Source organism: Chamaea fasciata, unplaced genomic scaffold (genome assembly GCF_029207755.1).
Source record: "Chamaea fasciata isolate MVZ Bird 193981 ecotype frontalis unplaced genomic scaffold, bChaFas1.0.hap1 SCAF_14, whole genome shotgun sequence".
Taxonomy (NCBI): domain Eukaryota; kingdom Metazoa; phylum Chordata; class Aves; order Passeriformes; family Sylviidae; genus Chamaea; species Chamaea fasciata.
The window spans coordinates 5881037-6412114 of NW_027094099.1; the positions used below are offsets into that span (position 1 = coordinate 5881037).

Below are 531078 nucleotides of genomic sequence, written 5' to 3' on the forward strand. Positions count from 1 at the left end.
ATGAATGAGAAGGATTTATTGTCCCATTTGGACAACTAGTAAATGTGTAAATTGTGCCAGTTCCACTAGATCAAGAAAAGCTAAAGTAGCACCACAGTAGCCCTAAAGCCTTTATCTGAATGTATGTGTGAGAACCTGTATCTTCATAAGGGTCCTGTCCCAAAACTAACAGACTTACCTTTATTTTGGAAAGAGAGTAAGATTGGATATTGGAAGTGCAAAAAAAAAAAATGCAAAGCCAGTCCTGAAATTCTGAGACTGGTTCCACAGATTTTTAAAATTCTGTTTATTAGTTTTCTTTTTCCCTGCAATAGAAAGTTTCAGGGACAGTGTGTTGCATTTTTCCCTCTTACAGGATGTGAAAATCACTATATAATATTTATACCAGGTAAACCTATTTATTTCCCCCCCCCCCCCCTTTCGAAAATCGTTCATGTGATTGCTGTCAGAATTTGAAGAAAAATTTGTTCTATTTGCTTACTCTGTGCCTCAGGGAACCTTCAGAGAATTCTTTGGGATTTTGCGGTTGTGGTTGAGGTTTTTTGTTTGGTTGGTTTGGTTTGATTTGGTTGGTTTCTTTTAATGAGGTGAAAAAAAGAAAGAAAGGTGTGAAAGAAGAAAAGTGGAGTGTAAAGGAATCCATTTGTAAGAAGTTAGAAATGTTTTTCTCTTAACTCTCAAAGTATTCTTTTAGTTTTTTTCTTTAAAAGCATAAATACGTGTGCACGGACACTGTTTAGTAATGTATAGTAATGTCTTTTCCATGTTCTTCCATAATAGTTCTGCTATCTTATAAAACTTGAGATATTTTACAGGGTGGGGGGAGTAAGAAACAGAATACAAAGGATGCTGGATGCTGGTTGGGTTTTTTCTATTCCACTTGGAACGTTTTGTCCAACATCAGGCACGTCTGTGTGATTTCACTATCTGCTGCCTGGGCAATGGCAGGTACTCTGAGAATCTTGGTTCTGTTCAGGAGGAAGCTGTCCAAGAGCACTGGGAGGGAGCAGCACTAAAGGCAGCCTGTGAGCACAGCACGTAGGACCAAAACATCAGAAAGCTTTTGGAACTCTCCCCTGGAAGGGCTTGCATACTCCAAATGCTAGACTTGGGGATGAAATATGACTCAGAGCACTGATCTCAGTAAGAATCAAGGAAATGGAAAATAAATTATGTGGGAGACTAATAAGTAATTAAAATTTTAGTGATAATTTCTTTTCTTTTTTCAATAAAACATTGGTCTCAGAGCCAAGCAATAGTTCAGGTAACTACTAAAGATTTGCAGAGCATTTTTCTTGGCACTGGGTAGTAGGTTATTATTGGTATTCTCAAGCATAGTGACAGTTGTTCACAACAGCAACAGTCCTTTTGCAGCTACTTCTATTGTTGCTTAGACAGGATCAGACTGGACAAACCTTAGAGAAGAAATGGAGAGAGACAAAAAGAATTATTTAATTCCGTCTGACATTCCCCTCAAAGTGATCCACAAGAAGGTAAAGAATTTTTTCTTCCATTTCAAGTATCCTAGAGATTAAGAGCCAAATCCATAATGGTGAAACTTGTTCTTTAAATATCTATTATATTCTTGATAGTCTCCCAGCAGTTTTAAAGGAGTAACTGCGAAGTGAACATGTGGACACAGTAAGGCAGGAGTAAACTCTTATGAACATACCAACATTCTTGACTGTTACAGGTACTGGTATGAGGCATTCCAGAAATGACATATTTGGGGCTTGGCTGGGCTTTGAACAAGTGTTGTACCAGGGGAAGTCCTGCGACCTGTTATTTTCTGTTGTTAATAGGATCAGAATTAGATTTCCAGTTGTGTTGTCCTGTCTTACAGTTCCTCTCATTAGTCCTCTTCAACAAAAAATTACTTTCAAAACTTCCAAGTCTTTAAGCAATTCTAAGTTTGGGGTTTTTTTTGTCTTGAAATAAACAATCTTTTTGTCTGTGTATCCCTGAAATAACACTTACTCATCCATCAGTAATGGATTTTGAAACTATGGGAGTTTTGGGACACAGCAGCACATTAATTTCAGGTGCAAACTACAACCTTATCTTCACATGACATTGCCTGATTCTGCTAAAACTACCCCCACATCAGCACTGTGAACCTAAGAAGCAAGGCTTTTATTTCAGTAGCTGTTTTCCAACCTGTTCAACATCTGCTAGAACAAGTGAGATGGAATTAATAATTACTGTAGTTGTAGAATCATTGTCCACAGTGGTGATTTCACTTTTGCTTACAGAATCACAACACAAGTCTTGAAAGTGTAGGGGTTTTCTTGGAAAATTTCTGTGGCTGAGGATGTGAACATGGATTGCCTTTTACACCCAAGTGCGTTTTCAGATGTTTTGCACACTCATAGGCCTTTGACTTCTAATCCAAAGGAATTTTTGTATGATTTGAGAATTAAGATGACCATAGCATATTGCATTAATAAAAGAAAAGGAGAAATGTGAATTTAAAATATATTCCATGCTCATGTATGGTGTTATCAACACCATCAACAGAAATGCACAGATTTAAACCATTGAGAAATTTGGCTTTCTATTTCATTGACTTCTTTTCAAGCCTTTCAACAGTGGGAGGCAAAATGAGTTCAAGTCAAAAATATTCCCATGGGTTCTGTGGCAAAGTGGCTTTTCCTAGTATTATGAATGACACAAGTTTAATATCTGGCAAGAAAATAATACATGTTTATACTAGGAAAATTATCTCTTGCTGATATTAAATGTCAGCAGTATTGCAGCAGTATCTCAGATGAATGTGGGTTTGCTGCCAGCATATACAAGGACAAAATGTTCAGAACCATTTTGGGAACTGGCATCAATCTGGCACAGCCTGCACTAAGCTTGCAGTCGCATCCATCCGAACCAGCAATATGTAATTTCTCTGATGTAAACAAGGATAAAGAGAAGAAAATGACCTGAAGTTATAGAAGTAAAGCAGGAGAGCTATTGATGCAGGGTCCAGTTGCTTAATAACAAAGCAGTGAAGCAGCTGCCAAGAGGGAGTGATGGCCCTCACAGAGCTTTTTGGGAGTCTGCAGACACCTTTACACATTCTGAAGTGCTGTGAATCAAAGATCCCTGTGTGTAGTTTTCTGAGCTGTTAAAATGGGTCTTATGGAATATGTGACTTTGGCTTGTTTCAACACTGGACAGTGTTTGAGAACAGTTTTTCTCCCTGTTTGCTGTACATATTCATAGCTACAGAGAGAGCATGTCATTGTCAGGAAGTTGTCATCTGTTGGGTTGAATTACAAACAGTCAGGCTAATGATTCTTTGTTGTTTAGGTTCTTGAAAGGCTTGAAATCATTAACATTCTTAGAATGACATGTATCATAAATCATGACATAGGAAAATTAGAGGGATTCACTCATGTACATGTAATTTTAACTGCAGGGTGTACAAATACATTGTTGTACTTAGGCTCTCCCCAAACAGTTCATTTTTGTGCTCTGATGGCCAGCACAAAGTTCTCTGATATCCATGATTTCTCTGTCCTGATCCTTATACTGACCAGAATGAAAAACGGTAGGAGCTAAATTGAAGGAGATATAATTGCAGCTCACAGGTGTTCCAGCTGCTCCTCGAAACCCTGGAGTGCTGTCATACAATCTGCTTTTCTGATTGTGCCGAAACACCAGTACACAAGTAACCCCAATTAAGAACAAACCAGAAGATATTCACTTCTGAGCTGCATAGAAGGAAAAGGGCCAGTGATTCACTTCTGAAATTCTGGCGTGGTCAAGATGAATGATGTCATTTGTACTTGGTCACTACACAGTGCCTGCTGTAGAAAACAGCTGTGTCAAATACACTAGGAAAGAAAGCAGTATTTTGGAGCTCCTAGAAGGTCTAAATATGTTCCTTTCATCTTCCAGTAGTGACAGTGCTCTTTCAAAAAGCTAAATTCTCTGACTGAGAGGACAAAATTCCCTTCCTTAATAGCTAGAAAACTACTGCAAAGTAGAAAGAGCAATGTGCGTGGTTTCAAGTTTTGATATGAAAATAAAGAGCTTGAATGCTTAGTTAGGGCTAATGTGCTATTGCTTTGGAAGTGTGTAATATCTCTGTCACTTAGGCTTTTAAGTACAACTCTAACAGCAACTGCCAGGTAGATATGATCCTGCTGTGGGACAGAAGAGAAGTCCCTAGAGTCCCTGGCATGAGCATTTTCCATGGTTCTGCGATTACAGGATTCATAGCCTCTGTGGGTTTGGTTATTCTTTGAAACAGAATTATTGGGCAACTTAATAACATAGACAGAAACGAAGACATTAGAGACACAAGTAGTCGTACAAATCAAAATATTAAGAAAATTATAGGTATTTTGATGAAATATAAGAAATACAGTGAGATTGAAAGGACAGTATAGAAATAGTTTAGTCTGCATTTAGGTGCCAGAATGTCTGCACACATGCTTTTAGGAATTACTCCTTTTTGCTGTCCATAGCTGATGCTTACTAACTCCAGCTGTGACAAAATTCTCTCCTTAGATTAATGACATCTAGGCCAGTTCCAGGAAAGGGGATAATTTGGAAGTGAATTTAATATCTGTTGAAGACAAGGAAAAAGAGTTACTCAGCCTAAAATGTAGAGTAGTTTTACTGGCAAAATTACACTGTTGCTCCTGTTCCTTGAGACTTAAAAGCTAAAATGTACTAGCAATATGTAGTATAGGAACAATTCAGGTGGAAGGAGGAATGGCCCATCTCCATCAGTGTTTTCTGTCAGTGGTTTCTACTTTATCTCTGAGTAGGGCACAATGCTGCACAATTTACAATGGTACTGAGGGGCTGACTTGATGACTTAAGCTGCTCTAGAGTATTTTTCTTTAGGGATACTGCAAAATATGTATAAAAATTTTCAAGTCATATTTCAGACTGTAGTTTATTAAAAAAATCTTCAACTGATATTTAGCATTTTTTTTTTTACTACAGGGCTTGAGAAATAACTTCTGGCTTGAACATAAAGTCCATGCTAATTTTTGGTCAGCTTTATCTTCACACATCATAACTTTGATAGCAACACAGAGTACAGGAGAAAAGGGTCAGATGCTTACTTGGAGTGCTGAGCAGAGGTTTGGTTTTGAAAGCCTTATTAGAATGGTGTGACCTGACAACAAGCTCCACATCTCTGGCCTGGCAGTTGGGAGGGGATAAGTGATGCTATTTCCCCCTTGATTGCTGAACATTTCTGTGACCCTTCCTTAGGGGTGAACGAGCACGTTATTGACTCCTAAAGCAATGTACTGGCATCAAGCCATGTGTGGGAGTTAGAGACAAACCTGCTGAAATGTGTGGACTGACAAAAGAAGTGGTTTGGTTTTCTGGTGTGTTTTTTTTTTTTTTTTTTTTTTTTTTTTTTTTTTTTTTTGGGTTTTTTCCTTGTTCTTTTTTTGGGGGTTTTTTTTTTTTGGTTTTGGTTTTGGTTTTGGTTTTTTTGTTGTTTTTTTTTTTTTAAAAAAAACCCAAATATCAACAACAATGCTGTAAAAGAACAAAAATTAAAGCCTCAAACATTTACGTGTTCATGATCCTGTGACAGTGAGTGTCCACAGTCCTGGAAGAACAGGGAGAATGAAGGAATGACTGTTGGAATAAATAATGAGGAGGAATCGTGAGCAAACTAGAGGTGACACTCATATCCACTCTGGGCCAGTACTGGCCATGTGCCATAGTAGGTGAAACTGTTAGAACAACTTATCATATAAACAACAAATCAGGCCAAATTTATCTAATCAGCTTTTCGTGATTAAAATATGTCTGGGCTCCTTTTTTCCAAAACTACAAGGGTTGCAGCAACATCAAGATTAGGGATAGGCTCTGGGTCTGTGTACATATGTGTGTATGTACATGTCTATTTTATTTTTCTTTGAGTGTTTGCCCTTACGTGAGAGAGTAGGTTGAGAAAAAGGAAAAAGCAGTAAATAATGGGGACTACTAAACAACAGTTGGCAGATGATGTTGGTACCCTGGAAAGATTTCAACTAGGACCTTCTATTTTTTTTGTTTTCTATTTCAAGCAGAGTAATGCTTGTTCAAGCTGAGCTGGCAGAAGCTTTTAGACAGCATCAGACCTTGGGTGAAAAGCTGTCCTTGGGAAATGACATAGCTTCTAAGTAATACACATTCCAAATCCTGTCTGATAAAGTACAGGCCAGTAAATTTGTCAAGACTGTGTATTTTGTAAAGCTGTTCTAGGTTACATGGAGAACATATATGCTGCTGCAGGGTCTGTTAGAGCAGGTTGAGTTCCGTGTTGTATTTTTTTTCTAGTCAGCTAAGCAATATCTCAGGAGGATTTCTGCACTTGACCATTAATCTTGCTCTGCCCTGTGCAAGGCTCCACAGATGATCTTTGCTGGGTTGTCCTGTATCTTCATAGTGAAACAAGTGAGGAGGCTGTAGTTTTCTTGGCAAATGAAGAACACTGAACTCCTTCGTATGGTGTACATCACTCTACTGTGACTATCAAGCAGAAATGTTTCTGAATCATGTGTATTTAGGTTTTGTTCAGGTTTGTTTTTTTCTTTCTTTTTCTTTTTTCCCTGAGAGATTTCTATCTGATGTCAGCAAAGTTCAAAAGGCTTCATTATTTTTTGGGTTATCAAAAGTTTATGATAAGTTTTCTTCTGCCTGCTGCTGAAGGAGTTCTTGTAGAGCTTGGTTTTACCTTGTGCCAACAGTAATCTTGGAATTCTAAAAACTCTGATTATTTGCATCTCATTACTTTGATGAATTGTACTTTACAGTTTGAGTCTTGATACTTCTCTGGGTTACATTTGGGTTATGTTAGCAATTAGAAAAAGGCTGGCTTTACACTTACTTATTTTCTTAATAATCACTATCTTCTATTAAATGGATTGTATTAAATGTATGAAAACTAGTGAAGGAGAGGATCACTTTCATTCTCTCTTCCTTCCCCACCCTCCTTTCTCCCCAACTCCTTTCTTTTTAGAGGAAATAGTAGGACAAAAGTGAGAAAACCAGGAAAGTATAGGAAAAAAAAAACAAACAGGAAACTTATAATTTTTCATCGTAACTTTAACTTCTTTGGAAAATCCATTATCTCAAGCCTATCAACTTTGCCCTAGGGATTAAAACCCCCAGCATTTCTGTCCAGCTCCAGTCAGAGATTGTAAGGAAATAAAATTTGTCTTCCTACTGAATGGGCCCAGCAGTGTATCTCTGGCCAACTAATTATTTCATAATCTGTCAGGAAATTCTCAACATCTCCAAGTATGCAGAGGATTGTCTCATCCAAACCCAAATGCCCTGGCTGAACAGCTTCATATTCTTCATTGCACATACTGGGGAATTGTGAGTTTGTGCAGGTAGAGAAACAACCATTGTAGTTGACTCAGAGTTCCTTCTGCAGATCATCTCGAGAGTGTGTCAGAGCCCTCAGCTGTGCAGGGCCAGGCTGCTCTGCCTTCACTGCCTCTCCAGCCAACAACATCCATTGTAACCTGGAATCCCCAAACACACAGTGCCCTGGGAGCATGGGAAGCAGAGCTTTGTGCTGGTTAAGATTTAAAATCTGTCTCAGCCTCTGACAGATTTCTGGACATTGTAATGCATTTTCTATTTCTTTCATCTAGTCCACACCTTCAAGTGGAGGTTATGATTTGGCTCTCAGTACTTGGACTGACAAACTGTGCTTAGGCTCTGACTGGCTGTACAGACAGTGTATAACATAGAGAAAGGTGGTTTATTTCTAGTTTCCTCGGAGTTGAAGTTGCATCCCTAATTCCAAGAGAAAATTAAACTAAACTTTCAATAGGAAAGTCACTGAAGAAAAAATAAATGGAATTATATATTTTTTAAAAGATGTATATTGAATCTAGGGCAAACAAGACACAAGGTAGGCAAGATGTCCAAATGCTCCAGTGTGCAAGATGGAATATAGGGAGTTGTCTCTGGATCTGAGCTGCAAAATGCTGCAAAAGATGCAGTGATTGCTAAAGAAATACTGGAAGTAAGCTACATAAAAATATGGAAAGTAATGACCAAGTGACCTGTAACAATTTTGATAACCCATAGGAAAAGATCTGTTTTGCTTCAACCTGCCTGGTAGTCTGTAAGCAGCAAAACCACTGTGTGTTATCTGACATACTGGACTGGAGAACAGTTGCTTTGTAGAAACAGAGATTGTTAGCTCAGGCATTAAGCAGAGACAACACTGGTTGTTGTGTCATTTTAGAATATGGTTGTATCCTGGTGCATCCAGGGAATTGCAGCACTTTATCACAGAATGATTTAACAAAAATAATCTTCAAAATGCATGACATGAAAAATCTATTTTGACGTCAGGTAAAAGTATCAATAATCTCTTATGCAAAGAGCTACTTTTATGTGACTGTAGTTTTTTCTGTTCCTTTACACACTGCCTGCCTTTTAAGCTGCACAGCTGATGTGCCCACCAATGCTATTTCAATAAAGGAGTTTTACTCTCTTCTGTGTTAACCACAGCACAGCGATGTTCCACGGATGCAGAACTCTTGCCACCCATGGATGCAGCTCAGACTTGACAGGTGAGACCAGAACAGGCAGCATTCATTACAGCTCTTTGCATTGGTCTCTTAAATGCATGTGTGTGGAGAACTGGGCAGATTGGTTTTTTTCAGACAAAAGTACATGTGCCTTCCCCGTTGGTATGATTCTCTGAACCCAGTGGTGACATTGGCTTAAAACATTATCTCACAGCTCTCAGGGTCCTGAGGCAAGGCTGTTGGTGTGACTAAAGAAATTTCATTCAGAGCTTATCTGAGAACAGTAAAATTCCAGATCCTGTCAGAAGGAGAAACACTTAGTTACCAAAATGAATGACTTGACAGGTGGAGATACCAGAACTAGGAAACGAACTGTGCTCTTTTGAGCCCTGGGGAATAGGAGCTCTTATACAATCATGACTGTATAAGAGCTCCTATTATCTTTACATACAGTTTTACAAACAATTACTTTTATGTACAATTATCTTTCTGCATAAAATAACTACTTGAGAGTTGAATATAAGCTATTTCTTGCTTGCAGCGTAAGGCTCTGGCCCAGCTGCCTGAAATCCACATGGTGTTTCATCATTGATTTAATTCCAGCTTAGATCATCTCATCCATTGAAAGGTCCTATACACACATAGAGGGTAAATGTTATCCAGATCGATTAATTTGATTATATTGGTTGCTCTCACATCAATATGTGACTGTTACATATGACTTTAAAGGACTATTTCCTCATTCCCATAAAATCTCAGAGTAGAAGTTTCTAGGATGTTATCTGTTTACGGTTTAAGGCCGGAAGGTGTTTTGGGCTTTTACCTTAATAAAAGGCCATGTAAATTCTCACTTTTTCCTTTCATTTGTGAAACATGTGCTGAAACCATGTATGTGTGCATGGATACATACACACAAAATTCAGGAAAAGGACCAGCTACTCAAGCTGGAATGTGAGTAGTGATTGCCCTGGTTGAAGTGCAGGCTTTCCCCAGATGTTTGATTGTACACATGGGGCAGGCTTCATTAGAGATGAATAGACAGTACATAAAATACACACATGCCCTCCCCCATTGCTCTTGTTTATCTGATTTTGTAGAAGGATTTTAATTAACCCCACAGAACTGCAATAAACTACAGGAATTATAAAGTGAATATCCAGAAACACTGCAGATAGAAAAATTGCTACAGAGCTATAAGGTTATGTTTTTGTTCTTTTGTGCCTGTAAACACATCTGCCTAACACTTCTTCTCTGTGCAGCTGAAAGGCATAAGGGAATATTTTTCATGTGAAAAAATCAGCAGTGCCCACTTCAAACAATTTGGCAATTAGAGATATTTAGATAGTGAGGAGCATTGGATTCACTCTTTAAATGTGTCTGTGTTGCTTTTCCAACATGAGAAAAGGGCTTTCCATGACAGTACTTCTATTTACATCTTTATAGAGTGTGATAAACTACCCAGTCTGAGACTCTGTGTGTGTGTATCTATAATACACCATTACATGTCTAATTGTCCTGCTGGTCAGATGCTGATATTATGTAGATTTTGGTTTATAGGAAGGTACACCAGTGAAGCAGAGTTTGGGTTTGCTATGCAGTACGTATGTGCATTAGAGTAAATCAATACTGGGATGTTTCAAAAACCCTGGTCCTCTTCATCCTTTTGTGCTTGCCTGTGCTTGTCCCTTATTTTAAGTGCTTGGAGTCTGTGGACCATCTGTTTGAAGTGAACTGAGCTCTGCTTACATCAGGCACAAAGGCAACATATGAAGTCTAGTTTACTATATTATCCTCATGCTAATCTTTAAATTATCTTCCCTCTTCTCTCTACCCACTTTGTTCCTCCCTTTATTTCACTGTAACAAATAAGTTAAATTTGATTCAAGTTTTAGAATGAACAGCTTTTTTGAGAGGCCGTAGTGTGTTACTTCCAAGGGCAGGCAGAGAAGGGGCAGCTGAGGAGCTGCAGCACAAGGGCTTGGTGGGAGGGATCATCATCGAGGCTCAGCTTTTGGCTGTGGGGATTCCAGCTCTGCCTGGGCCAGGTTTCCTGCTGCCAGCTCGTCCTTGTGCTCAGCCTGGCCAGGGAGCAACCTGGAGAGAGCTGGCTCTGCACTGCCTGGGGAGAGGAACACAGCAAGGCTGGATGGGCTGGGGCACCTAGGACTCTTAATGCAGCTCTATAATGCTCAATGCTAGCTCATCCCAGGGAAAAAGACTCTTCCTGCTATGAAATACCTGTTATTTGTGTCAGGTGTTCGGAGGAAGGCAGGAAGAAGACTATACTGACAATCTATTTTATAACTGTAAGTAGGGATTTAAATAAAGAGGGGAAAAAAGGACAGGATTTTAAAAAATCACTGCATCTTAATGCTTTTTTAGAGCCCAAACTGAAATAAAAGAAAGAGTGTGTTTTTTACAGTAAGTCTTTGACAACTGTGGTTAATCAGACCAAATTAAACTGTTGAACAATAGACAGTTAGAAATTGTGCATCTTGTAGTTGTTAGACTATATATTGCTGAATTTATGGTGTGAATATCTAGCATAAGAAATTATATTCAATATTCTGTTAGGATTTTTTCTAGTTACTCTGCTGGTAAACTTTTCAAGAACAAACCTTAGGCTAGGCTTATTAGATGAGGGAATTGTTCCTGAGTTATATAGAATATGTCTTGGTTTCTTGCCCCAGAATGACTCCTTGTTTTCTACAGAACACAGGGTGAAATCTTGCTCACATTGTGCTCATAGGGATTTGGCTGTAAAGATGACTTTTCATGGTGTGGAAAGTGTGTTACAAAGCAGCTGGGTAGTCTTGGCCATGACCATTTATGTAAAAGGCTAACTTGTACATACCCCTCCTGAAATGCCGCCTGTATATGCCTCATCCAAAAGAACCCTTCTTTTCAGAAAGGAAATTGAACACACCCATTTTCCCCAGTCCTGTCTTTTTCTCTCTTTAATAACCTAATAATTCAGTCAGTATATGATGTTCAATTGCACTTTTATTGTTAGTGCAGAATGGAAATCTTTAGTCTATGAGGGCTCACACCCTCCAGTGAGAGTAAAAGATGATGCAGATCTATTAATTTTCAGGGGGTACAGGAGAGGGGGCCACCACAATGCGTTTTTTTCATGCTGTTCCTCATGCATTGGGAATGTTTTCAGTATAGACCAATGTTTTGACACAAGATTTGCCTCCAGATCAGCACACAGGTTGCCCGTGGTCCAACTCTTTCTATGAATCAGGGGAAAAGCATCTAGGCTTGTTCACTGTACAAAAAGGCAAACCTCATAGCTCAGTACTTAGATAATCCATAGGCCTTTTATTTATTTTTGGTAAACAACTCTCTTCTGCTTCAAATTAATCTCCTGATTGAGTTGCTGATATAAATGTTAAGCTATTAACATTGAGCTGCCAGCAGACAGCATGACAAGAAGCTGATATGAGTGTTCCTGCCGATGATTTGCTTTCAAGTGTCTGATCAGAGCCATAGCACAGAGTCTGGATCTCTGGATGTTGTTCTTCAGGTTACACTTTCAGCAAGTACTTGAGTAAAGATTTTCTCAGGGGCAATGGTTTTCAGGTAATTTTAAGTTCAGCCAAAAATCAGTAAATCAGGAAAGAAGGTAATGTTAAAGAGGAAAGTGTCTGGAAACAAACTCTGTTCCAATCTAGATGTGTGTGTTCAGTCTGTGCATGTGTGTCTGATCCAGGGGCAGTGGTGCATACTGGAGTAAATGGTCAAAAAAATAATGAGTAAAACCCAGATATTAATACTTGACTTGCATTCCTGGAAATATGGGTAGAGTCTACCAAGTGCTACCTGCCACTGCCACTGCCACTAGAGAGGATATTGAAGTGCCTTAAATCATATTTAAGCTCCTGTCTTCTCAGATGTAGTTACAGTCTACCCTCATTATTTTCTTGGTTCTTCTCCCAACCTGTTCTGTTGAGAATAAAAGACATAAACTTGGGCCTAATTCAGGCTAACGCATAGGAACATTTAACACTGAAGAGCTTTTCTAGTGGAAGAAATGTCTGATTTTGTCTCCAAAACAAGGAAATAATCACTTCCTCCATGTACTTATCTTCGATGTAGCATCCTGAAACTTTTGTACTGGATCAGGGTTTTCCTGTGCATGACACTGGGAGAAATGTGGGCTGGTGCTCATTTGGTGACAGTTGTGACTGCCAACTGGTATAGCAGCGTACTGAAGCAATTGCAATCATGCTACAGAGTGAAAAATAACAGTACTCTCCTAAAGTATATTAGACCTACTTCTAATGTTCTGCATAGGAATGATTTCATGGAAATAAATGGTGCTGGTTTAATTTTCATACTGCTGCACATGAGGAAAGGAAGAGGCTAGTTGTAGCTGAGATTTCTTGAAGAAAAAAGATTCATGGCTAAATTTGCATTGCTCTTATGGAAGGGGAAGGAAAACTGATTAGTCTAAAATTAAAAAAACCCTTTCAAACAGTATTTCAACCCACAGTCAGTAGTGTTCTAACATGTGTTGGCAGGAATAGCACTGAGGTGACAAAGAATCCAGAGTAAATCAAACAAGCAGCATGAATTCCAACTATCAATCAAAATCCAGATTTTTTTCATTTCATGACCAAGCAATTGCATCACTTTTCAAAGGGCTTATTCTTGTGTCATGAATGTTGCCTTAAGTAAATTAGCTCTGGGCACCCACTTGGGAGGAAAAAGGAAAAAAATAAAAGAAATCAACCAGAATATTGTTAGAAGGTTTATCCAAAGTCAATATTTATGAAGTCATAACAGCCCAGGAGGAATCCATGCTGTTTCGGTACCACAAGCAGTGCCATTGCTTCCACAGTGTTTTTTAGAGTTTCACACCTCTGAATCAGCAAATAACTTCACAAAGGCAGCTAATGTGCCAGGGACTTGTCCAGCCCATGTGGTTCATATTCACTGGCCGGAAGGGTCAAAGCTCATGCTCAAGGACAATTTCCTCAGTATCATCCTGTTATTATCACACTGCTTAGAAGGCTCATTTGCAGAGCTCCAGCATGGGGAGAAATGCACAGATTTGTGATGAGAGAGGAAGTGTGGAGCAAGGAGGGCCAGAGTGCGGGTTCTTCCCCCCATCTTTGTGGTGCTGAATGGAGGTGGTTGTCCTGGCTTAGAGCTTCTTACTGGAAGCTTCTGGCCCCATCTGCCCATGGCAGCAGGCAGCACTATGTGTTTGCACTGCAAGAACTGGTACTGATGCTTTTCTGTCAATAAATCCCCGATGTAGGAGCATCTTGGGGGAAATGGGTGTTTGTAGCTACTCTTCAGCATGTTTCATGCACCATGTTTCAGCATGCTTCAGCATGTTTCACTCAGTCAGCTAGGATGTTCTCAGTCTTAATCATAGGTCTTTGTTTTCATCCCTTTGCATCCAGAGGAAATAAAGATCTCTTAGGCAAAGTTTGTTGGTGACTGAGCATCTGCGTTTCTAACGCCTGAAAAATGCTGAAATCCATGCTTATTTCTAAGTTCCAAGAATTAGGTTTCTACCTCTTTTCCATGGCAGGATTAAGGCTTGCTGCCTAGCACAGTGCCTTGCTTTCTGCTTGTTTCTGAACACCTTGGGCACCCTTTGCTCCCACTTATCATGCCATACCTAGCTGTTCCCTAAGAGGATTCTAACCAATGTTTTGGTCTAATTCTCCAGTTGTTTAACAGTTTTCAATAGACCTACAGCTGTGCATGGCTATTTTCAGAGGAAGTTAGGTTTTAAATAAACAGTTCAGATCTCCCAGCTCTTGCAGAGGGCAGGTCCATTTGAAGAATGCCTCTCTTATGGCAGACAGACTGCACCCAACGTTGTGCCAAGTCACTCTCCATTTGTAAATATTAGAATGTGTTGTAGTTACAGATATAGTAAAAGAAAGAAGGTTTAAATTATACAGCTGAGAAACACCAAAGGAAAATAAATGTAAAACAGCACATGATGTGTGTGCTGTAGGTCTCCAGTCTTGCTATTAGATAGCAAAGATAAGAAACAAGCTAAAAAGGTCACTCAGTTGAATGACCCTCATGTTTTCCTAAACATCTATTTTTGCTTTACCTAAATCTGTGTAATTTGCTTCTCTTTCACTCATATTTTCTGCTGTGAATGTGTTTTAAAAGGAAGGCTTAAGCGGGAAAGATGTGTAGACAGGTTACTTGACATATGTTTCATAATACTAGCTCTAAAGGACTAAAGATGGTGATTAGCAAAAGGCAATGGAAGAAAGTAAAAAGTATGTCCACATGAAGACAACTGCTGAGCAAAGGATGTGTCCGTGTAGTTGTATATGTCCTGTCTGGTGCTTATCCAGAACATGGAGGAGTCCTTCAGTGTGACCAAAGAGAAATACTTGGTATGGAGGAGGGAGGGCATGTCCTTCTTTTGTTTGGCTAGAAAGTCAACTTGTCCTGCTGTGCTGTTGTGAAGTTTGCCTTAAGGAGGAGGCAGTGCTATCAGAGATCAGAGCAGCTGCAGGTCCCAGGGAACTGCCATTCCTGGAACTTGCCCCCACATGCAAAGTACAGTAAGTTTAAAACAGGCATGTTCTCCCATTTCTGTAATGTGACTTATTAATTCAAGAACTTTCATGCATCTCTGCTGTTCTCAGGCAAGGATCTGATAGGAACTGTTGATCTAGCACTGGGGAAGGGCATGGATGAGGACATAAACCCGGCTTCTCTGAACACAGTTTGAACATAAACTACAGAACACTGCTGCTGCTCAGGATACCTAAGCTGCAACTGAGCTACTATTATTTTCCTTTGGTGATATGTACTCTTTCTACTAAGTACTCCTGCTTAAAGAGTAACAGATCAAAAGGTGAAGAGAAAACTTGTAAATCAACCATCTTTCTTCTTTTCCGCTTGTTTTTGGGTTTTGCAATGGTGATATTTTTTCCCAAAGATCTTTAATGCTTGTATAAAAGGCAGTTTCCAAGGCTTAACCGTGCCACTGACCTATGCTGGACATGTTGCAAATTGGACATTGTCTTCTGTATACTAGGCTGCAGATTTCTAACTCTTTGCAGTGTTGACGCCTGCTCTCACAAAGAGAAGGAAATGAAGCAGAAAGATCCCACTGCGACAATTAGTGGCTCACAGAGAACTATTGAAACAAATAATAAGTGGCTGAAACAATTCAAGGGAGGGAAACTCTACCTTCCTACTCTACCACAATCTAATCTTCTTTCTCAGATTCTCTCTTTCCTTATCCCAATGGGGATTTTCACACTCTTTCATTCCCACTGTTAGTGTGAAATGATTCTTTGTGACCAGCAAGCAGTAGTTTAGTCCTACAGCACGCTTCTACCCTCTTGTCTGTTGCCAGTCTTATCATTTTATGCTGTACCCTTGTCTGAATTTTTGAAGTAGCACTAATGTCTTGTTCCCAAGCTGCTGTAACACAAAGAATTTTAATGAAACTAATTGAAATAGATTCCTCCTCTTTCACTGAGGCAGCTGGCCAAAGAACTGGCTCATGGGCAGGGAAGTCTTTCAGTTTTGGAAGTAAAAATACCCCAGTACCCCTTGCATCTTGAAGGGGAATCTTTGCAACTTGTTGGGCGAGTGCTGCTCGTGGCTATCCCTGCCCTGACTCGAGGGGACGAGGTGTGACAGAATCACCACGTGCTGAAGAGATGATCAAGTGGGTTAATTCACGTGGTTACATGTAGACGTGGCACTCTGATGAATGGTTCAGTGGTGGGCTTGGCAGTGGTGGGTTTACAGCTGGGAGTCAATGATCTTAGAGGATCCTGGAAAATTTCCCAACATTAATGATTCTATAATTCCTCTCCTACACTCAGATTTTTCTTTGCTTGATGAGTTCATACCTCCCTCTAAAGCATTTATTTTGTGTAGCATCTTTTGCTGGCAAACTAAAGCTTTAAACAAGCATTTCCTTTGTGAATTACTGTAATTACATTTAATCTAGTGAATGCTGCTTTCTTTCAAGCATTTTTGTTTTGCTCTCTATTTAAAAGAGTGATGCCATTTCACATTCCCCTTGATGTCCATTTTTTAGAAAAAAGCAGCCAATAGCCTGAGTATATTGGATGGCTTTCATCAGATAGCCATGTTTGTTAACTGAGACCATGAAAGACCTTAGATAACGCTGCAGTACAATGAGGGGACTCTGCAGTTGTTCAGAACAAATTGAGTGTCAGCTGCTCTGCTGCACAGATAAGGTTTGGGAAGGATTGCTCCTCACCCCCTGAGCAGCAGGACAACTTCCTCCTGCGCTGCTGGGAAAACATGATGCACGCTGTTCTGAGCAGTGCAGCAGCAGCAAGGGGAGGAGGAGATGCAGGGATGACAGACAGGACTCTGCATTAGCTCTTGGGAGGGAGCAGTCACTCCAAAACTCAAATAGCAAGCAAGAGGGAAGTTAGGGAAATTTAAGTAAAGGCAGCAAAAGAGACAGGGAGGGAAAACAGTGACAAGTGTTTGTTCCTTGGCTTTTCAAAAGGCCTCCTCGTGGTCTCTGCTTTAACGTATTCTTCTGATGCTGGCTGTGCCCAGCTGAACAGCCTTTGGCACCTCCAGAGTGGAGGCTAATGCTGTTCAGCTGCCCTTAATTTAGAACAAGTCTTCCTCCCCCGAGGGCTGATAAAATTTGGTAGCTAATTTTCAGACTGCCACAGGTTAAGTAATCTTTCTCCAACATCAGGAGTTAGGAACTGTCGCAAGCAGACCGTTCACATCATGTAAACTAAGTACAGTAATTAATTAATTAATACCTTAGTACTTAGGTCTTTGCTTTTGAAAAGAACTCCTGCCTCTAGTCCATCTGGCTGCAGTCGTGTCTCTCCCTGAAGCAAACAGTAGTCACGCAACTGGCAGAGTAGGTGAAGTAGAATGTGTACTCTGAGCAGAGATTAGAACTAAAATACTGTAACATGCCACAGCTAGTCTTGCTCACATGCTACCTGGCTTAGCAATTAGTCACTTATTTATGTACTTCATTAGATCATAGTCAGAGCAGCACAGCATTTGCTTCCTGAAAGATTGTCTACTACTGCCAAGCAGGCTGCAGTCTAGGTTCTGAAGCACAGGTAAACCTGATAACAAACCACCTCATAACTCAGGAGGGTCTGGCAGAATTCTTTCTAGATTAAATCTAAATGGGTTGTTTCCAAACCCATTTTCTTCCTACAAAGGAGACCTCTTGGAGGTAGGATAGCTACCCTTCTCCTAGTGGTATAATGCAGCTTTTCTTTGCATGTGAGAAATCATCACCATACAGCTGTGTGCAGCTGTCTTTTAGCAAGCAAGATCTGCCATGGTGCCTACAAGGCATCTGAAACTGCCTGGTGAACACACGGGAAAATGCAGGTTTTCTGCAGCAGATCTTTTGCTTTGAGCTTATATCTATACGTGAACTTCAGAATGGAGAAGGTTGTTCTTGTGCAATGAATAGCACAGTCAACACATCATCTTTTACTCTTTTTGTCTGGGTTCAAGGGTAATGAAGCCCAAAATGTTGGCAAGAAAAAACAACCTGTTTCGCTGTGCTTTAAAATAAATACATTCACCTGGCTGGGCCAGTTCCAGCATAATAATAATTTTGTGAGGTTTTTAAAGCATAAAACTAAATGTTGCAATGAACTGTCGCCAATGACTATCTGGTTCTAAAGTTTAGAGTTCATGCTGGACGCTTTATTGCTCTTTCCAGTGAAAATGCCCTTAGGGATCTTAGGTCCAGTACAGTTAATATAAAGCAGGAACAGACACACAATTCCAGACTTTTTCCTCAGATGCTAACTCAAAAGTTACCAAGAGAAGATTCTCCTCATAGTTGCTTATCGGTGGTGTGCTTTTCACGGTGCCAGTGTATCACTGTTACTGGCTCGGTTTCAGATCTCAGACGTTTAAGCAAACACTGCCAGGAACACATACTCTTTTCTAGATGTCAGTATTTTTTTCTGGAAGCAGATGGTCCTTCACTAAGAGTGAGTAGGAGATGACAGTTGTCTCCCGCGTTTTCGTGTAGTGTCCGACGGCAGCGGCATGGGGTGCCTTAGCGGCCTCGTCTCAAAGAGCGAAGGGCCGGAAGAACTGCAAAGGGCTGGAGCACAACGCGCCCGTTGCCCCGCAGAACGGCTGCGCCGGCGGAGCCGCGGCACCTGCCCGGCCGCTCCTGCAGAGCAGAGCGCTCCGCTCCCTGGCAGCTCCGGACGCCGCTCCCGCCGCGCGGGGCCGGCCGCGGGCGGGCACCTGCGCTCCGGCTCAGCGGGAGATCCGCGGGGCAGCCCCGCCGGCGGGTCCCTCGCGGCCGCCGCCGTCCGCCGCCTTGCCCCCGCACGTCCGCGCCACGGCGGCGCGGGCCGGTGCGGTGTCCCTGCGCCTCCGCCCCGCAGCCTTCCCGGGGGACGCGGGCGGCGGAGCGGCGGCCGGCCGGGGGCAGGAGCGAGGGCGGGAGCGGGCCGGCCGCGCGGGGCGGCCGGCAGGTGGCAGCAGGCGGCGCGCGGCTCCTGCGCGGGCGGCGGGCGGGAGCGAGGGGAGAGGGGAGAGGCTGCGGCTGAGCCCCGGAGCCGCCGGGAACCTGCTCGGGTCCTGCGGGGCTCCGGCACTCCCGGCCGAGGGCGCGCCGCCTCCCATGCGCCGGGGGCCGCGCGGCTCTCAGCCCTCTCGCCCCCGAGAGCGCCTCGTCGCGGGGCGCCCGGACGGGACGCCGGCGCGGAGCGGTGAGGCCGGGCCCGGGAGGGTGGGCGCGCCAGGTGGGCGGTGGGCGCCGCGGCGGGGCCGCGGGCAGCGCCCGGGGCGGCGGCGCTCGGCCGTGGCGGGGCCGAGGCCGCGCTGAGGGGCTGCCCCGCGCCGGGCTGCGCCCGGAGCCGCGGCCCGCGGGCTCTCGCTCTGCCCCGGCTGCGGGAGCGCGTTGGGCTCCGCTCCGCTCCGCTCCGCGGGATTCTTGCGCCGCGTGTTTTGGCTGTGTAAGTAGCCATTTCAAAGCTGCTCCCCTCGCACGCTCGGTTTCCAGGAGCTGCATCCAGAGGCAGTGTAAGGAGCTGCCTCGTTTTGCTTCGGTGTCCCACCAGAAGCCGTAGCTGCACGTAGCCTGAGCCGAATCCAGCAGTTTGTACGGGAGAGGGAAAGAAGTGGATAACTCGCCTCAGGAAGAATGCGTGTTGCAATTGTTCTTGCTTTGGGCCGGATCTTTTGGTCTAACTATGCTCAGTGTGCAAAGCGTGAACCGTGTTTGGCGTTCGGTGTTTCTCTTCACGCTTTCCTGCCTCTGGCTTTGTTACCATCCCTCCTTTAATTCTACCAACGCTTGAGCTGTTTGTGCTCACTTGTCAGGCTAGAGGGTATGTGCTGTAGCAGAGGAGAATCTTGAAATACCTTTTCTTCTTCAGCTGTGGCTTTACATTTTTGCAACTGTCAATGTGTCCACATCTGTGTTATATAGCTCTTGACACACTTGACATTAATTCATCCAAATTATTTTTTTCCCAGATTCTAGGTACATGAACACTTTAGAAAGGCTGACAACAGTGAGTTCCACAGGTTACTATGTTGTGTGGAAAAACTACTTCGTTTTGCTTACTTTAATTTTTGTGTCTGATACTTGTGTGGACTTCATAAAATGAGTTATGCTTTGGTTTTGCTCATTATCTCTGTGCTATTTCAGAGCTGTATTCTTTCATTGTATGTCTACCTCAGCTATTCTTTATTTCAGGTTAAAGACCTTTCTTCTGTATCTCTTGCCAGTGTAATTTCTCTTTCCTGTATTTTTTATTCATAATTTTTGTAATCAAGGAATCAGCAGAACTGAGCTATATGCAAGATTTCAGTACAACAGAGTTATATAAGGGCATGATGATGTCTGCTAGCAGAGATGACAGATAATTTGGTGCATCAGTATTATGAATAGCCATCAAAAGTAATAGAAGTATTTGTAGCTCGATGTATCACCTGTTGATAAACCAGTTGATTTAATCAGAAACCACTGTCTAAGGCACTAGTGGTTAGTAGCTCAATACAATGGTATAAAGTTATGGATTAAATAGTTGCCTGATGAGCTCTTAATATTCTGTCAGTCTGCTGTGCTTGTTTTTCCTGTCTTCTGTGGCAAGAACAGGAACTGAAAATAGCCCAAATCTGTCTGTTTATTGCTGTTTGTGGAACTGCCACAAAGTTCCACAAAGATCAACTTAGAAAGTTGATCTCCCAAGCTGTAGCTTGCCAACTTGGACTTCTTTCTGGTGCAAACTTAGTAGTAATCTATTGGTTGATGTGATTTTCACCTATTCAGTATCATCAGGGATTTAAAATGAAACTGGATATTGCTGAAATTCGTTAGACATCTGTAATTCTTGGTGCTTTCTTTTCCATCACCAGGGAACTCTAATCTAGTGGGAGAATGGAGTTAAGTAGACTAGGAGGAGAGACTGCCTTTCAACAAGAGAAGTGCTGGAAAGTGAGCATTTTTAGCCAAGTTAGAATATGAGACCAGCTGGTGTGGACTGTCATAGGAAGTCCTTCAAAGTGAATATAGGTAGGAAATATGGATTATCTATCATAATTGTGCCCTGAACATAATTTACCAGGTTTTATCGAGGAGCAGGGCTAACCCTAGGTCTTGCTGCTGCTGATTTTAATCTGAAAAGGCTCCATTGTAATTGAAGGAACAGTTTGATTCCTGACTCTCAGAAACACTTGGAGGTGGTGTGTGGTGCAAGATTTCTGTCTTTCTGCATTTCATACAGCAGGTTCCTTCAGAGCCCCAGCAGATTTAATTGTAGAAGATTAGTTAGGTTGCTCCCAGGCAGTGGTGGGTTTTATGATCTCAGTACAAAATCTTTGGTTTTGCTGTAGAACAAACTGAGTAACTGTGTTAGAAATGTGCATTAAATGAAGGCTGAAAACAAAGCAAGAAAGCAGAATCTTCCTGAAGACTCATATTGGCCTCAGTGTGTGGTTCCGTGCAGTCAGTGACAACAGAAAAGCTGGGTTTCCACACTGCAGTCTCAGTTCTCTGTGATGTGACATCAGATGTGTGATATCCAGACTGTTCACAGTGGCAGTTGTAGTAAAAACAGAGGTGAAGTGCTGGTCAGACACTTAGTGGGACTTGGGATTTTCTTTTTTACTTTGAAAATCAGGTATATCATTTACAGCAAAGTGCAGTCATTGCAGACACTTCTGTGGGCTTTAAATTCTGCATGAGAGAAGTAAGGCTTGGTGGTTAAGCACTTAAAAAACCCAAGGAGCTCCAAAGTCAACCATGCATAAACAATTTTAGCTGTGTCCCCTGTAGTGTTGTGTTATCATAACAAGCTTCAGGTTTAGAAGGTTGTTATTTTTTGCAAGTAGGAAAAAAAGTAAAAGAAATCTTACGGTATCAAACCAGCTTCTTAAAGAGTTTGGACCTTGATAGTAGCCCCTTTGCCACAAAGTTGATAGGGAAAGCATTTTGTAGCTTTCTAATTGTGAAATGCTTCCCGTGGTAACAGTGCTGGCCGAAAAACAGATTCTGTGACAAGCCTTGTTCCCTTGAGCAGGTACATACACAGTTCAGTTATTAGTTCTTGTGTTTTCAGACAGCAGCTCTACCTGATCTAAATGCAGTTTGGACCATGACTTGGGCAGTTGTAAAGCTAATTAAGTTATGAATATATGTGGTTCAATATGTGACCAGTGAACATGGTTGTATTGTTGGCAGGGTAAGTAATAGTGTTTTGCATTGCGATAGCTTCATTTTTATTCAGGATAGTTAGTGCTTTTCAATAGATAATTCCGTTCATGTATATTAGATTTTTAGAAAGAATGCATGGTTTAGTACTTCATTTAGAAGATTAATTAGAGAGATGTTAAGCATATATATATATATATATATATATATATATATATATATATATAAAATTGATTAACAGAATGATCTGATGGACCTGATTTTGCTTCATACCTTACTCTGTATAAAGGAAGCAGAGCTGAGACCATGTGCTTTAGTGTTGCCTGATTACTTTTTGTTAATTTTTGTTCTTTGTGTCAATGACAATAACAGATTCAAATTCTGTAATTTAAACCAACTCCATTTTCTCCTCCTGGAATGTTCTGTCCCACCCATTTGTCTCTTGGGGACTCGAGTGTCATGTCACACATCGAATTTGTGTAACCCCTGCAGGGTTATGGCATTCCCAGAGATGGGTCAGCGTTCATAATTTTGGTTGCTGTTAAACAGTCGGCACTTGTCAACACCATGTACAGACATCTGTTACATGTTTTTTAAATGGTGGTACCAAGTGTTAAATGTGGGGCTTCTCCACAGGAGCTGTTCTTGCTCTGGAAATGCAGATAGGATCTCAGTCCAGTCCTTGTGAGGGCAAGGAGCCCTGTGGGCTGCTGAGGTGAAGGACCTGTGAGTTCCTGGAATGTGGGCTTCTGGTTTCAACACTCCCATTGGCTGTGCTGCTCATCTTGCTTTATCTCTGAACTAGGTATGATAATTACAGGATGTTGGTCAACTGTTAAATTTCCTGAAGATAGTTTGCATGCAAAGATGCAAAAAAAAAAAAAAAAAAAAAAGTAATTTGAGTAGAAATACTTATTCTACATCAATGAACCCAAATTATGTAGTATGTGCTTCATAGGTTTATTACTGTGTTTCTCCAAATCACAGCTTAAAGTCTTCCTTGTTGGTTATTTCACATCAGTCCTGTGCTGCTGCTACTACTTGGCATCCCACTTCAGTATTTATTTTGGTCCTGGTTTTGGAATTTCCCTTCACAGGAAGATTCCAGGCTCCTTATATGGAAAAATTTATTTTAAAAAATTTACTTTTTCCATCACTTCTGTATATTTTTTTTCTCAGTAAGTGCAAGAGCCACTATCTCTTTTATTTAAAGCTCTGGTCTAAGAGCCAGTAAAGTCAAGGAAAAGGTTATCAGCAACTTCAGTGTCTTTCAGATCAGGCCACTCCCATGCGATGTGCTCTTGTCACTGGAAAGCAAGACCACTGGTTTCAGCTATGAGTTTGCAGTGTTTTCTTTGACAGTACAAGGGTTAGTAACTTGTTCTTTAGCTTAACAAGTTATATTTGTTGTATAGTTGGTTCCAGGAACTGGAGCCTTAGGAAGACTCTCTGGGTACCAAAAGCATATTTAACTTGCAGGACTTGATAGATGAAATTCATCCTTTTGCAGAGGAGCCACTTGTTCATAACTGTGATCCTTTATTCCTCTTCCTGTAAGACTGCTGTAAACTCATGAGTCATATATAGCCATAAGTGATTAAGTGCAGAGAGAACTACAGAAAACTACTTTTTTGAATGTTGTTTTTGTTGATTTAACTTCACTTACTTGTGCTTTTTTTCCTAAACCAAAGATTCTTAAAATACTAACATTAATAAAAGAATAGTCCCTTTTAGTAAATCCAAGAGATAACTGCCGTGACAACAGAAGTTCCAACTTCTGAACTTTCAACTTCTGAACTTTCTTTATCTTTTACTGGGTTGTATTGACCTCTTCTTATATCAAAATGAAGTTTAGCAGAGAAACCTGGTAGTGAGCAGACTCCCCCAGTTTCTCTCTTGATGAATGGGCAGGGCTAATGAGATGCCTTGGACCTGGCTTGCCCAAGAGGTGAGACAAGGTCTGTCCTTTGGGACTGCATGGCTTGGTGAGATAAGAGGACAGGAGGAGAAGGCTTCCCTAGGTGGTTTTTTGGGAGCCTGAGGATACTGTCTGTAACACTGATAGAAGTACTGTTTTTTCCTGCTTGTTCCCTTCTATGAGTCATGATAGCCGAGTTGGAATGTGTTTTCTTTGCTCTGGTTTTGGGAAAAGGATGGATAAAGAAGCCCTTTTAAAAAGCCCTTCTTCATGAAACCTGCTTCTTGGTGAAAAACATCTGTTGTGCTTGGCCTTGCTGGATCAGCACTTGGATATATGTGAGCATGGATACTACTCCCCCAGGAGAAAAACATCACTTGGATACTTGAAGATTGTATGACTCAAATCTGTAATCCTGAATCAGGCGGATTCCCCTGATGCTCCCTTTGGGTCAGCTGCAGAGAAGTGCATGGAAGGACAAACCTATCTGTAAATGGCAAAATCAGCAGAACTATTGACACTAATCTGAGAGTAAATGTTGACTTGGAAAGTATTCAGATATCCTGGATTTTTTTTCCACAGTAAAGGTGATTGCTGTAGTCCTGACTTGGTAACATCAAACCATTAGTTGGTTGTGCATTATACTTGTATTTTTGTTTGGTTATTTTTATCTAAAACATGTAGTTTCTACGAAAGTAAAGAAAAAAAAATTTTGCTTATCAGATGGGCAAAGAGAAGCAAGAGCCTATCCAATCCCACCCTGCATAATTACAATAAAATGTCATCCCATGACACAAGCTGCCCAGAAGAGTGATAAATTGTACGGAATGGATGCAATTACTTAATTTGGCAGAAATGAGAGCTCTGTCTCATTTTCATGTAGTTCTGTGGAGCTGCATTCACTAGGGAAGTGAGTGGGGAATAGTGGGCAAACCTCCTTGCAGATTTTCAGGGGCTCTACGTGGAATTGAAGCACTTTAAACCAGCATATGAATAAGGATTTAAAAGAATAGAGTGGGTTAACCATTAACTGTTAGTATTGTTCAGTTTTGTTGGCCCAGGAAATGCTGTTCATGTGTTGAAACGCAGGGGATAAGGCAGGATGTCAATTTTGATTTTTTTTTGTAGTGATAAGCAGCCCATAAAAATGTAATTTCTTATACCCCTCTTCTTCAGGCATTGCTTGTACTCATTAATACATATTGCACACCAAAAAGATTGTCTCTTTCCTTCTTTCTTTCTTTCTGCTTACAGATTAATGCAATTGGAATACTTTGTTTCTTCCCATAGGAACGTTTACAGTGCAGGATCAGGTTCAGATTTATTACTTAGGCACTCACAATGCTGCTGTAATTAATCAGTTGTCATAAAGCTTTGCCTTCTGCCTGAATTTGTTGCTGGCCAAATTCATCTTACCATGGCAAAGTGAGAGTTGTGAGCACGTTCAAAATTTAAATAATAATAACTAAGAATTATTTTAAGCAAGAAAAAATCCTTATGCAGTTTTGAATCATGAGCACATGAAAGGGCTAAAATATCTTTGCTGCTTTCATACTGTTAAAATTGGACAGAAACTGTCATTTTCTGATTTCTTTTGAAGCACAATGCTTGTGATTTAGTTGTGATTGTTTCTACTGCTTTGAAATGGGAAGGAGGGAGAAACTGTTTCCAAATGTATCTTCCTGGGGTTTGCTTCTGCCTGTTGTTTTGCTGTTTTCTTAAAGTTAAGTTAGAAGGGCGTTTCAAATCTCGGGGCTTTGCAAAATGCCTGTTTCCTCAGACCAAACAGATACTATGTTAAAACAGAGAGCACAGTGTGAAGCAGTGCCCAGAGTGATTCCATTCGAGTTGCATTCCTTTCAGCAAGTCTTCACCTATCTCCAACAGTGAGTACTCAAGTAGAAGATTAGAAGTCACCGTATAAGACTGACTGACTCTAAGCAGTTTGTACAACAGCAGTAGACTCTGATTAAAAAAAACCCCAATACCCAAAAGGTAGCATATGCAATTTGGTCACCCTTTTTTAAAAGATCACTCTATCTCCTCTGGCATACAGATTATATAAAGCAGCAAATGAAGTCCACAGTGTTGGAGGAGTTACTTGGTGTCCTTTGCCAGTGTTTTGTAATAGGCTGTTCTTGTTGTCATGCAGATTCAAGAGGTCTCACATTCACATTTTAAGTCCCTGTTTTTCAGTTTGCAGACACATGGGAAGCACTAAGTGACGTCAGGTGAGGGTCAGTGTGCTGTAAGAACCTGCCCTCAAGCACAAATAAATTCAGGCTCTACTGCCAAGAGATGACCTTTGATTTCTTTTTACCTGATGCAATGAGGGCCCTATTCACTTTGCTTAGGCCAAGTCCCAGCCACTTGAATAGATTTTCTTGAGCAGGAATGGTTATGAAAGTCCCAAAACTTGGTATAATGGTGGCAGAGATTTCTGGATTGTAGATGACTTTCATACACTGAATTAGATTTGGCTCTTATTGTGGTCAGAAGAGAGAATTGACTTCATTGTGACTTGCACAGCTGCCAACTCTGAAACTACCACTATGAAGTACAGTTTCTAAGCTGCATCTGATTAACAGAGATAGTGAGCAAAGATGCTTATGTGTTAAAACTTCTGTTTTATACAGACAGAAAACAATACCTTAATCGGAAATGTCAGTGACTATAGATCAAGCCAAAAGGCTGGCTATGCTGTCAGTGAGTGGACCTGTATCATGGTAGTCACACTTCCCCCTCTTGGGATCCTCCTAATCTGGGTCTCACTAAAGTAAGTATAATAATTTTGCTCAAACTGCTGTGTTGCGAGTGTGTTAGGGCTGCCTTATTCTGAATAAAATAGTGTATGGCTAAATGGGGAGGCAGGATAGAGTCACGTCTTTACCGTGTGGTGACTAACTGTACTGATGGTTTCCACTGCTTTGTTAAAAAGGGGTTTTCTTTAATCTATCTTTCTCTGCAAGCCCATGGAGGAATTATAGGGAAGTATGGTATTTCTTACTGTTTTTTCTCTTCAACCCTTCTGGCTTTTGCAGATATAAGAGTGGGTACTTGTGTGCATTAGCTCTGGTGAATGACTTTTCAAGTAGCAAAGTTGATTCGGTTCTTTCAAAGTCAGACTACAATCATGTCTTACTCCTACTCTCTAAGCAAACCTCTATTGGAAGCAGTATTGAATTCACTTATAGGCTGAGAAAAACTCAAGACTAGAACCTGATCTGGAAAGGATGACTGGAAGTCAAAAAGGCATCTTCCTGACTTGTTTAGGTTTTTTGAATAATGCTACTAGCAAAGGTGACAAGGGTTGTTGGTGCTTCTGCAAGATTAGATCTTTTACCTGTCAACCATAAACTCATTCTTTAGAGGCCACTGGATGGCATCTTCCGAAATTTCCTTCCAAGTAAATTTCCTTCCAAATAAATTTCCTAATAGGGAGATTTTAATCTGCAGCTGGTGAAAGGTTTCAACTTCCCTGCTCAGTGAATGATAGCTCAAGATTCCTTGAATGTATGATTATCTTTGTGGTTTTGTGTCAAGAAGTGGTATCTCCTGTAGGAGTATAACAGTTCATGCAGTTTACATTAAATGGACTGAAATACTAACTGTCATCTAGACCACCAGAGCACATGAGGCATAGCAGCAAGACAAGATTTGTAGGATGTCTAAAATCCCTTTCAAGCTGACAGGATAAGAATAAACAGCTCTGTCTCCCAACACTTAAAGGATCTTGCAGTTCAGCTTTAAAACGCAGGAGGCTGAAGGGTTCACCATATGGAGGTATGATTGATACAAGCATTAGGATATTTCTGCAACCTGAACCAAATAAGAACTTCAGGAAAATTGTATTCAGTGGCATCAGTCTTGGGGGTAGAATTGAAACTGTAAATTGTTTCTAAACATAGGGATTTTAAATATCTGCAGGGACTAATCATGCTGAATCTTAATTTCTCTTTCTTGAAAAGACACAATGATAGCATTGTTTGCCATCTTTACTAATTAAAGCTTAGTAACTTAGTGTTTTCCCTTTTTTCTCCATTAACATCTCCTTCCTATAGAAAAGAGATGCATCTCTGCAAATGTACCCCTTTAAGTGGTAAAGGCTTGGCAGCACAATTGGCATCTGATGCCACTCTCTTTGTTGCCAGTCCAGTTTTGGAACTGAACTATTTGTAAGATTCTATATATATCAAGCCCAGCAGATAAACATATTGAATGTCTGTGTTGTTGTGCTGGAGATCTCATCTAAATTTTACTGTGGATGAAAGCTAAATAGACCTCTGTGAAACAGTTCTTCAGTGTGTTCTCTGAGTTATCCCTATATTTACTGGCATGCAGAATTTAATATTTGCAAAAGATGTACAAGATAACTTACTGCCATCCTTCCAGCTGGCTTTCAGAGATCCATTGATAGTTTATTGTTTCATGTTGGGTTGAAGTTCCCTGGTATTCTATTTCAAAATTACGAAAAAACCACTTAATTTCACGGTGCTCTTGCAAGATCTCTCATTAGAACTATTATTCATCATTATGTAGAAACATAAAAGAAAACAATAAATCTTCACATTCCATTGTTGCATTTCTGTACCAGTATGTGGGGAGCCTCACATCAGAGAGAATTTAATCAGAAATAAATTAGAATCTCATCATTCTTATAGTATTATTTAATAATAAAGTAATTTAGGCAATCTTGCACAACTCATTCATTTCATGATGTTTCAGGAGCCTAGACTCTGAAAAGCACACTAAAGATGTGTGAGCTACACAGTGAACTCTTTCTGTCCATGATCTAGCAGTTTTCTGTATTTCCTCTTAAAAAACAAAACATCTAAGCCTTGCTATTAGGTATATAACATTTCCTTGATATGAACAGTTGATTTTTTATGCTTTATTGAGCAAAGGCATGTTCAGCAGTCACCAGGATGCCATAGTAAGCTCAGCACTGTTTATTTTGGACATGTGTCACTTTTCAGTGATCCCTAAAATATATTCCCACAGGGGTACCTGAGATGTTCCACATCCTTGTGTCTGGCCTCTGGTCAGTTGAAGCTTTGTGTTGCTCTCATGTACTGAAACTATTTAGCAAGGGTTTAGTGCCCAACTTATCCCAAATGCTAGAGGACAAAGTGTTGTTTGAATGTTCAGTGCATCTCTGCCCCTCCATGCCCCAGTAGAGCACAGCACCTTCAAGCTGGTGCTCAGCTTTTTCGTGACAGCTGAGTTGCAACACTGCTGTCACCTGAGCAGTACAGGTCACTGATTGAAGTGACGCCCAAGTCATGTAGGAATTGCATGACAGAAAAGAAAATCTCCCTTTTTTACCAAAATAAAGCAGTTTGCTGACTGCAGAAGAGGACTGAAGTGAGGAGGACTTTCATCATGTGTAGAGTCGATTACGAAAGCCTTGGTCACTTTCTCTTGGACATTTGTCAGTACAAAATGTGCGTCAGGGGGGAACCTGTGGTGTTTTTCCTTTCAGTTTTGGCGGCATTGAAATGTGTGTTAAAACGCTTGTCCTTGAAAACTTGTGCAGAAAAGGATTGGGTGAGTTATTTTGGGATGTGTGCCCACATTAATCTCTAACAGAGAAAGTACAGGAGGCAGAGGTCTGCAGTGCAGCCCTGCACTGAAACACTGGGGATAGTCCTTGGTCTACCAAGACAATGTTACTTTGCTGCCAAACTGCAAGGGAGAGAGACTTCTTGGGTTGTGGCCTGGCATATCCATTTATAAATTTTATAATAAAATATTTTATTATTAAAATATCCATTTATCCATTTACTTCTGAGTACATGGACTAATGAACTGACACAGAATTGCCTCGCTTTTACCTGTACTAACAAATAGTTTTGGGTTGGGTTTGTTTGGGATTTTTTCCCCTAATTGTTCTTCTGTGTCAAAGACCCATTCAGTCTTAAAGGAATGCCAGCCTTTCTTTAGAGTGCCTAACCCAAGGCAGAGAGCATAACAGGCAGGAAAATCTCTGAAGTTCCCCAGAAGCTGTTTTTATCCCATTTATAGTTTAGTACATCAAGAATAATGCTACAGAAACCCTTGAAGTCACTGTAGCTGAAGTTTGAAACTGAATCCCAGGGATATTACTGCTAATTTCAATAGGATGCCTGTGTTGTATTTATAGGTACATGTTCCATTTAGTAACTGTTCCTCTGCGTAGAGTTTAACTTTAGGAAGTTAAACATCTCTGATGATAGTGGCTATGAATAGCTACCCAGAAGAAAAATGCCTAGTCATTCTTGGCAAGTCTGTGTTCTCTCTGGTAACTGGAAGATGCAAAGTGATCTCTTCCAAGGACTAAGAAGGCTTAGCTTAGCCATTAGAGGTTGGCTGACAAGTTTTAAACTGGTTTGGTTTGACTTTCCCAGTGTCCCTGTACTGAAACGCTTCTATCCTTGTCTGCTGTGGATAATGTAGGGATATTCCCAGAAAGCATCGTTATTTGGAGGTATTGCTTATGCAGAGAGATTGTTTCCACTGATACTCCACAGAAAATATTTTATTTCTGAGTAAGCAGGTAAAGATTACAAGTCCACATCTCATACTGTCCTGCAGGTCAGAAATGTTTCTGTGAGTTTACAGAGGAATTGCTGACTCCTTTTACAATCCTGTTAATGTGAATCAGCTCTAATTTATGCAAAGGGTAGTTTACATCAGTGTTTCTATTTCTGTTGGAGCAATGCAGAGAGTTAATTGTGGTGGGCTAATGACACAGTCTTCTATTTACCAGTAAACGAAATATTTCTCTCAGAGGGTACATTAGCAACAGGAACACTTGTTCTTCACCTATAAATGATGTTGAATGTTGCCTAGAACTTTAAAAAATATTCTCTGAGGCATAGCTTCCTATATTTTTTCCTTTCTTTTACTACATGGAGGATATTGATGCTTAGCCATGTATTTACAATGTTTCTTGAACACCATTCTCAAGGGAAGAAGTTTAAAAAAATGAAAAAAAAAAAGACTTGTGTCTGCCAGACAAGCATTCTTATTAAACAGATGGGTGAAAATCATGTTTCCTTTTTGCAAAAGGAAGGTATCTTCTAACTTCACAATAATTATGTAATATAAATGATTTTTACATAATGAGAGGGGAGACACCCAGCTGCATTACTAAGAAATAGCTGACTATACTCCTGAAATATGTTGTGTTTTACTTTCCTTGTACATGTGCCTTCAATTAGCTTTGCTGAAATATTTGTTTTCTATGACCTTTTTAAAAAGGGTGTGTTACAACTCTCTGAGTGAGGCTGGTGGGTCCTTGGTTTTCATGCAAAACACAGTAGGTCCACAGAACCACCAGTTAAATGCTGTTGGGAGCCTGTGTTTTCAAGACAGACTAGGAAAAGCTTCTAACTTTCAACCTTTCTTCAATTCTGAAAATGGCCTTCATTAACCAAGTCCTGAAAAGAGCATAAGAAAAGTTAATTTTCTTTGACATATTTACAGGTAAAGAAATTAGTATGGCTAACAGAAGCTGTAAGAAATTTCTCTTATTCCTAGTTGTTCTGAAATGCAGTTGTATGCCTTGCAATATCAGTATCATTAAGACTCCTACTAAATAAATAGATCTGCAGACTAACATTTCATTTATAATCCTTTTCTCAGTTATTTCCATCCAGGGCATTCTAACTACCTGTCACAGCAGACAGTTTTTTTTTACCTGAGTTTCCACAAAACTGAGTGGGTCTCAAAGCAGTACATGAACCAAATCCAAAGCACCACTCCACCTACCTACACTTGGTAGAAAAGTATTTAGAACAGGATCTTGTTGAAAACAAATTTGTGCTGTTACTGCTCATTTCATAGGCAAAACTGTCAATGTTCAATCGTAGCAGTGTTCACACAGATTTGTTTCTCTTGCTCGTCATAACGATGAGGGATTCACCTATTCTGCATCAATGCTTATAGAGATTTCAGGTATTTCTACCTGACTTTGTAGGCTGGTCAATGTTATTTTTTTCCATATCTTTCTACATCAGTAATCAGACCACTGTTGATCAGGATTATGGAAGGTTAAGAGAGATTGTTTAATGAAAAGGATTTTTAACATGTAATCTCTCCCGTCCTCTTACGTGTTCAGCCCCTTCTACATCCTTGGTTTAGAAGATTCAGATTGTAGCAAAAAAAGTTCTTTAAAAAGAAAGGAAAATCTATTAAAATACATGGAATATGTTCTGTTAGAAAAGGTAATGATTTCTTATAGTAGAGCTGTGATAAGTAGCACCTTTCATGGTTCTCAAATGCTGAAACTGCTAGCACCTTTCAGTTCTCTGGAGTGGTTAAGTGTGGAACAGAGAGCTCTTAATGGCTGTGTGTGCAGTGAGTGTCAGTGGATCTGTGGGCAAAGGGAATATTCAGCCACATTTACACAGCACAAGTGGAATAGGCCAGCTGACCATTGAGGCAGGCCTTTCATATGGGAACAGATCTGCTCAGTCTCTGCACACTTGTCTTATATAAGGTCTTTCCAGTTTGTTCTTCACTAGTTATCCGGAACAGCTACGACAAGAGTTGAAATTCCTTAAACCAGTGAATGGTGACAAGCTGGTATCAAGATTCCTACAGTGCCTCTTTAGACAGAGAAGGGAAGGTAAAAAGCCAACCACCATGTGAGTGCTAAGCACAGTTTTAAAACTAATTCCAGGGATTTGGCCAAAATTGCACAGCCTACCACTTTGAAATCTTGAAATGAACTTAAGATAGGTTTGCAATTGTTTCCGCACAGTTGCATCCCAAAAATCTCTTTGTCAATTTGGAGAGTGATATGATCTCAAATTTGTGATTCATGTTATGTTTTACATAATTGTTCTTTGCTTGGAAACTGCACGAGAACTTTACATGCAGTAAGCTTTTGTGTGAATTGTCCAATAGTTTCTAAAGGTAAAAAAGGGGATACAATCATACTTACAATGGCAATTTTGGTGCAGCCTGCATCTTGAGAAGGTATCATTCATCTGGGTTATTATTTCAAAGACGCAAAAAACCCAACTGATTCAGTTTTTCTGGACTCTTTAAAGTTTGGTATGTCTGAACTCCACATAAACTACCTTTACAGAGTCTGGTGATTGCAAATAATGTCAGAATTACTAATCAATTTAACACTGCCATTCCAGTGTGTTTTCTTTGCAATTCAACTGGGTGTCAGTTAGCTAACTAAATGTCATATTTTATACCACAACAGTATACTTTAATTGCTTATCAGGCCTATGGTCTTAAATCCATATTTAAGCCAATTATTGAATTTAAGAAGTCTTTAGTAAATTTTAGACCAGGGTCATTATTGCAATCATTCCACCTTTTATCATATTTTTATTACTAGCACGTATTCAGCAAATACATAATCAATGATGTGAACAAAGATTAAGAAAAATTAAACAAATCCTACTACTCAAATTTAACTGCAGCTCATGACCTATAAGCAAACACTTTCCTGCTTCTCCCCTTTACTTAAAAGATTAATGTCACAACCCTTGTATGATCTTAAATTATATATTCTTCAAGAAAGATGGAAACAAATAGTTTGAGTATGGCACCCTCCAGCATAACTATATTTTTAAAAGCCAAAATTTGCATTTTGTGAATGGATATTTTGGGAAATTGTGTGTATGGTCACTGTTGGATTCCACCACCTTTGCCTCCTAGATTTTCAGAGAACAATTAAATGTTACAGGGTCGGATGCCAAATAATGGGGTTACGCAGTTCTTCCACTGAAATGTAGACAAATGAGCTGAACTTGTTCGCTGAGAAGTGAAAGATTTGCAGAATTAAAGCTCTAGAAACGGGACCGAAATTGCTGAGTCCCCCAGAGCGGGTGTTTCCTTGCGGGTTTGCGGTGCCCGGTGCACCAGCGCAGGCTCCGGAGCGGGCGAGGCCCCGGGACGGCACAAAACCCGGGAATGCCCAAAGGCCCGGGACGGCACAAAACCCGGGAGTGCCCAAAGCCCCGGGACGGCACAAAACCCGGGAATGCCCAAAGCCCCGGGACGGCACAAAAGCCGGGAGTGCCCAAAGCCCCGGGACGGCACAAAAGCCGGGAATGCCCAAAGCCCCGGGACGGCACAAAAGCCGGGAATGCCCAAAGCCCCGGGACGGCACAAAGCTCCGGGAGTGCCGCGATCCCCGCCTGGCCCGCCCCAAAGCCCCGGGAGTGCCCCGACCGGCGCCTGGCCCGGCCCGCGCTGAGTCACCCAGCCCCGGCCACAGCCACAGGCAGAGCGAGCCACAGCCACACCGAGCCACAGCCAGAGCGAGCCACAGCCAGAGCGAGTCACAGCGGGCTCAGGCCCAGCCACAGCCAGAGCGAGCCACAGCCACACCGAGCCCCAGCCAGAGCGAGCCCCAGCGGGCTCAGCCCCAGCCACAGCCAGAGCGAGCCACGGCCGGCTCAGCCCCAGCCCCAGCCCCAGCGAGCCCCAGCGGGCTCAGCCCCAGCCCCAGCGAGCCCCAGCGGGCTCAGCCCCAGCCCCAGCCCCAGCGGGCTCAGCCCCAGCCACAGCGAGCCCCAGCGGGCTCAGCCCCAGCCCCAGCGAGCCCCAGCGGGCTCAGCCCCAGCCCCAGCCCCAGCGGGCTCAGCCCCAGCCCCAGCCCCAGCGGGCTCAGCCCCAGCCACAGCGAGCCCCAGCGGGCTCAGCCCCAGCCCCAGCCCCAGCGAACCCCAGCGGGCTCAGCCCCAGCCCCAGCCCCAGCGAACCCCAGCGGGCTCAGCCCCAGCCCCAGCCCCAGCGAACCCCAGCGGGCTCAGCCCCAGCCCCAGCCCCAGCGAACCCCAGCGGGCTCAGCCCCAGCCACAGCGAGCCCCAGCGGGCTCAGCCCCAGCCACAGCGAGCCCCAGCGGGCTCAGCCCCAGCCCCAGCCCCAGCGAACCCCAGCGGGCTCAGCCCCAGCCACAGCGAGCCCCAGCGGGCTCCAGCACCGCAAACGGGCACGGCCGTGAACAACAGCCTTGGGCACGGCGCGGGGTGTGCTGGTGTTGGTGGAGCACACGGACTGCACTCCCTGCGGGTGAGATTTTAGGCAAAGAAATGCAAACTGGATCTTGATCAAGCTTACATTGGAGACAGGCACTGAGCCTTCTTGGACTGCAGTAGCTCTGGGCACACCCAGAAGGAGAACCTGAAAGTTCTCAAAGCATTTCAAAGGTACCTGCAGGGTTAGGTGGAGTAACTTGCCTTTTTTGTTTTAATAAAATGCTTGCTCCATGTAAGTATCAGAACTTTTCATCAGATCTAATGCTAGATTTCTCTTTTATGCAGCTTTCAGAGACAAGTGTATGTTTTAATGTAGTTAATGAATATTTGAAGAGATTAAAACTCTGGTGGTAGGTGTCAACAGCTGCAGTTCAAGCTGTTGGATGTATGCACAAATTATGTAGCTAGATAAACCTGGCAAACTGTGAGTGCTTTATCAAAGTCTTGTGAATGTAGTAGATTTTGGATGCAATCCAAAGGACTTGCACTGAACATGATTTAATAGATTTGAACAACTAAACCAATAGATACAATATACTTTACCAATGTGCAAGGCAACAGATTCAAAGGCAGTCTTAAAGGGTGTAATATTCTCTTTAAAGTGTTTCTAGATACTCTTTATTTATGATTCCCTCCCACTACCCCCCAAAACAAACAAACAAACAAAAACCAAAATTGCAACTTTTCCTATCAGTGGAAACATGACTTTGGAACAATGCTCAACTTTCATAGCAGCCTCACGTTGCCATTGTCAATAGCCTTACAAGACACATAATCTGACCAAAAAGATAAATACTGAAGGAAATTGAAGTTGGCTTCATATATATGTAAGTCACAAGGTAGAAGAGGCTAAAAGCTCAGAGCACTTATGAACTTGGTTGAGTTAGCATATGTTTCTATATGATGAGTCTCACATTCCTGTTGTGAGTTAAAATAGAGGGTCTTGGATTGTTTAAATAGGTACTGTACACACGCACATGTTCAGGAATTTCTGCTAGAGTTAATACAGAGATGCAGATGGATGTATGTGTGTTGACAGGATTTACAAGAAGTATAGAGTGATGCTAAAATGACATAGCAATTCATGGCAGTGAAATACCGTCCACTCACAATACACAAAGGGTACAGTCACATGAAAAGCCACATGTGAGTGGTCCCATGATAATTAAGAGGTTAGGATAAGGTTGGCTCTCTGTGAAATTTCAAACCTCTTAGTAGGAAGAAGTTTCTTGAAGTTAATTAGCCAAAGGGTAACTCTTACTTTTGACTTCCCAGAACTTCCTTCTTCTTTTCTTTCTGCACAGTAACTGTGGTGTCTGCCCAGATAATTCTGTGTACTGTGTCATTTAACTCTTTGAGAAATCTTTTTTCTCCTTATCAGCAGATTTCTGTGATTGCCTATGAGCCTATTGGATTATTTTTTTTTCTGTCATAATCCATCCCCATTCCTTTTTGAAATCTCCATTACAAATTAGTATTTTTATTTTCTAATGTTGTGAGAAAGGGTGTGGGTAAATGTCAGTAAATACCAAATTAAGGGATGGTTATGACTGGCTCATTGCTTGGTAGGGTAACTGCTGAGACTGGCAGCAGCTCTTGGAAGGTGTTAAAACCACTCATATGCAGTGTGAAAGGAGAGGAGACTTTAAGCAGGCTCCTTAAATCATTTCTGTGACCCAATGCACATTTGGTTACATGCAACGAAACACTTCTCCCTTTGATTGCCATCCGTGGTTCTAGAGAGGTTTGTATTCTATCCCATCCTGTGAGGTGGATTGATTGGTGTGATTGATTGGTTTTCTGGGAGGGCTGTGTTTTTGCTGGTTTTTTTTTGTTTGTTTGTTTGGTTGGTTTTTTTTCTTCCACCCAGTTTCACAGACTGATTTTGTTTTCATCCAGCTTGGAAGTGAAATAGGGAAGACTGCTGAAATGTCAAATATTTTAATGCAGTGGAGAAAGTCTTGCTGACTCTGTGAAGTAGAAGAGTGTGGGTTGTTCCAGTTGAAAAATTAATATCTATTCTGCTGTATGCAGGGTTACTAGAGAGTTTTTTGCTAGAAAGGTCTATGGTGCTTTTAAGGCCCTTCTGGGAAGGCAATTTGACTTTTACAATGCAAGACTGACCGAGCACAAGTACACCTCATCAGGCTTTCGAAAGTTTCCCTGCCAAATTCATGTTATTCAATCCCAGTGTTAACTGTGTAGCCATTTCAGTTATTCATTTTGCCCTGGATCTTCGGGAGGGAAAATGATTGTCACGTTTTCACATTTTCATATCAAACACACCACTGCCAAAATGACAAGCCTTTCAGTAGGCTGTAAGCACCTAAGCTCTTAAATAATCTGCAAATCAAGCTCTTAAAGTCACTTAAATATTTAGCAGTTTTTACACTATGTGCTACAAATGATACTTCCAAAGAAATGCATCTATGAGTTGCAGTAAGAGGTGTTTTGAAAAAGGCATTGAAATGAGTTGAAAGCAGAATTAATAATGCAACCTGCCATTGACAATGAAGATACAAATGAACTGAAAAAAATTGAAAACATATGCATGGACTTTAGGCACTCTTTTTAAGAACAGTCTCCAGAAACACTCAGGGTTCTTCTCTTGTTTCTTTGCAAAACTAGATCTATCTTATCATCTTTCCCTTGTCTCAAACGAGGTGCAGCTTATAAAAGGGATTAGTGGAGTGTACATTGCTTTTTTGGTGCTTTTGTATCCCGTAGCAGTGTTCTTTTGAGACTGTGTCACTTCATGCAAGGTTGTTGGATGAAAAGATTATTGTGGAGTGAAAAATCTGAAAGAGATTTTTCATCTGGAAAAAAGATGAAAAAAGATTTTTCATCTGGTTTTTTCATCTGGAAAAAACCCCAAGATGATAAGAACTTGAAACCATGTCAGTTACAATCCATGTTACAGGCAGATCCTCCATCTTCAATAAGTGATATAAACAACTATTGCCTCAGTGTGGCCGGTAATTAAGAGTCAGGTTGTAGGCAGTGAGACATTTGTTTCCGTGTCAGTTCAGAATTACTAAGTCCTGTGTTAGGGGATCTCTCTAAATGCCTGGTGGTGGTGCTGGCATGTGTGCTGGATGTGTGCCTGATGTTTAAAGGGATGCAGCTTTCACTGAACGCGCTAAAATCTCAAACGGTGTGAAGTGTTGCAGATCTAGACTAAAAATCTGTTTTCAGAAGTGCTTCCCATCTTAAGACAAGCCAATTTTACAGTGTAAAGTAGTGAAAACGGTGAATAAGTTTGAGAAAACCTCTTAGATCTACTGGCAACTGTGAAACTGCAGGAGAGGATGCAGTTCAGCTCAGCCTTAGTGCTTTCTTCCTCAGGACTAACTCAAAACGGTAACATACAGCGCTTTTGTCGTGATACTTCCCCAAGTACTCAACTTTTAATGCCTTCCATTTAAGAAACTAAACAATCAAATCATTAATCAATTGTGGAATTCTCTTTTGAAGATATTACAAGAATTTTGGGATTTCCTAAACCAAATTTGTTGCTGTTTGATTTTTAGGAGAGGGTGGGGAATATTTAACCTGTCCTGTTACCTGCAAACAATCTGCATTTTCCTAGCAGCAGGATCTGTACTTTATCTAACTGCACATTTCTTACATTCTTGTCAGCCCTGTCCCGTTCTAGGCAGTTTTCAATTATCTGGCTGTCTGACAGAAATTGAGAGCTTTTTATCTGTGAACAGCAATGTTCTCTTGTTTCTCTTCACTCCACTGCATTTCAACACGTAACCTCTTGTAAAGGGAAAGATACAGACAGTGGTTGACCAAGTTTTGAAATGTATAGATTTAGGTTCAGTTTTATTAGTGTTCCTCTTTTCCCCCCTCCTCGCCACTCTCCCACCAGCCCTTCTGATTTATGCTGTGTTTCCTTGCTGCAAGGATCTCTTTCCCGCCTGAAAATTCTGGTGTATTTTAGATGCCCAATAAATGATTACAAATTTACTAAAATAAGAACTTCCCAGGTGTCTGAACAGTTGAGATTATTTACAAACAAATGAAAGTGTGCTTGGGTAATCCTCCCAAGGGCTGGTAGGGCTTCTGTGTGTTCACAGTAGTGGTGATGCACTGATAGTACTTAGAAGTAAGGATCAGTTAAATTTATATTTAGAATGCTGTTTAATTCCAGATTTCCTCCTTGACTGTGGGCAAGGCATTTAACTTCATTGGGAGTAGGTTTTCCATCAGTTTTAGAGGAAACAACTCCGCTCTTCAGGATTTTTCTGCAAACTATAAGCATTCACAGAGTCATCCTTGCATTGCTCACAAAATGCAGAGTGTATTAATAATATTACTGAACATTAGAAGTTGGTAACCCAGCTTCAGTTCTTTGAATTTTATTAACACACGACTTTAAATGAGGTTGTTTGCTTTATTGTTCTACAAGCGACACACCAGGAATACAAGTTAAAAAGGCAAGTAAGTTTAACATCAGATTTGCCTTCTTGGGAATCAAACCAAGATTTTGCATCCCACAGTGTTTCTGCAGAGCACTTTGGTAGTATTGAAATCCTGTTGCAAAAAATGGTGTGCCTATAGTTTATTCCTGTAACATACACTGGATATTCACTTTGAATTGCTGTAAAGTCCCAAGAATTGAAGTAGAGATGACTAATGTAGGTGTGTATCCTGGAAAATACTGAATAAGCAGTGTTAATTGTTTTTCTCCTTTCTTTTTGTAGGATCTGTGTGTGGTTGTCATTGTGCTGTACCACAGTGAAGAGGTATTTTTCACTTCAAGATACCTTGCATTAAAAGATCATGGTAGACAGTTTAATAGTTTCTTTGAGGTAAGTGATGCAATAAAACATTTAAAATCTTACTTAACATGCTCTTAATACACTGCAGTAAATTTCCATTTGGTGGTCTCTTGCTCTGCTGTTAAAAGTGTCTGTATCGTAGGAGGGTAAATAGAAATCTTGTCCCAAGACCAAATACTCAAGTATATGCATACCAGACATAGCATTCTTTGGTGATAGTGAAAAAAGAAAGTTCTCAGTGTTTGTTCATGCTCAGAGCATCTGTCAGTGTGTGCCAATGGGATGGTCTGTATTACTTGAAAGTTCCTGTGTTTTTTGATGAGGCTGTACAATTACAGTCACTGGGCTCAAATTGCTGATTTACATGTTTTAGTACCTGTGCTGCAATTCATTCACGGATTTGTCTTACACATTCCTGAAACAGTTTGCCAGTGGGCAAACATAGGAAAGACCTTTCAAAGAGCTTTCCTAACAAAGGAAACATTCAGCTGTTTCTAAGCTGGTCTGTCTGGTTCTGTCCTGTCCTTGGGCGAGCAGATTCAGCCCTGATGCCACACAAACAAACACAGGCTGACCTCCTGCAAAGAATGACAGCTGAGTGCTCTGTCTTTGGGATGGAGTTACTGTAACCCCTCTGCTCCAACCTTGCTTCTCCTGAGTTTGAGACATCAATATTTCAATTGCAATTTCGGCACCTTCCTAATATGCCAGGGCAAATTTTCCAGTGAAATGGATCTGTCACACATTAATGACACTACCAGTGTTATCTTTCCAGTTGAAAGATGACCTGCATAGCTCCTCCCAAGCTGTCCCAGACTTGGGCTGTTCAGCAGAATTGGGAGGAAGTTGGGAATTTGAGACAAGAGCCATCCTGCACTAGTCAATACTGATCACCTGTATCTGGACAATCCACACTTGGTCATAATATTCCTCCATAAAATGTAGCTACTAAGGGACAGCAACATGTGAGAGATCTGCTTTGGTACCCGCTAGCTGTATTCATCAGAGCTAACACTCACTGCCCTGACTAGGAAGAACTCTGAGAGGTGTTCCAAAATGAGCTGTTAAATTGCAAATTCTTCATGCTACTCCCACAATAGACCTAATATTGCTTTGCTTTATGCTTGTGCCTTCCCCTCTTCCCCAATTGTTTATATTTATTCTTATATTTATGTTTATAATTTATGTTTTTCATATTACTGGCAATTGGTGTTGCCAGTAAAAGAAAGTGAGACAGTTTAAAGTCTGACTGTGCTTCAAACTGGGTGCTTGGCTCCAAAAAGTGCCCCAGCTGTGGGAGCAGGGGCCGTACCAGCAAGGTTCTCGGAGGCCTGAGTTATACAGCCACCAATCAGCTGCAATTGGTACCTCACCTGTTCAGGTATACTTGACAAGTTTTGCCTTATTTTGAGAAGCACTTGTTCTTTTTGGTTTTCCTGCACCACTGTGAGAATACCTGAACCAAACCCACTGAAACTGGAGAAGCCTATTTTTGTAGCTTGGGAGGCTTAAAGTTAGTCACGCATGACAAATAAAAAAGCCGAGTCCAGAGAAGTTAGCCAAAGCAAGCTGCTGAGGGAAATAACATTAAAAAAATTAAATTGCCACACACTGATTTGAAGCTAGGGGCTTACCTCAGGATAGCTTAAATATTCCTGGCAAATTTCCTGTGTGCTTGAAATAGTAGCTTGATAGCATTGTTTCTGACAGATCCAATTGCAGATACAGAAGCAAATTTAAAATCTATCTTTATTGTCCTTGAGCCACATACATACAGATGGTGATTGCAGTGCAACCTCCTTAAGGAATGGTCAGGAAAAGTCTGGCATAATCACACACATACTAAAAGTTTGCATTTTAGAACTGAAAACTTTAATCTGGTAAGTAATTTGCTTTGAAGATTACAGTTCTCATTCAGCTCAGAACTCACAACCTTGTGCATGATTTCAGAAGAATTTACACATGGAAATCTGTAGACTGTCAGACTGATCAGAAAAATCCTGTTCTGTTGAGGATGAAAGCATTCATTTCCTTATGGAAAGTCTGAACTTTCTTTCACATGCTCTGAGGGATTATAGGGAGCAGAAGCCATAAGGGAGCAGAGGTGGATAGGAAGATTCTGAGGAGGAAGTTAAATATAATTTGCAGAGGATGTAGGCTGGGCCTCTCAGACACTGCACTCCACTTACTTAGATGCTTGTCATTTTTCATTGAGAAGAGTTGGGAGATCAATTAAACACTTAGAAAAGAGATAGGCAGGTGAGCTGAAAACAAACTTGATGCTGTAATTTTGCAGTTTGGAGGTCTGAGTTCTATTTTTGCCTTTGATTTCAGGTGTGATTTGCAAATCAGTTTATTCATTTGTGCCTTTGGCTTCCGTGTATCACGGTGTGATTGGGCCCTGCTCTGAACTGCATGTTTTGTCTCCTGCTGTGATTTCTTTATAGCATCTTACACAGGCTCTGATTTCAGCCACCTCTGTATTTTATCACAAATAATAGCTTTGTGAAATACCAGACTTCCTTCTAACACACTTTATAAAGGGCTTCTTTTTTTTTTTTCCCCTAAATTGACGTGGCAGTAAAGAAGTGATGACTTTTTCCAGCCTTTAACAGGTTTATTGCTTTGATAGAGAAGGGCAAAGATGGTGAGGTGATGATAGGCCAGGTGCAATCAGTACTTACCTAATGGTAATTAGCAAGGACAAACACAGAAAACACAAGATAAACATTTTCCCTAGGAGAAGAATATTTGTATTGGTGGTAATTAAATGCTTAGTATTTAAAAAAACCCCTTTCTCTTTAGGAGGTCTGTCTCAGAAAATACCTGAAACCATAAGAAATGTTTAAAGGGTTGCTGGGTAGGGAGTAAAGGAAGGAGCTGGGAATAGGAAATGCAGCTGGATTTTGTCTAGTCCATTAGTTTGCAGGTGTATTTTGTATCCAAATCCATCAGGTTTACTTCTGCATTGAAATTCGGCAAATCATTAGCAGCTTTCCCCCTTACAGAGGGTCTGAAACATACTCTTTGCAGACTGAAAAGTCAAACTCCTGGCACAAATCAAGATACCTTGGTCCTATTTGCCATACTTGTCCATGTTTTCCGGTGAAGGGGCTTGTTTTGTTAGAAGGAGACAAACCAATCTCTGTTGCAAATTATAGCAAACAAAAGACTGAGCTAACTGTGCCTAAGTTGTCACAGGCTCCGAGGAGTCACTGCAGTGGTGAGGCTTGACAGAACGGTTTGTTAGGGCTTGGTTCCCATTCTGACTCCTTTCAGACTGAAGATGTGGGGACTGGGGTGATGCTTGGCTGCTTATCCTGAGTCTCCGGTGCGTTGTGTTCACTACTTTCCATTTCTGTGCCCATTAGGTTATTCAATTTTCACAAGTGTTAGGCAGCTGGGGAAGAACCTATTTTCTGTTTCCTGTGTGCTGGAGGTGGAGTGTTCATCTGCAAAATGAGGAGCCAGAGCTAGAAGCAGATGTGGTCCACAGATGGGTGAATTGTTACTTGGCACTTTAGGAAACTTGCAAAGCGTATGTCAGTTTGACACCGAATGCTGAGGTGTTAAAATAGGCACTGCCAGGAATTTTAAAATTTAAACATGAAGTTATGTGAAATACTATCAATGGATTCTATTTGGTTCACTTTTGCTTTATAGCTGGACAAATCTGTGTACGAACCTGGTACATACATTCAGGTATGAGCTGTGAACAGAATCCGATAAGAACATTTAATACACTTTAGTGAGTCTGCTTTGGTTAGCAAGGGTATTCAAGTGTTTAAATCTTTTCTTGCAGTGTGAAGCCCTTTAAGATGTTGTAGATGTGTGGTTTGTATTAGTGGTAATTATCTGTTCTGTTTCACTGTTTGCCTTTTCAGACTTCTCAGTTCCCTAGCAGTGCTGGGATTTCAGCTTGTCATCCCACAGCCTTCAATTGAACACAGAAAGGTAAGTATTAGAAACGTTCAGACTTTGTGTAGTGAAAGGTAAATATGAAAACATTATAGTAAGATCTGTAAAGCAATGCAACCAGAATAAAGTTCTGGGAATAAATGGCTACTGTTTGTGCATATGGGGCTTTTTGGTTTCTTTTTTTTTTGTTTGTTTGGGTTTTTTTTGTTTAATAAATATACACGTGGTTGAAAGAGGCTCATCATGGTTAATTAGCTGAGTATTTGTATAGAGTATTATAGGTCGCAAATAGCTACTAAAGCTTTGGAGCCTTTTCATCCTGCAAGGCATGGAAAGAGTGAGAGCAGACACGGACTGAGTAGAGAACCACCTAGTTGCTCATAGGCAGCTCTTTCTCTTGCAGAGATAGAAATGTCTGAAAAAGAAGCTGTACCCAAACCACTCAGTTGCTATTCAAATTGCTAGAGATTGGAGCTGACAACTGCTGGAATTTCCTGTTGTGCTCCTGTGGATGGTTCACTCATCCTAGACGTTGGCATCTCTAAGAAGGCTTGCAGCCTGCACGCTTTCCACCCTGCTCAGCATTAGTGAGATCTTGGCTGGAGTCCTTGGGTTTTTGCACTGCTTTTCAGGAAAGCAGTGGATAATCTGGAGAGAAACAGACAGCAGCAGGGATTATCTTTAAGAGATTTTAAAATCTTACCTCTGAGGGAAGTTTGAACAAATTCATATTGTTTATTCTAAAGATTGCAAGACTGGTGCTGGAGGCAGATACAATCTTCAAATACTTTTGAGTACTAAAAAGAAGACTGGTTTTTTCTGTTTGGTGGAGCAGATGAGAAGAAACAGATTTAAACTGAGGCAAAGGAAACATAGGTTTGACATTAGAAAAAACTTGTAACGGTAAGGATATAAAGAAGATTATACTGACAATAGTATTTGGAATTTCTATGATGTAGGTCTCTGTGAATATGTTGGACAAATGTTTATCAGGAACAATGTGCAGGTGTTGCTGATTCTGCCACAGACCTGAGGCGAAACTCCTTGAATGCTGTTCTGTCTCTTCACACTCATCACATTCGCTTCATATCAACGTTGTTATCATATCTTGATATCTATTGTTATCTCATATCTACTGGTATTCAAACACAACCAATTAATTATTGAAGGTATCAAATAACCTGTTTAAAAACAAGTTTGCTTTTAACTATAGATTTTTAAATAATAATCCAAGATGTGTATTTTTTTGAAAACTATACTGTTAAAAGGAGATAAAAGGCAAGTTTGCAGGGTTTGCTCTTTTGTTTTAATGTGCATGTGGCACTGTCTTTAGGGTAAAAAATTGTTTGGACAATAGCCTCATAGGTATGGACTAGACACCTGAAGCTGTCTGATTGTCAGGGCTCCAGAAGCACACACAGAAGTCGTGTTAACTCCTTGTGCAGCCTATTTGTAAGACAAGTTAAATGAGGTCAGTAATGATGCAGTCTGAAACTGGCACAGTCCAGCCTGCAGCAAGCTATCCAAGCTGTCCTATTCTAAACTGCAGGACAATTTAATATTTTTGCCTATCTTACATCTCTTCTCTTTTGTTGTGCAGTTGAGATGGTGGTGGCTGCTGCTCTGGTTTCAGTACTCTGTCTGATTAGACATTCTTTTGTAACACTGACAGTGGAGAGATGCTTCAGTCCAACTTCCAAATGGCCTTAGGGGGAATGAATCTACTAACTAAAATAGAGTAACTCAGAGAAACAATTGCTTCATTCTGGGAAGCCCCGGAATTAATTTAGATAAAATCAGATTCTTTGTTTCCAATTGAATGAGAAATGCCACGGGTCTGGAGTGTGTTCTGTACTAGTTAAAGGGACTTCAGGGCATGGTAACCACCTTAGAGACTCCCTTTTACTGAGAACAAGGCACAAGTTCCCTAGTGACAATCTCACAGCCCCAAGGCTGGCTGTCATTCTCAGCTCTTACCCTGCGGGACAGGATTCTATTCATGCCAAACTGTGTTTAGACTGGAACTCTGTATTTATTGCACTTTTCACAAACCTTCTGCCCCACCTATAAGCTCCAGACAAGAGGGGCTGTTAGTAACTGAAGGCCAAGTCAGACATGTTTCTGAGTCTGAGTTCTCAGCTTTGTAGCTCTGGAAGTTCTTTCTATTCTTTTCCTGCAGTAACCCCAACATATATTTGCTGACATCTCCTGTGTATTTCTGGGTGGACGTCTCTGCTGTTTGGCAGGGTTCTTTCCATATGAGAGGAGGACAGTTGTGCAGAAAGAAAGAAAGAAAGGGAGAGGAGGAGGAGGGATTTGATGAACAATTTTAACAAAATAGTGAATAATGAATGTGGTGTTTGCTAACTTTCATATACACACTCAATGGGTACAGTACAGGGAATCAACTAGAGCTGAAGGCTAATGAAACATTAGCTCATAGCCCAATTCTTACTGTGTGTTTATTTTGCATTAAGCTAAGCATGACTGATGCTTGAACCTGCAGTATTGGAGAGTGTATGGAATCCCTGTTGAGCACCCAGCATAGGGGCGTTTTGCCTCTATAGACAGGGAAATAAACCACAGAACTGGATTTGGGTATTTGGCTGAGTAATTAATTTAAATATTTCCAAACAGTCTAGATTTTTTCTTACACTAAAGGTTTTGGAAAAATTAAGTAAAACCCAGGACAATCCCCAGACGAGTTGATGGAAATCCAGTTGTAAGTCTAGGCATCTACAGCTCAGCTGAGATGTTCTTTTAAGACTTGAGTACACTTAGAAACATCCCAAGATACTATTTTAAGGGTTTGGTTTGGGTTTTGTGGTGGTTTTGTTTTTGTTTTTGTTTAATATTGGCAATTTTTAATCTTTTAATTCTTCTATTTTTAAAAAATCCATGTTTAAAATCATGATGCAGTCAAGCTCTCTGCTGTCCCTCCCTGTGCTTATTTTATTGAAATTTAACCTTATCTGATAGTTGTCATACTGTGGTGAACTGAAGGTTAAGCTAGAAACAGTCCTTCTCCTAGACAGCCATTGCAGTCTGTATTTTCAGAAGTCACTCCTGGGTGGATTTTTCACTAATCATATGTTTCTGTGTTCAGAAAGTACGCTGTAGTTATATTTATGCCTTATTCATTTTAGCAAAACTGGTAATGTAAATAGTAGCAAAGTCTGTCCAAATCAAATTTCTGACATGAGTATTGTTTTGTTTTAACATCTTGCTTCTGTTATGGCACTAAATAGGAGAGTTGAAGCAACAGAATTGCTTTGAATTTATGAATGTCTTTTTGTCACTCAGTTGTAGATGAGTATTGAGTTCAATCAAGGTGCAGTGTCTTAACAAACTGATTTTTATTGTATGGAAGCAGTGTCAGGATTTATTTTTACAAGTTTTTCATTGGGGCAGTACAATACTGTTAAAAGATTTTGAGCCTCTTTGGGCTCAGTGTAATTTCTTTCTGCTGGCTCAAAATTAAAGAAGAAATAAACTTGATGTTATCTCTGTCAGACACACAATGTTTCTATGCAAAGCAACTATTTACCAAGTGAATGTGACTATACTCATAGAATTTGAAGATTAATGTGCTTTGGGATGTGTGTTGGGATTTGTTGGCTTGGGTTTTTTTGGCTGTTTTTTCCCCTCTCTCGTGTTGGATTCAAATACCCTTGTGGAGGGGTCATCACTGCTAAGTCAAGAGAAATAAGGAACAGCATCCAGGATCAGAAACAAGAGCTGAGGGAAAAGAGTGGAACAGGGGGAAGGAAAAGGTGGCCAAGATCTCCCGTTTGGTCATGGTGAGCAGTTGGAGGAGTTCAGCTACTTGAACACTCTCCCCGAGAGTACAGTGTGAAGCATGAAGCAAGTCTGCTATATCCTTGAAACACTGGAGGAAACTGGAGTAAGACAAAGTAGTTGATATCCAAGCTTGGCTTTTGGCCAGGCACCAGGACCAAAGCCTAACAAGTTGTAAGGAGCACCCTGGGACCTCCACCACAGCTGGTCACCACCTTGCTTTTAAAAAAGCTCCAGAGCAGAGGCTTGGAAGGGAGGGCTGTGTTCTTCCTTGCAGTCCAGGCAAGGGGAAGCTCCGCCCCATGGTCAGACTCAAGTGTGTAACTTGTCAGGATTTGCTGAGCTGGAACTCAGCTCTTGCTGACAGAGCCACTGCAAAGGCACCGGGGTCTGCCTGGCTGGGCTGTGTAACCGAACTGGATTGCACAGGAGAGGCCAAGTCACCGCACTGCATCGGCTGCTGTTCCTTTGCAACAAATGGTTCCAGGTGTCACCCCTTCTTTTCTGGGAATGGTTTTGTTTACAGAATAACTGCTGTCCATTATGGTTGTATTTTCATACACATCACCTGTATAAAACACCTCCAACTGCGAGGGAGTCCATATTTACCTTGCAGTTTTTCGCTGGTCAGTGTATCTGCTTGCCTTCCGCACAGATGGTTGGCTTTAACTGTACAGATATTCATCTGCCCCTTTCATAACCTTTGATCAATAGAGTCTTTCTAGCTGATGATGTTACTATTCTCAATGCAGTATTCCTTAGGAAACAGGAGACGTGATTTAGACCACGACAAGACTTTTCCTTTAAAATTAGTACAACAGAATATTTAGAACAACAGCTGAGAGAGTTTTCTTACTATCTCTGTAGTGTTACTAATTTCCTGTCCTTGATGTTGTGGATTAAAGTGGTTAGGAAATAAAATTCGTCTTTCTTTGGGGAAAAGAGACATTATTTTATGTGAATATACTCTTTGAAAAATCAAGGCCAATGTTTTTGTTGTATTTAACCTGCTTTATCATGGACCTCTCAACTTTTATTTTTATCTTTAAATTAAAAAATACTGACTTCTTTAAGCTCACAGCAGGAGTTCTGTGTTTTTCTGGAAGAAAAGATGAAAATATCAGTTACAGTTGGATTCCAGTGCAGGTGAGCTTAAAGGGTCATAGATGAGTTTCTCATCTTCCTTCAGAGCAGTTCTGCATGCTAGTTCTGTCCAAGCTTTGGATGGGAGTGATGATAAAGATGAGAAGCTTTTTGGATTCACTGATGAGTTCTTCTGTTAGGGAATGTTGCTTTCTATTTTATGACAGTTTGTCCTCTCTGCTTCTGGAGTGATGGGTGGATGACTCACCAAGAGATCTGGAGAGGTGTTATGGCAATTACAGAATAAATAAAATGTGGATCCCAAAGAATTTTTCAAAAGTGTAGAAATAAATAGAATGGCAACAACTTTGTCACAGCTGCAGATGGCTGACCTGCAGGAGGCCAAGGGTAGTATAAGCTTAGTGACCTAGGCCACAAATGACAGTGAATGGTGAGGGAATACTTTTAAAAATAAAGCAGCCTAAGTTGTGATATAGTGAGGGCCTGATTGGTATCATCTTTACCTTACTGTAAATGAGAAGCAATCCTACTGTGGATAAGGAATGGTTGTATTGAAGTGGTAGAAGTGAGGTCAGGAGTGAGCTGTCAGTTACTTGAAAGCACTTAATGGTTTCACAGAAGAGTGGAAAGAAACCTCTTCCTTAAAACACTAATCTCCCAGAGTGCAATGGAGGTGGTCTTGGTGTGAAAAAATTAGCCAAACTTGGGGGAAGCTTCAAGCTTTGTTGGCACAAAAACTGTTCTGAACCTTTTTTCAGAGCTGTTTACTTTCTAGACTATTCAAATAATGTTAAGGTTTCTTCAGATGTGGTCTGAGTTGGTTGAAGGGGCAGTTTAGCTGTCCAAGCACTGTAACTCCCTTCAGTGATTTGTGAATACAAAGGTCTACTATTTCCAGGCTTTTTAGCCCTTTAATCTTCACAGGCACAGATGTTCAGACAGAGATTTTATACAAAGAACGGAAACTCAAATCGTTTAAGCTGGTAATATTTACACTTACCATGTACTGTAAAATTCAAATGGTTTACTACTTCTCTGATTAAAGGCTTCCAAAATGCACTGAAGGATTAAAATAGCTGAGCACACCAACAAGGCAGACGTACACATTGTGTCATGATGTTTTGTTTGGCCTCTGGTCCATTTTTCTGCTAGCCTTGAGAGAGAAGTTATCTGCAAGTTTAGAGGGTGGGGTTTGGTAGATTGTTTTTTATCAAACCACCAATGTCCCACATGTTTCTTATAAGAGGGATAAAAATATTGTTTTTTTAACTATTGTTGTTTCAAATGAACATATATAAAATGGACTGTAAAGCCTTGCTGCTGGGAAACTGTCATAGCTATATAGATATGGACTTCATTGGAAATCAGCTGAGCTAATGCTGGAAGAATATTCCTTTAAGATGCTTAGATTGGTGCAAGAATTAAAGGAGGTCCATAGTTGTGTTTACAACACTGGCAAAAACATAAAATAATGTTACACTTGAACAAGTGCTAAAACTAAACTGTCATTTCCTCAGCCCATTCAAAATTTGGCATGCTCTGCTCTGCGCAGCAGTTCAGGTCTCATTTCTGGAGTCTGACTGGTTTTGTTTTTACACTCTTGAAATTTTAAGAAGGTGAAGTCCAGCTCTTACTCTGTGGCTCGATCATTGATCAATTATATTCACGAAAGGCAGATGTTAATGAAGAATGCTGTCCCAAGTATGACACGTGCATTTTGAAGACTATCAACATGCTATTTTACTGCTGTTTTGAATCCTCAGTCAGTCTGAGCCTGGCTCTGGTAAAAGCTGCATGCACATCCTTTGTGACAGCCCGTGCTCTAGTGGAATCTTTACTTAGTCAGAGCTGTAAGATGAACAAAGTGCAACCCTGGAGTAATGGAATAAATAAGGAGTCATGTTTTCCAAGGGCCTTGATACTCCTTTAGTAACCATGGGGACAGTTTGGTGTCGTAGCCTGGGTTATCATGTGTGGGGTAGTGAGAAGAAGGACCATGGAAGAGACAATGAACAAACACCTAAGGCCTGAAGGGTTTTGGGGAATATTAACAGAATTTACAGGGGCCCTCTGCTCTGGAAAGAACAGGACAAACAGGGTACTAGCTGCTGAAAGTAAGACATGCTGGCTTCTGTTAATTCCATTTTGCATCCAGTACATGAATATGGGTTAACTCAGTGATACCACTGGTAGCATTTTTCTGAGTAGGTGATAAAATGTTCTTCTGGATACAGTTTCTTTGCCTTTGGGTGAAAGTAATACCATAAAGCTTTGAGAAACATTCATGCCTGTTATATCCCTTTCAGACGTATATTTAGGAATATGATGTAGTTAATTTGTTCATGAGTCCATTTCCACTCTGGGCATTTACCCAGAAAAAAGAATTACTGGATAAAAAATTAAATTTATGAAATTTAATAACGTTATTGTATCTAAACTGAAATGGTAAGAAATACCAGAAATGTCTGAGTTAGTTTAGATATCTCCAGGTTTAAAGCTTGCCATTGTCTTGTATCAGTTTGGAATTTGGATTCCTATAGCATGCTTAATATCTACAGAATACTTAGTAACATTGGCTGAGGCTATAACAGCTTAATTATGTAGCTGGCTAGAAGGTATGTACTGTCACCAAGCATTATAATCATTATTACTGTGAATTTCCATCATTAATTCATATTTGGAGCACGGTATGCAGCACTGCACACCCGTGTAAGGATGCAGGAGTGAAAAAGGTGCTGAGAATGAGGAATTCCTTACAAAAAAAACCTGAACAGATTAGGACTGCTGAATTTCAGAAAGAGATCCTGGAACTGGATTGTGTTAGCAATTGCAAATCAGACATCATAGTATGGTGAAGAATACAGAATGATCAATCTTCATTTATCACAAAGAAAAATTTGGGAGATATATTGAAATGGTCAGGCTGCATGGATGACCAAAGCAAAGAGAAGCACTTTTTCAATGTAAAACGTACAATCTTTAGGAAGCCAGGATTAAAAGTATGCTAAACAATTTATTAATTTTATTAATGTAGATTAAGTCTAGTAGTGGGTATGAAAAACAATTGCAATAAAGGTGTTTAGCTGAAGGAGGCCCTTAAATTACTGAGTAGCTGTAAGCAGAAGGTCCCCGGATATCTCTGAATATGTCCTGGTTCTCACAGTTTCCTAAAGCTCTGCTTCTTCCACTCAGTCAGAAACAAAATACCGAGTTAAATGGGCCTCTGCTCTAAGCATTTCCCCCCTACTTTTCTGAGCAGTTAATTTGCATTTAAGTTCTAGTTTAACAGGATGAAGTGTCCTACAGTATTTAAAATTAGAGTTTGTCAGATCAGCACAGCGTTGTCTGCCATTGTTTTCCTGCACAAGTTACATTTTAAATAGTTGTGGCTTTCTGTTCAAGTGACGTTTCCTCTTCAGGGACATTCTTGCATAGTACAGTTTCAACAACTGCTGCTGAAATCCTAAGATGTGGATCTTATTTCTAAATTCTGACAGAGGCAGTACTAGAAACTGGCTTTGAATTTCTGTACCTTGTGTACTCCTACTTTTTGCTGAATTTTTGACTCAGGATCAGAGTGATCGGTGAATTACATGAATTAAACGATTTTTCTGTTTAAAATGTCATCTATGTCAGCCTGCTGGTAGTATGTTTAATTCCCTATGATTTTAGGAAAAAAAAAAAAAAACAACCTCAACAAACTCCTTTAGAACAAAATCCGTATGTAGTGCAGCTCCTGTGTACAAAAGTGACAAAATACAAGAAATCTGGGGGAAAAGAACAGAAGTGGATGCAGGGCACTGGTGAGTAAAGGAAGGGGTGACCCTGAAACTACCCTTCTGAAAATCCAGCCTCAATTCCATTTGCCACTCACTGGTAGAAAGGTTGGAAGATATTTGGTACCTAACAGTCATTATGAAGAAAATTTCTCATTTAAGGAATCTTTGATAGCAGATTAATAGGAGTTGGTACAGTTGTAGAAATTGCAAGCACTCGCACACCTGAAAGCTTGTCTTACTTTTCTTTCCATTGTTTATTGTACAGCTGCATGGAGTGAATGGAATTGTGTCCACTCCCAAGCCTTGGCTTGCAAAATAACTGAAATGTGTAGGAAAGAAAGAAAGGGGAAAATTAAAGGAGAAAAGAAACTGAGTTTGTAGAGCAAAATATTTGGTTGTGATTAACTTGCAGTAGATAAAAATCTCTTTGGGGGTGCATTTATAGTTAGAATGAGTCTAGGTCACCTAGAGAAGGAATCAGCCATGAACTGTGGGAAAGTAGATGAAATGGGTTGGTTGATCTCTCTCTTTTTACGGGCTATGTGATTCTGTTAAAGAAATTACTCTCATCATTTAATTTGGCAAGAGAAGTTCAGTTTGCATTTCACTTATTCCCCAGAGCAGGCTCAGACTCTTCCTTTCAGAAAGTGTGCTTTTAATGGGTAGTTCTCAAAGCAAGAGAAGGAGGGACCCAATGTCAGGGTTCTCTGAGTGTGTGGTGTGTCTGTTCTGAAATGCTTCAGCTGAATCCTCTAGCTACCTGTAATTTCTAGGCCGTATCACAGAGCTGTGGCAGAATTTCTTCTTGGCTACTAAGTTACCTGGAAATCAGAGGATCAAAGGAGGGAAATTGCCTGTGAGTGCTGTAATTCAGCTCCTCTGCCCTGGGGAAGGGTCAGTGACACCTCGTTTTGCTGGTAGAGCTTTAGGATTGGTATCAGTGCTGCCGGGATCTCCTCAGGCAATTTGTTCCCAGGCTTTGTTTGCCTTCTCTCTAAGTAGTTTTCCTCCTTTAATTTGGATCACTTTTGATTAACTTTAAATCCAAATGGTTATTCGTGTGTTGGCTATAAACAAGAACAGTTTGCTGCAAAGAGAAAAGTAACAGTTCTTTGTATTTATTTATTTAAACTGTTTGGAAGTGTCATTATTGTCCCCTCTGCTTTTCATTCCTTAAACTAAGCAGCTTCAATTTATTCCATTTATTCTTTCATAGTTGAATTCACTGAGTAGATTATGCCATCAGTCACATCATCTCCTCTAAATATTCATCTGTAGCTCATATCTTATGCTAAGCAAGAAAACAGTAAGAAAAGTAAGAAAATAAAATTTCATATCCTGATTTGCTACCATCGCAAAATTTTTTTATCTTACAACCAAGCAGTATTGATGAATTTGTCTATCAGTGTAAGACATTATAATGCTACTTTTAAAAAAGTTTTATTTTTATGTTCTTCCTTAACTAGCTGGATTAAACCTTCTTGTGCTGTGTCTACAACTCTTTCACTATGAAGATTAGGGGCTGTGAAATTACTTTACATTGCCTTCAGTCATATGAAGTATCATTTTACCTGAACCAATTCTTGCTGCAATGAAGTTTGGCAGGTTCTCTCTGTAGCAGGTTGACACTTTTCAGTATTCAGTCTCTATTTCTGCAAAATGGTGCATTTCTGATCTTAGTGAGAACTTGAATTGCTTGTAGGTTATAGTTTTTATTTGTTGCCTGCATGAGTGTCTTTGGCATTTTAAAAAAACAGGTGTACTGAACCATTGTAGAAATGACTAAGAAGTAGTCCAAACAAGTGAAACCTTGTCTGATAACAAAGGGCTATTAATTTTACAGCAGGTAAATTTTACTGCAGACTGAGTTCAGACCAGAAGAGTTTCTCTGTGTGTAGTCATGACCATTTTACAACTGAGGCAGAGCACATTAATGCATAGTGTAAGTATGGGCAGTGAATATTCACTGGAAAAATCACAAACTGAAGAATAGCTTGTTTAGTTGGTCAAAGTGTGAGCCAGTGGTGTTCTGTTATTGGATCTGAAAGCAAATGTAGCAGCCAGAAAGACCTTGCTGCGTGTTCTAAGTTTGACATTATGTGGTATTAGGTTGTACAGGCTATTGGATTTTAAAGGCTGATGCCAAATGGGGTAGGCACAGGAAAAAAGACATTAAATACAGAGACATCTGCTCCTGTTTTCAAATAGCATGGGAGAAATGGGTAACATATCACACTAATGCAGATGCTTTTTATTAATCAAAAGTTATAATTAAATGCAGTTTTTTCTGTGATTGGTGATGAAAGTGTGAGAGCAACCTCAGAGGGGGGAAATGTTTCAGATTATGTAGACGACAACCAACTATTACACAGCAGCACCACAAACCCTGTTCTGGCTTGGCTTGTTGTATTGTAACGCTGTATTCAACCCATGTTTGCAAACCACGTTCCAGCCCAGCCTGCCATGGCTGCAGCCAGCTGGGGGGGAATGTGTGCCCTGGCAGACCGGGGCACAGCTCAGTTACCGCAGCACGTGGTGGCTGTGATGAGAGGATAAGTGCGGAGATGGTAATCTTTTGCTGTTATACAATAATGTTTGAGGCAAAATTATTAATGGAAGTTACGGGTTTAGGTTCTCATGCTGTGAAGGGGGAGAAGTGACAGACAAGGCTGGCGTTCCAAAGCTCATTTGGAGGGAGCTGCACTAGAATAGGGCTGGAGAGGTTTGGCAAACACGTTTGTGGACAGTGCCTTTTCTTGTCTCCCAGCTGAACTGATGCACATGTGTGCTTGTTGGTACAAAGCTTGTTCAGAGTATTAATAAACTACTTAAATGGTGCTCTTTTAAAAGAATGTTCTGCGTATTAACAATGGTGAGAATCAGATATTGGGAACCTGCTTTAGAAACTTGTGATTCAACTAGTTGGTCAAGAGAAGCAAGAGAAAAACTGCAAGTTTGAATACTTTGCTCAGCGCAGAACACTGAGAAATCCTGACTTCATCCAACTGCAAGAATGGGTAAACCTTGGGGAGGCCACAGGGAGATGGGGATGAGTGATTGTAACTTCCTGGCTGTGCTGATACCTTTCCAATCACAGGGTCAGGATGTTTAAAGTATTTGGCTTGAGGGGTTAACTCTCCTTGTGAAGGGACCCTGCCCTTCCTAATCCTTCCTAGCTTCCTTCATGAGGATTGTCTCCCTTTGGGGTTCCTTCACTTTCCTTGTGCTGCTGAATGCTGGGTATGGACTAAGTGGCACTGAACACCAGAGACCAACAATTTGTCCCATCTTTTATTGAGTTTGATGGGAATTTCTGGGCATGTAGGATTGAGTGGGTCATCCTGAAGTGGTCATGTGGGGTCTGGGGCAAGAGTGGTAATATAAGAGTTAACTATAGCAGCATTTCAGTTGGTTGGAAATCAACCTGTCCTCTTATATTATTACCTTCGTAAAAAGTTCCACATTAGATGGGCGTTCCTGAAATATTATTGCAACAACCAGCACTCTCCATTGTTGAAGAGTCAGAGTGCAGCAGAGCAGTGAGTGTCTGTTAACCCAATTTCATGACCAAAAATGACTTTATTTCCTGCTTTTGGTAATATTGTAACACATTTCCAAGCTTTGCATCATGCAATTTTTCCATTGCTGAGAACAAAGAAAATCTATTTCTATCCAGGTGGTCCAAATGAACAACCAAAAAAATAGCCCAACCCCAAAAACCAACCAAACAAAAAAACAACAAAAAAAACCCCCCACCACAAAACCCCCCAAACGCAGAACAGCCAACCCCAAACTTTTTGTCTGAATGACTGCTGGCTGTAGGAGGCCTGCTCACGGACTGGCAGATTTTGACAGGCAGAGAATAAGACAAGTGACTTCCTATGTCGTTCCCTTTCACTTGTGACTGCCGAGTGAACGGCAGAACCCCGAGGCGTTCGTGCCGCCCTCTCTCTGCCTGCCGTGTGACTCCCGATTGCTAAGCGTGTGTGTTGTGTCTGCAGGTTCCGCAGAGGATAGAGGAGCAAGGCGATGCCCCCGAGGACAGCGGTGCCGGCGCGCCGGGCCTGTGGGGCAGCTGGGGCCCGTGGTCCGCCTGCTCGCGGAGCTGCAGCGGCGGGGTGATGGAGCAGACGCGGCCCTGCCTCCCCGCCTTTTACCGGGAGCGCGGCTACCGCCGGCCGGGCCGCCACTTCCCGGCCTCCGACCGGGCTCTGCCCCGCCACGAGGACTCGCCGTCTGCCTACCCCGGCCACGTCGTCTCCGCCATCCGCACCTCCGTGCCGCTGCACAGGAGCGAGGAGCAGCCGTGGGCCGCGCCGCGGGCGCGGAACAGCAGCGGGCAGGCCGGGCGGGCGGCGCTGAGGGGCAGCCGGCACTCGCAGGGCCCGCGGCACGGCGCCACGGCGGACAGGAGGTACGGGCTGCGCCTCGGCACCGCCCCGGGCACCGCCCCGGGCACCGCCCCGGGCACCGCCCCGCGCCCCGCCCGGGGGATTCCGCGCCCCGCCCGGGGGGCTCCGCGCCCCGCCCGGGGGATCCCGCGCCCCGCCCGGGGGACCCCGCGCCCCGCCCGGGGGATTCCGCGCCCCGCCCGGGGGATCCCGCGCCCCGCCCGGGGGATTCCGCGCCCCGCCCGGGGGATCCCGCGCCCCGCCCGGGGGATCCCGCGCCCCGCCCGGTGGGCTCCGCGCCCCGCCCGGGGGATCCCGCGCCCCGCCCGGGGGATCCCGCGCCCCGCCCGGGGGATCCCGCGCCCCGCCCGGGGGACCCCGCGCCCCGCCCGGGGGATTCCGCGCCCCGCCCGGGGGATCCCGCGCCCCGCCCGGGGGATTCCGCGCCCCGCCCGGGGGATCCCGCGCCCCGCCCGGGGGGCTCCGCGCCCCGCCCGGGGGACTCCGCGCCCCGCCCGGGGGATCCCGCGCCCCGCCCGGGGGACTCCGCGCCCCGCCCGGGGGATCCCGCGCCCCGCCCGGGGGATTCCGCGCCCCGCCCGGGGGGCTCCGCGCCCCGCCCGGGGGGCTCCGCGCCCCGCTGGCTCCCCACGCACCGCGGCTGGCTTCTGCAGTGGGCGCCTTCTGGGGAAGGCTGCCCTCCCTTCACTGCTTACAGGGCGTCCAAGGGCAGATGTAACTACTCTACGATGGTTTTAAGCAGATTCTCTCACTTCCCTTTAAGATTTGGGTTACGGTTTATTGAGAGATTTTTCCTTTTCTGCTGCATTCTCATTTGACATTTCCTTATTCTTATCTGGCATTTAATATCAGAACAAATAACTGTTCTGTAATTGTATTCTTAACTTCAGCAGCCAGTCTGATACTATTTGATTGAAAAAAAAAATTTTTTTCATAAAGGAGGGTCAGCCGTCTGTTAACTGTATTTCTACTCAAGACTCTTGTTTTGTTCTTCTACTTACTGCCTTTTTGTTTCCTCTTTTTTTTTTTTCTTCCTACCACCTTTTAGCTGTTTGAAGAAAAAAAAAGTGGTTGTTTAATATATAGAATATTTTAAACACTATGTGTTTTTATTAATTTCATAGTAACAGTGTTTAAGGCTGGGTGGAGCTGTGCTCTTACAAGTAATTCCAATTAATTTTCCCACTTCTGGAGAAACACTTCTTTATTCACTTAGAAATCAATCTATCAGATTTTTTTTTTATATATATGTGTGAAAGGAGAATAGATGTGTTTCCAGTTTGGGGACTGAGCAGAACAGGTATGGAGGTCCCCTGGGGTGGAGCACTCTGTAAATGTCTGTTCTCTTCATCTTCCCTCTGAATATATACTCCAGCAGCTCTCTGGTTCTTTCCCTCTCAGCTCTCTCCTGGGAGATGCATGAAGAGAGGTTTTTTGGGGTAACTGACAAAAAAACCCAACCCAAACAAAACATAAAACACCCCAGTCCTCCTCCCCAAACACAAACAAAACCCCTTCCTTTATATCATCTGCATCTTGAAGATTGCTTGTGAAGCAGTCATTTTGCTGTCCTTAACAACGTAGGAAAGAATCTTACCTTGAGGCAGTATTCCAGCCTGACTGGAATAAGACAGTATTCCAGCCTGACTGGAATAAGACAGTAGAACTCTGTTGCTGCTGATAAAGACATTCTCAACCCCTGTAAGAAACTCCACATAAAAGAATACTTGAAAATAGAATTAACCTGTTAAGCTCCTGCCTGTCTCAGGGAAGCATGAGTCTCAAAAATTGGGACCAGCTGTTCAGATCTTCTCAGGTGTTGCCAATTTCCTTTGTCACTGCTTTGTCTTTCTGTCAAACAGGTGCAAATGATGGCCTAGACCTGTTGAGTATAAATTCAGGGTGGCACTGATGGTCTTACAGAAGCTGAGGGAGTGCCAGAGACAGGATTAGTAGTGTTAACGTGAGTGCATCAAGGCAAAAGTCATATTTTCTTTTTTCTGTTTTCCTACTTAATAATTTGCTTTGCTGCACTTCTGTTCTGGGCTGTGCAGTGTGAGAGCCCCGGGCTGTGGTGCATGGCTGGGTTATTGCTGCCACTGGGAGCCTGGCCTTGAACCATCAGCACGAAGTCATCCAAAGGCTCTTTGCTGTAGCCCTTGGCACCTCTGTGTTCAAGGGAATCCCAGCTGGCCTGGCTCTGCAGCAGCTCTGCTGGGCTCCCGTCCCCACGGGCTGTCCCTTGCTGCTCTGGTGGCCTCTGCAGGCCAGCACACACTGCCGTGGTTTGGAACAATCGCTGCAGGATTGGCTGCAACATGAGACCGTGGTGAGCAGAAAATGATACTGAGCGTGCAGAACTGAAGCCCTGTTATTTCCTAGGAAGTGCCGTGCCATGGGAAATATTAAAATGCTCACTTTCCTGTGCGATGGAGGCATTTGCTTTTGAAAATTCTTGTGCTTTCCTAAGCACAGTACAAGCGTCTGTACCACAGTTGATTTTCCACCCCCACACACTCTGCCCCTTGGCTAAAGACTGTGGATTCAAGGTCAGTGTTTTAATCTTACTTGCATAATAAGTTATTTCCATCTTGTGTTAGGAGGTCCCTGGTGGCTTTAAAGCCTGTTGTATTGCATAACTTTCAGATTCCTTGGTGATGACTGTAAAAACAGAATGAGAACAAAAAATGTTATTTGAAAATGGGATTATTTGAGTGACAAACCTAATAGTTTTCCTTGATTTACAAAACCGAGAGTAAAAACTTTCTTTACAAAGATTACTGTTCCTGTCAGGTATATTGAAAATGGATTTCAAAATGTGAGTTACTCTACACATGATTGTTATACTGTAGAACTGTGTTTAGTGTTCACTAAAAGGATGATATTGGAAATTCATGTCAGGCTGTTAAATAACACTTGTGTTTTCACAGTTTGTACAGTCAGTGGAAACTTTTTGGGGTGTTTTTATTTACTGTACTGAACTTTATATAAAAGCTGTAATTTTAGCAGACTTCCATAAAACAATTAGAGAGGAGGACATCTGTGACTGAGATAAGCTCACATCGATAACATGGTAGAATGAAATTGGATGGCTTCCAAGGCAAAGAGTTTCAACAGCAATAGCAGTCCTATACAGCAGCCCGGTGTGTTTGTATCATTTACCAGCAAGTGGAAGAGTTCTCTGCCTGCTTCCAAGCAGCTGACAAAGAACTGATTGGGGTTTTTTTTAGCGAAATTCAAGACAGAATTTGAATATCATAAAATTTGCTGTGTCTTGTCTTTGAAGAGGGTATTCACATTTTCAGCTTTTGAAACCTAGCTTAGTTAGGCATTAGGAACCAGAACTGCATGAGAAGTTTGGGGAGAGTGAGGTTTGAGGTACCTACAATTAGAAGCCTGGTTTCAAAAATTTCAGTGCTCCCCTGTTTAACTCAGTGCAGTAAGAAGAGTTCTTGCACGATTGAAATGCGTTAATTACAGTCAGTCACCGGAGTGAGTATAAAAGAAAGCTGAAGGTTCTCTGGGCTGTCCACTGGCAGAGACAGGGAGCTCTCCCCAGCTTTGAAGAGCTGAGTTCCCTGTAGCACGGACTTGGTTTGTTATTTTTCACCTAGCTGGAGTGCATGGAGCACATCACAAACCAAGAAGGCAGAGACAGTGAAAAAATACTAAAGCATTTAGACATCTTCATAGAGAGGCACACATGGAAAAGTAATAAGGGCATGCAGAAAGATAACATGCTTTAAGAGAGAAAACACGTCTTGAAAGGAAATGTTATTTGTGGACTGGGTTTTAGTGCTTCTTAAATGTTGCATTTCCAATTCTCGGTTTTGATGATGGAGAAGACAGAACCACAATTTCTCACTGATGTGCTGAATGTAGCATGCTTACAGCTGCCACCTTCACTTCCTCCTCATGTAGGCTTTAGTGGTGGAGCAGCAAACCTCAGTGTCCACTTGTGTGATCATGATCAGTACTTTGTGTCTGGGGTCATAGGAGCAAAAAGAAAAAAAATTAGGATTATCACCAGAATGATGAAATAACTAAAGCATTCTTGCATAAATAGTGGAAATTAAAGAAGTATGTTAATAAGGAAAGGGCTTCCCTAAAGCATTTCTTGTGTATTTGGAAGAGGAGTGAGAGGAAAAATTTGCACTGAGGAAATAATCCAAAAGTCATTGACTTCTCACATGGCTGTAGCTCTGGGTCTTTATTCTGCTGCCAGCAGCTGACGTGCAGGTCTGCTGTGCTGCTCTGTACCCTCTGCAAGGTCAGTCTGCATTTCTGGGCCTTTGAGCAATGGAAAGGAAGAGTGCATCATTTAATGTCAAACCAGAATTTCCTTTCTGAAAGTATTTCTCTTGCCCCTCTCACAGATGCTTTGACCAGGCAAATGTAGGTCACTCTGTTGGCAGGTCTACAGTTAACTTTTAAAAGGACAATTCTGTCGTTATTTCCTTAACCAGTAGCCACGTGTTGGGATACAATTTCTGTGACCTGTTCTTGTCAGTTCCGGTTCCTAGAGGTGGAAAAATGTGTGATTGCTGGAGCTTCAGGTTCAAGAAGGTATTATTTTCTCAAGTTGTGAGGCTTTATATTTGTTGGCATGAGTGTTTGCTTTTCTTAGTATCTGGAATGAAACCCAGCTCGAGTACTTAGCCACCCCTCCTTTCATTGTTTCTCTCACAGAATGAAAATGTGATGGATTTTACCCCAAGCCCACCATGGTTATAAAAGCTTATTGTGGGTTGGTGTGTGTACAGAAGGAAGACAGAGAGAGAAGGGTTGGATCCCTTTCTAAGGATAAATTTTCCAGACAGATCTAAGAGCAGCAATGGTAATCAAAGGATTCATTTTGGTAGCAATGGGGGGGGTTAAAGCCATGTGAGAAAGATGTTTATTTTCCTCCCTAATAAAATTCTGGACAGGATCTTGTAGCAATAGTGATCAAATGAGGTATTTCTTCACAAAATGAGTAGCTAGCTGGGATGGCTGAGGCCTCAGGTTGACTTTTTGCTGTCACACCTCTCATCTGGGTATTGATCCCCACGACATGCTCTAGGCCTCACTTATTGTTATCAAATTAATACCAATTTTTATTATGCTACTGCAAGCATGCTTTGAGTGGGATTACCAGAAGTAACCACCTAACACAAAACTATAACTGCAAACCACCTGAGCTTTCTTAGTCTTACTACTGAACATTTCAACCCTTCCTGAGCTGGGCTCACTGAAGGAGGGCAAGTGAGAACACTGCTGCTCTTTGGTCACTAAATTATTGCCCCGTCAGTGAGGGCTAGAAACAGCCAAACCTCCCACATCATTTGTAAGGCACCTCAGCAGAGTTATGAGGTTACTTGCATTGATTTTCTGCTGGTTTCACTGCCAACTGCATGGTTGTATTATTCAATCAAATCTTAAAGAAGAAGCTAAGAATTGTCTGGGATCAGAGGTGTTGTTGAAAAAGAGGATTGAAGTATTTGGGTTTGAATTTTGGAATCCTATCTCAGTGTTGAAAGTCCATAAATGAGGTTATACAGCACTTGCTGAGAGATCAGTAAAAGCAAATATACTAAGTTACTCAGCTGTGCTGAATTGTGGTATCAGTGGTGATCTCTGAGGATGGAAAATTTCATTTAAGATAGTCCACATCCCATTAATTAAACCTACGAGACAGTTTATTTAATGATCTTATTCATTAATTCCATTGTATCAGGAAAATCTAAATATCTTTCCCCCCTAATATGATATAGAAATATGATAATATAATATGATATAGAGTGCGTGGGGTGTAATGTGGTATAATCCATTTTTCTTCAGAAGAAACGCTTTTTCGACATTGTTGGTTACTCTGTGAATTCTAGCAGTTGAATTTTTTAGGACAAACATGCTCACAGTAATATTAATACTCTTATGTATGTGTGATACATGGGAAGCAGTGCATATCCACAAATCGTGGTGTGGTTACCAAAGTCACCATGAATGTAAAAAAGGCAGTTAGTTCCCTTGCTTTAGTTAATGAAAATGCCAATCAGTGAGATACAGTGACAGCCTGCCCTGATGAACTGCCCTGCAGTGTGCTGTGAACGGAGCAGTGGTGCTGGAGTGTGCAGAAGTTGGTGCTGTGAAGGAGCAGTGTGCTGGGGTGTGGCAGAAGTTGGTGCTGAGAAGGGAACAGCGTGCTGGGGTGTGCAGAAGTTGGTGCTGTGAAGGAGCAGTGTTCTGGAGTGTGGCAGAAGTTGGTGCTGTGAATGGAGCAGCGTGCTGGGGTGTGGCAGAAGTTGGTGCTGTGAATGGAGCAGCATGCTGGGGTGTGGCAGAAGTTGGTGCTCTTGGCCTCGCTTTGCAGTATGTGATGCTCTCTCAGAAGGGCTGCCTGAGCTGCTGTGACCAAACATTTCACAGAGGTATCTGCTCACTGCTGTAAGGCCAGTTTCTAGATCAGTGAGCAGACAGGCATGCATTTTGTAATATAAAACAGTCAAAGGGCTCCTTTCTTTCATTCATGTTTAAGTGGTTTCCTCCAGACTGATTCAGAGCTGGTGAAAAGTGAGTACGTGGAATGCGGAGCAGCACAGGCTGTGGTGCAGTGGGAGAGGCAATGCATGGTGGCTTTTGATGGGAATCAACCTGACTGGTGGGAGCTCTCCTTTAGTAGATGGAAACTTGTTCCCAGATCCAGTATATCAGTTATTTTTGTTAAAAATTATTCCTGTCAGAGAATCTGCTAAAATACTGTGAGGCGTAAACTCACTAACAGTTATGAATAGTGTAAGACAGTTTATTTTGTGACTTAAGGGGGAAAAAATTTATGGTGGAATCTTTTTAAAGTACACCTTGTTAACTGTGTGCCTAATAATATATAAAGCATGAAAGAAAATTAAAAGCAGTAGGAGGGCTGGAAAGTAAATGATTGACTTGGACAATTGTAGGCCAGTCACAGTTTTGAATTATGGAGGAAATGCCACGGATTAAAAATGCATGTCTGAAATTATTTTAAGAATATTATCTAGGAGTAATAAAAAAGTACATTAAAAATATATGCCCATAGCAATCCTATTAACAAAACTTATGGAATTAGGACCAGGTTTTTTCCGATTTGACATTTTGTGTTTCCAAGGACTTTTCCATCTCCTCCTCCCCCCCCCCCCGCCCTTTTTTTTTCTTAATTGCATTTTAAATATTGGAGTAACATTTCAATAGTTATTGCTGATAGGAATAGCTAAAAGTCACTTTCAGTTGTTCAGAAAAAGAACCAAGGCAACTCTGTACTAAACACTTGAACTGAGTAGATGGGTCGTGTCCTTTAAAACCTGTCAATTAATTACAGCAGTGTAGTGCTGCAAAAGAGATAATTTGCTATGACCTCAAGTATTAGCTTAAATATTGGTATACTTATCCACAGAAATAGATTTAATAAGTTAGAATGTATGTAATTGTTTCAGTTATAGAGGATTTTGCCTACTAAAAAGCAGTACTGTTAAAACCATGATGAGTAGAAGGGCTTAAAGATAAGCCAAAGAGCTTTGATAGGGATCTAAGGGGACTCAGCTCCTTTAGGACTAATTTTCTAGCTGAAGTCAAAGAACTGCAGTTTTGGAGCATTGTTTGAAATGGAAATGAGTAACAGCAATGCTAAAGCACAAATCAGTATGATTTAAAAGATTTTGCAGTGGTAAATAATATGAAATAATTTTTGGGAAATAAGGCTATTAATCAAATGTGTAACCTGTCTTCTGTCTTTTCTTCCACTTTCATCTTGCACATAAACCCTCTGTTTCTGCTGATACATCAGTGCTAAGTTCAGCTTGAGTAGGTGCTAACTCTGGGTTGGTTGCTGTGCTGATAGGACACAGCCACAGCCAGCAGCACTTGGGAGAACAGATTGTGGGCAGCTGCTGAATTCCAAAGGGAGGAGAACCAGCAAGAACCTGGAGAGTACCTGGACCTGGGCGCCCAGGAGTGCAGCAGGACCAGGCTCACTGTGGACAGGGGTTTCCTTAGCGTGTTAGAGACTTGAATGTTCATTCCAGGGCAGGACCCCTGGTAAAGGAAGCCTTTGAAAATTTTGAAAGAAAGCTTCAAACTTGACCGAACTCTACACAAAATGAAAAGACAAGTCTAGGTGTTGTTTTCACTCTATCTGAGGATCCGTGGTGAGATTCTGTTGTCTTTTATAAGTGTGGTTGTTGTGACTGGGAATACAGGGAAGAAAGCCATCTCCCTCTGCTTGTGGAATTATTTCTGCCAATAGACAAGAGAAAATCTTGGGGGGAAAAAAACCCCTGTAATTCCTATGCAGTTTTTTTTCTCCTTCTCCCTGGTGAAACTGGTGGCTGAAGGTTACCTTTCCAAACCATTACATTATTTCTTCAGAAACTGTGAAAGGTTGTGATTGAAAAGGTGGGAAATCAGAAGTTTCTCTGGGTTCATTCTAAGGAAACTTTCCAGCAGTTGTACAACAAGTCTTCCTTGTTGTCATACATGAGTGGTTTTGCTAATGTTCACCCTTGCAGTTTTTCATTTACAAGAGAAATTCTTTGATACTAGGAGATAAGATAAATGAAATGCTGAAAAGCTCATGGAAAGACATTCGTTATTCTGCCTGACATCAGAAGAGAAAGAAAACGAGTTATGCTTCAGCTGGAAGTAAGCCAGGGAACTTCCATTTAGAGGCAGTGGGAGAAATGTAAGGAGAGAGGAAGAGATGGAAAAAGGGAAAAAATGAAAACGGTATGAGAGAGGCTGTGTAAAGAGCACTTATGGGAAGAGGTGGAGGCCCAGGAAATTTCTAATCTTACCTGTGTGTTTTAAAGACACTGTATATCCTCAGTTCAAAGAGGGTTTCTATTCAATATAAATAACCAGCCCACCAGCTCTGAAAGTGCTTCAGTCTTGAAGACCACTTGAGGTTCAAAGCATTGCTCTTAGCATCAAGTCTCTGAGGCAGCGATAGTGCATTGATTTGCCAAGGCACACGTTTGCTTATGGCTAAAATTAGAAAAGGCTACGACAGCCACATTCCTTTTAGACACTGCAAATGTGCTAAAGGGGGCCAGTTCCTACTATTCACAGCTGACATATTCTCAGCATGAGAGAAATTGTTAAAAGTTACAACACTAAGAAGGCTACATCATCATCATCATCGCCATCATCGTGTTTGCTACAACCCTTACGTTCATAGAGCAAAACCTGATTTTCTTACTTGTCTGGGCAAATGTGTTTCTTGAAATAAAGAATATATTTAGGTTGGCTTAAGTTTAAAGGGGCCCATCGTTTTTGTTATCAAAATGCTAAAGAGCTTTGAGCAATCAGAAAGGTGTGTGTGTTTATGATAAGAATTGTGCCCAAAGAAAGGAGATTGTCTGATCTGCATTGCACAGCTGTTATGCCTCTGCTTGAGGTGAACACAGTAGATCAGAGATGTCTGCTGGCTGTGGTCTGACATGAATTATGTAATGCTTTTCTACATATGTTTTTCTGTTAGGCAGTAATTTACCTTTAGATGGTAACTCCATTCTTGGTAGCATTTTTTCCCTTTTTTTTTCTCCCAGCTGACTGCAAATACTGTTGAATACTTCCTTTCCTCTAATACTCTTTTGCTCTTCTTCAGCCTAGGGAGCAACAGAAAAACTAATGCTGTGTAATCTCACTCTGGTTTAGGTTGGGCTAAGTAGGCACAAGGCTTAGGGGTTCTCTTTGCAGTCCTGCATAGTTATGGAAGCTTTTCTTTCCCTCCCTTAATTCCAGAAACCATTATACTACTCTCTCTGCTGTAACTACCAAAAGCTTGCCTCAACAATGAGTGTCATGGTCCCAGAGCAGATTAACAGTTCAAGAGTGCTGGTCGCTTATCTGCCAGGGCAAATCAGCACTCTCGTTCACACATCTTGAGCCAGGAAGATTGATTAAAAGCCCCACGTGGCCATAAGGCTGGAATGGGAGGTAAATGACTTTCAGGGTTCCCAGCTAGCAAGAGTCCTGGGAGAATGTAAGACTTGGGAAGAAAACAAACCCAAATATAAACAAACTCAAAGAAAGATCCCTTTGATCTGGTGGCTGTCTGACATCTGTAACACTTCTGTTTCTAGAAAATAAGTATGTCAATTTATAATCTCTGGTTTTCACTGGCGTTCAAGTCTGTTTTGCATCTGTATTGAAAACATAAATGTATTTTATGTACAGAAAGAAAATTATTTTTCTTTAATGGTGTCTCCCTTTCTGAGCTGCAAATGTCACCCAGAAGAACTGTATTCACTCATTGCTCTGAACTGGAAAGAATGTTTTTTGCCAATTGACTTGTCAGACTGCAGTGTTAGGATCAAGGCTTCTGAGATTCCTGATACATCAGGCTAGACTGCATCTTGTTCATATTTATTACAAGTCATGTAAATACCTAACTGCTCCTTTGCTTATGGCTTCAGTAACTGTTTTCTCTCTCTTGCTCTGTTTTCAGAAGCAGAAACAGAAATCCTATTGGTCCAGGAAAGTATGGATATGGAAAAGTGCCATACATTTTACCCTTACAGACTGATACTGGTCAGCAGCCTCAGAAGCTGCGGAGGCAGCGCCAGTCGTCAAGGAACCACCTATTCCACCAGAGTCCCAGCCTCATGAACTCCTACAGCCAGGCAGCTGCTCCTTCTCTGCAGCACGGGAATCTTTACCAAGAGCCAGGTGGGCCTCAGGTGGGCCAGCAGGTCCTGGGGCCCTCAGTGTATCAATCACCTTCGTTCCCTGTGTCTCAGAGTCTGTTCCACGGCAGTGACTCCAGCCCCCAGGCCCTGCAGGGGCAGCCCCAGCCCCAGAGGGCTGCAGCCATCGTGTGCATTGGAGCCTACAAGCAATATAAACTCTGCAACACAAATGTGAGTCTGCTTTTCCTGTGTTTCATGTGTTCATTGCTTTTCCCTAGGATGCAAAATGTTCACCTAATCACCAAGTTAAGTTGAATTTTTTAAAATTAATGTAATGATTGTTTTTGTGGACTTACTTTAGGGTGTCGTGGGAATACTGAAAGTAGATCCATAGTATTACAGTTACCCAATACCTACCTTCAAGGGTTTTAAGCAGTCACTTCATTTACCAATATGTACAGTTCCAATTTGATGAAACCTGGGAACGTGAAAGAATTTGAGGTAAGGGTAGTAATTGAGGGAGGTAGTGGGACAGGCAGAGGCTCCCATGCTGGAGCAGGCTCCTGCCAGGGGCTGCAGACCCGTGGAGAGAGAGCAGCCCACGGTGGAGCAGGTCTGATGACAGGACTTGTGACCCTGTGGGGACCACACTGGGGAAGTTAATGAAGAACTGTAGCTCATGGGAAGCAGTCACCTTGGAGAAGTTTGTGGAGAACTGTGTCTCATGGGAGGGGCCCTGTGCTGCAGCAGGGGAAGGACTCTTGTCCCTGAGCAGCAGCAGAAACAACCTGTGATGAACTGACCATAACCCCCATTTTGTCTCCCTGAGCCACTGAGGGAAAGTGGTAGAGCTGGAAAGAAGGGGGAGGTAGGGGGAAGGTGTTTTTAAGATTCGTTTTACTTTGCAGTGTCATGCTCTGATTTTGGTTGGTAATAAATTCAGTCAATTTCCCCAAGTCAGGTTTGTTCTGCCCGTGGCAGTAATGGGTGAGCGCTCTCTGCTGATCCTTATCTCAACCCGTTAACCCTTTGTTATATTTCCTATTTCCTGTTCAGTTGTGGAGGGGAGTGATAGAGTGGCTCTCGTGGGTACCTGGTTTTCACGCAGCCAGGGTGAAACCACCACAGTCACTGACAAGCTTAATGTTTTTCCACGAAAGAAACGGAAAAATGGAGTTGGATAGGCCATGTTATGAAAGCTGTCTACTTCTCAGTCCCATGAGATGAGGTTGTCCCTTTGTGAGGGCTAGTCATGTTCTAACCAGCGTTTAGAGACAGCCCCCAGTAGCCTGGATCGTTCCAGTGTCTTTCCATGGTGCTCTCTGCATTCTGTGACAGATGCTACTTTTACCAGCATTCGGTTCTACGTGCTTTGATTTTAACTTCCTAATTTATTGGAGTAAAAATCTGTTCTGTGTTAATTTTTAAATAAAACTTAATCTGCTATTATTTGGTTCAAAAATGTTTGGCTGGGTGTACCATGCTCCGGGCAGTCTCCCATTGTATGTGGGAGGCAAGCGAGGTTTTTGTTCTTTGTCCCCATTAGTGGTTTTCATCCTGCTAAAACTTCCAGATTCTGCCTGTGCCCTTTTAGTATTTCCCAAAGTATGTCTTCCTAATATGTTTTTCTTATTTGTCCTGCTAATCTAACTTAATGTTACAAACATTAAGAAGCCTGTATTTGAATATTAGAAGCAGAATGTCCAGGAGAAGTCTGTATAAGTTGACATGACAGGCCATGATTTTTGGATGGGTGAACATCTGATTCTTCTGCCTCCTAGAAATCCTGTTTCGTTTAGTGGAACCTACGTAGTGGAAATGTAACAATGGAACACAGGATAACAAAACCACAACCTAAACAAATCAGATGAGTTCCTTTTTGCTTCTTAGTTATTACTCTCACTTTATTTATGAATAAAATCCATTGATTGAGACTGGAGCAGTTGATTGAAAAGAACTAATGTCAAGAAACCTTTAGTGTATTTGTCTGGAATGGAAAACATGAAGGGCCAATTTGAGCCTCTGAGAATAGGCTCTGGGACAAATTGCTCTTTTGAAAAACACTTTCTGTTTTTTGAAGGAAATGGGAAATGACCTTAGTGCACGGGCATTAATTTGGAAAGTTTTCTGAGCTAAATTTGCTCACTGTGTCCAAGCGACACACAAACGTCCCAGTCTTTATTTCATCCCTCACACATCAGGGCACAAAGTTGGACAGTATTCTGCCTGACTTAATGTGACAAAATTGTTTCCAGGAAAAGAGGTCTTTTCAGAGGGCAAGGGGTAAGAGATGAGGAAGTTAGAAGTGAGGTGGAAGAAAGAAGCAATCCAAGATTGCCAGGGTATGGAGAAGGAGAGTTTGTAGAGGATGTTTGTTGTGAATGACAAGTGAGCTTGAGAGTAGAGGGCAGTGAGCTTGTGAATTGGACATGGAGGTCAGCATGCTGACTGGTTTGGCCATTGGCAGATTTCTTTTGATGGAGGGGAACAGGAATGAAAATATTTTCGTATTTTTTCATATTTCAATATTTTCAGTTTTAGGATCTGTTGTTTAAACAGAATTCAACAGACGAAGAGAAAACATGGATAGGCACACTGCTGCTGTCTCTTTGCCATTGTTGCTTGTATAAATGCAGTTATAATGAAATCTGTAGTACAGAAGACTTAATAGCAAAGAGAAATTGTAGCTGAAGTCTCTTCTGCTAGGCATGGAGCTCTACGTAGTGATATTCTTTATTTCGTAATGTTTCTGTTACCCTTGGAGAGGCTGTAATTGCTATTCAGGGTTATTTTTCTCCCTAAAATGTGGTAATTAATGTAATTATAAAAAAAAGGTTGCTAAGAACAGTTTTCGTATAGGGTCTGGATGAGAGCAAAACAAGGCTAATAGTGTTTCACTTTGTTTGCTTGTTCTTCCTGATTAAATGCTTCTGCACATGGGCTTTAATTTAATTTATCAGCAGCGACATGTACCATTGGTCTTGCCAGCAAGCAGAGAACAATATCTTTTTATTTCTTTTTTTCCTTCACTTCTTCCTGGAGCATACCAAAACTGAAAATCTCATTTATTGGAAGTATTCTGTTAACCCTTATCCCTGCTGTTTGGCCACTCCCTCTGCAGTTTCTCCTAAGGGCAACTAATTAATAACAAATTAAGTTAATCTGCCTTGGTCCATTAGGTCATTTCCTCATTATTGTACATTTATTGTTTTTTCATTGATAGCTGGACTCATTTCCCATGACTGACAGATTGATTCATAAAGGTAAACTTGTGAGGTTTGGTTAGGGAGAACCTCGGAAGTGCTTGTATTTGTTCAAGTGTTCCTGCAGGTCGTTAAACCTATTTTCTTCTTATAGAAGTGGCTTCCCCTGTTCAGCACCGTGCATACAAGCTCACCTCAGAGCACACAGCTGCCTGTCAGCCTCTTTGGCAGGAAACAGGCAGCAAACATCTCTCCTTTCTGCGCAAACAGCTCTGGCTGATCTAACTGAAACCATAACCTACCTGCCACACAATAGGATTCTTCCAATGCACTCTCAATTCCTTCAGAAACAGGGAAGTAGGGAGTAAATCTCCCTTATTTCTCCCTGCACTAAAGGAGAAAGAAGTATATGCATGTGTGGTTGAAGTAGAATTTGAGATCAACCTTCTTTGCGTGGTTTGTCACCAGAACAAAGGAAGCAACTCAAATGGAACATTTGTTTACCGAGCACTTTCTGTAATTAATTGTCTCCAGCACTGCCAAGTCACTGGCTCTTCATGAGTGCCTGAATGTGTGAGAATATATTTGTAAACCAACTCCAGGCTGCAGGTCACTTGGGCAGTGTACACAAGGAAGCTTTCAGGATTCTGGACATTCCAGACTACTTAAGGTAGTTTCAGCATGAAGAGTGATGCTAAATGGGTGTAAAATCTGAATTTAGCAATGGCTTGAGGTGTGAAATCTTTGACCAAATTCATGTAGGACTTTGGAAAAGTCAAGGTAAAATGTATGAAAATGTAACTCCTGAGGGCTCAGTGAAATATTTATGGATAAAATTTTGCTGAGCTTGTCCAGTTCCATTCCTGGCTGCTAGTTTGCCCACTGGTTCATGTGGATTACTGTCATGTCTCCAGTTACACTGCGTTGTTTTTCTCAGTATTTTATGTGACTGGTGTTTTAGCAAGAGGTCAGTTGTGTCGTGGAGAAGGATCTCGATAGGATCAGAAGACAATGATGACTTTTATTTTCTTGGCCTGCCTTTGCAGCCATGCCTGCTAGTAGTGTGGTAGCACAGCTATGGAAAATCTGGCTTTTGGTTCTGAGTAAGAGTCCTCTGCTTGGATCTGTGCTCCTGTGTGCAGAGCTTTTGAGAACAGCACCTGAGCAGGGAATGGGAAATATCTGAAGAGAGTTTTGGAAATGGAGAGAGGTTTTACACGTGAAGAGATGAGGTGAGATAAAAAAACTCAGGATCAATCCTCAGCTCTATCATGATGGGACAAATTAAAATACTTGATTTTCCAAACAGTCTTATTGATACTGATGCTGAGTTACAACTGTGCCATTGAAAGGCTTTTTTTGGACGCAGAACCTTAATTAAATAGAATTACAATGTTCTGTAGGAATGTGTTGAGTCCATTAAACAGTGATGTGCTTTTCTGTCACCTAAGCACATAGGTAGGCATTGGCAGGGTCCCCTGGCAGCTGGGGTCTTGGGCCATCCACAAGCTCACGGGTGTTCTGCCCAAGCAGTTTTGAAAATTTTCCACTCTATAGAAACTGAAGCATTTCTAGTGTTTCAAGTTTTAGCTAAGATAGAAATGGAAATGTTTAATTTTGTACGGAACAGAAAATTTAATTCCCAGACACTCTTTAATGTAATTGGGGTGCTCACACATTGAGGTGAAGACTAACAAAAGCCTATGTATTTTTAGGTGATTTTTTTTTTTTTAGACTGAAAAGCCTCTTCTTATTCCTAAGGAGTTGCCGTAGGGTTTATTTATTCTCATTTTGAGATTTGTATAGAGTAGGTGTTTGACATAAGTGGCAAAGTGGGGTTAAGATGACATACCTTTTCCTGAGGAAATTTAAACTTGACTTTATGTGAGGAATTTTCCATGCAAACACTGTGGGATTGTGTGTAGGTTTGGTAGTTTGACATTCTGTGGGTGTGTAGGAAACCTACTAAAAGCTTGCATTACTTTGGGCTGTACTGTCTTCCTTTTTGAATGTTCTGCTATTTGCAGCAGAGGTGTGTAAATATTAATTCAGAATGATTTGTCACCAGTACAGGCTGAACTTACCAGAGGCTGGCACAGAGCTATTGCCCTTAAAGGGTCTTGTGTAGTTTGGTCAGTTGTCACTTGAGCACAGAAGAGTCCCAGAGACATCTTTGATGAAACTCTTGGACCACAACTGTTTCCTCTCCATCTCTGCACTGTGGTTACATGACATCCCCTTCAACATCCAGGACCCCTGTATTAGAAAGTATTTTGCATTATGACATTCTTATTAGAGCTTAAATAATAATGAGAAACTGTCTGCTGTAAATCATCAGGAGGAGTATGTTGGAGTAACTTTAAAAGCTCTCTCCAAGGGTTTTATTATGCAAGTGTGCTCTGTACTTGTGGCAGTAACACAGTTAGCTGTTTTACACAAATTTATTATTACTAGGTTAATTACTTACTAACATAGTAAAGTGTTCCTAAAAAGTCCAAAACCACACAATTCTGAAAACCTTGATGTCTAGAGGCTTGTTGGTTTTAATTGAAAATTGAGTTACTTAGTTTGATCAATAAATCTAAGCCACTTCAAACTAATTCAACATCTAGGACTCCAGGAATCATGCCCTGTTGTGGTAAGAAGTTGAACACTCTGGGAGGTGAATCTTCCAGGGACTCTGTCAACTTCTCAATATATATTTTCTTGACTTCTAATGTACACGAGTACTTCAAAATGTATGGTTAACAGCAGTACTTTAGTATTTTATGGTACTGCAGGGAGCATTGAGCTGCCTTTTTCTTCTGTGAGGTTTATTTTGAAATTCTGAGCCTGTTGCATGTGTTGCGTGATGTAGCTGGAGAAGTGTGCCTCAAGTGGAGTGCATTTGTGTCTGAATAGCTGAAGATTCAGACCCTCATTTTTGTGTAATAACAGTGTGACATAAAAATGTTAGTAATTCACCTAAGTGCCTGAAAATGAAAATCGGTTGCCTAAAGCTTTTCTTTCCTAACTTCTTGGTGAACTTTGAATGGGAGGTTTCATGTAGCAGTTGGAATTGTCCGAGACGTTACCTTGCTAATTCTTGGTGTAAATGAATACATGTGTCTTGGAGAAGAGGAAAGAGGAAAAAGATCCACAGTTACTCCATCACTTCATCAGTTATGAGTAGCAGCATTAGCACTTAAAATCCTGTGGAGTGATTTGGAAACTTCATTGGGATTCTTGTTGAAATGGAGCAGGGGTTTGTGTTCTGCAGTAGAAAAGGACTCAGGGTGATTTAGGTTGCTTGATTATCATTCAGATGTGACTTCTTTGCCAAGATTTGAAGGGGAAGCTCATCAAGAAAATGGAGACTTCAGAGTTGCAAGCAGATGGTTGCATTCATGATACATTTGTAGTTGTTTTTAATAGTGTGTTGTAAATTTGAGTAGTGTCATTTATCAATATGTGTTTATCAAGTGTTGTGGGAGAGAGCTGAAGGCATTCCAGCTTGTCTTTGTTTCTTCTTGTCAATTCATATTGACAAAAGTGTTTGTCTGAAATTCCGGTGTGGAATTTTTCAACACTCGCATAATTTGAACAAGAAATGTGCGTTATTGATATGTTAGTTTAATTGTATCCAGGTTTTCAAACCAGAGGAGGCTGCAGATGTCACGGTTAATTCACAAATAGCTTTTTAATGCTGTTTTTATGAATATTTGTTAACTATTCCCATTAATTACAGGTATAAAAACCACCATTTGTCAGATGCCAGTGTCTGCTTCGGCACATGAAAGGAGTAGCTTTTTCCTGGTATTTTTAGAAGATTAGTTCAGTTATTGCTGATATCAGTGCATAAATTTAAGACATTTTCAAGCCAGATAGCAGGAAAAGAACATACATTACATGAATTCAGGGACTTGCAGTGAAACTGCCATCAGTACAATCGCAGTCCTCTCTTGTACTGACCGGGCTGAGTAGAGGAAGAGGGAAATGCAGGAGAAGTTGCCACAGTTAAGCCATGGATACTGAAAAAGTTGTCTGTTAGCACTGCTGCCGAGTTTTTAGTTTTGTGGGTTTTGGGGGAAGGGGGGATGTTGTCTTTGTTGTTGATTTTTTTTTTTTTAAATTTTAGATTTTTTAAGCTGGGCTTGGAAACAGAAAATTGTGTAGAAAGTTAGGAAACATAAATGTCAAATTATGTCTAGCAAGCATGTGTTCCTTTGCCTAACCACAGACTAGGGATGGAAGCCAAAAACCCTCTCCCCCAGACGTGGTGTGAAAGAAACGTGGCACTGCAAGCCCTGCAGCGCCTGGAGCAGGTAAACAAACCTTTTGCATATAGTACATTAAGAGCTAACTGCCTACAGAACAATGCAAACCCCAGAAATAATTGAAATTGTGGTGAGATTAAAAAATAACAACAGAACCCAAACCAGTCTGGTGCGCTCTGTCTCATCTTTTCTTGCACTTGATCTATTTCATCGGTTGTGCTGTCCAGAAGTAACACCTCTGCAGGCAGCATATTGCACAAGAGTAATTAAACAGAGCTTCTGTCTAGTGATGAGTTGCTAAGGCTGTTTATCTTCAAACTCTTGACTTACGTTTGTGGAATAACCAGTCCTGTGTTGTTTATATCTGTCAAGCGGTGTCACAGAGGCACTGGCTGCTCTGCAGGGGGAAGAGGCCAGGGAAACATCCCCTGCCTCGTTCTGCAAACCGGCTTTGGCTTTCGGCTGCAGCATTCAGTGAGGTGCCACAGCCAACCCACGTGCTGCTTTTCCTGAATCTCTGTTTGCATCTTCATTTTGTTAAAGACAGCAATGGATACTGATGGCCTTGCTGGCTTTTTTGAGACCTCACCTTGGGTCACTTTCTGAGGACAGCTTTTTTGGATGATGTGAGGTTTTAGTTTGAGCAGCAAAATGCCATTAAGAAGGACAAAGTCAAACCTGCAAGAGGTTTAGAGCTTTCAAAACTGGAGTTTTGTGAGCAATCCTCTGCTAACTCTCGTGTTAAGAAAACTATTTAATTAGCTGATAATATAGTCTTTTACCCCAGGGTCCCTGCATAGATCAAGTGCTTAGTTAAGAGTGATACACTAGTCGGTGTTATTCTCTTTTTAGTCAGCCTTTGGCTCCCTGCCTTAAAAATGCTCCCTGCAGAAGATGAGAAAAAAAGGCTTCTCTAAGGACTAGTTGTTGATGCTATTACTGCAGTGTTTGCTTTAAAATTCACAAACCTGCAGTGTGATAGCAAGACCTAATCTCTTGTAAGAAATGGAACTGGCAAACGGAAGAATGAGGTTTAATAGAAGTGTTCCATAATTAGTGCTGCTTGTCAAGTAGTTTGAATTGAATTTTTTTCCCCATGCTCAGTAACCTATTTATTACTTGACAATAGTCAAAGCAAAATTTGCATTGCCAAAACTGTAATTATGATTTGGCAGCTCATCTGCAAATCAGGTCCAGAGGTTTTCAGTCAGACCCCCAAACCAGAAAGTACATAGTTCACAAAGTGAAAAGGATTGGATTAAGTAATTGCACCGGAGGTGACATTTCCCCCCTCAAAACTGGTAGAGTAGCTATTCCAGAAACTGTAGACTGTCCTTCATGTTCCTTATTCTGTGTGTCCATTTATACCTACTAGATTTTACAGTGAATGAGACAGAGATTATGTAGACAACCCTTCCAGCTAAACGTTTCCCAGAGTCCATTCTGCACACTGAATGAGTCAGAGATCACATGGGGAAAGTGGTATGCAATCATGGAATTGAGAGTGGACCTCACAGGCAGAAAGAGCCAAGTGATAATCGTAACTGGATGGACAGTCTCTTGTAACTTGAGATTAAACATTCTTTTAAGGCCCTGTGGCTTACTTTCTAGTGTTTAAACCAACCAAAAAAAGCCTTCAAGAGCAGATTGCCATCATGTGAGATATCAGTATTCGCACAACTGGTCAGATCGTTCAGCTGAGCCACTGGCAGAGGGAGTTTGCCCTCTGTGAGCACCACAGGGCAGTGAAAGGGCTTTGCTGTGGTGTGCTTGTCTTTCTCATCACAGGTCTTTCTGCCCTTTCTCCACAGCCTGTCTCTGCTTCTTCCTCTGGCTGGAGCTGTCCCACTGTATTTTCTCCTCAGTCACACTTCTCACTTTCTTAGTACCTTGTCTCATATTTTTAATCTTTTCTCCCCATCTCTTCTGTCTCCAGTCTTTCTTTTTTTTTACATAGTTCCTGCTTCTTTCCAGTTTCATCCAGTTTCACTTTCTTCTTCTCAGTCCCCTCTTCAGCTGGCTTGCTCATCCAGCCTCGTCTCTTGAATGCCAGTCCCCAGATTTATGTTTTTCCAAAGTATTCCATGCATTTTAGGTACAGGCACAAGTGGTTATTAAAAGCAGAAGAGAGATTTCTTAATTTTCAGTCCTTGCCCTATTACAGACCTCAAGAGCACTTTCCAGTAACTCCTGGGAAGCTTCTCAGCCTCTTCGAGCCTCAGGTGTGGACCAACTTGAAAACAGGTTGTTCCTCTAGGTTAGATGCAGAACTTTAACAAGCTTTGATTGAAAGTGTACAAAGTATGTTATCAGCATTATTTTCAAAATTCTTGTGGCCTGACAATACTTGAGTGGATTTCTATAGAAAAAGCAGAGGGTGCATTCTTGAAAAAAAAATGCCCACTTTCCTGGCTGACATAATTTCACTCATTAAAATAGAATAGGCACTGATGTTTGGAAAAAAAAAATCAGAATATTGGCAGCATGGGAAAAAAATAAAACACTTTTTCCTTTCGTTTTCCTTTGGGCTCATTCTGGGATGTAATGCTTCAGTCAGAAAAATAAAAAGAGATTAAAACAGATAACAGGAGCGGAAGGTTTTACTCGGAGAGGTTAAAGTTGGACAAACTCATCAGTAAATGGACAGTGCTACCAGCTGCAGCTATATTAAACCATTCTAAAATAAGACAAATGTGTCTGCCAGTTGCTTTGAGGTGCCTTTTTTTCTTTTTCTTTGAAGTATATGACCTAGGAGGAAAGAATATACCACAGAAACAGTTTAAGTGTGTGTTGTATCAAAACCTCATTTTTGATGGAAACAAGAGCTCTAAAATCTGAACAGTGCTGCAATTTCTGTTACACTGGTTCCTGCAAACTCAAAGTTGTTTTTAAGTTGCAATTAAATTGCTCTAAAGATGTTAATTTTTTTGTGGAAAGCAAATTGTTCCACATCGCGATTTTTTTTTTTTTTAACAAAAACGACAAAATAAATTGTCCTAACAGACTTATTTCAAACTCCCCCTGGTTGCAGTAACAGCTGTACATTTGCCTGTATGTTTCTCTCCCATGTAACATCACATTGACATTTCTGTTGCCTGGTTGTTTCTTAGACGAGAGCTCCTTCTCTAGAAATATAGTGATTATTGCTGCAGTATGAATTTTTAATTAAAAAGTAGATTATCGTGGTAATGCCAATCAGAAACTTCATTAAACTTTTAGTCCTCCCGCTGGAACCATTCAGGTAGTGCCTCCTCCCACACAAAGATCAGTCATTTAAATGGAATGCATTCAAATGAGTTTCCATTGAAGTTGATTGGGCTGTCACAGGGACAACTGCTGGAGGATTGCTCCTGCCCACTGCAGAAGCTGGTAGAATGTGAGTCACATAAAAACTGAAAGAACAGGCAGCTCCAAGAACAATACTTCAAAAAAAATTAATAAAATACTGCCGGAAACCCCAGAGTAGATGTTTTATCACAGTGACATAATTTTCCAGAAACTAGGGCTAGATACTAGGACTAGATACATCAAGTTTGCCTAAAGTCTGTGGACTTTACTGAAGATGGATCAAGCAGGAGTTTGTCTCAGGATCTTCCATAGCTGATATTGGTGGTGCCTTTCAGAGGAGGGTTTTGGAGTGGCTGCTATTTCTAGTATAAAGAAGGCTACTGCTGGTATATGGAAGCAACTGTTCTTAGTACATAAACCTCCCATTTTCTGAGAAGGACTAATAAAACATGTTCCATTTTGCAGGTGTATTTGAATAATGTAGACAGATGAGACAGTGGAAGATGATGAAGCTGAAAGCTTCCCCTTTAAGGCATTCTTCAGACTTTGAACCGTATTGTGTGAAATGGCAATAGCTTTCCATTGATTTCCTGTTAAATAGGGCAGTAGCATGCAGTTTAGGCACCTTGAGCACTGTGTAATATTTCTATAAACAGGTATTTGTTTGGAGGGATTCTTGTATCTGTGGGACTTTTTAGTGCAGCATATTTATATAGAAAAGTGATAGCCCTGCTGAGACGGGAACAGCAGCGGTACAAAGCAGTTATGATTTCTCCTGGTGGCAAGCTTTTGATGCTTGCTTGGGAGCGTGGAAAGAATATTCCGTGTAAACTCCAATCTCGATACTGAAGTAGCTCTTTGCTCAGGAGCCTGGGTCCTAAAAAAATTGGGACAGTAAAATAGTAACTGCATTTTAAAACCCGCCACCTTTAAGAAGACTAGTCATCTGGTCTTTTGCTGGACATACTTGTGTATCACTTTACACCAGACAATACTCTGTTCCAGCACGCTCTGTTTCCAGTATTTGTCTTCCATTTTCTAATTGCTCAACTTCCATCTTCTAGAAACCAATTATTGTTTCTCCGATTTTTGGTTGGTTGGTTGCTTGGGGTTTTTTTGCAGTAGTATTTGTAAAATTTTAGCGTTAAACAGAGCTGGAGTATTTTCTTGACACATTTTTGGTATTGCTGAGGAAATGTACTGTTAGTTTTCCTAATATAGCTCCTTGATTAGCCCCTCCTAAGGTAGTAGTTCCAAACGTTTCCAGTAATGCACGTTAGATCATTGGAGATGCTTTGTGTGGGATGGATGAGTGACTAACATTTTATTTAAAACCAAAGCTGGACTTGAATCTTTTACAAGTTGCTGTGAATCTGAAATAAAGTAAGTTATTTCAGTTTAATCAGATGGATCTGTCAGAATTTAAAAAGAAAAAAGCCACAAACCTGTGAAGTTAAGCAGAAATACTTATTTTTCCATCTGTTTGGTTGAGCTTTCTTCCCCATTATTAGACAGACTGCATTTTCAGATGTAAAGTGCTACAGAGTGGAAAAACATAAAGCAGTAATAAATGCACTTGCCACATTATGCATTGATGCCTTATGTGTCTGATAGACTGCAGTTAATAAAGATCAGGTTCGGGTGACACTTCAAAGGCTTTTCTAGTTAAATTCGGGGGACCTTCTTGTTGCAGAGCTGAAATCATTAATGGAAAGAAGGGTTCTCGAGTTGCGGGCTGGGGGCAGCAGTTCCCTGGCCCGGAAAGCAGGCACCCCGTGGCTCTGCCGGGGCCCATCTTCCTTGGTCCAAACACAAGCTCATTGCCACCTGGCTGGGATTTGGGTAGAAATGCAATGATTCTGGACTGTGCACACATCTCAGGTCTTTACCATCTGGGACAGGCAGGTCCAAACACAAGCTCATTGCCACCTGGCTGGGATTTGGGTAGAAATGCAATGATTCTGGACTGTGCACACATCTCAGGTCTTTACCATCTGGGACAGGCAGCCCTTGGAAGGAGTGTGGGGAAGAGCAGGGCTGCAGCCGGCTCTTGCTGCCATAGACTGCATGGCCTGGAGTGTGTGGTTAGGAAAGCACATGGAGTTCACAGGGACTGTCATTGCTGTGCCTGTCTCCACTGCAGCAGACACGGAGGTGTAAATTCATGGCTTGAGGCAGCGCAGAGTCTGCCAGTACAGGTGCTCCTTCCTCATAAACTTGTGCAGATACCACTGCATTTCCAGATGGAAATTCTCATTGCATGTCAGGCCAGACATTTACAGTGCACTGTCTGTGGCTGTGCACTGTAACCAGAGCTGGCTAGCACTATTTTTACTGCAGAGCTGTTCTTCACGTGCATTTTAAAGTTTCTTGCACATTTTGGTTTTTCAGGAGCATCGGTACCATTTGAGTTGTGTCTGGTATTTTGTGCCGCGGATATCTAGACTTCTTTAATATGCCATATATTTTTTAAAATTTTTTTTTAGTTGGCAGATAGTTGTCTTTATGTTCTCTTACCACTTTATAAAATTAGAACTGTTGGGAAAATAAGAGAGTCTCCAGGATTTTGAATGGGTCGTTGCTCTCCCTCAGCGTGTTGTCAGCTGGACAAAGCCAGGTTGCCTTGATTTGCGGTAGTACCTATGGGGCAGGCATGGTCCTTGGCTGGTCCTTGGTGGAATGGACTCCACATTCCACATTCCACTTTCTTACATGGACTTGGAACTTCTGTAGGTTTCAGGAGAAACAAGACACCAGCAGTTCAGAGCAGAAGTTCAAAGTACACTGCAGATGTGGTGGCTTGTTGTGTAAAGAACTGGAATTTATAGATTATGGATATTGAAGGACACTATACGTTTAAGAGTAAGGAAAGGAAAGAACATTTTCAGATTACTGTTTCAGAAACAAGTATTTCAATTATTTTTCTTTGGAGATGTGTTTATCCTTTGGGATGCCAAAGGATTAATATGATTATATAGAACCACTACAGAAATGAAAACAAGAGTACAACTAGATTATCTGGACTTAATTGAACATGTAGTATTGCACACGGAGAAAATATTAATTATGAATTATGTCTGAGCCTGGAGAATCAAGAAGGGATATGGGGCCTCGGGAAAAGCATTTGCCAGTTACTGTAGGTCATACGAATGAAACATAGCCAGAAATCTTAGTCGGTGTTTTAATTGCCTGTGGAGGTGGTTTCAGGACCAAATCGGCCCCTTTACACATTTCCAGAAGTGTTATCTCAGCACAGCTTTGACACAGCTTTGCTGATGGCAGATGTGAGCCCACATCTGCTGGACGACTGATAATTTTCTGGTGTTTTGCCAGCACTTCTTTAATTAAACCAAGTGTCAAGGATTTGTTAAAAAGGGTCCTTTTCAAATGTTAACCAAAAGCTAAAAAGCTGGCAGGGTGGTTTCTTTGTTTAACAGTCTTAACTGTACTAGCAGCTCATTTTAAGAAAACTAATGGCAGATGACAAAGAGAATACTGTGTGTTGCTGTCCCTCAGACTACTTTCATACCTGCGTATTTCAGAAGAGACTGAGGCATAAATAAACCTGCTCTTTCCAAAGGACAACGTTTCTCTCAACAGCAGGCACAGTGCATTTCACGTGCTGCCTCCCTCATCACCCAGTGCCGTGCTGCTGCTGGTAATTCACTCACGTCCTGAAAGCACGGGAAGAAAAGTTGGCTGAGGTGTCCTCCTTGAAACAGCCACGTGGAGATGCAGCAGGGGCAGCTCTGGAACTCCTCACCCTGAGTGAAAATATCAGTATCCAGCACTTCGAAGGCACTTTGCTGAATGCGGCCCCACATGCTAAATTCACATCATTGCATTGTCCTAGCAGCATATTTTAAGTAGGAAAAACATCTAAAAACATAGAAAATTATGCATTCTAGATGCTGTATCTAATTTTACAGTGCACAAGTGAAAGAACAATAATTAAAAACCCTCCCCCAGCAGAGAGTATATATTTCTAGACAATTTGTATCTGCCTCTACACAAAAGAATCTGAGATTTATCTTAGTAGATGCAAAGTATATTTTTTGCTGCTTTGGCCTCCCTAGATCTGGTTTAAAAAGGAGGTTTTATTTCTTTTTTTACAAACATCCAAAGAGGCTATCCTGTTTGCTGTATCAAAACCCTTATGAAACACTTCAGATAAATCCCTCAGTAAGGCAAAGTTTTTGAGGGAAAAAAAAAAAAAAGAAATTCCAGATCTGTCATTGACAAAACCCTGAATCAAAGTCAGCATTTTGTTTACCAAAAAACCCTTTTCAAGTCTGTGGCAGGCGGCAGGATTTTAATGCCCTCACGTCACCGAGGGAGAATCACACAGTAAGTTAAATATTTTAGCAAAGTTCATTCCAAAAGTCTCTGGGAAGTTTTGGAAAAGGATCTGGGCTGTTTAAATCCTAGCAGTCTGGCTTAGGCAGAGGAACGTTCTGCACCTGCAGACATGCCAAGGTGGCCGCCTGTTGCAGCACAGTGCCCTTGGCGGGCGGGCGCGGCTGGGCTGGGGATGCTCCTCTGCCCCCTCCCAGTGCTGGGGGACAGGGCAAGTGGGGCTGAGCTCTGCAAGGGACAGCCGGGAGACATTGTACATAGGAGCTGTCTTTGGGCTTGCCATCTTCTCATCACAGATGCTTGTTGCTGTATTTTAGGAGTTTTAGTCAAGCTGTACATGACAGAAATAGTAATTGAATTGAGGTGTAAAAATAGCTTGTACTCTCGGGGAATAAATAAAAATGAGGATCTACAGGAACCCCTATACTGCAGCTTCACTTTTGATTGTACAGGGTCATGCTTTTTCATTTTAGTGGTTTTCTGCCTACAAAAGTGCTAAAAAGCCAGAAAGGCCAAGAGAAAGTGTCTGGCACGCTTAGGTGTTCTGAGAAAGGCTCAAGGATTTCGTTTTCGGGGAGGCTGAGCTGCAGGCAGCATAAAGCTGTCACTGCATTCAGCTGTGCACTGGCAATTTAGGTGGGGTTAGTAAATGGCACATAGATGTTAACTAGTATATTTGTAGAGTATAATACAACTCTTAAGCCTTGGTGATTCATGGACTGTAGTAATCTTGCCTTCTTGTACTTCATAGCTAAAGAACATTTTAGAGGACATTAAAAATAGAAATGAGTGTAATCTGTATAAAGAACAAAGCAAAGTGTTTTTGCAGACCAGGTTGCTCAATTTTTTTCCTCAAAATTTTATGTTGCAATTAAACCTTGATGAATGAAATGAAGGAAAGGCAACTGAGCTGGGGCTTCAAAAGTAGCAGGGATGTGCTGAGTTGGCCTGTTCTTCTGATTTTTGCTTGATCCACACCGAGTTTCGTATATTTGTCTGTCCTTTGTCCTGCTTTAAAGCACTGAGGTCTCTATCTTGTGGGCAACTGTCAGTAAGTTTAAAAACAGAAATTGTAGCTATAAGGAAAAGATCTTAGAAGGGGTGGGTGTCACTATTTGTTGGCAACAGCGATGAATATTTTGATATTTTTACTCATACATTGCCTGCAGTTGGTATGAGCAGGGTGTACAGGAAATGGTTTATGAGCCAGAAATACTGGTACACGAGAACATGAGCTCAGGGGTCAGAAAAGGAAAAACAAGAAGAACTAAACTTCACAATAGGCTGGTAGAAAATGCCTGCCAAAAAAAAAGGGGAAAGCATTCCAGAAAGAAACTCCTCAGGCTGACTTGGCTGGTGCAAACTGATGTTTGTTCTGCTGTAATTTAGTGCAGTGACCTTAATTAATGCCAGCTCAGGTTTTGTCCCTTCACCTTTAGGATATGTGCAATAATTGGTTTCCGTGAAAAGTACATTCCCCTGCCTTGGTTGGTGGTTGTGGTGAATAAATGTTCTGCGTTGCTGTGCCACGCATTGGAGGAGCTGTGCTTCAGTTGTGGGAATAGAGCTTTGCTTTCTGCGTTTGGCACTAGAAAGGCTTTTGGTCCCATGGTCCCACCCTTCCAATGTGGTGGTTCACGGTCCTATTTTCAGGGAAAGCTTTTTTTTTTTTTTAATTAGAGGGTTTGTTGAGGAAGGCAGTATTTGCGTGTACTTGGAGATCTCAGAAGGGTGGGCGAAGAAGCACAGATGGCTGCCTGGCCAGAAATAGTGTTTATTCTAGAAGATTTGTTACCATGATTTTAATAGAAGATAAAGTAGTCTGTGAACCTTCCCCTGGGCATGTCTTTGGTACAGTTTATAGCCCACTTGAAAACCCTTGACTTTCACATCTCTTTGATCCAGTTACAAGCATCTTCTTGGGGAGATGGTGGATACAAAGCAAGAACTCCCCTGGGACCTCTGCTGTGCCTGGCTTCCCAAGCAGACCACCGATCTTTCCTACTGTACAGACAGAAGAGAATTGACTTGCAGTTGCAACAAGAGTTGTTCTTCGTGATTCTCTTCTGTTCCCTTTGAAAACACAGTTATTTAGCTGTGCTGTTTTCATAAAACATTAGCTTTCCTTTGAAATATGTCACACAGAAAAAATATTCTGCTGTTCTAGTCTAGTACTTCATGTGATTTCTACTGGTTAATAGTATTTTTAGTGGTCGTTTTTATTATCTGAAGGCTATGCAAAAATATTGCATCTGTGCCCAAAGCTTACCTATTTTTTCCAGGCATAGAAATTGTTCTAATTAACCCCCTGCATTTGGTAGAAGTCGTTCTCCCCTTTGTATGTGCCCACACACAGAGTAATCTGCTGTAACTGCAGTAATGTGTGGATTCAGGCAGAGCAAAGTCATTAAGTATTTAACTTGTATTTGCTTTTGGAATCTACTTCACATGCAAACAAGGCTGGTCTGCCAAAGGTGTGCATTGCAGGTGACCTGAGGAAGGATTCTGCTTCCACCTGTAAAACCTGCCCTGCCTCGATACCTGTGTGTGCACATGTGCTTGTACAGAAGCAGCTCTTTAGTTGCAAGCTCCTATACCAACTCCTTAGTTGCAAGAGCTCAGGATCTGAAGGCATGAGATAAAATGCAGAGTCATGCAGGGACTGTGATAGCAGCATATAGAAATACAGAAGGAAAAGTGGAAATATGGTATGGGAGCATAGGATGAGAGTAAGAAGCTGCTGTGGTCAACTTTTAATAAGTTATGTAAGCGTGTACGTTGAGTGTTTCAACTCTGTTGAATCTGAGCCCAAAAAGTTAATGATGAAAAATGTGAAGCTGTTGTGAAAAGGAAGTAATTCTAATCTAATACTGAATTTATCATGAAGTGTTGTGCTGTTGCTGAGGAAAATGACAGCTCAATAAAAGCTTTACTTTTTTTTTTAATAGAACTGTTGCTCCATTAATGTCGCACATTAATTTTCTTCAACAGGCACTTTTGATACTGTTACTTAACAGCTTGGTACATGTTTTAACGAGGTCTCCTGAAGTTTATATCATTCGTCTGGATTAGAATTTTGCTATGCCTTCACTAACCTTCTAAAGTTCATTAATAGGAAGGCAAAAATAACTTTGCTGTTGATTATAATGCTACTTTTTTTTTTTTTTTTTAATCTAAACAGATGTGTCCTGAAAGCAGCAGGAATATTAGAGAGGTACAGTGTGCATCATACAATAACAAGCCATTTATGGGTCGATTTTATGAATGGGAACCTTTTGCAGAAGGTAAGGGAAAACAACTTGCTTTTGCATTATTACACAGATTGTGTTTTGGAAAGGCAGATGTGATTTTTACTTAGTGGGAGCCATCAGGCAGCTTTGTTCCACAGCTGATGTTACCTATTTTTACAGCTGAACATGAGTCAGTGCAGATGGAGGTGGGTTGTATCTGACACCCAGTTAGATCTGGTAATGTTTGTTTCTCATGTAGCCACGTCTCAGTCCTTGTCCTGTTTCTTGTGGGCGTAGTGAAGACTGGCAGAGCTGCCCCTCTGTCTCCAATTATGAACATTCAGTGTGTGCTGTGTTTCTAGTTTGGCTGTGTTTGGCTCTGTGAAGTTGCCCAGGAGGAATTTCAGAGCTGTGCAGCTCTGGCACTTTGTGCCATGCATTTAGGCAGAGCAAGGAGCCAGTGCCTCAGCCAGCACAGGGCTGAAGGCACCTTCTGCAGACAGCATCACTTCTACAAGGTGGCCCTGAAGACCTACAATGGATGTGTTAGCTTTGGTGCATCCCTTTCCAAAGCCCAGTTGGGAAGACCCAGCCAGTGCTGAGCCAGCTCAGCCCACCTCCCTCTCCTTGCTTCCTACACAGCAGCTTTGACTCACTCTGTCTTTTGCCAGGAAAGATGAATCAGGGGATCTAGAACATGCCATGATCATTTCTTTTTCCCTCCCCTGCATAGCACAGCTTGCTCCTAATGTTTATACTGGATCAATAAGGGCAGTTAAACTGTAATTCACAGCGCTGTCTTGCTGGTGACTTAAGTGTGATTATTGTTATTTTAAAAAAACACACATATTTTTATTTCTCCCTCGTTCAGATTGGTGCAGCTGCATTTCTCTAACCCATTTTATCTGCTGCTGCTCCAACATAAACTTTTGTCTTTATTAAAAAAGTCACATTAGAGGGACTGTAAACCCTATGAATTTAGAGTATTTAATGAAAAAACCTAGTTTGTGTGGGACAACCAATAGCTAATGATGACTTTAAGGGCAGGATTTGAGAAGAGGGATCCAGTTGTGGTAGAGGGAGAACATCACAGTGACATAATCATAAAACCTGTAAGGAAGTTTAACTCTACAGAAATAATGAATGTTTGAATCATACTGATGATTGAACTCTTTAATTTGAAATCCTAACTTCAGTTTACTTTCATTTTTAATTGTGATGGAAAATCCATAACCTTTTGATGGCTGGATAAAAGAATCTGTTGAAAGGAGAGAACCTAAAGGTTGATTGAAAAGGGTAACTCTGTGGGAATCTGGCCACAGGAGTCTCTCTTAGTGAAGAATGGCTGCATTTGTTGAAAGGAGGGAGATAGCTGCAGACTTTCTTGTCAGAAATTCTCTAAAAGGTTAAAGATGCGTTAAAGTCCCCTCCAGGAGAACCTGTGCCTGATATTTTGTCTTCAGGAGGATACCTGGATAGTCTTGTGCATCCAAAATCCATCATTAAATGCAGTATTTTCAAATCAATAACTGCAAAAAATCCTGGTCAGGTGCAGAGACTCTTGTTTTGACTTCTGTTTGAAAATGTCAGCCAGGTATGTGTAATAAACAGCCCTTTAAGCAGCAGCTCCCAGCCCTGGGTTTCTGTTCCAGCTGGCAGAGTTACACCTGTGCAGGCACAGGCACTGTGAGCTCTGCTCTCTGCAGGGTCCTGCAGGGACGTTGGGCTTTACTGGCCTGGTTGCTTTTCAGAATGGTCACCAGTCAGGACTTGCCCCCCAAGTGTGTAAAACTTGAAAGTGCTAAAAATGTATTCTTTGGGGACTTGGCTTTTTCTTCCTTCTAAGTGAAGGAAATTACAAGGAGAAAAATACTGCAAAGTTTGAGCACTTTCATTTTCTTAGAGGAAAAAAGGGGTTTTTGGCAGATCAGAGCTTGGTCCACTGAAAGTCAGACATGATTTACCCCTAACAGATATTGAGGCTCTTCCATCTTCCCTCAAAGTAAAGAAAATATTAAGTTCAAATGTAACTAGTTCTGTTATTTTTTGTTTTGTTATTTTACAGTGAATTTTTAATGGAAAGTTTTCTAAAATGCATACTTGACCAAGCATTCCCTCCAGTTGATGTTTTGGTTTGCTTTTTGTTGTAAATAAATCAGCTCTAGTTTCAGAGCTCCCCTTTCAGGTGACTGCACTTGTTTGCAGGGCAGGACATTTATTTCCCAGGAATGCTGGCTGTTCCCAGTGTGTGTGTGTGTGATTTTTCATGTGCAGCTGTGGCTTGTGTTAGGCCTGACTGGATGTTGGCTCCAGAGGCAATAGCAGGAGCAGGGACGTGGCTCAGGGATCATCACAGTGGTGTCTGTACACATGATTTAGTTCCACTTGGTAGAGTCAAGATGTTTTTGGCCTGAAGTGCTGGATGCAGGCAGGCGGGTTTCTAGGAACAGAGCCACGCTCTGACCTCGGGAGCTGTTTCAGGAGCTGCTCTGGCAGCCAGGGCTGGGGGCTGGAGCTCACGGAGAGGCCCTGCTCCGCTGCTGCTCCAGGGCTGTGCCTTCACCTGCTCTGGGCAGCTCCTCTGCAAGGCCTGGCAGCCTTTCTTCTGTCCCTGCTCACTGCCAGGCCTGCCTGGCTCCTGACACCTCTCTGTTCTTCTGTTTGATGCTGAGGGACAGGAGTTGCTACAGAGCCGGTAACACCACATTGCTGCTGGGAGCACAGGTGGAGTCAGGCTGAGTTTCAACTGGGATGAAAATTCCTGTGGCTGAAAGAAGGGTGTGTCAAACGGCACTGATGTCACTGCTGCATTCTCTGGGGGGGGGGAATGTGTCCCCAGTGTCCCCCAGTATCGTTGTTGTCAAACCTAACTACTGATGGGCACCACAAAGCGATTCAAAATCAGCTGGGGCAAAAGAGGCTGACGGGGCCAGGAATCAGCAGCCAGCCTTGTGACAGGCAAGGAGGCAGTTTCAGCTGGGTTTTTTTTTACTTGAAATATGTCAGAATCCAAGCATTGAATGAATGGAAGGATGTTTGGTCAGCGTGGTTTTTCATGCTGAATTTCAGTGGTACTCTTTTCTCTAAAATGACACTCATGGCAATACTCCATCCTGAAGCCTGTGTTGTGATCAGAGGAGAACTCACTGAGCAGGTAAATCTGAACATGCTGTAAAATCATTTATCAGTTTGCTTTTGTCTTAAAGTATCTTCTAGTAACCTGAACCTTCTGGTTAGAGATGTCTGCCTGCCACAGCTGGGATAAATAAAAGCTCTGAAGAAAATGGAATTTATAGCTTCCACGAGTGTCTAGTAAATACTTCAACTTCAATACTTTGTGTCAGACAAGAGGCATGTAAGATTTAGTCTGAATCAGTTTGGGTATTAAGGTGGAGACTGAAGAGTAATGCAAAGCTGCTGCATTTATTGATTTGTGTTTTATTTCTTGCTGGATTTGTTAACAACAGTTTTCACTCATTTTGAATGCCAAAAGGCTTCTTCTAACAGATCAAAATGTAGTGGCCCAAGTTAAGATGTTAAGTTGCTAAGAAACTTCTGGAGTCTGCTGGTAGTTGATGACCCTGAAGACACTGAATGAGGTCTGATTAATATGATTTCAGTAATTACAAAATGGAAGAAAAGCCTAAATCTTAAAAATCTTGGTCAGCTGCTGAGAGGGGCAAGTAGCTTCAAGCACTTGGAGTACTCAGGAGTCAGAGGGGGCTGGTTTCAGAGAGGAGGTACAGGGAGTGCAGTTTCCAGGACAATGCAGAAGCTGCTATGGATACTGGATGGTCAGCTGGAGGCACAGAGCAGTTGTGCTGATGCTTCAGGTGTGGGAGGTTGTGGCTCTGTTGCCTGGACTTTGTGAAGACGAAGGTATAAGGGCCTGAGAGGAGACCATTTATTCACTGCTAGAGTCTCATCGATAAGATGTTTTGTGGAGTATTTTCCATTCAGTGATGGAACAGCAGAAAGCTGTTCCAAGGGCAAGCCTGAATATATTATGCTTGTTTTCAGTGGTTCAGTGTGGGATTTTTTTCTTCTCTTAGAATTGTGAGATATGTTTATAAACAAATTATCGGTATATATTCTTTACATGCATGTTATTAGAGCAAGGATTCTTTTGGTGTCCATTGCTGGAGTTACTTACATCTTAGTATGACACCATTCTGGAAACATTGTGAAGGTTGATAGGTGTGAAGAAACCTAAAGTGTCGTCTGTTCAAGTTAACTGGAAGTGGAACTTCAGGTTAGATAGAGGACTCAAAGGATTGATTGTTGTGTGTGGTCAGGAAGGTGGGCCCTGGTGCGTTTCCTGAATGCCTGTGAGCCTTGGCAGTGCAGTCCTTGGCACCCAAAGGTAACCCAGTCCCAGTTTCTTGATGCTTGGCCTTCTCTGATTTGTGACTGCCAGTTCCTTGGGGCTCAGGAGAGGCTGTGCTGAACTGCATTCTCTCAGCTTTGTGTGCAATACTTGGACAACCTAATGTTTTCACCCAGAGGACAAGAAGTCATCTTACTGTTTTATTTATACTTTCTCAAGTAACTTACTTCTAGTTAGTGAACATACAGATATACATATATTCTGCAACTATATATGTATATATACATGTATACTGGGAATCTATACACAATATCTCCAGAAATAACCCAGCTGTGCTGCAGTTCACCCAGCTGCAAGGTATTATATTCAAGGAGGCAGCTGCTTGAAGTCTTCATTTCTCATTGCAGCAGACCATACTTCTCTGCTTCTCTTTTGCCTCCACCTGTTAGAAATCTTCTTGATTGCTTCTATTCCGTTCTGTGGTTAGTTGTTCTTTGCAGTGCATGTCCTTTTTTCTAAGACAATTTTTTTTGTTTCTCCTGTTTCATGTGAAATGCCGTGGGCAGACAGATTCATCAGTGAGGCATCAGACAGTTTTGGGAGACTTGAAATGTAACAAGTAGATGGTGTTTATATTTGTTGATTAGTTAAACTCAAACAGTGCCCGGTTCCATAAGGATAGATATAAGACATCCTGAAGCATATACCTGTAATTACTGACAAGAGTTTAGGCACTATAGGCATAAAATTCCTCTTGAATTCTGATGGAATATGATCTCTGATTTCCTTCAGGCTTAGTGGAAATCCTTTGTGAGGCAGTGAAGTATCCATTTTTCACACATTACTAAAAATTCTATTTCACTTTTAACTAAAATATTTGGGAAATATTGCTCACTTATGAGAGTAGAATTTATTTAAATGCAGAACAAGAAGTTCACTTATACTATGTCCCTGTTTCCCCCTTTATTTATTGCTGGTTTGTGAATGGATCACAAGAGAAAGCAGATGGAAGTTTGCAGTTTTAAAAGTGTGGTTGTGGTGAAGTATCTGAGGCATTTCTTTGACTTCATCTATAAATCTGCTTCCTGAACATCTGTTGTGTTGAGCTTGACCTGGAAATTGTAAATATCCTGTGTATTACTGAAATATGTAACTACTTCTATAGAAGGCTTTAATAAAAAAATGCTGCCATATTTATGTATGTGGAAACCTGGTGCTTCCACATGGCAACTTACCTTTTATAGTTATTCTTTCTGTATAATTTTATTATTAAATGTATTTTGATTTGCATTTGTAGGAAGCTCAGTGATATTAGAGCCTGGCTTTTACCTTTGATTCTGTGGTTTGTTACAATAATTAATAATGCGTATGTATTTTTAAGTGCAGTGTTTTAAGCAGGGCCCACCATACTCTGGTGACTAAAATGAGCCATTTTCCTGTAACAGATCACATGCCCCACATGTAAGGTTTCTGATTCATTGTGCACACTTTAATTTCCTCACTTTTCTACTTGGTGTTTGGAGGGGAAAGTGGGTTAAGAGTGGTGAGAGCAAGAAGTGGGTGTTTATAGATGGACACCTGGATGAGTCTCAAGAATTGGAGATGGTTGTTAGTGTCTTCAGGAAAATGGAAAGTTACATCCATCAAATGTTATCATTCAGCTGTAAATTCAAGACACTCTGAAGTGCAATGGAAGATAAACCATTTAAACAGGATATATTTATAAGACAGGAAGGTGAGAGAAAGGAGATGAGCAGACAGGCCATATCTGTTCTATTCTTACAGGCCTTAGATAAATGTAGCCTAGGTTTGCTGTAAGAGAGACACTGCCCTCTGTGTCCAGCTGACCAATATTTACAGGTGTATTTTAGAGCATCTGACCTGTCCAGTTGCATTAATTGTGAGTTGGGCAAACGTCCCAGGAAGAATTATGCCCTCATTTCAAAGCACACTTTTTAGTTCTTTTGCTTGGAGCAGAAAGTTAAGGACGGATGTTGTGGCTTTCAGGCTCAGATGTAGAAACAAAATTGTATCCAGATTGTGTGGTACTGAAGATTCTTAGGCTAGAACAGAATGTAGATGGAAGATTTGTTATTTGCAAAGCATGTGTGGTACTGAGTGGTACAGATATTTTGATAAAATTTGTCTGTTTTACCTATTAGTGTCACTGGAAACAAGATGCAGACATCCAGTATTCAGAAATTAATTTAAAAAACCCACCTCCACCCCATAAAATGGAATGCTTTGATCCACAAAACACAAGCTATTGGTGTTAAGTACTTAGTAGGTTTATCACAACTTTCTCAATGTCTGACTTGGCTGCCGGGTAAAGTCTGTAATAAGCAGGGCTACATGAGTCAACGATATCTGAGCTCATGTAATCAATCCGTACCAGTCCTTATCTGTCTGTGCTTCTTACATAACTTCATTGTGTCCAGTGGCTGTGCAGAGCAGCCTAAAACTTACTGCAAGTGGACAGCTGAGGATTTGGATCCCTTTGATTTGGAGAGCAGTCTGAGTTGTGTAAAGAATCTCTTGTGGCAAGAGAGTACCCTAGGACCAGAGGCCTACTAGGGATTGAGGGTGTGGTTATGGATGTGATTATCCAAGAGTGAAAATTAGCATATAGCAAGGTTGCTCTAAATTAACATACCCTAAGAATTTAACCTGCCCTGGCAATTCCAGGGGGTTGGTCTCCATCTTTTCTGAGTCCTCCACTTTGGATGAAGCACAGGTTTCTCAGCAGCAAAACCTCTGCCACGTATGAATAAGAAATAAAGATAATGCTGATCATCCTTTTCTGTCTGTTCTCCCAAAGGTTATGTGGTAACCTACAGTCCTATCCAGTGGGAGGATTAAAAAACCTTTGGAATCTCCATTTTGTTTTGTAGCACCCAGTCTTTTGTATGTTGGGTTTGCCAAGATAAGGGAGAGAACGGGGACAGATGAAGATCTTGACTGTGTTATTTCTTCCTCTCTGGAGTGGGTGGTTCCTGTGTCCAAGTAACTGTTGCTGTGTAAGGGACATTGAGCTTTGGGATGCTTTAGTCTTGTTTGCTGGTATTGTCTATTGACTCCTCCCGTCCATGGGAAAAGTCCTCCATAAGCTTCAGAGACAAAATTTCACTCAAAAAATTTGCCTTTGCTATTGAATCAACACTTTTACTTCCTTTGAATTCTTTATAGCAAAACACCAATGAAAGGAGGGCGTCCTGTCCTTATTCCTGCACGTCTTTGGGGATGCAAAGAATGAGTATTAGTCTGAATTCTCCTAATCTGTTCTGTTTGGTTATAGATTCCTTTTGTAGCAGAGCCATGCAGGATCAGATGCTCTGAGCAGATGTATTTTACAGCTTCACAAGGGAACAATTTCGTATGAGTTCCATGTTTGTAGTCCTCGGGGTCCTTGTCACGCAGATCTGCACAACCATTTCTTGTAGTATGATGACAAGAATGGGGGGAAACTTGGGGTTCACAGTGTTTTGCAGGTGTTCACTGCTTGCATGAACCCCAGTGATCCTGCCCTATCTCCCAAATTTATGAAACAGTCTGGAGAATAAAATGGAGCTGCAAGGTCAAGACTGTGTAATCATTTTAACATGTTATGCATTAACTTTGGGGAATATTGAATAAACAGTGCAGCAGTTAAGCAAAGGATTATCAATGCAGGTTCCATTTTTGTTGTTAAATGCATGAAATATTTATTTAATGCATTTCTTGTACAATTCAACGCATTTCTTTTACAACTTGCAGTTTTAAAAATCAAGTGAGTGCGCTATCTTTGCCTCAGTTAATGTGTGGAAATAGTTTTTGTTGATTCAGTTATGCATTTCAAAAGGTTTTAAATAGTTTCATAGTATTTTCCATCTGTTTGATTTCAGAAAAGCTTTCACGTTTGTCTGTTCCAGCCAAGAGCAATTGTCCTAATGTGGTGCTGTGTGTGTAGCAGGCTGCAGAGCTCCCAGTCAGGTTGCTGCTGAAGTTAAAGAAAAGCAATATAAATATAACTTTTTATAGGTCCTAATGGTATAAGAATTGTTCAGGTCAGCATGAGTTTTTCCCATTCACTTCAATGGCTCTTGGATGAGGTAATTTAGAAGAAAATTCCACATATAACTAAAAAAGTGAACAGAACTGAGGTCTGATCCTAAAAAACATTTTGCAGGTTGATAATACCCAGATTTCTTTGTTTTCAGAGAATTGGTATGTACATAATTCCATGGAGGCTCAGGAACTCAGTAGAAATTTTCACAGTTTTTTTGAAAAATTATGAGTTCAAAGAGTGCACCTGCAGCCTCTGCTCAAAGGTTCAGGGAGCTGTTGCTGAGTCTGGGATGGTTCTGTTGGGTGGGTGTATGAGCAGGGACCCAGAGAGCAGCAGCATAAACATGGGATGCAGACTCTACTTTCATTCTGTGAACAAATTACAAATACACAAAGGAGGGCTTTGGGATCATCTCAGAGACCAAAGTACTTTCCTTCTTTACCCCTCCCCAAAATGTCTCTGTATTTTGTTTTACTGTACGTGTTCCTGAGTAATTGAAATGGTGGCTAGAAGTGAAACATTCATTCTACTGAACGTTTGAAGTATTGACAGTTATCCTAAAAAGTGAAAATAGTACGTGTACTTCTAGTTCCAAAATGCTCCAAACACTGAAGTAATGGAGAAATGGAGAAATAAACTATAAAAGGGGTCCTAGTAAATAGAGACCTTTTCCCATCTGCTTTGGAAGATTGATTTCTTCTAAGTATGTAACATTATATTGAAAGAATTACATATTAAGATACTTTTCACTTTTAGTTTGTTCATTTTGAGCCGGTTCCAGTCTCAGCTAATATGAAAGAAAGCAATAACTTCGGAGAGAGTCAAATGTGAATCTAAACATTTATGTTCACAGTTTCCATTTGTGTACTCAAAAATTCGTTGTGCAAACTCTTAGTAGTAGAACTTGCACTTTCCAGATATAGCTGTAAAATCCTGTTTTCTTAATGTAATTTCGATGGCATAATATGGATTTTAGAAATCAACACCTACATATACTGAAAGGGTAATGTACAAGTTCTGGTTCCACTAAAATTTGTGGATTTTACCTGATTAGCGTTCTAAATACTTCTCAGTTTTGGGTCAGTCTAAAGTGGGGCCAAAACCTTTGGTCATGGTTGCCAACAGCAGTGTGCGGTGCAAGGTCACAAGTCAGAAGTTGTGGCTGGTTGAAAATTGTAGGGAGCCTGCTGAAGTCTAGAAGATGTTAGGTTTCAGATGTGGCAAGGCTGCTGCCGCTGTGTTTTCCTCCTTGGTGGCTTACTGGTATTTGACATTTAAACATGGTGTAGGGCACTTGGAGCACGAGCGATTTTTGCCCAAAGGGAGAGATCCGAGCCGCCTCAGGTGCGGCCCTAGTTGCAGGTGTGGCATTTCCAGGGATGCCGGGGGTGCTGCCGGAGGGGCTGGCCCAGCACCTGCTGGGGCAGGTTCAGCCGTGCCTCTGAGCTCGGCCTCACATAAACTTGGAAATGTGCTGACTGCTGGTGTCCCTGTGACAAATACAAGGGAAAAGTCTTTTGCTTTAGCCTCTCTTATTCTGATAAAACCACTGTCTGTGAGGGAGAAGACTCCATGTTCCGTGCTGTGGGAAAGCCAGGGTTAGTCCCTGTGGCTGCGGCTCAGGGCTGAGACTCACTGAGCTCAGGCTTAGTCTCAAGTCCTTGTGCAGGATTTTTGGAGTGCGGGAAGGGATGAGAGGTTGTAAAGATAAACTGCTACAGAGGGTTCAAACGGTTTAAGTATCGCAGTGTATTTTTTAATGTGACATTCCTTTAAGAGCCCTCAGATTGGCAGTTTCCAGCTTCATCTCGCAGGCTTTCAAAGGAGCAGAGTTCACAGCTCTCACTGATGTTACTGCTTGCTAGGAAAAGGAGGCTACTTATTAATATGAGTGTGGGTGCCTGTGCTGCACATTATTAATTAAATATTGGCATTTCTGTGTCTCTGGAGTGTTCTGTTAGTGTTTTGATGGAGTTACTTGGTTGTGCTGAGTGTTATGAAGGGAATGAAAAAGATTTTACCAATTTAGACAGTATGAGTAGTCGGGCTGGCATTTATATATGCCTGATATTCCTTCTTGTTATGATGAATTTCTATTTTCAAAGCAAGGAAACTCTTACCCACTATGAAGAAAAAACTTATAATATGGATGAACATCAGAAGAAAGAGATTCCCAGTGGTAGTATATAAAATGAAAAGCAGAACTGGCTTCTATTGTGCACTGTTTCCATTAGACATCTTGGAATTTTTATAAGCATGGTGCATAATAAATATCTAAGCCGCAGTTTGAGGTCTTTAACAAAGGACAGACAATAATTGTCAATATTTTTCTGGATCAGTCCTGGCTCTTACACTGAGATTGATACAAATCTCTGGCATTTGTCCACAGAGTCAACTTGTGAATTTGTTAATTTGCTTTCCATATTGCACTGTATAACTCTGAATTTAAAGCCAAACACCACAGATTTAAAATTGAATTTGAAAGAGCCAGAGAAACTGTGCATTAAATTTGCTCATATATGTACAAAGGGAGGAGATCTGCTTCTGAATAATTTTGGTCAGAGGCCTAAAAACACTGAGGTGCAACCCACTCTGGTTGGTTCTGCTGGAATAGTAGAGTGATTCCTCTGGAGAGAGATCACAGAGAGCTAACTGTTTGGACCCGTTTCACCACTGAGGTGAATATCAAGTACAAAAACAGAAACAGACCTCAAAAAGTTGAGCTTGATCTTTTTTCAGATGTACTAATATGAATCTGGTGACATCATCAGATCTGAAAAGTAATGTAGACTTTTACTGTATTTTCTTTTCATTGCTCCAGTATAAACGTAACCCAGTGTATGTGAAATGCATTATAGCAAATCCACAAGCAATTTCCTTCATTGTAACAAATACTGCATCTCATTAGAGCAGAGCAAGCCCCCAGTTATGGTGCAGAACATCTGCTTAATAATTTCAAGTTCCTCCAACTATGCTGCCAAAACATCTAAAAAGTTCAACATCTAGTCCATTACTTTGATCAGCTGAAGTAGTAAAATTATAAATAATGCACCAAATCAGATTTGGTGAAAGGCAGAGTAGTGCTGCTGGCCCTGAGCTGGGAGAACTGGGATTGAAGGGGGTATGGCATAAGGCACTGGGATCCTCAGGGGAGGCAGGGTGGGATGCAGAGCTGCATTTCAGGCTGGCACAACTCTCCTGTGTAGCAGTGAGAAAGTTAGTTAATCTTTCTGTGTCCAGATCCTGACTGCAAAACTCAGTTTCGAATGCCCTCTATGTCTCGTGGGTTTTCTGTAATGCGTATGAGGTGCTTTAACATTACTGACAAGAGCCAAAGCATCCTTAAAACAAACAGCAGGCCATTGTTTATGTAAAAAATTGGCATGAGTTGTAATGTAACTTACTGTTTGTCCACTCTGTGTGTCTTGGGGAGAGGGTCGCATTGTGTTGTTGTGGTGTTAACATTTTGACTACTTGTGTTCATTCCAGCTTTGAACAAAAACTGAAAATAGGAACATTTTCCAGGAATACAAAACATTTTGAAGTATCAAATTATTTGGGATCAGTATTGTCAAAACCTAAATATAAATATATATATAATTGTAATAGGATGTAAAATTATTTTAACTTTCAGTATAATAAGATGTTTCAGCATTGAAGTGAAACGTGAAAGTGAAAATTATTTTGACATCTCTCTCTTCATTTTCAGCAAAACAAACATATTGTGAGGAAAGATTTCAGTTTTCATTAGATAAAAAATTTTGAAAAAATGGGAAAAATATCAGTTGAATGACTCCACTGTATTTGTAACTAGATTGAAAAATATGCTGAAAATGCAATATATCAAAGAGATTCTTGCACATGGCCAAGTCATTTGAATGGAAGAAAAGCCTGATTCTGACCAGAAACTGTCATGGGAGAGTAGAAATACCAGGCAGTTTCCTGTTCCTCTGGTTTCATCCAGCAGGGTTCCATCTGTCTGCACACAGACTGGCAAATTGAGTTGTGGTGTGGATGGTGGAATTTGATCCAGGAGAGTGGCTGGCTGTACTGGGCCACCTACAGCCAGGATGGGCAGCGGCAGTGAGAGCAGGGCAGAGGAGGAGAATCCTTTTCACCCCGTTTCCCCCTCAGCCCAAGGCTAGCCTGCTTGAGAGGATGCTCTGCCCCTGAGCTGTTGCTGCAGGGCGGCTGTTTCTCACCTCAGGAGCAGCTGCTGCCATGGAGTTCCAAGAGCAAGAGGGAGAACACGATTCCCAGTGTGTGTCCATTCATCAAACTTGAGTCTCAGCAGCCAAACACAGAATAAAAATCCATTGATTTTATCTCACTGAACATACAGAACACTAGTAGGGAAAAGACATGCTGATTAGCCTAATTTGTCTATCCTTTGCTTCATTATGTATTTAGAACTTGGTTTTCTGAGTTTAAATGGTCTTAATTCTCCTTGAGAGGGTTTTCAATTATTTAACAATCTTGTTGTCAAGTGTTTGCTTTTTCTTTTAATTAGTTGGGTTCTGGGCCTGGTTTTGAGGGTTTTATTTTGATCTTAATCCAAAACCCATATCAGCTTTACTGAGCATTCTTAATCCTTTATTGGATAGTTACAGTATTTTCAGATGTTTATGCCTGACTGTTACTTATACCATATATGTTTCGCCTAAAAATAGTTGTAAGGAAAGTCTAGTTATTTCTTTCATCATTTATGAAAAGAATAACTGAGTCTGAGACTTAAAAAAACCCCTGGCTTTCTCTAGGGACTGTTCATAAGCTTTTTTTGGTAAGTGTTGGTTTTCTAGCACCGTGGTTAGATCTGATAGTGCAGAGCAATAAGGATTACTTTTTGCTTGGTGTATTGAATTTCTTCCCTTCTCTTCCCTTTGTCTCTGATTTATCCTTCTTTTAAGTGGACAATCCCTTAGTCCTCCCTGTTTCAAACCCAAAGGCACGTACTGGAGCTCATGTGCAGTGTGTTGCTCGTCCCCACCGGTGAAGTGGGCAGGCCCAGCTTCCTGCACATTTGTCCAGCCCAACCCAAGTGCATTTCACCTTTACCTGCTTTACAGTCACAGCAGAACAGAGCATTTCTTAGTGCATCCTGTAAGGAGAACAAACCCCAGCTGGATGAAGTATTAGTGGCTGGTGTTTAGGTTGAAAATCTTGTTCATGTGCTGCCTTCTGCAGAGCATGGGGAATTCATCAGTAAACATGCTTGGCATCAGCCCCGCGGGCTGAGACAGAGGAAATGGGATCCTGGTGCTGTACGTGAAACTACGCCTGCCCTCCCTGCATAGCCTGCAGCAAGAGCTAAATCTCCAGCTCACAGTTAGCATTACTCTTCAGGAAATTTTGGGGATAGGGATGTTCTTTTAATACAGGGTTGCTTTTGGCCCTTTTTCTGATACACAGTTCTGTGAAGTCAGCTCTGGCTTATCCAGTAGTAGCAACAATTCTTTATTTTTGCTGATACTGCCACATAAAATTACTTCAGTACTTGAGGACAACACATGTTGGTTTCCAAGTGAAATAATAGGAGAGGTGGGTTGACACTGAAGACCTGCAAAATTCAAATCATAACAAAAAATATGGCCAAGGCCTTAAAAAATATTTTGAAATTTCAAATGAGGCTATCTGACTTGTCGAGTTCTATGGGGGCTGCCTCATGCACGCACACAAAACTGTTTGCACGAATTAATTTTTACTTTTATTTTTACATGTTGATATTAATTCTGATGAAGTGTGTCTCTAATAAATCTTTTTATTTGAGATTCATTTTCATGACAGCAGTGTTTACAAAGAGACAAACAGTTACCAGTAGTCAGAACTGAAATATATTCTTTGGTTTGCTAAACTGTGCACAAAGGGATTTTAAAACCATGTGTCTAAACCTAAGCAGTTAGTCTTATTTATACACTGGTAAACCCCTCCCCACCATTTAATTACGTGTATGCAAGCTTGGGTAGTGTTTGTATATGAAGGAGGTGCTGCATGTTTGTATAGCAGATATAATGTATTCTAAATATTGGTCAGTTTATGATTTATGAAACTATACTGCAATACATATTCAGGTGTTTATTGCAGCATTTGAATTATTGAATTATTCACTAAATTATTGCAATTTGCAATAATTTAGCCTGACATTTCAATAAATACTTATTGCGTAATTGCTTATTGAAATATTTATTGCATTTACATGAAAGTGGTAGTGTTGCTGATCAGACCGCCTGTTTGTATTGGCTATTGGTCGCAGTTAGTGCTGGGTATTGAATTTGGAAGGCACAGTGAAAGCAGCATATGTTCTATATCTAGTTAGCACGGGCATCAGCTGCAGGGAAAATACAATGGCCTGAGGATTTGTGTATGTTGGCAACTGGTCCATGCACCTACACCACAGACAGCTTAAAATCTGTGTACATTTGTCTTCACAGCTGCTTCTAATCATATTAGCAAGATTGATATTCTTGTACATGCCAGAGGCGATCCCTCCACTCTCTGTTAAAGCAGAACCACGCGGGCCAGGGGCCTGAATTACAGATGCAGATTGGAGAGCAGGTGTTAAGTTTTCAAAGAAGAAAAGACTGTGTTGTTAAGAACAAATCCAAGTTTCAAAAGGATTTTTCTACTGCCTGGGACATTGGATCTCTTGAGATAAGACTCAAGTGGTTGTGAAAACACGGGTGTTATAGGCATGTCCTGCTATTATCAAAGGGATACCTTATTAATGTTCCTGTTTGGCTGTGAACTCATTCGTCTGTGTCTCTTTTTCTGTGAATTGCAATCAGGCCCGTTGCTTCTGAGGCTATTGCCTCTTGTCAGTTTTTGAGACAGAGCTGGCATGAGAACAAATAAGTGATATGTTGTTTCCTGAAAGACCTTTTTTCTAGGATTATTCATGGTAATCTTTTTCGTGGAAGTCTGCCTCCCAAGAGGCCCCTGCACTTATATCCCACATAGTGAGAGTCAGTAACAGCAGTAATTGCATCACTGTACCTTACTGGGCTCTGGCCACAGTTCACGTCACACAGTCTGCGTCTTTAATCAGCCCAGAACATAGGAAACTAAACTATTCCAGCCCAGGGCTGGTGCAAATCAGCAGGCACTGAAGGGGCAGGTCAGCAACATATTCTGGGACATAGGAAGTCATTAAAAAGTTAAAATGTTAATATTCTTTTAACTTCATAGATGGAGATTTCTGTGGCATAGAAAATACTTATTCTTAGGATGCAAAAGTTTTGGGTCTTTGACTTTTCACAGAATCACAGAATTAAGTAGGTTGGAAAAGAACTTTGAGGTCGTCAAGTCCATCCAATCATCCAAGTGATTATCTGTTGCATGAAATATCTGAGCAAAAGTTTTTCAACCATTATTTCATTTGACTTTCTTTTTTATTGAGCACTAGAAATCAGGCCTTTATATCTAACAAGAATGTGTCTTCTGTAAAATACAAATGTATATATTTTAAACTAATATTATTTAAATGTATGTAAAAATTTGAAAAGTTAAGTGGTGTTCAAAGATGGATTAGTTTTGAATTTTTTAAATTATAAATTCAAACTGTGATGGGAATTTCCTGTTTTCTTATGTCTGTTTTAAAAAGTCCAAGAAATATACTAAGGAGTTCAGTGTAGAGCTGTGTTCCTCATTTTAACAGTGTAATTACTTCATAAAGCAATACTGAAATGATGTTGGCTTTGTTTGCATGCACTGGGAACATGAATTTTCGTAGAGAAAACAGCCAATGTTGAGGACCCATACTTACAGTGTATGCATTTTGGGATATTGTTCTCTGGGTTACCTGTGGTCTGCTCCCCTGAGCTAATTGGAATTTATCAGAAGGAGAGTGTCTTCCAGATTAGTGTAATATGGCAGAAATCCCACTTGCATGCTTAGGGGTTGCTTGGCAGTATGAACTAACAGTGGTTGGTAGGGATCTTGTGGGGGGTTTTGTATCAAATGCAAATTCCTTGTCCAAACTAAAATTTTAACATAGATACTTTTTTGGTCTTTATTAGCATTTGAAAATGTTTGTGGAACATTTGAGAAATCCCAGTTTCACTGGTTCAGTCTAAAATTGGATTTCTGGAGAAAGTGGAGCTCGGTGGAAGTGTGACTGAGCTGCCAGGCCCCGGCTCCCGCTCTGACCAGTGTCCAGTGAAGATGCTGCTCCTCTGGGGCTGGGATGTGCTGTGGGAATGGCAATTCCCAGCAACATCTGCAGACAAGGCAGAGGAGCTGCTGGGAGCTCCTGCAGAGTGATGCCTTTGGTCACTGTGGGAGGGATCAGTGCTGAAACTCAAACATCTGCATACGCACACTTGTCCTTTTTGTGCTGCCTCCTCAACAGGGATAGGGAGTCAAGTGCAATTAAAAAAACTTAATAAAATGTGCTGGGCTGGTACAGGAAGCCTCTCTGCATGCTGGTGCAAGAGAAGCACAGAGCTAAGGTGGCCAGGCTTAGTCTGTAACTTCTCTGGTGAAATGGAAAAACAGTGATGCTGATATATTTCGGTTACTTAATGGAGTTTCATCTAGCTCAGAGAAAAGGAAAGCAAAAGATAGGTATTATAACGAATCTGATTCAAAAGGTTTGAATTTGGCATTTTCTTCAATTCTATAACAATGGATTTTCAAATCTATTTCTTTGAAGTGTAGGGAAATGTTGTGGGTTATGTGAAAGCCTGACTGCTTGTACTGCTGGCTCATGGTCTGTGCTCCTGGAAAGCTGAACAGAATGGGCAACTCTGTTTGTGAAACAACAGAGCTCTGTGTGGAGGAAAGGAGGACTCAGGGACGTGGGAATGGAAGGTGAGTTCACCAGTAGAGTTCCTGATTTTGTTGTTACAGATACAAGTCAGTTGCAACTCCTAAATCCAGTGGATTTACCTGCTGTAAAGAAAGTCCTCAGAACTGAGAAGATGCCTGATTTTATTACTGACAGATACACAAATGATGTATTTCTCCCTTTATGAAGGAAAGATCCTCTCTTCTATATGTCTCATATGGAGCCCATTCTGATCATTGCATCCTTCTTTGTCCTAAAGGTCAAAAGAGATAAATCAGGATTCTGAAACTGATTTCAGAGTTTAGTTTGGCCTGAAGTTATACAACGCACATTAAATTTTTCCCTCTAGAACTGTAAGTATTTGGAGAAGTGACATTGTTATCTCCTTAGAAATATAAATGGAAAATCAGGCTTTTTCTAAAAAGAAAAAACAGTTGAAGACAGACCATGAACTTTGCCTCTTGATAGAAGAAAACCGGAAGAGATATCAGACTTGCTGCCTGCAGGTCCTTGTGTGTTTCTGGGGATAAACAGACACTCCGCAATTCAAAAAATAACACACATAAAACAATTTTTAATTGACAAGCTGAGCCTATGAATTGAATACAATTAGCGAGAATCCATGAAAATAATCTTAGGTGAATTGCTGGGTAGAAAGTTTCAGGAACAGGCTGGAGATGTGTCTGTGTGAGCCCCTCTGGGGCAGATGCATGAAGGGAAGTTCAGCATCCTGAGCTGTGGGTGCTGTGCTCCTTATCCAGAGTGTATTAGGAATTAGAACTGTGTGGCTTTGCATGATCTCATGAGTTGGAGAGCTGCCTTCCTGCTGTCAGGGTGGGGAAGGCATGCAAAGTATTTAGGGTCTGTGTCCATGCACGTCCTGTAGATCCTGCTCTGTGTACCACAGCAAAGGAAAGGAGAGACTGTCTTGTCAGAACAAAAACTATGTTTCTTTCCTTTTTCCAGGAACAATTTTTTTTCCTCGGGCTTCTTTTACGCCACCATCGACCATGTAGTTAGTTGTCTTATACATAGTCAAACCAAAGCCTTGAGAAACATGGACACCACACTGAAACGGTGAAGTCTCAAAGACTGGATTTTGGGGAGGGATTTTTGTTCACATACTAAATTTTGCCCTTTATTGGATTAACTTTTAAAAACATTGTACACATGAAAATCAAGAAGTCTTTTAAAAGTGGACCTAGAGTTTGTCCTGTTTTTGTCTGTAGTTTAAAGAAAAATACCAAATATTATGATGTTTAAGATCAAGGACAAACAGTTGGGAAAGCAGTGCTGGCAGGTTTTGGTACAGGAAGGCACTGGTGTTAAAATTCATAGGAGTTTGAACATACATGATACCCAGCAGAGTTGTTTCTGACTTATTATCTGGAGGAAATGTGAATGCATTTCCATCAGTCAGTCTCGTGTGGTTTCAGAAATGTTAGAATTAGTTTTACTGCCTAATCTGAGACACCTAAACTAAAAATGGAAGTTGGACTGTTTTGTTGTTTAGTATTCTGTGGTACATTGCACGGAATGATCACAAATTACTGAGATCCTGTGGTATGAAGATGTAGTTAATTGTTATGTGTATTTATGCTGAAGTACAATATACATGAGGGGTTTTGGCGAGATCTCAGGGCAAGGTGGTGGTTTTTGGATACAAAGTGTAAGCTTCTCCTGCTCATGAGGGGAAATCCGAGAGAAAACAGGAGCTGAGGTTGTAAGTCACAGAACAGCTGACATCAGAAGGGACCTCTGGAGATTGTCTGGATCAACACCCCAGCTCATCTGGGATCACCTTCAGCAGATCTACCCGAGACCATGTCCAGTTGGGTTTCTGAAATAACAGATCCATGGAATAAAAGATCTGTTGCATACTCTAGAATCAAAAGCATAGCTTATTTTGAACGGGAGAGGTGGGTAAACTCTTAAGGCTGATACTTTGCATGTGAAGCTGATGTAGCTGTGTGCTTGAGAAGTGGCTCCTGTACTCTAACAATAAAATCACTTATTAGAAATATTTTCATTACAAACTTTATTAGTGGTGCATGCCTGAGTAGCAAATATGTATTACCTCTATACAGCTTAACGACTCCATTGGGCAAATACTATTTTAAAACTATTGCCCAGCCATTTAGAGGTCCTGTGGGGCTCCAAACTTCGCATTCAAAGCCTCAGTGCGTTTTTAAGAGAGAACTTTGAGATGTCAATTGATGTAATTGTGCAGTTCCCAGAGGCAGCATATGTGAAAGTTGGTGTTTCCAGTCTCAAGGACATCAGGAAAATTTTCCTTTAGATGTCCTGTACATTTGTGTGGCTTTTTAACACTCACAGTAATTTTAGATGGAATGGACATGGACGTTCAAAACCAAAAGCCAGAAGGTGAGCTTGTAATGCTTACTGGAATCAGTCAAATAGCTCCCTGTGTTTCTTACAGCACTGCTGGGTTAGGATGTCATTTGCAGGAAAATAATACTTCAGAAAAAAAGACTCTTGAGATTGTTTTTAGCATCCCCAGATTTCAGGTGTTACAACTTTTCAAAGTGAATATGGCGTTTTATAGAAAATTCATACCTTGTCACTGCAGTACTTAGTATTTTCCGTGTTGAGTTGATTATTTCATTAGCATTTTATAGACTGGAGTTTATAATTTTCTCCTGGTATTAAGGGTGAAAATCTGCTCTTCAGCTTGTGCATCCAAAATGCATTTGATACCAGCTGTTTAACAAAATTTGTGTATTAAGGAAAGCAATAGTGTGCCACATAATTTAAGTATTTCCATATATGTGAAGGCATAGGGAACTTATCATTAGAAGTTATAAAACTAGAATTTTTATTTATTGTTTTTAAATAAGCGGGTTAATTCCAAAGAGCATTGGTAACTGTTTGAAGCATTTGGAAGAAACTGCATTGTGTCAGCAAGTAAGACCTGGAGCTTTTGTTTCAAAAGGTTTATATGTTTCATTATTAGTGGTTTTAAATCAAAGTATTTAGCACTTCTGGTTTCTGAGACCTGTGGAGACTGTTGGCCCTTCTCCCTAACCCAGGAGGAGTTGACACCACGCCCAGAGTCTGAAGCAACCCCTCTTCTGCAGAGCTTAATTTATTACTTGGACATGAGACTTGGTCTGTGGTCTACTGAAGGAATCAAGAGGCTCCCTGGAGGTTCACTCCTCCTTAGGTAGGAATAATTTGGCTCCCTCCCAGTCATGTCTTGATAATTGATCCCTCTGCCTTTTTCCTTAGGAGGGCAGCATGTGCTGCTGCCCACAGATGGAGGCTTGTAGGGCTGTGCTTTCCTATATCAAACACTGGAATTCATGGGCAAAAGGGAATGAAATGTGTTCCTGGACCCTGCAGCTGCACGGTGGGGCTGGTAGGTCAGCTTCTGGTAAGGCCCTGCAGAAAAAAAGAGGGGACAAGGGAGCAGAGGAGGTTGCTAATTCTTTTCACAGACACCTTATATGCAGAACATGGATGTATCTGTAAGATCTGCTTTGCAAAAAGTTGCCTTGACTTTAGGAGGCTGCCTGGTGAAAGCAGAGGGAGGCACATGGTCAGCTCACCATGCCAGGGCTGCAGTACGGTTTAGGCAGACACCTGGATTGCACCTCGTGCCCTGTGGAAATAAAGCAGAGAGGTTTTAGGGAGAAGGAAATGTCCTGCCATCCCACTGAGGACCTGAGCTAGTCCTTGTGGGGGGGTGCTCGATGTGGGTTCTGTATGAACTGCATCGTGCTCTATATTTCGTGGTGGTTTATCCCTTACTCTGTCTTCAGGCTGGGAAGCCTTGGGAAATGGGAGCTCAGCGCACTGTAGTCAACCTTGCACCTGTGATTTCTCAAAGTAATTTTGTGAAGCACCACTAAAGATTTCCAACATACACAGAAATATTTCCTTTGTCTCTAGTTCTCAAGACAAGGAAAGTCTTGTCTGTTCTTTTGAATTCAAGAGAAATATGAGCTATCAGTGTCTTGAAGGATGGAGAGAGTGGTGTGTTTTGTTTCCCAAGAGTAACAAAAAGAAAAAGGTAATGCTGTATGCATATGCTGTCCTGTTGGATCGTTTTAACCCTTCACTTCATGTTGATGTGGTTACAATTATCAGGAATTCTGATAATATATAGATGGTTATACAAATTTAAGTTCTTGAGCATGTGGAATATCTGCTGAACATGATCTTGTTTTAGATCCAGAGAGTGGAGATTTTAATAGCTTGCCTTTAATACTTCTAATAAATCACTAGTTGAAATGACGAGTTTACCTCATAGAAAGATGTGAATTGCTCCTTGCTGCTTCTTCCAAGGGTTGCCTCACTTATTCTGAATTTGGAAACATTTCGAGTGGGCTGGAAGTGCTTTCTGAATTGCTCGATTACCCATGTATACAGGCCAGATCAGGATTCATTTATTTCTAAAACTGTTGTATATTTATGCTAAGTTGTCTGTCTACGAGGTTTGCTCTCTGCTAGCTGTAGTTTATTGTTGTGGTCCTGCACGTGTCCCCTTTTCCGTGTGCACCCATTTCCATGTGTACTCTTCTTTGGAGTAATCAGTTCATAAAGAGGAGTGGAAACTTCTGTGAAACCTGTGACCTATATACAAGGGATGATGGGCTCACAGTCTAAGAATGTGAGCTGTAACCATTTTGTGGGATGCTGATCTTGTCTCTGTGTGCTTGAAGTCTTTCAATGTAGATGTCTTTCCAAAGGCCAGATAAAATAGGTAAATTTTAAGCACAGTTTAGAGCCTCTGTTCTTTCTGGTGTAGAAGTTGGTTGCTAATCCCAGCTGAGTCTTCTGCAATCATAGAATCATTTAGGTGGAAAAAAGAGCCTTAAGATCATGAAGTCCTGATTAAACTAGTCACAAATATAGAAGCAAAATAAATTCAGTGCAGGAAAATGTTACATGTTTTTCATAAGAAATTGACTGGTAGAGAAAAGTGGTTCATTCACACAATTTCAAAGGCTGTTGCAAAGGGACAGCTCTTGAAGAAAAGAAACTAAATAAATACTAAAAAACGTGGTTTAATTATGCAGTAATTCTTCTTATTGAGAAATACAATAGAATAAAAAAAGGTCACTGAGTCACATATTGTTTGTAAGCTGTAGAAGAGCAATGGAGTGATGTAAAACAGAAGAATGGGGAGAAATTGAGCAAGATTTTGGGGAAGATTTAACTTTGCCACGTGATTCCGCATAAAGAACTGCAGGAGCAGGAAAGAATGAAGTTGGAGCTGTCATCCTTATTGGGCCATTTGCTTCTGGGTGATCTTGGACAATCAGCTTGTTCTCTTTGAGCTTCAGCAAATGGAAATAGCCAAAAAGCAAGCTCAAACACTTGTGGTCACTTCTCTGCAATTTCTACAGTAATCTACCAAAAAGAAAAGAGAAAAAAGCTGAGCCTTCCAGCATCCCAACAACGAAACCAGGTGTCACGCAAATGTTTCTTATTGCCCCTCTCTGTGCTTCCCTCTAGTCAGGTAAATATTCCAAATAAATGAGGGACTGTTAACGTTCTAGTAATATGTAATATGTATGCATAAATACAATTCCAGAATCAAAGTATAAAAATGAAGCAGCAAATAGGTCAGTGCTACTTACTTCAGGATTTTGTCCTGACTGCTCCCAGGATCTAGATGTGAGGTCTACAGGCTCCCATTAAAAACCAGAACTCCCAAACTGGGACTCACCCATGTTGTCAAATGTCTCAAAAAATATCCACAGGCTTGCTGGCTGACTGACTGACTGGAAATATTTTTTTGATCTGCAGACTTTCTGAACTTCAGCGAATGCAATAATAGGAGTCATGGGTTGCATAAAACCAGCACAGTTGATCCTACTACTGACTTCATGGTAGTCACTAGGATTTTTGTCATTCTGCATTTTTTCTTATGGGTCTCAGTTTGTTTTTTTTTTTATGATGCTCAGATTTGTTCATCTGAGAGAGAGAGAATTGTATGAGGCTGTGGTCCTGTACAGAATACAGGCTGGGAGAGCTGGTGGTTCATTTGTGTGGGTGTATGTGCTTAACTTTGTATAGTGTCTGCCAGCCAGCAGCAAAATCTCGCAGATCATTAACATAAATCCCAGAAAACAGGATTATGGAAGTGTTGATGATATTACCTAAGTGGCAGTACAGTGGACTCCAGCTCTGTTTAAAAAGCACGTTATTAGTGGGCATTGCCCAGTTAACTGGAAATGTGCACTCCTAGTACACATTTATATATAACCAAGGGGGCCAGTGGTATTTGACTTTTTACTTCTGTGAGGAAATACGGTTTAAACAGGCGTGCTGTATGAACAGATTTCTGTAGAGTTTGATTATGTGTAGCTTGTTCAAATGGTAATCTAGGAAAGCGATAAATTAAAAATTATAGTAAATGCACCTTATTTTGTGTCATCATCAGTTCATTTTATCTTCTGATATGTATTTAATCTATAGAGTTGATATGGACTGTAATCTAATTTACTTCTGTCTCTTGCTTTGAAATTGTGGAAACAGTTTCTTTGTTCAAACACTTCAGATCTTGAGATACTTGGATAACACAGGAAAAAATTTGATCTCATTGTGGTTTTCTCAATTTCCTGAAATTTCAAGTGGAATAAAAGCTTAGTTATTTCCAGAAGTAGTTTATTTGAGTAACTCGGACCAAATTCTCTGTGTTAATTTAGTTTGTTTCCAAGAATTGTTGTATTGATAATTGTGAAAACATACAATTCTAATATATAAGAGATTATTATGATAATTTGCTCTCCTGTATTTATGTCCACAAAAACAAGTGTGAGAATTGAGGTTAGTAGCTATACAGAAGCCAATACCCATTTCTTGATGAGAATAACAGGCAATGTTTACATTTTTCATTTGTTCCCAGGCAGACCTAATGCTCTGTGTCCATCCACATCTCTCATTTCCTGGTTCAAGCTCTGTGTGTGAGCTGGAACTGGCTGGGAAACCGGCCCTGTCTGTTCCTAATGACATCAAATGCTTCCTTGAAATTTTCCATTGGAACAAAAAATACAGTCACCTGCTGAACTGGGTTAGAACAGTGACATCCCAGCATCCCAAGGTTGAGGCTTTCTAGTTTTCTTTGCCAGCTGTGGATGTCCAGATGGTCGGCAATGATTCGGCAGCAGGACTGTGGTAATTGTGGCTGGAGTGCAGAAATCCTGCTGGAGAACTCTGACTGCCTTTGGTGTGAGGCTCCCTGGGAGTGGGCTGGTTGGAATTTCAAACAGTGGAATACCCTGCAGAGGACAGGTGCTGTGGGAGTGTTGCCCAGCTGCTCTGGTTGTGTGTTTGGCTGTAGCTCCCGTGCCAGCAGAGCGGCAGCACCAGGGACGGAGGTTTAGTGTCAGCTGATGTCAGCACGTCCCTCAGCTGATGCTGCTCCTTGGGCTGGAGTGGAGCACAGAGAGGTTCTTCAATACTTTCATCCTTGGGGTTTCAATTTCCTGTCAGTCACACAGAGGTCTGTGAAATGAGACTTCTTCAGTTCTAACGAGGTTCTGCTTTTCCATGCTTCAAAACTGCAATGGGGCGTGGTCTCCTTGGTGAAGCCCTGGGACCAGGCAGGTGTCGGAAGATGAGGATGAAGAGGCATTGAGAACAGTCTGGGATCTCTTGCAGATCCTGTGCCAAATCCGGCAATCTTACCTCAAATGATTTCAATCACTTGAAGTTCAGGTTATTCCCTTTGATTTGATAGGGGTTTCTCCCCTGAACAAGGACTGTGTGATTGATTTGCCAGATTTGATTTCCTCCAGTGCTAGTTTCTCAATTTAATCAGCTTGATGGTCACCTACCAGTTTTGGAGAGATTTGGAGAAGGAATGCTCTCATCCTTTCGTTGTTGTTGAATATAGTCACATGAAGAACCTAAATACAAACAGATGTCCGTTTTTAAAAACTCAGCATATTGCTGAAATTTAATATTTTTGTTAGCGTCGCTGACAGAGATTTTATTGCAGAACACTCAATCTCTGGTTTGTGTTCAAACAACATTAAGAGATTGTTGCTCCACTGAAATTTGGAGGGTTTTCAGTCAGATTATTCTGCTGCATTTATTTATTTATTTATTTAGTGTCCTGACTGGCAGAAACTGGAATTACAGAGTTCCTTTGGCTACTGCTCTCACCTTGGGGAATGGGGTGGGGTGAGTGGCCCGTGCTCTGTCTCTGCCTTTCCTGTTGCACAGAGGAAGAGGCAGCTGTGCTGAACCACAGCCTCCTTTGCATCCTGTAGAGGAAGCAAGGAAGTTTAGAGTGGGTCTCAGGAGCAGAACCAAGGGATTTCTTTGTGGAGGGTGACGGCTCAATGAAGTGTCTTGGCAGTGCAAGGGGATGTGCGTAGGGATGGGGTTCCCATTCCAGAGCAGGAGCACAGGGAAAGCATGAGCCAAAGGAACCATGAACAAATACCAGGTTCTTTCAGATATTGTACAGGGTCATTAGCTGCTATTCAGCAAAGCAATATTGAAATACTTCTAGTGTGGATGAATCTGAGTAGGTCCAAACCAGCACGTTTGTTTTCATGTATGCATTTTAGCTTGCTGAGGTGATTATCCACCACAATGACATTTGAGTAGCTCCTGTTAAAATCAGTGAGAGTTACTTAGAAAATTGTTTTCAGTGATTTCTCAGCATGTTTGCATCATGCTCATTTGGAAAAAAAAAAAAAAGATTAAACTTTTTCAAATGATAATAGCTAAGTTGGAGAGTTTAACTTAAAAATGCCAAAGGTCTTATTGTCTGGGGACAGCAGCTTTTGCTGCATAAATCTGCATTTGTCCAGATGGAAAGTTCTTATGGTTGGCTGGGCTGACACATTTAGCCCTTCTGTGCCTCAAGTTCTGTTTTCATTTGGGGTGGGAGCTGGGAACACAGAGAAGATGCAGCATATACAGGAAGAAGGTGAACTTTCTAAATTAAAAGCTTTGGCTTTCTTTACTAGATTAAAACATTATGTTGATGGAAACAACGTAAATTAGTCACTGGGAAATTAAAGAAGATATTTGAAGTATGTTGGATCTGTTCTATGAAAATCAGTTTAGAAGTCATCAGTGCATCAAGTCTCCTTGGGGTTATTGCAGGAACACTGGATAAAATCCAGTTTAAAATTAAGTCAGATTATACTTGCAGTAATGTCCAAACTCTGGGGTTAGCTTTTCTTGCCTGAAACAGCTGCAGATAGAATTGATGCTGCATGAAGATGGAGATTTTTTTGTAGTGCTCCTTGTTAGGAGCTCTTGCTTTTAAGAAGCAAGAAGACCCAGATGCCCGTTTTGTTGTGCTTTCTCAATCTGAAAGCTGTTTGAGCATAAATCTGCTTTAATCACAGTGATACCTTGTTGGATATGATGCTAATCCATGTGATGGAGCACGAGACTCCATCTGCCTGGGTACTCATGTGGCCCGTGTCACAGTACTTTGTGAGCATCGCAGAAATTATGGGACTACTTCTGGAAAAAAAGAAAGTTTTATCCTGATTTTATGGTTTGTAATTTATAGAACGTGTCTGGTTACCATTTTGTCCAATGCAATAAAGCAAGTCTTAGCTATGGCAGGATCTAATATGAAGCATTCTGCCTAAAATGCTGTTTATTCTATCCATCATCCCTGAAGCCATGAAAGGAGAAACTAAATGTCATGATTATTAAATTCTAACAACCATAAATGAGTTTTCAGTTGAAAAACTGATTAGAAAAACTTCTATCTTAGCAGTGCTGTAAGCATTTGGGGAATTTCTCTGAAACCAGTTCAACGGCTTTCAGTTTTCTGAAGTTTATATGGATATGCCTGTCTGTGGGTCCTTCCTGCATTTCTCTTATGTCTTTTAAAACCAGCCTGAGTGATCTTAGTTGTTATTGAGAGAAAGAATTGGAATCTAAACTGAAACTCCCTGTTTAGAGGATTGATCTGGTGTAAGAAATACCAGCTAGAGCACCAGGGCTGTGTATTTCTGGTTTTCCATCCCATGGAACAAGCTGTGCTACTTTACATTATTTACTTAGTGGCATAACTTAAAGCTTGGAAGGTGTTCCCGTCAGGAAAAAAGGAACAGAAACAGTTTTCTTGATGCATCTGTGTACCCCAAGGCAATGCAGATTTCTGGATCAGGCCCTCATGTGCTCTGGAGATGTTCTAATGTTAAACATCATGTGCAGCACTGTATCTGTGGCTGATATCTGTCTACAGTAATTCCCAGTTGTAACTAATACATCTTCCTATTTAATACAGTTCATAGGAAAATACCTCCATATGTTTTGAATTCTCTTGCATCTTCACCGGAGTTCTCAAGAGTATGCTGTTAATTTAGTATGATTTCGTTCCATATTTGTGACTTGTGTAAGCTGGTCAATATACAGGCAGTGAACTTGGAAAATCTGAAGGGTTAGCGTAGATAAGGTTTATTTAGTAAAATGCTTGATGGGGTCAGTGTCCTTGGCTGTATTGTAACAGAAGCTCAGTGGGCTATTAGAGAGCCACAAAGTTCAAAATATTTATTTCATCAGTAATCTCTTTCTCAGAATCTATCTGAATAGGTCATTTGCTTGGCAACCTCTCTTGTTCCATAATTATTAATTCCAGAAGAATAGCAGTTAATGCAGCTTGAGATCTCCTGAGCTTTCCTCTGACTCTCCTCTGTTGTCTTTTAAAGGCGCAGGGGTTGCACTATAGGTACAATGAGGCTGTTCCCGTGCAGGGACAGGGCAGTGCCAGTTCATGTCTGTGCTCCTGTTTCCCTGCCAAGCATCTTGGAGTTTAGGGAAATACCAAATAAAAGAGAGTATTGAGTGAGGATGGATATTTAATTGCTTTTACAAGTCTTGATATTGAATCACAGCGCAAAACCTTCTTGCGTTTCTTGTTAAAAGACGAAATGGATTTTTTCCCCCAAATCCATGATTATGCACGATGGATTGGGCATCCTATTGAGCAGTCTGCTTACAGGACTTAACCAGCTTATTTTCACCAGAGGAGCGGGCAGTATTTCAGAAAGGGGGAGGGTGAGCTGCTGAAAGCTTGTGTGTGCATATAGAGTTTTATAGTGTTTGAGCCAGTACAGAATGGTTTCAATGGAAAATGGATAATCGTTAACATCAGCTTTTGTACAGCTGCTTTTTGGCTAAAAGAGAGGTAATTTATATTTAAAGTCTGTGAGTGTGATCCATTATTTTTCACAACAGTGTTTTGCTGAAGTTTCCCCTCTTTGCCCCTCAGATTCTTTAGTTAATAAGGCTACCTCTGCTGTTCCAGCACAGTTTCTTCCTCCGAAAGGTCTGTACCAGGTGAACCCTAAATCACAAACTGTGCTTGCCCTCTGCTTTTGGATAATATTTGTGAATAGCTTACATATTTGGCTGCAGTCTTACTGCCAGACTTGAAAGGATTTCTGCATTACTGTGTTGCACTGAGTCCAACTTGAGATGGGGCAGGGAGAAGAGCTTTAGCAATTTTTAAGGGAGCTGTAGTGATGTGTCTCCCTCTTTCTGTGCTATGCCAGCAAGCATTAATTGATACAGACATTTAAAAATCACTTGCACAATTAAACATTCATTCCCTCTCCCCCCTAATTGCTTTGGGAAGAATGAATGTAACTAGGCTGGACATGGTTTATTAATTTAGTTTTCCTGAGGGTTTGGAAACTTTTTTGCTATGTCCCAGTCTCCACTAAAATTCTGTATTGTTTTTTGTGGAGTAGCCTGGCTGCACAGACACAAAGCTGTAGGCTAATCTGCCTCACACCATCATTGTAAGGTGATTATAAATTTAACACCTTAAAGTTAATTTTCAGAAAAGTGAGAACCTTTATTGTTTCTGGTCTTTGGAATGGTTCTGATACTTTCACGCAGAGGCAACTCTTGATTACTGTGGTATGGAAAGGAAAAAGTGAAGCATTAGACAAATGTGCTCTGTATTGCTCCCTTTTGATGGTAGCAAGTAGGTTACCATTCAAGAGCAGGAGTTTCTAGTTTTTAAGGCTCTACTTAATTACCACGTGATCTTCCTGATATTTTCATTACTAGACATTCATGGTTTGACCTCCAGCATCCTATTAAGACATTTATGGTGACATGGTTCAAGGGGCAAATCTTAAGTTGGTAGAAATGAAGGTGTTTCAGGATACGTGAGATAATTTGAAGCAGTTGCAGCATATGTCATTACAGAAACCTTTAAATCAACAGCCTGAAACCCAGATGTATGGGTTTGATGTTATCTAGGCATTTGAGGTAGTAGTTATGCTGTGTTGCTTTTGGTGTAATATGTAAGATAACAGGTGATAACATTTTTAGAAAGGTGTTTAAATGTTACATTACTTTTACTATGTTGGACTCACAGCTGTACATTGATCAGACTGTAGATACTTCCCATATATAATCTTGGGGGCAGAAAATTATGTACTTTTATTATGCTTTCTGCAGTCCAGAATGAGAGGTAGAATTTGCAAGACTGTGAAATTTCGCAATTTACTGCTTTCCAGAGACTAAAACTAACCTATTGGAAATATTTTTACAATTAAGACTTTATGTTCCTTGGTGCAATTCTCTGGGACAGAGTCCAGACAGGTGCAAGAAAATCTTCCTTATTTCTCTTTTTGAACTCTCAACATCTGTGTATCTAGGACTGCGCATGAACATTGCCCTTTCTTTGGGGAAAAGCTGCAGAGAGAGGTTTATTCACGCAGAAACTGTTTGTAGGAATGGTAACAGTTTCCTTGATGGGGAACAACAGTATCTGAACGGGTACTAGATGACATCAAATGTAATTTAAACGAAAGCAACTGCTGTGTCTATTATACCATGGCACTGTGCAAGGAGGAATAAGTCAATGAATAAACTTTCTTGACACAGGAAGGCTTGTGTGCCCTGCAAGAGCTGAGGTTAGGAAATGGAACCCTTTAGAAGAGCACAGTTTGTGCTTGTTCAGTTTGTCCAGTGCCAGTCTGCAGTGGTGGAGGTTCTGCAGCCTCTGTAAGCAAATGGTGCTTAGCTGTTCCTTCCAGTGGAAGTCTTTTGTGAAGTGAAATACAGATTTCCATGCTACAGCTCTGGGCCATTACCTCCTGTCTGGTTCACAGCACACATAGGAAGACCTCCGTTCCCTTTGTATTTTATCTCTACCTATAGTCTGCTTTTTCAAAGCACCATTTGAATCTTCCCTCTTCAGCTGTGTTGGTGCTGCTCGCTCACTTTCTCCTCTGGATGGCGTTCACATGCCCATCAGAAGTGGGTAGTGCTGCAGTGAATGTTGGTCTCTGCTGTGATTTGCACATGACCCTACAGTGTTTGCTTTTCTTTCGTTAAGTTCACACCTTCAGTGCCTCACGTTAAATGACACCCACTGTCAGTGCTCCAGATTCTTTGTATAATTACTGCTTCTCCATTAGTTTCTCAGTCTGTGTTTGTGCAGGTGGCTGTTCTGTCACAAATATAGGATATCATACCAATCCCTATTACATTTCATCCTGCCTTTTCAGACCCTTCCCCAAGGTGACAGCATATTTTTTGAGCTCTAATCCTTCCCTCCAGTATTGTTGCCTTTCCCAGCTTGGCATCACCTGTGAACCTGTTGCTATCGCATCATCTACCTCATGCATGAATATGTAACCTGGAGCTGTATTTGGGAAAGATCTTGCAGATTCTTACTCAGTAGGTATCAAAACCCAGCCAGTGAATTACTGAGTAGTAATTAGTGAGTAGTTTTCAAAACAACTTTACATATCCCTTATAGTAACTTCCAGATGTCTTTTTTCACTGAAGAAGTGTCAGACACCTTCAAAAAGCCAAGCTAAATCTCAGCCACTGCTTCTCTTGCATGCAGAGCCTGTTTGTGGAGGGAATTTAAAGGGGTTTGACAAGATTTTTGTCTTGACACATCCATACTGGTTTCCACTGCTGTGCTGGGAGGAGTGGGATGTAGGGTGATGCCACAGATGAGTACAGGAGAGACAGATCCTAGTTTCATGGGGCAGAACTCTCAATGTGAAGATAGTCTTTTACCAGACATCTGTTTTCCACTTGGCTGAGAGAGCTATGGGAGATGAGACACCTTAAGCTTTGTTGTTCTGCAATCCAGTTGTTAAGAGCATGGAGGCTCGAAGTGTTACGGTGGAGCCCAGCTGCCAGCATCAGGGAGCAATAGCTGCCCCCCAGTGCCTTCCAGTTAGATTTTCCCTGAGAAGAGATCACTGAGTTGGCACCTTTCAGTTTTCTGCAGGAATCTTAACATCTAACAATCAAGGCATACAAAATTTGAAAATCCAGAAGAAAAATTAGAAGCAAAGTTGCTGTGAAATCTGGAGTCTGGTCAATGATCATTATAGCTTTTTATATTAGAATAGTCTTAAAAATGAAGTGTGATGTGAAGCATTGAATGTTTAGGGGTTTATCTGATACCAGAAGGGAAGCAGCTTTCACGTCAGCTGACTGAGCTCCAGGTCACTGGCATCCTACTGAAAACATTGTTCTAATGAACATTCATGTTTTAAATTGATGTTTATGACAGCGAAGGAAATAAATATCTTTGAGTATGTAAATAAAAGCACAGAATGTTTTTAGTAATCCTTAAGAATTTATTGGCCTATTAAAGGACTGTGGGAAGATGCCATGGAAATACAGATAGGACATTTTAGACCAAATAATAGCTATATTAATATTTAAATGAGTACAAGTCTTTTTTATTATTTCAGAAACACTCCTCACCCCACAATAGTGTTTTTTCTTAGTCTTAAGGCAATCTGTAAGTGTATAAGGCTCAGTCAGAACATACTGATAAGTATTTCCTCAGGGACAGTGACAGTGAGTCTGGGGCTAACTCTTAGCTGCTGCTTGTTTCTCATTTCATTCTTCTGCTGTGGCTCCTCAGGTAGTAATTTCTTGGTGTTGTTCCAGAGCAAAGAATCTTCAGTTACAAACCTTTCAGAAAAGGAGTGTAGTCTCTTTTCTTGCTGTTCACGTTGATCCATGTGTATCCTGTGTATAAAACTTAGTTTAGTTTATACGAGCACAGGTAGTAGATTTTAAGCCTGTGTTCATCAAAGTGGCCGTGTTCATGTCAGCATAGAAGACTGTAAATGATGAGGTTGTCAATCAGAGGGATATGAACTGAGCCCAGGAACTGGATTTTGGGGGCTCTGGTGGGGAAATTCTGGGAGTTTTAGTGTTCACATGCAGAGTTCATGTTCTAATAGGAGAGACATTTCTAAGACATTTAACTTCAAATATGCTTCCTTAAGAGGTGACTGAGCGCTTTTGTGTGGAATGCTGCTGGGGGAATCACAAGCCTAAACTTGAATCTCCATTCTTCCCTTCTACCTTTGGCATTTATTATTCTGAAGCGTGACATGAAGTCCTCCAGTGGTAGAACCAATTTGAATAAAACTGACCAAGCTTGCTGTGGAAAGTCTGAAGGCAGGATTTGAAGGTGTATTTACTAAAGTTGCCAAAATCCTGATTTATATAATTTAACATTATTTGACATTCCAAGTTTTTGGGGCTACTAGTGTGCTGATGGAGATAGAATCACATCTCAGATTACAGATCTGGATGCTAGCTGAGATTCCAGAGGCCAGTAAGATTCTAACACAGACAAACAGAAATATTCAGTTCTTTCCAATTGTAAGGACAGACAGAAGGCAGTATCAAGCTCCTTCCAGAACATTCCAAGCTAAGAGCAATTGGGAATGATAGCTCTCAGTGTCCCTCAGGAAGTAGTCAGCACTTCAGGGGATGGAGCATGTTTTGGTATTTTTCCAGATGAGAGATTGCACTGCATGTAGCAGGTTTACTTCTCTGATTAGTGCCAGTATAAATCAATATATAGATCTGGCTGGAAAACAAGATTGTTTACACGGATTGTATCATTTTTCCTTTGTAGTTTTGTCTATAATAATATGGCAAATTTTATTTTAATAAATTCTGTATATCATTGCAAAAAAAAAGGTCATCTTTCATGAAATCCTAATAGTTTATCTTATGATATCATCATCTTATGAGGGTTTTATTGATACAGGTTTAGCTATCGCTGAAAAAAAGGAATAAAAAGTTTTGAGCTCAAGCAGTTGCTATTTGGTTTTCTTCTCCTTACCTAGCCCCTTCTTCATAACTGATCTAAACACTGGGGGCTGCTCTGAGAAACCTTACCAGAAGGGCAAGCCACGTGAAGCTGCCATCCCCTGCCTGTGCTGAGGGCCGGACAGGCCAACTCTGTGTGGCTGCTGTGCACTCTGGAAAGTGTAAGTGATGGCTTGTAAACCAGATAAAGGCCTTTGAAAAGAGCTTTCCACTAATGGAGAACTTTGATCTGTTTGCATAGGCCAGTGGAGACATCCAGTGGCCACTGGCTGACAAATGGTCGTCTCTGGATCGTGACTGCAAACATATGAAAGGCTGATGTGAAAGAAGGCATTTTTAGGAGTTGGGGGTTATTTTCCCTTTAAAGTCAGAAAAGAGTTCCAGATGCAACACAGTAAAAACTGAGCTCTGTGGAAGAAAGTACATTACCTGGTTATGTCATTTAAAGGGGTGCTGGCCTCGAGCCTCTGTTAGTCAGAACTTGTGGCAGCTGTACTGAAGCCAACAGTACTTACTGCTCAGGTGCCCATGTGAGCCAGGCAACTGAGAGCTTTGCTGCACTGAAATTCCATAGAAACACATCGAACTTAAATTTTTTGCTGATTTTCAGATGTCCAGCTGATCAAGAGAGACACATATACATGTGGCTTAATGAATTACTTGTTTCTAGTTGGGGTCTTTTAATTTCATTGAGTAATAATCGACTTTCCAGTTATTTTTAATGCATGATAGTAAATCTGTAAGATATTATTAAGAGTTTTTAATGACAGAGGGATTTGGGAGGAATGGAGATACCAGGGAAATTGAAGTAAATGACAATGATTGCAAATTTCTTATTGCCTTTAATTATGAGGACAACTTTATGGAACATTGTGACCTTTCAGAAATATTCTGTTCACTGAAGAGTAGAAAAATCTGTGGTATATTCAGGTAAAGGTGAGGAATTTGTTGGATTGGTATCTTGCTTTTGGGCTTCATGCTTGTTAAAATGTATAAGGAGGTTCATTATAAAAGTTTGATTTTTTTCACTTAATATCAAAACCCCAGTGCAGACAAAATTTCAAATACATATTAAATTGTTGAGACAAGGTGAAGTAATAAACATCTTTATTATATGAGAAAATGAAAAGTGGAAGTAGGAAAAAAAAAAAGGACAGTGTTCCTCCATCACTGGAATGAAGAATGGAAAATGTTTTTAGAAAAAAAAAATCTGAACCAGAGTAATAAAAGTTTATAAGAAGTTAACAAAACTGAAAGGGACAAAGAAAAAAAATAAACACGACCCTTTCTGGTTATTGTCAAGAGATGTTCCCAAGCCTAATAAGGACAAAGTATCAAAAGAGACTCAAATAAAACAGACCACATCACATTACTATTTCTTTTGGAGAGCCCAAATGTAGTTACATGATAATTATTTCCTGGAAAATGTTTGCATATTGTTGTTTAGAAATCTGGCATATGATAACTGCTGTAAAAAGCATTATTCCTCTGGCCACCTCAAAAACTTGTCACTGTCCACCAGTGGAAAACCAGCCTCATTTGGGATCAGTTTTCTCTCATGGACCTTACAGTCTCCTAAACTGCAAAGCCTGAGCTCATGCTCCAGTTCTGATCACTAAGCCCACATAGTCTATTAGCCTAAACAGGGAAACCTGAAATAAAGGAGCTCTGCTTTCTTGAAGGCTTTTGTAGAGGATGTGGTGTGCTACTTTTCATATGCGTTTTCCTTCTTTGTATAGGAGTCTGTGTAAACTGGGTTGCCTGTGTGTGGTAGTACACCAACACTTGCCATCCACCCCAAGCTCTGCAGGGGATCACGGCTGGATCAGAGTGGAATTGTCACTTTTAGCTGTTTCTGGCCCGGTGTAGACTCTAAGTCTATGATGGAGCTGCCAGCTTACAGCCACAGCAGTGTGTGAAAGGACCAGAGTTCTGCTTCAGCGTACTGGACCTGTCTTTGTTTCCCTGTATGTGCATGTGTCTTGAAGCGCTTCCTGTATGCAAAGAAAATCTTTAGGGGCACCTAAAGATCACGTAGTTCAAACCCCCTGCTGTGGGCAGGGTCACCTTGCACTAGACCAGATTGCTCAGAGCCCCATCCAACCTGACCTTTAACACTTCCAGGGATGGGGCATCCACATTTGTCTGGGCGCCCTGTGCCAGGGCCTCAGCACCCTCACAGGGAATGATGTTGGTCACCTGCAAGCCTATTGCTGAAACCCCACCCAGTCTCAGCACTGATGAGCTTTAACTAAGGGATATGTTACATGGATTGACATTAGCACATCCCTTAAAAGTTTTTCCAGTGTCTGCTATGCTTCATTACACTTCCTGTAAAGCAGATTCATTGCTTTTATCATGAGTAAATACTGAATTACAGCCCATGGCAAGCTGGGCCCTGAAAATAACTGAGTTATGCAGAGACAGCTTGTTCCTGGAACAATTGCTTCTGACACATCATGGATGAGTGTATCTTGGCTTGTTATGGAGAAGCACTGAAGTTGACTTTACAAGGCAGTTTGCACACAGAATGAAGCCTAATTTAAATTTGCTTAATCTCATAATGTAGTATTAACATGATTGTGATATTTGCCTGCCAAGAGTATGCATGCCACTTCTGTGTGGGCACCCTCAAGGCACGTTTCTCAAATTGCACAGTTTGTTATTAACTATTTTTAGATGTTTAGGCAAACTTACAAAAACTGACAAATGGTAAAAGCATTCTGTAATGTTCTGTGGAGAACTAGAACTGTTATGTAGATAACAACAGGGAGTCTGGATCTCACATTAAATTAAGATTTGGACAAAGGAACCATCAAGGAGGTTTTGTACATTCCAGTCCCTACCTCATGGCATGAGGAACGTGAAATTCCGTTGTTGTATCATTTATTCTGGTTGCACCTACCGCCAGTGTTATCTGTGGCAGGAGATTTAGTGTGCGTGCTGTGAGAGGCAGTACGTGCTCCAAGCAGCTTGAAGTCTCCGGAGCTGAGACAGAAAGGAAGAACGTGGTACATTCTTAAGGACAGTCAGTATACAGTGTCATTGAGCTTACTGATAGTTCCGTTCTTATTTGATTTGGGTATTATTTCCTGGGGTTTTTTTGGTCTGTGGCTATTTTTAATTTCCCTTTGAACAACTGAATACATTATTTATCAAAGGTATTGTGGTTGGAATGCTTTTTCTTCTGGCATTTTTTCCTAAGAATATCATTAGATTGCAATTCCGTGCACTGGCAAGCTGCCTGCCGAGCTCTCTCTGTATCTCTTCAAGCTCACTGCAGAGCGGCTCAGTCCCAGCCTGGCCTCCTTATCCACCATGGCCGCGTGCCTCCCCACAGCCTTTCCCTGGGCAGGGGCTTGGTGAGGATGGCAGAACGCGTTGGACGAGGAAGCTGAAGGAGGGGAAGAGCTGACATGAAGTCCAAATGCCCTTCCACACGCTCTGTGGTGTGCAGGTGGAGGGTCGGGAGGCGGATGGCCTGCGTGGAGAGTGGGACACGGGGGCTGTGAAATGCTGAGGGGTTCTGGTTGTGTGGAGGTGGAACGTGTGTGGCCATACGGGGTGACCGGCCCTGGTGACCGGCCCTGGTGACCGGCCCTGGTGACCGGCCCTGGTGACCGCCTGTGGGCTGTGTCAGCCCTGTGCAGCCCAGGGAAGGTGACTGGAACTGGGGGCCTGTGTGTCCCACCGTGCTGCTCCAGGGGCCCTTACCATGGCACTAGGACTGGTCAGCACAGCACTAACATTTAGAAATGCTCTTCCTCAGTGAAATGCAAACAGATCTATTCACAAACTCCTTCAAGTAAGAACGTTTCTGAAGGAGTGACTTTCTGCCTTGTTCTACCATACGTGGTTTCTAGATTTGGGTGGGATGTTTTGTGAGGGCTTCAATTTCTTCCACCTCCGTGTAACGAAAGGGTGCGGGATGAGGGTGAGGTTTGGCAGAGAGGTGGGCGCACAGGCAGCGGCTGCGGGAGGGCACAACCGCCATCGCTGCTGGCACTGCCTGGCCCTCGCCGGGTCCATCAGCGCCATCGGCTCCCTCAGGGCTGAACCTGCTGGGAGCCAGGGTAGATAGGGCCGCGCTCCCGGGGCGTGGCTGACCCCGAGGCGAGAACGAGAGAAGAATGAGCGTGTTCGGTTGCGGGCAGTTTGCCCTTGTTTTATTCTGTCCCGGGAGTTTTCTCCCTCGGGCCTCGCCGTGTTTGGGCCGTGCCCGGTTCTCCTCTCGCCCTGAGGTGCCCGGGTCGGGCCGGCCTCGCCTCATGGCGGCGACACTGGCCTGGGCTGGGAGCGTGCCGTGGGCTCGGATACGCCAGTGCTTTCCCTGTCGTGGGATTAAAAGATCAGGATTGTTCTTTGTTCGCCTGTGAATCCCGGTGGAGGACCTTGTTCACTCGTGCTTCCCAGCGGGCTTGTGCCTGCCGTCCCCTCTGCGGGGCCTGAGGAGAGGCGTCAGCCGGAAACGCTGCTGGAGACAGTTTGAACTCCAGCCACTGGTTGTGATGTGATAACACATAAATCGCACTTTTCCCCTTTAAAAAGTGTGTGGATATGTTTGGCAGTGGATTTTTTTTCTCCTTCAACCTCTACTGCACTGAAATCTGCATTGAAATGTGTTGATATTTGTGATTGAAGTTTGATCAGTAAAATCAATTTTAGGAGAATGGTGGAAAGTTTTCACTGCAGTTGTGCTGTGTGATGCAGAGCAGGTGCAGGTTGTAAGATAATGTGCGGTCTTGGTGTTCTTTTTGGGGATGTGGAAGGTAGTAGAACTGTACTGTGGTGCTGCTTTAGCATGCCTGACTCTTATTCCTCATAGGGAAAGGTGGAAGGTAAGTCTCAACAGAGGACTTGGAAAAAAAAAAACAACTCCCAGGTCTTGCAGTTTGGAGAAGACCAGGATGTCCCTGAGGTACTTAAGGCTAGTTTGGTAAGGTTGTTTTAAGGAAAGTATTGATTTTTTGATTTAGACACTTTTTCAGTCTGTAAAATGAAGACCAAACATTACATGTTACCAGCATTGTTCACTAAAGGCACCTCCTTCAGTTAAATCAATAATGAATATGTCAGGCAGAACCCCTGTGGTAACATTAAATTTCACCCAAGTTCACTATTAAATAAGGTGGGATAAGGTGAGACTTTGCACAAAGACTTGGTTATGGTAAGGTGAGCACGTGAATAAAAAACAAATACACTAGGAGGACATGTTAAACGGTACCTGTACAATGAACTGTCCTGTGTCACATTTCAAAGGAGCCAGGGTTTTTGTTGTGGAAATGTGTCTTGCTGCCAGCTAGTAGGGAAGACCTTCACCTAGAAGCCTTACTGGATCGCTGGGGATCAGGTAGATCCTTTTGTGAAGTCTGGGATCAGCTGACATGGGGCTCAGAAATGTGGCCTGTGTGGAATCAATCACCTCACAGCTCCTTTTTTAATTGACATTTTATGTCCAATTGCCCAGCCAGTAGTGCATCTCGACCTACCACCTAAACTGTAAAACCTCAAGAGCTGTGGCAGAACACAGGGTGAAGGAGTTTTTTTTTTACTAGTGTGGTGTCTTGTTCTACATGGGAATTGTAAAATGTGTTTGTTTTGCTGTAATTTCTGCATCTCACACAATGATACATAATGCTTACATAAAATCCTTATGGGAAATGCCTGTCATTCAGCAGGGGCAATTCAGTTAACAGATTTTGCTCTTTGTAGACAGGTTTTTTTCAGATCTTTCACGTTTGGGAATGTTGTCTTTAGTTGGTGTGGTTGGTATATGCCTAATCAAGGCAGTACCTTACAGGTACTCATGAAAAGAATCTGAATATTGAAGGCCAGAGGGTTTTTAGGGTATGTTTGTTGTTAAAGCCTGATTTGTTTGTTTGTGGTCAGTGACTGTTCTAATACTTCTTTTTGTGTGAGCGGGAACAGTTCCTGATAAGAAAGAATGAAACACAGCAATAATGAAATGGGAATTATATTTTGACACAGCAAGTGATCTCAGTCTGCTTGGTGTTATTACTGTGCTGCGTTAGCCATGCAGTGGGCTGACCTATCACAGCAGAAGTGAAGGAAGAGAGAGATCCAGGAAAAAATACCATGCTCCAGCAGGTAATTTTTTCACCTCCGAGTAGCACAAAACTTTTACTGGGATCTAGAAGGCCAGCTGATAATTTAAAGAATAAATATTTTAAAATATCAAAACTATGGGGGAGAATCAGTAGAGGAAGAATATGGGAATGTGATGCTGCAGGATACTGAACTTAAGGGAACCAACACATGAGATAAGAACATTTCAGAAACCCTAAATGGCTTGTTTGACTTGATTTTAGGGAATGGAAAGATAAGAAAATGTACTCTCCAGAGGTGCTGCTTGATTGCTAGCTTTGTATGTTATAAAAATAGGACACTTGCAGACACAGAAAAGGACAAGTTGACTTAAATTGTAATGAATCACTGAAACTGGGTTATATTTATTTGGGAATTCTGAATATAGTTATGTGTGAAGTGATGAAGCTGCTAAGAATAAAGCTCAGTTTATCATTAGGCCTGACTGTTACATTTGGAGATTGAACTGCAGGAAATACCTCAGTTTGGGGCTTTGATTGGTTTTTGGGGTTTTTTTAATAACTAAGTGAAGTCCTTGGAATGATAAGCTAGTGAATAATAAAAAAAAAAAAAAGTAGCCAATGGAAGAATGACCTAGTTGAACATGGCATGCATGACTTCTACAAAAAAACCCAAACTAGGTAGTCAGATCTTTGACCTTCCTTAAAATTAGTAAATGTTTGTGTGGATTTTATCAGAAGATTGTGGGACACAATGCATGATGTATGTGAGTGGCAGTTAAATGAGTTCAGCTGTGTGAGGCAAAATCTAAAAACCAGAATTGATCTCCATTAATCCTGTGTCTGCACAGGGGGCAGCTGAAGTTGAGCTGAAAATCTGGTACTTCTACAGAAAGCAGTTGTTTAATATACATTTGAAGTGATTGCTTTTATTTATTTTGGGATTTTTGTTATGTCTTAGCTGAAGACTGAGAAATACACTGAAGTCAAGTAGAAAATCTTGTGAATGCAATGTTTTAGCATTAAACGAGGGCATATGGCATCTCCTTTGACATCTCCGAGATTAAATAGTTGGTTTCAGTTTCAGTATAGGGGCTGAGCTGAAGCTTTATGAAGTGAGAAGAATTTTGGTTCATTCTTGTGGCAGCAATGAAAGTATTGTCATAAGTAAAAGGGATTTCTCTTTGGACCTGGCCACTGTGTATCAGTGCTGCTCTAGGTTGGGAAGAAACTGAAGATACAGTTAGCAAATGGGGGTAATAAGCTGAGAGCAGCTCTGACATGACAGATGATTTGCAACAGAAAGGCTGCGCAAATGTGTTAACAAACCTGATAGCATAAGCTGTGGGGAGTGTTAAACTGTATCTGCTCAAGGAACAGATTTTCACAGGAGAAGATAACATGTCCCGCTTCTTGTCTTGTGTTCCTCTCACCCAGAGTTCAGTGGACTGAGATCCTATTGATTCAGCAGAAATCACGGGGTTTTGAATAATAATGCATTTTATACATTTTTGAAAACGTAATTTAGTGGAATAGAATGAAAGAGCTGAGATTTTTTAGTGGAATAGCCACTAAAGTGTAACTTGTAAATATGAAGAGGAAGAAAATAGAATTTTTAAAAATGTGCATCTATCTTGTTTAAAGTGTTTCTCAGTGCTGGATGTTTGTTTGCCTAACAGACCTGAACAGATGGGAGACTGTAAGTGAGCCTGATTTGACACACATCCTTCTGATTATGGTGTAATTTTTCGGACACTCAGGAGATATGAAATGCCAAAACACGTTTCTATGCTTTAAGAAGACTAACTGGGCAATGTTTTTATGAACTAAAAGTACTCTTGGTCATTTAGGGAAGTGTCAGTTGTTAACAACTGAGGTATTGTTTACATTGTCATAAGGTGCGTTGGAATGTTTACCTTGGAGTTGGTTTCTTCCTCACCGTTCATTTGATGTGGTCACTTACATTGCATTGTTTGCATATTTGTTTCTTCCCCTCAGACCTTACTGCTCATTTAAGGAGCTTTTCCATTTCCAGCTGTGTGCTCTTAGTAACGGGCCCTTGTGTTGTGTCCACAGTGAAGGGGAGTCAGAAGTGTGAGCTGAACTGCCGCGCCATCGGCTACCGCTTCTACGTGCGCCAGGCGGAGACGGTGATCGACGGCACGCCCTGCGAGCCCAACGGCACGGCCATCTGTGTGGCAGGCCAGTGCAAGGTAAGGGCTGCCCAGCCTGCTCCGCCTGCCCAAACCTGGGCACTGCTGCCTTAAACTTACTGCTTTTTAAATTTATTTTTATTGAAGTAGATGTGAAGAACATTAACTTTTGTTATTACAGGTTGGGTGATTTCTTAAGTAACGTTTGTATTTACTGAGAACAAACTAAGGAGTGTTGAAGGGATGGATTCAGGAGGTGTTTTAGCCACAATTAAGATGACTGCCAATGAGCTTTTTGCACGTTTTACTTTCTACAGAAGAGGTTCTTTGAAAGAATCAGAACAGAAAGATTGAAAGCTTAAATAAGAAAGAAATACAATATCTTTCTTTGATTCAGTTTTAGAGTGGAGATATTTTTCAAAGTCTGCAGCAGAATGGTTTCTTTTGATTGCTTTATAGCTGCTTGTAGTCTAACTTTTCTGATTGGGCCATGTTTGCCTCAGGTCTTACTGGCCCTCCTTTTACCCAGCCCTGGTATTCTCTTAGAAAACATTTGAGTGGTTACTTTGCATGGGTTCAGAAGGAGTTGCTCTGTTGACTTTTTGCAGTCTGCTGTGCAGTATCCATTTGCAATGAATAAATACACTTTTTGTAAGATGGTGGCAATTTTAAACAAAATGTTACAGTGTTTAGAAAAAAATTTTGTAATCTTTAAAGTAAGGTTAGTGAAAGAAATAAATTCCTAGCAAAGGGCATTTGACGCTTGGCTGATTCCTATATATGTTGGCAAAAGATGCAGAAGTGGCTCAGATGTGACTCATGAACTCAAATAGTGAAAGGTCAAGTTCAGTTTAAATAGTTGGTTTGCCAGGGGAAATCACTGATGAATACCCCCTTGTCCTCTGCATGTCCCTCTTACTTGTGCACATCTGGACAATGCCATGTTTGTTTCTGTTCTGTGTTTCTGAGTGCAAGCGAAGCCATAGCTTTGAATTTCCATTGTACAGGGTAGATCTGGGTGAAGTTGATTGTGCTTTAAAGCTTTCCTTGATCTCAAACTAATTCAGAAAGGGCCAAAAACTTGTTTTAATTGCAGTTCTGATCTGGTTCAGAAAACTGATAATCGAGTTGTGTCTAATGAATGTATGGTCTCTATCACCCTCTGTTGGACATTTTTTTACATTACCAGAACAATAATATCCTTATGTTACAAACCATTATCTATTCTGTTCCCAGGACCATTGTTTTTGGTTAGTATTTTCAGCTTACCTTATCCTTAAGAGGAAAAAAAAGGTGGAAAATGCTGCTGTAATAAAAATAATTCAGAAATATGGTAAAGAATATGATATATGAGATGAAATAGTCCTTTAAAAAAACTTGAAGTGAAAAAGCCCAACACATTAGGGTATTTCATCATAAGGAGATATTGTCTGTGACACTGTCCTAACTGGCACATATAATAATGCAGGTACTACAGGAAAAAGGTCACTTGTCTTTGAAATGATTGTGTATTTCTTGGTCTAGACTAGACTTCATCCTAATGAAAATAAAACTTCTTTAATTAATTAAATACTTGAAAACTAGGCAAAGTAGGAAGAATGGGGTGATATTCTACCTACACAGAAGAATGAAGTACAACAATGATCTTGACGATCAGTTGCATTATTTCTGTGTAAGTTTGGTTTTCTGCACACTTGAACAATACTGTTTCTGCCGGATTTTTTTAAGCAAACAAATGTTTTCGTTGACAGTCCTATTGAGTTCCACTTTTGTTTTTTAATAGATTTCATTTGGTGCCACAGCTGGTTATTCCTAATACAAATGATTGGAATATGTTTCAGTATTACCGAGTAGATGTTGTTTTTTTTAATTCATTTGCTACTTCTCTTCTAACTCTACATTTTGACAGTGATGTTAAATTAAAGAGTGACTGCCAATGGGATTTCCTTCAACTTGCCATTTAGTCAGAAGTGTTTGTTTTCTTCCTTGAAGATTTTTTTTTCTTTTGTGTGAAATGAGTGTATCCTTATATTTCTTCTGGAGACAGTGGGTTGGTCTTAACAACTTTTAAACTTAGAAGAAAAATGCAGAGAGAATACTGAGGAGATTTCGATAAACAAACTGTGAGAAAAGAATGTTCTCAATAATGTTTACCTTGCCCACAGATTGTAAAATATGCCTCTAGGGCAGAATGTTGCGTGTGTTTTCGCATGTGTCTGGGACACTCGCAATAGGAGGAGTCATCCCAGTACCTGGGCAGGTGTGAGCACCGACTCAAGGTAGTTTTAGAGACAGAAAAGTTATTTGGGGAGTTGTGAAGAAAATTGGTTTTGCAGAGATGTTGGTTACCACGCGGGGGCGCGCTTTACAAAAGGATTATTTAGCACTTCACCCAAAATTCTGTCTGGGTGGGAACTGTAGATTCCTCTTAAAGGTGCCTGAAACAACTGTTTTCTGTCTCCTGATTTTTATATTACATTTTCTCTTGGAATGTAGTTTGTTTTCATCTTTCAGCTACCTTCTGAAGTTAATAGAAAAACATCTAAACAGTTTTAGAATGCACACTGTAACTTCAGTAGCAAAATGATTGGTCATAGAGATTTTACCTGCCTAAAAAATAAAAAAGAAGAGTGCATCAGATACTGGAAACCTTGCAGACTTTCTAGGGAGGTAACTTGTGTCAGCTATGGGAAGCATAGCCAACCATGCCAAATCTCCATCAGAAAAGCAGGATGAGGCAAGCAGCTCCTGTTTGGAACTGTGTTGGTGTATGCTAGTGTCCAGGTAAGAGAACTATAGATGACATTATTGTTTTAAGTTAGGGAACTTTTAATGGCTGTAGGATCAGAGTGACAGATCAGGACAATGAGAAGTGTGTACTTTCAATAATTTAGGGTTGTTCTCTTAACTGATACATGTTGGAATATAGATTAGCCCTATGGCTGTTCTTGTAAGGTTATAGAAGCTGTTTTCTGTAGAAATCTCAGCTTTCCTGTGCAATATTGATTGCTTACATTGAAAAAAGATCTGGTGTGGATTTGTAGTTTTTCTGTGTGTGCTTTCCTAAATCTGGAGCCAGACTTCCCTCCCTTCTCTGTCCTCTTGTGTTTACAGGTTCTTCTGAGTGAGTACTCTGTACAGTGATAACTTCTGTGAAACTTTCCTCCTTTTTCCTTTGGCATTACTGTGTTCTTTTTTAACACTACTAATATAATAAAGAACCTGACCTCCAGATTAACAAACCAGAAGCAATGGCACATAGATACCTATATCTGTCCTTCGCCTGATTTACAGAAAATGTGTGTAGTTGCTTGTTCATCTTGCTTGGTTGTATTGGAGGGGGGTGTATTCTTCACTGAATAGGAAGTTTGTAAAGTTTTCTGTCGTGAGACTGAAAGAATTTGAAAGCAGCCTGTAGAACTGTGCCCATGAAACACGGTCTGTGCATCGGGGTGGCTCTCAGTTCTTTGGTGTTAGCATTGCTGTTTGGTACTGGGTGAGTGATGGGTGGTGTCAGGTGTTGCTTGTATTTGAGAAGGACCAATTTCAGGAATTGTTTCCAGGTGCTTGATCTTACCCTAAAAGTTGTCCTTGGAACAGTGCATGGCTTATACCGTTTACACCATGGGGGAGTTGAGAAGGTGCATTCTGCTGAGCATTGTCACCAAGACTTTGCCCAGGATATGACTGCACAAAGGATATGCTCTGTGAAAGTGGAAAACCAGACCATGGAGCCCATGGCATTCACATGCTGAAATGCACTGTAGAATAAAATGAAAATTAAATCTCTTGTTTGTTCATATTCAAGGCTTGTTTTTGTCTTACTGTTTTGTTTGGTTTTTATCAATAGCTGCTGAGGACACAGTGGTTTGAGCTCAAGACCTTTTTTATAGATTAGGTGGGATGCATTCAAAGAGGCTCATATTGTGTATGTAGCCCCTGTTGAAGGCTTTTTCTTTCCAGGAAGAACGGTTGCTCCCTAAAATATACCATAAATGTGAAAAACCTATGGTTACAATAGAACATTCTCTCCTTCTTTCTGCGTTTTCATAGATACCATTGTAATTTCTTGGCTGTTGGAAATAGGACTCCTCATTGTTTCTCTTCGTAATGACTTGCTAATGCCAAGCTCTGCATTGGGAAACACCTGCCGGGCATTAATAAGGTGTTAATGGAAGAAACAGGTTTCTGGGAGCTAAAAAATAACTGCTTGTTGCCACTTCTTCCCTTTGTCTGAATAGTTTTTGTTAAATGTTTTACAGAGTAAACCTCTGTGAGATTTCTTGACCTCACTCTCTATAAAATCTTTTATCCTTCTTCCATTTATAAAGCAACACTAAAATTTTTTTGCATATGATCTTTGACCAATAATTTTTCAGGTTTGGATGTCTTTATAAAAAGATGGAATGTAATCCTTATCTGCAGTATGCCTTTGTCTTCATAGATTGGCTGTCAGTAGAAAACACATCCCAGCTTTGAGCTTAATTCTATCACTACAGAAGTTGTTCTGAAAGCAAATGCTGTTATCTCTAATGATTAAGTGACACAATTAGGGAATTTTATTATTCTTAAGGTACACTTCTCTTTGAACTAGTTTGAAAATGGTGTACTTAAAATAATTCCAAAGTAAATCTGAAAAAAATCTAAAGTTTTCAAGAATGCTGGGGATAGCAATGGAGTAGAAAATGAAATATTGTATGTTGTTGGGCCATGTTGAAAGTGAAGTCGGGTTTGTTTATGAATAATTAATTATTCCCTGGGTTGGAATAACCAAATGGTCAGCTTAGTTTTAAAGAAACAAGAGAAAGTTCTGTGGTACACTGGTAAAAAAGGAGGCTGGGAGTGTTTATGAAGAAATATTCAGTAACACACTAGTCCCTTCACATGGTTGTTCATAAAAACAACTGAACTCATGATCACTGCTGCTTTTCCCCCTCCTCCCCCCCCCCCCCCCCATAATACTGGCTTTCTGTGATGGGGAAATTTAGTGTAGACAAGAAAAAAAAAAAAGAGTTCAGATAAAAATAAAAAATAAACATTGTTTCAGCTATTCCTTTTTCTCAGTCCCTTGTCAAAGTATTCATGGATGCACTCTTAACAAAACAAGCTATGGTAGCCCATAGAAAGATAGACTGCAGCACTGTCCTTCCAAGAGGAACCCAGTGAAGAGCTGTGTACTCTGCATCATGGTGGAGGTGAAGGCTTTGATGGCATGTCTCTTATGCAGAAATTACTAAGATATTGTTAATGCCTTTTAAGTAACCAGTAGAACCAAACCTGTTCTGTGTTACATTACGGCAGTTCAAAGAAAAAAAAAACAACCAAGAAATTTCAACTAGTTTAAATCCATTTGATTTCAATGCATGTATGGGAAAGCAGTTGTAAAAGAGTCATGTAGCTAATGCAAGACCACTCTGCTGAGGTTAAATAGCAAAAGGAAACAAAGTAATTTAGATTTTATTGTAAAGAAACAAAGAGGGGTGCAGCAGAAGTAACGTTCTGAAGCTTACATTTAAGGGATCTGTTGAACACCTGGCCAAGCAAGCAGTGGAGAGAAAGCTGTTAAGAAGGGGACTGGCTGCCTAGGTATTCTTTCTTGTTCTCTTTAGAAGAGGGCTGAAAACTTCACAATTATTCCTGGAGTATAAATGATACCTTTCGCTGTTAATTGGCTGAATTATGTTTCTTCTTCTAGAAATGTTCAAGCCATTTGACTTGCAGCATCTCACTGTGGTGCTTAGCTTGGGCCTCCCAGAAATGGCTTATAGATTCCTCTCTGCAGAGTGCTTAAAAGGATCCTGGCACCTTTGTTAGCTGCCTGAAAGTAGAGATTGCCAGCAGACCCCCTCAGACAGGTCTCTCACATGGGAGTGTCTGAGTTTGGCTTATTGTCCATGTGTTCTATGGCAGTAGAGGCTCTGAATGGGCAGCATCAGTTTTGTACCATTGTCCCAGGAAAATTCTGGAAAGGGGAACTCACTTACTACGGGGGAAGGGGTGTTATGTCATGCACAAAAATAAAAGTGAAGAAACTGTTCTTGAATTTACTGTTGTCTGCTAATGTTTATACTAGAAGACTGTCACTGTAAACAGTAACAAATTATTTTATCATGATAAACATAAGAGCAAGGGGAATAAAAAAGAATGGTACAGTACTAGAGCAAGCTTGTATATCACATATTTCAGGAGACTTCTGCTTTGGTTGTGTACTTTCTCTCTGCTTGCTTGCAGGGTGTCTGTTACTAGAATTTAACCTGCAGTAGAGTTGGAATGTGCAGTAAAACTTAAAGTTATACATTTTAAAAAGAAGACATATGTATGCTAGAGACAGCTTATTAGATTAATGTGTTCTCATGGCAAGTGGGGTCATGAAGTAGAAGGGGGGCTATTTATGAACATTTCTGAGGAAAAATAAAGGCTTTCATGTGTGAGGATTTATAAGCTGAGTGCTAAAACAATAATTGAAACAATAAATGGAATTAGTATTTAATTTTAATTTGATTTGTTCTGTCACATTCAATCCATGCTGCCTCCTGTGATGTCAGTGGTCTGGAGATCAGGTTTTCTTCTTTGTTTGCAGTTGTGCTCCCTTTTGCTAGCAGTGTTAGCAATTATACTCTGTTGACTAGTGATATTTCAGGCCTCATCTAAAAGTCAGAGTTCTTAGAAATACAGTATGGAAGTGGATTTATTGCTAAAGGTTTGTTCATCTCTTTTTTTGTTTTGCAATACTCTCATACCTGGTGACAGTTGAGTATTGGTAGTATTTTACTTATTGTTACTACTGATAAATCACTGATTAAATGAAAATTTTGTCACAATTCAGTCATTTCAGGAACTTCAGAATTTAGGCACTAGGATTTTTTCCTTATTAATTATAATAAACTATCAGAAACCAGTAACCCAGAGGTCTTTCTGAAAATAGAGGAGTTTTTAGAAAGCGATGACAGTGCAGCAAAATGCTGTCTGACCTAAGCTGATTTTTACTAAGGAGCCAAAGAGTAAGTTAATGCATAATTTTGTTTGGATGACTTTTAGGAGCAAATTGAAAATGCTAATAACTGCAACAGAATATTCCAAAATACCTATTATTTAGTCAGGAAACTGAAACAGCAATCTTGGAAATCTACAGGAAATTAAGTATTTAGGCTTTGTTTTCATTTAACTACATTATAATATTACTTTAGAGCCTGGAAAGGGTCCAGTATGTTTTTAGACACTTCTATTAAAACAAAGATTACAATTTCGATAGACCGGGATAGGCAAGTTTGTCACATTAATAAATAAATCCTTGGGAAGAAGGTCCATAGAGGCTCTAGTTGTTAAATGTATGTATCTTTTTCTTTCTTTCTTTTTTTTTTTTTTTTTTATGCAGCACTTGCAAACACAAATATAGATGCAGCCAGAGCAAATAGTTGAGGAGCTGTTTTAGAATATGCTTGAAATATTGACTTACTGTGTTAGACCAAAACCATGAAAAAACTGTAACTCTTGAGTTAGGCAGGTGCCATTGTGTCACTGTCTCATGGAGAGACTGAGTCCCTGGGCTGAGCAGAGTGCCTGCTTGGTTGCTTCTTAGAGCTGGGATGGATGCAGATCCCTGTTCCAGCCAAAGTGTCTGGGCTGCTCTGCAGTGGATTTCCTGTGGGACCTTGGATATCTCGTTTACCCTCTGGTTGTTGTTAGTCTAGCATCGTGCAAGGGCACTGAGTGTCTGCTGAGTGTGCAAACTGCACCCAGAAGCTGTTTTTTCAGACTCTGTAGCCCTGTTAAGAAGCAATTCTGTTAAGAACCAATTTTTTTAACCAAGGTGGAGCCCAGTAGTTTTGTGACTTCCCTCCCTTGGGTGGCTTGCTGGCAACTGGTTCTCATCTCTTCCATGTGATGCACCTTTGTTCCAAATGTGCTTTTAATGCCCAGATCCTCCATCTCAAAACGAGAATTATGTGTCAAATCTTTTTTCCTAGGATTAATGTAATTTGTGTGTCCTAGTGGTAGTGAAATGTGCTTAAAGGCAAACTAACAGTGTTGTGCTTCTCTGTTACAAGCTGGGGTTTGTGTAATTTCTCATCTGCAGGAAGTTGTGCTTTGCCTTTCAGACAAACAAAGGTATGGGAGAATATTCTCAGGGAGAGCAAGAATCTGAGTCTTAACCCTTTGCTGAGACCAGAGTTTGAATTTTTATGCAGCAGCTCATGTTTACAAGATGTTTACAAGATAGAATTCAGTTTCACAGATGTCTGTGCAGAGTTCCCTTCTGTTTAAATTTCACATTGCTTAAGCTTTCACATAAGGGGTTTTGAGCTTTTTTCAAAAGTTCAGAATAAAAAAAAAATATCCTGGATGCCATCTCATATCACCTCAGTCTGTGAAATTTAATAAGAGTAGAGATTGGAAAATGGTGTGCAGCTAGATCAAAATGAGCTTGTTCAAACTTGGCTGAAATTGAATTTTTAACAGAACCTGAAATCAGCCAGATTTTCATATGGCTTCACACTGAAACTGCCTCTACAGTTCTCTTTCTTTTTTCTCCCCACAAGTGCCAGGGTGTCTGACTTTTGAAGTCCTAGAGAGTGGAGTCACATGAATGTACAATAATTTAGTTTTTCATTTAAAGTGATGTAAATTTCCAGCTTCCATGTTTGCTGAGAGAAATGACAAACTGACAAGATCACGCTTATTGGCTCCTGTTTCACAAAACAAGTGAGGTGAGCTCAAAACCTTCTTAAAAAGTCTATTGGTTTGGAAGCCTGTGCCCTATTTTGGCATCTCAGACTTTTTTATTATTGCAGCAACAGATTTTTCCTATTTGCAGAAATGACATCAAAACTTGAACGAAACAGAAATGTGATGGTATTACATAAGACTGACATATTTAATCCTTTTTATGGCTACAGGCTTCTCTGCAGTCACAGGACTATACCACGTTCTTGCTGATGAGGAAGCATTCCAATTTTCTGGGGTTCTGACAATATGGTGTCTTTGAACTGGAGCATTTATACCTTGCTAGCATTTATACCCTGACAGTGGAGTCATCCAAATGCTTGTGAATAACTTCCTGCTCCCTCTTTGTAACACTGACACCTGATTGTTTCAAAGCCTTCCATAAAAAAACTACTAGAGCACATGCATTAAACTTGATTAATTTTAAAGTACGGCGCATTTAAATGTATCAATAATGTCTGCCGCGTGACATTGTTGGCTTCTAGTTTGAAGCAGCTTAATGTGGCATCTAAGTGCATTTCATGAATTGAAAATGTGGCCAAGGTTAAAGTTGTTGTGTCCACACTCAAGTGATCCTAAGAGTTCACTGAGAGTGTTTTAGAGTAGTTTGCCTTGTGTGTAGTTTTTACAGATCCTGTGAAGTGGAAATCAGAAACATACATATGTATGTATCTCATACCATGGAAAGATAAATTTGAAACAAAAATGTGGTTTTTTTTGTGTAAAATATAAAATATTTTTACCGACATTGCCTTTTCCTTTCCATACTAGAGCTGTGCCTGTAATTGTAGTAACTGTTGTGTGCCAGGCTGGTGACCTTGCAGAAATCAGAAATGTCAGATTTGTTGGTCACTGATATTGGACTGTTGGTGATGCTATTTATGTGTAGTCTGGCTTATTCTTATCAAGGTCATGAACACACAAGGACCTGTGGTGACAGAGGTGAGAACGTGCAGATCAGTTTGGTTCCTGTGTTAAATATGAAAAATATCTGCAGAATTCTAGTGAGCAACTTAAGAAACTAATTGTGACTAGAAGCAGTCCTCCAGTCCCAAATGTTTCTGTGACAGAGGCACTTTTTTCCTTTCCTGTCCGTGTGTATTCCCTGTATCCAAGCTGTTTTCTGTAGAGGGGTGTGGGCCTTTACACACAAGTATAATGGATTTCTGTAGATGTTTCAAGTGTGCCTTGGTGCTATCTTACAAAATGCAAAGTGGAAGAATTGCTTAGCAGAACATTTCTGAAGGGGACTAAGTTCCTGCTGTGATGTTAAATGCATGTTCTTGCAAAGCAGATGCTTCTTCTTCGACATTGTCTTGACATAAGATTCCAATAAATGAATGTAATCTTGTTTTCCTAAAAGGCTGTTTCCCACCATATCGGTATGACTGATTTGTACCCTTTAGCACACACAGTTTTACCTACTTCAGTAGAGTGGAAAGTGCAATGAAAAGAAGAATTGGAATTTTTTAGTTGTAATTTACTTGATGTTTCTGTCGATGATATTCAGAGCAGTTCTGTCATGGATTTGCAGTCACACAGGTAAGAAATAGCATTCTGTGGAGGAGATAATGGGGGACTTTGGAGTCTTACACAGCTTGGGTAATATGAGGAGTAAATGTTTGTTTCACGCACCTGTGCAATATGTGCAGTACAGCAAATATCTTGAGGACATGGCTTTAAATCAACTGCTATTTGCTAAGGTTTGAAAGTACTTAGGGGTTGGATGTGAGACTACATTATTGCAGACTCCCCAAAAAACAGTGACCACCTGTGACTATGATGCTATTTCATGTCAAGGAGGAAATAATGCAGCCTGGAATTGCTGCAGCTAGAGACTCAGGATAATAGGTTTGCCTTCCATTTGCTGTGGGTGAAGGGTTATACAATTACTGTAATTCTGTTCCTCAGTTCAGTAACCAGGTGTAGCTTCTATATTGATTTTACTCATACTGAAAAATGAAGTTTCCTAGAAGAAATCAACCTTTTGAAAAAAGGTAATCTTTTCAAATAGCTCTTTAAATTTTTCTAGGAGCTTTCATGATCCAAAACAATATGAACAAGAGGCAGTGGCACTGTTCCCTCAAGGAAGAGAGGTGGCTGATAGGGGAAGATTGAGTAAACATACTTATTAGAAGAGAATCCAGGACTGCATCTCAACAAATTCTGTAGCAAATTGATCCATTTTGAGCAATTTCATTGCTGCCGAAAGCTATTTTAGGCTAAAATTTATTCGTTCCATTAACTGTTGTGCTGGAGCTTGAGATGGTGACCTTATGAAAAACAGAAGAAAGATAGCTTGGACCTCTGATTTCTCCATCTGGTTCATCAGGATTCAGGACACTTTTTCTGTTGTTGCTGAGGAAGTTGTCACTTCAGTAAGAGTACTTCAGGCAACACAGTGATAACACTGGAAGGAAAAGCATCTTGTTTTGATTTTTTGTTTGGTTTTTTTTTCCTTTTGGGATGCATTTAATGGTGAATTGTTTTCTTTTTGGCAGCTTCTTTGGGAGCAGGCAAATTTTTAGAGTGATGGATGTCTCTCTGCTGAAGAGAACATTATTTTAGGGCAAAACAATGAGTTTTTTGGAGCTACCAATAATTCTGTAAAAATGAATAAATTTTATTCATGCCTTTAAATTGAGTGCAATAACCATGCATGATTTTTTTCTGAGAGCATTACTAGCTAGTATGTATTACATTACTTCAGAAAGGATGTGATTCGATGGAGGGTTATGGGTGTGCCTCACCTTCCCCCTGCTTCTGGTGCCATTTGACTTTAGTGATTCCACATTGCTTAGATAGATTTCTGTATTTTAGAGACTGCATTGAGTTATTTTGATCAACACTTGAATAGTCTTGAGGTGGAAGTTCTACATTTCTGTCTTACTGAATATTTTTCTTCAGGTGATTCAAGCCAGATGTACCATACACGCATAGAGGTAGTGCTTTATGTGAAGTAGAAATGTGGTTTTGGGTTTCCATAATTTTCAGTACTTAAATGCAAAGACTACTATGTCTGAATTTACCTTAGTCATTGCAGAAGATCTCTTTGGTGTTGATAGACCAGATCTCATTGTGTTATGGTTGTGTATGTGACAAAAGCTGAACAAGAACTTGGCTAACCTTTCCCACGTTTTTAAAAATAGAAGTCCTCACATTTATGCAGTTATTTCATGATTTTAAATTCTTATAAACAGTGCATGTAAAAAAAATTTTATGTAGTAAAGTAGTAGATGGACTGAATGTGAAGTATCAAGAGATACGAAGGAATAGGCATTCACTAAAGGTTATTTAAATGAAATGTGAACACAGGCAAATTGAACCCTAAATTTTGGGTCTTAATATTAAAATATTAATTTCAATTTGTGCTGAGAGGGAGGAAACAACTGTTAAAATAGATTCTGGTGGCCTTGTACAACCACTGAGTATTGTAAGGAAGTGTCATCTCGTTGTGCTGAATGGATGAAGTACATCTGCGCTGAAACTGTATTAGTGTCTGAATAGCCAGCATTTAGACCTTTAAGTTGGTATGGTGGCCTGCATGGAAGCATCCTAAAATATCTGTATTCTGTAAGACTAGAAATAGTCATAATTGTATGTGTCTCCTACCATGGCAAGACTTCATTTTAAAGGGATTGTTGCAGTTTATGCTCACATGTTAAGAAATGGGGCATGACTGAAAAGTCTTTGACCCGTGGAAATCCTACCTGCATGAGGATATTGTTTTACAGCCTATAGAATTTTATTAAAACAAATAAATTTTATTACTGCAAGATTTGTTTGTTTAGAGTTGGCTGTATGTGGCAGATGCAGTTTATCTTACGTGCCTGAAGTTTGTTAAGTCTCTTTGCCAACACAAAGTCCCAGTGTGATGGACATGACTTCTGAACTCTGGAATGCTTGCTGTGGACTCCTAGACTGCTCCAAGGTCATTCACCTCTGTTATGGACACTAATGAATTTGTACAGCTACTGAGGCTAGACTGGAGCTTGGAATTGCTTGTGTAGGTTTTTTCCCCTTCTCTGGTATATTTATAAAGCTTAAATTTCTATTTTCTAGGGGAGCAAGACTTCTTTTTAAAGTTACTGTTTTGCAAGTAGTACTTGTACAGTGTGTTATACATCATGGATGCTTTACTGCTACTGTTTGTGCTGATGGAGACCAGATACTGGATAGAGCCAATTAAACCAGTCCAAAAGGAGATCATAAACAGCAGTGTTAACTAACTGCATCTTGCTGCACTATAAAACGCTTGACTTCTTGTGTAGGGCTTTTTAAAATGTGTGCTTCCAGTTGTTGTTGCTTAACCTTTAAATTGTACCAGATACTTAAAGCAGTGTACATTTCTTTACTTTTCAGGGGCCATTACAGCAAACTATGATGTATTTTCTGTGAGTCTAATGTATTAGGAGTTTAAAGTCTTGTGTTTTTGTAGTTATATTAGTGAAAACAGTACTTTAGAAAAGCTTCAGGCTTATTTTGCACTATGAGTCATTGTTAAAAAATGGGTTCATCTTATTTGTTTTCTCCTGCAAGGCAGCTTTGCTGGGCAAAATAAGTATAACTGAAACTTGATCCCTCAGAAAATGTGTTTTGTTTAGTTTTCCTTCTAATGTTAAACTTCCTGGTAACCATTTTATAAAGCCACATAAAAATCTTATCTATCTGGTGTTTGGTCATTTGAACTGTCATGTCTAAGTGCCATTCTAAGAGAGAAATAATTATTCTAGTTTTAGGAAATAGAAAGGTTTTGGGTTTGTTTTTGTCAGAACCTTTTTATCTTTATTTGCCCTGATTGTTAGGAAGCATGAGGACTCATCAGTCTTGGAAAAATCTCACTCCTCATGTATTTTTAAATGATCTTAATAATATGGAAGAAACCATTGCCACTTTATATACTAGAGACTTACAGCTGCCTTTGTCACTACTGTCTTTTGAACGTCTGCAGTGCAAATGGGAAGAAGTCAAAAGTCCTTGGTTTCACCATTTGCATTGTGTTCCAGCCCTCAAGTTTTTCTGTGTCTCACTTGCTGTAGAAGTTTAAGCTGCAGGACTGAATTCTTGATTACAGCAGTGCACCTTGTTCAAATTATATTTCAAATTCAGACTTTGCATACATTGTTTCAAAACCATTTAATATAAAGTTCAACCCAATAACAAGTGAGGGAGGTGTCATTGCTTAGCAGCATTGGAGAATAGTCTGGATAAATGGTGAGAAGCAGCGTAAACACACCAAAATGCTTGCATGCTTTTCTTTTACTTATATTTTCTAATATCTTTATTGAATAAATATTCCTAAAAGTGCTCAGTTTAGGTTTGAAAATATCTTGGTAGAATTCAATAATTTGGACTGCCAGCCAACTCTGCTTGTTGGGACTTTCTGTAAATATAGTTAAATTATTTGTTACGTTGTGCATATTTCCTAGAAAGCTGCTGTGCCTTCTTACAGCTTTGCTGAACATTTGTTCTCCATTCTGCTTTTTCCCTTTTTTAAGGGCTTGGGACCAGGCCAAAGAGTACAATTATGCTTACATGGAGCTTGATTTTTAAATGCATGCCTAACTAAGTAAGTAAGCAGTCCCATTAAAGTCAATGGGATTAGGTGCATACTTGGAGTTAGGTGAAGGCTTAAGGGCTTTGATGAATTGAAGCTTTACTGACTGACTGAGTCCTGTAACACAAGAAAGTGTTTCTAAGCACAGATATACTAATGAAAATGCTTAACTAATGTATCTCACATGGATACAATCAGAAATACATATTTAATAGGGGAAAAAGTTACAGTAGATGATAAAATAATTAATGACACAAAATCCTCGAGGAACAGTGGCCATTGCCGTTGTACTGAAGCAGGAAGTCCATCCTGTGCTGCATTTTTTTATTTCGGTGGGAAGCAATTGCAGCCAACCTAACACAGAGAGTTGTGGTGGCAGTAGTTTATCAAGTCTTGAACAGCATCATTCCAAAATCTGGCAATTATTCACATGGGACTTTTGGCTCTGTATTTTTACTGGATTACTGCAAACTGGCAATTTCCTTCAGTGATCTTACTTCCGAATGTGAAATTGTCTCTGGCTTTCAGTGAGTGGTTCCCAGGCAGAAATCTGTATTCAGGTAAACAAAGCAATGCTGTCACTGTTTCCCAACAAAAAGAGAATTCATAAAAACTGTAAAGCAAATAAATCTTTTTCTGAACTGGAGCCTTTGAGAGAGATCTCAGAGCAGTGCAGTGATCAGCATATCCTGTGACAGTGGCATCAAGGCTGTGTTCATTTGCTGTCAGACCCATGCTTGTATCTTTTTTGGACCAAGGCCTTGCATGCCTCAGCCCTCAGCCTTCCCAGTTGTAGGAGCTCACCTTTGGCTGTTGATTCTGAAATAGTGTCACATGAATGCTGTGGTTGTGCATGTGGCAGGGCAGCACCTGGCTCTGCTTGGGAGGGGAATGCCAAAAGCCATGACAGGACAAGGAAAGCTGCTCTATCCCTGCTGCTCCTTGCTGTCTGCTGCTCTCTAGGAATCAACAGGAGCACTGACCAGGGCCACAGGGAGGCTGTGGCAGGTGAGGAAGGAACCTATTCTATCCAGGTTGCTCAAATAACTCCCCAAACAAGGATGTAAAAGGTGTTTCCATACCCAAATTTTCTCTGTTGCCATGGCATGATCAAAATAAATATTGTTCAGATCTTAACTCATATGAGCATTTTAAATCTTCAGTTTGTACTTGTGCACATACTGTGAAACCAGATGATCTTTTCTTAATCTTTGAAGACTTGGTTTTTCTGGAGATCCTTTCCCCCCTCTAACAAGCCCATTTAAGTAACTGCACAGGTTTACAAGCAAAATCAAGGAACTTTGCAAAGCCCTGGAAGGTCTTTAGTGCTCTCATGAGGGCAGTGGGCTCTAGTTTGAGAACATCTGCTGTACACAGTATCAGGTATTATGTACTTGAATGCTTTTCAGATGCCAAGCTGTCAAGTTTTTTATTCCTGCTATAACATAAAGTTGTAACCAACAAATAACAAGACAAAATGGACTGGATGTTTTGATGCTGTTTAATTGCTCTTTGCTGCTGTTTCTGTCTGAATTTTTCCTTTAGGAAATAAATATTCCTTTAGGGAATAAATAGGTTTGTTCTAAGGCTTATGAGAACAAAGATGTGTGTTGAAATCACAAGGTTTCTCTTTTTCAAATGTGTTTTCTTGTTTTGACTTGGGGACTTGAGAAGTTTAGGCAAATGCATAGGTCTTGTGATTTATTAGTCAAACACATGAATCCTGTATAGAGCAAAGAATAAATCATGTTTTGCAAATTATTGGATTGTGCTTTTATGTATTTGTGGAGTGTTAGATGTGTAAGTAAAAAACCTAGGCAGATCTTTAATCCTGTCACATACTCCCAATGGGATACTGCCAAAGATTAATCTGAAACAGTGAGTTTTGCAAATGTACCTGCAAAAGCAGCATCAGGTTTCAGTGTTCTGATAGACCCGGTTGTTTTTTTCTAGGTACTTTTTGTCATGGACTTGTGCTGCAAAACAAGTAGAGCAGATAAAATTACGTCTGTAGGGTTTTTTTTTTACTTGTCTGAGACTAGAATGTGTAAACCACTCCTTTCCAGTTTAAGCCTCTCTGTTTCCTTGGAGCTTTTTTTTTTAATTGCTATTTTGGGTTGTATTTCTGATAATATTTTTAGCCCAATATAATTTATCTTGATAGTTTTGGCCCAATAGCTGAGTAATTTGATGTCAGTGTAGCTATTTGGTCTCTATAAATGTCTTCTGTCTTAACATTCTGACTTCTGAGCTTTTCAGTAAATCAGATTTTATAACTGCAGCCTTTTCTCTTGGACTGGCATATTTAGGATTCCTGCTGCATTATTCCTAATGATTTTGATGAAAAATCAGGATGCCTGTGATCAGTCTGTTTGTTGAAATGAACTTTGGTTCAGAAACACTGTTGGATAAGTCTATTGCCTGTTGGTGGTAGCCGGTGTGGTAGAATGCTCAGGGTGACAGGCTTGGCTGCAATGACATTTTGTAAAAACATTATGAGGTGCAAGAAGAGGGAGAACTGACAGTACTATAAGAGTGGTAAACTTCATAATAACCTTCTGCTTTAAAAACCTCCAGAACTTAAAGGATGGTATGAAAGCCAGAAGTTAGTGATGCATGCACATTTGTTGAATTATTTTTCTTACACTAAGCATAGTTTTAATACAGGGAGTATTGAGTTTGTTTCCATGTCTTGATCCAGTAGGTGATGTGGTGTCTCTGCAGAGAGATTTAATTCAGAAGCTTTCTTTCCTGTGTTTTTTTACTTTCTTTTTCCTCTTTTTGTTTTAGTCTCTTATAAGATAGTAGTTAAAGTTGCACCCCAGAGACTGAGGTATGCATATGACATCTAGTCAAAAAATTTTCAGCCAAAAGCCTCAGGCGCCCAAATAATCTACTTCCAGCTTGCTTTGAAGTAATCTTTTGCCATGCTTTTTGGCAGGCAGATACAAGGTTTTTTGGCTCATGCTCCTTGCCATGCAGAAGCTTTGTGGCCACATGATGCTGATCCTGAGTGTGCCTGGTACTTTGTCTCAGAAAGGCAGGTGGTCCCACTGGTAAATTTTACACCTTTCACCCTTGCTCTGTACAGGGAAATTTGGCATCTGGTCAGTTTGAAGGAGGACAGAGCGGGCTGCATCTGCTGCAAAGTATCATCTAGGCATTTATTTAGAAGTAACTGTATGGAAAAGATTGCAAAATGTACCATCTTTGGCTGTAAGGCAGCAATACTCAGTGGAAGACTGCGAGCAGGAATCTGGATGTTGCTCCGTGATGTTTGTGTTGAGTGGGTGCACTGATTTATGCAAATCTTTTGTGGAAGTTTTTACCAGTAAACCTCAGTTTTCACATGGTGGACGATTGTTTCAGCAGCTGTGCCTGGGGCTGTCATCTAGAGAATATTATGGTTCTGAAAACATTTTAGCATGCCAGCCTTCTTCTCAGGAGTAATTAATTTCTATAATAAGGTTTTAGAAGGCTTAGTTAGTAGTTTACAGTTTACTGTGTTCAGTTGGCTTTTTTGGACTCATATGGACCCCCCAGTGACTTGAGTCTCTGGTTAATTCCCTGGCAGCGTTGCCAGTGAACCTTGTGTGGAGAAACCTGACTCCTGGCACAGGAGGATTGTGTATCCCAGAGCTGGTACAGCTGCACAGAGCTCAGGCCGAGCAGTTCAGCAGGAGTGACCTACATGGCTCTGTACAGAGCTGCCTCAAACCCTCCAGGGGCTGACGTTACTCGAGGGGACGAGGAGGAAATTGGCTCATGTGTTCTCTCCTCAGTTCTCAGAACGCTGTTCAGGAAAGCTATGCAACCTACTTGTAGGGTGGGTATGTTGGAAAGTAAAAACCCAGATATTTTTCAAACTTTTGACCCTATAGCATTTAGTGCATGCTTTTTTATGTCGACGATTCTTGACAGCTTGGTTTTTTTTTTTTTGCCTTTGAAGATCTTTTTGAGGAACAAAGAAAGAATAAGAATTTGATTGCATAGAAAATATAAAATGTCATCAGGAGTTCATTTTGAAAACAGTTGCAGATTTCCCACAGAAACTCTTTTCTCCTTATCCTATTGAGCATTTGTTTTTCAGTGCTATGCCAGCTGTAATAGCTCTGGGCATAACATGGGTAAAAAATCTGAGATTTTTGGAGATGTTCCTTTGGGAACAATGGTGGAAGCCATTTGCCAACACAGACCTGACTCAGTAGTTGTTGGTTTAGCTTGCCACAGCTAAATTATGTTCTGTACTCGGAGCAGATCCCTTGAACACTCCCTCAGGGGTCTCTGCCGTGCGCAGCAATGCGTGTGCTGGTGAAGACCTTCAGCTACCTGGGAGTTTGGGCTCCTGAAGCCACTGGTGCCTTGCTTAAAAAAATGTTCCAAGTACTTACTCATGAATGCTTTGTTGGGATTTTGAAGTACTGAGCTGAATTGCTTGCTTGAAAAGTGGTTTACATTTGTAATTTAAATTTTTTAAAAATTTATTCTCAAAATAAAGCAGTGCTTATTCTCCAAAGAGGAGCGCTCTCAGAAGCACATCAGAAGTCTAATGCTGAATACAGGGAGCAGTCAGTTTTGAGAAAAGAATGCTTTTAGAGATGTTTCAAAGATGTTTTTATATTGTTGTTGCTTTATGGGGGAGATTTTCTCAAGGCAGTGGGAAAGATGAACACAACAGATGTGCTACTTGCACTAGGATCTCTGGTTCTTTTGCGCTTCAGGTGCTTTTGAAAATTTCCCCAAGGGCAAGGTGGGTTCTTGACTAAATGGATTTCATCAACTTTTCTGTGGATTTGCTAAGCATTGAATATTAATTATTCAAAGTTGAAGGTGAAATTCAAGATGAAGTTTTGCTTTTGGAAATCTTTTGTAGCAGTGCCTTGTTTCAGGAGCAGATCCTTTAGTGAATTGAAGAAATTCACTAAATCAAATCTCAGGGTGAGCTCTAGTTTTCTATTTGTCCTTATCTTTGATGTCAGTGGCAATCCCTTGAGGGTTGTGAAGGAAGCATTCTCAGGAGCTCTGTGGATCAGAAGTGCATGTCCTAATTCTGATCACTGTCACTGACACACCTCTGCTCCCCAAAGAGGAAGGGCATTTATATGAAAGTTGATATATGTTTAGGAATGTCCTTTTCTTAGTCATTTCATCTGCAGTCTGTGTCTTACTGCACAGGGAAAATGTTATTGCCACCCACAGATTCTCTCAGGAAAGGATTAAAAGTTCAGGAAAACAATGGAAAGCCATATCATTTTTAATTACTTGATAAACTACAGATCAAAGCCATTCATGATTATAATGTTAATAGAATGTCATGGTTACAGTAATTGTGTCATTTACAGAGAGAGAGAACCTCTTTTAAAGTTTTCAGTACAGAGAATCTGGCTTTGTTTGTTTCTAGTTGGCCAAGGTGTTACAGCCTGGTGCACAGTTTCTGTATTTGACTTTCTTACTTTTTTAATAACTTATTTAAGGTGTTCAGTTGAGTTTTGCAAGTATGTACTTGTATTGTTTTATGAACCATGGCTCTTAAATACATTCTTTAATTTTCCATTTTAACTTTCTGTTTTGCCCATTTGGCAAGCATTTTAAATCATGACCTGAATATTTTATATAATCTCTCTCAATATATCCTGAGATAATCACTTCAAAAGTATCACTCCTAATGTCTTTGCTTGGATACAAAGTGCTCATAGTGTGCAACTAAATGGATGTGAGGTTCCTATTTCACAGGATGCTGAGCAGAGGCACTTACCTGTGAGTTCACACTAAAGCAGTGAGAGTCTACCTTTAACTCATTTAGTTCCTGCACCGTTTTTCATCATTACGCTTGTCTTCAGCACCCCACCTCAGTTAATCATGAGCATTAGTCAGAGTCCTTCTCCTCCCACTTGTCTCCCATCTTTTCATTAGCAGCTTCTTCTGTTCCATTATGGAGTCGGAGCTTTTGTTACTAACAAGTGTTACCCTGCTGCAGTAGGTGTTCTCTAGCCTCTTCTTTCTCCTTACTCCTCATCACTGCAATGTCAGAACTCCTCCAGGAATGGTTTTCATTTTAGCCAAGGGACCACACAGCTAGAAAAAAAAATCTGTGCAGGGAATAAGAACATAGTGCAAAAAGAATATAATCCTTTGTTTTGCCATTTTTAATGGGCCTTTTCTGTGCACACTTAGGTTCGCTGGAATGTTCCTATTTGCAAACTTAACTGTGCTGTCTTCTTGTCTTTCCACAATTCTGAGAAACTCTTTATTCACTGTTTCCTGTTTAGGGTGACTTGTGTCAGGGGATGGGTAGTGGATACCTGCATGATCATAGTTTTATGTAGTAATACTGGTTAAAAAGTTATTACTCTATAGACAGCTACGTATTGTATACAAAAAGAACATTGGGAATAATCTGTAAAATACCTTAAGCTAGCCTGCCTTTGGGAAGTCTAAAGCATTTGTTTGTTAGGTGGAGCAGTGAAAGGTGATTAGATCACACCTAATTAAAATGCAAAATTTTTACTACCTCATGACCAGCTCAGATGAACAGTAACTTTCCCAATGTTTAAAAGTTCAATTAAAAATATTTTAAAAGATTTTGTTGCATTCTTTTTGAAATTAAATAAGCAGCAATGACATCAGATGTCAGCCTGAGTTTATGACATTAATTGCTATTGTAAGTTGCTCTCCTGCCCTGTATATATTCCATACTAATTCTGACTTGTGCTGGAAACTGAATGAAACTATAGTTAGCTGTTTAAGCTGTATAGCCAAAAGCAGAAATCTGCTTGGTATAAGACTATATTTTATAGGTATTAGCCCACAGCTTAGAAACAATGTGGTGAAAAGCCCAAATTTTGAAAATATGGTGAAGAAAATGCTAAAAAAACGTTTGTATGGGGTAGACCAATCATTGTGGGTTAGAACAAACGAAAGTCATGTGCCTGAGTTAGACAATTGCTCTGTCAGCCTGACAACGTGAATGTCATCAGTGTATATTTCTTGAACAGATGCTAAACTGTCTACAGTGTTCTAAGTCTCTTCATGGCTGAGCTCTTTGCTGCTTGATAAGTCAACTGAATTTAATCTTGCATGAAGTGAAGTATCTTAAATGTGTGGTGTTGTGCTCCTTCCACTAAATCAACAACTGCCCCAGTGTTGTGTGATACTGTGTAATCCTGTGGATTTCAGTTGAAAGGTTGCCTAGTTTTGCCTCTTTAGCTGATCAGAGTTTGATGTTTGTGCCAGATTTTGTTCTGTTTGTTGAATAAAAGAATGTAGAACAGAAGACAGGAAATTAACACAAATATCAGACTAGCAAGGAAAACAAAAAGTTATTAATGAAGTCACATCAACTTAATTACCCATTAAAGTCGTTGGCATAATTTTTCATACTATATTAGTAGAAGCAAATTCAACAGACATTCAGTGACATCTGTCTGAAATGTGCCCTTCCTTTTTTCAGCTATTACAAAGAACATTCTGTTTAACTTTCATTTTGGTTTGTTTGTGTAGTGACAGCAGTCTAAAATAATTTCCAGCTTACATGCATATGTATACTAAATTTCCCTAGTGTCACCAGCTATTTGATCACAGAATCATGGTAGCTGTCCTTGACAAATAGTTCATGCAGAAGCTTATCTCAAGCTGTGTAATGTGAATTTTAAATCAATCTCTCCAGTTTTCTTGGTGCACGCTCTCAACAATATACATTATTCTGCACATATAAACTGTCAGCTTCAAATGTTTGGAATCTGTATTAACTTCTGTGTAGGATTCAAAACGTGCCTGCATAAAAAGAGAACTGGGGATCACCACACTGTTTCAGTCAAGAAGTTGCTAATAATTTTCTAGAGAAGTGGAATATAACTTTTTTGTATTGTTCTGAAAATCTTTGCAAAGTTGTCATTATTGCAATTACCTGCAAATAACTATTGAGCTAGAAGAAACTGTTGCAGAAATAAGCAGCCTCCATGAGCTGAAAGAATATTGTACAAAAGTCACGAGGACATTTGCATGGTTCTCTAACAAGAAAACAGACACATGAGGAGTAAAGACCTGTGGAGGCTTTTCTGTTACTTCCTTGGCAACAACTGCACAAAGACTGTGAAAGAGGGAAGCTGTCATTGTGTGTGTGGGATCTGGGTGCTTTTAAAACTTCTGCTTCTCATTTCTCTCTTCATTTAGGGATCAACCAGAAGGAATGTTGAATGTAAACCCACTGTAACTTTGGAAGTGATGATTGGAAAGGCATATTCCAATCAAACTATCACAGCCTAGTAGTTTTCTATCTATGTTAGATTTCTCTAAATTTCTCTAATTCTCTAAATTCACTAATATCTCCAAAATGGTGAAATTTGGTCTTCATTCAATGCTGGTGTTAAAATCCAAACTTGATTTGAATTATATTTGTATATGGCTGTCCATCTAGGAGCACAGATGGCTCCTTTCACTTGTGCTTCGGTGTAAGAACTTTTCAGAGTCCCTGACCATTCCATAAACACAAGATCCCCATTAGCCCTTCTCACATGGCACAATGAAGAGAGGACAGAGGGAGCTTTACATGCTGTATACCTACAGAACATGAAGCTTAACAGAACTGCTTCTCTGTATAACTGCAGTTCTTTCTTATTGTAAAGCTAATTTAAGGCAAGCCTCATTTAGGGAAACCAATCCCAAATGCTCAAGTCAGAGGTTGAGGAGGCAGATTTGTAAAGAGTTGTTTGCCTCTGGCTGAAAAAAGACCAAAGATAGCTGCAAAGAAAGATTGAACTTCCATAATACAGCAGTTTATATAACGAGTATTAAAGCCCCTATGAGGAATAGTTTCATACTGTCTGATTGTCATGTCCGACATTTTTATTGCACAAGTGCTTACAGTGCTGTACTTCTGCCAACACACAAATGAATTCTTTCTAATATGTTTGCTAGAGGATATATGGTCAATGTCCTGGTAGTTCATGTGCTTTTACTTTGGAGTTTTGATCTTGATTTATGCAGTTTGATGGCTTAATTTGTAAAATATCAGAACTGTCCACTAAATTTGCCATAAGATATTTTGGTTCTAATGGTGAACCTGTGCATTTTATTCCACTATGTGTTTTCAGGAATGAGTATTTTGTCTTAGTTTGAACTCTTTAAATCACTGCAGGCACACAAGCACACAGAATATCCAGTGTTTGCTAACTTCTCTTATATGAAATACTGATTAGAAAAAAAAATGTGGTACATAAAGATCCTCACTTTCATGTCACATGGTGGCCAGACACAGCAGCTGAAACCCACATTTAGAAATCAAAACATTTTAATATAGTGAGAGTCGATCGACATGCATCAAAGTGAAATGTTATTTTCATAGTGATCAGCAGGCTTCAGACCTCCCAAGCTAATCATAAACTTTCCAGGCCAATACAGCTAATTTGTTCTCTTATTGCCGCTGGCCTCCAACTCCCTTTGCAAAGGGAGACGTCACACTTGCTGCTAGCTAGAAAATTAGCAAAAGGCCTTCTATTTCTGCTTTTTTCTTTAAGCCTGTTATGTGTGTGATACTTTGGTTTGGATGTACAGTGTCTACGGGTGTGTCTTAGATGTATTCCTGAATAGAACTTGGATGAGCTACCCTCTCCTTCTCTCAGCTTATATTGCACTAGTTACAGCAACCATATGTTCAGGCCTCAGCTCTTCTCTGAATCATGCCCTCCTTTCTTCCTGGAAATGTTAACCTGGGAGCATAAAAGGGGGTTTTGTGTATTTGTCCAGGCTATCCAGATGTAGAACATTATGCCCAGTGTTACAAACCAATGGATTTCTACAAAGTTACACCAACCATTTTTACTTGTGTGGAAGAGGCACTTTGAGATGCAGAACAGGTATTCCAGAGGACAGCTTAAGACGATTAAAGTTGCCAGATTGCATCAAGTCAGTCTGGTCAGAGCTTCTTTGAATTGGCAGATGCTGTTCATCAGTGTGTCAGCAGGCTGGAGTTGAACAAGATACAGACCCTAGAGGTGCTGGACATTTGCAGTTCTTTAAGGGGAAAAGAAAAAAAAAAAAAAAGGCAGAATTAGAAATAGCACCAAAGAAATGAAAGCCAGTCTGAATCTCTGTACAGGTGATGGTCACAGTTTGGCCCCTCTGCTGACAGAATTTCAATTCCTGTGATGCTTTGGTAGCCATATCTGTTACTGCTTACATGTTAAATGGAGCATCCCTGAATATGCCTTCTTTTTGAAGCCTAAAGAAGCTTTTTACGATCATGATTTCATTTTTTTCTTCAGCATTCCCACGGCTGATGGGTGAAATGAACATGTTTTAATCAGTTAAAGAAGAGAGCTCTGCGTGTAGTGTGTGCCTATAAAACACTGTAGGTTCAAAGAGCAGATGAGTGTATGAGTTGGACAGAGGACCTTGACATCAATTATTAAAAGAAAGCAGAATTCATCACAGAAAGTAGTGTAGAGTTTTTATTTTCTCAAAAATATTTCTGAGTATCTGTTTAAACTGAGACTTGAATGGAATTTTAGTTGTAAAAAGAAAAATTATCTACAAAGATGTACTGTAATATGATTTTAAAGATTTTTATTTTGCTGTGGTTTCTTTTCCAAATGGAGACAGAACTAGGTACATTTTAAAGACTTCATAGCCTGTTACATGAAATGATAGGGAACTAATCAAAGAATCTTAAGATTGTGTCTGCAAAAGTGTGTTACAGAAGATTGGAAAAAATAAAATCAGTCTACTTCAGAAGAAGTGTGTTTATACTGCTGCTGTTGTATTGGATTTAATTGTGTGGAATAGGTGGGCTCACATGCTCAATATATTCCTGGGAATTTCTGTATTCCAGTGTCCCCACAGACTAAGCCAGTGTTTGTTCAGAGTAAACATTATGTGATTGATGTGAGTAGTAAAAGTGGTGGTAAACTGGGGTGTGCTAAAGCCTGAATGAATTTATGGCAGAATGCAGAATTAGATGCAGAACTGTCATACATTGCACAAAATGTCTCCTCTGTAGTAAATTCATTAGAACTTAATTTCATATAAAATTAAAAATTTGTATTTCTTACGCATAATTCCAGTCCACTTTTCTGAACTTGAAAGTAATTCAAAAAGAACTTCCAGCTCAGAAACTCATTGCAAATCTGTCAGTTATACACATACTGTAAAAATTATGGCCAAGATGGGTGCAGCCTGCAATACATTCAAAGGTTTGACTCTTACAAAAATGTTCTCCATAGTCTTACTATAACCCAAGTAAAAACAGAACTACCTTAAAATAAGTTTTCAAAACTTCTCTGTGGTCAACTGGTCACATCTGATAAACTAGTAACAGTCCCTATTGCAGAGCAACTGTTAGCTGTCTTTTCTCCTTGTGCTTTAGGAATTACATTGATGAGTTTGACTTCAAATTCTTAGTTGCCTAGTGGCACGAATTTATTTTGCTTTCAGCACTCTTTTCAGAATCACACTTCTGACAATTTTCTTTGTCTCTTCAAGTGTAAGATGCACCATCCTGTAACTGATCAAACTGTCCTGTTGGTTTTCAGTTTGGAAGAATAATGTTAAATTGAGTATAATGGGGATGTCTTTTGGATTAAAACCCTATATATTCTTCCAATTAAAACAATGTGTTAGACTACTCATAACATGAAATTGCTCAGAGAAGACATTTGTTAAGGTAGTGGTGTCTGTGTGTTTGTTTTTCTATAGCCACATAATGGACAGTTCCCGCGTCCCACTATTGTGTCCAATTAAAAAAACAGGTTTTTTTATTCTAGAGTTACCCTTTACGGTGCTGCTGTGGAATACTGGCTTGTGTATTTCTGTAGAGTTTTTTCTTTTTTCTTCTATTTTTTATATAAAATGACCAGGTGACAGCAGCAGACTTTCTCAATTTTAAAATTTGCTGGGAAAGCTATATTTGATTTCAAATCTAAACCTATCCATCACTTTGTGTTCCCATGTAAGTACAAGTTGTTTTTGTAATATGGCTATTGTGTGAAGGTGAAAACTAAGTACTGCTCTTGGATTCTCCACGCGGGTCTCTGTTTTGAAAGCCCTGCTTGCCAAAGATGTTCTTGTATTTAAATAAGCCTTATGGGCAGGATAATATTGCAGGAGGAATGTGAAGGAGCATTAATATGGCTGAGTGAGGCCCTATATGTTTTCCTTTGAAATATCTTCCCTGCTTGCCAAACCGCCTTGGCAGGGAATAGCATGAAGCCTAGATGGGGAATTATGGATGTGTCCTATATTTTTCTCCACAATGAAAGGAATAGTCTGTGGCTCCTACACAGATTGAAAGGCAGGGATTGAAAGTGTTAGGGTGGTTGGACAGACCCACTGAAGGTCCTAATTGGTAATCTCCTAAAATACCCTCAGAAGCTGATTATACTCTGCCTAATAGCACATAGAATAGGTGATCTTGCATAGGGATTTCTAGAAAACTTTTCGTAAATGTATTGTTTTTGTAGATATGGATATGAGAATATTTACTAAAACTAAGTATAGTATCTGACTTTGAATCCTTCACAGTTAAAGTTTTTAAGAGAGAAGGAAAAAGTCAAGTTTTTTTTCTAGAAAGAAAGGTTACCAACTTGAAATCCAGTCTTTACTAAACACTTCAGTGTCTCTAGGTTGCAAAAAAATCTCGATAAGTTATGATATATTACATGTCCTACGAAAGAGATTTTAAAAGCTTTTGTAAGATATATGCCTAGTATTCTGTGGTAATACTTCATAGTAAATATTTTCATTCAAAGAGTAGTGCTTCATTTAATTTTTTGTCTATTTTGGCTTTGGATGAATAGTCATTAGGGTTCCATGGCAGATTGAATTTGTTTAATGCCATTTACCACCACATTTTAGCCTGTATACTAAAGTACTGTTTTGATCCCCTTGCACATAATGTGTTTAGGAATTTGTAACATTACATATTTTGTATGAATTAGACTTCTACTCTAACATATTGTGCAGAATTTTGCCCTGCAAATTTTTTATCTATGAAATCTTTCATAAGAGAGAAGTATATCAGTTCTTTTCAGTCAAAATAAAAGAGAGGAAAATCTGTGTCATATAACAGAAAAATTAAAGAATTGTTTACTGAGATTGAAAGAGAAGTAAACAGTTTCCAGTCAACCCTGCCTTTTCTGGTTAAATATAAATTAACTAATGCACTATAAAACAGCTACTCACTTTTCAAGCTAGAGAAAAAAAAAAAATCATAGACCCAGCAGTTCAAAATGTTATTTGGAAATTTGTGGTTAAGAACAGATGCTGAAAACCTTATCATCACACTTTATTTGGTATTTTCTTGGAAAGGGATAAAATGACCAGAATTAATTGTAAACTTGCTTCTAAAACAAGTAATGACAAATATGCAAACTTAAATAGACAAAACTGCCAGTGTGGAAATGGTGATTGGATTTGTTTGCTTATTTGTCATTTGGGGAATTTATGTATCTATGTGTGCCTTCATTCTCCGTGCAGCTGTCCAACATCATGGCAAAACCCAAAAAACTACAAGTGGACAAAAAAGTGAAGATGTGACAAATATATTTTAGTTTTTAAAAAAAAAATCTTAGTTTTGTCATTGTTTTAGATGCTTGCACAAACCCCTTGAGAGTGTATCTAAACCAGCAGTGGTAAGTGGTTTGCAAAATACACATGAAAAAGGCAAATCTAATATAAACCAGGTATGCTACCAATGGGCTGGCAGGGTTCTAACGCTGGTACCACAGGCAAGTAAGTACCTGGTGAGTACTGTGGCATTGCACATGAGGTGGCACATGGAGCTGTACCTAAAAAACAAGTGAAACATTCATTGAGAAATAGCTCACTGTGAGGAAGTCTTCCCTGAAACATTGATGGAAAATTATTTGAGACATGCTTCACACAAATATGAAATGATTGTATTGAAGAGATTTGGAACTGTGCAGGAAATCTTCCAAAGGAAATCTTCCTTCCACAATGAAGGAATTTTCTGTGGGTTTTATTCACTTGATTCTTGTTGGAATTCTGATTGTTTTCCAGCCGTGTGATGGTGTTGGCTGCACAGATGTGCTTTTACAACCAGATTTCTCAAACAGTCTGGTTTTATGTCTCTCCACGGGCCTTTAAGATTAGAACTGGTATTATTGCTAGCTTTAACCCACGTAGACAGTCTGAGTATGGGGATAAAGTAATCAGCACCATTTGTGTCTTTCAGAATACACATAGAGAATGTTTCCTCACTTCCTTTGTTCTAGGTGACCTTTTAAGAAGTAATTTTTTCCTAGTGTTCCTACTAGATTTATTTCTAGATTTATTTACACCTTGTTACCAGCAAACAGTATTTCCAGATTTTGTGCCATTGTGTAGAGATTTTACACTGTAAAATTAAAACTGAAGGTTTTAATATATATATATATATATATATATATATTTATATATATATATATATATATATATATATATAGACTGGTTTTAATATATCAAGGGTTAAGAATTATATATAATTGCTTACAAATAAAATGGTATGCTAACTGACTTCTTAAGAAAACTTTTCAGAGTACCAAACAATTTCATGCGTTTTGGGCTTGACTCTCCTCCTTATATAGTAGAGAAGTGTGCCTGAATTTAGACAAGTAGTTTGTCCCATGAGAAAATCGGACAGTACTGAACTTGTTTCAGTTGTAGGATTCAGGAAGGGAAATTTCAAGTTAAATTATACTGGATGTGCTCTGGGTACTCAGAGATTTATCAGCTGTTTATTCAAGTATTCATCAGTTTTGTGAGTTGCTAAGACAGTAGTAAATGAAATATTTGAGACCCAAGAAAGCATAATTATTTTAAGATGCTCCTTACCTAGTTTGAGCTGCATATGAATTTTCAGAATTCATCCACACACCATGTAGCTCAAGATTTAACATAGTCTGTAGCTAAATGGTTCCAATTTCCCGTGTAGCAGAAATCAGCCATGCAGAATTGGTCATTTTCTCTTCAGAAATGGTATGTGTACTTGAAAGTCACCTAGAAAAATGGAATGAAGTCTGCCCTACCTGTGTGCTTCCCAAGCTTTTAAGCATGTGGGACCACTGTCCAGACAGCTGGAAGACTCCACGTACACTGAAGGTTCACTTGGTTCTAATGGGCAGCATGTGTTTAATGGGATTACTTTGAAAGCAAGTACATTTATAAGAGAAACCATCCAAAAAAATCTACTGTATAAACAACCAGATCTCCCAGAATTTTGTTTTTTATCAAGGTAATAGAGATGCACAGTTTCTATTTATTTAGAAAGAATTTGTTCATTTTTCTACATTATACATCTGTAGAGAAAGAGAAGCCTTGTTTTTTAGCACTGCAGCTATGCTTCTAATTTGTACCTAATTTGCACCAGCAGTGTAACTGATCTGCTGGTGCTGTGTGCTCGTGACCTGGCATGGACCCCCAGTGGTGAAAAATGAGCCTTTAGTCTACTAACGGGGTAGATTTTGACCTAGTCTGGTGTTAATTCTTTTAATTTGCAATGCATTAGAGGTGGACAATATGCTGAGGTCAGACAGTCCTGTTGGTGGAGAAGGTGAGTTGAGAAGATGGAATCAAACAGAATATGGAGAGGTTTTTGGGAAGGAATAACTGCATCTTGGACTCGGGACTTTTGTAACTAGATGGGAAAAGTTGAGATATGCTTGGTGTCCAAAGCGTAGGCTACAGTACTATGAGATTAGTTCTCTCTGCTCCCATCAGGTAACCTGGGATGTGTAATGAAATTACTTTGGAAACCTTCCTCCTCTTTCTTCCTGTATTTGGATTCTGGATGAGTGTTTAATCCAGTGCATTTTGACCAGCATTGCAATTAAATCCCAGGTTCTCAGTCAAACATATACATTTCCTTTGGCTACAAAACAGCTATTTTCCTCTTTTTTCCCCTGTCAGAAGAGGGTGGAAGCTTGGTATTCCTATAAACTATAGAAAATACAATTGGATCATGATTGTATTGGACAGAATCTTGGACAAGTCTTCCAAGATTTTTTCTGTTCATCCCTTGGATCTCAATCTGTGATTCAGTGCCTCTGTGTACCTCTGTGATTTTCATGTTATGAAAATACTTCAGAAAATAATATCAAAATTTAGGTGTGAGGAGAACCAGAATATGGTGCTAAAAATCTTAATGCCTTATTAGGAAGACCAAGACTTGATGAAGAAATGCAGAAATAAATAGTTTTGTCACAAGATGAATGGTAGTCAAAAATTAGAAGTTCAAAGAATGGTGTCCACTTGCTCTGTAGTCAAAACGTAGTGTTGGTCAGAGGAAGGAATGCCTCATAAATGTCATCTTATTCTCCTTGCACTATGCAACTACTGTCTGGGGAGGCAAAGAGGTGCTCTGAGAACTTGGGATATAAACCAGAATTCTATCATCAAAATACAGAAAATTGGAATCTGGCCATGAAAAATAGACATTCTAGCCCAGCCCTGGGCAGGTGATAACCAAAGGTCCTTTCCTCCCTCCAGCACACTGTAATGCCAGAAGGGGGAGAGGGATAATAGATTTAGTAGCAAAGAAAAGATTCAAGATGATAAATCAATTTGAGGTTAATATTGAGGTCTTTGAAGTGGGACCTTCTTAGTAAAGTCTGGCTTTGTAATCAAGTTTTAGCTTTAAGAAGTCAAGAGAAGGGGGAAGAGGAAGGAAATGTTCAGATTTCCTTTTCAGGGTTTGAGTGTAGTTTAAAAGCATTGTGCACTGCCAGTACCATGATAGTAAGAGGAGGAAATGGGATGGTCACAAAGGTAACTTGGTTTTATGGAAGGAACTGACAACTTCCACTGCTGTAACTTATGCTGGGCTCACCTAAGCACAGACCACTGTTTGAAACTTGCTTTGTAATGCTGTTTTTACAGGATGTCATAATACCTTTTCAGTGGTGTGTACTTTCTAAACTGATCTCTATGAACTCACAAAAGAGAAAGAAAAAGATGAGAAACAGGGAAATCGAACTTGGAGTGACTTTAGATGACAAATAGGTGTAAAAATGAGGATTGTGCAGTTTAGGAAGGGAAATAAGCAGAAATAGAAGTTGAAAGTTGGAAAGTAGTGAAACAATAGAAGTATTAGTCAGGACACAAAGTGACTGTATGGAATAATTGATAACAAATTCTTTAAAGAGCATTTTTGCACAGCAACCCTTTGTCTTTTCCGTAACTGTACAGTGGGATCAAAAAATTACTAGACATACAGATCGAGAAATCTCTAGCTTCATTATGTATGGAGTATTCTGGTAGCCAAACAATATTTCAGTTTTAGGGACATAGCTGTACCCTTAAATGCTTCTTTGTACAAGAAATTGTGTAAAGTCAGCTGCTTTCCTAACAAAAAAATGAGCAAAAGGGTACAAACAAAAGCTGTGTATTACTTGGGAAAGTGTTAGTATTTCATATACTAAATGGAGTTAAAACTTCAACCATGAAAGAATGCTGAGGTGCAGTGGAATATGTGTGAGGCTCTGGGACTTGTTTCCTCCAAGGTGCTCCACGTCTGGGCTTCCCTTCCCAGGGCTGCATGAAGTTAACCCTCAGGCTGCAGTCACAGCTCACCCTTTGCCTTCCTCCCCGGGCTGTGTGGGTTTGGTTTTCTTCAATGGCATCTATAAAAGCCCAGTACTCCTTGGTCCTTCTTGTACCTGTGGTGATTTCATCTGCTGAAATCCAGACCTAGTGTGATCATGGCTCTTCCAAAAGGACTGCAATAGCGAGAACTGCTTTAGCTGTAGAAGGCAGAGGATAGGAGAGAATCTCTTGCCCTCTTTCATCACCCTGTCTGCCAGTGAAATGCAGAAACCAGGGGAATGGGTGCATGGGCCTTCACGGGGGTAAAGAAATCCCTCAGTGGTTCAGCTCCAGTATTTCCTGCATCCAAGAACGTAGGGTAGGGAAAGGCTTTTTCTGCATCCATCTTTCTTAAGGACACTGTTTTTTTTCAAGGAAAATGCGTTCTTTCTGCAGTTTAAATTACCTGTCTGCTCCGGCACGCATAATGTGGCAAGAGACTGCTTTATTTCAAGTGTTTAATTTAACACAAAGATTATTTTAAAAATTAAATTAAAAGAAAATAACCTCCTAGAAGAAATTTGGAGTAAACTGTTATGGCCAGTGTCTTTCAGTAGTTCAGGCTAAAGGACATGGTAATTTATTCTAACTTTAATACATCTGAATAATTAATTCAGAAAGGAATGCTTCCTGGAAAAAAATGAAATGAGGTAATGATTGGAAATGCCTATCTGACGGCTATAAATATGGCAGCCATCTTTACACATGACTTCATCAACATAAAAATTTTCTCCCTTCCTTCTTTTTTTTTTTTTTAAGTAACCTGTAGATCACCGGTTGGAAAAAATGACCAATTAAAATAAAACCAAAGCACTCTAGATTTTCCACTTGATCTTTTAATTTGTACTGAATTTCTTGTAGATTCAGCCTTTTTCCTTCTCTGTTAAATTTTTACATGGAACACTGAAATAAAAACATAACACCTTTTCTTAAATAGTAGTAGAATATGCAGTGTCTACTGCTTTTCCTGTTAGTGATTCCTGGAAGATAGTGTCTGTCCAAAGCAAATGAATGTTATTTTAAATACTTGTTCTAAGAAACAGTTAAAGGACTCGTTGGTTATGCTGTAGCAGCAAATTTATTTTGGCCTTCATCTTACTTTTAAAGAATTCTTTGGTTTAGGTGTTTCAGCTAAGCAGTTTCAGTGGCATTTGATGTTGCACCTGTAGTGACAAAACATGACTTACAGTAATTATTTTCACTGTATGCAAAATGCACAGAAATTGTCATTGTCTTGTTCTAAAGTAACTCAGCCTGAAATATGTAGTCATCCTCCATGTTATCTTGCTTTAAGAGTTTGAGAGTTAAGTTCTGCAAACATTGAGGCTGTAGGAAGTAGAAAGGAAGTCTTTAAAATATTGTTTTGATGCGTGTTTTGTCTACTTTTACTTTTATATTAGGAATTTGGTCAACTTTCTATGCTAATATATGTTTAGGAGAAAGCAGTAGCTGTGATACTTTAGATAAACTTAACAAACTTGTCCTTGTTTGGGATTCAGGTGTGCAGTTGCCTCAGGAGGAAGGCAGTAACCAGACTTCAGAAACTAATTGATATTTACAAACCCTTTGAGACTGACAGGTAATTTTTTCACAGAAGAACATCAGTACTTTTTAAATACTTTTTTATTTTGCGTATTTTTATTTCTGAGAATAAGAAATAGGAATTTTTTCCCAAAATATTTTGCTGGCTTTTTCTGATTTTGGTTTTTGTTTTTCTTTTTTTAAACTATAATTTTTGATTTTCTGTCTCAATTATATACCTAAAATAGTATAGTTATGCTATTATTTTTGCTAGGTTTCTAAGTAAAAGCAAAGGTGTTTTTATGTTGAAATTACGGACATCTTATTTCTTCCATTTTGCTGTTGCAAGGTATTTTGGTTTCTCTATCTGCTACTGCACAACTTCATATCTGAAATAGCTCATCAGTCATAATCAGATTTTTTCTATTGCCCCAGTAGTTTTGTAATCTCCAGCGTAGTGATTGTTGAGGTTTGCAGAGAAGTTCTGATCTCGGTTGCAGCAGTGCCAGTTGGGCATAGCATTAAGTTTCAAGTTGCTCTGTGCTGCAAAGAAAGGCTGTGCTTGTGCATGTGAACCAGCACAATTCCATCCAGTCCAGTGGGATAAAGCTGGAAGGCACAGGAGCAGGTATGAACAGATCTCTGGTCTTAACATGGAGGACAGAGCACCAGCTTCTGAAATTCAGGGAATTCTGCTGGTATTTTTCATAGAGGAAAAATGAAATGCATATGGAAATAATTAGTTACATGACTTACTAAATGGGAGTGTAGTACAGTTTTCTGTGCTCAGAAACTCACCCAGTAATATTCAGTTAGAGTTCAGTGAGATTGTTCATTATTTGCAGAAAATAAACTGTTCTGTGGAATGATCAGCAGAGAGGAGACTAAAATTACAGGTACTCTTCATTTTCTTAAATTTGCTTTTCTGCCTGCCATTAAAGAAGAGAAGATTGGCAATATTGTGCCTGTGCCATATATTTATTCAGAAAAACTAGTTCACTTTGTGAAGAACAGCAAAACAAGACAGAGTTTATTTTATGGAAGCAGTAGTCAATCTGCATGAAGGAGCTTTCATCATTGGGGCTTTTGTTACACACTGCAGTCCGAAATGGTGTGTTCTTTTAAAACTTTTTCAAGCACTGAATCTGTTTTCAAAGTATTACAGTTGCAGGTCTTCTGTTGGAAGTGTTTTGAACTCCGGTTTAGTTGGCAGTTTGCTCACTATCATTTTTCCTTTTGTGGTACATCTAGATATTTCAAAAAAATATGGAAGGACAGATTGGCTTCCTGACAGGGTTTTGATGGAAAATTTCCTTAAGTTTATTTGGCTTTACATTTTTAGTCTGAAGACTTTGCCATAGGCAACCAGTGTTCAAAGTACCTGTAATGGCAGCTCTGCATTTAGCTGTCAGCACCACAGTATAATCTGCAAACCTTCAGCTTGCCTTAAAAGGGGAGAAAATACTTCTTTACTGTAGGTCTTGAAGGGAGGTGTTGTATTTGTGAGAACAGCGTAGTAATGGAGAGTTCTGGATGATTTTTGTCAGAAAATACACCGTGAAGGTTGCAGTGTCAAGTTTTCAGAAGCTGCAGATCTGGCTGTCAGTCACTGTTCTTAAGAGTCCCCAGTGACTGCCTGCGGTGATTCAGATCATTTGGAAAAACCGCTCTTGAGGTCCATACTGAAACTCTCATTCTGGCTTCTTAAATGCTCTTAAGCTTGTACTGCTCCCTCAAGGGGAGTCATCTGAAGAAGATTCTTGTGCCATTGAGACCCCCAGTCCTGCCTGGCCTTGCAGGGTCTCCTCCCTGGCATGCCCTGGCTGATCCCAGTGCTTGCCGGTGCTGCTGCCAGGACTGCAGCGCTGCAAGGCTCTGTATCGAAAGGGGAGGAAAAGGTTGGCCCGTGAAAGGTGGTCTGCTGATTTGAGAGGTGAAAATGGGCAGGCTTTGCTGTAAGCGCTGAACAAACACAGCATTGGGAGACAGGTTAGGCAGGACAAGGTGGGATCTTTATGGGCAATTGTGGAAGTCTGTAAAAGGAAAGAACTGAGAGAGAAGATGTACAGTGACAATGATGTCTAATTAACAGAAGTCAGACTTTGTGTTTCTGGAGAACCAGATATCCAAATACAAATAGAACACAATCTGGACTTTTAGCAGCAGTGTGAATACTAATTTTCTGTACTGCTTCGGGAGTTTGACTGTATTTAATTGCATTTTTGAGGAAGACCATCTTTCACCTCTCATAGGAGTGGAAAAGAATGGTTGGTAAAGCTAGTTTAAAAATAGCCTGAGGAGTCTGACGTACTCAGCTGTGTATACAAAGTTCACCAAATTACTAAAAGAAATATAATACTTAGTATTGGTGTTCTTCTCAATTTCACCAACATTTTTACTTCCTGCCTCCTAAAATGTTGAGATATTTTCAAGTATACCTGTACTGTGAGTTCATGTGGTTTGCTGTCTGACATACGAGACCAGGTTATTCTTGGGTCATATTTTTGAGATTTCCCCTGGAACCATATGGGTAAGAACTATGTATTTACATGAAAGATGAGAATATAGTGTGTTTTTTTGACTTCAGGAGTTGGAACTTTAAGAAAGGCTTGCTTAGTCAAAGCAGGTTATTTGATGGGTTGGATTGTTAAAGTCAAAATTTCTTTTCTTCGGCTATAATTTACAATGAAAGAGAGACTACATCCATATCCTACTCCAGGATTATCCTGAAGGAAGGAGATGCATTTCAAGAAGCAGTTGTGACGTTCTAGGGAGCAAAAGGGCACCCGGGTTCCCCTGGGCTGTTGCCCTGGGGCCAGGGATGAGAGGCAGCAGGTTCTGACCGAGCCGGCAGGATCCGGCCGCTCGGCTTGCAGGGCCCTGCTGGTGTAGGGCTGACTCTAAAACCATAGGTTGCTTCCTGGTTGGAATTTAATGTATGATTTATGTATTATAAACTTGTTAATAAAAGGAGGTGCTGTACCTTTAAGTAGCACATGCAGTCGAACCATCAACAGGCATCTCTTGCAGCAGCTTTAGCCTGTTTCTCCAATCATGCCTGCCTAAGTCAATAACGCTTTGCCAAAGCTCCTCGTGCATTAAAGGTTACCGTTTAGCTTGTTCCATGAATCACAGCAGATGCATAACTTGGCAGTGACCATTTCTGTCCCTCCCCTTCTTCGCTTCATACTGACTGCAGCCCCCCAGCTCAGTGCTGGCCGAGCCCCCTCCCCCAGCAGGGAGAAGTCATTACATGAAGAGATCAACTTACCAGTTGTCTTCAGAGCAGTGGCTGAGAGCAAAGCTCCTGGTCGGACCGTGAGTGCGAGAGAAAGGGGGAGAGGGAGACAGACTCGTACCTACAAGAGCTCAGGGCTGTGATCCTGAGACACAAGTGCATCTGCTAGCTGTTAGTACTTGGCAGAGGGTTTGCTCCTCCAGGGTAGCTCTAACTTTGGGTAATAATGTTTGTCAGCTACCTGATACTAACGTTGCTCTGCTTTCAAACAGCAGTGTTAGCAAGACCTGGGGGTGAGGTAAGCAAAACACAATGTCTTGTCAAAAATCGTCTTGTCACAGTTGCGTTTGCTTCATATCTGTTAAGATGGACTGTGAATGATTTTTATGCTATTAGACATTTTAGAATTGTGTTGTTTGTGTTGTGTAAAAAGCTTTTGCTTTGGTTTAGTTTTGGGGGTTAGTTTTTGTTCAGGGGATTTTTGTTTGCATTTTTGCTTTGGGTCTGTTTGGCTTGGGGTTTTTTTGTCTTTGCAGAGGCCAAAAGGTACTAAAGGAGAATAGTTTGAAACTTCTCTGGATTTGATATAAAATACGCTTTCTGTGAGAGATGACTAATTTGTGAATTTTTCTTTACTAACATAAAGAGAAATATGATACTCTGCAGCAGTAGATGGTAGTATTTTGTTCATATTTTCTGCAAAAAATGTGTGCTAGTGAAAAAGTTTTTGCACAGGATACATTTTGGGGATGTGAGCATGTAAAAACTCCAGGCTTCATTACTTTAATAACATTCTTTTTGTGCAAATACATGTAATGTTTAGTCTAGGGCAGGGCAGAAAGAACTTGATTTTTAAAATACTGTATATTATATAATTAAAAAGGGACTTTATGTGTTCCTAATATTCCTAATTCCTAAATCTTGAACAGTGGAATAGAACAGCTCTTTATGTGCTTTAAAAAGTTGCTGCTTGATTTATGAAGAGCCATTTTCCAGATTTTTGTCCTCATCAGAGCAGTTTTGTCATCAAGTACTTCTTTCATACCAAAGCAGAATTTTTCTGCTACTCTTTTGACATTTAGGAAATAATTCAGCAGGCGTGGTACTATTAGATATAAGATACTCCATCTGATGGAATTACTTGCAGAAAACACATTTGATACTCATTCTCCCTTGTTCTACCTGAAATGGGATGTGTAGCTGTGTATTTTAAATGTGTCATTGGGTAATTTTGTTCCATAAATAAGTAAATCCTTAAGTAAATCTTCTGAAAACAGTGATTCTGCTTTAAAGCTTTGTCTTTTATTAGTGCTGTCATAACTTAATAGTAGCCTAATGAAGTTCAGATCAATTACTTACCCTGGTAAAAGTAGAAGTAAACTGGAAAAAAACACCTTGTTCAACAGTGTGTGGTTGACACTCTCTGCAGCTCACATGTCTAGAAATAAACTTTATTTTGCTTTCAGGGTCTTTTAATAGGAGAATCTGTAACAGCTTTGATTCAAGAGAACGTCTCTTAATGAAGTCTTGTGCTGTCTTTGATCTAGTTAAAGCAGGGAAAAGTTTTCAGCAGAGTATTAACAAATTTAAGTGGTTTGATGGTCAGAGCAACTGGAAGCTGATCATTGCCCTCTAGTTGTCACAGAAGTTTTTAACTTCCTGCTTGATTGTTACAGAGCACAGAAAATGATAGATGGACTCACCTTGTTCAGACTGAGGGACCTTAAAATCTGCGGTGGCTCATATGGAAAATATTTCTGTCACCACTGCATGCACATGTGGTCTTCAGAGATCCATATAAAGAACAAATCTAGAGCAGCAGCAGTGTTGCCTGCCAATTATCCTCGTTAGCAAGTAAAATAAAAGCAATGCTGTGTTCTTACCTGGAAATTAATTTCTGCTGTAAAAGTGCAATGTGGAATGTTTTAGCACTGTGATCCATATGCCAAGTACTTTAAACTGAACTGGTTTTCTTAGTTTTTCAGCTAATACAGCAGATGGAATATAAAAAATTGGCCTGTTGCTTTATCAATGAATTTTAGGTTGTAGATCTTAGCGTAGGTAGTGAGATTTTTTTCTCTTTTATTATGTTCATATGCCTAATTTTGGAAATTTCATCATAAAAAATACACTGTGTCTACTGTTATTAATATAATATTTCTTTGTCCTGTATTGTAAGAGACCACCCGATAATCTTGTGCATTTCCCTGCTCCAGCTGCAGAACCTTGGCTACATAAATATTATTTCTCTAGGAAATTACTCAGTAAAGATTTTTCCTGTGCTTGACAGTGAATTGAAGACAGAGAAAATAAGTGAGAAGCTATTTTTTTAAAGGAGCCTGAATTGTCGTTTTGTGCTCCTTTGAACTGCTTCGTATGCTTCTATGAATATTTAAATTGATTTATAGGTATGTATTTCTAAAACTTCTACTCATAAAAGTGTCAGTTTTTGATAGATTATGAAGTCAACGGGAAGTTGCTTTTCTTGCCAGCTTGTTTTGTCTGTATTTTAATGCTGCAGAACTTTACATGTTCAAGAAACAGCAAATAACAAGAATTCAAGTATTATTTTTTTCCCCATATAATTCTTAAGGAACCCCTAGCACTTGATCTAATGTGTGTATGATTATGTTCTGCTTTTCATTTGCTGTTGATTTAAGGCATGACTTGGCATGAAGTCAGTGAAACTGCGTTGCATCACTTTTCCATCTAGGAAGGAAATAAGGTTGCATAGATTTGCAACTTGCACCACATTTGTATGGCCAAGCCCAGAGCCTGAGTGTGTGTGCTTCTCAGAAAATGAACACGCTGAACTCCTGGCAAAACATGCTTAATCAAGGTTTCCTCCTTCTCACTTCTTTAATCTGGTGGTTTGGAATCAGCTCTAGCATGAAAATCTTGGTTTGATGAGATACACTGGCCTTGAGAAATCCTTGAGCAGTAGGGAGTTTTCCTGAGGAATAGCCCATCCCTGTATCTTCAGGTGTTCCTACGTCTGTCATTACTCTTCTCTCACAAGCAGGTAGCCTTTTAAACTTTGTTTTCTCAGTATACTTGTCAGATATTTGCATTTGAGAATTTCACATGCCTTGGGATTTTAGTTGATTCAACTGAATTTTCCCATTTTAGTAGCTTCTTTAATCCCATACAAATTGACCATAAATCAGTACTGTCAGCCCTGTCTCCCTCAGTACAGGTGTCAGTGAAGATGTGCAAATGTTCTGAAATTACCAGCCTGTCCTTCTCAGCAATAAAATAAAACCAAATTGTACCATTCTGAGTTTGGTTTGAATTTTTTTCTGCTAGTATTTAAAAAAAATTCAGTTTAGGTGCCAAAATGTGTGGTGACAATGGAAAGGAAACCTCACATATAACTTCTGTGTTGATTTGATTTTTTATTTTATTGTGATAAGTAATCATAATCTGACTAATCATCAAAATACATGATATATGACAACACAGAACTTTCAGCATGTTTAAGTGAACAGGAACAGGTTTTAAGATACCTAATTCTTCAGTTCTTTAGTAGTTGTTCAGATAACAGCATGCTTTGCCACATGTGTCGAGCTGTTTATAGAAGCAAAAGTTTTGTTTAAATATGTAGATACTGTTTAGCTTAAGAGTATTGAATTCTAGATGCTGTTCGGCTTTCTTCATAAAGTAGTTCAGCATGAAGTGTGGAAGATACTTAACAGTGTCCTCGAGAGTTGTTTTAATATATTTTTATTATAAATAAATTTCACAGATGTGAAATGCTTCCCTTTGGAATTCGGGCATAAAGAGGGTGAAAAAGTCACACTCCACCCGCTGAAATGACTAAAGGGAGCCTGAGCAACTCTGAGTGAAATTCTTGGTGTGCTGCAGACACTGCTGGTTCTCATCTGTGGCTTATGGGTCAACAAATGCAGCAGTTGTTGTACACAATGTCCCAACTTGCAAGACCAGGAGTAAACAGACAGGAGTGCAGAGGGACCTTATTGCCATGAGCTCCTGTTCATATCCACCTCCACACTGCTTGTGTGTAGCTTCTCCACAGGAACCAGAGAGGCAAAGTGAGCTCATCAGCATTTGAAAGGATCATTCACTGAACAGGGTCAGGTGTCACAGTCCCCACTGCACAAATGCAGCCCTTTGCAAGGAAAAACTCAGTGTTCATCCCAGTGTTGTTACTTATTTCCACGTGGTACAATATGAATGGAGCTTTCCCTTGTTGGTCTTGCTCAAGCAAGAAGGAAGAATACAAAGAAAACCCCACAAAAGATCCTGAACACCTTGAGGTCATGGCCCTTTTGACGCTGTCTCTCGTCAAGGAGGAGCTCTCTCTCCTGAGACTTATTGGAGTAAAATTTCTGACCTTATTCCATGGAAACTTCCAGTGTTCCATGATCAGACCTGCTGCACATGCAGACATTGGTGTATGCATTTGTGAAGAGGCAGAAGACAGCTCTCCAGCAGGTCACATCTGCAGCAGCTGATGTGATTTTGGCCATTTCTGTGAAAGGGCAGCATGGAGAATGAACATGGCAGTGCTCGTGCTGCAAGACTGTTGGTGGTTCTTCATGTACTGCATTCAGCTGTACCTTACCAGCCATACTGGACTGGCCATAATTGCTGTTGTATCTGTGGATTTTGTCATCTTCAATTTGTTTATCCTTATAGTCCTGTGCTGTTGTGCTGTTACACAGCTGTTACTTATAAATTCCTGGGCCCCATAAGTAAAATACAGTTTGGAGGCTCAGAGCATTATCAGTAAGAGCAACTCTCATGTATGCTTGAAAAGTCAGCCTTTCTAGCACGTGAATGGTTTTATACCTGAGCACTGTCTCAAAGAAGCTCCGTATGGCAGGAGGTGAACTAGTTAAGCTGTGTCTGCTCAGTCGTCAGGATCGAGTTTAGCTGATGCTGCACCTTCAGTCATGGCCAGGGATCTCATGATGCGGCTCTATAAAACAAGCATTTCCATCTCTGACTTCCACAGGGCCAGCATATAAGAAAACATCATTTCTCCCTCTGACACAGGAACAAAACTAATTCCTCATCTCTGTGCCTGAGTGTTTCCATCTGCAAGCCAAGGTTAATAGGGTTTCCATTGATTCTCCTGAGAAATTGATACATCACCTTGACTGTTACTTTCCCATAAAACATCACCCTTAACCCTTCTGTTTATGAAGCATGAGAATGTTTGAGAATATTTGTGGACCAGTAACTAAGGAGGGATTGAACCATTTATTTATTTAGCACACATAAAAAGAAAGTTATTTGGATTTACTTAAGAATTACCTGAGTAGAAAAAAGATATGGTAATTTACATTTGGCAGTAACTGCTGACGTCACTGGTAGAACATCTGATAGGGAGACATACGATAGTTGAAAAATAATCCTGTCAAGGAAATATCCACAGCCTTGGCCAAATTATAAGAATATGCTCTATGTATTGGTGTAAGTACCAAAGTACATGTTTATTTCACCTCTGACATTCTTGCCTCACTCTCCCTGGCTTTATTGTCTGTCTCAACTGCAGTACTAGTAATACAACTCTGGTCTGCTTTGGAAACTCTGGTGTAAACTTAGTGTAGTAGAATGTTCAGCTTAGAGTAAATTACATTCTAGCAAAATGACTTAAACTGTGTTCTTTTATCCTATGTGATTAGGGGAAATAAATGTTCTTCCAGTTTTACTCTCGGGATTTCTGTATGGCATTAGCTCTTCCTGTATGGTGTATCCGTGCCTATTCTTGTGGGAGCGACAGGACTGCGATCCCAGCAGAGTGCTGTGCGCTGACCAAAGTCTGTAAGGATATTTCCCTGGTAGTTCTCTAGATCCAAAGTCTTTTGGCTTTGGGCTCTGGTTCAGGCTGTGCTGAGCTTCTTGTTCCCTGCCATAAACATCTAAAAGATGGATTGAGGGCTGCAGTTATTCCCACAGTAATTACAGCATCATGCTCAGTCCTAGCATAGTTAAGCTAAATTCATTAAGTCATTACCAAAGAAATGGTTACGTGTGATGGATGAGCTAATTTGTTTCTGAGACATGGTTCATAGACCACTTACTTGAAAGCTGTTCCAGAAACTTGTTGGATTACTTATTAGATAGACATATGTTTAAATGAATTTACCATGAATTTTACACCTGGAAATACTATTTTCCCTAGAAACGAATAGTTTACAAAATACTTTCCTAATCATATTTCATTATCAGTATCCATTCTTTTGATTTGCTTAATTTTTCTTTTTACCTTTGCTTTTTGAAGTAATAATTCTTTTAAATTTGAATTCTAATGAATGTATTTTTATCACTGTAATGTAAATGCTTTTTCTTCTGGCAGAGTGAGTTTAGCTCCTTTTCTGAGGATTTTAATATTTGTCCCAAACATGCTGAGCATATAAATGGAGCAATAACTTTAGAAGGCAGTTAGTTTATATTAAAATGTATTGAAAGCTATTCACAAACAACAGAAAAGGAGGAAATAAAGATATAGTAAGTAAAATAAGTCACTGTAATTGTTTTGTAAATCATAGCAGTCATTGTATAAATGGGTTTTTCTTCTAAAGACTCCTTTGGTTTTCCTATCTCTTTATGGCAATTTTATAAGGCGCTGAATTTTTAAGTGCTCTGATGTATAATAGGACACAGGAATGTGTTCCAAGACTCATAAAATCTTTAATTAAAAGAATGGAAATTCTTGTAAACTCCTGGTGGTTGCCTTTAAGTAATATCACTTCTTAAAACCTTCCCACTCCCCCCAGCCTGTGGGATTATCTTGCATTTTGTTAGAGCACTGTTAGATTCTGCCCATGGATGATGTACACGTTTTAGGGAAACAGACTGATTATTAGAATTCCCTGGCCTTTCTGGAAGGGAGACCTGGCGCACAAAAGAGGCTCTGCTGAGTAACTAAACAAATGCTTTGCTGTTAGAAGTTAAAATGGAATTTTGCTACCAGCTTTCCTGGAGGCACACTGCTGCGGGTGGGTTACTGGCAGTTCTCACTGAGCTGTTGCTCAGAGCTTCTGAGTCCAGAGTTGGGGGCAGTTCTGCAGCCATGAGGAAGATAAAGCACATTTTCAATGCGTGGTGGAAAAACAGTGGGCAGAAGGGGACTGGTATGTGACACATATCCCTGTCCTTACTTGATCTGTAGCTTTTTCCATTTTTCCTTCGGTGTCACTTGCTGTTTGTGGCAGCCTAAAGGACAGCAGCAGGGATCAATCATCACTCACTGTGTGAGGACCCAAGGGCACCAACACAGCGCTTATATCACTGACAGCAGCTACATTGCTTCTCTTTAAAGAGCCCTGCTAAATGAGGCACATGAAAGTGAAGCATGAGAGAGTATTAAATTAAAGGTTTGCCTGTGTATGTCATTGCCTGAAGCTGTTGATCTGTTTCTTCATGGGTCACAGGTATTATTTTCCCAGCATGTGGGTTGTGAGGAAGGTTTTGTCAAGGGACAGAAGTTTTTGACAAATTTCCACTCCTACCTATTTGGCAGTCACAGGAGAATGAGGTGAATTAGGAGTCAATAAATTAATCCTCCAACCAGAATTGCTTTTTGACTGAAGCATAATGTTTACTTCCATATTTAATGAAATTTCTTCCCAAAATGTCATGATGATGGGAATAAATCCTCAAACATTTTTGACTTCAAGACAAATCCTTTTGTTACTCAAATTTTTAATCAAAATTTAAAAAATTTTTTAAAACTGGTTTTTGAAAAGGTGCTGACTAATATCATCACAGGTAGATGATAACATGGTAAGAAGTTTGGTATTTAATAAAAAATTGCCTCCTTGCACCTTGGAAATAGAAATTACAGAGGCAATGGTAAGAGCATGTGGAAACGCTGCATTTCGATCCCAAACAATTAATAGATTTACCATAAGAAGATTTTACCATACCTCTCTGAGGAAAGATCTCTTCTTTCTATTACTGTAGTTATTTCACTATACATTTCAAATGAGCTTTAAGTAACTGCTGCAGAGACAACAAAGCTGCATTTGATAACATTTGGTGTGTGGAGGATATATTAACATCTGTACGTGAACAGAATGTCTGAAACACGTGCTGGACTCTTGCTTGTAAGCACTTGAAAACTGAGATTTATTTAGTGTTTGAGTGAGCAGGTGATAGTGAAGTATTCTAGCCAGGGGCACCAACTGGTTTGATGTTAACTATGAGACAATATCCTCTAGAAAAGCACAAGGACACAGAATGACTATATAAATAACTTATTTCCTCATTAAATGGAAAATTCTTGCTGAAATGGCAGAATTATCTTGTTGGAGCCAATATGTTAAACATTTCCACATATATTTTGATGGTGAGAACCTCAGGCACAGATTCTCTTGGTGCTCTGGAGGAACAGAAGAGAGGAGGTGATAGGTACATAGTGCCCAGGTGACACAGAGGTGATGGGTGCACAGTCCCTGTGCCGTGAGGTGTAACCACCTATGAGGTGGTCACAGTGTCACTTGCTCTGTGACTCCATGTCATGCTTTTGAAAATTTTGAGTATTCAGGTGATCCTTCAATACCTGGTTAACTTTTCAGTGTTCCCCTGAGGATCCCTGGTGGAGCATATACCAATGGCTGTGATGGTTTATGTTTGTTGGGTTGCTTGGCTGTGGGTGATGAACAGTGCATTACCAAAGAAACCAATAATTAGGAATGATCAACGCAAGAAACAGAAATACTGCTTCAGCTGCTTTATTATGGTTTAGGAAATGAACAAAACGAAAGCAAAGCAAAATGATAAGTAACTCCAGCATTGAGCCATTGGTAGTGAAAGTAAGAAAACTCCTGATACATCCAGCTGTCCCAGTGTGGCTGTTGGGGATTATCTCTACTTAAACCACGTCAGCAGAGGCTGGCTTGTGCCTCTTCTCTCTGCATGACCAACACTTCTGATATTCAGATGAGAGTGAGGAATACTGGGAGAGACAACTAATGCAATGATGCTTTATTTGCAGTCATAGAAAAGGGTTTCTAACCATGCAAAAATGATTAACAATTAAGTAAAGCCTTACTTAGGATTCAGCTTAAGGTAAACAGTCATAATAACTTGTTCAGAAGAAATTAGAAAGTTTTAGAGGTACTAGCTTCCCTTTGCATAGCTGTGTCGATACTGAGAGGCTTTAAAGGAACTTCTAAGTTTAAAGTACAGTTCTACTTCCTTTTTTGTTCTCACTCCTAAAAAATTACCTAACTCTCACACTGTTTTAAGGGTGTTAATAAAGGCTACTTCTTAAGTGTGGGCTTTTCCTGTCCATCATTTTTGCTTTAGTAGTGGATACATTGAGTCATTTGGCATCTTTCAATTTTGTCATTCTCACTGCAGTATATTCTAGTTGTACAAATGAGCCATCTAGTTCTTTGATGTAATTCTCAAAGGCAGTTTAGGAAGGAAGAATCTGTAAATATCTGTTTGTAAGACATTCAGTGCATTGAAAAAGTGGGAGTTACTTGAAAAAATCTAATACATTTTTCCATGTTGTCAGAAGTCAGTATTGATGCACAGAAGTCCATTAGTCCTTGGGAAGAATGGCAGTTGGTGTAGCTCCAGCTGTATATGCAGCCGTTCATTTTAAGAATTGATTGAGAGCAGATGAGATCAAAAGTTAACATCTGCAGCTGTTTCTAGCTGCTAAATAAGCATTAAGGACCTGGTGAAGCTGTATTTTAGTGAAGAATAAACACTACAGGACTTGCAAGCACAAAGTTCAACGTTTATAGTACTATAGCACTGTTCTCACTCAAGTTGCAAGTTTTGGGTTCTTCTCTCTGTTGAAGAGAAGGCTGGGAATACCTAGTGAGCAAGTTAAAATTCACACAACTTCACATCTTCCTGTAAGGACAAGTTAGTTCTTGGATAACAAACTAATGGTGCTAGAAAATGCTCATACTTTTGCTTCAAGTCAGAAGGAAATTTCTACTTCATCATAAACAGTTTGGCAAAAATTTAGAAAGTAAGAAGTGAATGCTGTTAAAACATTGTTTGCTTTAAGAGGGTTTGGCCAAGGAAAGTAAGGAAATGACCTGAAAAACAATCAGCCTTGTGGAAACTACTGGAGACTTCATTAAGGAGATGTTGCAGGGAAGCAAGTGGAGGATCAGCCCTGGGAATGTCAGGGTGAAGTCTTGGCTCAGATAAAGATTCTGAAAGCCAAATTGTCACTGATTGAAAACTGTATTAGGGTTTTGATCTCAATGACTGAGGATTTAGGAAAGATGTTATTAGCCAAATGCTGCTGCCTTGATTAGATGCAAATTTTCCTATGTACATTGTACAAATATCCGTACAATGGCTGAGTTGTAAGTGCATTGGTTGGGAGGATCTGGAAATAAATGTGGTATCCTGCAACATAAGGAATGAAAAAAACATCTGGTGTGGGACAGTTCTAAAAATAGTAAGAGCTTACTAAACTCTGTGCAAGCCCTTTTAAATTTTAGAATAGAGCTAAAATTCAGCAGACATACTGTCCCTCTTTCATTTATAAAAGTCCTGTGGCCTAATAAGTTTCTAATTTTTATGCATTTATTTATTAAATTATATTTTAATGTTAAAAAAATTTAATAACATTTGCCATTATTTGCATTGAATCTATGAGAATATTAAGCCTTTGTCTCAGAGATCACTTAGCACTTTTAATACATTGTTCACTCACTGAATTATCAAACTTAGAGATCTGAAGAGGGAGTTAATTTTTTATCCAATCTGAAATAATTGTATGGTAATTACCTGATAATTACTGGTAATTAACGTACAATTACCTCTGAGACACCATTGCTTGGTTGCTTCAGAGGATCACAGTGGTGCTTACCAATGTATTCAAATGTACATATAAATGCAATCATTGTGTCTCTTTGTGGTCTCTTTTCTTTCATCAGAACATACCATTTTAAAAATACTTTCTGGACTAGACAAAAAAAAGAGTTTTCCACTCATTTTCCTATGACTTGTTATTGACAAAGTGTCCTCGATGCGCTCTTAGTATCACTGTGTCTGTGAGACAAGTGAACATGAGCTGCAATTTGAGCTGTATTTTATGGCACCTTCTGGATAGAAAATGGAATGTAGTGTTGCTTCTCAGTTAAGTAGACACCTTTTGTGGTGGATTGCAGCCTTGGTGTGTGTCCTTGAAGGCTGCATAAAGCCCAAAATACACAGCACAGTTTGTGAGGTCACATCAGCAGTTGTACAACATGATGAGATGCATGTCTGGATTGCTTTAACAGTTGGGTGGCTGGAGTTTTCTTGGATTTGTTTTTTTGTTTGTTTGTTTCTATTCTTATATCTATTCTTTAGATTGGTTTCTACTACGGATTTGTTGAACCTCTATAAAATGGAAACTGTGGAAACCTTATCATTTCTCATCAGGAATCAAACTAAACTTCATGTCCTTGAAGCCCTAAAAAATGTCACTAAATTTTCTTCCTGGTATTTTTACTGTTTTGTCTAGACAGAAAAAAAAAAAGAAAAGCTTTAATGGTCATATTGGAGTATAAGATTAAAATTGTCCTTGTGGGTAAGGATGTCCAAGTTCCTGTTTCAGGTCACCTTCTCTTATGATCTTTCTTATGACAATTTCCATTTTTCTTCCTTTTATATTTCCTTCTGTCTTTGACGGTTCGGAGATAAGTAGTTAAATTCAGGAATATACTTTTTGTTTGGAAATAAACCTGAAGAAGTTGAATAGTCTGAATATTTGACAATTTCCCAGAAAATATGTAAGATCATGAAGTTTACAGTAGTAACTAAGAGAATAGGCAACCATCAGATATTTTGGGAAATTTTTTTTCTGATTTGGAATGTCCTCCGAATTGTTTTGCCAGCTTTAGTTGCCTCTGTCCATACATTAGTTTCTGCAGCTGCTTCAGTTTTGGCAGCAGAGGCTGAGCCTTGTAGCATTGTCGTGTATTGTGCTGTACCACAGGGATCCTTTACTGTCTGGTTAATGAAGTATATCCATTAAAGCTTTCTGACATTGTGGCATTGAGAACAGATCGTTTCTGTATGGATGCTCTAACAGAGGTAAGATGGGCTTATGCTGTCAGGTGTTTCCTGGTGGAGTTCTAGTAGGATCCCTTTCTCCTACACAACCTCCTGTTCTCAAAACCTTTGGTCCCTATCTCAGATGCATAGGGAAGCTAGTGACCTTTGCAGGGTCTTTAGAACTGGTTGGGTCTTACAACTTCCCATTGACTATTCTGCCAATATGTTTCTTGTCATGTCTTTGCTTGACTTAAGAAGTAGGAAACTTATGCTTGGGGTTTTTAGCTCCGGTAGGATCACTAAGTACTGCTCAGCTATTGATGTTCTTTCTTGTAAACTCTGCCTCATGACAATAGACCTTCTCTCATCTCTTAAATAGGAATACACAAAGCTGTTAGATGGTAGAATGCCTGCAAGGAAAACTGTATGTCGTGACACTCTGAAAGTTATTCCCATTTTCAAGTCCTCCATGCCATTCACTTCTGTGATGTTCTATTCACCTTGCCAAACTTAAGTTCATCTGGGAATCCTGAGGTAAAATGAGGGAGTCCCAAGCCACAGGGCAGCATCAAAGTGTCCACAAACGGTCTTAAAAATTGCTGGTGTCACTAATCCCTTATTAGATATAATGAGGCCCTAAAATTTCTTTTTGAATTGCCTTCATTAACCTGAATCCTGTGTAACTTGGAGAGGCAGATTTTAAATGTCTTTGTTAACATAGCAGGGGAGGTTATTAGAGGTTAATCCCTGAAGCATGACAGTTTTTATACAGCCATAAATTTATTTGTGTACGTTAAAAATACAAATGGTTTAAAGTTCAGCCCTTGCAGTCTGTCTGGAGCTTAACTCAATGCACAATCATGGCACATTTCCAGATAGTGGTTGTGCCAGGCTACAAGAGTTGGTTTCCCTGTAGTGGTGAAGCTGAAGCCATCTGACTCCACATACTTGAAGTCAGTTTACTGTTGAATTGGCAGCAGTTGTGGTCAGGCTTCAGTTGTAAGAAAATGCTTTATTGCTTCCAAGTTTCCCTTTCAGCAAAGAACACTTATAAGACCATAAAACTGTCTGTGTCTTTCTAAGATCTATCATGGTAGCCTGGTAGAACAGCATGTATTTTTTATTTGAAGAGTTGGTGTTTTCCAGTTATGTAGAAGGCTTAAGTAGCAATATTTGTTTGTCCTCTGAGTTGTTTCCTGTTGTTATCCTCTGTCCGTTCTGAAATGCACTGATCTGCATCAACAACGGGGAGAGTTTAGTTCCTCTACTGGTTTTAAAACAGTGGGAGATGCATTTGATGGGAAAATCTGCTGCAGAATAGTTCAGCACTCTTGCCAAATAGAAAAGGAGGAAAGTGCCACAGGGGTTTAAACCAACACTGTGTGAAGTGGCACAAGGTGATACCTCAGTGTTAATCTCCAAGATAAAGTTCATCCTCACTGCTTTTGTGTATGGTAATTGTGCCTGCTAATCCATCTGCAGGACCATTGACTTTAAAAATTCCGTATTTACTTGTCTTTGCCCACATTTTTAGGTAAGTGCAAGAGTGGCATAACAAATTATCACACATGGCTTCTGTCTCAGATGTGTTTGTTGGCTTCTTTCAGATAAATCTTTCAGATAAATCAGGAATCTTTTGGGGAATAAAGTGTGTCATTGAGAATGGAGGCTTTTTTTGTTTCTTTCAAGTGCAGAAAAGAGAAAACTGATGAAATAACTTAAGGTGTTAGATTATTATAATAGTGGTATATCATGCAGTCTTATCAAGGTCTTAAGCTCAAGTTGAGTAAAGTGTTCAGTTAATATATCAAAGGTTGATATAGTCTGTATGGACTAATTTTCACTCTTTACCTCCACATCTGTTTTCTCACAACATTGACAGTGTTTAGGGCTGTCTAAATCTGAGAACACAGACCAGATTCACACAGAGTGCGTGTACCTATGTGTGAGAGAAAATAAACTTACGCAGGCAAATGCAAGCATGCTGAGATGCCTTGAAGATCCAGAATGGACATGTCACAGCACTGATACTCTAGGTATAAAACAGCAAAATATTTTGTTTTCTATGAGACATTTCTCTGAACCTGTATTTTCTAGAGGGGCTATGGGACATACTGAAGAATAGATTCTCATGAGTTACAATAGGACAGCTGTTGATGAGGTTTTAAGCAGAGCTACCCACTCAGAGATACACAGCTCTAAGCAGAGATGCGTGTTCAAGTAATCATTGCCTGCCTTTGTGTAGAGAAGCTTTTATTTTAAGTCCCAGATTTTTTCTCTGTGATTGCTGTGGTAGAAGTTGTACTAAAAAGCAGTGACTGCACACAGAGTTAGTGCCATCCTGATCACTTAACTCTGTCAATGGTCATACAAGCCCTTCTCTCTTACTTTTGTCAGATGCATTCTGCAACCTAAAGTAATATGAAATTTCTAGGAGCCTCACTGGTATATTAAGGTAAGTTTAGATTAAGATAAGTTTAGATATAAGAGAGAAATTCTTCCCCAGTAAGGGTGGTTGAACATTCCCACAGGTTGCCCAGAGAAACTGTGGATGCCCTGTTCCTGCAGGTGTTCAAGGCCAGGTTGGATGGGGCTTGGGATAGTGAAAGGTGTCCCTGCTCATGGCATGGGGGTTGGAACTGGGTCATCTTCAAGGTCCCTTCCAACTCAAACCATTCTAAGTTTTTGTGTTGTAAAGTAATTTATGATCTTCATGGTTGGAAACATGAGCTACTTACATGCAGCCATGACTTTCACTCACATTCTCCTCAGCTTACAGAGCCGTGGATATTCTGAGCCAAACACAGTGGTTCTTACCCAGGCAAAACTCCCACTGACTTCACTGACTTCAGTGGGAGTTTTGCCTAAGTAAAGACTGAAGGGTTTGGATCACCAGACTTAGAACATAAAGTTTTCTATAACCTTGGGCTGAATTGCGCAGAAGGCAGTGGGTGTTTGAAGGAAAAAGGAAATACACTTTTTTCCACAATAATTTCAGCCCTGTTAGTGCTGAAGTTAAAAGCATTCCTTTTGAGAAAGCCTGACTTCTAAACTCTGCCAGTGTCTTGGACTGGGGATGTTAAGCATTACATTTGGAATTCTTTGTAATGCATTGCCGAGTTTAAGGAGATACTCTTCAATGAATTAGAGTAATTATTAGTATGGTTGGTGTTTTTGTCATGTGGTAACAGAATTGATGTTCTGTGAAATATAGCAGTGTACTTGTTTTTTCTTACTTTAAATTTAAAACAAGTATCACAAATACCAAAACCTTGAACCAAGTCCAGGAAAATCCTGTTTATTCATACAATACAGTAAATATACAAAAATATTTTTATATGTAGTCCATTTTAAAATTATTAACTGCTTACAATGTGTTTTAAATTCTTCTCCAGTAAAATGCCGTTAGAACAGTTTTCTTCATCACAGTGTTTGCTGCCCAGGTAGCAAATGCCCAGATGAGTGTCTAGTTTGTACACAACAGTGCAGAACAACTACTAAATATGGACAAATAAGAATATTAGCGTGTTCACCCACTTTTCCCTTGTGCTTGTTTCCAATCAAAATTAAAGACACCGGAGAAGCAAGCCTGGACTACTTACATAGCAAAAATGTAGCAGTAGTACCCCCCTAGTTATTGTACAATGGCATTGAGGAATTACACGCCGAACAGGATGTCAGGAATTTTTCCTGTGAATCTAGGTTTTGTGCTTTCCTGCTTGTAGAGGCTGAGCATGTCAGAAACGTGGCCTGTTGAAATGTTTCTGTGGGCCAAGGTGGTGGTTGATGGGAATTACTCAGGAGTGTTTGCTTTTCTGGGATCACTTTATCTGCTCCCTTCGTTGGTGGTTAGATTAGGTACCACAGTAGCTCTAATCTGTGCTGTTCTGCTTAGCACTGGAGAAAGTAAAGGAATGTGGAAACGGAACAGGGAAACCTTGGTGAAACCTCATGTTGTGAACCCTGGCATCCTGAAACCCTGCCTCTGGATAGAAATCCTGTGGTGGATCTGTGGCCCAGGCTGGGAGGAAGGGAAGTCTGCCAGGGAGGTCTGGAGCCATACAGGACTGTAAAGAGGTAATGGAAGGGCTGGATCCTAAACCATGGATAGTTTATTCAGCCCTACAAATTTCATTGTTCCTTTTATATAGTGAACATCACCCAAACTCTTTGTTAAGGTTAGGCAGGCTTTGAAAATTTTATGTTAGAACTTCAAAGTGTTGCAAATTTTAGAGCAAAATTTTGCTCTAGCGTGGAAAGTAGAATATTTCGGCTCTTTTTTAGTTCCAGCGTCAGGTTTCTAAAACTCTCTGTGATACAACTTTCCTTTATACTGAGATAGTTTGCATTGTATCCAGAATACCAGAAATACTTTTTTTTTGGAAACTAACCATCACAAAGGCACAGACTGACTTAAACCATGATTTCTTTGAATTCTAATCTACACCTAGGAATTTTTTACAAAGATATATTAAGAAACATCATGTAGTGACTTCTGCAGCTTCATAAGAGATGGTAGTTGCAATCTGGGCTAAATTCTTCAGAAAGAAAATATTTTAAACCTAATATGATGAGTAGATAATGGGCGTCATTCTGTGGTCTTTATAAAGTTTCCTCTGCCTACATTTTGCAAGTCTGTGCTCCTTGAATTTCCTGGTCATTGATCCTGCTCAGCATAGTGAAGGAGCAGAGAATTACTTTTCCTCCTGTCCTGTTAGCTGTGGGCTTGAATATCTATTTGGTCTTGTGCTGCAGAGCACACGGTGGTGGAAACTCCTGGCTCTGCATCATGTACAGAGCACCAAGGAGTGGAAACTTCTGGCTCTGCTTCTTGTTAGTTTGCACTTCAGGCAATTTATTCAGCACCACTGTTGGATTGCAGAATCTTTTTTCCTAGCATGCCACCTTCGTAGTCTGACAGGTACAATGGTCCCCACTGTCACACAGCTCACTCACCTTCCCTTCTTGGGCAAGAGAGACACTGGCAGAAACTCATCTGGACCAATCCTGCAGAGGTCTGGGAATTTTAAAGCTGTCAGGCAGAACTTGCCAAGGAAGAAGTAGCTCACATTGTAAGTGTCATTACTAGAAGCACTGCTGTGCTTTATCAGTGTGAAATGACAAAACAATGTAAAGACATTTTAACTGAAAGTTTCTTGTCATTACCTCCATTAGTAGTGATTGCATTATCTTTGAGTTGTCATTTTTACATAACACACCCATTGTTTATAAACACCTATGTTATATAGAGAAGCAAACGAGTGAAATCTATGTTAAAAGCTAAATTAGATTCCCATAAAGAATGAGGATATCAGGCCAACCACACCTCTCAGTCAATGGGCCTTACTGTTCAGGAAGCAAAGATTAATACTCAGCAGTGCTTGCCAGACAAAACAAATAAGACATGCAGTCAATTCTGCAAATTGAGAGGACAGGTCTTAAAAAATTATCTGTTAATCCGCAGCCTTAAAGTGAGGACTCTTCCATGGTCCTGACAAAACTCAGAAATGTGAGATAACGCATTTTAAAATGAGCAGCAAGTACAGTGAGGGTAGGTGAGACACTTTGTGTTGTCATACTTTGGCAAGACTGGAGTAGTGATTGATTTAATGTCAGAATACTTTACTTAAGGATGTAAATGCATTTTAATTCTTAATTTAATTCTTTTAAATTGCAATTAGTTTAATTCCTGACGTAAATGGTTCAATTATTTGCATTTGCTTACACTTAGAGATTGTTCTCATGCACAAACCCTTTTTTCAATCTGGCATTAAAAAATAGTCTGTACTTCAAGTTGCCATGTGTCTTCCATATTTAGTGATTTTTTCTAAAAATCACAAATTATGGTTGTAGTAGGAGTCATAATAATAATAATAGTAATAATAATAATCTTATAATTATGTTCTTGTAAGATGATCTCTTTCCAATTAACAGTTTTAAGGCATTAACAGCTTTTAACAGTGCCAGGAAAACCGTTTTTTATTGATGGTTTGGTTTAGAACTGATGGCTAGCTTGTGAATAATAATGGATTTTCAGCTTCATTAAAGATAAGGAAAAGTTTTAGAATTCTAGAAAGAAGCTTTCAAAAGTTAGCCAGCAAATCAGAGGTTTTGTAGGGGTAAAATTAACAAGAAAATATGGTTTATTACGGACCTTCTCCTGCTTATCTCTGCACATTAAGTTGATAAAACTATACAGTGGCTTTTGTAAGTGGTTTTGGTGGTTAAATCTCAAGTCACATTGATTTTACCACTGGCACTGACATACCCATGAAACACCAAGACTGCTCTGAAACACCAAGACTTACCTGCCAGAGTGCTTTGGCTGGGATCACTTCAGTGCAACGTGGAGGGCAAGGAGTGCCCTCTCCAGTCCTTGCTGTGTCTCCTGGGTTGGCTCTTGCTTCGTGAGGAGGACTTGGGGTTTCTGGTAGATCTCGTCTAACCTTATAGATAGTTAGGAGAGGTTTTTCGACTCAGAAACTTGCTCCATAAATCTAAATAAGAGTTGTTGGGCATTGTCCCCCTTTCTTGTTCAGTGTAACTTCATGGCAGTGGTTGTTGTGCCTGTTTCAGGAACAGGAGCAGGAGGGGTGGTGACCTGCTGTAACACCCAGCCCTCCAGCTCTTGCCAGAGTGCAGAGTCTTCCCTGCCGAGCTCTGATGCACGGGGCTTTCTGATCTGGACATGAACATCATGTTTCTCAACTGGATTGGAATGAACAGTGTCCTTTGTTAGCAACACAGGCCTTCTTCTTTTAAACTGTTGCTTGGCTGTTTGTTCTGGAGCTCATACATATTTTCATCCATAACAATCTGAATATTTTTGGTACAATTCTGTACACAGACTTCTGTGTAATTTTGAAGATGTCAGTCAGTGTTATCGTTTTACATCTGCAAATATTATGATGACTTTCTTTGTCTTACTGTCTTTTGGAATATTTCAATAAACTGCTTTTGTAACTTATTTTTTTACAGTGGTATTCTCTACACGTAACTGTAATCTAACTAATGAAAAATGGTTCAAAATTCTTCATAAGAATAGAATGACTCATCGGCCATCAATTGGCATCAGAATGGAGACTAGTCTGTGCAATCTGCTTGCTTGTTAAATTCTCTCATTGTATCCTCTGTTAATCTGATTGCTAATGTTTCAGCTGATTGCTTTACCTTAAAACTGTTTTTCCTCAGCCAGCACTGATGTCTTTGCAATCTGCTATAATTTCACAGCCAATCTGTCTTCACTAAAAATACAGTTTGGTAGTATTATGTAATTTTCCTTCCTTTATGCTTTTTAAGTAGTTTCCACTTACAGTAAGTTTTATTAAAACAACATTGTACTATCAGTCTTTCATTTCATGTCTGGAGTTTCATTTGTACGGAACTATCAGGCAATTTTTTCACGTACTTAATTTGCTAATGATGTGGATGTTAAATGTAGATGTAAGCAATATAAATGCAGTCTGGAATGTTCATATGGAAATATATTTATTCTTATGCAATAGGTTTCCTGTAAAACATGGCTGTAGACACATGCTGGATAATAACATAGCTGATTAGAGCATTGGTTTTCAGCAAATTGATGACACCTTGTTGACAGCAATTTATATAGCCCTTCAGGTATTTTGGCACAAGGGCTTGTTACACATTTTGATAGTGCTCCCTTATTATTTTAAAGATTAGGGAGGACATTATCCTGTGACTCTCCAGTTCCAAAATTATGTTAAAAAAACTGCTTAGAAACTGTTCCGGTGGACTGTAAGGCAATCTTAGGACTCATGAAGGAGTTGGAATTTTCTGATTGACTTTCACTTGATTTCAAGGACACTTCTTCACTTTCTTTGTGTAACGGTCTGGTTTGATTAATTACTTTCCTACCTTTTTTATTCCTTTTTGCTTGTACTGTATTTAATCTCAAGTTTGTCCTGGGTTTCTTAATACTTTGTTGTATTATTGCACACATTTTTAAATGACATGTGTTTCATGCATCATTGCCTTTTCCAGTCCCAGCTGCTTTGTGCACTGTGATGTTTGCTGTGTAACAGAATTGCTGAAACTGCACGTTGTTTGGTTGTGCGTGGTTCTGCATGCACACTGTGCATGGTGTTCACATGCTGAGAGAAAGTTTGGTTGCCTCCACTTCCTCTTGCAGAGAGCTGCTGGGAAACCCTCGCTGTTATGGTTCCCCTGAGGCTGAAGAATTGTCCTCCTCCGTGCGTACGAGCTCCTCCATTGCCTCGGCCGGAGCTGTGCTTCTTGGATATTTACATAGGGGTGAATGCAGAAAACAGATGCTTGCCTGAGTGTTGCCAAATTTGATCAGGATATTGATTCAGTATAACAGCAAATACAGCTGCCAGAATTCTGTGCTCTGGACTATTTTATGAATTTGTTCCAGGTGGAAATTCACCTCTCTTCCTTCTCTCCTTCCTTGGATGGGAAACCAAACAGTGCATTGGCTTGGCTGGCTCTTTCCTTGCTTGCCATTGGTATTTTGTTGGCTCTTTCCATATAGCTTTTGGCTGTCTCTCTAATTGGAACAATCTAAGTTTGCCAGAACTTTTATTGACACTGTACTTGCCTGCTTTTGCAGTTACTTGTTTTGTACTGCTTTGTGCTAGGGAAAAGAGAGAGTTTATTTTGCGTGTGTGTGTGTGTGTGAAGTGAATCTGGACATATTGCAGGGTAGGAATGAGGAAGTCATTCCGATGTGGGATTTTTCTCAGTCGTATAAATTCATATGGGTGCGTGCCATAGTTAGTCTCATTTTTATGTTGACTAGTTATTAAGTTATTTAAGAAATACCAGTATTAGATATGTTGTGACATCCATTTGGGCAAGCTAATTGCATTTGTAAGCCCTTAAACATAGATGTCAACGTATTTTTCTGGGATGTTGTATGGTTTCTGTTGCTACTGTACACACTTCTGTGGAATTTCTCTTTTAACTACTGCTTATTTGTGACACACTCTTAAGTTAGGTCTCAGCCCTGAAGACCTCATTCAGGGTCTTATTCAGAGTAAGTTCTTCACTCTAGTCATAACTTGCAGTTCTTCATACCTGATAGTATTGTGTCCCTGTAGTTGGCCAGTGATTGTATGGTGCTGCACACTGGAGCAGATTTTTAGGAGAATCACAATTAAACGGCATTTCTGAAGAATTGAATGCTAGTTCAAATTCAGAAAGAAGTTGTATGCAAGTTAGAATCTGATAGGGATACAGAAACTCTATCAACTGTATGTACCATAAAAGCTTAGATGAGTAAATGCACTCAAAATAGATTTTAATTCTGTTTTGTTGAATAGCATAAAAATTATTTCAGAGGTTTTGGGCTGTGGGCTTCTAGAAGACAGAGCAAGCAGAACAGTTTTGGGCAGGACTGTCGTCCAGAGTGTCTGGCTGGTTGTCAAAGAATTTGCACTGTTCATACTGTGCTGGGCACTTGTGTTTGCATTGGACAGTTGAAATTGCAATACCAAAGCAAATATTAGAGTGCCTGCTGGTTGTGTAGGACCAGTTCAGTAAATCCCACTCCAGAGGCACTGGGAAATGGAGGTAGGTGGGACACACATCTCGTTAGCTGTTGCTGAATTATATTCTGGAAAAGTGCTGCATTTTTTCCACAGTGTTTGCCTGATTGAGAAATATGTGGGGTTTTTTCCAATAAATGAAGTAGCAGAATTACTGTTGAGTTCAGTGCCCAGATAAAGTATTTAGGAGGCTAAGCACAGCACTATTCATCATTTCTCTTTCCCTACCCCCTGCTGTGAATAAACAGATACTTGAGTGATAAAGTAGCGAGAAAAGATTGGAGGAAAGCATGCAGGATTGAAAAAGGAATGGGACTCAAATCCTTCACAGCAGCTAGCAAAGTAATGGTTTTGCCTGCAAGCCACAGCAGGTACAATAGAACTATGTGAAAGAAAGGAACAGTTTTCTCTTTGAAAAGCACTCACTGGCAGTGTAATAAATTTTAAAAAGGCAGAGAATTAAATGGAAGAAAATCCTCAGTTTACAGCCAGAGGAAAATTTGTATTTATTTCCACCAAGAGCCTAAATGTGGATCTGCCTTGAATAAAAATGCCATGTTACTTTGACTTCCTGTAATGCACTCTATCAGGGACTTGGAGTAGAGAGAATAACCCTAAAGAGTAAGAGCCCTAGAAAATAGTTTCGTGATTTTGCTGAGGATCAAGCATGGGCAGACTGATTAATCCAAACTGTCATGTCTTGGCACAAATAATGTGTAATAATTAAATTACATCAGTGAGTTTGCTGGTACTTTGGAGCGAGAGATTTTGAAATGTCTGAAATACAGCTGAAACTGAAATTGTGTGTAATTGGTGCCATACAGTGAGTGAGTGAGAATATTATGTAATCCCTGATGCCCAGCTAATTTACTAACAGATGGATTATGCATTCTAAGAACAGAAGTGCTAGGAAAAAGGTGCATGTGCTTTGCTGTTAGCATGATAAACACAATAGCTTCCAGTTTTTAGTGTGGAAGTCAAGAAAGGAAATTACCTCCCATTGTTGATACGAGTTTCTTGAAAGAACAGCTCAGTTCTTGTTGCAGCAGGATATCAGTGCTTGCTAATTCCTCCATCAAAGGTGATAGAGGTTATTTGGTTAGGCATTCCATAACAGGCCAAAACCTGTTAATTTTTACTTTATCTTGTCTGGGGCGGGCGGGGGGGGGGGGTGTAACTTTCAGTGCAGGGTAGGGAGAATATTGGATTCAGTCCCTTGCTCTGGAGTATTAAGATGACTTTGCAGGTTATGACTTAACTAAACCACAGAGTGGACAGAGATTTTGGATATATCTAGGCGGTCTGAAGGTAAAATTATGGTGATCCCACTTCCTCCCATGGGCTTTTTATGACTTCCTGGTGTTTAAAGACCTGGAGTGTTTCTTCAGGGGAGGACTGAGGTCAGGCCACAGTAGGTGCCTCTAAACCTCCCCTGTCAGGCCTTGGCCTGGTGCCCTTGTGGAACTCGAGCGCAGCCGAGCAGCCTCAGGAGCAGTCCAGGGATGACCATGAGAACCTGCTGTAAAAACAAGCACGAGCAGTCAGGAATGAGAGCGCTGCCTGCCTGCACTCTGCCTTGTTTGGAACTCAGATTCTGGAGCCTGGGCTTGGTACTGCCTATTCCCCTTCACCATCCCTTGGGCCAAAAGAGCAATTAAGGAATGCCTAACAAAGTTAGTGGCAGACCAGACCTTTCAATAAGATATGCAGCAGTTTCTTACAAAGAGAGAATGTTTCTTACCTGCTGGTGGTACCATCCCACCTCCTTACCTCTAGCTGAACTTGGAAATTCATACAGAGTTCAGGAGGGAGGGATAAAGAGAGTTTGAGAGCTTACTGAGAGCTATACTTGAACATTGTCATTTTCAAGTGTTCGGAACAGTCATAAAAGCTTTCTTTCTTTTTAAAGAAGGAAAGCTACAAACTCCTGCTCCTCCAAGAGGTTTCATCAGGAAATCACCTTGGCTCTCAGGAAGGCCAGCAGTCATTAGATAAAGAGCCATTGGAAATCGGCTGTTTACTGAACAGCTGAAGTGTTAAGACTCAGGATCCTTTGGTACAGTTTCTGCAGGTTCTGGCTGTAAACGACTCATCCTCTCCTCTTTTGTCCTCTTCTGTGCTGGCCAAACATGTCTCTGTATTGCTGTGCTCCAGCGTGTCACTGTCCTTACCACACACACACTGACCTTTCACACCACGCTCCTCAGTCGTGTGCAGCAGAACACACAGTTCCTGAGCTGCTTCAGGGGCTGTTGCCCTGCACTTCTGTCATGACAGTGCCAATTTGTAGCCTGAGGCTGGAACTTACTTGAAACTCTGGAGTATGCACAGTGTGACCAGGTTTTTTTCAGTGTTGTACTGCCCAGTCCCTAAGTTGTGTGTTGTGTTGACCAGATGCCATGGTGATACTGAGGGATTTAAACCTTGACTAGACATGGGCATCTTTTCATAAGAAGAGAAAGGATCACATCCTTGATACCGTCTCAGTCTCCTTGCCAATTTTGAGCCCCTAATCTTAAAAAGAAAAGAACAAGCATTTCTGAGTAAACCAGTTATAAGTTCTTTTAAAAATATTTGCAAAACACACAATTTTATTTAATCCTAGGTTTTGGAAAAAAACCCAAAATTATTTTTACCGTTTATTTTCTTTGAAAATAAATGTTCAGCTTGTTTCAAGTCCCTGGCAAGGAAATTTTCAGTGTGGGTTGTTAAGTTTTGGCGGAGCTATAACCATCTAAAAAGCAACAGGGATACTATTGGAAAGCATTTGAAAATATTAGCCATTACTATAGTTACCAGCTCTGCTTGTATTTCTTTCTTTCTTTGGGCATGAAACTGTATCAGTTCAAGTAGTCTGGAAGGTGGGTGCACCAGGGTGGGGAGGAAGTGAGGACATGAGCCAAGTGTCAGTGAGCAGCGCAGGATGAAGCACAGGTCAGGGTGGTCCTTGGCTTCAGAGGAGATTCCTGAGGGATCAAGTTCCTGGGTGCTGCTGCTGTTGGGGCCATGCACCTCACAGCTCTTGGTAGCACAGTTCCAAGTGCAACAGACATAATTAAACCCCTGGAGGGAAAACAAAAAAAAAACCCAAACACTTGTTACTGAATTTCAGATTTATTAGAATTAAAGGAATTAATTAAAGTTGTCCCAGGAGATTATAACAGAGAACACTGTATTGTGTGCTACCTTTTTTGTGAGCAACATCATGGATAAAAAGAAATACATGCAGTTGAAAGAGAGGGCTAATGAGTAAGTATTTATTGCACAGATATATTCTGGCTATGTTAGCTGCTGTTTCAAGATCAGACATCTGTCCTTAAAATATTTTGCTGCTTGGAGGTTTTTTTTCTTTACCTTGAAATAAAGCCAAGCTTTTCCTTCATAAAGGAGAACACTTGAATAAACACAACCCTAGCATAAAGCCAGTTGGGACTAGTCTGTTGGCAAGGGCTAGAGTTCTTTTCACATAGGGAATTATTAGAGAGACAGTGAATCTAACTTCTCCCCTCTCAAGGGTCCCTCACACAGTTTCTGTTCTTGACTTCTGTATTATTAAGCAGCATGGAACAGTCAGAAATTTACAGGAGTATTACACTGGGGTATCTTTAGATGCTGTCCCCTATTTTTCAGAAATATTTTTTTGTTTTAACTTTGAAATTACAAAAGATGCAAGTATTCGTTAACTATGGTGTACCCATAGGGACATTTATTTATACATAGCAAGCAGGTAAAACTTGTAAATCTGTTACAGAACGAAACTAAGAATTCTGTGTGGCTTAGAAAGGTTTGTGTGTTCTGGGGAGCAGTGTTGGGATGCAGTACTACTTAACTATGAATTGGATTCTGCAGAAGTTGGTACACATTTCTTTTTCCTACAAAATTGCTTCTAAGAGTTGGATTTTCTGTACGTTAGACCAGGTCACAGGAGCTGAAATGCTAGCACTGTCTGAAACCAGTCAGTAATTTCCAATTTCCTTTGTCCTCATTTATATAAAAGGATTCTTCACTGAGATCTCTTGCTTTCTAAGTTTGGGGAGGTGAGGGAGTATCTACACAATACAAAAAACTACTCTTTTTGGTATCATGAGAAAAAGCACTTGGAAAGAAAACCCCCAAGATTCAAGTAGACAAAATTAATACCTGCATTTCCATTATCTTTTCTCATTCACCCAGTTAGTCATCAGACTTGCTGCACAGTCCGTTCTTACGTAATCAGTGAGACACGGAATGACAGCTGTAGTATCTCTATTTTTCAACCTTTATGTTTGAAATTTAAGAAAATGCTGTTGTCAGAATTCTTTCTCGAGTGTTAAAAGAAACTTTTTTTAAAAATATCATCTTTCTAATCTTTCCTTTAATTCATCTTTGCTGAAAAAATCTGAATACCTGATCCATGTTTAGATGACTACTCAAAAATTGTTCCTTTTCCCTCTCCAGTATATCAGTCCAGGGAGCAGAGATACCTAAAAGACAGAGAGCCATGGACTCTCACCTTTGAAGCTGGGGAACGTGAGGGCTGAAAGCTGGCAGATGACAGATGTGACTCAGAGTACGTCTCGTGCGGATCTGAGCACAGCCAGTCCCCTCTGTCTCCTCCTGTGTAACATGTGTCCCTCTCTGGGAAGATAACCTGCCTCAAACTTGGATGCTTCTTTCTTATGTATTCTCTGGTGCAAACATGTATCTGCAGACGCTGCAGTGGCCAAATACATGGCTGAGTTCCTTGTGTGAATGCCTCATGCAGGGATCCTGAAGAGAAGGGATCTGCAGCTGTGTGGAGTCTTCCACAAAGAAATTTTCACAGGTATTTGTTGTGTCTGTAGGAAATGGATGTTCCTATTTCTGCCAGTTGTGGTGCAGTCGCACACTTGGAAGGAGCTTTTTGTGCCATCACATCTTCTTCTCTTGTGGCCTCCTCCCCCTTGGATTAGCATATTTCCTCCCCCTACGGCATTTATGTACGGCCTAAAAATCTGGATGCCTAAATATTAAATGGACTTTGTACTTAACTCATGTAACAGGGCTAGGGTGCACTGCCTCCTCTCCTGAATTCTGGTCAATAGGAGTATGTAAAACTCCACATTTAGATTCCAGGTGTTTTCCAGGGCATTTGCACAACACTCCTCCCCTGGCCCCAACTTTGTTTTGAGGGTTATTATTTTCTATAGGATAGGCAGAACTTCAGAATTTCAGTCCTGCAAGCTCAAATAGAGCTTTGCAAGAATAAAGTTAAAAAGCAGAAAACTTGAACCTGTAAGTTTGAAAGACTTCTTTGCAACTATTTGCAAGTATGCAGTTACAGCTGCATATAGTGAGAAGAGAAAGCATTTGTATTTGTGTAAATACATAAGTTGTGTTTATTTGGGCGAATCACCCATGTTGTTGAAGTGCATGTTAATTGGGGGGATACCGTGTAGCTGTTCAGCACCAAGGATGGGGAAAACAGAACTGTACTGAATGGAGGCTTCCACTTCAGGCTGTGCTGTTGGCGTTGTCTCCTACGCTGTGGAGTGGCTTCTCTGCCACTTCTGATTTTTCAGAAGAAACTGATGGTATTTTTGCATCATTCAAATAGAAAAATGGACTGGGCATCTATTCCATCTCTTGTTCCTAGAGGACAGGACAAAAACAGCATCAAAAGGTCAGCATGCTGAGGAAGTTCCCGTGAAACAATGAAATAGTTGCCATAGAGGCTGTGACGTGTTGCTGTGAGGGTTTGCCTGTAAGTGCTCAGGAGGCTGTTCTGAACAACACTCGTAACTGAAATGATTTGGGTTCTTCACTCTCTTTGTCAGGTTGGCTTCAAGTGTTATTACTGTTTGTTTATGTTCTTTATGACATTCATGAACCAGAAAATAACAGTGGTAGGTATTGTAAAAGCTCAGAAAATAATTAAAGGGCAGCATTTCGGCATCAGCGGGGAGTCAGTGTGTGGCATTGAGGAAACAGCTCTAACTTGGTGAGGTTAAACGGGGTTTTACACTTGTTCTCTGAAGTACCACTCTTTTGAAGAGAATTGTGGAGACCTTTCATTGAATCCTGAAATGGGCATGGTACTACTTGCCAACACTAATACTGAGATGTGATCAGGGCAGTGCTGACAAACATTAGCTTTAGCCACTTAGATAAGATATGTTTTAAAAAGGCTGAGAGTTACCATCAGCTGCATGAACTGTATTATTTTGTTTAACTGTTTCTTATTGCCAACAAGGTCAACTTAGGCTAGATTTGGGGAATCATTTCATGAATTTTCAGACTGCACTGTTACTGAATTCAGTACATCTGTATATCCAAGGCCTGTGTACATTTTTGAAGGCTCTAGCCTTATGGTCGACATCACAAATATACCCTTTGTGTATGACTTTTAGGAACAAAGATACCCTTCTTAAAGACATATATTGTGTGGAATTGGTATCTGACCTTAGATACTGAAATGGTTTTCTGCTTTTCCAGTTAAGTTGTATAAATAGAACCACGGAGTATGCCTACTCTTGCTGAATCTGGGATATCAAGTAATCTGGCATATTTGCTGCAGATCAGTATAGTCAAGCAAACTTGAGTGCTTTGTTAATACGCAATTTAGGAATATTTATTTCAGATTAGATTTAGTCTGCTTTGGGACTAGAGCAGCTTTGCTGTGCTTGTGGTTTTAAATTTTCTGAAGTGAAAAAACAATTAGTGCATTTTAGGGGTGTGTATATTATTTGAACCTGTTGTACCTCTTGAGCATTAGAAGTTTCAGGATATGGAGCTTCTAATTGCAAAATTAATGTTGAGATAACCAAAAAATAGTCAAACTTTCAATTTGAGGTACTTCTGGTAGTTTTCTTCTCTCACAGTATTTCCATTCTTAGTGAACGTGAGTGATCTGATTAGCTTGAAAGTACGAAGCCTCAGAAGTGAAGCCCCCGGATCCTGGATGTGCTCGTGAGTGGTGTAGCAGCAGGTTTGTGTGGGAGCGGCCTGGCCCAGGGTCCAGCCATGGTGGAACCATTCTCCTTCTGTGTGGGGTCATGGTCCTGGGGCTGGATTCAGTGCCAGAGGCTCCTGGGAATGGCTCAGACAGATTCCTCCTAACCCAGGCAGGAATGAGAGCTGCTGATGGAGCCGTATGGGGTCAAATGGGGACACGCCCACAAGGCCTGCACTCGCCTTCTAGGTGTGTTTGCCAGCGGATTGTACGTATTAGGATTAGGCTTCTTCATCTTCTTCACTCTTAAATGCTGCCAGCACAGCCACTTCCAAACACTTCAGTAAACTCCTTTAATAAGCCCTTTGTAGAGTGGGGTCTCAAAGCTGAATAGCTCTCTTGACTTTGATAGGTGACAGCCAGCAATGGTCTGTTTGTATTTCAGGTCTTTATTGCTGCAGCATGGCTGGGGGTTTAGGTAGGTTTCATGGACTTGCATTGGGTTTGTGTATGGGAGAGCTGCAAGTTCCATTTAGAGTATCTTTTCGTAAAACAACAGGAGAGAAGTTGTTTTCCTATCTGTCAGAGGTATCAGTGTGAGATGCATACTTTAGATTTTTTAATCCTTTTTTATTTGCTGTTGCTAGTTGATATTTCTAAGACCATCTTTTCACATGATTATTTTTCCTGGATGGCTTAATTCTTCCATTGTAACAAGAATAAGACCTTTTTTCTCTCAAGTAATTTTCTAGCCAGTAAGAAAATATTGAATATTGTAGTGAAAGATTATAAAGAAGAAAGATCTTTATATGTATTTGTGTGAATAGTTTGGTTTTTTTCACTAAATTGGTTTATATCTACATACTATATATGTAATTTGAATTCTTAACATTGTCAAAATTAATAGCTTGCTTCTTCTCACTGTCTGAAATGTATCTGACCAAATGAAGTTCAGCATAAAGCACAGATAGGTAATGAAACCAGCTATTGTGCAGGTAAGAAAATCTGTGATTAATTAAGTAGACCACATCTGGATGTGACCACAATCTAATCGTGAGGGGCTGTAAATAGCATCAAAGATTTGTGAGCGTTAGGTCTGTGGACAGCAGGAAATATTTGAAAGCCAAAGCAGGATCAAATGTTTGGGTAAAAATTATGGTTATAGCTAACCACAAATCAAGTGAGAGCCATTAGAATGTTGTTTGTTATCCTGTGGTTGAATGTAAATTCTCAACATTGCTCCTTTGATTCGTAAAGCAAATGAGGGTTAGGCTGCGACCTTGAAGACGTGTGAGACATTGCAGTGAGACAAGCAGGCTCTGCTGGCTTTGCTGTGCTCTGCCTTGGGAGGTTTTCTGAAGGTTCCTCTCACTCAAGTATAGCCATGGCTCCTCACTGCTGAACAGCCTGCTCAGTTCATTTCCACTGGAAACATGCACCGCCAAACCTTGCGCTGATGTCTGCAGTAAAATGCTTCAAACACAGGCTGTGTGCTGGCATTTCCCTGGTGTTCTATTAAAATGGCATGTGCTGGCTATTACTCTCTAGCAGTCCAAACATCTTCATTGGTGTCTCATTTAATACCCTTCGCAGACAGAGAGAAATGAAAGGAATTATATTTATCTAATTGTAGCAGTTAAATATGTAAGATCATATGTGAAAGTCAAAGGTTTTAACAGTGGCCAGAGAAGAGTAGCGTTATTATGCTCAGCTTTTTTACGCATTGGGGGGAGAGCCATCCAGCCAATGTCTAGGCAGACTTGCTTAGACTTTGAAGGAAAAAGCTCGGAAAAACTACTGTCCTTCCTAGTGGAGAGGAGAGAGTTTTATCAAAGGCAGGAAACAAAAGGTGGGGTGAAAATATCAGAAAGTGACTGACTGGGAAAGGAATCTAAATCCACTAATACAAACTGTAATTCTGAGAGATGAGGAGCCAGAGCTTTCAGATGCCAAAGCAGTATGTGCTTCCTTGTTCCTAATCTGCTGTACCTCCTGCCTGCAGGGAGAGGATTACATGAGCAGCATGTCTGTGAGTTGGCCACCTACCTCATTGTCAACTTTCCCAGTCTGAATTTCTCCACTGTGGCTGTTGGATTCTGAGGGAGACTCTGAAGGCCTTGTTAAAGTCAAGGCACAGAGCATCCCTTCCTCTCCACTCATGTGCTGAACTTGTCAGTGAATCACAAGTTCAGGCGCAGTTTGACCTTGGTACGTCCATGATGGTTGATCCCAGTCTTCTTTTGTTGGTGTTTGTTTTGTTTGTTTTGTTTGTTTGTTTGGGGTTTTTTGGGTTTGTTTTTCGTTTTTAGGGTTTTTGTTTTTGTTTTGTTTTCAGTTGTTTTGCTTTGTTTTGTTTTATTGTTCTTCCTGCTTTTGGAAACAGCTTCCATGAGGATTGGCTCTGCAGTCTTTCTGAGGGCTGTTAGGGTGACCACCTGCAACTAAGCCTCAAGTCCTCCTTGCCCTTAATGAAGATGGATGTGCCAGTTGCTTTTTAGGCATCACCACCAATCACCATGGCCTTGTCTGGTCCCAGTGATTTGTGTACATAAAATTTTCTCAGGTGCTTCCTAACTTGATCTTTCTCATTTTCCCAGACTCACTGGGAGTGATTTAATTTTACATGAAAATTCATGTGAATGAAAAAAAAAAACCCCAACATACTTCTGTTTGATGCACTAAAATTCAAGAGTCTTTTAAATTTGTTAGTAAATTTTGCATTGCGAAGACCATGGAATTGATATAATTCTGCCCTGTCAAATCCATAAAGAGGCCGACTTCTGTGACTTGGCAAATTTCCAGTTGATGTCAACTTTGAAGTCAGTGAGGATTTCTTTGGAGGAAAGACATGAGGATTTGGATTAAAATATTTATTTATGATTGATAAATGACGTCCACCTGGTCACCAGACAAGGAGAAGATACGATACAAGAAAAAGCAGTTTGAGATTTCTTTTTCATTTCAGTTTAGTAGAACATTTTTTTGCATTCCAAAGCAAAAGAAATCCTTGGGTTGACTGATAAATTTTTAAGAATGTATTACTGGTAGCAAACTAGCAGGAGTTGTTGCTCATGTGGTAAAGGCTAATTTGAAAAGAAGTGCAGTATCAGCTTTGTGTTTAGGTGCAAAAAATTCAATTTTTTTGTTGTTTGCATTGCAAAGACCTACATTTGGCTTTCAAAAGGATTGTAAGTGCCACCTTGTGGATATCATTATTCTTGTATCTCTTTATAGGACACAATGGTGAAGTAGAATAATGAAATTCAGTTTCAAAATCAGTGACAGAAATTTATTATGTTTTCTTTGAGGACTGGGAGATTTTGATTGATTTTCCAGTATTGCTGGTGATGTGCTGAAGTTGAAGAACGCACTGCTGCTGGCTTCAGTGGCTGTAAATAAAGCCAATACTTGTCTTACGGTGAAGTCCTTCTACTTCGTGCTATTTGCAGTTCTTGCTGGAATTCCTTTGTTGATCACTCTCAGGTCTTTCTCCTGAGTAAGCTGTCAATGGAATACCATAGGAGTGAAACCCCAGATGTCTGGTATTCTGACAAGCTCGTTATGTTGTAACCCCCAATGTCCTTGTGTGAAAGTGGCTGGATGAAATGTTAATGCAATGTCAGGAAGTAGCCTGTGTAATTTTTGGGGGTGTGAGGGTTGCAGGGGTTTCTTGCTGGACATCCTGGCACTGGTTAGAGCAGCTATGCCATGTTTTAAAGGGTTTGGGGCATGTCTTGTCTCCAATGCATAAGTACAATGATGCCTGTAACAACAAGGCCTGAGTTGGGAATTTCTAGTCTTTTCACCAATAAAACCAAATTTTATTCTGAGGAATACAGAGCTTCTAATTACATGCAGCTGATTTTCTGGTCATTAATAACATAAAGGTATTGCCATGAGGTATATAAAATATCTGCTGCTTATCTTAAAGTTGTGTTCTAAGGATCTGGAGCTTCTTCACTAGCTAAGTCAAATTCAAGCCTGTACTCCAGAAGGAAATCCCATGTGGTTTGTCTGTATGCTGCTTAGCTGCAGGCCAGTCACAAATTCCGACTTATCTCCAGGCTATACTTAGGCCATAACCAATATCAAAATTCCAGGACATAAAATCTCTTCCTTGGCTTGCTGCTGAAGTGTTTCCGATGTTGTCACAAAACAGAAGCTGATTTATCTCAGATAAGTTGTTTTTTAAACTGTTAGAAGAAAGCAGCCAGCAGTGTTGTTTTTGCAAAAACACAGTTGTATCCCTGGTCATCCAGGATTCCTTTGGCATCTCATCTTAGGGAAGCTGTTTTGTGGATTGTACAGATCAAGATCGGTTGGATGGACTTGGAACAACCTGGTCTAGTGGAAGGTGTCCCTGCCCATGGCAGAGGAGCTGGAACTAGATCATTTTCAAGGTCCCCTTCCAGCCCAAACCATTCTATGATTTTAGGAAATGATTTTGTTTTAAACTATGCTGTCCAGGTGTGTTTTATTGAGTGGGTTGAAGGTTTTCTACTCAGTGAACAGGTGGGTTTCTTCTCCAACTGTCTAGGTGTGGTGTAAAGATTTCTCACATACCTCTTTTGGTGAGAATAGGCTGAGTGCTCACTTTTAGAGGAGTTTAGGACAAGACTATAGAGAAATAGTTCTGCTTCTGTAGAAAGCCTATTTTGAATTATAACAAAATCATACCTCTCCACCACCTTTCTGAGCAGCAGCTGTGGGGACTATGTTGTTCAGCTTTTCTTTCAGCTGAGGAGTATGCAGTCAGTATGATCAATGCATTACTGCTCGTGGTGTGCTCTTGGATTTTCCCTGGTGGGATGTAAAAGCCTGTTGGCTACCTTGAAAATGCCGAGTTTGTGAACCCTTTGGGTTTTATTGCTTTTTTCCATAAAGAAAATACTGCTAAAATGCTAATTCACAAAATCATTTCAGAATTAATTATTCTCTGAAAGTCATGCTATTCTCGGTTGTTATGTCCGAAATCTGCAGTTGTAAGATCTTGGAAAAAGAAATCTTACTTTATTTTGCAGAGCATTGGCTGTGACGACTATCTGGGTTCTGACAAGGTGATTGACAAGTGTGGAATATGTGGAGGGGACAACACTGCTTGCAAGGTTGTGTCTGGAGTTTTCAAACACACGCTAACAAATCTTGGCTACCACAAGATAGTGGAAATTCCTGAAGGAGCTACTAAAATCAACATTACTGAGATGTCAAAGAGCAACAACTATTTGGGTAAGTTGCATCTCAGTGAACGAAGAATGCTTTGTGTGCTAGTGCAGCTGGGTGGAGGTTATGCCAGGAAAGGCCTTCTGATCTGTGTGACATCAATGTCAAGAAGAAGAGAGGAAAGAAAAGAAATCATTAAACAGGTGTTTTGATCAGAACTCACTGGCTGGTTTTAATTCTAGATTGATCTTGCATGACACACATTGTAGACCTGTTGCAATCTATTTCCCTGTCTGTCTGACTTGGCTTTAGTGTCTCCTGTGAGTCGGTTCCGCTGTGATGTTTCCCTTTCCCACATCATTAACCTTCTCTGATCAGTCAAGAATCCAGCCAAGTGGATGCTTGTTTGTATAAAAGGCTGCTTGAGGAGGAAAGAGCATCTTCTGATTGCCAAAAAATTTCAGTTCTTTCAAAGTGAAAGTATATAAATATTGTATTGAGATAATTTGATATTAAGGAGGTTTTCACAGAATCCAAGGTCTTTGTACAGTTGTTTATTCTAAAGCAGGTCCTTAATTCAAGACCTGGAGGAACCTGCAATATTTATAGTAATATAACATCTTAATGTATACTTCTAGATATGTATAGTGGGTTGCAAACTAGAGATTATGTGGAATTTATACCAGATCTGCATCACTCTTGTGTGCGTTTATGAACTGTGGCTTCCCCACTGTAACCTGTTGTGTTCTCAGGTTACAAAGCCCTTAGTTTGTCTACATTTTTGCATGTTCTGTAGGCAATTCTGATGAGTGGACTGGAGAGGGAAGAGTTAATTACTTATGATTTATAAAACCTGCCCCTCACCCTTCAGTTTTCTCTTCACCATCCTTAGATCTCTCTTAAAAATTACCATTGCAAATGGTAAAATTGGAGCCACCTGAGTTCTCTGCTAACTTAGTGTGGTTATTGCCAGAACTGTCCAGCTGTACTAGATGTTTCAAATGCCACTCCTCTTGTTGGGCAGCTGCTTTATCTCCCTTCTGGTGTGTAAAGCATCTCAACTGCTGCTCACGTACAAGAAAGGAGGGTGCTTATTATGGGATTGCTTCTACTCTCTTTTCTACTTACTTCCCCTTAATTCCTGCTGGAGCTGGAATGAATTCTACAGAAACGTTGCCTGTAGATGGGAGTTCATTATGGGAAACAGTCTGAACTGGGAAGCGAGTTCCATAATTTTACCAAAAATTTACTTCACAATTGAAGAAATAGAATAAGCTACCCACAGTCCAGGAAAGCCAAATGTTCTGAACCTGTTGTCTGGGCGGTCTTCTCAGATCTTATTTGTCCTGGTTTCATCCAAATGGGGTTTTGATACATTATGTACGAGTATACACTGGCATTTCTTTTTTCATGAGAACAGTTTGTATAGCATCCATCAACACTAACTTAATTGATGATGCACTATTCATAATTAATAGATGAATAATTCTATCTAAAGAATTTCCATGGATACTTGTACATTTGGTAGAAAATGGGTGAGAACATAGCTGACATTGCAGTACAGTGAAAATAGTCATGTTACTAATATATAAAATCCTGGAGTTGAATGCAATTTTTCTGTCAGATTGATGTGCCAGCATCTGAAAACAGCTGGCAGAAAAACTTCCTTTAACTATATTAAAATGTCCTGAGCCACTTGAACATTTTTGATTAAAAATAACCAGGCTGTTGGCATGTATGGGAAAGTGACAGGGTTTTTCTTTCCCATGCTACTCCTTAACTCCTTATCCCCTGAGCTCTTGGTTTATGCTATCATCTTTTCTTGCTTTCTTTTTTGTTTTTAAACATTTCATATGTTTTATTTAAAAGTGCTGGTATGGATTTAGTCTGCTAAATTTGCCAGCTCCCTCCCATGTTAGGAATTCTTGAGGATGTAATTCCAGCCTAGGAGGACTCCAGCCACTCTGCTTACATTGTTACACAATAAACTTGGTTTATTGAGGCAGGTGAGTTACACCAGGTCAGAAATGAATGTGTTCAAGCAGATCAGAAAGCTGAAACTAAGAGCAAGGCTTATCAAACAATGTATTGGACAAGTGAAATGGTAATTATGAAGTTGGATTTTTGGCATATTGGTGGTCACAAATTTCTCACTGATAAAATAGCATTCAGAATTTAGACATTTTTATTGTGCACATAATGCTGGTGGAGCTGGGAAACTTGAAAACTCAGATCAGGCATTTACTGTTTTCTCTATATTTATGGTAATGAGCAGAAGTCTCAAACTTTAAAAATAACAATAAAAAATAAAATTATCCTTATGCTGCAGCAGCAACAAGAAAAATAACCCAGCAGCCATTCCTTTAAGGATATAGTTGAGTGCTTTGCAAAACTGAATTTTCAATACCCTGTTCCATCATAATCCATTGTAGCCATCAGAGCTGCTTGTAAGCAGCATTCCTTTTTTTTTTTTTTAACAAGAAGCATAAGTCGGTTGCTCTTAGTTTTTCTTTCACTTTGTACATTTTAGTTTCATCAGTGCAAAATTGGAAGTCAGCTCAAGGTCATTAAGATTTCTCTTTTTTTAGGAGATAGCAGCAGATGTTCCTAGGTATCAGTTTCCCTGTTTTTCTCTGTTTAGGAGATTATCTTGAGTTCCATGTGGCTTCATTAAGCAGGTTTACCAAGCTCCATGCTTCCATTAAAAGTGCTGTGCAAGTGAGCAATCAGGAGAGTGTTCAAAGGGAGTTATTTCTTTAAAGTCAGGAGGTGCTGGAAAAAGCAGGCAAGAACACGAGTTCCAAACTCGGTGAAAAGTCATCCAAATGTTTGAGAACTTCTCCATACTGCTTTTGTGAACTCTTCTGTAGTAGTTTATTGCTCATTTTTGTAAAGCCTGTGACCCTCGTAAAAAGCACAGTTCTAATGTTCCTGCTGAATATGATTCAGCTAACTGAAGTTTGCTTATTTTGGGGACTGCATTTTTGAGTTTTGCACACAAGCTGGAGTGATTCCAGAATAAAATTTTTAAGTTCTTGCCACTGGGAAACAATAAACTTCTGTTAAAAAGAGAAAGCATGACAGTGGTATATAAAGCTTTAAAGTGTTTCTGCAATGTTGTCTGGGTAGTCAGAACATGCAGATTAAAGGAGATGGGCTGTTAGGTTGTTCATGGAACTTTGCAATTAACTTTTCATAAAATCCCAGTTTGGAATTAATTGAATTTCATACAGCACAAATGTAGTATTTTCTTCTGCCCCTGGCCAAGTATTCCAATTCCTTTTAGGCTTTCCATTTCTTCTAGATCTTTACTGTAGGAAGAGTGTTGATGTGATAAAGGAAAATATTTTAGCAGTTGAGAATGGGCTGCAGCATTAACTGGTGTGTCTCAGTGAGCCAAAAGAGACTAAGAGAGCCATGAGGTGTATCTGAAATTCCCCAGGAAACATCTCGTGCTGGTTTTCTAGTGTGTGTTTGTTGGGAAAGAAAGCAGTCCAGTTTTGGAGTGCTGTATAATAGCTATTCATAACTATTAATGATGTATTCATCAGTCTGTATATTTACTCTAGTATTTTTTTACAGTTAAGAGAAAAAGCTATGTATTACCAGCTCTGTGGTAGAGAAGGCTAGAGGCTGTACAGCCCTGAGCTGTGTCAGAATGACTTCTCAAAGTCGTTTTCAGCAGTATTTTCTTACTGGCTCACGTGTAACAGAACCTTTTGGTAACAGAACTGCTGACCTTGGACAGACCTTTCCATTGGCAAAGCACTTCTGTCACATGCTAGAGACAAAGACATGCTTTTTATCCCACTGGTAATCATCAGCTGGACAGTTCTCATACACTGCCATGGGAAACTTGCCACTGAATTAAGTAGGACCATGATACCTTCAGTGGGACCAGTATGTTCCAGCACTTGTCCTGCAAAACATGTGGGTTGGAGTAGAAATACCTCTGCATCTTTGGGATTGGGATTTGAGATAATGGCAGAATTTGCAGCCAGATAACACAGATCTGAAGTGATTATCTGGAATGTGCTTTTATTGCATATTGTGTCTTGAGAACCTAATTGAGAGAAGCTGGTTGCTATCCATATCCATAGCCTCAACAGCAGGGCAGTCTATTGAGAAGGAAGTGTCAATAGTTCAAATTAAAATTTAGCTTTATAGAGAATTGAAAGATACAATGCTTGAAAATGTGTTAGTTTTGCAATACACTGTATAATGAACTTCATTGAGATAATCTGGTGATGTCTGTAAGTGAAGGAACAGTTTGTTTCTGGGGCAGTCGATTGAGTCACGTGGGTTTGGGATTGAGTGCAGGAAAAGGTGCCAGACACTGCCTGTCATTGCAGGTTCTGAGGTGTCCTGTCCAAAGCAAGGTGGATCATTCCCAGGGTGGGCAAGTCTCCTAACATTTTGCTTCTTACCTGAATGCTATTTGCTACAAAGATGTTTGTTTCACAGTGGATTTATTTCACTGCTAATTGTAAAGCTCATTATAGTCTCTTCAGGGAATATATTATGTATTTCAGTTTTGTTTTTCCTGGAGTTAAGTCGTTTCAGCCACTAAATGAGATAGAGACATCTTTGGATCTAATCCATTTTCCCTGCTTTCTGGAAAATGATACTCTGCTATTTCTAGCATCTTCTATTAGCACATGCCAGTATACACAATTTGTGATTAAAATAAAAGTTGCAGATTAATAGTTTTTTTAAACAAAAGTCCAAGGGATGTTAATAGCACTCTTGTGGTGCTATTGGTGTGCCTGAACATGAATATAGCTTTGAAGAATTTGCTGTGTGAAAACAACAGGGCCTAATACTAATGGGGCTGTGAAAAGGTGCTCTGAAAACCATTTTTATTCAGTATTCCCTGTAGCAGATAAAACTCAAAACAGTATATCCCATGATGAAAGATTGTTAGCAACTCTGGAACTTTAAATAGCATTTCAAAATCACTTCAGAGATTCGAAATTACAGCAAATAAAGGCGTTAGATTAGAAACTGGCCTGAATTTAGAAGATAAATATTGCTAGAGGCACTGCTGCGATCATCTGAAGAGCTTTATAATATAAAATCATTGATTTCCTTCATGTGGTGCTTATTAAATCAACTAATATACTTCAAAATATACTGCTTTAATTACTGTTAATGATTTTTTAAAACTTTATTTTTTTACACAAGGTTAAATGTTCCTGTGCAAAAAAAGCCGCAATGAATATAGTAATGTGGAGGAGAGGATGCACGTTGGAATTTTCAGGGCTTGGAATGAACTTTATAGAGGGGATCTGCTTATAATAAACTTCTGTTCCAGTGCTTCAGTGTGCCTTGGGCTCAATGGCTCTCCCTGCATGAGAACTGTCAGTGATAATTCTTACATTTCTGTTCAAAACCAAAGCCTGCAGTTTGTCATTTGAGTTTATGGAGTGCTGTATCCCAAAGCTATGCTATTATGTGTGTTTACTGTGATGGACTTGAGACCTTCCCAAGGACTTGAACATTGTATGAATCGTTGAGTGCACCCCTGTATGTGTCAGTGCATTGGAGCTGGAGTGTCTGTCTTGCATCTGTGGCCTCCTGAATGCCTTACTTAAAAACAAATGTAATTACAGTATCTGGATAAGAATAACTATTTTTTTTACCTTTTGTCCTTTGTACTCTTGACTGTTCTCTGCTGGAGTTAAACAACAAAGATATTTCTTAGTACAGCCAACAATGTGCTCCAAACTGTGGAGAAAAGATTTAAGGAATCACTTCTTAAATAAAGTGAAGTTAGACACAGCAAGTTCAAACCATAAGGAAACTTCAGAGTGAGTTATTAGTGTCTGAAGAGGCAGTTACAATCAGTGTGTAAACTTAAGCAGAACATTTTGAATAATGTTCCTGAGAAATGCTTTTTATGGTCAGGTGTCCTAGTGAAACTGTGGTGTCCCTGTTTCCTGAATACTGAACTGGAGAGTCAGGAAATGCTACACAGGAAGAGGAAGAACTTGGGGGGATTTTGGAAAATGTTTGCAAATTAAGCATTCCAATAAAAACGTGGAACTGGCAATATAAGGTTGACAACTCCTGGTTATTGGCTTTTGCCTTATCTCTTTGTCTCCACTCAGTCTTGTCCTTCAGTGCTTTAGATTCTATATTTGGTCAAATATTTTCTGACTCCACCAGACTGGCCATTAATAGATGCTTTAGAAATTTTGGGACACCTTAAAAGGTTCAATTCAATGTCAGTTTTAGAAGAGAGCTGATGAGTAGAGAAGATTCGGACTTTTTCCACCTAATTCAGTTTAGTTAGCTGGCCCTGCTAGTTGTAGATATATTGATTCTCTGAATTAATAATGATTTTAATTAATTGCTCTCTGTGTGGCCATGCCTTAATTCAAAAGCAACACAGGTCTCCTAAGAGACTTGTCTTTCTCACCAGGAATTTAAAAACAGCCCCAGTACTGAAGAGTCTAATGCTGACCTTTGCAGGAAGGTGCTTTTCCATTGCTGTTATTTTATGCACAGAAGCCCAGGGTCTGATCAGACAAACATGCATTTTTTAGCAGCTGCCCAGTTCAGTGCCTGTGATTTCATATTACCCTAATTGCTGATGGATTCCCTTCAGGATTTACGTTTAGACTGGGTATGCTGGCCTGAGAAATTGAATAGGTCACATTTCCTGGAGCTGAAAAGTGTGGTATTGTGGTTGGTTGGTTATGGCTAAATGGGTTTATATGGTGATTTTTAATGATTTCGTGGTCTTCCTCTGCAAACTGCAGTTTCAGTATGTGTGGGGCCTACAGCTTGCTCTGACATTAAGTGGTGTTAATTACCTTTACCATAGCCAGTCTGGCTCCCATATTCTGTGTGCAGGGTTCAAGGCAGTGGTGGAGAGGTATGAGGAGTCTCTGGTTTGTGCCCAGAGATGACAGGAGTCTTAGGAGCATATTCTGACAAAAAGTTTGGGGTCAGTCTGAGTTTGGATCTTGCGCTTTGTGGTCTTATTTCTGTGTCTGAGGATAATGTAGGTATAGATAAACTACCAGGGGGGATTAAGGCCATCATAAGTTTGCTTCTAATGCAAAAGGGTTATACACTAATAGGAGACGGTACGTCAAGACAAATAGAGACGTGTAATCGCTCCCTTTCTAACATTTCTCACCTGGAGTTCATTATTGGGATGCCCAGTTCTCCCTGTACACACACTTCTATATCCTTTCAATTATTGTCCTTAAAACAGTGTCAATTTGATTTTCTGCAGGGAGTGTTTCTTTCACTAAATAAATGTTCATCTTACTGTAGCCAACATGTATTACTTGGCTGGCATGGTCACTTACTAAAACCCTCGAAGCTGTTAAGGCTTTGGATGAAATTCAGCCCTGGTGTTAATGAATTCAGCTCCTCTGCATTCAAGTTGCACAAGCATCTTACCTAGTGTAATGACCTGAAGTTGGAACAAAATATATCCAGGACATTATTCTTTGCTGACCAAATATTTTTTCAATTAGTGGTGTTGCTTAAATAATTACAATTTGGAGTTTCTGGCAGGGTTATCTTATTATGGTAAATTCCAAGGTGACCTTTTCCCTTCTGGCTTCATTAAATAGCCAGCTGGTATCTAATACTCTCTATAGTGATCTGTAGGGTTCCAGGCACATTTTGAAAGCATACAAAAGAAATACTTTCTCAAATGCTACTTTCTCCTTTTTTATGTATTAATTGTCTGGTCTTTAAAAAAAAATTACAAAAAGATGGACTTTGCTACTCGTCTGTGTGATGGGAAATCTCTTTTCTCTGGCCTCAGGTTAAGCCTTGATGGCTGGGTTAACTTGTGTGTCCCAGCTCTCCACCAGTGTCTTACAAAACAGTTCTCTGCAGGTCACTTGCCATCAGTGTTTTCACTTAGGAGCTTTGAAATGAGTTTCCCCGTGTTTGCTGAGGGCAGGAGGTCTGAGGGATAGCCCTGAGTTGGGGTCCTGAGCAAGAGGTGCCTTGCCCAGGAGGCTCATGACTTTCCACCTAGTCTGAACCTCCAGGAGAATTCTCCATGTAGCTCTTTTTCCAGGTAAATGGCTTCTTGGACTTTATCCTCTGCATCTTAAAGAAGAGTCTGAATGTTTCTTTCCAGCTGTCTGTGCTGGCAGTTTGTTTTGGCTCATACCAGCTTAGTGGTGGCAGTGGTCACCACCAGTTATGGAACGCACAGACATCACATTTTCTTTTCCTAGTTGTGTCTTCATATGACAGAGGTGGTGGTGTATTTTTTTACCATTTGTTTGTAAGCATTGTTCTTATAAAAACAGCACTTGCTACAGCAGAGCAGCAGCTGAAACCTGCTGTTGCTTTGATGATCTGCCCTGCAAATACATCATCTGAACAGCAGCCAGCAGCAATGAGTCCCACTGAAGTGTTTGTTTCAAAAGTTCTGTGTTAAAGGAATGGTTTTTTTCCCTCTCGCGAAGTAGGGAAAGACTGCTTTGAAAGGCAGGGAAAAGGGATAAAGAGAAATATGCAGAGTAGTGAGGGGAAACTCAGAAAGGCTGGCTGTTCAGTTTGACTTGTAAAACACCCAGCAATCTGCTTGCTTATATAACTTTGCAAACCCCCTTGGCATGGAAGCCATTGGAGAACTGACTCTGCAAGATTTTCAGTACTTCCTGCTTCTTGTCAGACCCCAAAATCTTTAATTTCAGCCTTTCTCACAGTGTTTTGATTAGACTTCTGTTTCCAGTTATGGACAGAACCAAGGAACTTGAATGCAAAAATTTCAAAGAAGATGCATTAAAACATGAAAGACCATGGGCTGTTTGATCAGTTTTTATTAATCTGAACTCAATTAATGGGACCTTTTTAGTTCTCAAAGCTTTAGATTATTTTTGTCTTCTAGCTGATGACCATGCCACCAAGCAGTTTCCATGAAAACACTCATTTGAAGGGTGCACAGTGTTTGGAATTTCAACACACTGTTTGTTCAAGGCTCCTTAAAATACCTAAGCTCCCTGAACAGTGGGTGCTGATGGAGCACCTTTTGGTGTATGCATTTCCTGGCACTGGCCAATACTCAGTAAAATGAATTCTTCTCTCACTGATGCAGCTGACTCTCTGCTTTCACTCCATTCTTCCTTTGTCCCTTTAAAGGCCAACACAGGACTGTGTTGGAAATGTCATCTACTCTTTGGAAGTTATTAGCTTTGGGAGTTGATTGGAATCCTTCAGTAGTAGTCAGCAGTAATCTATTGCTCAGCTGTATTTTACCTGGAATAAACACTGCTTTACAAAGTTGTTAGCAAGGTGTAGTCATTGGGCTGATACAATGCTATTCTCCTTTTGTTACAAATTTTAATTCAAAATTAATTTTATTCTGTGTCTTAGCTCTGCATAAAGAATGACCAGAGTCAATCCAAATTCATGAACTATCCATAGGCATATTCCCAAATCTCATGAAGACACAGTTCTTTCCTTTCGTGCCAAGAGGAGAAGTTGTTACTAATTTAAATAGTTGTTCAACTGCTGCACAACAAATCTTAAGAAAAAATGGTCGAGAACCTGGTTTCAATTGTCACAGATATTTCTGTGCAGCATTCTTTGATTCAATAATCTTACTTTATTCTGAGCAAAATTCTCTTTTGGATAGCGAAAAACCTTTCTTTGTTCCTTAAGCATCCCTTGATCTAGTCAGATAGAATGTATTCTTACATCTCTGATTCTGCAAAATAAACTTTTTTTTTTGCTGTTCCTTCTCTTATTTCCCTTTGAACTGCTCAATTTCAACATTTTTGGGTTTTACCCTTTTCAAAATCTCTTTTAGTAAAATAATCACCCTGTAGAAATTCTACATGATTAGTGGCTTCATGGTTGGATCCAATAAAGAGATTTCATCTGCAGAGAATATTTTTATATTGCAGCATTAAATTCCAAAAGAAATCCAAGTCTTTTCTAATACACAATATATATATGGGGATTTAAAACTTGATTTATAGACTGTATGATTAAGTTAGTCAAGGGAGATTAAACTTTATCCTTTATTTCTTAGCTTGCCCAGTGTCTTTGTTTTCCATTGAATATTACTTCAAACACTTTGTGTCAGAAGAATCTGGGTGCTTAGAAGCACTATAGACCCAGTCTCCCTTTTATGTTTGTACCCATGGCAGCAGTAGTTGCCCCTTTTTTTGAACACCGAATTACTGTAATTCTGAAAATGCTGGGAGTGTGTTGAGAGATGTGGGTCAGGTGAATGTCTGCTGTGACAGAGCTTATGGGCTGGTTTAAAAACCATTAAAATGAACTACCTGGCCAAGGTTGTCAGCTTGCATGGCTAATCTAGACATGGCTTAGGGAGCCCAAGACTGAACAACTGAGTATCTGTTGACCACTGATAACCATGAAGTACTAGGGAAGGGTTTTGAGGCCGTAACAGCTGCAGCTGTTGTTATTTGGGTTAATCCTTGGTCCATTGCCTCCACTCCATCCCCCTGCTCCAGCTCTTCCGTGGAAGAGAAGAATGTGGCCCTGAGACAGGCGAACACTTGGTGTGATTGCTGTGGCATGAGGACTCCTCCACACCTGGAAAACCTTCTGTGGGCCCTGAGCAAGGAACTCCTGAGCATAACTTCAAATAAGGATTCTGTGCAGGAGTTTCACTGAAATCATGGGAGGTGAACCTCAAGGGAGGAGCAAGAGCAGACCTGTTAGGAGGGCTCTAACCAAACACGGGGACATTGAAATGATAAGCCATACCAGAGCTTTGGAAAACTTGGAAAAGAGGTGGGGTTTTTATTGGTGAAATGAGGCCTCATCATTACAGTTACTTGTAAGGACTCAAGGCAGCAACACCTTAGTGTGTAATGTGTCTGCTGATGTTCAGTCAGACTGCGGAATTAAGATTCCTTCAATAAGTGGAATTAAAAGTTTACTGCTGAATTTCTGTCATAATGCTTCATCATTCTCTTCTAGGCTCATATTGCAGAGGACTGGGGAGGATTGAATTTTCCTGAAGTGTCTGGCAAAACTAGAAGAGGTTGTTCTATATTCAGAATGATAGTTCCTCTGATTTTTTGATTATTCTTACAAAATACTTTTTCTTTCCTTCCCCAAGCCTGATTAATGCAGGGGAAGGCCAAGTCATGGAAATTTGTTTGGTGTGAGCTTAAATTTATGAACACACAATACCTTTCTTCAGTTGTCTTCTGCCAAGTTAAAAAAAAAGAAAGCGAAGCATGATGCAGTCCTAAATTTCTGTCAAGAGGTTGTAACTTTTCAGCATCAAAATTTTCTGTTGCATTTTTAGCAAAGCAGACTTCTGAAGAAAAATCTCCCGGATGTCTGTTGAAACCAAAGCATAGTCTTAAGAACTTTTGGTTTCTTCTGACTTTATCTATTGATACAGTAGGAAGTTGATTTTTCCTCTAACCCTTGCCTCGCTAAATAGCACATCATAGTTCATCCCTGAAGCTTTCTAGTCTCTAGTTCAGAAGAGTTGCTCCTGGATTGTTTTGAAACTGTTCATTGAGTCCTAATGAGCACCAGACTTAGTTTATTGTTCTGCCAGCAGTTAGTTTTATTAGAGGGAGAGCTATTTTGCATTGAAGCTTCAAAGTTTGTGAGTTACTTTAAGCAAAGGTTCACTGCTTTATGAATGAACAGAGGTTTCCTTCCCCATGCCTGTTTGTGTCAGCTCAGTTCTGAGCAGTTGTGCAGATTTTGGAAAACTACAAAGGAAAATTACGGAATTTTATTCTGCTCTGTTTGTTTGTGAAGAAGTGTCACACGTTTGTAATTTAGTACATGGCCATGAACCTTACAGATAATAACATTTGTAAAGCTCAACATGGGGAATTCCATTACTGTGTTCAGGTTAACACTGAATTAGCTTGTCCTGACAGTGGCCCTTGGGAGTGTTCTTTAGGGCAGAAGTCTGTGCTATGTCTTTAGCATTTCCACTGCATACATTATTGAAGCAAAGGTGAAATCAAAAGGAACGGTTATTTTCCTACCTTGGAATATATCTAAAGGTTGAGGTGGAAGAGACAGGCAGTGTGGAGTGGGATGTAAGCTTTTGTGTTTTATTTCAGTATCATCCCTAATGCTGATGTAGCAATAAAAATTTGACGCTTTCTTGGAAGTGAGTTGATGAAGGCTTTTTTCAGTCTTTTAGCTTCATCACTTGTTTTAGGTAGAAAACAGTGGTGGTATGGTTAGGATACCTAGGAGGTCTAACCCAAAATCAGGCATGTTGGAATGCAGCTAACCTTCAAAATTAGTTATATGCGTCTCCAGTGGCCTTAATTCTTTAGATGCTGGGGAAAACTCTGTAAAGGAGCACAGAGACCCTCAACTCTGCTTAGTATAAAAGTTTTTATAAGCTGTCTGTCAGATTGTAAGGTGTGAAAATCTAAACCTCAGAGTGCTGCATGTTAGAACACAGGAATACTGTGACAGAGCACATAGACATGATTACACAGTGGTATAAAATTTGTAATGTTTCCTTAGTGTATTTATTTTGTGTATGCGTCTGAGGTGCAGATTCTCCTGATGAACTTGGTGTCATTAGTAATGGACTAATGCTGTTTTCTTTTCACTTGGTTGAATTGTGTCATTTTAAATTACTGTGTTTGAACTTTCATCCTGTCTTAGAGGTAGAATGAATTAACACTCAACTGTGAGTTTATATGATCAGATTGTGGCATCTGCTCATATGTGAGTCATCTGTTGCTGTGGTCTTAACATTGGTATAGCATTGTTTATGTAGAGTCAAATTCCTATTGGATTTTGTTTTTATCAGGATCTGGTATCTGTTCTGCATCACCACCTACTCGGGCTTTTTCTTCCCTCCTCCAGTATAAAGTAATCATCCTGTGACTTTCTTCTCCTGAAAACCATTAAAAAGCCTTTAATTTCTGAGTTGCAGTTCTTAGCTCTTGTTCTGCTCGCCTTCTAAGGCTGTTCAGTGCCGCCCTTTGCAAAGGTGAAACTTCTCTCACTAGTTGTGCAGAATAATGCAGTAGTGGAATTCACTAGGTCTGCGTAAGTGCTGACTCTGGCAACTTAAAACCTTAAAAACACACTCTGTAAGTAACGTTTTTCAATGTTTAATGTTAATAGTAATGTGTGTAATTGGTCTGAGTTACTGCAGTCCAGGTTCTGTTTTGGCATGTTGTACATCCTATAAATAATAGTCATCTTTTACAAAGCACTGGGTTTCAAATCAGAGATGAAAGTGAGGTGCTGCCGAAGGTGCTGCTTGTTGGCATCCCCAGCAGAAATGACGGAATGGAATGAAATGTTTATTTAGAACCTCTTGGCTGGCACGATGATCCAGCTTTTGCAGAGTTCATATCCATGGACTAGAAATGATCTTCTGAGGGAATGCAGTAACAGGCCAGAGCTTTCATCTCCTGCATGGTTTAGCATTCACAGTGCCCATCAGCAGAGCTGCCCAGGTTTCTTGGTCTTTGAAAGGCTTCTAGACTTCAGTAGATTATTAAAATATTCCAGAATATATCAAGACACTGCCTCTTAAAATTAATCGTAAATAGCAGTGTAGCTGTTTAGGGCTTAAAATCCATTCAGCATGGTGAGTAGTTCCAGAGGGAAAGTGGGAACAGGGACTAAGACTCCTTGCTGTGCAATGCTGCCCTCCTTTACCTTCTCTCAGTGGTGTTTTTTGCTGAAATCCATTGGTGTATGGGTTTGTATTTCATGCCTCCATCCAGGATTTGGCATTTGAAACAAAAGCTCCTTGGTTCTTTGACAAAATCATCACAGAAAGTGCTTCTTATCTTCAAAGTGTTTTTCTGACATTAATTAATTGGATCCTCAAGATCCTGTGAGAAGGGTAAGGAGCAGCCTGGAAATGCCCATCAAGCACTCCTACTGCAATGAACTGTACTAAACACTTCTGCAGCCTAGCTGGATAAAATGTTTTGGTTTTTTTTCAACTGCCCAAATAATTTTAAAAGTGTTTGAAAAGCAGGGGACAAAATTTAAAACTGCTTTTGAACTCTCAGCAGACTTTTATGCCTTCGTGGTTGCGGACGTAAAAAAGCTGCTGTTAAACGAGCAGGGGCAGAGGCAGATCCTGTGCAGCTCCCAAATGACAATGGTGCCATTGATTTCCTTGGGCCTGGGCTCCTTGCTTGGCAAATAAAGCAGTGTATAGTAAGACCTGATGTGAATAAAGAGCTTTAAGACCTAGTCATCATAATGGGAGTAATACCTCTAATGAAGATGCACTCAGAAACAGATGGAATGGATTTTGTGTGAGAGTCAAGAGAAAGACAAGTTAAATGAATGGAAAAGAAAAGCAAAACAGAATAAAATCATCAGTTTTTGTGGATATAGCCTAGTATGGATGTGGAAAATATTTTACCTCTCCATTGGATTACTGAAAATTCATTCCTCTCTCAAAGGACCATTATCCTAAACTGTATCTGACAGTAATTAAAGGGAACCAATTTGTATTTTGGTATTTAGGGTGGGGTTTGTTTCTGTCTTCACTGAAGTTAATCAGGAAATGCTGCTAACCAATGAAGTTGCTGTGTGAATTTTTGATAGGATTACAAATGAAAAAATGTGCAGTGTTGAAACTCATTGGACTTGGAATATATGTATGTCAGTATTGTCCAGAAAGACCTTTAATATCTAGCTCATATGGTCAGTTCATGGTCAGATATTTTCCTCAGGATTTATGGTCCTGTAAAATAATGCAAGCATGATATTTAATTTGGAAATAAAATTGTTGTTAATTGAATGGTTGGGGAACTTGGAAACATTGAAACAGTGATTGACTAAAAGAAGACTGATAAATACCATAGACTATGTGTAGCATTTCTGTCTGCCAATTTAAATGAGCAGTGTTACCTTCACTCTGTCAGGTTTGTGGCATCTTCCTATTTAGTGTGGGCAGAAATGAGCCTCAGAGATGGGAGAAGAGCTCTTGAATAAATTTGTGGTCTGCTGTGTTTTGGTATGTTGCATAAAGGTGAGCTTGCAGTAACATGCTGTCTTTTTTGGTCACTGGCAGCCAGGGTGGCAGAGGGGACTTCTCTGAGACCCTCAGAGTGCAGCAGTAATCCTTGGGTTGGAACGTGGATGTGGTGGTGCCTCTTTGGTCTGTTTGTTTGCATGCACAAACACGAATTAAAAGACTGCTGCTTTTGTCCAATAGGTATAGAAGGTCTTCATTCTTCACAAATTTAATTCAAATTAAATTTAAAAAGTTTAACTTAATTACAGCTGTTACACTGGAAGTACACGCTGCAGCCTCCACTTCACCTCTTATTCCTGACTAAGAAAACACCAAAATTGTTTCATTGCTGACAAAAGAACCAAGAAAAGCTTTCCCACAGGATGCCAGGATGTGCAGATTAGCAGCTGAGCCACCCAAGGAGGGGCAGCCTGCCCTGTTCATGTGTTAGGCTTTGGCAGGGGCTCTCTGAGGTCCTGTCTCTGGAATACAATGTGCATAGAAACATCAGGGCTTTGATTTGTGACTTGGCAGTGGCCTGTGAGTGTAACCACTTGAAATTATGGCAGTCATTATGGTCTAGTCCACAAAAACCTGGATTAAAAAGGTGGATTTCTTTCTATTTACCCTCTCCCTGATAGAACTCCTGGTTTTGCTTTGAGTCGTATTGAAATAGGTCATGTAGAGTTGAAGACTTTGTACCACTGGTTAAGAATCTGTGCTATCATTCAGCAGCATCAAGTGTTTCCTAGACATGTGTAGCCTGTTACATTGCAGTAATTGTTTAGTTTGTGTTTATAACAGGAAACCAGTTAAATTACTTTTGGGAGGGTAGATATTTAAAAGGCTCTTCACTCATAGACAGCATTCATAAAAAGACTTATTTATCTCAAACATGGAAAAAAGTTTCCCAGCTAAGTATGAAACTACGTGTGCTGGATATACTTAAAAAAATAAAATTGACTATTAATGTAGACAATGTGAAAAATGCTGTCTCAAATGCAGAAAAAATAGATTATGGATTATATGAATTTTGGTTTAAGCAAAAATTAAGGCTGTAGGTAATTGCTTTTTATGGTTCTGAAAAAGTGATACTGGAGATACACTATAAAGGGAGGAGATGGAGCTTATCAAACTTTAATAAGACTTAATCAAGGACAGAAAGACAAGGATTTCTTTTTCCTAAGGTGGAATTGTAAAGGAGATATTAGAAACTTGCTTCTGAAATGTTGAATATTTAATGTTCAGAATGATAAATTAATTTCAGTCATGTTTCATTGTTTGAGACCATGTATGTGACAATGTCTGCACAGTGTATTGATCAGGGGAGCTGTGGGACTGATGCAGAAGGTCTAAAAGATCACACTTGAGAATTAGGAGCTGTCTGCAGAATTGTTTGCAAATGATCTGCTTGCACTCTGTAGGGGGGAAGAAAATAAGTTACTTCTTGCTAAAAGAAGAGAGCAACTTTCTTTTTATTAGTTTATTCTTTCCCAGATATGCTTGGAAAAACTTAAATTCAGTTCCTGATGGCAAAATAACTACGTAGTTTTTCCTAGCTATACTTAACTCATTTTTTTGTATTGTCTGTTTGGAATCTGGACTGCACTGTTTGTCTGTGCTGCAGACAAAATACTGCCATTAATTAGCCAGACTTATCTCATGATCTGGGGTTAGGCTCACAACTTTTGCAAACCCATCATTTTTTCCTGTGTTTCTGTGAATAGTTTGATCAGAGGATTTTTTTTTTCATTAGCTTAGTAAGTAGCTTGGGAATAAAGAACAGCAATAGAATGAGATGTGATACTCTGAAATGCTCTCTGTATTTGGAATGATCTGTGCTATTTTTTGTGAAATATTTCAGTCATATTCTTTGTTGGTTTTGGAGCTATAAAAGTCATCAATAAAATACGATGATTTCTGGTTTTGTCATGTCTATAGATTTCTGGGCTTACCTCCAGGTGTCAGTTGTGCGTTTCACATGCTTTGATGGCTTTGTCAAATAAATATCAAATCAGTTTCATCCCAGAACATCTTTTTCATGTTTTAAATGTGGACTGACACAAACAATAACATGAGTAATACTGCCTCAGGCCTTTATAGCCAGAAGATAATGCCTGAGGAAGCTCTACCAGTGCTGTATTTCCAGCTTTCCTCTGGCCACCCAGCTAACTGTGCCAGATCTCCTCTTCTGGCAGAGTGCACCCAGGTAAATGGAGACAGCCTCTCATGAGTGTCTATGTCATTTTTCTTCACAGAAGCCAAATACTCCAGGGGATCTGTAATAAATTATTGTTGTTTTAAGTAAAAGACTAAGGTTTACATGCTGTTGTCAACTTTTTTTGGAAGAGAGAATGAGTGAAGAATTGGATCATTTTTTCAGGGCTGGACATGGGCAGTCTGTCTGCTTTAATTTGTGGCCTGTAATCCTTACTGTAATGGGCACTGAATTAACCAAAGCACCTGGATCCTTACTCTGAAGGCCACTAAATTAATCAGAGCCCGTCTTCTCCCACCCATAGTCTGGTCTCTGTTTGCTCTTGAGTCTCCATGCCCATGTCCTGGTCTCCCCTGTGTCCTGGGCCAAGGTTTGCCTGCCCTGCTGGGCCCGTGGCTGCCTGGCCCCACAGACACTTTGGGCTCCTGTTCTACCCTGCTGCCAGCACAGGAAAACCATTGCAGGTCTCTCCTCCATGCTGGAGTCAGCATTCACTCAAACCTGGCTGTCCCTGGGGCTTCAGTGTTGGTGTGAGCCCAGCCTGGAATGAGCCAGGAGGCCCGAAGACCCTCCAGAGAGCGGCTCGGACAGACACCGAGCCAGAGCAGCTCATGCCTAAGCTGGGGGACCCAGCAGTGCTTTGCAGCTCACAGTCTGTGTGTTTTGAGTTACAGTGTTTAACTTTACCGCACAGAGCATCCAAAATTCTTGAGAAATTCCACTTGAAATTCAAAACAGCTTAGGAGTATTCATTAGCTCCAATTTTTCAGACCAAGGAACAAAAGCTATTTAGCAAACAAAAGAAGCAGTTTCTACTTCAGCTTTTAATTCCTGTGAGATAGAGTGCTCTTTTCTGCAGAGATGTCACAATTTGCTGGTTTAGTTTAGCTGTCATACAATTATTCCAATTCTTGGCAGTTGTCAGAAGTGCAAGGAGTTACAAAACACTTTTTGTTATGCCAGCTGGAGAAAAGAGTGGGGTATTTACACATGTGCATTTCACTAATCTGGCCCTTCTGACTGAAGTAGTGTCTAGATTAGAAGATAATTCAATTGCATTTATCTACCCAAAGGACTTCTGCCAAATGTGTGCTGAGTTTTCTGTGCTGGGCACACTAATGCAGCTGAACTGTGCCAGGAGGCTCAGCTATCATGTTCTGAGCCATTAGCAGCCGGTCCAATCAACTCCTGAAATACAAGAACCAGATTCTAACTGAAATTATGTACCTAAGCCAAGTACTATCATCTGCAGGTTCAGCTGGAGCTGCATGGCTAAAATATCACATGCTACGTTGGAAATGGATCCCTGCTGGAGACTACCAGTCCTGAATGTTGTTTGTTATTTCTAAATCCTTGATTTACAGCTATTGCCAGTGGAGAGTATTTCCTGATGTTACTGAGGTAGGGTAGGAAATATGTTGTTAAGAATTCAAGCCCTGTGTTTTTACTGGACTTAGACAAAAATTCTGATTCTGCCCTGTAAGAGCTGAAGTTCTGAGACTGCCACTTAGAAACTGTAACCTCAGTTATGTCCTTCCTCCTTTACAGAAAGAAATTCAGGATGTATAAGAATGTGTAAAGGGATTTTGAATTTCTGTATTAAAAAAGCCCACAATTTGGAGTTAGATTCTACTGATTAATTTGTAGAGTCTTTGAGATGCTGCATTTCCCGAAACAAAACAGAAGAAATGCAGTGGGCTATACGTTTTACATGGTTAGAGATACAAGACATGTATGATTCTTACTCCAGTTCTCTGGGGTTTAGTGTTGTCCTTCTCTTCATAGTTAATTCCTCTCAATCTACTTTTGTGCCAGCCCTTCTGTCATTTCTCTTCAGTATTTTCAGGGCAATGGTCAAATTACATACAACTTAACAGCAGAAAATTGACATAGACTTTAGTGGAGTTGGGAATTTAGTCAACCACTGCTACCCCTTCAACTCAAGGGAAATTTTTTGTAAGTTACAAAAGAGAGATATTTTTATAGATTATTTCAGTAGTACTTAATAAAATGTATTTGAAGTATATAATTATAGAGAATGGCTAGGTAAAAATAAAAGGAAAGTTCATTATTCTTATCGTGTACTGTCATTGTGTATATTAATTGTTTAAGTCCTTTTAGGTTAGGTTAGGTCATTGGCAGAATAACGAAATCTGCTCATTCTCAGTTTTTGTTGGAATGATTCTTCGACAAATGTTGTTCTGGCCTTCTGATGCCTTGTCTTGTACTCCTCCCCAGTACAGGGGGCTGTAATAGACGACTCATGAAACACAGGAACTGTTCAGGAGTGATGTCACTTCTGACAGGAGTTCTTTACTCACTGCAGTCCATACTTCGATACAAAGCAGGAACTGAAACACCCTTGGGGAAGAACTGGGTTGTTCCATGTTTAATTGTGGTGGTTATTGAGATGCAGTGCCAATATTTGCATATGTCAAGAACAGCATAGAGCATTAATGCCTTCACACTTCCCTGACTTGCATAAAGCCTGTCATGCTAAGGAGGCCTAGGCAGGTTCATTTTTGTGCTAGAGACCTCATAAACATAGCGCTAGCCTAAAAATGAACTTCATCTCTGTTGTTTCCTCTTATTCCCTCATTTGCTTTCCCAGTAAATGCTACTATGGCCTCCAAGAAATGCCTTTATAAACTAAGTAAATGATCTGGTTTAGCAAACTCTTTAGTGTTCCCTAATTCTCTGCTATTTAGAGCCATATCTCAACATTCAGAATTATTGCCTTGGCATAACTTACTCCCCATGGAAAGCGTGGGAATCATGTAAGTGTTATTAGTTTTGTACTTATGAATAATAATATTAAAAGCCATGAATCACTCAAGAGCACCTGCTTGAAAAGTGGGAAAAGGCATTTTATTAGAGCAATTTTAAAGAAGGGAAACAGTACTAGGAAGAAAATTGAAAATGAAACCCAAGATTCAGTTCATAAGGAGTGCCTATGGCTTGCAGTGGCAGAATTAACAAAATGCTGAAATTCTGCTTTAGTGAATGTTTTTACTTGCATCATCAAATCTGCTTCGTGAGCTCCCTATTTCCAAAGCTCCAGGCTGTACACAGACATAGGTTTACAGTCTTAGTGTAGCAGCTGGGTAACAGGATGCAGAACATTCTCTGCTTGAATAATGCTACTGTTTATATGAGTTTTCCAAAGGTCTGTGTTGCACACTGCTTCCCACTGGGGTTGAGGATGGTGTGTGAGAGAGCAGCAGTGACAGCGAAGCACAATAAATGCCGCATCTTGCAAATGTCAGGTCATCTATCTGTGTGTGTATTTTGCAGTACCTCGTGTGCCAAAGTCTCAGAAGTCGCAGTGTGAGAATGCTGTAGTCAGAGAGGGGGTTCCTTGCATTTTGCCTCTCATCTCACCAAAAAGACAGAAGAGGAAGCCTAGACTAGCTAATGTGGTTTGATTTCATTGGCTGTCACTAATAACTGTCAGGGAAGACTGCTAAAAAATGAGGGGAAATCCTGCATCCTCTCCTGACAGCAGCTCAAGATTTGGTAACATGCAGATTGACTCTTGACTCTGCTCTTTGTTTGGAGATTTTACTGAAGCCACTGAGACTTCAGACCTGCTGTAGTGTCTGGGCCTGAACAGATTGTATAGCTACAGGACTAGTTTGGCTTTTTTCTCAAAGCCTGTAATACTTACTTGCAACAGTAGTTAATGGTCTGTTCTGCTTTGCTGCCCCCGCATTTTCCTTGAGCTGATGCATCAACAGGGCTTTTGGAGTCAAGCACAAAAGGAGCAGGCACAACTGAGAGAGATGGAAGCTTCTCTCTGAGGCAATTGGGGAAGCAATAGTTCAAAATTACTGTTTGCTGCAGTGGAGAAAAGGAGCATTTCTGTTTGCAGTGATTAACTGCAAAACCATTACGTTTAAGCAAATAAATAGTATTTTCTTTTTGCAGCTTAAAAAAAACAAACCAGGAATCTTTCAAAAGCGATAGTGGGATTTTCTGCTCTCATAATGATTAGGAAATGCACCCAAGAAGATGCCTGCTTTCTCAAAACTGAAACAACACTAGATTAGACCTAAGGCAACAGAGTAGAAATCTCTTGTACTTGCTTTTTTTTGGACACTGTCATGGTGGAGGGATAAAACCTGCCAAAGTGGGACCTCAGGACAAACTTGGCAAAATTGGTTTAATGGAATTCACTGTTTCAAATTTGTTCCCCTTTGAAGCAGGATTTCTTTTTATGACAGCTCCCTAAGGAGAATACCTAAATAACTTCTTGAGCAGGATTATGCTGTTGACCTGAAGTTCTATGGTTAATATTTTAGATAAGAAAGAAAACTGTCCAAACCTTTCCTTGGAAATAATAGTATACTTGAATTATCATTTCCTTGTTATAGTGTTGGGAATCTGGTACTTTTATCTAGTGCCTGCTATAAAAATATTTAAGCAATTGCTTGAATGCTAATGCTAGCAATAAATACTATGTGTCATATTTAATTTGCAGTGCTATGACAACTACTCAGTTCATGGATAAATGCGACAGTACCTTTACAAAATAAGAATATATCTGAGCTATTCAAAGCCGTAAGCAAAGATATTTGTTGATTTTCTAAAAAGCAGATTTTGAAGTTTTTTCTGGGTGAAAAAATAAGTAAGATTTGGGTCAATATTATGGGATAATTGTACAGAAAGACAGACAACCAGATTTCAGATGCTTTGCAGATCTGTAAATGAATAAGTCCCTAAAATTTGAATACTTGTGCAGGAAGTTCTGATTCCTAGGATTGAAAAAGGACTGGAAATACCACAATTTACTGCTGGGTTCAGAATCTTAGAAACACATGCTGAGACATATTATGATTTTGTATTATGTCTGTTTCTGGTCTTTCCTGGATTGAGGAATAGTAGAGGCATACACAAGGTGGGGGGTTTTTGTTAAAGTTTGTATTAGAAAATTCTATTCTGCATCAGGATTATGTAAAGTCATAGACCATTTCTTAGTGGAGAGTCCCACTGTCTGGTCCTTGTCCTTTCTGACACTGTTAAAGTGACCAGTGGCGTTGAACTTCAGAACTGGCTGTCAGCTCATGAACACTTCCCCTCAGCTATGCGCAGTTGGAAGATGCCCCATTTTTGTTACAGATCTGTATCCTTACCCTGTCTTGGTTGCCAGTGAAGAAACTAAATACAGTGCAAGAGGTGAAGGTGTCCAACCTGCAGAGACACTGGGTTTTGGTTTATACAATCTGATCCTAATTTAAGGCCAGTAAGCGAACTGCTGACCATTTTCTAATATCCTCCGTTGGCTCTGAAATAAGGGGTTTGTAGGATCAGATTGTTAAAATCATTTGACTCTTGCTGATCATGAGATCTTAGCCCTACTCATATTTCTTGAATAAAGATCAGAGTCTTGTGGGAGCTTTGCCATGGCCTCAGTAGGAGTTTGAACTGAAAAATTCAGAGGCAAATAATAGATAATTCAGTTCATGAGAAGTGTGCCAAATTTCTCCTGAATATTCTATATCTGAGGTGTGTTCTAATAATCAGCAAATATCTATGCTTCTGGAAAGGAATTTTTTCAGAGAAGAAACTTGAACTACTGAATATTTCATTATTTTAAAACTGTTTATTATTGAGTTTCTAGGCATTTGGCTTTTTTTCCTCATTTTGCATAGGTGCTTTAAAGTAGCCTAGGAGCTGTGTTCTGTGACTTAGAGTATTTCTAGACTGTGGTCCATGTGCTCCCTGTTTAGTGACCTGACAGGTATTCTGTATTCCATCCTGGAAGACTGACAGGCATGAAGGCAGGCTGTTTTGTGACACTGAATAGTTTCTTTGAATTTTTAAAATGTTTTTGTTGTTGTTTGTTTGTTTGTTTGTTTGTTTGTTTTTAATGTCTGAAGTTGTCTTCAAGTCCTTTGGAAAAGAGTTTTACAATCTGTGTGCATTCAGAAGTAGCCCCTGGTTTTAGGAGTTGCACTGGTGTGGCAGCTGGTGAGCAGGCTGTAGGTCTGGCTGCTCAGAGTTAAAGGTCAGCTCAGGGCATTTGCTGGACTTTTCTACTTGCTGGACTTTTCCAACAAGCCCCTTCTTTCCACATTTCTCTTCCTGTAACTTTCCTCCTGTTACATTCCATGTATGGTTTGTACCATGGCTTACCTCACAGGAGATGTCACCAAAGGCTGGCTGGGGGGTGTAGTCGTCCCAGATGCACCATCCTGCACTGGTTTTTATAGTGCAGTATGTGAATATTTTAGATTTGTCTCTGAAAGCTTCAAATAATGTAATTCTGTGCAGGAACGATAAACTGGAGAAGCTGCGTGTTCCTTTCACCTCTCTCATCAAAGTGGTCATTCAGAATTAGTCTGATTATTTTCTGCACCTGTATCTGGGCACTTTCTTTAAAGGTGCTGGGAAAGTGTTGCTGTTTCTATAGAAAGCAGTATGGCCAAGACATTCTTGCACTTCAATTCAACTTAAACAGCAACAGGATTAAATTTTAAAAAGCTGGTTAAAATAAAACACAAAGGAAATGCTTCGAATGTGATGTGTCAAGTGAAAAATGTGTTTATGGTGTAAAAATAAGATAGTTGCTGCACTTTGCCTGTAAGATGCTTTGTTTTTCAATTGGCAGCTGCAAAGCAAATGCAGCCTGAGAGCCCCATCCATCTCACCCACTCACCTGTTCGAGGTGCCTTTGTTGAGGACCTTTATCAAAGAACATCTGATGATGTCTTTTCAATCTCTGACTTGCACCTTGAGTGCACCTTCTCAAGGTTCCCGGGATGAAATCACCAGTGAGACATTTGCAGTGGACTGCAGCAGCCAAGCCCTGACCTGGATTCCCAGTGGCCGCAGTTGCAGGGCTGCAGCCTCTTCCCGGAGAGAGGATCTGCTCCCTGCTCAACGCTCTGTGGGTCAGGACCAAATGAGAGACACTTCATGGATATGGGAAAGAACTGCAATTCTGTCTGTCTGCAGCCTTATTATGGCTTGGAAAGCAATTAAGTAGGACTTAGGACACTCTTCTCCCACACAGAAAAGCCTTAGGACAGAAAAATACACTGTATTACTCTGCATATTAGTGCTGTTGCCAGATTTAAGAGGTTTCATTTCATTATTGGTACTGTGCCTGTTTTGGGTGAAAATGCACTGCAAATAGTGAGGAACAACACCCACACCTAAAATAGTTCTCTTCAGATTTGGTTAGAAAAATAGGAGTCATTCAGCAAGACGCTAAAAATATGTCTCAATCTGCTAATATGGAGAAGTTAATCAGAATTCGTATCCTGAAATACTCCATGTCACTAGTGCAAAGCATTGTTGAAGGCCACTGTAAACAACACAGTTTTAGTTAAAAGCCGTTTCCAAGATGAAAGATAGATTAAATGAGCTACAGCCTGTATGAGGAATTCCTCATGAGGAATTAATGGTAAAGCTTCTCAAAATCTTTAATGCTTTGGCTAAAAATATTAGCACCATAAAAATTCTTTAGGGGGCAGAGTTGAGGTGGTGGATGCGGAGTGATCAAAACATAAAAGAGGCACATTTTCCCTTTTTATGGAGAGGCCTCTTTCAAATCTGTCATATGATGGATTTGAAATGAAAGTTTAATGTGCATTCAGTTTTTCAGCCAGCCATCTTTCTACAGCTTGATTATTAATAACAATTTAATCTTAGCCAGCTTTCTTTTCTTGAGCTCTTGATGATTCATTTATCTTATTTATTTAGCATCAATCTAAGAAAAAATACTCAGATCATAAAGTTAAGGAAATGTTCCACATTAATAAACCAATGTAAAATTAGTCTCCAGTATATTTTGCAGAAGTATTTAATCCATAGTTGTTTGAATTAAAAAGTAAAAAAGTGTAAATAGTGTATAAACAGCAAGCGACTAATGTGCCTGGGTTTCCTATTTAACCTGTGTGCAATATTTTTTGAGCTGTGATTTTTCCTCTCAGCATGATATGAGGAGTGATGAGGCCATTTCCATGGCTTATATTGTATAAAATATTTTTCCATAATAATGCCACAGTATAGAGATTGTTTTGTTGGTGAGTCAGTAAATGAGACCTAGGAAGCAAGTGGATTTTTGGCAGCTCTTGGGAAAATAAACACGTAGCATTAAGTAAAATAAAAGTTCAAAATGTGTGAATACATTTACAGGGTCTGATCCAACGCCTTGAAATTCATGGACATTTTTGCTTTTATAAAAATATTTCATCAACAGTAAACAAATCATGAATAGTTAGGTGGTCAGAAGCAACCCCTCCAAGTGAAAAGATCTTGAATTTTACAACCTAACAGGACAAGGGTGTGTCACTGTCCCTCCTCACAGGACATTCTGTTCTGAGTCCTGCAGCAAAGCAGAAAGACTGCTTCTGTTGATTAGTTGAGTTAATTCAGATGTCTGGAATAGGTACAAAGAATAAAAGTTTTGTCTCTAATGTGTATTACTTCAGAATTAGTGGCATAAATTGAATTTCCCAACATTTGAGCCATGCATGTAAGTTTTTCCTAGTAGCAGAAATAGTTGTGTATAATGTTGAGAGCATTTTAACTGAGTATCACTGTTGTTGAGACAGGGCAAAGAAGAAGCAGTCTCTCAAGTAACTGGGTCCTTGACCCTGAATTTTTTTAAGTTCAAAGCTTTGTACCTTGAATTTGGATTTTAAAAAGTAAATTACCAAGCAACATACAGCCAAGGGTATTACTAGATTTTGTTGTCTCTTTTAAAGTTTTTATTTAAAAGCAAATTCTTTTGTAATAAAATCGAAAATCTGTGAGTAGAGCCTTTAGAGAAAGGGTTGTGTTGTTCCTGTGTACTTCAGCAATGTCTGATAGGGTTTCAGCCTCTCTCTGTATATATATTTTAAGTAATGCAACTGTAATATTGCATAAACTGTGCACATATATATGGCAGGAATTTCTAACCTTAAGGACTGAAAATTATAGTCACATAGATAAAGAAAGTAGAAATGAGAAGGAACAGAGGCTCCTGTGTCACCAAACTACTCACTTGCCCATGATAACAAAGGGAATGCACTGCCAGCAGAATGTTGAATCCATATTTCATCAATCCCTGGCTAGTATCTGATTTTCAAGTCACTTTTTTTATTCAAGAGATCCTACTGGCATTTTCAGAATGCTCAGCACTCCAAGCAGTGCTGCAGGTCAGGACTCTGCAGATATTCTGACAAAAAAATCTTGTTCTGAAAAGGAAGTGGATGGTCCAGCCAAAGGGCTTCATGAGAAATAACAGGAGCATTTGGCAGCTCAGGGTACTCATGTGCCCCTACATTGTTTGGTCCTTCCACAATGTGAAATGCTGGTTTTCTGTAGCTGACTCCGTGTTTTGTTCTGCCTAAATCACAAAGTAGTCCATGCAAGGGGAAGAAAGTGCCGGAAAACCACTTCCTTGGCATCCATGTGTGTTGTGTGTGCTGCTGGCTGGCTGAGAGTCACGTGGCCACCTGGGAAAAACTGTTGAAAAATGTTTCCAAGCTGTCTTTGATTTTTCTTTCTTTTCCTACAGCATAACCATACGAAGTGTTGAGACACAGTTTTCTAAGGTCGGTTTGTGTTTGGTTTGCTGAGGCTTTTTCCTCACAACTACTACTATAACTCTGTTCTTTTCACCAGCTTTGTTCCCTGGCCTCAGGAATACCTGAGAGCGTTCTGTGCAGCTGTGGGGAGCTGATTGGGAAGGTGCTTTCCTCTGACCAAGTCCTTGTGTTTGTGTCCCCTGCAGCCCTGCGGAGCCGCTCGGGACGCTCCATCATCAACGGCAACTGGGCCATCGACCGCCCGGGCAGGTACGAAGGTGGAGGGACAATGTTCACGTACAGACGCCCCAATGAGATCTCCAGCACTGCAGGGGAGTCCTTCTTAGCTGATGGGCCAACAAACGAAGTCCTTGATGTCTATGTGAGTTAGTATTTCAATTATTCTTCCTGATGGAAAAGAAATTGTTTGTTGTTAACGTGCAGCACTAAAATGGCATTCAGTACCAGCACTTCATTGCTGTAATTTCGAAATGTTAGTTTTGACATTTTACACTTGTTTGGTGTGGTATCCATCTTGCTCCAGATCTTAGGAAATCTAAATCAAGCCTTTTTCTCTCAGACTTAACTGATGCAGTAAAACCAATTGAACTTGTTCAGTAAAGTAGAAATAAGGCATACGAATGTCCAAGGCTTTTCTTTTGTGAACTGGATTTTTTCTGGATACTTTCCTACTGAAACAAATTTGATGTAGTTCAGTTTTACAGTGAAGAAGCAAATACTTAAGCCAGACAAGGCCTCTCACCATCTCAATTTCCTTAGTAAGAAACAAGTCCATAAACCTATAGAGTGTAGGATTTGGAGCAGGGCAGTTTTAATAAGAAGCTGTGATAGGAGACCATAGATAATGGCTATTTTGAGAAAGGAAGAGAGAAGACAAATAGTTTGTAAGAGGAAGAAATCATATTGAGAAAGCTTTTTACTTCAGATGGGAGGGGTTTTTAGTTCATCATACTGAAATAAAAAATATAACTGGAATTGATTGCAACTTCTTCCAAGATAAATGAGGTGTTCTGAGATTATACACTCCCACGCAGTAAAATCCATTTCTTGAAAAAACTACATTAACTGAATATATGTTTCTTTCATCCAGCTGTGGCTTTTTTGTCCTTGAGTGCAATAGGGGGTGGAAAAGTGAGTGTGCTGGATAATTTCATAGAAAAATTATTAGTAACTACCCTGATTGCTAATCTGGGAGAAGTTAGATGTTGGCAAAGTTATTCCCCATCTGAATGGTGTCTAATAAAGAAATGTAATAATTATGCTAACACTAGAATCGTTAAGGTTGAAAAAGACCTCTAAGATCATCTAGTCCAACTGATCCGAACTTCTTTTCCAATTGATTGTAATGTATGACTGGGAAAAGCCTGGAAAAATAAACAATTGGGCTCCTAAACTGTGCAATGCCAGATTCTGTTGTTCAGATGTTCTTGTTACTGAGCAGTTACAGGGTTTGTGAGTTGAGGCTTGGCCCTGAGTTTTTATTTTTAGCCAATTAATGCCTAGTACGTAATGACCCAGAGAGAAAAGGGTTAGGAAGTGGATTAAAGAAATATTTCCAAAGTAATATAATAAAAAAGTTCTAAGTTTTGTTGTTTTTTTGATGTTTGTTTTGATGTTTGATATTGTAATGTTTTGGCTTAGGCTTAGGGACCGTAAAAAGCTGCCATGATGGCTGTAGCTTTACCAGCTTTGCCCTGTGGCTGCTGCTGTGGATTGCCACTTCTGATTTCACTGGACTCTCACCTGAGATGTTTCTGGTTGATAGGAGGAATACTACAATTCAGTGTAATGATAGTTTAGTCTCTTTTTTAATATAGTGTGGGAAGATAGAAGTGAATAGTGCTAGATGCAAGGAAATCAATGCTCAGTATGAACAGCCTCTCTCCCGGGTTTGCCATGTGCAGCCAAGCAGATACAGATGTCTTTTTTCAGACTTACAGTGCCTGAGTCATGTAATTCTCCATTCACCCATACTCATGATCTTTATGCTCTGTGTAGAAAAATGAAGGGATTTGCAGATGGGAGCTCCAAATGGCTTTCTGTTCTGTTTTCCTGAGATCATGCTGTCTTCTGTCCACTCTGAAATGTAGAGGAAAAAGCTTTCTGGTTTACAGGAAGTTATAAGTAACAAGAAAAAGAGGTGCAATTTCTGTACAAGTGTGAAGTATACATTGCTACAAAGACGTAGGTTCACTAACTCAAAGTGAAACTATCATGTCAGGTATTTTCCTGCAGGAAACAGTATATTAATTAGGGACTTGATCAGTTAAGCTCTCTCTAAAATACGCCTGTCAGTTGTTTTGAGAAATGTGATGGGAAAACCATCACATGGGAGCCAGTGGGGAGTTGTTCCTGGAACCATCTAAAGAACAGGGTCCTGGTTCTGGGAGGGGAAGTGTACTGCTGGTTCTACTGCTGAAGTCAGTTCACAGTTCTTGGTTCTCTCAGGGCCACAAAGAGGGTGTGTTTTTTGGATAAGAGAGTGACATTGGAAGGACCCAACCTGACAAAAAAAAAAAGTACTGCAGGCAGTGCATTGTTAGATGGTTCAGGAAAGTGAATGCTCTCTAAGGAACAGCATTTAGAGGAACAGCTATTATATTTGGCAAGGAAAGAGTGATTTTGACATAAGTTTAAACAAAAGTCTGAATCCCTAGTTGGTATTAATAGATGTGAATTTAGTGAAGCCTTGAAGCATTAGTTGTGCTCCGCTGGGTCACTGGGCCATTAGGATAGCAGCACGTTTTACACTGAGGTCCATGGATTGTGAGAACCAAAGAGCCAGAGCAAGCTGCCATCATAAGCTAGCTCAGTTTGCAAACACGTGAACTTGTATTTTCTTCTTTGCAAACAGTAACTTGTATTTTCTTTATCTTGCATTTTTTGGAGACAGCCATTTACCACTGCTTCTATCCCATCCAGTGATAAATGATGCTATTTAGCTAATCAGTTCCACTTGATGTTGAAGTATTAGTAACATAACTAGTGGAAGAACTCAATGTACGTATGGCTGGTTTTCTTTTTAGATGATACATCAGCAGCCTAACCCGGGTATACACTACGAATATATCATTCCAGGAGACAATGTCATTAGTCCTCAGTTGATTGCTCACAGGAGGCCAGGTAAAATGCCACCATTTTCTTTTATCAAAGCATTTTGTTACTTAATAAGCTAATGGAGAAATTCATACCAATGAATTGAGTGTAAATGCTGCCATTCATCTGGGAGAGGCCCAGAATTTCATGGTGAATGAGAACTCAGCATAGATTTGGTAAAACTTCAGTGAATTAAAACTGGCAGGGTTTAATATGCTTTAGCTGGGAATATTACTACTTTGAGTAGGAGTGTTGTAACCATGTCTCTGACGGAAATAGAGTATGATCTTTCTTTTCAGAGTCTTTCTTTTTGAGATAGTTTAAAACAACCCTCCACAGTTCCCTTTTCCTCTTGCAACTGGAGAGGATCAAACAGAACTGTGTTCTCTTCCCAAACAAGAATCTGGGCAGCTCCTGTCTGAGCTCTGGGTATGTGCTCTGTGTACTCCTAGGAAGTTCTGAAGGGCAGGAGAAACTCTGCAAGTGAATTTGGTCCTCGTTTTAATGTTCGTGACATGCTTTGACAAATTTCTGAGTGTTTGGTATGCTCATAACGAGGAGCGGCTGTGCTGTGACATGGGGAAGCACAGAATGCAGAGCATGGAACAAAACAAAAATGCTTTGGGAAATTTTGACACTGGGTGCATTAACTCTACGTTGTCTTTGGAGATTCTTCAGTTTTTAGTTTTTAATGTACTTGCTGGCTAAGACTTGGTTATCTTAGTTTGAAACAACACAGTCTTTGCAGGTCGCTCTTAGGCAGTCTCTACATAGCAGATTAAAGCTGCTTCCAGGTTCAATTATTAGAGAATCATAACAGACTAATATTTTCATGGGAGGCTCATTATTTTGCTTTTCTATTATTGTCCTTCATCAGGGGAACCATTGAATGGTCAGTTAGGAGTGCCAGAAAGTACAAGTCATGAGGATGAGGATTTGCATAGAGAGACAGACATTCTCACTGGGCAGGCAACTGGAACTTTTCCAGTTATTCAGCCAGGAAGATTTCCTTCTCATCAGCCAGAAAACCAGGTGCCTGCTATGCAACCACCAAGACAAAACCGAGAACACAACTGGAAACAGGTTGGAAAAACTGAGTGCACTACGACGTGTGGGAAAGGTAAGTGCTTTTTTGTATGCACAAAACATTGTTGGACCTGCTGTTTTCTGTTCTCTTACAACCAAAAGTCATTTCACTACTATTACCTGTGCTTGTATTTAAATCAGTAGAAACAGCAAAATTAAAAATAGAAAGCATGGAATTTATAAGGAAAGATATGACATTTGCCTCTGGAAGGAATTATTTCAGCATTTATGGCAAACTGCTCTCTCCCATACCCTTGATAGACAGCTGCTTTCCTCAACATTCTTTGGCATTCTTTACCGTTCCCTTTCGCCTCTCCAGCTTTGTCAGATACACCCACTGTGCTTTTTGTGTCTTTGTCAACACTTTTCTGATCTTCATGGGAAGGTTTCACAGGCATTTCATCAGACATCTTTGTCTCATTGGGTGTTTCTGGAGCAGCACTGATGTGACTTCAGAAATCTGAGGTTCTAACAGGGGAGAAGTGAGAAGGAAAAGGGATGGAAAGGGCCTGGTGAGCTTTTGGGAAGTGGTGCATACACTCCTTGCATATACTGCAAAGATTTAGCTTTGCTGCCAGACGTTCACAGTGACCACAGATTCAGTAATGCAGAACACAAGCTATTACTTGGAAGAATAACTTTTTGTGACGGTAAAAGTGAAACCTTTTGTACTATGCATTTCCACCCACCACCATACCCATAGCACAGCAGAGGTTTAAAATAAACGTGTATCAGTGTGGGAGCTCAGCTGACTGTCACCAGTTCATATACATGTGGAATATTTTCTTCTTAATTAGTTTGAGAGAACACATCATAAATTTGGTCCAAGGCCAGATGAGTGTCCATGTTATAGCTACAGACAGAGCTGAGAAAATCCAGCAATATTGTTAGCAATCAAAATTGCTTCTCAGTTAAAAAAAAAAAAGAAAACATTTCTCCTTGGAGAAATTACTGCAAAAGTACTGGAGCTAAAATACAACCAGTAAAATTCAGACTTCTTGAAGTCAGCTCTTTTGTGGAGAAAAATATTTTAGTTGGCATTTAAGCACACTGTGCTTTTGCTACAAGTCGTGTAGGCAGAATCCATAACTGTGTCCGATTATTGGCTAGCAGCAATCAGTCTGTATCAACTACTGAGTGACTGAATATTCAAGGTGAATTTTAGTATCCAAGTCAGGTAATTTATGGTGCAGTTGCAGGAACACATCAGGGTAAATGTATTCTTCCTCTCCATCATAGAAATCTTGGTTGTGTATGCTGTGGCCTTTATCGACCTTGGCACATAATTCTTGTCCCCTCTGCAGAGATCTGGTCACTCTTGGCAGTGGTATTAAAGAAATCTGAGTCAAAAGGAAGACAGCAAAATTGTAGGACTTAAGAAAAAAAATTCAAAATTAAAAAAATTAATTTCAGCCGCTGATTTACTCCATGAAATGTAGCAACAGAACTGCCAAAAATAAGTGTCTCATTTCCCATTATATGAAGAATGTGTGCACGTTCTGATTGTTAAATTCAAAAGAAACTGGATCTGGAGAGCTGGATCCTGAGACTATTGAGACTGTATGAATGTTTCTTGTGAGCTTGGTGTGAGGTGCCCATGACTCTCTGATGGCCCTAAGACATTTCAAGCCAAGCTAGGTTATATGGGCTGACAAAGAAGGGAGTGGAAAAATCAGGGAAAAAAATCTGTACTATTTAAGGCTTTGTTTTCATTTTGCATCATTCAGTATAGGACAGTTTCTGCTTTCTTCTTTCCTCTGTGTTTTCTATTGTCTTCTACTTTATTTCTTCATGCAAAAATATAGATGATGGTTTTAAATTTGTTTTTTATGATCAACCAAAATTAAATAACAGTAGGAAAGTCCGAGTGGCAAGAAGAAAGAAAGAAGTTATTTTTGTGCTACCTAAGGAAATGGGAGGCTAAATTAACAGTTTTGATGAAAACCTGTGAGATTTCAGAGCACATTTGTAAAACTTTGGCTTAGGAAAAAGACTATTATAATTTTTTTACAAAGTGAAAATGCTTCCCATGAGGACTGCCACCAACTCCTGTCCTAGATTTCCATTTAAGATGACTGAGCAAATAGATCTGCTGGAATTTGGACAGTGTGGAAAGTGTCACCGCATCCTGTCAGCACTTACATTTGGAAATTTTGGATAAAACCTTTGTCTGTGTTTCCTGTTGTCAGGCTACACTTTTCCTTTCTGCATCAATGTTGGATGCTGCTGTTATTGCTGCAGAGTCTTTTGCAATTCTTTACTTAATTGTCTGTTTAATTTCAGGATCACAGTACCCAATTTTCCACTGCGTCAACAGAATCACTCACGAGGAGGTGCCCGAGGGTTACTGTGACAGCAGCACCAAACCCATTCCAGAAGAGGAGGCCTGCAACCTCTTCCCATGCCCTGCTTTGTAAGATCCTGTCATTTAAGTCATGTGAAATAAGCAATATCATTGAGATCTTGCACGTCTAAGAGGCTATTCTAAGTAGGAAAGTAGCTTGAGCTAAATACAGTGCAGTTGTGTTGTAAATTGTAGTGGATTTTTTTTCCTGTAGTTGTTGGTGGCCTTCTTCCCCTTCACAGGAGGCAATAGCATGCAGAGCAGACAAAAGGAAACCTTTTGTAGGTGAGTAGGTGTAGCCGTTTGTCAAAATGTGTGTGACTGTTCAGGCAGACACGCTCCATGTGCTCTCTGTGGGTACACTCTTTTCTGGTGGCAGCCTTCTGCATATGCCTGTGTGAAAGAAGAGGCTCTGCAGGTTCTGCCAGTCCACATGACATCTGTGTGCTATAGTGGCCACACTTTCATTATTTAAAGATGAGATAGTGCTCACAACAGCCCCCTTTCATTCACCTCTTTTCCCTGAATTGAGCAGTTCTTCGGCTCCAAGGCTGAGGTCTGAGATGGTGGTCCTTGTCTCCAGCACACTGATACAACCAACTCAGGTGTGCTTTCCTTCTGAATCACACTTGATATTGGGAGACTGGGAATTGCAGTTGGCTGAGCAACTTGTTTGAAGCACTCAAAATTAAAAATATAAATAAAAATTTAAAAAACAACCAAAAGGACAGTTCCTCCAGGGTGTATGCCAAGAAGAGCAAAGGGTTAAACCCATTTGCCTTTAGAGCAACTTTGATTTAGGCCATTTTTCCATCTCTCCTGTGGTTATACTCTTCAGTTCTCTTCTGAGCAGCAGGTGGTCACTCCTTATCCCTGGGAAGTTTCTAATGATGTAAGTGCCCTTACAGGCTCAGAGATGTCTCCGATGAGCTATTTCCTAGTGCGTATTAGATACTGAGGAACTTCTGAAGTCATTTACCTGGAGATGGCTTCTCTCACCAAAAGCATTTTCCTCACCTTTTCATTCTAAGAACTCATATTCATTCAGGATAATATCAAGAGTATAAACAAAGAAATGTAAATATTTAAATGCAGAGATTTTGCTTGCTGTCCACAAGAATTCTGAAATAACATGTGTCAGCAGTTTAGATATTTCCTTTAGGCGTGTGTCTGTCTTCATCCTTGTAAAGAAAAAATTGAAAATGACGTATTTATACAAAGGTGACTAAATAAATACAGTGAAATTTTGGAATGAGAAGGATATATCTAGAGACTTTTTCAGTCTCTAAAGTTAATTATATTTGTTCATTGCTTATCATTTACTATTTCAGTTTTACTGATCATTGAATGCCTGGGTGCATTTCATGATTTTTGTGTCATTGGTCTTTTTAGAGGCTTTGCTGCAGAAAAATTTTATGCAGCACATCTTAAACTTTTGGGAAGTGTCATTAGAGCAGTAATATATATTACAGACAAATTCTTTCAAAAACCAAGCAGCTATTACAGGCTTAAGTAACGTTTGTAATATGTCTTGAGACCAGGAATTGTGGAATCTGTATCCATGCTCATTATTCCCAGCCTCTGCAGGAAGGCTGTGTAAGCAGGTGTGTGATGGTGTCTCTAAGGGATCATTGCACACACAGAGACCGAAGTGCGTTTTTATAGGATTCTGCACCAGCATCAGAATCATGTCATTCCAGTTCTGTTAAGATCCGTGTTAGAGAATTCTTTGTGGGACTAAGATATCCTTTCTGTTCTCTTCAGCTGGGATATAGGGGAGTGGTCTGAGTGCAGCAAAACCTGCGGGCTGGGCATGCAGCACCGGCAGATCCTGTGCCGGCAGATCTACGCCAACCGCACGCTGACGGTGCAGCAGTACCGCTGCCAGCACCTGGAGAAACCTGACACAACCAGCACCTGCCAGCTCAAGATCTGCAGCGAGTGGCAGATCAGGACAGAGTGGACCTCAGTAAGTACGATCTATTCATTTGGGGCAGAATGCCTCAGAAAGAATAAAAATTTTCTTCCAGGTATCACTAGTCAAACATCAGTTTGGTTTTGTTTAAAACAAGTGGAATATTAAAAGCCTTGGAAATAAACAAATCTGAGTTCCATAAATCCCTGCTTGACTTTGACCATCAGTTTCCTAACCAGAAAGATACCTTAGTGGGAATGAATGAACTGTATGGCCCCAGCTCCCTGGGAAACCACTGCAGTCCTTGCAGAGTCCTGATGAAACCTCCCTTTTGTCACAGTGTTCAGTGCCTTGTGGAGTGGGGCAGAGGACTCGAGATGTGAAGTGTGTCAGCAACCTTGGGGACATTGTTGATGATGAGGAATGTAACATGAAGCTGCGGCCAAATGACATCGAGAACTGCGACATGGGCCCCTGTGCCAAGAGCTGGTTCCTTACAGAATGGAGTGACAGGGTAAGGCTTCTCAGTATCTTTATGCTGCCAAACCTTCTAAAACAAGAGCATCAGAATTTTAAAAATATACATCTGTACAGCCATAAAAGGAGTAATCTTATTTTCCATGTTTATTCTTGATCTTTTAAACAGGCAAAAGCAAACTAAAAAATAATGATCCCAAGGGCTTCTTGAGTTTGTGTTGAGATACAAGAATGCATAGAAGGGGCAAGCCTGTGGGTGCATGGCCAAATGTCCAGACTTAGAATTGGCTCTGAGTCTGAACTTTCCAAAATATTGAGTGTGCTGAGATTTATTTTTCTTCCTTGCTTAGTGCTGAGTCTCAAGATTCAGACTCTTAAAAGTTTCCCCGCTGCTTTTTTTAAGGGATACAGATTTGAGGCCTGATGTCTGGGTTTAAGTTCAGTCCATAAACCAATTATCTCATAAGTGTGAAAAGAGGGGAAAAACTTCATAAACTCAGGCAGGCTTGATTCAGACTCCTGTATTTTGTGAATGTGGATGTTTGGGTTAATTTTCTTCCAGTGAGTCAGATTCTCTGCATGAAAGCAGTAAAACCAGTGGTAATTTAACTTGTTTCGTGATTGGGCTCAGAGTTGTTGTTCAGTGGTGATGTTTATATGCTTTCATTAAGAGGCTTGCAAACATGGGCTAAGAAAAGTCTGGTGTTTTGTTCCCTCTTGTGGATGCTTGCATATCAATTTCATCTGTAGGCAAGTTCAGCCTTCAGTCTGTAAACTCCTGATTGCATCTCCCTTTGCTTTGGCAGACAAATAACATAATTTATCAGTGAAGCTGTAAGATGACATTCATAGCTTCGTGATTTCATTGTTTAGATCACTTTGTGATAGTACCTCTGAAAGCCAGGAATTTCAGGCTCACAGGTTGTGCATGAGTTGGACACTCAGATTTTCCACATGGTTGAGATGCCGAGATGGAGCAGGAACTTCTAAGTAGGGCAGGTACTTGCTGTGTCACAGAACTTTAAAAAGGCTGATCAGGCTCTTGCTACAAGGTCTGCAAAATTTTCAGCCCCCAAACAACTCAAGTAGATTTTATAAAGAAAACCAAAATATAGACTACTAAATCCGTGTCGTGACTTTTTTTCCCTGTGTATGCTCTTGCATAGTATGGACAGAACAATACCAGGAGAAGCAGAGGTATTAGTGCAAAGGGCAAAGATTTTGCTGTAGGGAAATGGAAGTGCTTTTTTTCTCCCCTGCCTTTTTTTTTTTTCCTTTATAGATCTGTTCTTTGTACAGTGCTGTTAAATCCATTCTACCCTCAAAGACATCATTTGGCCCAGCTGCTATCAGCCAGTGCCGTTCTACCACATAAAGCACAGACATTGCAGTGAAAACTCTAGCACCGTTCTCTTCATTATTCTACACTGATATTTAGTCCTTTGAAGAATTAAAAGCAGCTTTTGAGCTGAAGGTTATAACTGTAGAATGTTATTATGCTTATTTATACGTGTTAAATGAGATGTAGAAGTGAAACAGGTAATGTGGAAAATGTTGGAGTTTTTTTCTTACCACAGACTTTTTAGGGCTGGAGAGTAAAGAATGGATTTTGTTACCTTCTCAGTTTATATAAGTGTCCAGATTAATTTCTTCCAAATGCTTGCTACTGTAGTTGGCATTATTCACCATCACTTCTGCCAGGAGTGGGTTTGGAGTTTGATTCACAAAGAGGATGTAAGAAACAGCTAATTTCAGGAAAAAAGCAGATTTGAAGTGGAACATGCAGGATGTCCTAAGATTCACACATACCTCATAACTCGGATGTTGAGACGCTGAGGGGCAGTGATTGCAGTGCAGGCAGTGAAGTACCGCAGCAGTGAACAGCTTTGCACAGTCAGGCTCTTGGCCATCAGCTGACTTCCTGTGCCTTGAAAGGGCTGCCTCTTAGGAGCAGAAATTTCTCTTTCTTTGTAGAGGAGTGTGTTTCTGTTGAAAGACAAGAGAAGAATTCTGTCATGGAATAGAAATGGTCATTCCCAGATGTGTAGGCTTTGAATGTGTCATTTCCCCAAACAATTCCTTAAAAAGTAGTTGAAGCCAAGCCACACTTCAGCAATAAGCATAGATCAGCGATGGGCAGCCACAAATGGTTCAGATAAGCAGCCAAAAGTTCAAATGCTTTAAAAAAGCTTGTTCAAACCTCTTGAGTCTGCAAAACTGTGGTGGAAATCTCACAAGAACAGACCTTCTTTGTGAGATTTATTACATGCCTACTTCAAGTCCCAGCTGGAAATACCACAGAACAGCCTTTCCCATTGTATTTTGACATTTCAGCCGTGCCTAGAAGTAAGAGGTAAAAGAACTTATCATAACTTTTGGAACTTTGAAATGGTTGAGTTCAGACTTAGTTACAACTGGAAGAGAAAGCCTTTCCTGAACCCACTCTGCAAACACTTCATGTGTGCAGTTGCACATGCAGCAAGTAGAGATTTCCAGAAGCCTGTCAGAGATTGGTTAGGCACGTACTTCCTCTTTCAGCAAGGGATAGATCAGACTTCCCTGTCTGGATTGATGGGATGCATGGGCCATTATAATATAGCCTTGGTTAACTAGTGAAACATCAAAAGAAAAACACAGCAACGTAAAAATTACAGTTGTCTTTGCTGGCAGCAAATGTTAAATTTCAGGATTTGATAACTGTGGTACATATATGTGCAGAATTTGACATGGGTATTCTTTAAAACTGTTAAAAGAACGTGGTCTAATTTAGGAATGGTGAAAAGATTTAGTGTTTTCCTATTTTACTGAGACCATGCAAGGTTTTACTTGATGCAGAAGTTACACTAATTACCTATATTATCATTAATAGTTTCTGTTGTTCTGAACTAGATGATCACTAGATCATTACTTTTCCCTAAATTTGACTTCAGCAATATTACATATGTGCACTTAAAAAATCTCTAGAGCACATACAAGTCTGTGTGTAGGAGTTGTGTTTCCTTCCCAGGGTGGGCTGTATGTTGCTTTACCCTGTAAATAAAACTTCTTGCCGTGTTCTTCAGTCTCGTTTTCCCACAATGTATTTATGTATTTTATGGGCCACCTGTTTTGCCCCATGGCATTGACCTCCGTGGTGTTGGTTTCTGCACAAACTCATTTTTTATATGCACAATTAAAAACCCCTTCATGCTCCTAAGACAATGCAGTTCTTGAGTTGTATTTTGATAAACAGCTGTCAGAGTCCATTGAGTGTATGTCACACTAACGCTTTACTTGCAAAGCTTGTGAAGTGTGGGCCACCATGTGCACTCTGGAAAGGAAGGAGGGAAAGCAATTCATCCTTGGGAGACAAACACTTCTTTTCTGAAAAGTCTATACTCTTGTTCCTTGTATGGGAAGTTGGTCTGAACACCATCTATTGATATGCCCCAGGCTCAATCTTGAGAGAAGCAGAAATTTTTACCCATTTCGGTGGAACAGATTACAGGTTAAAAGTCTGTAGTAGCAAAGTGAGATTGGTTGCTCTTACTATGTCTGTGCCTGTCTTTGCATTTCTTGCTCTATCTTGAGCATAAATAAGACAATTAACTTAAGTTTCATGGCTTTGACTTTTATATGATCTTTAACCTCTGTTGCCTATAGAGAGTCAGGACAAACTTTTGCGATATTTTTATGTGCATTTGTAGAAAGATTGCTTCCTGTCTCATAATTCTCTAAAGATGTCATACTGCATTAAAGCAGCGGAGTTCCACCAAACAGCATCCATTAATCAGTAGAGTAAATCTGGTGAACCTTACTGAACTTAGCAACAAAGTGGGATTGATGGGAGCAGATGAGATTCTTGCAAACATTTCACTTGACTGATTCTTTGACAGCTCTAATTGCTGGAAAGTTTATTTCTCCTGTGGGTCAGGAGCGGGAAACTTCATTTTCCTGATTTACAGCAGTGGGAGACTCACCAATGATTCCTTCCAGCTAACTGGAGCATTCCCCTCCTGCATTTTTGTTTATTCCTCATTGCCATCTCCTCTGTTCATTTGTTTCTCATTTTATGTTTAGAGCCTACTTAGAAAAGATGCCAAAATACAAACAATTCTTAGATGTTAATGAGATTCTGCGGCCAAAATAAAATCTTGGGAAGAAAGAAAAAATGCTGCACATCAGGGAACATAATCAAAACAAACCAAACACATGCTCTGGATTTCACTCTTCATTTAAAAGAGTAACAGCAATGCTTCTGTAATAATCTTCTGCAAGAGAACTGTAGTAAAAGGACAGCTTCATAAAAATCAATGCATTATTCCTCTCAGTTCTAAACATTTCCTAGAAGGTTCAAGAGGGTTTGTTGACCAGTCAGATGTGGAACTTCCAATGAATCTTACAGCTTACACTCTTCTTCCACTGCGTTGGGGAAAAAAGAAAAATCACCATTAAGCTTGTGCAAGAGTTCGTTATTTTTTATTATCACTGTTTATTTGTTTTAGTATAAAATGAAAACAAGATAAAATACCCTTTTTCATTGATTTCATGTGGGATTCATATGGAAATAAGAGGTTGGCATTCTTTATGTATAAATACGTCACTCACTTCATAATTTGCAATGAAACATACAGCCAGGAGAGTTTGATAGAAGGGTGGCCAAGGTCTACAGAGATTTGTGTTTCCTTCTCTAGACCTGGCCTTGCTTTGTCCCAGTTGTGCCCCTCAAGCCCGCCTGGCTTTACCCATGGCCGTGGTGCAGGAGGGTGGCAGGCAGGGGCCAGACCGGGTCCACGTTGTCAGGGAAGCTCCCGGTGACGAGGCAGGTGCAAGGTCAAGCTCAGAATCCGTGCAGGGACAGAGCCCAGCGTCAGACGCAGCCCAGTGACCTTGGGGCAGCTCTGTGGGAATGAGGCAGGGCCGGGCTGGGGCTGCAGAGTGCGGTGGCTGGGAAAAGGCACCGCTCTGAGGAAGCAGGGACTGATGGAGCTGGGCCATGAGCAGGCTGTGCCCGGGGCCGGGTGAGGCCGGGCAGGGCCCCTGCAGCGTGCCGCTTGGTGCACTCCGGCCCTGAGCAGGGCTGGCAGCTCGGCAGGCACGGGGACCGCGCTGAGAGCCAGAGCAGTGAAGTCTCTTCCCTGCTGGCAATTACTTGAGAGGTCACTAGTGTTGTGACCTGGGAAGGACTGCTGGACTGAGCCAGCACCTGCTGTATGCAGAGGTGCACACTGAAGGGGAACGGTTTAAATCTAGATGTCAGAAAATGCAGTGCAAAAAGATATTTCTTCCTACACTCCCTTTTTGATTTTTTTTTTCTTTTTTAAGAAATCAAGGCAGCTCTCAGTGGGTTTATGTTCTTTTTAAAATCTGCCCCAGACTTGGAGCTGTGGCAGAAGTCATCTTCTGAAATACAATTCTGAGTGTATTATTGGAAAAACAAGGGTTACATAATCTGTCTAAAATCCCTTCTGAAATGGATTTTCTCAGAGTAGGTCAAATAATGCTAAGGAGTTTTATAAATGTATGTGAAACAGATTTATTTTTTTTTCAGTAATATCAGGAGAATGACTTATAAAAGTCTTTACTATCTTGTAGGAAATAATTAAGGTGATGAAGGTTAACGGTGTGGTAGACAGAAATCGTGCACAAATGGGGTTGTTTTACTCGAACTCGATTGTTATTTAAAAATTTAATTAAGGCTAGCAGTGATCCTGAGGCCTGTGTGAAAGTTCCCTGGAAGCCCAGGAGAATTCCTGCTGCCACTTCCCTTTGGTCTGCTGCCCCATTTGAGGGTAATGAGTAGGGCTGGCACTAAACTGAAGGGGAACTGGCACTGCTAAAGGGGATTTTTTGCTCAACCCTTGTCTTGTAGCTGTGACAGAAATTCAGGCTTCCACTTACAGTTTTCCAAGTTTGCAGGAACTTGCCTTACTTTCCTGGACTGCTGCTCAGTTGTTTTCCGACAACTATCAGAGCCCTGAATGAGGGGTTTTATTTTTAGTTTTTAATGGCTATGGAAAGCTTCTGAAATTGAACTCAAGAGGGAAGGACCTCAGGAAGAGGAAAAATGGCAGACTCCTTAAAACACAGACGGAGGTTTCTGAGGAATTTGTGCCAATTAAAACAAGACTGTGAAACAAAATATCTTTAATAATAGGACCGGAATAAAGTTGCAGCTTGTGAAAGTTCCTCATGTTTCACAATGTTAGGTTGTGGCAGTTACTATGTATTAATGCAACAAATCAATGGCACCAAATTGAAAGCAATGGGTGTGTCAGTTGTGAAAACCAGGGGGAGAGGATTCATTGTCCAGCTCCCTACTCCCTGTCTTGGACTTTAGAAATCCGTGATTTTCACAGAGAAGAGTTTTCCTGAAAAGGAGATAAAAACATGAAAAAACAAATACATAATGCGAAACATTCAGGTTTAAGTTTGCTTTGTAAATCCTTAGAGGGTAGTTAATCTGGAGTAAAATCTTGCAGCAGAGAGTGGAACAACCCTATACCTTCCCATTTGGTATTTCCTCTGTTATTTGATATGCAAGCCTAGTTCATAACATAATCATTTAAAACATAAGACTAGGGAGATTTTCTGGATGACTTTACAGACTAAATTTGTTCCCAGCTCTGGTTTGCAAAGCAGAAAAGCAAACTAGATTGTCAAATGAAAATTAGTTAGCAATAAGAGAAGTGTTTGCAGAGTATCTGCGTTAGTTCTCTCTGCTTAATGTAATTGAACACATTTGGAATGGGAACAGCCACAGAATTGATTTCCTCGCAGTAGGTCTGGGTGGGAGCCACAGTGTGGGGCTCAGCTCACCTGGGAGGGGCCAGTCTGAAATGGGTGTGGTTTAGTTGTAGTTTATATGAACAGGAGAATGTTCACCACTAGCACAATTTACGTTATTCTTGCATTTTCAAGATTTTGCCACTTTAGCTTGAAAAAAAGCCATGAAATTGGTTTGCTGAGGAGGTAAATTTATTTTACATACCTGCTTGAAGGTGGAAAATTTTGTTGTGCATCACCAACAGAAAAGGTTCATTATGTTACTTCTAGGCATCTTTTGAGAGATGCTTAATTACTTGCTCTTGCAGATGGAGGAAGAAACCTGAACTTCTAGTTTTTCAAAAATTGTACTTTGTTAGAAAAATTGCTTCTGAAGAGTTGAATCACTTCTTTGGTTTTCTAGGTATTCCATTTCAGTAAAGCTTTGCTATTCTATTTGAACATCTTGTGAAAGAAATCAACTTGCTGATAGGAAAAGTGGTTTTCTATTCTGTATCTGTGAAATAAGTGTAACATGACTACATGTTTCACACAAGTAACCAGTGTTCCTCCAGGCAAGTGAGTAAAGAGCATTTTGCAAACAATTGTGTTTTCAGTCACTGGTCTCTCTGGAGAAGATGAGTGACTGCATTGGTTGGTCTTGTTGTTAACAGAGGTGTTGTCATGGCATCTGCTGTTTGCAGTTAACTATTGGACATGGACCCTGACACCGTTACCAATGGCAGCTAAATCAAGTTAATGGTCAACTTTGTGTCTCATTGCCAGTTTTTTGACCCATTCCTAGTCAATGAAATTTGAAAAATGTTCTAATGCAGAGTTCTATTCATCGACAACAAATGTGGTGCTCATTGTGGAAGCAATAAACAGTTTCTCCTAATTACATTGTATGTTAAAAATAAAATCTGAAATAGCAATCAAATGTTTTTTTTTCTCTCATATATTACATATTTATTTGTGGGTTTCTTTGCATGTGTAATATAATTGCTCTATTTAAATTCCATTATATACATGTCTTTCAGTGATCTGCACATAGGTTTTCCTTTTATGTTAATGGTCTAGACATGGAACGCCAAATGCATTTTAACAGAAAACAAAAGGGAAGATCAAGAAATAATTAAGCAACAAAGGAACAGTCAAACACGAGACTTCATTTCCTTGGCATGTTTCTGGTTTTTAAATGTCAATAGTTTGATGCTGCTTAGGACAGTGAAATACCAGAGACTTTCCTGCTTCAGTAGATGGAAGAGCAAACTCTAAGGGCATAAATGGAATTTATCCTGTGATTTGTGAATGATGTGCATACTGTCTTTGAATAGGTGGCATGAGACTCTGCATATTACTATTTAGTAAGAGCTTTCAGAATTTAACAGTGTAACTTTGAGAATGGTGAACATTAGTTACTGGAAAGTCATATCATTAAAAAGCAACATCGAATGGACATAAGCTTCTGTGGCCACCTCTTCTAAAACCAATTTAAAACTTACAGTTGAAACAGGCTGGGCAATAACTTGTGGTAGTTATAGCTATTTACTGAGGATTTACCTGAATCTTTTGAAATGACCTGTCAAAAGAATTTCTATTTTTCTGCTTTACTCTGTCAGTTTGTTATATGGAAAAGTTCCAGGATGTGCTGTGCAGTCACTTTACTCCCAGTGCCACAGCCCTCAGAGTCTTCCTACCCTTGTCCTTTCAGCCAGTGTAAGACCCGTGTGGCTGGTAGCTTGAATGCTTGGAGGAGAAACTCTGAGAGCAAAACAAAGGCTGAAACAGGACTGCTGTCTGAAAAGCCTCTTACTGGAATTATCCTTTCTCAGAGCTACTAATTAGGGTGAAAAAAGATGAATACAATGAAAACTGGAAGAATTTACGGACAGGGAGAAGAAAGGAGAAGTGAGAAAGTAAACAAAAAGCTGTAAACCAAGAGTTTTCTTTCTTAGCTAATCCTTTCATTTTTGACTGTAAAGACAGGTACTACTTGTAATGTTTTCAGAAGTATGAAACTGTAAGACAATTTGCTACAGCTGAATGACGAGTGAAAATAATTGACTTTGCATAAATGAATGAACTTCTGTGGCCGTCACTTGCCATTTCCGTGTGCAGTGCGGGGGGCTCACAGTGACCGTGCCGTGTCTCTCTCGCAGTGCTCCGCCGAGTGCGGGGACGGCATCCGCACGCGCTCCGTGGTCTGCATGACCAACCACGTCAGCAGTTTGCCTCTGGAGGGCTGCGGCAACAACAGACCCTCGGAAACAACTCCCTGCAACAATGGGCCCTGCGCTGGCAAAGTGGAGTGGTTTGCTGGGGGCTGGACACAGGTAAGCCAAGCACCAAATCTAGCATGCCTGTTGCTTTTCTACTGGTCTTTTGATGCAATAAAGATGTGTGCCATAAGGTGTTTCTTCATCTCTCCTAGAGTATTTTGGTATTTTTTACTGAGTTAGTGTTCAATACTTTTCAGCATCTGCCGGTTTTTTATACTTTGATAAAAAAAAGATTTTGTTCTTCTTCTCCTCCTCCTATCTTCATTTTTTACTTTTCACCTACTGACCCAGTGTATTTATGAAATGAATGGTGCCAGAATGCTGCTCAGCATGTTCATGTAAACACTAAAGCAGTGGATCTGCAATTCTTAAAGGAGAGCCTTTGTGATCATGCATAAATGCAGGGAGATACATACCTATACGTACGTATGTAGATGAAATTTCCAAAAGATAAAGAAGGCAAAAACCAGTGGCTAAATCCAAAAGCTGGCTTTGGTATTGTTGTACTGAAAGTCATTACATTAGGCAAAAGAAAGACTTTTGGTTAGTGGCCTCTATACTGATGCTCTTTCCTCAAAGTAAATTCTTCCCTTCATGGACATCTAGTAGCCCTTGGTGTTCCAAATGAACATTTCTGCTGTCAGGCACAAAGGCATTTCAGGAGCTGTTAACTCATGCCCAGGCATTTATGTCCCTTTGTGTAGGCTCTGGCATAGCCTGGAGAGCCTTTGGGACTGCTGGTGCCAGCACTTGGTGGAGCTGTGCTGTTAACTCCCTGCACTGCAGATCCCACAGTCCTTCTAGGAGATAAGGAGCTGGAAATTAAACTGGTACACTTGAGGAGGAGGTTACAGGGCTACTACTGTGCTAATGCTTTCAAGTGTAAGTAATAATTACTGTGTATGAGGATATGTATAACGATAATAACAAATTCAAATTTAAAAAATCTTTATCTGGAGTTCTAGTAACAGATGAAATTCAGGCCTTGTTCCTCAGACTGCTGCAGACAGCGAATGGGAGCTCTGTACCCATTTTTCCTGCACTGGAGACGTGTTCAGTCAGAGCATCCTGACTGTTCTTTTCATTCACCTTCTTTCTTTGCATGGAATTGAATTGTTTGATGCACACAAGGGTACAAAGCCTTTACTCATCTGAAAGCTGTGTCTGACAACATCAATTCTACTGGCCAAGTCCTGGCTGGTCTATCTGGTGTTTAATAGCAAAATGAGAGCAGTGGGTAGGGCAGAGCAAGAGGGAGCACTGAGGGCTGGCCGTCCTCTGCCAGAGCTAAGGTGGGGTGTTCAGGTGGTGCCTTTAGGAGGAACCATTAAAAGAGATGTTTTGTGTTAAACAACGTGCAGTTACTGTACTTCCTGTAGAATTTATTTGGGTGCATTTATCTTAAGGTTCTTCATTCAGCTTAAGAGTTTTGTGGGAACCTGGTAAGGGGATTGTAAATTCTACCAAAAATATAAAGAAAATCCCCAGTGTTAGGACCATTTCATTGGTTTATGCTGGAAAAAGCCTTCTGAAAATCGTCGTCCTTTATTCAGCATAGAAACCAATATGTTGCTCTAATCATCTTCTAAAAACCTTTTTACAAGTGCCAGAAACAGTATTGTGTGTGTACTTAACCTTTAAATGGGCAGTAGGAATCCAAGTGAGTCAAATTCGCTTCTCAGAACTGGAACCAACACTACATCACATAGATACTTGCAAACATCACAATAACACCCTGGCAGATCAAGGCATTTTCTAAAAACAGCACAGAATGTGAGGCTTTGTAAAGCTGCAAAACTGTGCTCTAACCTTGTAACCCTCCAAAGTTCAGTGCAGCACATACGATCCTGCTTCAGCAAGGAACAGTACCGCTGTTTGTGGAGAAAGTGAGTTATGCTTCTCCTTTGATTAGAAAAATAAATACCAGTTTCTTTTTGTAGCTACAGGTAAAGCTACACTTTGAGATTTTTCCAGAAGTACACTTAGAATCATACGTCTTCTTCATGAAGATAATTAGAAATATGTTTTAAGTCTGTGGTACCATGTGATGTGGAGAAATGTTACTTTGTAAACAAGTTGAAGGAGAAGAATAACAGATTTTCCCCCTTTTTTGTTCTCTGATACAGTGCTCTACTGAATGTGGTAGTGGAACTCAGCAGAGAGAAGTCATTTGTGTTAGGAAAACTGAAGGTAATTTTGATGTTTTGAACCCCTATGAATGTTCATATTTGGAAAAACCTCCCAGCCAGCAATCCTGCTACCTCAAACCATGTGGATCAAAGTGGTTTCATACAGAATGGAGCACAGTAAGTCAATCATGTTTTCCTGTATCTGTACTTCATTTGATATGTTTTTTCTGTTTATATTGAAAGAGAGCACCATTTGCACCCGTCATGAAAGTGATTTAATTTTGTACAGGAATGATAATAAAAGAAAACATGCTCTTTGCCTGGTGGAACACAGAAAATTCAGGAAGTATCTTGACCAGAAAGAGGCACTGCATGGTGGTCTTTTTGTCATTGATGTCTTCTTCGTAGAATCTTCCTGTTTTATAAAGTTAGCTTGGCCCTTACAGTGAGACAGTGTGGTGCACTTAGAAGTTCCTTTCAGATCTCTAGTTTCATGAAAATTAAGGAGCATTTAATAAAGAATGAGGGATGTGTTCATTTTTTAGAGTCAGTTTTACCATAATATTTTACTGTAAACTCTTCACTGTAATACTTAGAACTTCACTGAGAGAAAATGTATTCTCCAACTTCATGTATCTTCAGTTTCCCCTGGAAGTGGCCCAGCTACATTCACCACTGTGCCACGAAATGCTTCAGTTTCATCTGTCTTTCTGTAATTTCCTATATCTGACATATTTTATTGGTTTTTTTACCCAAAAGCCCTCAACATTTTGGTACTAAATGAAAATCAGAAAGTCCATTTTTATCTTAGAAGGACATGACACCGTATTGAATGCAGTAACCTGGAGCCTTTGTTCAGTCATGGGTCAGATTGCCAGTGGCAGCTCTGCAATGTGGATGCAGCTCAGAATGGTTTGTGTGAGGTGTGATGTGAGTCTTGGTTCCATTCTAAGTGCTTAAGATCTCTGCAGAGCTGAAGTCCTTATGGCTGGATGTGGTTTTGAATAATTACAGTATTCTGTACAGGCATGTCACAGGACTAACTCTAGAAAAGTCCGTGTTCTATTACTGTTGCACATGGCTGCCCTTTCAAATGTGGGTAAAGGTTGTACTTAAAGATGAAAAAGCAGTTAAAATTACAATACTGAGACTACTTCGATTAGTTTTTTACAATACATGATTTTATAATCATGGTAAGTTGTTTATGCAATGTTAGGAAAAGAAATAATTATGCCAAAGAAGTCAGCAAGAAAACATTCTTACTAGTTTTGGACTATTAAGGTTTTAATCATAAATGACCCAGGTTTAATTAAGTTTTTGAGCATTAGGTCAAACTGGACAGTGAGCCAAATCTCAAAGACCTCACTCAGGCAAAATCCTTGGCCAGTGGGGATTTGCTTCAGTATGGGCAGAAATGTGTAATAATTGGCTTTAAAAGTACCATAACAAGCAAGTAGAAAAGTCTCTGGCTTCATAACAGACCCTGAAGGAGCACAGAAATATTTCCTTTAGAAATTCAAAGAAACTTGTAATGCTTAGTAAAATCACTGTGCTGCAAGAACTGAAAAATAATTGAGTCCTAGAAAAAAAAAAAGGTAATTAGAATTATTCCTGCTTATATATAAATGGCAAAAGGAACAGTGGAGGGCAGGGCAGTCAAGTACTAAATTTCAGTGCAGTTAAGTTCTTAAAGCAGAAAATGTGAACACTGTGGAAGGAGTAGATTTGGGAGATACATCTAAATGAGCTGAGAACAACCAGACTAATTAAAGAAGCAGATGCTAAGTAATAAATTCAGAAAGGGAGCTGTTCTAACTTGATTTCAGTTGCACAGAATCCACTATGTTTATTTGTCCAGTTGTTGCTCCTTTGGTCAAAAATGCTTGGGAATCTTTAACGCAGTTTTACCGGTATATTAAGGGCTTCATAGGTAGAGAATAAAAAGCAGTAGGGTGAAGTTGATAAAAGGCTGCAGTGATACTTGAGTCTGGCATCAAGGTTCCCTTGTTTACTTTCTGTAATTACACATCTGCTATGGTCTTCATGAACTTCAGTTTAATTGTTTCAGTGTTCCAAGTCCTGTGAAGGAGGATTTCGGGTTCGGGAGGTGCGATGTCTGTCGGATGACATGGCAGCCAGCACTCAGTGCGATCCACAGCTCAAACCTGAAGAGAAAGAACCGTGTAATACACAGGATTGTGTCCCTGAAATAGGTAAGGCAGAGGAAACTTCTGCTTTAACTATGGAACTCCATCTAGTGGATAAGTTATTTTATAGTATTGCAGAGGCTTTAATAGTATATTTTCAAGTTCAAAGTTCTATTTTTACACAAAATACAGCTCTTTTCTATGCTTTAAAAGTAAGTTTCCAATAAAAATGTTTTCCTTGTAATGTGTAAGAAACTGGCTTTTCTTGAAGTTGCTGAGATTGTGAGATCTGCTTCTGTGAAAATGGTACACACAGGGTGTTTTTCTGTAGCCTCCTTGCGTTCTCCAAGGTTTCTCTTGGAAGAGTATTAAAAAAAAAAAAAAAGGATCATTATATACCGTATTTGGAAACAGGTTCTACAAGAACCAACAAAACTAAACTTAAAGGTATTAAAGGTATTAAAGTGCAGTGAAGCAATTTCCTTTTGTACATAGTAAATACAGGGATGCACTGAATTTGCATTGGAATTAGTCACTCATCTCATACAGATTTGATTTTCATAGTAATGAGAATGGCTAGGAAGAGAAAGATGCAAGAATTTAGAGACAGTTTAACTTTGAATGGTCTCCAACAACTTTCAGTTGAGAATTGCTCAACATACTTTAAGATAACAACATTTAAAACCTGGGAAGATGGGGATAGCTACATTTCTTTCATGCTTTATGTATCTTTATATGAAATCTTAAGTAATCTAACTTACTTGCTTAGAGAAGCTGTTTTGACCTGACAGTGGATGTTTAAACACAGGTCCAAGGGGTTTTACGTGATACAAAGGAAAGGAATTGGTTATTTGTTGCTCCAGTCCTGTTGTCTTTAGTTTTTTCTCTCTTTCTTCCCCTCTGCAGATGAGAACTGCAAGGACAAATACTACAACTGCAACGTGGTGGTTCAGGCCCGGCTCTGTGTGTACACCTATTACAAAACAGCCTGCTGCGCCTCCTGCACCCGTGTGGCAAACAGACAGCCGGGCTTCCTGGGGCGCAGATAACACATCCCACGCTGCTCACAGCACCAGGGGCACTCTTCGCATGGAGCTCGAGCAGTGCTGCTTTACTGCAGCACTTGGAGCTTCTCAGAGATGGGGTTTATATTGCTGAGTGCATCAAGACTGTGGTTAAATCTCACACCCTTTCAGTTACAGTTATTGCGCAGTTATCTCTTTTAGGATGTTTGTTGTAAAATCATGATTTTTTTAAAGCATTCATTTTTAATGATACTATTATTTGCACCTGCTCATCAGATAATTATTTAAGGAGCATACTGGCCTTAAGATTGTAAAATTAATGAAAACTAAAATCAATTGCTGGCAATTACTGGAGATAATTGACCAGTATGGATGCAGCTGCTCCATTATTTTCTGAGTGCTTACTTTTACTTGGTATTTTGGACTGCCTTAAGTTAGAGGACTAAATCAATGAAACGTGCATGAGAAAAATGACTTCCCAAAGAACCAGACCCTTGAAAAGCATTTATCATCAGTTTCCTAGCACTCTAACATATATTTTTAACTACTTCAGTCCATTCATAATAAATCAGAGTCACTGTTAAGCTCTCTCAGTTGTCCTTCTAACTAATGTCCTGTCCTTAGGCAGCAAATATATACACACTTGACTGCCAGAAGTTGCCTTTATATTTAATTCATAAACTCATGAAGATACACTTTTATAATTTTGTATGGGTTTTAGAATACGTTCCCTACCAGAGTGACACTAGTGTCTGGCTCTTTAGGTCTTTAACAGCTGCAGCTGTCAGTGGGACAGGTTAAGCAGAAAGGTGAAGAGCCTTTGCTGGTATAAAATGATTGTTTCCATTGGTGAGGTCTCTTATCTGTAGGAGACTTATTTCAGAACTGGGATCTTGCCTAATCTTGTCTGCACTATTGTTTAACAACTGCCAAACCAAAGTACTTTGTTCAGACCTAGTCTGGATATGTGACCAGTTTCTGAAACAACCACCAAAGGACAGAGGCCTGTGTGCCTTATAGCAGTCTGTTACTCTTGGTATCAGGCAGCAGTGTGAGTCTAGTAGCTGAGTATCTGTAAAAAGGGGATCTTAGCTATTGGCATTCTTCAGGTTTTGATCAATTATTACAACATACTTGTCTTTTTTTGCTCAGTGTTTCATTGCACAGATCTATTCATACCACTCCTTTGCTATTACTCAAGAATGGTTGCAGACTTCGAGCTGAATTGAAGTGGTGATTTTTCATTTCTGCAATTACTGTACTCAGCCTTGAGACTTGCTAAAAGCAAATAGTATACTATGCAGTGCAGATGAGGTTTTGCATTATCTGCATGTTCTCTAGCCGTTATTTGATAGGTCTTTGAAATGTGTAAATAAGGCTGAGGGGAAAAAATAAACACCTCTGCTTATTCAGCTGTTTATTACAGCATATTGCTTGTAAATTAGTGATGCCCATCTATGCATCTGTTCCTAAGGTGCCTGATGTCTGAGTTGTAAAACGGCTGTAATAATCTGTGTTCAGTTACTCCCAGAGGTGTGGTTATGGTATCCTGCCACTAATGCAGAGCCATGTTTGAGCCTCATTGTGTGGCCTTTTCTTCTTACTGCTTTGGTGGAGAGGAACGCTGGGAGGTGAAGGCTGCTGGGTGTGGAACCAGTCACATCAGTTTGTGTGCTGGGAACCACAGGAAGGTGAAATTCCTGTGGCCTGAAAGCTGCCTTGCATTGAGATTAACTTTGGAAGGTTTTGATTCAGTCACTCTTGAAAAACGTATTTTGGACATGATTAATACTGTTTGGCTACATGAAATGAAGAAGTGTTTCCCCTAAAATTTGGAGGCACTCTTTGTGACTATAAATGGTTGTATGTCAGTCAAAAATGTCATTGGCTGCTTCTGTACACTTTGACTTGGGCTTTTTCACTGTAAATAATAGACATAAAGTTGTTAGGAACAGAAACTCTAATTAGGAAGCTTCTAATTCAAGTTCATGAATCTTTCACAGTCCTCCTGTTCCCTTGTATTACAAAGATTTATCCACAAAGATAACTTACAGATTTGTTATCATATTATGTTCCTTAGATTCTTGACCAAAGAGTGATATGGATGAAGTGCAGTATAAATAGCTCTGGAATCCAGTACTTCTGAATACAGATTTTCATCTGTATATCTCATTGCAGCTAATCTTGACATACATTATATAATTTTTGCTGTTGTCTCTTTTGTCCCAAGGAAGTGTTTCCTGTCAGCTAAAGGGAAATACCTGTTTCATAAAAAGGCTTCCTGAAAACCCCAAGGCGAATGAGATGCAGAGGGAATCTGGTTTGCAGTCAGAACAAATTCTTCTTACACCTGCTTTGGCTGTGAGACCATCAGTGACTCAGCACATAGACAGATCCTCCTATTTTATAAAATCTGTTATTTTGCTCTGGAATATATGGCCATTAGCTTATTTTACAAAGGTGAGCATCTTGTAGGCTGTGTTAAGCTGCCACTAACGTAAACATTGTGACAGCTCTCTTAAGAATATATACATACACATAGCAGTATAACCCTGTATTACATCTGATGTATACAGCTTTGTCAGTTGAATGCAATGGGCTATGGTTATACAAACTATAAATTTTTTAAAGTAAAGAGACATTTTTCAGATGTACCAGATAAAACCAAAAAACACTGTTTTACCTAATTAAATATCTAATGGTAAGGAAAGTGCCAGAATGTTGCTGAACCTAATCATTTATCGTCTCTTCTCGTGTGTCAGCATTATTAAAATAGTTGTTCCTGCAAAATGAACTAATGAGCCCTTTTCATCAGCACTTTGATGTACTAATATTGTCTGCACAAGTGCTGTGCTAAGATTTGATCATCTCACAAAGCATGGTTTTGAAATTGTGCCTGTAGCAAGTACAGGTTCTAATGGAGCAGTGCTGCAGCTTAGGATGGTGCCTGCAGAGGATCTGACTTTATTTTCTGTAAGTCAAAGGTGGCCTTAATGAATGTAGTAGACTTAGAGCAGATATGAAACCAATATAAGTTAGAAATTATGCATATTCTCAATTGCAAATATCAATTATGCAGACTTCTGATTTTTTTAATGTTTTAGTTTCTTTTTCTGGCATTTTAATATCAGTCAAAAACGTGCAGAGCAGCGGAAAAAGTGCTTCCTTGCCTTAAAGGTGCCTTATGCAATTCAGGAAGACCAGAGTAAGTTAGATACTTTATTGAAAGAGTCCAGCTGCTTATGGGGTAAAATCTGCATACAACTTCCATGTCTTACAGGCATGCAAAATCAGCTTCATCCGGAGCAGGCTCTGTGTCTCAAAGCACTTTCCATTTGGCATGGGGGATTCCTGGTGGAGTTGTTTATCAGCTTACCAAGGGCCTCTCAGGGTTTGCTAGCTCCTGTATCTTCAAGCATATGTAGGTAGAATTCCTTGTGTACACCAAATGCACGCCAAATTGGGGAGACTGAATTCATGGAGTCCTCCCTTCCTCTCCCAGAAGATGGTGTGGAAACATGAGGGTTGCTCCTGTGGGAATGACCCTGTGAATGTGTCTGACTTGGCCAGCAGCGAGACAGTGTTTGCTTCGGTGTCTGTGACCGTCAGCCCCCAGGGCTCTGAATAGGGAAGGGCTTGTCAGGAGGCAGGGCAGCGCTGGGGAGTGCAGCAGGGACACCTGGGTGTGCTGCAGGCCTGCCAGCCTTGAAGCCCCCCCGTACTGGATGGGCACGGGCTCCGTGCAGGACCACCTCAGAATCCCTGCACTGAGTACTGCTGTCTTCCTCATTGCACACATAAACTTCTCCTGCTTTCTCCCAGTACTTCATCAAATGGAGAACTTTGTGTATGAATAAAGCGGTGTTTAATGTTACTGTTTAGATCCCAGTTTCATGGCAATATGGTGCAGTCTTGTATCAGTCATATAGTCTGTAGTCCTAGAAAGTGCCAGTGGTCACCACTGAGGGCGGAAGGAGGAAGGTGCTCAAACAGCCTATGGCTCATTTAGGGCTCGTATAGGAGGCTTTGCCTCTTCTCTCTCTAACCTGTACCACTGTATGCAGTAAAATGTGCCTTTTAGGGCTTTGCTTTTCCCCATCCTCATCCTGATCTATCTCCTTTTTACACCAACACCAAGGCTTCTCCTCCTTCTTATCTCACTTTAATCCCTTTGTCCTTTGGATAACAAGATTAAATTTTGCCAGAATTACTGAAAATTCTGAACTGGCCTTTGACTTATAAGAATCTGTGTTAGAAATAAGCCCAGCTGTTAATAGAGCTGTATTTTTGCTAGCCTCTGGATTGTTGTGTCTGTTGTGGCTAGTTTTTAATGCATAGTTGTAAAGCACCTACTGAATTAATTCCTGTGCAGTGACCCTGTGGTTGCACACCTATTGAAGTCTGTAGTGGGCTTTTATTCTCATATGTAACATCTATTGCACAGAAAGAGTTACGGTCCTCACAAAGGAAAAGCCATGTGTTGGCCTGGTTTTCTTGACACTTAGGGCCTCTGACTTCTTAGGAGCTGTTCTGTGTATTGGGCAGATAATTCATGTGAATGCCTTTAATTGGAACAAAAACCATGAAATTTTGAGCACAAAAGTCAACTTCATTTATTTCTAAACTTACAGAATGTTTGTGGGAGATTATATTAGGCATTGTTTAGAAAACGGAGTAAAATAAATATTTCTACATCGGAAATGAAAAATCATCCACTAAACATTTTCAATATATTTTAAAGCAAACTTGTAAAGGTTACCATGTTTCATTGTGGGCAGAATTTAGACTGGGGAAAAGGGAGAAAATTCCATGTAAGAGAATTCATAGCAGACCTGAATTTGGTTCTTTGCTTCTCAGCTTTTAATGACCAGAAGTTCAGAGGGCTGAGAGTCCCCAGTTTTCTTTATCCCCATGTACTGTAATTGGATACTGCTAAGCACCATCATACCTGGAGAGGAGGGGAGCTCAATTCTGATGAGCCTTTCAGCACCAGTCATGGCTGCTTGTCCTGACCTGTGTTTCCATGCTGTGTTTGGGTCTCTTGAGACCAGTGGTGCTGGCAGGGGTTGGGTACATAGGAGCTTGTGAAGTCCCATCATAGTCACTCAGGATCTACAGAGAGGATCAGGAAGGACGGGAGACAAACCCTAACTTTTTTTTTAATATGTATAAAATTGTCTACTTGACCCTCATAATTGATTTTGGCAGAAGGATATACTTTATTATAACTTATTTTGTTGTTATTTGTAAATACAAGATGTCTATGGGAAATATGTAATGCTGAGCTGTGTCTATGGAACAAGCCACTGCACCAAAATATTTCGAATATTTAGAACAGGCAGATTTTTTTATTAAAAGGGACCTAATATGTATTTATTTACATATGCCATTCAAATTTTGTCCAGCTTTTTCATTATACTAACCTATCTTTTTAGGGAATTTTATAGCACAGGTATTACATATATATTTCTGTATATATGTCATACTGTAAATCCATAATACAAATTTCTAAACTTTCTGATTAGCCAGTTCCTCGAGTGAATGAAAGGGGGAGAGTATAGGCAAATTGCTTTCTGACTCGTTCAGGAATATATATCCGTGGCAATGTACCTGAACCAGAACTGTACAGCATCATTTTCATATTGTACACATTTTCTCTTTGATGAAAGAATGTTAACTATTTTTGTTTATGACTAATTTATTTTTTATTATTGTGAAAAATAAAGTAACTCAAGATGAATTTATGTGACGGGTTTGGGGTGGTTTGTTTTTCGGTTGATCCGCGCTGGAGTGTGGTGAGAATTCCTTGTCCTGTCGTCTGGGCCGCTCCTGCGGGGCGGCACTTCCAGGGGCCGCCGCCAGGGGGCGGCGCCTTCCCGCCCGCGGGGCGCTGAGGGGGCGGCCCCGCCTGGGCCGGGCCGGGCCGGGCCGGCAGCGCCGTGTGCCGGCCGTGTCCCCGCCGTGTCCCCGCCGTGTCCCCGCCGTGTCCCCGCCGTGTCCTCACGATGTCCCCTCCATGTCCCCTCGTTCGGGAGCAGATCAGTGAAGAAGGGGTAGCTGCTGTTGTCTGTATTTCCCAGTCTTCGCAACAGTGAACACATGCACAGTTCCTACTTCCCAATTTCAAGTTGCCGGCTGGCTTTTGTATGGCCACCTGTCCCTGTGGTGTGTCCCTGTGGCTGAAAGAAAGCACGAGGTTTGCCGAGGAGAAAAAAGCGATTTGGAATTGTGTTGTTGTGGAACTTTGGGAAGATACCCTTCCTTACTCTGGAAAACAGAACCATGAATCTGATGGTTGGGGACTAAATCATAAAATTCTGCTGACACTAAGGGAACTATGCCAGGCTGCTGTACCTAGTGTATACATGCAGTCTGCGCTAAATTTAAAGAAAAGAAAGCATTTCCATTTTTTTAATGGATCTATTTTTACCCACAAGAGCATATCAAAACTGAATTTAAGGTGTATTGTCCTGGGAAGCACAGTAAACTTGTTTTCACTCGCATAGAACAAAGGTAGCTGTTGCTTCCAATTTGCCTAGGCTTTGGAAGGGATGGACCTTCTGACTTAGAGCAAAATAGAAGAAACATGCCAGTGGAAGAAAATGTCACTGGAGCTGAAGGTAATGCTTTGGAGCAAGTCTGAGGTATCTGTTTTTTCTTTAGGATTGTTCACTTTATTGTATCTTCAGAACTTTAAAGTTTTGTAAGTTCCAGCCTTCACTGCTCTTGCAGCTCTTTACCTACAATTTATGATTTAACTGCTCCTGCTGGTCTAAGAAACACATTGGAAAAGCCGCTGCTGGTTCTTATCCAGTCAGGTGGTATCAGACTGCAGAAGGTATTTCAAGCAGGTCAGAAGGTCTACTCAGTTAAAATAAAGTTACAGGTAACAGAAAAAGCAGCATCTTAGTGTTTCTCCAAGCAGCATTTAGCATGCTCCTCCTAGTGTGGGCTAATTGGGTTTTGCAAGATCAACACAAGCTCTATTTCCAGCAGCAGTGTGTTCTCTTTGAAAATGATTTCCTGCTGTTTGGAAAAGCCACTTTTTAATTTGTTTTGTGGGAAGACTGCTTCCTGGTTTTTAACAGTTCAGGGGTAACCTTTCTTGGCAATGGTTGCTGTTGTCCTAGAATGGGAGAGTGTGGTATGGAGGCAGAATTAACAATTAGCCAGAATGTGGCCTGCTCAAAAAGACCGACATGAATTCACTGGGTCAGTTGGGCTTTTAAAGATGAGTGGATGCTCTTTGGCTACCACAGAATAAAGGAAAATGAGAATTTGTGAAATCCAGTCCAGCTGCATTATAAAGCAGCACCTGTCTGAAAAATTATTTTTACTCATAACCAAAGTGACTTGCTCAGCACTGAGATTTGGCTGAGAGTGGAGAACAAAATGTAGTTATTTTTTCTGGTTTAAAACTAGAGATTGGCAAGTGATGCTCTTGGCTATATAAATGCATGAGGCAGTCAAATTTTTGATATCTATTGACTCAGAAATATAAAGCATTGGGAGCCTGTAGCAGCACTAAACCTTTATGCTATTTTGACAACTAAGTAGTGAAGGAGAGAACAAGAGAAAAGGTGCAAATGTTCTACCAAATCTTTTATGGATGTTAACTGGTAACCTTGGGAAATGGTGTTTATTTGAACAATTGCTTCCAAAAAAAAGCAAAGAGAAATTCTGTGCATACTTCACATTTTGACAGTTAAAACATGGTGTCCATTTTTAATCATGTTCTTGCTGTAGCAATTTGACACATAGTTCTTATATAAAATGTGTCCAGTGTGGGAGCTACTGTTTTTCTTGAAAATATCATGGTTTTTTACACTAAACTGTAATAAGTGGGTAATCCTTCCGCCTCTTTTTTTTCCCCCATAATCTTCCTTAGCATACAAAAAAAAAAGATCCTAAAAGTCCCCAATTTACTCTGTCTTTTCTTGATGTAAATTGGTAAGTTATGCTGTTTTACTGGGTTGGTAATTTCAACTTATGAGTCTTTGATGCAGAGTACAAAATACTTCTTCATTTAATAAGAATGAGTGGAACAGATCATGTGTGTGGATGCAGACAATGGATCAGATTCTTAACTTTCTCATTCTCGCTAATGTGTGATTATATGAATACATATTCAATCTCCATGTTTGATGCAAGCACTTTTAAGGGCAAGATTAGAAAGCCGAACTGTGAACTGCAAATGTAAATCTGAAATCAATAAAGTGAAATTAAATAGAGAAAGAAAGGTTACATTATAAAATACTGCACTTGGAATGCAAAAGGTAATGATCAAATGTAAACTGAAGAATTACAAAAAATCAAACTGAATAATTAATTACAGGTAACACTTCCAGCACTGTTTTTTTCTTACCAACATGAATTCATGCAAGAATAGTCATTTCCCTCTCAGTAGCATTGATAAGATCTATACTTAAATCGTGTATCACATGAAAAATATTGTGGGAGATCTGAAAGGAGACTGAAAAAGGGAAATGAAAATAAATATATTTGTCTCTGTCTAGTATGAGCAGGTTTTAAACTAATTACATTTGTTTACTCTAGAAGGTAAAGCCTGGACATGGATTTAACAGTCCACAGTGTGTTAAGTTTTTGGATTTAATTATTTTGATCATTAGGAGGCTAGTGATCAATAAGAGAGTCTTGCATAAGGGGGGAAAAAAGCAACTCAATTTTCAACAGAAAAGATGGCACTTATTATGTGTAAACAACAGAATTATTTTCTGACCAGGGGGATATGATGCAATTGATGCAGGATAAGGGTACTTTAGACGGGTGTCTGTTTTTGAATCTCGCTTCAGGACAGGAAGATGGACTCAGCAGTCTTTTAAAACTCCTTCTTTAATGTTCAGTACAGCAATAATGATCAGAACAATAAAGTGACTCTGTTTGTCTTGGGTGTTCTGTGTCCTGTGAAAGAGAAAACAAGCTGTGCTTAATTTTGGGGAAATAGGCATATTCAGAGTGGGGGATGGTCTCAGGAAAGACTCTTGTTTTGACTGGGGACCTGGTAGGAATGGGTAAGTAGATAAAATTCGTGTACAACTTCCCCTTGCTAAGAGCATCCAGTTTCTTCTGATTTTAATGAGCTCTGAATGGAGAACTTGTTTCTCGCTAAAGGACAATAGTTCACTTATCATTCAGCTAGACTCATGTTCCACATCAGGGATATGGCTTTTTCTGTTTGTTGTTTGTTTGTTTGGGGTTTTTTTTTCCATGAATATGTATTTAAAAATATGTGTGCATGGGAAGTGCATTCCAGTTATGAAAGTTCAATCCTCTGGCTCTGTATCTTCTAGAGGACTCTATTCCTTGTTAGGAACAAGCACTTGTCGTGCTGGAGGTGAACTTGGATGTCTGACCTGGGAAACCGTAGGCTGAAATTTCCTTTGGATGTTCTCAGTTTTTCAGCCAAAGACTGTATTGCTTGAAGCTACTCTTCCCCACCCATTTGTTCTAGAATCTTGCTTGCATACCTGATTCCTAATTCCTTGCATGCATTTTCTATATTTTGCAGGCTGAGTTTTCAGTCCATAGATACTTAAACAACAAGAGAAATACAATTCAAAGCTGTTTCACTTCAATAACAGTCCTTCACAAACTGCTAGGATATGCAGTTCTTTGGGTGGAAATTTCTGTGGTGGTTATATGAAGATACAGATTTCTCGTATTGTAAGATTTCTGCAATATCAGAACATTTTAGTATAGTCCCGTTGGTTCCCAGTTTGTCACTTTTCCACTGTGATGATGAATGTTTTTAGCAAAAAGGTTGAAGCACTTGGCTGTCCACATGAGCAATGACTGTTTAGACCAAGAGTGCTACAAAGCTCAGTTGCCCTTTTCTGCTGCTGAAAACTGGTAATGTTTCTTTCAGAAGTGCGGAGGGAATGACTGCCTTCTCATCCCCTGCTTCCAGCTGTAAAGTCATAGTTCCTCCCCACTAAAACAATGTCAGCACATTTAGTGCCTTTTCAGTGCTGTGCTGGAAAGGCATTTTATAATCCAGTGAGAGGCTGCTTGGATTTATTGATAATAATGCCAGTGTAGCTGCACGTGGTACAGCACTTGCATCTTCCTTTTTATCACTCAGAGTAAGATTGCAATAAAATATTTGAAAGTAGTTATCAGCTAGTTTACTTCTTTCTGTCTGGCTCTACAGCCTCATGCAGGAGATGCAAAGTCATTTTTTACCAAAACAGAACAGTTTTACTTTTCAGTTTAACCTTATTAATATTTACAGGAAACTAAGATCTGTCACTCATTTGAAAGTGACTTGAATAATCTTGGGAAGTATTGTCAGTATTTTTCATCTAGATAAACTTAGTATCGTGGGATCTTTTATTTAAACATGTGTATTTCAGTTGCATTCCCACCTTTTGTGGCTCGGTGTCCTGCACAGTACAAATCTGCACAGTAATATTTAAATGTGCTTTGAACTGAATACATCTCAAGCTCTGACTACTCTCTGGGTGCAACCTTTTTTTTCCCTGCAGTTATCACCAGCAGCTGAAAAATGGGGTAGGGATTTCATTCTAAAGCTTAGATCCTTTCAATTTCAGAGCCTGTCCTCATGCAGAGCACTTGTATGAGGAGGTCACTTCCCTTGTACTTGATGTAGGTGGTTTTAGTCTGAGGCAGCAAGTTTCCTTGAAGCACTTGAAGCAAAGCTAAGAGAATTTTTAAATAAAACATGATCCTTTCATTTCCATCTAAGTTAATGCCATTAAGAAGAACAATCCTTTCCACAGGTGGAATTAAGATTATTACACAGGAGAAGGAATGGAAATTGTATTTCCGGGTAGAAACTATGTTTCCTCTGCAACTTTCTATTTTGGATTTCTATTAACATATATTTTGTGGCTTTTCAGTTAGAAAATATTGGCTACAGTTGAGATTGAGGGTGCCACATTTCCAAGACAGTCAAATGACAATTTCAGCTAATATCAATGTGAACACTATATTTTGGCTTGTTTTGCTGTGATTCTTTGTAACTATCTTCTTGTTTTATTTTTCAACTAAAGTCAACATTTAACTATGCTTGAGAAGTAGCATGAGTTTTCCTTGTACAGTGCCTTTCATTCCTAAAACATTGCACTCTGCTTTCCAAAAATTGGAAGTTGGAAACAGAAAATCTTTTAACAGTGCCTTGCCCATTTCATACCAAAGAAACTTGACAAGGAGTTCTATTGAACCAGTGGAAGAGCCTTGTAATAGCACTGTCAAAGGGCTGTGGGAGTGCTGAGTCTCCCAATGCCCTCTGTCAGTAATCCAGAGGTTTTTTTGCTAGAGGAGGGTTCTAATCTGCATTGTGGGTTAGGCAGTTGATTTCTGTTTTCTCCTAACACAGTAGTAATGAGAATATAACACTTTCCTTCCTCATACAAATCTAAAGCATAGGATGTTTTACCAGAGTGGGTGATAAGTTTATTTATCTGAATCAGATATGTAACACTGCAATGTCACCACCCCCCAAAAAAATCAGAAAAAAAATCCTTAATTTGCTTTCCTTTTCATAGGAATGTTTTCCTCTTCTGTCTCTCACAAAACCAACCTCCCAACCATTGTATTACAAGTGGTGAGAATATTGTTTGAAAACTAAATGAAAAAATAATCTTTTGAAGCAGTTCAGGAACAAGAACTTGCTGTGTTACGCGTTGCTTTGTGAGATGTTAACTTGGTTTCCAGACTGTACAAAGAAAAGCTCCTGCCATAAGCCCTGCACACACAGACCCCAGGGAAGTTGCTGAAGACTGGAGGGCTGGGCCTTTGCATGCATGTGTCTTTCCATACAGCAAATGATCCAAAGAGCAACTTCTATAAATAGTGTAATTTCCAGCTGCAGAGGTTTCTGTCCTTTCCTGTGGATTCTTTGCTGAACGTTTTCTCAGTTCTGAAGTTGAGATGCTTCTGTAGCCAGCATGCACTTAAATAGCCCTTGGAGAGCTGTATTTGATTTTTGTTGGCTTTTGTTTGAAATTTTAAACTGTCAGATTATTTTAGCAGCATCTGTAGAAAAGCATTGCCTCTTGGTATTGCTTGCTTTTTTCCACTGTCATAATAACAAAGTAAAACCAGGCTGTGGCTGATATCTCTGTAACATTTATACCAAGGGTATTGCATTGCCATGCAGCACTTTTCTGAACAGTGTCTTCTTTACCTTAGAGTACAAAGACAGTAAGTAATAAAACTAAATCCATGAAACAATTCAGTCTTCAATTTTGATTGCTAGAGATATTTCTCGAGGTTGGTCAAGTCTTACAAACTGTAACATTTGAGCATTGACTGCTCTAATTAGGATTCCTGCTTATATATTCATATTTCTTTTAAACAAGGAAATCTGTTAATCGATTTTTTTTTAATAATCTGAATAATCAGATATACTGTAGCAATTGGATGTCCCTCTCCACAGGTGTGACTTCATTAGAAAGCTTCAATACCTGGCCAGGTTAGTGTTCACCTGGGGCTGTTCAAGAGAGCCAAATCTAGGAGCTGCTGTGAGAGCTAAATTCACACTGGTGTTAGCTGTGGAGTTCTGTGCATTTCTAGCACCTCTCAGCACAAATGTTTGCTTGGGAAGTTTTGCTTCTCCATGTGTTGGAGATTTGAGCTTTGTTCCTTTGGCTTTGTTTTACTCCAGTGTTTTGTGGTACAGGTGCTTTCTCTTAGTCTTAAGGAGGCATCACCCTCCTCTAGGGGTTGTGATCCTCAGCTGGAAGGACTTATCCATCATGTGGCTCCTACTGAACATGGCTGCTTCTCCAGGCTACAGGCTTTGCCCCTGCTCTCTTTTCTTGACTCTTAAAATTCTGCTTCAAGTTTATAAAAAAGGTGAGACTTGATCTATTGCTTTTCTTGTTCTAGCATGTAAATTGCTTAAATTGACCAATTCGGTGTGGTAGCTGATCAAACTTGAGTTTGTCAGTTGTGATTGTGTTTCTCAGGTGGTAGAACTTAACTGATTTTGCAACAGCCCTGTTTAAACAGTATTCCTGTGCAAAAATGATAAGGTTCAAGGCAAAAAAAAAAAAAATAGACCATTGTATTTCATCAGTCATACTTGAGTATTTCTTATCTTAGAATTTTTTTCTCTGTGAGTTTAATTTTTTGTGAAAACTTATCCCAGCACACTGTGCCAAATGTGACTTACTATCCACCAGCATTCTTAATTTCTATGGGGCTCATAGGAGTTAAACCAAATATCTCATCCTTTAGTTGTTTTATTTTGTCTTTAGTGAGTTTGCTTTAATCCTTGAATCAGCTACAGCTTTAAGCTCAGATGAGCCCTTGGGACTGAGCAGTTCTGTGAATATTGACATAGGCTCATAAGGAGGAACAGTTTGTCTTGTAGAATTCAGAAAATATATTAGTAAATTAATTCAAAGCCTGTAGTTGGGGCGTCCTGTATTTGTGTAAGAGGCTAAGAAAAGGAGTGAAAGTTTGATCAGAAGTGCTCTTTATCCTAAAGAGTTACACTTATAAGACTGAGGAGTTCCAGAAACTGGATACTGAAATGTGAGATTATTTTGAGCTGCATTGAATTTTAAGTGATCCACATAGATGGGGAAATCCTAATGTTGCATATGAAGTGATGATCCATGAGCTGACCACTAACTCTTCAGGAAGTCATGTTTTATTTTTCTAGTAAGAACAAAAATTAAAAAGAAAAAAATCTCCCACTGCTATCCTATTGTTTTTGGGAGGATCTGGAATGCAGTTGCTCATCTATGTCCAGATTGTGCTCAGACTTGCCAGGAGCACAGGGGGAATTGATGAGTGGAGTCAGGGAAAAGCATCAATCAACTTTGTAATGTCTGTGCTAGGAAATCTAATTATCTGATGATGCTGGAACACTGTGAAAGTAGGGTAACAGGGAATGGCTGTGGGATTAGTGAGCTTTGTGGCAATTTCCCCACAAGGCAAAGTTGAAAAGCATTATTGTCAAGCTGAGTACTGTGTGTGCCATCTTTTTCTTCTGCTTTTTTCCTTGCAGTGGGAATTGTGGATTAGTATAAAACTAATTAATTTCACATGTATATAGGAGTATCTTCTGTGTTAAGCCAGGCAGAAGCACCAGTGCAGTGCTCATTTAACAAAATCCAAACTGCTACGTAAAGGAAATGCATCTTTGTCCTGGTTTATATCCACAGGAAAGTCGTTAGGAGTGATACAGTTTTGCCCTTTACATGGCTGAGGGTGGGATGGGTGGAGGTGACTTGCAGAGTCAAGTGAGTGGGTCAGGACATGAGCTTCCCTTTGTGAAGGGTTATGGGATGTTCGTAGGATGTTTCCTCCCTCTAGAGCCTGGTGCAGTACAGATGCTGGGGCAAGAGCTGCTCTTTATAGCATTTCTCCTCAGCACTCAGGAGCAGCCACAAGAATCCTTTTTACCTTTATTACAATAGCTATTGCAGAGGCTCTGTTCCCCTGCAGGCAGCTGGTGAAGTGGCCCAGAAAATGGTGGGGAAAAGTGAGTAAGTGTAAAATGTGTGTACTGACTGATCCGTGAGTCCCAGAACTTATTACAAAAGGAAGATTTTGTGTGGTTTTATGTTAGTTTTGAAGACTAGTTTCTCACTTTTTCAAGTATAAATGTATTCTGATTACTGTCAGTTTTAGCTGTGTGATCACAGCTCTAACTGTCATTACTGAAGGAACAACGTCCTGTCTTAGCATCTGCCAAAGAGATCAAATCCTAAGTTTTTCTAGGGTAAACAAAACATTTTGCAGAAAGAATTATCACCTGTGTTGTGTTGTACCCTTTTTGTTTTATCAGCAGGCTGATTATATTTTAACAGAAGCCAGATATTTTAAATATGACTTGTTTATCCTTCTGCACTTGGGCAAGATTTAGAAGTTTGTTATGACTTCTGGTTCAGAAGACTGGCTATTATTTGGTTATGGAGAAGCCATAGCTTCAGTTTGTTGGTGCCAGAGCTGTGCTGTGCAGCAGGTCTGCTGCAGGCTTTGAGGTCACTGCTTGGAGAGTTCGACCTGTTTTTTCACAGAAAGTTTGTTTTCTTTTCAAACTGGATCCCATTCTTTGGAAAGTTTATTTTTTTATGGGTTCCTGTATTTTTTATTCTTTTTCAGATGAATAATTTTTATTCTTTTTTAGATGTGTCAGTGGCCTTGCCTGACAGGCAAAACTCTGCTGAGAATACAGTCAATGCCAAGTGCCATTCCTGGGTAGATGACAAAAAAACAGTCTTAAAAATTTGCAACTTTTTTTCGTTTCCTCCCATCCCCCCTTTTTATGGGAACCTATTAGAAATCCCTGTGCATTTTTTCAGATGACATCAAGCTATATGTAAATTTCTCTCTAGAACGAACTGCAATTAGGTAATTTTTTTACCTTTTTAAGCAAAATTTTAGGCCTCTTCTGGTACCATTAAATGTGTAATTGCAGGAGTGCGTGTAAGAATGTGGCCTGTATTTCTTGATCCTTAACCTGGATTGTAATGAAATGGGTCTTCTGTCAAAAACAAGTGCCAGTATCTCTTCAACTGTTGGACCTGACTTGGTCTGAATTTGGTTGCCATTGCCATTGGTTCCACAGCAGGAGCCCTTCGGAGGTCATGTTGGAAAGCTTTGAGAGGGCAAAGCAGGCAATCCTTCTTTCAGAGATGGGATCGCAATTAATACTGTGCTTTTGGGCTTTGTCTATTACCTTTGACTAGTTTTAAATGTAGAAGATGAAGCACACTATTCAGAGTGAATTGAGCAGAATCATTAAAAAAGGGATTCAAACCTTCCTGAGGCTTCCCACTGACAGTACTCTGGGAGTTACTTGCATGTAAATCATAAGCCAGTTTTACTTGCTGTTGTACTGGTGTTGAAAGCGCTGAATGATTGATAGATACTGAACCACAGAAGAATCCACAATCTCTTTCAGCTGATTATTGCATTATAATGTGATTTAAATTGAATCATACTCATCTTCAGTTGGGAATTTAACTGTTTTCCTCTTCCACGAAAGTAGTTCTGTTCATGTTCCTATGTTTAGAAAGGAAATCAAAGGAAGTCAATCAGTTTTTAAGGGCAGTGATGCTGGATTGAATAGTTTGGTGTACCTGTTCTGGTTGAAACAATTACTTGGTAAAATTATCTTATAGTGTATCAAGTCTAATAGAGTTCCTGGTGTTTGCAGCCTTTGTGTGTTTCCTCTCAGTAACTTGAAGACTGAATTGTTATTGCAGTCTGGGGAGGTGGTTTCCACCCTGCATTAGTTCTGCTGATGCTCAGCCTGGGGTTGCATAGAAGCTGTGCCTGGTTTTGTGCTTTAGTCTTGGACTGTGCTTCTCTGTATTGTCTGGAACAATTAAATATGAAGGTGTGATTAGATCAGATCCTTGCACTTCCCTAGCCTTTGCATGGCTGACTGCACATACAGTAGGAAGATTTTTAAGGAGAGAAACGTACTGAGTCCTTCTGTGTCTGAAAAATACTCTGGCAGGAAAGATACTACTTTGATTTTGATTGGGTTAGAAGACAGCTACATTAGAAATATTAATGGAAATCAAAATTCGATACACACTGGTTTGACAGCAGATTCCAATAGCACATACACACTTGACTTCAATTCAGAGCAAATTGCAAGCACTGCTTGGGAAATTTTACAGTTTGAAATCATTTAATCTTGGCTGTGTTATCTTAGCTATCAACAGTTGATGAAAGCTGCTATTCTCGAATTCAGGCACATAAGAATATAATCTGGGATGCAGAACATGTTTGTGTTCAGAACTGCTGAGCACAGATACTTTTGGAAACTGCCTCCCAGCTGTAAGCTGTGTGCGGCAGGAGACAGGAGAGGAGGGATTCACTAAAGATGGTGTGCCAATGATAATCTTCAATCACTTTTAAAAGTTGAGAAAAGGTGACGTTTGCTGATGGTATCAGATGCCACCTTGTCCTATCATACATTCCAGGTGGGTTTCACTTCTCTGGAGGATGATGTGTGTTCATCCAATAATCTGAGCTTCTGTGAGTAAAATGAAGAGTTAGGTGCCATGTAGATCTTGGGGAGGGTGTTAGTCCATATTGCAAGAATCTAAACAAGCTCGGATTCTGTATGTTCCTTTGATAATTTTCCCTTTTTTCCTTTTCAGACAGGTTGTCTGAAATGTGCAGAGATTAAGTATATTTATCTTGGCATGTGTTGTATTTGTAATGAATTATAGATGACAGGATTTGTATTTGTACAGTTCTGTTTTATTTGCTATACTTTATTTTCTCATATTTTGCCATGAAATCCTGTTTGAAGAAAATCTGTTATGATTTAAGAAAATAAACAAAAGCTTGAGAGGTCAAAAAATGCATTTATAGTGACAAACTCATTTACCTAGAAGTCCTTGTGAAATACAAAAAAAGTATAAAAATAAATGTTGTTGTAGTCTCTCCAACAGAAATTAAGGGAAAGCAGCAGATGTCCTGTATGAATGTAAAATTTCCAAGAATGACTACGCTGACAGGAAAACCAAATAACCCAAATGCTAAACCACTGTAAGCTTTAAATCTCATACTTAATGTATATGGCATTAAATTAACCATTTAAGTTTGTATATTTCTGTACTGTCTAAAATTCTCAGTTTGGAGAAATCCTGGCCTGAACTTCCCCAGTATTTGTAGCAGGCACGGCTGGATGCTCTGTGCAGGTTTAGTGAGAGGCCACAGTGAGTCCTGGGAGGAGCCGGCCAGGCTGGGCTGGTGTTTGCTGCGCTGCCCAGGGGCTCTTCACCTCACTGCAGACCCCTGTTAGAGCAGAGCCCTTCTGCTGGCTTAGTTACACGCCTCCAGCTGCAGTCTGATTGCACAGCCTGACTGCAGCTGAGCTTCTTGTCTCCTGTCCAGTGCACATCTTTGTCAGCCGACTCAGTGGGTTTTTCTTTCTCCCCTTTGCCTTGAAGTCTGTTACAGGAGTAGTTCAAGCCTAAGCAATGAAAATGGAATCCTAAGGGTGAAGAGCTTGGGTGTGAAAGGACGACCTATTTATTTGGTCGCATGTGTTAATCTGCATACTACAGGGCTTAACCTATCCGAACGGGGCCAATCTGAGAGTCACTTCACAAGATAGTGGTTTTATTTTAAATGATAAAACGCAAGCTGGCCTTACAGTTTGAAGGTATATAAGAGGCAGTAGTCAGCTTTGCAAAGAAACTGAAGTTGGAAAATGAACTTTGTTGTTTTAGTAATTACAGAAACACACATTTGAATTTTTTTTCCTGAAGTGTGTAAATAGGAAACATCGTCACTTTGTTTCTGTTAATTTGGGGTTTTTTGTCTCCCGGCTCCTAAGATTTGCATACCAGAGTAGCAGTCTTGCATTTGGGAAGTGTAAGACTAGAATACTAAGCACTCAATCTCCAGGGCTGGAAGAGTAAATTAGGTGACTCGGTTTTATCTTCTGTAGTAGGTGGTGATTGGAAAACATTACATTGAATATTCAGTACTAAATTTAATGAAAATTTGCATAAATCTTTGATCACATGTTGGTTTTAAGCCGTGTTTGTTCAGATAGAGCACAAAAGCTTCTCAAACCTCCAGAGGAGAGCATTTCTGAAGGTGCTGTAGGTGATTTCCATTGTCAGGAGTCTACCCCAGTGGCTGAAAAAACCTGTCCTTTCATTTGTAGAGATTAATGGTGCAAATTGAGGTAAGTCCTTTATGTTAGTCCAAAACAAAAATGTGCTGTTGGGTTTTTATTTCTTTTCAGACTTGTGAGCAGGCCTATACCAGTAGTTAGCTTCAAGCTTAATCCTTGAAGAGAAAATAACATTTTGTCAGCAAGATTTCTCAGCAAGAATAAATCAAACCAATTCTAATTAAAGCAGCTGATTTAATGTAGCAACTGTTTGCTCAGTGTAGGAATTTTGCTGTACAGAGAGTCAAATTCACCTGTCTGTGAAGTGCAGGTGAAGTCCCAAGCAGTGATAGGAATGTTTTGAAATAAACCAGATTCTTCCAGGAAATGGCACAAGTCCTAAACTATGGGTGAGCCATGATTCTGTTTTCAAAAGCCGTGTTCAAGCTAGCTGAAAATTATCAACCTTCTAGGCCCTCAATCCAAAGGAGCCTTTCAGAATTAAAATGAAGTTTTAGTTACCCTTTAAAATGATGTGGCAGGAATTAAAATATATGGTATTACTTCTCAGTGTTGTGTAAAAATTAGATTGAAGTGACTCCTCTCATCTGCATCACTGTATTTATATGGAGTGTGTGAAATGGTCCTTTTTTAATCGAGTAAACCTTAAATTTCATTGAGGTTTTTGAATGATGAGCTTTACTCTGATCAAGAGACAATGTTATTTCAGTATATGATAACTTTAGAGCAATGCTTTTCGGATTTGCCCTCTGTTGCTACTTGCTTTTCTTGTAGTTCATAGAATCAGTTCAACAGGGATACTTTGTCCATGGGTTTTCTGATTCCTTGCACTTCAGGATCCTGGCAGATGTCTGAAGTTCCTTGCGAGTCACGTTACACTAATAGTAAATGCAAATCCAAGTAATTTATAAAGGGCCAAATCATTTGAAAATCCCAAATTTATGATGTCTTCATATTGTCATCTTAAAGATTGTTGGAACATGTATGTTGACATGAAAACTGCACAAGACAATGTCCAGTACTTGGCCATGTCTCAGGACAAGAAAGGATGTGAATTTGGAGAAGCTCCTTTGTTCATGTGAATGATTGTAGGTCAGTCACAAAATTTTCTTTAGTTTTACTGCAATTCTAAAGGTGCACGACTGCTAATGAAACAAATTTAACAGCTGGTGAAAGTTCTGTTGTAGTTAAGGCATGATTTGGAATGGTGCAGTTTCTTCTCAGACAGCAAGATAAATGCTACCACTGTGGTAAAAGCATGAGCCGAGATTCAAGGGAGACTTTTCCCTTAACTTATTTCTGCTCTCCACTGTGGCTTAAAAATTGTTGTCTTGAAGCCAGTTATCTATATCAATAATGTGCAAGACTGCTTTAGCCAGGATGGCTTCTTCTATTTTTGATTTTTTTTTTTTTTTGAACAAGCAGAAGGTCTATTGGAAGTTAAAAGACTGAGAAACCATTAAGGGTCTTTCCAAATTTGGTTTAAATCATTTTAAATGTTACTGTCTCCTGTGTATAATTCCTCGGTGAGCACGTCATGATGGATGCCACTTAATAGCTCCACAGAATGTGACTAAAATAGAAAGATCTTTCACATACAGAAAATAGAAATTATACAAGATGGGTATTTCATGTGTTTCAGACATAATGTATGCCCTTTTTGCTTGCAAGCATAAATTGTAATGGAAAATATGCATAAGCTTCCTTCAGTGAACATTATTTTTCTGTCTGTGATGCATCTTTCTAAACTGGTTTGTACCTTATTCAGCACCTTCAGTGCCGCAGAGCAAAGAAGTCCTTTTTAATTCTGAAGGCAGATACTCGGCATCAGAGTCTATCAACTCAGCATCAGGGTGAATCATCAGCTCTCCTTTGGCACTCTGTTTTCTGTTGAAGTATTTATCTACATGTATTGGAAACTTCCACAAAGAAATAGCTTCAGCACAATAATCTTTTGCCCATGTTGAATCAACCGTGAGCATAATAAGGAAAATATTTCATACTGGCTGCAATGTAGGATTATTTTCTCATTAAGAACCTGAGTAGCAGTTATATGGCTTGAAATTGAAATTAATTAGTTTCTCTTGAAGGCACTAATTAATTCTTAATATTATTATAAATACTTGGTGAACATGATCCAATGAAACAGAAAATCAGATGATCAATGGAATGATAAAATAACTACTTCATGCTGTTATTACTATGAAGTCAAGTTCTGCATTTCACAGTTCTCTAGAACAGTGATTAATTAGGTAACTTTGACTTCCATCAAAGCATTTATAAATATTAGCAAGCATGTGGATCTCATTTTTCATATCTAGACCTTGGAAGCATTTTATCTATGACCTTCCTAATCTTACACGGTGCTCTAGGGTTTGGGACTTTCTGTGTCTTTGCCCAAGCTGCTTCTCACACTCTGTTACAATAGCCCTGGGTTTTAGGAGGAATGCTGTGCTGAGTCAGCTTTGATGGTGGCAGGCAGTGCAAAGTCTTGAGAAATGTCTTCACCTGGCTCCATATTATTTTATTTATAATGTGTAACAGAGAGTATGACCTCTTACAAAATTGTGAAAGACACTCTAGTAGCATTCACAGTCTTCCTTAAGAAGAATAAAATATAAATGAATTATGGAGCTGTTCCACAGCGGTGAGGTTGAGCCAAGGTCCACACAGGTAACAGGGTCCACAGGTGTGCATCAGTGGGGTTCATGGCCAGGCACAGGCGTGGCACAGCTGGAGACAGGGATAACAGTGAGGGCTCAGGCAGGGATAAGGGCCCAAGCTGAGATGGAGCCCTCTGCTCCATCTGCAAGGGCTGCCTGGGGAGTCTCCAGGGAGGCTGGGCCGTGCTCTTAAGGCTGTTAGCACACTCACTGCCCTGATATTGGCTCATGTCCATGTGTGGTTTTAAAGATAAGATGCTTTTCCAGGAGGAAAATGGGAAAATAATATCCTGAGGAACAGACAGCAACTGGCAATGTTATATGAGACCTTTATGTAATTAAAACATGTCAAAGGCAATAATTAAGAGTAGTGGTCACAAGCAAGAATTCTGCAATCCAAGCAGTAGCTGCCACAGGGGAAAGGCACTGGATGGCACTAAGTCAGATTACTGTGGCCCTTTGGGCACAAGTTTGCCAAAGATGACTGGAGAGCCTCAGCAGATTACAGATGCTATTGGAGAGGACTTTCCTTATCCCCTGACTGGCCATAAATATGACCAGTGTAAAAATTCAAGTCTCTGTCTCCTTGTGAAGTGGAAAAAGGATTCTAGCTGCAGGGCCTGCTTACTTTTCTGGTGGGTTTTACTGAGGTATAAAAGTTGCAAACAAGTCGGCCTTTGATGTTCTGTTGTGGCTGTCTTGGTCTTCACATTGAGGAAAACCTTGTATAAAAAATGTGCCTTCTTGTTTTATTTGATGGTCTTTACACAAATCTCAGTTCAAACGTGACAGGGAGGGCACCGAGCAGAGGGTGGAGGGCTGACTGGAGGCTTCAGTGCTGACGGAACAGGATAGAGAGAAGCTGTTACAAAGCAGAGTGATGCAGAGTCCCCAGGCAGGTGCAGGAGGCAGCCCCTCGTTGCACACACCACGCCTTTTCGAGCAGTTAGGCTTTTGTCACTTACAGTCCCTTTAGGCACAACACATGTAATTCAACCAACCACCATAAACCATACTGACACCTAATGATTGTGTAACTTGTTTCTCCACCTCTAATTCAGCTGAGCCACTTTGCCATAGCCCTTTTCTACTTAGCCAAAGTAACAGGCCCGAGCCATGATTTTACAAGGGTAAGGAGGCCCTTATTTAGTAAGGTTTTACCTGTATGCAACAAAAACCCTTTGTCAGTAGGAGGTCCAGACCATTTACAGAAACAAGACAGGCCCATTTTCCCATAGAATCATTAGAATTGTTTCTATTTTTTTGATAAATTATTAATATATTTGAGATTTATTCACTTGAAATTTTATTGAAAACCAAAGTGATTAAAATACACAAAACAAAATTGCAAGCAAACAGGTCAAATTTTTGATGCAATCTGCATGTTTTCCAATGGCAAATCCTGCCCCCTCCTTGTCACTTCTCAGTGATGTTTGACTCTCTCACGACTGGCAGTACAGGCAACCTTAGAAGAATATGCTTTTCTTTCTCAGTAGTGAATTATGACAGTTTAAAAATGCAGTTCCCTTTCTCTGCTTAAGGTGTTTTGTACTTAATTAGTTCCATAGAATAGTTGAATAGAGTAATATAAAAAGATGAGGGCATAATTTCCCAGTTATTAAATATATTCTACTGATAGGTAAGATATGATGTCTGATGGGCCTCTGGTGATAACTTTTTATTTTCAGGGAGCTTGCTTCCTGCAGCATTCCTGAATGAACATGATAATGAAGCTGCAAAGATATCTTGTAGGCACTGATTAATCAGGGTTTATGCTCCATAATTTGGAATACTTACTGTTTAGCTACTGAGTTGCTTAACTGAACTTGTTACCCTGCAGGTTTTTGCATTAATTTTCCTGCATTGCTTCTCATACAGTTAACTCTGATTAGATCAGCTAACTCTTTTTTTTTTTTTCTCAAATAAAAGCATCTCATTTTTTCCTCTAGCAAAGTGGGTTGAAGTTACACCAGAAGAGAATAGGGCCTTATTTTGTTTACCTATCCAGTGTTGGGTTTCAGTGGCTACTCCCTTCTGGGAGAAAAACACATTGCAGTTGTTGGCTTCAATCAATAAACTCCTGCTAATTTAATGAGGAACATGGTGTGTTAGCAATATTTTTGAGTTTATCACAAGTGTACAGTACTTCAGTAAGGGAATGTACTGGAATTTATAATTCTTTTGAGGTAGTGCAATGACATATGTGTGATCATATCTTCAGTTTCTATCTGTGTGAATCGTCACCAATAGGAGCTTTTAATGTTTCAGGATAAAGACTGATGGGCATTTATGATACAGTGGCACTAGAGAAGGCAGTTCCTTTCTCATGTAAATATACATATCCTTGTATGGGGGCTCATTTTTCATTTACTTTTCAGAAGCAAAGCTCATTTTTGGGAATTTTTCAAGTACTAGAAAAGAGCATAAATGCTGTGTAAGTTTTGGTGTTACAGAGCTTCTTTTGTTATTACGGAATTATTTTGCTTCCATAAAAATGTTGTGACTCTTGCAAAATTATGTTTCAATGATGGTATAAAGTATAAATGAGTGGGGGATTGTTTCCTTTTCTTTTGCAATTGCAAACAGCTGTTGGTAATCTTCTAAAAATCACTATAGCTAAGAGCAGGCACTGCAGTAATAATGGATTTCCTCCTTTAGTAAAAAGGAATGCTCCTAGGAAATGAAATAATTTTAGAATGCCTAATATACCTATAACTTGGAGCAATCCATTTTTGCTGCTCATACAGCCCGTTAGACTTAGAATCACCATTTATAGTGTGGGGATTCTGACTTGTGATGATAGCAGTACAAAATATTTTCTGGTTATTTCTGGACTTGTCACTGCTGCGTTTTCTTTTTCTGGAGTTGCACAGCTCTGGTCTGTCAAAAGTTGACAGACTTGTGTGTGTTTTTGCAGAAGCGTTAGATTGCTAATGCTTTGGATTAGATGTTGCTCTCTTTCTGGAACAGCAATTAAATTGTTGAATGGAATTAGAATAGACAAGAACTTCCAAAAAAACCAAATGCCGCCAAACGACAAAGTCTTTTTTTAATAGTCTTTCATTGTGTATTGCCCCTCTACCTCAAGCATACCATTAGAAAAGGTCACATACCATCAGGCAGACAAGAAATCATTGTGCAAATGTGCCTGTAAATGTCAAAGACTGTAAAAATAACTGCAAGGGACTTCAATTTGGTCTTATGTCCATACACTGTGTCCTGATGTGTCAGACCTACTGCACACTGACAGCTGGCTAGAGAAGACCCTTCAAACTGTGGCCCGAGGCTTCTGCGCTGTGGGCCTGGCCCTTGTTCAAAGATAACACTGGTTATGGGTTTTATCAGAGTTGACTATGGCTTGGTCTGCACTGGAGCCTCTAATCACAGATCAGTCTGCCCTCAATAAATTGTTGGAACAAAGCTTCAATGTGGCAGGTTGCAAGCTTCACCTATGGCCTGCCAAATGTGAAGTGGATTCACAAATTACCAAATTTCTGTCTCTAGTGGTGAGCAGTTTTGTAAGCCTGGGTGGTGTTGGGAGATTTTTTTAATCACAAAGTTAGGAATTGAGAAAGCAACTGCTGTTGTGTTCTTTTCTCCCCCTTTAGCTTTTGTTACCTACCATTTTCTGTTAGTGCTGCAATGGACTTTGCAAGTGTAAAACTTTAAAACCTTGAAATGCACTATGTCTTTTTCCAATCAACTTGAAAGTGATTGATAGTAGTTGAAAGAAAAGGGATAAACCAACCAAATTGCTCTCTTTCCTGCTTCTCTTCTTACCATCATGCAGATTATCACACAGGTTTTGGAAGCTGTCACAAAAACAGTTTAGTACAGTTTGCTGGTTAGCCTGGGCTGTGTGTGGGGCCAAAGGGGTTTCAGAGCTGTTTGCAGCTCCCTTCCCAAAGTCAGGAAGAAGGGCTCGTGTGACTGCATGGGGAGCAGGAGCCCAGGAGCTGAACACTAAACAGAATGGCCTTCTCAGTGAAACCCTCCCTTGGATTTAGGGTTCCTCAGTGCTCAGATTTCATGAGACCTGTGGCGAAAGTCACTAGAGGTTGTGTGATAAGTGCTAAGGATTTCTTTCCCAAAGCTGTTTTTCTAAATGCCTTGTCATTTCATGGAGATGGGGTTTTATTGTCTAGCTCTGCACATTCCTTTAATTTCTTGAGGCAAGTTATCCAACTTGCTTCCTATTGTAGGTGTGTATTTCACTTGATATTTCCAAGCTTGAAAATCTAAAAAAGCAGATTAAGCTAGTTTTATATATTGAAATGGTGCCTTTGCTGTGGAAGTCTGTTGCCATAAGTGAAGAGGTACAGTAATTTCACTAGAAACCACTCAGACATGTAGTCTGGTTCTCTTTATTGCACCATTTAAATTTCAGAAATAAGTAACTTCAGAATTATTAGCATAATTATGTAATACTGCAGTAACAAGTGTCAGGTGTAGTTGTGATTGCTTAGTTGTGGGTTTAAATGGCTTCTGTCAGTTTGATCTGATCCGTTATCTTGTGGCGTTTATATTACAACAGAGTAATGAAAACTTAAACTCCAACCCTTCAACACTCTGAACAGGATAGCAAGACAAGCTTTGAGAAAGAAATCCAAGTTCCCCAGACTGCTTCATGGCAATGTCATGAAGATAAAGCTGTGAAAATAGCCATGTGCATTTGTGGCTAAATGTCTCTTCAGAAACTGATGCCCCTAGATGGTGCTCTAACTCAGAGCCTGGTTTCCTGGGAAGGCATTTTCCTGATCAATTCTGCTTTGCCCAGATGATGCGTGAGGTGCACAACAAAGTTCGAGTAAGTTGTATTGATTGAAGAGACAAGAATCAAGCGTAGAAAATTTTACGTAATGTCACCAATGGCGAGGTCTTTTTAACACTATGAAAAGATTGAGCCGTACATTTATGAGGGTTTCAGGGTGGGTATTTTTGTAAATATGCAGTTTGTGCCCTACCTGGAAAAGAGGGTTATAAGGATCTGTCAGCCACACCTGTACATACACAATGATTTTGTACCTGTATCAGACCTTGGATAAATAAGAATTGTTTACATTCATTTAGTACAAAAGTAGACCCGATTTTCAAATAATGTAGTAAGTTTTGCAAAAATAATGTATAGTATTTTAACCATGTCATCATTTTAATGTTAGGCGTGTGAATGTTCCAATATCACTTAATCCCAAGGGAAGCAGTGAATATAAGCCTTATAATCTCTGAAGCTGGAAATTTGGTGAAATGTTGTCCTGTCATATTTCCTTCATGTGAACTGATACTTTACTAGACAATACCCCTTCTGCTTATTTTGCATAAATTCTATAGGAATAATTATAGTAAAATTCTTTTTTTTTTTGAGCAGTGCTCTGGACACATTTTATAATACATTGCTGTTACTGTAGATTTGCTTTTCATTTCATTGTTTGCATGAGCAAAAGCAAATCATCATAGCAATGGAAGTACTGTGGCATAAACAGAATCAGAGAGACATTCTGACTAGATATCCCCAAATAATCTCTCTGACCTTAATTGTGTGTAAATAAAACATAATTAAGATTAAAGAGATAAACAGCCTTTAAATTACGGTAACTATTCCAAGTGATCCTCAGAAACGTCCAAATCAGCTCTACCAGTTTGCAGGTATAGAAACGGTGAAATGTGGTTAACTTTGTAAAGTTGATCTAGAATTGTATTAAGATAGTCTTTCTGGAAATATTAGTAAATGTAAAGATGCACATCTCTCACATGCAGAGATAACTTAATACCTCCTCCTAATGCATCCCAAGGTGTCAGTCACTATGCAAGGAGTCAACATAAAATCTGAATCCTAAACTGAAGTAACAGAGTCAGCTATGACTGGAGGAAGGACTGGAACAAGAAGGGGTGATACACCACTGTGCAGAATTAGCCACTGACTCCTGCTGGGGCTTCCCCCATTTTCCTCTTCTAGTTTGCTATGCTGCTCTTTGCCTGAACTGTCTCTGCACTGACTCCTTTGTGTCCAGTTCTGTGTAATCCATCCATGACCGTTTTGATCATGTTGAGTGCAAGGAATATTCCTTGGGTAGTTCAAAGATTCTGTTTAATTTTTTCCTAATACATCTTCATATTCTTTTTGGTCAAAAAACCAATACAGCTGAGTTCAAATATGGTTTTATCAGTGAGAGAGTTTTTATACTCCTGCTCTGTGACACTGGTGCAATTTCTTAGTTGATAATGAACTGCTGAGATGTTAGAGATCATAATTTGATCTGTAAATCTTTATTGCTTTTGATAGTGCATGAGAAGGGAGACATGTGACTGGGCTTTAGGAGTTTTCATGACAGCTGAAGAAAATAGGTGTTAGTGTAGATTGCACAAACATCACTAGAAATATTGAGAAGTGGTCATTATGAAACCTCACAACAGTGTGTTCAGAGAAACTATCTGAGTGATAAACACAATTCTTAAAACCATTCCCTTCTATTTAAAGGATTATTAATTCCTATATATCTCCAACTAAAGACTACAATGCAAAAGGGGGAAAAATTATTTTAAAATCTGCGAGTCCAGAAAGGTCACTAAACCCATGATGTGTATATTAAGTATCTACTTGTACAAACTCCTCTTCAGCAGAATGCTTGAGCCTTTTGGCTGTATGTCAAATTATGTCAGAGACTCTGATCAATAAAGAAGCTGTTGGCCTCAAAGCTGCTTCCAGCACAGTGTCTATCCAGGAATATGTATGAATTTGGTGTGGGTGGGGCTTTGCATGTATGTGTGTGCGCATGCACATAAAGTCTTTATTAGACTTGTACTGATTGCATAAATGTGGATGATTAGGACTGTAAAGCAGTTAGTTGAAATATTGTGGGGGTTTCTCTTAGGCAGTAAGAAACTGCACTTACAGGTGCTATTTTGAAGGACTGCTGCAGAAGCTTTCCAAGCTGAGTGTGCCGGGCACCCTGCGCTAAGCTGGGCCGAGTTTGTGTAGCACAGGCTGTGCCCCTGCAGAGTCCCTCCCTGTGGATGCTGTCTTCCTTTAAAAGAGAACCCTGGGACTCTACTGCTGCTTGTCCTGTTAGTCCAAGGGTGCCTAATAGAACTGTTTCTGGAAAAGTGATTTTTCTCTTTCTTTGTGAATGAAATTCTGAGGGCAGTTAGGGTTTTGTGCATTTTTTGATAGTGGGAGTAGGTAAGCAAATAAGCACAAATATGATGTGTGAGGGAAGATTCTGATGCTTTGTCTTTCTCCAAAATGTAATCAGTGCTTGACAAACCATGGAAAACCTGCAACATGAGTGAGTTTAGACCCGCTACTGCCATTAGTTTCTGTATAATAGAATTAAACTGAAAGTAGAGTGTGTTTGTGTGCCTTAAAACCAGTCATTATCATTTGGTATACTGATGAAAGTGGGCCGGGGCAAACTGGTATTAGTTGATGTAAATTCAAATTAATGTAATAACCTTCCTCTTCTGGATGAGTCAACAGAATTAACAAATGGTGTAATCTCATTTATTCCTCTGAGGTTCATAAAAGTAGTTCATAAATAGCAAAAGCAAATGATATATCAGAATGCCTCTGATATAAGAAGGAAGGAATAAGTGTGCTTTATTCTCATCTATAAATCTTCCAGTTCTGAGTGTGTCCTATCATTTCAGAAAAGACCTCATGGTCTTATAAGGCTATTTGAGACCCTGTTATGGATCGCTTATTCTTTGAAGAGAAATATTTAGGAGGGTGTTTGTCTTGCTCCAGTCTACAAATGGCAGATTAAATCTAAGGAAGAGATGTTTGAAAGCCAAGGGGTCCCTTGACTCTTAATTTCCATTAGGAGTAAGGGGAAAGCTGGAGCCTGCTCCATGAAGAGACCTGTGTATTCAAGTGCTACTTAGCCACTCAGGGATTTTGTGTCTGCTTTAAGATCTGGACTTTTTACATGTTGAGATGATATTTCTCTCTTTTGCAATTTGCTTCCCTGAAGTATTGGCAAGTATTGTCACAAGAAGAGAGTTGTTTCTAAGTGTTTGTGATAGGGAGCCTGTCCTTGTTCTATTTGCTATGACTTGCATTCTCTGCTCAGGGTTTTTTATGCCAGAGTGCCTTTGATCTGGGCCAAGGTAATATATGGGAGATGGTTTTTTTGAGATGGTTTATCTTTCCATTGCATTCCAGTGAGAAAAGATTTCAGCTCCTTTAAGATGTGGTCCTACTCAGCTGCTTCAGAGAAAAGCTGTAATGGGAACATGAAAGAGAAAGGTATTCTCCTGGCTGAAGTTTTGGTGGAAACTAGATTACACTGCAGAGATTCTGAGCTGAGCTTCCTGGTGTGATGAAGAGCTTTGCTTGAGAAACAGCTTTTGAAGGTGGCAGTGCAGTTCTTTACCTGACTTTTACCTGTTTAGAAGTAGGAGCACAAAAGGAGTGGCAGGTACTAGAGTTGTCATTTTCTACAAATTATTCCATGAGTTACCTCTGCTTACATTTTTGTTTAAAAGTAGCTGCAGAATTAAGTTTGCAAATGTCAGCAAGAATTATAAATAACTAAGGGATGCAGCCAAAAATTCACTTTTTTCTTCAGACTATTTCCAAGTTTATCTCTTTTTTAAAAGTAGGAGGGTTTGTGTTTCAGTTTTGCAGTTTAATTAGATGCAGTTTTCCCCTGCAGATTATTCAGAAGATGAAGGCTTCATTTTTTGTCTAACTCTTTCTGACCTTTTCTTTTTGTCCTTTTTTTTTTTTTTTTTAATACTCCTATAAATATTGTGCAAGATTTAAATCTTCTGGCAGCTTTGTAATGGAACAGTTTCCCTCCTGTCTAATAATTTTTGAAACCAATTCACATGCTGATGAATGTTTTATCCAGGAAAGAATTCGAAGAGCACTGATTATGATATCAAGATCACTAAACTTCGTCAAACCTTTCAGTAAAGATGCTTATCTTTTAGATTATCCTAGCCTCCCTTTGCCTGTCAACCACTGCAATTATTAATGAGAAGGGAAGATGGCAAGATGTGTCAAAGTCACACCTAATGGATGCTTTTGACAGCAAGGGGTATTAGGTGCCTTTGAGATGAATATTACTGAACCCCCACTGAACTTCAGGTTCTGACAATGCTGTGTTCTCACTGGGGAAGTGCAGAAGGCCAAAATGGGCAGTGGTAACTTATTGGCGTATGGATCAGGGCAAATCAAGCTTCCATCAGTGGGGTGTCAGTGCATTCATGGTGATGCCTTTAGAGCACACCAAGTCACAAGGCAGCCTGACCTAGGTTCTGGAATGGAGCTGTATCATGGATGGGTGGACAGTGGTGGGGAGACAGAGAGCAGAGAATTCCTGCAGGCAGCACTCAGTCTTCACTGCTTGTCATGCCTCTGGTTATTGCTGGTACAGGTTCACTTTCTATCCTTACCTTGGAGCTCTCCACTTCTCTGCAGTGGCCAGTAACATCTCATCTGAAAGCTGTTGTTAGGGCTCTGCACTGCACACTTGGGGCTATTATTCTAGTTCTTATGAGAATGCATCCTGCATTTTGTATATGCAAATGCTGGGAGTAAAACTGTTTGTTAAAGGTTGTATATTTCCAATGAGGTAGGATGTAAGGGCTCAAAAGTAAAAATTGTGTAAGCTCAAAAGAATTGAAATACCCAAATGACCAAATACTTCTTCTGGTGCTATAACAGATCTACAGCTGGTACATCTATGCTGCAAATATCTTCTCTGTTCCAGAACTGCTGCCAAAACCAGCAGTTTGGGATTTAGAATACCACCTTAATAAAGGGAAAACAACAGGAGCTGAATATGTTTTGATCCTCAACTCTAATGGATTTGGAAATTATGTGTCATTTTGACCTTTTTGATGAGTTGCTGTAGAATATAGCCATAAGTTTGTCCAGAATGTGCATGGGCAGGTTAGTTTGGTGTATTTATCTAGGGGTACTGTTAGACTAAAGCCACCTACCTTTTTAACTTCATTTTTTTAACATCTGTTCAGGTGGAGAATTTTGTCATTTAGCTTTTTGTCATTCCAGTTGCCTTCTATAACTTGTTGTGATCTTCAGTAGCTGATTGAAACTAATTTTTCTGAATTCAAGTGCTGGAACAAATTCAGAAGAGAAAAGTGATCTCACGGTCTTTACTGCAATTCTGTTTCCTTTTGACAGTCATTCTGTCAGAGCAGTGTTACAGCTGTGTTCTTGGCCATGCTCTCTGTCTTTAACAAAGCCTTTGAAATGCATGAATTTGTTGTTTATAGTGTAGTTGACTTTGCTAGGAAATTCACATTGATTCTCAAGGAGGTGAAATATCAGCATCTGATCCTAAGTAATTACATGAAAGGAAAAGGAAAACTAATTTGCTCAGACTGACTTTTCATTTCTTTGACTTAGAATTGTTTGAGTATTTTGTTACTGTTTAATTTATTGAAAATGAGTCCAGAAGTAATGGAATAAAAGCTTGTTATGCTGAGTGATAAACTGGAAGAAAAATAAATATTGATAAATTATGAGTATATACAGTTTGCCCAAATGAGAGTTAAACTCTTCAGGTTCTATGCTTCATTTATAGTAAGGATTGTTTCAATGTCGTTATTTTACTGAAAAAGAAACTTAGTTGTAGGAAATCAAAACTACGTTTCTGTTTTGACTGTAGCATTTTGTACTATATTTAAATGAACCAGTGTCCTAAATCAGTTGTCACCTCGTTTCTGACTCATACACATACATTTGAACCCAAGATGGGCAACTGCTTTTCATATATCTTTTGTTTGCTGTAATGGGAAACTGACTTGGATCTGCAAAGTGCAGCCAGGTCTTCAGGTGTTGTGTCCCCTGGACTAACATACAGGAAACTTGAGAGATTTTGAAAGGTGGTGCTGAATTCTTTCTCTTCTTTAGGGAGAGAAACGAAAAAGGAATTCTACAGGATTCATAATCCTGAATGTATCCTGTTAAGTGCCATTTCGTTATTGCTGAGTCACTCTGCTCTTCAAGGAGGCATTTTGAAGGAAATCTAAAGAGTTATCTTCAGAAGTGGGCAGTCTTGATTCCTTCCCTGTCTTTATGTGAAGACTTTTTTCTTGGCTGTAACTGGAAAAAACACTGGAAATCAGAAATAAGCTTTGGGGGAATGCACCTGCCAATACCTAGAGGGAATTGTTCTGATCTTAGATTCTGTTCTTGCATTTGGCAAGAATTCTCCTTCACTCCTCTGCATGTCTTTCTAGGCTAATCTCTCAAGATTTGTCTGTTCTGGCCCAAAAATAGAGCTATAGACAGGAATTATCTAGTAGCTGTTAGTGGCCTAAATGCTTTTCAAGGAGGAAGACAGAGGCCAATGCTGTAGGTCTGAAACCCTTTTTATCCTTTACATCCCATCTGTATGTGCCTAATTTGTTTCAGGGATCAGAGTTTTGTTTGCATTACTCTCACTAGCCATGTCTTTTGACAGGCATTGAGCAGAATTCAGAAAGGAAACCTCTTCTCTAAAAAATATTTCATTTGAAGAGACACGTGGTGTTGTTTTTCATCTTAAATAAAACACAAAGCCAAGCTCCCAGGGAATGATGGCTAACCTTTCCTCAGTAAGCCATCTCTAGATTCACATGGATGCCTTTTACTTCAAGTAGCAGCTGGTGGATGATTATTGACTGTGAGCTGTGCTGTACTTTTTGGTTGCCACACAGTTTGTATAACATTTAGTGTTGGTTGCCACACAGTTTGTATAACATTCAGTGCTGTATAGTGCACTTACAAAAAAAGAAGACAAATTTCAAGTTAAAGTATGTATGGATGCCATATGGCTGACTGTACCCAAAATTGCTATCCCTGTTTCTCTGCATTCAAAGAGAATATAAAAATTGAAAAAAGACTTCCTGAGTTACTGAAATATTTTTGATATTTTTTAAAACATTTTTTTCTTAGCAAAACTATAATAGAATAATGTAATGTTTTTAAAGATTCAAGTGTTACTGTTTAAGAAAAAGAATCATTTTGAGGCCATAGCTTCTGATTTAAACATTTTCTACAGTTTCTATAATAATTTGTCATGACATGGAAGTGTTTGAGCTGACAATGCTCCAGTATAAATCTAGCTGGATTTTTCATCCAAGCATCAACATATGCCATGTGTTTCCTTGGTATAACTGTTATTTGTACCTTAGTTGGGCTCCACTAATATTTCTGCTGTGATGGGAAAATGCAGCAACTGAGAATCTTGTTAAATGACAATAAAATTTCTCTGTGAAGGTGTCTGTCATATCCTTTGCCTAAGAGTCTGGAAAGGCATTTACTGACATGGAAATTCTGAAACTGGCATTCATTTATCACATTGCACTTGAAAATGTGTGGGGCCTTCTGGCCTATGGCCTTGTTGCTTGTATTTGTCACAATTTGATTGCTTTTGTGCTTTCAGTTTGTTACACTGACAGCAAATGGAGGCATACGAATAGCTTGATGTGGAGGAATTTTAGCCAAATACACATTTTTCTATAAAGTTCCCTTTTTTTCAACATAAAGCTTGCCCCATCATCAAGGGAAGATGTCTTTGATACCTTTTCTTTCTAGTGAAGAACTCGTGCTGGATTTGTTTCTTACATTAGGAAACCTCTGTGCCTAACAAGTTTGGCCTTTGGCAGTAGAAGTCAATCTAATACCCTCTCTAAAGGCTTGTTTATTTATTTTCCCATACTCAACCATTGATTTAAATAATCATTTTTTAATCTTTCTTTGCAGTCTGACAATTGCCAAAGGTTTTCCTTATATTTCTCTGCATTTCTCCCAAACACTATCTGGTCACTAAAATAAACTGTCGTAGCAATTCAACATATGCTGTAAGCTCTCTTGTGACAAGGAAGGTTGGTTCAACCTTCTTCCTACTTCAGTTTCCTGGGTGGTTGTCATCAGAAGGCTCATTGTTTTCCTGAGCAAACACACCAAAGGCAGCTGATGCAGGAGCCAGTCAGGCAACCCCAGCACGCCTGGCTACATAAGAACAGACTTACATTCCCATTTCCTTGTGATTCAGCCAGAACATCACTGCTTACACAGGTTGTGGAAACAACTTTCTAGCTATTCTAGACTACTTTATGAGTCATTCCTCAGTCTTGGCTCACAGTATGGTTAGAAGATTACTTTCCATGTGATGGGATTTTAAAGCTTTTGATTTCTTTTGTCTGTAACACTCCATGTGGTCTTGCAAGGGGAAGAGGGGGATATTGCTGATTTCTTTGTCTCATACCTGAAAGACTCAGGAGGAGGATCTAAGAAAGTCAGCCCCTTGTGCTGTACTGTCACTGTAAGGATCTGCAGACAGCTGGTAATATATACAGTAAATAGAGGCCAGAATGTTCCTATTTTATTCCCAGTTTTATTGAAATTGTGGAGATGAATGAAATATCAAAAAGAATTGCCACAGAAAGAAACTGTCTGAATTTTAATCAGGGTCAAATCATTGAACACAGCTGTGACAGATGAATGCAAAATTTAGTAAAGTATCTATTGTGAGACTGTAAATTACATTTCTCAAGTAGTTGACATATTACTTGGCAATGTAATCAATCTGTGTTAAACATTTGCACATGAATTATTTTTGCAAACAGTTCCTTGAGATGCAGATGATGAACTCCAATTATCAAAGAGATAAATGCTTTGTCCTTGTTGTTCATGTGTTTGGACGAGGTTAAAAAGCACTTGTTTGGAGCACTAAGGGAGTTTGTTTTGCCTTGAAGGAGTTATTACTAGATTAGAAGCTGCACAGTTATGTAAACTTTTGAAACAGCTTTCCTACTTTTGTTGTTGGAGAAATTCAATCATTCTGGTAGCACATTGAAATGAAAATGTAATCTGTGACCTGGGAGAGCAGTTTAAAAAAGGAGGGAGAGGAGAAGAAGATTTGAAGATGTGTTTCTTCAGAACTGCTTTTATTAGGGGTAATAATATCAACACAGACCTCATGATGGAGGCAGACACGCCAACCTTCTGTAACTTAACAACACCTTGTGTGCCAGTAGCAATTTCCTAATCTGTTTATAATTTAAAAGCTTGTTGTTCAGAACATGCAACAAATAGTATGATGCAGTGCTGGCCACAAGAGAAACCCACACTGGTGGGGTCTGAAAAAAGAAGTCAGTGCTAGAGAACGTCCAGCAGAGCACCTGAAATGAGCACAGAATTCAGAAGCTGCAGCTCAGCTGCACAAGTCACACAGGTGCCACTGTGGCTGTAAATGTGCACTGTCCAACCCCAGCACAAAGAGACTTGGCAGAGGCTGGGACTCGCTGACAACGTCTATAGCCAGCTACATGACTCATGCAGGCATTTACAATTAGATGAGAATATTTGATAAAAGCTGGGTATAAAACCTGCTGCAGCAGCATCATAAAGATGCCAAGATGAATATCAGTTGTATGTTAAATATGAATCATAAGGAAGCGTGAAATTATCCTCTGTTTTATGCAAGTTATGTGCAGAGAAAAATACGGGCTGCTGCTGTTTAACAAAAGCGTGGCAGCAAGTCTTGGAGAGTCCAGAATAAGAGGCTTTGGGGGCCTGTGCCAGTCAGCAGGGAACAGGGTATTGTGTGTGTTTCTAAATTCAGCATGAGTTTAGAATAGTTCCAGAGAACAAAACAGGCATAGGAAACATGCAGTAGGATAGATAATCAGTCCCTAAGCCTTACAGCTTTATCTCTGGGGAAGTGTAGTATGTGTCCTCACTTTCAGTAAGGGAGGAAAACGATGGGCAGAATTTACCCTACACACATGTAAACCATTAAGTTCTTGCTTCAATACTACACCATACAGTAAAAATATACCTGAGAATCTGTTCTTCTGCCTGTGTCATTCCTCCATATCCCAATGTGCAGTGCTGCTCAACACTACTGCTGAACTCTCTGTAGTTTACACAAATGAGACATCAGTATCACTTATGTCTTCTGACATTAAGGCCCTTTCATTCCTGTTGGCAGAAGAGGAACTCTGGTGCTTGGTTTGGGGAAGGCATTCCTAAGAAATTAAAATGCAAATAAGCAATATTAGCAGATGGGGTCCTACAGTATCATGAAAGGAAGGCAATTTTCCCAGAGAATAAGAACTGCCAAAGGGTTGCTACAGTACAATTATCTTGAATTAGGTACTCTTCTTCCATAAGATAATGACTTTTTGTCTTTTGGTGTGCTCTGGTAAGATCCTTCAGTCCTTTAAATTAACGTTGAAATTGAAGGCAAACAAAAATTTAATAATGTCATTTATTAGTGATATAATTTGCTGTCCATGTCCCTTTCTGGGTCTGTCTGCTGTTTTCTTCAGTAAGAAATAATTGGATATTTTCAGGTGTTAACCTAGCAGTTGGTGAGTCTTAAGCTATTAAAAACAAAATATCTAAATTCAGGAAGTTGTTTAAAATGGTTACTGCTCACAAACTAAAGTTGGTTAAACATCTCAAAGAAAACGTATATGGAAAGTTATTGATAAAATATGTTTACATCTCAGAATAATGTATACTAAGAGTCTGATCCCTCGCTCCAGCACACCTGCAAAGTTTGTGCTGTACTGTAGCTATTGCTGTTACAGCTTTCTGCTGATGATGAGCTTGGTGTCCTACATGAGGGTCATGGTCCTGTGGCAATGCACTGGGCAGAGACTCTACCAGCCCTGGGTTCTTCTGGTAGCTCTGCAGGTGAGTTGCTGTGTGACTCTGATGTCTTGATTTTTGTAAGTGCTCCGGTGAAGCTGCTGAAAATGTGTATCTGCAGAGATAAAGCTGAGATTTCAGTTTGCCTTCATAGCCAGTTATATAACTTGTGAAGCTGTGTGGTTTCTGCAGTGCAATGGATGTCTGCCTTGCTGTCCATACAGAGGCTGGCATGGTGAGTTTGGGTCTCCTTTACACAGATTTTCAGTAGTCCAGGTGGAAACAAATGCTGCAGCAGTAAAGGCATTAGTAGCTGACGCTTGGCACAACCAGTGGCACATCTCTCAGGTAGCAGATCAGTCTGGCACTCAGTCCACTTGTAGCCTCCATAGTCAGCTTGTTTAATTACGTGCTCCCATTGTTATCTTGTTTCACTTGGAGGCGGTTGAAGTACTACCCATACCATTTCTGTCATTCATCCTTTGGAAGGTTTTTACATAGACAGGTAAAATAAATAAGAAGTTAGAGCTTGCATGTTTTCATAGTTAGGGCTTAAGACTCTATCTGGAGCTTTCATATGGGAAAATGTAATAAAACTTGGAAATACTGAAGTTCATCTGTTCCCAAGCAGGCAGTATTAAAGGCAAGTTCTCCTTCAATGATTTTCTTTAATATCTCATTTTAATTAATGACTCAGATATAGCTGGAAATCTTGGAAATAAATGAGAGTCTCTGGAGAGTTATTGACAGATGGCATGTATGGAAGTTTTGTAAAATAATTACTGGCAGTCTGTCTTCAGTGAAGACAGGTTGCAGTGTTGCTGTGCCAAGAATAAACAAGCAATTAAAAAAAAAAAAAAAAAACTTCAGCTTGTTGCATTTCAGAGTAAGGGCTGTTATGAGAGAGTTGTATAAAAGCTTTTTGTATAGTTCTGTAACACATGCCTCACCAGGCCGAGTACAATCTGACTAATCAGTCGTTCCTGATTTAGCAGTGTAATTTTACTAAAACAGTATGTTCTGGTGTTACTGATTTTGTTTGCCATTTTCACAGTTGAAGTAGAGCTGAGCATCTGATGAACCGTGCCCACGTCACGATCCCCTGCAGCAGCTAATGACCTATGTCATAGCCAGGGGCACTCTCACTTTTCTGCCCAGCTCACTGTTCTGTAATCTTGTAGTGCTGATGCACTCCAGGAGACTGCTTACCCTTATTACAGATGTCTCCTGCAGAAAGCCTGGCCAACAGAATTTTAGGTAGTTCTTCTGTAGGGTTTAACTTCCTCTATTCACCAAATCAGAAGTGCATTTGGCCCGGTGCTCGCTAGGGGCAGCGGGGTGAGGATTGACAAAAGGAAGGACAGAAACTTCATTGAACATTTACATGGCTACCATCAAAATATTTCCAGAATTTGTGTATTCACATATGCTTCTTTCAAGTGTATGTGTATATGAAGAGAGATAAAAAGAAATAAATTAAATTGGTTTTGATACAACTAAATAAAATCCTATTTCAGTAGTTAGAGCCTACTTTGGGATTCAATGCTTCATCACTGTTAAGTATATAAGACTCAAATGCAACAAAAGTGTGTCTGAATACATCTGGTATTCAGACTGCAAAAACTGTGTATTTTGGCTTGCCCATGTTCAAATAGACTCAAGTTTTCCGCATATTTTAAATATCCGAAGTATTTTGAGAGAAAATCTATGGCAAGGCTTACATTAAGTTTTTTAGGCTGACGACCAGATCTCCATTGCAGAGTTACTGTGTGTACTGCAGCTTTCCATTTGTAAAAGGGGACGAATAAAATACAGTGTGACACTAAACATATTTAAGGTTATGACATGTTCAGTGGCTCTTTAATAGATGCATGAGTTTTTAATCACTGGACCAGCAGAAGCTCCTTAGAATATGACATAATAGCCTTAGCAAAACTTTAAAAGAAACATCCGAATTCAGGCTATGTGTCCTTATGGGATCTGTATGTGTGTAAATCTCTACTAAGTTGTCATTGATTTCTGCCTTGTGTGAGGATTTTATGTCTCATTCATCAGAAATACAGGCACCCTGTGCACCTAATGAGCTTAAGGCATTAATTTGTTATTTTCCCTAAGAAGTCTAACTTGATGAACACACAAGATTGACCTTGGTGTCACTGTTTAGGAGAGAGCTCCACTATGATATTTTGCTTACCTCTGATGTGAAATTGCATGTTCATCCATGATGTAAGGAGCTGACAGAGAAAAAATCCCTCCGTATTTTAGATGTCTTGGTTCAAGTGACATCTTGCTCTTTGAGATGATTTATTTACAACTCCTTTTCATTATTCAATTCTGATGCTGCTTGGAATGTTTTCTATCTGCAGTTGCATCTTCTGATTTTAATCTCAAGATGTCAACTTGCCTTTGCAAACCTGTACTAATAGCAATATATAGAAACATACTTGTCAGCTTATGAAACCTTTAATGCTTAAGGGAAATGCAGAGTTGGTGATCTGGCTCTGTGTAATTCACAAATAATGTGGCTGAGCAGGATTTCTGCTGGTTGGATTTATCTGGTTTGCAACCTGAGTAGTAAGTAGAATGTAATTGTAGTAGTGATGTTCCTTTTCTTGAGATTTAAGATGTATTTCATTATTTGTAAGAAATTCATGTCATGGAATGTTGTGGCCTGACGTGTTTGTTTTTCTGATGTGCAGCAGTCACGTTATTCCTAAACTAAAATGGATTTGGCTTCATACAGCCAAATCACAAGCCTTCAACATCCTCATTAGAGGGTGCTCCTTTTGATATGTTCTTTCCCAGTGCACATCTATCCTGCTCCCATGGGAATGTTCCCTCCATTGCTGGGTGCACAGCAGCAATATTCAAATCCAGGAATGCACCAGGAGATTGTTCCATAGCACACAAAACTCTGCCCAAAAATGAGCAGTCAGCAGGGGTGTTCCAATGTATTTACTGCAGCTTCAAGTAAGCAAAGAGAAGATGCTTCCTTACTCAGTGTTTTAGGTAAAAAATAATGTAGCTCTCCATGGGAAATTATTTTAAGTGAGTTGCCATGATGAGGTAAATATTTCCTGTCTAAAGAGCCGTACTAAGGCTGGGGGAGGAGAAGGAGGGAGAAGAAATGTGTGAGCGGCAGGTCTCTTCCATGGTGATCCTTTTATGTTGTTACTTTCTTTTTGTGGAAAAGTCTTTTCAAACTCAAAACTCTGTAGAAGAAATAGGCTGTTGTACCTCAAGCAACAGAGTCCCATAACTGCCATTTCTGAAGATGTTTTGGGTACTAAAGGAATTAGAATTCAAATGTGTAATTTTAGTATGTGTCCTTAATAAATTACTTTGCAGTTTCGTACCAAAATAGCCTTCTGTTGTGAAGCAGAGGTTTCTCATACGCAGCTATAAATTGCTGTCTTACAGTCCTTATGTCCTACAAAGTAGCACTATCAAAATTTAATAGGATTTATATGCTTCGAAAAGACAAGAACCTTCAAATTCAATCTAAGATTTGACTCTTCTTTATAAAAGCTGATGGAAGGAAAAAAGTCTTTCCTCTTATCTGGCTTTACTTTCACTGTTTTGAAATTTAAGTATGAAACAATCATCTGAAATGTTTTAAAGCATCGGTAATTACAGTAGCATTTTACATCTATCAAATCTTTTGTTGACATAATCTTGTGTTATATAATATGGTCATTGGGTGATAAAACAGAAATAGAAGGATTTAGTGTGTTCTGTGCTGCTGTGCCCTGCTGTTTCCCAACTGCTCTGCACTCGTGACTGGGAGTAAAGGAACTTCAGCAGGGTGGTCTGTAGCATTCCATGACACTGAACAGGCACGGTGGCAAAACTGGCACAGTGTTGGGACACTGTGTTGTGTTCCACACATCCAGCACAGTGTCCTGCCAGGGATTAGTTTCATATTCCATGTCTATGCAATCTGCATGCACAATTGAACCCTAACTGGCTTTAGAGTGTTTAAATTCATCATTCAAAATGTGATTTTGCCCTTTCGTGTCTTAGAGCAAGGGTTTGGCTGAATGAATTGGAACACTTCTGCCTAATTAAGGAGTTTTATGTGTCACCTCATTGAAGAAGGATATGAATGAGGGATTAAATGCCACCTGTCTTCCTCCATCATTACCAGGTGTGTTTGTGCCAGTGTTTGTCAAGTTAGCACTCACGCATAAGTGAGGGATGAATGGGATCCCTGCACTTTGTCCTGATCCGCAGACTTGCCAGTGGAAATAAAGAAATGCAAGAATAGCAAAGTTTCTGCTACGCTGGATTATGGAGCTGTGAAAAGAACCAGCTACCAGTCACTCAAAGATAGAGCTGGAGGTTTTCAAAAGAATAGAAATGCAGTCACAGAGCATTTGCTAAGAGCAGCAGAAGATGCCTACGTAGTCTGGAAAGCATGAAGAGGCTTCAGGGCACTTCTGTGTGATAGAATGAGCAATGATTCATTCAGAATAAAGTTTGAAGGGTCTGGTGGAATTCTGAATGAGAAAGAAGTTCTTATGAAATTGGTACATGCATTTTGATTGAAGAGTGAGCAGTTTTCCTTGTGCTCAGTCTATTTTCTCAGCTTTCCACTAGAAAAATTGAGATGGATTAGGAATCATTAGGAAGAGTACATTAGAAATATTGCAGCTATAAGAATTGCAGGATCCCACCTTAATGAATAGAAGTTGGGCTCTTAACAGTAAGTGACGTCAGCTTTTCCACAGGCTTGGGTTTTTTCCTTTTTTGTTGGTTTTGCTGCCTCTTGAAGTGTGCATCAGCACTGGAGTGATACAGCTTCCCCTTCAGAGACAACTTTCTTAGTAACACATCTGGTTAACTCTAGTGCAAAAACTAAGATTTTATTTAAAAAAGAAAAAAAGAATCAGTCACAGCTACGAGTACCTATTGATTGAGGGTAACAGTATTGTATTACTATGGGAGAGTTACCACAGGAGTTTTCCCTGATTTAGTCCATTAGTCAACCCTGAAATAATTTCTCACAGTGGGCACTCCTCCCCCGAGGTAGGAGGAGTGGAAGTCTTGACCCTAAATGAATCTCTTGTCTGGGTCCAGAAGAGCAGGGCATTTGTTCAGTTATCTCAAGGCTTTTATGGGCTATTGGGTTTCTAACTGCATTCTGTCATACTGAGTGCTGAACTCTTCATGTCCAGTGTTGACCCCCATCCCTTATCTCTGGAGCTTACAGCACTACTCATCAAGAGCACACTTTTCTCAAGACAGGGAAGGCAGCACTGCTGAGTCGCTGTTTCATGCTAGTGACTGAAACCCTCAGGGGAAAAAAAGGGGCAGGAGTTAGCAACCATGTGAATTATTCAAATCAAAACAACTGTCTGCACATTTTGATGAGGTATTTCTTATATAATTAACATTCCTGTGGTTAACAATCCTATTTTCCTTGAGATACAAAAACCTTGCAGGTGAACCAATGTTCTCAATCATAACTGTGTAGTACAAATATGGTATCAGATCTGTTTTTTATTAACTTTCCTTGTGCTGTAAAGAAAACAGTTAAAAATATTTTAATCTTTCCCTTTGATATGCAGTCAAGTACCCTTTTCTAAGCTCCTAATAGTGCTTTAAAATACATTTTCTGAAATGTATTTTGGAGAAGTGTTGAAATCAATGGTGGTTAATTTTTTAGATAGTTTTTCTTGAAAATTAAAATTTCCTACAACTATAAATTTATAGAAGTATAAATTTTGCACTAAATAATCTGTTTTCACCAGTGAATTCTATAGTGAATCCTTAAGCTTACAGAAAACAAATTAATATGTGTAAATAAGTGATACATAGGTTATGTTGTAGTGTGGCAGCAGTGGAGGGAAGACAGTAGTTTTTCTGAAAATCACTGTCGATTGGCACTGATGAAGGATAAAAGGAAGTATGTCAAATTAAGTGGGTTTTGTGTATTATTTAATTGAAATCACTTTACCCCAACAGGTAGGTATTTGTCCTTTGCTGACAAGAACACCCAGTCACTCTTTCATTGATTTTGCTTGGATACATCGATATGACTTTGCTGAAACAAGCAAAAGCAGCTCATTATCTTCTCTTGTTCTTTCTAATCCATCACCCAGGGCAGTCCTGTCCTTATATTGTTTCATAAATCTCACCACGCCATCCTGAAGGCTCTGAGCACGCGGGGCTGTGCTGTATCTCCTACTCTTGGATCTATTTATTGGCACAAGCATAAACACACTGGACTCAAGGATTGCCAGCTGTCTCTTTGATGTAGTTCCTCATCTGTCTTTAAAAATAGAGAACTACTTCTCTAATTTTGAAAGCCGTATTTTTTTCTTGTCAACTTAATTTTCTAGTCATTACTTTACCTGACAATGCCAAGATTTTAATATGCAAAGTAAGATAATTATTCTACCCCCTGTCTTTGAATTCAAAGACAAAAGGATGACTCTTGCCATAAGTGCACTTGACAGAAATTGCTCTGTTGAATGTCTAAACATGGACGACTCTGAGAGTATAGATTACTGCTCCTTTTTAAAATTGTATAGTTAAACTTGTATAAGCACAAAGGAACTTGCATTCAGTTGTGATAAGGCATAATGCCTTGTCCAGATTTTGCTAAAATGCTCGGGCTAAGGTTCAGGGGCTTATAGACAGTATGAGGTGCTGCCTCCTAATGCTGTGCAGTGTGAAAGGAATCAGTTCTGTGACCAACTGGATTTATGATGTTGTATCACTACATATACACTTGTCGTGATGTCTTTCCCTATGTCTTTGACTCAGCTGGAGTTCCAACTTCAGTTATTGTTGTCCAAAAGCTTGCATTGGAACAGGCTTTTTTTTCCAACAGTTAATCTGAAAGTTAATATAACAGAACAAATGTAGTTAAGAAGGGGTAACAGTCTTTTGAAAGAGACATGCTTATATTCCAAAAGTATCCTTTCAAATGTTCTATAGAAAGCATGTTTATTTTATCTATTGGTAAAATATACTCTGTATTAAGGCAGAATGAATGTGAGCTGTGAGGTCATCAACAGAATGTGGCAGTTATTGAAGTGGCACCATAAGTCAGCAAAGCAATTCTGGTGTACCAGTTCAGTATAAAGCATGCACGAGATGGATTCACAAATGAAACAAAATTAATCTGGGTGACAAAAAAGCCATGAGAAGGTGAAGAAAGTATAAACTGCAAACTAATTCATATACCCTGTCAAACCTCTCACAATTCTCTTAATAAATCTCCACAAACTGAGCACATCAATCAGTATTCTATGTTCTTTTGCTAGGAGACTTAGTAAATATGATAATTTGTCATATCACTTGCATGGTTAGTGAAACAAATGAGTTATACTTTCTATTAGCATTTCACTCCTGTAAGTCTTGTATCCATCTTGCACTTCACATGCAATTTATGCCATGATGCACGAATTGCGCTAGAAACTGATACAAACTTCTCTCTGTTCTGAAAAATGGCAGAATGTTTTGCATTTTTCAGAGAGATGTTTGAGATTAAAAGATTCCTTTTCATCTCTGTGTCACAGAGTTGCTGTTTCACTTTTGTTTTTTTATCACTGTACAAATTTATGTTGACTTTGCTATTCAGATCCTTTAATGTTCTCTACCTTCTCTCTGTCAGTGTGCTGTTTGGATAATGCACTGCTTTATAAAAGCAAATTATTTGAATTCTTTAAAGCAAACGGTATTTGTTAATGCCCTCATTATGGCATTTGACAAAGAACACATGGCCTTATTCTAGCAAAGAGGGCTTATTGGATATTAATGTTTGATAAAAGTTCTAAAAGTAAAATCAGAGTAATTGATATGTTAAGAGAACTTAAGTTTCAGCTCCCTGATTCTTAATATAGTATTTATCAGTTTAAGCTGAGCCTTTTTAGTGTGCTACAGTCTCAAGTTGTGTGGTCTTTGCTACAGAAGAATCTGTACTACAGTTCACAGAGCTCCTAATAATAAGAGCAGCAGTACGTGGACTGTGGTGCCACAGAAAGAGGATTTACACAGCCTTCAAGTTACTCTTTGAAAAGTAAAGACACCTCCCTAGCATTTGTGTCCACTTGAGAATCAATTACAGCAGACCTCCAGCTTCTCCTGATTTCATACAGTTCTACTCCAGAGTGTTAGAATCTAATTTTATTGCCTTCACCTCTGGCTCATGTCTATTGATTTGCATTCCGTGCAATCAATATGTCTTTCAGTATGGATCATGTCAGTATTTGTTCTTTTAGGATCCTCACAGTATCATTAATCAGCCTTTCTCCAGGGCTTCCCAGGCATTTGCTGCAGTATTATGTAAGCTGGTTACAAGATCAGAATTGGCTTCTGATAAGAGATCACTCTCTTCCCCATATTCTTTCCCCCAGTTAACAACAGTTGCAAATCACAGCTGCTATCAGCTAAGTAAAACCGTAAGTAAAGCTTCTGTGTCTCTGTGCAGCACATCTCTACTCATGCAGACTGCTTTCACTGCAGAGGTAACCCAGAGCCTCAAGCCCCAGATTCCTTCCTTCTGTAAAAACAGTGTTTTATACCAAGTTGTTAATGTTTCCAGTGTAGTTTTGCAGCAGGGGCTGCCTCTGCTGTTCTGGTGAGCGCTGATGGTTTTCAAGGTCACTCCCACTGTCCTCGCAGCAGACTGTGTGGGCACAGCATCTGACGGTGCTGTCGCCTTTGTAGTCTCACCAACACAGATATGGGGCTTGCTTAAAACTGCCAAATGTTTGCACAAAGTCTAAGTGCCATTCACCTTGGAATATAAATATAAACTTAAAGTTAGTTCTTTCAATTCATGACATTGTTAATATTGCTGAGAGGGTGAAGTAAGGCATTAACATAATTGTTCAAAAGATTTTGTAAATCAGATTTGACATATTTTCCAGATCTTTACATGGTTTTCCTCGCAAAAGATGTGATTTGTTGTTTAGATCAATCAAAGGTCTCCCTTCAACAGGAGTTATGTCAATTATGCTGATGTTTTCATTAATTTTTTGGTATAAAGAAATTCCCTCTTACTTGTAGTGGAAAAAATTAATTGTACTTCAACACTGGCTTTCTAGTTCATACAAGTTGGGCAGTCTTGCGAAGCTTTGCTGAGAGCATCTGTTTGTTTGTTTACATTTTGTCTAGTTTCCTTAAAACATTCAGTGGTTTGCACTACTCAGCCCACCAGGACTCTGCTATGTTTCCTTATTTAAAAAAAGGAAATAGTTCTGAGGACTTGGTATATCCTTTCTGTAATAAAACACACTGAGCTGTTTTACCTAGAATCTATGATTATAGGTTTTATTGGCTTGAGCTGGTTGAAAGTTGAAGCTTTTGCTCTCCTGGGTACAATTACTGTCCATATCTAACCAGTGTCACACTGTATGTATTATATTTGTTAGCTTATAGCTGTGTAAATGTTAAATAGGCATTCTAGTCATTTGCGTTAAAACAGAGAATTGATTCTTTTTAATACTGAAAAAATCCAGCCTGTACAATTAAGTTTTCTTTCAAAATGTTAATGTAATTAAATGCAGAAAAGCTGTTAGAATATTCCTTAAGCCAACAGTTATTTTAGAAGAATATGGTTATTCCAACCTTACGCAGATTTAAAAACAACAACAAATGTTTTTAGTGTAGGTTTGGTCTGGTGTTTTTGAGAAAATTATTTTTTAACTTCAAATCCATTGAAATTTAAAGAGGCACTGACTAAAATACCAATATCTTCAAAACTGGATGTTACATGCAGAGAATAATTCAGCAGTTTGAAATTTGGCACATAAAAATTGAACCAAACCTTGAACTGCTTTATGAGTGTTCCAGATCACCTGAGCTCATGAGAACACCGCCTCTTCCCAGAATGTTGTAACATGGGCCACTTCTTTGGGAGCATAAAAATCTATGCCCCAGCAAACATGGAGGTGTCTGTAAGGCCTTTCCTTCTTTTTTATCGCTACCACCACACTCTCAGTAATTTGGGAAGGTTTATTTCATATCTTGTAGCCGCAGGTGTCTGGGTGTATGATTGCTCTTATGCATGTTCTCCTGTGTATAAGTATTGCTGTTGCGTTGGTTGTTGCTGCTGTATAAGTATTGTTCATTTGCTGTCACAATAGTCTTGGTGTAAGTTGAAATGAGTCTGACAAATTTATTCTGATTGATAGTCTGATCCCTGATTATCAGGTTGGGAGCTGGGTGTTGTGTGGACCGGGTCACTATGACCAAGGGCATCAGTGTTTACCCACCGGGGGTAGGGAATTGCAAATCAATGTACAGAATTCGCTTGCACTTTAATTTGCGTGGGTTTGATTTCCAAAACAAGGATCTGAACTTTCAGTAGAAGAGTATAACACAGAATAAGCGTTATGAAGACCTAGAAGTGTGACTGTAAGGGCAAGCATTGTTTTTTGATAAAATGATAAATGCCTGATTAATCAGAACTGTGGGAACGTGGTGGTATTGACTCTTATAAAGGGTAAGAAAAGGTTTAGTCATTATATCTGTCCCATAATATTGTGTTGCTCATTATGCTGTGAGATAAGTAATATTTCAGAAGTAGCTTTTTTCCGACTCCTGAATGGGCCAAGTACTCTCAGCATTATCTTTATTTAAAATATTTTTGATGTCTAACTTGCTTCTTTCTGTACATCTTCATGCTCTTCTTGCTTAAAATAATCAGCACAGACTAAACCTTTATCCATTTGGTCTCTCAAGTACACTTTACTCAAGACTGGTGTTATGATTTAACTTTTTACGAATCTGTTCCTCAGTCTTTCTTCAATAGTAGCTTTGACTCTGTATTTCTTTGTGATAGCCTCAAGTGCTCTACAGGGTTAGTAAAAGCAGTAGCAAAAGGGACAAACAGCATGGACTACAAACTTGGCAATGGGTTACCTCACTGATTTTGACTTTCACTTCCCACCCTTTCCTGCATTTGTATCCTGTGCTACTGATAGATGGCAGCTATGGCCCTAATGCAACCCTGCATCCTCAACTATTTTGAAACTTTTAGGGCTGTATGAGAATCTGTTTCTCTTTTACTCTTTAATGGTGATTACTTGGTATAAATTGTAAATGGAGCATAGGTCTTTTTCCTGACAAGACACACTGTACATAAAATATGGAGTATAATATTTGAGGTGTCACAACTTGGCTCACACCATCAGGTTAATGCTTGATATTTGGAATTTTCCATATATCCATAGTACAACACATTTCCCTGCTGAATAATTATATGCTTCTCTCTAAACTATGCCCATAATATATAATGGATTATTAGGAAAGGTGTTAAATCTAAATACCAGCTTTCTCTTGTGACTTATCTATTTGTTGGGGATCATAGATGGGGAAGATTGTTCAAGTGCTACCCATCAAAACAAAAACACTACAAAAGGCATTTCAGCCTTTTTGTTTTCAGGGTGGAAAAGCACCCTGTATATAGCAAAAGTTCAAAACATTTAATACCCTTGTCACTAGAAGTACTTAGTCATCTCTGAGTTATCCAAGGTAATTGGAGATAAAAATGGGAGAGAAATTCAGTGTAGTACAAATTGTATGTAAATTAGGCTTATATCTTTGGTAGGTTCATTTTTGGAAAGCCTCTAAGCAGTTTTCTGTAGGGAGTAGGTGTGGGCTGCTTTAAACATGAGAAAGCAGAACCAAGCCTGATGCAAGTGGCTCCCCTTGTGTGACTGGGAGCAGGGAAGCAATGGAAGGAGCAGTTCTGGTCCTTTTGCTCGTACTAAACTGTGCATTGCTGAGAATGGCCTCCACGTCCAACTGCAGCCTCAAATAAGCAGGAAAGGGACAAATTGTAACTATCACTGCAGCACTAAATCAAGCATAGAAGAGGATTTATGGAAGTGAAAAAGAGACTTTCTAATCACACAGCTGTTGCTGTAACTACCACAACAGAAGCAGGATCTGCGTCACTGATGGGCCGTCGTGTCTGCTTCACTCTGTTCTGACTGTAACATGCACCCAAGTCATGCCCCTGCTTTTAAGAGAATTATAGGAAAGATTAGAAAGCTCAAAACTGCATGCTGATTTTTTTCTCTCTGTTGTATTTTGTCATGTATTTTCTTTCTGAAGTATGAAAAAAATTTATTAACTGTTCACTAATATTGAGAAAGTCCAGAGGTGCAGAGGACAGCCATCTATTTCAACCTCAGGGAATTCCCCTGCTATCAGGATGTGCGTTAATAGCCACCTTGTGCCTTCACACACAACATCTCCTCACTGGAATCCATGGACAATGGAAATAAGGAAGTGATTTCATTTTAGATATTCATTATTGTGCATGCCATTTAAAAATTTTTGAATAAACAAGTGTTTTAGCTGTGCTGGGAATCACTGACATTGCTAATTATCCTCTTTCTGTATATCCTCTGTAATAATTAGTCTTACATGTTCATTTACTGATTACATGGCATCTTCCTATTTAATTTAGTGTGCTACATCCTCTTGAAAATACTCAAAAATACACATTATGTGCTTTCTCACTCAAAAAGGGATCTATTTACAGAGTTATTAGAGACTTCATGCTTCTTGTACTTAAAAAGAGTCATTTTCTGTTTTCTTTTTTTCAAGAAATATCCCTTTTAATATATAGCTGATCTGAATTCCGCTTTTCCTTAGTGATAAAATTGCAGAGAACTGAACACATTGCCATCTGGCATGTGGCCTTTGGTCATTGATGGCTGGCCTTTGTTGATGATGCCATGGAAGTATTTCCATGATGGTCCTGTACTCTGGACATCCTTCATTTAAGATGAATATGTTGTAAAAGAACTTGGGAACTGAATCATAAATTGGTATTAAACTCTCTAAATTTAGTTTATTAAGCTATAAAACAGTGTTTGAATTTCCTTGAGTGAGCTAAGGAATGAGAACTCTGAATTAGTTAAAAATGCAGTTGTGGTATTTCTACCCTGCAAGGCTTCATAGCTTTTCGTTTTTAATGCTTTTCAGATAACAAAATAGAATAGTAAATTTTCCTGATGAATAGTAATTATTATAAAATTATTAATTTCATTTAAAATTTGCATTTGTAGATCTTTAATTAAAATGCAGTATAATGCAATTAGGCTATATTCTGCTGGTAATATCATCTAATACACACCAAAAAATGCGAATTAAAGGCTTTGTCTATGTCTAAATGTTATCAGGACTCCTTGAGGGCAATGTTCTTTGCATCCATCTACTCTGGATGTTCTTTGCGCTCTGTGAACACTCAGTAACTTCTAGGGGCCATGTTCTTTATTCTGTATATTGAAATAAATCATACTAAGTCTTTTCCTGTCAAGGGGTTTATAGTTTTGATAGATAAAGGAGATCAGTATCAGGCCCTTCATTTGCAGTCAGCTGCATTTTTGTCTTCTAACAACATCTGAAAGTCAGAAGAAACATTTTCAGCGTTTTGAATCTATTTGAGTGTGGTTGCAAACATTTCTATTAAATACCATGTGTGTTAGCCTCTAACCCTTTAGAAGCAGGTGAGAACAGAAACAGCTGAAGTTTTTTTTTTTTTCTCAGGAATTGAAATGTATCCCAACTACATGTTTGCTTTACTAGAGAGCTAAAAAAGTCATTTTTGTGACATGATTTTATCTTCAATGGTCCAGTGAGTTTGAGAGGCACGTTGAAGTGTATAGCCATGCCATTAAATGCCTTTTTTCTTTTTCCTTTTTTTTTAAGTTAAATTTTTGGAAAGAACCAGTTTGTGCTCTTTGGATTTTATATATGGACTCTTGATCTTTTGAGAAGCTCAATTTTTTTTTTTTTTTTTATTTTTGAGAGCGTTACTTTTTCTATATCGTTCTATTTGGCAGGAAGAGAGGAAGACTTCCTTTTGTGGAAGATCGCCTTCATTTCATCACCACTGTTGTTAACTTCTCTCTGTTAAACTTTGAGTTTTAAAATGCAAATTTGATCTGAGTACAAGCAAAACAATCTCCTTACTATTAGCCACTTGTATTTATTCTGTGGCTGATGGACCACCAACTACTTCCCTAAAGTGGTTTATTTTGGTTTCTATAAAGAATCAGGCTCTTCAACTGTGTGGCAAGCATATGCATCTCATCACGTTATCATTTAGCTTAAGAGATTGGTTACTTCTCACAGCAGTTGTTTTTCAAGCTAGAATGTATTGAATGGTCTCTCCCTGAGGCTTTCAGGCAATTGCATTTCACCAGGGCTCTGACTGGACTCAGAAGGGGCTGGAGGCAGCAAGTGTGGTAGGAGCTGTGGGATTTGAGCTGTGAGAAGATAAGGTTTGTTCCATAGCTCTAACGGTGTAGCAGCTGCTAACAGGGCTGTGCCTGTTCCCAGTGCATGGGGGTCACTCCATGGTTACCCAGGGGATGCAGGAGCTGCAGAGAGAAGAGAATGGAGTAGTTTGCACCTGGGTGATGGACAGCTCTCCCAGTCACCTTCACAGGGAGGCGTTTGACTGATGGCTTCAGGATCTTTCCGGCTGGGAATTTGGGTGGGTAATCAAGGTTCCCCTGCCAGCTCCTGCTGCGTCTAGTCCAATTTGTAAGCTTAAATTATTGCCCTGGTGGAGTGTCCTAGAGTGTTCCTGCTACAGAGGAGTGCAAATTGAATATAGGGAAGATATTTCTATGTAGCCTATAAAATCTGTTCCTGTAGGTGTGAAAATGGTCAATTATAGTTAAGATAAAGGCAATGGAATATGCCTGTGGTGGAGTGGTTATGTAGGGTCATGGGCCAGCTGGATGGTGAAATTTGAGCAGAATTGTCTGGGTAGTCTCAATCCAGATGTAAATGACGCTGCAAGGAGCCTGGCCACAGAGGCTCCCATTGCCTCCCAGACAGGCGCTGCCCATCCTGGCTGAGAGCTCTGGTTCCCCGCATCAGTGTCACCTGATTCCCAGATCCTGAACAGTTAAGGTTTTCTTTATAGTGACCACTCTGTTTATGGCTGTCAGTGCAGCAGTAAGCACCACTGAAAACCAGTGTCCTTTTTCGTCCTGGTAAAATTTTATCTTAAAATGGTAAAAATGTTCTATTTTCTCTGTTTCACTTCATTCACAGCCTGTTCATAAATTCACTTCTGACTGCAGTGTTTGTCCCCACTTCTCTCTCTCCCAGGTATTTGCCACTTGTCAGATATGTCAGCTCAGCTGCTCAAATGAGCCCTGACCTGCTCCAGCTAAAAGTGGATCTGAGGGAACTTTAGCAATGCAGCAGCTTTCCACAGTAGTGATCAGTTAGTGTTTATTGGATTAATAATTAACATGACCGTGCTCTTGCAACTATGCATTTTTTATTGCTAATTCCATTTTGATAGTAATTGAAGGTGATTTATATTTTGTCTTGGTAAACAAACAAGACTCTCTGTTTCCCAGTCTCACTTTGCCAATGTCTGAGATTTCCTTTGTAGGAAATTTCCTTTGTTCATTCCAAAAAAAGAAATAGCTTGAAACAATTATTAATATGGCTTGAAAAAAATATTAAAGCTTGCTTTAGTTTATAGCTTCTGTCACTTTTATGATGTAGCCTTAATAAATATCTCATAGCTTATTGCTTTCTTTGACTTACTTTGTTCCTAACTCCCAATAAATGAGGCTTTGAGTGATGATTCTGATTGAATAGGCAATGTAAGACTTCTACTACTTGGTTTTGGTTTTTTTTTAGCTGCTTGGGCATGGTGTCACTTTTTAGCTGCATCAGACTATGGCTATTACATAGATTTTATTATCAGTGTCATTTTTCCCCATTTTTTTTTTTTAATTGCCTGCAAGACGCAGTGATCCCTTGTTTTCCTCAAATGGTATTCTGTTTCCCACTGAGCTGTGAAACCAGTTTCCAGCTTTCACTGAACAACTTCTGCTTATGTTATCCATGGCTTAAATGGTAGTAATTACTCAAATGTAAAATAAGTCTGCATCCCCTGTGATAGTTTAATATGTTTTTCCACTGTGCAGGACTGTCTGTTGATTTATAATGGATAATTATAACCTATTTATATAACCATATTTAACCACATATAACCGTGTTTATGTAACCTTTATAACCGTGTTCTGCAGAGGATGAAATGGAGCATACATTGGGGGTATGTTCTTTATGATTTTGCATCCAGTGTAACCGCAGAGAATAGGAATAAATGTGGGTGACTGGGAGCTTTTTACAGCAAGCAAATATCTATGGAGTGTTTGGAGCTGATTTTACTTAGTGAAACTCCCTAGAAGAAGTGAATGATACCACAAGTGAAAGTATTGCCAAATCACGTAGGCTGTTCATGTCTTATATGTGAAGGGAATTGTCTCCAGAGCTTTTCTTCCTGCTTCTGCTTGGGCTAAGAAGGAAAAGAAGCAGTGACAGACTTTCTGTAGGGATCAAGATGGAGTGAGTAGGGTGACAGATGACATGAGTAGGGTGACCCAATTTAATGAGGGTAGCCCTGGACTGAGAGCTGCAGTTTGATACCAGACTATTTGTGATGTAGCAGTTGCATCTGGTTTTCCCCTTTTCAAACCTCTCTGCCTGCAGCCCTGCCCTCCAAAGGGAGCCTTTATGCTCTGTAATCCTGAGATATCAGCATAGTTCCCAACACCTCACCAAGACATATTAAGAAAGATCTTGTGTCATAGTTCATGTGTTCTACTGATGGGGAGACTGTTGGGGCTAAAATCCTTGTTCCCATAAATTCCATGCTTGAAGACTGGATAATTTTAAACCACAGTGGAATTCCTGTGGCAGAACTAGGGGAGTGGAGCCAAGCCATACCACCTGCAGCATCATCTCTAGATATTTGCTATTGTGACAACAAAATACAGAGATGTGGATCTTGCTTCAACAGCAAAAGGCATTTTTACAGCCATTGAATGCTGTCCTTTGCTGGGAATCTTGTCTCTGTGGCGACCAAAACCCAGTAGTTTCCACTGGTTTTTTCAAGCCAGGCAGGCTAAAGTTCAGTCTGTTTCCAAACCAAACACAAGAGATGAGCAAGGCAACACTGAGCAGCTGTAACTCCAAATAGAAATCTGCCTGAATCTGTGTGCATGTGGTAAATTGCTAGGCATGTTCTTTAGGAAGAATACGGCAAAAATATATGAGGTTTTTCCTATGTTTACATTAGGAGAGACACTGATCTTTGCCCAGGTCATTTCTACTACCTACCAAGGCACAGAGAAAGTGGTTTCCTTGTGCTCAAATGGAAAGATTTGAACAGTTTAAAAAAAGACTTGAATTAAAATAAATACATGGTAATCTTTTTTTCTCCCTGCATAGTTATTAATAATGCTGCTATTCATGGTGCTGATGTGTTCAGGGGTTGCAATTTATTAACTAGGGCAGATGGAGATTATTTGGTGCATCCTGGGGTTAGCATAAATTTCCAGAATATTGGGATACACTGATAATTTATGTGGTAGGAGAAGAAAAATACTGCTTTTGACTTTTCTTGTGTTCCCCTAATGCACATCTGTAGAATAATGATGAGATGTTCTGTGTGCGCCTGTTTGTGCTGGTTGCTTACAAAGAACAGCAGCTTGAGGGGCTTATCAATATTAATATACCTCTGCAAGTCTGGAGTTTCTTTCATAAAATGAATACTTACAGTAAGAGGCTTGGATACAGGCTTCAAGAGAAATATATTTAGATACAGACAGAGAGAAAAGGACCATTAATGTGCAGTGTATGTTTGTGTATGTGTGTGTTTATATAGTGTATGTATATGCATGCATAAATATATATACTCACATATACATGTGGAGGTACAAATTTGTTCTTTGCTGTCAAAGTGAAAAATTAAAGCCCCAGACTATGTTTCTTAAATAGCTGATGGAATTCTCCTATATTTTCTGGAGAAATTTATAAATTACACTCATGCATCAATATCAGCTAAAGATTTAGTACATAGACTTCAATGAGAATAGTTGCAAAAAACTTAGGTGGTATTGCAAAACTGCCATTCGGCAGGGCTGACTATGTCAGCGAAAGTAGTGAAAAGGTTTCTGTTTAACTCTGTTACTTGCTGAACTTTGGGAAAAGACTTCACAAAACTCTGTCTTGAGCTCTGAGATAGCCCAGCTTACTTGGGAAGTTTCTTGAAAACTTTAGCCATGAATTCTTTCTGACACTTCTTTGGAAAGGATGCAGAGGCAGCACAGCCGCTTCTGGAACTGATTGTCCTTGTGTTAGATGTAGTCATTGCAGTCAACCATTATACTTTGGTAACCAAGGGCATTATTGGGACAGGTCTCTGCCAACTATTTGAAAGCAGTTTAACATAAAAAGGTAAATGTACTGTTCAAAATTATAGGAAAAATTGTTTTAACTTGACCAAAGGGAAAAACAATGTAAACCTTTGATCCTTGTCTTTTCATATAGCTGTGAATGAAATAGAATTTTTCACATAATGTCCCTGAAAAGATATCATTACATCAATTGTTTGATTCCAAAAGTAGAGATAATATTTATAAGAGGGAAGAAAGGAAACAAAATCCTGGTTTATTACATTTTACAATAGTGGGAGAACAAAACCATTAATTTTTCAGCCATGAGCCAGTTACCAATTAAGAGGTACTACAGTTGTGCTAAAATGATGTGGTGCTGCTCGTGTTTCTGGTGTATTGCTAGGTCACTGCTTTGATGCTTTCTTGTTCCCTAAAGAAATGAGTTAATATGGAATGAATTAAGCCATAGTGTGTGTGCCCTTGTTGTTCATCTCTAAAATTATGGCCTATTACTTTGGCTCTTCAAATAGAGCAGGAGGGTTTGGTATAAGTAGCTTAAAGATTGCTAGGAAAAGAATTATCTCCATGTCCCTGGTGTCTACATAAATACTTGCCTCTGTTTCTAGTCAGATTTATAACCTTATGGTCTAAATCAATAACTACATTCACTTGATGGATGGTTCCAGTAGGGCACAGGGCCCTTGTGCTCAGGTGTAAGCAGTTTACAGATGGAGCAATGTCTAAACCAGGAATGGATTGAGGGTACTTTACTCATTGGAGGTGGGAAACTGATCTCACAACCTCCCAAAGAAACCGGAGAGAGAGACTCCACAGGGCATTTCCAAGTAGCTTGATGAGTCTGCCTTCAGTATTGAGTTTTCCCTGGAAAAGGGATTCCATTGCAACTGTGAGGAGCTGCACTGGTTGGGGAGCATCAGATCTGTCCCTTAGTATGTGCCTGTGGACTCGTACATTCCATACAGAACACGATACTCTGCTTAGGTACTTCCACAGGGAAAGATGTTAGAACGAGTTCTCTGTGGAGAGGAGGTGCGTTCTTCATTTATAATGAAGTTAAATCCAGATGAGAGAGAGAATGTCATTCAGAATAAAAATTAATACAATAATTTGGTGTTAGGAGTCTGAATTTATACAAACATGACCTTTATGCCTGCTTTAAGTACAGCTTACAAACAGAACACATGTTTGAGAGGCTGCAAACAGTAGGAGTCATCTGGATTGGTTTAAATGTGCATTTCTACTGCTGTGATAATTAGCAAAAAGTTGAAAGAGAATTAAGCATGAGGGGTTTGTTTCTTAAACATTAACTTTTGGATGAAGCATAAATAATGAAGCAAAATATGTCCATAATTAATATTATGTCATTCATTGAGTATTAGATCAAATTGCAGGAGCACCAGAATATTAAGTAGTTTGTTCTGCTCTTTAAGGAGCTGATACCAGATTTCTGTTCACACTTCTTGTTTTTGAGGCCATAATGCAGACCTATTTAGAAATGCAAGAACAGTGAAAAGTTCAGCTTTATGTAGTATTGGGACTTAATTAAGAATTATCTTCTGTTCACAAACAGCTGATTTTAAAATTATTTGGCAGAAATGCAGATTAGTTTCTTGCTTTTCAAAGTAATAGTAAGGAATATGTCTTCTCTGTTGGCATTTTAAAATATTATATGAGACTGTCCAGGCTTCATCTGGGATAGAATCAAATTTTGTATGAAATGGTAGGTAAGTGTACACATTCTAGAGTGTTGAAAATGAATCTGAACTTGAATTCAGAAATAATAATCTGAACTTGCTCTATAAATTCATTGATAAATTCACTTTGCCTGCGAATGCTATAGATACAGACTAAAACTGTTTAAGTATAAAAAGACCTATAATTCTTTTTATGTAGTAGTATTTGCTAAATGCTTCTGTATTACTCAGAAATTGATGGTCAATAGATGCTCATCACTGGAAAGGAACCTCAATTTACATGGTTTAAATCAAATCAGGATCAAAGAGATTTATTGTCTTATTAATGACATATTAAACAATACAGATATTCAACAATCTGTAAATTCAGAATCAAAATGTTTCCTATCAAATCTCTAAACGCAGGTATGCTTTGAAAGTTTTTTTATTTATTAAAATGAGATTTAAATTCATTTGCATCTCATTAAACACCAGAACAACTTTTCAGTGTTTGAAAAAAATATTTAGAGTATCTGTTAGGGCTAAATACAAAGTTGTGTCTGCCTTTCCCACCCTCTCAGGGAGCAGTGACCCTGCAGTCAGAAGTCAGCCAGCAGTCCCATGGGTAAGATGTTCCTGCTGTCCTTCTGTCCCTGTGCTCTGCTGCTCAGGACAGGATGAGCCCTTCTGTAGCCTTGTTACCTGAGAGGAGAGGGGCCACTGGCCTCAGGGCACAGGGAAGGGATGATACGGAGACATAACAGGAAGTGCAAGCAGCAATGTGGATTATCCTTCTGTCTTCTAGATGCAGCATTTGGGAATTGATAAATTAGTTGGGGGGGGGGGGGCAGGGAAATGTGGCACTACAGTGTTTCAGGGACAATGCAGCTGAGAAGTTAAGTTTTATGTTAAGGTAATCCAGTAAGCAAGTTTAAGCTCCTTGATAATTATTCAGGATCATGCTGATCAGAATGGGGTCTGGTCATTTATTATGGCGATGGCTCGTGTTGCTTTCTGTAATGTTTAATATTTGGTGAGTTTGGGTCATTAAAAGAACATAATAACCCTGATTCCACATCTCCAGTTTAGTTTCTAGTAACCAGGATGCTGTCTTGGAGAGCCTGGCAACTTGAAATCTGTTGCAAATGAAGAAACTTTAAAGTGAGTTTCTCCATTTGCAACTTTGTAGATCATGGCTTGCAGTTCTGATGCCAAATCATGCTAATGAATTGAATCTTTGTAACATGATGTCAAATTCTGTTTCATTTTTTATCTTGCATAGGGTGAGACGGTTGCTTTTTCAATAGCAAACAGAATGTAAGATCAAAGAGAACTCTATGACTCAAATGTTCCAAATATTGATATTGTGCATTAACCCATCTATTTCCAAGTATTCCTTTAAAATAATCTTTGCATCTGTAAGAATTACCAAACCAGATGCAGAGTGAATTGAATGCCAGCTCTCTCACATGGCTTAATGGAATACTAAGACTTTCAAAGCCCTGGTAAAAGCATGGCACTTTCAGTGTGCTGTATTCTTCCTGATTTTAGTTGTATGATGACAGCACCTGGTGATGCTGGGATGCTGGCCCTAGTGAAATGTGATGTCTGAGGAAGCCCCTATTAAAACACAACTCTTGGAGTGCAGCATGTATGGTGGAACCATGATGACAAAGGCTGGGAACACCTGGGGCCTGCAGTAACACATCAAAAACCCCTTGGCAAGCTACTACTGACAGCCCTGGAGAACGTTTTAGAGGTGTTTCCTGCTGGAGTACCATATGGATTTTTAAAATCATGGCCAGTCGTTATTTTGAACTTCTTTTGGGGTGGGTAGGGGTGGAGCTGTTTTAAAATTTGCCACAGTGTCTCAGTGATAGAGAAAGGTGGGGTTGCACTGTTTCAGCATGAGCAGCTCCACACCCACAGTGAGCCCATCGCACCCTGTGAGTACAGTGGGCTGCCCCTGAGCTGGTGCTGCAAGGCTGCCCAGCGGCACAGCTGAGAGCCAAGATGTCCGGAGTCAGAATTAACTCTCCTGGATGTTACAACCCATTCTAGTTTTATTAATTGTCAGTGTAGTTACACTGACCTTGGTCTCAGAAAATTTCTGATTAAGGGCAGAAATAGTAATTACAGATTACATAATTGTAATTTCTACTTTAACTTCAGCTGCTTATTCTGATGAAGCTGTATTGTAAATGTAGGATTGGATTAATTTTTATCCCGTACTTTTGATATTGATAGATTAAAGATTAGGTAGGAAAACATGAAAATTATGGAGAGCTGAATCTTCAGCTAGCTGTGAGGGGCTTTGAGCGAAAGGACTGATGTTATGGTTGATGATAGCTACAAGCCTTTTAATATAATTCAGATTTGAAGGTCTCCATAAAAACACTGACTTCTGGCATCCTCTGAAGACTGTAACACTCACTTGGTATTTGAAAGCAAAGGAACTCCCTTCTCTGTCAGTGCTCTCTTCTCTTATGGGATTCCACCCTAGGAGTAAGTCCCAGACGTACTGGGTTTGTATTTTGTGAAATTTAGTTGTTCTGGGCAGGTAACTGCCAGCAGTTGTGGAACTCTTAAAGCACTTGCAGTGGTTCTGTCTAAAGCAGCACTACATTAGTATTGCAACTACTGAAGCCAGCAGTGATCTGGATTTGTTCACTGTACTGCATAATTTAAGTCTGATGTTTATACCCTTCACTGTCAATTTAAAATGTAGCATATATTTTCTGGTGCTTTCTGTTATTTATTCTTTATGAGTTTTTTAAATTTAGTAGAGTAAGTAGGAGACTACTCCCTGTCCCAGAATGAATGCCAAACAGTCTAAATTTTTGGAGGAGACTGAAATAGAACGATCTGGGTTGAGGTGCTGAAGAGCTCACTACAACAAAGGTCATTGTTCTCCTCATGACTACAGCACCTTCCACTGTCCCTTTGGTCTCCATGCTACTTTTCTGTAAACCTGATTCCAGCTGCCAAGGAATTTCATTCTCTCCTCAAGTTGTTTGATACTTTATTTACAATTGCCATCTGGCTCTTCAGTCCTGTTAGATTAGGATGAGGAGCTGCTGTCTGCACCCTGCTGTCTCCTGTTCACTTCACTGGATCCTGGATATCCTTAGACTTTTCTTTCTCTCCTGTATTAACTTACTGCGAATTCGTTACTTGGGTCCCTGTGTCCTAATCATATTCTCTCCAGCCAGATAGACTGAAGGGAAAATCCTGCCATGTTTGCTGTCTTTTCCCACCAATTCAAAGAGAGGGGTTAATCATCTTGATTAAGGCCAGCTTCATCCTCATAAATTCTGGCAAAAAAAGAAGGATCATCTACTTTGCTACTGATCCTGTAGCTGAAATGGCCGATAGCAGGCATTTTGAGTCGCTGGTTCTTTGATGATACTGTGAAATTCCCAGGAGTGTAGTGATGTGATTATGAGGTGTGGGAAGATTTAGGGAATGTTTTGAGGATGAATACATTCATGTTTATGAGGCATTACCACCCTGTGGTGCTGAAAACCAATGAAGTTGCACGTGTATATTTATAGTTTCGTTTTTTGTCCTTTTTTTCTGACATGTTTACAGGGAATTGGGAATATATTGGAATACATATGGTCATGAATCACTCGAGAAAATGTTGAGATTGTGTTTTATATGTGATCAAGTTATTCTTGAACTTCTGCACTTGCTGAACCTTTTTTTGTTTGTTTTGTTTGTTTTAAAGGCAACAAATCAGTGTAAAGCTGAAGTGTAAAATGTTTTACTTTTACTCTTTCATCATATATTGGTTTTCTTATTTTTCTTCTATATTTTCTTATATTGTTTTTTCTCTCCTCTATTGATTAGTGTAACCAGGGGCCAATTTTGCAGTAGCTTATAGTCAGCTATAAGTTCTATCTCTCTGTAAACAGAAAAGTCCTTGTACTCATGTTGTCTGTATAGTCTCAGTGAGGATCATGTAACATTTAAGTGCCCTTGGAAGATGAAATGCCAGACCTTGCTCATGCGTCAGCTCTATAGCATAATTAAAGGATGAAAATGTATCATACTGTTTTATGCAGATATTTGAATGCTAAGTGAGAAAAGCTTCAATCATTTTTCTTTTTAATTACGTTGTAGCACAAAGGTTAAATCAGAAGAATTATAAGACTGCTATACTTATGCTTAACTTTTTTATCACATACATCCTGGTTTATATGACAATTAAGCAATGACAAGTTTTCTATATATTCATATATCATTTCTTTATGTGCGCATACACAAATATATCAATAGCATAAGACAGTTAAAACATTCAGCCTCATGATTTGTGGAAATCTGTTGCTTTTCTGTTGGCAGCTTTGTGTTAATTGAGTGAATTGTTTATAACTGACACTACTGAGCGCTGTAAAGATATGTATGTTGTTACAGGAATTTGTTGAGCAATTTTTCCTTCTGAACTTGTCTTAGAGGGAGTCTGGCACCTCAGGGATTGCATATGTGAATATATCCCTGCCACCTCTCATCAGGAAATGGAGAACACCTCACTTTTCTTTTCCATCTTTTCTTTTAAAAATAAAGTTACTGAAAATCTGTATTACTGGCAAGTGGGAACACTCTGCAGTCTCCTTTCGTGACTTCTGACAATTAAATGTGTGCCTGGACGTCTGCTTCAGATTGAAGGGCCTGAGAAGGGAAAGATACTTAGCTAATTCAATGTAAGATTATTTTATTCCTTGTTTTACTTAAATATAAGTCTTTAGGAAGTTGTATGTTATTTATTAAGAATGTGATTAGTTAGGGTTTGTATGCAGTTTTAAACTTTGATACAAATAATCATCACACATGATACAGTAATCATTAAGAATGAAGTAAGTATGAATTCTCCATTATTGGTGTGGGAGGCTACTGTAGTTGCTTTAGCACTCAACAAGAGAAGGAGTGAGATTTTTGGAGGTACTCCATGATTGATTTAGAAAATGAGGAGAATCTTATCTGCCTTCGGGCACAGCAAGAGAAGCACACTTCTTCCTGGTTTTCTTCATCAGAGAGGAGTCTGTAAGGACCTGTTGAAAAGTCTTCTGTCACACTTACATTTGTAGCAACTCTTTCCTATCCTTGCATTGCAAGTTGTCCTTTATGCTGACCATAAAAAGTAATTTTGTTCAAGTGCAGACACTTCTGTGGTGGAACCACAATGCAGGAGAGGAAATGAAGAAAAACGTAATTTCCAATTAAAGCTGCAGAGAGAATTTAGGAAGACTGAATGTAATTACGTGGATTGGAATCTGTCCAGTGTTCCAGGTCTAACAGCTCTATAATGAAATAAAGACCTTCTGTTTACAAATATTTTATTCTCCTGAGTGCATCCTACACTCAGCTCCAATCAATTTCAATATTACCCAAAAGAAATAAACGACAGCCTGATGCTGTGAGTGGGAGTAGCATTGTAGGGGCATTCTTTTATTGATTTCTTCAGTGATTTTACCTTCTGAACCATGAGATCTAATTTGTCAAATTTCATTTTTCTGTTTTTTCATAATCACCTTACTCTGCTGATCTAAAACAGGTGGTTCATTACAAGGAAGACAGGTGTGGTAGGGGGTTTTTTTCCTCCCTGTCTCTCATAAGGGATATTAGGGAGGCAGGAATACCAACAGTTTGGTATTTGCCCTCTGTTGTAATTAACTGGACTTGATTTAAATTCATTTCTCATTCCTTGATGAGTTTCCTATAAGCTAATCCTGAAGGTCAACGTAATTTTTTTACCTATTGAAATATTTCTGGTTAGTGTAGTGGCATCTTTATCTGGAAAAGTAAATGCAGTGCAGGATTTTGGGGGCAGAAGTCAGAAATTAATTGGAGTCATCAGTATGTTCCAGTGATCTCAATCTGTTTTTGAAGGAGATTCTCTGGTGTGTTCTTGTGCACACAGCTGTGGGAGCTGAGGGAGAAGTGGTTACTACAGTGAGTGTTGATAGCCATCGAATAAACAGGTGGATAATCCAGCTGGCACTTGTGAGGGATGGAAACTCACTCCTGGTGCTTGAATTAACCCAGTCTGCAGTGTTGTGTCCTGACAGACCTTCCTTCAAGGACACTTGCACTCAGACTTGAAGAAGATGATCCAAACTAGAACAGAGTCTGTATTATTCTGCACTGTGAATAGTGTATTTAAGTAAGCAAGACATCAAAAATTCATTGACCTTCAGTAGCATAGAAACACCTAATTCTTTTAAGCTGGTAGAAAAATCAGCATTTCTAACCTGAGCGCTAAAACCAAAATTTCAGCCTTAGAATATCAGTGACGAATCTCCTTTTGGGGAGATTTTTTTTCTCAGTCTTTTGAATATCTTTAATACATGTAGTAAAACATAAATGTCCACAACATAGCCTATGTTTAGGATCCAAAAAGGTCTTTTCTTCATTTGTGTGAAGTCTGGCTCTTCATGAACTGTCCACATTGCTGGTATAAGAAGGAGAATACCAGTGTGACCCAATAGCACACAGTGTGGTGCCAAGTCTCCAGCTGGCTGTTCTCCCGTGCTCCATTTATGTGTTTAGATCTACAAGCCAGTAAACACAGCAAGAGGAGAGCAGCAGGCACAGATAGGCTCCTTGTCCAGTTCTGCCCAAGGAAATGTCTTCACACAAAGCTATCTGACAAAACCAAAACCCACATACCATGAATGGGTGTACACCTTCATATAATTATTTCAGAAGTAGTTAACTTCCCGGTGCTTCCAGGGTCATGGAATAACTATAAAATTAGGGTGGTGTTACATCATCACTAATTTGTATTTCCCTAATGACAAAAATGTGTAAATGCAGATCGTGATTAGTTTATTATATCTGATAAATACTATATGAGCTTTAGGTTAGTTGAGAATAGTGTAAAACTATGTAGATTAGGAGAGCAACGTCTGTAATTTTTCTCATTATTAGTTATAGTCGTGGTGGTTTTGTCTGTTATTGAATGTCCTCTTGAACATGCATTCAAAGGTTATTTTCCTGAAGGCATGATAGGTACAGATATGTTAGTGAAGTTACTACCTGGATCCACCCTTTCACCTCATTCAGTAGTGTATATTCAGCCTGAGTAAGATTCCTGTAGATCTGCAGAATTCAAATCCCAGGATTTCAGTAGGATGTCAGTCCCCTGTGTGTTCTTTGCTCTTCTCTCTTTTGCTCATGTTTCCTTCTTCCAGTCCCTTAGTGTAAAAGTCAGTTATAAATAACGGTACTCCTTGGTAGGGCCTTCCAGGGATGTTTTAGGACTACAAACTCTGCTTGAAAGAATGGCAGGAAGAGAAGTACTGGGGAAAGGGAAGAGTCCACCTGAGATCTGCCACGTGCCCAACAGGAGGATGGCACCAAAAGGCTTTAGGCCTGTGTTTGGCTGTTTGCAGGATCTCCACTGTACCTGTGCCAGCAAATTAATGGTTTTTTCTGCCCACCAAGCTTAGAAAACTGGTCAGGCCACCATGTGCTTTCCTGTTCCTCACAAACTGTTGCAGGGACAGACATTATGGGCCAAATTTTGCCTTTTTTCAGATGCCTCCGGTGGTTTGAACCTTTGGACTTCCTCAGAATGAGGTTGTGTAGGAGGTTGCCTTTTTTAGGAAGAGATGGATCCAACCTCCATTAGACTCAGTGGGAGTCTTCAGCATTAATGGCTTTAGAAAGTGTAATCTCAAACCCATAGTCAATTTAATATCCCTACTGCAGTTTCAATTCTGCCTTTTACCCTTTAATCCTTTTACCATTCCTCATCTTGGAATTAACTTCCTTCTCCAAAGTGAGTCTGTCAGCTGAAAGTCACTGTACATTTTGTTTAAGCTGCTTGCAAAATTTTTAATTAGAATAGTTTAAGAACTGAATCCCTCCAAAGATTTTTCCTTGCCTTGCTTTTTTCATCTGTTATTTAGGATTATGCAATTTTCCAGGGAAATACCCTTTTGGAAGACAGAATGAGGTTAGCAGTACAAGCTTCATAGTGGAGTTAGAGAACATTTGCTAAAAAATAAATTTCAAAAAAGTCTGAAGATAATACTACTTTTACACTTCTTGCAGTGCTAATCATGGCTTTGAAAGAAGGTAATTATTTTGTCTTGAGAGCTCCTGTGATGATACTGTGATACTCAAAATGTGATACAATTATGCTTTTTAATGGGAAAATGCACAGGTATAGAGCTGTAGCCGGCTAACATATAAGCTGTAGAGTGGATTGGATGCATTTTTACAATTGTACTTACAAATTTACAGAGTAGTGTGTAATATTGGTTCTTCAAAGAGGTGAACACATGTTCTAACCTATTTCCTCATGCCCAAAATAATAATGATTTTAAAGACATTAAAACCCTGAATCATTACCTTCCTATTCCTTTTCCTCAGGGCAGACCATCTCCAGGCTTAAGACTTTTCCTGTCTAGGCAGTTTTAAACTGACATTCTTGGTAGAACTGTATTTCCCTTCCTTTCCAATTGCCTGGAAAGCTCCAGAACCAGAATGTTTCAGAAAATTGAAAGGATTTAAGTCCATAGATAAGTACTGTGCTTTCACTGAGTTTTGGAAGAAACTCTGAATTATTAAAGTATCCTGAGAATGGGAATTTGTGATAAAATTCAAGCATCAGGTGCTTACAAACTGATAAATTTGAACTTGAGAAGACAAATTTTGGAAGGGGGAGAGTTTAACATCTGAAGAATTTAACATTTCACTTGTTATAAAATCCAGATACTACTGCGCAGTAAATACTACAGGCATGGATACATGAGGAGTATGTTAGAAGTTTGCAGAACATAAAAACCTTGTTCAGGATCGTGTAAACTGCTTTTTTAAACCACAGAATTATATGAGTAAGTTTCTATTCATAGAAGAGAAATTTCTGTCTCAGAAATGTTAATTTTATTTTTCTTACATGAGGAAAATGTAACAGTTATAGATCTTCATTTGCCAGGTCACATAAGTGCCATTTAAACAACTCTGTAATTGCCAAAATGGGAAACTCATTAAGACAGAAATGAAGCAAACTGAAAGACTGTTAGACAGACTAATAGTAGCTTTTTGGAGGACCTGCTAACTCCACCAGCTAAATTCACTGTCTTGTTGATTTGAGGTAATTACTGGAGTGGGAGGAGAAGGAGGGAGGGTTGGCTGGGGTCAAGGCATTTCCTAATGAGTTTGACAACTCCTGGAGGAAGATTGTCTCTCTTACCTGCTGATATCTCTTAGTGTTAATGTTTGACATCCTGTGGTTATTAAAGATCTATAATAGCATTTTAACCCTGCTCCACAGCTTTTACAGTTGAATTTTCACCATTCTTTTTAGTAGGGGACCCTGATGCTTTCTTGGAAGGCACAAGGCTAGGTGTAACTTGGATAAGTCACAAGAAAATTCCTGCAATGATAAAATAAAGAATAAGATAACTCCAAAAGCAGACTGGGTCATATTGTAGCATTTAGTCTGTCATTTAATTTGGAATTCACGTACTTTCCCAGCCTTTCTTCCAACTTCCTTGAAAACTTCAGCACACCTTGGTAACTGCAGCTCCAGGCATGTCTTGTGATGTGCTGCCTGTTTGGTTGTGCAATCCTTTTGTGAGAGCTGAGAGCTGACTGGGCCGTTTTGGGTGCATCAGCACTGGGAGTGCTTCAGAGATGTGGCACTCCATCAAGGACTGCTGGCAGCTGGGAAGCGTAAAAATGGAGAATGCAGCTGTAGGTACAGGCAGAATTTTACACAGGGTAGAAAAGTAATTGTTACTGTCCAAATTATATTTGTGTGTCTATAATACCAACTTATTCTATGCTATAAATCATTCATATTTTGACAAAAAAGCCGTATTCTACATGTTTTAATTATCCTCTTGATGCTAATATTTCACATGCATAGATCACAGACATTTTCGGGTTAATAACAATGCACTTGTCACTTGTGCCATATTGTTCCACCCTCTTGAAGTTTCTTTTGTATGCAGTGTGTGGTACTCCACATGGAAATGGTAAAATCCCTTCTCTCTTTTTAATGCAAAGTTTGTATTTTTACACTGAAGTATTTCAGAATATCCTCAGCCTGCGTCCTTTCCTGGTGAAATCAGCTGGTGTCCCCAACATTTTCATAAATGAGTAAATTTCTGTTCATGCATACACCAGTTTAGCTTACAGTAATAAATTAGTATCATAAAGTCAGCTATTTATAATGCAGTAGTATCTGGAAGTCAGTCAGTAGTTGGTATCTGCTAAATTTATTATACTATAGCTCTTTTCTGGGAGCAGGAGCACTCCTACTCCCTTGCTCTGCCTGTAAACAATGTGCTGAGAGTTAGGAGAGCTTCATATGAAGTCAAACTCAATCTCTTCATGGGTTGGTATAGACACTCAGTTTTTCTCAGTCCACCTACTGTATTTTATTAGGATATTCTCATCAGAAATTAAAAGTGTTTTCCCAGAGATAAAGTAGGAGGTTTGATAGCCCAGCAGCTGCCCTTTTAAATGTAGCTGCCACTGACTCACTGACAGGAAGTATGAGGAGCTAATAAACACCGCCAGGAACCATTTGCAGGTTTTCTGTGAATCCGTGTGTAAATACAACTTGTGTTGGGCCGTATTAGTCCATCAATTGCAGTGAAGCCAAAGGAGGAAGAGCAGGTAGACCAGGTTGGAGGATGAATTGCTGTCATCAAAAGGAGCTGTTCTGGGCTCACTCCAGGGCTGCAGAGAGGGACAGGATGAATTTCTTCCCAAACACAAGCACTGAAAAAAGAACTTGTTTACAAAGCCACAGCCAGTATTTCTAGGGCTTGTAGTGCTTTTAGTCCCTGAGCATGTTCTCCAAGAGGGCCATCTTCCTTAGTACTGTCTGGTTGCCTCTGCAGAATCAGTGGTCTGTCAGTTTGCCTTGCAACTTAGACAAGCTTTCCAGTAAAATAAGAAGAAATTGTTTATTCAGTATTAGGCACAGTCGTATTGTCAATAATTTAAAGAAATATTGCAGATAAAACTCCAAAAGACCTCCTGATAATTCCAGGGACTTTTTTTCCCCAAAATGTTGTGCTGGTTTTCATGGGGCAATCCTGTTACCCTACTCCAAGCCCAATTGTAACTCTTCAGGAAGCTGTAATCATTGAGGTTGTTGGCTGAACATTTTTGCAGATGCAATTTTTCAGGAGGTTGCATATCTGTTTCTGAAAACTAGTTTTCAGACCCTTACTGTATTCCACTACCTTTCTTCCGTTCTTTTTCCTACTTAGACAAACTCATGGAAAAGTATTGAGATCTAGAAATCCATCATGCGCTCTTGAAAGTTTCACCCACATCTGATTTGGTAAACTTGTGATCTTCATGGTGTTCTGAACTTTTCATAGAAACCATATAAAACATCCATGCACATAGTGCTTAAAAATTCCCAACATTGTACAGGGCACTGGTCCTGTTGTCTGTCTAAGGGCACGCTGTCCCTCCTGCAGTTTTGCTTCCACTGAAGTCCTGCTGAGTCTTTTCCTGCTCCTTGTGGATTATTGGCTCGTAGCAAGAGGCAGCAGACTCCCCGTGCCTGCCCACAGACCAGCACTGCACACTCACAGCTTCAGCAGCTTTCTGACTCAGCAAGAGCTCGTGCTCTGCTCTGTCACCGAGTAGCAAATTGAGTCCTCTGCAGTGTGGGAACTGAAAATTTACTGCTTTACAGTTTCCTTTGAACTACTTTGGTGTTGAAAAATACATCTTGCTTCACCAGCTTGCTTAAGTACTTGTATTTTTGTAGCTTTGGTCTGCTCTCAACACATGTTGGGTTCTAGCTACTCTGTGATTTCAACAGTTAGGCTAAAGGACAGTTAAAACCTAAAAAAAATCCTGTAAAAATAATTACAGTTTGGTCTACAATCTATGGCTTTCACTCCTGCTACCACAGTTAAGCAAAGCTTGGGCCATATGTGTCTGTGTCAGGTAAATGAAGAAACAGTGAGTTTGCTGAAGTGGGTTTTTTTTGTCGGGTGAATGGGAAAATCAATGCTGCTGTTGTCTGAGAAAAATACAGGAGTACCTGTAACTCATTGTGCTCCCCAGTCCAGATTATTTTTCCAATTCAGTCAGGCAGTTCATGGCACAACAGAAGGACTATTGAAGTTTCCATACTGACTCCATTCAAGAGAAAACATTCACCACCCTCACTGGAGGAGAAGGCCCTGTATGAAAATTGTCAGTAATGAAAGCTCTTTGACCAAACACATTGCATACTAATGAGAAAATTGAGACGTGAAAAGAGTCATCTCTGAAATGTCAGAGAATCGATAAGTAAATGAAGCTATCTCTGAGCCCAAATGGTCTAAATAAGGTTTACATGTGAAAGATGACAAATACTGGTTTTATGCCAAAAGTTTTGGCATTTTTTATCTTGGAGAAAACATTTTTCTGTTGCTGTTATTCTCCGCCTGCTGTCCAAAGTACACATCACCATTCTTTGGGTCTTTGGCTCTAGGGACAGGTTTTGAACTTGCAGAAGCTGCAAAATGAGGATGTGTTCTGTATATAATACTGGGCTAAATCTCCTGTCATTTACACTGATACAGGATTACTGTTAAAATGATAAAGCCAATGTATGGAGACACAAATCTCAGAATTTGCACTGTGCAAGTTTTATTGCTCCAAGTACACAGGATATTTTCTAGAGCACTAGGAAAAGTGCATGAGGAAATAAATGGGCACAGGTCCAGTCTATCAGAACTGAGGCTGGACACTTTAAATGTCTGCAATGCCATTCATTATGGGTTGGCTTCTGTTAGGTGCAGGGAGCAATCCATTAAATGATTGCAAGGAGCAGTGAGGATTTTTAAAAGACAGGCTGCAGTGTGCTCGGCTAAAAGCTGTGCTGGCTGTAGGAGTTTTCACTTACACCTCATTCGACCCACACAGATTGCTTCGAAATCTCAGCAAGAAGGTTGCTACCCCCATTCCATTATCAGCTGGCATGATTAAAGCCCTGGCATATTACTGCAACTGAAACCGACTGGAAAACTAGGAATTTCAGTATATCTTTAGCAACAGAAACCATACCAGTTTTGAGCTAAGATAGAGATTTCCTCTGCATAGATTTTTCAGAATATTTTGCAACTGTTTGTTTAAGTCTTTGAATTTGTTTGATATCAACCTTGTTTCCCTGGAGAAGCAGACTTTATATGTGTATGTAGAAATAGTGAGGAGTTCTCTGAGTTAGATGAAAGGTGCTTCAAGCCATGACCAGCTCTAGACTTGTACCTCGGTATGTCATCAAATGAAGTGCAGTCATCACAAATGAGGCACAGGGATGTGAAGGCCCCAGACTGAAGCCGGGCCCTCTGTGACTGCTCTGTCCCCAGTGTGGACCTGCCCCCTCTCAGCCCCTGCTGGGGCAAACAGCACAGGCTGTGCTCAGCTGCTGGTGGTCAAAGAGTCTCTGCTGGGTTTCTGGGCTTTGGGGTGCAGGTGTGGTGATGACATGTCACAGCTCTCGGCTGATGATATCAAACCTGCCTCCGCTCACCCTCTGCCACTCCTTCATATGCCTTTTTTACCTTTCACAGTTCATTTTAAGAGGTCCAATACTTTGGCTTCTTGTCCTTGTTTCTAATCTCTTCACTGCAAGATCCTTTCAATTATAAACAATATGGACAGTGTAACAGTGTAAAGTATCATTAAGCAATGTTACTGCTTTGCTAACTGCAAGCAGGAATACGAATGTTAATCTCGACTGCAGAGAAAGATGCAGCAGATTAACTTCTACAGGTTTTAAAAGTGCTTGGTAAAGAGAGAATTACAACCACAGTCCTTATTTTTAACCTGGTTTCAGCTTAGTCCAGTTTAAGACAGTTTCTGATGGTGTTAAGGAAAGACCAATTGAGCTGCGTGCTGCAACCCGTAATTCCCAAGTATTTTACATTGTTGCCTCAAAAGAAATAAAATCTTGCTAGCTGATAAGTTAAAGACAGCTATACTCATTGTGTCCTCATACAGAGCATAGTCAGAAGAACCAGGAAAACTTACTTTCCATGCCCCAGGGAGGGATGGGGGAGTCTGCTTTGCCCTGCGTCGGCACTGCTGCCGTCTGGGAAAGCCTCCTCCACTGCCCAGGCATCTGTGCACTGCAGGGCTGGCATGAACTTCCCATTGAAGCATCTTCCTTCTGGCACAGCTTGGCACAATAATGTCATACTTCCTGATGAAAAGTCAGACAACTTACACAGGATTTCTGAATGTCAGTCCTGTAATATTTCTTCTGATCAAAATAGTCTGCCGATTAGGTTTCATGTGGCCAGAATTTGAAAGAAGGACAGGGAGCAGTAAACGTGCTGTGCTAGCAAAAGCAATCTCAAACCAGAATTCTTTTATAGGAGCAAAAGTTATTATTGAAATATTTCACGGCTGTTTGCAATACACGTGCACTGAGAAATGAGATAATATTGTCGTAGGAATGTTGTGCATATATTCTGCTCTGGGATGCAGATTTTTTTTTTCTTTTTAGCCTAAAACCAATTTAATATAAATATTTAATATTTGGCTTATTCGTATTCATTTACATACCTACCATGAACCAGAGTAATACATAAATGATAACTGTGAGGTTTGTTGGATTGAATGTAGTCTTGATCCCAGAATTTCAGACTCAGTAGAAAGATTTCTCTGCCTTATATAGGCACTGAGGCATTGGGTTATATCCTTTCAGCTAAAAGGAAAGCCTCTATAGATGTTATTCTCACATACACATTTTCCAGAGTAGCATTATATTATGTCACAATTGTTAAATTCCTGCTGGGTTTTGGTTTTGGTGGGGGTTTTTAAAGGTAAAAATAAGTAGATAGCTCAAATTATTTTGAAGTTCAAACTGTTATTCCTGTATAGCATCATTACATGGGCAAGTCACTGCAGGTCTTGTCCATGTAATACTTGTGAAAAAAGCCCAGTCATTTACCTGTGAAATCTTTACAGTGATGCTAAGTTTCAGACTACTTCGGAAATTTTTCGTTTTCTCTGAATAAATTGCAGTTTTGAGTGGGTTCATTGGGGCATGAGAGATTGTTGTTTATTCTCTCTCTATGCCATCATCTGCAAATTGCTCAATTGCATAAATCAATGTTACATTAATGCTAAGGTTTTCTCTTAAGCAGGAGCAATGCACAACAACAAAAAAGATAACAGTAGAAGGCTTCCGTTTGTGGTTGTAGTGCTGTTGAGATCCTGCTGGATTACCAGGTTAGATTTGTTGTAGCAAGGAGATTCTATTTACAGCCTTTTAAGATTTACTGACTTTTTAAGATGAGGTTAGGCTAAGAAATCAGTGTTCTTGAAGTAAAATACACCCTGATACACCGAGGATTAAAACTGGGTGGCTGATAGTGTTAACCTCTGTAGCCACAAGACCCAGGGCTCTGATGGGCGTTGCCACCCAGAGGGCAATGGCATTGGGTCTGCTCATGAGCGAGCTCCTAAACCCCAGCAGCTCTCACTCTGTACCTGAACCACCCAGGTGCTGCAGAGCAGGAGCACACAGTGCTCTCATTTCAATCCCCACTCGCAGAGGCTTCTGAGATGGGGAGTGTGTGTGATGGTGGGTCCATGGACAGTGCCAGGAGCCTGCCTGCTGTCTGTTAAGCTGAACCTGTTGGACTTGTTGAAGTCTGACAGGAAATGTGACACGGGTTGTCCTGCTCCTCAGCACTGGAGAAGGGTGGGGCACGCTGGCAGAGTGAGCAGCACCAGCAGGAGCCTCGCTTGAGGATCTGACATGGTGACCACAGCAGCTCTTCCCCAGGGGCAGCCTGGGCTCACTAACAGCTACAGGCTTGTATGACTGCTGTGGTGCCCCGGACCAAATTGGTCATCTTCAGCTGTTCCTTACTTAGAGAAGCATGGAGAGAATGGAGTCTTGGGTTCAGCAACTCTAGATCCTTTACTTCTGGCACATGCGCAGCAGGGTGTTGTTAAGGAAGCTGTTCAGCGTGTGGGCAGGACAAATCTCTTTGCAAGAAACTACACTCGATATCTTTTTGCAGCTGAGGGATATTCTGCTGATTAGATATTTTTTCAGTAGTAGCCAACAAACAAACTTTGCAGCTGGCAAAACCAACAGTTTATTCAGCTGGGCATGGATTTATTTTTTCTCTCTTCTGTGTAAAACTTCAAAAAATAAATTAGTGCTGGCATTCAGGCCAGTCCAAAATTTACATGGCATTTCAGTTCTTCTCAGTCAACTTTGATTGCTTATATAAGACTGAAGTACCGTATGTTTGGTGTGGGACTGATTGGTAGGAGGATATGAATTTATATTTAATTATCAAAGAACTCTGCCATCCCAGACTGATATAACCAATGACATCTTTCCTCCTTTTGTGGCTATTCGTGTTTTCTACCACTTGAGTTTTTTCCATGTTAGCAAAATGAAAAAGAATCAAAAGTCTCTTGATCTAAATCTTTTATTTGAACTGGACTGAAAAGGTATTGAGTTGCTTATATGACAATCAGTACCTGACGGATGTAACAATTCTTTCTAATGCCCTTTATGCAATGTTTCTTAATGTAAAAAATAGCAAAACAAAGGAAAGAAAATCTGGGGCTTTGGTTTACCTCCTTGTCTTCTTAAAGAAGGTGAAGAATTGAATTCTCACATGTGAACTGAGACAACATCCTGCAGCTAGAGAATGTAAAGAGAATTTAAAGAAATCCTTAAAAAAAGTCTTACATAGTATTATCAATTCCTATACAAAATAATTTAATATTTTAAATACTTTTTAAATAATTTATCTGTATTTAAAACTAAGTTTTTAAAATTTTGTTTGGAACCTTTTTGACATTAACACTTAAATAATTTTCTTTAAAATATTAAAAAGTCTTTTTAAATATTCAATACATTTCAATATAAAACCAGAAAAATTAATATACATTGTTCACACATAGTATTGTACATGACACCTGAGCTCTAGAGCGAGCTTTTGAATTTGTCAGGCAAGTCATAGCTTGGTTGTGGGGAACCACTTCTTATTCTCTATCTGGACTCTTTAAGATTATAACAGATCTTTACCATCAATGTGTAGACTTTAATATTATATACACATACTGCATACAGTATTTAATTTCCATCTCTATGCCCAGAATTGTAAATAAATATTTTTTTTCACAGCATTTAGATCAAAATATTGTTTAGCACATACACAAATATATTTAAGACGCACACAAGTTGACAAGAACCATACCGATTTTGCTCAGCTCAGGTACAGGAAAATTTAACTTACAGGTGCCAAATAATATAATGGAGGAGTCATTCTTATATTTTAAATGCATAATAAACAAATTACCAAATGTTTACAGGTTGTGTCAACAGTAGGAAAATGAGGGTTCCCTTGTCCCCTTGGTGCATTTTCACTGACCCTGCCAACGATCAAGGCAGTGTGGGCAGAATGCTGGTGTCTCACCGCCCCTTCGGCAGCACCCCGAGTTCTCTGACACTTTTACCAACTCACTGGGACAGGCTCTGGCAGGACTTCACACAAGGCCAAACTCTCCAGTTTTTAAGGGTAGGCATGTCTGTCACCGAAAGTGAAGTTTACAGTCAAATTGTAACTTGCTTTCTCCATCCTCCTGTATTTAGAAAGATTATTTCCACAGATACTGTAAACGGATTTGGGTGGAAAGAGAGGGACTCTCATGCTTCCTATGCCACATGCATCATGTACTATGAGTGCAATAGTTGTGTCACATTGTGCAAGGCATTCCTCAGAAGTCTTCATTTTTCTTTGAAAAGCTATTCTCCAAGAGGACCCCAAAACTTAACAGAGACTAAATGGAACACTCTACATAGCTATTTAGGGATACTTGCAGCAGGAAAAAATACCAATGCAAATCAACATTCTCACCAGGAAGCCTAGCCTAGAAAGATTACCCAGAAGAGGAGTACATGCCACATGATATGTGCAGTTATTCACAAATGAACAAAACTCACCTTTCAGAGTTTGCACTCACAGTTTCCCGTTCATATGCAATCTATAAACTAGAAACTAGAAACTATTTGCAGAAATTGTTACATGACTTATTCTTGATCGTTGTTCCTGAAAACATAATTTCTTCACAAGTAAATCTGACGCATGGTTTCAGGATGGACTTACAAGAAGGTTTTGAATGTTTCGCTTGTGTCTTTAAAGTGTGAGATTCAGAATGCACCTTCAGGAAAACAGAATTCACAAACTTGAGAAATACCCTGCCTGCCTTTCACTCCTCCTACCCTGTCTCAGGAAAAAAGGTGCTTGTAACAACCTGTTCAATCAGGTGAAGAGTGGTACCTGGGGTGACTCTGGGCTTGCTTTCCATGAAATTTGATTCTCCTGCCTTCAAGGGAGCAGACTTGGAGAAGGAAATTATTACCTAGGGAGAATAAGCATTACAGCCACTTTATTTTAATTGATCTTAGAGAGAAACTGAGGCTTTGAGTTTATTTCACAGTAAAAACATGGTAAAACAGCAGGCTTGTGTCTCTGAAGACCTCAGCCAAAAAATTTGGATTCTGTAGGATAAAGGAAGCAACCAATGCTAAACTAATCCTCTCCGACATCTTTTACCACTCATAGCACTGGTTTGGAATACAGGTGTGCCGGTGAGTGAGGGACTAATTCTCAGCTCTTTTGTACACACAAAGTTTCAGGTCCTGGTATTCTCAACTCGGCCCTTTTCATTAAGACATCAAAGTGACATCAAAATGAAGCATATATTGACAAGAGAATTTCGGAACTAAAAGTAACATAAAATGAACTACTAGTCTTACCTTTGCAAAAGTCTGTCTAGACTTAGGAAAATTTGTCCTTAAGTTTTTACCTTTCCTCGGATGTACTTGCAGTGTGTATATATAATTATATGTTTATACAGTTAATAATTTATATCAGAAGCAAGAAGCTTTATTATTCATTACTACTCATCTGATGATAGACTGAGCAGAAAAGGTGCAGTTTTCTTGTAAAGACAATGTTAGGGTGACTCAACAGAAGGAGTTCTATAAAAGGCTAAGCATACAACAGATCAAACATTTAATTTTTAAATAAAAACCTTGATCTCACAATTTAATGGCTTTTTTTTGCTTTAGATTCTTCATTTATGCTTAGGCCTGTACAAGACATTGAGTTACTTCTTCCACATTGGAAACCACTTAGCAGTAAAGAGACAAGCGTGGAGGTTGTTGGTTTTTTTTTTGAGTGATGATGAAGGCATCTTAAATCAATCATTTTTCTTTTTGATAGTTAAAATGGTTATTAGTTGAAAGAATGCCTTTCTGAGAAGGAAGGAGTAGTAAACACTGCAGCAATTACTGTGAAGCCAGTTTTAGAACTCAAGCCAGATTTCTAGGTCAAATCCAGAAAGATATGGAAGGACAAGTTCTGTGGTGTGTCCTCTGAGCTTTCAGGTTTCTGGTGTCTCAGATAAATTCAAAATCCTGAAAGTCATATATGTTGTGTACAAAGTGCATGGGGGAAGTTACAGGGTGTGAGTGAGGAGCGGAAAAGCTACATAAGACATTTCTCCCTTTTCTCTGTTTGAGCAGCCATTTGGATTTAATCCTCCCCTATGCGTGTTTACGATCACTCATTCAAACAGATAAGATGGATGTGCAATCCTCTATAACAAAGTCTGGAAGAGGTGCCATTTCTGGCATTGCCCACCTCTTCTTTTGGAACAGCCAGTTTGAGCATATGTAAGAGGTGGTGGTGCAATACCCTGTCATTCTGAAGGGACTTGCAGCCACTTGGCATTTTCCATAAAAGAGTTCTCAGAGGAGCTACATAGACGCAGCCCAGAGAGAAACTCTTGGCTTCCCTTCTGAAATGGTGCCATTCCTCCAAAAGGAACTCAGGACCAGAGAGCGGGGGGGAGGGGGCAAAAGAAAGCGGACAATGAGAAGCATTATACTCATTAAAAACAAGCAGTCAAAAGACCCCACATTCTTATTTGCTACATACCAATCAGAGAAGCAGGTTTTAGTTAGGAGTTAAGCAAAATCTTTAGAGACAGCCTCTACGAAGTTTGGTGCTGACATTAAAATACCAATTGTACAAATGATTGTGAAGACTGAAAAGGCCATCAAGCAGAGGCGATCCACTACAGAAGCTGCAAATTTCCATTCATTGCAAATGGCTTCCTCTTCATCCTGGTCTCTGAATCGGTTTGCAATGTACCTGACCTCTTCCAAAATCTTAGCCAAATCTGGGTCACCTTCAGAGGGGTGGCCACTGTGCAGCAGGTTTTCTTCATCTGTTGGTGAGCAGGTCATCCTCCCGCAGATCACGCCTGAATCAGTGGTGGGTGTGCAGTGAACCCCTTCCAGCCCCCTGAACCCAATGTACAGCATATTCCCATTACTGGATTGCTGTCCGCTCACAGTGTTCATCTCCACACTGGACAGGCTACAGCGACGCTGTTTATGTTGACAGGCAGGACGCACTTTATCTTCCCCCGGTCTTTTCATCCTCAGAAACCAAGCACACCAGTTCAGAAGGATGATTCTTGTCTGAAAGAAATTTTGTGAGAATAAGCATCTCTTCACACAGCGCTGTCTCTGGTGCTGCTGCTATTCAGGCAGCTGGGGTGACTGGTCCATGGTCTCTGCTTAGCCTGCACCGTATTCTAGAAAATGGTGCTGGAGTTTTCCAGCTGATTAATTAATCAAACACTGTGATTCTTTTCTTGTTCTAGCAGTGATTGATTGCCTCAGGCTGGCTATCAGGATTGGGACTCCCCCCTCCTCTGATGGGAGTGTCCACAGTGTTAATTCTTCCTGACACTTGAACAGTGACATGGCAGCTTTTTCCAACTTCACTAGAAACCGTGGGTTAGACAAAACCAAACCAAACTCTTACTGAAGAAGGGTTACTTTTTAATAGTCTTAATTACACTGCTTTGGATGGTAGTCACTAAAGTTACAGTTCTTTTTCTCTTATTTGTGCTCTAGTATTAAATTCATATCCATTACTGTTTGGGTGGGGCTGCTGAAACAGATTTTGGACTGGGCTGGACCAACGAGCTTTAAAATGTTTTGGCTTTGTTCTCATACCGTGTTCACAACAGTTGGTTGCAGATTTTGGAAAATAGATCTGGATATAACATAAAGAAAATATAGAAAAAATACTTTGATTTATAAAAGAATACTTTGCAGATTTAATCTGTGTATCATTTTACTGTTTTCCACATTGCCTTAAGCTAGCCTCACAGAAAGTGCAGGAGAGCCAGAGACTGTTCCACTTCAAATGAAAGCTTCTGTAATTTATTTAAATCAGATTTTAAGAGCTCATTCCAGCACTTCTTTTTCAGAGTTCTAATGAAATATTATTGTATCATATAATATGCAAACCTATAATTAATATTAGATTTGGTCCGTTTATTCTGACTGTGGATTGCTACTCAGAGTAGATGTTATATCCATGCAAATATCCCAGCCAGAGCCAGATCTTGCCCTACTACTTTTTTTATGCCATCAAGCTTCACCAAGATGGATAATATTCTGTTAATAGAAGGCATGATCCAAAATCCCCCAGTGTCCAAATCATGTCTGTTGGACTTCAGCTTCTCAACACTACAGCTCACTCCTCAACCTCAAGTACTCTGTTTTCTGAGGATCTTTGGCTCAGTACTAAACATTGTCCCCTTTAGGTCATCAAACACACGTCTAAAGAGATCTGCCTTTTATTCTCCTCACTGAAATTTACTTTAAAGTCATCACCCCAGAACAAGCCAGGGAATATCTCATTATCTCTTTTCCTCAGGGTACTGCGGTATGCACATTCTTTCCAGCTAGTAAGGATAATAATAACTCATTGTTCTAGAGAGAAAAGGAAGAAAGGTCTTTCCATCTTCAGAAAGACCTGATGCTGCCATGAACAGGGTGAAGTCAAAGGTGGGGACGTTTAGCTGATGACAGCAGTGTGTAGTAATCTAATACCAGCACAGTGTTCTCTGTAAAACCCACCCCTCACAGAGGGATGCTATTAAAGAAGTTTTATGTGCTTAGAAAAAGTACTTTAATTTTTTGGACTTTACAGATGCTCTTGAACAGAGATACAAAGATCAGGATTTTCAGAGCAAATTCTACTTTAACAGCCATCTTTAAGAGATGCATTTTAGGCTGTGGATGTTTCTGTTTGGGCAGCAGCTAAATATGTAGCAGCTGTACAACTGTACCTCAAGAGAAGTGCATTTAAGTTCATTTCATGCATTTACCATCTCCATCAGCACCTTACTCTATTCTTCTACCTGGTTCACTTCTAACACCTGGAGCTTGTTTGAAAATCACCTTCATTTATATATTTAGGTTTTAACAAAATCCTGAGATGCATGTAGCTGTTTTGAAGGATATGAGAAGTTAGTAGAGGCATATCCATTCTCTCTTGCACACAAACATTTTCTAAGAAACCAACCGCATGAAACATATCTGGACACGTCATTTCCAGTGAAACTGCTTTTCTAAACAAAATGTCTGGGAAGGATTTATGTTTTTAGCAGTAGGAGGTAATCGTGGGGCACTAGCTACTCTATCTCATCCCTGAGCTGGACATTTATGCAAAGAACAGTGAAGGAAAATCAAACCCTTACCCATTTAGGCATTTTTCCTCCGTCTGGATCATGATGGTGGTATTGTAGAACAATAACAGTGACAACAACAGAAAGACCAACAATAATCATAGTGCTGGCAAAATACTGAGCTGCAAAATAAAGAAATAAATACAGGAACACACTTTGGCTGATACAGCTTTAATAAGGGATGTTCATACATGCATCCATAGCATTTAGTTCTGTTTCCAGTGTAGTGCTGCTTTAGGTACTTTTGAAAGATTTCTCAACAGCAGAAAGTTCAGACGTTATTTTGAGGGGATAGCCAGCATTTAGCTGTTGGTTTTGTGGAACCGAGCCTTTTCTAAGAAACTTTGACACAGGCTGCCTTCTGATTTTCTTTCAGCATTATTATATAAACTGACTAGTACTTGTTTTGAAAAGTTTCTCTTTGTTTGAACTATTACAGTGGGAAGATTTAATTACGTTTAGCTCATGTTTTCTGATTTCCTAATCGGAATTAGGAATAGAGAACACAATCTGGCAAATTGTGTCAAAACTGCAACAAATTCTTCCATGGAAAATTGATTCTCATATGCTTTCCCTAAATACACATACATTCTCTATTTCATTCAGAGCAGAGAGCACCCATCAGAGCCTCTCATCAACTGGCAATATTTTTCTAATTCAATTGCAGTCATCCATTGTTCAGCTGGTGATTTGCCTTAATGCTGGCCTTTCTGCAAAATCATTGCACCTTGTTTGCCAAAAAAATCCAAGTGACTAAAAGCTTACCAATTAAGGGTACAGAGTCAGAGGTTGCTGGCATAATTTCAGCCACAAGCAGCATGAAGACAGTGAGAGACAATAAAACTGTTATACCTGAAAGATAAAGTATGAAATCATATCAGTAGCTTGTAATTACAACAGGCAGAGAAACAAAATGAATCTGAAGGAGTGCTGTCTGCAAGATGCAATCCCACTGTAGCCCTGCTCCAGCACGGTACTGGTGCTCCTCTCCTTCCTTGAACTGCCTCAAGTCCGGGGGAGCAGTGCTTCAAACCGGTAACAATGCCGGCACAGACATGGATATTTTTACACCCTTGTAATGGTTCAACTTTCATCATCATTTGCTAATTAGCTGAGACAAATCAAAGCAATTCTTGCACTGTATTAGCTTTAGAAACATGGTGTGAATCTGAGCATTTGAGCATGTGACACTTGCTTAATTGTCATGGAAGCTACAGGTGGTGTAATACATAACTTTCCTCAAAAGCAAATTTGCTGCCTTGGGCAGACTTTGGTATCCTTTGATATTAGTTTTGGGTTCTGCAGGGGATTATGTCCATGCAGTCTTGACTGCTGATTTTTGGAGTTTGTCTTCTGTTGCTCACTGATGTGTTCCCATCTTTCTGGAAAAAGACTTGACTCTTTTCTCAGAACTAGAAAGTCAGGTGGGAAAGGATTAAGGAAAAAAGAAAATTCATCTTAAAATATAGCGAAGGACAACTTATTTCAGGAGGCTATTACCTCTCAATTAAACCGTATTCTGGAGAAATATCGCTTTCTCTACCTTTAAACTGCAGTGTTTACTTAGTAGAAGTCAGTTAATTTGAATTTTATATGGGATAAAAGGTTTCTTTACATAGTTAAACTCCATCTTAAAGATCAAGTAGTCAAAACCAGATTTGTTTCACAAACCATTGCTTAAGTTAAAAGTCACTATAAAAAGTAAAATAGGAGAAATTACAATTAATCTTTTGGAGAAGGCACCATAGGCTCTTAATACAACTCAATATTAAAAGGAATTATTAAGAAGAATTCAGTATTAAAGTGTTCAAATGTGGTTTTGTAAACTTAAGCTTTACCTAATGAATGTGAGACTCAGCAAATAAATGTCAAAAAATGAAAGCCTGCTTCTTAAGGAAGGTACTCAGGAATTGTTTATGCCTCTGCTGGTTCAGCATCAAACACTAAAAATAGCTCGTGAGCCAGAACAGGACACACAAACTATTCCTCTTGCCTAAGACTGTTTAAAAAGAAACTTTAAAAGGACAACTTCTTTTGGTTTAGTAATATTTACAATATCCTGTTAATACTTTACCTAGTGAGATCTTTTCCCCTGAGTCTGCTGGAAGCAGGAAAACCAACAAGGCAAGTGCTGATATGAGGACACAGGGAATGAGGAGATTGAGTCCGTAATAAAGAGTCCTACGTCTCATAGTAACTGTGAAGGTTACGTCTGGGTAGGGTTCTTTACAACATTCATAAAAGCTCTCAGTTCTCTTCCCAGGAACTCCTGTGTAGGAGAAAAGAGGAGGAAAACTAGAAATGAATGAGAATAAACTGTATATTATATACTGTTTTTTTTTAAAGGATTAATGTAGTTTTCCAAGTCTTACTACAGGTAGAACTACTCAAGCTTTAGTCCCACTTTTTCTCAGATGATAAAGGAAAACCAGATAAAAGGTACTTACAGAACTCAAGCAGCAAATCTGTCTCTTTTTTTTTCTTTTTTTTTATGTTGATTTGCATCTGAGATCTGTTGTCAAGAGCTTCAAATGCCACTGGCTAGGTCATTTATAATTTAATTTCCATCTTCATTTCCCAATTGTTACTCCATCCATTTCAGCAGTGGAGACAAGGCTGCAAGTTCACAGTGTGAATAAGGAATTGAGAGCTTACCTACTAAATCCCATTCTCCATTTGAAATATAGCCAGATATATCTGCTTCTTGCATTTGTAAGTCCAGGGACCAGCCTCCATAAGTCCAGGATCCAAACTTCAGATTACATTTCTGAACATCAAATGGAAACCAGCGCACATCTATGTAGCATGAGCTCTTAAATATGCCTAGGTGAGATTTTAAACAAGAACGCTTCATTTCAATGCTTGCTCCACACAACTTCATGTACATTTTGTAACCAGAACTTGTTCTACATTGGGATTTGTGTTTTTCTGTTATAAAGCATATTTCATCTCAGTCCTGTCTTGACACATAAAGAGCAAAAGTCAGTCACAGAGAAGGGAAAGAACCGTACCATTAATGTATTAATGTTATTAACTATCTTTAAAGATACTCTTCCATTTTGGCACATAGTGGAAGAATATTCAGAGAAGAACTCAGATTTTAGATACAGTATTTCAGGAAGAAATGAGGCAGAATATGTAATCTTTCTATTTCTTTTACTGAATGAAGTAATAAATCCTGAAACATAAGAAATCCTGAAATATTTATTTGCTGTTTTATTAGATAGATATGATCTTGATTTACTCAGGAAAGCTAGCTTCTTCTTTTTTACTTGTTGAATGAGACCCTGTCCTTCAGCAGCTTTCAGAACCAAATTGAAAATACCCCTCCAAATGGACCATCTTAAGGGAGCACCTTAAATCAAGAAGCAAACCCCTGAAACCCTCTGGACAACTTAGGCAGAAAACCTAATTTGTCTGGAAAGCATTGGCTCTACTGCTGTAGTTTGCAACATTCAGATGCTAGGAAGAGTTACTTGTAGTGATTATGCTAATTGAGTTGGGGAAGAAAAACAGTGCTCCACTGCTATACATCCAGACCAAAAATTGTTTTGATGAAGCATTCATTGAATCATTTCAAATAGAAATGCATGCAAGACGTTACTGAGCATCTTACTGTAAAGTTAACATATTAATAAAAGAAACACTAAAATAATGAAATAAAAATTTATTGAGGCATTACCATGACTTTAATAAACAACATCTTTTTATAGTAAGGACTTCCAAACTTCTGAGATTGTGCATTATGACAGAAGAATTTCCATAATTTTAATAAAACGTGTCTTGTATGATGATTTTCATGCAAAGGTGTTAGCCATATAACCATAATTCATCTAGGCTTATACCTATCAGTTGATGCTAGTAAAACAAATAAAATGTAAGAGAATTTATGGCAAATGTGAAACCACACCATACACAAGTAATCTATCAAAATTTATGACATGCAAACATCCTACCTGGGGGCAGGTATTGGCAATGTCCTGAAGAATTGACTAAAACATTAGTGTGAAAAGTAGCATCAAATCTTTCATCAGCGCTAGAACAGGGAAAAACAAAATGGGTTATTTGCTCTTTGACTGGCTGAAGAATGTCTGAGACAAATCTGTTCTCATAAAAGGACTGTGTTTTTTCCTGCCATCAGTTTTCTGTTGCCTCAGAGTAACTGGCCTGATCCTACTGGGTTTGCTCCTGATTAAGAACTGTAAGTGAAGGTCAGCCACCTCACCTGCCCACTAGATTCATTGTAGTGCCTTGGCTCTATTGATTTCCATTTGGAAAGTAAGCACTTTTTAAAAACTTCTCAGGCAAGAGTACAGGGAGATCTGTTCTCCAGCTGTCTACATTAACAGCAGCTCATGAATACTGAGGAGATGGATAATCCAGTGTCTGTGTCTTCCTACCTCTTTGCATGGGTGAACTTTATTACCACATGTGATACATGAGACCCTTTAACGCAGCTCCAGCCTTCGTTATCTACCTCAGAACCCACAAACTGCATTCAGACAAGAAAAAAAGCTGCCCCATTCAAGGTGTCAGTGCAGTGGTGTGGCCAGCACTGCCCTGGTGTGCTGTCCTTACAAGTCTCTAGAAAAAGAATCTTGTCATTTGGAGAGTGCTCCAAATCATGAATTGGCATCTACTGCCAAGGAGTATCTGAGTTCTGCCTGGCACTATGTCCCAGGAATTTAGCAGGCATTAACATTTTAAGGACTTCTATATGGGAAACACAATGGGGGACACAGGCTACTCTGCACTGTTGTAGTCTCCAGCCTGTCACCTTGTGGGGTGGGTTGGCACACGAGGCAAATGCAGAGGCGGCTGTAGTGGGCAGGGCAGAGGAGTGACAGAAGCCTCAGGGTGCAGATGCTTGCAGCAAGCTGGACTTTGAAAACCTGTGCATCTCCAGGTTGATTGGAACACTGCAAGTCTCTAACGTCTCTTTGCCCATTAGTGATTTAGTATCTCATAATTTTTTAATCGCCTTTTAAGACATCATCAGAAAAACAGAGTAAAAATCTGAGATGGTCATAAAATGAAATATTCATAGCTCTAGCAGAAAACCAAGTATATTAAAAGGTGTTTTTTTAGCAGGAAAGCCCTTATTGAAAAATTCTTTTTTTTTGAAAAGAGGAATTTAATATTTGATCTATTCTGATGCAAATTTTGTGTCTCGGAAGCTAAAATCAAGCAACTGTTATTTTAGACATTTTTAATTTGCATTTTTTAATTTGCATTTTATTTTCTCTTATGTATTTGAAGAACTTCGATTTTAAAAAATATCTGGGTTGGCTTGTAAAATTTGCAGACAAGAAAAAGCTAAATCCAAGTAATTACTTGCCCATCTGGAGTTGCACTTTTTCCTGTGGTGAGCAGAAGGCTCACAAGTATTGAAAATATTGCAAGTATTTAATTGGAACTATGAAGAGAAGCACAGAGGAGTCTCAGTATTGTGTGTGTGTGATGCCTGGTTCTAGCACACTGGGGGGAAAAGGCAGCCCCTTTCTAAGGCCATCGAACGCTCATGGCTGCGTTCTGTGTTCTTTGTGTTGCAGCTCCTCTTCCAGCTGGAGCTCTAATTCTTCTCCCTCCACATCCTGGCTGCCTGTTTCATGGTATTTGTAAGAAACTCGTGCTGCAAAAATCTGTACTGACTGCACTGCCAAATTTGGTAGAGGATACTGGGGAGAGGGGCAGCGAGATCACACACACATTCACACAGGTGTGCATGGGTCTCATTTCCTTAGGAAACCAGACCTGAAGTCCTCCAACAAGGTTCTGTATTAGACAAATAATTGCTTGGACTTGAAATTAATAAGGGTTAGATGATGGAATTCAAGTAAGTAGTCAAATTTAGGATGTAAAATCACCCATGCCACACAAATCACTTGTTAAGTGGAAATTAATGATTCCTGGGCTAGGTTCTGTTCTCTTCCTCTGGAGTGGAGGGCAGTTAAACACCAGGGAGCTGATTCTAAGACCTTGCTGCTGTTTCTGGTAATTGGCAAAAATAGAATTGTCTCAAGAGCACAAATGATCAAGGAACCTTGATTTCATTGCCACGTGACTTTGCCTTTCATAGGCACATTCTTAAAAGAATATCCAGTGGTAGTCAGATTCAAGTTTGAAATTCTTTTTTTCTGAAAAGGGAGTGTGTGTTTTTCTGTGCTGAGCTTCTGATCATTTTTTGAAATGCACTGCTTCTATTGGGAATGCACTAAGTAGCTTGAAGAGACTGGGTTGAAATGTAACGTAATGACAGAAAACCATTTCTGCTACATTTCCTCTTCAGGAATACCACTTGAAAGCAGATATTGATTACAGGACATTGAGATGACAAAACGGTACCTAGCAGATAGAATCCCACTGGGACCTAACCTCATGTTTATAAAACTGGAAAAATGAAACTGTTAAAATGAGATGTACTTTCCAGAATTTTTGTTATTCCGTGAAGTACTGAACACTATGTGGCCATTTGGAAAATAATTCCACCAGAAATGAGCACTTTTAATAAGTGCAGTTAAAAGTGGAAGACAGTCGACATGACACTAACACAGTCAATCCTGGAATTTGTACAAAGACCTGGATTTTCTTCCCTCAGAAAAACTACAGATGAACTGGCCCTGCCCTCCCCACCATTGACTGGATGTAAAATTTAATACAGCTGCCACAATTTCTCTGTACTAGGCTGCAGCAAGATGTGTAAGAACTCAAGACATAGTGAAACATGCATTCATTAAGATGGAAAGTGAATTTATAGTTCATTAATTTCTCTATAACTGCAGATGCATGTCCCTGGTGAAGCATAGAAATTGAAAGCATCTATCTGAAAATGGCATGTCACTAGAAGGGAGCATCATAATATTCCCAGTGTAATTTCATACAGGAGTAAGAATTTATTTTAAATAGCTTTGCTCTCTGACTAAACACTGCATAAGATTTTTGGATTAAATATGTGTTTGTAACAGGGAAACTGCAGAATAATTATTTCATGACTGAGTCATAGTTAACAATCCGAAGATTTAAAAACCTGTATTAACAGAAAAATGGTGCTTTCAGTTTTCCAGGTTATTGTGACCCTTATCATTCTATAAACCACTCCAGTTACAGTTAGCGTGCATATATTAATATCACTAATTTTGAAATATTACTCTTTCATTTTGGATACACTTAAATACTGAATCCTAAATCATCAGGCACACTGCAAGTCTCTCTCAGGTATGTGATATATATGAGGAAGAATATTGTCATAACTCATTTTTTTTGGAAATGACTAAACTGCTGTTGTAGGGTACCGATTTTATAGTATATGCAGTGTGTCATTCATCAGGACAATGGAAATGAAGGTGTCATTTGTCAGATTCTCCTAAGAACACTGATTTATGGAATCAAGGTAGCTAGGGATAACTGCTCAAGAAAAAAAGATTGCATTGAAAACTACATTGAGATTAATGTTTCAAAAAATACCTCTCTCAGGTATCAGGCTGCTCCATTTTGTGTACGGAGCATTTGAAGGAGTTTTTGAGGCTGTTTTGTGGACACGTTGCCATGCTTAAACCAGAAGTGAGTAGTAACCTTGCCCAGGCAGTTACCCTGAGTGTGGTGAGCTGCACTGGAGCTCCCCCCAGAGCACTCAGTGTTAGCTCTGCCCCTGGGCCAAGCGCTGCCTCCCTGCATGCGCCAGAGAAGGACCCCAGTGCCTGGCAAATGCTGCCACTGGCGCACCTAGCCCATTATTTCAGTGCAACAGCACCTGTGAGTGCAGCACTGAACATAAAGGTGCTCACCAAAAAGCGAACGGCAGCAGAACTGCAGCTGACGTTGGGCACAGCTATTCTCTAGGTCCTGTTGCAACAAACAGCATCTCTTGAAGTGGGAAGGGGGATCAGGTTGGTAAGCACCGCAGGGTGTGTTCTTATGAGACACGTGGCAGAGGAACAAAGGAAAGAACACCCTCAGGAAGACAAAAGGTTCATGTCATCTGCACAGGCAGCAAAACAATGTACCCTGGCTGCCCCAGAAGGGCCGGTGCTCCGTGTACAGAGCAGATGCAAATTCTTTCCAGTACCTGGGCAACAGCACACAAGCCCACAACAACTGCAGCAAAAGGCAACTTGCTATAGAACAGGCAGCTCTCAGTGTCTTATATTTTGAACTAAATAAATTCCACAATGGGAATTACCATGTAACAGTACAGCCAAAGAACCTCTCAATGTCAGCCAAAGGTTCTGCAGTGGATTGATGGCAATCTGTCTGTCCCTGAAATAGGCCCAACTCAGAACAGTTTGACAAGGAGAGCAGCAAATATCCCAGCTATTTTTGTAGCAGGAGGAAAGAGTAACACCAGAACTGGACATGGAAAAATGTAACGATCCTTCTTGGCAATTACTTCTCCTGTCTGTAGTTAAACCCAAACTACACCCTGACAAGCAGGTAAACATCAAATTTGAATTCACCAGTAACCATTTAGACCAAAAAAATTCACAGAAAATTATCACTATCCATAGCATTAAACACCATCTCATAAAAGCTACCCATTTAGTATGGTAGCAGGGACAATATTGTTATTCACAAAGTATTTGCAAATATGTCCTTCTGTTCTGTGAACAGGAAACTGGTAATTTTCCACTATTCCAAACACCTATCAAGTTTTGGAAAGTTATTTTAAAATCTAGGCATTCAGATGAGATGAATGTGTCGTTTATGTTGCCTTATCTTTGTGTTTAGACAGGGTGCTAGAAAACTTCATGTAGACTCCCTTTCCCAGGAAACACTGGAGCAGTTGAGCTTTCAAGGGATATTTTGCAAGTCTATAATTCTATGACCTTCCCTCCATCCTCCCACACACACAAAGAAAAGTGTGTCTACCTGTTATAGAGAAGAATATCGGGCTTCCAAATCAGTCCATCAGGAAAACGGACATTCTTCACTCCCGGGTATTCAGACACATTCCACTGTAGATAATGATCTGTCCAGTACTAAGCCATACACACAAGAAGTAAGTTAGGTCATCTCATCCACTGGTTTACTGTAGCTCTCTAGGGACTAGATGGGCTGAAACAATTGGTGTTCTCCTGTTTAGCTTTGGGGAGTGAAATGTTTGAAAAGAGGCCACCTAGAGCACACTGGAACTCATAAACCCCTCCTTTTTTCAATTCCCACTGCAGTGCACATAACAGCCTAGGAGAGATTTGGGGTGCTTGTGTTTTATTGTTCACACTGTCTCAGGTGCCAGTTTGGGATTGAACTGCTTTTATAATTCATACAGTAACTTCCATTTTCTTTATCTTCATAGACAACTTTGTTTTCTGTGGTTGGAAATTCTCGCGTTGTAGTACCTTGCTAATAGCCATGGGGTAGAGCAGCCAGCACTCACTGCTGGCAGAAGATAACTGTGACGGCACCAGGTTAATGCCAGCAGAAGGTTTTGGCAACTCCTGGGGCCTGGCCTTGGGCAAACTCTGGGGCAGGTGTTCCACAGCACTGCTGGGTGCCACAAGTTTCCTCCCTGGCTGGCAATTCCTGCGCTGGAGGCGGCTGCCCTGGGGCTGCCTGTGCTCCTTTCAGCCCAGGCCTGGCTGCTGGCACAGGCGGGCTGCCACAGTCACACCAGCCGGGCTTTGATCTGAGCTCTGCACTGCTAAATCCCACGCTGTGCCATTGAAACATATGGTGGTGCAGAGCCATGAACAAGAGCAGAGCCCCAGACTGAGCCGGCTGAGCACTGTGGCAGCCCCAGCAAGCTGCTTACCTCTTGCACTCCAGGGAAACAGTAGCACGAGCTGCTGTATTTTCCTGAAATTGAGGTTGTACATCACTCCTTACTATGCAAATGACTTGTCATTATACTAGGGTGGTTTCTGTTGTGCACAAAGGGTATATAAAGTTCAATTCATTTTACAAAATATACAAAATTTTCTCTTATGACTATGATTCATTATAATGAGCTTCTCTGTGTCTCCATCATTATGTTGTTTACATTAATTTCACGTGGCTGTAGGCATCATGTAACTTACTTGTCCAGATTTCCTAAGCTGTTGCAATGCTAAATGTTAATTTCTTAAATGTAAACTTTTAAATGGGTGAGTAAATGTACAACACTCACCCCTTCCGCCTAGTGATCCTTGTCAAAATGTTTGATAGAGATTAAGGTCAGGAAATTACCAGTGGGCATTGTGGAGGTAAATGTTATTGGTCATTCTCATGGGGTATTCACATCAAACTGGTCTGTGTCATCCTTGGATTACTGTCACAGGCAAGTTTTGGGTTGATACACCAAGGCCCCAGTGAGCCTCACGCTGCAGGTATTCAAATACACTCTTGTACCTTTACAACAGCATAAATGAGTTTTGATGCATTTAACACAACTAATAACATTCATCATGCAGTTTTTGTGAAGTGTTTCCTGTACTTATTCTTGGCCTGTGCTTCTGTGTTTATCTCTTTCATTTTTTACAGTGAGTTTGTAGAAAAACCAGACAAAAGATCCGAGTCGTGCACTGTTTTTTCCTCTAGCTTTACAGATAATAGGTTTTTTATGGAAGCCTTTAATTGTTTGGCTCTGTTCATAGTTTTTGTTTTCACAGTTCTCTAGTTAAGATACATGTGTTGCTCGCAGCTTCTGTAAGCTGATCAACTGCTTCTCATTTTTCCAGAAGTTTTACACGCATTTTCCCAGTAAATTGTTTTACATGAACTTCCTGATTGACAAACGTCACGGTAATTCTTTTACCATTTAATCTTTGTGTAGCGTAGAAGTCCTGAGATGCCAGGACACGTCTGTTTTTCCCAAACGCCAGCAGTGTAAGCAATCAGCTGTGTGGGTTTAAGGCACTGAAGCTGTGGCTCTGGCTGTGGGTGACTTGTCCTCAGGAGCTGCCAGGGCAGGTCACTCACAGTCATGGTGGCAGGGCTGGGGCTGGCAGGCTGCATTCCCTGCCAGCTGAATGCATCCCGGATATCAACATATCCAATCATTCCCTGTCCCACCTTACGTTCGGAGTTACCATGGCCACTACACTGCAGCGCAGGGTGATGCTGAGTGACGTAAAGACAGTCCAAGGGCAACAGAAAACTTAATATTCAAGCCTGTGTTAGAGATAACGCTAAGCAGATTTTACAGTTGCTCTGTTAGCCCTGTGTATAAAGTGCTCGCTCATCCAGCAGGGCATGATCTGCTTCATTTTGCTTTAACTTTAGAGGTACTGTTAAAGGAGCTGAAGCATCTTAAAGCATCACTTTTAGTTTGGATTAAAATAGCAAAGAGCTCTGGGTGCTTTGGTTAGTACCAATCTGTGTGATTAAGCAAGGTTTCTGGTGTAACTTAGATCAAGTTTTAGATTTTTGATGCTGAACATTATTGCCATGGAGATAGTGGTCAGATGAAACAGTCTGCATGTATAAATACTAGATTTATATTCCCCTTTCTCTCAAGTTATTTTTTGTATTTAAGTATTTTGGGGATAATTACATAAAATGTATTTAAGATACATTGCTGATTATACACACATATATATCAAGGAATGCAGTGGAGAGGGATTTCAGGGAAAAATTTATTTCAGATCATTTAGAATAATAAAATGATGTTTGTCTTAAGCATGATTTGAATCTGCCTAGAACACCATTAATAGACAGTTAATATGCAAACACTTTTATTTGCATGTGTATACAAGCCATGAGGAGTGGCTCCATTTTTGTGGTAACCAAGTGATCTGTTCATGGCAGTCTTAATGTGCTTCATATCCAGTATGTGCTAAGGTGAATAAATCAAAAGAAATACAGAATGTATAATATAACCAAAAATTTCCTAAGGGGAGGGAAAACACAAACTCAAAAAGGATAAGGATGCTGTGAGATAAAAGAGGAGGAAAATAAATTACAGCCTCTTGAGTATGAATTGTTCTCTTTTACTGGTAAGAAATCATAGCAACTATGGTCTTTGTAGCTAAAAGCCAAAAATATATTATATTTGACAGTTTTAATCTTGCTGTACAACAGGCCTGTAAAAAAGCATGAGTTGAGCGCTTCTTCCATGTCAGATTTTCTTTGTGAATATATGGAATAGCCATGCTATCCTTACAGGTCATCAGAATAGTCTTTCATTTGTTTCCAAAGGCCTATCCCAGTGGAAGTGAGGTGCTCTATCTAAAATGTTACAATAAAAGAAAACCTAATGCCTTTAAAACGAACGAGCTGGTAAAAGAAACTGAAAGGTGGAAAGTTTCTGCAAAAGCTGTATCATTCTCTGGAATAACAGATTACCCAAACAGCTCAGCATCTGGAATACTGATGGGAATTCAACTAATGGCAAATTCTCATCCCTGCCGCTATAGATGGAGAAAACTCCACGTCACCGTGTCTTTGCAAAGCTTAAGACAAACTTACAGTGCAAATCTTTGTGGATGCGTTAGGACTCCACAGGAGTCAGCATGCTAAGAAGCACCTCGTTAATTCTGAGTCATAAAGTAACCTTTCAGAGAAAACAATTTCAAATTACCCCCACAAAGCTCTTGAATTGTCTATTATCTGATCCTTTTATTAAAAAGTGAGAAAAATTGATTCCTGCCCAGCAATGCTTCCCATGAGTTAATGAGGACAAAGTTCTCTTCTGTGTTATCTAGTGGTAGCAAAAAAAATCTAACATGGAAGTTGGAGTCAACTCATATTTTCTTACAGACCTGAAAGTTTTCTAAAATTCAAACCCCTCACCAGATTAAACTGTAAGACTGAAGGGGAAAAACAAACATACTTTGTTTCAAAACTTACCATTTGTAGCCAAATATTTGTTGTTAATACTTGATTCTTTTCATCCTGGAGGGAAGGGGGAGAGGAAGAAGAAAACAAACTACAGCTTAATACCATACAGATAAAATAATACCATGAAATACATTTGACTACTATAAAATAGCCAGCTGTGCTGAAGTACCTTTCCAAGCAATGGGAATCATTGGCACTCACTTATGGGCACAGAAGTTTTCACAGGTACATTTTAATTTCAATTTCATATTACCAGTGAGTCAAACGGTTTCCTGGGGGTATCCTTCTGCCAGACTCTTCCCCGGGGCTCCTTCTTTAATAAAGAATGTCCAAAGGCAAGGCACCTTTCTTAGGAGCAGCCCTCTCACTGATTAACCTCACCCACCAGACATAGGCAGGCAGTCGAATAAATAATAGGCAATGTGTGGCTAAGCTCAGCTCAGGTGTGTTGGGGCCGTTCTGAGGAGCTTCTTAAGGCAAGTAGCACCACTCGTGTCCGTGGAACTATACCAAAAGTGTAGCATCAGCTTTACCAAGAAACTCTTGTCAGGGCAGAATGTTATTATTCTTTGGAGGCCTTTCCCCTGGACTCCTGTGGCTGTTTGATGCAAGTTCAGGTGACACAGCAGGCATCTTAATGCTCAAGTGGTAGGCTTTAATTCTTGAGTGCTCAGACACAGGAAAATATTGGTGACCTTTTTCTCTGGAGGTACCATAACAGCATCCACCTGGGTTGTGTGAAGCTAATGGAATATACTGCATCTGCAGTCGGTATTCCACATTTTCCAACCTGAGCATACAATCCCTGTCCTGACATCAGTCAAAGCTCCATTTACAGTCTGAGAAAGTGTCAGGAAATTCAGTCACCTGTACAGCCTCAACTGCCAGAGTTGTTCATATGTCTAGACCTCATATGCCTAGACTTCTGAACTTAAATCTGTCACTCTTGAACTTAAATGTCATTCCTAAATGCCCCCAAAAAATGGCCAAAAAGATTTAATCATATTTCATGGAATAAAACCCCCCTTTTTAATAACACACTGTACTAAAGTTCAACATTTTTCCTCTTCTGCACTTGTTTTGTGAACTACTAACCAAAAGAACTCCTGAGACCTTTCATTGCAACCATTTTAGATCAGCACAATAGTAGGAAGTTATGCAGTATGTAAAATCAAATACCTTACAAGAGACAATGGCATTTTTAAAGCAAGAGGAACCTTTTGAGGAGCGGCATTAATAAGTGTATGACAGTGTTACTAGGCTGTGTATAATCACAACTAAATGTACAACATACAAATAGAAAGATTTTAAAGATGGCAATGTGCATGAATAGTCTACCTTCATACATACTCCTACTGTGCTTTAAAATAAAAAGTAAAATAAAAAATATAAATAATTACAGACCACAGCTAGTCATTCAGCACTTTTCCTCTTTCTTTTCTGCTTCATCACCTCCATGAATCTTTTTCAAAACTATCTCAAGTGAACAACTCATTTAAATGGCGTCCTGGAGAAACAGGTCTCTTACCATTTGGTTTCAGAATCCCTTATTAAGCTCCACTGAATCTGTATGGTGAAGGCATTGCTGCGGATGCCATCCAGGCAAAGCAGTAATTAATTTGCACTAGTAGCTGTTATTCTCTAGCTGCATAAACATTAATTTGGAACCTCTCTCAACAACCTGCTTAGTGTTACAGCACTACAAAACTAGTTTGTATGGGATCTTTAATTCATGAGTGAAGAAACAATCCTTAAGAGATCATCCATACCACCATGAACTAAAGTCTATTGAGGAGGGTTGCCAGGTCAGGGCGTGTAAAACCTACACATTTCTATTCATCATAGGCAATTTGCCATGAGATGGAAATAGTGCCAGTGATAACTTACTGAACAAGGTTCAGCAGCATTTTCTCAAAGCTCCGTGTGCTGCCCCAGGTGAACATGACAAGGTCCTGCCAGGACATAATGCAATGTCCTGGCTCAGCACCTGAGCAAAGCTGAGAGCACCACTGCTGGGTGGTTTCTCTGCACAGGCATAACTGGCTACCCAGAAGTGCAGAGCAATTCAGAATCCATTATGTTGCAGGAAGCCTGTTTCAGGACGATTAGCTGAATGCCATGTACTCCTGCATGGTTAAACCCTGAGTTAAACTCTCATTTTATTCCCAGTGTGATCTCTTTCTACACATGAATGGCCCCAGCTTTAAATTAGTGATGTTTCAAAAAGCCCTTTTCAGCAGCCAGAAAGAGATCGTACTGAAGCCGGAGTGTTGCTGGTGCTTGAGCTGATGCTGTGCCGCAGGGATGTGCTGGGAGGGCCTGAGCCCACAGCACAGGCATGGGAACTATTCTAGGAGTAGCAGGAAGGAACTCTGCTATCGGTGCACATCACAGACCCAGGACAGAGAGCTGCCACTGAGCACTCCAAGCGGCAGAGCCGAGGGGGACAGCAGACTGTTAAACCAGCTGTGCTGCTGGCAACATGATTCAGCCGCCTGCCACTGCCATACCCATGGCAGAGTCATCGCAGGTTGGCATGCAGGACACTCTGCAGGCATATTTTGAAAGCCAAGAGTTATTTTGAAGTGTGATCTTTCAGTCAAACCTAGCTCAAAGAGCCTATTCTGAGAGCACTGACTCAGATGTGACTTGTACTGTGAAGACAAGCCCTAAATGAAGATGGCCCATGCTATTTTCATGGTATTTCTTTCTGTTATTTGAAGCATTTAGAGCCTGAGAGAGGGTTATGCATGAACTAAGTAATTTCCACTTGGATCACTATATTTAAGGTTCTATCAGTGTTTGAATCATAAATCCTACCATTGCTCCTCAGCTATAAAACTTTACTGCCTGCTGAGGCTTGGTTTATAGCAGTGTTTTGAGGTTTTAATACTGTTTGTTGGAGCAAACAATTTTCAATATTTTAGTCATTATTGCATTGACTCCTCCATCACTAGAGGAAAAGTTCTGATTTTAGAGGGTTTGTCACTCTCTGTGGCTCCAAGTGAAGCTGGTAAAAGGTGGGGCAGGAGACATCCTGCAGGGTTTCTCCCTGCTTAGGGGAGTTTTTTGGACACTGTTTTAAATGTTTCACAGCAAACTACATTAACACTCTTTTCAACAGAGTTGTGCAATACCTCCCCATAAAATGATGGGTGGGCTTGAAATGCTTCATAGAACTTCACCAGCTTTTGTCACTTCTTTTTGCAAATACTTACAAGGAAGCTCCTATTATGAACCCTTTCTGCTATAAAGGAGGAAACAAAAATGGCTTCACAGAATAATCTGAGATGTTGGAGAATCTTCCCAACAGAGAATGAGACTAGACACTGTTTCATGTCGTTCATATTGGTGTGGTTTTTCCTCCATACTAGCTGCTTTAAGTTACTTGCTGTCCAGACAGTACTGGCCAAGTAGCCCTGCTGATGGAGAGTTAGGTTTCCTTGGCACAGTGGGAGGTGGGTGGAGGCTGCTTTGCTTATCTCTATCCATAACTGCAGTCAAGATCTGAGAGGACAGATGGCAAATTGCTACGGGACTGCTTGTCATGTTATTTTGTGGCAGTGAAGTTATTGAAGGGAAAGTAGCTGACATCAGGAGACTTGAATGGTCCTTCATTCATTTTTGAAAGTAGAGGTAAAAATTTCTGCAAGTCTTTGAAGGAAATTGCACTCTCTCCGTTCTTCCAGCTCCCACTCCTGGTTTTGTCTGTTTTTTCCATTTATACAATCAGACTGATCACCCTTGGAAATACAGTTACCAGTGTCTCCAATTATCCTCCCCTTACCCTGTGTCCATCAGAATATATAAAAGAAGAGATAGAAACTCGATAGTGCTTTGTGAAGGGTGTTCACCTAGACATTATAAACTCTGTAAGAACATCTGTAGACTTTCAGATGGATTTCAGCACACGTAGCATCCACACTAGAAAAGCCATGCAGCAGCTGCAAGGGGGAGAAGAACTAAAAATAAAACTGCATGCCTAGAAAATGGCATGCAGTGATGTGCAGCACCTAGCAAGAAGCGCATATTTCCCAGGGACTAGCCTAAGGTGGTATCCTGACCAAAATCTATGAGCTGCAATTTCTGCGCTTCAAATTTAGATTCTTTATTTTTACGTGGTTGAATCTCACCTAAATGACAGAAAAAGTTACGGCTCTTTGAACTGGGCTTCAATTACTTTGAACCTTAATTAAGACTTTGTAAGAACATTTTAAGGCATCACTTGTTACACCATAATACTATGCTCCTGATTGGTAACCTTTAGAAAAACTGAAGCTAATAACTGTCATCTGAAATTAACAACACCCTGACAGCCGGTGAGAACATGAAAGACACTTTCTTAACTGATTTTCACTTTTGTGTGCTTGAATGTCATGCTACTGAAACCAGCAGATTAGTCAGTTCATTAGCTCTTATTGTCTCAGCACTTGCTCATTCTCAACATCTTCTGATCCACAGTGTCAAATTACCTGGGCCTAATGACATTTCCCCCCTGTCATTTAAAATCCTGTTATGTTTAATTTTTGCTTCACACAGCTCAGGGTTTTCTTCCTGTTCCTTTTTAGGGTCATGCACTGAGTTCACTAAACTGCATCAGCTGAAAAAACCTGAATTCCTCCAGGATTAGTACTGAGAGGATGGGCTGGAGGGTGAGTTTAGTACTCATAAACATGCCAGGTGACAAAAGGTTGGTGCTGTGTCCATACTTCAGGCAGCCACAATGGCCGGATGGATCCAAGATCCTCAAAAATCACAGAGAGTAGTGAAAGGGCTGCAGTTCCCATCCCTGCCCAAGGCGCTGGTTCACAGCAGCTCCTCGTGTGGCCAGCCTGCAGGAGAGGCCAGAGCAGTGTCTGCTCCAGCTTCACCCACCTGCAGCCCTGAGAGCACCACAGTGACCTCTCAGTCCTCCCACACTACATCAGCCTGGGGGTCTATTGCAAATATCCTCCCCATGTGCCAAGGTTAAAGCTAAACTTCTATTAAAGGTGGCTCAGGGCTTCTTAGTCATGCAGGCAAAATTGAATTTTGCTCTCTCAGAGGTGAGGCTAAAAATCAGTTCCTTAAAAAAGCCATGCTGGTGCTTCTGCAGGGACACTGAAATGAAGACTGCAGTTGCTGGCCAAGGACTGCCCCTAATCACCCATAGGTGTGGGCTGGAGCTGCAGCCAATCTTGATCTTTAAGAATGCAGTAGAAGGAATTAAGAATTTTGGGGAGGTCTCTATAGGAACAAAAAGCCAAACAAAGAATTGTCAATGTGAAAAGGGTTGTTCAAGCAATATAAATATGAAGAAAAAGTCAGTGTACATGATTTGGGACATTAAAGATTGGAATTCCTGATGCCTCTTTCCCACCTGACTTCCTTTGCGCCATGAAAGGAATAGGCCTTCACTTCTCCAGTGGTCTGCAATAGACCTTTTTATACAGTGAAATGGTTTTGACTCAGCTTGCAGCACATATTTCCAATTATGCAGAAAATGCTGTGTAAACGGTTATTACCACTGCGTAAATAATATTAATAATATTCCATGATCCAGCATGTGAGATTCAACAACAGGAACAGACGACAGAATGTTTCTTATTTCTTAAAAATAGGCGAAAAAGACAGAAAACTATTCAATAAAATGTCAGAAGTGAAAAATATAAATTTTCACTGTTGCACCACAATTTTTGACACCTCAGACTTAAACACACATTTTTATTTGGTCTTTTGACTTTTGCCATACCAGTGACAATTCTGTATAAAAGCAGAGCTCTGGCGTTTACGACTTGTAGTGGCACAGCCTCCTGCTGGGAAGGCAAAGCTCCTTCAAAACTACAGCAGCTCTCGCAAACTCTTGTTCATCCAGAGTCTGAGGAGCACAGTCAGGATGCTGTGCCAGTTCTGCATGACCTGGCCTGGGGGTGTTCATGTAAAACGAGGGCCACTCCCTTTTCATCAGCTGCTAATTTACCCCGGGTCTGTTGGTGCAAAGAATCGCCTGGAGGCTGGAGTTGTTATTTTGTACAGACCCCAAGTAGTGATGTTACAGAAAGCTGAAGATGGTTAGGACATCCCCTTCTTTCTCACATTCCACTGCAAAGCAAATTTAGCCCCGAGGCACCTTCACAGCTAGGATGATACCTGCCTGACTCTTGCCACCCAAACTCAGACTCTGGCTCCTTCAGACCTTTAGGGACAATTGCAGCTGTGCTCAGGATTTAGTTAAATATCTCCTGCAGCATTAAGGAGAGTTTTAAAGTGAAATCTCCAAAACCCGGCCTGGAAATATCTTCATTACTTGGTGTGCTTCTTGGTCTTTGATTTATTTTTTTCTAGCTTTTTTAAAGCAAAGAATTAAACTATAAAGGCCAACCAAAATGTGAGCACTTAATTAAAATGAAATTTGAAAATTTCTCTTCCACTGAGCTCTTAGGTTTATTAGATTTCTGATGGATGGCATACGAATGGCTCTTCATGCAATGTGCATTCTAGAGGTCTTTGAAATAAAGAATGGCTCAGGAGAATTGCTCCTGACCGGGAAAAGTGGAGTTTTGTTGATGGAGATAACACAGACTGGCACAGATTGCTGCCATTATCCATTTTGATTTTTTAGGACAGTTGACTTTGGACAGCAAATTCAATGAGGAACAAGGCAATAAATGGCTATTCTGGGGCTAACTGAGATATTTAACAGTTATATATGGGTGTCCTGGCTTAGTAAACCTGAATACAATAGACAGGTATGCTTCTGCTTAGAGCTAAAGTTCTGTGAAAGTTGAAAGGTTTCTTAAATTAAAATGCTAAAATATTACTAGAGCATTCTGTGCTGCTGGGGTAGGAGTAGATACACAGATACACATTTTTGGCTTTTTGAATGTCTCTCTTTTTTTTTTCTTAAAAATTAGAAAAGTACAATTTGAATTTTACCTGGGTTAAGGTTGAGTTTGGAGTATAGGGAGTCTGATTCTGATTTCACCTAATTCAGGTGAAATTTGAGGGGGGTTGTTTGTCTTGCTCTTTTTTTTTTTTTTTAATTTGCACTGTTTGTGTCTGAAAAAGGCCAGCATTTTCTCCACACCAACTCCTCTTACCTGCTTTTGCAAAAAGCATTTGCTTTCTCCACAATTTCTTTATATTGCTTTAAAAGAAAGGCAGTTTACTCCAACCATACACAGGTCTCCCCAGACAGATGCAAATCCATCACAGCAAAAAGCTGCTGGAGAAAGAGCATAAAAGAGTGACCTTAACTCTGAGCAGAGCCTCTGTATGAGGAGCCTTCTCAGGATGTAGGAAGGTCTTTGTGTTCCAGATAAGCTCTGTTAGGTCTGAGAGTTGTGCTGCCATTGGCTGCACCAGGGCTTTGTCCTGGCAGTGGGCTGGAGAATTGGCTTTCACCGAGTTCCAGGAAAAAGAGGCTGAGATTATAAATATACGTGAGAGCCTCATGATGTGCCATTTTTGTTACCATGGGGATGTAATTGTAACAGCAGTCTGTCTTCTTTTTTTTTTCTCAGTGCATCATTGTTAACAAGAGATTGTATTTAGATATGAAGGCATTCATCTTTGCAAAGACAAGCAGGGATAAGGCATATGAAATGCGCAGAGTACAGCATAACTAATCACACACATCAGCACATCTTGCATAAAAAAAACATATTTTGAAGAGCAAGCTGCATTCTTCAAGTTACCTTATGAATTTCTGTTTCTTGATTAATTGTAGGTTTCACTCAGTTCAATTTTTGAATATAGCATAGAGCTTAAAGTGCAGTTTAATTTCTTGCAAAGATGCGAAGTAATAACTGTCTTTTGTTGCTTTATTTACAAATAATTCTTGCTTCCAGTGTGTTTTGTAGCAGACTCCTGTTGAGAGGACTGAACCCTGAATTAGTGTTAAATACTGGCTCTAGGTGCTGATTACCATTGCCAGTCTGACACAGATAGGCATCCCAGCTCTGACCACATGCTGGAATCTGGGAGCTACCAACAGTACCACGAGATAAGAACAAACAATAGAGCCCCCATAGCCCCACTCATTACATGGTGTTAAAACCAGAGGGAATCAAAACCTTTGAATGTGATTTATTTTCCTAGAGGTTAGTTGCAAAACACTAAAATTGAAAGGTCAGGTTATTTCACTTGAATCTACCAGCAGACTGAAGTGGAAGGAATTTTTTCAAGGAGAGAAGAGAAAGTTATAGGAGAAGAGGGAACTGAACCCAAAGCTGTCTCTTCCTCTCCCTGTGTGTGATCAGGGCACACAGCTCCAGCACCAGCCTGCTGCTGGCATTCATCTATCCTACTTTTGTGAGTAACAGCAACAAAGATTTCCACACCTGAGCATATTTTCCATGATACAGCATCAGCTGAAACCTTTGAGGAACACCAGAGCCACAGAGACATCTCACACAACCACAAGGAATAGCTCTGTGCACTACAAATGGGCATAGGTAAAGCCAGCTTCAGAGGGTCAGATAGCAAAATGCAATTACTCATCCCACACCGTCTCTCTAACTATACCACATCCTACCTCCATCTTCCCAAGAATAGGAAAATAAAGCAAGGAGGAGTTGCTCCAAAACTCCTGTGACATAAAACATTACCCATTATCTTGGATATCCTGGGTTCTCTCTTCAATCTAGGAGACAGCACAGACGTCACCATGGCGATTAAAAAACTTAGTGAGGAAGGGCAGAGTACAAAATGCATTGCTTATCCTGAATGTCCCTGCAACTCTTGACACAAAAGAATTGCTAAGACACTTCAATAACTCAAGAAGATGACTCATACTGCAGAGGTTCCAGTTATTCCTTACCCTACGTCCTCTGATGGACACATTCGAGAGTCCTCTTTTAAGGGTCTTCATTTCCTGCTTTCCATGAAAATCCATACTGCCCTCACTTCTCCGATATGCCTGCAGAGAATCACTTACACAGGCACTGAGAAACTGTGAGCTTAGCTGAGAGGAATACTTTGATGGAAATCAACCATATCTCTGTTTCCTCACAAATGCAACAAGCGTCAAGACTGAAATGTCAGAACACCTACACGGTCCTTCAGGCTGCTTTTTCCACAGCACAAAGGAGCAAATTCTCCTCTGTGAAAAGATTATTTCTGTCTGTGGGGACAGAGATGGAGTGAGCACTCCAAAATCCATAAAAATGCTCATCTGAATTTCTTGAGCTCTGTCAGGGCTCCTTGCTTTTTCTCTCCTCATTCTTGCATTTGGTAGTTTTGGAGATGGTGGGTAAGAGGCCTCATTCCTTCCTCTCAAACCCTAAACCGGCACACCTGTGTGGTTACTGAGAGTAATTAAGGGGATGCCGAGCACAGAAATGTGCAAACACTTCCGACTGAGCGCAGAAAACAAGCCAATAAAAGTTCAAAGCAGCAGTGCTGTATAATTAAACATGTGCGTGGGTCCCCCAAGTCTGCACATGGCTATTGATCATCTTCCCTTCAGGGGGGTTTTTATGAGGAGCACACAAGGAATGAGGAGACAGGATTATAAACCATGCAAATGTGGCTTCACATCACTACCAGAAGATTTGGGAGAGATGAACTGGATGAATATCATATTCTTATCTTGCTGCTAATGAGCAGCAGCAGCGTGGCTTCATGCCATGCTCTTGGTGCTTCACAGTTAGCTGTTGTTGAAGCCAGGCTCACCAGCCTTTCCTCTACACAAATCGAATTCTAGTCGCAGTAGCAGGCATGAAAATGCAAGCACAAGTGAAGCTTAAAGCTGAGTAGACATTTACTTCAGGCTGCTTCTGGTAATTCTTGAAAAATAAATCTTTTAATTTTGAATAAATTAAAAATAAATTGGTTAGCACAGTAAATTATTTAAGTAATTAAAATTCTAAGTGAATTTTAAAAGTTTTTTTTCTAAATAAGTGCTTGTACAAATAGGCTCCCTGCTGCCTACACGTAGTGAGATCTTCCTTCCTTCCTTCCTTCCTTCCTTCCTTCCTTCCTTCCTTCCTTCCTTCCTTCCTTCCTTCCTTCCTTCCTTCCTTCCTTCCTTCCTTCCTTCCTTCCTTCCTTCCTTCCTTCCTTCCTTCCTTCCTTCCTTCCTTCCTTCCTTCCTTCCTTCCTTCCTTCCTTCCTTCCTTCCTTCCTTCCTTCCTTCCTTCCCTCTCTCTTTCTCTCTTCCTCTTTCTCATTTTTGTAACTCACAGATATATTTAGATTTAGAACAGTTGGATTGTTTAGTAGTCTATTCAGGCTACTGAGTATGGTGAAGAGTTCAGGAGAAACTGGAGAATTCACATCTGTATCAGCTAAATTTGAAGTAATTAACACTTGAATGTATTTATGTTAATATGCTGTTCAGAGATACAGAATTGTTTGCTTCCAATCCATTGACAATACTTTTTTCAACTGCTGTCAGCAATATTGGATTTGTGAACGACTGGAAACTTTTGATAGCATGTGCTTTGCTGAGAGAAAAGCAGGCAGTATGTCTGCAGGGCTCTGAGAATGCAGCCCTGAGCAGAGGCAGAGAGCAGCAACAGAAATACCACCTTGCTTTAGCAGCACTTCCTGCCTTCCCTTGCCATCATCCCCAAAATTGCTGCAGCACATTCCTGCCAGCTTGTAGACCCACACAGATCACACTACAGGAGTGGGGCTGAGGCCGTGATGGTTACTTGGGAGCTGCTTTTCCCCACATAATTCACCCAGCCCACGGCATCCTCCCACAGCCCTTCCAAAAGCCTTCCCAGAAAAGAAATGTGTTCAGCAGGGGCAGCCACCCGCATTTGAACTCCCTTCCCGGGCATGTTGACACTGCAAATCAAACCCAGGAGGAGCCAAGGCAGCTCCCATCTCCCTGTGCCCAGCAGAAGAGGCTTTCCCAAGGAGCAGCAGGTTTATGGAGCATGTAATTGGTGTGTGTGAGCAGAGACCAAACCGGGCACACAGGGCTCCTCCTCGGCTGGGACTGAGCCCGCAGCTCTCCCAGGAACGTGGCAACAGGGAAACATCCCCCAGACACACGGGGCCGCAAATGCTCAGCTAGCACTCGTACTTCAGGGAGCCAGGTCCTTGGCCAGTGCACATCAGTGGTGTTCCACTAGCCAAGGACAGGAACATTTATGAGGAAAAATACTGGTCTTTCAATCTTCCCATACAAATTACTACAGACGGTTACAAGCTGATCCATATTGGTCAAAATAAAACATGTGAACTTGTGCATCAAATAGTGACATCCTTAGTGTCTAGTATTTGAACATGGCAGTCTTTTTTTAAAAAAAGGAACAACTCTGAATATTACAAGGAGTATATTCATTTCAGTCCCAAACTTCTGTGAATTAAAAGCTTTGTATAAGACCAAGTATTAACCAGATCTGACTCCCATCTTGCACTGTAATTTTGTTTCATTAGCTGATTACTGAGGACTACTAATAATTACTGGATGATGTGACTTTGCAGGTTCTGTTGTTCTAGTAAGAGGCCCTGTGTAAAAGGCTTTACGTGGTGGTCCCTGTGCTTTACAGCAGTGTCACAGAGGAAACTGTTTCCTAGCACCTTAGCCATGCTTTTCACAGGAGGGTTACAAGCCCTTCTCAACACCACCCACATAAAAGTAAATGTTCAGTCACTTTTTAAGTTAATGGGGCATCCATACCAATGCAGTTAGAAAACTAAATATGAGGTACTGGGTTTTTATGATTCAAACTGATTATTTGTATCATGAAGAATAAGAAAAATGTCCGAGAAACTGCTTCACTTTACTCATATTAGAAAGAAAACCCACACAAACAGAAAAACCCCAGCTGATTCATATTACTAAGAAGTTCCAAACATCTCTCCTGTGGAACCAGAAAGCAGAATAGAAATTCTGATTTTCATGTACAAAGAACATCTCTAATGTCCTCAAGTGAACTATTATCAGGAGGGTTTTTTATAGCCTTTAGTCAGTCCTTTTTTTCCTTCCTGCAAACTGTCTTTAATTAGTGTACATTCATTGCTTCCCATTCCATCCTACACATCCTCCTGTGTTTAAAATATCTTTCCAGATCTAACACTGTTTGAGGAGACTAGGTGAAATGCTGACAGAAGAGTTAAAAAATCCAGAAGATATTTAGAAGCATGGGAAAGATGGACAAATATCACAGAAATAAGGTTGTGGTTTCTTTTAGTATATTAATATCTCACCGCAGTAGGGTAGGGAGAGGTGTTGTCTGCTTGTTAAAGCAGATCAATTACCAGAATATTTTAGACTCTTGCCTGATCTGTTCTTCAGATTTCATGGAAAAATAGAATACTTTGTTTTCTGTTATAATCCAGTAACTTTCATGGTATTAAACTAACTAAAAATATCAGAAGGCATATCCCAGCACCTTTCCAGTTTTCTAAACTCTCAGGAATAAATTATGGTGGAATGGAAATGGCTGCAAGATAAAAGTGCAAACAGTTTCTCCCTTAATCATGGTGGAAAAAAAGTTCAAGCAGCAAACTGAGAAGAAAATAAAGCTTGGAGAGATATTTTCTAATGTACACAAATGAATGCCAGAATTAAAAGAATAATGCAGATTTGATGAGCTTCTGCCCCAGCCATTGTTTGCAAAGAGGCTGCTGAGGTCTGATAAACAGCTTAGGAACTTCATTAGCACCATTTTCCAATGAGCCTCTTGATTTGGTTGCTTTATTTGTTTTTCCAGATTTAAATTTCTCTTTTTCCCCCCCCCCCCCCCTTTTTTGGCGGGCAAGATGATTATTTTTGAGTCTGTTTCTTTACAGAAGCTGTTCTGCTTCTTTGAATGACAGCATAATTTATTTTTCAAAATTTCAAGATATTTGACATTACTATCCTGCCCAATGGGTCCAGGGTATTGGATTGCAACTACTGAATTGCAGATCTTTATGCAGAGGCTTTGCAAAGCCTTGTATGTAAGTCATTATAGTCAGCTGGATCACTCCACTGTGTAAAACAAAACAAGGACAAAAGCCCTTGAATATATAAAACTAAGTCATGCAAGTAACCAAGGGCAATGTAGGATAAGCAAACTTTGACTAAGTTCACATAAATGTAAAAAAGTTTGCATGCTTTCATTTATCCTTTGGTCTGCACAAGTGAGCTGAACAGCCTAAAGGAACAGGATTTCCCTTGAGATTCTGCTGCTGCTCACTACATACAAACAACTATTCAGCGCTTTTCTTTCCCCTAACTAAATTTTTTTTTTTTAAAGGGAACAGGAAAAACGGGGAAATAAGCAAAAATTGTCTAGTAAATGATTTAATTAGCCAGAAAGTGTCTTCAGGAACCATGAAAGATTCCTCACTAAATAGTGCTATGCAACATAAGGAAGAATTTGAATATTCATGTAGATAAGTAGCTTAATTCAACTTTCTTAAATAAATTATTAAATGTTGATTCTAAAAAGTAACTAATTCATGATCAGAGTAGACCAAAATGGTTACACTCATACCCACCAAAATGTTTGTCACCAGGAGTCTTGTTGAAGTCGCAAGCGAAGATGGTATTGATCCTGTTTTGCAACTAGAATCAGAGATAGAGCTCACTTGTGTTCTTTGAAATACATGACATGTTAAGTAAGGAACCGGCACAGGTAGTTTTATGAGCAGTTTAAGCTAATCTAAAGCCAAAGTAGAGGTCATGTAGAGAACTGACCCCTCAAAATAGGATAAGGTAACTCTCACTCAGAGAGGCACTGGTGCGAGCCAAAGCTGTGGGAGCATGAGCCCAGAACCCAGAGAGATTTCTTCCAGTAGCAAAGACTGAGATCAACTTAGGACACTCTCAAAGTGCTGCCCCAAGTTCCACATAGAAAGCTGGTAAAAATTCTAGATTCCAGCCAGGAAGCTGAAAAACTTATATATTGAGAGTGAACCATTGACAGCTACCTTAAGGACACATTCTGCCATGTGGGTTTACCAAGATTTCATTCTCTAGCTTTCTGCTATGTTATTCAGAAATATACACACCTTGTGTATATGGTCAAGACATCTGGAATACTTCACCGAAAGTATCTTTCTTTAAATTACTATTTACCTGAAGAAGAAAAGGTGTCTCTTTTTTATGGAACTGCTTTTTAGTACTGTTCCCAAATTGAAAACTAGGAAGTTATGCTTAGATGTTAGGAAAAATCTTCCATGATGGTAGTTAAATACTGACTGCCCAGGAAGGTTGTGGAAACTCTTGCTGTCAAGTTCTCAGCACTTGACTGGGCACAGTCCTGAGTAACATGATCCATTTGCGACATCTTTGCGGTAGGGGAGTGGACAAGATGACCTCTAGAGACCCCGTCCAAACTAAAATAAGACTGTGATTTTTCTACTCATTTAGATAACAGTAAAAATTGTGTTTGAACTATCACTCTATATCTCAGTGTATTACCGTTCTTCATGCTTGTGTCTCAAAGCAGTCATTTGCAGTATAAATGTGTGACCACTTAATTTCTAAGGTTTCATCTTCTGACATTTGGGGATGAAATACCCTCTGATATGTTTCTTTTAATTGTATTAGCTTACAGTTGATACAGATATGTCCATTGTAAAAATGCCAGGCTAGGCACAAACTTCTCCCCCTCATGCTCACTGCATTTGTTTTTCTATGCCATTCACTATTCTGTATGAGATGGAGCAGAGTAAGAGCAGCACTGCTTCTGTGTCTATTCCTCGTGTTCCCTCCAAACCAATAGGCAGTGGCTGAATGTTCTCCTCTGATACTATTATTGGGATGGATGTTACAAGAGAAAACAACACTGTTGGAAGGTATTTACCTCCATAAAGTGTTTAAAAATGTGGTGGCTGTAATTTTTTTACAGTGCGGAAATTCTATCATTTCATTGTATTTCAATAATCTGTTTCTCAAAAATGTATATGCTGCAAATTTTCCTAAGCCTAAGTTAGGTTAAGATTCCATGCCAGCACTGAAATACCAGACAAGCAGAAGCCAAAGACCAGTTCTTTGTGCAGATTGAGGGGTGAGAAGAAAAATAAATAGCTTCTCTACATCCTATTCTTTATTTTTACTGCCATTGTACTGAAGCTATGACCATCCATTCGCCCATCTTCCTCTCCTTCCACTAAGGCATCCCTTAGTCTTCGTCCCTTAAGATTTTTCTTTTTGAAGTCCACTCTTTCAAACCTCCTACTTTCCATTTTGCATCCCATCCTCTTCTATCTAAATTCCACCTCTCTTCCAAATTCTTTTGCTGTATCTCAGCCTACTATGTACTCCCACTTCCTCTCTAAGCACTCCCTTGGTTTCCGAGCTCTCCTCTTAGGTCATGCATCCCCAAACTGCATTTTTCTCATGCTGCCACTGCTTTTCCTCTCCATTTAGAAACATTTTGTATAATTTACTATGCCAGCTTGCATTCTCATTAGACAATTAATTAATTCTATTTTCCAGTGAACTCCACTAGGCTGGGGCAATTGACACTTACAAATCCCTCATTATGTACTGCTGATATTTGCATGCATTTTAATGTGCAATACCATTTAAAGAAAAACATATCTACAACCACAGGGTAGAAAATTTCTAGTTTTAATAGGACAGGTTAAAACTAGAAATATAAGGTAGGAAACATCCATTGTATTTAGAAAATATTTCATATACCATCTCCCTTTTCCTGTCAGCAAAGACAGAGTGGAATGGAAGAGACTCCTCCTAAGGAATAGAAGCAACCAGGGTCCAGCCTGGCTCAGTCTGTTCTGGCAGGGATTTGATGGATTGGCTCTGGAGAGGTCTAACTCCCAATTAGACTCAGTGGCTATCAGCTGAGAAGCCATTAAAATGAATGTATAAACTGCAGGAAAGTATGATGGTGACACGTTTTGTTTCTAGCTTGTTAAGCCAGTAATTGTTATTGCAAGTAGCTGTCATTCCCACCAGCATTTGCTTCTTGTTGACAATGAAGAAAACTCATTTGTTTTATAGCGTGAAGCTTAATTTACTTCATGGTTGGTTTCTTTCTTTGACTGTCAATCCCAGATCTCGGGGAAAGAAATGCAGTGAGTTTTATGGCAAGCAGAATGAGCTGTAACTAAACAGCCAGTACAAAAACGAAGGTTTCTGACTGACTATGAAGGCTGGTTCTTGAAAGGCACATAGCTCAAAAGAGATTCTTTTGAATCAAAAAAGATGGATTCAAAAGCTATCTTTTGAATTGTATTAGCCAAGACTGCCAGTCCTTGACTACACCCTTGGCTAGTGATCTGTGGATATTTTCTTTCTATTTCGTATGGGTTTTAATTAAATTTGACAACTCCAGTAGAAATTACCTCTGTGTCTTGAACTTTAGGCATCTGATGGGAAGATAATGGAATTTTGAGGTCACGTACATTTTTAAGACTTTAACTTCCTTCTTAGTTGTCATAGCTAGTTGAATTCAGTAAAAACAAATACTGTATACCCACTTACATGATGAGTTGCGTCTCTGTGCCCCTGTGACAGAGCGAAGTTTAAATTAGTCATATTTGAACCCAAAAAGATCCTACAGTGCATTGTAGGAAAGTGCAAAGTCCAGCACAGGAATACCTATGGATACACTAATCAAGTGTGGTTGTCAATCCAGTAGCTATTTAAGCATATAGAATGTAGCAATCTTTTCTACATAGCAAAGGAAATAACATAACTTGGATTTTGGCTGGAATTTCCTCTCCCCTCCATCTTCCAAAATAGGCAGCTCTTAAGCGACCACCAGAAATCAAGAACTTTGGTTTTGCAAATCCCTCCCAGACTATACTGCTTGTTGGTTTTAAGGACAATTAAGGATTTGAAAGGCAAAGTGTGCATTTTGAGCTCCCCTTGAAATATTTTCTACTGCTAAAAATGTTGGGAATTTCTGACAAGAGATCTAAGAATGAGGTTAGTTGTACTTCTAAGTTCAGTTCTTTAAAGATGCAGACAAAATTTGGAATTGTGTCTTGAATTAGTTGTCCTTTCCAATTTCTTGTAATCTTCCTTGCAATCTCAAATGTCCCTTCCAGGAAGGAAAAATCCACCCTTTGACACAGTTTCCTAGAAGGTTACAGACTTACCACATCCATGATCTGCATGAGGCTGAGAGTGAAATAGACAGTGAGTGGCTGGGAATCATTTGCAACTGGTCTCTCCAGCGGATTGTAATTTTTCAGCAGCTCCTTGTAAAGCTTCCTTTGGAACTCTCCTTGCAGGGACTCTTTGGGCACAGGAACAAAAAGATAAATAATAATGATTCTACATCAGAAAAAGCTCAGGCATGCTTTTTCACTCCTATCAGATATTATGTACCTATTATTACACCTGCTGCATTCCCAGAAAAAAAAATGCCACTGTATTTCAAATAGTTCATTAGCTACTACAGCAAAATCCTAATCACAAATGTTCATCCCAGCCTGTAAGGGGGATTACCTCTTTGATAATTTCTTGACTGGCCAGGAGTGATACATTCTAAATGCTAATGATGCTTTCTCAATGTATGCACCCTTCCAGCAGCAAGAAGTGATAGAGAGGAAATAGAGTACCTGTGATTTGACACCTGTCCTGGCATAGCTATAACCAGAAAAGCAGAACAGAGATACGGCAGAGAGCATCAGCAAGACAATGGAAGAAAAATGGCCACAGGTTAGGCTGAGCACTGCTCTCGGGCTGCTTCAGACAGAGAACTCTTTGGGGCAGGACTTTCGCTTTGTTCTCTGTTCACGCGGTTATAAATGAAGTGGGGTATGGGGTTTCTGGTAGAGATGATAGGCACTACATTAATAGACATACTAATATTTGGGGATTTCCGTCCTTTTTACACTTCAGATCCAGGGAGGATGCTTATTCTGCCGTCTTTCTTTGGAGAGGAGTAGGTCTCCGTGAATGGAGCAGAGCAGACCAGGGACAGAGGCAATTTTCAAATGAAGGGGAATGTGCGACAGGATAGAACAGGTGCTCTGGTTGGAAGCCCTCCCTGTCCCTCTCCAGACCGACTTCTCTCTTCCCAGTTTTCTAGTCCTCAACTCCCCCCACAAAAAGCCGCAGCCTCTGCCCTGGGACAGCCACCATTGACCGAGTTCGCTCCCCCATCCCCACCGTCCTTCTCCCGCGTCCCTTCCCGGCAGGTCCCGGCGCTGGCCAGCCCTCGGTGCGGCCCGGGACGGGGGCGAGCCCCGCCGCAGCGGCGAGGCTGGGAGAGGGCAGAAGGCGACGGCCGGGGCCGGAGAGCCGCCGTGCCGGGGAGGACCCGGGGCCGCCGGCGCCGCCCGACCCGCCCGCCCCGCCGCGGCTCCCGGCGCTGCCCGCGGGGCCGGCGCCCACTCACCGCGTACGAGCCCCGCCGCCGCCAGCAGCCACACCGCCAGCTCCTGGAGGCCCATCCCGGGAGAGCCGGCGCCGCGAGGGACGGACACGCCAACAGCAGCGGCGGCTTCTCCCGCCGCCGAGCCCCGCCAGCCCCGAGCCGCGGATCCGGGCCGCTGGCAGCCGCTGGCAGCCGCTGGGATGGGAGCCGCCGGCGCCCCGGGCACCTCTGGCAGCTCGGCCCCTTCCTGCGCCCGCACCGGAGCTCACCCTACGGCGCCGCCGGCCCGGGCGGAGCGGAGCGGAGGGATGCTGTCGGCCCGCCTCCCCGCCCTGCCTCTCGCCTGATGGATTTCCCTCCCTTCCCTAATCCTCGAGCGTCTCCGGGCCGGAGGGGAGGGAGCGGAGCCGCTGGCAGGCTGCTGCGGCAGCCGGAGCGATGCGGCGCGGCCGGGCTCGGGGGCCCCGGCATTATAGAGCCGAGAGCGGGGGCGGCCCCCTCCCCTGCCGGGCAGCCGCGCCCGCCCGCACCCGCTGCCCTCCCCGAGCCCGCAGCGGCGCCGCGGGGAGCCCCGGGGCCGGCGGAACAGGGGAGAGGAGCCGGCCCGGCCGCCCCGGGGGCGCGCCCTGCCCGCGCCGCCCCAAAAGCCAAAGGGCATCAGTTACCCCAAGCCCCCCACCGCTCCCCGGCCCTCCTCGGCACAGGGCATCCTCCTTCACCATCGGCAGCCGCTGCTGCTGTTGTGGGAGGCGGCAGAGTACCCCGAGCGGGATCACCCGTGCCGGGGCTGAGCGGGGCAGCGGGAGGGGAAAGCAGCCAGGGCACGGAGCAGGTCAGGGCCAGTCCTTGCTGGCCTCAGCCAGAAGCTTGGCTTAGATCACATCTGGGGGGAGAGCAATGGCCACAACGATGTTGCACACACAGCTATTAAATCCCCAGCAGAGATGCAGGGCTGGGGGCTCAGGTGCTGGATGTTTTGTCTAGATATGGGAAGAAAGCCATGGCCGAGGGGCATTGTGTTTAGCGCTTGACAAACGTGACAAACATGACAGTAAAATGGTGGCTGAGCTCCTACCTGGTACAGGTATAATGCACCACAGCTGGAAAGCAGGCCTAGAAAATTCAACGCATTTTGTTGATTGTCTGGTTCCCACCTGCAACTCTAAGCGCAATTTTGAGACCATGGATGGGTTATTTCTTTCAGTCCAAATCCCTGCCCTTCAAATCCAGTTGCTACATTAAATTGATGTCCTAGGCAGCTGCACTTAAAAAAGAATGGTATTGAAGAATGTTGTCATTTGCAAGGGGTAACTAAGTGCCTGTTTTTCAAATGACCATCAAACAGCAGTTTATTTAGCCCATGCTAATTCTCAGCTTTAAAAATCGAGGTTATCTGTATTGGCTTAAGCACTGACCTAATTCATGGAGCTACTGTTTAAGTGTTTTTAAATGTTGAGCACAAAAGCAGATGCATCTTGGGGCAACCTGAGTAGTTCAGCAATTGGCTCATCACATGTTCCAGCTGTCACATACAGCAGGACTGAAACCTTCCGCTATTCAAATGAGCCAAAAAACAGCTTTTCCAAGGGGTAGTAGAAACCAGCAAGTGGTAAAGCTAACTCTCCAAAAGGCAAGTAATAGCTGATTGTTTTGGGGGGTTTTTGTTGGTTTTTTTTTTTTTTTTCCAGGAGATACTGACCTTTTTGGACCAGCCAGTAGACAAGAACAAGTTGCTAGGGAAGCTCTGTGTTATCTGCAGAAAAAACAAGTGTTATTATTCATTTGTACTTCAACCTTCCCCTGGCAGTGCTTTTAGAATCTGGATTTTTGCCTTGTCTCATTTTGGAAAGAAGACTCATTTTCTTCCCTCCTTCTACTGTTATCCACTGCTGTTTTGGCACAGGTGCCCCAGATATTTTTGGGTGTTCAGTAAACAGCATGAATTGTTCAGGCAAGAAATTTGGAGAGGAAATCTACAGTTCATGGCTGACCTCTACTGTTGGCTCTTTTTTTTGCTTTACACTTTGCTTTGTTGACAGCTGCCTCACCTCTCTGTGGTGAGCACGGGGTCTCAAGGCAAACCTTTCAGGGGAGGGTGCTGAAACCCCAAATTCCTGTATTGTAAGTGAGGAAATGATATTTTTTAACTATTTCCTTGATAAATCTTGATTTGTATTTAGTTTGTGGCAGTCTCGTTTTCATCTGATTTTAGCAAATTGAATTTTATAGGCACTGAAGGAATTCTTTTGATATTCTTCAATAGCAATCAGCCCCTCAACTCCTGGATTCAACTGTGTTCAGTCAGTTGCGTTCTTACTAAAGGTTTTACCTTTCAAGTCAGATAGTCTCCTGTGAATGCACACAGCTGGCAGAAAAAGGTCTTATCTGCTTTCTGTAGACATCCTGGCTAATAAAAGTTAATTTCTCAAACATAGATATTGTGTAGATACTAGCAAAGAAAGGTTAAAAAACAGTATCCTGTTTTAAGTCCTCTAAAAGCCTTTATTTACGGCATTGGTTATCTCTAGAATTTGGTGTTTACAACTTAAAAGCAAGCGGTACAGCCTGTGGCCAGCAGAGGCTGTCTCTGCCTGCAGGGCCCACCGGAGACAATACCCACCCTTCTCTGAGCTTTGATTCTTCTCTCTCTGCCTCTTCTCTCTCTGCTATCCAGCCAGGTGATTCGGAGGCACCTGTTTCCCCTCCCTAGACCATAACTCCTTAGACACAGTGAGGAATGTGAGTTCACTTTACAGTTACAGGCTGTAGAAACCATTGTGGGTCTCCCAGCACACCTTCCAGGGCTGGGTGTTTGCCAGAATATAAACAAGCCCTTAGTGTCTCTTTGTTTCTCACGGACATGGGGCATAATGAGAGACAGCCAATTGTGTGTCTGTCTGTTTGTGAATAACCAATTGCTCAAGGACACAACATTATGCACAGATCATGTCACATATACCAAGGTCAGGCATAGAAGGTGTGTGTGGTAGTAGTGTGCATCTGGGACCGGTGTGCTGTTTCTTCTCTATCTGATAAGCAAAGAAGTACGTCAAGGTACAAAAGGCTTCATTCAAGTGCTATTTCAGGTCTGTTTTGAGTCTGAGAGAGGCACAGAGCTACTAGAGACACAGCTACAGGATTCTGAATTAGTGTGTGTATAGAAGAGACCTTCATCATGACTGTAAGATGATTGTTTATACCCAAAGACTGTCCTCTCCGTTCAGTTCACAAGGCTCATCTCGTGCGTTGGTCAGTGAAAAGAGCCAGGGACTGAAAAACATTCAGAATGACTCGTGCAGTCATTACAAGATACTGCAGTTGCTCAGAATTGCAAGAAATATCCTCTTTTTCTCTTTGAACAGATTTGCAGATGAACAAAATCGTGCATCTTCCTGATGTGACAGTGTGACAGGAGATGATAAAATAGCCGTGAGAAGAGGCTGATAGTGAAGAAGTGACCATCTTGTACTGTATCTACAGTGACTGCAGCCCTTTCTGACTCTGATCTAATTATTGTGCAACTGCAATGACCTGGGGCTCCATATCAGAAAAAAATCTGCTTTTCCTTCTTTTTGGAGAAATAGGTAAGATAGGCTAGGATTTTAAATGGTAGCTTACAGCACATGTTAAATACTCACATTTTCTTGAATGGTATTTGAGTTAAATTACCTCTTTATTTGTTAGCTGGTTTTTTGTTTTGGTTTTTTTTTGTTTTTTTTTTTTTTTTAGATAGTCCTAGTAATTGCATCCCATGTTATTATTCTCTGTTGTTTGCTTTGCCCAGTGAGTAGTCTCAGGGATTGAGAATGTACATATGATGAGCTTGATTTTTTTTCTGTGAAATGTCCTGAAACATTTTATGGTTCTTCCATGCAGGAGGTAGCAAGTAGTTTTGATTTTGAGTTTCCTATTGAAGTATGAATTAGCAATCTGAAATATGGTGGTTGATTTTGTGATTAAACTTTATGTTCTCTACATGCTAATTTGAACAGAGGGTCATAAAGGCAGTGTCTTCCCCAAACTCTTAGTTCCTAGACCAGTATGTGATTTCCAGAAGACGATCCATTCCCCAAGTTGTCATCTGTTGGGAAGGATAAAGAAAAGCCCAGACTATTCTGTTGTTTAAAAATAAAAAAGCTGCTGCCCTGCCACTTTGTAAAAAGTAATTACAGAGAGTATTTCTGAACACTGCTCAGATGTGAGGAATAAGGATTTGTCAAATCTGCCTAATGACTGCATAACTAATGAGTAAGTGCTGTGATCATTTCTGTAATGCAAACATTTTTCGAAATTCATACTTGTCCTTTATTACTGTTAGCATACACTCACATTAACATGTGAGCATATGAAACAACAGTGACAGCACCACTGTGTTCCTGCGAGCGAAACATCTCAAATGCTGTAATATCTCAGCATATCTGCCCTACAGGTGCTTTTCTCTGCCCAAAGAAGTATCACACGTTTTCACTGACATCATGCTCAGCACATTTGCACTTTGATTTCTGTATAAGAAATTACTGTTCCTCTCATTTCAGCCTCTGTCAGGTCCTTCTGATGCATTTTGTAATTCTAGGGCTTGGCATTCATTTCTCACTGACATACAAGTCACAGAGTCGCCTTGCCATCTTTTTGTGTGAGTGTGAACAACAGAAAGTTGACAAAACTGCTTTTCTTCACCCTGGTTAATTTTAAACAACTACATAATTTAGGGTTCGTAGAAGGTAATTAAAGTTGACAGGAAATCTGCATTTTAGGCCTACAGCTTTAACAGATCCTCATCTATAAGCATCTGAAGATCAACCTTATTTATCTTGTCCTAAAGCAACACACTAGAAATTTTTCTGTCCTGAAAAAAATTACCATCTGCTGCTATTTAAATAACTAACATGAATTCCACAAAAATGGTCACTTGGTCTGTAAAAACCATTCTAATAAGGCTTTTGACCATAAAGCTAAGATCAAACCATTTCAAGGACAGAATGTGGTAGCAAAAGTGAGAGCAAATTCATTTAAACTTTGGACTTCTATTTGAGGCAGGGGACATGGGACAGTTTAGTCTTGCAAAGCCAAATTTCTACAGCCAAGATTTCTAAAAGGAAAACTCTTCAGGGTGCCCTCATCTGCTAGAGAATACTGAATTTTGGCCTTTAGAATCCTTATGGTTAAGTTTCAGTTCATCAAACACATACATTTTTAATATGACTTTGGGGAGAAAGAATTTTTAAATTTTTGTCTTGGAATGCATGGATTACGAATTTACAGCTGTATTTCTTACCTTGCATAAAACCAGCACTCCCTAATATTCCTTCCTAACTTCTGCAAAATCTCAGCATCTCTACTAAGGACAGTCCAGTCCTTGCATGATTTGTTTTAACCAGTCACTGGTGAAGTTGATGTTTTTCAAGCTTGTACAACAACAAACATCACGTTTCATCTTGTGTTTGAAATGAGATCTTGTGCTTTCTGTAACTGCCCCTCTGTACTGCCACAGCACGATGAGAGAAGCAGCAGGGCTAAGAAGGGCAAATGCCCCGGTGAGTCACTGGAGACAGGGAGAAATTCAGAGAGAATCCAGAGAGGAATTCAGAGAGGAATTCATTGCTCGAAGCACTGGAGAGCGGCAGCCGGTCATGGCTCAGTGCAAAATGCTGTCTCCAGCCAGCGGGTGACAGTCCTTCATGGAAACTGTTGCAAATGGGAGCATTCGGAGAATGAAAACAAAAGGGAAAAATTTTTCCTGTCAGAACCCAGCATATTTGGATGCTGTGGATTCTTTAGAGACAGGCAGATTTTCAAAATGAGGTTCCTTACTGGACTCAAAGGAACTCTGAAAGCAGCTGCTAGATTGCTTCATGGATGAAGAGCTGTGGACCTCTGGAGAAGGAACTGAAACGACTTTAGATATAGGGTTTGATGGAAAATTCACGACAAGCAATTCTAAACACTGGATATGATCGATTTTATCTGAATCCAGAAATACAGACTGCATTGGTGTGTTTCTGGGGCGCTGATGACGGGTTGTGGCTTTGCCGTGTTCAGGAATGGAGGCCGTGTTTTCCCACGTGGGCGTGGAGCAGCGTGGAGCAGCCGTGCTCTGATTTCCCAAACACAGCAACTGTGAGCAGCAGAAAGCGCCTGCTGGCTCCTGGCCTTGCTGGGGTGGCCAAGTGTGGGGGAGTAGTGGATCCCTCTTCCAGCTGGGCTGCTGATGGTATTGCTTGTGACACGGGCAGTGGGACTTCTCCCTCCTCATCGCTGCTTTCTAAGCCCAGCCGGTCTCCGTGTTACATCAGCTGCAAGGCCAGTGAGTGCAGGTGGGTGTACCCAGTGCCAGGAGCACGGCCCAGGGAGCAGTGACAAAGGGAAGTGACAAAGCACAGCTCAAGCCCCCAGTGCCCAGCACTCCCCTCACACCAGCCCCTGCTGATCAGCCGCAGATGGGGGCTTGATGTGAATGAATGTCTTGTAATCACATCTTTAAGGAGCACATAGGAAATACAGCCCTGGGTCATCTGTGATTCATCTCCTCGGCGCTGGAGAACCTGACAGGGTAAATGACCAAGCACAGCCCCAGCACTGATGTCTAAGGAACCCTTTCCTGAGCCGGCTGGGGGTGAGCAGCCACAACAGGCACATGCACAGAGGGAAGACTTTTCCAGTATTAGACCTGCCTTTGATTTTGGTGGTAGTTAGCTCTCAAAATAAAACTTCTCTCTTTTCCAATAACATCAAAAGGGTTTTTGTTAGTCATGACTGAATGCAAATTGCTTTCAGTGTATTTTTCTTGAACTAGATTTAAAAGACCATGGATAGTTCATACATTTATTATAGACAATTTTTTTCTAAAATGTCGTTTTGTTATGACAGAGAGGATGAAAAAAAGGAGAATGGGGACAGAGAGGGAGGAAGCACCTGTCTGGTTCTTTCAATGCTTTTAATTAGGTAGGAGGATTTTTCAAGCTTGGATAAGCTTTCAGGTATTTGCTTAAGCATTTGTTTTGCAGCAGAAATTCTAGACCACTGATTATTTTAATGACTAATTAGAAGTTAAAAAAATATGATAAAAATAAAGTTAAAATCTGACTTAAAATTTACCTACCAATTAGACCAACGTATTTGGAATGTCTTCCTATATTCAGAGAGAATTTTGCCTCCCACAGCTCTAGGAGTGTATTTTTCTGCACATCTTGCGAATGCAGATATAAGAAATGAAATCCTTAATTTTGTAACTCTATTGGTCTAGAGTTTGATCTGTTTGCTATGCTATGAGAGCATGAGAAAAAAATTCATGGTTACCTGAGCCAGGCAAATATAAAAAGAAGCTTACAGCAACTTTCTATTTTTGCATTTCAAGTTCATTTTTAACGAGAGATATTTGCGTACCCAGATGCCTTTTAATGAAACCAAACTTTCAGAGATTTGTCTGGGTTTGCTCTCTACACAGAACATCTACTCACCTAAAACCGTGTTTCCACTTTTGCTAATTTACATAAATACACCTTAATTTTTAATTGAAGCCATTACTCCTGTTAAATCTTTAGAGATGCCAAAATAAAAATTCCATGGGTTTCTTTAATGGCTGTAATTCAAAGCTATCTTTTTATCGTGGTCAAAATTGTTCTTCTGGATTCCCGGTTAATTGTGAAGATAATGCAATGTGGCAGGTCAGAGGCAACAATGACATTGCTCATGCCAGGCTGCAAGAATAGCCTGTAAGTAGCTGAGATGGCTTGAATGTTTTGAGTAATAATTTGATTTATCTGTTTGTTGATGGATTGTCTGTGGTACTGATTTTTATTATGCAAAAATGTCAATATTTTCATGATGATGATCATAAGAAAATGTTAGTACATTTTTTTAAAGCCCTGCAGTGATTTGGAGCCTATGTCATACTTTTTAAAGAGACTCTGATTGCCTGGGAGTTTCAGTCTTAGGGGGCCCCAATAAATTTGAATGCCTAAAAGTAAGTTCTCTAAGCAGGTAGCTGCATTTTATTCTCAGCAGTAAAATAAACAATAGATTGCCAAACCGTATTTGAAAATTTTACCCTACTATTGGTGTTAATTTTAATTTTTCAAGTTCAAATATTGTGTAACTGCCACATTGAAACTGTTGATTTTGCAGTTGTGAACATCCAAGTCTAGAAATGCCCAGCTGGATGTGTTCCAAGGACATTTCCCCAGCTTTCCCTGGCAGAGGGAGCTCGGCTGAGCAGGCTGTGCGGAAGGCAGGCACAGGTGCTGCAGCCGCTCGGGGCTCTCTGGAGGCAGAGGCCTGGCCACCGCCCTGGCAGTGATCCTGGTGCTCCCTGCACAGCAGGGACATGCTGCTGCTCACTGCTGAGCTGCCGGGCTGCTGTCAGCCCAAGAAATCCTGCTGTGCTCACGCAGCTCCTGGGCTGCTCTAGGGGTGCTCCTGCCTTTTTATCCTGCTGGACGGTTTGTGTGGTAGGTGCGCTGCATTGCTAGACTCAGCCCCAAATTCCAGTTTCGTTGGAGCTTTTTCCTAGTTTTGAAGAGAAAGTGACAACATTGCTTTAGGAGGAGGAGAAAATGGAGTTGTTCTGTGGATGTGGAAGTGCCCAGGTGATGAAGGGCAGGATGCTGACAGGTTTCCCACCTGAGGGAGACTGACTGAGTTTTAGGATTAAGGACAGGAACAGAAGAGACAGAGGAACTATCTTGAGAGCATCGGCTCTATTAGAGTGTTGACTCTCTTTATGTATATATTCAGGTTTTTTCCCCTTTTTGAATTGAACTGGTATCTGCTTAGCTAATATGGCTTATCTTTAGTGAAAGGATTAACTGAATTTAGGTTAAACTTCAGTGATGTTTGTTTAGTCAGGAAAGTAAGTAATTGCAGAACTGCTGGTTTTGGGGTTCTTTTCTCTTTTTTGTTTTGATCACATCTGGGAATTCATAGAGTGTCTTATTGTTGGTGTTAGCACATATTCAGGTTAATAATTTAGGAAATGTACTCCTGTAATTCATAAACCAGTGAGGATTATTGAGATATTTTCAATGCATCCAATTTCCTCCACAGGGACTGGATAGACCATGAAGAAGATTAGAATTTCCCTGTCAAAGGTGGGGCTGAGACACAAAGCAAGTTGGAAGATGACGGCCAGGTAAGATTTGAATTTTTCTCTTTGAACACCTTGCTAGAGCCACATGATTCTAGAGAGTCTTTCTTTAGGAAAATTCCATTAAATAGAAACAAAATAGGACTGAAATGAAGTTTGATAAAATATTTACCAGACCTCTGCTTCTCAATTTCCTCTTCATTGCTTTAATGATCAGGAACTAACAAAAAGAAACCTGGATTCATTCCAAGCTGTGGAACTAAACTGTAAGTTCCCCAGTTAAGGTGCCTGGTAGGTACATGTGGAAAACCTGGAGCAGGCTCTGAGATGAGCAGCACGTGGGTGGAGAGGCACCATCCAAGGCAGAGTGGTGAAGAAATACTGGGAATACATGCAAGGCTCAAGTGTGCTCCTCTTTCTCCATTTGTGCTGAAGGCATCCAAGCCCAGTCTGTCTGGAGTACCTTGTAGAAATGGATTCAAAATTCACTAGGAGAAACAAGTATGATTGCTTAAATTGATGCTTGTGTTACTGGTGGAATTGAGTCTTAATAAGAAGGCATGTTTATGTGCATGGCATAAGCTATCCTTAGTTAAGTATATGATCATGGAATCATGGAATATCCTGAGCTGGAGGGACCCACAAGCATCATCAAGTCCAGCTCCTGGCCCTGCACAGAACTACCCCAAGAGTCCCCATGGGTCTGAGAGCATTGTCCAAATGCTCCTGGAGCTCTGGCAGCCTTGGTGCTGTGACCACTTCCCTGGGGAGCCTCTTCCAGTGCCCAGCCACCCTCTGGGTGAATGATGACATTGCAAAGGCATTGTTATTTCTAACTGCAGATTATCCTATGTAAAATCAATTTCCTGACTTTTCTGGATGAATTCTCTAAGGTTAAGCATCTGGGACAGAAGTATTCCCCTTCCTGAATGCTTTTTTAAGACAGACCAAAGAGCCTGTTCTTTCTACGAGTAAAAAAATGATCACTGTCCTTAAAAAACATTCTTTTCTCCTGGGAGAAAGTTTTATTCATCACAAGTTGGTTTTATTTTTTTCCCCTTATAATAGGGTGTTATTTATAAAAGTTCTTGAAGTGAATCACAGAATTCTGAACTCTGAAACTCTCTGCAAATAGCAGTGAAACTTGCCTTAAGTGTAAATGAGCAGCGATTTAAATATTAACTATCAGTTGATATTTCACATTGCTTCCCACATACTCATTTATAAAACAGTCAAGCTGCAAGCTTTGTATAAATAGCATTTACTTACTGCCGTGGTTTAATTGAAAGTTTGGTGTTTGAGGGTGTTTGAGGATGGTTAGGACTGGTGGTGACTGTTGCACTTGCTGTGTCACAGCTGCGCTGTGTAGTCTTGAGAGATGACTAAAATTACTGGTGTGCCACTCCTCTAGGGTGAATTGTTATAATCCCTATCTAACAGGGATATTGTAAAAATGATAGTTGGTTTATCATACAGCAAAGTTGTGTTGGTGTGCTTACACAGGACTAGAGTGCAGCAAGAACATGTTTACAGAGTTCTTCTGCTTCTGGGAATTTGAAACCATCAGATTCCACAGTGGGTGAACTCAAGATAGTGGCTAACCAAACTCCATTAATATACAAATTAAATTGCCTTGAGTAAAGGAAAAAAATTAGAAAGAATGACTGTTACTTGTCTGGAACACTATTTTGCAGTATTTTTAATCAGTGCCAAACTAGGCCATTAACATTTTGACAGATTGTTACAAGAAACCTTAGGGGGAATAAAACATGTTCTGAAACTGTGGGTTGTTGACCAATAGAATAATTAAAGCCGGAGTTACAGAAAGGTATCTGACAGCCCAGGTGAGCCGAGTATTTAAAATATGTTTTGTGCTCATGAAAACCAGGTTCATCATGCACAAAGTGACAAATTCGTTTAGATGCAAAATGTTAGATACATTTTAGATGCCACATGTAAATATGTGTACACATTTCAGCATTAACCACTATATGCTTCTGGGAGCCAGAGTACATAGAAGAGTTATGTGCCATAAAGTTGTCAACCATTTGCAATTAGTCACAGTCATACCACATTGCCAGAGCCAGACCCTCTGCCAATGTTCCTTCAGGCCTCCCTTGTGCTGCTGCCGGCTCGTGAAGCAAAAGGCTCTCAAGTGAGCATTGCGGGGCACTTTACTTATTTATCCTTCTACTTCTGAACGACAATTAAAATATCTTCTCACTGAAAATCTTGCCGTTCTGTTCCGAATGCCATAATATTCCCTTGAGCTTCCCAGATGCAAACGCAGATGATTATCTCAGTGTGCAGGTGACTCCGTTCCTGTCCCTGTCACTTAAATCTTGCCTTGAATCCTCAGTTGTTTCCCTGTAGCTCAGGGAGGACTCTCTGGAGCCAATGACAGGCAGGGGGAGCTTCACAGCCAACATTAAATGTATGAGATTTTTTGGTCTCTACCTTCACTCTTGTGTGTCAGACAGAAGTCTTGTTTGTGGAGTTTCTCCTGCTTTAGTGTGCTTTACTGGGAGCCAAGCTGTAGGAATGCCAGGGGAGGAGGTCTTTTTGCCCTGCCCTGGTGTTTGCCGTGTGGAGTTCCTGCCCATTTGTGTCAGGCAGTGCCAGCCCATCCCCAGAAGACTTCAAGGAGACTCACCCTTAACTGGATCTCTGTGTTTGCCCAGGTTAATGGATTTGTTTTAACAAGTGCTGTCCATAAGGCATAATCTTTTGATTTAGTGAAATAATTTGTATGACTTTCCCTGGGGCTTCCTACCTGCTGAAATCCTTTTCAGAGCTGTCAGTTCTTGCAGACATGCAGCTTGCCTGCTTGCCTTTGCCTGACAAGAATAGTGACATCAGGTGGCAGTGGGGCCTCAGGGACAGAATAATGCTCAATTCCTTTGTCACTTTTTACTCATTATATATATATATTTAATTTAATTTAGCATGGTGTGGAAGTTACTGCTGTCTGGGCAGCCTGATAAATGTAAATAATTGATCTACCACTGGATAGTTTACCGAAATAGAGGGCACAGAGCTATAAATAATGGGCCAAACTAGCCCAAAATATGTCAGGAGATTCAGGATCCCACCACTGTGTTCTGTCTTGTGATGTCAGTATAGGATTTTCCTTATCTCTCCTCCCTCTGGAAAATGGAGATATATTACTAAAACAAACACTGATAATGTTATACTATTAATTTTTTTTTTTTGTCTTGTTAGTCCACAATAACTGGAAACCCAAAATGTTAAATAATGGTTAACATTTTGCTATTAATGAAAGATCTTCTCCAAACTAAATGATTCTATGATTCTAAGGAGAACATACTAGAGACCAGCAGTCCCTTTAGTTTTGAAGCATAAGGCATTATACATGCAAAGAGGTAAGCAAGCAGTTTACACTGTGAGCTGCCACATCCATTTTAGGAAGATTAATCTCACAAAGGAAAGCATATGTGGAACTGGGTCACAGCACTTCACATATTCAAGCTTGTGTAAGATACAAAGTGATCAATCCCCATAAGATCTCTGTAAAGCGAACAAGGTTTATTATTTATAGTAGTAAACAGGCTGGCATTTATCTTTTCAAAGCATAGCAGTGGCATAAAGTATGTTTTAACTTTTGTTGTTTCCAGTTATTTGCATTTTAAGAGCTCTGCTTTGAATCATTATACCTTTCTTGAATTTAATGATTTATATAAGACAAGTTACTTGGAATGTACTGACATTACAATTCTCAAAGCTAGTGAAGAATGAAAGAGCATGGACAACATGGAAACTCAGTGTTATTTATGCAGCTGTATATGTACTCTAATATGCAATTATTGAACCTCTGAGTTATAACAATCTAAGTGGAGATGGCAAGATCACAAAGGCCACCTGGCAGGGTGGGTACCTGCCTCGCTGTCCTGATACCATCAGGAAGTGAAAGCACAACAATGAGACAGCACAGGCACTGAAATATGTCTTCATTTACAGTCTGCTTCAACTTCAATCACCTAGAAAGGAAGCCTGTTTACTGCACTGGCATTAGAAAATGAGCCTTAGCAGAAGCTGAAGTCAGGTTTAATGACAGTAGCTGTTTGGAGTATGTGCAGCACTGCATGATGTGTTTTATTTTAATTCCTTCCTACTAGAAGCAAATCTTTCTCCTCTCACACCAGCAATTCCTACTCACCCTCTCATACATTTCAGGTTTTTGTATTAGGACAATTACTACTCAGTTTTCTTCTTAAACTTGTTCCTGGTTCTCTGTACATCACTGAGCTCGAAGCGTTTTTTCACTGATCTGTGCCAAAAAAGTCACGACTCTCTCCCATATTTTGCAATGTTTGAGTCTGTTCCACTGTATTATTTATTGAGATAATCCTTGCATGGATAGAGAGCAGCTTTTCGTGCTGGGTCCAGAGCTTCACCTGGTAGTAAGTGTTGAGTTTATCCCGTTCTCTCTCAGCCTAAGCCAGCCTCAGAGCAGGAGGCAGTGCTGGAGGAGCCTCTTCTGCACTTCGGCAGCACTGTGAAAGGCACATTGCTCTTTGAGCTGCACATGATTTAAGATCCAGTGCTTTAGAACTGTCCCCGATTTTTTTTTTCTAGGTTTGGGAGTTTGTTTGGGGTTTTTTAATGGTTTGTGTTGACCAGAGTTCTGCTGACAGAACAGGCAGCAGAGAGCTTTGGTCCTCCCTCAGCATTCTTCACGGATTCTCTAAAGGAGCATCACAATCACTCTCGGGATATTTTACTTAATTAATCCTCTGCCTTTATTGTGATTTTACAGCGTGACGTCTTTGGATTATTCTTGGTTTATTTTTCTTTTGTCAAAGTACACGGTAAATACTTCCAGCCCCATCCCGGTGGGATTGTCGCGTCTATGGGTGGCACAGGTACATTGAGACCCGTCCTTCACTCGCCAAGAGTAACAGTGACACCCTGTGGCAAATTGAGTAGAGGCCGTGCGCCCAATTTCCTTGGTTTCTTTCGAATTTGCCTCCGAATTTCCTACACCGCGGGGAGAGTCGCAGGAGGAATTCCTCCCCTGCGCATAGGAGGGTTTTATCAGATTGTCATCCGTCTCTTATTAGACGTTTCTGTTATTGAAAGACATGTCTAATGAGCACTTTAATTCTTAGATACAGAGAACATTCTGCCCCAGATGGCCAGATGCTCGTGGAGGTGGAACACAAAACAGAAATTGAGAAAAGAAGAAAATTTTGTATTTCAGTTTAAACTGATGTCACAGGAATACACTGCTCTTCATTATCATTCATACTGCTTTTCTCTAACATGGCAACTGTCTATTGAACTATATCAGATCGTAATGACAAAGATATCCACAATATAAAGGTATCCACAACACAAAACTTACTACAGAAACAACTGCATGTGGAAGTTAGGGTCATCCTTTAAACTTCTTACTCGCGCCATTCCTTTGGTTTGTTTAATGAGTATAAACAGCACAATTGCTCTGTAATTACTGACATGATGCTGATTCCAGCCAAGTCCCTCACTGCACAGTGCCACGGTTCTCCTGTGTTATCACATGCTAATGTAAAAGCCAGGTACCCCAGTTAAACATTTTCCAGTGAGTTTGACTTATGACACTCAGTATGTGCTACATAGCTGACTGAATGGTATGGTCTGCACACTGCAAGTGATTTAAGCCTCATGCAGGTGAGCTAGCTGACAAAAGGAAGATTTTAAAACTTCGTGAGAGCAAGTGGTCTGGTTTTGGTTGTTTTGTGGGTTTTGTGGTGGTGGTTTCTTTGGGCTGGGTGTTGCTGGTCTGGTGGGTTTTATATGGATGTAGGAAGAAGAAAAAAATTTGGAAATATTGGGCAAATATCCCCATGAAGCTTCATTTGAATCATCTGTTATACACAGATTGCCTTAAAAAACTAATGAAAATGCAGGAAAGAATGTAATAAATTAGGTTTCATGTCCTTGCTGTGCTTGAAATTTAAGGCTATTATGTCTTGTCCTAGTTGAGGTGTTTGGGTGGCAAGGCAATCTTCTCTAAGCAGTGGAATAGACTTCATTTATCGATGGCTTATTCTTAAAAGATTGTTATGAGCAAGTTACAGAAGTGTCTGTGGGGAATATTTTAGGTAGAGTTGGATCTGTTTCAAAGTGGAGAGGCGGATGGAGCAGATGACTTCCTAAGGCTCCTCCTAGTCCTTCCTTCAGTGAGTTTATGGTTGTGTCAGTGAACTTCGTGATTTAAACAGTATTTTGTGCACATCTAGTATTATACTTTCTCATTCTGTTGCTGGAGTGCCATCTACACAAACACTTCCTCACTACCTTGTTCCTTCTGTGGGCTTGGCAGGCTTTCACTTGGTGCACAAACCCGAGACTCATGAGTGAGTACTTGTGCTGAGTAAAGAAAGCACATGATTTCCACCATCAGAAGTGGACCTTGGTGTCCCTGAAGGATTGGAACACAGGAATCCCACTGGATACCAGCATGGAAGGGGAAAAAAAAGGGGCAACTCTGCTTTCAAGCACTGCTGTTTCCTTCTATTTGACTTTACAGGATCTCTGCAGGTCAGTTTTCAGAATCAGTTTCCATTTGGCAAAATGAGGCTTCCACAGCTCAGGGTCTGCAGCATTGCCCTCGTGGCTTCACAGTTGTTCCCCTGAGGGGATGCTGTGTCTGAGGAGAGGAGTTCGCCCTAACATGTCGAGATGATCTGAGGATACTCCAATCCTCAGAAGCGACTCTGCGTTCCCCCTTGAAGGACTCACTCATCACATAGGGGCACTCCCTGGCAGACAGTGCCGACGGCTGACCCTGGGCCTCCCTCCACTTAGCACTTTAGGGTTTGAAGACACTGCTTGGCAGTAGGTTGATATTATTTTATTTGGGCTTTTATTTATTTGCTTTAGCAGAGATTGAGGGGGAAAAAAAATTTAAGATAAAAAAAGTAAAATTGGAGAGGGTTTAATGTGTTGTTGTATCTGTTGTTATATGTGGATCTGTCACACAAGATTTTTACAAGAGAAACAATTTATTGAAGTCCTATATAAATTGTTTCTGATTCCTTGTGTGCTTGTCACATCATACCAGATTTTCTCAGGTACAGACTTCCAATTACAGAATTAAAGAAGTTTCTGGTTTTGGTCTGTCTCTTTTCATTTCTTTCTTGGTTGTTTTGTTTTTTGGTTGTTTTGGTTTTTTTTTTTAATAAAACAGCAATGATAACTTTTCTACTGCACAGGGCTAAATATTTAAGAATAGATACGAATACGTACGTGAAATAAGATTTGAATTTTGTAGACAATTCCTGAGAAATATCTACAAGCATTTAATTGTCTGTCTTTAGGGAACTGGCCTTTCCCCTTAGGTGCCATTGTAAATATATTTCACAGGACATGGATGATAACAAAACTGCCTCTGGTATTCCTGGTTTTTATCACAGAGCTTTGGAAGTCAGAGCTGTAAATGCTCAATTTGTCTTTGAGACTTCAATGACTTTCAACTATAGAGGAAGTGAATATGAATTTAGGTGTTAAACCTGTAAAGATGTATGCATTTAATTGATTTTTAGACTCTACACTGACTTACTGGACTTATTGACAGTAAGTTCTTGAAGCAGTTTTTTAAAATTCTTTGTTTTATATATGGTGACTCTGTAGACCAAAATGTCTTTTATGGAAGTGATATTTGCCACTGATTTTCCAACTAAAAATGTATTTTTTCCAATACTAGCTGAATGAAAGGTCCATTAAAGGCAGTGTAGAGACATCCTATTAATTTATTTAGGTTAACAGTATTGTAATTTCTGTGAATGAATATTGATTCACAGGACAGTATATTAATTACTATTAATAGTATAAATTATTGGGATGCTGGATAAAGTCTTTTATTTTTCATGAGTGTTTAATCCTGCATGGCTTACAAACATGAGGAGCAATATATCATGCTATGAATGAGGAAGTAAAAAATAACTTTTTTTTTTTTGCCCGATCTAGATAATATGCCACACAGGTGCTGATATTCATTATTGAATCTCTTCCGGGAATGGAAATTATTATCTGGAAATAATGTGAATGCAATTAGCAATTTGAGTCTGCTAAATTATATAATACAATATATTAAATTACTTAAATATGATGAATCAGGTTTTTTTACTTCAATGAAAATTTCTAAGGAGATCATAAACTGCATTTTATTTTACAGTCTCCAGACTAGGTTAGATTATTACCTTCTCTTTAGTTTTTGAACTTTTAAAAGTTTTTATCAATATAATGAAGCAAGTCACAGGAACACATGCCCAGTAAAAAAATATTCTATATACATCTTTTACCTTGTGTCAACTCCCCTTGGGTATTAATTTCAGAAGGTTACAATACTTAAGACCATGTAAATCAAGTTTCTTATGTTGTTTATGAATCATCTTAGTCTACAAATACATTATGGAACACTACCTAATTTTCACACACAGGATATTTGCAAACCTAAACAAAGATTTTCTGATGGTGTCTAGATTTTTGAAGATCGGTCTGTTTAGTGCCAATTCTGCCTTCCCAGGAAGTCAGTAGTAGAGAAAGTCACTGTAAAAATATCCACTGATTTCAACTAAGCAATTTGTATCAAGGTGGAGAACCTTGCCAAATTCGTATGAAGCAAATGATAGCAACTTGCCTTTTTTTTAAAGGTGGGGGGGTACAGGTGCATATAAAAGCACATAGCTGCCTGACCAAGCCTGCAAAACTGGAATGCCTTTAGCAAACTAGGTGCCAGCTTCACCAATGGATTACTCCAGTTTCACACAGTGCTAAATTTCCTGACAGCAGCTGGAGTAGTGCAGTGGCAAAGCAGCACCTCAGCTCCAAAGGCTCATTGCCAGTTATCCATCAACAGCTTCCATTTACTGCTGTGAGCAAACACCTGCGCAGCAGCAGCAGCAGCAGCAGCAGCAGCAGCAGCAGCAGCAGCAGCAGCAGCAGCAGCAGCAGCAGCAGCATGTCATTTGGTACATGCAGGTAATTGGCATTACAGACTGGAACAGCACTAGAATCTGCCTAGTTAGCCAGGTAAACACTAATCTCTCAGACAAAATCTTGCAGTCATGGTCCGGCCTCTCCCCATCTTGGAACCTCCTGCTTCATTTGGTGGATCTGCTTCTGTAGTTCATCTTTGTCCAGCTTCATTTTTGCTTCTAGAACTTGCCGTAGAGACCCAATGCTCTCATAGATAGCTGCAAACCCTAATTGCAGGTGAGAATTACATTAGTTCATCATGAGGAGCAAGAGTGTCACATCATTGCTATCAGAATGCACTTCCATAATGCTCTGCCTTGCACTAGCAACACAGCAAAAGTTCTGAAGGAGAATGGGATGTAGCTGTGTGCTGATGGCAGGAATGCCCTGATGGCAGCCCAGCTATGGCTGTGCCTAATCTGTGGAGAGCACTTCTAAACTGGTTGTCACCCCTTATTGCTCCGCTTTTCACACTTAATGAAAATCCTTCTTAATGCCACAGGTGTAGCCATTACATCTGCCCCAAAATGTATTTAAACTGCTTTGATACAAGCAAAGACATTTTGCATATTAGAATGAGTTGATCACTGTCACCACAATTCAGAATAAAGAACTGGATAACTATGGTCCTACCAGCGTTAACTTCAGCTTTCATTTCTTTTATGTCTTCATTTATCTCATTTTGAAGTTTGACAATGCGAATATTTATCTTTTCTTCAGTCTGTTTTGCTTCATTGGCTTCCATGGTTATCCTCTGCATTTCTTCTATTCTCTCAATTTTTTCTGCCATTTGGTTGAATTTCATCTCAATACCTCTCTCACTCATTTCCTGCAGCCAGGAAAAAGAATTTTAATGATTTACTCTGTGTGTGGAATAACAGTGGCCTTTTTAAAATATTAAATAGGTACTGATTAATCATCTTTTATCTGGAATTCAAAATGTAAGGAATTACAATCTTTCATAAAATCATTTCAAGTTACTTGAGTAGTGTAGGATAAAATACTGATCTATTTAGCAGTAACCAGATTCACTTAAAGGTTCTTGAGCTGTAGGTATTACACCTGATATCGATGAGGAGACTTAGGCAAATTCTGAGGCTATCTGAAAATCTCACTCAATATCTCATTTACGTAAGCCTAGTTATTAATAATGCTTTTAAATGCTTCCTGAGAAGTATTACAGGACTTTTGAATGAAACTTACAGTGCTTTCCTTAAAAGTCAGTGAGAGTTGGTCGATTTTTTGCACGAGCTCTTTTTCAGTCCTTCCGTGTTCCTGTTCCAACCAGCTCCGTGCAGACAAAATCTGATTGCTGAGCTCCTCAACAGCATCTTTTAATCTAGGAGCACAATAGAAATTAGCGATGCAAAAGAGAAAAACTGGTCATTCAACAATGACTTTTTTACAAACATGTTCATAAAAACACAAAATGGCAATTTAATACATTCTTCCCACCACATTAAGGTGAGCCTTTGAATCTTAAAGCTATTTAACTGAATATGGTAACATTGGTTTAGAAAATAAAGATGAAACTTCCCAGCAAATTTATATGAAGCACATTACAAAATTTGACTCATAGTAGATGAAAATTCATTGTGACATTGCAAACAGAATATGGTCATCCATTCAGATTATAAACTTTATGTCCATACGTATTAATTCTGGGAAAAGATTCGGTAGCCACTTGTTCGGGTGACAATGCTGGTTCCTGTAGCTCCACTTACATTGCCTATACCACCTCAACTTTACCCCTACCAATTGTGCCAGTGAAACTGTTCCTTTTCTCCAGTGAATATGTGAAACCTGGATTGCCTGAGGATGGTGATAAGAAGTAAGAAGTGAGGATGTGGATGGCTTATACCAGGACTGCTACTGAGGGAAATGCCTGGAGAGAAGTTAACATCTGAATTGAATATAATGACCCCATGTAATGTCTGGTAGTACAGAGTATCTTACCACTAATAAATTACGTATTTCAGTTATATTCATGTTTGAAGCCAGTTTAAAGCAATAGCACTCTGTGAGTGCTGGCCCTTGCTTCCTGCTTGCTTCAGCTGAACTTTGTCCCCTGCTCTGGCCAGCCACCTCCAGCATTCATTGCTTTGGCCAGTTCTTGCAGAAAGGCACCAGGCCGCTCTGACAAAAACCCTTAGTTGTATCCTTTAATCTAAGTTCTGCCTGAATACTTAACTAGGAATTTAATCAGTTTGTGAGAATTGCCCAACCACATTGTGAGCAGAATTCTTGGTGAAAGCAAGTCCCTCTTGACCTCTTGACAGTCAGCGTTTGTAATATCTGTGGAGCAAACACATAGAGATTCCTGCTTTTATAACCTGAAGATTACCCCAGTCAGACTGGGAAAACCGAGGCCAAACTGGGAAAACTGAGGCCCTACTCCCAAGGTCCACAGCAGCAGCAAGGCTTCCCCAGGCACTTACTTTGTGTCCAGGACTTGCAGCTGTTGGCTGCTCTCTTTGTAGGCAATCTTCAGCTTTGCTTCTTGTTGCATTATTGATTGCTCTACTCTGCTCAGCAGATGAGAAATCTGAAACAAAATTCAGAATTTACTATTTTTCAACAGCGTTTCATCACAGTTTCACTTGGGACATTTTCATAACAGTAAAGGAGGTTTTACAGAGAGCTCACGTTTGCTAACATTTCAAAAATTATTGAATTGTGTATTTTACTTTGTCATGAAAATATACTACCTCTCAATATGAAAATATCAGCATTTTGAAAACTGAAAAATTTTTTGCCTTAAATAATGTGAATAGTTTCACCTTGAAACAGCTGAATTTGCATGATCCATATATCTCCAAGTTCCCACATAGCCAGAATAAACAAGTGCAAAGCACTCCAGCAGTACTCAGGGATATGCTCCATCACTCTGTGTATAAGCACCACTGCAGTGATGGAAGTGCTGGGTTTAACTGGGGAGAGGTCATTACTACAAGAGAATATTTGTCACCAAAAGAACCATCCCAAAGCATACCACTCTGCTTCACTGCAGGATGCTTGACAACATGCTGCAGGCATGCTAATATGCTACACTGAGGCTTCTGAGAAAGGCAAAGTGGATTTTAGCCATTTACCTACCGCGAAATGAAGATGTAAAATACTTTTGTTGACCAAGAAAATGGGAAGGCCTTGAGATGTGACATTAAGGAAAAGGATTCTTCGTATGTCCAAGTCTCTGCTTGTATCTAGTGCTCACTTCCATTCTCAAACCCAATGGAAGAGAAACCTGACAGACAGATTAATGGATTCACAGAACCCAAAGCCAGTTTTGCAGACCTTCAAAAATCGTGTTCAAATACATGTAGTATCATCCTGGGAAGGCCAAAATATACAGCGAAAGACACAGAGGCTTGCATTGTTGTAGTTTTGTTGAGCATGTGCCTTTACATATTAATCCCTTGGACACAGCATGCTGCAGGCAGAAACTAAGGACCTTTTTTAGTTAGAGCAGTACAGTAATGCCTCTAGACACCGCTGGTCAATGTCACAAGGACTGTGAGCTGATACACCTCTCCATTTGTAAATCTGTGACCTCCCAGGATAATAATGAACAGCAATGGAGTCCGTGTGAATTAGACAGAACTCTTACCTGTACAGGGATTGCCTTGGTCTGAATACCATACCTGTATTTCTGCCTCTTTGATTTTAGATTCTAAGATCAGCTTGGAGGTGTGTTGGTCTTTACTTAGACTCTGAAGTCTTTCATACGTAATTTTATGCTCTGCAGACAGCCTGGCTAACCCAGCATCACACCTGTTTGAAAAGATAAAAAAACAAAGCACCAGCCAAATAGAATATAAGGTCCAGGCTTTTTAAATGATCCATTTCATACTGGCCATTTCTGTGGAATTCCTGGCTGGCTAGGGAAGCAATGTCTTTGAGACTGTAAGGATGGTTAATGCATCTCATAGTGTTCAGCAAAGTGCTTCCAAATAGGCCTCGAGGTCAGGTAGTCTGATACACAAATTCCATTTATTTTGGCACTGACAGGATGTGGGTAGGCTGTGTTATCACACAGGGAAATCACATCAGAAATGCAAAGGTGCAGAATTTCATTTCCGTGTCTTTTTGTCATACTCCAGAAGATATCTGATAAGGTGTGTGTGAGTTCCCCTACATGATTAGTAACCTAAATAACTGGGGACTATTTTTTCATTATTGTAGCTTTGAACTTTTATTTGTGAAATAATAGTATACAGCTAATACGTGTAGTTAACAATGTGGGGCAAATTTTATGGTTCTTAGTCTTTATTTAGGGGAATAAATAAATTGTCATTGAAAGCAATGGCAATTTTGTCTCAGAAAAGGCTACAAAATGAAGTCCTGGAACATAATAATTATTGTTTGCTTTCTTCACATTGGAACACTTCTTGATGCTGTAACATTTTCAGGATAAATATGCCATAGAGCATGTGTGTTTTCTACCAGATTTTAAAAATAATTTGATCAGGTGGATTTCATCTACAGTAATGCAGTAAGAACATTAACTGAGCTGTAAAAATATGAGTACTGTGATTTCAGGAGTAAGACCTCTGTGAAGTATGACTCATATTTTTTTTTTTTTTTTGCTAAGGGAAATATGTAATCATCAGTGTTACCAAATTTGATTTAGGAAGCTGATGAGGAACAGACAGCAGTTACAATTTGAGGGAGAAAAAGGCAGTAAAATGGAACAAGCTGAGGAATGTTACGTCATTACCTAAGCCAATGACACACTTTGTCGTCTTTTTAGTCACATTTCAGTTTGAAAGCTTCCATTTCAACATGCATTTTCATCCCCTCAGTTACAGGAAGTGCCATTATCATTAAACATGAAGGGAAAGTCACAGCTAAAATGACAAATGGAGCATCTGCTTATTATTACGGTACATTTTCAATATGAAAATAATCAGTAATGTAAAATAGCACATGGGCATTATAAAACTTGAGGAAATTAATTTCTAGTGTAGCAGTTCGGCATTGTGAGACCCATTAGTGGTATCTGCAGGAAGCCTGGCTAGGGTTTACGTAGCAGTGAAAAGCTTGTAGGGCTGACAATCAGGCAGTTTCTTTAGAAAGACGAGAGAAGCCAATTCTCTCCATGTTGTTACAATCAGAGAGAATCAGAGGAATGGAATCATCTTGCATCTAGTCAGCAAAAGGTTGTGGGCTCCAAAAAATGGTTAGTTTTGTCTCTCTGAGGCATGGCAGAAAACATAAAAAGCAACAGCTTTGAAACTACTGAAGCAAAAGTAATCAGCAAGCACATGTAATTGTTTTTAAAGTAAATTAGTGTTTTGGATTTAATCACAGAATTCAGTTATGTGGTCAGAGGGTTCATGTAGTTCCATGGTAACTGAAACATTAAAATTCTGACTGTGTGAATTTAATGTCCGCCTGGTAGGCATAGGTCAGATTATTTTGGTTTACCTTCTATATCTATGGTACTTACTCACAAACACATGATTGGTTTTGACCCGAAAGAAAATATTAGTGTTCAGCATGAGGGAAATCAAAAGACAAGTAGTTGTTCCATTCAGTATCGCTGGGGCATAGATAAAGTGCCAGTACTCTGCAGCTGGCTGCTTTATGCGTATGCTGTAATGGTATGGAGAGAGCTTTTAATGTTCCTGGTTTATTATAACGGGAGATGTTTCAATTAAAATGCCAGTGTTTCAGTGAAAAACAAGTAGCCGGAGAACAGGTAGTGAAAATCAAGTTGAAACGCTCAGTGGGGGCACTGGGCAAGGGCAGCAGAGCGGGTGGATTGTGCTGGCCTGGGGCAGGGAGCCCAGAGCTGCCCTTGTGGTGCCACCTCCCACACAGCAAGGGCCAGGGAGCAGCACATTTACTGTTCCTGGGGAGTTCACCAGCGTGGTGCAGCCCAGATGCATCAGACTCGTAATTTGTGCAGCAGGAAAATCTGCCTACGTGTAATGAGTCCAGGTTGTCTGAAATGAATCAGTTCTGTAATGTAGATAAAAAACCATGTATATATGCAAAGTAGGCCAAATTTGAACACACATGGGTGCCATTTCTCGGGATGGTTCAGCTCTCAGGAAACATCTCTTCTCTTTTTATGAAGAGCTGCTATCATTCCAACCAGGCAGCTGCATCTAAACTTTCCAGATAAATGCTCATTATCCACAAGTAATTCTCTAAATAAATGATAATGCACTAATGAATTTTATAATCTGTTATCCCTAGAAAAATAATTGGTAAATCTGTATAATATAAAATTGACAACATATGGGACAGGAGGCTGGAGAATTTGATCTACTGGCATCGATCTAATTTTCTGCTAAATGTGTCGCTGAATTTTATAGAGATAATATTTTTTTCCTTAAAGTTGATAATAACGCTGATTTTAAGCAACAATTCAGGGCTGTGATAACACTTTACAAATTCATCGGTAAATTGTGCTTATTGAGAAAAGATCCAGAGACATGAGCTGTAATGTGTATTCTGTCATCATCTGACAGCAATATTAGTTGATTCTGTGATGTGAATGAGGTATGTTGGAATCTCACTCCTGCAGGGCTGTGGGGACTGTGGTTTGAAACTGTGCTTCAGAACTGCATGTGCATGTAGGGATCCCTTGTTCCCATCATTAACAGCACCAGCCCTCAAGAAATAATGAGACAGTTGTTTGATGCTATATTGTCGTGTCACGGAACAGTTGGTGTTAGGGAAATCAACACCTCTCTCTCCAATATTGCACTTGAATAGGAGGTTTAGTATGCATGAAATTACCGGAACTGAAATTTGTCCAGAATCCTAAGATGGACACTTAAGTTATTACATGACAAAGGGCTCAGGCTCAGGGATTTACTGTCCAAACTGATTCCCACTGTCCTGCATGCTGCCAGTCTGAGCAAACACAGTACTCAGAGCTACTGCAGCCTGAGCCTCTCAATGTACCTTTGCTGTGGCGGAAAGTTGATGCACAGGAAGTCGGTAACTCACAGTAACTTGATCGTGTTTCTAATATTTCACTCTGGACTCATCTGGAAGCTAGCACCACTAGAGGTAAAAGTACTCTAAGTGAGTCAAGTGTATTTTATAGAGAGAACATTGGCTAAAGTAATCAGGAGGTGTTTATCTCAGGGAAAGTCTCTGTATTGTGCCAAAGGCACAACCAACCACTGTCTTGACCATAATCTCCAGCTAGTGCTAGAATCGTTATTCACTGGAACACTGATTTCAAAGTAGAATATATTTGTAAATAAAGACAAATAGCTTTCTCTCATGGACCACTGCTTTAAATTGCTTTCTGATAAAGGGAAGATTTTTTGTCCTCATTCAGGGATCTTTTCTTTTTGCAGAGAGCATGCTGAATAGAAGCATAGGATGCAGAAGGGAAGGTAGCAGTTAAAAGGCAATAAACTGACTCTCTTACGGGAATGAACACAAATAACCTGCATTCGTCACGCAGTCTGACATAAGGCACATGGGTATAATCTCAAACAATTTACAGATAAATTGCAACCCAGGCACAGCACAAGGGTGGTGCCCTAAGGAAATAAAGGAAGAAGCCCTGGCACAGGCTGTGCCCGTTCCCACCCTCCCACACCGAGTAACTGGGCTAGGACAGGGCCCCACAGTGACACCCACACCAGCACGAGTTTCTTCTCCTGAGTTCCCTGGCTGAGGGCAAAGGCCCCACATTTTGCCTCCCAAGGTGTCAGTAACAGTGCTGCTCCACACAGAACCTCTCTCAGGATGTAGTATGATCTCAAAATATTTTTTTAGAAAGAAGCATGTACATTTTGGGGGGATTTCTCAGAGGATAGATATGTGTATCTGTCTATAGGTTTTTCCATCAATATTCTGATAGGAAAAAAATTAACTAGTTCATTTGTGTTTGCTAAAGGATAGTGCATAACTTACTAAATGTTTAATTCTTTTGGAAACTTCTCTAAAGTGTTTTCTACAAAATGGGCTATGAAAGTTACAGTAGAAGCTTCAGACAACTGAGTAATTCATGTGAAAACCTTAGTTCAATGAAAATCCTTCCCTGATTATTTCTGTATGTTGTTGAAGGTTATCACTGAATCAGGTGACTTGCAGAAAAGGAAGCAAAATTACCTGTACAGTATAGACAACAGGTCAAATTCAGGACAGGTATAAGTCCACCAGAGTTATTACCCAAGCAGCTGTAGGCCAGGTTATGTCCTTTTCATGTAGCTTGTACATATCCTCTGTCTTTTGTGTTCAGCTTTACAGGCACTTAAGCAAATGTTGTTGTGCTGGGGTTTGTAAATGTGTCATTGATGGCACAAGTGAAGTCTGTGTGGTCGCAGGATTGTTACCTCTGTAAAACCTCTGTTATTGTACAGTTTTCTGTTCCTTCAGTGTCATGTAGCTCATGTGGGATTTAATATGGCTAACCACTAACTGCATGTGCAGATTTTTACTTCTAAAATATATGCAAAAATGTGCAACTGTTTTGTTCTTCACAAGTGCAGATTGTTCCGTGCTGCCTTTATAATTGTGCTAATTAACGTGTTTCAAAGACACATGAGTCTAACCAGTACTTTTCAAAAGCTGAACCAAATCCAAATTCACAGGGAATTTGAAGTAATTTATTTAGAACTAATTTCAGGAATTTTTGGAAGGGTGATATTGTCAAATTTAATATGCAATACTGGAATGCAAAGTATTATTATTCATTTCCTTGAAAATGCAAAGCAAAATTATCCTTGGAATTTTGCCAAAGTTGGATCCAATCCATTATCATTAATACTTCAGGATTAAAACAAGATCAGCTAGCCCCCAAAACACAGTTCCAGGGGGACTTTTACCTTGCAACTCTTCCCCGAAGATCTCCTAGGCCAGAAAGCTGCCTCATTTCAAGACTCTTCAGGGTAGAATTTGTTCCGTAGCTGAGATTGTCTCTGACACGTATCTGTTCCTGCAGCATCTACAGAGCATTCATATGCAAATAAAAAACTCAGTATGGCACATTTAATGTACACTTGAACTGTCACTCATTATTTTTCGGTAATTCAGTATCCTCAGATACCATTTTATTATTACTTTATTCAAAGCCTTGTCTTGTAATGTACTAAACCAGATACCTTTTAGGTATTCTATTATTTCTTATTATTAGTGTCCAATCTGCACACAACTACCGTAATACACGTAAACTATAACTTGACAGTGAAATGGAGACTTAATTTTTTTTTCTCCTTTCATTTTCCCCACCACACCCCTGTTGTTCCAGCAGCAGAGGTCAGACATGAAGTCATGTGTCTGCCTACAATTAGGTCATAAAAATGAGCACTTGGGTTTGGTTACATCGTGTCGTCAGTGAGTCGGAAGGGAAAGAAAGTTTATTACAGAGCGAAGGCATTTCCTAGTGTTTATACAGCACAGCCTTTGGACTGAAGTTGAGCTGGGTATTAGTGTCGCATTAATTCATTTTTTCAAGATTTTCCAGTGCAGCTTTTGAAAGCAAGCTTATTAGAACCACAAAGGCTCCTGTGTTTATATGCTAATATCCTGTGCTATTTTCATAGCCACCGAAAGAATTATGTAATTTGCAAACACTTTTTCAAGTTGTAAAAACAATTTATAAGCTTACAGGATCTTTAGACCTCGTCTGACCTTTACTTATCCTGTGGTAAACTTAGTTAGGAAATTAGGAGCGAGGAGTAGCTGAGATGGCATTCGTGCTGTGCAACATTCTTGCCATACCTCGATGTCCCGATTGAGCTGCCTCACTATCGCCGTTATGTTTCGGATGTGTTCCTCCAGGAGTTGCCTTGCCAACCGGTCACCCCCCCCTTTGTTCTGCATTCTGTGCAGCGTGGAAACAATGTCCTCCTTAATGCGAAAAGCGTGTTCCACAAGGGCCGCCGTTGTTTTCTCATGGCTCAGGATCCTGTCCTCCAGCTGATCCACCAGGCTGGCGGATGCCAGCGGGACCGCAGTCAGTGCCTGGCTGTGCAGAGGGATGTTTCGGACCCGTCTAGAGAGGAACAATATCCACATCTTGTTAAGTTCTCACACAAAACTCTGCAATGCCTTCGCACTATGACACTGTCTGAGTACTGGCAGTGCTGGGGAGAAGCCCCAAAATACTCCCAGAGAGAGCACCCCCTGCTACAAATAAGTGGGTGCTGTGTTGGCTACCGTGTGTCTTGTACAATGGCAGGTCAGGCTTTTGTTCATACTCTTTAAGGAAGCTTACAAAAGCATTGGATCTAAAGCACAGGACATTAACATAATAAAAGTGGTTACAAATCAAAACTATGATTTGATTTAGAATTCAAATTCAAACCCTTCTACTGAGTTTCAAAAGTGATGCTATTTGTCTTTACAGTTTTCAGGCTTAATCAAAGCTGTAACAGTTGAAGGTAGGTATTGTAAATTAAATGAAAACAGTTCAGGATTAAAAAGGAGTAGCTTGCGTCAGTCCCTTTTCTGTCTCTATAGCTACTCTGTAATACCATGCAGAACTCTGTTCTCCCGTGAACTGGACAGGAGCATATGTGGGCATGGAAACTGAGGTGAGACCAAAATTGTGACAAGTTTCTCATAGTCTTAGAAGTTAAATACCCCCCCAAAATAGCTTACATTTGGGTACCTTGAATAATTATCTGGATTTTTGAAGAGTGCTCTGCATTGCATAGCTCCCATGGAAAGCAGTGGAGCTCATGGGTGCTGAGAGTAATAAAATGCGGTTGCTAATGCCTGCAACCTTTTCCTGCCACTATGTTCTGTAAAGAATAACAACATTTTCAGAAGCATTAGTGGAGGATACAAGTTTAACCCCGCTTTGGAAGAGATCTTTTTATCTAGAGACTCTGTTATTTACAGTGTAGTCTCATGTTGTTTGCTGTTAATGAGCCAAATGAGCAGTTCAGTTTGACCATGATGATACTGATAGAGGTGTATGAGGGCTCCAACAAAGATCACTTTTGGCTCTGTGTTTTCACAACTCATTCCATGCTATTCAAACACTGGCTAAAGTGTTCTTGGACTTCTAGTCACTGAGATTTAAGCTATTTAATTTCTTTGGGAAATGGCTAAGTAAAAGCTGAGTAAGGACTTGTGATTTGGGCTATGATTTGGATGTCAAAGGTACTTTGCACACTAACGCCAAAGTCCCAGGTCACAGCATTACTGTATTTAAGTATATATGCATATAATTAAGTATACTTGTATATAATTACTTTATATATGTATGTATATATATAATTAAGAGATACATAATACTCTGCAATATGAAGATTTTTGTTTTTATATTCCAGACTGTACCTTTCAGAAGGGGCAAGAGTTGGGAAGATTGGGCTTCGGTGGGCCATTCTCTGGTCAATAATTTATTTCTGTTGAAAAAGCACAAATTGAATTATTGAATAGTTTATATCTGGTACTGAAATGACTTAAAGCTTTTGCTTTCAGTGCACCTTTAAATAAAGTGTAATATTATGCTGACACCCGTGATCATGGCATTTAAATATTGCTAATGCAATAAATACAAATTGAAACTAATACAAAAGAATGAACGCTAAAAAACCGCTAGAAAGCTTTTTATAGTGAAAATGATACTCTTGAAAAGCCAGGGCTGACAGCCTTGAAACCAAAATCTGCTGTTGACCCACAGAACTGGTTTGGCAGGGCAGAGATAAAGTTCTTGTCCCCAATCTTCTACGTCTCTGACATCATTAATCAATGAATAATAAAGTAAGGTCTACAGGATAATCATAAACCTTAAGAAAATATTGACTGGAGAAACAAATACAAGTGTTTCATGACAGCAGATTACTAAGATGTTTTTCTCATAAAAGCACTGGCAGTCAGAAACCTAAATAAAATGCATGACATCAGCATGGTTTATCAAAATTGAGTCTTGTATTAATTTGTCTTCAAATCTAAATGACCACACTTTATGTTGTAAGTAAATTGTTCTGTGGTAAGAATAGAAATTCTGGTTTTAAGTTTTAGACAAGCCAGCCAGACTGTGACAGACATTGCAGCAGAGTAGATCTATTAAATAGCTTCAGAAAGATATTTTAGTGTCTTACTGTGAGACCAGTACCTGGATCAGAAGCTTTGTCTGCTGACAGAAATTAATGAGAAAGATATTAGCCTCAATCCAATCCAACTAATCTCCCCTACATAAAACAAAGAAAAAAATTTAAGTATAAAGAGAAGTAGTATGGCCTGAGCCTCATCTCCTTGGGAACCTAAAATCCTCACTGAAAAATAAAGGCTGATGCATGAAAAGAAGTTTTCAATTGCTGATGAAATCCTGTGCAAGCTGAGAAAGATGGCGTTATGGAAATACAATAGTGGAATATCGATAGTGAAGAAGCAATAGGGCTACCCTTTGAGATCTCAGAATGCAAAGCGTGTTTGTGCTTTAGAAATGTATGAAAGCACTGCCTGAAAGCAGGGAGCAAACATTGTCACAGTGTGTGTGTTCTATTTATAGCACGGTGCTTCGGAAACTACAAATTAGAGGAAAAAAAAAACAGTTTTAAGAGAAGCTGGGTTGCTGAGCAGCAGTGACACCAGACAGAAATTCAGAAGGTCTGACTTGAATTCCTTGCTTGATCTCTGATCCTGTTGACTTTGGACAAGTTATTTCCATGAGTAGTGACTCAGTTTCCCTACCCGTGAGAGAGATAACCATACCTACCTCCTTGTTTAGGTTCTTACATGGCTATAAGTAAAAAGCACAGTATAGGAGCTGGGGATCATTGTGGTGACATCTGCATTCAAAGTCCTGCACAGACAGTGAATGTCCAGTCCTGCAGTCTGTTCCTCACACTCATCATCTCCCAGTTGTTGGATTTTTAAGGAATGCCAGCACTCTGCGAGGGGTCCCTCCTGGTCACACCCCCAGACCGCACCAGGGCACGCCACCAGGCACCCAGTTCTCAGTGGGCCTGAGACCTCTGGGCCTTAACGCATTTTAACCATCTTGATGCATTGAAGCTTCTAAGCACAATTGAGCTGCAAACACAGGAATTATCCCACTGATTTGGGAAGAGCTATGTGCACCGCAGCAGCAAAGCACTGGATGCTACCTAGAAAAACAAAGAACAAATATTAAAGTCTGTACATCTAGCAGCATCTTAGTAAAATCTAGTGAAATACACCTTATAAAAACCAGCCAAACAGTGCTGTCATCTCATGGCTTTTGGTACCCATTTATTATCAACTGGAAAATAATGTTTGCAGCAAACTAAGCATAGGTTTGCATGAGTCTTAACTCTTTCTGCCAGTCTACCATAAGAAATGCAGCTAAATGCAAATATCTGGAGGAAGTGTGGGTATGAAACAAAAGTTACACAAATGAACTTCTCGTTCATTTCTCTTTGCTCAGTACACAATGAAGCATCTCATCATCAGATATCAGATTTCTTGATCTGATCCAACAGAAAGGATCTAAGACTTTGACTGACAGTTGTACTAAACTTTCCTGCAGTTTGGAGATATCTGCAGTAAACAAATAGTTGTCAGAACTAATAACAAATTCCTTCTCTATGAGTGTAATACCTACTTAGACTAGTAAGTGGAAACCATAAGATATCCTGATACTTACATTCAGAGGAGTATAATTTCACATGACTCTTTCAATGGCACTAAACTGGGGTCAAGTAAGATACCAGTTGAAATACTGGTTACAGGGGCTTATTTTTTTTTAATGATGTTGTTTCCTGCTGGATACTGCTGTAAGAAATTTAAATCATGATATATTAACCCTGTAAATTTGGGTTGACTTATTTAAGTTACTGAACATTCCAAATATACTTGTCACATGGACAGGATAAAAGTTTTTTCCTGTTTGTAGACAATATGCCTGCCAAAATATTGCCAAATATATTGCCAAAAATAACAGTTCACTTGATACTTAAGGCAGGTTTTGCATACAAATGTGGAGTGCTTCCTCAGCATTTCTTTAAATCACTGACATAAGATGTGTAAAAGCTTGGAAAAAAAATCATCCATGGCATGTGATGAAGAGACACTTCTAGCAATGTGCAGTTCACTCCTTGCTATTTGTGCTGTGGCTTCCCTTCCCCACTTCTCAGACTGCCTTGCATGTTTATTTTCAGTGGCATCTCCATTTCTCCTGTTTTGAAGGATAATCATATCTCTAGTGTTCACTTCCCCATCTTCCATGATAACCTACAACTAATGCTGTAATGTCTGCGCACCTCGGAGTGTTTTTCATGTTCATTCTCACAATATGCCTGTGAGGTAGGAAGCATTATTATCCCTGAAAATATAATTTCCTTCTGTTGCTGGTAGGGAAGTGAAGCACGGGGCGGACTATGTGACTTGCCACAAGTCACACGGGAACCAAAGCAGACTGAAATACCTGCCTAGGCAAACACTTTAATCACTCTTTTCTTCTTAAAATAGAAGCCGCTTTGGTTGCTGCACGGGGAGCGTGTGACGGCACCACCCCGGCAGCCGCCAGATCCTTCCCCGTGTTACTCTGAAGTGCGTTGGGGCAACGCTCCGGAGTAAGCGAAAAAAGTCCCTGTGCTGCAGCTCAGCAAAGGGCTGGGCGAGACCCCGGCAGCGCCAGGGAGAAGCAGCAGAGCCGCGCCGAGCCCTGTGCGCGGCTGGGCCACTCGCGGACACGCGATGGGCGCCGGAGGGAGTCCCCCGGCAGCGCGGTCACCGTGCCCGGGGCTCCGAGCCAGGCCGGGGGGCTCCGAGCCAGGCCGGGGGCCCTCTGGAGAAATAGGTGCGACTGGCCGCGGGGCCGGCCCGTGCCGAGCCGCCGGGAGCGGGGGGATCGCGGCGGAGCCCCGCCGGCACCAGGCCGAGCGCTCTGCCCTGCCCTGCCCTGCCCTGCCCTGCCCTGCCCTGCCCTGCCCTGCCCTGCCCTGCCCTGCCCTGCCCTGCCCGCGGCTCGGCCCCGCCGGGGGTCCCGGCCCCGCCGTGCGGGGGTCACCGCTGGGCGCGGCGAAGGTTGCGCGGACACGGGGTGTACGACAGCCGACAGGACACCGCGGTGCGGACCCCGCTCTATGGCCACGCAACGCGGGGGGACAGAGCCGGGACAGCCTCTGCGCTCACTCACCGCTGCTGGCTCAGGGCAGGGCAGGGCTGCCCGCCGCTCCCGCGCATCCCCGCCGCCGGCCGAGCCCCGCTCCGCTCCGGGCGCGCTGCCGCCGCGGGAGCGGCCGTTCCCAAGCGCCGTGACCGCCGGTGCGCGGCCGGGGCTCCGTCCGCCCGCCCTCCCGGCCGGCTGCGCGGAGCGGATGGGATGGGATGGGAGCGGCTGGGAGCGGGGCGGCCGCCGCAGGCCGGGCTGCGGGAGCGGGAGCTGTTGCCAGGACGCCGTCACCATGGGAACGCGCTGCCGCCCTGGCGGGGGGAGCCCTTCGCGTCGCCCCCTCCTCGCGGCTCCTGCGCGGCAGTGCCCGATCCCGGCGAGGCGGGGAGGGGCGGGAAGGGCCCCGCGAACGGCGGCGCTCCCCGCCGCGCGGGGGGCGAGCGGTGGGGACGGAGCGGGGGCCGTGCCCGCGCCTCCCGCGCCGCCAAACGCCGGCCTCCGGACGGAAAGTTCGGTGGTGACAAACAGCCGTGACTCTGAGTTTCTGGCGGTGCAAAGGAGCAGAGAGTGTGACTGAGAGCATGGGTTTTTCCAGAGTGTATATCAAATCCTGTCAGGATACGACATTATTAAAATAAATGACAGATATTAGTCTTGTTTATAAATTTTCCATGTTACATTTTCAAACAAGAGCTAACATGCAGCTTCAGTAAAACTTCATATATCACAGCAAATAAGATCCATCTGCTTGCACAGCAGAGGCGTGTCAGCTAAGAGAAAGTATTACTGGAAAAACAAAGTCCACAGAGGAGGGTGTGTCTGCCTTCACTTTTGTTTCCTGCTTGTGTCATTCCTTGGACTTTGATACAACCACCTTGGGTAAACAAAGTGTAAGTGAAATTTGAGAAGAACTTACTGCACCAGTTCACTCTGAAATAGCAGATTGTCTCTGATTTTAACTAAAATCCATGCGACATCCCATACTGTTGTATAGAAAAACCATTGCAGGACTAGGGATCTGGGTAGATGTGAAGGATAAATGGATTATACCATGCACACTCTATTGTGAAAAGCAAGGTGAGGTCTAGATCCACACTCTGACTGACCTATTTATTTAAAAGTAATTCCCACATCAAAGGATCAGGCCAGAGAGAAAACATGCCATAGGTGCTTTGAAAACTATGAACTGAGAGTCATAACACTGTAGGATAATTCAGCTTAGAATGGACCTCGGGAGATCTCTTGTCCAACCTCCTGCTCCAAGTGAGGGGATTGATGAGACCAAATGCAGTCGTTCAGGGTTTACCCAGCCTACTCTTAAAAACCTCCAAGGAGGGAGACTGTCCAGCTTTGGTGTACAGCCCGTTCTCATGTTTGTTGGCTGCTGAGGAAAGAACATTTTCTTTATACCTAGTCTGAACCTCTCATTTACATTTACATTGTTGTCTTCCCACCATGTGCCACTATGAGGAGTCCAAATTTGCCATCTTGATGACTTCATCATAGATACTGGAGGGTCCTGCCAGACCCGCAAAGTCTGCTTTCATCAGGCTGAGCAAGCCCTCCATCCTCAGGGATCCAGCTCCCAACCATCTCACTGGCCTCTGCTGAACTTGCTCTAGCTTACTGATGCACCCGGCTGTATTCCCTGACCTGGCTACATGTCCCTGTGTAGTTTTGTGCACCTTGCTAGTGGCTTTTCCTTGCTAAAAGACTGCTCAGTTACACAGTGTCTTCTTCTTATGTATGTCTGCAGAGTAGGGCTTGAAAGCAAACTGCTGGTTAAGGCAAATCAATTGAAGTTGTCTTAATTTAAAAACACAACATTTGTACCTCCTACTGCAGTCTTGAGAATAACATTAAAATGTACCTCCATGCTCAGCTCTGAGCCTGATTTCTCCCTCTGGCTCTTCTCTGGCAACAGTGGAGGCCAAGAGATAGGGACGGGACATGTAAATTCTTTTCTGCTCTTACACTGTTTCCAAGGCATCCACACCACCAGGATCTGTGGTGAATGGTCTTTGGTTTGACCATAGGGATGCTCTTTTCATCTTGTGTTATCAGACATCATTATTTTTTGTACTTGTATCACTTTCTTGATGTTTCTAACTAAAGCAGTACTAAACGATTGTATTTTATATCATTACATACATCTTCAATGAAATTCATACTAAACATGTCGATTTATTTTTTTAAAGGAAAATTCATATCACAATCTTTTTATCAAGGCACAACATCAAGAATATTAATTTATTCTGGAGTCTTCAACTGTCTCACTCATTAATTGAGCCCCACTTAAATAATCACAGAATTACAGAACGAAGCATTTTAGGCTGGAAGTAGAAGCAATTTAGGCTTCTCAGAGGGAATATGGTCCAACTCCCTGCTCAGAGCAATGCTAATTTTGATGTTGGATCAGGTTGACCATCATAGCATAAAGTTTTCATCCTAAAAGCTTGTGTAATGTTGCAAAAAATCTCCCTCTGAAGGAAAAAAAATCCTTGTAATTTTGTTGTTGTGAATGTACATAGCTTAACTGAATTCAGTCACAGGAACACAGGAGGCAGAACTCCTCGGTTACCAAGTCTTTGTGGACTTCTTCCAGGTTTATAGCAGCCTTGCAAATAACAGCATTATTCATACGTTTTGGTTTGCAGTTGGAGAAAATTTCAACTCCATGAATTCTAAGTATCTCTAACATCTCAGACTTCTCTTAATCAGATCCAGAGTGAAAGAGACACATGCTATTTTTCCTCAAAAAGCCTCAAACGAAGCAGTGGATGTAAAAAGGCTGATGACTTGGTTGCTGTATTTTTTATTCCAGTGGTACTTTGGATGGATATGTTGAACACTTTCAAGGCATGTTTTCTGAACAGGAATGCTGCTCTCATTTGCGGCCAACAACAGAGAGGAAAGAAGAAGTTTTATTAAGCACAGAGAGTTTAAAAAAGCTACAATGATTATACTATTTTCCCACTTGTACTAATCACTGAAGTGATTTCAACACATTTTAAGTCATAAAATTCTGCCTTTGTTTTATACATGTAATTTTGCTTCTCCCTATATTTCACAAGAAGAGTTGCTGAACCCATTTTTTATTTCCTGTAAGTAGAATTCTACATGCTCCAAGTGTAAATGAAGGCAGAGTGTAACCATCTGCATTTTAGAAGAAAATGTTACAATTCATAAGTGTCTTTATTTTTTGAAAGGCAAATACAGGAAAGTAAACTACGCTGAATTTTTAAAGTTTTCTTAATCTAATAATCTAATAATCTAATTTGTTTTTCTATTACACAAGCCCTTCATCTTTGTAAGAAATACCAGATTATGTGGTTTTCTAACTAAAAGAATGATGTGTTGTTAAGGGTACTAAGCCTTCTTTTTAATAGCTTTCAAGGATTAATTAAATTATTAATGAAATTATTCTGGTCAACAGAAGATAAGTATGGGACTTACAAAACTTATTTCAATTATAGTCTTTAAGTAAGTGAAAAGCACTAATGCCTTTTTTTCCCCTTTGCTGTCACTTTTAGCCAGTTATAAAGCAGTCAGAGCAGTGACTATTTCATTCTTTCACAATTTCTAATCTTTTCTAGATTCACTTCTCATGGGAGTTATTTCTTTCTGAAGCCACAACGATGTTTTTAGAATGGAGAGAAAGGGGAAGCTTTATTCTGTGGCTTTTCCAGAGATAAAGACCTTGCTCTTTTTTCAGTCAGTGTAGTCCTTCCCCAGTTTGGCAGCAGGCTGATCCCTGTTTGGTGCTGGCACACAGTGTTGCTCAGGGAGTGGGTAGGTGGGAAGGCACGTGTGAGTTGCCAGCTGCACCATGTAGTCACTTCAGTGAGTGCTGAGCCTGGACCAACCCCTGCAAGTCCCAAATGCTAAGCTAAAAAATCTCCCGAGGCATGGAAGTGAAGTTTGTCCTCAAATATTTCCCCAAAGCTTAGCACTAGTGATCAATATCAGGAGAATCAAGCAAAGCAACTGTTTGCAGCTAGAAAATATCCTCAAAATAATCCTTGATGTTAGCACTTCTGTGCATGAGCTGTAGGTGTTACTAACCAGACAGACTGTCAGACAATACATGTGCTGAAAAAAAAAAAAATGATGGGAGCTCTTGAGACAGGGAATTTTTCTTAAATCTTTTTAAGTTAGGTCTTTGAAAGGCATTCTGTCCCTACCAGTGTTTTGACAGAAATGCCATCACTTCTAAGTTTTGTGCATCATGTAAAAGTACAGGGGTTCCTCTTTACTCTGCTAGAACTCCTCAGTATGAAGATGTGGGTTCTGCCTTTCTCAGAGATGAATTGTACATTCTCGGCTGGAGGAGCCCAGGCATGCAGATCATTCAGGCACACCACCACTGACACTCAAGGGGAAATGCTTTCCCCTGCTTCTGAGCAAGGATGCTGAATGAGTATCATTCAGTTAATATAGGCAGCTTGGGAATTTGATGTTTATCATTAAAATAAGTAGAACGTTTAAAAGCATGAAAAGAGTTTATTGTGAATCAGACTGTGCTTGCAAAGGTTCATGCAGACGCACAGCACCGGTTCTTTCAGCTCCAGAAATTTTGTTCAAAGTCATCTTGTAGTCCATGTAGAGTAGATGGATCCAGTAGCATACATTCGTTTCAGTGAACTCAGGATCAGTTTCTTGATTAGCTGGCCAGTGTGGATGAACTTTTTAACTGTTCTTCCACAGCCTTGTTTCTCCTTATTCATAACTTGTTATAAAGATGTTTCTATGTATGTAAACACACATACAAACAAATATTCATGTCTTTAGAAAATTTACCTGTACATTAAACAGACCCACATCCAAAGCAACTAGAAAAACCTACAAAACCTCGATTGATTTTCTATCTTGCATTGGCCCAATATACATAGACTCTCTGGACTCTTGCAGGACTGTTCTCACTGCTTTTTATCAGTCTCATAATTTTATGTAACATTTCCATGTTCAAATGAAATACAAGGCAAACTATTTTTGTCCTATTTCCATAAAACTGCTGTACTCACCTTCTGTAGAGAATCAAAGTGTGAAACTTATCTCCTGTGAAGTTCTGTGTGCTATTAGCACTATCAGATATATTTTTGCTTCAATAGCTGTGGCAGACTCTATTTGCCACCCAGCTATTTTCTCAATGGAAAAAATCCCTACGTCTCCTATCAATGTCAGCCAGCATCCAAGCAATCCACTATGGAAATCCCAAGCTACACATGATCGGCAATTATACAGCGCAAGCCCAGCTGAGCTGAGAAGTGTTTTGTTCAGTCTTCAAAACCAAGGATGAAACATGCCCAAAGGACTGTTGTGTTTCACGCAAACCACCAAAGTCTGTGGGACATGAGAGGGAGCAGGGAAACAGTTGAAGTTTTGTCCCATTTCTGTGTTGTGCAAGTCAGGGTGGTTTGAGTTTGTAACACCTGATCAGCCATGTGTTTAATGTCTGCACCCCATCACACCTGTCCTGCGGTCACTTCGGTGAGGATAAAGCCACATCCCGAACAGCGCTGTCCTTCCTCTGCACAACCCGCACCTGGCTCGGAGGCACCAGAGCAGTGCTCTCCTCCAAAAAGCCAGAAGTGAACCCGCTTATGCCTGATCTCTAAATTAGTGTGGACACGAGTCCTTACTTTGTTCATAAAAACAATGAAAATCGAATACACGTATTGTGTACAAACTACTCCCTATTTTTTCCAATAACTGCACTTCTTTTTAATCAGAAATAAACTAAACCTCAGTACAACCTCTTGATGAAAGCCAGGATCTTTACCCATTAGGAGTGGCTTTCAAAGTGGTTTGGAAGCAGTATCAACTTATGACTCGGGGTCTGGCTGTTGTAATGATTGTTACATTATGTTTATGTTTCCATTTTGTTTATATTCTGCCTTAGAAGTGGCGTTAGGAACCCATCAGAGCCAACAGCAGGGCTTCAAGCCTGAAGTGAAACGTTTGTTAGCAGGACTACAGTAGTCAGCTTCGGGCGGGTTTCCTGGTTTGATCGCTTAGAAAGCGCAGCCCCTGGAAGTTGTACTGGTTGTGTTTTGCACAGAACGAGCTGAGCAACGTGCAGCAGATGCCGGCTGCCGGGGCACCTGGTTTGTTTCGCGTCTGTGAGACGCCTGTAGCACTTGTTTCAGCACCCCCCCGGTGACAAGATGCATCGTGCTTTCCAGCGTTTCCAGGGATGAGCAGCACCTCGGCTCTGTGGGCACGCGGGAGGAGGGCAGCGCACGCAGCACGCCTGCGGGGTCCGGCCGCCGCCGCTGGCTGAAGGCCGGTCAGCGCTGTGCGGGGGGCGCTTGTCCCGGGGCGCTCCAGGAGCACCGGCCGCCCGGGCCCTGGGCCGGAGCTGGCGAGCCGCGCGCCGGGATTCCCTCAGGGAATGACGTCCCGGCGGGCGGCCAGCGGCTGCGGCGCGTTCTCCATTTACGGAGACACGGCCCGCGCGGGGCAGCCCCGGCCCGTCCCGCCGGTCCTCGCCCTCGGCCCGTCCCGCCGGTCCCCTCCCGCACCCTCGGCCCGTCCCGCCGGTCCCCTCCCGCGCCCTCGGCCCGTCCCCGCCGGTCCCCGCCGGTCCCCTCCCGCACCCTCGGCCCGTCCCCGCCGGTCCCCTCCCTCGCCCTCGGCCCGTCCCGCCGGTCCCCGCCGGTCCCCTCCCGCGCCCTCGGCCCGTCCCCGCCGGTCCCCTCCCGCGCCCTCGGCCCCGGCCCCGCGCCGTGCCGGCCCGGCCCCGCCCCGCCCGGCCGCGAGCTGCGCGCGCGGGGAGGGCGGAGCCGCTGCCCCTCCCCTCAGCCCGCCCGTCCCTCCGTCCCGGGGCGCCGGCGTGTCTGGGCAGAGCCGCGGGCAGCGCCGCGCCGAGGAGCAGCGATGGTGAGCGGGGAGCTCGGCAGGGGCCGAGCGGGGCCGGGGCAGGGGCAGCTGTGGCGGGGCCGCTGTGGCGGGGCCCGGGCCCGCGGGGCGAAGGCGGGAGCGCGGCTGTCGCGTCCCCTCGCGCGGTGCCGGGAAGGGGCCGCGGCAGCGCCCCGTGTCCCGCTCCTGGCCGGGGAGGGGTTGTGTAACAGCGCCGGCCTGCGGGAAGCCGGGCCGTGCCAGGCACTTGCCGAGGGCCAGCGGCCGCCGGCCCTGGGGACCGGGGTCGGTGCCTTCAGTGTCGTCCCGAACCCGCCCGTCCCATCGCGGGGCGCGGGCAGGGCCGGCGCCGCCTGTGGAGCGCGAGCCGCGCCTGCCGCCCTCTCCCGCCGCTTGGGATCTGGAGAGGTTTTGGATGCTGGTGTCCTCGGGCGGGAGGAATCCCGTGGCACGGGGACGCCGCGGCGTAGTCGAACAACAGGTGACGGCTCTGGTTGAGAGGGCGCTGGCCCTCTGGAGGGGTCTCGGCGGGCAGAGCCGCAGCCGGCCCCGCCGTGCCCGGTGCCGGGGTCACTCCGGTCCCCGCTCCGGTGCCGGGAGCGCTCGGCTGTGCCGCGCGGGCGGCTCCCGAGCCCGGGACACGGGGCTCCGCCACTGCTGCGGCTGTGCGCTGCTGCTGGACGAGGGGACGCGATGTCAGGAAAACACCTCGGTGCTAGACTTAGGGAAAATTGAGGTTCGGCAGGTGAACCTGGCTTGTCTTTAGTAATTCCCTCCTGATGGTGGATAATAGCTTTCATCCTGAAGTAATCCAAAGAACGATTATGTCTACCTGTTACACAAGAACTAAGAACAAGTGGTGAAGAATCCTATGTGGTAATAAACTAGGCGAAAATCCGTAACTTTTAAACAAGTAACTTACTTGAAACTGTTCTGAAGCAGAGTTCTAGAGATCTGAGTGTTGAGATACTTGAAAAACTTCTGCAGTATTTTTCTTAAACCTTAACTAATGTTAAGATTTAAAGATTGACCAGCCTAGTTCTTGTGTGTTCAGAGCTTCACTCCCAATACCTTTTCAAGGATGCTTTTCTCATTGCCGTTGTCTCTGCTTTGACTTCCGGAGGCCAGTAAAGCTGTACCTGGTTACATCTATGTGGAGCACAAGTCTTGACTTTAAATAAAGCATTGCAGAGGTTAGGAAGCTAAAACTTCTCTTGAAGTCAGGGGTAATGACACCAACTAGCTCTCATAAACCTGTTTTTGGTAAGGAGCTTTGAATAAGATAGTTGCTTGTGTTCCCTGGGGGTTGTTTGTTTTGCCAGTTGACTCAGATCAACTCGTTAGCCTCAGTCTTTGCTCCTCTGGTACCTCCTGTGTCACAGACACCTGTGGCACATAAGGGGTGGTTGGCAGAGGCTGGGTCATCGCTTAGACTACTGACAGATTAAATGGGGTTGGAAGTCTTCCTTGCAGGTGCTTCAGATATGTCTGCCTGTTACCAGTAATACTTTGAGATCAGTCTGTTAGTTGATCTGCTGTTGGCTCCATTCATTTCTTTTTAATGAAAGGTTTTAATCAAAGTGGGTTTTGTAAATACATATAAGTAACTGACAACATACTCTGTGAGATTTACTTTATCAAAATAAGAGAATTACTTCCTTCCACAAGATACACTTTAGGGATGTATTCAGATTCTCCCCCTTTTAATTTGATACTGAAGTAGTTTTTCGCTGTGATATCTCAAAATAATATGAATTGCATTTTTAGATTATTAAGTAACTATTAGAAGAAAACCAGAAAATAATGATTTTGAAAGTGCTGCTTTTTCAAATAATTATGCCCAAACAATTGTTTGATAGTCATTAGAAGGTAGTATTTTGTAACTTAGTTGGCAGAAGGTTTGCCTGGCAGGACTTACAGTGACTGCTGATGAACATGAATCATGCTACTAATATCCTGAAACTTTATACTCGTTCTCTGTGCTCTATAAAAAACTTGCATTATTCCCCTTATTTTTGTCTTAACAGTTTTGATGTCTGAAGGGTGAAAGAAGCTGAATGTTTCAAGTGTTTCGTGTTTTCTAAATCGAGTCTTTTCCGCCACATCGTCTTCACTGTAGACCTCAGGGTGATCCTTTCCTGTTCTGACAGGGTCCCCCAGTGCAGGGTGCTGAGTTGCCACTGACACCAGGTGCTGTTGGTGCTTCTGGGGCCATCTGATTGAGCAGAGCAGACACTGGTGTCCCTGCACTGTCCCTGCTCTGTCCCTGCGGCCTTGGCCAGTCCCTGCCATGGTGCGCTGCCCCGCCCAGCTCAGCTGGCGCACTGCAAAGCTCTCTGCACTTAGCAATACATCTGCTCCTTTTTGCTGGTTTATTTTTAATCCAGATCAATATCTGTGTCAAGTTAACAGGTGGTTTCAGGAGGAAATCTGCAAGCATGGAATGGGTGAGCTGTTTCATGGCTGTACATGGCAGTACAAGGTGGGAATGAGCAACAGCAGGGCAAAACTGTAGTAAAGCTGACAAGTATAAGGAACATATGGCAGCTTAAAATTTTTCTCTTGAAATGCATCCATTTTGTTACCTTTGTGTTTCAGTGCTTTAAATTCAAAATAGAAGAATCCTAAAAGCTTCTAACAGCTTAGCTGAAGCTTTAAAGTCTTCAAAAACTGGGTATTAGGTCAGTGCCAGGTAGTCCCACTCTAGTGAAGGACTATGTCCCTAATATGCAGGAAGCCTCATGGTGAAACTAAGCTGGAACTTGCTCAAAAGGAAAGCATATGATCAGCTGAACTTCATGGTGGTACACTGTGAGTTAGAACTTTAATGTCGTGGGGTAGTTCATGGAGATGCATTGGAGGATCTTGAATTGGATAGAGAATCCTTACCATGTTACAAAAATGATCTCAGACCTTGCATTTAAAGTAGGTCTTTAGTCTTCAGGGAAAGATTGTTCCCCTGAGTACTGTCAGCTGGCTTTGACTCTCCTAAGGATAAAACTTTGAATGTCAATCAGCAAGTATTTTCTAAGGCAAAAACTGCAACTATATTTAGAAAAAAAGCCAACCACAAAATCAAATAAATGCTCCACCCCAACAACAACCCATCGATGATCAACTTTCCCTGCTTTTATATAGTCTCTGTTACTGAGTACTTCTGCTGAGGTTTTGTACCAATTTGTTGGGCAGAGTGAGAAGGGAGAGCTCCCAAGAGAAAGCAGGATCAGCAGTATCTGGATTAGCTCACAAGTTGTTGAACAAGCCAGCGTTGTCTAATATACTTATGTTAAAAAACAATGTGTTTCTATGTTACCTTTAACCAGTATTTCAATGCTAAGCAATTTTCTGTTACACTGCAGTCAGTATGTGCATTTTATTTGGGTGTACTTGGTGTCTTCTTGGTTCCACCTCTTCAGCAAAGATGGAAGGCTGATTTTTTAAAAGGAACCTTTTTATAGCAGTTTGACATCAGAAGAGGGCAGATATTTATAGCCCAGTCCATCGAGAAGCTGAGGATGTCTTGATTCCATGTAGTGCCTGTGAAAGTCTGCAGGAATAAAAGACTGGGTTAGCCTTGCTGGCCTTTAGGATTCAGTCCTGAAGGAGTGAATGTGTGATGGGAACTGGGACCTTGTACTATCTTAAGTCTCTTTTTTCTGCAGGGAAGTCACAAGCAAGACAGTGATGCTTCTGTTTTTGAAGGGTGCTTTTCTGTCTGGTGCTGCAGACAGTAGCCTGAGCTCAAACCCTGCCTTCTGCCAAATGTGGAATACTCGGGAGGGCAACAGCATGTGCTTTGCGTTATGTCTAGAGGTGCTTTAATGGAAAATCTTCCAGCTGTATGATGTTTCTCTCTGGCTGATACATAAAATGTACTAAAACACAGTAGTACTTGATGTGTTTTGTTTAGGCTTGCATTGTGTGCCTGCTTGTTTTTGTTTCTAGTTTAGACCTCTAGGATTACGGGTATTCTGTGAATGTTAGAGCACTTTTTCAGAAGACATTAATGTATTCAGAATGTTACTCAAATGCAACTTTTGCGCTGAAACCTGAACATGTGATTGTGTATGTATGCATCTCTTAAGCAATTTTCTCATCATCTCTTTTGCCTTCCAGATATGTTTTTTTTTTGTTCTACATACGTAACATACATTGTGCAGGAAGTTGGGTGGCAATGCTATTAGTACTTTAACTAAACTGTTTGCAGCAACTTTTTCTTAACTTAAAGAAATAACATTCACCAGTCTCACTGCCTTGTTCTTATAAGGCATTGCTGCACGTGTTGCATGGGTGAAGTTAAAACGAGTTTTGTCACGGTTAGCACGTGGAATGTTAAGCTTTTACGAGTTTTCAGTAAAATCTTAGTAATGTTCCCATCTTAACATGGAAAATATGTTGCCTTGCTTGAGACAGTAAAAGCTGTACATCTCTTTAGAGAACTGTTATCACCTTTTGTAATAATTTTAGTTATTTTGACTTCATAAATACCAGTGTATTCTCAATTGAAGGAGTTAGTCTAAAAGTGCCGTTGATCTAAATGGTCATGCACGGCTCTATCCCAGGTATATTATAAAGAATAAAGGCTTTGGTACTCCTAATTTCAGCATAAGGAATTCCTGTGTGTTTGGATTTGTGTTCTAATACAGTATGCATGTATACATTAATGATATTAATGTATAGAACATGTAGATAAACATCCTCAGAGTTGCAGAAGAGTCCTTTATATTAACAAAGCCTAACTTACTTGCTGCATGTTGTGATGAGGAAGGAAGCAAAAAGATAGGTGATTTTTTTCTCCTGGACTCCCAGCTCTTACTTTGCCGGGTTAACCCTGGGAGTGAGTTTCCTGTAGTTACCTGAAGAGTTCTGACACAGATCTTTGTAGTTCTGACCAGCCTGGGATTGGCCTGCAAGTTGTCAGGCTTTTGCTTACCCTTTGGTTCTGGTTATTGCCACAAGAAATGCCTTATAAATGACAAATTCATCTGCTTTGCTTTTCAGTTTCCTAAAGCACTCTGGTAATGCAATACTTCAGTCTGCTTTTTCTAGGAAGCTGCATTCCAGATCTAGGTGTTGTGTGGCTACTGAAAGGCATTAGGAACTGTTAGGAAGGGATTTTGCACCTGATTAACAAGTGTTTTTTTCTGGGAGTTAACCGTGCTAGACTAGAAGCAGTAAAATTGAATCAGTTCTTGGAACTGGGAGGAGTGTGTTCGTATATGTGTGTGCTACAAAAATAAGGATTTGGAAAATATTTCAGTTCCTCTGCAAGCACAGAAATCCAGGCATAGGCTTTGATAAGAAAGGGTTGGCTTGCATTATTGGTAGCTCTTTGAATTAAACCAACTTTGCACAAACGAAACCCTGACCATGAATATGAGCAGCAAAGTTTACCTCAGCACAAAAGGCTAATAAACCTTTCAGGGGAACTCATATAAAGGTTCTCTCGCACATTTTCTCATCTGTTGAACACCATTCACTTCTTCACTACCTATGGTCTGCCAAGTAGCTGTTCTGATTATTGCTGGTCACTGGCAAATGACCACCATTGTTTTAAACTCTGATGGAAGAGGATTTTTGTGCTGTCTGCGTATGGGGAAGTATTCCAGGTGTATGGGGTGTCTGCTGACTTGTGGAGCTGCTCTAGTCAGAGGACTCTGGATAGCTGTAGTGTGTTGATTGGCTTTTATTGTTTCTACTGTGGCTTTAAAAGTATTTGTAAATATCAAAGAGATATGGCAGGAAGTAAGATTTTTTCCCCTTCAGATGAGAACTGAGAGCTGTCCCTGGGGACTTGCTCAGCAGTTCACCTCAAACTCAGCCTCCCGTGGCACTCCTGGGGCAGCTTGGGTGTGAGGAACTGTAATTTAGTCAGACCTTCCTGAGCTCAGTTCAGCCTTTCCCATCTCCTACTCCCTTCCCCACATTCCTGAGATGCCAATTACTGTCCTGCCCAGGAAGTACGGTTGTCACTCCTCTCCTGACTCATCCTCATCTTCCAGCTTTCCTATCCTCCACCTACTGCTTTCCTCCCTCACTTCTTCAAAACTGTGCATACCCCCTGGGGATGCCAGGTGTGCAGTCAAGTCCTGGCAGTGCATGGGATCCGTTCTCTCTGCTTGACCGAGTCATTGCTAGGATCAGAAAAGGTGTCTTGGTCTACAGCTTTTCCACACCCTGAACCTCCCAGGTGTTTTCTGTCCCTTCTGTTCATTATGCTTCGTGTAAATAGCTTTGGGGTTTGATGGTGTCCTCTACACATGCAAGTACATCTAAACCCAAGATTCTGTAATGTAAACGGCCTAGGAAGAAGGGTGTGGTCAAGGTGTTTTTCCAAAGACGCAGCAGCATTTAATTGATCCTAAAGCCACTCATGAATTGGGTATATAAACTATAAAGTGTGATTTAAAAAAAAATCGAATTTAATTTCTTTAGTTGAAAGTGGAAATACTTTTTTAAACAAAACAAATGTGAGAGCTGATGAGGAAAGCAGTGTTGGCAATTGGATCGTGAGTCAGAGCTATCAGAAGTGATGCTTATTGGGAAACATACTTAGAAGGTGCTTTTTAAGTTACAAAGGCTTGTCTATTAACATAACTTACAAATTGTGAACTTGAAAGTTAAAGCCAGATATTAGCAGACCTTGAGTGTGCTTTGTGATCAACACTGTCCTGGAAGTGTCAGAAGGATTTAAAATAGGCCTGGTGCTCTGCTCTCCTGTCATGTGTGTGATTTTTCAGCTGCCAGAAGAGTCTGGTGAAGCCGCTTCTGGCTTTCAGGGGATCGGTGGAATGGCTTTGGGATGGAGTGATGATAGATATTTTTCTTTAGACTCCTTCAAAAAACGGGGACATAAATAGTTCCTGCAAAAACATGTGCTTCTAGAAGCTATTTTCATGCTTTTTTCAGCAATCTGAAGTCTAAATGAGAGGTTTTTGTTGGCATCCTTCAAAGAGGATTAGCAGTCTCGTAGTGACTTGCTGCACTTGTCCCTGTACAGGAAGTGTGGGGCTTTTTTTCCTTGCCAGCTCAGAACCACTCACTGAATCACTGTCATCAGCTGAGCCTGAGTCTGTAACCACTTCTTGGTCAGCCTTGTCTAATTTAAGTGTTGAAGTCATATTCAAGTCTGAACAATGCAGCCTGATACCCTCTATAAAACAAGCAAAATGTTTTCAACAGCTTTAAAGTCTTTCCTGCTTGTGTCTTATAAAATATGCTGCCTGATGTTTGATCTTGCACCCTAGGACAGTCTTCTGTTTTCAGTCTGACATTCCACCACATTTGTGAGGCTTTAAATTCTAGGCAGTTTACCAATGTGTGCTGTTATCTTTTGCAGTGATTGATGTCTTTTCCTGTGCTTTGAGTTGGATATTGCTAATAGCAGCAATACAGAAAGATGGAAGTTGGAGCCTCTTGTTAGTAATATGTTTGCAGTGCCAAGCAGTAGTCAAGAGCTTGTCTCATCTTGTTTTGTTTTGCTTTTTTTTTTTCCTGCCTTGAAGGATACAAGTCTGCACAAATGCTCAAGTGCTTCCAAATTTGCTTTTGCAATAACTTGCAACCCTATGTTATTCCCAGCTTTGTAAAGAAGTGCACAGACACAAAGTGTGTTTACTGTTGCCAAGGCATTTGGAGTCCCTGGGGTTGTGAGCCCTGGACTCTGGGACAGCTCATTTGGTGTGGAAGTGCTGCTGCTCTGAGGGGTGGTAGGAACATTCCAAGGGAAAATGTTTACCTCGGTACTGTAAACATCTTTCAGCTGTTGTGCTCCTTCTGCCACACACTGGCATGGTCGCCTCCTGGTCACTTGGGGTTTGGACTTACTGCAGGTGTTTTGATATATGAACCGGAAAATGCTTCTTTTGCTAAGTGGAAGCCGTGTTCTTGAGGGACATTGAAGGAGAGCTTTCATTAAACCTAATCTTAAAAGCCATTTCATGGGACTCAAAAGCAAGCACATCCTTTTCAGTTTAAGCATTTGTTTTTCCTTTCAGTATTTGAGGAGCATTTGATTTGTCCATTTATTAATTCTGAAAGAATTTATTTTCCTGTACTGATGCCCACCTGTATTCAGTACGTACCTAAAGAAAGAGAAATGTGCAAAAGTGTTTATAACAGTAATTGAAAGCAGTCAGAATATAGATATACTTAAATTAAATGGGCAATTAAAAATGTGGTTAGATTCATTCCAGAAAGGATATAAAGCTACAAACCCACCCATTCTTGCTTTCAGAGCACAGAGGTATAAGCTGTCTACATAGTCTGAATTAGTAAATAAATCTATGGTATTTTCTGGTAAGGCAAAAGAAACTTGGATTTTGGGTAATTATTTCTGCTGTCTAGCTAAATATAGATTATGTTTTTGAAGGAATCAGTGACAGCATGCAATCAGCTAGGAAAAAATAATTAGTCATGGGAATCCATAGTTGTATTAGACCCTTGTGTATTACTTAGTTCTGTATTTTTTGTTGACTCTTGATAGTGCCATTTTTATGAGAGCAGGTTAAATTAAATACACTACTCCTGTCAGGAAACTTCTGATATCTTTCCTACTATAATTTGAATTCAAAATTTGGCTACAATGAAAGCTGATATATTACTGAGCATGACTTTATTCCGTGTAGCTTCTGTACCATGAAATACCCCACTTCACATGTAAACTTGATTAGTTTCTGAATTGCCTGAATCCAAGAAAACAAATATTTGACTTGGCCAATTAAAATATAGTACATCCATTAAGAACAGAATTACTTCAGCTGGTTTTATTTTCTCCACTTAAAAACTGTGCCTTACAGTCATGTTTCCACGACTTGATGCTGAGTTGTGGTAGTCTCCAAAGCCTTTTTCAGTGCTTCCCCTCAAGTATACACTGGGAACTGCTATATTGGTTAGTAATTGCTAGATTCAGCAAACCAAAATTTCCTACAAAAACATTCTGGTCTTTGCAGTGGCAAAGCAAAAATAGCTTCTCAGAGTAGGGCAATTTGGATGTGTTCAGTTTTTTGAGGAGATCCTGGCTGTTTTTTGTGTATCCTGCAGGACCTGAGTAGACTGAAGTAAGGTGCCTTTTGGAATTGTGGCCCTGGTGGAGGAGGAGCCATCAGCCTCCTGCTATGGAGGAGCAGTGTAAACCTGCTGAGAAATCTATTGCAAAAGAGCAAAAACTGCGCAATTCTGTCCTTAGCTGTACCCAGACTGTTGGCCATTATTATCTGCTGTGGCTGTTGGCTTTGCAAAGGCTCTTCCTGCTTTTCCCTGGGTAGCTCGGAGTTCGTTTTCTGTCTGCAGCCACCTTTGCTGGGTGTGCTGGTGGCACTGGCACACAGTGCTGCTGTGAGCAGGGATCTTCTCCCAGCTCAGGGCGGGACTCAGCAGCCCCTCGGGCGTTTGGTGGCCAGTATTGCCAATGGCTGAGGGCAGAGTCCTGGCAGGAGCAGGCTTCAGAGCCCTGGCAGGACCCAGGACCCGTGTTGGTGATTCTTGTTATAGGAGGAGACTGCCAGCAAATAGAGCTTGGAGTAACTTCTGCAGACTGCTGTTTGTTATGGTTTTTTAAGAAGGATTAGACTTGACCCAGGGAAAAAAAGGGGACTGGGATGTTTTGTAGCAAATAGAGATCCTGTTAAGGCTCTGTGTATGTCTGTGGAGGTCTGAACTGAGGTCTGGCCTTTAATGAGCAAAATCTTGAGCTCCGTTTGAGGCAGAGTTGGGAGTGGGGAGAATGACTTCATTGTAGGAGAGGCCGCTGCTTTTGCTGTTTTGCTGTGCTTTAGCTATTTTTTGTCTCAGCATTGAGTTGCAACCACAGAGTTCGAAGCATGAACTGTTTTCAGATGAGAAGGAAAGGAGGGAAAGGTCTTCAGCAGAGCAAGTCAGGTCAGAAGTGTACCTGCAAGTGAAAGAGGACTAGGCAATACCTGAGTATCCAGTATCTGAAACTTGAGATAATGCTGAGTACCTGTTTTTAACAACTGAGCCTGGTTTCTTAAGCAGCTTAGATATTTGTCTGTAATTGTCACTCTTGTCTCTCAGCGTTCTGTAATATGTATCTGCTTAGCAATAAAGGACTAGATTCAGTGTATTGGAGAAAATGAAAAAATGCCCAATTTGATACTTGCTTTAAATAACAAATCAGCACATAGTCGGGTATGTGGTCAGCAAAACTTAGATTTGATGAAACTGGAATGGCTTCTGTTGTGGTTTTAAAAAGTATATATGATAAACGAGATGAATCTGTTCTAGCTTGAAGCTGCCTTCAAGCACACAGAGCGTGTTCTCTACAGCCTCCAGTGACTTTAACCTCACTCTCAGGAATATGTAATGAAGTGTGTGAGACTACAACATGGTTGAACTTCAGTAGCACAGACAGAATGGATTATTTCACATAATTGTGGGACTATTGGTAATTAATTATTTCACAGTAATTAATTATTTATTATTGATTAATTATTTCACGTAGATAGGCCTGTTGGTAACTGGCGGTTCTGATGTTGAAGGGAATACTTGGTTTCCCAGTTCCAGTGTCAGTAACCCAGCTGACTGCTCCAGGAGCCTCAACGCTGTTCCCATGAGTACTATTTGTTAAAGCTTTTCTAGTGGTAATAGGAATTCTGGTTCCAGGGTTCTTAATGCCTGAAATACCAGCACACCCAGTCCACAGAGACCTGATCTCAGTATGCAGAGAAGTTCATGACCAGCAGTGGTTTCTTCCTGTCGTTGACTCTGTGTTTTTATTCTTGGTACATTCTAGGAGCACTCGAGAGGAAGTGTGGCAGTGGCGGCTTATTCCCATATTTGGTATTGTTCTAGGCAGAATGGACATCCCACACTAAAGGAGAGAGCTGACCTGCCTCCAGCCATGGCTTAATCTCGGCAGAGGCACAGGGGTCCCTCTCCTTTGCAGCTGTGCGTGGTGCAGTTTTCTGCCTGGAGTTGCAGTGATGGTTGATGGTGCTGGTGGGGTCCCTGCAGATAGGTGGGCCTGACTTCACAATACTAAAAGCTTGTATTTATGTGGTTACAAATCCTTGTTCTCCAGTGGAGCTTCCGTTGGTCTACACATTAGTAGTGGTGTATTTTGTGTCATTAAGAGTTGGAATTAGTGAGTGTTACTGAGTACTTTAGTGAAATGAGCACTCGAGTCTTTGGCTGTGGAAAAGGAAACAATATTCAGAACATCAACTCACTTGCATCTCCTAACCTTCTCCTTGGTATTTTTCCTGAGACTTTTACTGTAAAGGGCTCATGTCTTCTGGACAGATTTAGGAGTGAGGAGGGAACCCCAGGCCCTTAATCTGCTTTCTTTAATAGTCATTATTAAAGCCATATTGGGAAAGAAGCAAATACAATATGTTTCAGAAAAGCATTGTAATCAGTGACAGTACAGACACTACTTCCCTCTGGAATAGCTGGCTACCTTATCTGTCTCCATGCAATTCACCAGTAAAAAGATGAACTAAGGACTGAAGAAATTAATCTTTATTTTATTAGTCCTGAGATTGACCTTTTCTTGTTCTTAGTTATTACAATCTGTACTTGAACTTAGACTAAAGAAGTTCAGCTGCACGTGTCAGAATGCCTAAAATTAATCCTTTATGGATACAGTCTTGACAGAAGTTAAACTTCCAGTTCTGAACAAGAAAGGAATGTCTGAAATCGATCCAGAGGAACAGAGCATAATGCAGAGTTTTAAATCCCTGTTTCAGTGTACCAGGATAAGTTACAGACTTGAACAACTGTTTTTTTTTTTTCCCCAGGGCTGAGCATTTCTTTTGGGGAGAGGAATTTAAGAGCTGTTTATTCTGAAAAGAGGCTTAACGGTGTGAAAGCTGACAAGTGCTGAAGCAAGTCTGTTTGGGCTGTACTGACAGTACAACCTGTACCCTTACAGTATAGGCAGGTACTTCATAAACCACCGAGGATGTTCTGATGGATGTTCTGAAGGTGGTAGTTTGTAATGGAGGAGTGTGTTGTTACCACAATTAATGAATTAGTCATGGAGAGCTATTTAGTCTGACACACCTCCAGAGTGTTCACCTACTGAAATCAGGTTTTCTTTTTTCATTTCTTAATGATTCAGCAGGCTGAGGTGTTTTTGCCCCTGAGGCCATTAGCTGACTTTTTCACTTGACTTGTCCCATGTGTGGGTCTGTTCTGAGACCAGAATACATTGAAAATGAAGCAGAGAACAGGCTTTGCCCTGCAGCTCTGCGGGGTCTTCTCTGAGTGTGGCTGGAGTCCAGCCTGGGACTGGGAGGGACAAAGCAAGTGAAACTGGTCCTGTCAGTTTGACTGTAACCCGCCTGTTGGGGTTTGGACTGGGTCTCTGATACTCAAAAATGGTTAAATAGCTCTGAACTTAGGTGGGGGGGAGACTTCAATCAAAAATACCAGTATTAACTTTTACTGTTCTAGAAGCACTTCAGATGCCGGGGAGTTCTTCCTAGTCTGCACTTCAAAATGTGTAGGTGGAGAGGCAGTAATTGTGATGGTAACTCCCTGTGGTGAGGTAGCTATGGTCATTCATTTTACATTTGAAGGAGACATAGAATACACATTTTTATTTCAAGGTTATTTTGCCTAGTAACTACGATGAGATCTTAAAGATAGAAGTCAAGGTTGTTATGGTGTTTGTTTTGGATTGGTTTTTTTCCCCCATGCCTTTGAAAATATTTTATCATCCTGCTCTTTACAGGTGTGGAGTAGTAGGTTAACTCTAAAATGCTAATCCTGTTGCTGTTTGCTCATTGATAGTGCAGGTGTACAAACAGGAAAAGAAAAAAAACAAAGGGGAAATTAATATCATCTGATTGCTAAAACAAAGAAGCTCAAATTTAGTAGCTAAAATTATCTTCAGGCTGGTAACAGGATATAGTGAACAATGAGACTACATTCTGTAGCTAATTGAGTCCTTTTAGGGCTTGTTTTGAAATTGTATTTGACCAATTGAAACTTGTCAGGGGAGTAGAAGTCAACCTCATTTAAATGAACCAACCTATTTTTTTTTTTTTTTGTATCACACCTCAATGAGATGCCTAGGCTATTATTTTTCTTTCTTTGTATTTTTGAAGCCTTTGGAATATATTCAAGAACTAAAACTAAATAGTTTTTGGGTTTTTTTAAGGTGGTGGTTTAAGTCAGGGCAGGTGGGGACACTGTATGTGTTAGAACTGGCAGGTGGAGGGAGTACTTTTCTGTTGTTCTATCCATTTGCTACTACACTGTGGTAAAACATACAGTTTTGCCCTCTTATTCCTGTTCTGCCTTCCAGCGTTTAGTGTGACAATGTGGGAGAACCTCCTGAAGTTCCAAAGCTGTGCAGAGCCTTTGTGATCACGCTGTGGGTGTTGTTTTGTTCTGGTGCCATTTTGATAAGGACAGAGTGGGGAATATATCTGGGGCATGTCCCTAACAGCTGCCATGGACCTTGCTGTGGAGCTCTCCTAGGAGCCTAAATTGTCTAGAGCGGGAGAGAGGGCTGGAGTCCTCTGCTGGTTTTGACAGATGATACATGCAAACCACATTGTGCCCTCTGTGAGGGGAATGTGACTTGGTCCACAGTAGGCTTAGTGACAGAACTTCGTTGAACAGGGAAGGGAATAAGGGAAATGAATCTAAGAGGGAATGGTGGAATGGTCTGGGCTGGCAAGATGGTGGGAGCCTAGTCTGGTCCCGGCAGGCTGCTTCCAGTTTCCATGTGAAGTTCTGCTCCTTCAGCTCTACCTTAGTAGGCTCTTTCCATCTGTTTATAAGCCTTTAATATTGCTGATGGAATTGGGTCAGTCTGACACCTTCTCTGATTCTAACCTCATATAGGAAATGTGTGTATTTGTCCTCCTACCCACAGATCAGCCATGTGGCCTTGAAATACTTGCCTGACTCTCAGTCTTTGCTCTCACCTTCTACAGTTGCTTTCCTCATGCCTTCCCTTCTACATCTTTAACTCTCGGCAAGCCTTTGCAGAGGTCTTTTGTCTTCAGCTGCGAATGCCAAAGGACATGCTCCAATTTGTTACAGGCTTTCTGCGTGATTTTGGGGGTTTATCCCTTAAATGTTATCTGTAATGATGTAATGTGATGTCTAAGTTATGCTTTTACTAGTAGTTCTGAACAGGTTTAGGCTTGCTCAGGCAATGGTGTATGTAAACATTGGATCATTTTTCTGGTCCTTTTTAAAGTGCAGATTTTCCTGGCAGTACATACAACTGGGAAACTTGCAATGAAATATGTTGTATAAAGGCAAAAACGTTCTGTTTTGTACTTTGCAGTATGGTCATGGAGATGAAAATGCATGTACAGATGTACATTTGTAATTCATGAACATGGTTGTGTGAATGTCATGTTATTACTTAAATGCCTATGTATAAAATGTGTGACTTTAGCAGTAGATTACAAATACTTTTTTTATCTTCATAGTAGTCCTTACAGCTACTGCTGTCGAGTGTTGGACAGTTTTTCAAAGTGCAATAAAAGATACAAATAGTTGGTACGTTAGTGCTAAATAGGCAGAACATCCCTGAGGATAGATCTCTAGTAGGAATCTGTGGAATAGCTGGTGTCGGGTATTATTGCCTGTATCCCACAGACCACAAGTGTGTGTTAGAAGATACAAGGAAAGCCTTTCTGTCATGCAAGCTGTCACCGAATGATTCTAAAATGCAGAGCATTTTTGAACCTGCTGTCAACGCTATCTAGAAGCAACACAGCTTCTTAACAGCTGGACTCAGCTTTTACTTACAAAATGTTCCATGGCACCTTTTTTCACCACAAATAACCAAAACCTCTGACACTTTGTTTGCAAGGTTTTGTCCCTTTTGATAGCCAGTTCTGCTAAACTGGCAATTACTGACTTATCCATGACTAAATTGCTGCTGTTGTTCTCTAGAAATCTGGGCTTTACCTGATGCTCTCCCGTGCAAGTGCTATGTAAATCAACTCCTGCTAAACATTGAGATTTGACAGGAGCAAATTGCAAAGCAAGATAGCTGCAGGCTGCCTCTTATTCCTCTTACTGTGTTTCAGCAGGAAAAGAAATGATTCTGGCAGTCAGACATTGCAAAAGGATTATGCAGAAGCACATCTGCATATCTAATAGTCTGATTCTTTAGTCTGCAGATTTTAAGAGATGCTTTCCTTAACTGGATGAGACATGCTTAGCTGCATAACATAGTTGTTCAAATTAATGTTTTGTGGGGGAAAGAAGAAGGCACAGGCAGATGGCTGGGATGGTTGAAGATGATCACACACATGCCTGATGTGTGGTGTGTTATTTCACTGTATGATACATAGTGCGGGTTTTGTAGAAAACAAGCTTTTCTCCCTTATGTGCTCAGGTTTGTTTGAGGTATGGTAATTACCCTGGATATACGTACAGACTGGAGAGTGAGAGGCTGGAGAGCAGCAGCATGGAAAAAGGCACCTGGGGTCCTGGCTGGTGGCAGCTTGAACGTGAGGGCAGCCACGAGGGCCGGGCGTGTCGTGGGGGCATCAGGTGCCAGCCGGGCAAGGGGTGGGACTGTCCTGCCCTGCACTGGGGCAGCCTCACCTCCAGTGCTGGGGCAGCTCTGGGCACCACAATGTGGAGCTGTTAGAGTGCCCAAAGCACGGCAAGAAGATGGTGAGGGGAAGCTGGAGGACACCGAGGAGAGGGCCAGACACTGATCTCTTTGCTCTTTTGACCACTGACAGGACCTGAGGGAACGGCCTGAAGTTGGGTCAGGGGTGGTCTACTTTGAACATCAGGGAAGGGTTCTTCACCCAGGGGGTGGTTGGGCACTGGAATAGGCTCCCCAGGGAAGTAGTCACAGCACCAGCATGACAGATTCCAGGAGAGTGGTCAACACTCTCTCAGGCACATGGCGGGATTGTTGAAGGTGTCCTATACATGGAGTTCGACTTTTGTGGATCCCTTCTAAGTCAGGATATTCTATGATTCTGTGGCTTTAGCAGAGGTTTTGAGAAAGGGAATGAGACTCCCAAACCTGTGTTGCTAAATTACCAATCTCAGAGCTTTAAATCCCACCTGATTTACTGAAAAGGTTAAAAGCATTCTGTGTCTTGTGCCTTTACTCCCTTCTCCAGCTTATGCTTCAAGTCCTGTAGGGCAGGTGCCCTCAGGTGACCTTGGTGACCCCAGTTACCCACAGTGGTGCTACACTGGCAGGATTGAAGCCATGGGAGGTGATGTGGCTGTGAACTGGGAGCTTTTGCCTAACCTCACTCCTGGTCTGCAGCTGCCTCTGAATGCTTCGCTAATGTGACAGAATGTGAGAATTGCAATCCAAAACCAAACAGTCTTTCAGTGAGTTAAACTGGAATGAAATCAATAGATACCTGAAATACTAGAATAAGATCTTACAGTACTGCATAGAAAAACTTAATAGGAAACTGGGACGTGGGGCTATTCATCTACCTATTAGAAGACCAAACTAGATGAGGCATTCCAGTGCCCACAGGCCTTGGGTTACATTTCTGCAATTAAATGCAACAGGACCTACAGTAGGGGTTATTTTGTGCTGCTTGTAAACAATTTACAAATTTTACTGAAGAACAGTTCCTGCTGCTGTGTTCTTTTTATTTTGAAAAAATGTAAAGAGAAAACCCCGAGCTTTGCCTTAACATAGGTGATTTTGATAGCTTTCATTAATTGGGTTATTAACGAGGAATGAGTTTGAAATACTAAAAATTGTATTCTCAATAGCAACATAGGAAAGACTCGCAGATTGATTTAGCTGCTGGCAGCCTTCAGACCTTGCTTGTTAAAAAAAATGTGTAAGGTGTTCCTCTGGTCTTGTTGGATTTGGATTTACTGGGCTTCGTTTTGTTGATACTCGTTTGTCTGTGTTTGTGTAAAGTTATCTTGGAAGATACTTGAAGATCCAGCTCTATAAGGAGTGGAACAAATTGTCCTTCATTTCAGTGGGACAGATTAGATGGAATCTGTAACACAGGGTTTCAGTTAGTCATCTGAAATGTGCAGATAAGGAGGAAAACATAAGATGTGTGGATTGTGCCCTTTTTTAAAAAAAAATATTTTTAAAAAAAGGAAACTTCTTAAAGACAGATAAGCTGCCTTAAAATTGTCTTTCCGTGCAGTCTTGCAACAGATAGTTGGCCTAAATACTTTTTGCGGAAGGAAATGGTTTTCTTCTCAATAAAACCTTATTAGGCGTAAATAAAACTGGCAAGTTATTACAGATACCTGGATATTTCATGATTCTTTGTTCTTTTTAAATTGTGTGTTCATAATTAGAAGAATTTTGCTTTGGAAAGCCTCAATAAATTTCAGCATTTTAGGCGTTGAATAATTCATGATGAACTTTGTTTACACACTGTTAATAACCCAAAAAACCTCAGGCAACTTATTTAAAAAAGACTTTACCACATTCCTTTATTCAGAATTATCCTTGGGTTAATTACATTGGGCAAAATCTTCGCTATGTTTATGTAAGGACTGGTACTCTGCTGAGCCTCAGTGAGGGATGCCTGGATCCCAGTCAGGATTGGGAGCTGCCTGTTATGGATCATGCTCGGGAACCCTGAGCCCTGCATTCCCACTGCTGCAGAAGCCAAAGGCCAGCTGAGACAGGATGAATGTGCTCACAGGTAAAAGGGACAAACCCGGGCAGCTGGGTAGTAGCTGAGTAAGAGACTGATCTTGGGCAACTTGAAAATGGAACAAAACTCTTGGTCCCTTCCAGCAACTACAGTAAAAGCCCTGGAAATGTGTCTGCAGGTTTAGGGTTATCCAAAGGCTCATATAGCATGTTCAGCCCTTAGTCAGCATTGGGGAAGCCTGTAGAAAGTGTCATTGCTTTTTAAGAAGTTGGTTTTGGTATTGCTCCTGGAACGCTCCCAACTTTTCTTGTTTTCCTTCTGATTCTCATTCTAACTTAGGGGTGCCTCAGTGTTTCTAGGTCAGGTGTGAGGAAGGCAAAGGAACTGGTGTGGAAGGAAACTGAATTGGAATGATTTGTCAGAGCTAATTAGAATTCCGCACAGAGTAGTTAGAAACAAGGCAAAGTTGAGCTGCAGTGGTACCTGTTCATGGAGGATGTGTGTGCACCTTGTGCCTGGCTCACAGCCACGGTGCCCAGCCAGGGTGCCCTTACCTGGTACAGCCTAAAGGCACAGCTAGAGGTATTGCATTTGGGTTGCTCTTTTAGCACACCACTTAAAATTGTATTTCTGTTAGGCAAGATGGAGTCAAAGGCAGCATTTATAGAGTGGTTGAAAGGTTTTAAGCTGCTCCCGTGGTCCTGATGGGCTCATAAGGAGTATGTTGTTTATCAAGCTGTCATGTAAGCTTAGGAAAAAGCTACTTGAGTGCAAGTTACTTTGTAAGCTGGAACTTTCTTTAAAGAAATACACATCTTGCATGTGACATGGAATGTAGAAAAAGGTAGAGCTGCTTTATGGGCCTCACAAGTGTAATGAATTGCAGCAGCCAAAAGTTAAAGGATTTTGATAATCTGAGCATCTATTCGTGTCCGGGTTGTGTGGGGTGGAGGGAACGAGACACTATTCACTGAACAGTTGTCTTGTCTGAATCAGAATATTATGCTTAGATGAAAAATTAATTCAGCTGGTTTTAGTTTATTTTTTAATTCAGTATTATTTCAGGTAGTGTGGGTTTGACTCAGAGGTCTGAAATTGAATGAGTCCAGAAGTTGAAAGCAAGGTACATCACAAGCATTTAAGTTTAATGTGGGTTTGTGTCCAAGTGCTGCAAGCTGAAGTCTTCAGCCACAGTTCAGCATCTGAGACTTCAGTTGTTTTTCTCAATTACTTCAATTTTGAAACCTTGTGATTTACTTGAATTTCACCTGTTCTGGGTTTTCATTATGAAGTTTAGCATTTTGCTAAAGACATAGAAATGGGAAATTAAAGGGAAAAGAAAATGCAGCATCACACTGCACCACTACAGAGGCTCTCCTAAATAAAACTAGGGTCTTAGTCTGCAGTGGTCTGAAGCAGTTTCTCCTCAAAGCTGATACTTGGCTTTTTACTTGGTTTCCCCTCCAACAGAAATTGTTGGAATCTTATGTGTATTTATGATGCTGATGCTAAATTGCAAGGTTTAAAAGATATTTAAATTTGGGCTTTTGCATAATACTGCCAAGTTGGTGATAAAGTTACAGGTTTTGTGAAACAGCTTCTTTGGCTGGCATCTGTGGTCAGAGCATAATTATGCCAATACAACATCCATGAGACTGAATCTAATGCATGGACTGATAGCATCAGTTTCTCCTAGCAAATGGAGGAAGAAGTTTGAAAGCAACTGTAATAAAAGCAAGCAAAGTAATCTGACATATTGATTAAATGACAACAAGCCAGTTATTCAATACCACTGGAGTGTTACATGCTGGTTTTTTAATGTATTTCTTCCCCAAGCTGCCCTGGACTGAACAGTCAAAGCTGCTTTAGAAGATTAGTGAGATGACAAATATTAGCTTTATGAATACTGTGCATGTGGAAGATAATCTGATTATGAGAATCTGTGTTGTGGACATTGGACAATCAATGGGACCTGCTTGCCCTGGCATAATGTAATTATTGGTTAAAGGAAAAACAAAGCCCTGACAAAGGATGAATGAAACTGTGCATGGGGTTGCCTCCTGACAGAGGTGAATGTACAACTGAGAGAGTGGATTAAGTATCTGCTTGAGTCTTGTGCACAGTGTGTGAGATTTTTTGGGTCTGACGTTTACTGCTTCTCCCAAGATTTTTGCCTCCTGTTGGTTTTTGATTAACTTTTTGGGAGTTGAAGTGAACTTGTAAATTTGGTCCACTGGCAAGATGTGTAACTTATTCCTGAGGTGGAATGCTCAAACAAATTCGTGTTTGTATTTATGTAATAATTAACCAAGGAAACCTTTGTATCTGAATACACTGAAATAAATATTAAGGTTGAATTCTTTTAAAGTTAAATTAAAGGTTTCGTCAACATATCAAATAGCCTTATTTCCCACAGTGTCTGGAGCAAGATCTGATTTTTGCACGAGTATCAAAACATGACAGCTCATAAAAAGGACTCGTGTTGAGCCACATGCATGTTGCCACCCAGGTGCAGGCTCTGCTGTAGGTGAGCGAGCACCACTCCCTGAGCCTTTCCCTGCTGCTCGCAGTTCGTGCTGCCAGAGGTAAACAGGAAGCGACTGCAGTCCTGGAGCTTTTACTCCCTTTACTCAGCACTCTGTGAAATTAAAATAAACAGAGAAAGCAATTTTTTCATCAGAACCTCCCCCTGATTGGAGTTCCTCCTGACCCCCCAAACACACTCCTCTAACCACTGCCCCAGTGAGAGGAGTTGGCAGCTCCTGTGCCGTGGGGATATTGGTGTGTGGGGGGAGCACCCCTGAGTGAGCAGGGAAACCTTTCAGCTGGTCGCTGCACATCCCATCTCCCAGTGCCACACCGGCCGGCGCCCCCGGGCTGCCCTTCCCGGAGCTCTCCTGGTCCAGGCAGCCCCCCAGCACAGTGATGTACTCAGAAACTCTGCCCTGAGCCCCACATCTGAGCACAGACCAGCAGCACATTACCCAGCTCTCACCAGACATGAAAGCAGACGTTCTTGAAGCCAGCTACTTGGGAAAATCCTGGGTAAACCTAACAGTATGCATTGCAATTCTGCAAGCAGGTCTGCAGCTGATAAGCTCTTTATCACGGGCTCCACCCTGGGACACAGAGCAGTGATTGTCTTGTCCTGCCCCATTGATCCGCATTGAAGCTATGCATACAGGAGGGAAGATCAAAGCAAATACCTCAAAAATAGGTGAACTTGAAACCGATGACCACACTACTGCCCAGGCTGAGAAATAAGCAGTTGACTGCACACCTTATTTGTGGTATCAGAACAGTTAAATATTACAACTCTGAGCAGTGCATTACACTAATAAAGTTTGGTGATGTCAGCACAAAGGTGATTTTTGGTACATGCTGTTGAAGAAACAGTCTTGGCCACGGTTTTCTGCTGTGTTGCAGCTTTTGCAGTTTCATCATGGCTGTTGCAATAAAGAGTGTTTTTCTTTAGCCTGAACTGCTGCAGGCATGTGACTACATGACAGTCTCCACTTAGAAAAAAAATACCTATATTTCCACTGGTTTGTCAATGAGTTCAGAAAATGACTTTTTTTAAAAGGAAAAGAAATAATAAAAATAATAAAAACCCAAAAGAGACTTAGCTGTACTTTTCCCAAATTACTTTAAATTTAGTTGTTATTCAGGGGATGATGTAGCTAATGCTTATTTTAGAAATTAGTCTTTCAGTTTTTGTGGAATTGCTGCATGTTGTTACTCAACTAAAACTGTTGGCATAAAAACATCTTGTTTGATTTTCTTGGTTAAAAGCAGTATTAAAATAAGGTCTGTAGTCTGCCCAACGTATTGTGTTCTTACAATCCATTAGTAATTGGTGAGGACAAGTATACCCAACAAAATGTAGATGTTCAGTAATTTGATTGAGAAGTTAATGAAAAACACAACTGAGTATTTCTTTTGGCGCTATGGTTTCTGCTTATACTTAAGCATTGAATTGATTACATAAACGTTTGTTGTTAGGAATGAGATTTTTCAGTCGTTTGAAGGTGCTGGTGCCATCGGTGGAAATGGATTTGGTAGGTGTAGACGGAGTGTAAATGATGTAGCTGGTACTCTTCAGCTACAGTGGAGTGCTGTCTAAGTGGTGTTTTAACAGGAGCTGTTTTATTCTCTGGGAATCCTACAAATGCTAAAATGATTTCTCCACCTTTTAAAACTTGTAAAATGTATTTATCCTTTGATCCTTCAGTGTTGTCTTGTTGTGTTATCAATTTAAATGCTAAGTAATTCAGAAATACAGCAATGCTTTTAATTTGTACTCTGCATAGATAAAAAAAGCAAAACCTGCAGCTAAAGAATAAGGCTAAAATAATTATTTTTCTTTCCTTGATATTCATTGCCCCGCTCTGTTTTCTGGAAGGAGAGCATCGTGATGCAGGGAAGGGATACGGGAGGAGTCTGGGTGAGCAGCCACTAAAGTGCTGTTGCTGATACCTGGTGATCTGCAGAATCTGCCTTCAGCCTGCTGGTGGGAACAGCCACCCCAGAGCTGTCACTGGAGACTGCAGGAGTAACCTGGCGTTTCCCGGTCAACCCCCTGTCACGGGATTGTCAGCCGGGGGATGCTGCCGGCGGCAGACTTTGGCCTTAAACTCTCAGGGTGATCTCTCAGTATCGGTCTGGTGAGGAAACGAATGACTTCAGTTACCGTGAACAAAAGGGTCAGGAGAAGGGGAAAGGAACGGCTGCCGCCCTACAAAGAGGGCGGTGACTGAGCAGAAAGGAATTCAGTGCGGTGAATGTGGCCTGAGATTCCAAAAGCTGCGACATGGGGCCGGGGAGTGAGTGTTGACAGCAGCTAGAACAGGACAGGGCTGGGATGGTATTTTTGTGATGTGCCAGGAGTTTTACTTGCTCCGAAATTTTCCACTGGCACCAGCACAGTGCAGGAGCCCCGGCATCCACATGCTCCCCACTCCAGGCGTGCTGCAGGGCTGGTCCCACGCGTGGAGCCTGAGTCACGCTGCTCTGACATTCCTCCCTCTGGAGAGCACATGGGAAACTCCCGGTGCACTTCAGTTTATGATTTAGTTTCAGGATGATCCAGGGAAAATATTTTCAGTCGTCTGCTATAGCAGAGGCAGTGGCGTGTTTTCTGAATCTTCCGATGGAGTTTTCAAATGACATTTTTCAATTAAAGACCATAATAATATTACATTTAAGGTGTATGATTGCTTACACCCCTTTGAAACCTGTCTTTAATGGAGCAGAGTGACACACATAAAATCTTTATTACACTTTAAGGATTGACACAGCCAAGGTGAAAATATTTGTTGTAATTTTTCTCTTACATTTTCTTTAATTGCATGATAGGTGTACACAGATGTAAAGTGCATATGCAATTCACAGATCAAGAGTTAGTGTGCATGTACTCAGTGCAATGATTGCAATATAGGGGGGTGGCGGTGGTGTATATGCACACACGTACATGGACTAAAAGTTGCTACAGGCAGCCAGGGCCTGTACTGATCCACCAGTCCCAGGAAGGCATGCTGCTCATGCCACGAGTCAGACTTAGAACAGCTCTGGACGATGGTCAATAAGTGAAATAGGACAATAAATGTCTAAGAGCAAGTCAACCATATTAAGTTGTTAACATTATTGCATTTCCTTAGGAAAATTATTTCTTGGAACATCAGGACAAAGCCACCCAACAAGCTGTGGGATAAGCAAATAGGAGTTTACAGTATGTTAGCTACTTCCCAGTATCTGCCTGCGGTCTCTGTAACTTGTTTCAAAATCTTAGGCACGTTTGCACAGTCCACTTTTGAGCTCATTCCTGTCCTTATTTTGGTCTGTTGTGTAGCTGTGCCTTACTAAAAATAATCTTTCAAAACTTTCAGTGAAAGTTAATACTAATGCAACAGATGAGCCTTGTGCACAAATACTGAAGTAACTTCTATTTTGGCAGTGTCCTGCTACCTGTCTTAGAAGAACGCCGATGTCGTTTCTGACTCCTGAAAATGAGCCTGATGTGTAAATCCTGTAGACTCCCATGTTCTCGTAACTCTGTTGCGTTAGAGCGTGTGTTTGCTGTCCAGGTGTGCAGGCTCTGGTTGCTGTCTCGTCTCCTCCCCCCGGCCCTGGCTGCAGGGAGGTAGAGCCTGGCTGCTCCCTGGCTCCGGAGCAGGAGGTGTTGGTGGGGAGCTGCCCTGGGGTCAGGCCCTGCACAGGAGCTGATGGGAGCAGCTGTTGGGACCGCTGGGATCTCCCACAGCCTGCAGCCAGCTCCGGGGTCAGTCCTTCAGCTCGTGTTGGGCTGCATCCACCCCTGGCTCAGAGCAAACAGTGAGAACTCATGACTTTTCTCCCCAGAATTTTTTCTCAGTATTTATTTCACTAGCTGTGTTTTTTTTTTATATTAACCTGCTAGTAGTTTCCATTCCTTAATACATTTTTTGGTATTTTTAGGTCTCTGTTTAAGATGTCTATCCTGCTCCTTAGATGCTCAGTATTTTTGCTTTGCTATTTCCTCAAATCTTTAAGCACTGCTTTTCGTCTCCCTTAATATTTTCTTCATGTTCAATTTAAATAAATGGCCTTTTATCTTTGTCCATCTTGCTGCTTCTGCTGCCTTCCTTTAATTTCCTTTCAGAAAAATGGTCACATCATTGCAGCCAATAAGTATTTTTTCTAACATAAGATATACAAGAGCTATTTTGGAGCACATTTATTCACTATAGCGTCTCTGCTTTGATCCCAGTCAAGAACCAGAATTCGCATTAAGTATTTTTGCAATATTCTCTGGGAAAAGCAGACCCTTCCACTTCTTAGAAATATGTGAAAGATTTCTCTAAGTGGATTAGAAAAGTTTGCTAGTTTTGACAGATGATATCATTGCAGAAAGCCGTGGGTTTATTTTCTTGTTAGTTGGAAAAACGGATACAAATTATGTGTGTATGGGACTGGTGACAGGCCTCTTGGCAGAGGCATTGATGTCAAATCTAAAGTAAACGGCCGCGCAGCTTTGTCAGTTTTGTGGCATCTTTGCCTGATGTGTGCTTGTGTCTCATTTACTGTTGTATTCATAATGTTGAGCTCAGGAGGTAGGCACACGCTCCAGAACTACCAGGGTTTTGTGCAGTAGTACCGTGTCAGTTGAAAAGGGGAAGAAAAGGTCAGGCTTGTGATCACTCGACACTCCTACTCCCTCGTGGAGGCTGAGGATCCCTTCTGCACTGTGGTGGGACATTGATGTTTGCTACCGAAAAAAGCTGCCAGAGATTCAGTGGCAGTTTTTCCCTTTGTGGCAATGAAGAATGATTATTGATGGCGTGTAGGTGGTTGTAGTTCAGTGAGAGTTCTGATGGACAAGGTTCTCAGGCGCTGAATATATGGTCTCTTCTGATCCCTTGTTTTCAATGCTTTATTTTTAGATGGTCTATTTTTAAATACCTTGAAATACAAAAATATTTGCTTTTTTGTCCAGTTAAAAGAAAACCCATGTTGTGACACAGCATGACTGTATCTTTTTATGGCTACATCAAATACGTGTTGCTTAGGATAATGTAAGAATATACAAACAATAATGAAAGCAAAAATAAGAAACCAGCAGTTGCTACTGTAACACAAGGTGGAGGGCAGCGAAAAGAAATTCTGTAAATGTCTTATCTATACTTCTTCATTCCATGCAAAACAATGATCTGTTTTAACATATTGTACTGCCAGTACCAAAAGTAGTGCGGGGAAACATAGACAGTATTTAGTACATAGAATGTATTTTGCATCTCCCTTCCCGGTGTTAATGTAGCAGTTGTGTTAATCTGTTAATGAGTGGGTGTTGAGGGACAGGCACAGAGTGAGAGCAGAATGGATTTTGCAGGTTCAGGTGCTGGAGATGCCGGGGTTGCTGGGGGGCCGGGCAGCCGGGCCGTGCTCCGCAGGCTGCAGGCCCCGAGCCCACGGGGTCAGCTTCTGACTCGTAAATATTATTCTTGTCAGTGCAGAACAGATCTGATTTTGAGCCTAAAACAGCAACCAAATGAATTCTAGCAGCTGACAGCAGTGTGGTACACGCCTTTAATTGCAGCCTTGCCAGTCCTGCCTCCGCTCCCTGTGCAACGTCAGATGCTGGGGTTGGGAGCCCGGGAAGAGCCTGGGGGAGGCCTGGCAGCCAGGTTGTTCTCCACGGGTGTTTCCACTTCTGCGGCTTTTAGCAGCCTGTTCAGATGTGTTTTTGTTTTGGGGCTGGTTTTTTTGTTTTGGTTTGTATTTTTCCTAATCTGCCAAGCTCATCTTTTTTCCAGCTGCTCAGGCATTGTTAGTGCTGACACAAAGACTTTCATCTGCGTATTTATTGTACACTTAGACCACACCTTTAACCGAGAAAACCTAAGGGAAGCCAAGTCTCCGTCTGCTGACATCTGACCCGCGCGGCTTGGCCCGGGGCTGGACCTCGGGCTCCTTGGCCGGGTCTGACCGTGTCCCAGGAGACCTGGCCTTGTGTCTGGGTGATCCGTCTGGAAGGGGTGGAGGGAGAAGTGTGTTGTGTGCTGGACAGCAGAGGGCAATTAGCAGCTGAGAGAATGAGCCTGCGTGCACCCTGCAAAGCAGGTTCTAGTGGGCACCGGGTAACAAGCTCAGGTGTAAATTGTCTACGGGTTAGAGTGCTGCATTTTTTTCTGGATAATGGAAAGTTCTGGCAAAAAAAAAAAAAGAAAAAAAAGAAAAAAGCTTAAATTCTCAAGAAATAGGCAATAAGAACAAATCATTATGTAATTTTTAAGTATATAGCCTTGACCTTTGGGAAATATGCAGCCTAGGGTAAGATGAAGAGTTGCTTTTATAACTGCTATGATGTGAAGTTTTTTTCAGATGATTGATTAAAGGAAGATTTTTAAAAAGTTACTATTTTTTTTAAAATTTCAAAACTCTATTAAAAACCAGTTAGTTGTTAGCAGGACATGGTTATAGTACCAGTTGGAAGTGACTGAAGTTGCTAAAATCAGGTTGGACTGTAGTCATTGCTCATGCTTGGAAGGGCCAGAACTTGGGAGTGGGTGGTGTCCTCTAGACAAAGCAGTCATATTTTGTTGCCCAAAGAGGTGGTAGCCACTGCACCTGGCTGTCTCACTGGTGTTACCTTCCTGGAGAAACTTAACCACAGTTGGTCAGGCACTGCTAAAGCTTGGGCTTATTTGTAGATCCCAGGGAGAAGTCTGACAATGATCTGGTGGTGATAATGTGCTTCTCTGAACATTTGAATGTAAGGCCGTGTTTTGAAAGGAAAAGGGTAATTCCTAACTGCTACGAGACTGCCATTTAAATTGAGTTACAGTTTTAATGTGATGGCACTACTTACTGCCATGACTCTCAGCTGTCTTCTGTGCCACTGCTTTATTGGGTGTTCAGGCTGCTGCCTTTTTGTCAAACCTCTGCGCACGGTTTGCAGTGTCCGTGGTCGTGTGGGTCACTTTGCTTGCTGCTGTGGTTAGAGCTGGGCAGGAGCGCGGGGCAGAGCTGCTCTCAGGGGAGCTGGGCTGCCCTGGCTCTGTCCTCTTGCTTCCCTGCTGGCTCCCAGTGCTTTTGGGGAAGAGCCCTTTGGCCTGGTCCTGTGTGTGGCTTTATCACAGTCAGCAACATCAGTGACTTGCATAAAGCTGCTGTTTTGCAGACAGTGTGCACATTTTCCATGTATCCCATGGCTTTGCAAGCTTTGTGCTCATTGAGCTCGCTGGCTCTGATGCCATGGCTTCCAAAGGGAGGCTTGATTGTTTTCCCAGTCTCATTTCTTACACGTTTTCTGTGGCTTACTCCATTATCTGATACTAAACCACATCCTGTATAGCTTTGTGAACAATCTAATTATCCATATTTATGTTGATACTATACCTTTTTGTCTATCCTGCCAGATCCTTTTTCCAAGTGTAATATCACAAATGGCTGATGAATATACTGAAGGAAATTATGCTTCTCCATTGGACTTCTGTTTTCTCCAAAAACCCAGGCTTCAACTAATATTTTCAGTCATATGTTTTATGACAATTAAAAAACTGATTCTTTGTTGTCTCAGTGCTTCCTGATGACCACTTCCCTTGTACAGATAGAAAATTGACAAGGTTCACACAAACTAAGCTATTTGTAGAAACTCATGTACACTTGTGGATGTTCAAGCAAATTGCTGAGATTGTGTTTTCAGACATTTTTACCTCTGCAGTACTGTATTTGAAAGCATTCTTTTGATATAAGTTTGCAACTGTTCTCCACTGGTAATGGATCTGCATCAGAGTAGCAATGACTGGAGACTTAAGAGAAAACACACATAAAGCCTACAGCTTCTGTGCTGTCTGCAGTAGCAGGGTTTAGTGGAAATGAATTTACCTCGAGGTAAAAATCCAGTTGGTCTTTTATGTCAGTTGACGTGAAGCCAAGCTGTAGGCCTGGTGTAGCACTTGGTGTTAGCACAGTTGAGTGGGTCATTTGCTCCTGCAGAACTGTGTACACACCAAAGTTGCTCCTCTCTAAGTTGCTGATGTCCCATTTCCAAATACCAGTGCAGCTGAAGTGTGCTGCAGAGTGCCTAAATTTTCTTCTTTAATCTGTAAAATGTTTGCAGAATAAAATTGTGCATATACTTTATAATAATAAATTGCTTCTATTCCGGTGAATGTGACTTGATCCCAGATGAAGTACAACAGAGCATTGTAGTTAAATCACATTGTTACAAATTGTAGCATTAAAGAATAAGGGGAATCTGCAGAATTGGCATTTTGTTTGCCGCATCTTCCTTGACAGCATACTTGATCACCTCTCAGTGTTAAATGTGGTAATTCCAGCATCACTAATTTCAGTATTGTGTAAGCAAAAATTAAGTAGAAAACAGGAAGAGATCAGAACCCCATTAACATTGTCTGCCAGGCTACGGAAAATAGGTTTGGGTTTGGAGAGCAGATTTATAGCTGAATTAATAGCCTTGATGTTGACTGGATTTAAATCTGTTTGTGGGTGTATCCATGGAACCAAACTACTGTTCAGATCAGCTGGAAGAAAAACAGATTTTGATTTCAAGCGGTACAGCATGAAATGTCACATGTTTTAGTAGCATCCTGAAATAGTAGTCTCTGATGTGGGGAGAGTATCTATTTAGATGTCACTGAAGCATGGTGACTAACAGATCAAAAGGGTCTGTGAAGACATGCAGCCGACAAGCTGGGGTACATAATTTGCAGAACATCCCTGAATACTTAACTGCAGCAGGCTCACAGCTTCCCTCCCAGTAACAGCTTATGTGCAGCTTTGACTTAGAAGACTATAAAGAATGAGGAATGCACTGTGGTGATGGTAATTATCCTCACTGCTAATAGTTACAATGTAGGAGTGTAATTTTTGCATCCTTAGCTTCCAATAGCTGCATCTCAGTTGGAATAATTGGGGTGTTTTTCTACTAGATTTAAAAATGTCTGCCATCTGAAATCTGTTCTGTGTGTAGGTGGTCACAAAACCCCATGGAATTACCTTCTAGTTTTGGAGGGCAGTGCACTTCTTTAACAGTGGAGAGGCAAGTCAGCTGACCCTATTTATGTATGCTTTCACAGAGTGCCTGGATCAAAGAAGAGAATTCAGTGAAAGAAAAACATTTGGGAAGTTGGAATTCGAATAATGGTTTTCAGTTACTTAATGCTGATGAGAAATGTAGTAACCTTTGTGATGTTCATTGTGCTTTCCTGCAGGGCAGCAAAGGGCACTACAGATACCACTGGCAGAGCCACAATGTCAAGCACAGCGGAGTGGACGATATGGTCCTGCTCTCCAAAATCACTGAGGATTCCATAGTGGAGAACCTGAAGAAACGATACATGGATGATTATATTTTTGTATCCTTTGTTGGTTTTGTGGGGCCCCGTGGCCTTGCTGAGTCAGTGTGACACTAATTATATGTACATATTCTCTTTAAGCAGATTACTCGAGGATGCTGAACATTGTATGTGGCACTTGACCTGAGATAACAGAGAAGCCTTTGAAAACTCAGCTGATTATGAGGGTTGAAAATAGGATAACAAAAAATATTTTAAGGTATTCTTTTTAATATGTTGAAGAAGATTGTACCTCCATATATTTATACATTCACCTGACCCCTGAAGCCTCCTGAGGTAATGCTACTTCTGAGAGCAAGAATTAATAGGTTCTAGGTGTGTGTACATTTACTGATTTGTTGTTTTCTATACCTCCAAAATTGTAATGCTTTCAAAATAGCATTTCTTCTGTGACATAACGCCGTTTACAACTTATTCCAAAATTATTAATACTGTGAATCATGGGATGATGGAAACAGATGAATGTGTCAACATCTGTAAATCTTCAGTGTTCTCACTTAAATTTTTTTCTATGATTAATGAAAATGAGAAAATTTAATACCTGAACATGCAACCTAACAGGAAGAACAGACTTCAGTACCCAAGGCTTGCTTTTTAAAAAAAAAAATTCATGTTAAAGCAATTCCTTAAGATAAGAATAGTCACTATTTAATTTTCAGCTTTCACAATGTAATGTGAGCTGCAGTAATGAATTTGGTAAATTCTAGTCAGTGATTATGTACTAGAAAATTTTGCTGTTCCTTCTGCTTTAGCCAGGTTTCAAACTTTCTAGTTGTATTTGGAGAATAGTGTCCTTGAAGAGTTTAACATATTTTAGCAGAAAGGGGAGGAAATACAAGACCTGGCTGTTTCCATACATTCAGATGGTAAAGAGCTGTGTAGCAGCTCAATTTAGCAAGGACTGGTAGAGGAAAGTTCATGTTGCAGTTGTTTCCATCACGAACTGCAGAGGTTTCTAATACATGTATGAACGTGGGTTTGGATCCTCTGTTCACTGAAGTACCACACTGACTAAAATTGCTTTATAGGAGCATGATGAAGTTTCACAGCATTTGCCAGACTGTAGCGCAGGGACAAGCTGTAGAATCCTTCCTGGTAGGAACAGGAGTGCTTTTGGCCCATGGAGCGCTGCGTGCTCCTTGCAGTGTGTGCAGAGAAACTTCAGTGCTCTGTGCAGGAAAAAGGTTTTTGCTTTTTCTTTTTTATGAAAACAGTGACAGTAAATGGAGCTGATCTTTCTGCTGGAGCTGGCGTAAGGGTGTTTTCCAAGGGGACTAGTGGTCACACTGAGGGATCAGTCTTACCTCATGTAGGGAGAAGGACTCCTTTTGCAGTTCTGTGAAGGCTTTTCATTCAAGATGAAGATTGTCTCTTGAATATTTGAATTGTTTGTGTGGCCACCCATGAATGAGCATTTCTCGGTTCTACATTGTACAGAGATGACGGAATCATCCCAGAAAATGCTGCTATTGTTTACCAACAGAACACTGTCACTTCAAGTGTTTATACTGACACAATGAGTAATTGATCTATTATATCCAAGACCCAGATGTTGTCACTCTTTTTGAATTAAATTAGATATGTATGAAGAAAGCATTGCAAATTAATATTACAGAAATGATGTTCATTGAGTTTCAGTTCTTCTCTAACATGTTACCTTGCCTTGGCACCACAGTAGGAGATTCCTACAGAGGACAATCCAGCGGGATAGATTTGTTAATTCTCCTACTTTGTACAGAAAGCTTAGATAGCAAGTTTTCCTGTGAACAATTCCAGATTGTTAATGGAACCTGCAGTACAACATCTGGGACCTATAGGTGTGGGCTCATTGCTAACTCCCAGCTCAATGAAAAGTGATACTGATAGCTGTGAATTGCTGTCAGGTAATGTGTACGCTGCAGCTGTGGTTCCAAAGGTTTATGAAGTATTTAAAATGCCGAGCATGTGCAGCTGAATGCAGAATGATGAAATGCTATATTAAAAATGTTGCAAAAAATCTAATAATGGCTTGAAATTGAGTGTCTTGGTACAGGGCAGCCTTCAGGAGAAGGACTCTGAGGGACTGTTAATACTTTCACTCATAAAATAACACCGCAGACTGAATTACCCAATTCCCCCAGCACCCCCAGTGCATGCAGCTGAGTAATTGTCTGATTTAGCTCAGCAGTGGCTGTTTCCACCCAGCTCTGCTTGCTCAGCACTGTCCTGTGAGATCAGAATGTGTCACTGCACTGTATTCTGCAAAGGTCAAACCAATATTTTCTAATACTAACAGTATGACCTCTTCAGTTACAAAGGACTAAAACCAGTTGAAATGTGCCATTTCCTTTCTGTATTTTTATTCGAGGTGTGTCATGCTTTGGCCTTTAATACATGTTTCTGTACTTAGCTCGTCCTAAAATAAGATAATACAAAAATATTCCAATTGAATGGTATGTTTATAGTCTTGTAAGCCTGCTAATTTAATTTTTATGAACAATTGTTGCAAGCTGTGGTGTTTTTTACTATTATTTGAAGTATTATGTAATAGGTGGAAAAGTTCTTTGTCACTAGTAGTAAGATCTTACTCTATGAAACAGTTGTTACCTTAACTTCTTTTGAATGCAGACGTACATTGGCTCTGTATTAATCTCTGTGAATCCTTTCAAGCAAATGCCATATTTTGGAGAAAAGGAAATTGAAATGTACCAAGGAGCAGTAAGTAAAAGAGTCTAAAATATTGCGCACTATTCAGGGGCTTGGAAATATTTTTCTACACAGTTTATAACACTTGGAAACGTTTGTTTGCTAGCATTGTGCTGGCCTGGGAGAACTTGGCAGATAGTCATTGCCATAAGCTGAGTCTTCAAATTGAACTCCCTGCAATGTAAGATCAGTATTTAAAGAAAATACTTGTATTGATTAGCTCTAATCCATATTAGGTATCTCTCCTTGACATGTCCCTGCTCCTGCAAAGGCAGTTTTTAAGCTGTCATATGCACAAAATGGCCATTAGTGGATTTGGAGACTGTGATTTCAGAACTCTAACTGGACAAGAACAATAAAAAAATGAGGTGCCAAAATTAGATGCCACTTTTGAAAATTCAGCTTGAAGAGTGAGTCAGCACAAGAACGTTAGGGACATAAAATTCAATTTCCTGCTTGAGTTGGACATGTCCACTTGGGGAAGCTGTTGGGTTTGGATGGCCCAGTGGATGAAAATGGGACCCAAGGCACAGGCTCTGCGTGCTGCTGGGGGAGAGCACTGTTAGCACATGGGCACTGGTGGGATAGGTTTGCTTAAATGGTGTGAGTTTCCTTTGGACAAGTATTACATTTCCAGCAGAAGCCATTTTTAGAACAGGGTATTTCTAGGAGAAAATTATGGATTAGAGAAAGTTCACTAACAAAGTCTAGAGACTTTGGTTTGTTTTTATTGAATGTACCAAAGAATTCTTGGGGCAAATTCACTGTAAAGTGCTATTCAGAATATTTTTTTTTCCAGAGAAATAAAATCTTGCAATTTAAATACAAATTTATTTTGCTCTTTTTGCATTTTAATCCTGTCTTGAAAAATTATTCTTTCTTTCCCCTCGTAGGCACAGTATGAAAACCCACCACATATTTATGCCCTTGCGGACAGCATGTACAGAAACATGATTATTGACAGAGAAAATCAGTGTGTCATTATTAGGTAAGAAAAAGATTGGTAAAAAATACTTTATCTTCTTATGGTGTTTTAACTTGAAGAAGCAGAAAAGTTTATTATATCATTAAAAATCTTCTGTCCACATTCATGTTTTGGGATTTTCTGGGATAGCTAAGGATTTTCTGACTTTCCTTTTTGTTTTCCAGTAAAATCCTGATGATAGCTTAACCACAAGAAGTCTCTTACTCACCCAGCCAGCTTCTTGTCCAATACCAAAATTACAACAGTTTGAATGACTACATGAGGGGGCTGGATTAACAGCTGTGCAGCCAGATACTGTTAAATCCAGCAATCCCACATGGACTGCATTCATCATGGTCTTTTGTTCCTTTTGGAAATTTACTTGCATTCACTCAGAGACAAAAGGCAAGAGATATTGGGAAATTAATTTTATCTTCACTATTAATCTATTTTAATTATTAAGCGATGGAATTCACTGTAGAATTATTACTCAACTTTTTTAATGACAGGCATTATTTAAGTGACAATCAAAGTCACTTAAATTTTGGATTTTGGGACCAGAGTTACACTTTGTTCTCATCTGTGGGTTTTGGGTTTTATAGGTGGTGTGTGATAAAAGAAAACGTGTGGAGAGCAAGAACTGCAGGATCCTGCAGCTGGGGCCCTCTGCCCCTTCTGCCTTCCCTTCTGAGAGGGCTGCTGGGGAGGTTCAGTGCAGAGCACCTGGAGCTGCCCTCCACCCATCCCAGAGCAGAGTGGAGCCTCCCAGGGCAGTGCAGGGATTTTACACCCGGGAAGGCCAAGCAGGTGGTAACAGTTTGCTGGGTCCAGGGAGGCCCTCCCTGCTCCTGGGCCCCCGGGACACAGGAAACAAAATCCCAGAGCTCTCCTGCCTGGCACTGGGATGGCGGAGTTGTTCCCTGGGCTCAGTCTTTCTCTTTGGAAAACTGATGCCTATTGCTGTGCTGAAGTTTACTAGGCACGTGTAGTCAAATTGAGACCTGTTAGGAGTGGGTAAAATTGGGATTTTGCTTTTGGCATAAAGCAACATCCCAGAGAGTGGGATGTTTCACATGAAGCTAAACTTGCAGTGAAAATCTTTGAGCTGTTGTGGATTGTGAATGAAAACCCTATTTTTTGATGCTGTGCTGTGCCCCATAGTGCAGTGCATGCAGAGAGTCACATTGTGAGAGAGCTGAGATGCAGATCGGAGATACAAACTTGGAGTTTTAATTTTACATGAGAATTCTTGTATTTGAACTCTGGATGATACTTGAATGCTTTTTGGAATATGCATTTTGTATGTGCAGAGTGAAACTTCTCTCAGTGTGTGCACAGCCTATTCAGAGTCTGCAGGTGTTAATTGAAATCTACTGCAAAACTGAAACAAGAAGGATCATGTTTGCAAGGGGCATTTCAGAGACTTTTTTCCTTTCCTACACATTTATTTTTCCTTTGATCTTTTTACTACAAACACTGTAGAAACTGTGGACTAGACTTACAAGTAGTTTTCATTATGGTTTTAGATTTTTTAGGACACTGGTTCGCAGCCAGGTCACAAAGGCAAAGTCTGGCCTCTTGTATGTGGAGCCTCAGGAGTGGAGACGGAGGGATGGTGGGGAGGGGGCAGGTGCACACCTGCTGTGTCCTCCCACTGTGTGTCTGTGTGCTTTGGGCAGATGTGGCGTCTGCCTCCAAACCTGGGAGGGGCCATGCATTCCACAGACTAGATGTGTGTTTCAGGCAGGTGAAGGAGTCTCCCTAGTGCAGGCAGAACACCTTTTACCTGGACATTAATTCCAGATGTGTTTGGACACCGATAGAAAAACTCATCCTCTTCAAAAGTCAGCGAATGAACTGGGACAGCAGATCCAAAAGAAAATGCAATTCTCTGAAAGTCTAGATAGGTGGCAACCAAAAATAATCTCTTTTCATATGATAATACTAATTTAAAAAGAAAACCAGTTACCAAACAACCTTTCCAAGGCCAAGGAAGGCTTTTTCATTAGCTAAGTAATTCCAGCATGTTTGCATATGTATTAAGAAAATTACATGTGCACAAGTCTAATCATAGCTGAGCTGCTTTGCGCGGCTGCTGCAGAGTAAATAAACAATGAGGTTATTCATGGGCTGCCTCCGGGCTGGGCTGAGCCCAGGAGCAGGGTGTGCTTAGGTGGGAGCAGTGCCCCCAGCTCTTCCCTGGCTCTGTGTGCACGGGCAGAAGTGCAGAGCAAGTTTCCTCACAGGAGTAACATGACTACACTGGACTTTATTTCTCGTTCAGGTTATGTTTTACTGAGGCACGACATTTAATTTAGACCTTTCTTGAACTAAGCTCATCAGTGGCAATTAAAACAGACTGTTGGCATTTCTCCCTTGTGTGACATGGCAGCCCTTCCAAACTATCAGCAAGGAGTTGTCCAGTCAAGATTTTAATTATGAAGAATTGTCTCTCGTGGCTTTTAGTTCCTTTTGGGCTATCACTGTCATTTCTTTGAGAGAGCTGAGGTTATGATTAGTGTTTTTCTGTTATGTAGCAATAAATGCATTTCTTCATAGTGTTGTTACGTTTTTCCCTTTCTATAAAGCTGAGGACTTTATTTTCCCTTGGATTCTGTGATCCCTGCCAGGAGATGTTGTTGTTGCTTTAAAGCAGTTTTTCTTGTTCGTAGTTTTAGATTACATTTGCCATTTGTGTGGCAACATTTGAGTCCAGGAAAGCAGTGTATGAAGACTGCATATCTGAAAATACAGTACATCTTATATACTACAAATGTGTGTCAACGAAAAGATCATTTACCACCCGAACTGCTTTTAGTGAACAGCTCATGTCTATCTTAAATCTATTAAGTTCAAAATTCAGTATGAGATTTCTAGTCAGCTTCTGTGTCTCAGCTTTCCAGAAGACTCAAATGACTGATCATTCTAAAACGTCTGGAGAGAGCCTGACTGGAAATATGGCTGAATTTTAATAAGGAAGTGGTAGAAACACTGTAGTCTAACACTGTAAGAAAAGTTAGGTTAAAGCTCTGATTCAGAAGAGAAAAATACTTCACTGAAATCATGCTATTGAGGTTTCTCTGAACATAATTGCAGAAATTAAATTTTCTGTGTAAACAAACTAAAAAACTTATCCAAACACAGCAGAGTATTTTACATATACAGTGTTCTTTACTGGCAGATCCAAGAGTTCTTTATAAATATTTGGTATTAAAATGTCTGCATTGTCCTGGCAATGCGGATGAGCATCACTTGTATTGTTCTACAGCCATGGATACCATATTAAATGGCACTCAGAAAATTAATTTTAGAGGGAGGGATGGTGCTGTGTATCGGATCTTGCTTCTCTAATTACTGATTGTTTCCTCTGGGAAGGAAGCAAGGAGCAAAAAAATTTCCTTCTGTGTTTGTAGCTCTGATTTCAGCTAAGTATTAATTGACTTTGTGGAAGAAAATGTCATTTTTCTGAAGTGGCAGATAATGCTAGAAGAAACAATATGTCTTTCAAGGCATTGTGATTTTTGTTAGTGATTGAGACTATGTGCTAGTTTTATTTTTAGCAGGAAAAGTCTCTGAGAAAATTGTCTATACCACAATCCACTCTAAGCCATTTTAAGATTTTTTTTCAAGCTCTAAAAACCTCCATCAAACCTACTTCAAACTACCAAGTTAGATGATTCCTGAATGTTCTTAAAATAGTTTTAATAGCAGCAGAGCAATAAGATTTATATGAAGCAGCTGCATGAGAACCATTTGGCAGGAATGCCACAGTTTCTCTGTTCCATTTGAATACCTGAGTTTTACTGGGGGCAGGATAGCATCCCATCAGATAAAGCTACTTTGGTTCATAAATAATGCATCTTCTTGTTTTATTCGAGTTTAATTGGAACAATTTGCTGGGCTTTGATCAATAAAAACCTAAAACTGGAAAACAGTGTATGCATGCATAAATCTAAAGCAAACTCTGAAAGGCAGTCATCTGGCCAAATTAATTTACGAGAAAGGACCATTTATATTGAAACAGAGGCTAACAATAAAATAGAGCTTTATATCTCCAGGTCAGTTCTGTGGTAGACACTGTGGAGTAAGAAATACAAGCCACACTTAATTTGAGCAAGGAGAAGAAGAACAATGGATGCATTGAAGAAAATCTTACAGAAATGTGTTACGTTTTTACTGTGTGCTAAATACCTGATCAGATTCAGTGTTTGGCCCTGGATCCTCCCCTGTACTCAGTTGAAAACTGCAATTTGTAAGCTCAGAGTATGATTCAAGTTCAGTTGGTTTGTCTGGTTTTACAACAGGAAGAACAAATTTACTGCCAGCAGATTTTGAAGAAATGTTATTTTAATTATTGAACTACTCATGATTTGAACTCTTAAAAGCAGTTTGCCATTCAGCAAACTCTGTCCTGTGAACGTCGTAGATATGCATAATACAGGCTTTTTTGATTGTTGGGGAAAGGTGACTCAGAATAATAATAATCATCATGGTCTGTGCTCAGATGGATGCTCAGTAAGTACTTTTTCACCCTTTCAAGTTTTCAGTTTGTTCTGTAAAACTGTAGTCCGGAGAAGACAAAAGCATGAAAACATTTCTGGATTTCTGGGAAAATAATTAAAAAGAGCCTTGTGGTATTTCTGTATTGTTCGGAAGCTTTAAAAGATGTAAAATTACATTTGCAGCTTGGCACTTTGGGGAGTTTCTCCAGAATGAAACTTTTAAAAATGTGTCTGTTAGTCATGCTGATAAAGAGCTCTGAGTTGCTCATTCTCAGTGAGTCCCTTTCCTGTACAGGACATGCTGATGTTTCTTTGGCAGCTGTAGCTAAAATTTGTGCAGGAAAAGATGTGCATTTGATCCATATCCAGGAACAAGTGGGCGCAGGATAGAAGAGTCAACAACGTTCACTGAAATTACTCAGGAGTTTAAAGATAGACAGATTTTCACAAAAGAGAAAACTATTTTAGCTCTTTTTGTGACATTGAACCAACATCTGTGTGCTGTTCTTTTTGCTTTGGTGTAGTTGTCCAGGTCACGGGAAGTGCATTAAGGTCAGAGCTCGCACCACGGTTTACGAAGTCTGGAGGAATTCTGTTGAAATGAAGGGAAGAAGCTTTGAGGGATGAAGTGAAGGGAGGTTGGATTGTCTGGCATGCCAGTCTTCTTTGCCTCTTGAGAAACTTACTGATTGCAAGAAGGCAAAGCTGCTGATGTTGTAAACACCATTCACCATTGAAGTGAAGTATTATAAAGGAAGGAAGGAAGGAATTGTGAGGGCTAGTACGGGATATTAAGACTTCTTGTACCCTGTGTCAAGAGGCATAGGAACAGGAAGGTAGTTCTTCCGTCATTCAGGATGTGATTAATAATGCCTCATTATTTTATTCAGGAACACCTAAAACAAAAAACTACTAAAATGAAGTAGGTGTCTGGTATGCCATGCACAGCTCAGATTTTCAAATTAATTTTTGTGTCAAGACCTGAAATCCCCCTAAATGGAGGTGGGAATTGAGTCTTTAACACACAAATTCTCTTTTGAGCATCTTTTTTTGGGTAGACATTTCTCAATGTATTTTCTGACCTTGGTGTCTCACAGAAGTTCTGGTGCCCATGCAAGATGGTGAATTCAGAGTTCTGTACTCACAAACGTGTCCAAGTATGGTGCTACCACACTAGATCCCAGTCTATATTACCAGGTTACTCAGTCTGAAAGTGGTGTATTTAATTAAGGTACCTCACCTTGGTTGGACAAGATGAACTTCAAATTACCCCACTGCAGAGTTACGTAAAAACTAACACTAACATGTACATTTTTGTGTTTCTTTTTCTGTAGTGGGGAAAGTGGTGCTGGAAAGACTGTAGCTGCTAAATATATCATGAGTTATATCTCCAAAATTTCAGGAGGTGGTCCTAAAGTACAGGTGAGTTGATAAAAAGTAGTACTGAGGCATAAGCTTAGTCTAAAGATTCACTTGAGAGTGGAATGACAAAGGGTGGTGGGGCAGACACCGACAGATAAGAGACTCTTTTTATCTTGGGGATGAGCAGCCAGGAACACGTGAGCCCCAGAGCAGAGAGCCCTGGGCAGCTTTGCTCACCTGCAGGGTGCTGCATGGGAGCCCAGGCAGGGACAGGCACAGGGTCAGGGTCTGCTCTGCTCCAGGTGCTGTAGCCCTTATGCTGAATTGCATCTGCAGCATGGATGGGTTTTGTCTTTCTGTTTGTTTGGTTTGGTTTTTCAGTTAAATGGTAAGAGGTACTTTAATTGTTCTAAACCAGATTAAGAACAGCAATCAATCCTTTTAGTAAATATGTGGTTTTTTTCCCTCTGTGTTGGCATTTTATTAAAAATTGACCTGGCTTTTTGGGTTTCTCTTGCTTCCTTTATGTTTCTAATTTGCGTGTATACATCAAAGAGGCACAGCAAAAGCATCTTCTTGTTTTATGAGATTACCTAGGCAAAATTAGGGGGTGTGAAAGCTGCCTGAAGAACATATAGTTGCTTTTGTTAGTAACTATACTGTTGATGTCTGTTCTACTACAGAGTAAAGCTAATTGAGCGAAATAGCCATAAAAATTCCCTTAATGACATTTCAGTGCCAGTCCTTCACTGACAGGCACTGGCAGGTGGTGGCTGCTTTTACCAGTCCTTTCCTGTTAAGTGCTTACTGTAATTTCTACTTTATTGCAGCCTCTGATGTTGAATGTGTTCTTTCTGCATAGTTTTGTGCAACAGTGACACTGGGACCATTGCAGGGAATAACTCAGTAACCAAGAGAATGATCCAGAGAGAATGCATTGTGGGTTTTTTTGTAGTAAATACAATAACAAGTAAATGTTTTGTTTAAAAGATTCCAGCTTTTTGTACAAAATTGAAAAATACTCTTAGTAATTACAGAGTTAGGGTTGGTGAGGTTGGTAGGTTGTCTTGAGCGTTTCTTTTGAAATAAAATTCCATCTTCCTTTCACAACCCAGCATGCATTGGGTTTTTTCCAAAGCTGATGTCTTCTCCATGATTCAGGCTCCCAGGACCAGATAAAGAGACAATAGTAACACATTACTTTGCTTTCTAAGACGACTGGATAGCATTATCAGTGATCCCAAAACAGAGTGCTGAGGCAGTTGCAGATTCCTAAATTTCATGCTGCTCTGACTTCATTGGTTGTGGTTCCAGATCCCCCCAAAAATGAAATGCTCATGTGTAAGTGTGGTTTAAAATGAAGATAATGGAAAAACCAGATCAATTTATCGGCCGTGTTGCTTGGCAGAACAGTGTACAGAAGAACCAGGTTTTAGCCTCAGGCATTTTGTTTAATTCTGTAGGATTTTCCTAAAAAACAGGAACTAAAAGGTCTGGAAGAAAAATTGTTGGATTCTGTTCCTTATATGATCAAGAGAATTTTTTACAGATGCAGGAAATCTTGCCTTTCTAATATATAATTTATATGTCATGGGGTTTTTTTTTAGAAAATCTGTAAGGACTTCAAAAATATCTATTTCTGAATTTGCATTTCTTTTGTTTCCTAAAATTTAGCATGTTAAAGATATTATTCTACAATCCAACCCTTTACTGGAGGCTTTTGGGAATGCAAAAACTGTTCGGAACAACAACTCCAGCAGATTTGTAAGTCCCTGTACCTTCGAGATGACTTTACTCTTCCACCTTCTGTGCTGTTACAGAGACTGTATTCCAGGGTATAATATTAATTTACTAGAGGAGAAGTCAATCTGAATGAGATATAAAGTGTGTTTCAAACAGTGGGAGATGTCAGAGGCTTCTGTTTCGTTCTGTATAGGTTGTGCATTTCTTGCTCTATACGTACTGGCTACAGCTTTTGAAGTGCCAAGGCTGCAGCCTTTTCTAGTGTTATACAGGCAGTAGGCAGGAATTACCTTCAGCCTGTCATTCCAGAAGGGTCAAGATAATCTCATGAAATGACTGCTGACTAAATTGCACACCACAATTCCATTTTAAAAAGTAGCACATAGGCTTTAAAAGTTTGAGACGTGTTCCTTGGCTAACAGGAGTGTTAATGTAGTTGGTGTCTCCCTGAAAGCAAGGGATCGTGGCTTTGCTTTGCTTCCAGGCAGGACAGTTTGCTGCTGTCAGTCTGTTGAACTGTCTGGCTGTATAGGTGAGCCTTGTGGTTTCCTGTATACTAAGCAAGAGTCTCAGCAGTAAGAGAAGCCACTGATCTCCTCTCTGCATTTGCATTACCATGGGATGTGTTAATGTCGAGCTGTATAAATGCAGAAAAGACATGGTGGTTCAAGAGTCTAAGCTTAGGTTGTACCTTGAGGTGTCCATAAGGATGAAATGTCTTTGTAACCTTGCTTGGAATACAGTACAAATGCACAATTTTGAATTTACATTTACTAATCATCTAACAGCTTGAATTATTTCTTGCAGGGGAAATACTTTGAAATACAGTTTAGCCCAGGTGGAGAACCAGATGGAGGGAAAATCTCCAACTTCCTACTGGAAAAATCTCGAGTTGTAATGAGGAATCCTGGAGAGAGGAGTTTTCACATTTTTTACCAGGTCAGAAGTGTCTAAGTTCTTTTTGAGTTATGTAAAGTATTCTAGGACCTGTTTTCTCCATTTGATTGAAAAGTTGTTCTCAAAGCAGTGAGATTTGAGTGCACACTGCAGAGGTAACCTGCTCTCTGCTGGGAAGCTCAACAGCATGGTGAGACACCATCTGCCATAGACCTGCCTGGCTGCCTTTCAGCTCCAGAACAGAATACTGCAGCATTTCAAAGCCTTGCTTGGAAATTCATTGTGAACTCCCAAATGGAAAAAAGTCTTGGAGAATATAATAGAAAACGAGAACTTCTCAGCAGATTTCTTTTTAAACTGGCCTATACATACAGAGAGAGAGAGAGAGAGAGAGGCCAGTTTATATATATCTGTATTGGCCTATACTTCCTGTGAAAGAGAAATTTGATTCTCAGTTTATTTTTCTGAGATAGCTATGATAATACTCTTTGTTACATTGTCCAAATATCCCCCTTTTTTGTGTTTAAAAAGACTTTACTGGCCTCCACTTGTCTTTGATGTGCATAGTCCTCACCTGCTGGAGTGCTGCTCTACAAAACTAGGGCCAAGACAGAACTTTGTAAGTGACTGTAGCCAGCTTCATGTATAGTAGAAGTGCCACTGGCAGGAGGGAAAGCTGAGTTGGCACTGGAATTGCTCCAGGAGTGGTGTGTTCTCCTTTTCCGAGGTATATGTACGATTTGCCCTGTCCTGCTGCTTTTCCTGTGGCCTGGAGAGGTTTTTTGACACAAGGGTTAAAGACCATGGGGTTTTGACAGCTGTTTTGAGGTTTGTTCCTCCCTGGTGCAGCCATGTCTGTGCACGATGGCATGGCCTTTGCCTGGGTCTGGGGAATGTTCAGGGTCCTTGTTCTCAAGGACAAGGTGAGAGCCACAGGTGATGCTTTCTGACTGTGCTGTCAACTCTGCCTGCCTTGCAGTAAGTGTGGAAAACACGTTGCTCCTGAGGATTTAGGGAACACATTGTGGATCGGAAAACCCACTTTGCCTTTTTGTAAAGGTTAAAGGTAAAGGAAGGCACTCTAGGAAGTCACATTTTTAACCATTTTTCAGTTGTGAAGGTAGAACTAAACCATTTGTGGGAATGAGACTGAGAGCCTGGTCTTTTGGATTAAGCAATTACCAGAAGGTAGGAAGGATACATCCATCCCTGGCATAGCACCAGCCATATCTCTCCCAGTAATTTCAGGCTCAGTCACCTCTTTCTGACCTGCTCGTTTCTGCTGGAGGTTGTTGGGTGATACCTAATTTGGGGGTTTTTATTCTGCAGCTAATTGAAGGAGCCTCCTCAGAGCAGAAGAGCAGCCTTGGCATTACCAGTATGGACTACTATAACTATCTGAGTCTCTCTGGGTCCTACAAAGTCGATGACATCAATGACAAATCAGATTTCCAAGAAACACTGGTGAGTTCTTTACCATATGATGTACGTAGTGGTGGATGTATGTTCGTTTCACTGTTCATTTTTAAGAAAGATGTTGGTCTATTGATGTAGGAATGAGAAATAAATGTAGATACAACTTACTCTAGTTGTATTTTGCCTTGAGGAGGAGGTATGTTAACCCTGAAGACAGGTTTTGTAGAAAGGCCTGGTGATTTTCAGTTTGTTCTTTTTCAGAAGGGTACAAATTTAATGAAATTTAACTTGTACAAATAATCTGTAGTATGAAAAATGCGAAAATGCAAACCCAGCGAAGAACTTGCATTAGAAGAAAATTATAAAAGAGTGCCCTGCTTTAGCTGAATTCCCAGTGCTGGCTGCCCTTCCATGCTTATTTAAAACAGTACAGCTGAAAAGCTGGAGAAAGGGAGTGTGAAAGCACAGATCAGGGATCTTTATCCAGCATTGCTGCCAGTTCATTGTGTGACCTGCCAACTGCTGGTGTCCTGTTCTTAGGAATTTACTATTTAAAGTAGGTGTATAGGCACATTTATATATGTAGCACATTTAAAAGCCTAAAAAATAATTGTTACTGTTGTATTGGAGCTTATTTGGTATTTTAGAAAAACAGTTTGTTGAGAAGACATTCTGTAAATTGTCATGTATTCTGAGCTCCAAAACCCAGGGGTGCTGGGTTTCTAGTAAGTGGCTGAAATTCACAGCCTAAGCCAGACAGTGGGCTGCTTCTTACAGTCATTCAGTACAGCTTCACAATTCTTAGTCTTGGTGGGTAAGCTGACTGTGTAAAAGGAATAAAATCATTGTCTCTTAGGTTCATTGTTTCCCAATTTGCAATGAAACAATTTCTTTTTAGTGTGACACTTAAAAGCAGGTGTTTATTTTTTCTGGAACTTATTTTGTTAATACATCTTCTAAAAAGTGTAGATGCTTCTGAATTTAATTTAAAAAATACAGAAATGCTGTTTAAAGGGACATCTGGTACCCTTTGAAACTTCATTGTAGCTTTAATGAAATTTGGTTGCTTTAGGAATCTGAACTGCTTTGAATAACTCTACTTTTTAACACCAGAATTTTAAAAGGACCTCTACGACAAGAGTCTCTGACTGATGCAGATTTGTTTGTTTGTTTTTCTTCCCAGCACGCAATGAGTGTGATTGGAATCTTTGCAGAGGAGCAGGCATTGGTACTGCAGATAGTGGCAGGAATACTGCATTTGGGAAACATCAGCTTCAAAGAAGTTGGCAACTATGCAGGAGTGGAGAGCGAGGAGTGTAAGTACCTCTGGAAGCTGTTAGAGGAGCAGCAGTGGGCTGCAGCCCAGATGGCAGAGGGTGAACTGCAATTTAGAGCTGCTTATCCAAACAGAGCATCGTTTCTTAGAGTGTGAGGCTGCCAGTTGAGAGTCTCTGCCAAAACCAGGTGCTGAGGCCCATCTTTTGTCTTGTAAAAGGCCAGGGACTTAACAGGAGTGTGGTTTTGAATTTGAGAAATCCTGTTCCATACTTTGAGTATGAAATAATAGGCGCTGTAAGAAGGGCTTGAGCTCTGCTTCTCTCAGTGCATCAGCACACATTTATAAATCCCCTGTTGGTGATGGGATTTGTGTGGCCTCCCTGTCCTGTGAAAGCAGCTCCCAGCTGTGGGTGTCCCTGGACTCAGGGCGTAGCTGGTGCCCAGGCATCCATACAGGTGTGTGCATGTGCTTTGTAAACAGAGGTTCAGAGCTGAACTGAAACGCAGGCTTTACATTCTGCAGTTAGGTTTCCTGTCTCGAGTTCCTCCACTAATACCTCATTGTTAGCTACAGCTACTGAGTAACTGTTTCTTTATAATTCCCTTTCCCACAGTGCCCTGTCCTTGCCTCCCTCAGCACTGTTCTCTATGTGCTCTGAATGTGCTCTGTTCTGTAGCAGCTGGGCCCACAGCAGCAAGGTGTTGGAATGTTAATGGACTTCGAGTTTAAAATGTTCTTGTGATTTACACCTTGCATCTAATGTGGAATTATGCTACTTGGATAGTTTAAGGACAGAGTGGATAAGCACAACATACATAACAGTACCTATACAGGCCTGTGTGTTCTCTGAATTCTTGGTTCAGAATGGCTCTTACACTTAGGAGAATTGCATTTGTTTAGTTTTAAATACTTTATTAATAATTAACTTATATTGTGCAGTCAGCTTCACACTCAACTCTACTAGCACTCCTCTGCTATTTGTTTTATGAAATTGGGAAACAAAAATTACTGATTTTTAACCTTCCGAGTCTCTGAAATTAAGAAATTAAGTGAATCAAAGAAAAACCATTTTGTGGCATTGTATTTTTATGCCTTTTGATTCCAAATGAGCCACTGTGCTTCAATTTAAATCACAGTGTTAAATCTTACAATCAAATCAAGGCATTTAAAAGCCATACAAGATGGATACAGAGCAAGTTGCATCAAAATAACAAATGGCAAAGACATGAATTGAAAACAAATCATTAGAAGTGAATATGTTTCTGTGATGAGCTGTGTCGACCATGTTTCTCCTGTTCCCTGGAGTACAAATACATAGATTGTGTATGAATAATACCTGGGAAGAAATTAGAAAGTAGAATGAATATCAACATTACACATAAAGATACTGATTTTAAAGAAACCAAAGGAGAAATAGTTATGTCTAGCACAGTTTCTTCACATTATGAAGATGAAATTTGGGCTCATTTCTCTTCTCAGTTAGTCCTCCTCCCAGTTCACTGTTTGTCCTAACCAACCAAATGGTAAAGCATTTACAGCCTGCAGAGCCACGAAAGATAAAGCACAAGGAACAACCACTGGTCACTCCTGCTTTGTGTAAGCCTGAAATAATAAAAAGTTTAAGAATTTGGTCAATAATGTTCTTGTTGTTATACAGCCAGTTGCAGAAAAACATGCAAAGCCATTCTTTGGGACACCAAAAACTCTACTCTTTTGCTCTGAGTCAGAATCAAATCTGTACAGACCATTCTTAACAGACCATTAGACAAATACATCTTTAAAACTGCCTGTGGTTGCTATCTGCTCTAGTTTTTTATTATATTAATAGATGAAAAAGGTTCTTACTTGCTGGAAATCTTCCATGCTACAAATCATGGCAAATAATAGTACTTCTCTCTTGGAAGGAGTAAAGAATTTAAACCGTCCCTCTTCACACTTGCATTGTATTGAAAGGGTTGTTTTTCACTTCCTGGAAGCCCAGGAAGTGAGCCCAGTCTTTTCAGCTTTCCTTCACAGAGTGTATTTAAAACTATTCCACTGAATGCTACTGATGACTCTTTGAGGATCATTTTTTCAATTACATGCATATCCTGCTTTATAATAATTTCCAGACTGTAACTTTATGGTCCCTAACTAGGGAAAACAGTCAGGCATCTTAGGAATGTGAAGTTGTATCAAGTGCTGGCCAGCTACTCTTCCCTTACAGTAAATCATTAGCACTGGGAAGGGAGACTTTCTGAGCTCTGCATGGTGCTCCTTGCCATTGGACTGTCTTCATAAATTCCTGCCAGTAGTATTGGTTAAGCGTTTTTCCTGGCATCTTAACAGCATATGTGAGCATATCTGGTCTATAGTTGCCTTCATTCTTCCCAAGTTAAAGCATATAATGATTGACCTTTTCATGTGCTCTTCAAGCTGAGTTCTCTGAATTACCAGAGATGTCGCCAGTGACTCGGCTTTGTTTGTGTGGTTCCTGGTACCCCAGAGTGAATTTAATCAGTTTGCTGATGGTAATAAATCATATTTTAGAAAGCTGGTGGTTATTTCCAATTTTTAAAATACGTCTGGAATTATGTACTGAAGGGTGTAGTGAAGTCATGCTGTGACATTACAGATGTGTAAAGCGCAAGTGGCTGCTGCCTTAGTGATTATTTTATATCTTCCTCACACCAGTAAAGTAGATCTGATACCGGTGGAACATGGACGAAACACTGTTAGGGGTTCACGTGGTTTAGAGAAGGTGCAAAACCAACTCCGAGAGTTTTCCTCAGGAGCTGTTTCTGTTTGCTTTCAAGACACTTCTGTTTTTCCACTCCCTAGGGTGTGTGAAACTGCAGTAACATCTGCACCATGTGTTTAGAGTGCAGAGAACACCAGACCCAGATGTATTTTAAACAAGGGGAAACAGAATTTGAGAGTACTTTCAGAATAAGGGATTAAAAAATAAAAGGCAAGGTAATTGAAAACTTTTTGCAGTGTCCTAACTTATAAGAAGAAGGGATATTAGGAAGCAGCCTACTTTTTATTACATTTTAAATCTTTCATGTTCTTACAAAGAATTTTCACTGGTGTCAATTTTATTTCATGTGTGAGCTCTACATTTTATTTATGTCTCCTCCAAGAGTGATTGTTTGAACCACACAGTTCAAAACTATGTCCTGTGGCAGCTTACATATTTGAAGGACTGAAGGTACAGAAATAACAGACTATTTTACTTCAGGGTGGTTTATCTTAATTGAAATCCATGTAAGTAAAGAGTTGAAAATGTCCTTGAGGAGCATAGGGAAATTTTGAAGACATAAATCACTCCCCTTTTCCTTTTTAAGCTGCACACTCCATGAGTTTTCTTGTTATTTAAGATACAGTTAATTTTTTTCTTTGGTCTGTACTTAGTCTGTAGGTCATAATCCAGCAAGCCTGATCTTTCTTGCAGTTTTAGCTTTCCCTGCTTTTCTCCTGGGAATTAACGAGGCCCGCCTGAAGGAGAAGCTGACCAGCAGACAGATGGAGAGCAAGTGGGGAGGCAAATCTGAGTCCATTAATGTCACACTGAATGTGGAACAAGCCTGCTACACCAGGGATGCACTGGCCAAGGCCCTTCATTCCCGTGTTTTTGATTACTTGGTGGATGTAAGTTGGATTTGCTTGATTCTACTGAAGTATCAGAGCAAGTTCAAGGGCACTAGGAATGTTCCTTGCAGGCCTGTTCTTGCCTGTCACTGCTCTGCCCTGGCCTGCCCAGCGCAGTGGGAGTGTGACCATGGATACCAAACACAGGGCTCTGCCTCTGACACCAGCTGTGCCTGCAGGCTCCTGCAGTTACTGTCCCACATGGGATCCTGATCTCCTTCCTGCCAGCATCTGGGCTTCTCTGAGTCTGACTTCCCCCTTCACAGCAGAGCAGAATTAGTTGGTTGTGCTCCCCTGCTCTCTGATCCCACTCCCTGCAAAGAGCCCCTTGAGCAGCTGGATTGGCAGTGGAGCCAGGGGCCAAATTCCATTCTCCATACTGAGACGCTCACCTGTTCAGAGTGGGAGCCTGGGCTGGAGGCTGGGAGCCCTGGATGCTCCTGATGCAGCAGGGATCTGCTCTGTGTGCGCACTGCAGTGAGCCAGAGCTTCCTTCCTCACAACAGGCCTGTCGTCCCACCGTGCAGCACTGACACTGCACAGGAGCACACAGTGAGGTGGAGAGATTCAGTGTGCCCTCAGCAAAATTCATCAAATAGCAGACTTAAAGCGGTTCTTTTGCTCTTGGCTCCTTTTATTTAACTGAGCCAATTAGAGTGAAGAGGAAAGATTTTTATGGATAGTAGATCCAAAGGCTCACTGACCTGGAAAACAGGATAACACACTGTTCATTTCCTAACTGTTGGTAGCACTTTATTAAAAAGGGACAGCAAAGTAACCTATTCTGTACATTTGTATTCAATTCAAATCTATTATTTTAAAGGAATTTTATATGTATTTTATATATATTTTACACAAATTGATACTTTTTAATTGTATGAACTACACTTTGTTTTGTGTTTTGTTTCTGTTTTGTTAGTCTATTAATAAGGCTATGGAGAAGGACCATGAAGAGTATAACATTGGTGTCCTTGATATTTATGGCTTTGAAATATTTCAGGTATGGCAATGGAATACTTGGGGTTTGAGCAGATCTGAGCTATGAGAGTTCTTTTGTAATTTGGAGGGGAGAAAATTTAAACCAGAAAAAAAAATCACAGATCCTATGGCCAGAATAAAAGCAAAAATATCCCAACCCATCTTCCTGGACATGGTGATCTCACTGGTAACGTCTCACTTAATAAACATGAGGTATTGAAGACACTTCAAAGAAATGAAGTCATTGATCTTAAAAGAAAGATCTGAGATTCCACAGAAGTCTATAAAGTCAGCAGCCCATCTGTCACTGACAGTGTTTCTTTGAAGCTTATTGCCAGCATAAGAACTAAAAATTATTGTATATAAGGCAGGAGACTGATTTTTACATTGTTTTCTTTTCTGCAGAAAAATGGTTTTGAACAGTTCTGTATCAACTTTGTAAATGAAAAACTGCAGCAGATTTTTATTGAACTGACACTGAAGGCAGAGCAGGTAACTGAACATTTATTACGTTGGAATTCACAAATGAGCTATTCCTTTCTCAGCTGGTGGAAAAATCGAGGTTTCATCATGTGTTAACAGTAAAATCTACCTTGTTAAGCAAGACAAAGGGAAAGAAAGCAACCTTTGTTGTTGGCTGACCCTAAAACTATAAAGCACATCAGCTGCAGCGCTTGTTGTCTGATGGAGTGGAGCAGAAGCCAGTCCACCCCACGGTGTGCTAATGCAGTCATATGACTGTGCCCAGGCGTGCTGCAGAGTCTGACTCATGGGCAGGCATGGAAAGCTGCAGCCTGGCTCCATCCCTGGGCTTCCCGTGAGCATGACACACATTTGGGGGTACACACACATTCCTTGGCGATACTTTCCTTCGTTTCCTCCACACCTTTTTTATTGAAAAAAAAAAACAAACAAAGAAAAAGTATATGTGTGTGTGTATATGTCAGAATGAAATAGATCAGAGAAATACAAAAATAATGGTGGAAGTATTTGCAGTTCTCTGCTCACAGTCTTTCTACCAAATGTCACTTTTTTTGTTTCTGCATGGGAGGGCAGACAGGATGCAGCTGAGACAGGAGCCCTGTGTGCAGTGTGAGCTCAGGGCTGGCACCAGCTTTGGGACAGAGTTTCCAGGAATGCCCAGACACAATTGCCTTTGTGGGAGAGTAACCAGTCACGGTGGCACTGGGTGCACAAGTGACCTGCAGAGTGTCTACTGAGCCTTATATGTGCAACTGACTGGGTCAATGTAACCCAATTTTAATAGGGATTTTCCCCAGTCTTTCTTTAGGTGCCTTTATGGATACAGAAATTGCATCCAGAAATTAAGAGCTGTGTCTTCATTTCATGTACATTTCTAAATGTGTTGTCTGGGGGATCTGATCCTCAATGTGCCTGTCACAATCTTAATTTTTAAAATAGATCAGGATGTGGATACTTACGTGCACTGTCAAGAGACTGTAAAAGTCATTTTGTTACTATTTGCAAAGTGCTTTGACAATAAATGCAGTTGAAATCTTCCTGCTGTTGTCAGTAACCATGGAAGGGCTGTGAATGACAAAGGAATATTGGGGAGAGCAGAGTAGGATTCCGATTCATCTTTTAGGCAGCAGAGAGCTGGATTTAACTATCAGTAGGGTCATTTCTCCCACCTCCACCCAGTCATACATTTGGCAAGTCTTCCTGAACACGAGTGGTGCCGAGTCTGTGTCTGTGGAGTGTGTTGTAAATCTAGTGCTTCATCTACAGTGCAAAGGAATGTTTGCATCTGTTTCTTTTTACTTAACAGGAAGAATATGTGCAAGAAGGAATTAGATGGACACCAATAGAATACTTTAACAACAAAATAGTGTGTGACCTTATAGAGAACAAAGTGGTAAGTACTTAGAGCAAGCAGGTGGAGAAGACAACAAGAGTTTGTTCTCTTAAATATTTGGGCAACTGCTTTTTCTGTAAAGAAGGTTCATAGGAAAATGCAAATACTGCTGTTCAGTTACTGAGTCATACTAAGTCTATATAAAAATCTTATATAAGATGTTTTATGGGAGCTCTAAGATATGCTATGTAAGATACCATCCAAAAAGAGAACTATACCATAGCGTGATTGACGTGATTAAAAAACAAAATAATGGGAAAAAATCGTATCCACCGATATTTATCATGACCTTACTGACATACTGTACATCAGATAATGCTCTTTGTGTCCCTGGGAGGTGTAATTCAGTCTGGGGAAGCTACAGCACCACCTTTTCTTCGAGATGCTGTTGCAAATCCAGCAGAAACAAGTGAAGAGACAGTATTGTAGGTAAAATAAATTTTGTGGTTTTGCTCCACAGACTGTTCTGTAGTCTCAAGTCCTTATGTTCTGTTTTGGGGTGACAGCAAATGTTGTCGTTCAGGTCAGAAGTAGGGGTTTTTTCAGATAGTTCTTTAACCTCATGTAGGCCAGAGTAGTTGTTGAAAGACTGGAGTGACTTGTGCTTGAATGCACATCAGATTTTGCCCATTTTCTGTCTGTATGAGGATAACTAGGAGGAGAATAAGACTTCCTTCCCAATCTCAGATATTTAGCTCTAGGTTTGTCAAACTACAGCATGTCCATTTAAATACTTTCCTCAGACATGGGTTCACTCTTCGGTGGACTGAGGAAAGAAACTTTGAGCAAATGTTAAATGCTTTGATGTTTTTGTTAATGTGGTTTTTTTCAACAGTAATCACCGTTTCCTCCATTTCCCACTGTAATCTCATGAAGTGTCATCTCTCCTTAAACTATTTGCATATTGCTGTAATAGTTAATCTCAGTTGATTGGAGGGAAATCCTTCCTGACTGGGCTCTAATGTTTTTGTAGCAAAGACAATTTTCTGTTTGGGGGAAACAACGGGCATCATAATTTCTTTCCCTCTCACGTGAGCTGCCGTTGTTGTTCCCCAACACATCAGAATCCCCCAGGGATCATGAGCATTTTGGACGACGTGTGTGCCACAATGCACGCGGTGGGAGAAGGGGCTGACCAGACACTGCTCCAGAAACTCCAGATGCAGATTGGGACTCATGAACATTTCAACAGCTGGAACCAGGGCTTTATCATCCATCATTATGCTGGAAAGGTAAGGTGGAAAATCATCTCTGAATTCTCTGTAATGTATTTCTGAGGAAAGAGAACAGTAATGAGAGGGAGGGGGAAGGCCTGCAGAGGGCTGGCTGGGTTATACACAGCCAGATTCTCTCAGGAGACAGTGTCCCTTCACAGTGCAGGGAGCGTAGGGCAGAAATGCCTTCACAAATGGCCTTTGCTGCTCCCAGAACCAGAACTTAAATGTAATAAATGAGTGCCTCATGACTTTTATTAATCATAATCTCATTTGTGTGTTACAGTAGCAGTAAATTTAAAGAATCCAGATACAAAAATGATGTTTAGGTGATGATACACCAATAAAACTGGGAATATAATGTGCAGTTCTAGCTTGTTTGGTTTTATTTCTCAGAGTTTTCATTGTTTCCTGCAGTTAGTAACAGTAAATCCTTACTACACAAAATTTTTTCTAGGTAAAATTCAGTATTAAATTTACTTACCATGTTCCATTCACAAGTTTCATAAGTTTTTTTAGATTTGAGTTTAAACTGAATTTATATTTAAGGATTAAACTCCTTTGTTTGTTGTGAAAAAGTTTAATAGTACATGCCAGGATTTAGTGTTCATTGTAGTATCTTAAGTTTTACCAGACCAACCAAAAAGTACAGAACAGCAACTGATGAGGACAGAATTTAAACGTTCTCTAATTATTGGTTTCTCAACTTACCACAAGCAATCAATTTCCACCTTGGCCCAGGTATCTTATGACATGGATGGATTCTGCGAGAGGAATCGGGATGTTCTTTTCACAGACTTGATTGAGCTCATGCAGAGCAGTGATTTGTACGTAAGCAAAACCTGCTTCCAGCTCGGGTGCCGTGGTGGTTGGGAGGGGCACAGAGGGCCTGACTTCTCTGCCGTGCACCTGCTGATCTCTGTGTAACCCTGCCAGTAACGCAGCACTGCAGCAGGGCAGCAAACTTCGTTACCCTGACCTTCGTTCCTGCGCATTGCCCCAAGGGAGGCACTGCAGTGTCGGAATCAAATGCCGTGATGGTGGCCTTTGTTTTGGCCTCAGGCAAGGCCATCAGTGCTCTGGCATCCTCTCAGAACAGGCCCTGTTTTGACAAACAAAGTTACATTCTTTGTGATGTATTTTAATTAATTGATGCTTATTTTTTAAGAAGTGTGCATTTCTTCAAGCCTTCTAGATGTCTGCTGTCATGGCTTTCGATGCTCACTAAAATAGCAAGGGGTCTCTGTGAGGAATGAGGCTCATGGCAAGTAGTAATCTTAAAATAGATTTGATATAACTCAAGATTAATAGAAATAGCTAATTATATTCAGCTCAACTATCAACTTTTATAGCATATTTCTTGGCATGCCTGCACTGAATTGTCTTTCTATGCCAACCCTATTTTATAAATTCTTTCCTAGGCCTTTTATAAAGGCTCTGTTTCCTGAAAATCTTCAAGTGGACAAGAAGGGCCGTCCTACCACTGCAGGCAGCAAAATCAAAGTAGGTCTCTTTTTGCAGTGTTGGTGTGTGTTTATGTAGTTGTGTGTTTGTGTATGAATAGCTAAATAAATTTTAAAAAGTATTTTCATTTTTTACTATCTTGATATTTTTAAGGATACATATTAGGAGTATCTTCATGTCAAGGAGATGCATTGTTTCAGCATTGTTAGAATTGTTCTGCCCAGCGTCAGTGTTCATTAAATGTTGCATTCAGCTGCATCCAGTAACAGTGAATTTTCAAAACCGGCAATTGCATGATGAACGCACTTGTATCTGCATAATGAATGAGCCACCTCACTGCAGTTAACTGCAGATAACTGGTCTCTTTACAGTGCAGAAATCCTGACCCAACACCCACCCAGTCAACAGCAGCCTCTCTACTGACCGCAGGGTGCCTTGCCTCAGGCAGCAAGTGCCACAAGGCCAGGGTCTGTTTGGAGACCCATTGTAGAATACACACTTAGATTACACATGACTTTGCAGATCAGTATTTTACCAACCTCTTTCCTCACACTTCACCCTGATAGGTTCACTTGATGCATTTGCTCCACCTCTTTATATAGAAGTTTAAATGTATTACACAGCTGGAGATAATGGTGCCTTCTGTTTACTGATAAGTTTATTATGAGGTGCATATTACCCCAGGACACTTTGGTTGTTGGAGAAAGACCAAAGGCGACCGTATCTAGCCAATGGAATCATCAGCAGATGGTTGATAATTGTAGAATTCCCTCAGGATTTACCCTGTTCAGCTCAGATCCTCTTGTTTTCCTTTGTTTTACAGAAACAAGCCAATGACCTTGTTGGCACCCTGATGAAGTGCACACCCCACTACATCCGCTGCATCAAACCCAATGAGACAAAGAAGTCTCGAGACTGGGAGGAGAGCAGGTATGGATGAGTGTGTGAGGAGAAGCAGTGCTAATGGGCAGAAGAAGCCAGAAAAATAAATAATTTGTAATTGTACAGCCTGCAAACTGAACTACATTCTCTAAACCATCAGAAATGAAATCTAGCGTGACATCTCCTAAACTCTGAAGCTAAGTGGTGCTGCTTGGTCTAAGTCAGCACTTAGTGTATGCAGCTCTTGGCTTTTCTCCTGCCAGTTATGAATAACCAGCGTTTGCATGAGTAACACAACCAGTATATTAAAGACTCAGTTTTCCATGTAGAATGTGCACATGTATTTTAATAATACACCAAATGTATTATTATCACTTCTAACTTTGGCTTTATGCTTTGGAAACAGCTTCTATTAAGAAGCTAAGAAACCAGTAGGATATCTGTATCTGCTTTTAAGTATCAAACCTGCCAAAAAGTGTCTATAACCAGCAATGGAGAAGGTTCCTATTTTACTTAGGTTTAATTAGCCAGCTCTTTAAAAAGAATTGACTGGAATGTCATATCAAGTGATTATATAGACATTGCATAGATGTCTAAATGATCAGTTTGGTTTATCACATCTGTTTTAAGTCGTCTTTAACTACGTGGTGCTTATAGCGTCTTCCTCTACTCTGGAAAAGGTGCTGCTCTTTTTGCACTGGGGTAGGTGCTCAGTAGGACGTGTCAACGGTGTGGGGGCCTAATGTAGGTCGTATTCATTACTGGATACCAACTACTTCTGAGAATGGTAAAGTTGCCGATAAAGCAAGTGGTTATTTTTATCGCGGTGAAACAGCTTGCAAAGTCGGATAAAAAACATTCTTGGACAACCCCAGCAGAATTCCCTTCCTGCCTTTCCAGCAGACCAGCACAGTCACGTGCAGATGGAGAGCGCTTACAGAAGCTGTTGGGACTGCACTTCAAAGTCTCAGTGAGGGCTTGGCAGTAAATGTACACCCTCTTTAGCTTTTCCACCCTGAAAATCCAACGGTGCAGCACTTAATTGTCTACTGACACTGGGGACCAGAGGAGGAAACTAAGTGATCCTGGGAATAATATTTATAAAACTTACAGTTAAAAATGGAGGGGCTTGTAAAATCAATCATTTGCATATTGGGAAACAGGCCTGTTATTGTGGAAGGTGTTGCTAGGAAACCAGTGAAACAAATCCAGTCCTGAGAAAAGGACAGCTTTCAGGAAACCCCTTTAGGAGCAAAAACGGGCAAGATTTCTTCTTGTTTTCCTATAATGAGGATGGTGTGTTATCAGTAGCTGCTGTATTTGCCAAGTGAAATACAAAGGATTGTATGCTGTCAGACTCAGAAATGGAAGTGCTGCTTACAATGGTAATCCTTCATCCCTGTTTCAAAATCCCAACATTCTCCCATTTCAATCTGTGATTGCCCATCTATTGTACTAGGACTTTACTGGGGCACTTAGTGACAGGTCTGAGGAAAGAAATTTATATACATGTGACAATTCAGAGTTAAGCTTAATATTATTTCTCAGTTTTACAGTGAAAAAGATTTGAGGGAAATAAAAAACATAATTGAGTTTAGGTGATACTTTGCTAATTGGCTGGTTTAATTTTTTTTTTGTTTTATTTTCTTGTGTGGTCACATAATGCTGCATCATACACAGGCTGCCTTAGTCAGTAATGGGAGTAGCAATTTGCTTATTAGTAGCAGGTTACTAGACCATGAAAATGTAACTGAAAAAGGAAAAAACCCTTTCACAAAGCTGGTCTTACTTCATGCGCACAGAAGCCATGGAACTCCACCTTTCTGCTGCTGTTGAGTAACTGCAGAATATTTAGCACTGAAACACTGACCTTGTGTAATATCTAAACCTTGTATAATACCTTAGTTAGTCCAGAAATTGGGGTATTCTTGAAATGTGTTTTTGTTCAGGTCCTGGCACAGCCACTTGGACTTGTATTCAAAACTGCTGCATTTGCTGAATTCCCAGACCCTGACCTGCTTGAGGTTGCTGCCTGGAGGGAGATTTTCAGTGTGTCTTTTCTCAGAAAGGAAAGGAAAAAAACAGAAAAATGTCTCAAATTCTCTGGTGCTGGACACTGATACTGGCAGGACAGTAAGAAAATGGGAGTAGTACTGTTGCTCCAGTGCATTATTCCAGATGTGAACAGGAGGGAAAGCTATAAACAGGAAAATGTATTTTTGTCCACCAACTCTGTACTGTACCAGAATTCTTGGAGTGGGTACAAAATATACTTTATTCCTTGAACACAGCAAGATTCAAATGTGTAGTAGTCTTTATTTTACGCTAAAAGAGCAGTATCACTCATCATTTAGTAAAATGCCTCTCAAAAGTGGTCGTCAAAAAGAAGAAATAATGATGGGATTTTGTCATTTGTAGCAAGGGATTTCAAAAGATTTTTCCCTTCATACTATGAGTCATTTGAAAAAAATGTCTGAACAAAAAAAATCAATGGGCAGTACATTCTATATTCAAATTTAGCTTTCCAAAACAGCTAGAGAAATAACATTGAATTAACTGAGAGTGTTTCAGGATTTGAAAAATCTTCGGTAAAATCAGAGAAACAGTAAGCAAAACAAAATTAAGTGGCTTCTTACAGGCTCACTTTTTAAAAATTATATATAAACAGATGCTCTTTTATATACTGTTTGTCAAACTTGCAGGGCTAAAATCTTAACTGTTATCGTTCTGACTGGAAGCTAAAGCTTTTATACTTTGCCCGGTAGAAGAGCAGCAACAGAGTGAAAAACTGACATTGCTTCTTTCAACACATGACTTAGATGAGAAAATTAAGGAAATGCAAAGGAAATCAGCAACTGACATTCTTCAAATCAAATTACCAAACACTAAGTAGTAGACTAGCAGGATGTGTAAGAAGAAACATAGAAACAGAAATGTACCACGGGTCTAAATGGAGGAAAAAGTGCAACAGCTTTTTAGTTTTGCTCTTTCTGTGCTTTGCATTTCACGGCACATACTTGTTCCCTGGTTAGAACCTAATTGGAAGTGCTTGGCGTGAGGCAGCTCTGATGGTGTTGGGATGGTGATGCTTCAGTTCCCACATGCAACAGAGCTCCTCCACAGCCATTAACACTTTCTGGGGGACTGCTACCAGCTCAGCTTTTGTTTGTAATTTAAAATGTGCCTTGGGTGAATCATCCATTACTGGCTTCAGCCGCTCTTGAGCCTATCCTCGAATCCTTCCTTTGCAGCGTGGTAGAATTAGGAGGAATTCTGGCTCTTCATCACTGTGCTGATGTGGCTTTCTTCTTTCTGATTCTTTGTGTAGTGAAGGTTTGGCATCAGGGGCTTTTTTCCAGCCATCCGATTTGGTCTTTTCTCCATAACAACGAGGAAAAAAAGTTACTATATTGCTGTTTGAGCTATGTAGAGCATAGGAAAAACCTACAGTAGGAGAACACAAACCAATTTCCCAATCCCTTGGATACCAGCTGTGTACTTGCATAGGTAATAGTTACTTGGCCTTTAATGGATTTTATTATTACTTAAGAAATGTATACGCAAATTATTTTGGAGACGGGAAGTTAAACTAGGGGGAAATGCTAAGGTTAACTTGCTACACATATTTCAGTGCTGTAGTCTCCCTGCCTGGAATATCTTTCCTACCATGCAGTGTGCAGGGTAATGTGCAAAAATAGATCCATTTACCTGTGCATGAATTTTAGCAATCAACAGTTAAACGTGATTCAGCTGTTTAAGAATGCCTCAATCCACAAGTATGCTGAAATTAAATGGATTTTAAGCCTTGCATTGTTTTTGTCCCCAGGGTAAAGCATCAAGTGGAATACTTGGGTCTGAAAGAAAATATTCGAGTCAGAAGAGCTGGCTACGCCTACAGACGGGTTTTTAAGAAGTTTCTGCAGAGGTGGGTAACACTCGTTTAGAGGAATTGCTGTAAACAGCAGCAGGGTTGTTTACACGATGAGGAGAGAACCAAGAGTTTGCCAGTTTTGAAACCTTCTCATTTCCCACTTTAGCCATTTCTCCACATGAGCCTTGCTCAGTGAAATATCTTATACAGAGATTTCAAAGTGCTTTAAAGCCTGACTTTGTGTTATTGATAGTACTTCATCTTTTCTGTAAACTTGCCTGAGGCCTCAGTATTTGTAGTCCTGTGAGAGGGTTCCTCAAAGTTACAAAGAGTTCAAGGAACCGCTGCAGTGCCTGAAATCTGAGTGTCCAGCTGCAAGCCCTTGTCTAAAATGTTACTGCTCCAGCTCTCCCAACTCTCCCCACGGCAGACAGAACACAGGTAAAGAAATCCACACCTGCCACTCAACCATTGCAGTGTACAGAGTAACCTCAGCTTACAGTGCTCCTTATCCTTCCACTGGTGTTCCAGCAGCTGGGAATGGGTACAAACCTCTGCAGCTGCTCCCTGAATGAATGAAAGCAAGTCAGAGCTCTGGAAGATCAGTCCTGTTCTCGGTGTCTTCGGACCAGCTGTTAACATGATTAACTACCTCCACTAGCTCATGAAATCCTCGTAAATAAGAGCAGTTTCAAGATTTATACAACATTCAGCTTCTGTTTTTCAGAAACTGGAGACACACAGCTAGTAAGTGCCCGTACAGGCTTTATGTGATAAATCAACTTTTGTTGGAAGTCTCTGCATTGAATTTGAGAGTATCAAACAAAAGACCCAATCAGTTTTTGCAAGGAGTGGAATATAGTTAATCAGCACAGAACAAAGCCATTAGTAATACTTCATGATAATACCAAGAATATTCTAATAAAGTAGTAACAGTCAGACCTAAAATCTCTGAAAGTATGGACTTCATTTTCATTATGGAACAATTTTAAATTCCTTTTTCTTCATAACCTTCAAGCCCAGACATGTTAACATGAATATGCTGCAGACCAGGTTGTTTAGACTGTTGCTGCGACAAATAACAGATTTATGCTGTGTGTTAAATCTAGCCTGAACACAGAGTGTGAGGGCTGGGCAGGCCCTGAGAGCTCTGCACGAAGGAGAGCTACGTGCCACTTCTGGATCCACAGGCAACTGAAACTCCTCTTAGGGAATTCATCTTTTTGTTCCAGATTAATTAGCTTTTTTAAATGTAACACTTCGTTATGAGTAAAATTCTTCCTGCACCCTTTCTGTTCACAGTCCTAGCATCCAGAACAAGCTCTGTTCTGACCCCCTGAGTCAGTGTGAGTAAAAGCGGGCTGAGGCATGGGATGGACAGGAAATGCATGCTTGTACACTTGTTTTCATTGGGCGTTCCTTGGCATCTCCATGCAAGTGGAGATTGCTGGGCTGAATAGACTTTTATGTACAAAATTTACATTTGCATGCAAAAAGCCACAGTCACTGAAAAGGCCTGTGTGTTCCCAAGCATAACCAATCTGAAAGCTGAGCTCCCACTCCCTGTTTAGCCGTCAGACCTAACTGCTTACTGGGAGTTTGCAATACCTATCTGGGGGGCAGTCATGATTTGAAGCATGTTAAGAACACATTCAGTACTGAAATCATCTGCAAGATCAACTTACACAAGCTTAACAAACCTGGATTCATGGATAGTGCCATGACTGGTTTCATGGGAAGCATGCACGAGGACGCTGAAGTGCCATTGCTAAACAGCAGTGAACAGTGAGAGTTGTCACGTTATCAAACGGTGAAATGCTTAAATAGTGCATGTTATAGAATGATCTGTTTGTTCTGCCCTGTGACTTGTCACACCAGTAAATGTCTGAAGTTAATTTGATGAAAAAAGAGAATTTCAAATCTGTTCTTGCTTTGTACCCCAAGAGCTCTATGTATATTAAAAGGTCATGAATCACATTTTCCCCCTTAGAGCTCAGGACATGTAGGAGACAATTTGTTGCATGCTGAAATGTCATGTCAGTCTCTTGTGTGGAAGGCAGCAGCTTCAAACACCTTCATTCACCTCAGCTGCTTTACCTTCATACTTGGTTAGACCCCTCTACACAGCTGCACTGTTGCAGTACATGATGAGCCTGCAAAAGGAGCTGGTAAATAAATGAGCTGGGAGTTACTTTAACTTACAGCTCCTTACTGGGTTGCATCTATTTATCCCATAATACTGATTAATCACATAAATATGTGAGTGCACACATTGTCTAAACACAGACTGTGTGTAATACACTGCTATATTTAAGGTGGTGTAAGAGCTACTTTATTAAACTGTCCAGCTGAGTACCTGAGCATTTGTTAACTGGAAGATTTGAACATGAGAACATCAGTGGTTTAAATCCTACTGGATCATTCACAAGTTACTCTCTTTTCATGCACCTTCTATTCAAAGGTATTTGGGTTTTGTGATACATTTCTATTTAACTGTTTGCTATTTCTGTTTGTGTGGTATTGTTACTTAAATTGCATGACAGTGTTCCTGCTTCTTGGCTGGATAACATTTTAGACATGATGATAATGGGTAATCAACATTCCTTTAATGTATTTTCCAACAATTCCTTCCTCATCTGATTTTTGAGAACATTTTATTAGGAGCTGCCTAAACCATCTTAAGAACTTAGGAATTACAACAAGCCGACCTCCATACTTGATCACTTTTTTCATGTGTTGATTAATTTTACTAATAAGCATGCTTTAGTTTACATTAGTTAAGTATGCCTAAGGCATTAAAAGGAAATTGTCAAGAGTAAAGAATATAAGATTTTGGGGAGAAATATGTTTCAACACATTTAGCTGTTCTCCAGTCTTGTCAAAGGAGCCTGGACAGGTGCTGCCAGAGAAGTTCCTTACCCACAGACGTGCTGGGGCAGCAGCTTTAGCCCAGCAGTGCTCCTTTGTGGGCAGTGGAACGAGGCAGCTGTGTAACTCCAGCCTGGCAGTTCCAAAAGCCCAAGTGAAGGCTTGGAAATGCTGGCAGTTTAAAAGGGGCTGCAACCTGGGCATTCTCAAGGCTTACAGAGGTCACCATGAGAGAGAAGGCTGCATGCTTCTTTCTGTCAAAGACAAGTGAGAGCACTTCCCTGCTCCTTCCAGGCCCTTGGTGGGGTCAGTTCCCAGCGTGCCCTCAAGGCAGCTCCAACATCACTGTTGCTTCCTTCTTGCACTGGAGGCCAAGGCAGAGGCTTCCTGGGATAGAGCCAGGCATGGCTCCTTGCTTAAATGCAGCCCAGCTGTTGAGCAGGTGGGTTAGGAGCACAAGCTGGTCACTTGCTCAGAAACAGAAAAGACTTTTGTAAGAGTAGGACAGAGTGAGAAGGCTTGAGTGAGAAATTGGATATGTGTTTGGGAATCAGTTTAGAATACCAAGGATGAAGGCACTCAAATCTGGACCGTAGGTCATTGCTGGTGAATAACTTCACCCTGGACTTACGCAGATTCCAGCAGAACTTTCTGCAGTGAGCTGATGCAGTTACCAGACAGCAACGTAGCATCTGGAAATGGGAGACTCCAGGGCACTGTTGTCCTTCTCAGTTGCTTGGTCTCACTAAACAAGGAACATCTTAATACTTGGTGCATCTTGACACGCACCAAGCTCTGAGTCCTGCTGCCATTGTCAACCTCCCCCAGGGCAGTGCTGGCCAAGAGTCAGTGGTGTGCTGCTGCTGCTGTTTGACCCTTGGTTTTAATCTCTTCTGCTTGCTGGTTAAGGTATGCCATTCTGACCAAAGCAACCTGGCCCTCCTGGAAAGGAGAAGAGAAACAGGGAGTCCTCCACCTGCTTCAGTCAGTCAACATGGATCCTGACCAGTACCAGCTCGGGAAGTCCAAAGTCTTCATCAAAGCTCCAGAGTCTGTAAGTGTGCCAGAACACAATTCTTTAAATATCCGTTGTTTGCTGAATTTAAAGTGCTGCCTGCTCAAATTGAGCACGGTACCTGCTGAGGTGGGGGAAGTGGAACACTCTTAAACAAGCTGAGCATGTTGGTCATAGAGGCTGTGTAAAGGACACACTACATGAGGCCACTGCAGGGTTTTGGCACTTAATATAAAGAGAATTAAATGCATCAAGAAGAAGAAAAATGGGTTATGAAGATGCTTTGGCATCAAGAACATTGGTCCTCTTCTTGTAACAAGAACTACTGATGAAGGTAGAATAGTCCCCAGGGATGGTAAGGATGTGTTACACAGCACAGAGTAATTCAGTGTTCCAGAATGACTGCAGCTTGAAATCCCAAAGAGAATATTAGGGAGGCATCACATGGCTGGTTTTATCCTGTGGCTGCTAAATCATGCAAAATCTATTGGAAGAAAAAGTTTTCTTACTTTGCTTTTCAGAAAAGTTGTTAAGGAAAATCTGTGCTCTACTCACCCTCATGTATTCCTGATGCATCAGAAACAATGGGGCTTAGTTTGTGAAGCACATCTTGCAGCTGAGCATAGATTCCTTGGTGCTTTTTCTGAAGTTACATGCTAAAATAAAAGCTGAGCACTTCTGTGGCTATCATTTGCTGTTCCAGGAATATGTATTTTTCTCTTTAGAACAACAGTAATTCAGGCAATAACACTGCTGTGCCCAATCACATGGGAAGATATTTGTTAAAGGCAAAAAAAAAAAAAAAAAAAGAATGCTTCTTCAAGTCCTAATTTGTTGTTTCTACCTTAAAAAGGGTAAGATACTGTTCAGGAATAATGGGATTTACATTCCTGCCTACAGCTGAGAGACATGTTTATACACCACAGCATGTGGTGCTTGAGATTATTACAGTACTTCAGGTGGCATATTGACAGCATCCATACTGTCACTGTAACCTGGATTGCACAAAGGCTTGGTCGTGCCCCTGCTGCAGCTGAGGATGTTTTTGCATCAGGAGCTCTTGTGCCGGTGCTGAAACCCCAGCCAGTGCTTGTGTTCAGGAAGAGATTTTTAATTTTTTTCAAGTAAGTTTGCTGTAGATGGAGAATTGCCAACTCTGAAATAAGGTTTTATGGGTGGCAGAAAGGCTTCATTATTTACATTTCCATCACACACCTGAATAAATAACTGCACAGGAGCAAGTGGGGTTCTGTGGAAATGGTTTTCACCAGATCGAGTTTCCTTTTTCAGATCAATATGAACAACAGTGTTTTTCTAGATTTGCATGGTTTAGAGCAGCAAAGTAAAAAAGAAGAAATCCTAAAGCCCAGGTTTGCCTCTCTATATACCTGTTTTTACTAATTTTATCTCTCGAAAGCTAGAAGAAAACTCCTGTGAATATTTAACACACAATGCAGGAAAATAATAAGCAACAGTCATGTCAGTGGACTGAGTGAATGCTGCAATTTAGCCAAAGGCTTGTGCTCCTGATAAGACAAAAACCCCATTTAAGTGAAGTGTGTAAAAGGCTATAGTGAATATGCTGTATCCTACAATAATTATGAAGTTCTTCTAATACATTGAATTGACATGTATTTTAATAGCACACGGGAAATTCTCAAAAAAGGGGATGCACCTTCCATTCCTGCTTTAATAAAACAATATTTTCTCTTGCTTTCTGAAATTTTAGACCCAAAAATCTTACTATGTCATACTTGTGAATCATAAGGCCATAGTCCCAAGTCCTGCAGCCAGCTGACAACCTTCAGTGGTGAGAGAGAATGGAGCCAGTGGACACAAGGGTACGAACTTCAGCCAGGGAAGAAAGTTGCTTGTGAACAGTAATGTTACACATTGCACAGATGCCCACAGACACAGTAACATTCTGACAAGGGAAGTAGGAATTTTGGAGAATGGATGGATGGAGGCTGAGGAAGTGGCCAGTGGAGAACCTTGTGTTGCGCCAGTAGAATATTTCAGGGAGAATCCATATTCCTCTTCCTTCCTCATGGGGTATGGAACTTAATGGGTAGACTGGTAAGAGCCACAGCCGCTCAAGCATCAGAGATTTCTTCCAGAAGGACTACCTTAACATTCCAATCCCAGGTCCCACAGTTGTGGAAAAGGCACCCGCTTCGATCTAGAGTGAAATGCACTGGAGAGTTGTTGAAAATAAAATGCAGCATTTCCCTTGAACTTTGCACGTAAAATGTTTGACTCACCCACTGTCTCCTTGTACAGCTGTTTCTGTTAGAAGAGATGAGAGAGAGGAAGTACGATGGGTATGCCAGGGCCATCCAGAAGGCCTGGAGGAAGTACGCAGCCAGGAAAAAATACGTGCAGATGAGAGAAGAAGGTGGGTCAGAACTTGTGATGGCAGGGACTTCACACACACATGGTTCCAGAGGCAGAAGGGGGGACGCAGAGGGGAAGGAAATCTCTCCCACTGTAGCAAAAGTTGCATTGCAGTTAACTGTCTTGGAATGACTGCAGTTTTTTGGACCCTAAGGTATCACTGATGAGGCTGAGTGCTCTGCATGCACAGATCTCTTGGACTGCCTGGTGTTTTGCTCTCAAATCAAAGCCACACTGAGTAGGACAGACGGCAGAGATGCTGCAGAGGAGGCAAAAAAGAAAACTTCCTATAGTTCCGCAGGATTTGAATAATCTGTAGTTGATAAAATCAATCCGTGGACTCTCTGGGATTTAGTTGTATGTGACCTGGGCTATGTGAATGAACCTGCTGGGTTTGGAAGGGTTAATCTTTAATTTCTAGCAGTGAGTGAGAAATTTCTTAGTTCCAAAAGTGCTCTCAATTAACCAGAACTACTGAGCTTGCCATCAGTGTATTTCATTAGGAATGGATTTGGTGATGACATAGATCCTTGTCTAAAGGATTAGTAGCAGTGCTTCACTCTTTCTCCATATTAGAAACACTTTGGTTATCACCTCCCAAGAAATTCTGTGTGAAACCATTGGCTCTTCGAGAGCATGAGTTTACAAAATTTAGTAGATGCTGTTAATCAGCGTTTGTGTATTGTATTTAAGCATCAGATCTGTTGCTGAACAAGAAGGAGAGGAGACGGAACAGCATTAACAGGAATTTTGTGGGAGATTACATAGGCATGGAGGACCGCCCCGAGCTCCGCCAGTTTGTGGGCAAGCGGGAGAAGATCGATTTTGCAGACACTGTAACTAAATACGACAGAAGGTTTAAGGTGGGTGGAACAGCAACATCCCCTAAAGATGAGTTGTGCTGCAAGTCAGAGTTGTCTGCACCATCCTGTCGCAGGACGGGCCCGGCTCAGGGGCACCCCGGGCAGCACACGGCTGAGCATTTCCAATGTTGTGTTTCAGAGCGTGAAGCGAGATCTCGTCCTCACTCCCAAGTGCATTTACCTGATTGGGCGTGAAAAGGTAAAGCAGGGCCCCGAGAAGGGCCAGGTGAAGGAAGTCTTGAAGCGAAGGATGGAAGTGGAGAGAATTCTTTCTGTTTCTTTAAGGTCAGTACCTGGAATGTATTTTTTCCGTTGACAGAGCCATTTGTGTAGGACAGGGAAAATAAGTCGATTGATGAAGTGGGAATTAAAAGCTTTCTTTTTGAATTTGCTTGCTTTGGGTTTCAGACTTGCTTCAGTAACCTTCAAATTTCCAATTTATCTCCAGTCACAAAATCTGCCATTATTGAAGAGAAGGATTATAATTGTAACTTCAATAGCACATGGATTTTTGCTAACAGTAATTTCTGTAAAATGACTAAGTAGTATTCCTGTCTCTCAGAAGGAATTCTTTCAGCTATTCCATTATCAACTCCTGAAAAAAACCAAAACCGTTCTCAGAAAGCAAGGCTCTATAATCAGTGCTGCTTCGACTTTGTTATGTTTTTAAAAATTAACCATGAGTAGTCTGCAAATGTCATTATAATGCTGGCTGTATTTGCTGATGACATTTTAAACCCCTGGTGTATGCTCTGATTTCCTTGCAGCACCATGCAGGATGACATTTTCATTCTACATGAACAGGAATACGATAGTTTGCTCGAATCAGTCTTCAAAACAGAATTTTTAAGCCTCTTATCAAAACGATACGAAGAGAAAACACAAAGAAAACTACCTCTGAAGTTTAGTAATACGTGAGTTATGGCTTTTTTCAATGGGCTTCTAGGGATAAATGTTTGCTCTTGCTGCCAAGGCAAATGAGTGACTGCAACTCGACTTTATTTACAATAGGAGGTGGCAGTGTAAAACCCTGTGTGTGCAAGGAGACCAGACTTTGTGCTTGCCTTGTCAGAGTAACAGGTTAGGATTTACCAGGGCCGCTTGAGGCTTCCCACTGTGCGTGTGTATGGAGAGCCGCCTTTGTTCTCCTGACCATGGCACCGGGGCAGGCCCTCTGCACAGCTGCTGCTGGCTCCTGGCAGGAGCAGGGAACATCCTCTACAGCACCTGAGCAGCACCAGCAGAGGCACTGGTGCCTCAGGGCCGATACATCTCCTACTTGGACCTTTGCACATTGTTGTTCAAAGCTCACTGTCCTCTCCAGGGCATCTTAAATTTCCTTTGAGAAGCCCTACCAGGAAAGTTAGAAAAGGTCAATTAAGAAGAATATTTTTTTTAAAAGCACGGAAGAAATATTTAATTAGGTGATTATGTCAGCTGAGTCACTCATGGAATGCAGATTCTCAGTCTAAGCTTTTAATTTGATATTTCTAAGTTGTCTGCTGCCAAGCAATGCTGCCTTGATTTGATGTAGCAATTCTGGGTTTCTTTGATTCGTGTGTTCACACGCTTCCGTCAGACTTGAAGTGAAGCTGAAGAAGGAGAGCTGGGGGCCCTGGAGCAGCGCTGGTTCTCGACAAGTGCAGTTTATGCAAGGCCAAGGAGATGTAGCTATTCTCAAACCAAGTAATAAAGTGCTGCAGATCAGCATTGGACCAGGGCTACCAAAGAATTCCCGTAAGTATGAGTTTCCTCTAGAAATCAGGGGTTTATAAAATCAGAGAATCGTTGACTTTTTCTATCCATGCTTGGCTGAAGCTTCACCATCCCCTTTATTAATTTCTCTGTAACACACAAAGATCCTAAGGATACAGCAGAGTTCCTTGCTGCTCTACAGCTGTCGGTGTTCTGGGTCTTGCTTACTGTAGTTGCAAGAAGGCTTTGCTTTATATCCTGAGGCTGAACTGGATCACAAAAGGGAGAATATCCCAAAGTCATCCTTTTTGCACCTAATGCTTTGTAACAGCCTGGCCAACCCTGCAGGAGCCAGATTCCTTATTCCTTATTCAGATCTTTCTGATCACAGAACAGGGGGGTCTGGCAGCCAGCAGGACTTACCCAATTAATGTAAATGTGAAGGGGTGACAATGAATGTTGCTGGTTTCTTCTAGGTCCTACTAGACGGAACCTTACCCAAGGCCGAGGATATTCCAGTAGGTCTCAAAATCAGACTTATCCTATGAGAGCTGCACCACCTCCTCCAGGTAAGTGCTGTTAGCTTGGGCAAAACAGAATTCCAAAAGAAGGCTTTTGGTTTTCTCCTGTCATCTGGCAATTTTTACTCATTAAAAAAATATGGTAACAGTTTAAATTTCTCTTTAAAAGCTCCTGCCTGGAAAGCATCTGTTTGTAGGCATTTTAGGAAGTGTCTTGCTGGATATTGCCCCGGAGCTGTCCTGCTTGACGTGGACTGTGACTTGTTCAGACACTTGGTATAAGCCACTGGACGTAAACCTGACCCTGTAGCCTTCTCCTCTGTGAAGGGTCCAGCTCTGTGCTTATCAAGCCACAGACGATGCTTAGCAGTGAAACTGCTTTAGGGCCAGCACAGCACAGCATGCAATTTGTGTCTCATTGTCCTGCCCTGTGAGACATGTTACAACTCCTGTGTGCCCCAGTGCTGGGACACAGCAGCCGTGCCAGTGAACAGCACGGCTCTTTCTGCAGAAGACTGATGTCATCAGGGTGTTCCACTTCTGCCCCGGGCAGATATGATTAATTTTGCTTGTGAACTCACAGGGGAGAACAATATTCCATTGACCCAAGTTTTCCCAGGAGGTTTTTTTTTCCACTTACACTGCCGGAGTACTTTCTTTTAACAAAGAGTCCTCTTTCAGTCAGCTGCTCTTTCTTGAGAAGCACAATGCTAAGGTGGAAGTTAGGGGTGTGACCAGTCTCGGTCACCAAATTAAACAGACAATTCCAAATCCTCACAGCTGTATGAGTCAAACTAGGGACTGTGTAATCTGCCAGAACTGGTGGTGAAGTGGGAAATTACTGTAAGAGCTGACCCGTCAGCAAACAGAGATAGTGAATATTTGTACAGCATCAGTTAAAGCAAGGACAGTGGTTTGTACTTTCAAGAACTCTTTGAGCAGTTTTCTAGCTAGGAGAAGTCTTACTGCTGAAGGTAAGTGCTGTGTTGACCCTCAGGCACGGGGCTATCACATTCAAAAGTTGAGTAGAAGGCTTTTCTGCAAACCTCTCTGTAGCTTACAGTAACATGGCTTTTTGTTTATTTGGTTGTTTTTTGAATGTTAAACTCTCTTGGAAAGTAGCAACACATAGCTGGAAAATCAAAATTGCAGACAGGTGTGACAAAAGAATTCCAGTTAAAATGTCCAAATTTTCAAATTTGAAGCCACGTCATGATTTGGGCAAATTTCTCTTTGAAAGTCCCAAACAATTATCTGGGTTCTGCTATTTTCACATCTTGTTTTGTAGCTGAACAGAGTGTTCTGTACAGGTTCAGAATAACCCAAACTTTTGTTTCTATCACCACAACGTATGTGCCATGCTGGCTTGGATTGCGGAGTGGGGTTTTCACAGGAGTTTATGACTTCTAAGTTCTGCCTCAGTACCCAGAGACCATCAGAAGCCAAGACCAGCTGTTACAGGCAGTAGGGTTTTCCCAGGTGCTCTGATTAGGAATTCTCTCTGCACAGCTGCTCTTTCTGCTAATGTTTAGCAGGCATAATCACCATGGCAGAGGAGAGGGTCACCCATATAACTGAGGAAACTGATTTTTAATGGAAGCATAACTCTTCTTTTGTTCCACAGGGGTTTTAGGAATGTAAAGCATGCAGGCTTGTGTTCTTTAGGCCCTGATAGCTCTTTAGGCTACTGCAGGTAGCTCAGACCTGAGTGGGTTTGCTTTAAATTCAAGTTAGAGGAATAATTATTTATTTAAAGGCATATACCCATGTCAGTCCTAGAAAATTCAAACTCCTTTTCAACCATCAAAATAGCATCAAGGCATTATTTTTAAACAAAACAAGAAAAGAGCCCAAACACGCCCCTCCCCCCATGCTTGCTAAAAAATAGACAAGTATTTATAGCAACCTAATAAAAACAGTCAAATTCCTTGAGTATGTGGTAGACTGAGTCTGAACTTCAAAGAAAAGGAAGAAATTCTGGCTAGCTTTGGATTAACCCTTATCTGGATAAAACGTTGTGCACTGTTTTAGAGAGGAGTTGGTTGGTACCATGTTAGCTAAACTGGAACTCAGCTGAGAGCTCATCCTTGTGCTTGCTTGGAACACCCAGGGCACACATCTTAAATCTGAGCACGTGTCCATGAGGTTGGAAACCCAAACCAGATTGTCAGCAGCCCAGAAACTAGCTTTAAATCAACATTTCAATATGATTCTGTGTTTGGGTTCCTTGATAGGTGCACCTCTGACAGCTGAGTCTGACAGCTGAGCCATCAGAGGTTACCTTTACTGAGCTGGAGCTTGGACTGCATGCACTCACACTTTATCTCCTTCTAGGTCAGCACCAAAATGGATTAATAAATCCCCCCCAGTCTGCAGCCCATCCCCAGATCCCAGGAAATCAATGGGCCAATCAGAAGAACCTGTTGTACACGAGTATGACGCGACCAGTTTTACCACGGCAAATGTCAGGAGGATCAGGCAAGATTTCACAGCAACCTCAAAGCCTGGATTTCTTGAAAGTACCTGACCAAGGAGCAGCTGGGTAAGATTTTACATAACTCTGGTGAAAAGGTGTCCATTTTTGCAAATAGTTTTACACACTCAAGACTGTTCATGACTGCTCTACTCTGTGCATCAATCACCAGGTTGTACTATTGAGCTGTACTCAAAGGTATCATCCACATGAAATTCCAAAATATACTCCATCCTAGGTCCATAGGAATAAAGGTGAAGCAGTTCTAGCTTAATCCCTTAAATTTGAATGTTGAAGGCCTTAAAAAATGTTAAGGGTTTTCAGTGACTCAACAGTTTCTATTTCAATTCAGCCCTCACTCCACTCTCTTTGTAGAACATTAGTGGAGCTTTACTGTAGTGGGAGTCTTGAGTGTCACTTAATTGTCAAAGACTGCTGCCTATGCAGCAGTTGTAGGAAAAAAAAAGAAAATTTAATTTAGCAGAAGCAGTTTGCTGATGACTCCATGATCTGCATGAATGGGGGTCCTGGAGCCAGCAAAAGGATATTTATTTTTAACCACACCGAGAGCAACATTTTGTGCAAGTAGCCCTGTCTCAGGTGTCAGTCAGCAGACAAGCTCCTTAGCGGGTGTTGGGCACTAAATTACCCGGTTGGCCTGAGCATTCTCTCGCTGTGTGATCCAACAGGCTGGTTATGAAGTAGGTTAGTTACAATGTTAGTGAGCATTAGGCACCTCAGTTATCAAACAGTAACATAAATGTTCACAGTTGCTACTTGTTGAGAATTGAAAATACACAGGGTTCCTTAGGAGGAGCTTGCTGGTTCCTAACATGGAGCCCTCAAGCAGGGTTAGGCATGTACAAAGGTCTTCGCACTGTGCTAATGGCAGTCATTTTACCCCCCTCTGCCAACTGTCAGCCATGAGAGATTTCAGGCACATTTAGAGCTTTTGTTTAAGATTAAGCTCCAAATAAGAAAGAAATCGGGAAGAAGTGGCCACTTTCAAACCCATCAGCACATGTTAACAGGCACATTTCCATCTCGTAGTAACTTCCATGGATTTTGGTGGTGAAGTGTTCTTGTCAATGCTAGCTTCTCCCTAAACTCTTTTACTAACATTAGACTTTGCTTTGTCTTGAGACTACAGTTCATGTAACAACAGAAACACATAAGCCATAGGATAAAACCAAAACCAAACATGCCAGGTGTTCTGCAGCAGTAACAAACTTGAGGAAGTACTCTTAGGAAAAGTGACATTTCCAAGGCTGTCTTCCTGGGCATTATGAGCTCCTTTATTAATACACTAAAAAGAAACAACAAAACTGCATTAACCAGTGGATTTCAGACACATTTCTGTACCTGTTCCTTTTCAAAAGGAAGCTGCAAGCTGGAAGAGATCTGAATTTAGTATCTCAAAACCATAGCCATAGAGAAGATGATATAATTTTTAAGGAGTAGAATTAGGTTTATTTTTAGCAAAGCTGCCAAGAAGGAGGCAGTGGTACTAACAATCCAGTGCAAGACCAAGATTAAAATCAGCAGGCTCCCCCCCAGCAGCAAAACATCTCATTTAAGATGCTGTAGTTGTACCATAGCTGCACAAAAGCTATTTTTCCACGACTTGTGCTGAATCCCTTCATTTCCACACACAGGTCTAGGTTTCACAACGTCTCCTATCCCGAGATGCTGAAGAACAGGAGAAAAATCTCTCCCCTCATAGATACATTGAGAACTGAAGTGCTGTTATAATCCATACTTCAAATCTTATCTTCTGGTGCACTTCACTACAAAGTTAGAATTAGAGGTTTATTGACAAAATTTAGCCTAGGACTTCATGTAACTGTAACCCTGTTCTGAAAAAGCTGTGTTATGTTATCAAGGCATTACATGACATGATCACAGTTCATTCTCCTTCCCATCATTACATTTTTAGTCATTCAGCACGTATATTATTAATTGTAATCTGACATACTGAGTCTAATACCTGTTCTCTCTTCCAGCCTTTATTAGCTGATGAGCTGGCAGAATGCATTTCTTACCTCTTTCCCCTTCCTAATCTCTGGAGTGGTCACAGCTGTGACAGTTTGTGCAGCATCTCCCCTGCTGCTTCAGCCCATAGATGTCCATAGATGGCCCTGGAATCTGAGGCAACTTAAAAGACATGCGAGTCTCTGTTACAGCTTAGTCACAAGAATGGTAAAGTAGCAAGCCTGTGAGCTAAGAACTTTGTTTTTGATACTGAAAACTAAAGCACTGGTGACATTGGGGCAAGGGGAGACACAGCCTAAGCTGTGCAGATACAGAGATATGCATGAACCGCAGGTGCACATTTGCTTCCATTTCTGCTTGGACACTAAATGTCTTCTAAGCAGTTGAACTGCTGTTGGAAAGTACCTACTCCTCCATTTCCACAGGAAAGAAATGGCAGCTCTGTCCCTTTCACAGGGAAATCCCACACTGCCACTTTTAACGGTTGTGACATTCAGGAAAATCTCTTTTCCCTTGTTCTGTGCTGGTGTTTAAAATGAGCTCCTTAAGAGGGCTGTGGTGAAGCTGGGGTTTGAGTGGCCAGCCCCAAGCCCACCAGCCCGGCCGTGGTGTGCAGTGTCCGCAGGCAGACGTCGAGCCGCCCGCCCCCGGCCGGAGGGAGGCCCAAGCCGCAGCCCAAGCCCAAGCCGCAGGTGCCGCAGTGCCGCGCGCTCTACGCCTACGACGCGCAGGACACAGACGAGCTCAGCTTCAACGCCAACGACGTCATCGACATCATCAAGGAAGGTACGGACACGCCGGGCTGGGGCTTTGGGCTCTGGGGTAGGACAGGACTCTCTGAGCCGCCCCACTGCATCTGCTCTTGCTGGGGGTGCAGATTTCCATCATGGCTCAGGGGGCAGAGAAGCCTCCACCACAGTCCAACCTCTTCACTCAAGAGCGTGTCAGAGAGCTGTCACCGGTACTGCAGAGCTGTGACACAGTAATTCTGTCACTGGCTCTAGAGGAAAATTAGCCCAAACCAAAGCTGTAGCACAAGACGCAAAATGTAATTAACCGGTTCCAACTGTGGGTCTCCAAAGCACCCTCCTCAAGGTGAAATGATGTGGCCAAAAGATGAATGCACTCCAAAAATCCTGTCCCCTCATTTCTTCCCAAGAAGGCCCTCACTGAGTGGCACAGCTTTGCAAGGTTCCACCAAGTACACAGAAAGGCTTCCAGAGCCTCGCTCCTTACCCTGCTGTCCTTGTTACAGATCCTTCTGGCTGGTGGACGGGAAGACTACGAGGGAAGCAAGGTCTGTTTCCCAACAATTACGTCACCAAGATTTAAAAGACTGTCAGAGAAAACACGGTGGAAAGGTACCAGTGGTTGAAGATGTTTTCCCTTGCCTTCCGGACATTGTTCTTCCAAGGTCTGCCATTCTCTCAGCAGTATTTTCACCAGTAAATTGTGTATGAGCAGGAAGAGTTACCCACAGTACAGACTTTGACCTTTGTCTCAGCACCATACAGCAATGAACTGACCAATTATTTATTATATTTAAAACCTGGTTTAAACACCTGGTAAGTGAAGAATGCTCAAACCTGCCATCTTCCTGAAAGGTGATTTACAGTCTGGAACCAGGGACTTTGGAAGGGGTGTATTTAATAAGTGCCTTCAGCTGAATATCATAACCTTTTTAATTATCTACTGAAGATAATGTTAAATGCACATTTCCTCTAATGCAGATCATTCTGGGGAACATGTTAATAAGTATGCTGCTACATGTCAAAAAGATTTAGGCTCATTTGGGATATTACCATCTAAAAAACTACTGTGATGGTCTATTTAAGTAATTCTGTACAGAGATGTAATGGAACTGGTTTGTGTTTGCAGGTGTGTTTAGGGACTCCAACAGGCACTGTAAGAATTTAAACAGAAAATTACATAGTACTGTATGCTAAACAATGTTGCCTTCTTCAAGATTTATATTATAATATGGCTGGCCCATGTTGGATTTATGTTTAATACTCTACCTGTTATAGAAGTGTCTTTATGCAGAGCTGTACATTTATAGAAATAGTTATATACTGTATATAAAAACTGGTCATGATAGAAACATGTATAAATGTATGATGCAGTAGTTCACTGTTCTTATGAGGTAGTACTGCTAGAATTTTTATGCCAGGTACTTACAGATATGCACTACTCCCCCTTTTAAATAGCAAAAGCACAGGTGTTACTGCCCAAGTCTGATTGCCTCCCCCAGCAGAGTGGCTGTTGCTTGCCCTGCAGTTCTGAGAATTCCCGCTTTGCCTTTTGAACCTCCATAAAATAAAACACAGGAAGATCAACAGGTTTGTTCTCTGTGCAGTTTGTTCTCACATATAGAAACAGATCCCTTCACAACACTGGCTTCAGGATTTTACTCCACTGACTTCTGAAGAAAAAACCCCTTTCTTCACTCCAAGATGAATTGTTTTCCCTCTGTCCAGCTGAAGTGCTGTGCCTTTCATTCTCTCATGTTAAGAGCAGTTAAAAAGCCTTGCATATGTTGGTATTAAAAAGTTGCAGAAGCTTGAAGATACAGCTAAAAATCTCGAATCCCTCCCTCCTAAACCACTGCCCAAGTCTGTCTTAGGTACACAAACTCCATCTTCTATAGACGCTGTTTCTAGGAGCCAGAAATGAGGACCTCTCTCCAAGGGAAGAATAATATCCACAACAAGGAATGAAGCACATTTTTCAGAATACTCACTATTTGCAGCAAGTGCTAGGCTTACTTATCCCAGGGGAGAGAGAAATCTGCTTGAGGAGATAAAACCCAGTAACTTCACCATCCTTCCCACAGGGGAGCACTGAGGGCTAGGTCAGTTCTGTAGCATCAGCTTCTTGCCTTCGACATCAGAGCCAGCACACTCATCAAGAGATGCTGAACAATCACAGAATAGCTAAGTGTGGAAGGGAGGTACAGAGTTCAGTATAACCTGGAGACTATAAAAAGGTCAAATTTAACATTACTTCTACAAGATTAATTTAACAAATAGACATCCATGAGGTATTTAGGCAGAAAAGTTGCATTACTTACATGCTTGTATTCCCTGAGCATACAGATCCTGACACTTAGATTGGAAACAAAGACAAAAGCAAGCCAAGAGTCAAGGAAGTGACGAGAACTGCCTTATGCTGGGTTTGACTCTGTAATCCCAGGTACGGAGGTTTATTGGAGAAGCAGGGGGAGGAAGGCAGATGTGGGCAAGCAAACAGGTAATGAAAAATTTAAGGTGCTGCTTTTCAGGGAGCGGAGAAGGCTTCAAGAGCTGAGCTGCTTTCAAAAGGTCTCGTGGCTCACAGTTCCACACCCTGCATAGCTATTAGCATTACAGATTAGAGATGTCCAGTTTTTCTACCTTAGCTCCCTTTTTTTTAACACACAGAGAAACACTAAGATTTACAAGGTTAACACCTGTTAAAGATAGCCTGCATCTTTCCCCAAAATTGAAGGTGGCTAACTACAAAAAAAGAAATAAATTCCAGTATACTTCCTTGGAACAAGGCACTGAAATAAAGTACATATTTAGTGTTCTTTAAGGTACAACAAAAACTATGCACTGTCTGCCTCCTCTTTATGAGTGAAAATAAGTTAATAAATATAATGCAATATATAAAGCTTGGAGATTCTCTCTGGAAACAGCCACAGAGAATAATCAAGCCCATTTAACTACAAGTTGTAACAATCACCTACTCAAGTCAAATGTTCCACCTGGACATTAGATTGCAAACATGGAGGTTGTACCTTAAAGAGTCACACTCTCGCTATTTAAAAGAAAGGAGTTTTATTTTTAGATAGAAAGCTGTATTACAAAGCAAGTCTAAAATGTCACCTTCTGCATCAGTCAGAAGTGTCTGAGGGAGGCTGGAATGTTATGTACAAAAGCAGGAGACAGACAAAGTGCACACCCCATCAGGCCCTGGCTGCCCAGGGCTTCACAAGAGCGATGCAGCCAGGTCCTTGATGATCTCACTGTTCAGCTGAGGGATGGTGCTGATGGTCAGTAGTTTGCTGCTTGCATACTTGTTCTTGATAGCCTGCAGAGTAGAGAACAGAGATACAGAAGTTTCACACACGCTGTTTATGCTTAGGCAGATCATTTTGGGTCAGTTACACTGCCTGCTTGGAAAGCAAGCAAACCAACAAGGCTGGCACTGATCCAGTTTGCAAAGTAACAAAAGCATAATTTGTCTAAAAAGTTTTGCTGTTAACATTAATGCAAGAGCCTCTCACAGGCTTGTCAGAACAGTGTATGCTTTACGGTAACATACACACTATTTACCTAAGGAGCCACAATGTGCAGCAAATCTATTTTTAAAACATTAGAGAAAAGATTTAAGTAGTTATACTTACAGTGTATTTTGTTAACTTCTCATTTACTTTGACTACATTCTTGGCCATATGTTTCATGGTCATCACAAGACTGTCTTCTGCATAGCCAGTGTAGTAGTGCTGCTTTGTACCCTGCAGCAGAACAGGAACAAACTTGAGATTTGTGAAGGGGGAATTGCTGCTCGAGGCACAGTCACTTGAGGCAGCAAACACCCTGAGCTGATTCATGGCTAAGCCTCAAGTGCTGGAAACTGCAGCTGTCAGTTTAAGTGGCAGATCCAGAGTAATGTGATGTGCAGAAGTGTGAACACATCAATTTCAAGGACCATGCTTCTAGACTGAACAGAGGATAAAAAAGCAACTACCAGCTGAATTACAACTCCCTACTCATGGTCCACACCTTCAATATCCTAAATATACTGTAAGAATCATGAAACTCTACCTTTACTTGCAGTAACTCAGTGCTTTCACGAGAAAAATCCTTTTGTACCCCAATATTCACACAGGAAAGGATTGTGAGTTTTTACTGGTACATTCCTTTTTCCACCTGCAGTATGCATCAGGCTGTCCAACCATCATTCCAGCACCAGCATTGTTACCAACGTAAACACAATTTTTAAAGTACTTTTTTACTGCTTCAGTTCCACTGAGTGAAGAACAACAAGTTTGATTAAAATTCTCACCCATTTGTTCTGTCCCAGAATCTTCTGAGACAGGCACAGTGCAGCAGCTGCGATCTCTGAAGGCCGGTGGTGAACCATGTCATAGTCTATCAGGGTCAGCTCCATCAGGTATTTTGCTAGAGTGTGCTGCTTAGCATCAGCCTACAAGGTTGAAAGCTTGTTAATCCACAGTTTCACTTCACTTCAGCATAATCACTCAGCATTGCTTACTGTGTTCAAGAACAAAACAAAAATAGCAGATACTACAGTTTTTAGGGACCATCCTTTCTAACAGACATTCCTCTCAAAATCAAGACCAGCAGCCATTTGGAATTTAGAAAGTCAAGTGAGGGGATTTTAACAGAACACTGCAGTATCAGGTACTGCTGTGCCCAGCTAGGGACAGTAATGCTCCCTCTGTAATGCAAATTAGGGGAGAGAAGGTGTAAAATGACTTAAGGAGAACCTCATTTGAGTTACCGAGTGGTCTGCTGAAGTAATTGAAGAGCGGACAGCCATTTGAACAGAACTACTGAGGTAGAGAAAAAAAGGGTTGGGTCACACAGAAAGCTTATCTTTTGATTCTTAAATAGCACATTTGCAACCAGAAGTTACAAAGAATTGCAACACTGTTAGTGTTTTACTAATAAGTACCCTGATCATCAGGATTAAAAAGATTAAAAGCAAGGGTTCTTAGTTTAACAGTAAAATTCCTGCCACTAAGGCTGAACACAGGTCTCAGTAAATAGAAATGTGAAATACCACTGGCTGCCACAGTGACATTGTCCTGTTACTCCACACGGTGGCGTTTCACAGCTAAGCATTTCTTCATCCAGCGTTTAAGCTGGAGGAGGTAAGATCACATGCTTAAAATGCCAGAAGCCATCCTGACAGGCTTTACTAACACAGGAAAGTGCTAGACAATGAGGACAAGTACCCACCTCCCCAGCTTTTGATGCTCTTCTTAAGAAGTGAATTGGAAGAGGTCGCCCCAGGTCAAAGTTTAATTCTCTAAGAATAATCATCTCCATTTCTCTAATTTCATTACTGGTGTAGGCATTGTCAGTAATGTAAACAAAGTCTGCTATATCAGGAGACAATATCTCTTCATATTTTGAAGCTACAAGCAGCGCTGTTACGCCCACCAGCTGAAGCTTCTTGCGAGGTACCGGATGACTCTGCAACACAGACATTTAAAATGCAGGCCCTGAAGTGTCAAACTCTAGATAGTTAGATTCATATTTATCAGTTTAGAATACCGGCATGACAGTGTTTATTCCTATAAATGAGGTTTTCACTCTATTCCAAGGTTGTCTGTATAATGACAGGCTCAAAGAAGGCAGCAGCCTCGGAGTTAAGATGCTGCACTGTAACAGCTCTTACACACAGAGCAGATTTTGTAGGTTGCTAGATGTTTAAAACTCCTGAACCCCTTTACAAACAGACCTCACCTGTAAGAAGCGATCCATGATGGCCACACACATGTAGAGCGTCTCCTGCAGGAGGCGGAATCTCGAGTGCACCTGGACCAGCCAGTCCACCAGGATGGCGCGCATGCGCCCGTTGGTCACCCTCCCGTCCAGGTAGTGCGGCCGCACCGACTGCTGCAGCTGTGGGGACAGCGGGGTCAGCGGCCACACAGCCCCAGGGACACCAGGGCAGCCCTGGGGCGACCTACCTCGAGCTCCCTCAGGTACAGGTAGATGTCTTTTACGTAGTCACTGCACAGCTGGGGGTTCTCCCAGTCCTCAGCATCGATGTCTTCTACGTTGTTGAGCAACACATCAGAGAAGGCTTGGCACAAATCCTCCTCTTGCATTGATACATCCATAGGGACAGGAGACAAAACCTAATGAACAGATCATATCTGTTAACAAATCTTACGGATTTCCTGTTTAAGTTCCAACATTCCTTTGCCTCACGTTTCACCAGTCACTAATGCAACTTCTTTAGACAGGAGCTGAAACCAAGCTTGGGCTCCAGTGCAGAAGTTTTCACTGACCTACCACAAAACTAGAATCCCAAGATCTTCTAGTAACTGCTAGCTAAAGCAGAAACTTTATCCAGTACTTCAGCAGGTGATTCTGCCACTTGAACTGTCAGCCTTTAAGTACAACATGCATTAAACCAAAACCTCAGTTAGGAGGCTTTGCTTTTTCAGCAGGCGAATGAGATACAGCCACAAATAAAATATTGTGAAGGTAGAGCTCAAAGTTGCAAATCAAATTTAAAACTGGAACAGTATCATCACCTCCTACCTTTGGAACATCAGCTTCTTTGATTGATTGATTTACAGCAGCTGGAGCTTTAGGGAGTACAATTCCATTTGTCAACTTGCTAGGTCCTTTCACAGGCTTTGTGGATGCTTTGGGGCATTCTGTTTTCTGTCATGAAAACAATTATTATTAGTAGAGAGCAGCAATCCAGATTCTCCCTATATAGAGATTTCAAACGTTCTTTTACCTTTGATACGTGTGTTCCTCTTGTTGCAACTTTATTTCCTATTTCTTCTAAAGCGGCCCTTTTGCCAGTCACGTGAGTTTTTGCTTTACTTCTAAGGTCAGACACAGCATTCTCCATCCCTCTAGTGATCTAAAATGAGAAAATTGCAGAAGTTTGAGTCACAGACCAACAACTTTCCAATCCCTGACTCCATTATAGATGGAGTCTTACCACCACCGTACCTGTGTACCTCTGATGCATTACTCACCCAGCTTTTACTTCCTAGCCCGTCACATACGTTCAGAGGAAGAAGCCTCCTCTCTACGTTCAGAGCACTGTACTTGTGAACGGTATTGTAAAATTGAGCAATGCACTCTATCTCATACCTTGAAACTTTTTAAGGCCAGAGTGCTCACCTGCCTATTTGATTCTATTATACTTACACTTTGTAACTCTAGCAGCGCCCCCCAGGGGATGCGTAAAGCAAGTTCCTTGTTACATATATGCCATATAAATTAGAAAGCTATACTACACCCGCAAAAATTATTTTTCTTTGTTATGCGCAGCAATGAGACCACCAGGCTTCAGGTTTTTCGTTGAGTTCAGTTTTACCGTTAGACATTCACCACAGAAGAGAAGCTCCTGTAGTCCCTTCCTACACCTCCCCCTAAAGTAGCCTTAGTTTTCCCATTCCCACATCCCCCGTTCCGCGGGGGAGCCGCCAAGGCCAGGCCGAGGGGGAAGCAGCGGCCACGCTGCCCATAACGGGGCCTCCTCCCACCGCTGGGCCACAGCTCGGCCCGGCCGCTGCCGCACCCGCCCAGGTACCGGGGGGAGCCCGGCCAGTCTGAGAGCCGAGAGCTGCGGCCCCCCGCCCGCCCGCCCGCCCGGCCCGCGGCCCCCGCGCCGCCCGAGGGCAAAGAGCGGCGAGGCCCCTCGGCCGCCGGCGGCCCCTCTCTCGCCCCCCGGGCTGCCCCTCTGCGGCCCCCCCGGCCCGCGGCGGTACTCACAGGGGCACGGCGCGTCACCGGCAGCGCCATGGGCAAGGACACAACGGGGGCCGCTGCCGCCGCCTCGCACAGAACCGCCCCGCTCTCAGCCAAACCGACGGCCGCTCCCTCACGCCGCCGCGGCTCCCTTTAAACCCCGTCCTGCTCTACTATTGGACAACTTCGTACGATGCACCCGTCCGATTGGTCCGTCTGCACAGGCCCCGCCCCAGCAGGAAACGGTTGTAGCCGCTTCCGGCGGGTGGCGCGGGGTGGGGGGGCAGCACCTCCCTCAGGGCGGGGCCGAGCCCGAGCCCGGGCCCGGGAGAGTTTAACCGGAGCACCGGCACCGGGAACGAACGCCGCCCACGGGCCCGGGAGAGTTTAACCGGAGCACCGGCACCGGGAACGAACGCCGCCCACGGGGCCGGGAGAGTTTAACCGGAGCACCGGCACCGGGAACGAACGCCGCCCGCGGGCCCGGGAGAGTTTAACCGGAGCACCGGCACCGGGAACGAACGCCGCCCGCGGGCCCGGGAGAGTTTAACCGGAGCACCGGCACCGGGAACGAACGCCGCCCACGGGGCCGGGAGAGTTTAACCGGAGCACCGGCACCGGGAACGAACGCCGCCCGCGGGCCCGGGAGAGTTTAACCGGAGCACCGGCACCGGGAACGAAGCCCAACAGGCAGCAGGAGGTTTAATAACGATCCCGAGATTCGGGAACTTCAACGCTACCGCAGTTGCCTAAACCGACAGAAAAGTTGACTTACAATTCTTCTCCAGTCTCTTAGAATTAGCACTGAAGGTTCCAGATAACTCCATTTGGCAGGATAATTAGCGTCAATTAATAATTAAATGATGACCCTTCGTTGAGAGTTTTTTCTTGGGCATTAACTGCAGTAATTAATACGTGCAAACAAAAATGTTTAGGGATCAAGATTTCAAGAGCAAAACAAGGGAAAGGGAAAAAAATGCAAAAGAAACATTTTGAATGATACCAGTCTAACATTTTATTTATTGCATACAAAAGGATTTCTTTTGACAATGGAATTTTATATGAAAAGTAATTTGATGCATACTGTTGAGAATCTTATCTTCAAAGATGCTGCAGAAAACTTAAGGCAATGCATCTAAGCATATAAAGCACAGTAAGTGGTGGAAATTTTCAAAATGACAAGCCTATTCCTTCTCCTTCCTTAAACTATGGTTAAGTCACAACCTTCTGGAACAGAAGTAAGCTGCGACTTTTTAGCCCCTGCAATAGCATGAAGATCAGAACACTGTGATTCCTGACAAATACCTAAGTGTTCAGCATCACATTACAATGTTATGCATACATTTAAAAGCAAGACAGTATCAGTAGCTATTATATAACAAATCAATTCAAGGATCACTAAAATACCTCTAAGTACCAGGCACTCAAATTAGACCCATAAAATATTTCCTTAGAAAGAAAAAAAAAAATCCCCCAAACCTGTGCTTCTTTGTCCTGTAAGGAAGCCAAAATAGAATCTAACACATAGCCAGGGTCTCAGTTACTTCGGAGGCCCTGGGTTTTTTTGTCCTGTATCCCTCAGGTACCTTCTTGGAAACTTTTAGAAATGAGTATCATCAGTCTTCAAGCATTAGTGGTCAATTAACTTCTTTTCAACAGTCACTGGAAAACACAAAGTGTCTGTTCAGTCCTTCCAGTTACTTTTTATTCTTAGCAAGGAATAAATTAATGCAGCTACAACTTCGCAGTCACTTTCAGTTTCCTACAGCCAAAGTGTTCAAGAAGCTTCAGCATAAACCCAAGTCAGGTTTTGAAGCAGTCCAATGGTCTTGCCTCTCTCCCATAATCCCCATCACACAAGCACAAAGTGGTTTTAGTTCAGTTTTAGCAATGCAATTAAGCTTGGAAAGGTCAGTTTATCTCACATGCTGGAATAAAATTTCTCTGTTTAAAGCCTCAGTGCCAGAGGTGTGAAGTTTGTTGCCAGCAATAGACACTGTACTCACAAATGCTACTAACAGGTTAAAAAAAAAAAAAAAAAAAAAAAAGGGGAAGCAGCTTTAACCATACAGAACAGGCATCAAATTAGATAAGGTCATATTTATAAATTGATTTTGTAGTGTAAATGTAACAGTTTATCTTCCAGGTTTATTGTAAACCATTTTACACTTAATCTGATCGTGAAAGACAAAGACAAGAGAAACTGAAGGTATTTATTATTCAATCCACTTACATAGCAGGTGGCTTAATGCAAGCTAAATTGACATGTTCATATATGATCCCCAAGGAACATCCTTTCCAAAGTGACAGTAATACTGTCTCAATGTTTTTGCACATTTGCATTTTGCTATGTTGAGCACATTTAAATAAACTATAATCTATTAGACATGAAAGAATGTTGATGAGCAACTTGAATCCCGATATGAATTAGAACCTCCTTCAAAGGCAAAATGTTAGTACATTATAACTTAATTCTATATACTATATTATGCAGCAAATCTTAACTATAGAAAATATTTCAATCAGTGATGGACTGTTGGTAATTTATAAAGAGGGAATCTATGATCAAGACAAAAACTAGGGAACCACATAATTTGTGTCTCAGTTTCTACAGGAATTTACAGGCTTTCAACTTACTAATGAAAAATAAAAACAAGAGACAAGTGGATTTAGCTAACTTTATTAACTTTAAATCTAATAAAAATCCCAAGACAAGCCTGGAATCCTTAGAAATTCTATGAATTCATGTATATAAACCCAAACAAAAACCCTGCAGCTTTAAGTCCTTATTGAATGGTTTTATATTAAAAAAACACAAACCAACAAAATCCAAACAAATAAACAAAAAACACAGTCAAAAAAAACCCCCAAAAAACCAACCCTCAATGTGCGCAGATACTTCAACTTAAGTTAGCAGAAGACCAAACAGATTCTAAGCTTTTTCCATGTCCCTAATAATTTTTTCAATCTGCAAGTATCTACAATCCAGCTAACTGAAATCACCATTTAGTGTTCACTAAGAGCTGTTTCACAGCAGCATATATTTAAGTTAGGGATTCAAATTTCTAGACATAGAAGAAAATGATAAATACAATCTGAACAGCAGTCTAAATGTTTAATATTGACATTCAAATATATCTGCATTGTGCTGAAATTTCAAAAACAAACACAAAAATCTGATCAGACAAAAACTCTGGTGATGAGTATGTTATATGTATCAGTCAAACTGAATATAATTCATATTCTGTTCCCAGTATTAAGGATGTTATTTGACTCATAACTGATCTTGTAAATATACAGCAGCCATTTTTTCCTAATTAAGGAATGTCTCAATACATAATATTATCCTTTTCTAGATGATCTTTATACATTTAAACTAAAATATATATGATCGATTAAATTAAGGAATTCAAGGTTAGTAACGAGTGAAATCATACTTTCAAAGCTTGATACTACATAAAACAAACCAAATAAGAGACCACACAATTCTACTTACTAAAGCAGCTAATCTCGCCTGCAAGTTTGGGGTCACAAAGCCCATAATATGTGCAAACAAATGCAATACAAGGGACCATGCAAAAATACAGTAATGAATTTAAAGAAAAAAATGTAAAACAAACAAATAAATTTATAAATACACTGAAACTCAACTGTCTTCTACATAAACTGTAGGTCTAGCATTAGTTGTACCATATAGCAGAGCCAGCACTCTGGGTTCAATGCTTCCAAATCTGCGCAGGTAAGTCATGCCATCTTTGGTTGACTGCAGTACCAGGAAGGATGAGAGGGAGCGAGAGGGAGGACAAGAGTTCTGGAAAGCAGTGTCAACTTTCACTAGGCAGCTGAGCCTCAATGTCCACTCTGCAAATGGGGCACTTCTTGTTAGTAATCAACCACTGATCTACACAGACTTGGTGGAAAAGGTGCATACATGGAAGGCGCCTGTCATCAGAACACAAAAACATTAGTGTTAATAAAGCATTTCCATATCAACACACCCATTGGAAAAAACACACTGTGGGGTGTGGGCCTTGCTACTGAGCTCTGTTTTCCCACAGGTTTCATAGCCTTTCCAGCTGCACATGCATTCTGTCTAGTTCCAAAGAGAAATGGATATGGGCAAGGAAGTCAAGCATCAACTGGCTTCTGCTGTATTACACTGATTTAAACCTGTTGGAGTTTAAGGAGCATTAACTTCAGGAATACTGACAGTCCTGATTAATTCAGGGCATCAGCTTGGGCTCATGTTGTAACACGGGCAGTCAAACTATAGAAGACTGACAGAATAGTCTACACTCCACCTAACAACAATACAGACTGAACAATGTCTATTTTCAACTGCAACTTGTTCTACTCTATTAGTTCAATGACAGTAGTTACCTGTAACTGTTAACCTAAGCAGTACTGCAAAGCAGTGCACCAGATTCAAGTATGGTGTCAAAGCCAGAACATCAACATTATACTCTGATACTCTGTGTTATTACCTGACATCTTCACCTTCCTCCAATATAGACAAACAGATGGTGCACTTTTCCTCTGTGTCTTCTTCTGTTCCTTCCTCCCCATCTTGTTTGCAGTGCAGTTTCCTCTGTGAGAACCAATCAGTTGTTACCTTATTAGTAGAGATGACATTATTGACAAACTGAGTAAAATCTGTTTTTGATACATATTCAACACATTTCTTTGAAAACATTTTGTAATCTTTATTAAAATATATTTGAACCAAAATGAATCAAAAGCCAGCACTTGGAGCAAAAAAGCCAGGTATCTCAGATTTAATTGTTGTTAATTATAAGAGTCTACTGGACTATTAATTTCATAGTGCTGCAACCAGTCCTTTTACTTATTGTCTATTAAATATCTTAATTTCATTTATGTAGAGGCAAACAAAAATCCTTTCAACCTACTGTCTTGTCACTATTTATCAAGTATGAAAGAACAGTGTCATGTGGATGGGATTGTATATTATCACAGACTGAACTACAATTGAGAGACAACCTCAGTTGTCAAAACTGAGTGGACCCCAGTTCAAAACCTCCTGGTGTTCCTGTCTTCCCCATGTGCTGAAAGTAAAGGTCAAATTGATGCGTACCAAGCAGGTATGTAACGGTTTACTGCAGACATAGAGCCTTAGTTTGTGAGCTACCACTGAAGTCTGTTTGCTATTTCCAGCAGTTATTTCACTAATCACAAGGCTACTTGTAACTACTGGACAAGTTAATCATATCAAACCACTGCTGTTTATCACATCACAGTAGCCCTTTATCTAAGGAACGAAGTTTAAATTTTCCTTGTGAAACAAGTGGCATTGTAAGCTTTGTTTACGATCCTTGAAATTTCAAGATACAGAAAACATGTCCTCTTTGAAGCTGACATTTCTGCAGATTTAAGCTAACCTTTAACATTATTACGAGTTCCAAGAAATATTACAGACAGGCCACAATTTGAGAAATCCTCACCTTTTTGTATTTATGTGGATATGTGCATCTTTCTATAGTTCCCTGTGTTGCTCCACGATTAACATTGCCTAGTCGTTCCTCCAAGTGAATCAGCTCCTAAAATCATGAAGGAATAAACAGTGTAAAAACTATTATTTCACCTACCTTGAGGAAGTATTAGTTTTATTCTAACCCATTTTCATTTTTAGAATGACAAACTCTTATTTCCTGAGTTAATTAAATACAGGCAAAGCCAGAAAGAGTATGTTGTGTGGGAAAAGTGATGGGCTTCTGTAGAAAAACCCACACAACACGGTCTGGTATTTTAAGTTCTAGGGAAATACTATTTTACTACCAAAAAATGAGTTTGTCAGCTAGAAATGCCTATCAGTATGTTCACACATGCTTCTGTGTCTAATGAGGAAAAGGCAATTAAAATATGCTCTGTAAATATTTGCTAACAGTCATGAAGGCTTTGAAGAAAAAAAAAAGGTTGCTTAAGTCAAAATACAACAACTGATTTATTTTTCTCCAGCAATGAGTTTCTTAGAACCATGACATGTCACTGAAGAGGTTTTCAGTGGTCTAGGTCATTAACTCTCTGCATCTGATACCTTTTACGTTCTCCTGGTTTTTTTCCTTCACTCCATTTCAATTCCTGCACTATTCAACAGGACAGCACTGTGAGTGTGGCCAAGTTTCAGCCTCACTTGGAGGATCCTGGCACAGTTACTCAGAGACACCTCTGCCTTCTCCCAGAATGTCATGGGACTACTCAGTCCTACTGATGGCTGGTGGGCAGAGCAAGATGTACTGTCAGCTAATTGCCACCTAACCTGCATTGTTCACAGGGCACCTTTTCCTAACCAACTTTTCAATATGCTTTTGTCCCACTCCACAATTCTGAGGGCATTCTGTAAGTAAAGGGTATTTTCTTTATGATTCTTTTCTATCTTTATATGGAACTAGCCCTATCATACACCCCCCATATTTCCTCATGACACGTTTTGACATATATCTACTTTTATTCTATTACAAACCTCAAAATTGCCCCTGAAAGGGCCTCTGAATGATGTTCCATCCAATCCCGATGAAATGTAACGGATGTGAGGGTAGCCCGCCATGTCTGGTACCTAGTCAAACAGCAGATGTTAAGTTAAACCTATTCAGAACAGTTTCAGTATTCTACTGGTCACTTTGAAAAATTTAAATTCCTTTTGCTTTCATTGAATCACTTTTTATACTCCTCAGCCTGAGCACACAATTCCAACTGACAGCACAACACAAACACCACTCTGACACATCTAAACATAACCAGAAGCAAAACAGAAGTGAGACCAGATCCTTTCCTGTAATCTCTCCACATCTGCATTACAATTCCCAAGTCTCAAAATCTCAATCTACATTATACACACCATCATAATTATCTACCTATTTTTGTAAACAGCTAACAGCGGTAACCTAACAGCTACACATGAAGTTATGAAAAGTACTCATTATTCTCAAATAATAGCTTTTGGTACCACAGAAGAAACAAGCCTAAAAAACCCAATCTGGAAAAAGCAGCCAATACTCTTATATGACTCAAAAGAACTGAACATCTTCAGACACACTTTAAATTTAGAAGCTGATCAAAATTAACACTCAAAACTTGCATCTGAAGTCACAGTTAACTCCACATACACTCTGCATTCAAGCATCCACTAAACCTCCTTGCACAGTAAGAGATACAAGCAGTGAACAAAAGACCAGTGTCCAGTGCTATATCCCACAGCGCTTTCAAGCACCAGCACTCTTCACAGAGCAAAGCTGAAGGACAGTTAATACAGCAGGGACCACCTCCACAGCAGGGCTGCTGCATTCCTTTTTTTACCCCAGCAAGATGAGTGAAAATAGTACTGACTTCTCGTCAGAAACATCCCAATAGCAATTTTTAATGAACAGGTGAAAAAACCCCAAACTGATCAGCAGATTTGGTTTACTTAATCCCACAGCACATGGACAGGAAGACCATAAGCAGCAATTCACTTGGAAATACTTGAGTACCATTTTCCCTTCTGTGCTATCAGCTGATAATGTCTCTGCTGCTGTATATGACAGCTCAACATTCATCTCATGAGGCTGTCCACAAATCAGATATCTCAGATACTATTCATGAAGTCACATATACACATGTTGCTCTTCTTCTTTCCATCAGACACTTCCAAGTTTAACATACATAAAGGTGTAAACTCAATGAATGCGTTGTGGAAAAGCACACACCTAGACAAAGCTACCCACATGAAATAAGAGACCAACAAGCTGCCTTTCTAGAGTGTTCAATTCCAGTCTTGTAACTAAAAGCTGACAGGGACAGACAAGATTCCCCTGCCCTAAATAATTCTTTTCCAGAAGAGAAAGGCAGAATCTGATTATTTTAAAGCAGTTTATGTGGCGCTTGTTAAATGACAATGTAGTGCCAACATCCATCACAAATACAGCCCCAATACTGGTCTTAAATGTTAACAAATCAGAGTGACAGAAACCAAAGATGCATACTCACGTGCATATTGAAATACTTCACGTAAGTAATATTTGTTGGTATCATAGCCCTGACTGTCTGACAATATAAACTGTGGCTGTAACTAAGGAAATTTGGGGGAGCAGATTAAAAATATGCTGATTTGTATGAAAATTCAGATAATCACTGATTCATTCTGCATTTTAGCGTGTAATTGTACTTCAGCTTCCAATTACAGCAAATGCATTTAAAGAACTAGGTCATTCACTCACACTATGAACATACTTATTGTGCCAGGTTTTCACTAGGCATAGACCTGTGTGGCATAATTTGGAAAATTTTATTGTGTATTTTAACATTGGGAATCAATGGCCACCACTCAGAGGAGAGGAATTCCTGAAAAAACTTAACCCAAGTCTCAGAAATGGTATTCAATGCCTTCTTCTTATTGACCAGGATTTGAATTCAGTCTTTTGGAAAACAATGCATCTGACAGCGCAGATAGCGCATCATTACAAGAGGTACAAAGTCACAGATGTATGGCTGTAATTCCATAATTACAGTTCCAATTGCCTCAGCAGTCAGTTTACCAACTGCAGAGACACGCACCTGCATAGGTGTTCTTACTTGGAACAAATTCTGCTACTGGAGACTAAGAAACCTACTGAATTTAATTTTAACAGTAAAAGCCTAAAAATTGTTCAGAGTACCTACCACAACAAACTACTGAACTCAAGACAACAGAAATCTTGTGTGGGACAAGGTGTTTTTATGCTAATAAATGGGCCTTCAGATTATCCTGATGGGGATGGTCTAACACCTCTGCAAAATTACAAGAACATACATTATGTACAGGCTCTTTTACAAAATACCCTGACAGCACAGCTCACATTTCTGGTCGGGTAAAATGCTACTCTGAAAAAACATCTCTAAGAAAAAAAAAAAGAAATAAAACAGTTCTCTTACACCTGTGGAATAAGCAGCCTCCTAACAGCAAAATTTTAACTAAGCACATTTGTGACTACAAGATGAAGAAAATATTTGCAAGAGAGAACTATCAATAATACCCAACTAAGAAAAGTCTTACTAAAATCCCTTTGACAGTTACCACCAAACTTCAAATGTAAAAAGATTTCAGCTCTCTTGAAGAGCTTCACACGCACGCAGAAGCTAGTTTTCAGTAAGTTTTCAAAGAGAATGTAAGAAAAAAGGAAAAGGTTAAAGCTAATGAAGAATGTAAGCAACGCCAGTCTGCACTACGTGTTGGTATATATTCTTTTGGATAAGGTCAAATAAAAACACATACTTTAAAGCAATATATTCTGGACCTGCAAATTCCAGCACAAGTCTGCCAAGAACTGCAGAAGTATCATTTGTTTCTTGTTTTGCACTTTCTATTGATACTTTCCATGACCACAAAAATCTGCAGCAACTAAAATAATTCAAGGTTAAGTCTGAACCATTTACAACATAAACATTCTCAACACTCGGAAACATCTAACCTGCAGGGAAGGCTTTCTTCCTTGCTACTCTCTCCTTTAAATACCCTCTATCTTTGCAGGATCCTTCTGCTTTTCAGTTGCCAGTCAGTGAGAGATTCCTGCCCTGTATGGTACCACTTATCTTGTCCACCCCAGCCTCCATGGTTCACATTAAGTATGATTTCATAGGTACGAGAACAAATCCCCAGTGGAAGCCTTTTCAGTTAATTAACTCCTCCGCTACTATCAACACACAAAGAGAAGTAAAGCTCATCATTTAATGTCTTAAGCCAAATACAAACAGGAAAAAGATGCAGTTTTTATAGAAAATAACTGTGTGAAGGAACCCAATGAAATACCATCTGCTACACAGATAAAACCCAATGGTACCTGTGCCTTAGGGGAACAAAGTGAGTGCTCTTCAATAGCTTTTATTCTACAAAAAACAAAGAACATTAATTCATGTTTATATTAAGAAAGAAAACTGGAAGATTTTTCTTAAAAATGCAATTCTATTTGACGCAGCTAATCGAGGCTATTTCAAACCTGAAGTTCATCTTGAACTATTCTTACTACATCAAGTTACAGCCTTAAGTGCTCAGGTGTTACACAGAAACTTGTTGGCTTTTGGGGCACAGAACAACTGCATCTCTAAGAGCTGCAACGCAACACCCATGTGACTACACTCTGAACAATATTACTCTGACCAGCACACAACTACCATAATGTGATGGGACTTACTGGTTTGCACCTCCAAATCCCCAAGGATTTTCACAACTAAGTGTAAAGACAGCCTCAAATACTTTGAATCAATCCACAGGTAAAGGAACAAAACAGTAAGGCTCTGCAATAGAAGAAAAAGAGGGCACAGCATATTGAAAGCTAGATGTGAAATACCTCAGAGATATTAGGGTACCATAAAAAAACTTTAGGTTTGCTTGGGGTTTTTGTTGCTGTTTTGTGGGGTTTGCTTGGGGTTTTGGTTTTTGTTTTAAATATGATCCAAAGATCTCCCTCAGACTGAGAAGCTGCAGGTCCACAGATAAATTAAGGAGTCTTCTCAAGGCTTGCATCACCTCTAGAGAGATTGATTACATCATGCCTAGCACACTACAAAGTCCCAATAATTTCTCCCTCACCCCTGAAATTCACATTCAACAGGACATTATTCAAAAGGGCAGAAGAAGCTGGAGTCAGGAGTCTGGGACAATACACCCAATAATAGATTACAGAAATTGCCATCCTGCCCACCCTGATGTGGTAAACAGTGCTAGAACCCCCAGTCAAAAAGTCTTTCACTAACAGTGCCAAAGGAGCAGCCAAAGGAATCCAGAGTAAACAGAAATAGAAGTGGCATCTAACAACAAACACTGGTATCAGAGAAGAACAGAGGAACAAAAAAAGCCTTTGTGTCCTGCATCCTTCTTGTCTAATGTTCCATTAGTTATGCCATGCACTGATCTTCACTTGAATGTCCCTAAAAATGATCAGTTAGCAGAATGGGTATTTGTCCAGAAAGGATTTCATTCAACAGCTCTTTCCTCAGCACATACAAGGCCATAAAACAGTAATAAACAAAGTCTAAGCCGTGATCACAAACTAATTATTTAAATCAAGAAGGGAAGCTGCCTGACACCTTGGATACACAGATATGAAGAAAGCTCTTCCTAAGTGCTTTTAATCTAGGACTCCTGAAACATCACTTAAACAGGGAGAAGTCTTTACAACCAGTAAAAAATATATAGTATAAAAGGAGATTTTGTTTCCCCAACCCTCTATTTGGACTGTCAAAGCTGCTGAACACTGATTATCTTCCCCCACTTATCTTTATCATCTTGTCTCCCTGAGGATTAAAACTGCAGTCTGCATTTCAGCACGGAGTAGATAAAGATTTGGTTATCTGCATCTAATTAAAGTCAGAAAGTGATACAGAGTACTAATGTCATTAGAGCCCAAATAATCCATTATGTGGTGGTGGTGGTTTGAAAGGGTTTCAGTACTGCACATAAAAAAGGCACACTGCCAATTGCACTGCAAGCCATTTCACACAGTGGATTCAATACTAATGAAATTCTTAGTTGAGTAACTGCATCAGTTACTTTAAAAGACACCCCCCTCTCAAAAAAAATAATAGTTTATGGTATCTGCATCAAAATATATGACTTATGAAATCTCTATTTAGTACCCTCTGTACTTGAAAACAGCACTCCTTAGAACATTAACAACTTTGTAGAGGGACTCTATTCACAGTTCAGCCTCTCTTCCCCCATCCCCTATTCCTAAAGTTATAAAGAAAAAAACACGTGGCAGGTGCAAATAATCTGTTGCTTGAAACAGCACCTTTGTTTAAAATCCAGTCAAGTTTGTTACACAAAAAAATTCACTGACGACTTAGTCTCTATTCAAAATAAGTTTTGCAGACAGATCCCTCGTACTTTCACACACATGCCAACAAAACCTGTGACTTTCTTTATTTAGAGTCATCAAAAGGCATTTGTAATGCTTTGAACTCATTGTATATATAACTTCTAGCAGAGCTCCAACCTCTCTTCATGTTCTTCTAGTGTGTGAATACACTTCAAATTAGTCAGACTCTACACACCTTCAAAGCCACAGAGCTCGATCTGATCACAGCAAGGTTCAAACCAGACCCCAAACACTCGAGGAAGTGCTGCTTAGAGCAGTCTGTTCAGGATGAAACATGCTGTCAGTGCAGTGTGTACAAAGCCCCAAAACACAAACTTCAGTTTCACTCAGACACTCATTAATTACTGTTATAAGGATCAAATGTCCCTACATAAACACTTACACAAATTTCTGTAGATTTCAAGATCCTTATTTCATCTGCCACTTTTACCAATTAGAAACTGCAGTTACCAAGTAGGAGGGCATAAATCCCTAAAATATTTTATCACGCATTCAGGAAATACTTCTGAACATTCTCTATCATAGCTTTCTTCTCCTCTACTGCTAAAAAGATGAAGAGTGGGGTCCCAACTATTTGCTTATGTAACATTTCAGCTGTGAGAATATCCCAATTAAAATACAATTAAAAGTTTCACATCACACTGCAATATAAGGACCATCTGAACTCCTAAGTTTCTAGAAACGTCACAACAATAATTGAAGTAAATCCCACAGATGACTTACTAGCCCTGACGAAAATGAGCTAAAACAAGCACAGGTTTAACTCATTGCCTCCTAACACAATTACAGTTCCCTGAACCATTAGGAGGGATTCTAAAGCAGCTGATGTTACCTGTAACAGTACAACACATGAAATAAATGTGAGAGAGTAAAGCCATCTTTCATCCACTTCAACAAGCAGACATTAACTGAAGAATGCAGAAAAACTTAATTTGAAGAGAAGATGCACAGGAGAAGGCTATGCACTAAGAATCTCACTGGCTACACTAAAATATCAAATTCTCCAACTGCTTTAGAAAGTCTGTGCTAAGTATGTGAGCAGCACGCACGAATGACCAACCCTCACACATCAGGGAGGTACTGAAGGATCATCATATCTGGTGGTTAAAGAGTGAGGAACACGCAATACAAGACCATTCTGGAGACAGTTCCTACAATTTGGTTGTAAATTTACAGTTCAAGCCCCAAATGTCAATTCAGGCTGCTAAAAGAGGAATTTTGAAAGGAGGAGACTTGCAGGGGTTTTCTAAGTTATAAATTTACCATTCATTTACAATTTTGGTTAGATTAACTAGCTTTAAGAGGATTAAACATTATTGCTTGACCACATAAAACACTAAATACACTCAAACTAAATTTGTTTCTTTGTGAATCTTCATTAAACAAAATTATGAAAAATTTTAACTAAACCTAAAAACATTCTTTCAAAAATAATATTCTGTAACAACAGTACAGATATGTTGGTTTGTTTTGGTTTTCTACTGTAGATTAAAAAAATTGCATAACAGAGGACTACCTTACCCTCACACTTCCTGCAGATTATAACTCTTCATGCTACAAAATTATATACTTTATCACACAGAATAAGGTTAATGAATAATAAATATTATTTGAAAACAATCAAATCTCTAGATGGAATTCTAGTTGTGTGTATACACACCTTAAAAAGAAAGAATCAGTGCTAATTCTCATGCATTGGGTGGAAAGTTGGGACCTTTAACAATCCAAAACTCAATAAAGAATAATCTGAACTTTAAAAATCAGATGCAGAGGGTCAATGCATTGCAATGCAAGTGACAATTTAGTTGAAGTATATTTCATTTTACAGGAGCTGAAGTTAGAAATGTACGTGTCCCTGTACTGTTTCCTCTTACTACACAATAGGCCTGCTCAAGCTCCCTCGCTGGGAGTAACACACAGACAAACACAGTGAAATATTTCCAGTTAAGCATTCTGCAGCAGTGTATACACAGATACCTATTTTCCTGACAAACAAAATCAAAACGACCAATGATCATAATTTTCCATAAGCTATCTCCTTACCATTAGAGGAAGAGCCCCTATTTGCAAGTGGTGCAGTCGAGGAGGTGCATGGTAGTGGGCCAAGTGAGGATGCAAGGGCCCTGGAGGGTAAGTGGCTGCAGTCACACCAGCTTCAATTCCTAGTTCCCTGTCACATGAACGAAAGTGGCATTACAGTAAAGGAACAGCCTGCCTCCTAGGTACAATCCCACTGCTTTGGAGAGCCTACAACACAGTACAGCTACAGCAGTTGTAGGTGAAATATTTTTTTAACCATTTTTAAACTTTGCTAAAAAATCCTCCTATCATAACTAGAAGTTATTTTTAAAACAGCTGCAAAGATTTAGTATGAAAAAATTGAGACAACTCCACATTTACTGTGCCCGGTAATATTATCCATGTAGAGTCTTCTCTGCAGCACATGCTGAGGGAACTGCAGTTGTCATGCATGCACCTCTTCACTAATGGCCAAAAGTATTTTTTTTAATAATAAATATATTGTGGAACAGAAGTGCATGCTTCATCAGTGGGCCTGATGCAATTGTAAATAAGTTCAAACGAAGGAGAGAATATACTAGTCTATACTACAAAACCTTAAAAAAACCTTAAAAACCTAGAAATATATTTAAAATACTGAGTACTCAAAGCAGTATTTCAAAGCCGTATCAACATCTACAAATTTTAAACTAAAGGTACACGCAGCAGCTTTTAAAACCCCAGCCAGCATTATGAGCACTGTGATCAGCACATTCTGGTCTCCTGCCCAGAGTCCCAAGAGCTCAAACAGCATCAGATTACTCACCAGGCAGATCTCTCTGGAGCCTGTCGAGGATGGGAAGACATGGTCTGAGGCACATGGATGTGATGCCCATGACCATAATTGGGATGCATTCTGTGAGGATGTGGAGGAGGCCGCTCATGAGCACGTCTAAACAACAAAGAACAGCCACAATTAATCTCACCTACTTTTAAGAATGAAGAAACCAACACCCATAACCAAGATGCTACAGACCAAGCGACTACTTTAACTCACCACAGAGTATTTTAATTTCTACTTTAGATGTAAGTTACAAACTAATTTTAACACAGATTTCACATTCAAAGCCAAAGCCAGCTACAGTGACCTGCCCTTCACTTGGCAGCCATGACTACAGAGAGTGAAAAAGTGTTTAATCCTAACCTCAAAGGGCAGGTAGGAAAGGGAGGGCCATGCGACACATGCTCAGATTCAGTGTCATTCTCTGCTGCAGATTATTTCTAGTAAAACTATACCACCAAAAGTAACCAGGGGAAACTTAATATACTAATCAGAGGACATTTTCTTTGAACCATGCTTGCATCATAGCTCAGGTAAATGGGGCACACAGTTTTTATCCATGCCAGCTGGTACAGAACAACTATGCATTTGAAAAAAAATTCCTGCTGACTGATTTCTGCTGCTTTCCCACTTCACCTACTTTACCACAGAAAGAAATGGATTAGGATTTTTCTTTCCATTGCTTTCAATGCAGAAAGGATGGTTTACTAGTCAGCCTGAAAACCTGGGTTTTACCAAAAGCAGATGTTCTCCAGGTTCAGTACCACCTTAAACTACTTGACAAAGTAGACCTATCAGCAGAACATATTTGTAGTCTCACTTCCCTTCAGTTTATCAACGTAACTATGGGAAAAAAATCTGGAAGAACGCAATTTAATTTAAAAAACCCCAAAAACAGCAAAACAACTTCCACAGTTTCATGAAACCTGAACATCATGTAGATTCATATCCCCTAAAACAAGTCTTAATCTAAAAGAAACACCTTTAAAATTACAGAAATAATGTTTAAATATAAAACTCCTAGGGTGTCCATCCCACAATCTTTATGGGTGTGTTATTAGCCAAAAAATTAACAGAAAGCCCACATGTTATACAGATGCACTGCTTTGATACACGACAGTGAGAAGAAGACTCTAACCATTCTCTACTTCCAATCCTGAAAAGGCACTATATTGCTGGACAGGAAGGATACCAGAGTTGATGATGTATTCTCTAGGCTGTCCAGCCTGAAAAGGAGTTCCTGCTAACTATCCACAGTAAGGGCAAGAGAAACTCCCTTTATCTTCCATGCCCCCTTTGTGCCTTACCTGGAGACACTACTGAGAGACATGACAGAGCAGGGTCAGTCCTAACGCTCGCAGGACTCTGACGATTTGTAAAGACACTTCTTACCAAGGTTTAACACTAACAGTTCCTAGCCGTGCAATTAACAGTTTGAGATTCACATGCAACATTTTACAAACCTGAGGGAAACGAATTATATGTTTAGCTATTGTTCTGAGTACATTTGTGACATACGTTGGGTGTTGCATCATTCTTCTTCTCTGGACCTCCATCCTCTGGATCACTTCATGAGGATGTAGCCGCTGTGCTGGAGGTGCTGTTGCAGGGATGTGGTGGGATATTGGCTGGTGTGTTGCAGGGAGATGCTGGGGTATTGGAGCAGCTGCATTGGCTAAGGGATGAGTTGGTGGTGGAGGTGGAACAGGATGAGAAGATGCATGAGAGGAGATTGAGGGATGAAAGGGATGCACTGGATGAGGGATAACATAATCCACTTGAGGCGGAGGTTGTGGCTGTGGAGGAGGATTTCCATGAGAGTGAGGACATGCAGAAGCTTGATGGTGAAGAGGTCTGGTCAGGGAAGCATCTGCAATGAAAACATCAGGTGCTTTTAATTTGGTCAATTGCACGTTTTGATTCAAATTTATTTTAAGAAGTATCTTCACACAGGTATTACAGTATTATTACACCAGTTTAAACAGTGGCAACATTGGAATGTGTTTATGCAACTTTTAAATAAAGTGATTCTAGCAATATACCCTACAAGAAACCTACATTTTCTGCAGCCAAAAGCATTCTGTTTTCCAATACTGGCAAAAAGAAGAAGAAAATGTGATACCAACTGGAAAAGGTACATAGAAAGGTCTGGGTTGGAAAGGACTTCAAAGATCATCTTGTTTCAAGCCCCTGCCATGGACAGGGACACCTTCAACTAGACAAGGCTGCTCCAAGCCATGTCCAGTCTGGCCCTGAACACTACCAGGGAAGGGGCAAACACAGCTTCACCCCACAAGCTGTGCCAGCGCCTCACCACCCTCACAGGGAGGAATTTCTTCCTCAAATCTAAACTAAATCTACTCTCTTCCAGTTTAAAGCCACTCCCTCTTGTCCTATCATCACATGCCCTTGTCAAAGGTCCCTCTTCAGCTCTCTTAGAGCCCCTTTAGGCACTGGAAGGTGCTGTAAGGTCTTCCCAGAGCCTTCTCCTTGCCAGGTTGAACAATTTCAATTCCCTTAGCCTGTCCTTGGAGCAGAGGTGCTCCAGCCCTCTGAGCATCTTCATGGTCCTCCACAGACTCACTCCAACAGGCCTGCCCTTCTTGAGCTGAGGAGCCCAAACCTGAAGCAGTATTCCAGGTGGGGTCTCATGAGGGAGGAGCAGAAGGACAGAATACCCTTCTAATATTACTTTACATTTGTTGTTTCATTCTTAAAAGTTCAATCCCCCTCCTTCTGGGTTCACTATTCTACAGAGAGAATAAAATGCAAAAAAAAGAAATCACAATCAAACAAATTACTCTGCTAAAGCTGATCTCACTGGGGGATGGGATAAGGGACCAACCAAGGAAAACAAAATAAAAGGTCAGTGCTAGAATACAAAGGAGACGAAAAATAATTTCATAGTAAAAACATCTTTGAAGTCCCAATGTTATTGTGATCACTCATAAAAAAATATTTTAACTTTACCTCGGTCCCGTTCAAACCCCCTGACTGTTTAAATTATTTCTTAACCTGTGTGTCGCTAGGCCAGCTGCGGGCTCAGTGGCAGCAGGCAGGAGCGTTCCCTGCTGCCGGCAGTACTCACAGGGAGAATGCATGTAGTGGCGGCAGGAGGAGAGCGAGGCCTGCGGCGGCGGCTGCGGCTGCGGCACGATGCCCGAGCCGTAGCCGTCGATGGCCAGCGCCTGGCTGGGCCCCGCGCCCGCCTGGTGCCCGTAGAGCGCCGTGCGCGACGACGAGCCGGGACAGCACGGGTCAAACGCCGACGTGCCGTGGAAGGCGCCGCTGCCGTGGCTCCTGATCCCGCTGCTGCTCAGGTCGACTGGCAATGCCTGCTGCACAAACAAACCGGCTGTTTGCAAGCCACTCCTCAGACATTGAAAGCGAAGTCACAATTCACGCATCAGATTGAAAAAATAAAAATAATTACTATCACAAGCAACTGAGATCCAAATTTTGAAGTTTTACCACTTGATTCTGGAACATTCTTTAGATGTGGTTTAACTTTTCTTATTCCTAGATTCGTGAAACTGGTGAGGGACTAGATTCTGCAAAAACCAAACAAAACCCTCGCTGCCCTGCAACCAAACCCTCTGCAACAGATAAATAAGATTGATAGTTCTGCATACTGTAACTTAGCACAGTACTGTTCTTTCTTATGACTGTATTGTTTTACAGCTGTGATTTAATTACTGAAAAAGTCTTAAAAAACAATGCTTTTAGAGAAGCAACTTTTTTCTACTTTTTATATACAGAACATTAGGCTTGATATTTTTCTTCCCCCAAAGCAGCTCAATGATTTGCATTGCAAAACTGCTACGATGGGCAGAATATTTCAAGGTAATTATGTTTGGTTTGCTATGCAGTCACTCATCTTACAGCCATGAAGAGGTCAGCTGTCAATGATTACTTGAAGGATTATGTCTTTCTGTAAAATTTCAGGGGTTTGTGTTCATATGTATTACAGCTCAATTTTTCCTTTCAGTTCCCTCCTGTAATGCCTGATCCAGAGCAAGAAAGTAATCTATAATTCAGCATCCTTATCCTATTCTCTCCTATCTGGAACAACTTGAAATCCCAAGTCACAAGGTATGATTGCGAGTCACAAGGATTAAACGTGCCTGCTCATGGTAACTGGTGCCAGAACTGCTGCTCGCTCCACACGGGGCAGGCACGGGAGGAGGCCTTTCCACAGGGCAGCTGGAGTCACTGAACGAAGGAGACAGCGGGACAGCTGGGTGAGGGTTGTGGTGGTGATGGTGGTGATGCTGGAAGTGGTGGCCATGCTGCTGAAAGCAGCTTGTATGTGGGTGCCCCAATGCATGATGAGTCTGTGAAGGTCCTCCACAAGGAGAGTGCTGGGGGCAGCACGATGGTAGCCTTGGCATGGCCGTAGGGCCAGTTTCCAGTGTCGAATTAGATGCAGCTCTTCTTATTTCATCTTGAAAACAAAGTTAATATTGAAGTGAAAAAATTAGTAAAGCTGATCACTGTAAAGCAGTGTCTTAAATAGAAACAAAACACCCTGTACCTCACAACTGAATATTTAACCAATCGAAAACCAGATCGGGACTACGACAAAAACTAGATACAAGAAGTAAGACTTTGCTATACCTGCCAAATGAAGCAAAACTGAATGGTTCAGGTGCAAACACTCATGGCAACCACTGGAGGACATGAACTGACACTTGCCTTATTCCACAAATTTAAGGCACATCATCAGCAGGGAAAGGAGGAAAAATTGTTTCATGTGGTTAGTGTGCAGAGACCTCAAATTCCTGTGCAACTGAGGTCCACTCAGGTTAATTGTCCCTCACCACACTGGCAGACAGGGCAGCCCTGTTTCAGTGATGTCATTAGTGCTTCCTGTATATACAGCTCTGTGCAGGTCTGTATATATGTGCCCCCAGGGGGTTATCCACAGCAGGAGATATACTCAAGGAATCCAGATACACGCTTCACTGCCTTACAACACACATTGAAATAACACCCCTGTAACACACTGCAATGAGAGACTTAATTCCCAGTGAACTACACTCCACCTCCTCAAAAAGTAAGGATGTGGTTCGTTATGTATAACCAAATCATTCCAACAGGCACAAGCAGAAAGCTCCAGCAAATTTCCTGTATCTTTATGGAGAAATCAATGGTCTTTTTCAGATTCCTGTCTTCTCAGCTTACTACCGTTAGATTCAGTACTAAAAGTTCACATGGCATTTAATTTGGAGAACGCTGATTAACTTCCTCTACTTCCTCGGTACCCAGAGGCAATGCAACAGCTCAAAGCTCTTATTCTGTACCTCCAGTTGACGTGCCAGCAGTGCTGCCACTGGGGAGACTGGGAGTGGTCTCTGGTGCTGCAGAGGGCTGGCTGCTGGAGACGTTTGGAGCTGCATCAGAGGCCTGCTCTGAGGTAGATGTACTGGAGCTGGTAGTGGAAGCAGAACTCACGACCTGCGGCTCCACTCGAGCTGATGTGGTTGGCACAACTGTCGGCTCTAGCAAAATAAAAAAGCTTTCATGTTCTTTAAGCTTTAAAAGCTGCTGAGGCTTTTTTATTGTTGTTCCTGCTCTTGATCTATTTTACAAGACATACTCAATTCTGGCCTGGCCAGAAGCTAAGAAAGTCAGAACACAAAAACCTGACAGGCTTGTGCATGGAAAGAAAATTAAAATTATCTCCTTTTTCTCTCTCGTGTTTTTTTAACCAACTCAAATTTTAGTAATTAACATAAAATCAATTCTCAAACAAATTTGACATTTAAGTTTTATTTACTGGATTAAAAAACTCTACTATAAAGGAGATTAAATTACTTTAGTACTTATGATAAAAACACTTGCTGATATCTTCCATGAATCCACAAAGTACTCTATGATTAAGTATTATCCTTATGACTTTTTATTGCCTACAAAGAACAGAAGAACTTTTAGATGGCACACCAAGAACAGCATAACATCTAAACTAGCAGTACTACTTTATAAACTTCGACCATTCCAGATGCATAGTACTAAAGGCTTTAGCAAGATAAGCTTGGTTTCTAGTCTCAACACATGCTAAAAGCAGATTATCAATATTTGGGACTTCTCTTAAAGGTACATACCTGTTCATGTTACATATTGCAAAGCTAACAGTGAGCAATATATCCTGGAAATCCAAAACACTTGATGAATCTTGTCCTTTACTAGATATTTGTAAACAAATTAAAATTTAAAATCACACTTGCTGGCATAATTAGAATTTAGTTTTGAAAAAGACTGACTATAAGTTTGAAATTTCTCTTAAGTAATGAAAGGCAATGACATGACTAAGAATATAAGATACCATAAAAGGGAAGATTATCAGAAACAGCTCAGTTTTTTTTTAGTAAAATATCATCTGCATGGATATCAGGGGGGAAAAAAGCATCAAGAAACTTCAAATACATCCTTTACACAAAGTCCCAAAATAAAATAAAATAAATTAGAGAACTTTCAAGATTTCTCTCTATATCTAGTAGGAGTATCAGCAACTCAGTGTGCAAAGGAATAAATATATCTTCTCTCTTGCAAGTCTTCCAACTCATCACATTAAAAAAACATGACCTGGTATCTACATTTAAATCTCTAACTTTCAATGTGGCCTTCCAATACACTAATTTTATTTATTTTAAAGACGTTTTGGGTGAAATATATTAATGTTTAAATTCAGAAAACAAGAGCAACTTTATAGTACATGTAGAGCTTACAATGAGGAGCGATCAGCCAGTGTCAGATCAGTGGCCACCCTGAGCTCCCTCAGGTTCAGGGTCCCCCCCAGCTTGAGACTTTCACCACCAGCCCTACAGAGTGATTCTTCCCTGCCTAAACCAGTGAAAAACAGGGGGCTTGGTCCATCATGAACTGCTAGCTACGACAAATTGTATTTCTTAACACACAGCCCAGACACGAACCCAGAAGATAAAAGGAGATAGGATCCTTATACTCAGGGAAGCAGCCAGCCGAGTTTTAAGACCAGTATCTTTGATAAAAACAAGTGAAGTAGGGATAAACTGCACAGCTGCCTTTTACAGTGTTAATTTCTAAGTCTGATCATTTTACACTAATTCATGTGTGAAATTTGATTCCTAAACCCAGAAATAGTACTCCTTAAATCCTGGAAGACTCATCTTAGGCATTTCCCTCTAGAAGGCAGGAGAAACAGTCTTTAACACACACATCATGGAAGTGTATTTTAAAAATAACTTGGTTTCTGAATACAAGACTAAATTCTATAACATGGATTTAAAGAGTTAATTAAAGCAATAGAAACCTATACTGCACCCCTTCAACAACAGAGCTGTTGGGATATTTCACAGTAAATCCATAAAAAAATAATCTGTACATCAACCCATCCTCTACCTTAGAAGCCATTAACTAATCAAAACTATTCTCAAGCCTTTCTGATTCCCCATCCCACCCCAAAACCACGACAACTTGAAGAATCAGATACTGCAAGATACTAAGCTTGCAATGCACTCAGGGACAGAACCGCAATGGGACAAAACTTCTGTTCACATTACAAATAACATGCACCCAAGGAATCCCCAAAACCACCATCATCCGCAAATATAAGTGTGCATAAACATACATGAGCTTCAGTTTCTCCTTCTCTCAATTTTTTGATAACTGAAAAGTTGCTCTTACAATTTTCACCAGGAACAGACTTAATAAGTACCAGCAGTTTTAATGCTAGGAACCACTGAAAGGTTACAGCTTCAGAAACCTAACACGCTTGACTAGTTTAGGGTTGGGCTTTTTTTCTTTTTCTAGAAGTTATTTTTACTTCAAGGCCTGAAAGAACAGTCACTACTCCACAGCATAGGCAATGATAGACTTTCCTTTTATAGTGCTGTATTGAAGTAGAGTGCATATTTTTCAAGAAGTAGTTCCAACCTGTTCTGTAATTTCTGCCTGGTGAGTCAGCCCTCAGATACACACCCAAGGCAGCTTTGGAAGAAAAACTTTATCTTTAGATCTCAAAGACCCACTGAAAATGGCTAAACTTTAAATTTTGAAAGGAAGGGCACAAGAGGGTTTTCTGACAGGCTTGGAAATCAGATACCCTTATAGAAGGGTACCTTGTATCTGATGCAATTAACTCCAACGCCCTTACACTGCCCATCCTGCTCCTGAAGAGATTTCTCTGACAATTCAACTTACCATCTTCATCCACGGTGAGGTCCACGACTTCGGCGGCGTTCTGCCGGAGGGGCTGGATGACGGTGGAGACACGGCTGCGGGATCGCGGCTCCGCGGGCCGGGCGGCGTGCGACCCGGAGCTCTGTCCCCAGTGCGACCTCGAGTGTCCCAGCGCAGAACGGGACCTTGGCAAAGGCCAACACCTTAGATACGACCCTACATTCTGCCATCATTAATTCCTCCTCCTCCTGTTTGAGGAGCTACTTGGAGTTTTTTTATTATTAGAAAAGCATTTTGTTACATTGAGATACCCCGTGGCTCCACTTCCACCAAACACACAAACACTGTAGCAGCCTTTACCAGAGAACAGAACAGCAAATGCCCAGCATGGAGAGTTTAAAGGTCTTTAAACCACGTCGCATGTACATGCAGCTACCTTAAAAAAAAATTCACTAAAACCCTACAACAAGGTTGGCCAGGCAGCAATTATAGCTGAAGCAGTTTTAGCTTTGTAAATAGTAATTGAAGAGTCCCCAAATCCTACACTACTCCTGTGCAGTCTGAAACAGCAGGTCTATAAATGATGACACAACCACTAAGACAATAAAAATTTGTAAACATTAAGTACTTTCGCATGTTAACTTGTGACAGAGTACTTTCATAACTTTTATACTTCAAATAATTTTTACACTTCAAATTTCCAGAATATCTTGACTATACAAAATCTCTGGACCTTTCCCTCTAATAGTATTTTGCTCCCTCTCTTTGGAGAGCAAACAGCTTTTTGTGATACTTAAACTAAAAAGCAATGTGGCTTGAGGAGAGGAGGTCCTAAGCCTGTAACCACACCTAAGGAAAGGGATGGGTTTCTCTGTATATTATAACACATAGTACCCATTCGGGCCAGTTTAGCCATGCAAACCCTAACACTCAAGACAATGATCTCTGGAGTGTGCATGCTCTTTGGAGCTTACAGTCTTTAATTAAGGGAACAATATTTTTACAGTATTGTATTTACCATTTCACTCTCAAAAAAGCTTTGACTCTGCAGTATTTACATAAATCAAGTGGCTCTCATTTTCCAATTTGGAAAAACAATGCACTCAGACTTCAGAAATTCAGAAGAGGAAAATGTGAAGAAAAGGGAATGACTTCACTAAAAACAAACAAAATCCACTGCACGAATCACCATGGAGCTACTGCTGTTTTGGCTGTAGCACTGCAGAAGGTGAGGGAAGAAAGAATAAATTTTTTCAAATCTTAAGGTTATTACAGAAAACACATCTCATTGGTGCTAGGAATATACAAAGCTGTTTATTTTTTAAAAGCACCTGGCTTTAGGCAGGTTTAAATTTGAAGTTTTCTTCAAGGAAGTCCACTTGAACAGATTCTATAAAATCTGAAAATGTGGAACAAAACCTCCAAAGATTCTTGGAAGAACAGGAAAGCATATACAGCAGCAGCAGCTTCAAAAAAGTAGGCTGCTTTCCTGAGAAATGCTCAGCTAATCCCTAGATAGTCAACTCAGCCTACACATGCTCTCTCTAGGATCTCACTGTGCAGCTTTGCTTCCCCCAAATTCTGCACATCAATCACACTAATACAGCCACCTCAACAACTCCAGATTAGTTCAATTCTCAAGCTTTGGCAAAGCTGTGCTTTGGGATTTTTGTCCTTACTTTGTCTGGGGGTTTAGGATTGGGGGTTTTCGTTATTGATTGGGTTTAGCTTGGTTTGTTTTTTATTAACCAAAAACGCATACTGTGCATTCTGGTTAGAATTCCAGAGACATTACCTGACGGGCTTTTAATGACACAAAACATTGTGAAAAACTTGAAGACAAGCAAAACTTCATTAATACAAAGAGATGTAAGTCTCACCTGTAGTTTTCACCAACTGTGACGATCTCCACTTCGCTATCTGTTGAGGTAACATTTATTTCTTCGTTAGCAGTGACTTGGGGAGTGGAGGATGCTTCAATAACCACAACATCTTCATCAATGCTTCCTGATGGGGAAAAATGTAGAAGAAAGTTTCTATATTTCATTTATACTTCATTCAGCAACTGTCATTATAAGAGACTATTTCTCATAGATTTAAAATGTATGTAGGCAGAGAATTCCACAGTGTATGTCAAAACCTTAGGTGCAACTGTCAAATACATGACCTAATTATTAAAGGGAGCAATCCTGCTGTAAATGCTGAAGCAAAAGGAAGGAAGGAGACAGAAGACTGAGTGTGGGGTAGGTATGTAAGCATGCATTACAAGCATTGAAAGCAATTGCAGTGAATTTTTTTTATCTGTAACACCAACAAGATTCAGTCATTCAATACAAAAACAGAACAAACTTGCAAGCTAGCAAAGCAGTCATGGTTTGTTATCACTAATAGCTTTTTTTAAAAATGTTTTTATAGGTATCAGTCCCAAAGCTAAACAGAAGAATGATCCACCAACCAGTTTGTATTTGTAACAAAATCCCTTGGTGTTTATAAACACCTTTGTATCTAGACATTTTGTGGCATTCACAATCTGTACTAGACCGAGGAAGATAAAATTAAACTAAGAATGATAAAAAAACCCCAACCAAAACCCCACAAAAGAGACAAGTTTTCTTAGGAAACAACTTCAGCTTCAGGAAGAATGACAGTTCCAGCCTGACAAGATGGAAATACTTCTCTCTAGCTGAGATACTTCTCTAGAGCTGCAACTCTGGTAGTGACGAGTCTGAGCTATCTACAAGACTTAAACTGAGCTATGGATTATTCACTGAGATCAAAAGAACTTCCTAAAAAAAAAGCTCTATAGCTAAGAAATCACAAACTATCATTTTGGTTTTTGCAAATTGCTTCAAAGTGCTTGAAGAATTTGGTCTCATTCAAGTCAATACTTCCATCCTGTATGGACTGGATGATTTACCCAATTACACGTTGGGAAAGATTATCCATTTTTATTTTTAACAGTTTTTTTGCTTTGAAGAAAAAACCAACTGCATTACCATTATCCAACAATCTTTGTTTCTGACCACAATTATCCCAGAAAGATTGCTGGCTGAAGATGTAAAGAGCGATACTTCCAAATACTGGTACTAACAGAACTGTAGCAATTGGAAGTAGCGTGGAACAAAATTAATTCTCAGAACTTGCATGAAAATTTTGGAGAAAACTGAAAATACTGCAAAATCTAAAAGCTAAAACGACATTCCAAAACTTAAAACACCAAAAGGCCAATTATTCGAAGTGAAAGGCAGCAGCTAAAGCCATCACCACATTCAGAAGAATGTAAACACTGTGCCTATCAGGGGCAAACAAGCAACAGCTTCCTTAAAGTAAACTATCTCAGCTGCTGTCAGACAAAACTACCCGGGCAAGCAGCTGGGGAAAGGACACCGAGAAAAACCCACAGCTCCTCCTTCAATCTTCCAAACATGCATTTCTCTAAAATATAATAAGTTTGAGAGCACTCCTCAGTGTCCACACGTCCTCAGACTCAGTATTTATGGAAATTTACAACAGCCTCAAAAGTAGAAGGATTTAGGCTTAAGCATGGTTTTGTAACTTCAGAAAACAAACAAGTTCTCCTTGAGGACAGAGTCATCTGCCATGCAGATCTATACTGAAATTCACCCAGGGTGCACCTCTACTGGTATTCTGACACAAGCTTAGTTCATGAAGACCAAAGGGAATTCTTAACTGAATATCTCTACAATTCAGATACCTTCCTCAAAGTTTGAAAGCTCATTTTATTCAATCCCTTTTTTTTTTAAGCACACCTTAGCTGAGAGGTGACTGTACCAACTACAAAAATCAGACTGTAGAAAACTGGTACTGAATGAACAGGTTTTATGGAAAACAGTCAAAATTGCTGGAAGTAGAATATAGCATAGACATAATTCAGACATATGCAATTTCCTACTGTTCATGCTTCTAAAAACACCTTCCTAAGTCAAAAGCACAAACTGATGAGGTTTTTGTGCCATGAAGCACTTTCCTGTACAAGGAACCAATACTTTCTTAAAAATGTAGGAGAAAAACAGCTCCCCTAAACTATGTAAATATTTGTTTTATACAGTCCTACACAATAAGGTATAATTCACTTTTTTCTTTTAGCACATACCAGTCACTGGCCAGTCATCTTCTGTCTGTAAAGAACTTCAAGCAAAATTTAAAGCATGAATACCTTACTCATCAATGCATCACCTAAATGACTGAAGCTGCAAGAAGCCAGCTAAATCTGGATAATTACAGAGTTAACTACACTGTTCCTGCTGTTCTTGGGGGTTATCTTGCTTCAAGGAGAAGAGTCACTGGACTGTTGACAGCAAAACAGTTCTGCAGGTGTAAGAGATGTATTTTGTACGGCTTTCAGAATAATACCTATGGCTACAAAACAAACAGAAAATCATCCTCCTGCAGGCACACATTCTTTCTCTGTCATCTTCTGACTCACAGAACACAGCAAGCAAATTATACTCTAGTTATTTGTGAGTAAATTAACCTTTGGGCCACCACTGAAAGACTCAGTCTGCATTACAAGTGAGCTATTTAAAAATAAAACTTCTCTTGAAAATCATACAAGGATTTTACTAGTTTCCACAGAATTTGGGGTGCTTTTTCCCCTTCCCGCATAATATTTCACAGTGCACACGAGGCACCAAATTTCAGTTTGCAAGTTTTTCATTTCACATTCAGACCTTTCAATAGCCATTAGTAATTAAGTTTTGTACGTGACTATTAATCAGAAATAATTAGTAACTTCATCACATAAGTTTTTTTCCCCTTTTAAAAAAGTTTTATTTGGGATGGAAGCCTAGTGCTCAGCTGGTCTAGGGGAAGTGATAAACTGCACATACTTGAATCCAAATCCGAACATGTGTAAAACTGCAATCCTCCCTTTAAAATAAAAATACTCTTGTTCAGGCCTTACCTCACAAAGACAGCCAAACTGTCATAAGAAAGTGCTTTATTAAGCAGAATATAACTTTTATAATAAAATAAATTTAATATCGGACTCTGAAGTCCAATACTTAGAACAGTAAATGACCTTTTTCCCTAGAAAGTTGTAATATTACTTCACAACAGAAATTGTTATGTGCCACTGATAGACCAACTTGCTGGGAAGCAAGCTTTAGAATTAAATACTTCAATGATCCAGAAGTTGTAAGCAAGAGACTAAGATTTGCACAGTGTAACATGTATAATATATGTAATTATACTGCTGTTTAACTCTAAAAGACCATGGCATAACTCCAAGATCAATCAATCATTATCCCCCCAAGTACCCCACCAAAGGCATTAATAACACTGCTGTAATACCCAAATTTATGTTTGGCTGACTGTTGTTATTCTCAGAGGGTATTTTCACATCTGATTTGCAAATAACATGGAGTTTAATCAGTCTGAATATTACATGTAAGATAATAAAGGAATTGTACAATACACAGTTCAAATGAGACAGGTTGAACACATCTTAAGTGAAACCAGAAGAGATTTAAAAACAGCAGTCAAGTTCCAGTGACAGAAATTACTTATTTTGAGTTTCAAGCTTTCACCGGATCAGACCAAGAGCCCACTCAGGCACATGTTCTCTCTACCAGCAGCAGCAGACAAAAAACTATGCAGTCAGAGCAGAAAATTCAGGCTACAAACTTGAACTAAAAGCTCTCACATCACCCAGCATCCACAACAACATCACAGACTTCAGAGCACACTTTCTTGTCCAGTCATTGCTCATGAACAGCTGTCAATAAGTGTGTTGAATCCCTTTTTGAATGTGGGACTATGTGCCTCTACAGCCACTTATGCTCATGAATTAAAGATGACTCGGATAGTAATTCAGCTTGAAATGAATAAAATTATATCCTGCTCGTATTAATGAGTATTGTCTCCTTTCCCTCTCAGATGTCTTGAGCTAGGTATGGCTGGCAGCCCTGCTCTGAGCCCACTGACCCTGTTAGCATAACACCACTGTACGGAGCACCCTCTGGGACAGAGCTGGTCACGTATTTGTTGGCTTTGCTCTTGTTCTCAGGCTCTGAAGGTCCTGTGACCCAAGCAGACAGACCAAACACATCTGTGCTTTCCCTCCCTAGATGCCTCAAGATTCCTGGGCGCCAGGACAATCACTCCCTTCCCCGGTGGCCTTGGAGGTCCCAGGCAGGAGGCCAAGCAGGTGTTGTTGATGACCCTGCCACAGCGCAGGGGAGCCTGACAGCACCCAGAGCACTGGCCAGAAAATCCAGCAGCTACAAGCCCCAAGTGGGAACCTGGACCAGAAATGCAACACCCTCCCCTCACTGGTGACAAGGGACACCTCTGTCTTCATCTGCTTCCTCTGAGGACTGAGTGAGTGACTCATGTTCTTTTATATGGTTTTTGAGTCTAGATTATGAGTGTTATGTTGATAAAGCAAACCACATGTTAAGATTTGACCTGATCTGCAGAGGGTCCAGCTGATTAGAAATTTCAACTTAGTGGTAGTATAAATTTTGTATTATGCTGCTTACAGATTGTATTACATTGACTCTACCTATAGAAATCCAGTGTCATTCTACTCATAAAATCCTGCTAAGAAAAGAAAGACTTAATTGCAACTAGGATTTAGTGCTGTCAACATTCTGACAAGAACCTGCCTGTTCCCTTAGGGTTGTGTGACGACAGCTTTTCTGTACCTGAGACTTACTTGGAATATACTTTGCAATAGCTGTGCATGATGGGAAAAATTTTCCAAAACACACAAATTGCTTAGGAGTCTGCACCCTGGTGGAAAAGACAGTCAACCACAGTTTAGGGGATTCTGTCCAACTATAAACTATGCTAATTCAAACCTGTACCAACTGTTCTTAACCTTGCACTAAAATCAGTCCGATGGGCAATGCCACAACAAGCCAATTCTACAAATCGCATCTTTTCAGCACAGAAAGCTGCAGCAAGGCTGAAGTGAATCCCACACTAACTTCTATTACTGTAGCTATTTAAAGCCCCAATTCACAGCAGATGGATATAGCAACACTGATTAATGTCCACTGCTCACAAAGCCAGGTGCTTCTTTCCTCACCACTTCTCAGTTCCTCTCCGGTAAGCAGCATGGTAAACAGGATACTTATACACTTCCTTATCCACTAATGCTATTGGGATAAAAGGCTGGAATTATGAGCTGCATCAGCTGGTGTGAGAAAAGGACTGCACGGTGCAGCATTTAGGAGGGATTAAGTAACTGAAAAATAACCAGCTCTAACAACAGGCAGCTCATTTCCACTTAATACTTGTTTATCTTAAATCTGTAAAGTAATCTGAACATGCAGTATATGCTTAACATTTTCACCAGCTCCTGGCTTGTAGAATACTGAATGTCTATAATCAATGGTTTTTTTTGGGAGACAGACAACAAATGTTAGAGAATCAAGATGACAGTAGTGAATAAATACTGCCTTATTCTACAAAATTTGGAGCAGCTTCTCATCAGCATTACATTCTAAGAAAAGAAAAACTTGTCTAGCATTAGTTGTTCAAAAATATAAAATAACATGTCAGACCCTGAAGGAATCATAAGTTATTAGGTGAACAATTCATGACAATGCCAAACTCTACACAGCTTGTTTTATTCTAACAACACTTTGTCGTTTTCCAGAGTTCTGCTTTATTGCCAAATCAGAGTATGTAAAGTTAAAAATTTATTCCAATTTAAGCTTTTCCTAGATTTCCCTACACAGACTGCTTCCAAATGGCAGCCCCAATCCTTTAGACCCAAGAAGAAAACCAAATACCTGCAGAAGTAGAACTTTTGTGTCACAACATAAACAGCAAAAGCTGAATTTTGCCACCTTTCACAGACAAAGGTGGAGGAGGAGGATTATTTCTGTTGGTGTGTACACAGGGTTAGAGAAAGGCTTCTGCACTACCTAAACAAAACACCAAACCAAAATTCACGTTTCCCAGTAAAAATGCCGCTGTGTGCTGTCATTTCAACTGCAAGTCCAGTACTGCAATTGAAACCAACTGATCCACACAAATTAGAATATCCACCCCTGTAAGTGCCTGCACCTTCAGCTGTAAGGATCATTAAACTGCACACAGCTGGTTTTACATTGGCCTTATGCCCCCACCGCCTGTCTCCCCTGAATGAGCTTCAGCTGTCCATCCCAGCTGTACTGAGAACAATGCCTGCCATGGCACACAGTCGGTACAACAATATCATCTTGTCCCAGGTGTCAGGATGTACTGTTCACACTCTCACACTCCAAAAGCACAAAGTTTCCCCAGATAAATAGCTAAGCTCCTAACAGAAAAGGAGGGAAAACCCCATTTAAAGCTATTGGGTTTTTTGGTAAAGGTTTGGTTAAACAAACAACCCCCCTCTTCACACCTCCATTCATGCGATTTTTCCCAAGTTAGTCAAGTTAATTTTATTAATTATAAGAACTTGCTAAATACTTCTTTGGTTAAAAAGGTCTGTTACTTTAATTCCTTGGAACAATCAGGAAGAAATGGCTTTCAGAACAGTCTACACTAATTTAACTTACTAGTTCTTTAGATGCACTGTATCTTTAGTAAAATAACAACATTCACAGTGAAGAAATGTTTTTTGCAATATCCTTAATGTAAATTGCTATTCGGTAGGCTACAAGACTAATCACATCCCTTTGAGACCTGCTTTCTAAAAAATCAGTTATTTCCACATCTTTTCCAATTACTATTACTCTCTCCTTTCCTAAGTCTGTCCTCTAGCACCTTTACATATATGCCCCAGGCCTCATATTCTTAGCGGAAGTTCTGTCCTTCAGCACATTGTAAATTCAGCAGATATCTGCCAATGCAGAGCAAAGAAATTTTCCCTAACACTAATAAGCTCGTGTAGCACTACTATCAATACAAGCCTTTCCTCATATAGAAACCCCATCACGCTTGCTCACTATACAGAGAAGTTGCAGAGCTGTTTTTCCAGCTGGCCCCATTTCTGTCCTAATTAACTCAATAACCAGAAATGCCTTATATAACAGCACAAAGCTGCAAAAAATGTTAATCACATTTTTATCTTGCTAAAAATAGGACACTTTCACAGAGGATGTCTGCTCAACTTCCCATTATATCTGCAATGTAAACAAAATGCTCAAAAAACTTTCCATCAATATATATTTCCACTGGAAAAACCCCCACAGTATTCACACACACTAAGCCAGAATTGCTTTTCAGCTCCCTGCAAGTGTTGGTCCTGGAGTACAGACAGGACAGGACACAATCCTTAAAGCAGGCCTGACCTTCTTCCAGTTACAACTCATGTCAGTATTCTAATCTACAATTAACTGGTGCAGAACTAATCGAATTTTTTTCATTCATGACATGAAAATGAGCACTTCCATTAATTAAGTGTGCTTTTCAAGTAGTATAAAAATTAAGCCACTGGACTTTTCCACATCTGTGTGGGGAGAATTCTTATTGATCCTACATCATTTTAGTTACATAAAACTCCACCCTGCCTGAAAATTGTAAGAAATCATTAACTCAGAAACAAATGTGTTAACACAGTAGTTTCTCAAATTGGCTTTTGATATACATGTATGTATATCCCCACACATTTAGTATTTACAAATCATATTCTTCAATATGGTTACACATGCATGACAAATGTAACTTTTTTAGGCCTAATTAATTTCTATTCCCACAAATATGCATCAAGATAATTAAGGCTGTGCAATAATTCTTCGGTTTCAGAGTTATATATACCCAGCCCTAGCACTGCATAAGCAAATAAGACTTTTGCATTACAGATTTTACTCCTTGTATTTAAACATCACAGGAATTATTTCATACTGCAACAAATAACACAAGCAATAATCAAGACTTTGGTAATCTGGTTCTGTTCAAGCATAAATCCTGCCCTAACATAAGCATTCACACTTTTTTTAACCTGTCCTGTATTTTGTACTTTCAGCCACATTTTCTTAGAGGAATGATCAGCACAGCCTGAGATATAGTTTCACTTATTAAAACATTTGTCACAAGATAAAACACATGGTTGCACAGATTAACACCATGCTGTGTTCTATCTACTTCCCCATGCTCTCTAAAAAGCTGAACTAAACCAGAATGCACAACTACTTTCACTTGGCAAATCTAACATGAAAGGAATCTGCCAATTAACAAAAAAACCACAACAAACCAGGAAAAACCACTCAAAACAAAACAAACAAAATAAAAACATCCCCCAAAAAGTCTTCCTCCAAGCACTCAAGAATTCAGACAAGACACATTAGGAAAATAACTGTGTAAACCAACTGCCTTGCATTGAGTTTATCTGGGTGAAACATTTGGTGTATATATACAATAGTTTTCTTTTAATATCTCGATATTAAAGTTACCTTCAACTGACTCTTATCTCAGTTCTTATAACAATGGACTTTTTTCCTCATATTTTGCTAAGTTGCCAAGTGCAGTTAAATATTACCAGATATTTCTATATTCTGAAAATAAAATTATTACCACAATCAGTTCAAAGCTAAAATTCTTAACACAATTCAACATCTAAAAAAAATAAAAATGGATCAACTCGGCAGCATACAACTAATCAGACTGAGCAACCTTCCACTATGTTCTTTAGAAACCATTAACTTTTACATTCAAGATTTCAGATTTGCTATAATTCTACTGTACGATGTGAATGTACTTCCTCCCATCAAGAATTTATGTTGCAATGTTCACAGTACTTGCAGGAAGTCTATCTGTACTATTAAGTTCAACAAAAACTGCTCCAAAGAGCACATAAAAAAGCCTATTGTACACCATGAAAGATAACTAATACAAAATACCTCAGGAATTCAGTTTTACCTGAAGGAACAGCTGTGCTGTTCTGGTGGTTTTCACCAGGTGACACAAACAAGTCTTCCTCCCCTTCAGTAGATGAACTGGAAGAAGATTCAGTACTGAGATCATTCTCACTGGAGCTGCTAGAACTGGGGAGCAAAGCATACTTCCTTCGAGCTAACACCTCCCGCTTTTTCCTCTGCATTAAAATTCGTTCTTTTTGGTTCTGTGTCCGCTGTGATGAGCTTGTTTTCACAACTCTCTTCCTATATGGCAGTCTTCTTAAAGAATTGTTGTGAAAACAGGGCCTTTTCATCAATAACCCAGGTACAGAGTCTGCCTCAGTCCGAGGCCACTTTTGTGACCTTGCACTGTGAGTTCTACTTGGAGTATTCAACACTGCCTGAGGGTGTCTCACAGGAGCATCTTTTTCTTCATCAGATGTTACTGTGTCAGAGTCTCCAAAATGCAAGCTCGATGAAGGTGAAGAGATACAGTCACTAAAAGAAGAATCATTGTCCTCACTCTGTGTTTCTAGATGCTGTCTCAATCCCAAGATTCCTTTATTTTCTTTATCAGGACAGTTTTGAGTGTATGAAGGACCAGCCTGCTGGCTCTTGCGTTTTTTCCGCACCACAATACCTTTTTCTTGGTCTGTATGGTTGCCATTCATGTCCTTTTGCTTTTGAGAATCGCCACACAAGTGAGAGAACTCATTCCCTACTTTACTGGCAATCATCTCAACTTCTGCAGAGAAGCTTTTGGCTGCCCCAATAGGCTCAGGGTTCAAGAGGATCCCCTTCAGACTCTCCTGTCTCTTTGGTGCATCAGAAGGAACTTCACTCTTCATATCCGCTTTTAGAGTATAAACTATATTACATTCAGGAGTCCATTTAGACATGGAAATATTTAAGAAAGGCCTAGAAAATAAAACAGATAAGCATCACGAAAAGAAGCATTAGACTTTTCAAAAGCACAACTAAAATAAGAGAAAACCCATTTACCACTAGGACTAACGCCCCAGTGGGAATGACAAAACAACAGTAACCAAATTACAACTGCTTCAAAATATTAAAAATACTCCTTGACAGTGTAATTTTTCGTTAAGACGGAACTCTTATAATTTGCATTGAAGAGAAGTTCTTATGGTCAGTGAAAACATTATCACTTTCACAGGGCAAATACTGGTCCATGTCACCTGCAAAACCAATGATGTTTGCTTTACTGATACTTAAGCATGCCAGTTACAGGCTACTGCTTACAGAAGTTACCTGAATTTTGGCTGAATAGCTCCCATAGCCATAAACTAAAATGCATGCTTATTAAATAAGGCCTGTATCTTCTCCTGCAGCAGAACACATGGACAGTAAATACTTCAACACAACACATGGGGTTGTATGGTGACAATTGAGCTAAAAAAGTTAGTTACTTAGAATTCATCTTTCTCTTCTGACATGAAAATGAATGAAACATGAGAGATTTTGCACAGTTATTATTTTGGGGCAAAGTAATAAAAATCCATTTATTACCTTGAGTCTCTTTTAAAAATACCCACACATAAGCAGTACAGTGTACAAAGCTATTTTCAGTCCATGTACTTTTGACTCTTAACCTATGACACAAACTGAGTATATCATACCATATGGAATCACCATTGGGCAGGTTCCCCCTCCCTGTCAAAATATAAAGCCCCTAGTGTATAACATTAGCCTCAAAGAAATACTTCTGTACTGTAAGACACAGACAACAGTAACCAGTAACCTCAGTAACAGATCCGCATTCAATCTGCTTCATCTGACATCTCTGCCTTTGGTGTAAATTCCCAAAAGGGAATGATGAAACAATTTGGTTCCCACTGTGATAACTACTGAAACTCTCTAGTGTAACTAATTTCAGGGGGGTTTATGCCTCAGCTGAATAAGGCTACAGTAGATACCTGACAGCTTACAGCAAGTTGGGCTGAACTACCAAAAGGCTGCTTAAGAAAACATGTGAAACAATGCCCTAAGTGGAATAAGGCTGCCTAAGCAGCACAGCTGGGAATATGCATGAAGCCACAAAAAACACCTGAGCTACCTAGAAACAGCAACAACAGCCACCCAGAGTCACCCTGACAGGCCTGAGAGGTTGGTCTGCGTGAGCCTCACAAAGTTCAACAAGGCCAAGTGCAAGGTCCTGCACCTGGGCTGGGGCAATGCCAAGCACAAATACAGGCTGGGCAGAGACAGGAGCGAGAACACCTCTGGGAAGAACTTCAGAAGGTGTCAGTGGATGAGAAGCATTACATGATCTGACACTGTGTTTGCAGCCTAGAATGTCAATCATATCCTGGACTGGCTCAGAAGAAGTGTGGCCAGCAGGTCAAGGGAGGGGACTGTCCCTCTATTCCACCTGGACTAACACATCCAGCTCTGCAGCTCCCAGCATAAGGATGTGAAGCTGCTGGAGCAAGACCACACAAGGGCCATGAAGATGCTCCCGGGGTGGGGCATCTGTCCTATGAAGACAGACTGAGAGAACTGGGGTTGCTCAGCCTGGAGAGAAGGCTCCAAGGAGACATTACAGCACCTTCCAGTACCTAGAGGGGCTCCAAGAGAGGACGAGCAGGACTTCTGACAAGAGCATGTAATGACAAGACAAGGGAGAATGGCTTCAAACCAAAAGAGGGCAGATTTAGATTACATATGAGGAAGAAATTCTTCCCTGTGAGAGTGGTGAGACACTGGAACAGCTTGCCCAGAGTAACTGTGGATGGCCCATCCCTGGAATAGCTGGGCTTTAGGCAATGTGGTCTAGTGGCAGGTGTCCTTGTCCATGGCAGGGAAGTTGGCAGTAGATGACTTTTAATGTTCCTTCCAACCCGCACCATTCTATGATGATTCTATGATCCGTGGCAGGTTAAGCAGCCCTGCCTACTCAGGTCTGTAATCCTCTTCCTGAATCTCCAAACTCTTCAAAATGCTAATGCATCCTTACATGCAGGGCTAATATTTAATGGCCTCACTTATTTTGTCATAGAACATATCAATACAAGACTGAGACTACAAAACAGATTTAAATAAGAAGTTCTTAGAATGTTTCACAAACATGCTTTCAGGAGCAGCTGTGAGCTAGCTGTTCCTAACAGATCCTAAAGAATTATTTATTTCAGTTTGCAATGGGTATAAACTGATGCATCACCCCAGGCAGCCTGTGTTCTCTTCATAGCCATAAGCAACTAACAACTACTACACTCCATGTGATGTAACCTGGAATAAAAACTTTGCAAAAGGCATCTATGCTGCAGAACTGACACCTACAGAAGCTGTAAGTTGACAGGATCTTTCTGGAGATGAAAAACCTTTTGGATCCTAAAACCCCACCTGAAAAGCCCCATTTGAATGCTCTCGCTGTAAATCCTACAAACATCTATAACAATTACTGTTAAATATGAGGCCTATATCCTTTGATAAGAAGGTGCTGCTGCTCTCTATTGGAATTACAGCTGATAGGCATGTCTCCCATGCAAGTCAAAAGCTATATTCACTCAAGTTGGAAAAAACCTCTTCTTGACAATATAGACAAGGGCTATTACTTCATCAAAGCACTACTTTTTTATAGCAGTAAGTTTTAGTGGAATATACTATGTAAGGCTACCTTTTTCTTTAGGGCTGGAAAAAAAAAAGCTGCAGAATTGCAAAAAAAACCTTAGAATAAACACTAGGAGTGCAAAAAGTCTACCTAGAAAACAACTACTATTAAAGCTGTGGGGTTCTGCCGTCTACCCTTCTCAGCTCCAGCTCAGACAGTCCTCACCATGCTCGTCCATACCCTCACACACATGCACTGTCTTTCTTTGAAAAGATTAAGACCAAGACTTCCATTTCATCCAATTTGTAATAAGGACAGGAATACAGCATTCAGACCTTCCACAAGCACACAGAGAACAAGCAGTACACAGTCCTTTTTCTGATCCTCCCAAGGTCACCTTTTAGCTCTGTTATTTATGCACCACTGTTTTACAGAAATGTAACAGTCTAGTCAGTCTCCACCCCAGCATAAAAGCAACCTAGATCCTCCCACAGTAACACTTTGGTATTTCATCACAAGTTTTTTTTTAAAAAAATCCATAAAATATTTCAATTTTGGGAGAAAAACATTATTTTACTCAGAAAACATATTGTTTTTGAACATAGTCATAACTTGCCAGCATATACTACATGTCCAGCCTATACATGGCTGTTTCCCATCCTTTTAACAGGATAACTTCAGAAAAAAAAGAATTGACCCCTTAATTTTTTTAAAAAAATGAAAATCTGAATATTTTCTCATTATGTGAGCACAGCCAGGGGCTGATTTACAAATGATTCTGCTCTTCTCATTGGAGTGCTACGGCCCCTTTTTATTGTTAAACTAAAGTGGAAGAATCTCCATCAGTATGAAAATTCTGCATGCTGAATGTGATTATCTTTGCAAAAGCTCTGTTTGTTTTAGTGCAGAGGCCACTGTGCTGAAATACAGATACAGCTATTTAAGTTACAGCAAAAAAACTAGTGCAATGACATTTACACTTCGAGGTTTCTCAAACTACTGTAAGATGAGAAAAACCTGAAATTATCACACAGTGAAAACTAGCGCATCTGAAACTTTACTGGCTTAGTTTGATGCCAACAGGCAGCCCACATACACTAGCCAGTTAACAGATTCAAACATATTGCAGATTTTTACTCTTACAACCATGGAAATTCAACCAAGTAACCAAGAACTCTTCATTTTTGCTAACCAGTAGAGAGGCTGAAGGACTGCTTACTCACAGGAGAGCTGCTGCCTTTCGACTACAAACTCACACAACAGCTTCAACAGGAGTGGATTTGAAGTGAAAGACAGCAATCAACGATGAACAATAATCCATGCCTTCACTATTTAGAAATGCTATTGCAAACTTCCAAACAAAAAATGTGACCAAAAAGAGACAAAACCTGGACTAGATTTCAATCCATTTTAAGTATCTTCAGTGGTTAGACATAAATAGCCATTTTTCTTCTGCACAGAAGACAAAATTTAAGAGGGACTACAAAAATACTATGAAAATAATTAAGCCATTAGAATGAGATCACCTGCTGTTAAAACATTTAGAAGTTCCTACAATATCTACTTCTAATTAAAAGTAGTCCTCAGGAGCTTTTTCAAGCAGGAAGATGAAGTAAGCACGCTGAATCAGCATTAGTGTTCCTCCCTCCTAATCAAAACATTTACCTATTGACTTAGTCCCCCTTGTCTCCTCTCCAAGTTTTGATTTACTATCTTCTTTTAAGCCATTATGACTCAAAGAAGAGCTGTTAAGACAGCTACCTGAAAACTATAAATAGTTATTTTAAGTTCCCCTCTCAGGTGTATGACTATTTAGAATTATGAAGTGCACATGACTTTCATCCATTCTTTTTACCACTTAAAACCATTTCTATTAATCATTCCAAGACATACAGCTGTGCAAGAAAATTCATGCAAACTGAGAAGTCCCTAGAAATAGCTGTCAAAAAACAAGGTTAAAGAGACTTTTACAGCAAGTTTATGATCACATATCAAACCCAAAAACACATCTGAGTTTTAAGATGGAACAAAGGATTTTGCCATTAATAATTAATTTCTTTATAAGCAATCAAAAAATATGTGGCATTACAGCACTATAAAACAGTGAAATGCTTCATTACACAACATACAACTCAGTTTTTTGGTATAAACTTGGTTGATGAATAGATGTGACCTAATATATCATTACTCTGAAAATGTATTTTCAGCCATATTCTAAAATATAGTCAACTCCGTTCACCACCTAGAAAAAAAATCTCCTTGCAGTTCTTGTCCCTTTATTCACTTCTAACTCATTTTCTTTGCATATGGTCACTGAACTCCCAACTAACTTTTAAAACTAATTCCCTTCCCTGTTATGCAGCTTGTATCAGATTTTACTTTTAACATTTTACTCTGTCAAGCTCATACTCGTAGTGTTAAACTCATGAGAAAACCTTTCTTTACTCTCATTAAAAAGATGTATTCCTACTCTTTCAGCAAGGCTTTTCCATTAGATATATCAAGAAACAGGAAAATGAAAAAAGTTATAAAATTCATACAAGGCCTTCAGCAAAGTAAGAAAACTGAAGCACTGTTACTTTGCAATCTCAAGCACAGGCAGCAGAGCAAGAACAGTTCGTGCGTGACCCTGACACAGTGGAGGCTGACAGGCTTAGGAGCCACTTCAGAAGTTGGACCCCCAGCTCAATACCATGGAGATCAAATCTCAGTGCGACCATGCCCTGCTGCATCCACAATATAAGGAACTCACTGAGCAGATCACAAAAAAACCCCACTCATCTTCCTAAAAGAGGCAGTCCTGTCTTATTCATTTAATTTCTATCAAGCAGGGACAACCTGTATGCCTATACAATGCAAAGTGACAAGAAAAACATGGAATATTCAGTTCCACTATCAGGAAAACAAGTGCAATCAGATTTCAAAATTTTACTGCATTCTTCTTCATTCAGTTGTTCTTCACTTTTTATCACTTCATTAGAAAAACAGGGTTCTTTTAAAGCTTGTTTTAACTACCAAATTTGAGCATCCTACATATCGCTCTTCTAATCTTTGATAGAAAATAAAGCAACTGGTAAGTTAAAGATCAACGGATTTTATAAAACAGCAACAATCAGAAGGTAATCTGAAATTCCATAGCGTTTCATTGATTAATTAATGAATCTTTATTCACAGGACAATATGAAATACCACTGCAAACCACTCTCAATTTCCTTTCCGTGCTTTAATGCAGACATAGCAATGACTCCATTTCTGAATGACAGAATTACTCGAGCATTCTCCAAGCAGAATATCGATGCTCTGCCCTAGAGAAAGGTACAGTATTTCAGAATAACACACACAGCATGAGTTACTAACTGCATGATAATGTTCTGGAAACAGGTTCTTACTTACAGACTCCCAAAGGCAGCCCACTACATCCACACAGACAGAAGGGTTTGTCTGTGCTCTGCAGAGGTGCTACAGCTACATGAGCCACAGCAATGCAGGGAGGCTCATCCACTCCTTGCGGGCAATTCTAGGAACCACCGCTGGCTTGGAAAGTCTACTCTTGAAGTGAAACAAGGTTATTTCAAGGTTAATAATAACAAGGTTATTTAGTACTACCCTTACCAACCTTTACGAAGCCATCTCAGACCACAGTAACTGTACCATCAAGTACTGTAATAAAATGTACCCAACATCTGGACCAGCAAACTCTCCTTAATTTTATCCCCCAAAAAATTCCTCTGGGACCTTCAAGGTTTGCTTCCTGATATTAAAGTCAATTCAGTTCATTAAGCAATTAGCTTGTAACAGAAATGTCAGGCCACCTATAGGACAGGTACAGAATGCCTCTGCTGTGCCATGTTGCCATTAACCTCTGAGACTGAACAGCACTGTGCTCCTAGGGAGAGACTTCTGAAGTGTCTGTCTCACCTCTGCCAACAGAATCCAGCACACGACACCTATGAACAGAAGAGCTCTTCAGGACAGGATCCATAGCCTGGCTCCAGCTGGAACAGACAAAATGCACAGAGCATGTGCAGCTGGAGGCGTCTCCTGTTAGATGGTGAGCTCAGAGCAATGCTGCAGAACCCTCCAGCACAGGGGAGCTGTCCTACAGAGTCCCCCCAGCACAGGGGAGCCGCCCCACAGAGCACTGAGTCAATCTAAGGCCATAAAGGAACCCAAGGAAATTCCAGCTTGGATCAAGCATCACCACACACACACCCACCTGGACAAGGATTCTGTCTGCCTTTGCACAATGGGGGCAAGCAGGTGGATTTGATATGGTGCTCACAAGCACATTCTTCAGTCTAGACATTTCTTTGCTCTGTCCTAGGCTTAAATCAGTTAGCTACATCAACACTATGGAAATCATAGCTTTAAGATAGAAGCATTATGATTTGGCAATCAGGAATATTTTGGCTTCAGTGAACTCCAAGACAAACAAAACAGCACTGAACTTGGGAATAAGAAGTGGTAGCTTTAAAAAACGATGAAAAAAATGCATTTTTTTATTCGAACTTAAGATCTTAACCAGGAATTTTGCTTCCCAAGACAGCTAGGGAAGTTCTAAGTTACACAGCCATCAAAACTTATTTTAAAAATTGTTTCTTAGCCCCCCTGGTGTTTTTGAACTTTGAGGTATGTGTAATTCTTCTTGATGTACTGTCATTTTGCAAACACCTCTTGATAAAAGTTTGAGAAGCAATGTGAAACACTGGGCAGATCTGCCAGTTTCAGGGGAAAGGACACTGCAGCAGACTTCTCCTCTCTGCACCCAGCAAAGACAAAAGCAAACATTTTACCTAACAGCAGTCAAATATTAGGACTAAACTGCATTGGGGGAAAAGAATTGACAGAAGCAAATAGCCCTTACTGGCCTCTTGCTAGTAAAGCCATGAACCAGCCTTCTCAGATTTCACTTGGAAAACACTTAGTAAGGAAGACATTATTTTAATTTAGAGCAATTCCTTTCCCAAATAGCATAAACTACATAAAACAACAAAATAATCCTGTTTTATCACTAGATCTGCAGTGGTTTGGCTGTTTCAATGTCAGCAAGGTTAAAAAACATGCATATTGAGTAATATTGTATGGGGTACACGTACAACTTAAGGAGAGGGTAACTACTCAAAGTTGTAAGGAACACAAAATGCATCCACAGCTGAAGTCTTTTAACTAGTGAACATCCTCCAAGGTTAAGTACAGATTGGTGGTTTTCTTGGTGGGCTCAGGTCAGGCCTAGCAGAGAACCCTAATGGGGCAGAAGGAAAGGAAGAAAAGAAAATGTTTCTTTCACCAATCCAAATCTTTGCTGACAGCTCACTTAAAGGAGGCTGCACATCAGGAAACCTGTGAGGAGCCTTTTATACAACATCTGCCATGGCAAGTCCATCTCCTGTTCTATCTCCGTTGTTTACACGTGAATTAAATCATCCAGTTCCTCATCCCATCATCACTTCCCCCTCAATTTTTCCCTATTTATTCAACTGCTTGACATCCAAGCCCCTATAATACATCAGCTATGAAGGAGGGCACTATCACCTCTAGCTTCCCAAAAGAATGTCCTCACCATTAGAGGAAATATAAACAGAAATGAAAGAGTGTACATCTCAGAAAAAGAAGGCAGCAACTGCTGTCAGCTGTTACAGCAACACAGCCACCTCCGGTGAAAATCAACTGCTATAACTGATCAGGTTATGTAGGTCAACGAAGTTACTAATTCAAAGATAAAGTACAAGTCCCAGTCATGTTAAGATACGCTCTTAATACACTTTTACAAAAGTCACTGCTTCATAAAAGACATATTTCTCCAAGGTCAGAATGTTCTCATCCATACTTTGAAAGGATATGCAAAATACCCATGAATCCTGCGAGCTGTTGTTCACCCTCAAGCTCTCAATACCAGATACAACCTCAGCTGTAACTGCCAGGGCTTCAACCATCAATAAAAACCACCGGATTTTTAAATATGCAAGACTTCCAGAGGTTTAAAACAAGCTCAGTGCCTTACATGCTATTATTGAATTAAAGTGAAACACAAAATGTTCCTACAGCCTCTTCCACCTAATGAATTCCATAGGTGATTCTATACTGTGGGTGAGTGCACAAGACAGGTGACCAGATGTTCATTCTGTCAAATAAACCAAGATCATCTCTTCCCCTATCAATCCTTGCACAACAGCAAGAATCATCCTGGCTACCAGGGCTTGCTTCTGCTCCCTCCCTACCCCAAGACAGTCCCTTTAGCCAAAAAAACTGAGTGCAAAAACACTTAAATTGCTCTGACAGCAAGAACTATGGATACGTGAACAACAAGATGCAATTTCTGATTTTAAGAATGGCAAAGCATTATAGCTATTTAAACATCAGTTTTCCCAAGAAAAGCTTTCTACTCAGTATCCAGCATTAATATACCTTTGGAATTTCCTCCAAGTTACACCAAAGACAACATAAGACCTTATTCTGCACCTGAAAACCTAGCTTTCCTTTAATAGTTTATAATACAGACACCATAACAAACCCAGGTCTACACAATGAGCACGCAATTCTCATCTTTTTGGTCAAATCTTTGTTTCTGAAATAACTGCATTAGAATCAAATTATTCTAATTACAGCAGACTCTTACCTCCTGCATTATGTCCTCCTCGAGAGAAGTACTTGGGTATCAGGAATTAAGGGTCTCGTTTAATCAGCTAAAGCAACCAGGCCTTGCTTATGATTTAATAAAATCACTTCAAGCCACGGAAGAGCTTACTCAAACAACATGAAAATTCTATGAATGGATACTCAGCCCTAATCACAGAAACACAGACACTTAAAAAAGTACATACCCTGAACACCTGCCCATTGCAACAGTGACAAGCCCACGTACCTCTGTGGACCCCGGCCTACATTTCTGAATGAACGTTACTTCCTTGTTTATGAGACAAAAAGCACCTGAAAATGGTGATTTTTTTTTTAACCTGGGTTAAGAGAACGCTAACTTCGCAAACAAAACAAATGACGTCATAACAAGCCCTATTACGCACAGAAATAGAAACTCATTTCCCTAAGGGGAAAATTTGTGACAAATTTGCGACAAAACCCCAGAGAGTGCCGCGGCTGCCCGCAGCGAAGGCACCGCTTTGTGCGTCAACGAGGCGCTGAATAAAAAAAGGAAAAAATACATTCGGCGTGAAGTTCCCACCCGCCGCACAGCCCCGCCGGTCCCCGCCGCCGTCAGGGCCGGGGAGGCGGGGGAGCCCCGGCCCGGCCCCGCCCGCGGTCCCGCCGCCCCCCGTACCTGAGACAGCCAGGCCGCGGGGGAAGGGGCGGCTGCCGCCGGCGCCCTGCGCAGGGCCGAGGGGTACAAGCGGCCCCGGTGGGCGCCGCAGCGTCCCCGCGGCGCTGCCCGGCGCGGCTCGAGAGGCCGCAGCGTCCTTACGGTGCCGGTACAGCCGCCGCCCCCGGTCCGGTGCCGGTGCAACCGCTGCGCCGGGCGGGCCCCGCTCTGTTGTGGCGCAGCCCCCGCCGCTCCCTGCCCAGCGCAGCGCGACACTCGGCGCTGCTTTACAGCCGCCCGCAAAGCGCACCGCGCCGGCGCGTGCCCCGCCTCCCGCCGCGCCCCCTGCCGGGCGGCGGCGCCGCCACAGCGCGGGCTCGTGAGGGGACGGGGACGGGAGCGGGTCAGGACGGGCTCCGGAGGGGACGGGAGGGGGTCAGGACGGGCTCCGGAGGGGACGGGAGCGGGTCAGGACGGGCTCCGGAGGGGACGGGAGCGGGTCAGGACGGGCTCCGGAGGGGACGGGGACGGGACCGGGTCAGGACGGGCTCCGGAGGGGACGGGGACGGGACCGGGTCAGGACGGGCTCCGGAGGGGACGGGGCCCGGTCAGAACGGGCTCCGGAGAGGACCGGACTGGTCGGGACGGGCTCATGGGCGGGCGGCACGGCCCTGGCTGCCTTGGCTGCTGCTGCGTTTACGCGGTTGTGTTTAAATGCCTAAAGCGGGGGCATCAGAGCTTGGCCCAGGCTCTGCTCGCTGGTGCCGAGCAATAGGACGCAAGGCATCGGGCAGAAACTGATGCACAGAAAGTTCCACCCGACCTGAGAAAGAACTTCTTCACTGTGCAGTGAGCAAGCACTGGACCACGCTGCCCAGGTATTGAGAACTGGACGCAATCCTGTGCCGCGTCCTCTGGAATGACTCGGCGTGAGCAGGGAGGTGAGATCCACTGCCGTCCCCTCCAGCCGGACCCTTTCTGTGATGTCCCCTTCCAGGACTTGTGTAAAAACACTCGTTTTCTGCCCAGCGCTGAGTCTTCCCTTGACACCGCAGTGTCTCAGGGCTGCCGGTCCTGGAGCCACTGGCAGGTGCGGCTGCGAAGAAACGCCAACAAATCCCAACTCTCCATCCCAGCTCTTTAGAAATAGGAATTTATTTGCCTTTCCTGCACAATGCAGTCACTGACTCGGGGTGAAGTGAGTCTTCCCCCTCTCCATGACCGATGTACACACAAACTGTAAGGAACCTGTCCCATACAGTGGCCGTGTCTCACACAGACAGCACAGCAAACAGCACAGCAAACACCACAGCTTTGGCAAGGCTCGTACAGCAGCAAGCCTCAGTGTTTGCTGACTTTGCAACTGCCAAAGGCCAGGATGTCTCTCTGCCAGAGATGACCTTTCATCGATGTCAGGGTACACATTCCAGCTCCAGGGTGAAACACTGGATAGACAAGGGTCGTATAGTCTCAGTGACCAACAGCTACATAAACCCAAGGCTTTGGAGCAGAAGGGTCTGCTCCACCAATAGCTGATCTTCCTCACAACGCACTGCACTGCAGAGTCATCAGTACACAGCACTTCCTACGTGTTTCAGAGGAGCTAAACAACCTGCATGCATCATTGCAAAAGAAATGGTCACAGGGGAAGAATGCATGTTGACACTATTCATTACCTGAATTATTGAATGGAATTTCCTTAAAGCAAAAGTGGATAAAACAACATGGAAATTAAACTCTGCTTCAATATGTGTACAAAATGCAAAAAGTGCTATAACAAATAAATGGTATGGAAATAAAGACTTTTTCAGCTTTATGTGTGAAGTGAGAACACAGGAAGAAGTGAGACCCACATAGAATGAAGGTGGGCAAAAGGATCACAGGTTATTTCATGTGGTTCCATGAGCAAAGCAATAATTCATTCCAGTTTGCAATAAAGACAATAACACAGGTCATCCAGCATTAACCTGGTACCTTTCTCTACATGTTTCTTGTGGTGTTGGGTAGTTTTCTAAGTCATGTCACATCCAGCTAATTTCAGACACTGAGCCACAGATGAAATAACAATGAAACTGGGGAGAATGTGAAGACAGCAACAGACAGTGGGAAGGTCATATCATTCCAAGGAGGTCACATGTGACTTGACTGTGTAAGCAGTTTTAATATTTACCATTAAGCACTAGGTCCAAAGATGGAATACTTTACTAAAAATCAGCTGGGGAAAAAACAATCAAGACAATGTATGGGAAGAAGTGAATGACCCTGAGGACTAATAGAACAAAGAGAAAAAACATCAAATAGAAGGAATGTGCACTTGAATGTTAATGACCAAAAGTTTTGGGTATTTGTCAGGTAAAAGGCAGTTGGATGTGAACTTCAATTACCAATGTAATTAAGTAAATGACTATCAGTCAACAACATGATGTAGACATGAAAAAGCAAACATGTCTGTGTAATAATTTAGTCTAAATAATTTTCAGAGTGCCATTGTAAAAATTATTCCTGATGTAGGCTTGCAACTACTTTATGCAGCTTTTTTTAAAATATGTATCCAAAGAAGATGAACTCTGATCTTAGTGAGACACTTAAGGAGACACAGTCTAAATAATATGAGAGGAAGCTAATAAAATTTGGCTGGATTACTTTAAGAAATGAGACAGAGGAGCATTATGAATAAGCTGAGCAGAGACTAATACCAATAAAAACCCACACTAACTAGTTCTGGTTTTACCTATTTAGGTAATAATTGAACACTCGTGCCAAAGGAGACAGAAAGGTAGTTCTTGGTAGAGAAAATGTACACAGTCACCAACTGTAAGAGATACAAAAGATCATTTCAAAAACAAAAACGAGGCTAAGATTTTCATCTCACAAATTAAAAAGCAAATGCAGTCAGTCTTGATTTTCTCCCACTGCAAAGTCACAGTGGCCAAATGATATGTAAATGTTCTAACTGTGTATGATTCTGTAGACCTTGCTGTAACATAAAGGCAGAGTTTCTAGGATCTTTATTGGCTAAGATTTCCTAACACCTAATTCAATATAGACCAGCTGACAAGAATCTAGTAAGTTGTGGGCCAGCCGCCCTTAAACAAACTCTTGGTAAAAATTAGTTTGTCCATTATTGACTCGTTTGACCATTATTGACTCAGTTTTTAAAGAAAAGTGATGTAGGAAATACTTCAGTGCCCAGAATTATTCACTATTAAAAAAAACAAACAACCTTTTATCTATGCCCTTTTATTTAAGTTATTTCTTCCATTATTTTAGTATGTTGTCTTGAAATAGATTATTGATTCCTTGGAACAAACCAAAAGTTTCTCCTTCTTCTCACACTTCTTAGTACAGAAAACCAAAAGATTTAATGGAGTAATTTTAAATCACTAATACAAATTTCAGAATGGCTTTCAGGCTATGGTGTCATCTGTTCATACTGAACTCTTCAACTTCTAACTACAGCTGAAGAAAACCATTTATATGCACACCCCAGGGCCTGGCAGAACTAAAGACATGGAGAAGAAACTATCTTACCCAAGATCAAAACATGCCAGCCAGCAGGAGATTGCACTTTACATTTTTGGCAAAAAGACAAAGAAATGTAACCCCCTTAGCCTTCAGCAGCTCGGCTTCCTGGCTGGACGCAGCTCTGTGCAGGGCTGCTGTCGCAGTTTGCTGGCTCAGAATGAACGCAAGGCTGAGCTTTTTGCAGAGGTGAGCACCGGCTTCTGGAACACAGCGCACAGCCCCGGCGGGCTCGGGGCCAAGGGCCGAGCTGCGCACACACACACACACACACACACACACACACACACACACACACACACACACACACACACACACACACACACACAACAGGGCTGCCTCTGCTCGGAGCCCTGCCGGCTGAAGCCTGCGGGCGGCCAGGACAGCATGGAAAGGGCCCACCCCTAAAACTCCCTCCCTAGACAGGAGTGGGGATCTGTCACACACCCACTGCCCGGGGGAGCTGTCACCTGCAGCCAGGGTATTCATCAGGCCATCCCTGACACTTACATCAGATGTGCTTGCGTAGATTTATCATGGACTATACTTAATGATTGCACGAGTTAAGTCAACTTAGAGTGACTAGAAATATTAATAAAATGTAAAGCCCCTTGTAATATGTTGTGAGGATGATACAGAAAACCAGGTAATACAGAAACATTTCTGTGTTAGATCACAAAAACTTTGGGATTGATACTTGGATGATGAACAGTCACAGCTCCAGTCAACCCAGATGAAGATCTTACCAGTGAAAACGGGAGAAATAGGGAAGAGATAAAAAATCCTGAAACATTTATATTATGAAAAATTGCTACTAGGAAACAAGAAAAGAATGATCATTTGCAGAATCAAAAATAAAACTTGATGGTTGTCTGTGCTATACATTTTCTGATGGAAATTTTCAAATGTGATTACTCAAAGAGTTTTCAAAAGCTCTGGAAAATAAAATGCACCGCTCAGGTAATTTATATTGTTAAGATACATGGAAAAACAAAATACCCTGCATTACAGTAAAATGTTGATGTAGAAATGACCCACCAGTCACTTGTTTGATTTCATGTGTACAGCCTGATAAGGCTCTGTAAGGTTAGAAACAGCACTTTCCCAACACTTGACTTCAGAAATTATGCAAATCCCTACTAAGGTCTCACAGTATCTTTCTGAGATTATCTGACAGCTTAAGCATTTAAGTTACCATATAATTAAGAAGGTGTGGTGTATATAATTGCTTGGAAATAGCTAGTTTGTTCACAGTATTTTTAATAGCTCTTTTTCTTATTCAAAAACAAATATGTCACTGAGCTCTCAGTAGAAAGATCATGAGATATTCGTATTTATTCTTTAAGTGCTTGTACAATAATGGGGCCAAATATATTTTTGTGTTTAAATGATGAATCAGTGGCTATTTTTAGAGCAATAAGGTTTAAAACAAACAAAAGCATCCTGCATTTAATGATCTGACTTTACACTAAGAAATTCAATAGCCATTTCCTAGCATGTATGTATAGTTTCAGTGGTAAAATATGGGTAAAATAATATTTGTGTTTGATTTATAATTGGATTTGTGTTCTTTTCCTTGCTGTTCTCTAGAAGAATTATAACAAGAGCAATTGAGAGATCAGAAATTCATTTCTACAACCTCCTCTGACTGCTCATCATGGAGTACATCAATAATACATCAAAAAGAAAACTATACACTCAGAGTGGAAAAAGCTATTTTTTATAGCAGTGATACATATTAAATTATTAGTGATTTTTTAATCTCAAAGTGTCAGACATTCACTGAAATGTCTCAAAAGTGCAATTTAAAATTGTAGCAATCAGGCAATGTAACATGAGAACTGGGGCAAGACTCTGTCTTTCAAAATAAAAAGGATTCTTCCTGCTATTTCAGTTAATTCAGCATCAGCCCAGCCTCACTCTTTCAAAAACGGTTAGACTGAAAAAGGAACTGAGTCACTGCATCATATATTCCTGTAATAACCAGTTTTCATGTAGTCAGCCCCCAAAGTAGATCCAAAAATCTGTACTAGAAACTTGGATTTCAGAGGCAAACAAAGTTTGTTAGAGTTGTTGTTAATTAAAGTTACAAGTGAAAACACAGACTGCAAAAGTCAGTTTCTAAAGAAAAAATATGTTAAGCAGAGAAGTACATAGATCTTTGTAATAAAAAAGAGAAATGTGTTACAAGTGAGACAGGGTTCTGTTTAACTGTAGAGACTGTATTTGGAGGTGACCTTCCAGCACCCCAAACCCCTCCTCTTTTCCTGAGGCAACATCTCTTTTTTTAGAAGGGGACATGGACAAATGGGTGGCTGTGTGAAGAGGAGGAAACTGGGACAGCCTGTTGATTCTAGTTGAATGCTCTAGCCAGGTTTCCTTACAAAAAAGAGACAAGAACTACTTCTCTATGTTTAAAAACACTGAATACCCCTTTATGTTCACAGAGCCCAAACACAGTAAAACTGCAGTTTTAATTAACTCAAGAATTCAGGTACCAACTGCATCAAGCCATTAAAGAGATGAGAAAGCTGGTGTTTGCTCCTGCATTGTGCTTCAGTGTCAGGTTGGGAATAGATTGGGCAGTGAAGTTGGAACTGGGATAATCCACACAGAAAAATCCCACAAAGGTACAGAGCCCAGGGGAAAATGTGACAAATCTAAGGACATTCACTGCTTCCAGCTGTCTCACATACAAAGTAGACAAAAAACAATTTACAGGAGCACAGGTCTGTACTTGTTTAAATACTAATAACTGGGCCAAACATTTCTCCTCTTTGGAAGTCTATTACCATTTCCTAATCAAACCTTTCCACAAATTTCAGAACCTAAGTTAGAAAGCAACATTTATTTTGAAAACTAGCAGATGTTTCAAGAAACTAGTAAAGGACTGAGTGTTTTTCTTTAGGGAAAAGAACCAAACAACACAATAATCAAACAAACAGGAAATTAGAATCTAGTCAACTTGATTAAAATTCCTGGATGAATTAAAAATATTTGTAGATACCTGAAAAATAACAGAATTATAAATAACAACCAATATGATTTGTTCGTGACAGTCTATCAAACCAACTTAGTTTTTTATGTCTGGTTCTACAGACATAAATAAATTGAAGATCTTTACTTCAGCAAGGCTTTTCTGTTTCACTGACTTTTTCGCAAGAAAGATATGAAAATTTGATCTGGACAGAAAATCCACCAATTTGATGCAAAACTGGTTGTACTTTGAGGATCGCTATTAACAGTTAAACATCAAATCACACAAATACTAAATTTACATCAAACAAAATTCTTTGTGCACTTCTATATTGTAACCTCATTGCATAAAGGCTTAGAGACCACACTTATAAACCTGGAGCTGACACCTGGCTGGGAGGCGCTGCAAAGAGAAGCAGCAAGAGTAGAGTTTGAAACCGTTGCAGCAGGGGGATGATGATTCTAAGAACATGAGTGCAAAGTCCTGCCCTTAGCAAGAAATCAGCTGCAGAGAGAAGAGTAATTGTAATAAACTGGCAGAAAAGAAACCAGTAGGCAGAGTGGATCACAAGCAGAACACATCAAGTTCATGAGGCTGGAAAAGGCATCCACTCTGCTGAGATGCATAATCAGAATAGCTGCCATCAAGGTAACTTCGGGAAGATTGGGTGGGAGCTAGAGGGGTACAACAACAAAAAGTTGTGTGTTTCAGAACTGATTAAAAGAAATAATCCGTGCTTTTAATATAAAACCAACCCAAAAGAGAAAGACTAACAAAAATATGGTAATAGTCTTAATTTGTGTAAAAGGGTGCCACAAGAAAGGGAACATTGTTCATATTCATTAGGAATAAATCAGCTAAACTGCAGCAAAAGGTATTTAATCTAGACATCCGAAAATGGAGAGTTAAGGACTAGACTAGACTGCCTGAGGAATGAGTGGAATCTGTTTTTAAGGCTTTAAGAACAGGTTGTGCAAACATCCTTTGAGGTTGCTTTCATAATACTTTATTGTGCCTCGAGGCAGGAGGATGATTGAGAATCCAGGTAAGGTCACTTTTGGCTCTTCTGGTTGCTTTAATTTGGGGAGGGGATGTGTTAAGCTTTAACATCTACAGGACCTCAACCAAGAAGCACTGAGGTTCAGGTATGTCAAGAAATCCCGAAATGTGATTTGCACCAGTGCAAGTGCTATATTTGTTATCCCTCTCATCTTTTTCCCAGATATGAGACACACTAAACTTGCCTTCACTAATACTGGAACCCACACAGTGGGTATTGGGTGTATTTGCACAACAGTTTACCACAGTAAACCTGACAGTCCTGATTAAAATTTTGCTGCACTGCTGAATTCAAGGTTATGTGAAAATAAGTCTTCTTTTATACACTCACAAAAATGTTTCTGCAGTCTAAAGATAAGCTAGCGTTCATCTACTAACCTCAAAGTCAATCCTATTATATTTGATGCTAATACAAATGTTGTCACAAAAGACAGCGTAATCAAAAATATATATTCTATATAAGATTGTTCTTTTTATAAAAATCTTGGTATCAACTGCAACAGCAGCATACCGTAGCTAAGACATGAATGCAATTACCAGTCCAAAGTGTACTTTAAGATTTCTGTGCATGTCTACCTTCTAAATACATAGATTTTTGCCTTTGTCAAATGATAACTACTTAATCAAAGTATTATTTCAGGTAATTTTGAAATGTGCTTCCAAGTGCACTTCGAAGAGAAAAAAGAGAATGGTGTAACAAATCTCTTAGGATTCAGAACTTAATTTACACAAAAGGTTGTTTAACAAAAATTTGTTAAATAAAACAAACATTCATTTTAAAATTTTTATCTATATGTAATTTCTGAATGAAGAAACAGAACAAGAGGACTGTTGTAACTTCAATTTACAGGTAAATTCTGCCTCATTCGAAGATTTAGTAGGAGCTTA

The 531078-nt window shown here is 40.5% G+C and overlaps 6 protein-coding genes and 3 long non-coding RNA genes across 17 annotated transcripts; 5 read left to right on the top strand and 4 right to left on the bottom strand.

The window, feature by feature from the left end:
- The first annotated feature begins 19057 nt into the window (after window positions 1-19057).
- THSD4 (thrombospondin type 1 domain containing 4) lies at window positions 19058-253181 on the top strand. Of its 2 annotated transcripts, XM_066196706.1 has the most exons (18): window positions 19058-19219; window positions 39784-39891; window positions 43746-43815; window positions 56462-56874; window positions 67329-67740; window positions 85794-85896; window positions 127215-127351; window positions 197358-197562; window positions 224392-224567; window positions 227233-227329; window positions 228180-228422; window positions 230672-230801; window positions 232497-232701; window positions 232988-233161; window positions 242031-242204; window positions 244277-244456; window positions 246348-246492; window positions 247333-253181. In XM_066196706.1, the coding sequence occupies exons 2-18, from the start codon at window positions 39863-39865 to the stop codon at window positions 247473-247475; spliced, it is 3036 nt and encodes a 1011-aa protein (XP_066052803.1). In that variant the 5' UTR covers window positions 19058-19219; window positions 39784-39862; the 3' UTR covers window positions 247476-253181. The 2 variants fall into 2 exon arrangements, with proteins under 2 accessions (XP_066052803.1, XP_066052804.1); XM_066196707.1 differs by lacking the exons at window positions 19058-19219; window positions 39784-39891; window positions 43746-43815; ... (2 more) ...; window positions 85794-85896; window positions 127215-127351 and adding an exon at window positions 164105-164203.
- Window positions 253182-260230: 7049 nt separating this feature from the next.
- Window positions 260231-366887, top strand: LOC136296690 (uncharacterized). The gene is made up of 3 exons (XR_010722985.1): window positions 260231-260291; window positions 361128-361349; window positions 366808-366887. It is a non-coding gene; the product is annotated as an uncharacterized lncRNA (long non-coding RNA).
- Window positions 320619-357862, bottom strand: CHRFAM7A (CHRNA7 (exons 5-10) and FAM7A (exons A-E) fusion). Its single transcript, XM_066196004.1, has 10 exons — window positions 357787-357862; window positions 356540-356679; window positions 339548-339592; window positions 335651-335760; window positions 330742-330821; window positions 329441-329608; window positions 328860-329054; window positions 327551-327637; window positions 326798-326907; window positions 320619-324719 (listed from the first exon to the last, which is right to left on the bottom strand). Exons 1-10 carry the CDS (start codon window positions 357839-357841, stop codon window positions 324201-324203), a joined length of 1509 nt encoding a protein of 502 aa, XP_066052101.1. The 5' UTR covers window positions 357842-357862; the 3' UTR covers window positions 320619-324200.
- A 5151-nt stretch (window positions 366888-372038) lies between the features above and the next one.
- FAM81A (family with sequence similarity 81 member A) lies at window positions 372039-388852 on the bottom strand. Of its 4 annotated transcripts, none has more exons than XM_066196008.1 (10): window positions 388476-388852; window positions 387873-387890; window positions 387092-387159; window positions 385526-385799; window positions 384631-384749; window positions 379471-379600; window positions 378268-378374; window positions 377033-377168; window positions 376463-376658; window positions 372039-376056 (listed from the first exon to the last, which is right to left on the bottom strand). In XM_066196008.1, the coding sequence occupies exons 3-10, from the start codon at window positions 387136-387138 to the stop codon at window positions 375917-375919; spliced, it is 1149 nt and encodes a 382-aa protein (XP_066052105.1). In that variant the 5' UTR covers window positions 387139-387159; window positions 387873-387890; window positions 388476-388852; the 3' UTR covers window positions 372039-375916. The 4 variants fall into 4 exon arrangements, with proteins under 4 accessions (XP_066052105.1, XP_066052104.1, XP_066052102.1 ...); XM_066196007.1 differs by having other exon boundaries at window positions 387873-387893; XM_066196005.1 differs by having other exon boundaries at window positions 387873-387948.
- An 8818-nt stretch (window positions 388853-397670) lies between these two features.
- On the top strand, window positions 397671-472048 carry MYO1E (myosin IE). 2 transcript variants are annotated; one of them, XM_066196621.1, is made up of 28 exons: window positions 397671-397736; window positions 426985-427128; window positions 429736-429825; window positions 430707-430801; window positions 436614-436701; window positions 438316-438405; window positions 439192-439323; window positions 440611-440745; window positions 441881-442013; window positions 445410-445606; window positions 446526-446606; window positions 446990-447076; window positions 448374-448460; window positions 449525-449692; window positions 450416-450501; window positions 451096-451177; window positions 451962-452068; window positions 455847-455945; window positions 459669-459813; window positions 462055-462169; window positions 462862-463031; window positions 463171-463316; window positions 463799-463945; window positions 464611-464768; window positions 465203-465295; window positions 467582-467789; window positions 470329-470498; window positions 470968-472048. In XM_066196621.1, exons 1-28 carry the CDS (start codon window positions 397734-397736, stop codon window positions 471042-471044), a joined length of 3333 nt encoding a protein of 1110 aa, XP_066052718.1. In that variant the 5' UTR covers window positions 397671-397733; the 3' UTR covers window positions 471045-472048. The 2 variants fall into 2 exon arrangements, with proteins under 2 accessions (XP_066052718.1, XP_066052720.1); XM_066196623.1 differs by lacking the exon at window positions 470968-472048 and having other exon boundaries at window positions 469724-470420.
- A 1465-nt stretch (window positions 472049-473513) lies between these two features.
- Window positions 473514-478316, bottom strand: CCNB2 (cyclin B2). Its single transcript, XM_066196624.1, has 9 exons — window positions 478193-478316; window positions 477204-477332; window positions 476999-477124; window positions 476419-476589; window positions 476192-476350; window positions 475682-475918; window positions 474762-474902; window positions 474100-474210; window positions 473514-473783 (listed from the first exon to the last, which is right to left on the bottom strand). Exons 1-9 carry the CDS (start codon window positions 478220-478222, stop codon window positions 473682-473684), a joined length of 1206 nt encoding a protein of 401 aa, XP_066052721.1. The 5' UTR covers window positions 478223-478316; the 3' UTR covers window positions 473514-473681.
- A 2051-nt stretch (window positions 478317-480367) lies between these two features.
- On the bottom strand, window positions 480368-522755 carry RNF111 (ring finger protein 111). 4 transcript variants are annotated; one of them, XM_066196156.1, is made up of 14 exons: window positions 522654-522755; window positions 511835-512730; window positions 502894-503020; window positions 501035-501198; window positions 498157-498354; window positions 496978-497297; window positions 495942-496191; window positions 494372-494723; window positions 492839-492964; window positions 492058-492184; window positions 484647-484739; window positions 483628-483723; window positions 482653-482780; window positions 480368-482110 (listed from the first exon to the last, which is right to left on the bottom strand). In XM_066196156.1, the coding sequence occupies exons 2-14, from the start codon at window positions 512709-512711 to the stop codon at window positions 481993-481995; spliced, it is 2976 nt and encodes a 991-aa protein (XP_066052253.1). In that variant the 5' UTR covers window positions 512712-512730; window positions 522654-522755; the 3' UTR covers window positions 480368-481992. The 4 variants fall into 4 exon arrangements, with proteins under 4 accessions (XP_066052253.1, XP_066052254.1, XP_066052252.1 ...); XM_066196157.1 differs by having other exon boundaries at window positions 482653-482756; window positions 522654-522738; XM_066196155.1 differs by having other exon boundaries at window positions 482653-482756; window positions 495942-496188; window positions 522654-522713.
- On the top strand, window positions 507159-522520 carry LOC136296762 (uncharacterized). Its single transcript, XR_010722998.1, has 3 exons — window positions 507159-507355; window positions 518555-518695; window positions 519311-522520. It is a non-coding gene; the product is annotated as an uncharacterized lncRNA (long non-coding RNA).
- A 445-nt stretch (window positions 522756-523200) lies between the features above and the next one.
- LOC136296822 (uncharacterized) lies at window positions 523201-524598 on the top strand. Its single transcript, XR_010723011.1, has 2 exons — window positions 523201-523510; window positions 523630-524598. It is a non-coding gene; the product is annotated as an uncharacterized lncRNA (long non-coding RNA).
- Window positions 524599-531078: the final 6480 nt, after the last annotated feature.

What these genes read in the sequence shown, in the direction of transcription:
- FAM81A (XM_066196006.1), bottom strand. Translation starts at nt 387,138, where the DNA reads ATGGCCCACCGAAGCCCAATCTTCCCAACTCTTGCCCCTTCTGAAAG. An exon ending in ACTCTTGCCCCTTCTGAAAG is followed by an intron (nt 385,800 to 387,091) that starts GTACAGTCTGGA and finishes GTTCCTCTCTAG; the next exon opens with ACGGGTCCGAAACATCCCTC. An exon ending in TCAAAGAGGCAGAAATACAG is followed by an intron (nt 378,375 to 379,470) that starts GTATGGTATTCA and finishes ATTTTGTTTCAG; the next exon opens with ATTTCTCATCTGCTGAGCAG.
- THSD4 (XM_066196706.1), top strand. Translation starts at nt 39,863, where the DNA reads ATGGTAGACAGTTTAATAGTTTCTTTGAG. An exon ending in AGTTTAATAGTTTCTTTGAG is followed by an intron (nt 39,892 to 43,745) that starts GTAAGTGATGCA and finishes TTGCCTTTTCAG; the next exon opens with ACTTCTCAGTTCCCTAGCAG. An exon ending in TTACAGAATGGAGTGACAGG is followed by an intron (nt 233,162 to 242,030) that starts GTAAGGCTTCTC and finishes TCTCTCTCGCAG; the next exon opens with TGCTCCGCCGAGTGCGGGGA.
- MYO1E (XM_066196621.1), top strand. An exon ending in AGGAGTGGAGAGCGAGGAGT is followed by an intron (nt 442,014 to 445,409) that starts GTAAGTACCTCT and finishes TCTTTCTTGCAG; the next exon opens with TTTTAGCTTTCCCTGCTTTT. An exon ending in ATTCTTTCTGTTTCTTTAAG is followed by an intron (nt 463,317 to 463,798) that starts GTCAGTACCTGG and finishes ATTTCCTTGCAG; the next exon opens with CACCATGCAGGATGACATTT.
- CCNB2 (XM_066196624.1), bottom strand. Translation starts at nt 478,222, where the DNA reads ATGGCGCTGCCGGTGACGCGCCGTGCCCCT. An exon ending in TGTACCTGAGGGAGCTCGAG is followed by an intron (nt 476,351 to 476,418) that starts GTAGGTCGCCCC and finishes CTGTCCCCACAG; the next exon opens with CTGCAGCAGTCGGTGCGGCC. An exon ending in TCATGGATCGCTTCTTACAG is followed by an intron (nt 475,919 to 476,191) that starts GTGAGGTCTGTT and finishes TCTGTGTTGCAG; the next exon opens with AGTCATCCGGTACCTCGCAA.
- CHRFAM7A (XM_066196004.1), bottom strand. Translation starts at nt 357,841, where the DNA reads ATGGGCCTCCAGGAGCTGGCGGTGTGGCTGCTGGCGGCGGCGGGGCTC. An exon ending in GATATTCTTCTCTATAACAG is followed by an intron (nt 330,822 to 335,650) that starts GTAGACACACTT and finishes TCCCTGTTCTAG; the next exon opens with CGCTGATGAAAGATTTGATG. An exon ending in TGACTCTGTACCCTTAATTG is followed by an intron (nt 326,908 to 327,550) that starts GTAAGCTTTTAG and finishes TTTATTTTGCAG; the next exon opens with CTCAGTATTTTGCCAGCACT.
- RNF111 (XM_066196156.1), bottom strand. Translation starts at nt 512,711, where the DNA reads ATGTCTAAATGGACTCCTGAATGTAATATAGTTTATACTCTAAAAGCG. An exon ending in CTTTCAGGGGCAATTTTGAG is followed by an intron (nt 483,724 to 484,646) that starts GTTTGTAATAGA and finishes TCATGATTTTAG; the next exon opens with GAGCTGATTCACTTGGAGGA. An exon ending in GAGGAAGGTGAAGATGTCAG is followed by an intron (nt 482,111 to 482,652) that starts GTAATAACACAG and finishes TTCTGATGACAG; the next exon opens with GCGCCTTCCATGTATGCACC.